This window comes from Rhipicephalus microplus, chromosome 10 (genome assembly GCF_043290135.1).
Source record: "Rhipicephalus microplus isolate Deutch F79 chromosome 10, USDA_Rmic, whole genome shotgun sequence".
NCBI lineage: Eukaryota > Metazoa > Arthropoda > Arachnida > Ixodida > Ixodidae > Rhipicephalus > Rhipicephalus microplus.
This window is the reverse complement of record NC_134709.1, coordinates 20,351,478-20,830,673: the sequence shown is the minus strand read 5'-3', so window position 1 is coordinate 20,830,673 and position 479,196 is coordinate 20,351,478. Positions and strand designations below refer to the sequence as shown.

The 479,196-nt window shown below is 47.0% G+C and overlaps 3 protein-coding genes across 4 annotated transcripts; all 3 read right to left on the bottom strand.

The window, feature by feature from the left end:
• Nucleotides 1-67,013: 67,013 nt before the first annotated feature.
• LOC119180929 (uncharacterized) lies at nt 67,014-328,745 on the bottom strand. 2 transcript variants are annotated; one of them, XM_037432070.2, is made up of 14 exons: nt 327,910-328,745; nt 291,584-291,641; nt 218,130-218,179; nt 140,731-140,811; nt 134,299-134,814; nt 130,430-130,714; nt 126,237-126,524; nt 113,480-113,658; nt 112,392-112,531; nt 96,696-96,841; nt 93,464-93,545; nt 88,599-88,749; nt 87,720-87,969; nt 67,014-74,718 (listed from the first exon to the last, which is right to left on the bottom strand). In XM_037432070.2, the coding sequence occupies exons 4-14, from the start codon at nt 140,807-140,809 to the stop codon at nt 74,489-74,491; spliced, it is 2,346 nt and encodes a 781-aa protein (XP_037287967.2). In that variant the 5' UTR covers nt 140,810-140,811; nt 218,130-218,179; nt 291,584-291,641; nt 327,910-328,745; the 3' UTR covers nt 67,014-74,488. The 2 variants fall into 2 exon arrangements, with proteins under 2 accessions (XP_037287967.2, XP_075731310.1); XM_075875195.1 differs by lacking the exons at nt 218,130-218,179; nt 291,584-291,641; nt 327,910-328,745 and adding an exon at nt 180,997-181,093.
• A 24,877-nt stretch (nt 328,746-353,622) lies between these two features.
• On the bottom strand, nt 353,623-429,555 carry LOC119181820 (uncharacterized). Its single transcript, XM_075876033.1, has 23 exons — nt 429,151-429,555; nt 418,153-418,215; nt 411,138-411,413; nt 410,102-410,395; nt 405,454-405,699; nt 404,193-404,468; nt 402,666-402,950; nt 400,320-400,517; nt 398,043-398,237; nt 394,633-394,905; nt 392,832-393,098; nt 390,580-390,934; nt 388,711-388,914; nt 386,511-386,728; nt 381,098-381,364; nt 378,186-378,446; nt 375,551-375,723; nt 369,620-369,789; nt 367,675-367,829; nt 365,968-366,046; nt 364,786-364,939; nt 361,190-362,975; nt 353,623-357,639 (listed from the first exon to the last, which is right to left on the bottom strand). The coding sequence occupies exons 1-23, from the start codon at nt 429,173-429,175 to the stop codon at nt 357,263-357,265; spliced, it is 6,597 nt and encodes a 2,198-aa protein (XP_075732148.1). The 5' UTR covers nt 429,176-429,555; the 3' UTR covers nt 353,623-357,262.
• A 27,361-nt stretch (nt 429,556-456,916) lies between these two features.
• LOC142774881 (uncharacterized) lies at nt 456,917-457,963 on the bottom strand. Its single transcript, XM_075876032.1, has one exon. The coding sequence runs from the start codon at nt 457,961-457,963 to the stop codon at nt 456,917-456,919; it is 1,047 nt and encodes a 348-aa protein (XP_075732147.1).
• Nucleotides 457,964-479,196: the final 21,233 nt, after the last annotated feature.

Sequence of the window (479,196 nt, the reverse complement as noted above, 5' to 3'; positions counted from 1 at the left end):
AGAAAAGCTAGGTGTGGTATACCACGATTAATCTTGGGAAGTGGAGGGGGGGGATACGCTTGAGAACGTGCGAACACAAAATGAGCCGTCCAATGGTGAAGACGAGATCTCCAAGGGAGGCATATGACTTTGCGCGGCCGATATATTATCTGACCAATGTCTGGGCAGGGGCTTAGCGGTGTGTGCTTGAGGTGGCTTGGATATTTAGGTGCTACAGAGTAGAGCACGACAATGCAAGTCGGGTAGGCGGCCGCAGCGACAATATATCGTAGTATTCGAAATGCAAGGACACCGAGGCCTCATAAATTTGAGTTAACGATAAATAATTATGGGAAGGCACAATTACCTCGAAGCGTCTCATAGCCATGCCAGTTTCGTCACTTAGAACGCCAGAATTGAATAATTACGATAGCCGAAGTTTAATTTCGCTTCAAGGGTCGTAACAAGATTTCGCTTTTTCATTACCGTTCATTGGACAGGACTTCAAATAAATTAAAATCTAAAAAAAAAGATATATAAAATAGTGAGAGGGTAGCGAGTTTGGTGAGTTGGAAATGGTCATCACGGCCAGCGCAAAAGAAACATGGACGAGAAAAGAAAATGACGGCGCAAGCGCTGTCTATCAACTGAGTGTTTAACGGGAAAAAAAGAATAAGTTATGTATGGCAGGTAAAAAAAAAAACTTAACACAACACAGGCCCCAGAGATGACCAACACAGGAAAAAACCCGTGCGGACACTAAAGCAACTGGGCACCTTCCAGGAAAGTCACTTGTTCATCAAATAAAGTGATACGAGGGAAGCTTATGCATATTTCTTCCATTTTTGACATTTTGAATACCTGCGCGTTTTCCCGAGTACTCTAGTGCGTCAAGTAAGGCGGAAATGTTGTAGGCCCGTGTGCTCAGATTTGGGTCACGTTAAAGAACCCCAGGTGGTCGAAATTTCCGGAGCCCTCCACTACGGCGTCTCTCATAATCATATGGTGGTTTTGGGACGTTAAACCCCACATATCAATCAATCAATTAGTGCGTCAAGTATTCTAGTGCACTAGAATATTCTAGTGCGCGTTTCCCGAGTATTCTAGTGCGACATGTGGCGTCAAGAAGTTGTCGCGCCCTAAAATGTAGAATTAAACCTACCGGGACTTACTATTTCGATAGCCAACGCCATACGCACCTGGACTGCCATTCCGGCTAATGTCAGCTGCTTGAAGGAACACAGCTGACAACAAGATCGCGCCATCTTTTAGTAAAGATCGTTAATGAGCGTAATTCCTCTAAAGAGGTAGTTGTCTTTCAACTTTCAGCGCGGTGCAAAAGTGCCGCCTCTAATGCGTCATGTGCTGTTCTGCGCGTATGTATTGCATTGCATGTGTGTTCCATTTCTTGTTATGTATAACTTTGAGTTGCTGCTCACAATAATACCGAGAAATTATTACGAGACCTGTACGGTACTTCTTTTTCGCAAATAATTGTCTGTACCTCCACCCTGTAACGGCCCACTTCTGGGCTAACAGTATAAATAAATGAATGAATGAAATGAAGTATTCTTGGCACAACTCACTTTTGAACTCTGCTATGAAACTAAGAACAGGTGTTGCACCTCGAAGACGAGTAGGCGTTGATAATTACTAATCTAATAAGAGGACAGCCATCGCGACTCTCACACTCGTTTCAACGCACAGCGAACGTGGCGGACGTACGAAATACGTCGCAGAGGTGCTTATTCTATCGATAGGTTCGTTATCTTTGAATGTAAATATGCTCAAGCCAACTAAAGTTGCACCGTCTGTTCCTTTACGCTGGTGTACGAGTCACCCCTGATGGGCGACAGAATTCATTTAAGCGCATCATTTAGGGACATTTACGGAGCGAATGCATTATTATCGGTTTCCGTAATCGCGTCGAGCGGGCTGATGGCAGGTCATGACAGGGCCCGCACGAGCTGTATTGGCTGAAATGCGAAGCTAAATGTTGAAATATAGCTCTTCACGCTACGCATTGCGAGTTTTCAATGTGGTACGTGAGCTCAAGTTTAAATGACGCTTTCTATCAGCGAAACAAAATAAATCTGGATAGGGTATATAGCACCGTCGTTTCAGGAAGTTTGTGCGGCAGATAGCGAGTTACTAAGCGCAGAAGGAGCCGACAACGGAGGAAGAACATCAGCACTCAGGAAAAGTGTGACGTTTACTTTGGCACTTTCGACACTTACTTTGACACTTACTTTGATGCTTGGTGTAACACTTCGTTTGACACTTCGTGTGACACCCAGTTTTATAGCTGGTTGTTTTCATACGTGTTTGTTTTTCTTCTTCGTCGTCTATTGAACCAGTTATTCAGCACTAAGAAATAATCTTTTTTTTACTGCTCATACTTTTTCTTATTTACCGTACAGTATTTCGTTGTAAGTTGTTAGAATGTAGTTAACACAGACAGAAGTAGCTATTATTCAACGCACAATTTCAACTTCAACGAACCTATAGAACAGGTTACTCGCCAAAAACAGAGCGCTAAATTTCGTTCAAGTCACCTGCTCTAAACGTCAGCGACAGCTTCCACACTAGGATATTTCGTCGACCATAATTGGCACCGGCAATCAATATCCGTAAACGTGTACTGATGATATTACGATAATACGCTTATAGAACAGAGATGATGCGCCGACCTCTCATGCGTGTTAGCAGGGCCGACGGACGCATAGACATGCAGCATAAGCAGATTCTTTTAGTTCAGTACCACTAACTTCTTATTGATAAAGCCATATGGTCATCAAGCCCTGCTAACTTCCTTAAGGAAACAGACTTGACCTCGGGTTTATAGACATTGTTTCATGTTACTATTTATTTGTGTTTAAGTATGCTTTTTTGTTTGTTGGTTAGTTTGTTTGTATTTCTTTTCTCTTACCTCCTAATTTCCTTCCCTCCTTCCTTTCTTCTATGTCTCCCCTTCTCGAAGGAGCCGACAGGCGTTGTTCCCCTGCAGGTGGCAGTCGTCGGCCTGTTCTCTCCCTATTTCCTCTGTGCCTTGGTGTTTTGCATGTATACAAACAGAATATTCTTAAAAGTAGTGGCGAGTTATCGGTTAACTGAACTGCGCTCTACTTACGTACTAAGTTCTGTATTGGAATCGCTGCGCTATGCAGGCATCAAAGAGGCTATTGACATAAACTGCTTGTTGGTAGCATTTATCGCCAGTCGAAATGTGAAGAGTGTTCTATTTATTTATTTATTTATTTATTTATTTAATACCCACAGCGCCCATACAGGCATTACAGTGGGGGGAGGTACAAGGAAAGAACATGAAAATTTGCAGGTTTACATAAGTTCAGATAAGTTCAGGTCTCACTGCCCCTTCTTTAACCCTCCACATATTTGATGGAAGAGTCTACCGGGCTTGCCCATAGGCCTTTCCCAAGTAGATGCCAGATCCCTTCTCCCTCCCGTCTTCTCTTTCTGTCTTGCCCTCTTGAAATTGTGTTCCTCTTAAAAAATATTTTTGAAAGGCGGTTAGCGTGATCGTTTTACTGTACTAGAGTGGCTTATATTGATGTCACTTTCTTCTAGACGTACTTGCGAAAGTATATCTTTCCGTTCATTTCGTTTACCCTATTTTTTAATGTTTCAAATCCCGTTTTGTGATACCCTAGCTTTAAACTTTAGTTTTGTTATCATAGGCATGCAACCACTGAAATAACTCTGCTACACTAGATGAAAAACAGAGCTTCTTGAAATCTAAAGTCTCTGTACATATTTCAGTCACCAGTTTTCTCGACTTTCCCTCGAATTTTTGAGCGCCACGCCCCCTCCTCTTTCTTGTTGTTTTTCTCGTGCAAATGAAAAGACTGTAGACACATTTAGTATATTCTTTTAACCATTATAAGAACAAAAGCTATAAATACAGGCGTTATCATAGTCAGGTACAGTCTGTCATGTGATCAACTCATAAAGGCTTCTAAAGTAACGCCTGCCCCGTCGCGGTGGTCTAGTGGCTAAGGTACTCGGCTGCTGACCCGCAGGTCGAGGGATCGTATCCCGGCTGCGGCGGCTGCATTTCCGATTGAGGCGGAAATGTTGTAGGCCCGTGTGCTCAGATTTGGGTGCACGTTAAAGAACCCCAGGTGGTCGAAAGTTTGGGGCAAATTGACTGTCTTCAAAACAAGGTAAGCTTTTAACGTACTCGTGATCACGCCGAAGGAACGGGAATTTTTCGAAGTTACTCGTTAGTTACCTAATTGTGCACACAATTAATTTAGCAGACAAATAGGTCAGTATATCATGAGAAGGTGGGGTATTAACCGTTGCGTTTAACTTCGGTGTAGTGATTCGGACGTAATTGAAATGAATTGAAGCGGCGGAAAATTTGAAGGTTGTGGGTTCGAATTCCCCCGGCGGATAGAATACTTTCTATTCTCTTTTTCATTTTAGTTTACGTCATAATCCCGCCTGGCTCATTTCCCGCCTGGCTCAGTCTCGCCATCAGGCTCGCATCATTACTGAAGCGAGACAGCACGAGCGGAAGATCACCTATGACGAATCCCACCGCGTTGTGTCTTTCCAACCTGGTGACGAGGTGCTGCTTTTGACACCTATTCGCACTCCTGGTCTCTGTGACAAATTCCAACCACGCTTCATCGGGCCATACATTGTTTTAGAACAGACTTCGCCGGTTAATTATCGTGTGACACCACTCGTCGCCCCAACAGACCGCCGCTACCGCAGCACAAAGATTGTCCACGTTTGTCGCATGACACCTTTCACGCGACGTTCCCCGTCACTTTGACTTACGGCGGCCAGGGTGTCCGCTTCCAAGTGGGGGGAATTAGTGCGGGCATTTGTTACTTGCATCGTCCTCATCCCTGCATGATCACAATCACCATCATCCACTTGTCTCTTTGTCCTCATTGCCACTCTGGTTCATCATCATCGTCATCGTCTGTGTACTGGCTCTGCCCGTTCGTTTTGCGAGGTCTTCCCTCAATTAAACGCTGTCGCAACCCAGACTACCAAGACTTCATAATATATATAATTACAATACGGTTGTATACAAATAATATAGCCTATGCTCTCGTTGGCCTAATTATTTGTTACATTCAATTGTTTGATTATGGTGCAAGCGTTCTTTGAAGCCCAGAAGTTGAGTGGGCTCAGCTTTTATTGAGATCCTGAATCAATGCAGCGTCTTTTTTAAAAGAAAATACCGTTTCAAAGATATTCATATCCGAAAACCAAAAGGACGATGCGAATATGCTTTTGCGCTTAGGTGACATTATATCCCTGCATTTATCAAAATCAGCATATGTGCACCGAACATAATTTAGTTGCAGCTTACATAACCATGCCGTGGGGATGACTGCGCTATAAACATAGAATATTGAACAGATGTTTATACTAGCTATGATTGTGCTTACGAGTATCCTTGACAATCTTTATTCGCTTGCCGAAAATTTGTTGGGTGTTTTAGAAGGGCTATTTCCTATGTTTAGGGAAAAGTGATAAACACGCACGCTCAAGAGAGGAGGTCGGGTCGGTGAGCCGTGGTCCGAAGCAGAGGTCACGAGATTCGGAACGCGCACATTTCTTGCACGAAATCAGCGCAAAAAGGATGGAGCACGAGAATAGGAAGACACAGTATACTGTACACAATACGAGACACACTGCTCGTACTGTGTTTGTTGTTTTTTTCCCGTACTTCGTTTTTTTTTTGCGCTGATTTTGTACAAGGTGCATCAAATCTAACACGCCCGCCTCTCTACTTTGCGCACATTTCGCTCACTCACCGCGAGGCACGACTGACCAGTCGACCACGACTCCTGTGCCGCCTGGTCCCCCTCGTATATTATGGGATACGTGGAATGAGAAATGTTGCGGCATAAACGAAATACAGTGACCTCGCTCGCTCGGTGTTGGCCTTCCCTCATGTTCACGACACGTTCCCTACAAGTGATTTATTCTTCTTTTTTTTCCTATGCATCCACGGAGCTGTATAGTGACTACTTTCGTCACGCCGGATAGTGCTCGAGTCAACGTGCCTCCGACACCTATTGAGCACGCTGCTTCTGTTTTTATACCTAGGACTCTCGTAACAGAGCACTCTACTTGCTATACGCAGTTTGCTCTAATACACGTTGTTTCTTGTGAGAGGAACGGCCCTCTCCACGCTGTTCATTCTCTGGAAAGAGGGTGGAAGGTAGTTAGCCTCGGCGTGAGAAATAAGTTAACGTTCGGTACAAAAGTTACCTTGGATTTGCGTATAAAAAAAAATGATGCGCGTGACAATGTTGATGCACGTGACTGCATTCGCGATCAGAAAGAAAGCTATAGCGCAGAGCCGCGCGCTTTGAAACAGCGATATCGGACCATTCTGAAGATTAATCTGGATTATTCTATGCAGCGTACCTATAGGCATTAGTCGGGTGATGCAGGTTGTTCATATTTTGCTTTTAGGTCGTATCTAGTCTTTAGTTGGATGGTGCTTGGTTATTTCTACGATGACACTCAGCGAAGAGTCGAACCGCAAACATTCACGTGCACCACACAGGCACGACGGCGTCGGCCTTCCATAGCTTCGGATTCTTCTGGCTGCCGCCTCTGCCTTTCGGGTTCCCTGTTGTTTTTGCATTGTACGTATTTAGCGTCCTCGGCTCGCCACCGTCGCATCACAGCCATTTGTTGGGATAACGGGTACTTCCCAATTTCTAGTGCAACTGTAGGGAGTAGTGGGATTCGACCGATTTTTATGACACCTGCCTGTTCATGGTGATGATAGTTTCTTTTTTTTTCAGAGGGATGAGCAATGAACTATTTGCCAACTGCTTCGCAGTTAAGTGTCATGATAACGACTACCTCGTGCGCAAGAAGCGTCCGATACGACTACCTGGTAGGAGCGAATACTAATACTTATTCGTTGCATCTGTGCAGCCCGCTGCAAAAGCGATAGTCATTTCTAATAGCACAGCTGTTTTAAGACTGAGCTTGACGACAGACCTGTATCCACAATGGTCTGGGTATACTTTGCAAATACACCTATAGATGGCGTAAGTGTATCGCTGGAGGTCGCCGTATGGCTGCGGTGATGCCCTTCCATTTTCGGAAAGTGTAAAGAGTGAAACAGTGAGGCGCTGCTCGAGCATGTATAGGATCGAAAGTGATCCTGCCATGGCCTCTGAGATTGCGCCCTGTCGCCGGAATGCAGTCTCGGAGGCCGTGGCCCCGCTAACGCAGTTCCCAGGCATATTCATAGATGGCGCAGCTGGAGTGAGTGGTCTTGGACGAAGTGTTAAATGTAACTTAACGAGAGAAACACAGATGTGCTGCAGCTGAGGCGTTTCTGCCAATTCAATGCTTGGTGAAACAGGGTAAGGTTGTTGTTTTTTTCTCATCGCATCGAAAATTTGGCACAAAACTTCAAATTGCGCTTATTGCATCGCTCGATTGTACCTCACTTCTCTGCCGTGAAGCTGTTTGTCATGAGTCTACCCAACACTTTTTATACTGCCATATAGGTGTTCAAGTTTTAACTGTAATCACAAGACATACCGTTACCTGACTCTCATCGTAGCCTTTAGACACCGTATTTCAATCCAGCAGCCGGTAGCGACACGCTTACGGTCTTTTTTTCCCTCTTGTCTCACACTAATATACTTGCCTTGGCGTTTTCTTTTACTCTCCCTGGCACAGTTCATTCAACCAGTTACCCTTATCTAGATAAATATATACCTAATGCGTTTTAACGTCAACCCGGACGTTCTGCTTACGGAGTAGAAACATACGGCACGTTACTGATTACCACGTTCTCCGAAGCTCGGGAGAACACTACAAACAGATCATTTATTCACATTAGGCTCAATTACCTGGCGTATTTCGCAAATGCGCACCGTGACATTGTTCCGCTTTTTCTTTTATTATCCACAATTTCTAGTCATTCGGCTATTTTCGTGTTCCCTAACCATGCGTGCTGAGGCTGGAAAGCGATAACCATCTTGCTATGTCAGTTAGCATAAGATTTCACCTCAGTGTTGTTGTTTCTTCGCTACATCTTTTCTTTGTTTCTATGAAAGATTCGGCTAGTCCTTGGCTGTGCTCGGTTCCCGTACTTTATTTTTTAGCAAATCGCATTGTTTGGTATATTCACATCATTTGACCGTGGGTCTTGATATCTTCTGTGTGACTTCACAGAGGGGCATATACCTCCAGGTACAAAGGTATTTCGCTCGGTGGCGCAGTAGAGCTTTTACTACACATTTCCGGTTCATAGGATACCAGCTTATAACTCAGTCAGTCGAGCTAAACGATGAGAGGTTGTCTCTATAGACGATAGCTAGGTGATGTTTGGCTGTTGTTGCGTTGATTCTCAGCGCAGGAGAGGCTCGTACTGAACAACAAACATTGAAAGCCTCTACACGGGCACAATGTTGTTGGCATAGTCCTTCCACCGAACAAGCCAAGTATAACATCTGAGGTATACGAGCTCCCAGCGCACGTTTAATATTAACGACAAGCGTTGGCAGTAGCGACGCGACGTTAATTAGGGGGCTTTCGGATGTACATGTAGTCTCGCTGAAATTCGCCTGCACGCCCACGGTGGCATAACTACGCACGTTTACCCCCGTAATGAGCTCTGCTTAACGTCCTGCCGTCACACTTCTGACTGATTGCTCTTATAAGTCTGCCGCAAGTTAGCACGTACAGTTACTTCTAACGGATAAAACAAAACAAAGACAAGCAAAGCACTTGAAAGCTTACTGTGAGACTCCAGCAGCTGCGTTTGCATAAATTCGATTTGTGACAGTGTGAATTCCTGCAAGTGAACTGTGCATCGACATGTTATTTCCGCTAGTCTCAGTGTGCTATTATGCAATTTTTTCGCTGATTGGTAATTTCGAATAAAACTCATCATTCTTTTTCGCTGCAGAACGTATTGATATGGAGCAGCTGAGGTAATATGGGCATCAACCTCTCCACAGCAAAACAGATCGAACAAAACAGAACTACTGCGATGAGGGACTCTTTCTGTCCCTTTATCCATCCTACTGTTTTGTCATTAGTGCAATTAACTAAGCAGAAAAAATTACATCGCTTTCCCCTTGAAGTAGCCCTAGGTAGATGCATAAAATACAGTGTGACTTTAATTTTTCTGGATTGTCGAGTGTCTTCACTCGGTAGGAGTGGTGCTTATTTTGTATTGCGAAAGGGCAACTCCTTAATGCGAGTGAAATAGTTTTGCTGCTTTATATGTCGCTAACTCTACATACAGCAATGTAGTACCAAGTGTTCAACGTTTAAAGAATGTGGTATTCGAATTTCTCTACTGCAATGACTGTCCAAATATTAGGAACTTTCCAATTACGAAACCAAAAGCCTTCTATTCGACTCGGTACACGCATCAAATAGTGTATATTTGAAGTACAAATATATATATATATATATATATATATATATATATATATATATATATATATATATATATATATATATATATATATATATATATATATTTAAATAATTAGCTATCACTAATTATGGTCTAAAAAGTGAAACGTTCGAAGAACGAGGGGTATCTTTTTTGCGCTCATAATTGAATTACATATGCATGCAGATTATGTACTTAGCAGACACTCAAATCACAGAACCATGATGTTTTTGTATGAAATTGCAGTGGCGCCGAAAAGGCTGTTATAAATTCGTTTTTTTTTTCCACCATGACATAACGATGTTGTTGAGTCATGAACTGCTCAAGATTTGTCAGTTTCATTTAAAGCGCTTTATACAGTACCATTTGTAACATTGTATAGCAATCGCTACCTTTGAGCCCGCAATTAGAAAATATTTCGAGTGTACTGTGCAGTGTCAGCGTGCGTTAAACTACATTTGGTGGTCTCAATTTCCCGAGCCCTCCACTACGGCGTTCCTCATTATGACATCGTCGACTTGGGATGCCATACCCCTCATAAAATATTGCTACGAAATATTTGAAAGGCCTTAGCTGCGGCATACTACGAAATCGCCTCAGTTTAAATGATTGCCGTATGTTTTTGTCGCTTGCAAGTAATCGTAACATTGGTTTGTTTTAAATATTTGTTTGAAATAAAGTATTCTTGGATTGTTGTTAAAACTGTTGCCTTAGCAATCTGGGGCTAGTTTGGATATGGCAGCCTTACTATTCGCGAACTACTCGAACACCAATCGATTCGTTTATAAAATTCTTTATTCCCGCACTCCTATCCATTACGAAACTTCGCGAAGGTCACCAGGTTTGTGGTGGGAGATTTGAACTGGCCGCCCTCTGGCTGCTGATGGAGAGAGGCTCCATCGATCGTGTATTTTCTCTGTTGGCCGAGAGATGGCGAAGCAGTCTCCGTGATGTAGAAAAGCGGAGCGTTAAGTGCTGGTGCGTCAGATGCCTGTAGATTCGGGCGTGCAACGGCGCGCTGTGTCTATCGTCTGCATCATAATCGTAATACATATATTATTCATGGTTATTGTTCATTATGTGCTTATATTATGCGCATTGGATATTCCTTCACTGACTCTCTCATGTTCTCGGCCACGCTTCCCATCTAGGGTTGTTTGTCGTTGATCTAATCGACTATCCATCATCTGTCCCCATTATGCGACCTCCCGAGCCCATTTTGCTGTCTTCTGTCAGTGTCAACTACGATATCGGCTACTCTTGGTTGCACGATTTCTTCTACTCTCTTTCTGCCTATAAATTCTACGCCTTTCACTTTTTGTTCGGTCGAACGCTTCGCGATTCTCAAGTTCTACGTTGTGCTGTTTATTGATCAACATATTGTTTACGCGCGCACTTGAAGCGTGCTGTTTGCCCAGACTTTCCCCACCAAGTGCTGTGTAATGAATTGACGAGCTCAGTTGGGTGTCGTGACACGGCGGCCTATAGCTGCGGGATCGGTCGACGCATGCACAGCAGACATTCAGTCATTAAATCAGTTGATCATACTATTCTTAACCTCAACATGAACACTGCATGTGTTCTGCATGTGTTGCGTTCTGCATTTTTTGTATGTCTTTTTGAGCAGTGGCGATCTTTCCCTAATGTCTGAGAAAGGTCTCTCATGTCTAAATCTTACCTGTTTCAGGAGTCTACATCAGGCGAGCTCTTGGTGTTCTTTATTTGTTTTATATAGTACCAATTCAAGAAATACCTCCCATAATATTGCACGAACAATCGCTGGAACGCGGGGAGTCGATGGACCCAAGGTTTCTTCAAGCAGTCGTGGCTTCTTTAATGCAACAAGTGCACACTTTAGTTAGTGTGCATTGGTGTAGGCACAAATGTTTGTTGGATGGAGGGGGGGGGGTCGCCAAAGTGATCTGAAGTAGGCGCAAGGTAGGCAGATCTAGTCGAGTGTCATTTAGTGTCCTGTATGGAGGGGGAGACGGGGGCACGTGCTCAATGTACCACCACCTGGCTACGCCACTGCGAATGCAGGTGTATGATTTTCATCGCCATACACGCCTCGAGGTACGCAGTTACAGCTTTGAAAAGGGCAAGACCGCTTATCTAAAGATTGGTTTTAACCGTGCTCAAGGCTTCTTCAGCGCTTCAAACTGCCATCTTCCCTTGAACGTTTACCTTACTTCGACTCGCCATAAACCGTTATCTTGAACGTACTTTCGCAGGCGCAGGGCTTTTCGGGATGACATTGCAAACGTTTATTGTGTGGAGTGCGTTTAATTTCCCCTCCCCCCTTGTATGCTCACTAAACCATGATCATGCATGCGCGTGGAGCTGTTTGCAGATGCCCGGCTCCAATGAGACCCTGGAAGCATCGTTTACATAGCGTGCTCGTATAGTGTGCGTTCAACTTTCTCGTGTACCGAGATCATTCGTTACCCTTGCCTTCATGTGCCCGCATGGGCCGAGACACTAGCGTTGAATATATATATGGCCCGACTTTCCCTTTTGATCTATGAACAAAGCGTTTACCAGGCTGCGATGATATACGGTTGTATTTGAGCGCCGCTTGTATACAGTGAGTTTCCTTGCACTATTAGCGTGATTTATTAGGGATGCAGACTGTGTTTAGTAAGTTTGGGCGACCGGTGCTACCCTGTTTGGTTAGGTCGAGTACTTCGAATCATAAGCCTTACTAAACGAAATGCTTTAGACTGTCTTAGGCGAGCTTTCGTTAAGATGTGCTGACAAGTTGAGAGGACAAAAACTATGCAAGTTGGATGAATGAAAACATGCAGCCGGCATAGGTCATCTCACAGCTGGCATATGTCATTTCTCGTTGTTGTGAAGCGAACTACACGTGAAGCGAAGAAGACGCCGTCTTGTGTCCTGGGGTGTTATGCAGGACGGCCCTAGTTTGAGATAACTCATAGTATTTTCGAGCTCTGCATGGTGACACCTTCTTTTTAACGAGCTAACCATTCGAAAAGGTCGCATCGAGACCGCATCGCGCGCTGCATTTCATTACGGTTTTGATGGAATAGGGTGCCACGTCAAGCGCGGTCTACAAAGTTGCGTGGTGTCCGCTGCCTATACTTCCCTCCCCTCCCACCGATCCTTCGGTCCACTCGTACTACAAAGCAATCGGAAGGCACCCTTCTCTATGGTGCCCTGAGGTCTGGCGGGAAATTGTTCGACGAACCCGAACTATCGCATAGTTGCCATAGGAGTCCGGAATTGCAATCCTTGCCGTTTTATTGGCGTTTCAATGAGGAAATGTTTTCATCATCATCATAGTCAAACAGGAGGCATCTTACATTTGTTTGTCGTTGCACTGAGTGCAGAAATGCACCCATGCAAGACAGGTGACAGATTTTTTTGTAACTAACGTTGTGTTTTCGACGTATGAGTTATTTCAATTCATTTTCAGACGTTTGAAGTTGGCACTGAGTATACTTTAGAATAATTAGCGCCGTTGCCTGACGGAAAATTAGCGCGAGAAAGCGTGGAACGAGACGGAGAAAGCTACTGGACAAGCGTAGTTTTTTTCTTGTCACACTTTTTCTCGCGCTATTTTTCCATCGGGATTTGCCAACTCGCACAAAAGTCTACCGTGGCCGGCGCGATTAGCTCCGACGGAGCGCGTCACAACAGCGTGCTGACAGAGCCAATCACCGAAGCCACGGGTGTAACCGTCATGGTTGGCCTATACATTCTAACACATTGCTTAGCCGGCGTGGTCCCTATTTCTTCATCATCACTCCCCGAGCTGGTGTATCCAGCTTATCTGCTAAATTATAGCAGGATATGGTATGAAAAAGCTGATTAAGCTAGCTCATGCTAATATTTAGCTAATTAAACCATCTGTTATTAAGACTAAGCTATAGAAGTCGCGTGAGTCTTACACCAAACTAGTTCGAGCTATAATGTTTGACAGTGGCAATTAGAAATGAGCTCATTATTAACAAGCTAGTTAGTATGTTTGTTTTAATAACATAATATCAATTAGAATCGAACGAATTAGAATTCTGCTAAACATTTTCACACTTATTAGGGTGTGGCCAAATATGCCAGTGTTATTATTGCTCCTACGTTTGCTACATAGCAAACTATACAAAACTGTGAAACGGTATTACTGCGCGCTCTTCGCAATAACCAACACAAGAAAAATCGCTATTGTTCAGCAATTCGGTGTGGTTCTACATCCTGCGCTAAGTGAAGCTCGAACATTGTGCACTCCGGGGAAGTGCGTAGCATGGGCACCCAGCGATTTCTGTTCGTAGAGTTTTCACTGCTCGATCCATTTGCCAAACTGTCTAAAACGCGTTCTTGGGCTAGTTTGTGCATCGTCTAGTGTAACACAGGACGCGCGCAGGAACGAGGACAAGAAACGGTTCTTAGTTATTGGCACCAGTTCTGTCATTTCTTGTTCTCGTTCCTTCGTTCCTTTTGTATTATGTCAGGCCAAACTATCGATGACGTGAATATTTCAGCAAGCATGCAGAGTTTTCGCTGCACTACTACAATATTGTTGGGGAAATTCGCAAACTCTACGGGTGACATGCGCGCTACTTTTTGGTGCACTTTATCGACTTCCCGTTTCCTGTTTGTTACAGCAGTAGACGCACGTGTCGTCTGCACCTAGTTCCGTCAAGTTGTGTCGATCTTCAGATGGGTGGATGAAAACATTGCGCACTTGGCGAGCTGGTGGCGCCCTCTCTTGCGCAGCTTTGGTATCAGGCGCATGTTTTCTGAGCGTTTTTTAACGATGTCAAGTTCGTTATTGCTGTTACTTCTTACTTTTTCTCGTTAAATAAAATATTTAGACCTTGTTCGCTTACGTTAAACGAGTTTTGAGCATCGCTATTTTTGTTTTAGACATCTATTCACTGTATCGATCTCCACTGTAGCAAGGTCGACAGCTGGGCTCTAGTTGGTATGGTTTCAAATTATTTAAAAGCGCAATAGACATGACTAGAAGTACACACTACGAACGCTTCTTTTAATAGACTTGTCAGTAGCCAGTAAGCGATAGTAGTGTGCCTACTTTTATTCCTGTCTTTCTCTCTTCTTTAAATCATATTGATCACCATGTGACGTAAGACAGCGGGTGGCAAGTTGGGTCCCACGAACTGCTCCGCCCTTGAAACGAGGCTAGACACTCGTGAAGCGTTTTTTCCGGCAGTTTATTGCGATTGATTCACACCAAACAGCCCAGCTAACTACGCTTTTTCAATGGCGAGTTCCTCTGGATTTCCGATTGACTTAAAACCCGCGGTGGTAATACCAGTACTTGTAAGGGACTTATTACCTCTCTACCAAAGCTTTTTACATAATCAATCCAGGCATGTGTCATGCAAGTATTCGCCATCATTGGGGTCTATAAAATACGTTCAATATGCGATGTACGCAATTTACATATACGTCGCATGAATGTAACTCATACAGGTGCCCATATATACGTCTACGTCCCGCTGCATGAAAACTGCATCACCGAGACGCTGCACGAAGCTGGTTGCCTGCCTGACGGCTCACCTTGAAGTGAAAGCTTTTCCAGGGGGTAAAGCTCGAATAGAAGTTCACAAAACGCAGCCACTCGACGGCTACCGACTTAAACGTCGAATACGGTGTACCAAGCGGGAATGCTAAGCGCAGAGTAGTACACACAGCACGGATTGCAAACACCCATACTGTTTGACAAGGTATAAAGAAGCGGTATATATGGAAGGACGTCGCACGCAGGTAACCCATACAAAGCGGGAAAAAAGGGGGTATCTTTAGTGCAGCCTTTGAAGTCTCGCGCGAGCACTCGGCAGCACAGATGACCAGAGGGCTTGAACACGTGTAAAGAAAGGCGAAGTGGGACTTAGGAGGGCGTTCAGACCAGATTGAAGAAACCGCGAGGAGAGCCAGGAAAATGGCGAAGTTAACCTGTTTACCTTCCGAGGCGTCTTCAGAGCCCTCCGGGCGTGCTCACTCCTTTGGTGTCCGGGGTTCTCGTTGGATTTCGATTTTCGAGGCTGTTTCGCTGCGTTCTCTTATCTTTAAGTTTAGCGCCTGCTCCTGATAGCCTACGTCTTTGTGTTACAGTTACTCTGCTCTCTCTCTCTCTTTCACTCTCTCTCACTTTATATATATATATATATATATATATATATATATATATATATATATGTGTGTGTGTGTGTGTGTGTGTGTGTGTGTGTGTGTGTGTGTGTGTGTGTGTGTGTGTGTGTGTGTGTTGATTTGATTGATTGATATGTGGGGTTTAACGTCCCAAAACCACTATATGATTATGAGAGACGCCGTAGTGGAGGGCTCCGGAAATTTAGACCACCTGGGGTTCTTTAACGTGCACCCAAATCTGAGCACACGGGCCTACAACATTTCCGCCTCCATCGAAAATGCAGCCGTCGCAGCCGGGATTCGAACCCGCGCCCTGCGGGTCAGCAGCCGAGTACCTTAGCCACTAGACCACCGCGGCGGGGCGTGTGTGTGTGTGTGTGTCTCATGTCTCGTGTTGGCGTCGTGGAGTCCACACATTTGATACACGTAAGTCTGCTTGGCTTGTGCGCATGCGCGCTCGCCGGTCGCATGTGTTCGGGGAGCGAATCAGATCAAAAAGAGGGCGAGGAGAAAGCGTGCCGTTCATGAAGATGACTTTTTTTTTTTTTTTGCCGCGCTTCAACGGAGCTCTGTCAACTTTTGTCGGGTCGGTTATTAAAAGACCATTAGATTTAAATCTTGAGGGGGGAACATGGAGCTAAGTGCAAGGCAGTACTTAGTCATGTGTATAGTGCAAACGCAATAGCGAAAGCTCTTCCGCTGTAAGGAAAGAGACACGATAGATCTAATATGATTAGGGAAGGTGACATCTTTTCGCTGTACTGTATATATATATATATATATATATATATATATATATATATATATATATATATATATATATATATATATATATATATATATATATATATATATATATATATATATATACTGCAGCAAATCACCGATGAAATTTTGCTTGAAACGCCGTCCAGCTTGACGTTTCGATCCTTTATTGCACATGTATAGACTGCATCAGGTCAGAGTAGCCTAACAACTCGTCCTGAAATCATTTGCATTAAGACAGGGCAGCAGCTGTCCGCTCGCTGGGTTACGAGGTTCGTCCAAACCCGATTTAGGCACGGCCGAAGGGCGACCCCGGCGCCGAATCGAGACAGGAAGTCGTCTGCGGTCGGCTTGTTATGCAATCAAGCCGATGGCTTTGAGGAGGCCAGCCGACGATCCAATCGGTCGTGCAAAACAAGTAGGAGCCTCTTTTGAAGCGCGCCGAACGCGTCTAGACTGGGATCACCTGGCATCAGAAAGACGTTAAGCGGGGCATCGGCATGTGAACTCGAGAGTAATCAAGCGTAGCCTCAAGCGGGCGTAGCCTAGGGCAGAGGCTTGACCCCTCGTCGGCGGAAAGGGTTACGACTATAGTGGCCGGCGTTGCGCGAACAAACAGCCGCTAGCCACGCCTGCGGTGTTCGTTCAGCGCAAGCATGCGAGGGACGGCGGGGTCGAGGCCAGTCGAAGAGCACAAGCACGACCTTGCAGGGGCAGGAAAAAACCAGTTTCTGTGTAGCCCTTTGGTATACCCTTAGGTTACACGCATTTCGCTGATGGCTCTGACTGTATACGGCGTGCGGTTGATAAGCCCGGTGAACTAGCGCCCTGATGCCCGAAATACGGAATGGCATGCTTCAAGCTCTTCTTGACTAAATGAGTGTTCTTGAGAAGGGTATTTTTTATTCGAGGCTTGTTTTTGTTTGTGACGCACGGTCTGATTGAAAACCAACTGACAACGAAGCCAAGAAGCGTGTTGTGTACACTATTTGTAGTCTTTCAGCTGTATTATAATTATGATACGAATGAGAAGAAATTGAAGTGCACTTGCCGGCGCAAGGACGTTGTAATGTTTCCCAACTCAATCCACCGTGGTGCTTTTAATGTATCTGTTCGAGCGATGCTGTTGGAATGACAAGTGCGACGTCGTTCAGAGCAGAGCTTCGCAGGAACACTCGAATGCTCATATTCTGGCCGTTGTTTATATGGCCTGAAAATAGAGGAACCTGAAAACGCCAGTAACGTCATACGAAAAAGAGGTATTAATTCTCGGTTGTTTCACTCATTATCTGTAGCTTGCCACCAGGGGCAACCGGACACGTTGTTACAGCTGTGCATGCGTAGTTCAGTAAATGACAGGTACGTTAATGTTCTGGTCAACATCAAGTACATGATACACTATAAGACTAAAGCCTCCCACGCGAAATATTGCCGCCAGTGGCAACACGAGTGATGCGAACATTCATGCGATGACGTCAGAGCTTCACGGGCGTTAGCTCCCGCAGGAGGGGCGTAATCACGTAGGATGCTGAAAGCTTCCCCTTTCCGTTAAACGTGTTTCACTCCCTCTCGCTTTCGGGAGGAAGGGAAGCGGGGGTGTTACGGCCACCTACTCGGAAGGAAAAGATGCATTCCACCTTTAAGTCGTTGTGGCAAATGTATGAGGTTCCGTGTGAATCTTCTGTTGCATATCTCTGCTGATAGGACTAAAGGCATTGAAGTCTTACCCAGTGCCACTCGTGGGAGTCGATGTGGAGCGTTTTTTTTTTATATAGCTTTCTGTGTGTGCACTAGAGGAATCTTTGTCGCAAGTGTCTATGAGAGCGGCGACGCACAGCGCTTCAGCGAGCATGGGAATGATGTGTAATACAGATTTTCGTAATCTTTGTACTTTCGGCTTCATTTGGCTTCGCATGGATTGGAACTGCTTTGTCACGAGATGACATTCGGCAAATGTTCGTAATTTACGCTTCGCCACCTCAACTTTTTAGGCTCACCAATTCAAATCAGGCCACTAGTTCGCAACGGCTCGTGTTTCGGTGACCACGAGTGACCACGAGTGGTCACTCGTGGTCACTCCCTGCAATAAACAAAGCCACGAGTGCGTTCCAAGTCCGCAAGCATGAAGACTAGGCAAATTCGTGTGGTACCCATCATTCCTATGGTCGCTGAACCTTCGCAGCACCAGAGTCCTCTCTAGTTATTTTTAGAAATACTCTACGGTCGTTTCAGCTGAAGGCAATGGCAAGAATCACCAACAGAGAGTCTGTTTTCGAGGTTCGTTTATGAGTGCACGGACAAAAGCCAGTGACTTTTGTAGCGAAGCTGATGATGCACTTTCGGAAACACGCGCTGCACATGGCATACAAATATATATGCGCCTGAACTGAATGCAGACAAACGAACCAAGCTGAGTGAATAACGAAGCGGAAAGCAGCAGGGTGTGAGAATCTCGTGAATGATCGAGTCGCGGTTCACAAAAGATGTCGGTATAGGGACTTCGAAGGATCCAATGAAGCTTGACACCAGGCCAAAAAAAAAAAAAACGAAACAAAGAGAGAGAGGGAAAGAGGAGCTTCACGGTAAAGGGTGTGTTACAATACGTTCGGGGTGATGAATATCCGGAGAAGGCGAGAGAAAAGAAATGTTGGAATAGAGGAAAACCCCACAAGCTGAGAGAGAAATAAAAAGAAGTGCTGTAGCCTAGCCGCGATAGGCGTGTTATTTTAGGTAACCTCTTCACAGCTGCGCCCTCTGTTGAAGGGCATAGGGCAGATGGGAAATTATGGTCTCAAATGAAAGAAATCTATCCCTAGTGTGACAAGGCAGGCGGACACTACCCTTACTTCGTTCGCCACCCACGATGTTCTTGAATTTACCGTACACACACACACACACACACACACACACACACACACACACACACACACACACACACACACACACACACGCGCGCGCGCGCGCGCGCGCGCGCGTGGAACACTCTGTTGGGAGCTCCTTCCCACCTTTACTCCGGGAACCAAAAACATGCTGTTGTGAGACACACGTCATCCCTTTATTTCATCAATTTTGAAACATCTTTTAATTTGCACTTGACCAACGTGGGGGGGGGGGGGGGGAGCTGCGGTAAAAGCAGGTGGAACACTATGTTCGGAGCTCTCCTTCCCACCTTTACTTTGGGAACCAAAGGCAGGCTTTTGTGAGACGAACGTCATCACTTTATTTCATCCGTTGCAAAAAGCTCATTTTTATTTGCCCTTGGCCAACGGGAAGTTAGGCTGCTATAAAAGCAGGTGGAACACTCTGTTGGGAGCTCCTTCTCAACCTGTATTCAGAGAACCAAGAGCAGGCTCTTTATGGGCCAAACGTACTCGGGAAAAAAAGAGACACAACTTAGTGGTTGCCTTAATTTTATTTCCAATGGTTTCTACTGGTGGACCGGTCTTTGTCAGGGTTTGCGAACAAGTGCGACGTTATGCGAACATGCCGCATCGACATGGTGGTGCAGGAGGGAAACGGAGAGCCCGCTTCCTTCGTGTAGTCAGCAGCGTAAAGTAAACATGTGAACAGCGCTAGAATCGTGGACGGGCGAAGAGGAACACGCAGCGCTGTGCGTGTGATTTGTTCATCGCCTCTCGTCGCTGTTTCATATACGCCGCTGATGCATTATGAATAACTGTTGGGTGGCTAGTTTTAGTTTCAATGCAACGTCTGGAAACTCCGCGAACGTCGGCGACGCTGTTGGAATACCATGCACATATTTGGACGCCGTCGAATGAAGCATCGTTCTCTTTCGTTGGTATAGGGCCTCGCATAGCTCTTTTTTTTTTTCGCGGCTTCGGGGCGTAACACCACAACAACCTACACCACCAACATGCCCAAGTTTCCACCCTTCACGTCTATGTAAACAGACGAGAACGAACGCGGGTGAACTGGGTCTGTCGGTTTTGTAAGAAGCGCTCTGGAAAGAACATCGTATATACTTGTGGTCGTCACAGATGGTTGCTGGCCGACCTGCATAACAAAGAGAGTAAAGTAAGCTGCGCGGTGCCTTTTCAATACACATCAGACACTGGTCCTACGGGCTGAAAAGAACGCTGGTTCGTTACACCGCCTGAATAATCTGGGGTACCCGCATCTGCGGCGTTCGAGTATCGCTCTTTGAGCTACAAGTGCACTTGGGGTGAACGTTTTCATTTCCTTCCTTCTTTCTTTCCTACTTACTGTATTTCTTTTTTACTTTATTTCTTTCTATCTTTCTTTCTTTCTTTCTTTACTCCATTCCTCCTTTCTTTCATTATTTGAATGTGTGTGTGTGTGTGTGTGTGTGTGTGTGTGTGTGTGTGTGTGTGTGTGTGTGTGTGTGTGTGTGTGTGTGTGCGTGTGTGTGTGTGTGTGTGTGTGTGTGTGTGCGTGTGTTTACTGTTCTTCACATGACTCCTATTAACTCTGAATATTCACGGCTTCTTTTAGCATTGTTATTTAAAACGTTACCTTCGAATACAAGGTGTGGTAGGTGAAGCATCGAATGCTCTGATCGATGTCGATTCGTTCACAGTTGTAATTGAAACTTGAGTTTCTGCTATTCGTTATGCATTCTTCCTCACCTGTGCATTGCCATAATCATCATCATCCATTTGTCTCTCTTTCCTCGTCGTCACCGTGTGTCTTTATCATCGTCATCGTGGTCGTGCGTGCGCTGTCGGTTCGATTCTGAGGCCTTGCGTCAAATAAAGGCTCTCTAAACCAAGACGTCACAATACACCTAAGTATTCCCTTGTTGGGCGAGAGTTGCTCCCTCGGTTCAGTGCCGCTCTCGCTGTCAGGCGTCAACGTGGCCTCCGATTCTGCAATAACAATAATGGTCACCAAGGATGTGGCGTTAATGACCCGTATCTGTAAAGGGACACTTCAGTCGAACAACAAGGTCAAACAACTGATGTGTAAAGTACAACTGATGTACAACTGGTGTATATTATTTTCCTAGTCAGGGTGACTGCTGACTCCGTGTTCGTTGTGGTTCGTACGACTAACGGGTGCTTAACAACAACTGAACGTACCTCTACGGGAGCAAGCCAATGCTTCTGAAGCGTTTAATTGTGCAGGTTCGATATACGAGATTTGGAGCATACGATATGAGTGAAACTTGACCAGAGTACTATGCAAGCAGCATCAAGAAGCACGCAGATACTTCTTGGCTTTCAGTGCAAGCAGCAGTTGCATGCGGGAAGAAAGAGAACGTTACACTTCGCACTGCGTAATCATTGGCTACCTTACTGTCTTGTCACTTAAGGCAAAAAAAAAATAATTTTTATTGAAACGATTGTACATTTTTATAGCTACGTATTTTAAGGGCGAAGCTCCTTAAGGTGTGAGTCGGTCCATCTTCTGTCGTTGTCATAGGTAGCCACTGGGATGCGAGATGGAAGATGGCGGTACTTAGAGTGTTCACTAGATTGACGCACGGACGGACGCACGGACGAACGTACAGAAAGACTACCAGACGGACGGACGGATGGATGGACGAGCGGAGCGGGTATGTGCCATAGTGGATGCGAAATGGCGGTACATGGAGTGTTCACTAGATGGACGCACGTATGGACGGACAGATGGACGGGCGCGCGAATGTATAGGCGGATGGACTCACGGAGGGCCGCATGGATGGACGCACGGGTGGTCGCGCGTTCGGACGGAAGCAAGAACGGACACATAGACGGAAGCACGGACGGAGTGATGGACGCTTCGCCCCACTCATCATCATTCACTCCGCGGATATGCGGTAATTTTTTTCAAGTTATTGACACTCACCTCAGTTGAACGCCAGAAACCCCTAAAATAGCAGGAAATACGCCCACTCACTGCCACACGATCTCGAGGTGAACCGCTTTCGTTCTGTGATTTTCGAGATCGTCGTCACAAAGGAGAAAGGAATAAAAAAAAGGCATATTGTGCTACCACTTGTGCTTCAGAGAACATCACGCAACGCATGCATTCATGTGCGCAATGTCGCTTTGCATTGACGCCCTCACAAAGCTCGAAATAGCGTTAAACGCTCTCCGTCCGGAAATGTTTTCTAAAGCACTGTTCAATGCGATGCTCCCAGTGAGTGAGCGGGGACGGTTTATGACGGTACGCATACGTTGTTCCCACGCAGGGAAGACCATAACATAGTGCGTCGAACGTACAGGAGTAAAATAAAAACAGCGAGATCAGTCACACGCGGAGAGATCCCGAGTCTGCAAGAGTCATCTCTCGATACGGCCGTTAAGACGATGGGCGGGAGTGTTCGAAAAGATGTTCGGCAGGCGTTACCCGCAGCCACGGCCGAGAGAAAGCGTCCTGTCGAAATGTTCAGGTCATCGACAGCACTTCCTTTCACCATCCGGGTCTTTCTTTATTGTGATATTTTTAGTTCATCATTAACATTCCGCTTTGTGGCGTAGACGTGGCAACAGGGGTCGACTAGGCGTCGAAGCATTGTTTGAAGATGGCTTTAGGGGCCCGATGGTGACTGTATTGATATGTGGGGTTTAACGTCCCAAAACCACCATATGATTATGAGAGGCGCCGTATAGTGGAGGGCTCCAGAAATTTCGACCACCTGGGGTTCTTTAACGTGCACCTAAATCTGAGCACACGGGCCTACAACATTTCCTCCTCCATCGGAAATGCAGCCGCCGCAGCCGGGATTCGATCCCGCGACCTGCGGGTCAGCAGCCGAGTACCTTAGCCGCTAGACCACCGCGGCGGGGCCCGATGGGGACTGTAGAAAACGACGTTCCGTAGTTTCTCAGGAGACCGTGTCTGAGATTGAATTTCGGTCGAAATGTCATTGTTGGTACGACTGAAGATTCGGTTCGTCATACACCGCTTCTATTTCTTTGAATAGAACAATGCGTGAATGAATGGACGGACGCAAAGATTGGTTGAATTTATCTCATTAAAGGTTTTCTATGTTGACGGCTCTTGCATGCAGAGAGCATAGGCAGCTCTGTGGCATACATAGCCCAATACTATATACACTCGGTCCGTGGATTTGATCACTCCTTCATGTGTTCGTCGCACATGCTGTATCATAAGGCGTAACAATATTTTGCATTCACCCAGTTCGGGCATGGGGAAAGTGTTCTTCTCATATATGAATAACTTGCAATGTCGTACTTCGCAATATTTTTTCATCAGTACACTAGTTTAGTACTTTGTGCTTGTTAATGTAAAATGTCATTGTTAATGTGTTAAGCACAGGAATTGGTTGATTGGAGGAACACGAGAAAGGCATTTGCCCTGCAGTGAGCGTAGTTAAGATGATGGTGATTAATATATTTTGTTTATGTGACGCCTGTGCAGCCATGTCTGATTGTGCCTGTCAAAACCATTCGGCAAGACTTGTTCGGTATAAAAAAAGGAAAGTTTTCATTGAGGACATACAGCTTTATTTTTCAGGTCATCTTTTTCTAACTTTTCTGTAACTCGCTGTTTTTGTATCTCACTTATGACGTAATTGCGGAACAACATCACAGATAACCCGTGATACGCAGTTAAGACAGTTTGGTCTTCGGGGAAGAGTGAGCCAATGCGCTATTGCGATAACATCGTGCTCTGATGCTTGTGCCTCGTTTCGCTCAGCGCGTGAAAATTTGCATATTCAGTGGGTGCCGTAGGTGCCTGAATTGCTCGAGCCTCTGCGGGTCTTTGGGAGGTCTGTAGCTGGTCATGTTTTTCGACGATGGCGTGAAACGTGCTACTCGGGTTTTGAAGCAATTAAGAACTGACAACTTTTGATTGCACCCAATCTGTGAGTACTTGAGGTAGTAGCGGAAGGTGGCACTTTCGACGCATCACAAGGGAGTCCTTTGAGACGATTGCCGGTTGTGGACTGTGCACTTTTTCGCAAGGCAGAGTACGTACACGCATTAGCCCCAGCGTATACCTTATCATTTTTGGAAACTTCGGCGTATTGGTGGACGGACGTCACATTATATTAGTATGCATAAGCCAAAAACAGCACATGTAGCACATTTCGATGAACGACATACCTGAAGCATTGATATTTGCAATCACTGAACTGCTTACTAGCATTTTTTAATACTGCTGTCTATTCATTACTGCTGCTGTACGCTGCGCTTTACTGATTACAGCTCTTTACCATTACTTACCAGACCTTGTGATACTCACCTCGTCATTCTGAACTCTTTTTAGTGTCTGTCGTTAACCCTTTACTGAGTAGGGATGCAGCAGGCTAGGGACAAGCTGCTCATGTGAACCTCCACAGCTTTCTCATCAATAGACGTTTCTTTCACTCACTCACTCACTCACTCACTCTCTCACTCATTTCCCGTTCAGTTTGCAGCAGCCTGCAACTTTAGCAAAAAAAAAAGGGGGGGGGGGATTCAAGGTCGACATATCCAGACGTCATCTGACCTTTTTAATGACAGCAGCGCCATTCTTCTTACCCTAACAACCTCTTATCTTTCTTGTGGTAAGGGTTACGAATGGCTGAAATAATAGCAATATTCTACTCAAGGGAGCCCTTTTGCAGCGAAGTAGATTTGTGCCATCATCGTCGTGTAGCAGTAGCAGTAGTAGTAGTAGCAGTCGGTGTAGCAGTAGACAGGCAGGTCATGTAACCAGAGAAGGTAGGTCAATAAAGAAATAAACGAAATTTTCATGATTATGACGATGATGATGATCAAATATGATTTACTTCGGATTCACTACACCGTGTCACCTGACTAGCCAATCATATGCGTTCGTGTGCTTACACCTCCGCTTTTCGGTGGTTTTCCGAATGCGTAACGGTCTAAATTTGTTATTTATCTTTGCAAGACTAAAACATAAATAAGAATACTTGATGGGGAGGTGGTGCAACCGTCTTTGCGACAGCGAGCTCTTTCTTTTTCTTCCCATACGAGATGGAATCGTTTGTCGGGAAAACAATGTCTCATTCGCTTGTCGGCATCCGGGCACAAATTTCACCCGAGGGCTTGAAAGATGAAAAAAAAAAAAAGAAAACAGCTCTCGAGAGTAAATTACCCAGCCGCGGCTCTCCACGCGAGGCGAACCGCGCGGAATCAAGCTGTAGAGAGCGCGGGAGTCGCAACGAAGCAACAATCGATGTCTCCAGTTTGCGATGCTAAGATTGCGAAATACACAACTGGAAGTATAAGGAAAACGAAACGCGACGAAAGGCAACCGCTGGGTGCCTTCTTGCGACCGAAATCTAGAAAAACGAATGGAATGCCCAAATGCTTAATGCGACACTCGGGTGTAAAAGAACGTATATATAATCGACAAAACCGGGTTCCTTTGTAAAGCGTGACAGGGCCCTGAAGAAACTTCAGCTCCGCGAGTGAAAAAAGGGCGATTGAAAGATATTCTCTCCGACAACTTTCGAAGATGTTTGGGTGAACGTTTGACAGAAGGGATGGCCAGAGAGTTTTGAAGCCCGCAAACAGAGGGAGGAGTCGGGGGACGGGGACTGAAAGGCAGAAAGGCTTGCTGGAAAGTCTTTCTGCATTTAACTCTTTCTGCCTTTCGCCGGAGCAGGGAGAAACGGGTGCGACAGGAAGCCCAAAGTGGCGGTATTACGTGTTTATTTTTTCGAGGACTTGTTCGGTAGTCCTGCGGGTGGGTCCTCTCTTCTTCACAACTTCACTCTTCAGAGATGATTTTTTAAAAACATTTGCTGTTTACTTTCTCGCCGATCCCCATGAAAGGGACCTTTTTATTTGCATTAACTCTTCGTGAAACTTGTCTCTCTCTCTTCTTTCTATCTATCTATCTATCTATCTATCTATCTATCTATCTATCTATCTATCTATCTATCTATCTATCTATCTATCTATCTATCTATCTATCTATCTATCTATCTATCTATCTATCTACCTATCTATCTATCTATCTATCTATCTATCTATCTATCTATCTATCTATCTATCTATCTATCTATCTATCTATCTATCTATCTATCTATCTATCTATCTATCTATCTATCTATATATCTATCTATCTATTTATCTATATATCTATCTATCTATCTATCTATCTATCTATCTATCTATCTATCTATCTATCTATCTATCTATTTATCTATTTCTTCCTCTCTCTTTTGTTTTGTATACTTTCAAGTTTTAGTTTTTACTTGTCCCTTGCGCTGCCGATGGTTAACGTGCCAGTGCTGAGCCCTTTTTGATGACCTTGGTTTCGATGATGCATAGTTACACAAGCAGAACCAAAGTTTCTTCGAAAGATTTATGTGTCCTTGTTTGCTTTTTCGTTCTTGGTACAGCGCTGCCAGAAGCCCAGTTTTCCTGCACAAAATGTGGAAGTAATAGAAGTGGTGCGGTGTCTTATCCATTTGCCTGACTGCACGGCCATCTTCTTTTTCTTATCAGTCGATTGCATCGTTACGCAACTGTAACAAAACTCGTTATATAAAACATAAGCGACTGTTCAACATACGTCTTTTCGTACAACGGTTTTACATCTGTAGCGTCATTTCGTGACGTTTTTCCCAATAAAGAGACTTCCAAGGTACATGGGATCAGCATTTTTTTTCCCAATATTTATATCTGGCATATAAGTGAAGGAGCAAGGCTGACCTTGCTCCTGTGGCAACTTCTGTTTACGACCGTGGATGCAGAGGCGTCAACTCATCCAGGAAGTAGTTCGTTGCCGAGCGCTTTTGCTCACGTGGGGGTGATGCTCCGCTTCATTAGTGGAACTGCGAAGAGAGATTGCCTGCTCATGGGGCGTCCATTATTCATGTCACCTCGCGATGCGCATTCGTGGAAGGGCGCGAACGGAAAAGGGGTGAACGGCGTATAGCCACATGCCTCAACAGGGCAAGCCCATCGTCTTAAGGTCATGGTACAGTTCGCAACTATAAATAGCCGCCACTATTTATCTGCTAGGTGTTGCTGCCCCATGCAGAGTGACATTGCCAGTTTCGGCTAAAGGCCGGCACGTTTGCAGTGATGTATTACGTACATTGTCCGGGAAGAGGGTCTGTTCGTTTTTGTATGGGCACTTTACGAGAGTGAGTGCGAAAAAAATTACCGGTTTTTGTATTTACTTTCTAATGTGATGGTAACTGAAATCTTGGAACCCGGCTCTACAAAGGCAGATGCATGCATGCGTGTTTGCCAGCCACACAAGTTCTAAAGTTCACATTAGTCATTTAGCAAGTTTGGGAGTTACGGTACGCAAATACGGAAAGACCGTGTTCATGGTAGTACTCCTCTTTTCGTACTGTTGCTTTTCCTACCGAAGGCATACCAACGCCACGAAAGCTTTCTTTTTCTAAAATTACTGAGGGGGGGGGGGGGGGAGTAGACTCGCCTCAATGTTGCCTCTCAGTTGACTGATTTCTAAAAAAAGAATCCGTCGTTCAAGGTACGCACTGTTAGTGGAAAAGGGAACGGCTTAAACAAAACGCGGGGTAAAGGAGGAGCGCTATACCGCACTGCTGTACTGTGTGTACTGTATTCGCGTATCATATTTCTATAACTTGCTAAAAAAACTTAATCTGTCCACGTGCCGCAGAGAAACGAAATTTGATCTTACTTGTAGAAGTACCACTGGTACCCGTAGCGATGATCAAGTGATAACTGTGCTTGATTGCTGTCACAAAGGTCGCGAGATGGAATTCCAAATGCGGCCGGCGGCCGTGTTTCGGTGAAATTGAAATTCTAGAGACCCGTGTGCCGTACATGTAAGTTCACGTTGAAAAATCTCAGGTTGTCGAATTTTCCTCAGCCTTCCCCTATGTTTCGTAACCATGCCGTTTTTCTGGCGCGTAAAACCACGAGAATTACAATTGTTAATAGTCGCTGTTGCAGCTGCATTCGTGCGGCTGGCGTGATGAGAATGCTTTCAAAAAAGAGAAAAAAAGAAAACCAGGAATAATTGTTCTTGCGGTAGTATTTTTGTGGTGGTTCGAGACTTAATAGCAGTATTAACTTTCATGAGCGCTAGTTAACACTGTTATGACCTAGTGAGCGTGCGCCCCGAATCTGCTAAATGGAACGTCACCTTTCTTTCCATAACGAGTTATATTACTCGGTAAGTTTCTCGTACTTAACACAGATAATAAATACGCATTATCTGGTTCCGTCATAACAGGGTTTGCCACGAAAAATGACTCTTAAGGTAATTAAAACAATGTGCAATATAAATTACAAGGAGACTACGAAATCGACGAAACTATAAAATCTTGGACAAATTTTCGGCAGCTGACATGTGCCAGATTCTTTAAGGCTCAAACAAACAAACAGACGAACAAACTAAATAGCACTGGATAGAGAGGGACAAAGACAAAGGCAAAGGTAAAGCAGTGGGGTAGTCCAGCTTTCACGCGATTTCAAACTGTGCACGGCGGAAGGGAAAGTGACTGAAAAGAACAGAAAAAGAAAAGAAGCAGGGAGGAGAGAACGTATTGAAACGCGCGCGCACGCAGACCAGCCGTGTTCAGCGCGCATACCCTGAAGGCTTTCAGCGGCGAACCGCCAAGGTTCGACTATGACAGCGTTAGGTGAAGTACACTCTCATTACGATTTTCTCGCAAAATCTTCAGGCTCACCGTAGGCAGAGATTCCAAGATACTGTGTAAGCATAATCACGAGGCAAGAAAGTATACCGGCAGGTAGAGGCGTAGCCAGAAGGTAGCACAGCAGCCCCCCCCCCCCCTCCCCGAAATAATTTTATTTTATTTTGGACATGACATAAAAAAGACTAACGAATAACAATTGACCACTTCTGCCTACCTGCAGCCCCGACCTTAGCCAGATCAAAAAGTCAATATAAACTCCTTTTTCGTGGTGCCCTTTTCTATTTTAGCGCAATTTTTCACGCATAGCATGAGCCAACTAGTCCCTGAAGACGTCCTGATTCCACTTCAGATCATGGTGCCCCGTCCCCTCCTCTCTCAAAAAGAAAAAGGAAAACACTTCTGCCTACGCTGTTGCCGACAGGGTCCACTTGCTCATTGGAGGGGCTATAAGAACTTCAGAAGGGTCGCCGTCTGATTTAAGACGAGGGTTATACCACGTAGTTCATGAGAGGTCGTGAAGCAAGAGGATGACCATCGCTCCTTTAGACGTCATTTCGTTTCGATTCAGCGGCGATCTATCACGCCTCCTGCCACGACGTGCGAATGCCTCCGATAACTTCGTCGTGGCCTATACCAGAAGACGTCTCCTCTCGAGGTTCGTGCGGAGATTGATCGGGAACGGCCGGCGCAGCTCCCACGGACTGGCCGGAACGAGTTCGTTATGCACACGTGTGCACGACACTGAAACGAGCAGGCGAAGCTTCTAGAACATTTGGTTCGCTATGGATACTGTGTCGCTGTTGCCGAGGAGGCGGCTTTGTGTTTTGTGCCTGCTGCCGCTCCGGGTCATTTAATTATTTTAGTAAGGAAGAGTAGCAAGACTGGTTGCTATGTTGGCCGGGTCTTCTGGACCAGCTGGCTATCCACTATATGCAGGGTAGGTAAATGGAAACACTTGAACGGTTCCTCGCGCATTTTCCTAAGATGATTTGAAAATTGATTTCTGTCATTAATCGATTTTAAATTTGCGACAGGTTGGAAATACAAATTCAAGGCTGCATTTCTAAACAGCGAGATTACAGTATTTTGTTGTTGTTTTTTTCACGTCTCGCGGTTCCTAGATAAGCAGCGAGATTACACAGTTTTTTTGTTGTTGTCGTTGTTTTTTTTACGTCTCGCGGTTCCTAAATTTATGACGATGATGGTGCTTATGTTAGCGTTACGTTACATAGTGATTCGTCTGCTTGTGCCGAGAAACATTACCTTTGGTGAGCCGTTCAAATCCACAGTTTAAGCCTGCACAAAAACAACAAAAACAACAACAACAAACAACAACAACAACAACAAGTGTATGTGTTGTAGCAGCGTCACACGGTGCGCTGCTGGTTGCGATGAAGTCAAGTAACAATCAAATTTCGCAATAGTGATATGCTTTCTTCCGCACCTTGTGCCAGTGTCGATGGAAAAACTTCATCCGTACAATGTCCGGTCACGACCCTGCGTGACCATGTGACAGCAGTATTACTTCCACCTATGAGTCCCGACTCGCCACGTCTAGCTATGACTCTCTTCAAAGAGACACGTTAACTCTCTTTCGTGTGCCACGACTCTCTTGCGAGCGCAAGACCTGTCGGCCTTCTTGGTGAAAAACGCGGCACACGCCCATTCACTCAACTATCCAGTCTTGTACCAAACAGGATATTAGTGAATGACAAAGGCGCATTGGTGAGCGTGATGGCCACGAAAATATTTATGGGTGTGTTCCAATCCTTACACAGCACGTAGACAGTCTACGCAGACTGCTTAGAAGAGAGCACCGAGCCCATGTTGTCCGAAATTCGGAACACGTCTGGACGGCTTTCACGCGACGAGGCGCCACTTCGCGTCGAGAAAAAGAATCTAAATTAAACAAACGTGACACTTGTATTTTCTGACTTATTTCGTATTGAAATCTAAAAAGAAAATTAAACGTTACTCACATTGAGCGTCCGCAGAAGCTTCTGCTTGTGTGCAGACGACCGTTCCGGCGAGATTCGATCTATCTGAGTGATTCGCTGAGCCGCCATCTTGTTTAGATAGAAAAGTAGCTTGCATCGTATTTGTGTATACGATGCGGTCTTCTCGGAGCAGTCTATTTAGCCGGCTACGTGAGAATTGGAATGGGAATTAAGATGGCCACTGTCCATTTAGCTGTCTATTTAGCCGTATACGGCGAGTATTAGAACACGCTCTATATTATGCTTAGAAAATGCAAATAAGCCCTTCACCCCGCCCATCCGTTCTCTGCCCCCCCCCCCCCCCAAAAAAAAAAAACGTGCCAAATGACTGCAAAATTCTACAAGTGGTTCAGCGCAAGAAGTCTAAATCCGCATATTACGATAGCGGAATTGGAAACTGGTGTGTGGAAGGGGTGACCACGAGTCAATGAGCACAGCAACCATCGAACCGGAGCAGCGACGTGAAGGATGACCCTTTCCCTGCCATCGAGTGGGCAAACAAAGGACGGTTTCTGTTACCGACTATGACAGGGATGACCATTAAGGCGAATTGATTCCAGGGCCGAAGGGGTAACGGCTGCGTCTCACGACCCCGGAAGGCTTTCAGGGATTGAAACAAAGCGCATTAATCCGATCCTTTCACTGAGCGAAAAGAGTTAGGTCTGATTCCACTGCTATTTCTTACTCATGGGATATTTGTTCTTTGATCTGTTTGCATAGTGCCTTACGACGGTGCGAAACGACCACCCTTTCGTATGACTAATCGACCGGGAACAAAAAGCGTGCGCTTCGTTTCTTATGTGATTTCAGAGAATCCTCATCTAATCCGTCTCGGATTACGCCGAACGAACGGAAGATCCATTGCGATAGCGGAAACGTGACCTGCGATGGTCGTTTGTTTCCCGAAGTCAGATCTGCCGTCTTCGTCTCTCTTACTGATTACGAATCTCGCGCAAAAAACCTGGCATCGCTGAAAACCAACTTGTTTTCAGTTGGAAAAAAAATTTATTCAAATCGAAGCAAATGATACTGATGCTATCAATGTACAGCTCCGCGTATACTGCTGTAACCTACAAAATACGTCACGTGGTTCTGAAGAAAGCAATGCGACGCAGATAAAGAGAAAAAACTTGATTGCGAATACTTTTGCTTTGTAAAAGAAGCAACACTGAAAGGGGTTCCCAAAGCATCGACCTATGTACGTCGAGCGTCGATAATCTGATACTAACCCCCGTATTCACAAACACCCCTCGATCCGAATTTCACTCTTCACTTCATGAAATTGCGCACTGCGCCGCTGCTCGGTTGAAAATGACGCTGCGCTACTCAACAATAGCAACAAATTATCACTGTTATGCAGTGACTTTTGCTGCCTAGAGATGGCGCCACCATCGGCTTTCTCAAGTGACGGTGGAGCAGAATACGGGGGTAAGGCTCCAGAAAAAAAAAAAAAAAAAACACGTCGTATTTTATACAAGAGCGATCGAAAAATCCACCATTATCAATGGTGCTCGAGTTAGCTCTAAAATTATCTCGAATACTCGTGCCATGTGCGCAATCTAATTGAAGCAGTCTGACACTGTAAAGAAGTTTCCCCAAACATTATAGCACGGCCGCCATGAAGAGGTGTTTTTTTTTTTTCACGTGAAGTACGATCTCATGAAAATAAAAAAGGGAAATGAGTGCTCCTGTAAACATTGAAGAAATTTTACTACGTGAGTTGGTTAATGATTTTAGACAAGTAATTCCGGAAATCAGAAGGAAAAAAAAAGAGAGGGAATCGTTATTGGAGAGCAAGCAGATCAAGGTGTACAAATTCTAAGACTTATTGTTCCGTGCTGTTAATGAGGTCCAAGTTGACAAAGTATTACCTTGATTGCGCGAAAGTAGGTTATTCTACTGACGCTATCTGATATTTGTTTTACGGTTTTGTTGAGGAAGTGGGCCGGAAGACGACCTGAGTTATAACTTCTTTCATCCACATGAACCGTTAAACTTTGTTGCACACGTGTTGCTGCGGGTAGCTTGGGGTAAACGACGACTCGGCAAGTACACTTCTCTTATTGTCCAGCACACCTAATGTAAAGAAACAAAGAAATGATGACACCTTTAAGACACACCCTGTCCGTGTACGCAGTTGCTGGTACCAGGGCGAAAACTCACGGCCGTGACGTGCTATACTCTGCTGGCATTTGTACTTTCAAGCCATATTAACGCGGGTAATCGCGCAGACTGAAAAAAAAAGCAGTTGGGCCTTTATTACTGGAAGCTACCTAATATAAAATCACATATGAAATCCTAACGCGACGAAAGCATGACATGATTATTCGGCACGCCGTGGGGGAGGGCTCCGGAGATTCCGTTGACCTAATGTGCCTGTATATACGTTGCACGTAAATCTAAGTAGACGGGGCTCTAGCATTTCGCCTCCATCAAATGATGTGAGCGCTACAGGGCCGTGATCGAACCTGCAATTTCCGAGTTGGCTACTGATCACCGTTACTGCACCCAACAAACGTGACAGCTAACCACTGAAATATCAGCCGCGCCTAAAAGCACTTTAACCTTCAGTGTTTTGTGTCCGATAGCACACTTCTGCTTTGTTTGCGCAGGCGACTCCCTATAACTATAGCCCACGCTTTTAGAAGATTCGAATGAATTTAAATTTTATTTAGATGGTCATTTTCTGGGATGAAGAAGCTAAAGGCAGATGCAACTGCCTGACAAAGGCCCCTCTACTCTCACATCGTTCGAGGGTGGAAAAATCACGTAGACGTTCTGGACACAAGGCAGAAACAACGGGATGCTCTAGAATGCATGCAACAGGTAGGTAAGTTTACAAAAAAAAAAATAAGGTAGTTTTCAGTTTATAAATACGCAAGAAAAAAATATTTATACAAGCAATGATGCTATTTACGCGTTGCACACAGTATACATTTAGGGGGAAAATGAAAACGAATTTTAGACGATATCAAGACCGTGAGAAAAGCAGAATATTGCATAGAGGGGGGGGGGGGGGGGTTCAGGGGTGAACAAAAGACAATATTTAACCTTTTAGGGGCGAAGCTCCTTAAGGCGCGGGCTGTGCGTCCCCTGTATATGTAGCTACTTCTCGTTTAGTTCTTGCAGTGTTCACTAGATAGCGGTACTTGTTGCTGATGATGACGAAAAGATGCAAGACGTTATAAACTAGACGGCGGTAATATAGTAGTTGATGATGAAAGATGCGAGATGTTATAAAATAGGAATGATGTCACATATGGCACGTGTCATTGGTGGAAGGCAATGGTTTGATCTAGTGCGGCGACGTACGCTAGGGGGAGCGTTGTAAGTAAAATCGAGTGGGCAAAATGTACGGAAGATTCATGGTATACCAGGTTTACCTCCGGAGCTTCGCCCCCTCATCATCATTCACTTCGTGGATATGGCGGCACTTTTTCGTGAGGCTGTATGTATACCCAAGTGCATTCATGAATGATATTGTCACGTAAGAGTGAGGGTAGCCTGAAGACAGGAGACCGGAAGGTTAGTAGAAATAGAAGGAGATCCGTTTATTTGGCGGACTTGCGCCCACTAAAGGAAAACAGACGCGCCGGCTTAGGGGGTGGCGAACAGCGCGTTCAACGGCCGTCGGGGAACAGAATGTCCCACTGGAACGCAAGGCGCGTTCACCATCTGAGATACAGTCGCCGTAGCGTCTGGCGCTACGGCGACTCCTCGCGGCAATATCAGTGGTTTCTCGATAATTTGAAAATGAGATATTTGAAGTACGGGTAGTGTTTGTGTACCGTGCAGCTTTTCAGTGACGCCTGCCTGCCTTTCGTAATGGTCTGTAACGAATGTATAGACAGCATATATTCCCTGCTGTTACAACTATAGTACGTGCGGGCGCGTACGAAGCATTGTACATACCACGTCGCTCTGTCCGCGGCCAGCCGCCTCTTGGCCCTGGTCCCGGAAGACGCCATGGGCGCCACTGCACAGTACCCTATGATTACGGACGAAAGGTATGAGTCGCCGCGAGGCGCAGCGAAACGGGCTGCGATTTCGTTTTCCGCCCATGGCAAGCTGCATCTGCGACGCGCGATCCGCGTGATATATGGACGGTATACACGCTACAAGAAGAGCCTTGTGTTCGCCAATCGCGTGATCCGTGAAGCGAGTGGTTCGTTTTTCCTGTCGACGGTGTTCGAGTCGTTTGTCGCGACTCGCTGTAAAACCACATATTATTTGCTAAACGCGTTGATGCCGAAATGCGTCCTACACCTATGTATGAGAAAAGTAGCAAAATACCGTCGACTTCGAGCTTCGCATTGAAATAGTAATGGTTGCAGCAAGATCACAAGTTGGGCCAGTTGGATTACGTTCATAATCGAAAGTTTTGTTGCCCCGCCGCAATGGTCTAGTGGCTAAGGTACTGGGCTGCTGACCCGCAGGTCGCGGGTTCAAATCCCAGCTTCGGCGGCTGCATTTCCGATGGAGGCGGAAATGTTGTAGGCCCGTGTGCTCAGATTTTGGTGCACGTTAAAGAACCCCAAGTGGTCGAAATTCGCGGAGCCCTCCACTAAGGCGTCTCTTATAATCATACATGGTGGTTTTGGGACTTTAAACTCCACATATCAATCAAATCAAACTTTTGTTGAAAAAACTAAAAAACGGATGGACCGAAGAGGCTGACAAGGACAGCGCTTGCTCTCAAATGGCCCAGTCAGGAAGATGCGTGAACGACCGCCTTAGAGAACATCACGCATCTGTTAAGGCATCAGGCGACTGTCATGTTGCAGATCACTGTAAAAACTGCGGATGTTATCTTGCGTTTAAATAGACAGAGACATTATTTCGACACAAGGATCGGCTAACACGTGCGATAGTGGAATCTTACCACACCCGAAAGAGGGGACACGACTGTGTTAGCCAAGCTACGATTGCGCTGCATGACAAAGAAAGAGTACGCGTATCTCCACGCCTAGTACTTGTTAAATATAACGAATAATACATAATATGTACAATTTTCGTAATGCTGACAAGAGTTGTTTTGTGTTACACCCATGTGCTGATGCACATGCGCGAAATACAATGTTTCCGCTTTAAATACCTTTTCTGAATAATAAACCTTCAGTTGTGAGAGCAAGCGCTGTCCTTGTAAGCCTCTTCTGTCCGTCTGTTTTTTAGTTCGCTTCAACAAAATTCAACACAAACAACAAATTCAACAACAAACAAGTATGAATAGTAATGGTTGTTTTGGTGAATGTCCCAAAACTACGACGTGATTATCCGTAAATTTCTGCTACGTGCGGCCTTTTCAACGTGATCTAAGCCTTAGGCACAGAAGCCTCTAGAGGGAGGGGGGGGGGGGGGTTGCCTCCATCAAAAAGCAATGGCCGGAATGCGATCCCGCGACCTTCATGTCGACAGTAAAGCGTCATAACCACACAACAAATATACGGAGAATTTCGTGCATTAAGATAGTGGAAAGCTAGGGTATTCGCCGCGCGGGCTTGCCAGATTTGTGAAGTATTTGATACAGCGATTTCCTGTTTTGTTTATTGTTCCGGTTTCACATGCCGAAGGCAAAGTTTGATCGCGAAGCACGCCGCTGTGCTCACCCAATGCGGACTTCTTAATTGAATCAAAGCTATAGGCAGCATCCGCTGCGAATCTGTGGCGCTTAGCCGCTAGTATCGGGTCGGAAGTTCTAGTAGCTATAAAGTTAGTAAGCAGTAACCCATACATTGGGGGACCTTGGACATTTACAAACAGCTCCTAGGTACGTATAGTCCTCTAAACATCTTTCCTCTAAAGCTGGAGAGGATACACTTTTTGGCGTCCTCATGTGGCACGGAATGAACTGGTCATGTACCTATTTCTTTGTCGAACGAGTGTTTGCAATGCCCGTTCCTTTTATCTTCCAAACTAAGCTTTTTTTTTGAAATAAAGGAAAGGTTCATAAATAAACGTTCTACATGAATCGAAGGAGCAGAGGTAGTCCCTTTTTCTGTCAACTTCAGAGGTCACGAGAAGGGTCGAGAACGACTCGGATTTCATTTTCGGTCAGTTCGGTGACTCGGTTTTAAGACGGTGAATGGGTCGGAGAAACTTTTTGCGAGAGGAAGTCCGCTGAAGCGAAGATAGTGCAAGGAACTCCGGTGAGTGCAAAGCCAAAGAGTCGTGGACAGTGATATGTAAACAGAAGATAGGAAAACAACAAAAATACAACAAGCAATCGGTGGCGCTTGCCTTTTGGTGTTTGGAAGCGAAATGTGGAGACGAGAATGAATGGAGTGGAGATACGTTTTTTTTTTTCTTTGTCGAGAAGTAAACGCCGTCGTTGCAGCTGAGCTGACGTGGACAACACGTTGCGAATCACCGCGATGACCAGCCAAGCCTGTAATAGAATTTCTGCGCCGCCGATGGGCGAGCTGCTGCAGCGTGCCGCAAGCTGTAGATTTCAGAGTATTGTCCTGCAATTTCTCCATTGTGTTCTCCGTGTTCTGTTTTATCCTGTGCGCGCATGTTTGGGGAGTAGAAAAAAGGGGGGTTGAGATCTGATTACAAATGCTTTATTGCAATCTGCATTACACTACTGTTTTAATCAAGTTTAATCGCCACATTTCGTTTTCGCTCAAAAACTACCCGGGACGCTTCCCGAGTAAGCTTTCCTAGCCCTAATGCTGAGACGTACGTTGACAAAAAAAAATACTTAGACATGCTTCTCCTTCTCAGCAATGTCAAATTTTAAAATCTCTGTTGAGATTTCTAGGGAGAAGATTACCTTAATAGATAAATATTAACTAACTTACACACGGAGAACATTACCTTGATAGATAAACTGTAACTAACTTACATCATCACTAGCGTGCAGAGACAAGCAGATATCTCGATCATAATATTTTCTCTTTTTCCCCTTCTCTTTTTCTGCACTGTTCATCATCCTGAGGCATTTTTATCCGCTTCCCTATACTGAGTAGCATGTAGGCGCCTTACATACGCTGGCATAATACTCTATGTTTCATTAAAAAGCTTTCTCCCTCGTCTCAACTCTCGTAGACAAGAGTAAAGGCTATCCGAAGATCTCAACGTAACTAGGAGAAGTTATGGCTTTGTTCACGGAAACAGCGTAAGCCATTGCTTGACTGCGGACCTATAGTTCAGCAAAGTGACTCTCTTGAAACTGTGGACGACGTCAGCTTCGTCATCACAGTCATGCTGCTTGGGAAGTGAGTATACACGTTAACTGAAATCAAGTTTATCGCAGTTTTAGGCAGTGCTTTTCATCTAATTTGTGAGTGTTGGGCTAAACGGTAGAGCATTACATTCTTTATCTCGTGGTAGTGAGTTAGCGCCCCACTTTGGGCACCATCTGTTGGTATTGGGCTTCGATATGACAACAGATGGCACGCATCAAGCCCAACTTCCCATGAGTGCATAGCCTAGTTTATTCAGGAGCACTATTGAAACACCTTCGTAAATCTGAGGGCTCGTAAAAGGCGTTTTGTTGCGCTTTCTGAAATGCCCGGAGCATTTAGTGTGCGATGTTTACTTGTTCTAGAAACAGCGAGACCAAGAGCGATGCCTATTTCTAGATGCACCAGTGAGCGGCCAGGTATGGTAACTCCAGGGGAAACTAATATATGATCTCTGGCCCGCTATTGCATGGTCTGACTTCTTGAAAGAAACGTAGGTCGCGGGATTGTGTAACCGCGTGTAAAGTTATGAACTCCCCTGCAATGGAAGCGATGTGCCGTGCGATAAAGCGATCGCGTGCGGAGGAAGCTGCCTTCTCTTCAGTGTGACTTCTTCAGCCACTTCTTCCTCTGTGTCGATGTGCAATTACGCTGTAAGGATGTGTTTTGTCAACAACCCTTCAATTGAGCGCTGTGTCAGCGAAAGGTGTCGGACTGCGTTGAGCATCTGGGAAAAGGATGAGCTACTTTGCGTGTCTCTGATCGGCTTTTCGTTTGAGCTGCTTGTGCGTTTTCGTGAATGGAGATTGTACCGCGACGGTAGATAGAAAAAACACAACTAGAAAATGCTTCCCCAGAGTGCCATATATAGGCGTATTTAAGACGTTCACGTATAAGGGCTTCTAACATGGGAGATAAATATAATAATTGAAGCAGCAAGAACGATTTTGATAGTGTAAGGGAGGTCATACCTGAATGTACGGATGAGTTACCATAGGCAATCTGAATATTAGACCTGATTCAATTCTGCTAAGTCCTTTGAGGCAAACACTCTCGACCATCGTTTTAATCAATATCACCCTATTCCTATCTATCTCTCCTTCTCTCTCTTTTAGACACCTCCGCTTCCGTTAAGGTACTTGAAATCTTAAGATAGTTTCCTTACAGGTTCTCATGTAGACGACTCCCTAGTCATATGGGTGGCGTCTGTTAAGACAGCGTGGCCTTAACCAAGAGTACATACGGTACCAACATCGTTTATTATGTCGTGCATGAATATACAAATCTTACGAAAGTAGGAAGAAGTCATCTGGAAAAGCGGGGACCCATTCGAGCATACCTTACCTAACAACGTATTTATTTTTTTTTCTTGCGCGCGCGCGTGTCTGTGTCCTGGTGTCACTGCAGCTTCGCGTGTCACTCGCTTTCGTAATATCTCCCTGCGGCACCGAGGTTGCTTTCCTTGTGGTCGTTTGAGCATAGGAGCCACGTTTCTGGTTCGCCCTCCTGATTGGTCGCACTCACGCGATTAACACCTCCCATACCCCCTTTCTGCGCAGATGGTCGTCGTGGGACCGCCGTGTCCCTTCTCGCCCTTGAGATCCCGCAGGTACCTTGCCTTCTTCCGTAATGGAACCATTCTACGCTCGTTTCGTATTAGCCGGGGCCCAAACGACTGCACTGCTCTCTCCCCCCCTCTCTCTCTCCTCTCTCTTTCTCTCTCTCTCTCTCTATCTCTCTTTCTCTCCGATATGTGCACGCCGTGTCACGAAGAGCACTCGAGCAAAGCCAGCGGCTCGAACCAGGGGAGTGTGTGAGCCCACGCTATCTCGTATAACGTCCCCCCCCCCTCATTTTTTTTTCCCTGCGAGGCTACAGAGATGCATCGGCAGGCATTTCTGCGGCTCGCGTGACCACTGGCCCAAAGACCTCTCTAGTCCAATCCAGCGTATACTCTACACACGCTCAGTATCCCACGTGCATGTGCGTGTGAGAACGTCTCGTTTCCGCGCGGATTCGTCTTGCACTTTTGTTGCTCCTGGTACCCCGGGGTTAGTCATACGTTCGAACTAATGGGAGTCAATCACGCCATCTATGGTCAGTCAAAACCTCAGAATAAATACAAGCGCAGCCCACACCCCCTACCCCCAACAGCGGCGCGCATGCCATTGATGTGTGTAAGAAAGTTGGGCTGAGGTGCTTTCCGTTCTAGGTGTAGGAAGCAGTGTCCTCGAGAGAACTATCCCCAGGAAGTGTTCACCTGTTGTATACGTCCCCTTCCGAATCACTCTCTTGGACGGGATGATAATATTAACTCAATTAAGACACGTTCACGTTACTGGTACGAAGCCTGAAGAAAATACGGCGTCGGCATAAAAACACTTAACAACACAAACACGCGTAAGGCGAAAAGATAAGATTGGCCGCCATCTCGCCCTGCTAACGTAAATATCAATCGAAGCTCTAACATCATAGTTCACATCCCCCGCACACGACCGTAAATTATGGCGCATTGTAACTCTCATCACTTTCAGTGGCGCTCCTTCTCCAAGCATGGCCCCTACGGCGCCATAAAAAAAAAACCGCATGTCATCATCAAGGTGTACCATATGACACACATACGGGGGCTGGTTGGGGAGATGTCTTATTATTAATTCAGAGTAATGGTAATAGGAATAGCTTGTGGTCGCTGTGGTAGACATTGATTGGTTCAACTAACTTTTTCACCTATACGAATTCGTTTCTTTTGTCACGCCGCTGCGGTGGTCTAGTGGTTAAGGTACTCGTCTGCTGACCCGCAGGTCGCGGGGTAGAATCCCGGCTGCGGCAGCTACATTTCCGATGAAGGGAGAAATGTGGTAGGCCCGTGGGCTCAGATTTGGGTGCACGTTAATGAACCCCATGTGGTTGAAATCTCCGGAGCCCTCCACTACGGCGCCTTTCATAATCATATGGTGGTTTTGGGACGTTAAATCACTCATATCAATCAATCAATTGTTTTATTTGTCGAGCATTTCTTTCACGCTGTTGTTCTAGTGTTTTTAACTTCCGTAGTGTACCCGCGGTAGTCTCGGAATGAAATGCTAGATGGGTCTCTCTTCTATATATGAAATTGAAAAGCAGGGGCGGAGAGGGAAGGGCCGTTTGACGTCATTCGAATCATTCGTGGTAAACTTCATTTTCAATGGAGAATGCGTCGAAGGGCGTTTTGATTGTTCAAAGGTGCCTTATCCACCATCATGCGCCTTCTATCGGGCAGTTCTTACTTTCTTTTACTGGCGTGAATACTGACCTGTGTGCTGTTTGTCTGGTTGTAAGGAAAAGATATGACGTTTGCCCTTAATAGATCTATCTGGGCTGTGAACGTTTGGTTTCAGCGCGTGGTTCAGTTTGGAAATCTGTGCCGTGGTGGTGGCTGTCTGTGGCCCAACTCCAGCCTCCCTGCTCTTAAAACCAAAACACAAAAAATTTACTATCACCAAGCCTAGCGACGGCCTCGAAGCAAACTATAATGAACTTGTATCACTTATAGCTAAGGTTTAGAAAATACCTGAAAGAACCATGTTAGTCTAGTTTTCAAAAGCGTCTAGTCTTGTTGTTTTAAGGCTTACATGATCAGTGCAAGCTTAACCAACATTTCTTTTTGCTGTTCTCTTCATTGGCGTCTCGCTCGCAAACGAGCACTCGTGTTTCCTGTATCGCTGCGTAAAAGAAACGCGGCTTCGTCAGTGCTCGCCTCACTGACAAAACGGAATGAGTCTGAGGATGAGAGGTTCATTGTTTTCTGAAACGTGCTTCCGGCAATGTAAACAGAGCGCCGGCAGAGCAGCGATTCTGTTGCTTTCAATTCCTGCCGAGCTCAAAGAGACCTGAGCTGTTTCCCAGCAGTGCATACTTTTTACGCATTCATTTCTTTTCTTTTCCAGCCCCCCTTTCCTTTAGTTCTGCCTTGTACTTTGTGCTGCATGCGATGAGCGCACGTTAGGCACTAGTTAACGTAATCAAACAAATCGCAGGAAAGAGCGAATCTAGACGGAACCTCATTTAGGATGCCTACGAAGAGCAGAAAACCTCGAACAGCAGCCCTCATTTGGTTAGGCACGAGCGAACAAAATTAGCGCTGCTTTCAATAACAATGTGCTTGCGCATCACACACCAGGATCCTTCGCGATGGATGAAGCGGTCGCTGGTCTTGAATACATTTGATATCCTTTCTCTGCAAAGCGCTACTCTTGATCTAACTACACATTTAGAAGATGTTCTCATGGTTTGAAATAGGCTGCCTTACTGTTAACGTTAACTAGTACTGAAAGGCGACCTACAGAATGATGGAAGTTTGTGCAATATCGCACCGGTCGCTGAAAAACCTGTTTCTCTAGTTTTCGATACTTCTCTATAAAGCTGGGCGGGCTTTTCTGTTTCTCTGTAATTTTCTTTTCTTTTGCTCTCTTCTCCCACTCTTCTCCTTCTCTATTCTCTCTGTTTCCTTTTCTGTTTATTCTGCCTATGTTTATTTCTATTCCTTTCTCTATCTTTCCATTCTATTTCATCCTTTTTATTATCTGTCTTTGTCTAATTCTCACTCTATTACTCGCTTGCCTCCTGTGCCTTCGATATCTATCTTTATTTTTTTCTATTTTCTTTTTTCTCAATTTTATGTGCTATATTTTACCTCGTTACCATTCTCCTCTCGCTCGCTTCACACTTCTACCCGCTCTACACTTCTACCCACTCGCTTCACACTTATCTCACTCGCTTCACACTCTACAAGGGTTTGCTATGCCCAGTGAGCGTGCATGGATCGCTGAGTGGTTTAGACGAATGGTTTAGACGTAGGTAGGCGGGTTCGAATCCCACTTTCTCGCAATGAATATTTTTAGCGCAGACTTTCTCTCTATATGTTTCTGTATTCACTTTGCACTCACTTTGCAAATTGCCGCACGTGCTTTGAGTGAAGTAGAAGAAGAGGTTGAAGAGAGTGCATGCCAGATTGCGTTTGATTACATACCTGAAGCAAAAAGATCGTTCCCAGGAAGTGGGCACATGTGAACGAGGCGTCATCCCTCGGCAGCAGGAATGCCAGCTCGCCATAACTGAACGGGAAGTAGGCGAGAAAAATCATATATATTATAAAACGCTCGTAATCTAAAATGACTTTGGGTTATGTCTAGCGGAACCCCACTGATACATTTCGGTAATATTGCAGTATCACACTACAAAGCGTGTGACCTACCGGCACAATTGAACACCACCCGTAGAAACGCATGGGATCCCATTGTTAAACATTAAACACCCTGGGATTCTACGCAGTTTGTTATGCGACACTGTAACTTTGCCAGACTGTTGAAATGAGTCTCTGCTTATATAACCGGGACTTGTTTTTGTTGACTAGCTTATTTTGTCATATATGATTTTTATCGAACACTTTTTCCTTCGGTTACGGCAGGCTGCCTCTTTGGCCGATGAGATGTCCCCAAATCCTGGTCATGTACCATACAATTGTACATTTGCTTATTTACACCAATAATTACAACCCAATAATGAATCCGTGAAACATCCCATGTGATAATCTGACTGTTTGCTGGATAAATTTTTAATTTATTAGATAAAATTTTTAGACCAAAGTTACAGTGTTCGGTTTTTAGCTTCATAGGTGTCTAACTCAATTGTCCTTCTGCCTGGTTCTTAGACCGTTTCTCTCCGTGGGTGAGTGCCATCAGCAATAGTATATCATCATCCTCATCATTCATCATCATCAGCGTCATCATCATCATCACCACCAGCAGCAACAGTAACGGCGGCGGTGGTGGCAGCGGTGGCAGCAGTGTAACGACAATAATAATTTTGGGTCACAACACACAACGCTTAGCTATAAAATATTCTCAGTTAAAATGACTGGACTGCAGTTTCACCACCTATTTTTACTGTGAGCCCCGCGTGAGGAGGTTTGTTCGGTGTAAGACACTCTGGTGGGCTGTGTGTGCAGCAGCAGCCCGCTTTCCGCGCCTGCACGAGTTTCTGTGTATTCGAGTTCTCTATTAAACAGTTCCTTACATTACATTGTCTATAGCGTGCGTGCGCGAGCTCCCGCCTGTCAACGCCAGATGACTCTTCTTTCCTCGATAAGCATGCACGATACAGGGCTCCCTTCATCCGAGGCCCTTGTATTCCGAAGCTTCCCTAAATAAGCCCATAACTCCTCCCACGCGCTTCCAGCTGTGTCAAACCGAGATGATTAATAAGGCCTGCCCGTATCGATCCTTACTCCTGCCTCCTCTTCACATACCGGTGGCGTCGCGGTCTTCGAGTCCCGTCGCCTGCTCCTGACATCCATTGAGGCGCGAAAGAACAAGCAGATACTCCACGCGGCTTCTTTTACTTCGTTTCGGGTATCCTCGGCTCGGACAAGGTTGACAAGCTTGTAAGGCGTCCATGTCCGACAAGAAACTCCTACTTTCTCTTATCGGCAAAACAAGAAGGCTGCAGCGCAGTGGACACCGTCCCCGACGTCTTTTATACGTCGTCAGAGGCTTGCTTCGTTCTCGAACACTTCGCCGAAAATCGAGCTTTGCGTTGCGAGAGACGTGAGCCACGGTGCCACTCGACGATTTAGACACATTGACAAGGTTCGTAATGAGTCGAAGTCTGATGGAGGAGATGCGTCGGGTTCTAAATGTGTTGATCGCATCGCCACGTGGCTTGCGCAAAACTGAACGGTTCTATCAAGACCTCGTATGTGGAGAACTTGTGCGTTTTCTCGTGTCTATCATTTCGTTGCCATCACCCCATTCGTCTTCGTTACTGAAACACGTACGTCGCCTTCTCGTTGTGTGCTATCGTCCTGTGTTCTCTAACATCGACGCAGAAAAGGGTGTTCGTGGTTGCTGTGCGATACATGCCCCTGTTCTGCGAACTTATGTCTTAGCGTAAGTGTTGTTCAGGGATGATCACTTGCGTGAGTGTCTGCGCCAGCTTCTGCATATTCAGCGTGGAGCTTCCTTATCCTGTGTATTTTTATTCTCAACTCTTGCTACGGTCTCCTTCGCTTCCCATTCGGTCCTTCCTCACGCAAGATGCAAGCCAGATGATTTACTTAGACCCTGTTTAGAAATATTTATTGTCACATATGTCAATAACATTGCAACAGAACATTTTCTTCTATACATACATCAACGATGATGACATAACAGACTTCATTTACACGAATATGAATATGAGATGACGTCGAAAGCACATGTACTTTTGATGGTTCACACAAACACAACCACACAAAAAGGTGTCTCAAAAGAACAAATACACATTTTCATATTTCAAGGCAAACACGAGGCACATATAAAAGATCCTCCCGAGTTGTCCACGCAGATGTGGCATTGTCAGATGGACTATACATATATTTCTTGATAGCCGTGTTCTTTCGTGGAACCCGCAAGATGGCACTTGCTCAACGTTTGTTTGTAGGCGAAGAAAAATTTTCGTCGATGCTTAATTGTAGGCGAGATGAGAACGCGCCGTCGAAGAATACGCGCAACATGGGCCCGCACTGATTTTGCACAAGACATTACGTGAGAGACTCCTTGATTGAATAATAGAATGGGCAGGTGGCTTGCTTGGGTGCTCATCTGTAGCTTGGTACTTGAGTTAGCTAAGATGAGAGTAGGAATTAAATCTTTAGCACACGTAACGCACAGATAACCGACCTACAATACGCAATAACATTCGAATTACAGAGTTAACTAGAAAATAAAGAAATTTTGACATTCCCTAAAACTTTGTGTTTAGCAAGTACCGGCATGCTTGTCGATCGTGTAAATTTTTTGTCCGCGATTATTGCAGCTGGAGCTTGACATTAAGCGAGAGAAGCTTGTATTTTTCCCCCAGCGCGAGCTCGCCCAAAGGGCGGGCGTCAAACGTACGTCAAATAGAAATATGTGTTCCGTTCCTCTCTCTCTCTCTTTCTCATTCAATAATAGTATAGCCTATGTCCTTTAACTCCCTAAAACTGTTGCGCGAGTACTAAGAAACGCCAGAATCTAGGTACATCCGGTGAAGCAGAATCTTATAGTTACGGCAGGGCGATAGCGACATGCGAGGGATATTGTCTTCTTTATAAGGTGTTAAGTAACTTAGTTGTACACAAAAAAAATTAGCGTTTTGTCGGAAGTGGAAGCCGCATTTGTCTGACTTCAGCCCTTCTCTGTCCTTGCTGGTATCTGTGCTGTGCCCTTCACTACAGCTTCCCTTAGCAGTCACTCATACCGGACGCGAACAAATGAAATGGGTAGAATATTCTCTGGTTCCGTTCGTGGACTGAGCGCCGGAACAACGAAATGGCGCTGCGACAGCTTTGAGGAGGACGAGTTCGTTTGCTGAAGGGTTGGACGCCTCCCTTCGCTCGGCGGTGGTGGTGCTTGAATAATTGAGCAGCGAAAACTTTTCCTCGGCTCTTTGCTTGGGGATCTGCACGGAACCGCTGTGCAGTCCTGCGTGCATAAATCACGATATTTGCATACGCGCGCGAGAAGATAAAGTGGGAGAACAAAAGGAAACCGCGCAGTGCATCAGGCTACTCAGTGAAGCCTAGGCTGATGTGTATAAGAAATGCACGTTGATGTTTTTTGCATGGCAGAGGAGCTCGGAGTTATCAAGCTTTCGTACACTCTCTCGGAGCCAGAGCTGAAGCGCATATGGATAACTACGTACACTATTTTTCCATTGTCTACGTGTGACAGCACCGAAAAAACTAGAACGATTACGGAGTTAAAGGAATTTACGTCAGAGTGAAAGCTCAATGTATGACAGCATCTAAAACGACAATTTTGTCAACAACAGTGCCCTACATACCGAGAAATTAAGGTAAATGCACAAAAACACAAGCGCCCCAGGAGTACATTTTAAAATGATCTCGATGACATCAGAAGGACCGGCTACAATTAATAACTAGTAATCAATCTAACTACACTAAATAAGGAACCTTCCGTGCATCAAGAGACGCAATAAAATGCCGCTTGTTCGTTTCTGTTTGATTCATGGAAAAAAGGACCGCCGGGCGCTTCTATGAGGAATGGCGTGAGTGGTTCAAAAAATTAATTTTTGCGTGGTTCCACGAGACAGGTGGTGCTATCTAGCGGGGTGCAGTTGAATCGAAGAACGTCTGCAATTTCGAAGCCAATGGTGGGAAATTTATCAATGGCCGTTGTTGCTGCTGTGGCTCTTGCTGCTATCGGTTTCCTGGAACTAGCGCAGTGAAGCCGGACAACGTTCTGCACGGCAACAGTGACGTGAGACGGTCCGGTCGGTCCACTTCTTGAGGAGGGTAATTTGAAGTGCGCCAACCCTATGCGGAGCACTGCAACGTGACTTTATTTCAAAATAGGCTCTTCCTTGGCACAAAAGTAGCACTACGAGGTTTCTGGACCACAATTTCGACAACCAACATCCACTTAATAGTTGACTTTAGTGTCCCTTCAAGTAGAAGTGAGAGCGACTGGCAAATATAGGGATTAGGGAAAAGTTGGAAGAAAGTACCGCTTTTAACTGTCGTGTGCACACTTGCACACGTTTCGTATTTTCGTTTGTTTCTGCAGTTACTCCTGCAGTTACTCCAGACAAGGTTGAGAGTGTGGGCTTGTCAGCGATCAGGCGAGTCTGAAATGGAACTGTGGTTTTCTTGCGGAAGTGACTTGTCGTTTCGCGTTGACATTCTTCGTTTACACTCTGTGTTGCAACGTTTTTAAACATGGCGGCTGGACATGACAAGGCATCTCGGGAAAAGACGAGATTGCCGAATAGGAAAAGGCTGATCGCCTGCAAGATCAAGTTGGAGAGAAGATTTATTATACGAAAATGGTGCGCACAACTGCGCATGTGACCGGCACTCCTCATAGAAGTCCGCAATTTCGCACGCTCGCCTGAGACGGGTTTCTCGTGTGTTATGAGAGTTGTAAAAAGAAGATGATATGAAAAAAGAAAGTGCCTGCAGCGCTCGACGTCCCTTAGTGCGCGAAAACCGCTTACGTATTCGTTACGGTTCCAATTAGAAGTAAGCGCTTCTTCACCTTGGCATGCAGTGAACTTAAGGAATCAAGCAAACGAATAGAAACATAAGAAAGAAGCTCTAGTCGGACATGAATTTCTCACTTCCGGCAGGCGTGGCTGTAGAGGCGGTGGCTTCTGCGAACAGCGCGCCGTATTGCTTCCACGCGCCGGTAAGCAGCAGCAGCAGCAGTTACAAGACTCTGCTATTACGACAGCGGCGACTCGACGGCTATTGGAGTAATTGGGTAGCGACCATAAATCAAGAATGAGCCACAGCGGGCAGCTGGGTCCGACGCTCACGAGTGCCCCTTCGAGATACCGGACCCCCGACGCCGTCGTTTTTCTGTAATGGCTTCAGGACAGCAAAAGTATTTGCCGTGTTATTGTTGTTGCTGTTGTTGTTGTTGATAATGATTATGATGATAATGATAATGTTTCCAACATATTGCTTTCCTGCTAGCAGAATACCATCTTTCCTCCGCCAGTCAATTCTGTAGATTGTTGATCAGTTGCTGTGTTTGCGCTTCCAAAATCAACAAGAAAAAGAAACCAATAGATGGTGTTGTAAAAAAGTATGTTAAAGGGACACCAAAGTCAAATAACAATTTATGTCATAATGAAAGTTCAATGTATGACAACATTTAAAACGACAATATTATCATGAACAGTGCCCTACGTACTGAGAAATTAAGGTAAATGCACAAGAAACAAGCGCCCCAGTAGGACATTTTCAAAATGATCCCGATGACATCAGACGGACCACTTACAATTATTCACTAGTAACCGCTCTAACTGCACTAAATAAAGGACCTTCCGTGCATCAAGAGATGCAATAATATGCCGCTTGTTCGTTTCTGTTTGATTCATGGAAAATAGGACCGCCGGACGTTACTATGGGGAATGGCACAAGTGGTTCAAAAAAAAAAAATAAAATTTTGCGTGGTTACACGAGACAGGCGGTGCCATCTAGTGGGGCGCAGTTGAACGAAAAATACGTCTGCAATCTCGAAGTCAGTGGCGGAAAATTGATCGATGGCCGTTGTTGCTGCTGTGGCTCCCGCTGCTTTCGGTCTGCTGCTACTAGCGCAGTAAAGTCGGGCAACATTGTGCACGGCAACAGTGACGTGAGTCGGTTCGGTCGGTCTGCTTCTTGAGGCTGGTAGTTTGAAGTGCGCTAACCCGATGCGGACCACTAAAACGTGATTTTATTTCAAAATAGGCTCTTCCTTGGCACAAAAGTAACACTGCGAGGTTTCTGGACCGCCATTTCAACAATCAACGTCGACCTAATAGTTGCATTTAGGGTCCACTTAAGAAATAAAATTTGGGGGCAAGTGTATGCGCACATACCACACACAAAAAGGAACAAGTATACACGGGTCTCTGTTACCTAAGAAGGTGTGACAAGGTTTGAAAGTCTCGGCTGCTGACCCGGAGGTCACGGGTTTGATTCCGAACGCGCTGGTCTTATTTCCAAGCAGACCGCTGGAGGTCCGCGTTGTGTGCTGTGGGAGTAGACGCAAAATAATCCGAGGTGGTCGAAATTTCCCGAGGCTTCGACAAAGGCATGCACTCTTTAAAAAAAAAAGTTGGTAATAAGCTACTAACCACGAGCAAAATGTTAGTGACAGCAGCTGTTACTGGCCTTCTTGGACCATTACTAACATGTTACGACCGACGTTAGCAAACGCTTCAAAGTTGCACCGGTTATACGTTTTGCGCACTCTTAGTAACTTTTTGTCACGCACGTATTTAATGAACTTGTTAAACAATACTTTGAGGTTATGACTAGGGACGGCTCAGTGCTCTTCCACAGTTGAGTAAGAAGTATTCGAAATCGTTCAACATTTTTTCCAAACAGTTCATCGTAGAACGGGATGGCTTTAAGCTCTCCCATAGTAGAGTACCCTTAGTACTCTCAATCGTTACCCACATTTTCTAAACACACAGTTGAAAGTGCAACGACGGCTTTCAGCTCTCTCATAGTAGCGTACCGAGTACTCTAAATCGCTAACCCCTAAACACACGGGCGTCTAACAACCCATTGAGGCAATATAAGTAAACTTTTCTACCCAATCCTATGTCTCTTATATTAGGCTGTGTTGAGGTGGTATTATGCAAAATAGACAACTTATTATTTTCTTAATAAGCTTAATTATAGCCCTGTGCTACATTACCTCGTTCATCTAAAAAACTGTATGATTTACAAATAAAGGCGCCTAACTTAAAATATACATTCTACAGCATAGCCGCCCACTAGCAGCAGCTGCTTTCTTAAAGTTAGGGCTATAAATACTCCTGGAACCACTTAGCAACTGTGCTTCACGCACGCACTTGTGTAGGTGTGCTGTTCTCCTTTATGAGAATATGTGCGTAATTATTCAGTGATACACAAAAGTGTTGATGCTCGCGAATACGACCGTCATAAAACAAGTGATTCGTGAGGGAGAATGATCGCGTCTAGTACATTTTTTTTTCTTTGCTTTCTAACGTAGGTAGCAATCGTTACTACCTACGTTAGTAAGCAGTACTAACTGCGTTAGTAACGGTGGAGGTAGAACGGTGGCTAGCCCCTCCGTTACTAACTTCACTTACTAACCGGTTAGTAACTAATGTGACAAGTACTTAGTCAACTGAGCTTAGTAAGTACTACAACCCCCTCTTTTTTTAAGAGTGTGCGTCATAGTCGTCGTGCATGGCCTTGCTATAAAGACGCCCAGATGGCTTTATTTCCGCCTTCGAGCTCGTTTTTTTTTTTTTTAGGAACTGTCAGCATTTCGCATTTACTCTCCTTTCCTTGAAATACCAGTTGCGAATGCACTTTTCCTTATTTTCAAAGGCATTCGCTTAAAGAACCTCTGATTTAACAACTTTCAATAACAATCTCTGCAGTAGCGTTATGTTTAGTTCTTCTTATCATAACCAGGCGTGCTCATGGAAGGGAGGGGGGTGTCATGGAAGGCGGTCGCCCCCCTCTAATGGGCTAAATGGGGGGGGGGGGGGAGGTCGGACTGGAAAACTCGACTGTACAGTGCCTATTACCTGAGAGACACCGTGCAGTCGACTTTTCCCGTCTGACTGCAGCGCCAGAATACATAGCCTAGCGGATAATAAGAGCAACCTTGAGACGGCCTCAACGAAAATGGAACTCAACGCGCGCGTTTCGCGCCCTGCATCTGTCGGCGGATCGTGGCCGCGATTCAAGGGGGACGCGAGCACGCGTCTATTTTCTGGGCGCCCCTAACGATGAATGTCAAAGACTTTGAGACGGGCCAGTGTGAGCAACGCAGCTCCATCCGGTCAGTGTGCGGTGCCTATAGTGAAACGTTGCGAGTGCCGCCAAAATCTGTAGCTCGCGACAAACTTCGCTTCAAAACTACTGTTGAGCACTATGTGCATACTATCGATTCTCCACAAGAGAACGTCAAGCAAACGGGGGGCAGCCAGCGGAACCGCGATTGACGATTGACTATTGACCATTTATGCGCATGCGCTAACGCTTAACGCTTCTCGCCTCCAGCTTGACACGATGTGACGCATCCTCTTTATGCGTCTCTCCCTGCGTCTCCCCCTCCCCACTACGGCGGGTAGACTCCGCTGCGAACGCGCTCATTCCTCAGCGCGCCGCGCCGTTGTTGCGTAAACACACCCCATAAAAAAGCTCCCGTGCATCGCTCGCAAACGCTGCCGCGGCGACTCTATAGCGCTTGTCTCCGAAATCGTACAACGGCTAGGAACGGTATAACTCCTCTCGGTTACACAAACACACACACGCGTACCCTATCATCGGTGCTCCCGGAACACTACCGGTTTCCCGCGCTAAAGCGCGGAGGCCAGTTACGGAAGTCGACGGGAAAGCGTAGAAAGGGAGGAGATGGGGCGGAGAGAGCTATTACGGGCTCTTATACATATTTGATGCGAGCTTTACGGGCAATGCGCGGTGCAAGAAGCGCCGCCCGTGTGGCCTTGTGTTCGATGATCCCACACGGCTCTCCTCCCGTGGGCGACCTGCTGTATAGGCTATAAGCGTATACTATATATCCGAGCTCGTCTATCGTGTTACGCTCGTCGCTGTCCCAGGTGGCTCTCCCCTGCTGCCTCGCTAAGCGTGTTTGTTCGATACCATTTTCTTTCTCGCTTTCTTTCGATCCAGAAGGCCTGCGTGGGGGCCCGGTGTATACGGGATATAAACGATGCTGGATAAATGAAGAGTCACTGCTGTATCGCTTATCCGGAGGTACTATACGTACGGCGGCCCGCTTGCTTTTCATCGAACCGCCCTGTTGCATACACTGTGTGCTGCGAGAAGAGCTTGAATCCACCGTGCGTCTTCTCTTGGCTCCGTTTATTTTACGGTAGCCACTTATGAAGCGGTCGTTGTTTGCGCGGCAAGTGAAACCGTTCGCCGATGGTAGTAAACGTCCCGTATATAGCGATGAATAAACGGGTACACAACGTACATGGGGACGGGATAAATACTTCTGCGTGTATATTTACGATACTATGGGATCCTTTTAGCATAATGAACTTCCTATCACTTGTCTAAATACGCCTAGTGGTGCTCAGTAGTGGTCCCTAAACTAATTTCTGACCCCAAGAACTTTTCAGCGTTTTATTGGATAATGCATCGCACGATTGATTGTATATCATACGATATGTGCCGTGCGCGAGGACACGGTACATTTGAAATGGGCAGTATGGCTAAGTAGCTGCTGCTACTGTTGCAGCAGTTTACTGACTCAATAAAAATATGTCTTCATTGAAAGTTAACAATAATCAACAGCCATCTTATTGCCGTGCAGAATGTTCAGAAGAAAAATGAAAGGTTAAAAGTAAATATTCCAGCAACGGGCTGAAGCCGCTGAACGACTAGCGGATTATGAAAAGAAAAGCTGGAGAAACAATCGACTACTTTCGGGGGTTCCCGAGTCCAGAAACGAGGATGAGGTATATTTGCGAGATAACGTTGTGGATCAGATTGGCAGAAGCAGGTTATTGTTAGAAATTCAATGGTTATAAGGGATTCATCGAGTCGGTAAACAGAGGCAAGGCAAAGTAAGACCAGTAACAATGGCATTTGTGGATTACCTTTAAAAAAAAACACGTAATACGTAATTGCAAGAAGAGAAAAAGGTACTTTTTTCAGTGTCAGTGACGGCTACTCCGAAGACACAGCCTAACTATGGAATAAAAATCACGGCATATCCAAGGAGTGAATGATGATGAGTGGGGCGAAGCGCTGGAGGGTTTCATCACTAAACCGTGAGCTTCCGTTCCCCCTTCATTATAACGGCTTTATGGTCGGTGAAGTGGTAAATCGGTGATGGGGCGTAGTGGAATGTTTGGAAGGATGAAGTAGTGGGCTGTTTGCAAAGGCGGAACTATATAGGTGGTTACATACAAACAAGGGATTGACACAGTGGGAAAATCTATAGTTCTTTAACGCGCACCTGAATACAAGTACGCAACCACTTTGCATTTCATATTGGCTATTTCTCAACAGTATTTGATTTATGGTCGGTGAAGTAGTGGATCGGCGATGGGGCGTAGTGGCATGTTTGAAAGGACGAAGTAGTGGGCAGTATGCAAAGGCGGAAGTATAGGCGGTAACATACAAAGAAGGGATTCACACAGGGGGACAATCTATAGTTCTTTAACGCGCACCTGGATAAAAGTACACGACCACTTTGCATTTCATAATGGCTACTTCTCAACAGTATTTAATTTATGATCGGTGAAGTAGTGGACCGGTGATGGGGCGTAGTGGGATGTTTGAAAGGACGAAGTAGTGGTCAGTTTGCAATGGAGGCAGTCACGTACATACATACAAGGGATAGACAGACGCATGGACAACATTGAGATTTGCTCACTCTGCATCGTGGCATTGTTTTCCCGGCTACATAAAACAAACATCTTTAGAACCTTGAGTGCGTTGACAGGAGAAGGTAATATAAGTTCTAAAAAAAGAAGCCCTTATTGATTAAAGCTTCCGCACTTTCAGGTGTGCTGTCAGCTCAACTTGAATTAGCCAGGTGTGCCACGTCCTAGCTACGCCACTTGACCGTGATGTAGCTGTTAGTGACATATTTGCTGCAACCTGTAGAAGTTCGGTGGAAACAGAATGAAAGGCTGCAACCAATTACAGCAGAGAATAACGTCTCAATATCCTCAGTTATTTTGCTGGTTTTGCCGATTAATGCATGAATATTCAATTCTCTTGTCTCCTATCAAAGCCGTTATGCTGAGAAGATACGTTGAAAAGAGGGAGAGAGGGAGAGGGCAAAACGCTCGCTTTTTTCTTCGAAAAAAAAAAGTGTATTTCGAAACTGCTTTAATAGAATCGGATGCACCACGACAGTGCCTGATTTCGTCAACCATGACGAACGAAGTCGGAGTCTCCAGCTTAATTCTGTTCTCGCTAAAATTGCTTTCAAAGCCGTATAAACGCTTGAAAGGTCTTGAATTTATATGGTGCAGAGCGTCTGCAGATGTCGCAATGCACTGCTCCGGCAGATTTGAGCTATTGCAGCGCCACGAAACGGGCGGCCCAATTCTCGCAGCATGTTTTCCAGGTGCTCGAAGCTGCGGGAACTGAAAATTGCGCAACTGCCCGTTTGATTGGTAGTCTTGCAACGTATACTTAGATTAGTTTGCGAGAACTTAAGCAACGCGACTGACGTTGTTCGCTAAGTCGAACGAACTTTGGCAGTCCGAAACGGATGGTGTCTCGAGTATTGGACGTACATTATGCACTTTAGGTTTAAAGGTTTAAAGGAAACAAATGTCGTTGTGCAGCCGTTGAACAATCGTTTTGCTTGACCATACATGTAGAATTGAATTTGATCAGTGCGTTTTTTGTTGCTGGTGGTGCCGTTCTGTAAAACCTGTGTATGTCCAAAAGTGTATCGTGTTCGATGTGTCATTTCACTTATATTGTTCGTGTTTTTCAAAATAGTCCAGGATTGCTTAAATATTTAATGGACTATTTGCTGTGAACCTACAGCCCTGATTGGACGAGAGAGTTCTAACTTTGGCACTGCTGCCAAGGGCTTGTGAAACGCGATATACATGCATTGCACCATGGCAAAACAGTTAGCTCTCTCGCATGGTATGACACCTATACTAGCAATGCTGCCTACAAATACACAGTGCAACAATGGGGAGCAGTGTATTTAGAAAAAAATATTTTACAAGACATCATTAACATTTCAACAGAACGTTTTTGGTTGATTTATTGATCGATATGTGGGGTTTAACGTCCCAAAACCACCATATGATCATGAGAGACGCCGTAGCGGAGGGCTCCGTAAATTTAGATCACCTGGGTTTTTCCAACGTGAAACCCAAATCTGAGCACATGGGCCTACAGCATTTTCGCCTCCATTGGGAAGAAGGCTGCCGCAGCCGGGATTTGATCCAGTGGCCAGAACATTTTGAACGTGATAGTGTTAGAAAGCTTGCGTCGCAGAAATTTCGCCGTCGGCGTTGGCCTCGTTGGTTGTGTGCGAAAAATTGTCTGTGCGTCTGTGAACGAAAAAACAGAGATCAACGCGGTAAGCCGCTACTTGTTCACGCGTGCTCACGTGATCACACTGAGAAAGCCGCGCAAGAAAAGTTCTCAAGGTCATGTGGCGCGGTAGTTTTTTTGCCCCTGCCATCCCTCCCTGCTCAGCTTTGAGCGCTTTCGTCGGGACTCCACTCGCACTGGACGGATTCTTAAAATTTTTGCAGCGTTGAATTGGCGAGGCAATAAGCTCTTCTAGTGAATTCACTCCATGGTTACTTGAAGAATTGCTTCAGGGCCCCATTAACGCGTTTTGTTCGACAGGTGTTGCGACGAAAACGAGCCCATTTGGAGATTTGTAGGCGCATTTGGAAAGCCTCGAACGTCGAAAAAGGCCGGGATAGTGCAGCTAAAAACACACAGGAACTTTTAAACAGCTCTAAAAATGGACAACTATGTCCATCTAGCGGAAAACATATAATCACTTTCCAGAGTCCTTGATCAAGCAAATAGCTAGATAATGTGCTGCTATTTATTAGGCAATGTGAGACTCTTTATGGCCTCCGAGATGGCGAGCGCGCGGCGTGTATCTTAGAGGCCATGTGACTCTTGCTTTAGATAAAAACCTGTGTGTATCACTCGCGCGCGCGCTGGCACGATCTACTGTGCGTGTTTGTGTATGCGTGCTTGTGTGTGTGTGTAACAAAGCATATTAATAAGTATGCACTTAGCGATTGAAGGGCGCACTGGGGGCCGGATTTCGCTATAGCGTTCAGCTCTCAAAGGCGAAGCTTATGGGTCCCCAATTTTTGTTTTTTTTTTTGTTAGACGTACGTCAACGGTGATGTAAAAACAGACTTCATTTACATGGACATGAATATGAAATGACGCGAAAGGAAGACGTACAAATGATGTTTCACAAAAATACAAACACACAAAGATGTGTCACAAGAAGGCTATTTCCTCATTACCCACATCGTTAGCAGTTCCAGATGGCAACAATGACGCGCATCCGAAAGGCGGTCTTGCGTGACACAAATATATGACGACCCAGTGAACTCAGCACTTCTGGTACGTGCAAACGACTGACAAATGCGAACACGCGCCTTCACGATGTTGCCCCAGGGTAAGCCGTTATATTAATACATCCGGCATGACAGCGCAACGATACTCACGCGGAGACCGTTCGCGCCTTCTGAGCTTGGCCACCGCAGCACGTCCTGCGTGTCTCCATGCTCCCAACCTACATCCAGGAAGACGTCAGCTACGTCCGCCTACCTACGAAGGACTGGCCTCAGGGATAGTTCTACACTGTCATCCCGTCATCCGGGACTTGCACGACACGTGGCAAGTGCGTGGAGAGTACACCTTGCGTTAGTTGGCCTTAGAGTTGAACGTCGTGACAGTGGCGTCAAGGGGGATAGAGTTGCGACGAGAACGGGGCTTGAATTAAGAATGGGCGCTGTGCCCGAACGGCCCGAAGAGGTTACGGGCCTTACCTTTTGTGAATGAATCTTCGTGGTGAAACGTTTCTCGAATCTACGATGCACTTTATTGCCTTGTGGCATCGGACCATTCGTTTATTACATTATCGCAAGCGCATGGCATCTTTTTCAGCGTCGAACCGGTTTTCAACACCTGCGGGAGCACGTTTTGTTTATAAAACTTTGAGTTTCCGACGTAAGCTCGCGTTGCCTAAACGCAATTGAAATTGTTAAAAATGCCCCTAGCGCCAAATTAGAACTCTCGACCTCCAGTAGCAAAGCCTGCAGCAACAGGCGCATGTCACGTCAGGTGCAGTATAACAGCCGTGTGCATGCAGGCGAACACGCTCAGACGCGTGCAGCTTTCCTCACGTCGCTGAAACGTGCAGCCATGTTGCTTATGACTCATTTAATCCCGATGTTTTATACAGCTTTTCACAGTTACTGGTTACGTCTACCTAAAACTTAGTCTTAATTGGTGTTTGCCAACCGACTGTTACGTTCTGCATTGTTTTCGGACCAGTGTTGAGCTGTGGGAATTGCCCAGTGTATGTGGCACTTATCCTGTTCTGTCATGTTATGTTCTGTTTTGCTGTGGGGAGGCTGAGGTCCATACTACTTCGGTTACTCCATACCATTAAGTTCTGCAGCAAAAAAAAAAATATATAACGAATGGTGCATACCCGTTCATGCTGACGATAAATCTTAGGTCATGACAAACACTTCACGCTGATCTAGGACAGATCAATAGCTGTCGAAAAAGAATAAGATGGGACATTTCATTTAATAGCCGCCTCGACTGTAGACGTATAACAGAGCAAGTCAACGTAAGCACCGGAATTTTTTTCCCTCGATGACGCACTTCACTGTGCCGTGGTCAAAATATATAAGAAACGCAACGTGACCACCAGAGAGATCGGAAGAGGAAGCGAATAGCGCACCTCTGTGAAGCGACACTGTTTCCGCGTCTTCCTATTGACGCCCGTCAACGCTGGCACGTCGGATGAGCGAAAAACGTGAATCACTCCGTTGCACGTTTCGCTGGCCTCGTTACGTTACGCCGGCCAAAGTTGTTCCTCTTCGTCCAGCGTTCGTACCATGACAGCAGACGAAGAATCGTGCGTTGCTCTTCGGCTGCTGACAAGTCGATGTGAGTCACGAAGTCGAGTTCAGAGTGTCAGTCTATACGACCTACCGGCTTACTTGAACGACGTCGGCATCGTGCACACCACGACCTTTCAATGCACGCCGAGAATTTTTTCGCTCAGGGCCACCGACGACAGTGCTGACCCAGACTATCGATGCCCGAGGACTGTCCTGACTTGCGGTCCGGTCGGTATTGCGCTCTCGCTTTGTTTTATTCATGGCGTCGCTTTCAGCTCGGTCACTTTACTGGCCGAGGAATATGGATGTGGCGCGCTGCGTCTTCCGACATCGTAAGGCTCAAGGTCAGGAGAGGCGTCGTGTGTGCCGCAGGACTCGACGCGAAACAAGAAGAGCAGAAACGCTTGGTCTCGATTGCGGCCCCAACGGGTGAAGCTCGGATGTCCGGTGCATGGCCGTTTTACGTGAGTACGCCGTCGTGACTTCCTGGTAGGAAGTTGTCTGTATAGCGAGAGATGCGCGCGTGGCAATAAGGGACAGCCACTCCGTCACTCTGCGTACCTCTTTTACTGACTCGTTTTCCGTGCAGCGATGTACACTGTATTTCTCTTGATGCTTTTAATAATTAATGCACTTAACAGAGTAACCAGTATATCTTCTACAATCTTTCGTTTCAACGTTCATTTATCGCGATGTTGAATTGAAATGGACTTCTCCACTGATCGGTAGGTCAGTATGAACTTCTAAGTTATTATGGTGTGTTTTCTGTTATCCTTCCCACGTGCGAGGATCAATCTTCACGAAGACTACGCACGTTGTTATAGACAATGTTAAATGCCTTTTGTAGTCTTACATTATCATGGTGTTATTTAAATAGTATATTGCACGTGCAACGCATCATTCTCGATTGAGCGTTATTGTGAGCCTGCTGTGCGAGTGTGTGTGGGGCGTGGGGGGGGGGGGGAGGACAAAGCTTACCTGAATGTCTTATCTTTAGATTTTTTTCGCGTACGTACACATGCGCACATACTAACTCATGCACGATCATACATAAAATATGGTAGATGCCCCCACCCCACTACCGAAATTTCTTACTATACCCCCTTTCCACTATATGTCGGGTTGAAAACGATTAGGAAGACATTCCTTATTGCAAAAAACTTGAGGAAATTTGTTCCAAGTCGTTTACTCGTATGAAGTGTTCATGCTGCATGCAGAATTCCACTATATGCGATATAGGAGGCAATTATACATCCTGAAATCACCGATGGATTGTTTAGACTAATATAATCCTGCCAGCCGAAGAAAAACAGGGCCGTTAAAGCACCCTATAGCCTTCAAAAGTTAATGATTGATAAGTGGAGTTTAACGTCCCGAAACGACCTTATGATTATGAGAGACGCCGTTTCGACCACCTGGGGTTTTTTACCGTGCTCCCAAATGTGGGCAAACGGGGGGCCTACAGCATTTTCGCCTCCATCGAAAATACAGCTGCCGCAGCCGGGATTAGATCCCGCGACCTGCGGGTTAGCAGCCGAGTACCTTAGCCACTAGACCACCGCGGCGGGGCAGCCTTCAAAGGTTAGCAGCTTGGCACATTTTATAAGTTCGCTCATTTGAACAGTCAATTTCAATCACTGTGTTGATTGAGAGGCGTTCTGGCATCGTTCATGTCAAACCAGTGTTGCGATAATGCAACCAATTAGAGCATTGCGATTTCTTTCCGAATACCAGGATGTACATTGCAAATTCATCGCTTGTCATTGCGCATTCGTGTATTTCGAAGATAACTCACACTCCGCAGAAAGGACTTCTCATATCAAAAAATAATGTTTTGTTCAAGCACTCTGGAAGTCATAAGAAGCTGATGAAGTGTCATGGTGTGCTATGCACAGCTCTACGAATGGCGGCTCATGAACGAGGCGTAAATATTCGTCTGTCGTGCGCCATCTCACATTCCGCAATCGTTATAAGAATGGCTCGGCGTTTGCACTAACGAGGTGTCTGCAGAGAACCCACAATACCCAAGAGAACTAAAATTGGTCAAAAATTTCATTTATAGGCAAAGATAAAAGTTAAGGAAGTGTCATGTCAGCAAAAAAAAAAAAAAAGCCTGCCACTTTTTGCTTTCGCCTCCTTTCTCACATTCTTTCTGTTCTTGTGAAGCCAAAATCACATCTTCTATTTCTTCAAGGTTTTCGGGAACGTGAATGACTGTACTACGTCCTATAGGAAGCTAGAAAGAAAGCGCAAGTGGTGTAGGAGGGTTTACGAAAAAAAAAAACGGAAGAAATGGGCTTGAAGGATTCCCGTGGAAGTACTCAGTTGGACATGAGCCCGAAAAAAAAAAAGAAAAAAAAAGAAGACGTGCCATTTGGGGGGACGAAAATTATGACGTGAAAAGCTGGAATTACAGCTCGTTCAGTCTGTTTAATGGTTTGTAAAGAACGTACGTTCAATGAGGGTCCCAAGCATAACGGTACCAGCTTTGCCAGGGTTTACTTTGGCTGCCGTTTCCTGGGACCAAGTTTTATACTTAAGCTCAATGAAATGAAGTCTGTTCACATACTTTGATACTTACAAAACATCATGTATAAGGAACATTAATGATGACATCATTGCTTAAAATATTTCTTTTAATTTTGTTCTTTTTTGTCGGCTGAGACAATTGATCGCGTGCTGTCAACTTTATTTACACAGTACGATTTATAGTGGAGCCACAAATCGTATATTCACATAGTAGCTATGGAGGCGAAAACATTGTAGGCCCGTGTGTTCAGATTAGGTGCACGTTGAAGAACCCCAGGTGGTCGAAATTTCCGAAGCCCTCCACTACGGCGTCTCTCACAATCATATGGTGGTTTGGGGACGTTAAACCCCACATGTAAATCAGTCATATAGTAGCATCCTTGTTCATGTCAACTGTCACCTTTCCGTGCTTTTTTTGAATTGGACGTTAATTGCTGCTATGCAGAAAGTGGCCGATAAATTGGGGTTGAAAAAGATAACAATGGTATTGCGTCGTGCTTCCTTTGTTGTTTTTCACCTGCATGCTTTCATACCACTTTGCTTTAACAGATATTTTAGACGTCGTGGATTGCGCGTTGCTACGCATATGTCATATAGTGCTGCACCTTGCCAGCGCCGCTGTTGTGTGCGTGCGTGCGTGTGTCTTGCCGCTACCTTCCTTTGAATTTTACCATGCAGTTTCTTTAGTATATGCGCGTACTATACGTACCAGTCGTCCATTGCTTCGCAATAAGTCACCGTCTGGCTACTCTATATGCATTCGCGTTTCGCAAGTACCTTCCGCCTTACGCGCTTGGCCATATTGCGATACGGTTCCACCGGAGACGTTTGAGTACGTCGCTGTTTGCAGACTCGTACAGCAACAAATTTATCTGCTCACTGCTCTTGTTTAACCCAATTCACTGAGAGATATTGCACCGCGACTGTCTTGAAGCGACTTATGAGCTACGCACTGAGCCTTCGGGTTCCATAACGGCGCGGATCTTGGCAAAGAACGCGTAAAATTTAATCGTACGCATCTAAGCAGCATGTTTAAGGGGAGAAGTCGAGTGAAGCCAATACTGTATATTTAAGGTGGATCTTGTGTAACTGCTATACCGTGTCGCTTTATTAGAATATTCAAAATCTAGCAGGTTTTATGTTGGTGGTGTTTCCATTTAGTGCAGAGGGGCTGCAATACTGTCGATCCGTGATTCTCTTTTTCGCTTGGAATGCCAACCTGAAGCGACTCCGCGGTGTACTCGCTTAGCTTTCTTTGCGTATTCGATGACTTCTTGTGTTCTAGGGCCGTTGGGACCCTATCATTGTATTTGTGGATTTTTAATAAGGTAGTTTTATTGTGGGACAATATTATTTGAAAGTATTGTTTGCACAGCTGTACTTGGCTACACTAGATGTACACTCGGGGTTGCCTGTATTTGTAGTTGACGACCTATAGTTTACTACTTGCGGCTGACTTGTCGTTGGCTGCTCGCGTTTGTCTTTTCTTGGATGAATAATAAGGGTAGCATACTTGTTCTTCGGTAGTAAGGCTTAGTTACTCGTGATTACCGGCTCATGATTGTTCGACAGAAGGGGAATTTTAAAGGCTGGTTTTTCTTGGTTAGACACAGCATTAATTAGAAATAGCAGACAAGGAAACCAAGGAAACTGTATCGGATAATATTGTAGTAAATGTAACGTAAACGCTGAGCACGTAAAGTGTACTATATATTACTGGCCACTAGCAGGTACCGAACCCGTGACCTGCGAATAACGTTTCCGATGCTCAACCAACTGATCCACAGCCGCGGTTGTCTCCCCGTCTGCTCTTGTTACGGTATATGCGTGCATTTAAACCTGGGATGGTTAGTGAGCGCAGCTAGTAGCCATTACAGCATGAGTGGAACGCGCTTTTTTTGCGTGCTGGCGTCACGAGTCGCGTGATCATTCTGCGAACAGGCAGCAGACCAGCACTCCCCCTTACTCTACTATAAGGTATCCAGTATGCCATGATTAAGACCCTCGCTATGAATGAACGATAAGAGGGTAACTTTAAGGCTTGTTTTTGTTTTTTAGACATGACAATAATTGGAACTGATATATAGGAAAAGCATAGGTAAGTATAGGGGATGTTATCGGAAGTGTATGTATTTATTATTTTTTTGGTTTGAGTACATAGAAAACACGAAGACAGAGAAAATAGGAAGGGAACAGGCCGACAACTGCCGCCTATAGGGGCACAAAGCTTGCCTGCTCCTTCGGGAAGGGGAGGCGTAGAGGAAATAAGGGAAAAAAGAAGGAGAGAGAGAAGGAAAGGTTAAAAAATGGGGGGGGGGGGAAACACGCACACGCAAAAAAAAATTAAATAGTCACATGAAAAACGTCTACAAAGGTAATGATCGGACATTCCACTGCAGCACGAAGGGGCGGGGCTTTCGACTGTTTTTTCTGTTTTTAGTTAAGCTCGTCGAGAACTGAGACGAGTGCCTCCAAAAGAAGTGAATATAAAGGAAATGCAAAGAAAGCAACGTGGTAGAGCCCGTTATTCGGAGGTCGCTGGTTCGGTCCATGCTAGCGGCAAGTCGTGTCTCTTCCTACTTAGTTTCATTTCATTTGCGTTATATTTACTACTAACAAGATCCCGTATGCCTTCCTTGGCTTCTTTGTTTATTGCTCTAATTAACGGCGTTCCTTTTCACGGTTGCCTACTTTAGTGGCAAACTGCTCGTGGTTGCCTACTTGTGTATAGCTGGCCGTCCGTGGTTGCACACTCGTGGTTGACTAGTTTGGCCTTACTTGTGTTTGCCTGATCGTAGCTCACTACTCGTGGTTGCCTGTACACATGGTTAGCTGCTCGTAGTTGGCTGCTTGTGGTCGACTACTTGATAATAGTTGAGTAGCTCGGCTTGGGGTTCGCGTGGTTGCCTACGAGTGGTGTCCTGTTCAACTTTGAAAAGTCTGGTCTAGCTAGTCGTGGTTGTCGACTCGTAAATTGCCAAGTTGTTGACAAACCACGGTTCGAAAGTTGTCACTGCCACCTATAATGTGGTGATAAGTAATTCTTTAAGGAGACTTCACGTCAGGTGTCGAGAAACGTGTTGATGCTAATCTAAAAAATAACTGAAATCTGCCAGCGGATTCTGAAGCATGCAATTTTTTCTTCTATTGTTAGGTTTTAACACTTGGCAGCGTGGAGTGCCTCACGAAAAAAAAAAGAAAAGGCTTATTACCAGTGACGTCTGAGTAGCTCAGAAATATACTTATTATGATAATGGAAAACAACTTATAGAACGATGACAGGTATGCGTGGTAGGAGCTTGTGTTTAAAGGGGCCCTCTAACGCTTGAAAACATCGGTGCCGACTGCATGACTCGTAGTGGCGCTTGCCAGAACTACTGCGAGCGGAAATGACGCGGGAAGGTTGCCGCCATATGATTGGATAAATGTAACGTTAAATGTGATCGCGGCATTGAATCAAAATAGGGATTGCTATTGGATTTATTTTTTCATTGGCATGATCGTTCACTCAAAGCGACAAAGAATAAATCTCTCCGACTTTTCTAGCTTGAGAACTGCAAAGCCGATCGAAGAATGCGCCGAACGCAATGTGCTTAAATTAAAAAAAAATGTAAGAACGTTGATATATATATACCTCATTGCAAAAAGAAAAAAATCAGTAAAGCTACAAAACATTATAGAATCGTTCGCGAGCTGACTCGTTTCACACGTGTCGTTTCCTCTTCAAGTACCAGATTGTTTGTTACCATCGCAACGGCGTCCTTAATACGCTGGACATGACAGGCAATATGCCATGCGAGCTTCCTGTACGGTAGCGCTTTCAGTTCATCTCACTGGGCAGCCTTCCGACGTCAGAGGGCGAGGGAAACACGGTAGGGTGAGCCCGCGAAAATCGAGTTGAGGTTGAGCATATATTTCATTTTATTTTGATATTTCGACGCTGAATAACTTTGCACTGCGTGGCCCTATTGCTGCCACCCTTGCGGCACTTATCTATCAAGCCGTCAGAATACGCAACCAGCTAGAAAAACGTGTGAAACTATGAAGCCGTGAAAAGTGTTAGAGTGCCCCTTTAAGAGCTCTGCTCAGCAAAGTTTCTGAGCGAACCGACTCGCACCTTTCCTTCACCTTACCTCTTGCACCGAATTCATCCCTCCTGTTACCCTTCTCGCTCTGTCAATTCTGCACCTCTTCCACAGCGAACTTAAACCGCATCATGTGGCGTTGCCCTAAGTACCCTTTCCTTCCTTTTCTGAAACGCCTAATTTCTAGTGAGGAGCAGTGGGAGATGGCCTCGCGCAGCTCGAGACCCGACATTTAGAAGACCATTTGGGAGTGTGCTGAGAAGGTAGACGAGGAATACTTAGAGTAGTTTCTTTCCACTATCATCTGCCTTATCCGCCGCTTCTCTTTAACAAGGGCCAATTGAAATTGCTCATCTATTCATTCAGTGACTCATTCTGAGCGAAGTTACGGATCAGGGAAGTTTCTGACGCCAAATCAAACAGTGTTTATGCACTGAGAATAGTGGTCTCCACCCGCAAGGCTCTGCTCACGACGCTGCTTTTCGCACGTGAAGTAGCAGATTTAGTTACCTACAGTCAAGTAGCTTCGCAAAGCCGCTTTGTATGGCGCTGTGAACGGCGCTAAGCTGGCGATAACGAGTCCGAATGTGAGCGAGTAAAAGCGATCCTGCTGCAGGATTCGTCTGGTGATGGCTACTTTCTGGTCAAGGCTGTGATGGAAAACATGAAAGCTTAAGAGCGGCTGGTCATAATGCCTAACGTTATATCCCTCCCCCTACATCTCTCTCTCTCCCTCTCTCTCTCCGCCTTACTAGCTACCTTCTCCACGTGTCTGACCAGTGCAGCATCCGGCAGCCCCTCATCTTGCGTTTCGCCAATTAAGTCTGCGTACGAAGCAGCTCGTGCAACTTTGTCATTAGCACGACTGTTGGCCGCGCAGGAAAGGGTTTTGACCATCAGGCTTAATCTACAGAGCAAACTTCCCAATTAGAGAGGGGACGATGGCTAATAGGTCGAGGGGCCGGACAGAGACACCGATAGATTAGCCGTGATCGCTGTGGACATCCAACGTATAGTGTACATGCGAGTATTCCGGCTGCATTTTCTAAGGCTGAAATCAGGCGAACACAGCATTTGCATGCAGGAGCGCGTACTTCAAGTGAATCCACTACGTCGTCCCTTAGTAGTGGGAATGAAAGCCGCATCCGGCTGTTCGGGACAAGACGCCTTACTTAGGTAGCGTGCGCTAATTAGCTGTCACCTAATTGCAGCCTGTACTGCATTGAACCTGCTTGTATGTGTGGTAGCAGTCATTGCGTGTGGTTTGTGTGACCCCGGAAGACTTCCGGTCGTCTTGACTTCCTTTAACTTTAAAAGCGTGATGAATAATCAGGCACTAGACAGATTTAGTGTATACAGTGGGTGTACCGTAGAACGTCATACATTAGACGAGCTTGCTGAACCGAGAATCAACGTGGGCAACAACGCTGGGTTATCGGCCCTGGTCTACTGTCGAATCAAGACGTACCACGAATGAAGATGACCTGAAGCGCGAACCAGCAATATCGTTTATCCCGTTGGAGGAAGAAAAAGAAAAGGAAGGGGCGTGACGTCACGCATCCGGCCGTCGCAAGCCATTCCGTGTTGAAGCCAGCAGTGTCTGCCGTTTTGATCACGTGTTGCGCCGACAAGGGGGGTTTCGCCGTGTGTGGCGTAGTGCTCCAACAAAACGAGACGATACATGCGAAGTGAATGTTAATGACTTTGAGCGTGCCACTATAGTTTTGGCCTTTGCGTGTATTACAGTCCAGCGCGGAACTGAGGTAGTGGAGTCACGCTAGGCGTTAAGCAGAATTGTCTCGAGTCTTGGCATGCCGAGTGTGGCCCTGCTGTATGTTACCGTGTAGAGCGTTTCCTATTACACCGCACGAAACCTCTCTCTCAGGTTAGATCCATATATCGGCTGAGAAGAAGAAAAAAAAAAAGATGACTCACCGGGGATCACAAGTTTACAAACACGGACAGCGTAAGTGCCACTCTAAGACCCCTAGGGGTCAGAGTGGCACTCTGACCTGTGATTGCAGGAACTTTCCGTTTTATTGCTAGTGGAACGCTGGCCTATCACTTGCCAACATTTACGACGACGCCATCTCACCTTTTTTTTTCGAGTGGTACCATGAAAACTCGCAACAGTTTCGTCAGCTTGGGCACCTGGGGTGAACTTTGGCATCACTGACCACCTTGGTGACCACAAGTTTTTACGTGGAATTCCTGGGAAAAAGCGACACGTAATCGAAGACGGTATGGGTCGTTTTATTGCACTCTTTATTCTTTTCGCTTACAAAAAGAGCACGCAAAGAACAACTTAAAAATAATACAAATAAAAACACACCAGCGACACCAGAAGCACACAAAAAATATGGCTTCCGAGATAACACATAGGGCCAGACAAAATACCCTCATTCTCTAAATGTGAAGTCTGAGTATGAAATCAGTCGAAAAAAAAATACTTGTTGTCCTCTAGTGATACACTGACATATAGGCTTGCCCTCGCAAATGGATGTGTATCGAACAGTTCTACGGAACACCATACGACAAATAAAGATACAACGTCGTAAAGACAAACACGCACACACAAAATACACACGCAAACGGGAACAAAAAAAAAGATGATACCAAACAAACATTGAAGTTGATAGCTGCCTGTTACAGTAACTTGCTTTCTAGAGAAGTTCTCGAGCATCGCAAATTACTTTCATAATGAAGCGAAAAAAAAAGTTTTTTTTTTTGCCATAGCAGTACTTAGCGATGCTGACAGTTCAAACATCACAACAAGGCCCTATACAGCCATTGAATAAGTGGCCGTGGAAACTGGCACGATGAAATGGTTATCCTTACACTCTTTGTAGAGGCCCACACGAACACGGAAGACTTCGAAGAGCTTCGTGAGCATAGAACCCCCATTTCGTTTACAAGCAAGCAATCTTTAAATACACGCTTTGTAAATACTCTCATTCCCAAAGTAGAGATCGGCATCTTGCTTCGAGTAGTGATGAACTTCACAGCATCATGGACACAGCGAGCTCAGAGAGGGAAAAAAGGAAACGAAAAAATGAATCAGCTCCTATACATCCATCTATCTGTGATCAGGGATCCCATTCGACTACACACATCTATTCGTCTTAGTAGCTGCTCTTCGTTACACGTAATAGAGAGGTTTAGCATGTCCACCATTTGGAATACGCTATCACTTTTGCGTAATACCACTTTACGGGAGACTGTAGCAACATCGGGAGAAGCTTTCTCGTTAGGCACGTTTTCCTAGGCCATGCATGTTTTGAATAAAAAAAAACTAAAAGAATTTAGGAAGCCATTTTGGTAGAAACTACGATGCTGCCTTTCATTTACATTTCATTTCATTTCATTTACACCAGCACCAGCAGTACACTAGCAGTACACCAGCAGTACACCAGCAGCACATCAGCAGTACACCAGCAGTACACTACCCGTACATCAGCAGTACACCAGGAGTTCATCAGCAGTACAACAGCTGTACAGTGCACCTAGTCACTGCAATACCAGTTAAGTGTTTGTCTGGTTAATCTTTTCACCGCCACGAGGCGCCACCTACGCAGGCGCTGTCGGTCACGCCTTTGATAATTGACACACGCGCTTAGATGTTTGTGGACAAGCTAGAGCGCTCTATTTATTCGGGCAGTGTACTACACAGAGCAGAAATTACATTATACCACATGCGCACCATCTGAATAGGTAAGTGCACCTTCATCAGCGAAGTTCGTAAAGAATGCAGGAGCCGAAGTGAAGCACCGAGAATGAAACCACACCTTTACGGACGCAACACCGGTTAAAGAAATCCGCGCCGAAACCGAGTGGGAAGGATATTGGCTCCGGCGATTTGTCAAACCAATGCTGTGTCCGCGCAACCAGAAAAGTACATAAAATATATGACACACGAGAGAGAAGCGATGCCCGCGCACTACTACCATGCCAACCATCCTGAAGCTCCTCTTCAGTGTGAGGTAATGGGGGAAGTCTCGTGTAATCAACTATATCCGGCGAGATGTTACGCTGCGATGATAACGAATCTCCGAACCACGTGACACAGAAAGGATAATGAGATAACTGGATTACGCGTATCGGTGGAGAAAAAAACCCGCCGTTCCTAGAACCCGCGATGATACCCGGTCGAAGCATAAACGCCGAAGCTTGTTTGGCACGAAGACCGCGTCAGAGATAAACCTTCCGTTCTCATTCGCCTTTGCCGCCGCCACTTGAACCGGGAAACACTTGCAGCCATAATGCGCATGCGTAATTTATGTGTAATTCATTACACGATTAAGACAGTTCTGCTCGCGTTTCATCATGACTTGCAATCATGGCAGGGGAGTAGTAATTTTCAGATTTTGTTCTGGTGAGGTATATACTGTTGCCTCCCCAAACGTTGCCCTATATTCGCGCTGCCATAACTGTCATCACACAATGGGGCGATGTTGTAAGGAAGCCGATAAACTTTCGCGAAAAGTCTCGACTCGTCAATTATCTAAACGCGACATTTACAGTGTCGGCTCGGACTGTCGTCTTCGCACATTCCAACCTAGCGTGTCGAGCGAAGGTCTGTGCATAGTAAACAGTTTTGACCGCTGTGTCTGTGGCATTGTGTAACTGCCCGAAGAGAGAGTTTACGGAAGAGATAATGCAGTGGTGTCATCAGCTGCTTTTACAAATATCTAAACGTTGCGTTGCCGCCTGTACTTGACATCTTGAGCGAGACTTTACGTGAGCATGGTGTGAAAGATACGTTATTCCCCAATCTGCTTCGTTTCTTTTTTCATGTTCGCCCTTGTGAAGCTGGAAAAAAAGTGCTGAAAAGGACGAGAGCCCTGCACACGGTAAGTAATCTATACGGAATGAAAAGAAGACACACGCACGCACTCTCAAAGCCTTTCATTCCGAAAAATAAACTAGAAGCCTCCTTGTCACAGAGGAGAGGCAGGCAGACGCCTTCCCGCGTTCGACTCGAGTCCGACGAACACTTTAATAGGAAAGAGCGTTCTACACCGCTGTGAGCCTTTGTTCAAGTTGTGTGTTCGGCGTTTTTTTTTTTTTAATTCTCAGCCGCACTCTTAGACATCTACGGAGTCCTAGCTTATAGGAACTATTCTCCAGCCGGAAGAAGTCCACCACTGGACGAGGAGAGATGATAACTATAGTTCAACGAATCATTTTGCTGCCACTTCATCAGCAAAAAAAAAAAAAAAAGCTTACCCTAGTCTCACCCAGTGCGGAATCTGGAGATACAGAGGGGTGGTGGTCCTCCCGTTTGCTCTTTCAATAGCAATTTTCTATGATCTCATGCTGGTGGTGGCAATTACGTCATTCGAAGAGTAAATATGCACCGGAAATGACGCGTGGCCAGGAAGACCCCGCCGCACCACTTCCAGTCGCGGTGATTTGAATCCCCATTCACCGAGGAGTCGCACTTCCCAGTTTCGCAGTGCGCGGCTACCCGGCTTCGTCCGCGACCGAGGCAGTTGCGCCATCTGTGGCGACGCCGACGCACATTTGGGTCAAGCCCAGCACTAAAAGAGCTCCACTGTTGAAATATAAAGCCCTGCTGTGGCGCACCACCTGTTTATTTAGGCGTTATACAGATAAGAAGGTGCAATGAAACAAATAAAAAAATAATCGAACGAGATGTAGGCGCAATCGACGAAGCCTCGCTTTGCGTATAAAATTTCACTGTTTATGTCTACTTGTCTTAGACGTTACAATGCCTTTGGATAACGTTATCATGCAATCGTACATTGATTAGTAAATGGAATGTTTAAAGAGTGAAGACGTTCCTAAATATGGACTTCTTGCGCGCTTTTCCGCTGCGAGGAGTTTCTCAGATTACCGCTGATATTCATGCAAGTATCCATTGTGTTATAACTCAAGTGCGATTATATACAACTGAGAAATGATGGAAAAGAGGTCAAGGCGTGCGGTGCCGAAGGTAAGCAGAAGCAAAGAACAACATGACAGACAATAGCACCGCCTTGACAACTGCACCCGATCAGCCCAACATAGCGTACATTTTTGCTGGGTGAGGAAATAAAAAATTCTCGCCAGTTTAGGTCCCACAAAATAGCACCAAAATCAAAACTAAATACTGCTCGTACACATGAAACGAAATACACAGAAGACAAGGGTACAAAACTATGGCAATAATAATGCGTCCATGTCACAATAAATGTGGACGCGGGTCAAAGCGTGTGTTTGCGAACGAAGTGCAAACCGAACGTCATCTCTTTTTCGCTTAGGTTGTAATAATACCAAGCCTTCTAAGCAAAATGTCACCGCAAGTTATACAATAGCTTCACTTTTTTTAATGCTTCGTTCGAAATTTTTACAGTGTCGCTATTGCAAAAAAAAAAAGTACACATGAGAATGCGAAAGACATTTGACACGGTGAGATTACATGTTCAACGCTTCAGCATCGAAGAAAAAAAAGGAACAACTTCGATTCTCGTAACTCCTAGCCTAGATTCAAGAACAAGACTTGTAGTTTCCAGCACGGAATGGCCATGCGGATGACGCAGTAGAAGACCAACTGGCATAGTTCAGCATCAATGACCTCTTTGCGCCGGGATGTCAGTAGCTACAACTTCGCGGCAGGCATTAAAACAATGATGTCGGCGAAAGCCCAGCAAGGCCATGTTACTTGATCGAAAAACACATTGAGAAGTATTGTATATCACGTTCCTATAGTGTGAACGGCAACTTTATGGAGGGGTGGGCTCTTTCCAACGTAGGTCAAGTTTAGAACAAGACAACTTGTATTTCTGAGCTTTTAAAGTCCTCTACAAGAGAATCAACCTCTCATAATTAATCATTTTATTAAAAAGAAGCACACACGTAGGAGTCGGTTTTCTAGCGGCTGTGGGTCACGAATATAGGTCATATAAACATGAGAGTTCACGCCGTACAACGAACGAGGCCTCCTAGCCTAACAGAATTTGCGGCACCAAAATCCACGCACTCGCAATCTCACGCAGCGCGAGCCACGCAGGGGCACAGAAAAAAAAAAAAAAACATCCGGCGTAACCTTATTCTACGTTAAACGCTGTTGTTTGTCCGTATAGCTGTTTTCACGGGGCCCGTGTGAACTCTACGAAGTGAATACACCGAGGAATAATCGCAACGTTGCTGTGCCCGGCGAAACACCCATTGGCGAAATTGGCTTCGGGTCCGGAGGAACACGACGGCACGCAAACCATCTCTCGCCGTTTGAACCTCGGAGTTCATTACTCTAATGGCTTCGCGGAACCTTTCGGAAGCGCGGGCGTGTTTTATTAGGGGGCTATATTCAGCGGAGAGACGAATAGGGGTCTCGGCAAAATAATCGGGAAGTTTCGCTATTGAAGCACGTTTGTGATTGTTTTTTTTTTTCGATCCTCGTAAGAAACTGGAGATGAAACGGTGCGGTTTGTCAAGGTCGTTTTTTTTTTTCGCGGATCACTGATGATTCGGTTAGGCTGCTGCGACCCACATAATCTACACAGCAACGAGGGGCTTCTATAGCGGGAAATCGCGCCATTTTGTACAATAAATACGAGTATTCCAAATAACGGTTCATTAATACCCTACAATGTACAACTGCATCGTGCCGACGGTGCCTCTTTCCCCGATTCCAAGCTAAATCTTCTGTAATTTTGATTACCAGTGCCTTGAATCGTGTCTTGTTGTGTGCGAACGCAAGAGAAAAAAAAATAATGGTGTGATGCGGTAAATGACCTCGTACAAAACGCACCGGGAGGGTGACTGCACGCCCGAGCCCACAAGATAGCTGTGCGCTATTCGAATACGCAGATGATGTTAGGACGCCCGACGCGCTATATAGTCGGAAGGCTATCTCACGGTTGACGTCAAGGGTTCTAGAAAAGACCGTGATTCGCTGAGCAAGCGTCAAGTCTTTACCGCGAGATTAACTCTTGCTTATTCGCCACGATCCTTTCACGAGTCCTCCGACAAGTTTAGATTTCGCTAATACTAATCGGTGCTGCGAGTTTTCGCACTGGCTGTATGGACGGCTCAAGAACTACACTGACTGCGGGAATATTTCTTGTACACGCTTACGCCTTTGTTCGTGGCTGTCAACGCGAACACAACAGTTCGCACGTGTTGGCGGAGTGTCGCCGCGACTGTTACGCGACGACTAAAATTTAGAGGTTCAGAAACACCTTCGAACGAGAGGCTATCTTTGTGGTCTAATTTGCTCTCGATTGCGCGAGCACTTCGACTATTGAGGCAGCTGGGAGAAATCACTGCGAGGCTTGAAGAACGAGAGGTGCTGCTTATTCATGGGTAAAAACTTTCTGTGCGGTTATGAAAAAATTACGACACTGTAATTACGGCATTGTGACAACAATAGTCTGCTTATAACGAAACAATGATCACATAATGATGTGAAAGGGAAAAGAAGGTATATCGGAAATCCCTAGGTAGCATTACACAGCGCGTCAAGGGGCGTGTGCGAGCCCGTTAAATCTTCCAGAGACCACCGCCGCCGTGGACGTGAGACTGTTCACGTCGACCAACTGTTAAAGACGCACTATGACCCACCAGTCGTATACCTGGGTTTTAGGTCGCCAGGACGGCTTTGTTTTTCGCGGGGTTACCTGCCCGCCGTCACGCTCATTCCTTCAAAGCCCTACTAGAAAAATCCCTCAATGTCACTCAGCTACATCTGACATGGCCTACGCGATTTCGGATTTCATTTGGAACTTCGGTAAACGTTTCTCTTGATGCAGTTGTAACTCGAAATTGTTCGAACACAGTTACAAATCGATGACGGCGTCTCGCGACAACTGCAAGATGGTCACTCTCGGAGTGTTCCTAACATCGCAGAGGTCGTTCGACGCAAGTTTGCGGAAACAGCACGTGCTGAAAGAAAAGTTACCGAAAAGATCCCACCGCAAAAATTAGGCACATCGTGGGCACCGGGACCCATTGTGGGTTAAAACAACGCAGTTTCGCGAAGTCCTAATTGGAACATTTGCCTCTCGTCAAGACTGACCCAGTCACCGAGGGGAGGCGATACGGTAAGTGTATCCATGCACCTGACGATAGCATGTGGAAAAAAAAAATAAAATAGTGGCACGACAGTACAACCCTACAGCTAACTAAGCTACATTATTGGCGTTATCGATCATGCTGTGCACGTTCCAACAAGGCCTGTGCAGAGTTGAAGCCGCTTTTGTGTGCGAAATATGCCTCTGGGCACACTTCTGTCTACCATCTAAACGTGGCGCTGTGATAGCGTTTCCCAGGTGCGCTTCCTAAAGACCGTAGGCGGAAGGTCTTTTTAGGTATTACTAGTAAGTTAATGAATAAAACTGATGCCGTGTTTCCGGCATCGAGCGCGTAATATCTGAACGCCAAAAACAGAACTAACACTGTTTTGTGCGACACATGCCTCTCGTCGAGCTTTTCTTGACTGCCTAAAGGCGGCGCCACCGTCCTGTTCCAGGGACACGCAACATGTACACAGCTGTTCAGACAAGGACAGCCGTGTCCTTTTCTGATTACCCTTCCCCATAAAATGGCAGGATTTCTCCCTCCTCCCCTCTGGGCGACCGAACGTATCGCCACGCTTTGTGACATTGGTCGCAAAAAAAAAAAAAAAAAAACAGGAGCCCGTAGTGAGGGGACGGAAGGGGTGGGGGACCGGATGAGAGGTTTGGAGCGTAGAAGGGCGGCCGCTACTACGTCCTGAGGAAGAGTTCCGACTTGCTGGAGACGGAAGCGCGGCTGCCCGACGCGTGCATGGCGGCCAGGCGCTTCCGCGTAAGTCGCCACTTCCGGTTGACGAACAGCAGCATGCAGCAGGAGCCGAGGATGAGCGCCTGCACGACGCCGATGAGGCTCGCCAGCGTGTACACCACGGGTCGAGTCAGGCACACGGCGTCGCGGGGCATCCTGTTCTGGGAGACTCCTGCCGAAGAAGAAGAAGAAGCAGAGGAGGGACACGTGAGTATGCAGCGGGCAAATAATGCCACAGTGGCGAAGCAATCAATGCGAGAGCAACAGATTCGCATGATACACACAGTAAGAGTAACAGCAAAGTTCTTTTTTTTTTTTTTTTTTTTTTTTTTGGAGGATCCGGTCTGTCGCATTTCCACGAAACGCGGGCGCTACAGAACGACGCCCCTCAAGTCAGCAAAGTGATTCTCCTGCTGTCTCTTTGCGCGCTTCAAAGTGAAAAAAAAATGGCGACATCATTGATTGATTGATATGTGGGGTTTAACGTCCCAAAACCACCATATGATTATGAGAGACGCCGTAGTGGAGGGCTCCGGAAATTTCGACCACCTCGGGTACTTAAACGTGCACCCAAATCTGAGCACACGAGCCTACAACACATCCGCCTCCATCGGAAATGCCGCCGCCCCAGCCGTGATTCGATCCCGTGACCCGTGGGTCAGCAGCCAAGTACCTTAGCCACTAGACCACCACGGCGGGGAGCCGAGTACCTTAGGGGGACAGCGTTGAGTAATAAGCCGTATACTAATCGCCGTTGACAATGCGCGCGCGACCGTGATCTTTTTCATCATAGTTCGCATTTCCTACCCGAGTAACACAGCATCCTCATTGCTACAGTTTCATGTTGATTTATTTTTTTGAGCTGGCCGATGCGTTTAACCTCAGCTTGAAGCGGGCCCATCTGCATCCTTCGCGAGCACACAAAACATGCGACGCGCGGGGTGATGATGTAACTCTGAACTTAATACGGAACATGACGGCGACGGCAGAAGTGTGCTTCGTGTGTTTCATACTTTCCATTGCAATAAATATGTTCCTTATTATAATGAAAGCAACTGGCGTGGCTGCAAGTAGACTAACTAAATAGGTAGTGTTTTAGGGCACTCCATACCGGCAGTAGTAGATAAACCAGAAGATATTATTATATTATTTAAGCTTTCGGTCAATCGACGTTTGCTTTAACGAAGTCGCAACCTGCGCGAAACCCCATCCACATGTCAACTGCCTGTGCGTGTGTTCCAAACAGCAAAAGAGCAAAAACTCTGAATTTATGTTTCCTTCTGTGCTGTCAGAATCCAATTATTGTGCGTTTATACTCGTACTAAACTGTGTTGCGAAACTTCACGCGACCTACGCAGGAAGCCAACGTTGAGTACCGCTTTCAACAACGCTTGCTAAGCACAGATAGTTTCGCTACTTAGCTGGCGTCCCACGTCGGGCGCCAAATATGGGAGCAGGGTCGGTGGTCGGCTGAAGACCTTATATCACAGGAAGCAGGGTTGCATGCAGAAACCTTTTTTAAGGGGTGGGGTGGGGGGGGGGGGGGCAGTCAAACGGTCATATTGCGTTATGTATGCATGGCGAAAAAAAAATTTGGAGGGGTGTGGGGGTGCACGGACTTGGAACTGCTACTCCTCGACTACGCCACTCACAAAGAGGCAGGAACGAGAAAAGACACCTTTACGTAGTTCTAGTCCGGACTCCGCTGACTGCTGTCCGCCGTGAGTGCGTGTCTCCGTACGCGACGCGCTCCAAGGTGCTAATCTTCTATGGCGCCTAGCGCCCCCGCAGATTAGTTGCCGTTTCATTTCGTATCCGATTTACGCGGCTTTCTATGCTGCAAAAAAAGCTTTGAATTCGTCTTTTTGCCTTGGTTTCACGCATTGTTCGCATCGCATTTTCGAAGTTTCTCTGTTCCACCCATGGTAGGTACCTTTTTTACGGAATGTCCACTAGCAATCGGGATTTAAAAAAAAAAAATCTAAGATGTAGCGGCAGCTGACGGACGATCACCCTTTTAAAAGCTTACTTATAAATCGTGATTTCATCGAAGGTGAGCAATGAATTTGAGTAGGTTGCGGAACACCGGCCGGGTTATCTTAGTACGCAGGGTGTTGGGTCGCTAAGCTGGAGGGTGAGGGTTCGGTTCCCAGCCAAACAGCGTTCGCATTTCAATGGGGGTGAAACGCAAAGCAACATAGGCGTGTGTAGGGATTCGGGGGCGCGCCCGGACCTTCTGTGTCCGCCATGCTGCTGCCTAATAATCGTATTGGAGCATTCACTGGTAAAACCGAAGCAATTATAAACTAGATTGCACAGTCTATCGTGTAAAATCCTATGTCGATATAGCTTGTTAAGTACGATAGTCTTTCTTAGAATACTTCAACCCAGAAGTTTTGGTCTGTCTGTCTGTCTGTCTGTCTGTCTGTCTGTCTGTCTGTCTGTCTGTCTGTCTGTCTGTCTGTCTGTCTGTCTGTCTGTCTGTCTGTCTGTCTGTCATAGAATTCAGCCACCCGGACAAAGTTTAAGCACTTGCTGAACGCCCAGCAATCTTGAACTGTTAGGCGCGTTCATATTGGAGAACATTGTCGATCAAGTGGCAAATATTACGCACATCTGAGGCGCAACATCATTACGTAAGTATTGGGCAGTGCGTGCGTTCCTTCGCTATAGAAAACACGTAGATACGTAATTTTAAAGACCATATATTGCTCTTTAAACTGCGCTGAAAATGCGATGCTGTGCCCGAACAAGCGCTCGGGCGGCCATATAGTGCTGCCACCTGGCAGTGGCCATGGGCTCTACACAAGCTCATGTTTCCCGATGACATTGCCAGATGGCGACCATGTTCCACGCAGCGCCTGCTCTGTTTTATGAATGTCAGCCAGATGCGGTCGATTCAACATAGAGTACGCACCGTCTGAGGCAAGGCATAACATTAATGGCCTCTCGGCTAGCAGAAGAGACACTTGCAGCGACGTAAGCAGATACGCGACCAATTTTTTTCTGCGATTTTCTCTTTAACTGTTCCTCTCTTTTTGTTGCCATTTCAGAGAGCCCTGCACAGCGCAGCACTGAAAGACTGCGTCCGTGCTGCTGCAGCAGAGTGATGGTGGCGTCCGATTCGGTTGCGCCGAGGGTCATGCGTTCTCAACTCACACGGCCGTCTAAATCTTCGGAGTCCGCTTTTCTCACCATTGTTCTTTCATATTCGTACCCCCTCCTCCTCCACTTATCTTTTCTAGACGGGACAAACCAATATAGATGAGGTGACCGCACGAGCTAGGCTCGCCCACGCGGATGCGTTTTTGCTGTTGTTGTTTACGCTTATGTGTTTTCGCCTAGAGGAAAGATAAAGGTAGGGAGGGTGAGGAGAGAGAAGGAAAGAGAGAAAGCGACGACGCCTAGGGTGCTCCGCGCTCGATGCCATATAGCGAACCACGCTGCCGAAGTGAATAATGCATGACCGTCGGTCGTGACGGAATAGGGAGACTGGTCGTTACCCATTCGTTTTCTGCAACGCCGATACTTTCTCGCTTAGTAGGTCTTGTAACTAACCGCCCGGCTGTAGTTATCGCTGGTGGTGTTTGCGGAATATGATTTAACGGCGTCCGAATATACGGGAACTCGAATTTGAATCGAGTGGTGCTTCTCGATCGAGAACATGCGGATGTCCCCATTATTTTTTTTATTAACAGTGTTCCTTTCTCCTTAGCGTCCGCCTCGATGAAACAGTGGCTACGGCGCTCGGTGCTGATTCGAAGGTCGTTGGTTCGATACCGGCTGCGGAAAACGAATTTCGGTGGAGGTGAAACGGTAGAGGCTCCTCGCCGCGGTGGTCTAGTGGCTAAGGTACTCGGCTGCTGACCCGCAAGTCGCGGGTTCGAATCCCGGCTGCGGCGGCTGCGTTTCTGATGGAGGCGCAAATGTTGTAGGCCCGCGTGCTCAGATTTGGTTGCACGTTTAAAGAACCCCAGGTGGGTCGAAATTTCTGGAGTCCTCAAATACGGCGTCTCTTTTAATCATATCATGGTTTTGGGACGTTAAAGCCCACATATCATCAATCAATCATCAATCGTGCGTCCACCGGTGCCATTCTATGTTGCATATACTTCATGGCGAGGACCCGACTTGCCGAATGAGTGCATCTTGCCGGCAAAAGACGCACCAATAAATGGACTTTCGGTAGCGTTTCCTTGTTCCCGGCTTCAATATCCTTCATTAGAAGGCTTCAAAAATCCTTTAGGTCTCCTTCTACGGTCTGTTTACGCTGCGCCGTTCGGGCCACTTCGCAATAGATTGATGACCGGTATCCTCATCTCATGTCTTTTACTTAAGATATCTCGTTTTGGAGAAAAAGAAGAGCATAATACTGTAGAGCAAAACTAAAAAGAAAAACACGAATAGACAGAAAAAGTCAGCCTCATACTAAAATTTTTTGTTTTGCCTTAGTGCATCATGCCGTTCAGTAAGTACCAACTCGCCCATGAAAACAAAAATACCGGAACGAAAGCATGCCAGCAGAGCGACTAGGACACAAATGAGACAAAATGAATGCCGCCTGGGTTTGGTCGCGATTATTGACGCAGCACTGGTTTAACAAATCTGGCTCAGTTTGATTCGAGCAGGCACAGGACATGACTCATATTCGATTCAAAACTGCCTTTTAAGAAATCACACTACAATCGTAAACGGCCCTATCTTGATTACAGTTATTCTAAGAATGAAAAATACTGATACTCTGTTTCACCACTTCGGTTCAGCACTGCCAAAGCTACGGGGTGTAAGAAAGCCACACACACTTGCATTAAAATATTACGTAAAGTACATCAATGCGAATTAAATCTGGCAGATGTTGTGTACTCTCTTCCTTCCACAGACAGACAGACAGACACAGACAGACAGACACAGACAGACAGACAGACACAGACAGACAGACAGACAGACAGACAGACAGACAGACAGACAGACAGACAGACAGACAGACAGACAGACAGACAGATAGATAGATAGATAGATAGATAGATAGATAGATAGATAGATAGATAGATAGATAGATAGATAGATAGATAGAAGGAAGGAAGGAAGGAAGGAAGGAAGGAAGGAAGGAAGGAAGGAAGGAAGGAAGGAAGGAAGGAAGGAAGGAAGGAAGGAAGGAAGGAAGGAAGGAAGGAAGGAAGGAAGGAAGGAAGGAAGGAAGGAAGGAAGGAAGGAAGGAAAAAAAGAGAGAAGGCAGGGAAGTTAACCAGGCACATGCCCGGTTTGCTACCCTGCGCTAGAGTAATGGAAAAGGAGAGTACAATGACGAGAGAAGCAGGGAAGAGAAGTATTTTGAACGTACTTCAATAAAAATATATGGGGTTCACGTGTCTCAAGACTAAGCTACGATTATGAGACCCAATGTAGTGCAAAGCTCCGTAAATTTCGACCATATGGTGTTCACAAAGGGGGGGGGGGGGCGGCGAATTGCGACCGCCGTTGCCAGGATCGAGCCTTCGAACTTCGGGTTGGCTAGCGAGCACTATAAACACTGCCTCACCGCGGCGGTCGATGAACGTACCGAAGAAAGATGACGGGGCACGCTTAGAACTTCGTCAAAATGTGAAGGCGAAAGCATGACTGGACCCGCGACAAGGCAGTGAGGATCAGCCAACGAGGTGACGCACCAGGCAATGGATTTTTTTTTTTTTTTGAATACGTGACAGGTGCACAGAACCAACAGCGTAGCCAGCATAATGAGACAAATTTAGCCCATCCTCGATTCGATATCAAAGCGACTTACGCATCCCCTCCCTCCCTTTCTTTATTACAGACGCCTGGGATTCTTTGAAACGCGCGCTCAAGTCTTACAAGCAACAGTCAGCTTGGTAGTTTCTTTTCACTTTTTAAATTCTTTCCGCGGAACTTCCAAATGCGGATAATTCGATACGGTGGTCTAGTGTCTGAGGCAGTCGGCTGCTGTCCCACAGGTCGCGGGATCGAACACTAACCGTGGTGGCCACATTTTCGATGAAAGCCAAAACGCTGTAGGCCCGGGCGCTTAGATTTAGGTGCACGTTATAGAACTCTAGGTGATCGAAATTTCTCGAGCCCTCTGCTACGGCTTCTCTCATAAAACCCCCAAAATTATTATTGTTATACGAATGCGGATATAGATTCTTTTGGGAACCTAAAACGCGCAGCAGCCTGATCTAAACGGTTATTTTACTATCGATATCTTGCGATTAGCTTACCAACAGAAATTTAGATCGTCTGTCTTGTCTACAGATTTATGATTAAGATATTAGTGGCATTCGATTCATATGCGCTCTGAAATGGTATGCACCGTATCAGCACGTTTCTATATGCAACACGGACTCTCAGATGGACTTTTATATTCGCTATCGAGTGGACACTCGAAAAATTTCCTTAACATATGAGTTCCATTGGAAAACTTTACAAATTGAGACTTTTTTTATTTGGTCGTTTTCGGTTGCTTTCCAGCGCGCGCAACAAACAGCTTATTCCAAGGCAAAAAAAAAAGAAAAAAAAAGAGAGAGAGAGAGAGAGAGAGAGAGAGGAGAGGGAGAGGGGGGGTCGGGTGGCAGAAATTGTACGGGTAATTCGTAACTTATATTGTTGCTTGATTTAGTTTGTAGCATTAATGACGCGGTTCTTGCGATGCCTTGCAGCGAAACAATTATACAGACTGTACGCTAGTGAAATTATTTCAGAAGCTCCGATTTGCAGAATGTAGAGAAAAAAACGCGCACTGCAAAAAGATAGAAATCCGTGGCGTGTTCATTAATTCTTCTGAACCTGCGTGTACGTTGCACGAATGTTGATTACGAACTGGTTCGGAGGAAAGGGAACGCGAGTTGTAAAAAAAAAAATTATCCATCATTTCGTGAGGAAAACTGAGCGCGTATCTAGGACGGATGACATTTAGTACCAGACCACAACTACGTGACAGGAATGCAATTGCCTGCACATGTTGAATGCCCATTATGATGCGGACACTGTAACGAAATCGAATGGTAAATTCATGTTCAAATTGTAAAGATCGGTACCCAGTGGCCTTGTATAAGATAAACATGTCTGGATTACCAATAAGATGAATCGGAATAATGGTTTTGTTATTTCAGCATCGCCACGAGAGAGAAGAAGATACAGATCCTAAAATTTCGGCCCACAACCACATTGGGGATCGGCCAATAATCGGGCAATTAAAATAAAATGTGTAAATATAGAAAAAAGAACGTTTTTTTTGAATTAGTGTTTGAAAATATCAAAAACAGAAGTGCGGTTCAGTCTTTTCGAATCAGTATTAATTTAAGATGAAACAGATTATGATACACTCTGCTTAGGTTCAATACGATGTTTTAGACATGAGTTATGTTGCTATCAGCAAGTTTTACTTTTATTACTGCGTAATTAACACTGACTGTAATTAAACGAACACCATCGGCTGCGTAGCGAGACACGACAAATTTACATTTTTTTCCAGTTTAGTCTGCCCCCAGTCACAGTGGACTAGTGATTATGGCACTCCACTGCTCACCCAAAGGTCGTGAGGTCGAATCCTGGCGGTCGTGGTGGCTGCGTTTAGAAGTGAGGGAAAATGCTGCAGCCCCGTGTACATATTTAATTTAGGTGCATGTCCAAGAACTCCACGTGGTTGAAATTTCCGAAGCCCTCCTCTTCGAGACTTCCCTCATTAACTAACCATACCGTGGTTTTAGGTAGTTTACTGTAACAATTATGATTAGGCTGGTATTTTTCACTACTTAGCCGATGGAAGGTGCTCAAGTGCGTCAACAAGATCGGAATGATGTTACTGTTTATTTATCTGTGTCACATCCAATTAGCTAAACTAGTGCAACACGTTGTGATTGAAGCGATTAATATGTTCCGGTGCTATAAGGCGCTATACTTTAGGAAGTCAGCGCGTACTATACAATTAACTTACAACGAATTGTGTGATTTCTGTATATTCGCAAAGAAACGTTTGTGTTAGGTGTGGAACGGTGCGTGTATTCGTGTGTTTATTTACGGTTGTTTTTTACCGTTTTAAAAGCCTGGCTCTCGCGTTAGCTCTTAGTGCTGACAATAGAGTTTGCTAAACCGACAGGTGGTTCCGCTTTGTCGCAAACACTGTTAACACCCACCGTGAGTGGCAACCGATAATACCGCCTCCGCTTCCACCGTCCTTAATTACGGGGCGCTTAACTTCGTCTGTTTCATACGTGCTAATTAAACAAACACGCATGTACCACATTTTCGTTCTGCTATTTGTTCCCTCGCGTGTGCTTCCGAGCTTCGTTAAACATAGTTCATACATGTAAGAGAAAAGAAGAAAAAAATAAATCCCGGATTTGTCGCTCATCATACGAGCACGGTCGACGATAGATTGTCCGATTATTAAAAATGCATTGCGAAACTTGCGTATTAGTGCGTAGCAAACTTGTAGTGAGTGCAGATGACGAACGAGTAAATTGGCGCGTGTTGCTCTTATTAGCTGTGTTCGTAAAAATATGAAGAACTAAACTGAACGCGGTAGCGCATCAGACAATTGAGCACGGTCGTAGCGTGGTATAAAGCAAACAGTTGTGCTGTATTTTTTTTTTTAGCGCTCAGCAGCGCTTAACACGGTCGACCGCTTATGCTTATCTGTCAATCAAGCAGCGACAATCGACAACACATAGTCGGTGGCCTGTGTTCGTAATCGGTGAAGATCTTTGCCTGTTAGTACCAACTGCTGGAATTAAACGTTCATTGCATAGGTGAAGAATGTTGGTTAACGAATTGATAAAAGAAAGTGAAAATGAGCGCCTTATAATTTTTTACTTTCTGCATGCGCGCGCGCGCGTGGGAGGGTCATACGGTGACTACACACATTTTCACTGCTGTTGGCTCACCCATCACAACGACCTCACCGTCACGCATCCACACACACACACACACACACACACACACACACACACACACACACACACACACACACACACACACACACACACACACACACACGTATATATATATATATATATATATATATATATATATATATATATATATATATATATATATATATATATATATATATATATATATATATATATATATATATATATATATATATAGCCGATTCCGAACCTGTGTCATCTGAGTTTACAGCGAAAACGGCAAGTGAGCGCCACCGCCTGGCGAACGCAAATCTCTTATTATTATTGTCTCTTTCGTCCTTCTACATCTTCTTCATTTTTTTCTGTTTTTCCTTATGCCCTTCTACGTTGCCCTCTTTTTACGTTAGCCTCACATCTTTCCTCCTCACCCACACTTCCCTTTCTCACCTCATGCTATGCTGTACATGATCATGCTACTGTTTCCCTTCTCACCCCATCCTTTCCCTCTTCTATCTCCTCATCACCCTTACTCTCTCCGCTCTTTCTCTTGAAAAATTATACGATGTAAGGTTCTACCTTCTCCGTTCCTCTTTTCCTTTCACCTTGTCTTTACACCACTCCTCCTCAACCGCACTACTTTTCCCACCCCCTTTGCCGCCATACTACGCATGACTATGCTGTGCGAGGAGCTGCTAGGCAGATTCCCGCTTTGTGGGGCTCACGACTGTCGAGTCTTCTGCCTACGATATTGGCTTTACTCGGAACTAAAACGAATGCGCTGCTTTGAAAAAAAAAAAAAATCTCACACATATCCTCGTAAAGGGAACCCTTAATATATAGTATACGAAGCAACCAAGGGTCGACCTAAACGTCTTGCAAGGAGGTGCTCTTTACACATCACCGTAAACGTTCATGGTTGCGCGCACAACCTTTTTTGCAAACCTTCGCCCCCTCCGCACTCATACTCATGTCTTCCTTTTTACGACTAAACTGTGCTTGTGTGTGAGAGAGAGAGAGAGAGAGAGAGAGAAAGAGAGAGAGGGGGAGTAAGCATTTTTAATATACAGACAACCGCATGCAGCGGCGCTAGCGGTCTTCACTCGATCATATTAGACGCTCTATCGCAGCGCCATCTACGAGCAGAACGCGCGCACAAAATAAGCGTACAGAGAACGAGCGCGGACTAACAACTGTCACAGCTGGACACTCATAGTTCGCCGTTCAAACAGAAAGACGCACGACACGAGCGCACAAGTACATACAGGACAAGCGCGAAAGACTGTCACGATTCTTCCTGCGTCGTGTGTGTGTCGGCAGCTCGCTCTTTTCGTAAATACGGCCACGGCAGTGTGAAAAAACAAAACGGACCTTCGTCCTCTCCCGAATTGCGAGTCTGATAAGCGCGCGCACGCACACACGCGAGAACACGCTCCTTGGAGGCGAGGACTTTTTAGAGCGCGCCCTACGTGGGACCCGCAGGCCGCAGGATCGAATCCCGGCTGCGGCGGCTGCATTTCCGATGGAGGCGGAAATGCTGTAGACCCGTGTGCTCAGATTTGGGTGCACGTTAAAGAACCCCAGGTGGTCGAAATTTCTGGAACCCTCCACTACGGCATCTCTCGTAATCATATCGTGGTTTTGGGATGTTAAACCCCACGTATGAATCAATCAATTACTAAACGCGAGCACGTCGTGCGATCTCGCCACTGATAACAAGAACGCGCGGAAAGTTTCGAAGCTCTCAGGACGGCCAAACTGTGTATGGTATGTATACATGACCTGCCGTTAGCATTCCCCAAAACTCACGCTCCGTGGCGTAGTGATTAGCGCCGCACGCTCATGGTTCGATTGCGCGTGGCAAATGCTTACAATGTTTACAATGTTTACAATGTTACAATGTTTACAATGTTAAAATGCTTACAATGTTTTTTTTGTGCCATTTCTTAGTATATATTTCCGTCACTTCCGTGACGTTCCGTCACGGAAGTGACGTTCACGATTTCTTAGTATATATTTCCTAGTATTTTTTAGTATATATTTCCGTCACGGAAGTGACGTTCACGTTTCACGTTTTCAACGTCACTTCCGTGACGGAGCCGTAGATGACCCCGGCATGAAACACTCTCGTGTTAAAATTACGGATTATGTAAAAACGTGATGGTCGCGACAATGCCGACTCAGCTTTAGCAGCACCACTACTGGGAGAGAGGCGAAAATCTTTTACTGAAGAGCTAGAAACGTTTGTCTGGCTTTTCGCCTGACATGCTACTGCAAGGGCTGAGTGATGATCATGATGTCACACTTAGAGTGATCAGCGTTCTAGCCGAGAGGCTTTCTTTCAGTCAAAGTGGCGATATTCCGACGCTTGCATCTTTGCCTGCGTACAATGTGCACATCATCGCACCGCTGTGTGCACTTGGTTGCGATAAAACTTTCGTCACTGTCCCAACGTGAGTACTTGGTAACGTTGGCCCACGAGCTACACCTTTGCAAGCCAGTGTGGCCGTCGTGTCCGGCAAAACCAACGATCAGCGTACAGCTACTCAATTTACAAAGATACGTCTATACACCTGGTAACGCTCGAGTCAAAGCGAGAAATACAGCATGTGCTGCAGCTCGTATACACTGCTTCACAGGAAAGTGGTTTCCACAATGCGTGGGATGTGCCAGCTTTCTCGTCTCGTGGGTGTGTGAAAACCGGTTGTTAGAGGAAATGTTCACTGATGCTCGTCCACGCGTATGAACATGGATGTGTGATGATGATCCGAGCCCCCTACCTGTACCGGGTTCCGTTTTAATTTTGGCCTTCTCTTCATCGCTTGCTCTAGTTCCGTCTATACCACGTCGCCGCGCATTACAACGATCCTACAGAATACTTACGAGAATATAAAGAAAGGTCGCTTTTTAAGCCGAAAAAATCAAACAAAGGAAAAACAAGTACAAAAAGTTCATTAGGCATTGAATTTATTAGAAAGAAAAAATGGGTGTGTTTTCCCGCTTGTGCCTTGAACTGGTTCACGTAGTCAGTCTGAAATATGTGAGGCTTCTTGAGAAAAGGCTCGAGCGGAATTTAAAGCGCCAATGTATTTCTTCGGGCAACTTTCTGTGCTAAAGAACTGGTTGTCGTAAGACACTGTTGACTTATTCATGGTGAGCGGCAGGGCCGCACTCGAACATTCGCAAGTAGAAACGCTTTTTTTTTTTTTTGCTATATTGCACCCTGTCTGCTCCATGGGAACGACGCAGTAACAGAACTTTATGTAAATTTTATATCAAAACCAGCTTACTGCGATCTTGAATAGCACACGTATGTATAGTACCACTTGCCGAGTCATGAAATACTTCAGACATGTTTATTGTTTCTCAAATTGCCACTAGCGTATTCCTAGCTCTCTCCTGTGAGATCTTAAGAGCTTTTCACTCCTAAAAAGCAAGTTTACTTTGCGGTGTGGATGGCAGTCATTGTACGCATGTGTTTAAAAGCGCTGTTGGTGTTCACAGGCACACGCGTTGACGAAACTTTATAAAGGACTGCTCAATGCGAAGCATATCTTAGCAAACTAAACGCACTTTCAGATTATCTTTCTTTCCTATTTTTTTCTTTGCTTTTTTATATATCTATCTATCTATCTATCTATCTATCTATCTATCTATCTATCTATCTATCTATCTATCTATCTATCTATCTATCTATCTATCTATCTCGTTTCCATTATCTTTTTAGTCTCCTCCACCACACCCCCATGCAGGGTCGTAAACCGTATAATCACTCTGGTGAATCTTCTTGTCTTTCCTTGAACGCTCTTTCACTTTTAAAATTCTTGGAATATGGGATGTCGCTAGATCAGGCGCTTCGACATGTAGTTTTGTTATGGTCCCTAGAATACTGGCTATTCTAGGGGCCATAGTTTTGTCTTCATTGAAAAAGACGACATAGCTATGGTTGATTCTCTACAATGACTCCCTATGCTCCAAGTATTTTCCATCGCTTCAAACTTAGCGTCTTGCCCTAAACGTTTGCATTGTTTAGATTACTTGCGCGAAATATATAGGTGCACCGAAATCAGCGGTACCAGTGAAATGGACCATTGTTTTGTGGCATCCACATTTATTCAACACAAACGCAATCGCCTGCACTCTACCGCGCAACACTGGCAGTTAGCCCTTGGGCCACGTGATCATCGCCGCGCCGCGGCGAAGATCCGCCGCCAGAAGGGTTCTGCGGCGCTGCGATCGCGGCGCGCTAAACGCTCGCGGCTTGCGGCCGCAGACCTCGGGCGACGCTCACCTCTGGCGTCCCTCCCGGCGTGCCTCGCGTCCGAGGAGGCCTGCGGCGACGGCGTCAGGTTGTGCACGACGAACAGCGCAGTCTCCATGGTGACGTCAGTGACGACGTCACCCGTCTGGAGGTCGAGCGCGTGCGTGTCGGCGGCGCTGGCCGAGCGTCGCCGGCGGCCGGCGCGGCTCTCGGTGGACAGGTGCTGCGGGTGCTGCATCTGCTGCTGGTCGTCCGTGCCGCCTCCACCTGGACATTTGGGCTGCAAAAGACGACAACAAAGAGAGAGACAAAGTACGCTGCCATTAGTTCATAAATGAAAGACCTGTCGACTGCCGTGGTTTTCCGGTGAAAGAGGCGTCCGATAGTCAGGTTATCGCCGTCCCAACCATCAAAGTTCAAGTGCACTAGCTAGAATGTGTACCCAAGTGAAATAGAGTAACAGAGAAAGAAAAAAAAAAACAACCAACAGAGAAAAAGTTGCAAAGGGCAAACGTAGCCGCGTGCTGTATTGTACGCAAAATCAGACTGCGATGTATCGCTAACAATCAAAAATATAATCGCAACGAGCGTATTTCGATAACAGTGCACCATTCGCAGCAAAAAAAAAAAAAGCGCTCTTGCTGGTGTTTGTGACTGATAGTTTACGTATATTCAGAGCAGATAAGCGTCTCTCGGTTAAGAACTACCTGTCCGACTCAGTTGACGATGAATGAGTGAATGAATGAATGAATGAATGAACGAACGAACGAACGAACGGGTGCCAGGGCGACTGACTTGATGATTTACCGATTGATCGCCTGAACAAAAACATTGACGAAAGAACATGAGAATGAGACGAGCAACTTCAGTTTGCACAATCATGATCAGATTTGCATAACCATGACTCACCATTGGGCAGACGTCCAGGCAGAAGGACACGGTCATCTGGAACTTGACCGTGCTGTCTGATGCAAAGCGGAACGCTTGGAACGGCGCCATGAGTGACTTGGAGCCCGGAGCCCGCTCGAAGCCTTGGAACACCGCGGGCTCTACAGGGCAACTGCGGACACAAACAAGGAGAACGCCTGACCGGTTGCTTAAACGTACCCCACTGAAGGAGTGCGCTGCAGAGGAGCACAATGCTTAGCGGCACGTGCAGAGTAAAGAAGCGTGGAAAAGCTTTAAAAAATACGTGTACAGAAACTCGCTACCGCGGCATTGTCAGATAGCTCGCAGTCTGCATTTGTAATTGCGTAACTTAACCAATACATCGCAACATTGGTCGATTTTAAGCATCATCATCGTAAGTACGCAATTTTGCCCATACATCGCAGCATTGGCCAACTTTTAGCATCACCAGTGCAATTGCGTAATTTGGCCCACACTTCGCAACATTCGTTAAGGCATCATCAGACTAAGGTAGTCTTTTACTAACCTATATTAACCATAATTTAGCAGACATTATCAATAACTTCATCAACAATGGTAGACACAAATACGCTAAGCTAGGTCTCTTTCTTGTGGGAACGGTAGCGATCTACGCACTGTTTTGCTCAGAATGTTATACTTTTTATTTGTTCTTGTAGTTGCGTGCTCACGCTACTTCGCACACGTATGCTTTGCGCAGGAAAGTGATCCAGCGAATAGAAAATAGCAGCTCTGCAAGAGTTCACACAAATGTGGAATACGAAGCTTCGTCTGCGCGAACTTTGTAGCGCCACCTTTTTCATCCACCATGTTCAAACTTGCCCCAACCCAGTGTCTTTTGAGTATAGTGGAACGCTTATCAGCTATTTATTATCAATAACGTCCACTTACACAAGTAAACGTGCGCGCAGGGGACACATTTACCCGTGTGGCACTTTCGCAACCGAGGTGCGGAGTTATCGTCCTCTGAGCACGAAGTGCGCTTCGAGAGAGCGCAGCGTCACCAGGTGTCGCCTGCATTAAGTACACTCGGGAGAATCATCATCCATGCATAGCTATGAACAGAAACATGACGCCCTATTTGAGTGCTACGGAGAGCTGCGCGACAGAACGGCAAGTTTACAAAACCCCAAGGGTCTCGCATTCGCTACACCTGACGCGAGAGACGCGTCAGGCACCAATCAGTCCACAAGGCACCAGAAGGCTTCCCCTATTAAAGCTTGGTTCTTTTCCCAAGGCACGCGTCTTCAAGAGCTTTTTAAACCTAAAAATCACCAGATTTTCAAACGAGCGCAGCAAAGAGGGTTTGTCTACTTTGCTTCCCGTCAACAGCTGTGAAGAGGGGGGGGGGGGGTGGAGAGAAGAATCCTTGCTTCCCGTCACCAACACCGCGCCGGCCTTCACTCGCGCCGGCCAAAGTTGGGCCTGTCACGTTGTCGCGCCGCACAATAGTCGTCAACGTCAACCCCAACGCAGGAACGTGTCAAAGGTGGGATGTGAGAGTGCGTGCCTCCCTCTCATCAGCGTAGAAGTGCCGCCATTCGAGCGCCTGAACACCGACGGAAAACAAAGAGCTCGTCTTCAATCTCAGCTAAAGTGTGCACGCCGATGTGCAGTCGCGTACACCGCGCAAATAAGCGCCCCGAAAGGCTCGTGAAATTTCTATGGACGCGAAACTTGGCCGACAGCAGCTCCCGACATGCTGCGGGTATTACGCAAGCGGCGGGTTTTCGTCGCCGCTGTAGTTCTGTGCAGCCTAAGCGTCACTACTGCTAAGACGAGTGCCACCATTAAGCCTACGGCTGATATGAGATACACGGCGAAGGGAAGACTCGCGTCGTAACCCTCAGTCGTGGTGGTCCTCGGCTCGCTCCCGCGAGGAGTGACAAAGAAACCGAGACGTTAGAGCGACGCGTAAGCCCAGTCGTTCCGACTAGCCCGCAGAGACCACCACGCTGTAATGTCGTAAATTTCGTTGCGTAAAGTTGTTCTGTACACGTTCGTACAAGCTCCTTTACGGCGTCTGTATACTTGTGTGGCATAAATTTCTAACAGCTCGACTACATTCGAAATGGCTGGCGTTGTGAGTGAGCCGCCAACGTTATTGCGCCAATGTTGCGAAGTCTACACTTTTCTTCGTCATTATTCAACCGTGAGCAGATTACTTATGCATGTTCATTTGCGATACGAAAGGCTGTCCCTGTGGTACCAACTTACAGTCGACTTGCAAGTTGAATTTGAAAACACCACCCGATATACACACCATCGGCCGCCCTTGGTGTTCGCTACCTAACTGCAGAAGGCAAAAAGTTATCTACTACCTTAGTCATTACAATACTTGGACAACTCGGTGGGTTCCCCACTTTTCAAGAAGTCGATGAGACTGGCAATGTGAGATTGTTGGTATTTTGTATTCTACTTGGTGGTGTAATGCCGGATTAAACAGAGATAACGAAAGATACACATCGGACACAGCGTCGCGACACAACATATGACGTGTTTTGTCTTGTTTGTTGTTTCTTCTCGACACGAAACACTGGCCCCTCCCCCTTTTCTTCCGACAACGCGGCCACACACTAACTCACTGAGCTAAACGTCTTCTACACGAGAGACGTTTACTGACCTTCACCCAAGGCTGCGAGCGCCCCCAGTCGGGCTATGGGCTAGAAGTCGTGTACACAGAGATACATCGGCGCACGATCAGCTTGCACGACGCGTCGTTCTTGACCCACGTTGGCCATCTACCGCGCTCTCAAGCGACACGATGAACGCGAAACACCAGACAGGATTCCCGGCAAATAAGAAAAGAACGCCCCCATCGCCTGTGAGGGTGCTCGCTCTAAGACAGGAACGGGTGAAGTGGGGCACGTTTTGCATGCGTGGAGGAGCTTTACAACGCCTGACGGAAGAAAAAACAAAAAGGTGGTTCAACCCGTTGACGGATGCCTGACAAGCGCGCCGTCATCACGTGACAGCGACGACGATAAGAAGAACGCGCACGAAGAGCACGGAACGAGCGCGTTATTAATACCGGCGGGGGTGAGTGATATAACGTAAGAGGGCTGCATAAGGGGGACGCTCTTCGAGAGAGAGAACGGGTAATGCTAGGTAGCCTCCGGCTGTGCGCCGCTCCGTGACAGGATCGCAACCTCCTCCCTTCCTCTTCTACCCATAAGGATCCCGACAGCGAAGAAAACATGTTACAAGCGCGCGCAACGGTTCCGCACGTCGTCTTCCTCTCGGAGGGAATTGCGCACGAACTGCGCACACACGCTGTCAGCGACGAGCTGGAGAGGATGAGGGCAAATCTAGGAAAAGGAGGCGGAGGAGGAGGGTCCCCACACGGAACGACGTGAAGTCGAAGGCGATGCTCGGCCCTGCCCCGAATTCCGAGCATTCCCGCAAGGCATCGGCGCTACGCACGCCAAGACGGGCCTGAGTCAGGCCCCTCGCGTCGATTGTAACGTTCGCTCTAGCCGTATTTTGAGGGTGTTACTTTTTACCGCGTCTTTTTCGCCAAATTGCTCGGGTAGCACACTGATGTGCTTTTCATCGCTTCTCTGAAGCACCGGCGTGGCTGCTTGCCTTTTAATTTGCGCGGCTGGATTCTTTCGCTGTTTTTGTCTCTCGTTGGAGTGGTATACGCCCGCACATTCTTGTACCGCCGCTGTGAGGCACTTTCTAGGCCTTACTTTCGGACCCGTTTCGTGCCCTACGTGGTAAGCCTGTGGCACGCGGTCTAGTCTGCCGATATTACCAAGTTCTAATGCCGGTGTTTTTTTTTTTTGGTTTTTTTTTTGAAGAACTTTACGCATCGTACATGTGGACCCGCATTAGCGTGACGTCGCTAGGGTAACTGCTGGCGGCGCGAGCTCCACCCTTGTGTTCTATCGCTATGTTTCGCTCTTATCGCTCCACGAGCTTATCGAGATTCCAAGTAGAGTGGCGCAGCTCGAAAGCGTCGGTGGCATGTATGTGGAGGCATGGATGACATGTATGTGGAGCTGAAGGTAGCGTTAATGCCGCCGATTTATGTGGAAAACGCCCAAAAGGCGAAAAATGTATAAGTACAAAAAACTAGCCTACTACGCTTTCTTCCTCTCTCTCTCTCACACACACACACACACTCTTTCTTTCTTTCTTTCTTTCTTTCTTTCTTTCTTTCTTTCTTTCTTTCTTTCTTTCTTTCTTTCTTTCTTTCTTTCTCCACGATTAGACAGTCTGCGACACCTTGTATGCTATGCTAAGAGCGCTTGTTTCATGGCAGTTCCCTCGACGCCTCTCTTATTAACACCCTGTTCAGCGAGATTAACGGCACAATGCTCAAGGGCATTAGTTATTTTAAGTAATGCCCATGAGCATTCAGCTTTTCCATACGGAGGCGTGCGTTGCGCTGAGCCACCTCCCACATTGATTGGCCCGGGAGACTTTCGCCATACTCCGCTGCTGACCCGCAGGTCGCTCGATCGAATCCCGGCTGCGGCGGCTGCATTTCCGATGGAGGTGGATATGTTGTAGACCCGTGTGCTCAGATTTGGGTGCACGTTAAAGAACCCCAGGTGGTCTAAATTTCCGGAGCCCTCCACCGGGGCGTCTCTCATATTCATATAGTGGTTTTGGAACGTTAAACCCAACATATCAATCATCAATCAGACTTCCGTCATATTCCACCAAATCAACAGTCGCAGATGCCTTTTGAAACACGAAAACTTGTCAGCGGTGATGGTACGGCATCACAACGCGATAAAAAAAGATCAACGTAACGTTATGGCATTCTGGCGTGGCGCCTGAACGGCACAACCAATGTCGAAACGGAGCTAAGGTGACGTCACAGTGATCATGCTTACCCTTTGTCGTCCAGGAGCAGTATGGTTTCCGAGCCTTCGCCACTGCGGGCTGTCAGAGAGCTGCCGAAGATTCCAAACACGGCTACGAGAGACAATTAAAAAAAAAGGCAAAACAACCGCTTAATGTGATTCTTTCTGACCAATGCTTCGTGGTTAATGTGATTATTGCCAGTGGTTAATGTGCATTAGATTGTGAACAAGGCTTCCGTGTAAAAGCCGAAACGTCGTCTTTTCTTAGCCTTCCATTTGGCCGGTGTACTTGGTTTTCTTGGTCGTGATTCATCCCGGCCAGACGGGTCTCCGTCGAACTCGAGAGTTTTTAATATGCGACGCATTGGACCGTTTGTGTTATTCCACCTGCGGTGTAATTTTCGCCACATCATCATCATCATCATTTATTTTTCCCTTAAAGGCCCCTCTCGGGGTATTACATAAGGGGGGGGGGGAGGTTACATGAAGAGTTACAAAACATATCGGATCACAATACTGAAACATAACACATAGAAATGCAGACTTATTTAAAAGCACAAAAAAAATGTTACAATTTGAATCAGGTGTATAAAGGCGAAAAGAAAGAACAGTGTAAAAGAATTTTACAGCGTAAGATGATCAGTGAGCAACTGCTTAAACGCAATAGGGTTTCGCTCAACGACAACACAGTCTGGCAAAGTGTTCCATTCTGCAATGGCTGTTGGCAAAAAAGATTGATTAAAAGAAGACGTAGAACAGTGCAAACGCTAACGCTGCACGAGTTAAAAAGGCGACGAGATGTACGGCTTGGCGGGATAAAGAGTTTACCGTGAAGACGTGAGAAGTTATAGTAAAGCCTATGGAACAAGCACAGCCTTGCTATCTTCCGACGGAACGACAATGACTCAAGTCCCAATGATGACTTTATGGCACTGATGCTTTCATCACGGCCGTACCTAGAAGAGATGAATCTGGCCGCACGGTGGTTCATTAACGTTCAAATCAGCGTAAACCTGCTGGGGCCTTCTTGCATTTTTCGCGCCCGCAAAATATAACGACAGCACACCGTGGATCGCGCGATCCACTGAACTGAGAACCGACTCTCTCGAAATCTCGCGGTACAGGCGAAATAAGTTTAAAAGCCCCACAGCGCTGCACTCAAGCAAGTGGAAATTCGGTCTGTCCAAACTTTCCGGAATATTGCAGGGATGTTGTGAAGCGCGCACACGAGTACGACAAGGCAAACAAAAGCACGCAAAAAAGGATCGCGCAACGTCTAGGGATTTTCCTACAGCATATTTTCATGCGCGCACCAGTGAACTGGGATCCTCCAGGGATGAAAGACTGCCAGCCATTTACGCCAAGAAAATCTTTCTTTCTTTCTTTCTTTCTTTCTTTCTTTCTTTCTTTCTTTCTTTCTTTCTTTCTTTCTTTCTTTCTTTTTTTCTCTCTTTCTTTCTTTCTTTCTTTCTTTCCTTCTTTCTTTCTTTCTTTTCCACGCTATTTTCATTCATCGGCTCTTCCCGGTGGAAGCGCACGTGAGAACGACTCCCGTGAAACGGATTTATCGTTCCTGCCTCGTCTGCGCGCGAATGTTTTGCATATCGCGGTTTTTCCACGTGGTTTGGCCTCGCGAAATTCGATTTCACGACGTGGGTGAGAATGTGCGGCACTGTTGTGGCAGTGGCCCGCTTTTTTCCCTACCTTCTGGCATCCGCTTGCTTTTTCAATTATTGAAAACGCGAAGAAATCTGCGGGCATGTTTATTTAAGATGGGCTATACTCCTTCTTGCTCATAGTATTATAGATAAACAAAGAAGTGTTTGCTTTGTTCTTTGTTGTTTTAGTCTCCGTGTTTTCGAAATAATAGCAAGCAGCCGCTCCTTGTTGAATTCGTGAAGTTATTCTGCAAACATTAAAATGCAAGAAAGGACGATGGCTTATCTTTATTTCCGACGTTTGGGCGTAAGCAAAGAGTAGAATTGACCCTTGTCGCTATTTATCTTTTTTTTAAAGAACAGGAAGCACACTCTCCTTTCAGTCATTATACCTATCAGTGAGATTAAATAACAATGAGGCACATGAGGGAAACTAGCACAAGTTCGAAAACTTTCCCTTCGAATAAAAGTGATTTTAAACTGATCTTTATCATTCAAGTCGTCATATTGCCCCCAAAATGAGTGCTGTCTGGTTTAGTACAATTTATTGATTTTGCAAATGCGTGCGCTTGTTCAGTCAATATAGTTTTTTTGTTGTTGTTGTTTTCCCGCCCACTTCTTCGCATTAGGGTTAACCAGATACCGCAGCCGTTAAAGTGATAGGCCTCCGTGATGCCGTCTGGTGTGACCGACATGAACCGGGCAAGTGTGGTAGTGTTACCGCAGGAAGTTATAGTGCAGCTGATGCAAATTCTCTTCAGCGGCCTAATACCGAATAAGTAGCCTTTTTTTTACCTTTTTTTTTTCTAGAGTTCACCAGGTGAAAACAAACAAGCCTGTCAGTGATGGTGGTGACCCGAAGCAGGACAATATGTCAATACCATGGTCCGGCAAACCGGCATTTCCTAAATCCCAGAGCGTATACCGGAATAATGTAACCGAAGAACTCTGCTGGCTCATACTCGTATGCTTTTTCACTCTTTTCAAACCTTATTCCCCAACAACCCCAGTGCAGGGCATTATACCAGATACTACTTTCCATAGTTAACCTCCCTGATTTTCTCTTCTATTTATTGTCTTACCCCGAAACATCTCGCTAAACGAGCGCGTGTGAAAAAAAAAAACTCCCAAGCGTTTTCCCGAGGGTGAACATGGTTAAGTGCGAATACACGGGGTGATGCTATGAGGGGTATTTATAATTTCGCACTATTATATTTATTAATCCCACTATGGTGCCTTTATGGTGTAATGGTTCCTGGGAATCGCAATTTGATCACACGGGGGAGTTTACGTTAACTCACTGGCGAATGCCAATGGATTTTAACTTTACTCCCCCTCACGACCCGCTCTCGACGGGAGACTGAGAGAGAAGGCGGGCGCGCGAGAGAGAGGGGTGCGCGCGCAGCTGCAGCGAGCGAGGAGAGCGGACGAGCGACACCGATATCAGCGTCGCGTCCGTGGCTTATTCGGTAGAGCGTCGCGCTGCGGCCCGCCAAGTCCTCTTTCCTATAAAGATAGAGAGAAGACTGCGGACGCCGCCGACGGCGGTGGATGGTTTGGGGTCGCTTATAAAGTGTATTCACACTTAAAAAAACTTCACTCACATTCGTCCTCCATGTCGACCTTGAGGTAGAGCGGGTCTCCGAGGTCGACGCCAGCGACCTCATCTCCGGAAGCGTTGACGACTCTCAGTCGAACGGGGGGAGTGGGAGCCAGTCCCGTGATGACTTGCGTGAGGCTTTGCAGGTCCCTGCACGACACGAAACGAAAGAAGAGGCCTCGTCATTCAGGACGGCAGCAGCCAGCAACAGGACGGCAACAAACTTCAACGCGCTTGGTCGCTAAAATCATGTGCACCCTCCCGACTCGGGACAACGGCACTTTTTTTGCGATCGCAGCTTTGCGTGGCTTTTAAGAAGTCTTCCGCCTATCACGCAGCGTTGCCAACCGTAGGGTAACTACCGTACTTGTGGAGCATATTTGAAAACTTTAGGGGCAATGGTGGGGGGGTGGGGGCAATGTGCCGTAATGCAGTTTTATTATTAGGCGTATACGGTAATTTCCACTTTTCGCTCGTCATCGATCAGCAAAACAAAAAAAAAAAGAATGTAGACGATCGATGTGAGATCTCTACGGTGATAATCCTAAAAGATCCGGAAGCTAACTCCTTCCTTGAACAAAATGGAAACTGTTTTGATTCGCATGTCACTAGCGTACGCCACAGATGAAAGATAACACGTCACACATCCGTGTGCTATCATTCTTGTTGCTTTTTTTTCACCAATGGTGTTTTTTTTTTCTCCCGCCTTTTCGCATTCGCTCGTTGTATAGAGGAACTTTAAAACATTGCGACGGTGGTCGGTTATAGATTTATTTGTGCGATAGCTTTGCATGCATCATCGATTACCAAAAACGAACGTGGGAATCAACGCGAATAATAAAAAAGTAAGAATAGTCGCATAACAACGTCACCTCACGACATCGCCATGACGGAATCAGTGACTTGTCATGACGTCACAGTGACGTGACATCAAAGGATGACGTCGTATAGGCACCGTTGTTTTATCATAGGTGGGCCAACAAGTAGGCGCGGAAAATCAAGAAAGCTTGCAATGCCTTTGATCCCGTAGGCAGTGCTAAACCATGCTAGGTTGGGGGCATACTGAACTGCTGACCCGCAGGTCGCGGGATCGAATCCCTGCCTCAACGATTGCGCTTTCCGTGGCTGTGACAATGTTCGAGGCTCGTTGATTGATTTGATTGCTATGTGGGATTTCACGTCCTAAAACCACCACATGATTATGAGAGACGCCGCAGTGGAGGGCTCCGGAAATTTCGACCCCCTGGGGTTCTTTAACGTGCACTTAAATCCGAGCACACGGGCCTACAACATTTTCGCCTCCATCGGAAATGCAGCCACCGCAGTTCGAGGCTCGTGTATTTACATTTAAGTTGCACGTCAAATAACGCCAGATCATCAAAATGTCAGCACCCCTGCACACAGCAACGTCTCTCATAATCATACCGTAGTTTTATCGTGGTCCACAAATTGTGGTTATTATCCACCGTTGAGGTGACGCGGAAACTATTCAGCGAGTTCTTTGCCACTGCAGCGCGCACAGGCCATCACTTGGGACCGCGTTGACCCGCCTTGACGACAGGCCGCGTTCCCAGAGGGCCATCTCACACTAAAACTCTACACAGTCGTCACACCATAAGTATCCAACAGAATTATTCCAAGTTTCTACGTTGCATGACCTACTATAGAGGCACTCACTCTCTAGGTCCTCAAATCCTCCATGTTTTTGCATGTCCTCCTCTTCTGTGCGAACTACGGCAGTCCCTCTTTAGTTGTTTTCCTGCCTCGCCGAAAGGCATTGCACAGAACTATAGGCGAATGCGTTGAGGGACCAGTGACAAAGTGATACAGCATAAATTGCACGTATACCCGCATCGCGAGGTCCATTTTCGTCAGCGCCATCTTGGACCGCGACGCAAGGCGCATGATTTCCGGGGAAACGCGTTATTGAAGCTTTGACCAACCGTACAACGAGCACCCAGCTCTCTATTTTTGGTATCTCCTTCCTTCTACTCACGACGCGGCACAGCGGCCCATAAAGTTGCTCTTCCGCCTTTTTGGTTTAGTTTCTCTGGTCGACAACATAAGGGCCTCGTATATGTGACAGCTGACGCCGCCCGCTTGCACCGAATCGCAGGTGCCCGCAGGGTACGCGTACACCCCTCCCGGCGATCCCAGCTTCCCCCCACTGTTCACTCCGACACGGTTGAATGAGTCTCCCTACGCGCCAAAAAAACAGGCTCGACGCGCGAAATAGGCGCGCAATAAGACTCTGGGAAGGAGGGAAATGCACGCAGCATACATATATTTTCTCGAAGCGAAAGCGCAGAGAATTTCGTACACGGTCTGCCACCAGGCGGCGGCACACGCGGGTCTCTGACAAGCTGCCGAAACGAAAACACTAAAGAAGGTAGCTAACGTGGTTGCTTGGGCGAGTTGGTACGACATGATTCACATAAAAAACCGCGCCAAAAACGAGAGACTAGAAAAAGAAGGAGACAGACAGCGGCAATGATCTGTCTCCTTCTTTTTCTAGTCTCTCGTTTTTGGCGCTGTTTTTTATGTGAACTAAAGAAGGGAAACGGAACGGCCGAAACTGCATCAAGGACGACATATGGGAGCCAACGTAGCGAAAGCAGCGCCCGCAGCGATGGAGGCAACCGGGAGGTTATATAAGCGTCGCCATCCAGCGTTGCAACGTTGGCTTTTTTTGCCGTCGTTAGACCGGAGGCATCCGGTATACGCCCGCAGCTCCTGGCATCCCTCCCTCTTCTCTCTTTTTTCTTCATCTCACTCGCTGCACTCTTCCCTCTTGCACTTCGTCCCGGGCTGGCAACGTTGAAGCCGCCGTAATAATCGCTTCTATAGCGCGCCCACCATGCCCGCAGGGCCCGAGCAATGCTGAGGGGGAGGGGGAGGGGGGGTAGACCTCCATGGGCGAAAACGCGAAGAGCTAGCAGCCTGCAGTATGTATGTGTACGGAGGCGCGCCCGGATTGGGCGACGGCTCGGATCCGGGGCCGACACTGTCATTAGCCACGTCCATCACGCGGTCCCCGTTTGCTTCGCTGTTGCTGTCTTTGTATTAGTTTGTTTCTTTGTCTCAGTGGTTGTATGCGAAAGTGTTGCTGCTCTCTTATACGAACCGCGGGGCTCCTGCCTTTCGATTCGACGCGGTGAATGCCGGCTGCGCTTCGTCCTGAATGCGTGTGCGCCGCCACGGGGTGCAGTCCCTGTATAAACTTGAGCATTTATTCGAAGCACCGCCGTTTACTAATGCACGTACGTCTAGGCTACTTCTACGCTATGGGAATTACTATACGCGTGCGAGTTGTACAGGTAACTAAACAACAATGCAGAAATACACTCCGCGTCTCATATACTAGTTTTCCTGACGAGTTCCGCGGGTGATTCCAATAATTTCATAAGGTTCTTTGCCGAATCAGTATGTTTTCAATATATATGCTGGATGCGTTCGGTAGGATTTTACGGAAACACGCTGAAGTTTTGGAATAGTGTATACACTGCTAAAATATATACACCCTTAAGGGTGTACCTTTGTCCTTTGGGCAACACCTTTTAAAGTGTTTAGAAACACCCTGTAAACGTAGGGTGTAAGGAGACGTTACGCCCTACTTTCATAGGTGTTTATGAACACCCCTCAACTGTTATATAGGACCAGTTGTTGATGCATTTTTGATGAAATGGAGTGCCATAAAAGGGTCCACAAAAGAGACACACTGGACTAATCGTTTCCTGCTGTGCGTCCCTCCATTTGTTTTCCCTTTGATTGCGCTTCATTTGATCAAATATGCTCATATATTTCACTGCCATCGTTTCAAGGGTGTTTTTACGTGTTACACCCACTCGTAGGGTGTAGCTTGATATAACACTCATAGTTTAAAGGTGATCATAAACACCGCTGAATGTTTAGTTTAACACATCTTTACACCCTATGTAATGATTGATTGATATGTGGGGTTTAACGTCCCAAAACCACCATATGATTATGAGAGACGCCGTAGTGCAGGGCTCCGGAAATTTCGACCACCTGGGGTTCTTTAACGTGCGCCCTAATACACCCTATGTATTAGGGCATTTTTAAACAGACTAAAATGGTGTTGCCCATGGTAGAAAAATACTCCCTTAAGGGTATAAAAATTTTGCAGTGTGCGTAACAATAAAGTAGTTTCATATATACATTAAATTGAAAAGTTTGGCGAATGGTTCCATAGCTCTACACGTTACATATCTGTTTAGGACAGTGAAAAGCGTGGCTTCGTATTTATACTGGCACAATGATGCGAAAAAGTATTACTGGTTACAGTCGCTTGCACGGCGTTAAAACACATGTTTGAACTGCTGTTCTGCTCGAGTCAATTATTACTGCATACAAGTGTTAGTTTGTTGTATATCAAAGCATCATTTCTTATGCTTTATACATTTTTCGAAGGACTACTAGAGAGAAAAAAACGAAGAGCTATACCTTTTAAGGAACATTCGCAAGAAACAGAAAAAAAGGTTTTGCGATATTGCTCTTTTCATCGACGTAATTGACAACGCAATTACGACAGGAACCACCAATTGCTCGCCTACGCAGCATGCTATTCATCACACTTCGGCGTGTCTGTGTGTACACGCACGTGCATTGCTGATATGCAATGCGTTAGACGGAGTCACTCCCACTGCACGTGACTTACAATGCTGCAATGCACACGCACATGGTTAAAGACTGCCATTATGCAAGTAGGAACATAACCCCTCATGCCTCTAGTAAAAAAATATTTGGTTTATCCGAGGCTTAACATAACTGATGTCGGCGGATGTACTATAATAAGCGGCTTATATACTTAGTCAACTAAAAAAAATATATCATTAGCAAAAAATACGGAGCTTACGGGTTACCGCACGATAACGAAAAGGCTCTCGCCGAACGCCGGAAGTGCATCCGGCTGCCAACCACTGACATGTGCACATCTTGTCAACTTTGCGTCCTTTTTTAATTCAAAGCTGCGCCGCGGACGCTTGCCAAAGGATTAGACGCAAAGAAATAACGACGTGGGCGCCGACGATCGCGACCTGTGAATATCCACAATCACGTGGCAAATGTCCTTGTCACTCATTTCACGTGCCGTCACTTCCGTGATCGAAGTGAAGCTCCCAAAACCCGTCACCTCCTTCGCATGGTCAATCTCGCATCCGGGAGATACGACTGATCTGACACCGCACGACGTCAGTTCATCCCTTCAAACGTACAGTGCTCAACGGAGCGTCGCGCGCGGAACAGCACGAGCGACATCTGTAGTCGCAAACACGCCGCATCTGAGCATGCGCGGCGCCAATGATGTGCCTGCCCTGCAGTTTCCAACCTTCGTTATCTCCGCGGCCCCGATGGTTGCTTTGGCCGTCGAAGCGCTGTCAACATTACATTATCGAAAAAAATCAACAGCAAAAAGAAATAATCTCGCTTCGTGATACCATATCACAGTGGGAACGGTTTTACTTCGTCTTTCTTTTTTTTTTTTCGCGAAATTGCCCAGAGCGCTTTCGACGGCCAAAGCGGTTGTTGCATCCCGCGGCGATAAACAGCGATTAGTATTGTGCGAGGCAGGCACATCACCGGCGCCGCGCATGCTCAGATGTGGCGCATTTGCGACTGCAGATGTCGCCCGTGCTGTGTTTCGCGCACGACGTTCCGTCGTTATAGACAGCCGGATTGAGCACCGTACAGTTGGGACTGCGAGCTCTCGTTCTTCCCGCCGTTTCCCTTTTTCTTTCCAGGTTATTGGGTGCACACTGAGCGCGCACCTCCCGAACGGAGATACAAGCCCCAACGCGTTTATGCTCCCCCCCCCCCCCCCACGTCCTCTGCTGCTATTGATGCTCCTGCCTCTCTCTTTTCACCGTTTCCTGCTAATGCCACTCTCGGAGCGGCCGAGAAAAGAAAAACCTTACCGCATCTCATTAGTCGACGCTGCTTGCTTCGCCGCTCTACCACCTTCTATTATAATCTTTGTCGCACTCGAGGGTGCTTCAGTATGGTAATTAGCTGGCCGGCTGCAGGTTATTCCGACGTCCGCTTAATGTACGCTGTAGCTTCGGTACTATTTGTGTTACTTTATATTTGGTAAGTGTGTGTGTGTGTGTGTGTGTGTGTGTGTGTGTGTGTGTGTGTGTGTGTGTGTGTGTGTGTGTGTGTGTGTGTGTGTGTGTTGGGGAGGATTATGCTAACACTCTCACATGCTTCTCTGAGATTCCTTGGTACTGTTCTTTTTGTTTCGAAAGCAGAAAGATATTGTGAACAGTAGAATAAACTTGGTTTTTCCGTACAGCCTAAGCCAATGAACCTTGAGTAAATGCTCCAGCATACGCTGAACACCAGTGGTGCACATTTATCTGATTTAACCCAGAATTTTCTCTCTCTCTCTCTCTCATTCTTCACTGCCACTTTCGTTGCAACAAACCATTTATTAACGGCCGTTTGTCGGCAACACAATGACATAACTTATCTAACGCGATTTTATATATTATCTTCATTTTCCATTGTCTATATTTTCAATATTGTATGTCCACTTTTTTAGTTTTATTGTTTATTGTATAATTGTATTTCGCTTCAATATGCTTATGTCTTTATGTCTTTTTATCTTGCAATGTTCTTCATTGCAATTTTCACCCTGTCATGATTCCCTGCGTGGATTGGACATAAATAAATAAATATATGTATAAATAAAAAATAAATATATATAAATAAACAGGTTGCGATGTAAATTAGTGCGACGCAAAATTTGATGAAAAAGAGCAAGCACAGCGGCATCATTTCCAACAGTCGCTCGCGCGAAAGTTAAGCATTATCGGCTGCGTGCAAGTAAGGTTCCTCCCGAGTGCCGAATTCCACCGATCCTTTAAGTTTTTTGAACATCGCATGCATATCTCATTTGGGCGCAATCACAAAGGGCGCAGCCGCGCATATTCCGAGCGTCGCTCTAATCCCTTATTCAACACACTCCACGATGGCAAACGTGCTTTCTATATACTTCAGTCCCGTTGCTTTTCATCCTTGTGTCTTTCTTATCCAATTCAGCGCGCTTTGATGTTCAACTTCACGAGAGAAGCCGGCCTAGATGGAAAAAGTAAAGAGGAGCTTGTTACGACTCGTCGAGATTGGAACAGAAAAAAAAAAAGCGAACCCGTGAAGAGCCTTCTGGACGTTACAACTTACAGGAAACTAGATACAGAAAAGGAAGACCAGGCGTTACGGCAAATAAGAAGCTATATATAGTAACAGAAAAGGAAGAACGCGATGATAAGTCTCTAAACTATTAGTGTCTGATCAGTGTGTATCCTGGTGAAGAGAACAGATTAACGAAAGGCATTGCGCAGAAAACGAAACCAAGCAAGATAAAAAAAAAAAGAAACGTATCGACGTGCACGCTACCCGATATGCGGAATGCAACAACGGAGCCTGCACAAACGCTCGATTAGCGTCCCCTCGCAAAGCATCGAAGAGGTACTGCGAGGTAAGTGAGTGAGAGGAAAAGGGAAGAAAATGATGATGAAACACGGACAGATGACGATGAGGCACAGCGGAAGCTGCGGAGAGAACAAAGGATGATATGCGAGAGCACTGTCTCGACATTATTTTTTTTTTTTTACTCATAACGACTGTCATAACGACTGTTGCGTGCGAGGGAGTGTGAAAACGAGGCTATACAGCTATGCGAGGAAACGAAAGCTGAATAAAGCGAGCTTGGAAACGCAACGGAGTCTTGAGCTCATAGGAGGCGTTCTTATTGGAACGAATCGGCGCACTTCCACTCCCGCGATCGTGTATATGTGTGTATGTATTTTTTCTCCGAGCTCGACGAGAGAATGTGAATCCCTCTTTCGGGGCTCGCTCAGAGGAGCTGGGGTATTACATCCAAGCTTTGTTCGCGCGCATTTGGTTCAATCATCGCGTCGTTCTCGGTTCGTCGGAGGCGCGTGCGCTTAATATGATTCCTAATGAGAAGTTGTTGTTCGTTGTGTTGGTGATTACATAACATGGTTGATTTCAGCGCTGCGAAAGACTTACACGTGTTAGAGACAGAGGACCGACTTGTCCTCTGTCTCACACGTGTACGTCTTCTGTAGCGCTATGATCACCGTGTTATTCGAATTCGCTGCGTTCCTGTTTGCGAGCTCTAGCTATTAAGCCTTCAAGAGGGCGGTTCCTTCGTTATCACAGGTTGGGCTGGGATTTTTTAACGGCACGTTGTTAGCAACACAACGTAGCTGCCGTGCATTCGCATCGATCGAAACGGCGCAAAACGCGGTCTTGCGTGTATGGCCGTGTCGAAGAATTTGACGGAACGCAGATTTACGCTTGGTGTGACGCCACTGGGTGATTGGGGGCGGTGAGTGGCCGACGTCATTGCCGTTTTTTTTTTTTTTTTGGGGGGGGGGGTTGACATTGCGTGCGATGTCTGTGCTGCGTCCTTGCGCATTAACGCACGACTGTTTTAACCAATTGATAGCAGGGGTAAATAACGTTAGAGTTTCTGGAGCCAGGGATAGCGCCATTTTTTTTTAAGACTTAGTTTGCCGAGGACAAGGAGGTGGGAAAGGACAACTTATACACTGTGTTCTCACTGTGCTTGCAGGGGGCGGGCCGCGGATAAAGCCTTTCTGATGAGGGCGGGGGGAGGGTATTTAGTGGGTGGGAGCCGGGCGGGAGGCATTCTTCGTTTTGAAGCTCAATTCGCCACAAGAACAAGCGTGCGCCTTACGTTCTCATTTTCCTACAGTTGAAGATTGGTTTAGGACTGCTAGAACCGTGAGGTCTATAAGATGGTTACACGAGTCACTGTTGGGCGTTAGTAGGAAAAGAAAGAAGCGCTGGCTGTTACGTGAAGACTTTAAATACTTATTTTCTTTTTTTTTTCAGTTGCCGTCGCCGCTAAGTTTAGACAATCTTTACTTCTTCCCCTGGGACACGAAGTTCTCAATGTGAGTCTCCACCGAATGTAAATCAATTCGACGGTCAGCGAAACAGCCACGGAAGCACTATTCACGTTGCATCATTAATGCCATATCAATGCATAACACGAAACTGTATCAACTGATGGTCGATTGTGAAATGACGAAATGATTGATTCCTTGGAAACCCTGCGATTGATCCGAATATTACGCGCGTGATATGTCAGGGTTGTCTCAGACGTCTAACGATGACCGAAATCACTCGATTGAGAAATCGGTTTCTAGTCAAGTGTATTATTAAAGTTAGAGCCTGAAACGTACTTCGGTGTTAGTTCGTAAGTCGTTGCGGCATATGGCAGCGTACGTACACCCGGTGCTTGCACAATGGACACGCACACAAATCATCAGAGAGGAAGGCAGGATGCATTGGTTGAGTATAAGTTTATCTAGCTTATATATGAACAAAACGGACATGGCCACCCTTTTATAGACGGTGTTTTTTAAATATTATTTCTTATTTATGTGTTTTCCACTCATACTCGCCGAAGTCTTCGTCATTTTTTTTTCTTCCTCATCTTCTTTCCTCTTTCTTCCCTCTAATCTTTGTTTCCTCTGTTTTCTTCCCTCCTCCCGAAAGAGTTAGCAGGCGTCGTGCCCTTCCAGGTGGCAGTTGCCAGCTTGCTCTCTCCCTCTTTCCCCTGCGTTCTTGTGTATCTGTGTATGCAAATCAAATAAATAAATAATAAAACAGCTCCGAAAGAAAGAAAGCTTTCGGGTATTAACACGTGGCACTGGTACATACTGCCGTCTATCTTTTGCTGTGTGATGCTTTTCTGCAAGGCAATCGATTGCTGCTGCGTGACGAGCCGCCGTTCGTTTTTGATTGTTCCACTATAGGCACACGTCATGCGTTGAACAGTGCATGCGTAGCCAACTTGAGCGATTCTGTAATAAAAAATCGGTTGTAATTCGGCGCCCGTGTCCTCCCTTCGTGTGCGTGTCCGGGAGTGTAACGCTGGTGCTCGTTGCCATATGCGGTGAAGCACCACTACCGCAAATATTGTCAAAATCAAACGTGCCCTGATGTTAGTTAATGGCATGCTTTCTTTGCCGCAAAGGGAAGTTTTAAAAATGAGTTATAGCGATTAAAAGAAAACCATTGAACCACGTCTCGTACATCTTTTATTTATTTATTTATTCATTTATTTATTTATTTATTTATTTATTTTCATTCTTTCTTGACCACCTAAAAGAGAGCTTCAGGGTAGGCCGCGTGCATAACATTTCATTATGAGTCCAAGCGAAAAAATAAGCATGCACAGACGAAAAATCTCGTTAAAACTTTTTTCGTAATACTAAACCTCGCAGAGGAATGCGTCTCCGCAGGTCATTAAGCAGCGCGAGCCCGCTGGCATAATGCTTAATGCAGTGTCAAGTTCTTCATCAAAAAGAAAATATTTATAGCCTACTCCCGCTGCTTCAGTGCGCAAACATAATCACCGTGCGGAGTTCACGCGAGATTCTTACGGTGCCGCTCAACAGTCAGCGCATAATTTATCAGGAAGTTCCGAGATTCACCCAAACACACTGCAGCTCTGAGCTCTGTGTAGTGAAAATTAAAGCGTCAATTTATTTCGCTCTACGCTCGGACGTCGGCTGTAGTGAGTTTTTGTGCATACACTTATAAAATTCAGTTTTATTCAGAATTCCCAGAATTCTTGCTCAGTGAATTGAACTTGCAGCCGCGTTAGTCTCATCTATATTTCGTCTTGTGTTTAAAAAAAAATGCTGTTCTATATTTTTTTGTAGCCTAACCAATTCGCCCTATTTGCATGTCTTCTGCCGTCCGTCCTCCCTTCCTTCTTTTGTCAATGCATGGGGCTGAATCTGCGCTTTCCCCCCTGTCCTCCCCCTTCTCCTACGCACACCTATGCTCTTAAAGGCCATTCCGCCATTCGCATTACACAGCACCCTGAAATCGATGTCGTTGTGACGTATAATGCCCGCTTTCGTTCGAAAATCCGATATTTGTACTCTGACAACTTACAATATCTGGGGCTTTACGTACCAATAAAACCACAATATGATTAGAAGGTGCACTGAAGTGGAGGAGAGCTCAGGACATATCGCGCATCTGGCGTCCTTTAACCCACGTGCACTAACATAGCATTTCGCCTGAATCGATATGAGTTCGCCTAGGCCGGCATCAAACCCACGAAGCCGGGCCAGCAGCCGTGCACCGCAACCACTTTACCCCGTAGGTGGACAATTAATAAACAAAAGACAGCAAGACGCAAGATATATACAGTAATATAAAAGACCTAACAGTGGCACCAGGGTGACACGGAAACTTACGACATTTCGAAAGGTTTTTTGTTTCCCGCCCATATATCGGACACAGTGAACGTGGGACTTGCGAGGTTGGCGGTATGCGTTTCAATCAAATCATCGTTGTTTCAAGGGTGCGAGCCCACAACTATAGTTGCTCTGGATCAATTTACAGGCGCGCCTATGAAGAGGCCTGGCGGCCTGCGATTACGCAAGGCGCATTGAGAAAGGATGAAACGTGCTCGGGTCATAGCCGGCAGCCGCTCTTATGTAGCAGCTCCTGTTCTAGCGCAATATCGTCGTCGCCATCTTTCGGACCTCGAGAATGGCGTAACCGTTCTCGAGGTCCGAAAGATGGCGACGACGACGAGGTCCATTATGCGAATTTTCTCTCTGCAAGAGCGTGTTAATTAACACTGGCATAGCAAGCATGGTGATTTTCCACACACACACACACACACACACACACACACACACACACACACACACACACACACACACATATATATATATATATATATATATATATATATATATATATATATATATATATATATATATATATATATATATATATATATATATATATATATATATATATATATGCTCACATACAAATTCACGCACGTACATAATACCCCCCCCCCCCCCCGCCTGCCAAAATCAAATGCAAATTGCCCGATATGCCCCTATACATGTAAAGGTCTCAAAATTACAGTGAGGAAGTTCCGATTATACATAGAATAACCACAGTATTCCATTTCACACAACTTACCAAAACCAGTTTGATGTTTTGGGTCCCGGGAGAGTTACACATCATCGTACGTTAAATGTCAAAATGTGTAGGCTTCCGTAAACGTGGACGTTTTTTGTATGTGCAATATCTGTCCACAATTTGTAATGTAAGGCAAGAAAGAACGGAGCAACATTAGACTGCCGTTCATTTTATCCAGGTCCAAAGACGACAGTTGTGAAACAACTGTGCCTGTATACTTCGTGTTGCAGTCATTCAGGGCTGCGATTTACCCTCGTTATTACGAACACTGACATGGCGTATTATCGGTTATAATGAAATAAACAATAACTTTGATTGGTCATACTTCATTTTAATGGCGTTTATTCATGTTACGTGTGCTATTGGAACAGAATACAAGAGAGGCGCCGTGACATCATCTGTAACATTGAAACACTTAATTCGAGCGAACGTAAGAACTGGAAAGGAATAGAGCATAAAGTAAAATAAATCGTAAAAAGGCCCTGTCATATTCTTTCTTCATTAGAAATAGTTCCACGAAACTCGGTGTTCCATCGGACAAACACGCACTTCACTGGTTGCGCCACCGCCCGAACATCGTGAGTAGCAATTTTTTACCAACTGCGTATATGGTGGGTTTAGTGCCTTTTTGTATCTAGGATTTATGGGCAAGGCGGATTTCCAATTTTTCGCAGCCGACTTTTGCGGATATAACTAACAACGTATGCCGGATATAACTAATTTAAGGTCTCGCATCTACTTTGTTATAGCGGCGTTCGGGTGTATAAGCGTTTTGAAGCCCAGACTCCAGGGAAGAGGGCACCTCTTATATCTAAACGCGGGCGGCCATGCGCTGTTATTCTCTTCGCCGTTTTATTTCAAACGTTCTACTATAGGACACCTAAGCGAAATTTGAGTGTTACGTTCCGGACAGGTAAAGTCGCGTAAGTTGACCAGATGGCGGAGCCGTTTTGCTACCCTGATTTGGGATGGGGAAAATTGGTGTTGGAAATAAACCATTCCGATTGGGTCTGTATTGTGGTCACTTTTCTCCGTCGCGTTCCGTTTCGTTGATTTTGTTCGTAGTGGAGTTTACACAGGCCGGGGGACTGCAAGTAAGGCCCTTGCAGCTCTTTGAAAAACGCGCATGCTATTCAGTTGGAATGCCACCAAAAAGAATTCTATTAAAAAAATAATAAATGGTGAAAGTCAAAAAGAAACATCAGAATAACTATGAAGACTTTTATAAGGGGCATTTCGTGTAAAAGTGACTATACGATTAAGAGGCATGCACGCCGTGTTGCGCAGAGCTGTTAGTTGCGGGAAATCCCATACGAACGTCGCAAAGCGCGAACACACTATCGTGAAGCAACACTAAGTTGTACCTCGCACACGTCAGTGCACCTTCGTAACGCTGAACTTAGTCATTTACAAGCCACACACCCCGCTTCGCAAACAAGCCTGCAGAAAATGATCTCAACACATGGCAACGCCATCCGCAAATATCGATGGATCTCGGTAACCGGAGTATTTTGACCTCTTCTTTCAGCTTGGCCTAGGCGAGAAATTGAGAAATGGCTTGGTGCACAGTGGCGCGAGGGTATTCGGATCAGAGGATTTGATAAAACTTGCGCCGTCCACCCAGAGAAAAACAAATAAAAAACAGACACGCACGCACAGACTAAATAAATGTACCGGCACTCTTCTGCCATCCGGTGCAGCGAAATGAAGATTGTGATCGAAATATCTATCCATTCCGATGAGAACCAACCTGAAAACAGAAAACGCAATCGTCGAAATGGTTCATCTATTATTGCTTTATTGACAAGGAAGCGATACTTCTGCGCTGCGCCGACGTCCGACGAGAGATAACGACCAATCCAAAGTAATGAAGGCCGTCTCGAATAACACGTCGATACCATCTTAACTACGCAGCGTACCTCAGTGTAATATAAAGCCTATTCTTTTGCCGCTTTCTTTTTTCCGCTTGGTGTTCGCGTTAACTTACTGCATGTTGAGCGCGGCTTCATTTTATTGTTACTCACTGCTTTCAAATGGGGTCGATGGATTTCCGATCGTTCTAATCATTCATATCGTCTGCAAACTTGCATGTTTCAAACAAGTTTTATCCAGTCAGGCGTTGAAGTTTAGCACCTACTCGCTCGAGGCAACGCATCTCCTAACCACAAGTTTCGACGTCGGGTTGTTCACATAAATCAAGGGTTATATCGCAGTCAATCACGAGTCAAACAAGCACTAACTGCGTATGAAATGGACGTTTTATTTTTTTTATCTGCCGTTGCGCGAAGCTACTCATCAAGTTGTTAGTTCTTCCGGTGAATCAGCTTGTATCACTTTCAACGATGATACTTTCGGAACCGGTTGGCGTTCTGCTAGCACCTCTACTGGTGGGCGTCTCTCATAATGATACGGTGGTTTTGAGACATAACGCTCCGCATATATATATATATATATATATATATATATATATATATATATATATATATATATATATATATATATATATATATATATATATATATAAGAAAAGATGCAGAGTTATACAAAAAATGATGAGGTTTTACAGCGGCGTGCGTTGATTAGGATGAAGTTGTGATTACCCTACACGAGGAAATATAGATGAACGATACAAAGTTGATACATTATAATTGAACGGTGGTCAGAAAATCAAGCTCGGTAAAAAATAAGGTGAACCACAAAAGTTGCTTTGGAAATCGCAAGCGACACGTCCGTTCACTGTTTCATACCATCGATGTTACAGCCGCATGAATGCGCCAGTGTTGTCCTGTTTCTTTAGTTATTAGTGTTATGTACTCTTTTACAGTCATCCCAAAAAAAATGCCGCCATATCCACGAAGTGAATGATGATGAGTGGGCGAAGCTCCGGAGGTAAACCTGGTAAACCATGAATCCTCCGTACATTTTGCCCACTCGATTTTATTGCAACGCTCCCCCTAGCGTACGTCGCCGCACTATATCGAACGATGACACGCGCCATATGTGGCATCATTCCTATTTTATAACACCTCGCATCTTTCATAATCAACTACACGTACCGCCGTCTAGTTTATAACATCTTGCATCTTTTGGACGGACGGACGGACGGACGGACGGACGGACGGACGGACGGACTGACTGATGGATGGATGGATGGATGGATGGATGGATGGATGGATGGATGGATGGATGGATGGATGGATGGATGGATGGACGGACGGATGGACGGATGGATATGGCTGTACCTTTTAGATCGGGCGGTGGCTAGCGTAATACTTAGAACTGAACGAGAGGTGGCTACATACAGGGGACGCACAGCCCACGCCTTAAGGAGCTTCGCTCCTAAAATGGCCAGTCTGGAACTGTTGTGATATTTCATCTAAGAACCAGCGCTTTTTTCTATTCCCTTCGTTGATGCTAGTCTATTCAGCGAGGTCTCGTCTTGGTAGTAGTAGGATCCTTCAGTACTTTGTGTCCCTCTCTGCTCTCTATCTTTCATCTCCCCCATCCCCTTCCCATGCGCAGGATAGCAAACCAGCTGCCTATAGGCTGGTTAACCTCCCTGCCGTTCTTCTCCTCCTATTGTCCTTCCTTTCTTGTGACAGAGCCCCCTGGCACATTTCGCACTAGTGCTAAGGACGAGAGAGTTGAAAGAGGCAACGCTTACCCTTCGAGGACCTGCTTGCCGCCTCTTAGCTTGCGCTCCACCTCCTCGTAGTCGCAGGAGATGTCGATCCGCCTGTCGGAGCTCTGCAGCACGTACGGATGATGCTGCACGACGATGCTGTTCAGGAATGTCCCGTTGCCCTGTGCGGATGCAGGCAAGACGGCGTGTAAGGGAAATATTGTGGTCATAGCAGGTAATGGCGTACTATAAGATCCCCTTGCAGATTATGGTACTTGCATACTCCTGAAAGCCATGATTTAAACGCTGACGCATATCCGCAAATGAATTATATTAGTAATATTAGAGACGTTTTCAAAGCGGCTCCCTGGGCACCACCCATAGTCATTTCTGGGCTACGCAAATTGGCGTGACCCCCCAAAAGTGCACATGCGAAGCTGTGACGGCCGCCTTTGTACTCCCGCGCGCAGCCAAACAAGGCGGCGTTTCTTTTTTTTTTTTTCTCCCTTCCCTGGAAAGGTGTATAAGCGCCCAACGCGCGAGCCCTTGTTTCGCTGCAGAACGTTGCAGAATTGTGTCCTAATGTATGTGGCAGGTTGGCAATCAACGACACCTATACCACCCTCTAGTTAGTCGCTCTGTCAGACTGTTCGACTTTAATCGTATTTTTCGTGCTTTTTGTGTGTGTGCGGTCGTTATGTATTGGTCAACAAGTCGTTTCGCAAGTTTTCACTGTGAATGTTAAAAAGATTTATTGCAGAAATTATCGCCGTGGCTGCGACTTCCGCGCTGTGATTTTAGATATTGTCACTTATAACCTATATGCATGGTTATGGAACCGGGTGAACGAAACAGGGGCACGTCGTACGTCGTACAAGAAGACAAGGTTGTCTTTTTTTTTTGCAATAACAATATGGACACGTCAGATTAGATAGCCGTCGGCGTCTGAGTGGTGATTTGTATGAATTTTTCGTTAATAGCATCTGTTCGTGTGTGACGTCTAACACGACGATGTAGCCTCTCAGAGTGCGCGCATAATCGAGATCACAGTAAGTGAGAAGCACCGCTTGCGTCTCCTACATAGCGAACGAAGATAGAGAAAAACGAGAAACAGCAGCCGAGGTGCGTACCAGGTTCTTGGTGCCGCACTGCCGTCCGTGCAGAGGAACCGTCAGCGCCACGTGACCCGTGTCGGTGACGGAAGACGAGAAACACTGGTGCGGGTGGCCCACGGCGTAGACTCGGCCGCGGAACGATGACGTCACCTGGATGATGGCCGTCATGGCGGTCGCCTCGCAGCGCATTTCCACTGTGAACGAGAAAAAGCGAGGACTGTAAGGACCCTGCTTTCACGGTCTGAAACAGATCGCTGTAATTAGAGTTAGTCATTTGGTTTCGTTCGCACTTGTGTCTAACTTCCTTCATCGATCAAAGGTTGGTTTTGCTTATTGTTTATTGCAGGTATTGTTATCTCTTATTTAGCGACCGCTGTGTCACTGTGCCTGCTTCTGCCCGCAGGTTTTTTTTCGCTCTCTCTCTTTCGATGTTTTAGTGGTTTGCTTCGAGTTCATGGGTAACTGTTGGACGTGCACCTTAGTGAGCTGTATTGCGAATTCAGCTAGAAGTGATGTTTTCCGATTATGGGAAGACTTTTAATGAAGAAATAGGACGCGTGGCGGCCCTCTGCAACCCACGTCATTATTGATCTGCTGACCCAAACGTGTCACCCTCTAGCATTTAAACCTGGAATGCTTTAGGCTGCTGGTGCCGGCCGCCTTCGTGCGACCTTGACCCGAAAGCAGTTATCTGGGCACTCCAACCGGAAACATCGTTGAATTCTGCCGAAAGCCCTCCAGATTATTCTAACGAGAACCCACGGGCAACCAGTAAGTAGTTAAGAAAAAATTGGGGACCTTTAAGCTTCTCTTCTAAGAGTTAAACGCGATAGCGATATTTCGTTCCTAGTGCGTGCTTCAAACTTCTAAAGAGATCAAAACTTCAAAAGGGAAACTTCAAAAAGGACCATCCCTTCAAGTCATCCTAAAGTGCGACTTTGAAGCCGCAAGTATCCTCTGGACACCGGGGCACGAATCCCTAGCGGGGAACGGAGCGGCGCCTGCCGCTGCCCGAGAGCCTATACAGCTGGCTTCTCCGCAGCGATACTCGGACTCCGGAAACGCAGAGGAGCCAATATCGAGAAAATACTCCGACGTACTTGCGCACTACCGGAAGCAACGCCGCCGCTATGCACCTGCTAACAAAATGTTGAGTAGAGAGCAAACCGTGATCTGGAGACAGCTACAGACAGGCACCTATATCTGCACGGTATACTATACACGCAATGTACCCCAGCAACTACAGCAGTAACTGTCAATATTGTCCGGACTCTGCAAGCACCCTGTACCACATGGTGTGGGGCTGTCGAAACAACTCGAGTCTCCCGCTCATGGATGACCGCAGCGTACGAAAAAATCCAGAAGACCAGTGGGAGGCGTTGCTGACGCCGGTAAAACCTGAAGACCAGCTCGCTCCGGCTGGTGAGTGCTCTTTGCGTCGGCGGCTATCCGTGGCTACCTGGAATGAGGAAGTGTCACAGAACGAGCGCTAAAAATGGGCGTGCCGCCAAATTCTTGCGATAACGCGCGAAAGAGACGCCGCGAGGTCAAAAGAAAAAAAGAAAACAAACATCCAAGGCTCCCCGGGGCGCGCGCTCTCCTCTCGGAAGCGTGGCTTCGCCGACGAACCTCCTCACCCCACAACGGCGGCCGAGCAAGCGCTGGAAAGTTCCAGAAGGAAATAGGCGTGGTCATACCGAGCTGAGTCATCTGCCGCGGAGGGCATTCCAACCGTCTCGCCCTCTTCTCAGCCTTCGCTGCGTATCGCGCCGACGAAATGATGAGAACCTTCTGGAATGTCGCGCGGAAGGTATTTAACCGAGCAGCGGAGATGAGAGATCAGGAGAAGACGGAAGTTAACGCCAGAGCGCGTAGGGATTCCGCCGTGTAGTCGGCGAAGGTTTTGTCCGTAGCGACAAAGCAGGAGATGAAGAGGATTTCCACCTGAGGGGTGAAGGCTCGAGCTACAGGCAAGAGCGTGTGTCTATCGAGCGAAGACGCGTGGCAACAGCTGCGTGTGTGAAGTCGACGTGTTTCCGGCGAAGAAGTTTGAAGCTTGGAGAGTGGCCAAGTGAAGACGTGAGGTTTCCTGGAAGAGAAACTTCGGCGAGGTTTCCTGGAAGAGAAACTTCGAGGGCTGCGGAACGACAACAACGCTGGACTTTGAGTGAGTGATTCTCGGACGAGTATCATCTAGACTTTCGTTCCAAGAACTTTGGACTGAATAGGTTTTCTATCTCTTTAGTCTTTAAGTGTCTTGGTTGTTCAATGCATGCGACTGCATTGTAGTGCGTATTGTTGTCTGTGTCCGTTGTTTCGAGTGTGGCTGATTGTACTGTGTAGTACGTTGTTTGATTGGTTTGATTGGTGACATATTGTATGCAACTATTGTGTAGTGTACATTTTTGTGTATTGTTTTCGATCTGCCTTTATTGAGAATATAATTTTGTTTGTTTATGAACTCTCGGCTCTGACTTGTTCTTTGGGCCACAGCCGGCGTCCGCTGGCGCGCCAAAAAGGACCACTTCTAAATTGTCCACGCTTTCGTGGTGCGGTTCGGGGGGGCCGATACTTCGGCCCTTGGAATTAGCCCGGCGATCGCCTCCCTTATTAACGGGACCTGTGTGTGACAGGAAGTCACCCACCTCTGGGCGAAGATAACACGCGCCTGGTCGCGAATAAAGTTTACTTCTCTCTCTATCGTACTTGAAACGCTTGCTTCCTGATTCCGGAATTGAGGAGATTAATTGAGGAGATTGGTTAAGGCACAGTCATTGAGGACGTTAGAAATTTCAACAGCAACTTCTTGTTGCCCGAAAATTGTTGTACTATGCTTTGTATTTACAATACTATTTCTGGAAGTATAGCCTGGCTTTTTCACACTGTATTTACTCTGGAAGGAATGTTTGTCAGATTGAAATTGCCGCATAATGTATGGAAGTTTGGACATCTTTAATATTTTACTCTTGGAATAGTACGTTTTGGTGCTTACCACACGTCCCAAGTTTTCTATTGCCCGAGGTGCACGGTTTTGAAGTATTTGAAGCGATTCTAAATTATACTGCGTCTACCAAACTGCAAGACAGTATGCTAAACGGGACTGTATTAGCGCGTCATAAATATGGTGCTTCACGCTTATTGGTAGCCAATACCGCGGCCTGTCTAACGCACCTATAGCGCGGGCAATACTTATTTTGAGAGAGTCCATATGTGGTGACCAGGAGGTATTCTTGAGGAACTCCCAGGAGTTTCACTGTGCTTCACTGCTGAATATTTACTTTTTTGAAATTGCAGGGACGATTATTCCTTTCCCTTCCATTTGATCATCTATTTCTCACTTTCTTTGCCTTTCTGCTTATCTTTGCCCCGCCACGGTGGTCTAGTGGCTAAGGTACTCGGCTGCTGACCCGCAGGTTGTGGGATCAAATCCCGGCTGTGGCGGCTGCATTTCCGATGGAGGCGGAAATGTTGTAGGTCCGTGTACTCAGATTTGGGTGCACGTTAAAGAACCCCAGGTGGTCGAAATTTCCGGAGCCCTCCACTATGGCGTCTCTCATAATCATATGGTGGTTTTGGGACGTCAAACCCCACATATCAAAATCATCTGCTTATCTTTCTCATTCTTTATACGCCATGATATACTCTATCACCTCCGTCTTACTCTCCTCCCTCTGCGCCTCGCTCTCACACTACTTCTCTATCTTTTTGCTATTCGATACTATACAAGGCTATCCTATTATCTTTCAGCGGGTCTGGACAGCCGAGTGATTAAAACGCTTGCTATCAGATCGTGGGTAATGCGGGCTTGAATCACATCGCCCCACGAAGAATTCTTTTCGCCACGTTTTTCTCTCTTCCTTTCCACTCCTTTTTTTCTCGTGGCCAGAAAGCGAGTACATTGACCTAGCTGTGGAAGCTGTCAATAGACGCCTCCACAGAAGCTAAAGTTGCGTGCGCACACAGCCCTTACCAGTGGCAACGCGGACTCAATGAGGCATTGAGGACCCGGATACCCTCTTTTGTTTCGCTCTCACGCACAAGCTTCTGAGTTCCAAGCACTGCATTCAAAGACTTTCTCAGCACTGCGAGCTGCTTCATCGATAGAATAAAGGGACAGATGTGCACTTTTGAAACAGCAACACTAAGGCTGACAAAAGCGGTCAAGGAACTTGCATGACTACTAGAAAGACGTGGTGCGAGCCTGAAATCTAGAAGAGCGAAGAAGAGACAAAGTTTTTCTTGCTTTTTTAAAGCTTGCGCCACGTCTTTCGAATAACCGCGATGCACCAGCTGACCCAACATAGTGTATTGTTGAACTTGCGTGGCTTTAGCTATCAAATAATGTAGCATATCATTTGAAAGACTGTTTCTCAGCTATCTAAAACCGAGAATCGTATTTTCTATATGTCTGAAGTTTGCAATCGAAGTTCACAGAGGTCAGAATGAGTCTAAACGGACTGCGTCATAGGCTGCGCCGTAAAATCTTCAAATGAGCTGGCAAGCTAGCAGGGCTTTGCGGCACGTTAACAGAATTACGACTGCAGTGTTCTATAGCTGCTCTTTACTACCTGAAAATGAATGTTGTTTTCCATATGACATTTGTCCGATGGCATTTGACCGGTAGAAAAGTCGCAACGAGGTTCCGTTCAGAACATGTTCACTCCGGCTCAGTGAGCATTCAGACCTGCGTCGCGTTGTGGCCACATGTTAAGATTGCGACTTAGTATCAACCGAACTTCAAGCGAACATCGACTTTCGGTTACGGGAGTGCCAGCCAAATCAGTGGCCTGAGAAGGAAAAAAAAAAAAACGAAAGAACATTTGCATGTAGTAGAGCTCTATCTTTTGAAAATTTTTGCGAGGTCCACGATGACAATGAATGCATTTGTCATCTTGAGATGCGTTTGTCTAAAAGTTTTGAAGCAACCTTAGATAGCTTTAGTTTCGTAACATTATTGCATGTTTTATACACATGACGAAGAAAAGTTCTGAAAATGCCTGTCATCTAACCGGAACAAACACGAAGTGTTTTTTTGGGATGAGATATGCTCGCAGTGAAATTCCCTGATGGCGTCGTTGGCGGTGCGATTTCGGTTGCCGTAAGATATATCCGGAAATAAAATTCTCTTAAACCAGTCTGTACTGCCATCATTGTTATTGTGTGTTTAAAAAGAAAATGTTCTGTTGAATGTTGTTGACGTTTGTGACAATAAAGTTTTCTAAACAAGATGGTTCATCAGTGCTTCGTATTAAGGGATGGATATCTGCTCTCCCACAGTTGAGTACGAAGTGCTCAAAATCGTTACACTTTTTCGAAACACACATAGCTCCAATGACAGCCTTCCAAAGCTGTTTATTTAGCACGGCCGCATCAAGTGTGAGACCCATTGGACGGATTTATGCTGTCCAATAATAGAGTACCAAGTACACTAAATCTTTAAGCACATTTTCTGAGCACACATTGCTTATGCCCAATTGAATGTGACGCAATATACTTTCCCTTGATTACTTCTAAACCATCCTGAGTTGCAAGACGAGACAGTATATCTTCTCTCTCGCCTACACAATCCTTCCTTCAATCAGTGTCTCCTCCTCGTGACTTATTTTTCGTCACATAACGCCTTTTTTTACTACACGCTGGTATCTCTGCTTGCGCAGTCCCAAACACAGAAAACGAAGTGAAATCAGTTTATAGCGCACGATAGTCATGCAGTATAAGGCAGAACTTGCATGCGGCTGCGTAGTAAAGCAGACTGCGTAACGATTCACAACAGATATTTTTCGTCAATGAGGGCTTATTTCGTCGTGACGACACAGTAACAAACCGCTGACGTCGCTAATTGTGCCTCGAGAACGGGAAACGTCGAGAGAGAGAGAACAAAACTCTCTTTAGACCGGGAAACGCCGGGAGAGAACAAAACTCTCCTTAGAACGGGAAACGCCGGGAGAGAACAAAACTCGGTGCCCTTGCGCTTTACGCAGTCTCTGTGTCCATTGCGCTCGAATGACACATTTCGCTGCCGCAGTAGCGTCGAACCGTGGCGCGCAACGCAATCGCACGTCCAGCGAAGCGGCTCGCGAAATCGGTGCGAATTTTCTTGCCGAGCAGTCAGTGTCAACGGTCGAGCGCCAGCAACGGGAACTCCATTAGGCGGGGCTCTCCCAATAGCGTTTGTGGACCGCCTCCCCCCCCCCCTCCTACAAACACGAAATCCTGCCGACACCTATGAGTGACGTCATCAAGTGACGATGATTTTTGGCACCACTCGTATTAAAATAGAACTTTTTGTTGGACTAGTCGGTACATGTTTAACGGAAGGAATAAGTAAGGTACAAAAGACACGAGCGCAAGAAGTGATATGGACGAACGCGTTCGTTCATGTCGCTTCTTGTGTTCATCTTACTCGCGCCTCATTGATTCTGTTAAACATTTACCACTCGTGTGGACGCCAATGACCACTTTTCACGTTTGATTAAGCATATAAGGCGTTAGCCTTAATAATTCCATACGCTCGGTTTTCTGCCTTAAAGCTATATTCCTTATACACCCTGCAAAATTGCGGAATGACTGATCCTTTAGCCCTGTTGAGACGTTCAAATACTTTCCACGCATTCCCAGTCCTTTGTGGCGCTGAACGCAACTGTCTGCGACAATAGAAAGCATCATAGCTGAGCCTGCGCACTAAATCTTCCACGACGGTTTTATGTCTTTTGTCCGCGCACGCGAGCACGCGCACACAAAATGGGAGTTGGACCCGGTCGTCCCGTTTACAATGAAGCCCACCAGACGGCTGCCACGGACGTATCATTCTTTTTCGAGAGGGAAAGAGCCACGCCAGCGAGCACAGACAAAATCCGGGCTGCTCGAGAAAGAAGAGGAGGCAGAAGAAGATGGAGGCGAGTGGAGACGACGGGCTCCTCCCTTCCAAGAGCAGCGACCACTATGCAAACAACGTGAATGCAATAATAAAGAGAGAAAGAGACAGACATAGGCGTCGCGAGACTGGGCAGGGCGCCCGATGCGGTGATGGAAAGCGAAAGTGCAAAGTACGACGACCTTGCGCGTGTCTCGTCCATCCAACCCGGTCGCGTTCAGAGAAGTGCGCAGGTTATGGTGGCTCCGCTGGGTGGTGGTCGTGTGGAAAGGGTGCGGCGGTCGATCGACAGGTTTCCTGCGGGCGTCCTTGAAGCGGCACGAGCCTGGGGTAACCAGTCGCGCGTGGCTCGATTAACGAGTGTTTGCATCGCCCCTGGCCGTCGTTGCTTCGACTGCAGTTGAAGTGCCTGCACAACGGCGTGGCTTGCGCATTCCTCACTCTGTACCGCACCCAGCCATTGCGTAACCGGCATGTTACTTGTTTGCGGAAAGTATTTTGGTGGCCGGAGAGGGCGGAATGCGTTAGAGCGTGCCAGAAATCACTACAGCCTGCAACGGGTGCTTCTGAACCAACTGGACTTCATGAAGGCTATGTTGTACAGCGAAAATTCCGCAACCACGTCCATGCGTCTCGAACACGGAGGAGGCAAGGGAAGCCTTACTGAAGTCGCTAAAGTCAACAGGTCCGCCTGTCGACTTCACGGGCTTTCCAAAGCGTGCGCTCCATGTCTGACTCCTGTCCCTGTTTTGACCACCAATCCCCCCCTTTAATGCCTGTTCTCAAGGGCAGTGTAGCTAGCCAGAAGTGCGTTTCGTTAACCTCCTTGCGTTCTTTCGCTTTTTCTCTCTGTGTCTTCCTCTGAAGCGAGACAATAACATATAGTCAACCAGCCTGCTTGATCTCGTCACTTTAACTACGTATATCGCTGTCTAGGATGCTGCCTTTTTCTCCTTTACTTTTTCTTGTAATTAAAGCCTTAATTTTGATGTTTTGCGGTTAAATTTACGTCTCTACTGACCTGGGTTCTTTAGATATCGTCCCCACATTATTCCCGCACAAATATGTCAAATATATTGATACAAAGCGCTCTAGGAAAATTCCTGTCTGGACGAATGCATCTTTTTCGTCTCCGTGGACGCAGTCGTTCGTGCATTTTCTGTTGTGTGTGTTACCGTGACATGTTCCAGTAACAACTGTCACGCCTGACGCCACGCTCGAACCGATTTCCTTGGCGTGCCTGAAAAAGAACATCCTCATTCCCCATTGTATAGTGTCAGTCGTTGATGGACGGGCAAGTGTGTGGACAATGAACAGTTCCATGGAGCCTGCAGTTTTGCCAGGCGGCATGAAACTTGCAGTATTTAGACCCGAATCATCTACGATGCTGGTTGCGCTTGTTGATCCTATACAAGCCAAAATGAACTTCTAGGCGTAGAAGGTTCAGAGGCTGCCCAATTGCTACAAATGGTCAGCAAATCACTTGACCAAAGCGAACGTCATACACTGCTCGACGTTCTATCTAAGCACTCGAAAGTGTTCGTTTTTTCTAAAAAGAGCCAAAGGCCCTTAATTCCAGTGTCCCGGATACGTCATCAGATCCACACTGAGTCGGCGCATCCCATTAAGCAGAAGGCTTACCGAGTGGCACCATCGGAGCGCAAGATCATCGACGAACAAGTCCAATAAATGCTGTAAAAGGGAATAATACAAGAATCGGCAAGTACGTGGGCTGCTCCCGTCATTCTAGTAAGGATGGTACGTGGAGATTTCACGTTGACTACCGCCGACTGAATTCTGTTACCAAAAAAAGACGTCTATCCACTGCCGCGCATCGATGATGCTCTAGACTGCCTGCATTCCGCGTCCTACTTTTCATCTGTTGACCTGAGATCAGGTTACTGGCGAATTCCGATGCACGCAGCTGACAAAGAAAAGACGACATTCGTTACGACCGACGGACCTTAGGAGTTCAACGTTTACGCCATTCGGATGATGTAATGCTCCGACGACATTCGAAAGATTTATGGACTCTATATTGCGTGGTTTAAAACGACATACATGAATGTGTTACCTTGACGGTGTCGTAATTTTTGGACGTACATTTGAGGAGCACAACAGTCGCCTGGACCTCGTGCTCAACTACATTGAAAAAGCTGGCCTTGTATTGAATTCAAAAAAGTGCCACTTTGTCGAGCGACAGTCATTGGTGTTGGGACATCTCGTCGACAAAGCTGGCATTAGATCTGACCACAAAAGACAGCAGCCGTTGAATCGTTCGAGCGTCCTAAATCTGTGAAACAACTGCCTAGCTTTATCGGGCTCTGCTCGTGTTTCCGTCAATTCGTACCCAGGCTTGCGGATTACGCACACCCCCTGACGAGCCTTTAACGCAAGAACAGCCCGTTTCAGTGGATCTCCGAGTGTGATGCCGCTTTTCACAAGCTGAAGTGTTTGTTAACTTCGCAGCCAATACTTCGATACTTCAATCCTTCGTCGCCCACGGAAATTCACACAGACGCAAGTGGCATCGGTATCGGCGCCATTCTCGTTCAGCGTTCTGGTAAGAAGGAACATGTCGTGGCGTAGGCAAGTCGTTATTTAAGCAAGCCTGAACGCAATTACACAGTGACTGAACAGGGATGCCTAGCGGTCTTTGCCGTGCAACGGTTTCGCTCATACATCTATATGGTCGCCCGTTCACTATCGTCACAGATCGCCATTTCCTGTGTTGGCTGGTCAACCTTCGTGATCCATCCGGCCGCCTCGCACGATGGGCCATTCGTTTGCAATATGTCTTCACCATTTCATACAAGACTGGCCGTCTACACGCTGATGCGGATTGCCTCTCCAGGATGCCGCTACCGACGACAGATTGTGAAGCCGATAACTTTGACCACCTTATCGCTTCTCTGTCGTCTGGCTTTCCCTATGCCGTGACTTTCGCCGCAGAGCAGCGTAATGACCCAAGCTTGAGAGCTCCCTTCCCTAGAGGAAGAAAGTCAATAAGCGAAGGCCTATTCTGCGTCCAAAATGGTCTTCCTTACCAGATAAGCTTGTCCACGACGGGCGCCCGCTTTCTGCTGGTTAATCCTGCGTCCCTCCAAACGTCTGCTCTGCGTCTCACGCATGATGGCCCCACCTCTGGCCTTCTAGGAATCGCACGAACACTTAGTCGCACGAAAGAGAGGTTCTATTGGCCAAAATGAGCAAGACAGTTTAAAACTACGTGGCCAGCTGTATGCAGTGCCAGAGCCACGTGTAAGCGGCCCACCTCAAGTTCAGTCGGTCTCCGGCAGCCCGTAAAGCCTCCCTGTTCCCATTTTGAAAAGGTCGGCATTGATCTGATGGGACCATTTCTACGCTGCTCAAAAGGTAATCGGTGGATAATTGTATGCACCGACTTCTTGACGCGGTACTGCGAGACGGCTGCCTTATCCTCCGCCACGGCAGTCCACGTTTCGGACTTTCTGTTGCATTCAATCATCCTCTGACACGGACCTCCTCGCGTGAAAATAAGCGACCGTGGACGACAATTTACCGCTGATATTGTGGAATCATTACTTCGTTTGTGTGCCTCCAAGTTCCGACACTCAACAGCGTATCATCCACAAACTAACGGCCTGACCGAGCGCACAAACCGAACCTTCATCAACATGTTGTCAATGCACGTCGCCTCCGACCGCAAAAAGTGGGATGGAGTATTACCATTCGTCACGTACGCCTTCAACACGGAAAACACGAAACGACAGGCTACATCCCTTTCAATCTGCTCTACACTCGCTCACCTTGACATACGCTGGGCACTATCTTTCCTTCTGTCGTCCATGACGATTTCACAATTGCGGAAACTTTGTGTCGTGCGGAAGAGACACGTCGACTTGCCTGCTTACGTACACTGGCAGCGCAAGAGTCCTCCAAAACTCGCTACGAAAGTCAACACAGGCATGTAACCTATGCCCCTGGTGATCTAGTGTGGGTGTGGACCCCGATACGCAGACGTGGCTTGAGCCAAGAGCTACTGACACACTACGCCGAACCGTTCGTGATACTCCATGGTCTCAACGAGGTCATGACTATGAAATTGCACGTGTCACCACTAGTGGTCGACGTTCATGCAAGACAGATGTGACGCATGGTGCCCGCCTGAAGCCGCTTACACGAAGGATACAAGAATGACTCGCGCAATAGGGCTTCGTTTGAGAAAGGAGGAATGATACGAAGTGTCACTACCAGGAAAAACAAGGGAAGCGCGGGTAAAGAAGGAAGACGACGTTGCTTCTACTGTGATCGCGGTCTCAGTGCCCATTAAAGACCCCCTTCAGTTACCTCAGCTTACGTAACAATATGTTGCTTGTATTGCCCTAGTAGTTAGTGCGTCCGTGAGATTTTGGATACGAGCGCTTCTATGCGTTTTGCGCGGATCATCGTGCAAGAAACAACCATGCGCGCGCTTTGTTACGCACAGTAATTAGCGGCTGCCTACCCTTAATAATTATAGGCGAAGATTCTCACATCCTTCTACAATGCGCCAAGTGTTCTCTGGACTTTTGTAGCGCAGCCTCTGTCTTAGGCAGCCAGTGTGGTCCGAAAATTGCGTTGCCCTCCAAGGCGCCACTGCATTTCATCACCGCAAGGTTTGTTCCAGCGGCATGCCACATGCCGACACCCGGATGCCGCTTTAGAAGACAACGGCATTTACGCTTCAAAAGCCAATGAGCGCGAACCTGCACCAATGGGCGCACGCTCTAGACTGACATCATGAGTCCGGTGACTCCGCCGTTAGGTACATGATCATATATTACTTTATTGTTTAGTCGCGGAGGGATTCGGCCGTCGCGTTTCTGTCGTCTGGTCCGTGCCTCTCCTGCCTTCTTAAATTGTATCGTATGAAACAAAATTCAATCGATGGTATGCTGCCTGAGTGATGGGTGGTGAGGGGTTGAGCGCGCTGCTGCCCTCTACCGTAAGCTACGCCTCCGGTAAGCATCCCGTCTTTTCCTGTCTTTGTTTCTTTAGGTCTCGTTGATTCACGCTCTTGCATTGACGAACCTGTGGAGTCTCTCAATATTCGCGCTCGTCACAAAAGGGCGTTGTGCAGGTCGTCATGCAACGATTACACGGGGTATCTATTAAGAGCTTTCGCAATATGGTGAACCAGGCTGCCGAATCTCTCAAATAACTGCAACAAGACAACTGACCCAGCAGAATATCAATATAAGTCACACAACACACACACACGCACGTACCACACACACACACACACACACACACGCACACACACACACACACACACACACACACACACACACACACACACACACACACACACACACACACACAATGCATTGTGATTGCCGCGTCACCGACCTTCGGCTAACCGTGGGAGTCCACGGGACTAAACCGCGGAATCCCGCCCGCGGACTTCCCGCGAGAAAGAACCGCCAACAAGCGCGCCAAACCCCGAAAGAGACTTCAAAGCTCGTCCTGATGCGCTCGTGTAACCTCTCGCAACCAGGGCGGCGCTACAGCCGGAACGGCCCCATACCTTGTACGGTGACGAGTACGCTAACTACGCCGAAGGTGTTTCATCTTTCCTATCTCTCTTATGTCGTCGCTCGCTGTCCTTGCACATCTATCTCTCTCTTTCTACCTTTAATACTATCCTTTTAGTCCCTGCTTACCCCCATCCCTTGTGAGCTACTGTTGGGGTGTCGCACGCTGATGCAGACAGTTACGGGGCTCACTTTTCTCTTCTTTCCCCTCTTATAACCACAATCAATCAAGGACCCGCGAGTGCCATGGAGCGAGAGCGACATTACAGCAAGTGTAACCCCCAATGCAGTGTCCACAGCATACACCACTTTTGACCCTACTGGGCATGCTGCTGCGACATACCGTCAATGCAAGATCCTTTCTCGAAGAGCAGCGTGGTGTCCTCTTCGCCGTCGGACGCTGCCCTGTCTTCGGGCTGAGGGCCCGTGGCGCCGCCGCTGTAGCTGTCGTCGGGGCTGAGCAGGCAGAGGCGGCGCGACTGGTCGTACACGAAGCTGCGGCACACGAAGTCCGTGTGGTTGACGCACGCCTCCTGGCACAGCGAGTGCGACGTCGCCTCTTCGTCGACGAACACGTGACCCCGGCTCAGGGAGCGACCGCGTAGGGGACGGAAGTTACACCGCGGTGGCTCTGCGAAAAGGTACAGGAGATTACATCGTGAAAAGCGCCGTAAAGTAAAGCTATATAAAGATCGTGATGGCTTTCGGCACGGTACAAAAAGGTTTCCCGTCATCAATATAATTTGAAATATATATTTAATAATTCCCATTTAGAACCTACGCACACCTTTTATTGCGTGACTACGGCAAGAAGAAACAAGGAAGGTTGCCCCCAGACTGCTTTTTTTTTTGTTATTGCCACTCTCTCCGTTTTAAGGTCAATTTCTTATTGCACGAGGAAAGCGGACATGGTACACTTTATCCAAAAGCAGTTGACAAAGTAATGAGCAATTTCCTTGAAATCACCGACATGACGTAATTCTTTACATTACTAAACAGCATAAAAAGTAATTGATTGCACTAATCGAAACTATATATATATATATATATATATATATATATATATATATATATATATATATATATATATATATATATATATATATATATATATATATATATATATATATATATATATATATATATATATATGATTTTAATACTGTGAATTTCGCTCTAAGACTATAAGAACTATGGTGGCCAGTGGTTAAGGTGCTGGATTGCTGGCTCAAAAGCCGCAGGATCAAATCTTTGTCGTGATGGCAGCACTTAGGCAACATTCTAGATGCCCGTGTACTTTGGGTAAGTCACTTCAAAAAACCCCAGAGAGAGATATATAGAGAGATATAAAGATGCAAGGAAAGGCAGGGAGGTTAACCAGGTTTGCTACCCTGCACTGGGGAAGGGCTAAAGGGGAGAAAAGAGGTTGCAGAAAAATGAGAAGGTACACACAATCACGAGCACACTCGGGGAGCACACACAGTCTACAGGCGGTCGCTCAGGTTTGTTGACTTTAGGTAAAGTAGCAGTACTTTAGTTGCTTTCTGCGCAACTGAGGCAGATGCCCGAGGTCCTAGTATCTTCTGCACACAAAATGGTCCGGGGTCAAGTTGATTCAAAACCATCCGGAGCTGGCATCGCTGTGTGTCGTAGCAAGCGCAGCTGCACAGGACGTGTTCGATGGTCTCTTCAGCTCCGCAGAAGTCGCATGTAGACGTATCTGCCATACCAATGCGAAAGGAGTACACCTTTGCAAATGCAACACCCAACCAAAGGCGGCATAACAGTGTCGCATCGGAGCGGGAAAGTTGCGATGGTAGCTTTAGCTTGAGCGAAGGATCCAGTTCATAAAATTGACACCTTTGGAAGCTGGTAGACGACCAGAACGTGCGTGTGAGATCTCGAGCCAGCAGGTAAAGTTGTCTTGCTGCATCATTCTTTGATAGAGGAATCGGGACTACACGGGTTTCTTCATGGGCTGAGCGGGGTTGCATCATCGGCTAATTGATTACCGGTAATACCGATATGTCCAGGCAGCCATTGATATATAATATCATGCCCTCGTGCTAGAGCTTCATGATGGCAATGTCTTATTTCTTGTACCAATTGGTCATGACTCTTTCTACGCATGGCAGACTGCAAACTCTGAAGCGCTGCCTTCGAATCACAGAATATGACCCATTTTTTCGGACGTTCTTGAACGAGATATTGTAAAGCAGCCCTTATAGCAGCAAGCTCTGATGCTGTAGATGTAGTCATATGCGACAACTTAAACTTGATTGTCGTTGCTGCAGCCGGAATTACAGCGGCACCTGATGAGCTGCTGGATGAGACGGACCCATCAGTGTATATCTGCGTTCGGTCTAAGTACAACTCATGTAATAATAGCAGTGTTGATTGCTTCAATGCTACTCTGGAGTGATTGCTTTTCTTTTTGATTCCCGGAATTTCTAGACGTACTTGCGGCTGGTCGAGGCACCACAAAGGACATTCCATTCTCGCAGCTGGCGTATATCCTGATGGAATGCTGTTTACGTGCTTGGCTATAACGTCTGAAAACGTAGCACGTGGTCTTCCGGAAGGTAGAAGGGCCAAGTGGTGGTCGGGGACACGGCTAGCATGTCGAATGTGCGCTCTGAGGCAATCCACAACTCTATATGTTCTGACCGGATAAACCCCAGGTGGTCCAAACTTCCTAAGCCCCCCCCCCCTTTTTTTTTACTACCCTCTAAGCCGAAAAAGACTAAAGTGGGGTATGCCATTGGTTCTTTAGGGGTCTAAATGCGCTGCCACAGATTTTGAGCCAATTTTGGACTAACTGCGGGAGTAACTGCAAGGGCTGAACTGTTACCCCAAGCACTTACTCCACTTGGTTTAAATGTTGGCCCCAGTAGAATGCTCCAGCGGGACTAACAGTTGAACCGTCTGGACCAATGGCAAAAAAAAAATGGCGACACTGCGTTTGTGCAGTACATTTTATGTTTATTCCAATTTAATCAGCACTGAAGATCATAGTATGTTATTCATGCAACACACACACACACACATACATACGCACTATTATTTCAAAGTAAAACACCGCAAACACTGACTGCCCGCGCTGTACTACAGAGAACAGACTCTCGGGTATATATAGCACAGTATTTTGACCTCCCATCTAGTGCCAGTGGGCGACTTTTACTCGGCTTAAGAAAACAATAAATATTGACACCGTAACGCGAAAATTTACATGGGCTTTATCGTAGCACCGATGCGCATCGATATTTTATTATGGATCCATCTAATTTTCAACATTCCTCCAGCCCGAGAATACGAATTATCAGCAGGTGTTCGATCATGTCGGCCGAACCAGCGTTCGCAGTGCTGGCGCACGAGTCCGCAAACACAAACATAGCAGCGGCGCTTGTGCGGGAAAGCCGGCGAAGCAGCCGCAGGCGCCCCGCCGATGCCATACCGTGTCGGCTTGCCGACGGCGTCGCTAGGCTTACGACGAGTACGGCTAAACGACCGCCGGCGATCGCAACATGCGGCTCGCGTGAAATTTTCGTCGTCGTTATTTTATAGTCACAAATGAACAATAGGGTAAGTGCCCCATGTTCGCTGTGTCTTACGGAGTGATGTAGATATCTGTATACTTACAGCGACGAGACCGTTCGCAGGCACGGTTCTTTCATCGTGCTGGTAAGGCACAACCTGTGTACCGCTGGCCCCACGATTAGTCGTATCCGCGATTGCCTACACGTTGAATTTTTGATAACGATTGTCGCATAGATAAAAAGACATAAGTTTGCTTGAGCTACTATTTTTGTGAACTTGTACGCGACGTTTCCTTCGCTTGTGCCGGCAATACACTGACACCGGCAGCCCGCTTGATACCGATGACGTACGAAGCCTACTTTTCCTATATATCGCTTTGAACTTGTCGCTGTGTGGGTACACGACCGCTGTTGAACAGCTTACCTTTATTAGCATTGTCAGTGTTCACCGTAGTTCGAACTTATTCAGCACATTAAAGCGAGTGCTCGGCACAACCCGTGTTTGCGGAGACTTTCACTTGGCTTCGGCTCGCCCGTGCCGGCATGGTGGAAACGCGAGGGCACTTGCTGTGTGCACTGACAGCGTGTTGTACTACTTTCCTCTAATAACATCTTCTATTCGTTTCATAGTTCTTCGCTTTAACAGTGGCGTATAGCCTATTTAACTTGTTTTGATGATCACCGACCACGCCGAGCATTGCAGTGCAGCATCGACAGGAGGCGATCGCGGCGCAGTTGCCCTCCCCGTTGGTCCCTTCATTGCCGGGCGTTTGCGCAAGACACGCATTGTCACATATTTAGTCCCTGTTGGACGAACCGTTCGTCCATTGGTTTAACAACTGCAGTTACTCCAACTTTGCCGAATTTCGGCTTAGAGTGTACGGTGACCCTCATAATCACATCGTGCTTATGCGACGCAAAATTCATGCAGTTACCATTATGACTTAACACCAGTTCGGAATAGGCGTCAAAAGAAGAGTTAGAAGCCTGCAAGACTCACCAGAGACGCACTGGTTCTCGCTGTATAGCACGTCCGCTGCGCTGCCGTCTTCGGGCGCCGACTTGCGGAAGGATTCTGCCGCAGTGCGGCGGTCGTGCCTGCTGAGCACGCAGCGCTGCCTGGCGGGTTCGTAGCGGGTCGAGCGGCACACGAAGCCCGTCTCCGAGGCGCACCTCTGCAGGCAGCCGTCCTGGTCAGCCACCGCGGACACCACCTTGTCCTCGAAACCGACCAGGTGGAACTGCGGCACCCGCTCGAAGGACCAGTGCCTCAGGCAGGGCCGTTCTGCGGTGCGCGTAATCAGAACGGCGCGCGGTTCTCGGAGTGTTCTCAGAGTGTTCTCAGAGTGTTCTCGGAGTGTTCTCAGAGTGTTCTCAGAGCGACGCTCCAAAGCACTGGGTACAATGCAGATCTTCTGGCTCGTCGGCTTATTTGGTGAGGCGCAACTTTACGCCGTTAGCCTACAACGTATAATTTCAACGTGCATGGCGTGTCTCTGTCCCAATCGCGACGTTCACATTGAAATTTGGCCCTGTTCATCTAAGCTGAACTCAATCAGTCTTCTACGTAGTCAAGTGCACGCGTGCCTTGAATACATCTCATAAATAAATAAGTAAAAAAATAAATAAATGAAGCCTCTCTACTTTATAAATGAAAACACCGCAGAAGAGGGCGTAGGTGCTGAACACCTCGTGTAACCACCACCACCACAACAACAACAACAACAACAATAATAATAATAATAATAATAATAATAATACATTAAACAATAATAATGCCATAAGGCTTGGCGGGACGGGGAACCTGACTTCCTTCACGATTGATATAGCACTTCATACAAGATTACCATCTTTCGTGTCACGTGAAACATGCAAAATAAGAAAGTTCAAGATAGATATTGCTTGTTGTCATGAGATTTGAGCATTGCAAGCGTTTCTCCATGTAGTGCGTGAAGCATTACGTGCATAGAGAAGTAGGCCACGGTTGCTTTACTGAGAAGCTGTTGCGACATTTTGACTGCATCGCGTATACGACGTGCGGAGGCTGTAGCGAGGGGAGCGCCGATCCTCCGAACGCTCCGGCGCTTCTGCTGGGACTATAGGGAAGGAAAATTGGAACAGAATTCGTAAGGATGTAAGAAAGCCTCTACGGAGCCAGGAAGCAACAAAAGACGAAAGATACGTGTCACGAAAAGTGCCGCTCTACGCAATACGAAGCACGAAAGAAAAGAAATAAAAGTGTGCGGACGCCGAGATGATCCCACGATGCCAATTCTCTATCGACACCGTAACGCTCGTCCGGAGCTGTCGCAATTGCGACATATACAGTGGGATATGACACCGCGTCCCCGCCGCCTGGTTCAGCAGAACGTGAGAGAAGCATAAAAGAGCAAATGAAAGAAAGACGCGGCAGTGGAGTGACGTAACGCCTTTCCCCCCAAAACGAGCAATACCCGAACGTTCGGCAACTATATATACCACCGCGACGCGGACGGGCATAAGAGAACCGCGAGGAATTGAGCAATGTTAACGGGCGTCGAGTGGGTGGGATAAAGGAGGAGTGTGCAGCACTTACTACAGATGCGAAACGTTAGCCGAGCACTTTTAACGCGATAGCGTTAAAAAATCTCGTCTCGCATAAATTCTGGCGTCGGCGTCGTTGGTTGTGAGCGAAAAATTATCGTCTTATGCGTGACCGAAAAAATAAAAAAATGATGCAAATGAGTAACGAAAATTTCGGGTCTGAGTGCGTATCGAACGCGAGTATAGAAGCCGGAAAACCAACACGCCCACATTTTCTCATTTCTATGGACCCCTTCCATTACATTCCCTTTCTCAAAAGTCAGTTTAGACTAAATGCGTTGCCAGTTAGAGCAAGTCCATCGCTTAAACAACTGCCTGCTATGTGCTTACCACATTTCTTTCTTCGTAATTAAACATGCGCGTAATTGAGCTTTGGTAGAAGAAGATGGCACGCATGTATCGCTCTTAGAGAAAATAAAAGAAAAGAAAGAAAGAAGGAAACAAAGAAATGAAACGGCTGCCTAATATTCACTGCCCGGTAGCTTTAGCACGAGAAGTGAAGAGCCCAAACAGCTGTAGTAACACTTTATAATCCTCCTAGGGGGATAGAAAAATGACTTGAACGCAGAAAAAAAAAAGCAAAAGTCCATTAGCGAAACTTCGCCAGCACCACCAGCTCGGATTTTACGCGTGCGTGACGGCCAAGCATCACATTAGCTCACGGGTGAGTGCGAGTGTGAATAAATTAAAGAAAGGACCCACGTGACGCTGAGGGGGAAACTGGAAGCGCGAAAGTGTAAAAGAGCTCGGCGCGTCTTCCGGTTGCCTTATTTATTTTCTTTCTGTCATTTTTTTTTAAAAAGCCATTCCCTCCAGGGCGTATCCTTCATCTTCACTCAGGCGCCACTGTTGCCGAGGCGAGACGGAGAGGACCACACAAGAAGCGTATTCCGAACGAGACGCAAACCGGCGGTCTACGAGGGGCTTAGCAAACGAAGGTGGGAAGAAGGGGGCATCTATAATTACCTCGAATGTTTGCTCGCGCCTCCGGCCAACTAGTTCGTTTTCGTTCTCTCCAATAAAAGAGAGACGAAGCGAAATGGAGCAAAAGAAGGAGCGAAAACGAAGGCTTTTCACGCTCCGAGTTCGAAACGCGTCTTTGCAAAGTGCTAATGAGTTCCTTTCGCTCGCGTATCAAACCGGCTATTAGCCGCGGTGACTCGCTTCGTCTCTTCTCGTCGGGCTCGCTTCTTTGCCGGAACCATCTTCTCTCTTGTTTAAGAAACAAATTTTAACTCGCCAAGTCGGAAGTGTAGGGTCCGTCCTCGCGAGTCGTTGAACGCTGCTCGTGCTCGATTTTTTTATTTACCGTGATTTTTTTTTTGCTCCGTCATTTTTTCGCGCCTTGCCTGCTGGACCCTTGAACTTCATGCCCTGTGATTTGCCGAAGTCTGCACTCTCAGGGCACAGCCTGACGTAGACGGGAGGAATACGCTAAGCGGGACTTTGCTTCCGCTATCCGCGTCGTGGGAAGTGCCAGAGCTCTGTCGGACACTAGGCAGGTTTATAAAAGGGCACGCAGATGTAGCGTTCGTTGAGTACGATACGCTATTTTCGTGGCTCAACGTGAGTACACAAGAGGTTAGCGTATGACGCATGCACACTGGCAACAAACACAAATGATTTTTTTTCTCGCAGTTACAACCACGTGACAATATACAATATATACGGTACATGCAGCATACATTCTGCTCGGTTGGAGGCATGTGTCGCCAAAACCTCTGGAGCTCACTTAGACTCGCTCATGAAATACATTTTGCACGGTGGGCACATTGCGTAACGCGTAACGAGTGGGTTGTCTAATTCCCCAACCCATTACTAGAGCTTGTTCTTGGTCCCTCATTAGCTCTGACGCATACCCGCTTCAGGCATAATAAGCGTTTAGCGGATGCCAAAGTTCTCTGAAGAACGACCAAGAATAGTATAGTGAATGCCACCCGATCCCCCAAAGTGGGTACGTGCCATATATTGAAGGAAAACAGACGAATCCCGAACAACTACACAAGAATTGCGATTATATATATGGCGTAGTGGGTACCCAGAAAGTGTACTTGTAGCAGTTACCCAATGAGCGAATAGAAAAGGCTCTGAAAGGCTTCCAGACTCTGAAAGGCTTCCAGCTTTCGTCATGACTGTGCTGCGCGTTCCGCGCAGGTCTAGAGCTTTTTTTTTTGGCTGCGTGATAAGATATACTGAGATAGTTATGGCAGGACATGATATGACTAAGCTAATTAAGCCTTGCCGTGATGAGACGGGTAATAAGCCACATCTTAGTCGCGTACTCACCAGGCAGGCAGATCTTCCGGTGGAAGCTCCAGTTCGGATCAGCCAGGAGGTAGTCGGACTTGTTGGCCACGTCAAACCACGTGAGGGCGCACACCTGGCGCACGTGGTTGACGCTGTAGCCGCGACAGCGGTCGTCGTCCAGGCAACGCAGGTAGCATTCCTCGGCCGTCGAAGGAGGCGCCGGCTGCGTGGGTTCCGGCAGTGTCCGCTGTCCGGCCAGCATGTCGGCCACCTTGTAGCCGGACAGGCGCTCGTAAGACACGTGCTCCCTTAGGCACCACGGCACCGCCGACTCGGAAGTGATCGCTCTCGGCGATGCTTCCGCTGTCGTGAACTCGGGCGCGAAAGGCGACGAGGACGACTGGTACGTCGTCGGCGTCGTTGTCGACGTGGTCAACGTTACTGCTGTCTGCGACGCTAGCGTTCTCGTTGTCGTCGGTACATCTGTGCTGGAAGCAGCCGTGGTGAGGGTGGTTGTGGGAGTTGGTGTGGCGGTGGTGAATGGCACGTCTTGACCTGCAGGAAGGGTCGTTACGTGTGTGGCGTACTGGCATAATTATTGCATGTGTAGTTACAACCGTAGAAGCAAACACAGAATCCACTCCAATGGAAATGGGTATAAGATAGATTGGGAGGGGGGGGGCATTCTTTTTTTAGTGAGGGTGAAGAGTGCGTTTCTGCTGTTGCAGTGCCAGTTAGAGCCCCAGTAGCGCACACCCGAATGTGCCATTGATAATGTTTAAGAGACCTAATGCTCACTTTCTGGAGGCAGACGTTTCAAGCTCTCTACACACAAATAAAAAGATGCAGCAGTTCGGGCGTATATCATCATTATCATCATCAGCCTGGCTACGTCCACTGCAGGAAAAAGGCTTCTCCCATGTTCCGCCAGTTAACCCGGTGTGATGCGGGTTCTTTTTGCTGATTTGTTTTTCTCCCGGGCTGAGCCTCAGAGAGTTTTTCTAATAAGGACAAAGCCGTTCGGTTTCCAAGAAACACACAAAAAGTTTAAATGAAAAGAAAAAAAGGCAAAGATTCCTCACAAAACAAAACACTTAATAAACAGTTGACTGGACATGACGAAACACATCTGTAAACACCCAACAAAAACGTTCAAAGTCAGTAACTAAACCTAACGTTCGAAAGGGGCTGAGTGATGGGAGTAGCGCAAGAGTATCGGTGCAGTCTCACCCACAAGTTGGTTTTCGGCGGTGATGAGAAACCGGAACGCCGTGACTCCTGCGTCACTGCGTGGGCTGGACGAGGACGAGGGAACGCTGGCTGCTGGCGACACGTCGAAAAGCCCTACCAAATCGTGATGGTTTCGGCTTGAGGAGCGTGGACACGTCGGAGACGGGAGAACGCAGGCTGGTGGCGACGCGTCCGGGAACTAGGGTCGACCTAGTCAAGCAGCTGGGCGCACAGCTCGGGCCCGGAGCCCGACGGCTGTAGCTCGCCTGCCGGAACCAAAGTCCGCAGGCCCTGGAAAGGAGTTCAGGACCGGATGGCCACGGTCCTTTGGAGCGGGAACCCGACAGCAGGAGGCCCCGGCCGGCGGAAGTCCTGTAGGCTCGGGTCCGGAACCCAACGGCCCATCTTCAGCGCCCGGTCCGGTGACGACCTTCCGCTTGCACTGCCTGCCTCGAATTCCCGTTGCTCTGGTCTCCCCAGGCTCCTGCTTCAGCTCTGGCCCACTTGTCTCGTTCTCATTGGAGATACTACTGTTTCGTGGTGTCAAGCCATTGGGCCTTGAAATCTCCGTGTTCGCTGCCCATTGGATGTTTTACCTTTTGTTTACTTCACGTCCTGCCACGCATCCTCGTGCTTGACGCTCTTTAACGTCGTCATTCTTGTTTAAGCAGCACCGCACGTGCACTCTGGTATTTCTCCTTTTGTTTTTTTTTTTTCGTGACGCGCACTTTTCGAAGGCGCGCACTTTGAACGCGCACCACACATCACATACGCCCCCCTTTTATTCAAGTTTTTTTTTTAGAAAAAAAAAACTGCCGATGAGTGCGCGTTCTGCACTACGTCACAATTAAACCACATATTTGCACCACGCAGTTCAACACATCACCGGGCTACAGTTCGCTACATCGTCCAAATGTCCACACTTAAACTTTAGATTCACCCAATTGCATTTAAAAGTTCTGAAACCCGGAATAAACCTTTTTACTACAAAAATCGACTATGGACAAAGCTACTTGTGTCCGCATCTAAAAGTCGAAGTCCAGAAAGAGCTACCGGTTTTCTAACCCTACACTCAGGTTATCGCGTCCCAAACCAGACGCACTGCCCTTCTCGCACGTTTCGAAAGTAACTGTGGCAAACATGCTTTTATGCACTTTCGCTGAAACGCGTGTCTGCGCCCCCGCCGGCCACATGAACGCTTACCGGTCACAGAGGAACAGGGCGCGGTCTCGAGCCGTCGGCGTCGACACGAAACGCACTGAGACACGAATGTCCAAATGCCACAATCTCTCACACAAATGCTTTCTTTTAGTTCACCATCTAATGAACACAAGCTCGGGGTGCCCTCAGCAAGCCCAAACGCTCCGACAAGCGTGTGAGGTTCCTGGATTCTTGAGAAGGGATGCCGTTGTGCTCGGTCATTATACAGCTCATCTTGAGTGGACTTAATTATAGGTTCAAAACCAATCACGTTCTCAGGTTCAAGACCCTGTCTGGCATTCTCCATACCTACCATCGAGCCCACCTCCGATTCGATACTGTTTATTTTGAAGAGTGCTTCAGCACTCCCATCGTGTTTTCTCGGACAAATAGCAGTTACGCTATCCTGTGAACTAGAATCCCCTCTCTCTCTGAGTGAGATATACGTATGGTCTAGGACCATTGACGTGGTGCCTGCTGCTACCTCTGTCGGTACAAAACAATCAGTGGCCACTATATCAGAGCCTTCATGGCATTCGCTGCCATCTTCCCAATGACGTTCTAGCGCTCCTTCCATGGAGCTATTGAGAGGTAGCCCTACCCCTTCCCGAAATGTGCTCGGCCTTTGAGACGTTCTGATACACACCTCATTCTGAATGGAACTTCTTTGTTCCCTGCTATCGAAGCTTTGCTCCACAACATTTTCCACAGCTTCTAGGTCGCCCATATCCAGGCGCTCTTCTTCATAGGTGCTTGGCCTCTCAGAGGTCCCCAAGCAGCTAACGGAAGTAATATGTTCCCAGCCAGAGGAGCTTTCCGTCGCTTCAACAAACTCCTCATGACTCCTGCCTTCTTGGCTGTCCACCTCTCTGCCTTCCTCTATCTGAGCTTCTCGCTCCGAAGTAAGGCTGTCGCGAGGCTCGAGGCCAACCTTGCAGGAATCGACTTCCCTCCAGCAAACGCTGCTATCGGAGCAAACATTCACCGCTTGCTCGACCTTCTGCATCGCCAGCTGCCCCCTTTTCGCCATCGCAAGCTCGAGTCGCCGCTCGAAGTCCACCCTCTCTAATTGGAGCTGCTGCTTCAGTATGCGTGTCTGACGCTCTAGCAACACTTTATTTTCACGCGTTACGCGCTCTAGCTCCTCCTTCTTAGCTCTAAGCACCAATTCAAGCTTTTCCTTCGCCGCCTTTCGTTCTGCAGCCCGTTGCTCACGCTCCCTCTCCATCCGCTCCTCGTACCATACTCTAAACTCCGCTCCCGTCAGTCCCATTTTATCCGCCAACTCAATTAACTCCCACGTGTTCGTCATCGTGTTAACCGCGTCAAAAAATCTACTGGAAAAACAAACGACTTTGTCCTGTCGCGGACGCCAATTTGTGATGCAGGGTTCTTTTTGCTGATTTGTTTTTCTCCCGGGCTGAGCCTCAGAGAGTTTTTCTAATAAGGACAAAGCCGTTCGGTTTCCAAGAAACACACAAAAAGTTTAAATGAAAAGAAAAAAAGGCAAAGATTCCTCACAAAACAAAACACTTAATAAACAGTTGACTGGACATGACGAAACACATCTGTAAACACCCAACAAAAACGTTCAAAGTCAGTAACTAAACCTAACGTTCGAAAGGGGCTGAGTGATGGGAGTAGCGCAAGAGTATCGGTGCAGTCTCACCCACAAGTTGGTTTTCGGCGGTGATGAGAAACCGGAACGCCGTGACTCCTGCGTCACTGCGTGGGCTGGACGAGGACGAGGGAACGCTGGCTGCTGGCGACACGTCGAAAAGCCCTACCAAATCGTGATGGTTTCGGCTTGAGGAGCGTGGACACGTCGGAGACGGGAGAACGCAGGCTGGTGGCGACGCGTCCGGGAACTAGGGTCGACCTAGTCAAGCAGCTGGGCGCACAGCTCGGGCCCGGAGCCCGACGGCTGTAGCTCGCCTGCCGGAACCAAAGTCCGCAGGCCCTGGAAAGGAGTTCAGGACCGGATGGCCACGGTCCTTTGGAGCGGGAACCCGACAGCAGGAGGCCCCGGCCGGTGGAAGTCCTGTAGGCTCGGGTCCGGAACCCAACGGCCCATCTTCAGCGCCCGGTCCGGTGACGACCTTCCGCTTGCACTGCCTGCCTCGAATTCCCGTTGCTCTGGTCTCCCCAGGCTCCTGCTTCAGCTCTGGCCCACTTGTCTCGTTCTCATTGGAGATACTACTGTTTCGTGGTGTCAAGCCATTGGGCCTTGAAATCTCCGTGTTCGCTGCCCATTGGATGTTTTACCTTTTGTTTACTTCACGTCCTGCCACGCATCCTCGTGCTTGACGCTCTTTAACGTCGTCATTCTTGTTTAAGCAGCACCGCACGTGCACTCTGGTATTTCTCCTTTTGTTTTTTTTTTTTTCGTGACGCGCACTTTTCGAAGGCGCGCACTTTGAACGCGCACCACACATCACACCCGGTCCTGTGCTTGCTGCTGCCAATTTATACCCGCAAACTTCTTAATCTCATCTGCCCACCTAACCTTCTGTCTCCCCCTAACCCGCTTTCCTTCTCTGGGAATCCAGTTAATTACTCTTAATGACCAGCGGTTATCCTGTCTACGCGCTACATGCCCGGCCCATGTCCATTTCCTCTTCTTTATTTCAACTATGATATCCTTAACCCCCGTTTGTCCCCTAATCCACTCCGCTCTCTTCTTGTCTCTCAAGGTTACACCTACCATTTTTCTTTCAATTGCTCGCTGCGTCGTCCTCAATTTAAGCTGAACCCTCTTTGTGAGTCTCCAGGTTTCTGCTCCGTAGCTAAGTACCAGCAAGATACAGCTGTTATATACCTTCCTCTTAAGGGATAATGGCAATCTACCCGTCATAATTTGAGAGTGCTTGCCGAATGTGCTCCACCCCATTCTTATTCTTCTAGTTACTTCAATCTCGTGGTTAGGCTCTGCGGTTATTACCTGCCCTAAGTAGATATAGTCTTTCACAACTTCAAGTGCACTATTACCTATCTCGAAGCGCTGTTCCTTTCCGAGGTTGTTGTACATTACTTTCGTTTTCTGCAGATTAATTTTAAGACCCACCTTTCTGCTCTCCCTGTGTAACTCCGTAATCATGAGTTGCAATTCGTCCCCTGAGTTACTCAGCAATGCAATGTCATCGGCGAAGCGCAGGTTACTAAGGTATTCTCCATTAACTCTTATCCCTAACTGTTCCCATTCTAGGCTTCTGAAAACCTCCTGTAAGCACGCGGTAAATAGAATTGGGGAGATTGTGGGCGTATATACATATACTTTTTCATTCCTATAGAGTTCAATTCCAACGGCGTAAACTTTCCGAATACCTCAGTGGATAATCTCGGTTAAACATAATCATCAACTATTAACTACTGAACTCGGAACTCTTCGAATTCTTGAAGCAACGTGGAGTTCAGTTTATTCATCGTGGAAACTCTTCGCGCCTTGCATCTGCCTCATTATTCCTAATCTGGCATGAAAGAAAGGGACGGACACCGCCAAAGGTAGAGATTAGGTCTATTTTGAGTTTGTATACTTTGTACTGCAATAGATCGCGTTGCAAGGTTTATTTAGCAGACACGCCATCAAGAAGTTGGCTTTATCAACGCCGTTATTAGGCTGAAATAAATGCAACAAGGAAGTCATAGTACAAGTAAGTGTGCCCGTGATTTAACATCGAAGTTAATGCGACTCAGCGTAAACGTGGAGAGTGTCCAGTTGAGGGAAACAGCTTCCAGTCAGGCCGCACACCAATTCGACACGACAGATGCGACTGGAATGGATTCCAGTCGCGTCTGTCGTTTCTGCCTGTTTCGTCTGTCGTGTCTAATGTTCGTGCAAACACAGACACCCTGCAGAAAAAAGTAAAGACACCACTAACGTGTTTGTGGTGCTCTGACTTATCTTGTCGTCCGTGTGTGCATGCCCCGTTTTTTAGAGTGAATATTTGCCAGCTGCAGATCCGCGCTCTGTTATACTAAGCGACGAGAATCTACGCGTCGCGTTCATATAAGCGGAATTAGTGCAGTTCACTTTTAACTCACCCGTGGTCGCTGTCGTCAAGACATCGAGCAGCAGGAACATCAGGACGGGTAATCGCGACATCTCTAACCTTGTCATCATTCCTGCAAAGATAAGAAATGGACGGAATATGTATAAGATCGTTTCGCCAATGATAAACATTTGCACATATATTAGAAAATCGACCACATTGTAGCTAGCTATGCAAATGCTTTGCCCATATTAGAACTCATACTTTCCCCATCAATATATATATATGCACCTTGTACGTGCAAACTGAAAGTATTATAACGTACTCCTTCAAAGGGATACTGAAAAGTTCATACGCTGAAATTTTCCATGGGATACATTTGCACTACTCAAATGAAGGGTTGTAGCTGTATTTTCAGTTCTGTTTCTTTCTGAATTATGGTTGTCATAAGTAGCTTCGCAAGTGGTTACTTGAAAAAAAAAATCAATGACTGAATTTCATATCTGTCCTTGATTCACAGCACAAGATAGCCGAGAAAGTTTCGATTAGGCACCCATAAGCTTACCTATTATCGTTTTTTCATGTTGTTATGCGTTTTCTCTCTCACTGAACGGAATCCATCTCAACGTTGCGATAAGCAAACCGCCCAGGGAGTGGCTTGATAACTGAATTACACGGAAACGCGGAAGTCAAAGTTCAAAAGTTCGAGAGAAAAACAACGTCAGCTCGAGTGAATCGTCGATGGCTGAGTGAACTCGACATATCGCACTCGTTCGCCATCGAATACAAGCAGCGAGCAAAAGTGAAAGCGGGTGTTTGCTCCACAATTCAACTCCCATGTGGCTTGCGAGCTTGCGAGCACAAAAGTGCGAATGCGCAAGCGAAGCGTTTCCCGACCAGCAACCGCTTCCTAGCACCGCACTAAAAGCGTGCGGAAAAGCGTCACCGCATGGCAGTTGCGTGCAAGGCGGCGAAGTACTAAAGCCACGCGCATTTGAGTAGTGTAAATGTATCGCAAGTAAGATTTCAATGCGCACGTTAGTTCCAGTGCCAAGTGAGAGCTTATGGAACGATAAAATGAAGTGCAGCATTTCACCGCATTGCGTTCGAATGTACGTGGAGTGACGTTGAAATAAAACTAAACCAAAAATTAGGTATTTTGCACAGTACGATTGCAACGTGAAGAACATGTCGTACTAGGACCCTCTCTACGTTATAATGGACAAAAGTGACAAATTGAGGTCAAAAATCTAAAAAAAGTACAAGCTAACAACAACAACAACAACTGAAACAGTGCAACATACAACTTCGCATCTTTTTTTTTTCTTTTTTCAAGCAATGCTCCCACACTCGAGACGTAACGTTTCTTCCGGTGTGTCTACCAACCACTTCCGGTAAAAGTGAGCGATGTCCAGAACGTCGACGATCGTTTCGGAATTTGCCTCGGAGAACTTCCTAAGCTAGATTGCAACCGGAAGTGATGTAAAAGAGCGGAAGCGAATGCATGACCGGACATTCAGACCGCGAAGTCAATCGCATTCTACAGCAGCATCACGGAGACGAATATCCTGAGAAATTCGTAATAAAAATATGAACTTAACTTTAAATATGCCAAGTACATGGTATTGCACTATTGCCCCGGTTTATTCGTTTGAATCGATCACTTGGTGACGCACAACCCGAACAAAGTCTTATGATAGTACACAAATTGTTTTCAGTTGATTCGAGCGGCAGCTACCTATTGCCGTTGGGGAGGGGGGGTTATTGAGGGGGGCATAATTGGAAATGGAGAAACAAGGAGCGATTATGTAGGCAGTGAGGTTAACAGGATGGTGGTATCATCTATGCTACCCTGCACTGTAGTCGAGAAATGGAAGATAAGAAAAAAATGAGATATAGACAGCGATAAAAGCCAATTAAGAAAAAAAATGGCCGAAGACAATGTGATGCTGCAAAATATTGTTGCTTAATGTTGCCACAGGCTGATCCCTCCTGGCCGTACGGGAATTTTCGGAGGCAGTAAGTGCTAATTACAAAACGAATCTCAATTGTGCAGTCTTTCATAATTATCTTTCATGTAATAAAGGGGGGAGAACAGAAATGAGGTGAAAGAATCGATGCTTTCATGACCTTTATCTCTCTCGCTCTAACTTTATGTTTTAAGTTTAGTCCTTTCGCAATAGAAAACATACAACATTCATTTATCAATGAGGTGGTTGAATTTATCAAGTGGTATCAAGTTAATGTCACACCTCTGACTAGTCGTCTTCAACGCATTCTAGAAAACAAATGCGCTCCTGCAACGACCGTTGCAACCTAGTAAATGCCAACGTCACTAAATGGAAGACCGCCGTAGTGCTGAACCCAATCACTTTGAAGAACAACGACTATACATTTTCTTCATTCACGCTTTAGCAACAGCGCGAACTTTTTAGACTTCCCGCCGGCAAATACGACGCCTCGGCAGTGCACAGCTGATGTGTTCTACCATTGCACGAAACTGCGTCTCGTTTTCAAAGAAACCGTTTCGCAGCCAACTGGGACTTGGTCCTGCTCGGTCTTGTTCGTGCTTCGCAGCGTCCTAAGGGGGAAAAGAAAGCCGTACACCTCGTACGTTGCATGGAGTGCAGAGCTCTCGGGTAATGAAGAGGCGCGAGGATTCACGCCGTTCTGTTGCCGACGTTTCAAGTGTACAAGAATATGCAAATGAGGGCTGGCACTGTAAACGAAGAGCGCTTTACTCCGAAAACGATCGTATTACAAGAACTGCTTCACGCTGGATTTGTTTCTTAGAAACACTGAAAAGGAAGCGAGTTGGTTTGGATCCGTGGTGTACATAAAACACAGACATCAGGGCAGCTATGTATAAGTGCACAAGGAGGGCGTCACAACTATAAAACAAAAATAACGCAAAAAACGGTTTAGTGTATTGCTGCTCGTTCTGCTGCTCTATGTGTTTATAACGCCCGTCATTCCCAAAATCGAATCTGATACTTTTTGTTTGGGAAGGAATAACATTTCTTCAACCAGTAAACACGGTAAACAACTTTCCAAACGGTCTAAACCGTTTACAAAGTCGGTGTAGCAAACGGTGCTAAGTCGGGAAACGACTTTGTGCATACGTTTGACTATAGTTTGACCTTGAAGCTCAGCCAACTTCAAATTCTTCCTCTTTCTCCTTGCACGCACGTCGTCAACGGACATGGTCAGTGACTGTTGGTTCTCCTCTCCCGTGCACCCCTCTTCATCGATCATGAGCGAAACTAGAATCGGCTTTTGTCTCAACAATTTAAACTACAATATGCCCAAGGCCTCGATTAATCGAATACGATGCAAAAGAACATTCACCCGGAAGTGAAGCTTTTGGGAATTAAAGCTCCCTCAAACATATTCCGAGTCGTATGGCTCGTTCAGCTGCTGCTGCGGGGACGTCCCCGAGGCAAGTTCTTGCTCGAGAACCAATCGTCTGATGAATTGTTGCTGAGCGAGCACTTCCTCCCTCTTTCCCCACCACACTCGATACCACCTCGATTGCTCGACTGTTACTAACGCCAGAGTTTCGCGCGAGGCTCTGGTGAGGTTGTTTGCCAAATAAAGTGACGGTGCCCCGGTAAACATTCCTCGGAGATCCCTCGACTCGGTTTCCTGTAGGAAGACCTGGTAAACCAACAATGTTGAAAGCGTTCTGCTCAGGGTACACAAAGGTGCGCTTCCTCCGACGGAATACCTGCGCGCAGGCATTCAATCCACGAAAGTACGAGCAGGATCCAAGCCAGCGCGAATCAGGAAGCTCAATCTCCGGCCATGTCAGTGGTATATACTCTGTACGAAAGCCGGGAGCGAGACAGAGAACGAGGAAGAATATAAATACTGAGCCCAAACCGCGGAAAGGAGCTTGCTTGAGCTAGAGTAGACGCAGCGACAGGGCGGGGTTAATCCGGCGGTGTCCGTCACACCCCTGTTTGCATTTCCAGTCGTCGATCTGCAGCGAGTCAAGTCAACACGGCAACGGCAGGCGAAGAGACTTCCTCGACTTCATCAGGCGCTCCTGTGGCGCGCTTGCAATGGCGAGGCTGTGCACACACGCACGCAGACATGCACGAACGCGAGCACACACACAGGCACGCATAAACACACACGCGCGCCCACATGCGAGATCGTATATATGCATCGTCGAAATCAGCTACATATATGCTCACCCTAGTCGATGCAGGGATGCCCATACGATGCACGAACACACAAACTGAGAAAAGCACTAACGCACGCACAGGAAAAGCACGTACACATATTTGCCAAAGCATAGGCATAGAAACGGGTGCAGATGCACGCCTGCACGGACAGGTGAGAAAGCAAACGCACATATCGCTCACACAAACGAACTTCTTCGACAGACATGAAATGAAGTACGCAAGCATGCGCAAAAGCGCAACCCGCGGACAGGCGAGAATTCGGGCGTAACAAACGTACACACAAGCATGTGCAGTACGAAACACGCACAGAAAACACACTATCTCTCGCGCGGGTGCGCACACACATCGATCTGTGTGCGGAGTGATCCCATTGCAGCTTACGCTCAGCCATCTCCTGTGTGCGGCGACAGACATCGAGAGCGAGCGTCCACTTTGACTTTTCGGCCGTTCATTGCACTCCGGAGGGTGCGGCTTGCCGACCACTCCAAGGAGAGGCCCACGCCCCGCCGGCAGAGACAAAACTAGTTTGATCCGCACACGCGAACCACACCTTGCCTTCGGGAAGTACTGAGCATGACTTTTGTGTATCTTCTCATTCGACTCGAGGCCTCAGATACCCTTTGACTTCGGACTCTTCTATCTTCGGGAGCATTGAGAGGAACAACCTTCTCGGAGGCGTTTCAAATGGCCTCGCGAAACGTGGCCTTTTACAAACGTGGTCTGTGCTGTCGGATGGGATTACTCGGCTATTGGACTTCACAGTCGCGCTTTGAGCAGCGAGACCTGGCGAAAGCCTGCCGACAGATTCGTTGTGGGTGCTCATGTTGCACGTAAGCAAGAAGCTTCCGACGTTGCTTTCACTTCATTCAGATAATAAACGTCTTTATCGGAGATTAGAGTAAAACAAGGGCCACAATCTTATTTCTTCTTCAAATCCTCATCTGTCTTTTTCTACTTATTACTCATAATACTCATTGAAACGATTAAATGCAACTGTAAGCATGCGTACGTGCATTCTTGCACATCTCGCGAACTTCACGTGAGGCAGCATGATCAAGTTACCCTTCAACTGTCTACCACAATTGACATGTCAAGTGAGTGAGTCGGTATTTCACTTCTTCAGCATCATTTAGACCACTGATGTCTGATTACCGCGCACCGTAGAAATCCAGCAACTATAGTACAATATCTCCGACTGCGGCCTTGTGTACATATACATAACCATGGAGGGGCAAATGGCACCATGTTTGTGGTTCGCAAGCGGGACTGATTCACCCTGCATGGAGAGACTTGCGCTAGGTTGTGAATCTAAAACGCCGACGGCTGAACAGAAAGCGCACAAACCAGGAAATTCATTAAGTCTGGACATCTGCACCAGGAATAGTCACGATGACGAACGAATCCCGTATTCATGAATTTTCTGGGTTGGCACTGACACACTAGACAGTGGCACGAGTTGAACATCTACTGCGTGAGAGTCCCGAAATGAACCGGAGGAACTAGTTTGAGCAGTAGAGCAAGTAAATAACAAAAAAGTTCGCATACTTTTCTACGAATTTCCCTAAAGTGACTCGATTGAGAAGCCATGTTCTTCCTTTTGTTTTTAATCTCAACTTATTTTAGTGATTCCCAAAGCTCAGCCTGAACGCTCACTGCACCCGATGTCGTTTTAGGGGCGAAGCGCCCTAGAGTGTAGGCTTGTCCGTTGTACGTACTCACGGAGACGATGACGCTTATGGCGATTAAAAATAAGTGCGCTCCTGATCACACATTCTGGTTATGCCATGTATAAACACATTCACGGAGTGACTGATGATGAGTGAGGCGAAGCGTCCGTCAGCCCGTCCGTGCTTCCGTCCTTCCGTTCGTTCTTGCGACCATCCGTGTGTCCGTCTGTCTGTCCGTGCGTCCGTCCGTCCGTGAGTCCATCCATCCATCTGTCTGTATGTTTGTGCGTCCATCCGTCCATCCGTCTGCTAGTATGTCTATCCGTCCGTCCGTGCGTCCATCTAGTGAACACTTCAAGTACAGCCATCTCCCATCTCGCATCCTCTGTGGCACATGCCCGCTATAGAGCGGGTATGTGCCACCGGTGGCTACGTACCACTACATACATACATAGAAGGGATGGACAGACCCACGCCTTAAGCAGCTTTGCCCCTAAAACGATTGTGAAAGCGCCATCCCCTGCGAAAGCGAAGCAGCAACGCGTACAAACAGTTGCTACTCCGGACGCGGGAGCGCGGCAGGCGGTAGGTTTTGCCGCTGCTCGGGAAGCAGTGGCTCATTCTTCATGTTTCACTTTGCAGAGATGCGTGGATTTGTTGACCGTCTCTGCATTCTGATGCATTGGATGCTTTCTGCACCTCACATAGTTTCGCTGTGCTTACGGAACAACTTTGACTCATAGCGATGATGTTGCGTGATGAGGTCGCCTTGTGTCGTTACGTTATAGGACGTTATGATGGACGACATGAGGACGTCACCAATTTTCGGCGCGTGCGAGGACGTCATCTGGACATGATGATTTTTAAAATCACTCGTGTTGGCGCCGACGATCAATTTTGGCGTTTTGGTGAGGCGTCTAAGTACTTCGACTAAACAGACGCCGCGTAGGTGAACAACAAGTCGGCCGGTCTTGCTTTCCCGTAAGATCATGTTCTTTGCAGAGAAGCAATCTTTACAAGCACATAGTAGCGAGGGTTCAAACGGGAAACGGAGGATAGCCGATATTACTTTTGATGCTAGCACGGTGAGAAACTGATCTCCGCTACCTGCGCAGTGGCATTGTTAGGATGGCAGAAGTTTGAACAAGTTGGTAATCATTCATCACTACACAGGCACAGTTATGCACAATTGATGGGTTTTGCTCCATAACAAAGCATGCACAGATGTGCCCTTTCGGTTCGTAGTCGACGTTTTCGCAGTCTCGTTCATCTCCGTGTCCTTGCTTGCATGCCCACCCTTCTTAACGGCGAATGGGAGCTGACCGGTAGTCTGTTAGAGTGATAAAATGTCTACTAAGGGATTGAAATTGTAGTAAAGGAGGGTGCAGTTAAGATGGATTGTTCAATCGGGAGAAAGAACGACGAAAGAAACGAAAGAGATGAAAGCAAAGGAAAGGCATAGAGTTTCACAAGGTCACACAATGTGTGCTACTTTTCACGGATGGAGGAGAAGGGTACGAAAGTAGGGGGGAATAACCAACAAGAGGGAAGGCAGGGAGGTTAACCAGGCACATGACCGGTTTGCTACCCTACGCTGGGGGAATAGGAAGTGGGCATAAAGATGAGAGACAGAGAGAGGAAAGAGAAGAGAGAGAGAGAGAGAGAGAGAGAGAGAGAGAGAGAGAGAGAGAGAGAGAGAGAGAGAGAGAGAGAGAGAGAGAGGGGGATTGTCGGTCAATCGGCTGGCGCGTATGCAGCGGTGGCACTACACAAAAGTTAAAGGTGGTCACATAGGCCTGCAGTCCTCAAAAAGCACAAAACAGCTTTGACTGCTTTTTGAGCCGACGAAAGGCGATGACGGTGTTCCAGTAGCATCTGCACAGAGAGTGGCCGATCGTACAATTGTCGTAATGCGTCAGAAAGCTTCTGTCTTTCAGAGGCAAATCGAGGGCAATGGCATATCAGATGGTCGATGTCTTCTTTGGTGCAGCAGACGTCGCATTCCGCACTGTCGGTAAATCCGATGAGGGCTCTATATGCTTTTGTGAAGGCAACCCCCAACCAAAGGCGACAAAGAAGTGAAGCTTCACGTCGACGAAGTCCGGATGGTACGAAAGTAACATAGAAAGAAGCAAAGGAAGAGGGTACAAAGTATGCTCGCCCAGATAGCAGCGTTCACCGCGCTTTCTCAGAGGTTCTCAGTCGGGGAACCGTTACAGAGCACTGTCAGACTACCTTAAATGAAGTGCATGGTGTTAAATATTCCTCCCTCAACACCACCTGCGATGCGGGGCGCCATCTCATGCAGCAGCCGTGGTTTGTCAAGCATGATGCAATAATGCGGAACGACCTGAAACATGTAAAAGAAGCAACATAAGCAAGTTTTAAATGTAGATTAATTCATAAACCAAACTTCTGATAGGAACACTTCCGCCTCGCCTCTTCATTATAAACTTTTTTTTTCTTCGCTGAAATCCTCCGCTTTATCCCACCCTAATTCGGGCAAGACCTTTTCCGCGTCATTAAGAGTGATTAGCCCCGTGAGCTTTCGGGCGTGGCGGGGAAGCTTCTCGAACGGCGCGCGAGAGTTGCGCCAGGCGTACGAAGCTTATGCGAGCGCACATTCTCGGAGAATTTTTCTCAACAATAATGAGATTGAAGACAGATCAAAGGAACTTCGTATCGTATATCTAAAGAAACTATCGCTCAAAAAAAAAAAAAAAAGCCGCCCTCCCTGAAATGAGACAACTCTTCAAAAAAAAAACAATTGATCTAATAAAAAGAAGGCGGGCATAATAGAGCACAATGCAGTTTGATAAGTGCGAAAGTGGGGGCATCTCTTTCGCGCTTGCGCACGAAGCAAATTACAGGACAGTATGGGGCCCGCCGTGCAAGGGCGGACGGGATGTCTTATCTTTTTCTCTTCTTTTCTCTCTGACATACCTTTTTTTTTCTCGGCGCATAATTAGCGCCTGAACGCCGGCGCCTCGGTTACATCACCACGCCCACCGTCTGACACCGGCTGCGATATGGCAGCTTCGTTTCCTTGTTCTCTCTCCTCTGCAGGAGCGTAGTTCTCACACTCCGCGGTGTTGGGCTATACTTGTTTGTACTTGCTTCGACGTCACCTTCGCTCTTCGCTGAGACCGGCTTGAGAGCGAGAAACAATGGTGTGGCGCCATAAGTCTCCGGGTGCACGCACGCCAGCCCAAGAGATAACAAAATTAGAAAGGCATCCCGCGGGCGAGAGAAGGTGCAAATCTTAGCGAAAAAAAAAAAAAAAAACGGCGGCTGCGCGTTGCTGCGTTATAAACGTACATCGCTGGAAAGGGTGTGCTGTTTTAGGATATTGCAAGGTGTCAAAGAGCGCACGGAGACAGGACACGCAAGGAAGAAATGGTTTCACAGCAACTACCACATTTCTTCCTTGTCTGTCTTAGCTCCGTCAGCGGGTTCACACGTTAAGACGAACTGTCACAACCCACTCAACTTTCAAATTTATGGTTCTAGCAACAACGCAGGAAAGAGCGCAAGAAAAATGCGTACGGAAGAGGTGTATGAAGAACGTATGGGGCATAATGTGTACGGAAACATGTACGAATAACTGTACGGAATAAGTGTACGGGACACTTTCAGGAATATGTTTACGAAGAGACGTGTACGGCGTACATTGTTTTCCTGTCTCAGTGGCACGCTTTGACGAGAGAGGAATGTAGTGTAGAAATCTTATTCACAGGGAAGGCGTATAAGCCGATATAAACGCAGCCAACCTTTACACTGCAGGTGGACGTATTCTTCGTCAAAAGCTGCTCGTCGTCATTCGACGGTGGCCCTTTGGCACTAACAAACCGAGGAGGACAAAACGCGTTTTGCGAAGACAGGCTCACCTATGGAAACGTACAGGCTAGCTTGTCTGAGACATCTTAGCCCTGTCAATAGGTAGAATAACCATTCTATATTGTGTTTCCGTCTGATACTTTGTGTATCACTACATTGAAAGCAGGTTTTTTTCACACATTGGGCATTTTTAATGAGCAACATTATTTGCCAAGCCGTCCAACAATTTTGTTGGCAAAGCCGTGTCGATAACGCAAAATGCATGCTACTGTTTCAAGAATATATATATATATATATATATCAGGGCGGTGCACCACCGGCTGAGCTGGCCACACGGTTTCCTGCTCACTCCGTCAGGGGCCACTTCCTCCGCCCACCAAACGTGACGTCATTCATAACCGCGGCGGTAGACGTCGCGCGCATCGTTGATACCGTAAGCGCAGCGAGACAGCTGGTTTCCGCGCGCTACACTCCGGTAAATTCGTGCAGTACTGCCCGAAGCGTCCGCGGAGAGACAATGGTGAAACCCGCTCTTTCACATTCGGTTTCACACTTCGTCCAACGCGTTCTCGGTTGTACGGGACTCGTGAGTGCGCCTAGGAACGACGCCGCTCTGAACATCCCTTCGCAGCCGTCCTGAAAGCTGACGGCAACTTGTCCACAGAGGATGTGGCTGTCGCATATAATTGTCTACCCATGAAGATTGCGGCTGTAATCAAGTTTCATGCATAACGCTGCGCTGGGCCAAGTCAACTGGCGATGCGCTGAACGTTCTTTCGGGCTCTAGCTGCATGACGCTCCGATACAATATGTTTGGATCTAGCACTTAAATTTACATTTCATAGTTTCACAACAAACTAGATTTTTAATGAGTAATAACGTACGACGCAGGACTGCCTTAGCTTCCTCTCTACTTTGCGTGCATTGCACCGTATACCTTAAATTTTCACTAGCATGTAATCAGCCCGCAACACACTATTCTTGACTGCAGTGGCACGATTGGGATACGCGCCGCCGCATGGTGTCAATTTATTGCGCTAATTAATCACAATTGCAATAACCATACTTTTTTGTGGCGGGTCGTGCACTGAAGAAAAAAAAACAACGTATACAGCGTTGAGTTGTAGAAGTATCTATCCACTTGCATAGCCAGTGTGACAAAAAAGAGATAAGCTAACCTGATAATGACTGGTCCAGACAATATCCACGGTACGCGATAGTGAGTGTCATTATTTGATACTTGTTCTATTGGTGTCAGGAATTTTAATATTGAATTTCTTGAGGGAAAAAATAAACTTACGCGGTTCCTTATCTACTTCCCCACGACGACTGGAAAGTCAAAGCCACCTTCTTTTTTTTTTTTGAGTCGGTGTATTTATTATTCTTCGACACCCTCCGAAATCTTTCTGCACCTAACCTATTTTCGCACTTCACGTTCGGATGGCCCTGGTTCTGAACTTCCTCCATGATTGGCACACCAAGCTATGACGTCGTGTGATTAGTTACTATGAACTTACGTCATAAGAACGACACTCGTTAGGACGATCTGTGTCGTCATAATTACATCGTATTGGGCGTCATCACCTGATTATCATTTATTGCATCAGTCATGTTGACGCTGCACGCGAGACGCCGTTCATTTTCCGCGTTTCTTGCGGAATCTGAGGCATTCGTCTTAAAATGAAAAATTGCTGAATATGTCCGTGGTGTGGAGCTGTACCGATACTTTTTTTCTTCCTATCACGTGGGAGCGTGCCGAGCATCGAGAAGAGCTCGACACAGATGGCGCGCGAGTCGAATGGGAGGCGCTGATGTCTAGCTCAGCCCTAGAAGATCAGCGACGGCTGATTTGAGGAGCTTAAGGAATGTCTGGTGCCAGTGGAGCCTTGGAATAGGGGCACCACCCAGCCGGACACACTATGATTTTCTTATGTGGTCCCTTGAAGGGAAAAGGAGAGAAAAGTGAGCCCCGTAACCGCGTGCATCAGGTACGACACCTCAACAGTAGCTCACGAGGGATGGAGGTAAGGAGGGATTAAGGGCATGGCATTAAAAGGTAAAGAGATAGAGGGAGGATGGAGAGAGCGAGGCTCAGGGACAGCGAACGACGGAAGTAAAGAGAACCCTTACGTTATCTATGGGGCACTGAGGTTCTAGGCTGTCTGGTCTCTGTACATAATAAACTACTACTACTACTACTACTACTACTACTACTACTACTACAACTACTATGATACCTAAAGCCCAGCTCAACGCGTGTCACTGTAGCTTGTGTAGGACTCTCGTCTGGATGGCCCCTCTACACTGTATTTTACTCATCTCGCCAATTCAACGAACGAACTTCTCTGCAAGTTAGTATGTTAATATGCGTGTCCTTTCGTATGACAATAAGAAATGCGCGAAAAAGCTTTCGCATTAATAAAGGCTGTTATTCGAGTTAAACGCGTGTACCACTATTTCAATGAAGGCTAATTTTCGCGACCTAACCTCGCATATTCTATAGGAGCAAAATTATACGTGCACGCATGACGGTAGTCTGCAACGAACCCTGGCCCGAATTCACAAAAACTTCTCTTTTCGCCAATGCGTTTACCCTTTGACTAACCGGCTTCGCTAGTTATACGTCCGGCATCGCCATTGAAATATAATCTTGCTAATTTTTTATTGAAAAGTGTCTTAGTGGTTACGGGTCCCAGTTATCCTTCCAGCCCATGAACGTAACGTCACTTGCAGGACTTCCAGCCAAAACATTGCGGCGCGAACTTCATGGTGTACTAGTCAAATGAAAACTTAAAACAGAATTTCCCGTTTTTTTTTTTTGTAAGCAACGTCTATTTTTTTTTTTTCACGCTGTCACCAAGAACGAGCAGCCGTATAATAAACGCAGCTTCACAAGCACAACTAATCGTTGTTTTCCTTCTAAATAATAAAAAGTAATCAAGTAGTTTAAATATTTTTGAGCCATGAGCTGGGCTATATATATATATATATATATATATATATATATATATATATATATATATATATATATATATATATATGTATAATCAATTATGTATATATGTATAATCAATCTACGTTTCGGCCGTGACACGGCCGAAACGTAGAGTAAACGATTATCAAATTTTCGTAAGTGTGCTCCTTCATATATATATATATATATATATATATATATATATATATATATATATATATATATATATATATATATATATATATATATATATATATATATATATATGCTGCTCGCCTCCAAAGATGTAAGCCCAGTGTACGTAGTATAACAAACTCAGCCGAGTCCTATGCATATGGCGGTCACGGGACACCACCTATAGCACCCGCTGCTCCCAAGAAGAGCCGCAAAAACCCCGGTCAGTGCAGCCGGTACCAGGAAGCAAACGAAAAAAAATAATAATAATAACGCTGTCGTCTCGCAAGGGTGAACGAGTTAGATGGATGGCGCGCGTGGCTCTGGAGATACGCGGCAAGCGCGACTTGATATGCGGCCAGATGCCTCGTTTCGGTGTCTCTATATTCTGGGCGTGTGTATACGACGAGAGCACTGCGCGGGTTTCGCGGTCTTGGTTTCCTTGGTGGGTTGCGCCTTTCTTTCCTGCCTTGTGGATATGTATTTTCATTCGTCGGTCACGCACGCATCTTGATAAGCAGCGCCACCTTGGCGAGAAGATGGCTGCCCTGCCGTGGTGATCTAGATCGAACAACGATAAAAAAAAAACAAGGAATACGAAGGGCCCGAAACGGCTTCATTCCTCGTTCGTGGAAGAGTCCGGCTTTTGAGCGTTCATCCCGTTCGTGGGGCCCGTGAGGCGTTCAGCATGGAGAGATGAATAATGCAGCACGTCGCGGGGCGAAGAGGGAGATGACTTTTTTAATGCTCGACGGGACACTGTTTAGGAGGAGGATTGAAGGAGGAAGGACAGGGGGGGTTAGCCAGTGAACGCCGTTTAAGTTTTGCATTTATCAAGGGAGAAGTGCATTTCGGACCTCGTTTACGAGGCGCTATGCGTTACGCCTTGTTGGACGGCAGTAATGCTGAAGGATGAAGACGTCAGCGCTTGGACAGGTCTATACGGGCGTACGCACGGACACACGCGCGCCTATACACACACAAAATGCGTATGCAGTCGCGAGCAGATACACAAGTGCGCACCCAAGCAAACAATTACGCACAAACACACTTACGCAGGCGCGCTCGCGCCTGTGAACCACGAGATGAAAGCCCGGAAGTGCCGCGTGGTTCCTCAACAGACCGCCGCTACTTTGCAAGCCGGTTACTCCATCACAAGCTAGATACACTTTGACTATGGATTAGCTTCACAGACAGCCCACTGAATTCTTAATTAGCATGACTAGCGCGTAGCTTGCAGTAATCCTATAACATTACTGCAAACCGCACGAGAAAAAGTGAGCAGTTATAGGCTGCTCGCCTTTACAACTAGTCGATAGGCGGAACGATATACCTCTGATGAGCACGGCAGAGTTTTCATTTGAGAATATTCTAAAAATGTAAGTGGGCGTAGACAGAGATGAGAATGTACCGAAGCTAGATTATGGGTCGATATGCTCACCATTCCCGTGTCCGCTCCCGAAAACTTTGCGCACCTATGGCAGTTTCCGCACTGCCTTTAGAATATGGGAGGCGTAGCGCTCTTTCTGCCCGACCAACTCCGTGCCTCAGTGACCGATTGTATTCCTAAGTACGTGCAGTATGGTCCAGTTGTCTTTTGACTCTCTGGTTATCCTACCTGCATTTCCTCTTCCTGATTTCTGTTTCACCTTATATTGCACTGCCACGGCGATCGGTATATACTGTGCCCGGAAGCACTGAAGTATTTCAATTCGGCGTAATGAAGTGACTCAATACGACCAGTTGAGTAGGTAGGTGGTCATTTCCTCCTCCGCACAGCACGCTGTCTAGACCTCGGGACACCACGTTTAGATTGGTATAGAGTAGGCCCTATACAAGTATATCTTCTCAGCATTATCTCGTCAGAGGCGTTTGAGACTACTTTTTCCTGATTGCGGTGAAGTTACTAACATTTAAAATATATGCTTTGGCGACGCCCCTCCTTACGGGGCCTAAATGGACTCACAGAACAGGATTACGAAGTTAAGAGTTACTACCACAACTACGGGCTGTCCAGAAAGATGCGGCGGCGACGATATCCTTCCACGCGTTCCAACGTGGGAGCGGCGCGTGGCGTTGCACTAAATGAGTAGCGTTTCTCAAGAACCAATGAAGTTGTCTTTCTGTATGTTTTGGACGCGTGCTGCCACTGTGCAGAGGAGTCTCTGACACACATCACATGGTGTTGGCATGCCCCTCCAATCGCACCTCCCACCCCACCCTGGAGGACTAGGAAGCTGTCATGCTCGCCTGCTGCGACCTCGAAGCTCAAAACGCATTGGTGGCTAGAACCGTCGCAGCTACAGGGATCCTGGACAAGAAATACCGCCTATAGTGTTTGTGATGGGCGGGCCCTTCCTACTATAGCCCCATCTACATCTATCACTGTAAATATAATAATATATTTATTACCTTCTTACCGAAAACAGCCGCCGATTGGAACCACCTTCCCTCTTCCGTTGTATCAATAACAGACCCTTTGTTATTCAAGACTGCAATTTCTCAGCAATGCTTGTAACTATACGCAGTTTCCATTATCTATCTTTGTCTTGTATGTGCTTGAATTCTTATACATTTTTAGTTGACTTATGTTGCCTTCCTGATTTGCGCATCTGATACTTGTTTCTTTATTTTGTCTTTTTTCTTGTGTGTTATATATGCTGTACCCACCCCCTCTGTAATGCCCTACGGGCCCTGAGGGTATTCTAATAAATAAATAAATAAATAAATAAATAAATAAATAAATAAATAAATAAATAAATAAATATTTTCCACCACCACCAGCACCAAGTGACGATGCCTTCAAATTAGGTGATCGTGTGAGGCCGAAGTGACGTCGTGAAGACTGCACAAATTTTTAACAATCAGCGACCATACGGCGTCACACTATACGACGTACAGGTGACGTCATATGGTAGCATCGTCAAGTGACGATTTTTTGCATCACTCGTGTTGACGCCGCCTACGGTGAAGTTTCGCGTTTGATGATGCATCTGAAGCTTTAGAAAAACCCGAACCTGGTCTTAGCGCTGACGGGTTCCTGGAACGCAGAGCAAAGCCACGTTTATTTTTAATATGGCTGTATACCTGGCTGACGACATTGCGATCGCTATGTTTGCTCGTTGCTGCACAAGACAAACTGACCTTATAAGTGCGTATCGCATAGCGTATAAAAACGCTCGAATACATTGCCCGCAGTGTGTGTCCAGCTACGGGCCTTCAGTGCTACGCTTCTAATCTTGCCTTCCCGATTCTTGCCGCTCGAGCGGTTGCCTATAAGTGCACTGCGCGCGGCGTGCAAGGCGTTCCAGTTCGATCAGTATCCTGGCCACGTCCATGCCCTCTCCGAAGACCTAAGCAACTCGTCACAACATCGTGATCATCCAGGCCCGGACCGTGTGATCCGTACCGGACCGAACGCGTGTACGGACCGGCGGAATACGATGTCTGCGGCCAACGGAAGCGCCCGATGTTTCCTCGGCCACTCGCCACGTGCTTGTACATACATATCCGTACGCTGGAAAAGTAGCGTGCATCCCCTGTGTACCGTGTTTTTCGATGAATAGGATACTACTGAGTTGGACCACTTTGTATAAGTGCTGTTGGTTGTCGAGTGGTACGACAGGGTGCTTGCGACACGGGGACGACGTGACGAGTTCATGTGTTAATAATAAAACAATAACTAAGGTTTTATCTGCCACGACCGCGATAAGGTTATGTAGACACATAAAAGTCCAAGCACACATCAATTTTACCCCCCCCCCCCAGTAAACATCAAGGAAACAAAGATTTAAGTGTACTTTAAGGAACTCATCTGAATCACTCCCCTACGACTTCGCTAGTGACTCATTCTGGCACTTAAAAGCCCAGGTTACTTTTTTGTGCGATAACTCTACGAGCTTCAACTCTCACTATCAATCCGATGTCCTCAAGAATAAGGCGTATTTTATAGCTTGCGTCTGCAGATTGTGTATTATGGTGTAGATTAAGGTGTGATTTGGGTTGGCTTTTAGGAATCGAAAACGTGGAACTGAGTCAGGCACTATAGCATGTCCAGGCACACAACTTTGGCCCAAACTTCGCACGAGCGCAAGCACATTCACTCACTCCACACACTCAGCGCGCATGATTTATATAAAATTCGCCATGATCCGCACTACATCGTTTGTATACACTGCGAACGCGTGCTATAGGGCGCAAAATCGCGGTACTCTCGAAGCACAGCTTTAGCGAGCGTGACGGTGTCGACGTGCATTACAACACGGCTGTCCCGCCCCTCCAGCCCCACTTTGCCGCCTTTGCCATCTATCTGAGTGTATCATCTATGCGCGGACTTGGCTCGCCGCCACCGCTGGTTCGGTGATGAGTTCACCGATGATCGGACCATTCGAAGACCACGATTATTAAGCGTCGGCACGCAGGAAGAAGGCTTCGTGATCGCTCCCGCGCACGCACGATGCGTTGCAGCCAATGCAAAGGCGGGGAGGGGGGTAATGCGTTACCGTGAGACTAGCATGCCCGCAACGATCGCTCGTGTCTCGGACGGGACACCTTAGACGACCGCGGCGTAAATTGAAAGCACGTCTGCGGTTCGTGCCGTCGGCGTCCAAGGGTGAGCGCGTGATTGTGACCATTGGGTGAACCGGAATGGAGGATGGATTCGTGGAAGCAGCGAAGGAAGCGCTGTCTGTGGTGGAGCCGTATAGCGAAAGCGCGGATTGCTTCACAGGCATTCGTTTAAAACGCGAAACTACATATTTATCATTATATGAAAAACACGGGAAAATGAGCCACATCATAGCCGGCTATCTCTTTATTACGATATCAACGTAAACACACATGTAAGATACTAGAAATAAAGAAAAACAATAAGTAAAAAGTCGGAAGTGCTGTGTTATAACGCGCGATCTCTGGCGTGTTAACAATACTTTTAAGGCCTTAGTAGTATACATACAGGGTGGTCGTGCATATTACCGCAAATGGAGTATCTACCTTAATAAAGTGAAGCTTTGGGCTAGTTGGTTTTGCAGTATTTTTATTTATTTATTTAAAATATAGTGCGGTCGAAATACCAAGCAGGGGGCATATTAAAAAGCAATTCACAGTTTAACCCTAATACAAGAAAATTTCAAGCAATAAAAACACGGTAAAACAGTTGAACACACAAGGAAAAAATGAATGAATCAAGATGACAGCAAGGTAATCTCAATCGCAACTAGAGAATGTAAATCAAGTACAATGTGAGACAGTCAAGCGCTCGTGTTGTATTGTTAAGAAAAGAAAGATAGAAACATTCAGATAATTGTTATCACAAAACGCTTCAAAAGGTAACTCGTTCCCCTCATTGATAGTCGGAGGAAAGAAAGAATTCGGGAAAATATTTGAACGTGCGAAATAAGGCTCAAGAGTGCAAACATGTGTATGCTTAGTTTGTCTTGGAATTCGATTTCTTATACAAGCTTCTGGACAAATGTTAAATTGTTAAATTGTTAAAAGACGAAAAGGAGAAAGAAGACATCGAAGAGCGCGCGAGCCCGTTCATCATAATTTTTATTCGCTAATAATGAAGTTTCCCTGAGCTTGAGCACCTTTATTATGAAAAAGGGATATCACTTACACTTATAACTGAGAAAAGTACATTTCACAACGCTCCTGCACCATATAAAACTTTGTCTCTTCTCTCTCTCTCTTCTCTCTCTGTGTGTGCGCGCGCGCGTTATTGAATCATAAAGCCCATGAGGTTACACGAAAAACGCAATTCATCGTGTCTCGCTATACGAACCACAACGCGTCCCGATACGTAAAAACAACGAAAAGAAGAAAACAAAAACTTCGAACGTGTTCCTATTAGTTAAATTCTATGAGTCACGAGAGCTTATCGGAACGGTGCGGCAAAACACAAAGCTTTTGCCTCAATCCCGCTTACAAACAAAACTACTTGCAAGCAGTCTAGCAGCTAACTCATTAGCCTCAAAGGAATCACAAAGCCTAAACCTTATTCTCACTCGGTCTTACTCCACTCGTCTCGCAAACCTAGGGCTTCCCAATAAAGTCGAGGCTCATTTGCCGCTTCCATAACACACGGGTCAGAGAACGCATCTCTCGCGCCCTCCTCCCTAACCCCGCCTTTTCACCCTAACAACCATAATCAAGACCTGCGCAAGTAACACAAATACGTAGATCGTGGAACTCTAACGAGGATTCCCACTGCCTTTTTTTTCCTTTTTTCCCTTTCTTCGTGTTCTCCGCCGAAAAGGACGGCGTTCGTCGACGATAGCTTGCCGGCCGGGCTCGGGTCAAACCCATTTACGTCATCGATCACATAGGCCCCAGAGTATCGAGCCGTCTTGCTTTTAGTACGGAGAAGCGCGCATGCCTTGTGTGAGATGACTGTGTCTGACTCGCTTGAGGTTGTTGCGAAGCGCACCTCCGACGACGTTACGAAGGGCGCTACGAATCTCACCGCTTTAACCACTGTTTCGAAAGACGGCGACGCCAACACGGTCCCGAAGGCGCCACTGCTTCGAACTCCGCCGGAAAGGTCACCAGCCGTTTGGTAGCGTAGGTTTTTCAGCTCGCGACTGCTTCTGCGCAGAGCTGATGGACGAGCGGACGAGACGACGGTGAGTTAAACAAGGTTTATGTACAGCATATATACAGAGGCGTTACAAATTCGGCACTGGGGCCGACAGAGACTCGAAGAGCCGAGCTCTCCTCTCTAACACATAGGTCTGCTCTAAAATGGGTCCGCTGTCAAAGGGGGGGGTCTCTCTCGGCGCGCCGCAGGGCTTCTTTTATATGCCCCGGGTCCAACCCAAATGTCCAACCAGAAGCGCCGCTGGTCGTGAGGCCAGACTCCTCCAATGGGTGTCGCCGCTGGGCCGCGTCGTTCTTTCTCATCGAATCTGGAGAGGCTGCGCTGCAGGTGGCTGCACCCAAGGACGAGTGACGTCGACGCGCATTGCGTCAGCCGCCAGACAGGAAGACGCTGGTTGTTTACTCGACGGGCTCGCTTGACGAGGTGACTCACTGCACGTGCACGCCAGAAAGGCGCCTTGCGTGTTTACGCCGTTGAGTTGTTCGCGTCAGGCGGGCTGGCCTTGACACAGATTGCCTTTTTCAGAGGCACGGACGTTCGCTGTCGACTCGCAGGCGTAACAAGGTATAAGGCAACAGCGCACAGAAAGACAATAGTTCGCCCTGTTTTGTTTTTTTGTTTTATCTTATCTCTCTATTTATTTTGTTTTTCATCTTTCCCGTCGTCTATTCTTGCGATATTTCGTCGTGTCTTGAGTCAGCCAGTACGAACTGGTCCACGCAACTCTCTGTCATTATAGGGGCTGGGTGCTCTGCGGTCCCTACGAAGAGCTCGCGCATGCTCAGAGCAAATGTTTTCCGGCTTCGTTCGCGATCCGGGTATGCTGCGTCACGCTTAAAAGAAGCGTAAGTTGGATAAATGCTGACCGTTGAACCACGCGGTTCCACCTCGAGCCATGACCATCACAATTTCGACCATCACAATGTCCTTTGTCAGAGTATCTCGGGTAAAGGAAACATTTTCAGAATCTTCCTGACTGTCGTCCCGCTTAATCAGAGTTTCAATTTATTTCTGCAGTATAGATGTTTCTCTTTCGAGTGACACGTCTACTACGTTATGCATCCTAAGGTCCTTCATCGCGTCGTTATGACCTTCGCCGGCCGGAGCGCAAGTGTGACAAGTGCGACATCACGCAACGCCATCCACTGCCGACAGCTACGCTAGTTCGAAGCTTATATGGTCGCCTGAATGTATATACGTGAGATTTTCTACCCATAATCACTGCTAGGCCCTCTTGGACCTGAGGGTGAATGAATGAGTGAATGAATGAATGAATGAATGAATGAATGAATGAATGAATGAATGAATGAACTACTCGCTGCTTTATTATTAGGGTGTACGCTTCAAATGTCTCATCAAATCGAAAAGTGTTCTCGGCTCAGGAGTCAACACGAGTGAGGCAAAAAATCATCACGTCATAAGGCTACTAAATGACGTGATTGTGGCATCACAAATGGCAAAAATTTAGAGATTTCGTATAACGTGACATCACATGACATCACCACGTGACATCAGTTCCAGGTCATGGACCGATCCCGGAGGCTCCTCGTGTGGCGCAGAAAGCTTGCGATGCCACCGATCGAGGAGGCAGTCCGAAACCACGCTAGGCTCTAAATGATTTCGGGGACCGTGGGAGCAATACAATTGAGTGAGGAGAAAAAAAAAACGGGGTTGATCCCTTTGTCATTCCGACTTCCGTTGCCGAAACTTCTTTTTCTTTGCCTTTTGATCGTGCGCATTTTTTGACGTCACTTCCGTGACGGAATTACGTTACTGAAGTCTTCGCGGACCCCGGCATGAAACGTATTCGCGTTAAAAAAAATATCGTTTCACCTTCGATTCATCTTAGGCTAATGCATAAGCAACCCAGTTTCCTTTTTGTAACATCTATGTTTATTATATTCTTTATTAGAAAGAAAGCAGCGTCCACTTAAAATTCCCGATATCACTGTCAAGGTCCTCCGCGCACATAAAGCCCAGGCGCGCTTTTTTGTCGGACACAAATGACAGTACCATTACAACAGGGCCGCATTTCCCAGACTCGCTCGCTATACCTGCTGTGATCCCCGAAAATAAAAGAGCGAACGAAGTAAACTCCGACTCGACTCCCTCCGCCCTACCAGCATAACGCGATTTCTTTTTCCTGTGTTACGTTCTCGCCTTCCCCATTGCATTCTCGGTGCACAGGGACTCTATATCCTGACGAATGAGCTCGAATATCAACTCTCGGCCAGACTCACGGGCGATTTCGGCGCTCACTGCGGCGCTGAATGCCTCGCCAGGCTTGATTTCGCTTTGTTTTTCTTCGCGTTTTGCACGACACGATGCAAGCTCCAGGCAGAAAAAAAAAGAAATCTGCAAGGAGGGAGAGACTGTAATCGGGCCAGCAGGAGGCGGGGTTAAGAGAGAGGTGGGAGGGATAGCATTGAGGGTTGGGGTGAGGGGCGTAATCCTGAACGCGCTCAGATAACGCTGACAAATCGCTGGCAGAAAAACTCCCAGCGCAGGCGTAAAGACAACTACGGGACGAAAAAAAAAAAAGAGGGAGATAAAGAGAGGGAGGGGGTGAAACAAAAAGGGAGACAACAGATAAAACAAAGCGAGGCACGGCCTATACCGAGAAGGGGAGCGTGTTTCTGCGAAAATCCGGGCACAACACAAATCCTAACCTTCACCCTCCGACTCTCTGTCTCTCCCATCGCATCATTTCTTTTTTTTTTTTTTCGATAGTTTGCGGGCTCCGAGTCTGATGACGATTTCGTGTTTGCAGTGTAGTTCATACGAAGAACTTGGCTGAGGTGTCCATGTTTGTGTGTTTCTCTCTCTCTCTCTCTCTCTGTGTGTGTGTGCGTGCGTGCGAGCGTGTGTGTTTCCTCCTTTTAATTTCGATGACGTAACAACTGTAACTGGATGCAGCACTCACTCCGGTACACCGAAGCGCTCAGCCAACTATGAAGAGGCTAACGAACCTCGTTACAAGCCTACCGGTGCAACGCGAGCGAAAATATATAATTACGGGGCGCGGAAAAACTGGGCGAAGAGGCGCCTATATGCTTCCGTTCCGTGCTATGTACGGAACACTAGCACTATAAGCTCCAGCAGTGCAGCCATGCCGTGACTTAGCAAAATACATTGTTTGTTCGCCGCCTGTTAGCTGGTCCGTTACTTAACACGCTTTGTTGTGGGAGTCGGTTTTTGTTGTATTGCTAAATATTTGTCCTCTGTAACATCACCGCAGATGAATCGGTGTTTTTTTCTTGATTTCCGTTTTTCTTTCTTTTTCATATTTCTGCAATACCTACTTGCATGCTATAACGATAACAATGATACAGTCTGATGCAATCTACGAATACGAAGTCCGCGGCAATTCCTTCTCGCAGGTGGACGCATACAAGCCTGCCCTAATGGACGCACACTCCAAACTGACGTCATTAGCCGGGTGACCTGCACCTTCGGAGACCATGTGCATCAACAGAACTATTTCGTAAGTTCTGGTGTTGATCGGCTGCTGCGCTTAGGCCGTATGGGCAGAACCCTCCAGATTTTTTAGTTGTATCTGTATAAAGCGGAAAGCTTTTTACTCCGATCGACTTATTTCATGCTTCTGTGCGAAGGGTAGTTGAGGGGGGGGGGGGTCTTCGGAGTGTGATCCGAGACTACCAGACTCGCCAGAACAAAAGCCTCCGAGACCAAAAGGCGTGCGGGGACCCCGCTACAGCGTTTCAAGAGTTTATCATCGAGAGCGAAGGGCGCATATCAGCCAAGCCACTGCGGTAAACGGAAATTGTTCAACTGCCCAGTGACTCTAATCACGTGTTTTTTATCTGGACCTTTCATCACTGACCCACGCCGCAGCCTTTTTTCTATTTGCTTAACAAAATTTCAATCTGTGTTGTGCCCAAGTTAATAGTCAGGTTTTAGCACTATGGCAATCTTACGAAGATTTTAGGTTCATACTTGCCGTCGCCGTTGGCGCCGCCGTGACGTTCCGTTAATGTTCAAATCCAGAGTGAAAATAACGTTTCGTGGAACGGCAGACAGTTGTAGGCAACCAGCCAGTCAATAGCCAGTTGGGGTTCCCGTCAATAAAACAATTGCGGTTTTCGCTGGCAAACATCATCGAAAGAAAATGTTCTTCTGTTTTGAGAGAGAGAATAAAACGTTTATTTGGAATTCTGCGCCAGAAAAATGGCGAATAGGCGCTGCGTATGATGCGGACGCCATCTAGCAGTAGGTTGAAGAAACGAAATTTTTTTCAGAGCGCAAAGTCACTGGTAGGTAGCAGCACCATGTAGATTTTGTGAAACGTAGGAAACACCCGTTTATGCAGTCATAGCATCACATTGCCAGCGCCGCGTAATAAGCAATGCGGGCTTTATAGTTACGTTTCAATGTATCTTAATTAAAAATAAAGCAACACATTACCTAATTACCCCGCACAGACAGCTCCATTAAGCTGCGCATCGCAAGATTCGTCACTGAAGATTAACTCGGTCAAAAGTTGTTAAGAGCAAGGTCAACAATGTACACCAAACTTTTTTGTCCGGTTCGACGGGGGGTGTAGTCTACTTCTCTTGCACCATCCTTCCCCCTCAGAATATCACTTGGCTCTGCCCAGTTCATTTATCTCTTCTATTTGGCATTGCTTGCTGCATGCTTGTGGTGCGGGCCGAGGGTTTGTTTTTCTTTACCTCACAATAAAGAATGATGTTGCGCCAACATATGTGTAATATTTGGTTTTCGATTGAGTATGCCAACACGTATGAACGCGAAAACCAGATCAAGATGGTTGGTTGCGTAGGAAGGGGTTCAACTTTCGCCTTTTTACTGATTCGCGCGCCACAACAAAAACAGAAACCAAAATGTGTACGTTGGAGTATCCAAAGAAAGGCTATCGTCTTTAAAACCAGTTGACATCTATAGCGTTGTGTTCCATGTTGAATGTCTCGTTATTCGCGCTACTCTGCCGCAATGTTCCAGAACCAACTATTCACCCTAAAGACCCTTGCACTACACGGACATTTTTATGGCTCTATAGGACTCAAAGTTAAAGAACAAAACCATTCTGTGAGTGGTTCTCAATCATTCACAATAGTTTGCATCCCTAATTGTCGTAGTCACACAGTGCGTAGACACAACAGTGGCGCCCTTTATCTGGTGAAATGCGGGCAGATGCGAGAGTTCCCACTGCGTATGGGAAAGAGTGCAAGCCAACGACCCGTCGCCAAGGAAGGGCTGTGGGTGAAAGGGAGATCAGAGCCGCTATAATCACTACGGCGTGCGACTATCGAACCCAAAGGCTCAGTCGGCTCGAGCCGGCTGCTTCGGGCTCCCCGAGACCACCGGCGCCTAATCCTCTGTTAATCCCTGGACACAGGTCGAACCTGTCGGAGCCGCCGTACGTCCTAATCCCTCGGCGCAAGGTTTCTCTCCCCCTTCTCTTACGACGAGAGCCATCCGTGGCACGACACTGTTTGCTTTGCCCTCCGGATTAGCCTGATGCGATGGCTTCGTGCTGTTGCTGCCAAGAAGCCAGCCTCTTTCTCTCTGTTTGGCGGGAAGACATTTGCCGATCGAAAGTGACGAGCCACCGAAAGTAGGTGGACGTGACAGCTGGAGTCCACGCGTAATATTTCCTGCTCCGTTGACTTGATTTTGTTAAAAAATAATTGAGGGTCGGCCTAATTGGTATTATGCCATTAGAGCTGATTGACAGTAACTTTCGTTGTTCTTGCGAATGGCGAAGCCACCTTTAAGAATCTGTGCTCCGAAATATGGCTGCGGCTCGTCTCATGATTTTCCTTAATGTAGAATAATATTTCTGAGATCATGCAGTAAATCGCAATTGATGAAGCACAACTCAATTCTGAATAACATCGTAGTTGGGGAATTAGGATTGACCTTGCCAATTCTCGGAGCTCTCTAACCTGCGGCAAAATCTATGTCAATGGACATTTCCAGCGAAGCTGTTTTTATCTGCCTCGTGACGTCGCATTAGCTCTTCTTGTAGTAGTAGTTGTAGTAGTAGTAGTAAGCAGCAGTAGTAGTATGTAGCAGTAGTAGAAGTATGTAATAACAGAGATGTCGCAGGTCACGTGACCAGAGAGAGAGAGAAGTGAATAAATAAATAAAAATGATTTCGTCATGGTGATAATGATGATGTTCTAAATTATGAGGATGACCTTTTAAATGCGAAGCGTTTCTTTAGCCGCTTACTTCTGGGTGCTCTCCTAATCACCCTCTCAATTTGACGTGAACCGAATTTGGTATAGTAGGGTAAGATGGTTTGACGATAATGACGTGCTGGTCAAGGCATTAATAATGGCACAATTCTTTCGCGTACGTCGTCAAACACTTCTCGTCAGACAGTGGCACATACCCACGGGCGGGTATGTGCCATAGGTGCCACAGGTACGCCCCAGGAACGGCGAGAACACACATGGGCAATATTAACGCGTGAGTGTTAAAAAAAACAACAACCCAACATCGGCTGCGTTGACCGGGAAAATGCAAGGAATAAATGTCAGGGTCCCAGCAGGAATCGAACGTAAGCATTTTGCGGGTCAACCAAGCATTCTACCGCAGAGCCACGCCAGGTCTCGGAATTGCTTTTCAAATAGGCCCTGATGTTCATAAAACGCCAATGGTGGTTGCAGCGCAGGATAACCAATTTTCCAAACGTTACATATGTACTCCTATGATTCAGCCATCACGTCAGGTTAACGTCAATTGTTGTTAGATGCTATGCGCTGTAGCTGATATATATATAAGTGTCCAGGGCTACCATCCTCGCGAGCACCAACGCTTCATACCAGCTTATCGCTTCTGGTGTTTCTAACACTCATGTTCCTGTTGGCAGCATAGAAGAAGTGAAAAAAAAACGTGTTATATAAACATATGCAACTCTTCAACATATGTCTGTGAATGCAACATCTGTTGAGCGTGATTTCATAACGTGTCGCACAGTAAAAATATTACAACACGGTCACTTTCCTTCTGTATGCTTCGCGTAACGTCGATTCCTGAGGTACGTGGGATCTGCCGAATTGTTGTTCGAAAAGTGAGCATCATTATTGTGTTAGAATCACTCTCCAATGCTATTCCGACGTGAAAGAGTCTTTCCTGTTTTTTTGTTCTTGTTTTCTCTTGTTTTTTTTATTTCAGATTTATTTGTTCGTGTTTCTTTTCGACTCCCCTCTTCACATAAACATGCACAGAAAGGAAGCTGTATTGCTGATCCCGAAATAAATTAGCCTCCCCCATCGTAGCTTCTCGCGTTTCTGGCCTAAATATGCTGCGCCCGTTATCAACAAACAGTGGACGTATTTTCATGAAGATTGTGCCGACTTATTCTCTGCGTGTGATAACTCAGTCGACGGCTGAGTCCTTCCAAATGTAACTGGCATGACACAACTGCACAAGAACATCTAACATGGCGAAGGCTCCTTTTACGATTCCCACTGCAGAGGGACGCCACACCCCGACGCACAATTGATGGACGCGGGAAGCACCGCCAGCGGGGATAAAGATCAACCAGCCCTTTCATCCCAACCTCGTTCACACGTTGCGATACAAGGCGGAAACTACTCGTACAGCAAAAGCCGAACAACGTTTTCAGCAAGAAGAGCCTTTCGTGCGCACCGAATTCACCGGCACGGACGAAGTAAAATGTCTTCGAGTTCCAAAGAACACTCGCATACATGCTACAAGACTCGCTGTTTGAGATAAGAATCGACGAACCCGGCGGGTGGCGCCCTCTCTCATATACAGATACGGGAGACGCAAGCCGGCTCGAAAAAGCAATGGCTTGTTCCAGCCGAGTATGAAGACGAAAAAACCATTCTCGCAAATGGACTCGCGCCAACCGCCGTGCGCCCATTTGCGCCCGCATTTTCCGCCACTTCTCTCGCCCGCGGTTCTTCCTTTAGCTTGATATTCTTGTTTGTCTCTCGGGTGGAGATGTCGTCTGACCTGTCGATAAGTGGGTAGCGGATTGTGGCGCGGACGATTTTTGTTATCGCTTTCTTTTTTGTTTCTCTCGTTTTCGGAGCACGGAGGACGTAAAAATGACTCGGAGCAGCCCAGCAAAGCAAAGGACAGTCCAATGGTGGCTGCTCGCGGCCGCGTCTGGGCTTTCAGGTGCGATTACAAGGTGCGCGCGTCGGCCGAACGTTTTTCTTCATGGCTTCACACGTACGAAAAAAAAGTAATGGGGGGAGCAAAACACCGACGAACGGTCATCCAGAGAGTGGCTGGTCCAGAAGAAACAAGAACACAGAGACAAGGGTAAAATACCTTAAACAAAAGAAATCCTCCAGACCCCACATCGGAGGGGAACTGAAAACTCCGCCTTCCCTTCGCCGTACATACACCCTTTGTATATAGCAGGAAACCACTCTCGGAACGAGCACACGCACAGTTCTTTTCCTGATCAGGATGTGTGCTTGGCGTGTCCGTTGGTCATCGCAGTTCGTCCACGCCGCCAGGGCGAGTTAGCGCACGCGCGCCACCACATCAACGACCACTCTCGCGAAAAAGGGGGGGGCCTGCGTACGATTCAAAATTGACGCTTTCGCGACGCCGCGAGCGTTTTTTTTTTCCTTCTTTTTTGGTTGTCCCTCACTACGCGATGAACGGGACGGAAATCGTTGCTCTGGGCGCAGTTGCTTTCTCGAAGTCGACGCCTCATTCGCGCACTTCGCCAAAAGAGAGGCACTTTTTTTTTTTTTTTTGTCGCCTCATCTGCTTCCATCGGATTTCGGTGGAAGCAAATGGCCGGCAGGGCCGACAAATTGAAGGACGCAAGGCGCGTCCCAGGAGCAGTGTTTTCATTTTTTTTTTTCGAGCTAGCGTAGTAATTTTCAACGCGGCGCTCTAATTCACGGCTAACGAGGAAGCAGCGTGCCGCTCGCTAGACCAACGAGCGCGCGGAAACGTTCTAACTCGGCACTATTACGTGTCTATCGTCGCTTCGTCACACTTACGTTCATGTCTCTCGCGGACGGTGCTCGAGATTTCTTCTTCGCGTGATGAAAGCAAAAAGAAGTCCACCTTGCAAAGCATTTCGACGGAGTTAACTACGTGACTGCGCCGCGTCGTGCACGTGTACTCTCTATTGTCTGCAGTCATGCTTTGTCTTCTAACTATACAAGTCTCTCCTTTAATGCCGTAAGCGCGGGCATTCGCAAAAGGTGGGAATGGGCTGTAGGGGGAGGGACGGCAGCCGCCCGTCCCTCGAGTTGCTCGTCTGCGAACTGCGTTCTCATCTCAAGGGTATCAGTTGGAGGAAACGAAAGAAAGAACAGGAAAGAAAGGAAAAGTAGGGGTGTTAAAAGCCAGTCTAGAAGGACTAGTATGTTATTCTAAACTGGAGAAAGGAAGGAGAGAGCTTGAAAGATGGAGAGAGCTAGAGAGGACCGAGAGCACGCACGGACAAAGTCACACTCTCTGCAGTCATTGTAACACCAAAGTCTATGATCGCCTGTGCAAATCTGTTGCCTTCAACAAGTTGACCACTGTCTTCAGAAATAGAGCTTCAGGGATAGGTAGTGGGTGCTGCGGTGACACTTCCGTCCTACCATCCTATAGTCATTAAAATCCATGAATATACTGGATGAGCTAAATGTACTGCTGGGTCTCGTTACGGATGCCCATCTTTTATACATTCACCTTTATTGCATCTACACCTGTCCTTTATCGGGGCACAAGGCGGGGGTCTTCGATGCGAAGATAAAAAGAGAAACTAGCCGCACGGAACTCACGACGTGACCGGGCTGGCCGTCGGTCAGTTCCAACCTGTTCGGCGACGCGACCGAGCAAGAGTCGCGGCGGGAAATCGAGTCAGGAAGTCGTCGGTGGGCGCCTCTTTATGCAATCAAGCGCCTATCGCTTCGGGGTCACCCGATCAAATCAGGCCGGCGCATAAATAAAAAGAAAAATCGCGGCGCGCGCGACGAAAGCCGTGGCGGGTTGACCGCCGAACGGAGTTGTGGGGTACCCTGAGGCCAGGCGCGAGGACGATGATGAGCAAAGAAAACAGCAGCTGCTCTTCGAGTTACCAGACAATAAAGGACGAGACGTGTGAGGAAGGCGGCTGGGAGGAGGGGCGGTTACATCGCCCCACAGAAAGCATGTGACCTTAAAAACGTTGGTGACCCCTTCACGGGAGCGAGAGGTTACGCTCGGGGTAGGTTGACTGTTCTACGCAGTTTTGTCTGCATGCGTAAATGGGTGCAGTGTCTCCAAAGCTGTTGCAGATTATCGCTTGCTACAGATAGATGCTTTTTCTACTGATTATTCCGAAGATCTTAGTCTCGTTCCTCGCCTAGCTTTCGGATATTGAGTGTTCACGGTGGCGCATACAATGACCCTTTATTCACACAAACAATACCCACTGCCTTCAGGGCCGTACACAGAAATGTGTTTCAGTGGGTGTTTTTGTGTAGAAATAAAACTTGGCCAATAGTGGTCGATGTGAAGGCGTGGAAACACTTTAATACCAACGAAAAAGTTAAAAAGCATTAAGAACTTTTGGGGGGTGCCAGAACCCCTTCAACTCCTCTCTAGTTACGGCCCTGACTGCCCTCCCCCCCCCCCCCCCAAACCCTGACATATAAATGTTCGTCGAAAAACTCCACGTGACGAAACTCAAACCAGATATCCACAAAACGCAACCTCGTTAGGATGAGTTTTCTGCGGCATGCGAAACCTCGGGAATCAGTCATTCATCAATCAGTGTCTTCAAGAAATCAGTTAAGCGAAAAGCCACAAGGCAGCGTTAAGTTCATGAAAAGGAAAGGGGGCACAAATTGTCATCGGCTCATTTCTAGCACAAAGCAGATGAGGAAAATCTTTAACAGAGAAATAAATATTTCTTCAGGTTCGGAACTCGAATTCGAGACCAACGCCTTTTCGTAGCTAACTCTCAGTTAGCAGATTGCAAGCACGAAGACAAATTAATCGAGAAATCAAATACATGAGATTTAACGTGCTGTGCAGTCAGATTGCAATATTCAGTTTATATTTCATCTTAGTGCCCAAGAAGTCATCACGAAACGGTGATATTTCCTAGCGCCAGAGAAATACCAAAAAATGGTTTTCGCTTTTTACCACATCAGTTTACGACTTTTCAGACTTGCAACTTCAAAGTTGCATGTCACTTTATTCAACACGCCACTTGGTAACTTCGGTTTGTTTCGTGTGTTTAGATGAGCCGATATACGTACTGTTGTAGACCTGTATTTTTTTCATCTCTACAGAAGACACGCTTCTTAAATGCTCCTTAATCATTTCCACGCTTCTTAATCATTGCCATAATTTTATCTGCTATAACTATGTTACGCACTAATCAGCAATTGTTTTTAGGCCGCTATGTTATGTTTCATCTGCCACGAATATTTTACTGACTCATTGAAGTGAAAAAAGTAGTTTAGTCGTACTTCGGGCAAACATGGTCCATACGCCAATAAAAGCCGTTCATCACAATTCCATCATTATCACCATCATTTCTCTAGAAGTCGGCAATTTACGTGAAAACGCGCTGCGCCACGCCATCTATGAGTGCGCCTTTTTGGCACTGAACCATTTTAAGCGGGGAAACGCGCGGCGCAAACAAACGCGTCGTGGACGAGACATCTCCGAAGGTCTATGCCACGCGGCGAACATAGTTTCCCAAAAATTAACTATAGGGCACTCTGGCGCTGCGATCGTTCAGCGACCATGGGAATGATGGGTAGTACACACATTTGCCTAGTCTTCGTACTTGCGGGCGGCGAATCGTACTTGCGGCTTCGTTTATTGCTTGTTACGGTTTTGTTTTGAAAGAAAGAACGAACCCTTTTGAACTTAGCGACTTGGTTTCGAAATGGTAAGCCTAAAAGAATAAAGTGGTGAAGCCGGTGAACATTTGCTAATTTATGTTTTCGTGAAAAAACAGCTCCAAGCCACGCGAACACACACGGAGCCAGAAGCAGGCCAGAAGTACGAAAATCAGACAAATGTGTGTACTACCCATCATTCCCATGCTCGCTGAAGCGCCGTGTGTTGCAGCTCCCATAGACACTAGCGCCAGAGTTCCCTCTAGTGTATACATTAAGAAACTCTATGGCGGCGAACGCGGGAAGCGCGTGCGCACACACGACCTCGGTTAGGCGGAAAACCAGTTTCGGCACGCTTTCGAATCTCGCGGTCATGCTTGCCGAAGGCGGGCACGCAAGTGCGTACACGACATATGTGCTCGGTGGAGATAGCTCAGGCCTTTGCCCCCTGGAATACCGCAGCCGTCAGCGTGTATGTACTCTGCATCTGCTTGGATTCGCCCTCTTCTTCTTTGAACGCGAAAACGTCCGCCTCAGCTGTTTCGATGCTCCGCGGCTCGATCCCGGGATTTCGATGGAGCCCGAATGGTTAAGGCCTGTGCGACATCAGTGCATGTTTAAAAACACTAGATGGTCAAACTTTGCAGAGCCGGCCTTTACGACGTGCTTCATGATCACATCCTGATTTGGGACGTTTAAGTTTATTATTACAAAATAATAATACATTAAACCCCAAAGTGTGCTATGTAAGAATGCAACAAAGATTTGACGTCAATAAAAGAGTGTGCTACCTTTCTTGTTTTTTTCAGTGACACTCTTCTTGTTACTCCAAGTACCTCCGGTAGAGCACTTCCGGTTTACCGAATATCCAAAAAATGCTTTAAATCAAAGTTGGCACGAAGTTATGGTTATGATTGAATTTAAGAGTTGTAATAATACATATGATCCAGGAACATGTTTTATTTAGTAGAACGGCGAATGAACTGCCAGGATGATCAACGAAAACAAAATGAGTGAGTCATTTGAAACAGCAGGCGAATCGTATTATGGGCAGCTGGGATCGTAGCGCCACCTGGCGGAACAGACCTCAACGACGCGCTCATTTTTGTGTGGCCTCTGAGATTCGCTGCGGTAGTGTGACGAAACACGAAGTTAAGCCATCAGAGCTCACGATTCCAAATGTGACTGCCACTCACTGCCTCCTAATTCTTGCACTAGTATCGCTTTTTTTTTAGCGTCCTAGCTAGACGTTTAAATTTTCGCTTCCGGTTCATCATTGCAGCATCTTGCTTCACTTTCGGAGCTTTGATTCACTTCCTTTTTTTTTTTCAACAATATGTTATAGCGTAAATAACGAACGGCTCTTAAACGACCAAGGGGACTCATTTTCGTCGACATCGGGAACGATATTCGGCTGCCATCTTGTGCGATAAACTCTTGCAGACTTATGCAGTCATAATTTATACTAATCATGTGAGAGTGAACAACTGGACATGTTGGTGTATTGCATGATCCAAAATAAAAGGCGCCAATAAGACCACGGACGAAAAGATGAGTGTGTGTGCGTCTTTTTTTTTTTTTCGTCCGCCGTCTTCTCTGTGTCTTTTACTTGGAATTATATTCATCACGCAAGCATACACGACCCACATGTACTCACTCGCTGATTCACTCGTATACATGCACGCTAACTCAATCCCTCGCTCGCTCACTGACTCGATCTCTCTTCTTCACCACACTCGATTACACAAGCGAACGCATTCACTGGCTTACTCACTTTTCCACTCACTCTCTCTCTCTCTCTCTCACACACACACACACACACACACACACACACACACACACACACACACACACACACACACACACACACGCACGCACGCACGCACGCACGCGCAAAATATAGTTCCGGGGAGCTCGTAGCATCGCTCATTTTGCAGATTCCGCCATCCTTTCCGATGCTATACTTTCTTTGCCGCCAAACGCAGGCAAGAACACCAGATTGCGGGGCATGTAGCCGGGGCTCCTCCCCGACTGGTGGGCGCCCCGTTTCGAAGGCCCCGGTGAGCGTACGGGGCGATACGTCACGTCACTTTCTCGGTGCCTTTACCGCGAACACCGTTGGCGGAAAGGCACTGGCGAAAGGATGTCATAAATCGCCGCCTTCCCCTGTCATCCGCGCAACCTTCTTGTTCTGCGTATGCCCGTAGCATTATATCGACGCCTTCCAGTCGTTTTCTGTTGTTGTTTTACTTCCTCGCGTTCTTTCTCGCCGTTCTTTCGTTCCTGTCGTTCATTTTCTTGCCGATAACGTCCGCTGCATGTACCGTCGCTGTATGCTCGACCCCAGAAAGCTATGTTTTATATTCTCCTTTCTGGCTACTCCCTGCCGAACCCCGCGTCGTTTCCGTTACAGCCGTAAATCATCTCTTCGAGGCTGAAAACGAAGAAATTTTTTTTTTGAAGTTCAGCGTAAGGCCAAGGTATAATGGATGGTTTTTCGGAGTCGGCCTTTGTCTCTCCGTTCTCTACCTGTGATATTTAACGTAAGAACTCTATATTAATGTTTTCATTTTTATTAGGTTAGCATATGGCGCAATATGTTCTGTTACTGTTAATTTTGTTTCTGGCACGTGTCGTTGGGAACGTCTTTGATCTCACGAATACGATCTTGTGCGGAGCCTTTGTGATCTATATTGCGTAACCCGCTACCTCCGGCAATTTCTAATAAATGTTTAACTGCCGTACGAACTCGCCTAATACGGGTACTAGCGAATTTCCATTAACGGTGTGTGTACTGGCTAGTATGCTCTGTTATACCACGAGGACAATGTCTTCCTTTAAAATTAGCCTCACGAACGAGTTACTCAACTACCAATTTTTATGAAAGGGAACACGCGAGCGCGTGGACTGCGCGCTCCGGCGACTGCTTGAGGCGCCTTCTAGCGGGAGCGAGAGCAACCATAGCCACTTTTCGCGTCACCTAGTGGCCAGCAAAAGAACCAGCTATTGGTGATGTAGAACTGTCGGCAAGATTGCAACCCCTCCCCTTTTCCCCTTTCAAGGTGATTGCGCAAGGGACCGAACTCTTGTGAAATTACATTGAAAGGGCGGCGGGGGTGTTGCCGATGGTTCTACATCACCAACAGGGCACAATGCTCTTCAATCATCAAGCCACAATGCCCTTACGATTGGGCATCTTCCAACGTGGAAATTGTGTTCCACTTCAGCGTACAGTTAATGTGTCCCTAAACACACTCTGCGCGATGTTTATATCATGAACGTATAAGCACATGGTATGAGCAACGAGCTGACAACCAGGAACAGAAAGGTCATTTAGCCATGACTTAACTGCAGCTCCCTCTGCGCAGCGTTGACCTGTTTTTTTACCGTTAAACCACTCCCGCAGTAAGCTAAAACACCTCTCACATTAAATCTGTGAAAGATATCTTCGGGTATACTTTGATATTTCGAGTGACCGATTATCAGACATCTTATAGGAAGGTATTGCCCGACCACCTTCTGTTTCAAATAAGATGGGCACACTGACAACGGCGTCTAAACGCCTAAATAAGGAGGGCTCTGGAACAAAACTGCAAGAAAATTGAACGCGTTAGAATTTCTCTGTCCTTTTTTTTTTCTGATAAACATATAAAGCTTTTCTTAAAAGAGAAAGATAGAGAGAGGAGGGGGGAGCGATCGTGTACCAGCTTAGACTGGTTTGATCTTTTTTTTTTACCTCATAACGCAGAACCACGGCAGTGGTATAACAAGGGGTACGTCTCCGCATAATGCATGAAAGCAGCGTTCTTCGCCGTAGTGTTTAGTGACCGCTGTGTGGCTCCGTTGATCTCGAGGAGATCAGTTCGATTGCCCGCTGAGGTGAGTCGCATTTCATCGGGAATGAAATGCGAAAGCGGCCCGTACTAAGATATTGTTTAGACGCACACGATTGCACATAATATGGTCGTACAAACTGATTCGGTGTCCCCCAAAATGCGGTGTGTCTACACCGTGGTTCGCGCGCGTATGAAGAAGATGACAAATGTTTCAGTGCTGGGGCCCCCAAACCATCGTGGCCCCAAGCTGCTGTGTTCTCTATCTACTCCAACTGCCGAATTAGAGAAAGCGGAGAGCGTACAAAATAATGCGAGATCTTGGGGTCCCCATAACTAAAGCTCAGTTAACAGCTAGATGATGCGGATTGGGCGTGACGACGGCGAAAGCGCACCTGCAAATATTCACTGCGTGGTTACCGTTCGTCGTGATTCGATACTCGCCTGGGCATTCGTCGTGGCGCTGCACTCATTTATCGTGGCCGTGCAAAGTCTCCTGCGTAGCGAGACAAATGTTTTGGGGTGGCGTTGTCAACAGCAGCCGTCTCCCGATTGGCGCCGACTGGGCGGAGTCGTATGCGGTTAGAGGTTGCCGTTTGTCTTCTTGTCATCGCCGGCGCGGAAGCCAATTACACTTTCCCCTCGCCACTCTTTTATATCTTCTCCTCTGTGCCACCCCTATCTCTCTCTCTCTCATTCCTCTTCCTTTTCCTCCGTAGAAGTATCCAGCAATGTGCGAGACAGTTACGGCGGGCGTTCTTAATATCTGTACGAAATCACTACTTCCTCATTCTCCTCCTTGCTCCGCAACGCACCGCTGCTTAATATTCCTCCTCTCCACTTTTTACCCATTTTCCCTCAACTGCCCCCTGTCTCACTACCCTTTCCCTGAGCCTGGGCTCTCGTATCCACCCAGCAATGTGTGAGAGAGTTACGGCGCGGTCCCTTTCCTCCTCTTTCCCCTCTTCCTTTTCCCCCTTCTCTTCCTTTCAAGAAGAAACCGCTACTTTGCACTCCCACCCTTTTTTCCACGCCGCCTGTTTCGTTCCGTCTTTTCCCGTAAAACAATGGGACGCCGCGTCCCTCGCTGCAACCCGACGTGTCCCGAAGTGACGACAACAGTATAGGCCAATGTAGAAGCCTCTCCCCTTTTCTCGTTTCCGCGTGTCCGAGCGGCACCGTTATACGAGCGACGACGGAAAGCACTTAGTTATCCTCTATCCCTCCTTCGACGAACCCCCCCCCCCCTTTTCTCCCCGCTCTCTGACACTCTTCCCCGCGCACTCGCTACACCCACGCCACCCTTTATCCCGTCGAGTGTCGTCCTCAACAAAGAAGGCAAACAGCGGGAAGAGGAGATATATAGAGGGATCGAAAACATCTCGAGGACTGTAAACAGGCGCGCCCCAGCGGCGATATTTATTGCTTCTTCAGAGTGCGCCGAAGTGTATAGCAAGCACATAGCGGCGACAGAGAAGGGGAAGCGTTTTATTTCTGTTTGAATTGTGTTATCATGGTCATCGTTTTGGGATGACTGGCATGCAACTTCGTATATGGTGCGTATAGTCTTTTTTTTTTCATAGCTTAAAGGACTGCCAGCGTGGGCATTTATGGTGTTTCATTACAACCTTCGAATGAGGGTTACCAAGACTAAACAATGCTAAAAAAATTGAACATTAACTCAGCCATTCGATGGACACTGATCCCAACAATAATACATGGTCTAGTATACTTATTGTATTTAATCAGGGTCGCTCGGAGAGACCGGTCCAACGTGTGTGTGCATGCGTGCATCCTTTTTTATTTATTTTATTTCTCTTTGCTTCGCTATCCTCTTTCTGATCCCTATTTCCTGATCCTTTTGCGCACTAGAAAACCGCTGGGTTCTACGCAGTTAAGCTCCCTGCCCTCTCTTTTAATCAATCTCTCTCTCTCTCCCCTATTCGATTCTGGTTCGTATCTCTTTCCTTTTATTGAAATATTTGTTTTCACTTTAATTTTCGTAGTTTGCCTTCCTCTGTTTGCATATAACCTGCTTTCTAATTACTTTGGTCTTCTTCGAGATTCTTCATGTCAATATTCACGTCGTAATCATCGTCTAGTGTTAAAATGTTAAATGTGCAAAAGACTGTTGTTACAAGCTCTATTGGGATTCGCACAATATTTCTCCTAATGTTAATGTTTCAAGTTTGTTTATTTATTTTCATAGACAATCAAAGTGTCTGGGTCCAACTCCGGTTTGATGCCTGGTATCTATCTTATCTTATCTATCCTCCCCCTCCCCCCTGCCTGCGTGTAACCGAGCCAAAACGTGGTTAAAACCTCCCCTTCTTTCACCTTCGTCTTTTTTTACTATCTCTCTGACAGTACGCGAGCTCTCTTGTACCACACGCCACGTTTTTCTAGACGGTGTCTCATCGGTCGTTTTAGGCTTTCCACTTAATAATCTTCTCAGCTTTACAATTGGTTCATCCTTTTTTCCTGCGAAGAATATGCATGTAAACCGCACATACACAACGCGCCACAATGGTTTCACAATAGGTGCCCCAAAGGCTTACGGGAACCGCGTTTCATGCGGCGGTAAAGTATGAAATAAGTTGAGCCCCTCGGCTGCGACTGCCGGCTGTCTTGAGGCCACATATATTTTTTTTTCAACGAACAGGAAAATGAAAGAATAAAATAAAGGAACCCGCGTCACGTCGCACAAGCCGCTTCACATTTATGCATAGTAAACATCTCAAGTGTCGTCAAAGAGAGAGAGAAAAAAAAGAGTTCCGTCAATACTTTTCTTACTCGGCCACCGTTTTTGAAGAGAAACGAAAAGCGTAAACGAAAGATCAAATGCAAATGATCGATTCAAGAAAAAAAAAACTGCATTGCGTTTGAACGTACATTGAAGGGAAAGGAATTGGTGGGGGGAAGGGGGGAGTAAGCCCTAGGGATAGGATGGCGTTAAATAAGATACCAGAAAAATGGAAGGACTTTGCCCACAAAACAAACGGAAAAATGAAAGCGAGTACGGGTGGATGGCAAACTGAACGCATAAACGAGAATTGCAAACCAACGGGAAGCAAGAAGCGGGATCAAAGTTAGGATTCTATGGGCGGAAAACGCTTTCTTCGATGTCTATTTCAGAGTGCGTACTTACTTTATATAAGGAAAGATAAAAAAAAAAGAACCCGCGAACAGATCTGCCTTTCGGCGTTCCTTCAAAAGGCCCCGTTCATTCTTTTTCGGTCGTAAACACCGTGTTTACCGGCGCCGAGCCAGAAAACGGCACGGGAATAAAAAAAAAAACTATGAAAAGTCGCGTTCTTCCGATTTTCTTTTTTTTGACCGGCCTTCGTCTTGTTTTTAGCCGATCGACAACGCGCGCCCAATTCGTATAGAGACGTGGACTTATACGGCTCGGAAGTTTCAAATAAATCAACACGTGTGCTAAAGAAATACCAACCACCTTATACGCCCCCGAACGGGTCTCTCTCCAACTCACCCTTCGTTCTATACGTCGGTAATGCGTTCGCTACGAAAGTGGGTGATACAGAAGAAAAAAAGAAACGTCATGCCTTTGATCCGTTCGTACGTTTTGTTGTTTGTTTCTTCGGGAAATATATAGAGTACACGGAGTCGAATAGGGAGTTTATCCTCGTCAGCGATATTTGATCGCCGTTCCCATAACATGTTCGTTTCCAACTCTTTGTTGGTCTCTGACGTGCGATTACGAAACCGACGCTAGCGTGAACCCCGCTACAAAAAAGCCTCTATTATTCCTTCTCAAAACAAATAGGAAACTCTTATCTTCTCCGTCGTAATTCTGTACTCGTAAGAAGTTTTTCGCTTTTTCAGACACACCTCGCTCATTATATATATTTACACCTTAATCCAATCATCTTGTTCCTCTCTCTCTCTCTCTCTCTCTCTCTGTGCGCGAGCGCGCTGCTTGGCAAAACGACGAAGCGGATCGAGCCGTACATAATCCGCTTCCAAATTGAACTTTCTCACAAATCCCGCCACGCCGAGTCGAGCCGCTTGCCGGCGGCGCACGCCGCAGTATATACGAACCGTGAACTCTATCGCCGTGCCTATATTGCTTTTTACCACTATATAGCTGCCGCCAGCACGCGGCTATGGTTTCGAAGCATTTGTGGAGCTGTGCACAGAGGTGGCACTACTACATTCTATTGCCGAACAGCAGAAAAATAACAAGACAAAGACAACAGCATAATGAGAAGCGTGTGCCGTTTGCGCGTAACATCGATTGCTATAACCCCGTTTTGACGGAACTGGATCTCTTAATTCTGACTCGTTTTCATCACAGTCGCGTCCGCGTGAAGGTCATTCTTGGAGGCTTTCGAGGCAGTGCACGTCTCGAACGCCGTATAATACACACCGGGATTCAGACACAGACGCAGTGAAATGGTCGCAACGGTTTGCGACGTTTCACTTTTACAAAAGTTGCGAGGGATCTGTTGAGAAACGTCGCAAATTTGTGTCGTTTATATCCCATCCCCGTAGTATACACCGTGTGAAGCAATCCAGAACGCGTGATATCAGCTTTGCGCGCTGCACGTATTCTATAACATACAAAAAGGCGAGTCCTGCACTCTTCGTTGATTGATTTGTGGGGTTTAGCGTCCCAAAACCACGATGTGATTATGAGAGAAGCCGTCGGGGAGGGCTCCGGAAATTTCGACCACCTGGGGTTTCTTTAACGTGCACCCAAATCTGAGCACACGGGCCTACGACATTTCCGCCTCCGTCGGAAATGCAGCCGCCACAGCCAGGATTCGATCCGGCGACCTGCGGGTCAGCAGCCGAGTACCTTAGCCACTAGGCCACTGCGGCGGGGCAGTCCTGCACTCTTCATCAGGTCCTGGTTAAATGCTTCCTTATATCCAAAAAAACTCGACGAAGAATGACCGGTTTCCTGGCTATATCAAGCATTTAAGCAGGACTTACTCGGTGTATGTTCGTGTCTCCCATTGGTGTCCACCCAGTTGACTATACACCCACTGATGAAAATACGGTGCACGCGAGTATTGCCTTCATTCATTCGCTATTATTACGTACGTAACCTTGGGTCCTTTATAGTGTGCACAATAATTGAACACACGTGAACATTCCTGTAGAACAAGACATGGCCAGTGTTGGCGTCATGGTGGCGTGAGAATTGGGTGCAGGCGCGTGCCTGCCAACGTACGTTGTGCTAGGGCTTGCGTGTTTACGTACGTGCATGATGTCCTCAGCAGACAAGTCCATATCCAGTGTCATGCACAGCATATTTTCTTCGCAGCAGCAAGCAGCCTGTAGCCTCACTTATGCCCACTGTACGCAAACAGCACTGCCCCCGATGTCCTTAAGTCTACCACTATATATACGTCCCTTATCTGTCCCTTATCTTTCCACTCCTTTGGCAAGGTCCAGAGCAATCTATTCCGCAATTACGAGCGGTGGGGAGCAATGGCACTGAAAAAAAAAAAAAAACGCCGACACAGATCTCTCGATCTTTGTCGTCGGTTCCATCCACACTGCTTCAACGCTATGGGGGGGGGGGGGGGGTAAAAGAGAAATACCGGCTCAATTGGCCGAGCACCCACTGCGAAACCGGTGATTATAACACCTTGAGAAACGGCCGGCTCGCGATGGGCACTTGCGTAACCCTATACACAGGAGTCGCGCGTGCCATAGGCAACGTTTATACGTAAGTTCGCCTGGCGCAAACGACGGCGGGGAAGCTTCCCAAGCTTCTTCCGTAGCTGCGAAACGATCGGAGCTGCCTGAGCTGGCTTGGATGGCCAGTCGGCGGGCAATCAGTCCAACGCTGTTCTGCTGCTTATCGTGGCGAGTATCTTCGCGAACAGCGCGCGCCAGCGCTCCTAGCGATAAATGAGATAGGTACCAGCAGCGAGGCAGCGGTGAAAACGCGATACGTTCAGTCTCTCTCACCTGTGTCCATAGCTTGGATCAGCTCTCGAAGTACGCAAAAAGAGAAGTGGGGGGGGGGGGGGGGTCGCCTCGGTTACGAAAGATGTATGCGCCCATTTAACGGGCGTAACACGGGAAGATTGGGAATCACGTCGCCCGCTTCTCGATCGAAAGGTTGCTCGCACGTTACCCGAAATTGCGTGCAGCGCACTGAACGTTACGAGAAAGTCATTGGGCAAGCTCGGCGGGCATTCCCTTCCCCAAGCCTATTATAAGACTCTGCAGGCAGGGAGGGGTTGTCGCAGCTATGAGCCTCGTTGTGTCGATGAACGTTTGCCCGTTATTTACAATGCGTCGAGTTCCATTACGCGGGTCGAGATTGCTTTGGGCAGCGGGACAAAAGGTCAGCAACGTCTCCTCCTCTAAAAAAGCATCGACTGCCTCTGAGCAAGTCTCGGTTATTGAGGGAAGTACGCAGCAGGCCGTAAAAGGAATTTATAGAAGCTGTTTACATTTAAGAACGAAGCGTCTGCATGTGTCAGCAACGTAGCCAATGCGTTATACTCAATACTTGACCCGTTTTCTTGAACCCGCAGGTCGCGGGATCGAATCCCGGCTGCGGCGGCTGCATTTCCGATGGAGGTGGAAATGTTGTAGGCCCGTGTGCTCAGATTTGGGTGCACGTTAAAGAACCCCAGGTGCTCAAAATTTCCGGAGCTCTCCACTACGGCGTTTCTCATAATCATAGAGTGGTTTTGGGACGTTAAACCCCACATATCAATCAATCAATCGTTTTCTTGAAGAACTGCAGCCATGACCTGGCATGCCCTTCTGAGCCGCCACGTGTGCGAGAAATGAAGCCATTTTTTTTTCAATTATCTGGTACTATCTTTAATTAAAATATTAAATAAACAGCGTGTAGTTCAGAGCTTCAGATTGTTTTTCTCCTCGATCCGTATATTTATTAAGGTCATTTAATGGTCGTATTTAAACAACCTTAATTCCGAACCAGAAACAATGAGATAAATAGCACAATGTACGTATATGTAGGCCTAGTACTGCACTTATCTTCTCCAACACAGCGCGACGGTACTGTAGAACGAAGCATGGGTACCACAGATCACGGCGCTAGTTGCCCGTAACAAAAGAGTTTAACGTCCGTACAAGGGGAGGAGGGGGGGGGGTGATTTACTACTCTTCTAACACATAGTCAGCTCGTGGCTGAGTAGGAGTTGGCGCAGCGCGCCGCAGTCGCGACAGAATGGGCGGGGCCCGAGATGCGCGGGTGTGAACGGCCTATCGTGGCCTTCCGCCATGACCTCACGTGCTAGGGCACGCGCCAGACCTCGCCCCGTTCAAGAAACGACGGAGCTTCGGGGTTCCTTCTTCTTTCCTGTATGCACGCCGTTTTCGGTTTAGATATCTCCGTCGGAGAACGGGGAAGGGGAGTTCGTTTATATCGTTATATAGGCTGCGGATCTCAGCAACCATGCATGCCACGGCTCACCATTAACACTCCTGTACCTTATCGCGAGTACACTTGTGTGTCTGAAAGAAAAAAAAAAGCGGAACTACAACTTTAAACGCGGTTTTATACCCCGTCACGATCGAAATAAATGAGAGAATGCGTAATGCATCACTGAGCTGTGGCGACGGCTTAATCACGTGCAAAAAAATTTAGAGCATGCGTTATAATTATTAGAGCTCGTTCTATACCATGAAACGGCGTCGTAAAAGTGGCGCGTTATAAACAAGGTATTTTATGATCGTCTCGTACCTCAGTGTTGATGAGAAAATAATGTTCATTCACGGTCGCCCGTTTCATCTATGATAATTTTACGTTTAAAGGGGTTGTCTGTTTCATAAAGTTAGCGGGTGGCCTTTTTTTGTTTGCTTTTTTGGAGTTGGGCGAGGAGCGGGGGTGCTTCGCAGAAATTAGTTATGCTATGTTGGCGCCATCTAATTTCTGCTTTGCGTTCATTATGAGTATACCTTTCTATTTACTTACTGACAAAGATAATTGCTAACTGCATTTATTAGCCCAGTGAAACTTGTTCTGTGAGTAGAAGCACCTGGCACCTGCTGTATAGTGTACGTTAATATGTGCTTGCGCCATGAAAAGAGCTTTCTCTAGAGAATACTAGGACGTGTTTAAGTTGGAAGAGCTTTTATCGCGAGAAAAATATTCAGGAAAACAGCCTAGTCGCAAGAACGGTACTAAATGTATAGCTGTATGTTTCCTTCAAGCACTGGAGCTGCACTGAATTTAGAAATATGACATGCATCTGCCACACGCGATTCAGAATTAATTCTTCTCTGCTAAACGCTTATTGTGCACTGTTATGTAATGAAAACAACTCTGAATTTGTTTGGAGCAACTGGTGTCTCTGAAATACTTTAGTTTTCAGTGCTGTGGTGTCTTCTGTATATGTTTCCCATGTGTCGCGCACTTTGAATATCATTTTTTTTATTCACCATACAGCAATCTAGGCTCGTAATTTGGGCCCGTATTCCGCCTCGTAGACTTCTCCGGTGCTCATTAAAAAGTTATTTAGGTTATTCCCTAGAACCACCAAGTCTTGGGTGATGCCGTGAATACGACTCCAAGTGACAAAGGTACGATGCTGAGTCACTTGCAAAAATTTAATCACCAAAATCATGGCCCTCCAGCAAGCTAACTACCTCCCAGCCTTCCCCTTCCCCTACCCGTTATTTGCTGTCGAATGGCAGAAAATGAAACTCGACCAGGCACTTCTCCTGCGTTATGCACACCTACTCTCGGTAAGCCATCGCACATTTTGGGCTAGCTTGTACCGCATGCAGGCTCAAACCGCAGCCACAGCTTCGGAGCCCAACGCGCGCTACAGGACTGCCATAGTAGATGAGTGGGTCAATGTCATTTTACGTAACTCAGCTTTCCGGCACACCAAGGTGGCGGTGACAATTGGCCGAACACCGGGAAACGCGTTGCAGGCATCGCTGGAAGCGTCGCGTAATTGGCTGTACGCCGGGTTGCTGCAGTCAGCTCGACGGAGCCGCTGTATGCGCAGCGTCAGGGAAACGAGGTTTGCCCAAATCCTAATGACCGTACGAGCCTCGTAAGCGTGGACGCCGTTCGCGTGATAGTTTGCAGTTGCGGCCGATCGCGCTCGCCTCTACGGAGATTGCGCACTAATTAGTGGCAGTTTCAATGCGAACGCTTTGCGTGTGCTAGCAGAAAAAATTTGGCTGTCGGAAGCGTCTTCGAGATTCGGCAAGACCCCACGAAACATCGAAAAATACCATTCACCGATTTTCTTGCGCAGAACATCAAATTAATTGTTCACTCGCTCCATACGCAAAGACTATCGTCTTTCGACGACATTTGCAGATTACATGCAGATACGGGGCTATTTTTTTTTGTTCTTTACGCTCTCTCAGCTATGACGTAATTGATGCGAGAGCGTGAGGGGGAGAGGCTGTGGCTTCGCAACTGTTGCTGTGTTTCGCTGTGCCATCACGTGATTGATAAGAGAGTGTGAGGGGGGAGAGGCCACAGCTCGCACCGTCGCAGGGCACGGACGGACGGACACCGCTATTATGAGACATTGAAGGCTTTTTTTGCCTTAAAGGAGATACTTTGCTTTCGACTCGTCTTAGGCAATTGTATAAATGACCTTGTGAGTTTTGACACAGCAACATGCAACGAGCAGGCTTTACAAATAGACTTAATGCGACGACCTCAGAGAAGTTTTTTTTTTTTAATTCTAGTCATATAAAAATACCTGATTGTATTGCTAAGAGGCCAGAGAAGCATGCATAAAACAGCGTAGTGGGACTTCTTCACATATACATCTTCGCACAAAAACACTAAATTAATGGGGCCGGTAATAATCTGCAGCAAAACGAAAATAACTGGCGATCAATGAGTGTCCGATGGTTAGCTGTTACAGCAGTTCAAACACGGGCATAAATTAAAGGCGCGTCTAACTAAGAATACATACGACACTTCTACCAAAAGCAAAACTACAACAAAAAAACAAAACATTTAAACATCACAGTGAGAATGACGTATTACAATTGATCTGCAATGCATCAAGCTGAAAGAAGAAAAAAAAACACCAGGCATGCACGGAACGCGCAGCAAAGTCACAGCGAGAGCTGGAAGAGCGGCCGCTTCAAGATCTGCTTTTTAAACGCACTTTGGGTAACTTCTACAACCACACTTCAAGGGTACCCACTACGCCATAAATAATCACAATTTCTGTGTGATACCCGCTACAACCTTGTAAGGGCTTTTGTGCGATTTTTCGATGCTATGTGGATGTCGACGATGAAGGATTATGCCTGAAGCTTTAGTATTGTGCTGGCGCATTCGATGGTTCTGCGCCCCGCCACGGTGGTCTAGTGGCTGAGGTACTCGGCTGCTGACCCGCAGGTCGCGGGATCGAATCCCGGCTGTGGCGGCTGCATTTCCGATGGAGGCGGAAATGTTGTAGGCCCGTGTACTCAGATTTGGGTGCACGTTAAAGAACCCGAAGTGGTCTAAATTTCCGGAGCCCTCCACTACGGCGTCTCTGGTAATCATATAGTGGTTTTGGGACGTTAAAACCCAGAAATCAATCATGGCGCATACGATGACCCACTCGCTACGCAATTCGCACCGTCCGACGCCTGCTTATTTCTTGGTTGTTCTTAAACGCTTCATTACTTATAATTATGCGATTCACTTGCTGACGTCGAGCCTGCCTATTGAAAGTTTGGACTGGTGTTTCAACCACAAGCTTGGCTCAGTTGTAGAACACTGGGCTGGTTCGAAGGATCGCGGGGTTCGAATCCTATCGTGTTCTTGGTGTTTTTATACCGCGATTTTTTCTTCTTATGAGTTCGCGCGATAGTGGTTACAGACACCGGCGGCGGCGGGCAATAACGGCTCAAGCGACCCTTGCTGTGATGTCATAACAGCTTTCGCTGTACAGCTGTCTCAAGTAATACTGGTGGACATCAGTTAAACAAAAAAAAAAGAGAAACCGCTTCAAAGCATCCGCAAAGGCGCTGTGATCACATGCTGGCTCATCACATGCTGGTTCTTCCGTTATTCATGCACTGTGGTCCAATAACGTTTTAGCGACGTAGCTATCACACTGAACATGGGTTTGTCGCCGCGTGATTATACTGCTGACGTCATGTAAGCCGCCGTGTTGGAGCCATGTTGTTGGCATATGACACCAGAGCTAGTAATAATATTATCCGGCGTTAAACGTGCCAAAACCAGGATATGATCTCAGTACATGGGTGTCAAGCATTTCCGCCTTCATCGAAAAGGCAGCAGCCACGGCACTCGACTGCGGGACAGCAGTCGAGTGCCGTAAACACTATAATACATTGGCGATAGTAATGATAGCTTGGCTAATGATATCATTAGCCAAGCTATCATTAATGCCCGCATTATGAGGTCATCCAACTAACTATATTGTTAGGGCGAAGAATCACGTCCGAATCACCTGCGCTCTGGCAGAAATTGCACGCAAAGCGAGTTCTGATGTACATGAAATTGCGGTTTCATGGAATTTTAGCGCGTACCACGAGCGCTTGAATGGTTCGCTTGCCAGGGAACTCCAAGAACAGTGTCCGCTCAGTGATTACTCTATACATCAAAGCAAGCCCACTTTGGGTCGCGCTAGTCCGTGCTTTACGAGTGCAGTTCAGTTAACAACAACAACAACAACAAAAAGCGTTCCTACTGTCACTCCGCGACCAGCACGCGTACAAAGCGCAAACGTGCGTTACTGTCGGGACCCAGAAGACCGTGTCCGCAACAATGTTCCGGGCAATGCCCAGTTACGCAGCGCCACGCAGCGGAGAAGCACGACGACTGCCATCTGCATAATATACGTCACACAGGGAAAGGAAGCGGTGCTCCAGACGGGATCAACCGTGCGTTCTGTTGCGCAACTCGGCGACGAGCTTTGATGTTCTTCTCCGGGTTATTTTTTTGTATCATTATTTTTGCTTTTCGTAAGGCACAACGAACGTTCCCCTCGTGAAAGAGCAGCGCGCGCTGTTCGTCAAGCGTGGCCGAGGCACGTTTCTTCACGGGCTGTAAACTACGCGACGAGAAAAAAAGAGCTTCCGTTTCTGCAACACGGTCCTCCGCAAAAGAAAGCGGGGTGGAGAGTGAAACCGCGTTGCAAGAGTGGACGACGTGTAGATGCACCCAACGTACGGTCTATAAAGAGAGAGGCTAGTCGCTCAGAGGCCAGGGTGGGCAAGCAAGAGGGAGGCCTATAAGCACCGCATGTACATGAGTTCATTAGAACTGTGCAGAACGGATGAACTTGCTCGCAGAACGACACATCTCCGCAGCTGGCTCGTATACTCTAAGAGAGAGTAAAGAGAGTAAATTTTACTCTCTTTTTTTGGGACTCCCGACTTGCCACCACGGGCGTATTCAGAGGGAAGAAAGCTTTTGAATTCAGGGGGTGGTTAAGTGTACACTCAAACACACGAACACGCATAAGGCATTGCTGAAGCCCCCCATTCACTTCCTCGCAAGAAAAAGTATCCGGTTATGCCCCTGCTTGTCTTGTGCCCGATTTAGTTGTACTCTCGCAGTACAGTGTTGCCCAGATGACGGTTAACGTGCTACAGTCGTATCCGTAGTCAGTCAGGATTGAACGAAAATAGACACATACAACTATGCTACTCTCTCTGTCTCTCTTTCTTGGAATGTAAAGACGGTCTACTCAACTGTGAATAGAGTTCAAGCAGTTTACTCTGAAAAACTACCAGAATCATGTTCATTCAAGATCGAGGTTTCTTCGCGAAAAAATACTTTCCTAACTTTCCTTCTTCCCGCAGGTCGCGGGATCGAATCTCGGCTGCAATTCCATTGGAGGCGGAAATGCTGTAGGCCCGTGTGCTCAGATTTCGGTGCACGTTAAAGAACCCCAGGTGGTCGAAATTTCCGGTGCCCTCCACTAGCTCTCATAATGATATGGTGGTTTTGGGACGTTAAATTTAACATATCATTCAAATCAATCAGCTTTCCTTCTTCCGAGCTTTCCTTGCCAAAGTGTCACCACAGAAAGGCCACGCCTGCTAGTTGATGTCGCCGTTCACATATATACTGTAGGCTTCGAAACAAGTCCCTTCGAACCTTCTGCAGACGCATATTTCTTCAGCATAACTTCGTGCATAGGCTGTCCTATTGCTGTGTGGCAGGGTGGACGTGAAAAAAAAACAATAAAAAAAACAATGTTGAGTGGTGCTGGTGTACATCAATATCAGCAACGTAGCCTGCCGAATCTCAGTAGCGGCACATGCGATACTGTATCTCGTGTAGAAAAGGAAAAGAAAAAAAAACCAAATGTCAAAATGCGCCTTAAAGACGAGAAAAATTAATACTCTTCGCTCTCCTTCGAGACAGCGGTCATATAAAGCAACGAAGGTTCACTGAGTCAACCCTCAATCAAATGCGGCTTAGTTCCTTTGGGGGTCATAGTTTCTTCTTCTTTTCCGATCTTCCACCGAACTGCCTTTTTAGCGGCGCCCTGTACATTCACCCCATTCCGTGGGGCGATCGACATTGTCTGGATTTGTGCGCCTAATTAGCTGCGCTGGCCTTCTTACCTTCAGTAAGACTGCCCACTCCTATTACAGAGATGAGCGCAGACCTGCACAGAGCGAGAGACATTGAACGAGAGTGAGAGAGAGAGATAAAGAGAGCCAGGTGCACTGTGCCGTTATGAGCGAGGCGGCCGCGCAGCAGACCATGACTTAGTCCGTGCCTCTCAGGGTCCGGCGTGTAATGGCAGATGACCAGGGAGACGGGGGTCCGCGCGTGTACGCACGCACCATATAAAGGAAATTGGGGACTGACCTCGACTCCGTACGGCTTCCTCCGCACGAAACCAACCCTCCTTCCGTTTTCGTTCTTTCGTTTTCTCTCTAAGCGGCGCATTAACGTCGTTCATTACTCCGGATTGGTTCGCAACATCAACCCCCCCTTTCACACTTCTTTTTTTGGTTGGCGGCGCAGGTTTCAAACGACCCCCCCCCCCCCCCCCCCACTTTCTTATCGTACAGCTCGGCTTCTTTTTACGAATTTTCGCCGCTTTCCGCCGCCCCAATTCGTTTTTCTCTCGCTCCGTTTGCGCTGTCGTATATAGGCTCGCATCTCCCCCTCAGACTCGGTGCGTTTTAATTATCTCGATGGGGCGGGCTTCCCTGCGCAACCGCGCTTCGATCTACCGTTCATATATACCTGTCTCCCACTTTCGTCTCTGGTGTTTTCTTTCGCAATTCCTCTCTTTTTCCACGAGTAGGCGAACGGAATCTGTATAGAGGAATGTGCGGCTGGCAAGGGTGTACAAGCCGGCGGCGGGATTGCCCAGAAGCGCGCGCGTTTAGTGCGCGGAAGCCCAGGGCAAAAGCCGCAATTATCGAGAGCCCTCCCATCCCGGTCGGTCGGTCGGTCGTGTATGTGTAAGACGCGAGATGATCGGGGCCCACGTGCGCCGCTTCCCCTGCGCCCTCGGGCGTTCGTGCCGATGGCATGCGCGCGGACTGACCCGTCCCGGAGGGTCTCCCCGAACTCGATATTGACGCGTCGGTCGCGGCGGCGTTCCGAAGGCGTCCAAATCGACTCCGCCCCGATATGCGAAGCGATCGGCTGGTCGGCCTTCGCTTCGCGCTTGGTTCTTCTCTTGGCGGCGCCCTTTTCGTTCAGTGTGCGTAAGTGTGGTGGTCTTCCTGTTTAACGGGACGTGTTATTGTGGAATGTCCCGTTAGTGCCGTCAGTGTATAGGCGCTACTCTATAGGCGCGTTTGCCTGGGATGACTTGTTGGAAGAGGTAGTTGCGAACGTTGATTGATCGTTTGATATGTGGGGTTTAACGCCCCAAAACCACCATATGATTGTGAGAGACATCGTAGTAGAGGGCTTCGGAAATTTCGATCGCCTGGGGTTCTTTAACGTGTATCCTAATCAGAGCACACGGGCCTACAGCATTTTCGCCCCAATCGAAACTGCAGCCGCCGCAGCCGGGATTCGATACCGTGACCTGCGGAGTCAGCTACCTTAGCCACTAAAGCACCGCTGCGGGGCAAATTGCAAATGTTGCATTTACCACCACACACTTGTGTGTGTAGTAGTGTACACACACACACACACACACGCACACACACACGCCCACACACACACACACGCACACACACACGCACACACACACACACGCACACACACGCGCGCACACAAGCACACACACGCACACACACACGCACACACGCACACACACGCGCGCGCACACACACACACACGCACACACACACGCACACACACGCACACACACACACACGCACACACACACGCCCACACACACACACACGCACACACACACGCACACACACACACACGCACACACACGCCCGCACACAAGCACACACACGCACACACACACGCACACACACACGCACACACGCACACACACGCGCGCGCACACACACACACGCGCACACACACACACGCGCGCGCGCGCACACACACACACACACACACACACACACACACACACACACACACACACACACACACACTTCTTTCTCCCTGGAAGTAAAGAAGTGTTGCTTTCGGTGTTCGGACATTTCAAGTGTACGCGTTCGTATATAAGAACGTGCGCTGTTCAGAACTTTGTTCACGCTAGACTAAACTTTAATACTCCAGAATACAACAGTCATAACAGCGACCAGCGTATGCCGCATACAATGGAAAGAAACGGCTTGACGTTACCGAAAGGAGGTATTAAAAAAAAAAAATACCCAATAAATGGAGACGGATAAGTGCCTGTAAATCACAAACACGAGAGAATGCCTACTTGGTGTGCAAGACAGAGCGAGGCAGACGCGGAAACGGACAGCGAAAAAAAATAAGCTCCGAGAAAAGAAGAAAAAAAAAAGACTAGAAAAACAGCGAAGAAGGCTTACAGAAAAGGAGGACGCCGGCCTGCGCCGTGCTCCAATATAACCGCGCGGTGTTTGCCCCGGGTCGAGATTAATGTTATGACGCGCGAGGATTACCACCATCGCCTCGGTGTCGGGGGGCCCGTCAAAGTGGCGGGTGGACACGCGACGTGGCTGTAATAGCCGCGACCCAGCGGGGGTTTAGGACGACACACTCGAGTGTCGCCCGGCTTGTCGGGAAAAAGCTCGAGGGGATTAGCAACCGGACCCGCGCCAGCCAGATAACCCCCGGCTCGCTTTCGCCGGCGTCTCGCTGACCAGACGCCCTCATCTTTCGGGGCGTGACGTGACGCTATATGTGGTTCAGCAAACTGGGAGCGCGGGGGTAAACACAGACACAAAGCAAAGAGGAGGCACACAGCACGAGCGCTCATGAGACAGCTATCCATGGTGCCAAAATAGCGGGGTCTTGAAGAGAGGAATTAAAACGGTTAATGTGCCTCCTCTTTGCTTTGTGTCTGTGTTTACCACCGCGCTCCCAGTTCGCTGAACCATCATGGATTACCAGCTAGCCCAACTTTGCGTCCTATTGTGACGCTATATGTATACATGGGGTGTAGCGCAGGGGGCTCGGATGCACTGTGCTGAGGCTGGAATCGTGCAGCTCAACGGCGCGCTCCTTTGTGGTCAAGAGTTGAGCGATCTTTTCCTTCTTTTCTTAATAGAAGCTCGCGTGCTAGAGCTGAGGTCAGATGATGAGGGAGAGGTCGAAACAAGCCGCAAACTGGGCGAGATGGTGTAGGGTGACGTCTCGACGCAGGCTATAAAAGTGGTGGACGCTGTTATCTCGAAGAGACAACAAAGGTATAGGGAGCCTGACCAATAGGGCTTTGAATCAGGACTTGGTTAATTTTCAATGAAATGGAGCGCGACTTAGACGGAGATAGGAGACACCGAGACAGACACAGACGAACTCGGACGATCGCTCGTCTGTGTCTGTGTCTCTTGTGTTCTTGGAAGTCGCGCTGCATTTCAGCGAGCTTTATTAAACTTGACTTAACAACGAGGACAGGCGCTAACTTCGAACTGAAATTTTAATGCAAAAGCGCCAAGAGTATATACCTGTCACATGACATCACAATCAAATCAATCAATGACAAAGAAAAATAAGAAAAGAAAAAAACTGAGAAGCGGTTTTTTTTTCTTTTTTATTCACCTTTGTGCACTGACCAACGAGGACTTGTCCTCTGGCCGCAATCACCGCCCGGGCCCTGGCGACAAGACGATCAACGAGTACTTGTCGCAAGGCCCCGGGAGGCCATTGCGGCCAGCGGATACCTGGAATAAGGGACCCACCCCTAGGGTCACCCCGAGCTCACAAATTCGGGAACACTGTTTCGAAAAATAAATGTTTATTTCATCATTATTGTGCATTAATTGATTTGATTGTGATGTCATGTGACAGGTATATACTCTTGGCGCTTTGCCTTGAAATTTTAGTTAGAAGTTAGCGCTTGTCCTCATTCTTTTCTTATTCCGTTGTTTCCTTTGCCCTTCAGCTGTTTATGTCATGGAATACCAACTAGCCCACTCCCGCACCTTGCTTCAATAAACTGCCCATGCGGCTAACCCGATTTCGGGAAATGACACATAGAACACGTAGTAAGAAGAAAGGATTGAATTTCTCCATTTACGACAGTGGTATGATGCATCCTAGGGATAAAGTTTGCCTTTACCGCCTTGTGTTTCTTAACACTGCATTAAAAGCCCTTTAGGTGAGAAGTTTGAGGTGTGGAGGGTCCTGTGCTTCTGTTCATTCATATTCGTATGTGTGTGTGCGTGTTCCAGCCGTTTGTTAATCATTATGCTAATCGAACGCGTGTCCTCAGAGTCGCCAGTAGAAACACCATTTCGCCTGAACCACCATGGTGGAGGATTGGTCAGCGGTCAAAAACTGAAATTTGTGCTCGTTTGTCCATTTCCTTTCTTCGTCCTCGTTTCGTCTCCCGCAAAGTGGCTAAAAGGTGATTTCATTCCAACCTAAGCGCGCTAGCAGTTTAAAATTCCGAGTTGTCGAGGTCTCTTTTGGCGAGAAAGAACGCAAAGAGGTCCTATAGACTTTTCTTCAAGCACGGTATTACGGTATTATTGACTCTAATCAGCGCTGACATCAATCGTTTATAGGAAAAAAGTAACCACCTGTGACTTCCAAGCGCCTATCGTTGTACTCCCTCGTCTGAGCGTGAACAGAGTACAGAGGTATGTAAAGTTAGCGATGACCTGTGGATGTGATAGCACACAGTTAGTACATGATTTCCTCAGTCGGTGTAACCGTATGTGACTCTTCTTCGTAAGTACTCGACACAACTTCATGAAATGTGAGGCCAGCGGGACGGCTGTTCACTCTCTTATAGTAGAGTACCAAGTACTCCAAATCATTAACAACTTTTTTTAACATCGACAAACAGACAAGTCACAAGTACTCGACACGGCCTCATGAAATGTAAGGCCCATGGGACGACTTTTTCCTCTCTCATCGTGGATTACCAAGTACTTCAAATCATTAACAACTTTTTTCTAAACACCGACAAACAGACACAAGTCGACAGACAGACAGACAGACAGACAGACAGACAGACAGACAGACAGACAGACAGACAGACAGACAGATAGACAGATAGATAGATAGATAGATAGATAGATAGATAGATAGATAGATAGATAGATAGATAGATGGATAGATAGATAGATAGATAGATAGATAGATAGATAGATAGATAGATAGATAGATAGATAGATAGATAGATAGATAGATAGATAGATAGATAGATAGATAGATAGATAGATAGATAGATAGATAGATAGATAGATAGATAGACAGACAGACAGACAGACCAATATTTTTGCGTCAAAGTATCCTAAGAAATACGATCGTATTTATTAGTAGTCCTAAAAAAGGACCACAATTTATATGTTTCTCTTTCTTTCTTTCTTTCTTTCTTTCTTTCTTTCTTTCTTTCTTTCTTTCTTTCTTTCTTTCTTTTTTTCTTTCTTTCTTCCTTTCTTTTTTATTTCTCTCTTTCTCTCTTTCTCTCTTCTTTTCTTTCTTTCTTTTCTTCTTTCTTTCTTTCTCTCTTTCTTTTGCTTGCTTGCTTGCTTGCTTGCTTCCTTTCTTGCTTGCTTACTGAGGTCCGGCACATACCGGTGACCAGAAAGGAAAACCAATAAAAAAAAAAATTGGGTGAGTCAGGTTCGACGTCCACGCAACGAAGAACATAGGTCGAGCCTTCTATGTTAGAAACATTACACGAGAGAGGGCCTTAGGTGCACGGTAAAGAACGGGGCACTGATCTTTGCCTGCGCCGGTGTTTTGGGGGAGGGTTTCGTAGCACTCGAAGAGATGAACCAACCGATTCACCGACGGGATAAGCTCACGGCCGCTTAGTGCATACCAATGCTGGGGCGCGGCCGGTCCCGCATTTATCTTACTTTCCTCGCTCTCTATACGAGCCGGCACCCCGTGAAGATAATGCTTTCCCGATCGGAATCGACGCTTTCTCCTCCCCGTATAGGTTGCTGCACCGCGGAGAAACATCAGCTCGATTTCAGGAATCGGGAGCTATATATATACCGCGCTCGCCCCCAAAGAAACCCCGAACGACCCGGCAACTTGGCCAGTCGCGTCACGTATCTCACGCGAGGCAGGAAAGACAAAGGAGATTCCCGGTGCACACGAGACAACCCACCCTGCTGCCTACCGGCCGGCTTAGCTCCATACGTGACGCCCCCCCCCCCCCCCCCTTGCCCGAATGAAGTGTCATTTATAAGGATGCCAGCCGGCGGCGTTCGTTTGTTTCAAACCCACGTTTTGTGGCATCTCGCGATAAAGAGTTTCCAGGTGCGTTGACACCGCCGTATCGGTTGACGACGGTATCTGGTCGATTCAACATTAAGATAGCCAAGCGTTAGAAAGAAGTGAATGATAGGTAAGGTGATGGACTGCTTTCCGTGGGCAGTGTTTACAAAGTTCGTTTGGGAGTTCCTGTGGTGAGCACGTCTTAATGAAACCAACAGACAACGAAGCCAAAGAAAGTATAGGGGCAATATTTTTAGACTCTAACATTAACTTTAGTAACTGAGTAGACCCTGACGCTGCGTTCGTTCAGCGACCGTGGGAATGCTGGGTAGTACTTGGCTTTGCCCTGTCTTCGTGCTTGCGGGTTTCAAACGAACTTGTGGCTTTATTTATCGCAGTGTTCTGGTGTACTTGCTTTTCGAATAAAATAACAAACCGTTTTGAACTTCGTGACCCGATTTGAATTTGTGAGCCCAAAAGATTAAGGTGGAAAAGGGCAACTGCTAAACCTCTTCTGATTGCCGTCTCGTAACAAAAGCAGATCCAATCCACGCGAGGCCAAGCGGAGCCATAAGTACGAAGATTAGACAACTACGTGTACTACTCATTATTTCCATGCTCGCTAAAGCGTCTTGCGTTGCAGCTCCCACATACACTAGCGCCAGAGTTCTCTCTAATGTATCCGTACGAAACTCTATGGTGATGGCTGAAGCTTCCATGTTTACATGCAGATAAATACCCATTACAGCACTCAGAGAGAAAGAGGGGTTGAAGACCAACACGGTGGCTCAATTGGTAGAGCACCGTTAGGCGTTATCCAACAGTTGTACAGCCCTATACCAACGGCTAGTTGTGTTTTGAACAACTTTAGTTTTGTCGTATGTATACGTTACTACAGCATTATAGTTAATGTCTACACATAATACCCCTGTACATTTCTTAACATTGATGTCATTTGGTTCCTTCAGGTTGTACATAACGAAGAAGACCTGCTCTTGATCAATTCGCCGTCCTTCGATTGGTTGCGTGGTAGTTGGAAGAGCAGGAAAGAGCCACATATTTGTAAGTTTTTACCTTCACGTCGCTCTCGACTACAGGCTTTTTCACTGATGGCTCCCTGGGCACCGCCATAGTCTTCTCCGGGCTATTAACATGCGCACCCCCCCCCCCCCCAAGGAAGTGCATTGCCGAGGCTGTAACATCGGCTTTTGTGCTCCCGTGCAACAGCGCAGAAAATAGCTGATCCTCCCCAGTGTTTATAAAAGGTCTATACTGGTTAATGAATACTTGAATAGCGAAATTCACACATGCTTTGGCCGTGCTGGCGTGAGTTGTACGGCATTTTTTATGGCCGAATAAATATGTACCTATGGCAACGATACAAAGACACGTCCTCTGTGAATGTTCCCGTTATGACGCAGAACGACAGATTCTAAAGGCAGCGGTCCATTAGCAACGCGGCTTGAGCTTGAGCTGCAGCGCTTGCCCGGTCCATGAGAATACAGCGGTTGTGCGATGCTTAACACAAAAGCGCTGATGATGTTTTGAGAAACACTCGACCTAATGAAAGTTTGTGAGTGACTTTTTTGTCTGTGTATGTGTGTTTTGACGTGTGTACCAAGTGTGTATATTATATGTGATCATTGTATACTATAATATAGATCACGCACGAACTATGGTGACCAACAATTAGCGTCACAAATTACAAACATTCTAAACAAACACCCAACTATATTACATTTACTGGAAGGCCGAATTTCAGCTAGATCATCTAAAAAAATAACGAAAGAGTTTCTAGTGGATGAAAGCGATGCTTTTCTTGATTTTTGAAAATTGTAGTTAACGATGTTTTTGTATTCGTTGCACGTTGTTCATTATTGTCCCGTTGCCTGTTGTTATACTCTAATTTGTCTTGTAGAGCAACTCGATTTCCTGGTCAAGATGTCTCTTGTTAATTTATTTGATAGAAAACATGCAATTGTTTGTATTTGCCACCTCTCGAATAAGGACTGTTTATATTTCTATTCTTTTATTAACACTTCTGGCAGTTCCTGTTCGACTATGGTACCTGCGTAAGATAACACGTGATGTAATTTTCTGCGTACTGTACTTGCATTATGTTTCTGCTTTGCTGCCAGGGTGGCACGACCAAATCAGGCATTTACTTAGCCTCTAGTCGTGTCCCCCAAAGCAATCTTGTTCAATTTTGCCTTGAATAAAGCAAACCAGACCAAAGCAAACCAAACCATTATAGTCATCACCCGACACCAGTATGTTTAGAAAGCCAGCTCACAGACCAGGCTAACACATCCAGGAGTCACCTTAAAGAGTATTATCTCTATCTCCCTCAAGTGCAAAATATCGATTTCTCTCTATGCTGCGCTGAAGCTGAAATGCACAAGAACTTCAAATTTTACTAGCCTAGTGAAAAGTTGTGGTTCTTTTACATGTAGTGTAATCACTAAGTACATGCTTATTAATATGTTTTGTTACACACTACACACACACACACACACACACACACACACAAAGTTCGTACATACTTCGATGGAAGGATGCTCGTATAACCACCCACGCAGCTGAAGAAAAATGACCGTCTTGTGCGGAGTGCGGTTTATTCGCAGTGTGTCCTGTAGTACACTCCTATTCAAAGCACCAAACCATAGCTCACGCTCGTCGAATAAATGCTTTTATCTGTACCTCCATCGCACGGCCCTTGTCTACTGGGCGCGAGAAACGCTGGGCCGCCCCGTTATTGCAGCGCGATCACGAACCTATACCGTCGCGTGGCTTCTCCATTCAGAGACGTATAGACAACTTCCAACTCGGCAGCAAGTTGGCTTATCGCTTGCGAATCTAGACAACAGCGTGACACGGTAGACCACCGCAGAGCGCGCACTCCGAATGATTTCATACAAGGAAGTCCGTTGTGGGAGCCAAGAGGCTTTATATGCGCCTGTGCGTATACGCAAACTTCGTGGGAGGAGGACCGGCGTGAGCAAATCGTTCTCCCTACAGATACACCGTTTGTAAAGCAACATTGGGCGAAGTGCAGCTATACATAATGTGTAGCTGCATGTTCTCGCACATTACCTGCGTGTTCGCCCGTGCAGTTTTTGTTGGTCAGGTTCGCTGTTGTTGTTGCTCTCGCCGCAGTCCCAAATGAAGCATCAGCTGTGAGTTTATGACAGTGTCACAACCAACACCACAGGCGCGCGCAGGCTTCGTCGTAAAACGGGGAGAGGTAGGGGGCCCTTCAACACAATGCCTTCCTTTTTCTCACCCTTTGGTCTATTCCAAACGAACACGACAGCCACAACGGATCCTAAAATGAAAATGAAGCCGTTATGCGGTCCTCAGAACAGCCTGAATTGGGTCCCCAGCTTTCCTAAACAAAAAGTGGAAAAAACACAGTACTTGAAATGCAAGATTAGAGGTGCTCAACTACCACTATCATGAAAAAAAAAATTCGACATGTCCTACCCGTTCAGAAGGGACGGAGCATCTCCGACTGGAGCAGACTTGGCGCCTCGCTCAGAAAATCAAGCGGACGGGGAAGGGGGGGAGGGCAACCACCATTGGGCATACGTATATGACCAACACCGTATTAAATTTTAGCGCAAATAAATAACGCAGGACAAAGCAGGGCAACCGTTTTCCTTCCTGCAACCCGCCGATACGTGCTGTGGTCACGCGCGATGAACTATCAGCTCATAGTCCTGCAGCATCCTCACGTTTTCGGTCGTCCTCACTCATTTCACTGTCCAGTCTGGCGCTGAGTGTATACGTAGCAGATAAAGCTAGTCGTATACATAGAAACACTGCCGTGGAAAGAAGTTACTGCTAGGCGAGGACGAGAGTACCCCTTGTTGATGCATGGGCTCCGAAAACGTTGATCGACCAACAACTTATGATCACTACACGCGCCTTGCTGCTTTTTTTCGGAGAGGTGTGCCCCCCGATTCGGCATGCATTCTGCACGATACACGACGAGGGCCAAGCCCAGGACATCCACGGCTGATCGCGCCTTCTAATACACCAGCGCGGAGCGGCGGCAGGCGTTGAAACACACGGGTGGTGGACTCTTCGTGAGCTTCAAGAAGGCGGACCCACGCTTGTCCATCAAAGCGAGCCCGCGGTACGCGTGTGTGGCCAACCGCGTGCAGCGTCAAACGAACGCTGCGCCTCCTGGCGATCTCGCACACCGAGCACGCAGCTCCGCGCCATCTTGACCTTAACGCCCCCTCCCGGATTTCCTGTTGGCCGCCAGCGTCTGAACGTTCGCCACGGTACTGCGCTACTCAGTATTCTAAAAGCCGAGGGCTTTTAATCCTTCGAGCCTTACGAGCACATCACTTCATAGATAAATACATGGCGGGGATCTTACTTTGTTAATGTTGAGAACGCGATACCCACGTGGACGTGTCTGTAGTTTCGACGCGCGATGTTGGGCCGCACTTGGATCAGGATTAAGCACTTTCGACAGCAGCAACAAATCCTGTAGGATCTCGCTACAACTTTCGAAGAATTCATGATCTTGAAGTGCACGAGAGAGGCCAAGATGCGCATATTTGGCGCATATTAGTCGATTTCGAAACAACGGTTCTGTTCTGGGTAGTTACACTCGCCGTAGCAGCACTGTGAGCCATTCAGAGTTTGTGCGGTGGCGAGTCGGACGATATGACGGCATGTCATGTTGGCGTCAGCAAGTACTCGGCGATAATTCAGCAATTCATCAGACACTTACACACACACACACACACACACACACACACACACACACACACACACACACACACACACACACACACACACACACACTCACTCACTCACGCACATATACATACATACATACATACATACATACATACATACATACATACATACATACATACATACATACATACATACATACATACATACATACATACATACACACATACATACATACATACATACATACATACATACATACATACATAGCGATGTCTGGTCGTAACTGCGCTTTTATAAAACTCACTGAAATAACTTTCGATTGTTCAACACTTTCGATTGTTCGATTGTTCAACACTTTCGAGTCACATGCCTCCATGCGTGTTTCTGTCGACGTACACAGTCACGGCAATGTTCCTCGCAAGTGGCTTGCTTCTGAGGTCTACGATTGCCGATTTCGTCACATTCATCTTACACGTTACTTTTACTTTTTTTTTTATTTCGTGAGACGTGTAGTTGCTGAGTATATAAGCTATGTCAATAAAGAGGGGATAACTTATATAGAGTAACGCAATACACTGCAACATACACCGAGAACAATAAAGAAAACACCACGTGCGCACGTCGGCACCGCGTCTGCTGAAGACACCCAGTCCCGCCGGCCACCGATGCTTTTCAGCCTGTCTCCTCCACGCACCGTAAACAAGAGCAGTTACTAAATACGAGCGCCAAGCCAGCTGAGACAGGCGCCGCAACAAAAGGAGCGGTGGGTGTGGCAAGGGATAGGTGAAGTAATATACAAAGACGGGGCGAGTGCATGGGAGCAAGGCCCCGTTCTCCTCGGGGAAAAAAAACAAAAAAAAAACGGCATCGGATATACGCGTTGCTTGCTGCTCACCGTCTTTCGCCATCTGTATGCTGCAAACACAAAACCCAGCCCACCAAGCGCCCTCTGTCACCAACGGTTATTCCTATAGAATACCAGCATCCCCGGAGATCTTCGGCAACTCCCTTCTTCTTCCATCACGGTCGTATTACCGCGTTCACTCGAATATAAGCTGTGCATCTCAAATGGTGCGCGTTGCGCGGGCCTCCCACGGCGCCATCCGAGCTGCTTGAAGCGATCTTATTTATTTGATTGTTTACCTGCTTGCGATGAGTACTGAATGACGTTCAACTACACGCTCGAATTCATCCACATGGCTCTTTGCGTTACACATTATTGAAGTGATGTTCACCCTTTAGGCGGTTCTAATTGGACATGAAAAAATGCCGCAATGTCAAATTTCACCATCGGCCTCCTTTAATTGACCGAGAAGGCTGCAGTGTCTTCTGCGATTGGTTTAAAATGCCGCCATTGTGAAAAAAAATTATGGCGGAATTATACAGTGTCCAGAATAGCAGCCCGCTTGGCGCTTTCATCTTTACGTTATCAGGGAGGACGGCACACACGTTACATAGGTTTCGCTGTATTTAAGGTCACCATTGTCATCAGTTCACCAAATCAATAACGATTAAGCCTTCATACTAACTAAGGGTATATTTTCAAGCAACTTCACACTGCAAATATCCTGCATTAATGAAATTTTTTACAAGAGTCAAGATTTTTTCATTCGTTCAAAAAATTTTACATAGCAACATAATATACACAGGGCGGTCTCAAAGCACTGGGCTTCAAGGAGACCACCGCCTGTACTAATTAGACAAGAAAACATCAATTATTAACAACTTGCTAACAGGAAGGAAGTTCACCTCTTAGTGTACCGCGTTCCCCGTTCGTACCTACAGATGGCGCTTCACCGAAACAACTCGACGTGCGTGAGGAGGCACTCTAGTGCTTCTTAATCATGTTTTTTTTTCTTCGTTCTTGTCGTTTTTTTTCCCTCTGTCTATTCCTTTTTTTTTCTCTTCCACTATCCTTGGCCTGGAGTAAGTTTACACCAGCCCGTTACAAAGGATATGTCCACATCATCATCATCATCATAATCATCATCATCATCATCATATTCAGATTCGTTACTAACAGTGTGCTGCTTGTGCGCGCGCCTGTACGACAGTCGCTCTGAAAGGCAGCCGCCACGACGGCCGACACCCAGCGGGAAGAACGGATGCAGGAGACTAGCTCTTCCGTCCTCTCATCCATCCGTGTGGCGGGCGGGAAAGACGAGCTCTGGTTTTTATGATGCACTACCGCACCTCCTCCGCGGCGGCGGCGGCTGCGCAGTTTCTATAAAGGCCCGGAGGATTTCATTGTTGCCCACCGCTCGGGTCATGCGAGCTTGCCGCGCTGCGCGGCTCCTTTGCACACGCAATCCTTTCGGTCCTCTTAAACTTGAAGCCGTGAACGTTTTTTTTGTTTTTTTTCTTCATTTTCTTTACGTTTTTGTGTTCGTTTCAATTGTCTTCTCTCTCCGAGTACGCTTTGTGGCTTTTATTACCAGCGCAAAAGAGGGGCCTTAGCCTATTCCTTTGTCGGTGTTCGCTAAGACAGCCTCAAGAAGTGAAGAGTGCTCTGTGAGGTATAGAGCGAGCGGGAACGTCTAGAGGACGTCTTTTTGAATACAGCTTAGCACGGCAGCCGTTTTCTTTCTTTTCATCCTTCATTCATTTCATTCAAAGGAGGCTTTTGCATAATAAAAGCGTAAGCGTCGAGCTTATACAGCTGTGCAGCCACACCGCATTATAATGAGGTACACCGCGCAAAGTTTCGCCTTTGAGACGGTGTAGCTATTGTAGACTGTTCGAACAGGTTCGTGTGCAGCGTTCGAAGCGAGGCGCCCTTCTATCTGTCTTCATTCCTTCTCTGACTTTTGCGCAGTTCAAACAGCTATATCCTCTGTGAAGGAGTAATGATGCAAGCTGTAACATGATTGCATCCATGCGAATTGTTAACGGTGTTGTTGTTGTTGTCGGTAGCAGTAGTAGTATTAGTATTAGTAGTAGTAGTAGTAGTAGTAGTAGTAGTAGTAGTAGTAGTAGTAGTAGTAGTAGTAGTAGTAGTAGTAGTGATATGTGGGGTTTAACGTCCCAAAACCACCATATGATTATGAGAGACGCCGTAGTGGAAGGCTCCGGAAATTTGAAGCTCGTGGGGTTCTTTAACGTGCAGCCAAATCTGAGTACACGGGCCTACAACATTTCCGCCTCCATCGGAAATGCAGCCGCTGCAGTCGGGATTTTATCCCGCGACCTGCGTGTCAGCAGCCGAGCAATAGTAATAGGACGAGGGGTAGTACTAATAGGAGTAATAGGAGCAGTGGCAGTAGTAGTATAGCTGTAGCAATATTACAAGTGATATTCGAAGTACTCGTGATAGTACTACTCCTTGTTGTGGCGGCTCTTGTTCATGACGATGATAATCGTGGTCTCGAATTAGGGTCACTGTCATCAGCCTGCTGAACTATGACACGAACATGCAAAATAAATATGGGAGCCGACAGGAGAAAACCCAGTGTTGGGATAAGTTCCCGTTCATTGCTGTTTCTGTTCACTCATCCTGTTTGAACTATGAGACTCGACCATTCGGCATCACGCTTAAAGTACAAGACGCGAAGCGAATCACCAAAACACAATAATGCGCAAGATGGCGAATTCGAAACGGCTGACAAAAAGGTCCCGTGACTTTTGCACCCACCTGCATCTCTCTCTATGTAGATGCTACTGGAACACCGTCCTCGCCTTTCGTCGGCTCAAAAAGCAGTCAAAGCCGTCTTGTGCTTTTTGAGGACTACAGGCCTATGTAACTTTAACTTTTGTGTAGTGCCACCGCTGCATACGCGTCAGCCCATTGACTGACAATCTTTTTTTTCATCCCTTTCGCTTCTATTTCCTCTCTCTCTATCACCTTTATGCCCCCCTTCCCATTCCCCCAGCGTAGGGTAGAAAACCGGGCATGTACCTGGTTAAGCTCCCTGCCTTCTCTCTTGTTGTTCTTGTCCTCCTCCCTGCATCTCCGCGAACTCATGTTTCCGCGAGTGCCGAGACGCGAACGCGGCCAAGCTATATTTTGAACGACCAATTGTCAGAAATGCCTCATACGTCACTGTTTACCACCAAGTGCTTATCTTCGTTCTTCCGAGAGATTCAGTTCCCAAATACCGCGTGCAAATGTTGTAACGCCAGAAAGACGATAACAGATTGGATATGGACTAGAGAGGTTGCATAGTATACACGAGGAGATTGAAAACGTTTGCGCAACATCAGGCCTCACGAAAGGGCCGTGTTTACACTCGTCTCGTGCTTGAAAAATAAAAAAAACATGTCACAGTGTTCGGGCTTGAAGTTTCCTGACTCAATTCTGGAAGGACGACGTTTGGGTGTGCTCGAAACTCAAATGTTTTTCCGGGGGGCGTTTATTGACAGTCCTGACGCTCACGACAGCGTATTCCTGTTGTATGCACGACGCTCAAAGATAACAAACGAAAATGCGCATTGAAAGATGGACCCCATAGAATTTGGTCTGGAGAGGCGCGATTCGAAATAGGCACCGCGCAAGGTGTACGATTGGTTGTTGCCTATCTCTGTAAACAGTGCCGCGTTTCGACAAACAAGTATACACGGCAGTGTGAACAATCGCTTCGGTCCCAGCGTTTGCAGAGAGAGAAATAAGTGTATACGTAAAAAGACCGTTATACAGCATCGGATCACCTCGCCTTTGGTTTTGAGTTCTTCGATAGAGATATTTGCTACATCTTCTAGTGCAACCAGTGGTACGAACGCGGCAGATATTTGCTTTACGCGTTTTGGGAGAAGAGCCACTTTACGTGCCTGCGGAATTCATTTAAATATTTCCAATAACTTTGTGACACGATAGCGGGTGTACGATATAAGACAGAGAGCGGTCACTGCTTTATAAAAGTGACATATAATTGATATATGGGGTCTTATTTGCCAGTACCGCGATATTTCCCTATACGAGGCCGACCATAATGGAGGTCTCAGGAGGCTCCAACCACCTTCTCTAGTGTGCGAGTCAATCTAAATACACTGGCGTTTAGCATGTTACATGTATCGGAAATACGGTCTTCGCAGGTTGGATTCGATCCCATAACCTTCACGTCATCAGTCAAGCACATTGGCCACTAAATAAGCAAGCCACCTCTAGAGGCGATATGCCAAAGGCCCGTGTTAGTTGCGATGTCACTGTATACGTAAAAAAAACAAAAAAAAAACACTGGGTGGTAGAAATTTCCGGAACCCTCCACTATATACGCATTGGTTACTCTTCAGATTGTTGACATCGCCGCTTGTGAACATATATGAAATTGTGGAATATGTTTCGAAATCTCATGCCGTGTTATATATTGTATAGTGTGTTGTTATAATGGTATATTGTATATAGTATGTGCAGTGGACTTTTTACACTTAGACTTGAACTGTGCGTGTTCTACGTTAGATAGCTCCAATGGATAAGAAGTAGCCGCCGCCTAATTTGAGCGCCAATCATCACGTCTATATTACATCACGTCTATATTAATGAAAAAGAATCGGTGCGCTTCATAATCATACTGGATTAGCGACGTAAAACCTTATATTGGTTGTTTTTTTTTTTTTTTTGCTTTTTCGCGCTTCGTCTCCCTCATTGGCCAGCCAGCCCGGCCAATCGCAGATTGACTTCTCTCTGCATTAAGATCGACCGATGCCAGGGACATAGGCAGAAATGTTTTTAAGGGGGAAAGGGAGACTCGCTCTCTGGATTTCGTGCCGACCGGTTGTGCCCCAGCGATCTCCGACGACAGCACAGCTCTGGCCGACTAGCTCGCCCTACGCCTTCTCCTGCCGCCTACAAGAGCTCTCACTGAGTGGTGCCCCGTCCTCGGACTCCTGCGACCGTGTCCATCTTTCCTATCTCCTCCTTACTTCCGTCGTTTTCTGCCTTCCTCTGTCGCAATTTTTTTTTGTAATTTCTCTCTGTCTTTGCAACATTTCTTTTTAACATTTTTCATTCCCCTCACCCCTTTCCCCAGCACAGGGTAGCCAGCCGGTCTAAGAACTGGCTAACCTCCCTGTCTTTCTGCTTAAACTTTCTTCCTCTACCTGTCATTCGCTGTTTCTGCGCCTCGCTCTTTCCTTCCTCCTGCGACTGTGTCCATCTTTCCTATCTCCTCCTTACTTCCGTTGTTTTCTGTCGTTCGCTGTCCTTGCGCCTCGCTCTCTCCTTCCTCTCTCTATCTATGTACATTTTAATCCTATCCTTTTAATCCCTCCTTACCCCCATCCCTCGTGAGCTACTGTTGAGGTGTCGCACTCTGATGCACACAGTTACGGGGGTCACTTTTCTCTTCATTTCTCTTTAAGAACAACACAAGGAAGGGAGGGAGAAATGGAGGGAGGGAGGCAGGTAGGTACACCTTAGGAATGTTCATTCTTCGCTCTGTATGCCTAGGCGAAAAAAAAAAATTTTTAGGGGGGGGGGGGGGGGGGGACGTGGCCGTTGTGCCGCACTCTGGCACTGTCTGAAGCTCTTTTTGACAAACAACTGAAGCGCAATGCGCCGTCACCAGATTCCATCTCCCTGATTTCACTACCGCACTCCCTGGTTGGTACCGATGCCTCTGCAACACGCACAATGTCACTGTCATTTTTACAATATACGGCGCACTGCACAAACACAGCCAAGACGAATACAAGGTACGCGCTTATGTCGCTGTCATATCGGTGGTTCTAGCCATACGCCGACGTCGTTTCTCGTTATAGCCCTCAATCACGCGGCGTGCATTAGCTGTAAAGGCCGACAGATATACATCATCTCACCGAGACGCCCGCCGTGTATATGCGCCGTCCTCAATAACCTCAATAGCGGACGCTTTGATTGTGGGCGGAAGCCGTCGTGTCTGGTTTAACGGAAGACCGCAGGCGTTGCCCGAAGCTTCCGGTGCGAGTCCAGAGAGCGTGTGCCCGAGACAAAGAGAGAGGGTGGGGGGACCGTTTAACGTCGGTCGCAATTTACTCGGCCGGCGACGTTTTATACGGAGCCGAGCTCTCGGGTGGGGGACCTCGTGTTTCGTACGGTGGCAGTGATTCCATTCAGCAGCACGAGGCGCCAGAACCATTTTCTCGTCCCATATACGCCACGCCCGACCATTTTTTCTGATTCCGGACCCAGTTGCACTTTTTCTTTTCGCGTATACGTGCCAAAGCCACGTTATGCTTCATTAAAACCGTGCAGTGTCACGGATAGTGTTCGCTCTCTTTCAGAAGCCAAAACTTATAGTCGCAAGCATCTCTTGCGCGGTATTTTTTTTTCTTTTAAACAGTAAAGTTATCTATTTTTTGCTTTACTGTCTTTTTTTTAGGAACACCACATGAATGAAACTAATATTTATCGGACATATATCATTATGTAGAAATGTCGACCAGAGCGGAAGGGCATTTAAAAACTACAAGCTCCGCGTTCAATGACCCAGTTGTGCTCCGCAAGCCACGTCTTTCCGGCACGTAATGTTTCTCTGCTATTCGTGCCAGTACGCACACACACACACACACACACACACACACACACACACACACACACGCGCGCGCGCGCGCGCGCGCGCGCACAACAGAGAGAGAGAGGGAGAGAGAAATGAACATATTGAGAAACAATATCTTTCAACGCCAGAAATTCAACAGCGGAAATCCACATCAACTTGGCTTAATTGAGTAGCTGCAATGTCACCATGTGCCAGTTTTCCGTAAGAGGGTATTAGAACAATTCAATTATTTCTGTGAATCCTTTGCTAACGGTTTGAAAGGAGGAAATTCCTGCATAATCAGTAGAACCTCCTTTGAAGTCGTTAGCTTACATCGTGTAAGCCTGGAAGTTTTCTTTTATTAACGAATAGTTGTACTTCATTTTTTTTATTGCCGTGACACCTTCATAATGTAATCAAATGCAATGAAGGGTAATCAATTAATTTAGAGGAACGCAACTGTGCGTATTCACGATTTTCTTTATACTTTGGCAATAACTAGGTCGATCACGCGAGGCAGTTTGGGAACCGAGAAACTCCTGCTCCGCAGTGGATTGATGACCCCTAATGACGAACATCGACAACACTGGCGCAGCTAATGACGCAAGTATCGTCTGCTTGATAGATGGTTAGCGTGATGGTATACATGGCTTACAGGGACTTCAAAAGTTGTCAGACCACCCTCCCATGTAATTTCTGTGGAAGTGTCGCGTGGGAAATTTCGACCAGGACTGTACTATGAAGCGAGACCAAAGAGCAAAACGATTGTTAGCCTAATATCAAAGTACAACTTCATAATCCCGAGAACACCCCTGGCTCTCGCCGCAACGCGGCGCTCGGGTGAAGACGCCACCGGCAGATTCCCGCACCAAATACCCGTGACGTCATAGATTTTGAAGGCGTCTATTGGCTCCTACGTACCTTGTAATCGATAAAAATCAAGTACATCGTCCCCTATGGGCGCCGCACACCGAGGTACGAAGTTACACAGAAAATTTCCCGGTGTCGCGCGTGCAGATTTCGGCGCGATATTCAACGATGAAACTTCAACCTTGATTTTCTCCGCTGATAATTAACTCATGACGAAGACTGATATGTGGCGTTTAACGTCCCGAAACGAGCATATGATTATGAGAGACGCCGTAGTGGAGGGCTCCGGAAATTTCTACAACCTGGGGCTTCTCAACGTGCACCGAAATTTGAGCACATGTGGGCATTTCCGCCTCTATCGGAAATGCAGCCGCCGCAGCCGGCATTCGATCCCGCGACCTGGAGGTCAGCAGCCGAGTACCTTAGCCACTAGACCACCGCGGCGGGGCGACTTATATGATGATGGAACACGAGCCTTTAAAGTTGTCGGAGTGCAGTTGATCAATATAAACCAAGTCATTGTTTTTCTTTAGTGTCATTTTAAGCATACGTACAAGATGTACGACATGCTTCGCAAGTGCCCCAAATCGGTACAAGTAATACCGGCCTGCTTATAGGTTTCTCAGTGCTGCACGCGTAAAGTGAGACTACTGGATCGTTTACGCATCAGCTAGTTTTTTTTTTTTTGTCGATTTATGTGTTTGCTTCGCTCAATTTGGGGGGGGGGGGGGGGGGGGCTTCGTTATAGCTCTGTCCGAAACATGATGTGCGATTCGGCTTGCTCCTCTCCCTTTCTCTCTTTCACTCACACACAATCTCCCGCTCCCCTCACCACGTTATTGATCACACACGCGCGATGCACCGCGGCTAAAGCGGCCACGTCTCGCACAGTCGTTTATTCGCATTAGCCCGATTAATGACCGTCGCTCGAAATTCCGTCTCGCGACACGGTCCGGCAACGTCCCCGACTTTGCTTCTCGGCTGTGTCTTCTTCGTATTGTCGCAGCGGTGTTTTGTTTTTCTTTCTTTTTTTTCTTTTTACTTGCGAGTGTTTAAGTGTCCCTATACTTGTTTGTGCTCTAGCGTAAGTTCGCGCTCTAGCTCATCCCTAGATTCGTTCCGTTTTGCGACATTCTCGCCTGCACGCGTGCTACAATATTCGATACGCTCGAAAAGGCCCGCTTGCGCGTTTTCGGAGCTCCTATTTTTTTTGCTTTTTTTTCTCGCTTTAACGCTATCGCGTTCTAATGAATCAAAGGAGATGTCACGGAACGCCTAGGTGGGCATAAACTTGAAGCGAGTCAAAATACGCGGAGCGAAAACCTGTTTCTAAGAGCTAAGTGAAACAAAGTATGAATCCGAAAGCGCGGAGGGCTTAAAAAAAAGGGAAGTATAAATCCTGATTAGTGTCACGTACATGCTCCTCGCTTTCTTCTTTTAAGAAAGGAGATAATTTTTTTATATATTTTTTCGAGAAAAAACAGAGAAGGCTTGTAGTGCGAGGCTAGAAACTTCACCCTCATAGCAAGAATTTATGCAAATTACTAGTTGTCATGTCTGGACGAAAAAAAAATCGCCGAATCGTAAATGTAGATAGTCCAGCATTTTTATCACTTCAAGCCCGTACTTGCACAGAAACTTTGTCTTGTTTCGACATTACAGTAAAAACTTTCGTAGCAATATTTATTACTTTAGTAAGTGTTAAGAATACTGGTACGACATTTATGAGAACTCACAGACACTGATGCCAAAGGAAGTATAGTGTATGCAGTGATGGAAGTGCTGCTCCAATTGCTCCAAACTGCTCCAAGACAATATTGCTGCTACATGCTGCTCTAAACAGTTATTTTCGTTAGTTATTGCTCCAAACCTGCTCCGAAATGACACTGAGAGAATCAGGATGACGAACATTTACAGTGTGACTGACCTATAGGTCCTAAATAAACTGAAAATAACATATGTACTACCATCTCAGTGTCCTGCTAATGTGTAGCATTATTGGCTGGTATCTCATTTCTGCAACCAAAACTGGCATATATTGATCATATAACTTGTTTGGCTGTTTTTTTTTTCCTCAGCCAGACGTGCCTGCTAGTGTGGTGAAATCTTACAATGAGCAGGACTGCTTGTATCTCATACCGATGATTTACTGCTTAATGGGCAACAGTTCAACGGGGCAGTGGTTACCTCCAGATTGTGTCACTCAGCTTTTCCAGTTTGTTGTGTTTTCTGCCATATTTGCTAGTATATATTTTAAAATATAGCTCATTTCACAGTACATTTTATCAACCTGCCATTGTTTGCTACATGAAATTTACATTGATTGTTGTCTGTTAATTATATTGAAATAAAAGTATTAATATTTCCTTGATGCTCTGGCAATGCTCTGAACTTCAATTACTAATGTATCTGAGATTTATTATCTGCTCCCAAAACACCAATACGTGCTCTAAACTAGTTTTCTTTTCTGCTACTAAAACACTTGTGGCCGCTCCAAAGCAGCGCTTTTTCTGCTCCAAAGTGTGCTCCAAAGTGTGCTCCAAAGTGTGCTCCAAAACGTAAAAAAAGCACTTGCATCACTGTGTATGTTATTACCCTATAAAGATTGCTTGCCACCTGCAAGATTTTGCCGATGGAAAGTAATATTCGTCCACTTCTCTTCCTTTAAAATTTTATTTACAATTAATATACTCGGCGACAACTTTTTCTGGCACTGAAGGGAAAGCTACGGAGGCGGAGCTTCTGCACATGTAGCACTACGCAAAGCAGTTTGTTATCGCGAGCGTCTCGTAACGCTGTGAAAAGGGACGAGGGCGCCGCTCGGCGTTTGAGGTGCACCTAAAAAGGCGGGACTTTCTCGCACGTTCAAAAACACGAAGTCACAACGAGTAATTTAAAAGTAAATACGACTATCTTAATGGCGGGGGCTGCTTCCTGTCTCGAATAGCTCCACGTAGAAAATAAAGGATGAACTGCTATATTTCACGGTGAAAATAGGGGCGCTGTTGTGGAACTACATTCCCTGGCGGTAGAATGGCGGCCATTTGGCTCTGTAGCCTTCGCTCCAATGGCAAGAAAAGTTGTCGCCAAGTGTACTAATAACATCCCCTATACTTCTCCTGACATCATTCTCTGTTATTTTTTATAATACTGGGTCTAACAAAGACAACGAGCTTTTAAACTTACGATTCTTTGTTTGAAGAATACTGGTAGTATCAGAAGCTATACTAGGTTAGTAAAAGAACCCAACGAAACTTATGAAATGTAGCAGTGCTTGGTATTTTTCTCACAAACAAGAAGCATAATAATCACCGTTACAAAGCACTGCATAACAGTCAGTACAAGCAGTGTATAGAGGAAGTCACTCGGTTTGCGAGCACCCTTCTCGCTTTCATAGTGGAGTTGATGCTGTTCTGAAAGGACGCGAAAGGACGCGAAAAAAAAAAAAGCGCCTTCGCATTTCCACACTCATTCGCCCCCGTATACAACGTTCGTATTTCCCAGCAGACAAGTTTATGATCGAGTTGATCCAGCAGGAACTCAGCGGCACATTGGAAGTAATCAAATCTATGGACCTATACCCCATAATATACATAGATGTGCCAACAACAAAATAGCGCATATAACTCCTGGGAAAGTCAGCAATATGGGATGCCTATTCTGGCACAATAAAAAGCCACGATATGCAACGGCCCATGGGAGGTAGCAAATTTTACTAACTTATTCTCCGTGCACTTTAACGGTAAGATGCTACTGAATGATATTGTAATAATACCTCGGATCACGGTGTTTCTATTCTAACACCGTGCCTCGGATTTAGTAATGGCTGGTGTTGCAAACAACTTCAAGAACTTTTGAAGCAAAGTATTCCTTTGCGTACTGCAAGCACTTTTGGCGTCTCCAGCTCTTTCTGTCTTTCTTCTGTCTGTCTGTCTGTCTGTCTGTCTGTCTGTCTGTCTCTCTCTGTGTGTGTGTGTGTGTGTGTGTGTGTGTGTGTGTGTGTGTGCGTGTGCGTGCGTGCGTGCGTGTGTGTGTGTGTGTGTGTGTGTGTGTGTGTGTGTGTGTGTGTGTGTGTGTGTGTGTGTGTGTGTGTGTGTGTGTGTGTGTGTGTGTGTGTGTGTGTGTGTGTGTGTAGCCGCTTACGTCCGGGCCCTCTGGTGATCACTCCCTTGACTTGGCGATCAAAATTAGTGTGGGAAGATAAGATGATTTCATGAATATGATGCGCTGGTCAAGACATTAATAATGTCACAGTCGCGTCGCGTACGTCGTCAAGCACTTTCTGCCAGACAGTGACACATACCTGTCGGCGGGTATGCCACAGGTCATTCACCCTCAATGTCTACAGACTCATGAACGACTAGAACACACAAGGGTAATTTTATCGCGTGCGCGTTAAGAAACAGCGAACATCGGCTGCGTTGACCCGACCAATGCAAAGGATAAATGTCAAGTCCCAGCAGGAATTGATTGACAGTGATTGATATGTGGGGTTTAACGTCCTAAAACCCCTATATGATTATGAGAGACGCCGTAGTGAAGGGCTTCAGAAATTTCAGCCACCTGGGGTTCTTTAATGGGCACACAAATATGTGCACATGGGCCTACAGCATTCTCGCCTCCATCGAAAATGCAGCCGCCACAGACGATATTTGATCCCGCGACCTGCGGGTCAGCAGCCGAGTACCTTAGCCAGTAGGCCATCGTGGCGGGGCGTCCCATCAGGAATCAAGCACTGGAATTCTGCGTGGCTATTAAATATTCTGCCGCAGAGCCACGCCAGGCCTGGGAACTATACTTCTCAAATAGACCCTGATGTTCTTGAAACGGCACTTGTGGTTGCAGTGCTAGCTATCTTGTTTCATAAACATTACGTATGTACTCCTATGATACAACCGTCGCGTCGGGCTTACGTTTATATGTAGTTAGGTGCCATCCACTGAAGCTGATTCATGTAGCAGAGTATTCTGGCTTAATTCAAGGAGCTATCCTCGCGAGCCGCACCGCTTCATATCAGCTTATCGCTTCTGGTGCAGCCGCCACTGATGTTCCTGCTCATATCGTTGCGCAAGTGCAAACAACTGGTGATATAAACATCTGCAACTGTTCAACATGTGTCTGTGCGTGCAACACTTGTAAATATATTTAGCATTATTTCATAACGTGTTGCTCAATGAAAATATTATTACACGGTCGCCTTCCTTTCGCATGCTTCGCGTAACGTCGCTTCCCAAGGTACGCAGGATCGGCCGAATTTTTCTCTTCTACAATATGCTGCGTGGTGTTGGTGCTATAGGACAAACACACATTCTGTACTTTTTAAACTCTTTTCCAGAACGTTGATGTGGCGGCTATACTGCTGGAAATTTGCGCGCATACATTGTAACGCTTTTTACAATCACTACCAAGCGATAAAGCTGTACTACGAAGCTTGTTACAAAGCACATCCGTTCTATAACTTCACGTTATGTAGATTACGCAAAAACACCGTATCGAATACAGTATTAAATAAAGATAGATAATTATACTAACTATGCAATCGCCTAAGAGTGCCAAATTAATTGAAAAAGTGTCTCACAAAACGAAAGGCTTTCGCCTGTGCTCTCCTCGGCGCCGCCCGAAAGGGTTTATCATTTTTAACGTCACTTCCGGGACGGAAATGACGCACGTGGACGCACCGTGGACTTCAATAAAACCAACTTATGGGTTATAACTGGAACAACATATCATGTTTCATCGCAAAGATGCTCGCGTTTAAGTCCCTGCGCTAAAACAGAAGCTATATATGATGGATCCCGACATAAACAACTTCCACTTCAAACAATTAAGCGTGACATTGAGGATGCTAAAATGCACAGAAACGCACCGCTGTTGTGGACGTTAAACAGGGAGCACACGTTTCTTGCAGTCAGCGCGGGCATCGGTCACAACCATCATCCGTGGTTGCCCTTCTGCGTTCTCATCGGTATATAGCAGTCTTTTTGTCTCCCTTCTCTACTTTGTCACCGTCGCTCTCTCAATCCATTCTGCGAGTAAAACCTCGGTGTCGCGGAGAACCGCACGAACAAAATTGAGCACGACAGGAGAGCAAGCTTGCAGCCATCATGCAGCGCTAATGGCCATATGAGACATATAGCTGTGCTCTTCTAAAGCTAAAATCGATTCCAGCAAAGCTCGCCGCTACGAATGATGATGAATTCGCGCGTACAACGCGCACCGCACATTGATCGGTTGCTTTGCGTTCACACGTCGACAAGTTATAACACGCATGTAATTGCGATCGCCTGCCGAGTGCCCGCACTTGCTAACGCGATAGAAGTCTGCTGCTTCCACTAATGATTGGTGAATGGGCTGTGGTTCATTGGTTACCGACATGAATGTTTCGATTGGCCAAGGAACGCAATGTTCGTATTTTTCGGCAGTTTAGCTTTATGGTTAAGTGCACCAGCAATAACATGGCAGCAAAGCCCAAGTAATCAAAAGAATGGACCAAAACATTTCTACAGCTTGCACTATACACCAATGCACACACGGTGAAGTAGCCCATAACTCCTAATCTAACGTATATACGCGAAGAGACAGTAAATAACGTCAGGGAGGTCAACCAAATTTGCAGCCTTCGGTATGCTACCCTACACTGAGAGGAGGGAAAGGGAAATGAACATGTGAAGAAAAGTGGAGAGGAAAGTAAACGCACGAAAAAAAAAGAACTAAGTATAATAACAAAAAGAAATCGTGGCTGGAGGCAATACGTTATGCCTATTTGGCACAAGATACAACAAAAAGGCGGCCCCCTATTTTTCCAAGTATTGTAGGCATACAAATGTAAGTTTGGGTTTCGCTTCCACGAGCTCAGTTGCACTCCGGCTCTCTATTTTGCAGTGGAGCACTTACCTCCGGTTTTCCAGACATTCATGAAAAGCTTAGTTAAAATAGAAATCCATGCTTCTGGCTCAAGTTAAAGAGCTACAAGGATACATGTAATGTCGCAGCACAACCTTGCTTATTATAATGACCAGTTAACTCAAAGAACAGTTAATGATATATATTTGGTTGAATCAATTGACAGACTGCGAGCAGGTGGGAAAGTTGCGGCACCTGGCGGAGCGAATCTTAACCTAGTGCTTCTTTCTACGTGGCGCCTGAGATCCGCTTTTGATCTCTGAGGCCGCGTGCTGGCAGAGAACTGTGCTGGCACGGTACACCGACCCATGGCAAGCGAACGCCGAAGCATAACGGCCACTGCCACACACCTAAGCATAGGCGGAAAACAAAAAGAGAAATGAAGCAAATTCAGACGTACTCAAAAAACATATTTCGCTCTGTTGGCTCACTGGGACTCAGACTCGCCAACATATTAAAAAGCCACACTGGCTCAGATCGAAGCTCACGCCTTGAAATGCTCGAGGACCGTTTACTTTGCGACGTCACTACACGTTAGTTGTTCGCCAGTCGATCGAAATTTCTTGAACCTGCGACTGCGGCGTGCCCAGAGTATCATGACCTGGTTTTTATCAGTCGTCTTCGAACATCTGTCGTACACAGGGGGCCGAAATCGCAAACATTTTATTTCAAAAGGGCGTTCTCCCATTGGTCAGCCGGCTTCATTAATATATTTATTTGATAAATGATACGATCTACACAATGAATGGCTAAATATTCTTTTAAGAATAATATTGCCGTCTTACGTTTTTGATAATAAAGACCCAGAGCATTGGACTAGTTGGTTCTGTGGTATAAGTGACGTCATAGCTACGGAAAGACGGCAAGTTAACGACAACTGGACGTGCGCTAAGTCTTGTCTTTCCGGCGCCACGACGTCATTTGTAGAAACAGCTGGCTTCTACGACCAATCGCGCAAGCAGCAAGATTGAAAAAAGTTAGTGAAGAATATATACCGAACACGAACGATATTCCGCGCTGGACTCGAGCGCAGGAATGTTCCGCCTTCCAAATAACGTTCGACCGCACCACCGCAGCTGCAGCGGTCGTCATCTCTGGTATAACGCCCGGGCTAGAACGAAAGCGAAAGAGGTTGCCGTAGGTCAAACGCCTGTGTCCCAAGGCAGCAGCCGGCGGCTGTAAATAATCCGCCCGGCAAACAAGCCGCTGTGTTTCATTGCTCCCGTCCTAGACCAAGGGCAACGCACTTGCGCTGCAGTGTGCTTGATCGAGAACCTCGCTGGGCCAGTTCTAGACAGGCGCCGCTTAAAGCAGCAATAGAAGGGAAGTAAAAAAAAAGAAAATGGGAACGTTTAAGCGTTTACCTTTCACTTTCACTGCACACAATTTCGGCGCTTCTGGTGGACCAGCCCCGAGACGACGACCGCTCTCTCGGGAGCTATGCTCTCTCCGAGAAAGAAGTTGCGCGTGCGCGCTTGCGCCGGGTGAAAAAAAAACGAACAGAAACAAGATCGTCGCGTGGCTTCGCAACTGTTGCATCTCTGTCAACCGGCAAGCACGCGAGGGTAGGCAGACATCAGTTGCGAGCGTATACGTGCGCGGCGACCCCACTGTAGAAGTGTTGCGTTCAAGCGCAAATAAAACCCGTTCCACCACTGAAACTACAGAACTTGCACACGTCACAACAAAGCTGGCGCAGCAACGATGTAGATTCCTATATGAGGGCGCGCCGGGTATGCCGCAATGTTTGTGTTCGTGCGCGTTCAGTACTTCAGATGTAGTCCAACAAACTGTATTCGGTGCGTTTGCTAAACACCCCGAACACAAACAGATCGAAGCGTTCGAGCATCGATATTCGCCCCGCCGTGGTGGTCTGTGGCTAAGGTACTCGGCTGCTGACCCGCAGGACGCGGGTTCGAATCCCGGCTGCGGCGGCTGCATTTCCGATGGAGGCGGAAATGTTGTAGGCCCGTGTGCTCAGATTTGGGTGCACGTTAAAGAACTCCAGGTGGTCTAAATTTCCGGAGCCCTCCACTACGGCGTCTCTCATAATCATATAGTGGTTTTGGGACGTTAAACCCCACAAATCAATCAATCAAATCAATCAATCGAGCATCGATATTCGATTCACTTAATGATGCGGAGGCCTTGGGTGCCTCATCGAACCCGAAAATTGACCGCCGACGTCGGCTTCGTCGAGTGAACACGAATGATCGAAAAAAAAAGTCATCATCATGTGATGAAGTGAATTGGCTCGTGAATAATCAACGCCACTCTATGACGAGATCGAGAATTCACAGGTCGCCACGATTTTTGCCGGTTTGTGACGTCACTATGAAGTCTTCACATAATATTTTCGCTATGTGTTGGGCTGATCGTGGAGGCATTACAAAATCCGGTGGGATGCTGAAAGCTCATAACACCTCCGATCTTCGGAGGTGTGGCAGGATGAATGCATTTACTAAGGGTAAAAAGAAGGACAAGATGTCTTTCGCCTTGGACTCGTCTTAGGCAAATGCACAACAAATCACTTACATTTTTTCCCTTCTTCTTTGTTTTTTCTCACGCAGATAGTATTATAACGGCGAACGGTTATTTTTTTTTTTTCGAAATAACAAGATTACCGGCCGCGTTCCCTCGATGCATGGGCGTTCATGATATCACCGTGTGACATTGCTGCTAGTGTGGATGCTAAGTTAACTTACCTGGACGTGTGTGGGTCGATAGACTTTGGCGGCCGAGGTGTCGGCAGCACCTGCAATGATTAAGAAAAGAAGGATCAGCGACAGCCATGAACCGCTTAGAGCGACGCCGCAGTCTTAGAGATCATTTAAAGCATGATAAAATGGTCTTATTTTTTACAGCCTCCGCGCCTCCCTTGACCCGAACGATCAGTATACATATACCTGCCGCTGTCACCAAAACTCAAGCTGTCCAAGGAGAAAAGGTGCACAGGTTTGTTCCAAAGGCAAGAACACAGCGACGAAAATAAACGTCATTGGCATTACCAATGAAGCCTAGTTTGTTATTTTCGCCTTAATCATAACGAGGCAGTATTTTTTTTTTATCGTAGCAAAGCTTGATATGACCAGACGAAAAAAAAACAGTATCCGGTGGCACTCTGTACGCAAACGAGTATCATCATCATAAAGAGGTGTGTGTCACAGTTATTGGGCCAATCGCATTGCTCACCACTGAATACCTATGATTAATTGATTAATGGAGCACAGAGGCGGCTAGCACCACTTGAGACGACGTAACCAACGTCTCAGCAAGGCTTTAATGAACCGTCGTTATTAGCCAGGCCGGAAGTAAGTCCGGGCCGCACGTCAACGACCTGTATGGAGGCCTTGCTTGTGCGTTTTTTTTTTTTTTTGTCGGTCTAAAAATGTGTCGCAACCGACATTTAGAGGTAATATCAATTTATCGTTCCTGCGATAACACACAACGACCATCGAGTCATTGGGGTGCACGTTAAAGAACCCCAGGTGGTCGAAATTTCCGGAGCCCTCCGCTGTCGGCGTCTCTCCTAATCATATGGTGGTTTTGGGACGTTGAACCTCACGTATCAACCAATATCAATGGCCATCGGGTGTCTTTCCTGCTTTTCGCCTCGTACGGGCGAACGCACTGCCTTCCGGTGATTGTTATCTTAGCTGAAATAGCTTACTAATATAAGGGATTCAAACACTCGGAGAAAAATAACTGATGTGGACTATACCTTACGCTTTCGGTGTTATTAGGCTCGCGCTAACGAAGCACTCAAGTATAATGCATTCCAGCCTGGTGGCACACATGTGAAGCCGACGTATAGAATGCAAAGTTTATGCGGCCCGATTACAGAGTGATAAAAAAAATCAGCGAGGGCAATGCCTGCCTTCATGCTTTTGCTTTTGACGTCACAAATTCCCTAATGCGAAGTCTATAAATATACCAAAAAGAAAGAGCCCTTTTCAGATTAAACTTGCGGCAGTATATAAACGGAGGTTTCGAACTTGTAAATTGTATTTTTTCCTATCCTATTTAGTCTGTCTGGTAACACTATGCGTATGCGGGCGTTAATTAAACGCAGTGAGGAAGTTGTAAACGCGCGCTCATTAAGCACAGTTTGGGCGGCCGTTACGAGCGATGCAGCAGGGCGATCCCAAACCGTTGCGTTATTATTCGAGTAGCATATAACTGTAGCAGTATAAAACCCGGCTTTCAACTAACAAGCTTGCAGTAACTACAGCTCTCGTCACAACTCAAGATCGTTCATCCATTATTTGTTTTTTCCAAATAAAAAAAAACGACTCTTGGCAAGAGCAACGTCTGCTTGTCGCTGATATTACGGCGAGCTTTTTTGCTGCGAAGTCTGTATGCTTTTTGTCTCGTTTCGCTTGTAAAGATGTTCATTCATTCGCGATGAACAGAGCCTGCGCCACGCGAGGATGATGTAAACGTTCTTTTTTTTTAATTTACGAGCCCCTAAATGCTATACGTGGGAATTGAACGCTCCGGCGTGCTTGCGCGCGCGCACCAACTCGAAAGCACGATCGTTTCAATTAGCGGGCGATAGTGTCTATAGGCCTCTCCAACCCCTGCATCAACAGCCGGTTTTATACGAGAATAAGAACGAAAAAAAATGATAATAAAAGATAGCAAAGAACGAGGATGGTTAGAAGTATGTACAAAATACGAAGCAGCCTGCACGACTGAGTCGCGTGTATCGGCGGAGCTGCCGCCGCCTTTCATATCGCTACGTAATAACTTCCTGACTGCGCCGCCACAAAGTAGGGAGGAGGGCTTTTGTACATGTGTATAGGGTGTTCTCGGGGAGGGCAACACTCGTCACTGCCGCCTCCCACAAAGTGTGCGAGTCCTGTAATCTTCCCCCACAAAGATGGCCGGTGCACAAAGTGGCAGGGCGAATGTGTAATTTGAAACTCGACAAAAAGACGTGAGCTTACGGGCAGTTCCCGTTGTGCTTTTGTTTTGTTTTCGAGGCCAAGCTGCCAATCGCCTCTTGAGATTACACGGCGCGTTCATACTTCAAGCACGCGCGCCAGCGACTGAGAAGCGGAAGACCCGGGAAGTTTAGGGACGGTGCAGTTGGAGTTTAGCGCGTGGTTTGTATGCTCGCGTGCGTTGCGCTGTCGGGAAATGTTTCAGCGGGATGCACTGACGCGTCATTAATTCCGTGGCAATAGGGAGCTATAGCATGTTTTAATTGTCGCCTCTTTAGTGAGGCTTGCCAACCTACAGCATCAGAACGTGTATGCCGAAATTGACACGATTTATCAGGCTCGATAACTGGCGATGAAGTTGTATACCTTCTATGATGATTTTAAGCTCAATAGTAGTAGCACTATCCGGGGTTTTACTTGTGTAAATGAGCAGATCAGAGCGAAATGTAGTTCAGGGCGACCTCTTTGGCTTTCTGTAAATAACTATCTATCTATCTTTCTGTATTTTCAGAGGCTGCTTAGATGTCCATTAAATGTCCTCAAGTCCCTCGTATATATTTTTTTTTCTGGCCTCACTACACAGCATACTCAGTCCTTAGATGAATGACTAAATAATAACAGCTCCTAAACGGTGGTGAAACCAATTCCTTCGCCCCAAGCACAGATTATACTTCATAGCAGAAATTTTCACATCACTTCGTTGAGAGATTCAGCTTGCATACACACTGCAAACGCGGCCACGTAGCGAGCACAAGAAACCATCGAACGAAGTTTGAGCGATGGACCACCGAAAGGTCGTTCACCCCGTCGATGCCACGGGGCGGTGTAGCGGGCAAGTCACGCTGTTACTCCTCAGCGCAGTGATCGAGTGGACAGGGGCGCCGCAGGTCATCTTCTGAACCGAAATCGTTCTTCGTACCCGTTTCTCAAGCTATATCTCTATACCTCGTAGATGGCTACGTGCTGGGTTTGAGCGACGGAAGCTTCGTAGCTTGTAGCGACGAGTTGAACTTATAGAGTGAACGGCTGAGCATAGGCGCCAGATGATTAGGAGGGTGGGCTGGCAACCCCTCGTGGCGGCAGGCCTACGCAGCTGTGCAATGACGCGCGGGAAGTCTCCGTGGTGTAGTGCCTACGACGATAGAATGTCCTATAGAAAGAGAGAGATAAAGATACAAGGAAAGGCAGGGAGGTTAACCAGACGCACATCCGGTTTGCTACCCTGCACTGGGGAAGGGATAAAGGGGAGAAAAGGGGTTGCAGAAAGATGAGAAGGTACACACAATCACGAGCACACTCGGGGAGCACACACAGTCCACAGGCGGTCACTCAGGTTTGTTGACTTAAGGTAAAGTAGCAGTGCTTTAGTTGCTTTCTGCGCAACTGAGGCAGATGCCCAAGGTCCTAGTATCTTCTGCACACAAAATGGTCCGGGGTCAAGTCGATTCAAAACCATCCGCAGCTGGCATCGCTGTGTGTCGTAGCAAGCGCAGCTGCACAGGACAGGCATAGAATGTCCTATAAATACACTAGAAGGAACTCTGGTGCTAGTGATTATGTAAGCATCCACGCACGGTACTCGATAAGCGAGCAGGGGAATGATGATGAGTTCAAAAATTTGTCTAATCTTCTTTCTTTTAACCCCGCTTGGCTTCACGTCCATGGCTTGGGGCCGCTTTGTCACGAGACCGCAAACGACAAATGTTCAACAGTAGCATTTCACCACCTCACGAATTCAAATCGGCTCACGAAGCTCCCGGACCGTTCTGGTATTGGAAACAAAACTAACAGGCAACGATCAACAAAGCCTCAAGTGCGTTTGAAGCCGCAAGCACAAAGACTTGGCCAACTTGCGTAGTACCCATCTGGTCATGGAGGCTGAACGATCGCAGCAGCGCCAGGGTCCCCGCTAGTTGTCTTATAAGATACGCCATACCTACGACAAGGACCAGTCGAAGTGCGCACACTTCCGAAATAACGCGTGCTTCATACAAACACACTGCTACATCCTACGTTAAACCCCACATATCTATCTATCTATCTATCTATCTATCTATCTATCTATCTATCTATCTATCTATCTATCTATCTATCTATCTATCTATCTATCTATCTGTCTGTCTGTCTGTCTGTCTGTCTGTCTGTCTGTCTGTCTGTCTGTCTGTCTATCTATCTATCTATCTATCTATCTATCTATCTATCTATCTATCTATCTATCTATCTATCTATCTATCTATCTATCTATCTATTTATGTATCTATCTGTCTATCTATCTATGTATCTATCTGTCTATCTATCTATCTATCTATCTATCTATCTATCTATCTATCTATCTATCTATCTATCTATCTATCTATCTATCTATCTATCTATCTATCTATCTATCTGTCTGTCTGTCTGTCTGTCTGCCTATCTATCTATCTATCTATCTATCTATCTATCTATCTATCTATCTATCTATCTATCTATCTGTCTATCTATGTATCTATCTGTCTATCTATCTATGTATCTATCTGTCTGTCTGTCTGCCTATCTATCTATCTATCTATCTATCTATCTATCTATCTATCTATCTATCTATCTATCTATCTATCTATCTATCTATCTATCTATCTATCTATCTATCTATCTATCTATCTGATCTACATCCTCTTTGTCCTTTGAGCACCGACGAGCGTAAGTCTACTGCAGCAGTGTACTGCTTTTGCCGCGGCTTCGGCTGGCAAGAAGAATACTATCGCAGAGTTGCTCGAAACGCGCGTGGCGGAATCCCTGCTGGGAGAATAATGTCTGCTCCAGACTTACCCAGTCGCATTTAGCAGACGACTTCGTTCAGAATCTGCAGTGCAACGACCATCAAAACAGTCGCCTACTTTTTGAAGGACGAGACGGATTAAAGTGCAGTGCGGCCCGAAAATGCAGTGCGGCCCGGAAAATTCTACAACAACAAAAACAACGTAATTGTGCTCCCCTACTTCGATGCACAGAGCGAAGCAACCGTAGAGTTAACGTCGAGCATTCGCGAGCTTCTAGTCCTGCAAACCTAGCGAGCTCTCTACGGCTGCCCGAAAGCGTGCAATCTAAGAAGATCTTGCTCAAAAAAAAAAAAAGTAACGCTGATGAAAAATGGTGAGCCAGCGCTTGGAGAGGCGCAGTGATGCAGCAAAGATTGCGGTGACAAATCGAGCGTGTCCATACTTTCATGGAGTGAGCGGGATCGTTCACGGAAGCATGGGCAGTCGCGGGAGGCTCACTCACGTTGGCTCACGAGGGTAATTAGTACTGCAGCCACACCTTTACCTTCGCTTTTTGTCTGCGGTATACGTGGCTTCGCACACTCCACTACGTGTATCCACAAAAACCTGTCAAGTGTAGGGAACCGTGCTTCTATACGGTTTGTATTGCACGACTCGTTATTGTGGGAAAAACAAAATCTTAGTTTTAATATTCGTACGCGGGATGATAACGCTGTGACTGAGAACCTTTTGTCGACATGTGGCGTACAGCTCTTTTTCTCAGCCCTCGCATGCAGATGCTCAAGCAGATTCGCTGAGGCAACCGAATGAGCGACCGGCTATTGAACAGCTTGGCCGACGCTTCCGTTTTGACTAGAAGGGCATAGAACATCAGTTAATGATGTCAACACCGCCGACATCCTTCTTCCGAAAATGATTCTTTCTTTCTTTCTTTCTTTCTTTCTTTCTTTCTTTCTTTCTTTCTTTCTTTCTTTCTTTCTCTCTTTCTTTCTTTCTTTCTTTCTTTCTTTCTTTCTTTATGATGTGGCCGTACAGCCACCCTTCTCTTGCATTGTGCAGGGTAGCCTGTAAGCAACAGTATAAATGCTACCACAGCTAAAACTTTGGCGTTTCTTCTTTCCCGCTCTTCATATTTAAGTTCTATCTCTCCTTCTCTGGAGCGCTCACGGCTTTACTGCGGTTTAGGATGTATTTATTTTCAATGATGTGAGCGCTTTGGGGCTGTTACAGGGCGGGAAAGTGTGCAGCACTAAAAGCAAATGTACGAACTCCACTAGTACAAACATCAAAATGAAAGCTCAAGGGAAATATATATAGAACATACAAGCAAATTTAAATCAGCAGCATAGAAACGCTGTAAGAATGTCGACAATAGGTACCGTGCGACTGTATAGCTTTCCTTCGAAACTTGGTTTAATAAAGTTCTGTTTTTCCTTCCGCGCTGAATGAGAACAACTAAACAGAAAGAAAGAAAGAAAGAAAGAAAGAAAGGAAGAAAGAAAGAAAGAAAGAAAGAAAGAAAGAAAGAAAGAAAGAAAGAAAGAAAGAAAGAAAGAAAGAAAGAAAGAAAGAAAGAAAGAAAGAAAGAAGTGCACCCACGTGCTCACGGCTTTTTGCCCGCGGCAAAGTGGTCGTTCCAAAAGCTGCCTAATTATCGCTGCTCCTGTCTCAAAGGAGCGGTGTAGTGGCTTTGCATGCAAGCCGCAATGGGCAGATAAGGAGGCGCGAACCTCTGTGGCATAAAAGGGACGCACGTTGCGTCTTCCGCTGCGAGCTGTTCCTATGCGAGCCGTACTTCCACGCGATGTCAAAGAGGCTTTGCTGCTCGAAGGTTCCCCGCAAGGGCCGTTTTTTTTTTCTTTTTTTTTTCCCTGCTTCATTATTACTCGAAGAAGAGCAGGAGTTGGAGATGAGAGAAGCGCGCCGGAGTAACGAACCGCTAGACCGGTTCTTCGAATAGTCGGAGAGTGTCGCAAAAGCGACTCTTTGACACACTAGCGTGCAAGTACCGTGCACTGGGCGTAAGCCGTAGCGTGATGCTTGTGGTTCGGGGATCAGCGTAGCGTCGCGGTGATTAGTTTACCGTTCGGACGTCAGTATGCTATTTAGTTTCGAAGGAAGCTGCGGTACTGACAGTAAAAAGGCTAAGCAAGTAAAATGCAATGTTGACAGCTAGAGTGTTATGCGACTTGACCATATATTGATTGATTGATATGTAGGGTTTAACGTCCCAAAACCACTATATGTTTATGAGAGACGCCGTAGTGGAGGGCTTCGGAAATTTAGACCACCTGGGGTTCTTTAACGTGCACCCAAATCTGAGCACACGGGCCTACAACATTTCCGCCTCCATCGACTTGACCATGTATTGTGCCGTCTCTTTTTTGTTTGTTTTTTCATGAATACATGAAAACCTTTTATGGCTCGACTGATTTAGGTGAACTCTGACCCTGGTGCTTTTTTATCTATTTTTATTGCTGCGATATACTGTAATTGTATCGTCTGGGAGATAGAGCAGCCGGCGCTATATAGGAGCGCTGACATTTGCTAAATAACTTGTGACGTAGGCAAAAAAAGAAAATGATGACATAACGTGGCAGGATTGATGTCGCCTCCTGTCATGAGAATCTAAAGTTCGGCAGACAATAATGTGACCAGCCTTTGCAAAGTAAAGCCCGGCAAAATTCTGCATACTGAGAATCAACCTGAGTTCTCGTCAGAAGAAACCGTGTATCACAGGTGATGTCTCTTTCTGTGACTGCTTCAGTGCGCCTTTGTGTGCAACAGACATAGATAGCATAGGGGACTTCGAAGCTCGCGTTTGTCAGTATACGTACGTAGATTTTGTTCGTGTGACACGAAACGGGGAAAAAATGTTCTTGGTGGATAAATACATCTATAGTACAATTCACGTTGGCGGAACAGCGTCGCCAGCGGTTCACCAGAAATGATCAGCGAAAAGAAATGAAAGAAAAGGCGACTGACGGGTTTTCGCTGGTCGGTTAACAACTAAGATATCCATGGTACAACCTAAAAAAATTTATCATGGAGCAGAGCGTATGCGCGTGACAGACGTATCACGAGACCTCTTGTACGCGTGCTACCTTTATTGGTGACGCTGCTCCATTTGAAGAGTGCTCACGCGAAGCTTGAAAAGTAATTACGAAGTTCGCAGACTCTGTTGACATGCTGCAAAGTATAGACCTATAAACTCGCCGAGGCAAACTGTATCGCTATCGCCGGCAGAGTGATCTTGAAGTGGATTACGTGATCCCTAGGATTCGGTATACATAAGTGAGAATATTGTGCGCACCTGGATGTCGCGGGGTTTATTTAAGCGTTCATTCTAAAGTCCAGTTGTATACATGCTACATCGTCACACTTCGTTGTCCACAAGATATAAACATATGTTACATAATTAGCATGACTATTTAGATTCTCTTTTGTAGCATTTATCTAAGCCATCATGAATAGACGGAATCACAATTGGTTTTATGAAGTCACGAGATATTTTCGATGGAGGCGTAACTGCTGTAGGCCTGTGTGGTCAGATTTGGGTGCACGTTAAAGAACCCCAGGTGGTCGAAATTTCCGGAGCCCTGCGCTACAGCGTCTCTCAAAATCATACGGGGGTTTTGGGACGTTAAACCCCACATATCAATCAAATCAGTCAATCAGGTCGTGAGATACGAAGGTTATGGCGCTCTGTTTACTCGATTAGACACTACGCGCACAAATAACAAAATAACGCATGTCAAGTAGCCTGTCGCGTCTTCCGTGCACAAGAGTGCTTAGCTATCCGGACTTTCAGCGACCGTACGAACATACAATGTAGCGTCGCCATTGACCATCGAGAGGCGCGTCGCATACACACTTGACCAGTGCTCAGTAGCCTTCCACACCACTGCACAGTTTTACCGACACGAGGCACAGCGAGCGGGGCACGTTCGGACTATGGAAACGCCTAAGGACGGCTGTATATAATGGATGGCCCGTCCGTCGCAAGCGCTGCAGTGGCGGCGAGGCGTATACACGCACACGTGAACTTCGGAAGCGAGAGCCATTTAACTCGCTCTCGTTTGCGGGTGTCGCTGAACGCGTGGAGGCGATGTTCAGTTTTTGGCGAACTGGACAGTGACGCAGCGGGCGCCCGGGGATGCCGATATAGGAAGTGTCGTTATCCTGTGACGGAGCACGACGCGCCTTCGCGTGACTTGCGCCTTGATGAAACCCGACAGGGCCCCGCCGCGGTGGTCTAGTGGCTAATGCACTCGGCTGCTTACCCGCAGGTCGCGGGTTCGAATCCCGGCTGCGGCGACTGCATTTCCGATGGAGGCGGAAATGTTGTAGGCCCGTGTGCTCAGATTTGGGTGCACGTTAAAGAACACCAGGTGGTCTAAATTTCCGGAGCCCTCCACTACGGCGTCTCTCATAATCATATGGTGGTTTTGGGACGTTAAACCCCACATATCAATCAAGCCCGACAGGCCCGCGCGAGTGCGCAGTTCGTCGTGTAACTCAGATGCACCTTACACACCGTGCAGGTGTGTGACGTACAGGGCAGGGACAGTTCCGTATAGTGCACGGAAACTATAGCGTGCTCGTCGGATTCGGGAAGTAAGAACAGCGCAAATATACAGACAAGGACAGAGGAAGAGACGACACCGTGCTGAAATCGCTACTAAACTTTATTGAAAGATACACGCATATATATCAAATATTTGACCCGGTCACGTCCGGGACAACCAAAGGCATCTGCGCATCAAAGCAAACAAGGTATGAGACAAGCCTATTCATATACCTCATTCATATTCGTAAGTCTCATACCTTGTTTGCTTTGATGCGCAGATGCCTTTGGTTGTCCACGTGAACGGGTCAAATACTTTATATATGTGCGCGTATCTTTCGATAAAGTTTAGTTGCGATTTCAGCGCGGTGTCGTCTCTTCCTCTGTCCTTGTCTGTAATTTTGCGCTGTTTTTACTTCCCAAGTATGAATCAGCAACTAGCCCAACTTTCGCTATTATTGCGATTAGTGCTCGTCGAAGATATCATACCTTCCCGGACACGGGGGAGTGATTGTTGTTAGTTGTCACGTGAGTATATAGAGAGTTTTCGAATAGGGGCCCCAATAGGTTTTGGGGCACGAAAGGAATAGCGTCGATGTCACTGCACATGCGCTAAACGCAAGCCGCGTGTCGGTTTGGCGTTGGGGAAGATGATTTCTCAAAATAAGCAGGAGCCCTCGAACCTGCCTGCCCCAAAAAGCTTTGCGTCAGACAAGAGTGACGGCACCCACTGAAGTGACAACTCTCTACCAAGGCTATATAGTAACCGAGGATAGGGTGAGTATTCTTAGCACCGCAGACCCTAATCGGCAACTCTTCGCAAAGAACTTTGGGGACCCAAGCTTTTGGAGCCCCTAATCAAAAACTTCCTATTGTGTGAAGTGTTCTGTGTGTGTATCACACTCAGCCGCGATACAGGAAAGGCACGAAACCATAGTACACAACTGAAATATATAACCACAACTGTTAAGGGCAAAATGTAAGGACGGAATGTTGCGAATTCAAGTCACGAACACGCCGCCGTCTTCGACGCATGCACGGCGCAGCCATTGGCTTATCTCTAAACCTACGTCATCGGAACGAGTGGTCCCGACACGTATGCCTGTAGTACCGCAGCGTAGACAATCTCGAACGCAATGCGAGTACAAATGCATTACACACTCTGAGAATCGCTGAAACGCGTCGTTCTTCGATTGGGAACCGTGATCATGATCGTGCGTTCGGTAACACGGCGACTCTAATGGGACTATACGTGCGACGGCTACTGCGTGAGGCGTCACCCACACGGAAGAACACCTCCACCGGCACCTATAGGTAGAGATCCTGCACCGGAAGATAACCAGGCTGTTCTAAACAAACAAGATCGTTCTAGACGAGTCTCACCTCTCGTACTCCATTTTCAGTGCACGCAGTGGACCCGAACAAACTCCAAAATCGTGAAACAGATACTTTTTTCTGAAGTTCCTATACCTCAACCTTCGCGACACGGCGAGTCGTAATCAGGCGTATCGTGACCTTCGCGTGGTGAGAGGGAAGGCTCGGATTTGTACCGGGTGGGGGGACACATGTCAGTGAGCTAAAACAGGCCACTGCGGTTTGACCACAACAACGAGAGCACCGATTCGCAAACAAGCGCGTCGACGTGTACCTGGCTCTACACATAAGCAACGGACGACGCCGACACGAACCAGTTCTTGACTGCGACGACCCCGGTCGCATCGTTTCGACTCGGAAGACACAGGTAGGGCCTGGTACACGCAGAAGCCATCGCTGGCTGTGTCAAATCGAAGATTATCCGTGGAACGCGACACTCCTTTGCATCCAAGACAAGGCAAGCATCTCTGCATGCCGAACCCTGTGATCATTTCCTCCTCCTTCTCTTCGATTATTTCCTCTCTCTCTTCCTTTGTCTTCCGTGTAAGACGAGGAGGAAGCTTGAAAGAATGATACGCCGTACGTGGCGAGGGTTAAAATAAGGTCGAGTACGGAATCAATGCCTTCCATGCACTCCGCATCAGCCGCGTAGCGTACGCTTGTTTCGCCAATGCGTAGACACGTGTTTTGAAGATACTATAAAGGAAAAGCTGGCCCGATGCCACGGCGAACGCGGAAGGACCGCGTTCTTTTAACGGCGCTCTTTCGTTCCTGGCGTCGTCGGCGACCCGTGATAACCCCATCGCCGTCGCATACATAAACCTGCTCTGCATCTCTCCGAGGTTTCGACTTGCGGAGCGACGAGCGCACTGCTCCGCTCATTGGGCGCGCGTTGTTTCGCGCGGGAAAAGATGCACTTTTTTTTTCTCTCTCGAAAGACCTGCCCTTGTGTGTACGGAGGAAATGCGTGCCAGGAAAGCCACTGGTACCGCCACGGCGATAACACTGCTGACGCGCGACGGTCACCGGGACACTCACGCTATATAAAAAGGAGAGCGCCCAGAGGCAAGGTTTTGGCCTACAGCTATGGTACGGTGTAAAGCTGCTGTTCAGTATCGCGGAGAACCTGTATTTCGTACATATATTGAGCAAAAAGGTCGGGCGAAGCTATGCTGTTTATTCTATTTCATTTTATTACTTTGAGAGTCTCCAGCCGGGGCAATATATATGAGGGTAAGGTATACATGAGAAACGTGATGCAGGAAGTTGCCCCTGACATCATCTTACAGATATGGTGTCAGTTTTTTCCCCGAAGGCAAGTGACGCAGCGATGGCAGGGGGAGCGGTGGGGAAGGTTTCTGAACTGTCTGGTCGATGGCGTACCATGGGTGTAGACTCAATTTTTGTTTTTTTCGAGGCAAGACAGGCAGCCAATTCAACAGCCCATTGTGCACGTTAGCATGCGTTTCTGTGTTTGGGTGTACAACCTCAAAAATACGGGGGAAAATGGGGGGGGGGGGGGGGGGGGGTACTATTCCAATGGTAGTGCCCATTTCAGTAACGCTGGAAAATAAATGCCAGGGAAGTGTTTTACAACTTCCTGCGTTCCAAGGTCCAATAAAGCTTCGCTTTGGGTATTTACAGATGTGCCCGAAGTTTCAAAAAGGGTCGTTTATTCTTATTCAGAAATTTATTCCTGTGTTCTCTCTTTTGTTCTACAGCCCTGGTGTATCGTACGCAGCGCAGTTTAACTTATCTCAAAATAATAGTCACCAGCTATAGGCCCGCCCCAAAACGCGCTCATTGACGGTATTCACCCGTTGGCGAAATCATTGAAATTCCGAACCATTTTCCAATGCGTTACCCTCATTTCTCATCACGTTTTTTTTTTTTTTCATTCCGGTGTCTCCGAATATAAATTTCATTGCTGGCTTATCGATTGTTGCACTCGACAAAACCATCTGGACACACGCGCATAAACTTAGGTTGCGGGTTTCGTCGCAATGGCCGTTCCTCGGAATGCGTTCGTTGAGAACTGCGTATATCTTACCGATGACGCAGTAACAAAACAAAGATGTAAGGCAATAGGCATGAATTCCGATTCCTTATTTTAGGTTGATCGCGCATCCTAGCTTGACGTCCCTCCGTGATGCTGATGAGATCGTGTGTTCGGCCAACTGACCCCGGCCGCCGATTTGGGACGTAATCAAAAAGCTGAAAAGGTATATTGATTTTAATTGATGATTGGTATGTGCTGTTTAACGTCCCAAAAACCACCATATGATTATGAGAGACACAGTAGTGGAGGGCTCCGGAAATTTTGACCATGGGGTACGTGCACCCAAATCTGAGCACACGGGCCTACATCATTTGCGCCTCCATCAGAAATTCAGCCGCCGCAGCCGAGATTTGATCCCGCGACATCCAGGTCATCAGCCGAGCACAGCAATCAGTGGAACACTGCGGCGAGCAGCCAATCAATCAAACTAATAATGAATGAATGAATGAATGAATGAATGAATGAATTGACCTGCATTACATCGATGCTACTATAGGCCAACTCTTCACATATCTTCTGCAATATATATAGAGAAAGGACGAACGTCAAGTTTAGTCATTCAGCTGATTTTGCGCTTCGCGAATCACGAGAAAGCAACCGCGCAGGTCAACTGTTTGGTGGTCATTGTGGAATTCCCTCTGATTCTTCATTTTCTACTTCCCTTACTTAAGTACTCGGCTGCTGACCAATCCCGGCTGCGGCGGCTGCATTTTCGATGGAGGCGGAAATGTTGTAGGCCCGTGTGCTCAGATTTGGGCGCACGTTAAAGAACCCCAGGTGGTCGAAATTTCCGGAGCCCTCCACTATACGGCGTCTCTCATAATCATATGGTGGTTTTGGGACGTTAAACCCCACAAATCGAATCCCTTACTTAATCATATTTTTGAGGTGTATGCTTATTCGTAATGTAACTCGATCTGGAGTTAACTCATGCGTGCACACACGCTCTCGTTCATTGATGGTGATCTGTGTTTATTGTGATCTAGCTCCTACGTAGTAGATATGAGGTGTACCCCTTACGGTGGCATTTGCCGGTCTCCATCTTGCTTCTTTTTTCTATTTACATACACGCTTCCAAACCAGAAAAATATATACGTCACAAATCTTACGCTCAGTTCACAGCCGCACTCGCTCTATATGGGCTGGTAACGTAACGCAGGACATGTCTACGAGCCCAGCTCTATCGTAGCGTTCCCACCCTCGAGAAAGAAGCTCAGCCGGAACCACCACGCATCATTCAAAGCGGTTCAAAAAAAAAAAAAACACAAACGGCGGCCTATTCGAAGCTGTAACACCGCGTGACCGCGCATATGGCGTTCTCACGAGGAAGGGATCGTGTATAGGCGGTCATAAAACGAAGGAGCCACGGACTGACCACAAGCGGGAAAAAAAAAAAAGGCTACGCGTACAAGTGAACTACAAACGAGACGGAAAGAAGAAGAGTGTGATGATGATTCGAAAGTCCGAGAGCGGAAAAACCAACGCCCACCAGAGTCATCTCTCGGACACGATCGACATGTGCGGGGATAGAAATGTTCCGCCTCCGGGGCGACGATGCTGCGCCAATCGCCTCGGATATGACAAAGCGCAGAACTCCGACGCACACACGCACACGTACGCAAATAGATAGTGAAAAAAAAATAGTCGAAGGAAAGTACCGAGGCGCTATTTCCTCGGATCGTGCGACGAAACGTTTCTTGAACGCTTTCTTTTCACTCTGTCTTGAGAGAGAGCTACCGTTTCGAAGCGTAAAAAACGTCAGCCGTGATGGCGATATCGAAGAACCATTTAAAGACGATTTCAGGCTTGCCATGATCACGCTGAGAAATAAAAAGAAAAATTGATCAGAAAGCGAGAACAGCGTCACCGGAAGAGCGCTGCCTCTGATGACCTGGCGAGACCGACGATGTTCGGAGATCAAATGGCCGTATGGCTTTCCGCAGAGTCGTTCTTGCGTTTTTTCGTCCTTACGTTGATTCACTCTTACCCTCTTTTCATTTTCGTTGAGAAATAGTTTGATATTCGCGTGTTCTGCGTCGGTTGGTTATACTGTTGCTGCTTGAGGAATTGTGTAGTTTTTACCGTGTGCGCGGCTGAACGAGTAATTAGGGGGCGTTAAACTACAAGGCATATTTGTTTGACGAGCTTATGACATTCTGTTCTAGTCTGTGCTCTTCAATATGTGAAAGGAACGATTGGCGCCTCGTAGAGGCATCTATCTATCTATCTATCTATCTATCTATCTATCTATCTATCTATCTATCTATCTATCTATCTATCTATCTATCTATCTATCTATCTACACATATTATTATTATTATTATTATTATTATTATTATTATTATTATTATTATTATTATTATTATTATTATTATTATTATTATTATTATTATTATTGTTATTATTATTATTATTATTATTATTATTATTATTATTACTATTCAATACTTAACAAGAACGAACTATTCACCTATGAATTTTAGCGATAAATTTTCCAGTGATCGCCACACAAGTCATTGATGAAATGCGGTTATACCACCCTTCCGGATGAGGCAAACTTGTTTCACTTGAGCCTCTACGGTAAAACTCATCCACTTGTGGAGGCGAATGGTAGATTAATTCCACACTCCTTTCGCGGCCGTGGTATACGATGGTGGTACGAGCTTAGAAAAGACTTATTTCTGGAAACCCTAAGAGAACGCGGCGTACGCCGTGGTTTTAAGTCGAAAGCCATGTACCGTACTATATGGGCGCGGTAGCCTCAATTACGACAAAAACTAAGTTCACCTTCGAACTTAGTTACATCTGGTTAGACGAAAAGCAAAAGTTGCAACTATCCCATTATTCGCGGTTGATCGAAACTGAGCCTGAGTACCTCAGTTAAGGAAGCTAACTATAAAATGACGGAAGCTTTGTCGGACATCGAATGCAGCGAGGCTCCAACGGAGGCCGAGATGTCTTCCGAAAATCGAGTCAACTAGCCTTTCTCATCAACAGAGACACTGGGACGCTAAACAGTCCGTCAAGACAAGCCACACACAGGCCACGATGATACCAAGCGTATCAAGCAACAGATCGGCTGGGCTTTCGCACTGACCGCAAGATGAATTCACCCGTAGTTGCGACACCAGCCAAGAGAGAGAGAGAGAGAGAAATAAATAAAACGAAGAGACAAGGAGGTTAACCTAGAAGAACTGGTTTGCTACCCTGTAAAGGGGTGGGAAAAAGGGTCGGAAAGGGGATAGAGATATATAGATATAAAATAAATTTGTATGTGCCAGATATTGCCGTTACCCTTGATGGAATACGCTGGGTGGATTAAGTGTGCAAATAGAAAGATTGTATTTGCCAGTATACTATCGAAAACCAGCTAAGCGTCTTTTTTTATTATTGGCGAAGCTGAGCATCGCGCAACCTGCTTCGCAGCCTCTAACTTTCTCTCTTGTAACGTGTGCCAACTGCAGTGGGCGCTAACTGTAGTTTACTCCAGTTAACTGAAGTTAGTCGTAGGATCAGCTTTGCGTACCCGTGTAAGTGGGTATCGTCCCCATAGGTGAAAAATGAGCGTCGGTGGCGTTGGTGTCATTGCAATGGCGTCATCAGGGCGATACAGGTCGGCGAAATTCTTGACGTCACAATGACGTCATATGACGTCCCTACGGTGTCACGTAAACGTGACGTCACGTTACGTCATTGCTTGATGAGACGTGGCACGATCCCGGAGGATCGCAATGGCTCCGATCTGGGAGGCAATGTGCGAACGTTTTCGGAGAAAAGGGTGATCTATACAGTTGACTGGAAAGAAAAGAAGAAGGTTGCTTTTGTTGTTCGAGTCGCGTTTGGCAAATGCAAGAATTTAGACAAGAGAGTTGATAGGAAACGTCACGTTCTGGAGATGTCTACCCACACCATGGATCTACCACTCAGTCGCGGTTCCTTTCTCTCCACATTATAAACAAAACCATCTGGCACCCTACGGCACATGGTATCGCATCGAGTGCCTTCCGCATTTGCCACAGTCGCTCAAACAGTTTTATTTTATTTTATTCAGTTACCCTCAAGGCCCGAGGGCATTACAGAGGGGAGTGGGTACATACATACATGTACAGCATACAAAGCAAAATGCAACAACAGAAAAATTGCAATCGTCGCTTGCTACAGGGTTGAACTGAGGCTACGTACAAATAAAATTAGTGACGGCAATTTTAAATAAAGCAGCATCTTTTATACCAACAATATCACAAGGAAGATGATTCCAGCATACAGATTTTTTTGGCACAAATGAATTATGAAAACACTTGGTGTGCGCTAAAGGAAGTCCTACTTTATGGCGATGATCAATGCGAGTGGAAACGTAAGTTGGTTGGGCCAATAATCTGCTTCTGAGTAACGGATTGGTGAAGTAAATTTTATGGAATATACACAGCCGAGACACTTTCCTGCGAAGAGACAGTAGGGGTAATTCTAGTGTAGTTTTCATTGATGTGACGCTCGAGGTGCGAACGCTGCAATAGAGGTGCTCGAAGTTAGCAAACGCTGCAATAGAGCACACCAAGCGTGCAATAATATAACGTAACAATATAACACTCCCATCGTATGGTGGTTTCTCCCTCTGAACAGAAACCTCCGACTAAAGACTGTATAATACGGAGGTGCAAATTGCTTCGGCGTCGTGTATTCTGCGGAGGCAAAACACAACTTTATCCAGCACGGGAGCACGTTTCAGCCGCCGCCAACCGCGGGGCTTCTTTTAATCGATTCTCGTCGTGCGGCCTGGATGCCTTCTTCCCGGCGTCTTCTGCCTTCCTTCTGCATCTTCAACGAGTAGGCTGCGGTAACGTCCAGTGAAAGCCAGACGAGGACCCCTTTTGTATGCCGCCACCTTCGACCGTCCGCCCTGTTTGCGGGCGCGAAGCTCCAGCGATTGCGGCTGGCGTGTGCCGCTGGGTTAATTAATTCTGCTCCCACAGCCGTCCGTTCTTTCGTTGGTGCCCGGTAAATTCTGTCTGCCTTAGCGAGAATATATCGCCTTGCCGCGCCACCTCGCTCACCCCCCTCACACCCTATTCCGAAGGCACACCATAAAGCCCTGAGCATCGTCTTTTCTCCTGACTTTTCCTATACCAAAGTCATTCGTTCCTGTCGTAAAGCAGCCGCAAAATCGGAAAGCCGCACGATGGCACCACTTTCTCTTTTCAGGGTAGAATGGCGTGGAATAGTTTAAGAAAAGGCGAGGGGATGGGGTGCAGCGAAATAGCGTGCTGTGTAGAAAAAATAAGGAGGGGGGGGTGCAGCGAAATAAGGTGCCCAGTCTAGAAAACGAGAGGGGGGTGCCACGAAATAGCGTGCCCAACGGCAATATATATAGATATATACACCTGCTCGTACGTGTTTCCCTGACCAGAGCCCCCACTTTCTTCCCTACTACTGCGTACTACTACTGCGCTAAGAAAAATACAGACTAACACATAAATCTGCACACTCTTCACCTGATCTACCCCACGGCGTACAGAAATATGTGCCCGTGGTGTGGAGCCACCCCAACACTCTTTCACATCACGTGGGAGTGTGCAGAGCATGACGAAGAGCACGACACCACTGGCACGTGGGATATGAATGGGAGGCGCAGCTGTCTAGCCCAGCCTTAGTGGATCAGCTGCGACTGATCCAAAGAACTGAACGGATGGCTCGCGCCAGTGGGGCCCTGGAATAGGGGCACCACCCTGCCGGACAGACTTCGCTCTCCACCCCGTATATTCTTCGGGGCACTGGAGTTCAAGCCTGTCTGGGTTATCTATATAATAAAGTTTTGTACTACTACTACTACTACTGCGTCAGTTTGTTTATCTGTGTCTGGATATCTTTATAACTTCCCTTAACGTTTCGTTGCACCTTACCCCGATTCAGCCATTTCGCGTTACTCGCCTAGTACCGGGAGCAAGATAGCGAACGCCTTTTTCGGCCATAGACCACCAGAATGCTTGCACGTCTCTGTTTTTCTTGATCTCTTTCTTTATTTAAAGAACCTCTAGTATATTTGCTGCATTTTCCGTTGTTGAGTGCGCACTCGGACAGCCGCGGGAGTATTACGCGAGGAAAGTGAATAGAAAATTAAGAATACATCGCGACGGGACAGTCAATGTCAGGTTTTACGTGAACACCTAAAGTAGCAACGACACTCTAAGGTAACAACGACGGTGACAGTATGTGAACGTCCGCTGTGATGACAGCAACGTCGAATCAAGCGACGCAACCACAGTTCGCATGTCACGCAAGTGGATATGTTCCCTCTCTTTCTCCAGTGGCTACTCTCTTTAAGGTTCGAAATCATGACGCTAAAAGTAGTATACGAAAGCAGCGATGCGAGCTACCCAGATCACGATGATGAACAAACTTTATTTAATTAGCAGAAAGGTCCTCCTCCCCTTTCAGGTGCGAGAGGAGAGAAGGGAGGACCAAACCTAGACGACGGCCATGATCCCATGGGCCCTGGCGGCGTCTTCGGCCTGCCGTATTAAGCGGGCTTGTATTTGAGAGTCAGGGCTGAGGAGCGCGGTATCCCATCCACTCCCGTCTGGAAATTCGCCTCTCTCTCCCGATTCTATAAGCAGCACGTGCACTGTCTCAGCAATAATGTTTCATTACCATGACAGCTATATGCTAAATGTAAATACATTTTTCTGGGTAACTCTATATGCTAAATGTAAATACATTTTTCTGGGTAGCTCTAACATTAAAGTCTTTGTTGGAGCTACCCAGAAAATGTAATTACATTTAGCATATACCTGTCATGGTAATGAAACTTTATTGCTGAGATAGCGCACGTGCTACTCATAGAATAGGGAGAGACATGGCGCGGTGCGTGCGTTTCAACTTGACAACACAACTGAAAGACAAAGTCACGGTGCAGATCCTGCCGCACTATAAGGTATCGTGTGCGTGCTCCAGCCCTGCTCTTTAGAGACGAGAACGGAGTAGGGATTAGTTTTACGAAGGTGTTTTGTTTGAGTCATTCGGCGGTGAGAAAATATTTTAGAGCAGAGAAACGTGAAAGGTTTTTTCGTTATGCAACAGTTGCCGTCATTGCTGTAGAGGCGTTTGCCAATCTTTAATATATGCAGAAATTTTTTCTGTGTGCCTACAGGTATTGGGAACAACCAATTATTATGTGGTCATTGCACCTAATGCGCTGCAAATGTGCACATTTTGAGGGTGGCATGAGTAATTATGTCGCGAAGATTGCGCTGACCCGCCGGGGTCGTTTAGTGGTTTTAGGGCCGGACCGCTGATCTGGACGTCATAGGATTGAATCCCGGCTGCGGCTGCCGCAATTCAATGGCATTGAAATGTTATAGACACCTGTTTTTGAATTTTTCACTGCACGTAAAGTACCCCAGGTGGTCGAAATTTCTGGAGCACTCCGGTACGGCGCCTCTCAACACTATACCGTGATTTTGGGACACAAAAAAAATGTATTTTTGTTATCGCCTGATGCGCCAAAGTGTGTTATCGCTACGAGTTGTTAGAAACTCAAAGGTTGCTGAGTTAGGGCACTTCATTGTGTTGTTAATGCGCTGAAATAACTGAATGAATTAAAGGAATAGAAATGTTAGACAATAACATGAAGCAGAGACCCGTCCAGTTCGGTACCCTAAGCATAAGAATTTGAAATATGTAATTGAATAAAATATGAAGATAACGAAAACTTCCCATGCGTTCATCAACAGGCACCACATTCAGGCTCAATCTCTCCAAGAGAACTTTTCATTGCTGTCAAACTGAAATAACGTGTAGCTTGTTCAGCGCGGTCTGCAGCCCGTGATATCGAAGCCATCAGACGAATTACATTTTTTATGGTATTGTATACCTTTATTACATTCACTATTTCTCTTGTTGATTCTGTTATTTCTATTTCTTTTTTTTACGTTTCACTTTTGTTACGTTTCACTGAATGAATATGTTATTTTGCTTTAGTCTTGTTCATATCTAGAACGTTTTGTTGGTTGTTTTGTATTCTTCATTTTGCAACCCGCTCTCCTCTGTAATGCTTCGGTGATTGAGGGTAACAAAAATACATAAGTAAATAAATAAATGGCAAGTCCGTGGACTGTAAGCCGACAGATACGCTGTTTTAGTCCGCCTGTTTGTTCGTGAATATCTGAGCGCGTGTGGCTTTTGCAAAGCATTCCTTTGAGCATTCATCTACTTATTGCTTTTTTTTTACTGACTCGCCATCGCTGCTTGAATTTGCTCCTACGAGTTAGGTGAACTTTACCTAAACAAACTGCCCGATCAACGATGTTATTCGTTTTCACTTTCCCGAGTAAGACTTTTCCTTTTCTCCTAACGATGCTTTCCAGTTTGCTTATCAGTTTGCTTATCAGATTAAAAAAAAAGACCGCGAGGTCCGACCACGTTTCTGCAGCTATGCCAACAGAATACACTTCCTTGAATCGCTCTAATGGAACGTTGCTTTATGGCTGACAGCCAGTTTTGGAGAATGTGTACTAGCTTACCAGTTAAAACGAACGGTTTGAGGTTGTGTTGGAGGTAAAACGACGAGCAAGTCAAGTACAATTGGTTATTCTGTTTGGTCGCCATTTCGTATTTAGCAATGTTTTTTTTTTTTAAAGGCGAGGGGAGTTCACACTAGCCAGGTAAGCTTAAGAAACAAAGCTGGTTGGTCTCTTAACGTGGCCTTTTGGCTGATGCCAACTCTTTCCTCAGCATAGACAAAGTAGAGTCGAACCCAGCCTGTCAAAGATCAATGCAAGAATGTACAAACTATAACGCCAGAATTGGCGTGCAAAGCTGGCACCCGCGGTAGAAGTGCTGACTGTTTGACGGTCGTACTCGGCCCGCGCCATGCCGGAAACTCGGCGCGGTGGCTCTCCGGGCTGTTTACGACGGTGGGCCCCGGCTGCTAAGCAACGGTACGTGATACGCAAGGCGCAAAGGGTGTTTTGCGGGCAGCTGACGCTTTACTTCGAGCTTTAGGAGCTTCACTCTTGAAACTGATTTTTTTTTTTATTGAGACGATGCAAAAGGGATATTTGCGAAAAACTTACAAATGAGGGACGGGAAGACTTCAATCTCTAAATGGGCCCGCTGTCGAAGTAAAAAAAAAAAATGTCCGTATGTTGATGCGATAACTGTTTGGGACGGCGTTGATAAGATCGCCCTGACGAAAGCGGTCTGTCTTCAAGGCGGGCCAACACAGCCTGATACGACAGACGCTGTTGCGACGACAAACCAAAACTTTCGTCATCGCGCAGGCCGAACGAAGCCTGGCCGAAACTCAAACAACGCAGCGATAGAATCTGGTAAATCAAGAACGTTGAAGGGGCAAAAAAGGAACGACTGAAAGGGTTAAACGCCAAGCTAAACGAGATTCGGCAAAAAAAAAAGAGAAATACCAACACACAATGCCGACCGCCCTCTGACACAGCTTATGAAGAAGGCGGATAGTGACGAGAGCTGGCGAGAAAGTAGAAGGGGATAGTAAAAAATAGATATATAATAAAATGGCATGGACCACCACGAAAGACCAACATCCGATCTGAAAGGAAACTTTGGAAGAAACTTTCTGATGCGGGGCTGACGCGTATACGTTTGACAGAATCGATAACTACAGAGAGATTCGCCGAGTGCGCAAACAAGAACAGAGAGAGGAAGGTGAGAAGCGTGATCGGGGAGTCTCGAGAAAACGAGAGAGGGAAAAAATATTCGGGAGAGAGCATGAAGGCGTGTGAGCACACTGCCGCTGGACGCGTTTACACATTGAAGCCTTCTTCAACGCCGCCTGCGGCTTCGCCCAGTACTTCGCTTCACTTCGCTTCGTTGTTTACCAAGACCGGCGTTTTCTCTCTATTTTCTTTCTCACGTTTTTTTTTTGTTTTGTTTTACGTCCTCACACCTTTTGTTCGACTATAAGAAAGCAACTTCCGACTTTATCGTCCTTCATCTTTTCAGACGACTTCGAGCGGTGGTGGCTGGTCGCTGCATGAACTTTATATATATACCTGCGAAACAAGCCGTATATACCTGCGAAACAAGCCGTATATACCTGCGAAACAAGCCGGAGAGCTTCGTAAACGCAAGAAGCCATGGATGACGTCCGGTATTTTGAGATTAATCCGGAAAAGGCGACGGGTTTTTGGTAAATTAAAGAAATCTGGAAGCAGTGACCACGTGAAAGAATTACAAGCATTAACGGAGCAGTATAAATCATGTGTGGAAAGCGCAAAAACGAAATATTTCGAAGGGCTCAGCAATAAAATGAAAACTAATTCAAAGTGTTTCTGGCATTATATCAAAAAGTGTGGGTCTGATCATGTTGGAGTGGCTGAACTAAGCTTTAATAATATGGTTGTAGTTGATGAGGAAGCAAAAGCTACCTGTTTAAACAAATATTTGCAGTCTGTGTTCTTGCCCAAGCTTGACGTTCCTTCAAAACCACACCCAACCACGATTCCGCTGATGCCACCGGTAGAACTGAGTGTCCGTGGCATATGTTCTCTTCTAGAAAACCAAGATGAATCCAAAGCAGTTGGTCCTGATGGCATCTCTCCTCGTATTCTAAAGCGATGTGCACTGCTAATTTCCCTTTACCTTTGTATAATTTATTCAAAATCCCTTTCAACGGGAACTCTACCCGAAGATTGGAAAATTTCTCATGTTGTTCCGGTTCATAAGGGTGGCTCAAAAAAAGATGTAACAAATTACCGACCCATTTCATTGACGTCAGTGGCATGCAAAATTTTCGAGCACATTTTATCCAAGCACATATTGACCCATCTTACTGCTAATAATGTATTAATAAATGAGCAGCACGGTTTTCGTAAAGGTTTTTCTTGTACGACGCAACTTGTAGAGTTCTTTCACGAGCTGGCTTCCAACGTTGATGAAGGTGGACAAACAGATTGCGTGTTTTTAGATTTTCGAAAGGCCTTTGACACCGTGTCACACTCCCTTCTCCTGGCTAAATTACAGACTCTAAATTTCGACCCAAATGTGTTCATCTGGATAACCAATTACTTGCTGAACAGGCGCCAATGCGTTCTTTTAAATGGGAAGTGCTCATCCTATGTTAACGTTACATCAGGCGTGCCCCAAGGCTCTGTCCTTGGGCCTCTCTTATTTCTTATTTTTGTAAATGATATTTCTGTGGGTATTTCGTCGCGCATGCGTTTATTTGCCGACGATTCTGTGTTATATCGACAGGTTCAGAACGAAGGTGACTGTGCTTATTTGCAGAACGATTTGGATTGTATTGTACAGTGGTGCCAGAAGTGGCAAATGACGCTAAACCCCAAAAAGTGCGTTCATATGCGTGTTTCCAAAAAAAAGAAACCAATAGTAACGGCGTACACCATAGATACGCATACTGTTATTACCGAACCAACATGCAAATATCTTGGCGTTGTTTTGTCGCATGATTGCTCATGGAATGCCAATGTTGATCACGTTGTTAGCAAAGCGGCAAGGGCTCTAAATTTCATTCAGAGGAACCTAAGATTGGCACCCCGAACATTAAAAAATACGGCCTATCTCACATGTATTAGACCGGTTTTGGAATACGCATGTCCTGTGTGGGACCCGATGCAGGCGAACTTGATTGATAAGCTTGAAAAAATACAAAACAGAGCTGCGCGGTTTGTTTTAGGGCGGTACGAGCGGAGAGACAGCTGCAGTGCTATGAAAGCTGAATTGGGTTGGGAATTGCTTTCTTTACGCAGGAAAAAACTGCGTTTGAAGTTTTTCTTTTCTGTTTTTCATGGGCGGACTGGGATTGACCGTCATAACTATTTCAGTGAACCCAGCTACATATCTAGTCGACATGACCACCGACGCAAAGTGAAAGAGTATCGAGCAAGAACGACCATGTTTTATAATTCCTTTTTTGTGATGACCATTAGAGAATGGAACCAGCTGCAAGACGAGCAAGTGTGCTGTATAAACGAAGAATTGTTTTATTCCAGTCTGTAACCCCCCTGCTGTAACGCCTTTTTGAGCAAAGCGGGGCACTCACTGAATAAAGAATAAAAATAAAGAATAAGAAACCGCGGCCAATGGAAGCCCATAACTTTTGGCGCTTCTTATACAGAGTCGCTGGCGTGCAATGCAGAGCTCGGGATATGCCCTGCAAGCTGGGCCTTCCCAACCGAAAACACTTTGTAAACACGCCGAGGCGTGTTGCGTACCTCTCGCTCGTGTGTTTCGGACGCTTAACTCTCGCCTGGCTCTTTGTTTGTACTCTTTGGAAGAACCGTTTGAAAGATGCGTTCAGGGACGCTTGAATAGTTTCGTTCAAGCCTCCAAATGTTTGCGGACGTTTGAACAAAAATGTAGGACGCTTGGAAGGTTTCGAGCGTCGAAGGATCCTTTTTTGCTTCGGTATATTTGTAACGCTTAAGGGTTTTCCTACAGTTTCCAACATCTGTGCACACTTTACAGTCCGAACGTTTAAGCATCCGTTCTCACATAATATCCGTTCTCACAAATTTTGATCAAAAGAGAAATAACTTATCATCACTAATCTATATTGTGTAAAAAGAGTAGGTAGAATGTTAATGTTAAGAAAGTAAGTAGTTCATTATGGTATGCGATGCATCCATTTTATGTTCCTGCATCTGTATTATGCTAAGTGTATTATATGTTGCTTGTTTTTTTTTTTTTTTTTTTAATTCCTGTATTTCTTTTGTTAACGCTCATGTGGTACATGACATGTTAGTTTTTGTTGCTTGTTTGTATCTGCAAAAAAAAAAAAGGAGGGAAAAAAAAAGGGAAAAAAAAAAAAGTGCATCTGTGACGAACTACAGGTGCAGAGGCCTTTGTCAGGCGTATGAAACGCCTTTTGCTTCTGTATCCTTTTTCTTGCCTTTCAAGAAATAAAATAAATTACTACTACTACTATAATATGCATGTGCATTTGGAACGTTTAGGAATGCCTCAAAGGTTCTGAGCATTGGAGGAAGCTTGAAACGCTCCCAACATTAAGGCGTCTTTTCTGGCCTCGGCCCATTTTCCAGTGCCAAGGAACATCTTCATATACACCAGAATTGGCGCCTCCCTGGCCTGCTTCGTGAGAATTTTGAGCCACAGAGCTTCCTAAAATTAACTAGAGGGGACTGCAGCGCTGCGATCATTTAGCGACTAGAGTGCCTCGATGTTCGCTCCTCCGCTCAGAGTGAATACACCTGCGTCGTCTGCTACGGCGGCCGCCATTATGGCTCCCGCTGTATACCGGTTTCGCTGTGGCGGGAAGTGGCTTACTAGCTTAACACGAATGGTTGTTGCACTTATGAGCGCGACATCCAGGCATAGCTGCGGCCAAAGAAAATGGCACGTGAGCCCTACAGTTTGGCGAAGACGCTGCGGGCACTACAATGGCGGAGAAAAGAGTACAAAAGGTGGCAGCACCTTGAGTGGGCGCACGCGCATAGAGGCACCCTATAGGCGACCATGGGAACGATAGGTAGACACGTATTTGCCTAGTCTTCGTACTTGCTTGTAGCTTCGTTTATCTGTGTTTCGTTTTTGTTTCGAAAGCAAGAACGAACCTTTTTAAACTTCGTAACTTTATTTGAAACGATTAGCCTAAAAGATTCACGTGGTGAAGCGCAACTGTCTAACATTTGCTGATTTTTTTGCTTCGTGACGAAACAGCTCCAAGCCACGCGAACCCAGACGGAGCCATAAGTACGAAGATCAGACAAATCCATGTACTATACCACCATTTCCTTGCTCGCTGAGGCGCCGGGCGTTGGAACTCCCGTATACAACAGCGCCACATTTCCCTCGATAGAGTATTTATAGGAAACTCTTTGATTGGAGCTTTATATGAAAAGACACTCGGTCGTTCGGTCATAAAAAGAAAAGGATTTGGTCGCAGATGTGGAAAACCAACTAACGCAAGGAAACATCACTGTCGCTGTATTCCTTGATGTCCACCGAGCATACGACACAGTGAGTCACGTTCACGTTCTGGAAGGCCTGCGTTACAGGGATTCAAGGGCAAGATACTGCGTTGGATCGCTGACTTCCTGAAGTACCGGAAAATTTTTGTAGTTACGCAGGAGGGCCCAACGTCAGAACATGTCGTCAACCAAGGAGTGCCACAGGGCAGCGTGCTAAGCCCTATCTCTCTTTAATGCAGTCTTGGCGCAGCTCCCGTATAATCTTCCACCTAACATCAGATGTTCAGTATAAGCTGATGATATAAGTATATGGACGTCTGGTCCATCGTTTTTGGATATACAACAAACGCTACAAGAAGGATCGGATTATGTAGACCGTTTTCTAAAAAAAAAAAGCATGGCACTGAGTCTGGCTAAAACAGCCATACTTCCGTTTACATTAAAAAGACCTGGAAATTTCCACATTATTCTGCAAAATCAGCCTATTCAAATGGTTAAAACTCATAAATTCTTAGGAGTAATTTTAAACCGGAGGCTAAAATGGTCGCCTCATGTCCAGTCCCTTGAACAAAAAGTGAATCAGGCCATTCGAATCCTCCGGCATCTCTGCGGGGCCAAATGGGGTGGTACTACAGAGTCGTTATTAGCCCTACATGCTGCCTGGATACGCCCCATCGTAACTTACTCACTGCCTCTGCTGCACGGACTTCCAGCCTCCACCGAAAGGAGACTTCACTTGTTATTGGCAAGGAGCTTGAGGGTATGTCTGGGTTTACCACGGTCAACTTCCAGTGCTTTAGTGTATGCGGAGGCTCGAGAACCACCTTTCGCAGTACTCCGAACTAAAGAAACATCTCGAAATTTATTTAGAATTTTCACGCAACATGAAAGTCATTTTTTATCTGGTGCACTAAACACAAAGGACGGCAACGATACTACAGGATACTATATCATCATTTCAAGCAGCAGTACCAGAGTTTAAACAATGGAAACCTTCAAAACCACTTTGGACGTTGCCACTTCTCAAGGTTATCCGTGAAATAGACGGCGTAGAAAAGAAAGCAGACATGGCACCTCTAGTAGCGGCACAGTTGGTACTTCATCAGCTTCATGTAATGCATAATGAAAAAACGAAGATATATACAGACGGATCATGCACTGAAGAAGCGTCAGCGTGTGCGGTCTTTATACCCGAAATTCAGAAAAAGAAGATGTGCAAATTATCGCACAAATCTTCATCGACGACAGCAGAATCGGTGGCTATCTTTGAAGCAGTTAAGCTTATCTGCGAGAATCCTGAGCCACGAAAGTGGGTGATATGCACTGATAGCAAACCTGCTCTTCAGCTAATCAGAAATGTGAGATCACCTTACAAAAATGGTGAAATAGCACAATGTATTGCAGAAACTGTGGAATATGCCTCATCGCAGGGTCACAACATCGTATTCCAATGGATACCAAACCACACTGGAATAAAGGGAAATGAAGAGGCTGATAGCCTCGCGAAGAAAACATTGAAGGAAGGACGGGATTGCGCAATCCCTATGTCTGGGGCGGATATTCGACATTTTATATCGCAAGGAGCTAACCATTGTTCGATGGAGAAGTGGTTTGAGAGCCCTAAATCAAAGGAAACGGTACTTTATGAAGTTGATCCACACAGAAAATTTTCCATAGCTACAGACCTCCCACGACACCTACAGACATTAATCCACCGTCTTCGATTGGAAGTAGCATACACAAACAGCTTCCTGCACAAGATACATCGATCCAACTCACCGGAATGCCATTGTGGTCATGCAGAAGAAAATGTTCGCCATATTCTTTTAGAGTGCGTTAAATACGCGAATGAAAGAGAAAAAATTAAAGAACAAATTAGCAAGTTTCGACAGACGGCCCCTCACAATAAAGAAACTACTTGGACCATGGCCTGAGATGCATCTTCAGAAGGCAATAATCTTCCTCACAGACTTTTTAGCGGAGACTGGACTAGACAAGCGCCTATGACAGACAGCCAGAGATGGGTATATATAAAATGTGGTCATGTATATACTGACAGTAGAATAGTAAGGTGTGCGTGTAAATAGTTTATGACTGTGTGAACTGCGCGAAGAAAACTGTGTATTGGCATGATATTTTGAACTGGTTTCAATGTGCTATTATGTTTTTTTTTCTTTTCCGTATTGTTAAATTTTGGGTACCATTCTGTATTATTTTATTTTTCGCTGCAGAACTTTGTGATATGGAGTAGCCGAGGCAATAGGCACCTCAACCTCTCCACAGCAAAACAGTTAAAACAGAACAGAACAGAAAAAGAAAGAAATTATGGCGGAGGCAATTGTTTCATTCGAGGGACAAGCCGCAGGACCTACGCGTACATCGGTGGCAGTGCTTGTTGTGGCGAGCGGTCCTCGTTGTGGCCATCAGTGTTGGGGGTCTCTTCCCTGCTTTAAATGTCGAGGTTTAGCGGATGTTATTCCGACTATCGCCACCACTGTAAGTGATATGTTCTCGCACTGCATAGTCCTGAGGAGGTGAAAAAAAAAAAGCTTAAGCAGGGGGTGACGCAAACATGTATTGCCTTCTGCAATGTAGAAGACGAGGCTTATTGTCAAGAAGACAAGACCACTTATCCAAACGTTGGTTCCAGCGACAACCCGCATTCAAAAATTTTTCGTCTCCTCAAATATGCATATCCCCCCGAACTTTGTCCCATTTGGATTTCCGCGTAGTTCGGGGAAAGGCTGGCCTTTATGAAAGTGAGACAATAAACGTTAACAAATGCCGGGAAACTATAGAAAGGACTAGTCCGAGCTTGTAATTCAGTGAAATGAGTGTTCATAAATGACCCGTTTTATCTCTTCTATAAGTAGGCGTCTCACCGTATCTACGCTTTAATACATGCGTGTTCTCAACGTGTCACATGATGAGCGAAAACTGCGAGACTCCCGCTCCATAAAAACGTTGATCCTTCGATGATCTTCAAACGATCCCCCAAAGGTTGCCGCAGCGTTGCTTTTACTCCTACGGAAGCTTTCCGCAAAGGATGCTACATGCGTTACAGGATTCTAAACCCATGGCGACTAGAGCGACCGTGCCCTGTGCGTTCTTTCCACCAGGCGGAAACACTATCATGACGATAAAAAAAAAGTGAGGGGATGCAGAACTGAGCGATAAAGCCGCGCTACAAGAAGATTACTATCCTATCCATAGGGCGAGCCCGTCTATGGATACATACCCAGAGCCATCTATTTCCTGCATACAATAGCAGCAACAAAACGCGCCCGGTTATGGACGCGACCATAGTTGCCGCACCACGCGGAGTGTATAAAGTCCGCCCCCGCGTCATTCCATACTTCCTTCCGGAGAAAAAAACGCCGCCGCAGCCAACTACCGGGCAGTAAAAAGAACCGGGTGCCTGTCCGAGCTGGCTCGCACTGTTCATGGGACGTGCGTGTAGGACTGGCTTCGCAAAACAACGCAGCGAGACGGGGTGGCCTCCGTCAAGCCGGGCTCCATAAAGCTTCTTTACAACCTCGAGCTTGGCTCTCGCCGATAAACCGCGGCCAAGCGTAACGCCGACATCGTAAGCAGCCGGGCCGAGTTATATAGTGTGGTACAACGGGTGTACAACCCAGAGAACGAAAAAAACACAAGCTGCGAAGACGCGTGCTCGTGTGGGAAGCGTTCGGGAAGCGGGGAGGCGTTTGACGAGTAAACGAAAGAAACGGCATGCGAACGCGCGATGAATGACGGGAAGCATAGAGGAAGTTGGATAATAACAGAGTCCTGCCGGCATGTCTGTTTTGGTGTACATGTACGTATACGGTATACGCGTGTTTCGTCTCGGCTCGACGAGGATTGTCAGACGGGGTAGCGCAAAACGAAACGGATGGACTGCAACGAATCGACATGTACGAATATGAAGGCATGGTTTATGCCTGTAATCGCTCGATATGTCGGCCACGTCGATCACCGATTTGCTCCAAAACACATTCCGTCAAGCCGTCTATGAGCGGCAGGAAAGTGCAGCCTGAAGCTGGGTGTGAGTCCTGACGCCGATCTCGGGGGCGTGCGTCTACCTCTGGCTGCTTAGCGGCTTTTAGAGGCCGTAAAACGCGTGGTCTATAGCTGCGGTCGTCATTCTCCCATATAACCGGACGATAACCGAGCACAGAGTGGCTCACGCTTGTTACGAAAACGTTTGATTAGATTTACCGAGATCCCAGTTAGATCACCGATGTATGTACACGGCCTCTGTGACTCCCAACGCGTAAAGCCGGTTTCCAAATAGCGTGGACCGTATCCGCCGTTACCGTAAAAAACATTGGCTTAACGGTTGGTTGGTTGGTTCCTCAACACCTTGGCGCAACCCACCTAGGGGGATAGGCCATGAATGGAACGGTGCCTTGTTTTTTAAATTAATTCACTTCTTGAAAGAGAGCGTTGGATTAATTAGGTAATATAGGTAATAATTAAAAGGTGTTAAATTTTTAAACAAAAAACCTTGAAAGGAAAACATAATAAACATACAAAAAAGAAAAAAATTATACATAAAACAACTGAAGTTACTTATTTTTAGCATTCCATTCTTTTAGATTCTCGTAAGAAATTTGTAACAGCGGTAAAAACGCTCCTGTGGCTGAACCGTAAAGTGATGGGATTGTATTTGTGGTTGTTCTTTTCTTCTTCCCTTTGACAATGAGTGCGTAGCCTGAACGACAACACATGCACCCTGTCAAAGCGATAATCCATCCTACACGTGTAGCGAGTAGCTTCGACGAACACGTTGTTTACGTACATACACCGGTGTTACGCAAAGCTGACCCCATATCCTCGAAAAATATCGCAGAACGATCCTTCGGTTAGCAGGCGTATATTCCACTCACGAGGCAGGTCGAACGAAAGAAACAGCAAGTGTTGGCGGCATATGCGAATTCCCATACCCGTTACCCCTTAATTCTTATAAAGGAGTTATCTCTAAATACACTGACCGCTATGCAAAAAAAAAAATGGTTCAGATAGCTAGGATTTCACTCCAGTTCATTGAATTGAGTGAGCCGACTCAAACGATTTCTCGTTTGAGTCGGCTCACAGTAAGTATAGGTGAGCCGACTCAAACGAGAAATCGTAGCCGGAAGCGTGCTTCGCTGCCCTCTTCATGGCTCGATTACTTCCGCATTAAAATCGACAGAGAATTCCTTTCAAGAGCTGTTATCGCACCGTTCGGGTTAGGTGAAGCGTTGGGAAAAAAAAAATTAAGGGAGGAAGAATACTCTAGTGGCCGTTCGCTTCTTCAACGTTTCAATTCTCATCAAGAAGAGCGTGCAGTGAGTTTTCCAAGTTAGAGCTCTCTCCGCCGTTCGACCGTTATCGCACCGAGCTTACCGGCTTCCAAATGTTTCAATCAGAATCATCCTCGCAAGCCCGCGGGCGAAAGTTAACCAGGAATTCAGCGGATAAAATGGACTGAGGCATATTACTCGTACGCGAAACTGACGCCAAAGTCAAACGGTAAATCTGTAGTATTAATAAGTTAACCTTTAACAACACTAAAAAGGAGCATTATCGTCGAAATAAGTCCTTGGCAAGCGAGAAAACGTCGAAGAAAATGCAGGCGATGACTCCACCATTGAGAGATAATGAGGGGGGGGAAGCAAAGGGAAAGCAGGGAGGTTAACCAGGTTGAATTCGGTTTGCTACCCTACACGGGTGAAGGAGGAAAGTAGAAAAAATCGTGAAGAATAAAGAGGTGAAGTAACACGCTATAGCACGCATAGCGGCGTGTACCAAGCATGCCCAGAAGGCCATGGAACTGAGGACTGTCACTGAGCACGGGTCCCATTGAACTTACCATCACTGAGGTTCCTGCACTAACTCTGCGCGCGCCAAAGGTTTTGTAGGTGTCTTCCTAGGGTCTACGAAGTTGTCTACCGTTAAACATGCATGACATTGCGTTTTAAGAGAACCAGAGACCCGGGGTTCTCGCTCCTGGTCCTCTAAGAAGAGCGCGAACACGCAGTAAGTTTACTCGATTGTGGCTGTCTCGCCATTGTTGAAAGTGCGATGCCGTGGCCTTTCAAGTTTTGGGCGGCCGTTTTTATTACAGCCACCTTAAACTCAAGCAGGTCGGGGACCGAATGCAGGCCTTTGTGAACAACACTTCATTGCTTCATCGTAATTTTTGCATCAATTACGAAGCTTCGGTTATCTTTCGAACTCGATCAATGCAATATGAAGGTGGGATTGGGTGCAGAAGGGGAGGAGGAGGTGGTGCGGTGAAACCAGCCCTTGTTCCTTCCCCCCCCCCCCCCCCCGCCCCAACCCGAGAGAAACTCTGCGCAAGCGTATATCCACGTAGATGTGCCACGCATGCTATACAGAACTTATTATGGAGGCTCTCGTAAACTTGTACGATCGGAGAACTCTGGCAAAAGATGCAGCCGTCTTTATAGAAAAGCAATGAATGAAAGAAACCGATCTTTTTTTTCCTATCCAACTCGGCTCGTTACGTCGGTCTTGATAGTCTATACATAAAAGCCGCCACCTCCTGCACGCGGTGTCTTCGATTCCGCGTGTTGTAGTGAGAGTTTCGATGGCAGCGTTGCGGCCGCCATAGCGCAGTACACGAAAACGAGCCGTAAAATAATACATTTACGAGCACTTATTCGGCGGGTCTTCCCTCGCAGAGGTCGTTAGAGGGGGTCCTTTGAGTGGGCAGGATAAACGAAAACGAAAGTGCCTCGGGACGTTTTTATAGACCCGAGTCTGGCTATAGCCTATTGCTATAGCGTGTCGATCTGATGCAATGAGGGCCGCGCAATGAGAGAGTACCGGCACTAATTGGATTCGTAATCATTATCATGATTCGCGGCATGGTATTTCGAAGCGATCGCGGCGATAAATGCCAAAAAAAGTTGGAGAACTTCTTTTTTTTTTATTTGATAACGCAAATTAGACACGTCAAGTAAAAGATACCGTAAGAATTGGGCTTCCCTACTTCAGGAGCGCTCATTCATAGTTTAGCGCTGCCTTCAACGAAAGCGAAACGTTGTAACGTTATGCGTACGCAGGAGGTAAGGTACAAAACGTGTGTGCTCTAACCTAATTAAGTCGGTCAAGTAGGCGAACGATACGAGCATACCATGCGCACGCATACCGCATTGAATGTGAAAATAGTGAAGAACTATATATATATATATATATATATATATATATATATATATATATATATATATATATATATATATATATATATATATATATATATATATATATATATATATATATATATATATATATATGCGTAGGATACGAGAACAAAACTTTTTCGTCTATATGTAGCATGAGAAGTGACTGATCACGTTTTTTTTTTGCACGAAGCAAGATTTTAATGATAAAAATAAACAACTACCGCTGCTTGAATCCTAACTATCCTTTATATATAGAATTTTTTGCTCATCTTTTTCTTTAGACTCATATTTAATAATGCGACTGACAAGCGTTATCAATGTCTCACAAGACACTGGCGACAGTGGGAAGACTGTCGATCGAGCGTTGATGTTGCGATTTGAATATGATTTGTATGTCTGAAATTGCGTTTGCAACTTGGGAAAAAAGAAAAAAACTGGCATATTGCCTGACCTGACGAATTTGCTACCAACTGTTGCTACAGCTCCTGGATGTCGCTTAAATTTGGCACATGCCCCGCCGTGGTGGTCTAGGGGCTAAGGTACTCGGCTGCTGACCCGCAGGTCGCGGGTTCGAATCCCGGCTGCGGCGGCTGCATTTCCGATGGAGGCGGAAATGTTGTAGGCCCGTGTGCTCAGATTTGGGTGCACGTTAAAGAACCCCAGGTGGTCGAAATTTCCGGAGCCCTCCACTACGGCGTCTCTCATAATCATATGGTGGTTTTGGGACGTTAAAACCCACATATCAATCAATCAATCAATCAATCAAATTTGGAACTATTGGTGCTTAACAGCGCGGATCCACCTTAGCTTTTTTTTTAGTTATGAGACCACATCTGCAGGTAAGCGTGGAACGGCATTCAAACTCCGCACATTAGTCTCACTTCAGCAGTAAGCTTTCCCGGCTTTCTGTTCGCATCTTAAGATGCGCGCAGTTACCAGCTGTGGCATCGAGCTTTCGCTATCTACCGCGCGCCTTGCGTCTTTTGACTGCAAGCGGCGCGCGACGAACCGTAACCGACGGCTGCGACCAGAAAACGGGGATGGGTAGGAGAGACCATCTCCCGCTGGACTTCCTTTCATAGTCCGCAACGGGGCGACGAAATGTACCGCGCGGCGCGCGCCGCGCAGTGTCCAGCAACAACAACGCACACGCGCACTAGAAGAGGTGTGTGACCCGCGGCCATCCTTGCTCATCAACGGCCGGAAGCGAGCACGCGTTTGCATCTCTCGACTGTGACGCGACGCCTTGTGTTTCGAAAGGAAGGTGGCGCTGATTAACACACCTCTTCCTCACTCCTTCGCTCTGCCTCGCTCGCTATTTTATTTCTCTCTGTCTCTCTCTCTCTTTCACTCTCCGCACTTTCACCCATTTCACTGCAGGCGTCGCCTTCGGCGATAACCTCCCCACACCGAGCACGCTCAACCTTTTGTTGCGAGTCGTTGCTATGAAAAGTTGGCCGCTCTTCCGGTTTCTTAATCACTTCGCTTGTGAGGTCGGCTGGGCTGGGCGTCCTCGCTTCACGTTGCTATGCGAATTACGCGCGCGGAGTCCATAAGATGAGATAATAAAAGAAAGTTAAACAAAAAGGGTGTCTTCATCGTGTTGTACGATCAAGAAGCGCATATAGGCACGGAACAGTGAAAGGTGCGGCGGCAAGCATTTATTCGCTGCTTATTGCGTAAATTATTTGTTTTCGGCCCCTAGTTAGAACAGCTATCGTGCCACTGCCTGAACCACTTAAAGGTCGATAGGCCGTACCGAATTTTCAGAATAGCATGCAATCTAAGCTTGTTATTATGATGTCGAGAGAAATACTAGGTTGGGAGAAGATCACATGCCAAACACAAAGTGTCAGCAACGTTGCTGTTTGAATGGAGGGCTTTGATATCTCGTATGCGCGTCATTTCTGAAGGTGACTTGACATCAGTTCACGAAAAACACATCGATACCGATATGCAGATCGACTGAAATCTGCGTGCCCATTTCGAAATATGAAGTGTTTGTTCTAGGGTATGTTTTAACACGAGGCAGTGACGTAGGCAGGGAGTCGAATAGCGGGCTGATGACCCCCCCCCCATCCCCCCGATGACATTTTTTTTTTCGCCATCGCATATGCAGCTATAAATGACCATTTCAAGAAGTTAAAATTTGGGTGCCCTAATTGGTGCATATTGACGAGAATTCCTTAGCGCAAGAAAAAAACGCAGCACACAGGAAAGACTTACGAGGAATAGGTGCTTGTCTCTTGCGTGTTGCGTTTTTTTTCTTGAGCTAAATAATTCTCGTTATGTCAAGGAGGTACCCCCCCAACCCTGGAAAAAAAAAAAGGTGCACCACTCCATCCCCTCCTTCCCCCCCCCCCCCCAAATTCTCCCTCTGACCCTGGCACAAGGAGACCACACTGGGTGCCTCACGGAAAAAATGGTTTTGTAGCCCAGAAACGTATTTATAAAGAAACTGAAAAAATGCACGAAGACAGGGAAGTTCGGGCGGGGCTAGTTGCTAGCGAGAAGTCGGTGAGTCACCTGTTTGAGACATTCTGGGTGTAGAGGATAAAAAAAAAGGAGCAGGTGAGAGAACACAGTGGATGTCAACTCATTAGTAACGGCACACTGACACCGCTGCTTTTCACTGAGGTCACGATTGCCGAGCTTGGGGCGTTCAACGCTCGAGGATTTTCAAAAATTCCAAACCCGCATTCGAACCGGACAGTTTGGGGCTCGCAGCTGTCGCGGTAAATGAGTGCACAGCCGCATTAACCCATGCTTTTTTTTTTTTTGCAAAACAACAAAGTAGGGGTGGTGGTGGGGGGTGGAATGCGAAACAAACATGAAACTTGAAGTCCATCGTCTTTCTTCTTTGTATACCCGCAAACGGAGGGAAAGCCAAGTGGTATCGGAGCGGAGTCGTTGTCATGCATAGAGTACTGGTCCGTACAAGCCGGTGGTGAACGTCACGCCATTTGCCGGGACTCACTTTCGCCCACACGTATACGAGTTAATGGCTCGGAAAGAGAAGGCTCCGCTTCGAAGGTGGCGGAAGGGGTGCCCCGTTCCGGCACGACGAGCCGTAAGTGAGAAGAAGACGGCAAGGGCCATAATGCGCGAGCACTTCGCACGTCCAGCGTAGGAGCTGTATGTATACATTACGCCAAGGACTGCTGGCTGCAATGGAGAAAGCGCGGGGCCGTTGACCCGCGCCCTCCCGTGCGTGCTCGCATACACGCTTTCGATTGCTACTCGATCGGGGCGTGTAATTAACCAGCCTCACTTCTGGTGATGAAAGCGAGAGCGATAAAAAGGAGATAAGGTTTTGTGCGTTTGCCGCGTCACGCAGCCCCTTTCAAAACTAGATACTGAGAGTGCCTGACGCCCCGCCACGGTGGTCTACTGGCTAAGGTACTCGGCTGCTGACCCGCAGGTCCCGGGTTCGAATCCAGGCTGTGGCGGCTGCATTTCCGATGGAGGCGGAAATGTTGTATGCCCGTGTGCTCAGATTTGGGTGCACGTTAAAGAACCCCAAGTGGTCGAAATTTCCGGAGCCCTCCACTACGGCGTCTCTCATAATCATTTGGTGGTTTTGGGACGTTAAACCCCACATATAATAATAATAATAATAAATAATAAGACAGTGCCTAACAACTTTAGATTTGACGTTCCTTTAGCGCCTATTGAAAGTTGTAACGGAAAGTTCTATTGCTTATCGCTGGCCAGTGGTGGACAGATTGTTGGTAGCTGCCATACAGGACGCTGTGTAACAACTTTCGATTGAGCGTTGGTAGGCTTGGTCGACTCCCCCCCCCCCTCCCCCTCTCACAGACGAATGTTTATTGACGGTCGGTGCAGATTTTTGTCAGGGGTAGTAACTGTTTAATACCATGATTGATATGTGGGGTAAACGTCCAAAAACCACCTTATGATTATGAGAGAAGCCGTAGTAGAGGGCTCCGGAAATTTCGACCACCTGGGGTTCTTTAACGTGCACCCAAATCTGAGCACACGGGCCTACAACATTTCCGCCCCCATCGGAAATGCAGCTGCCGCAGCCGGAATTAGATCCCGCGAGCTGCGGGTCAGCAGCCGAGTACCTTAGCCACTAGACCACCACGGCGGGGCAACTGTTTAATACCAAGTGGGGACGAAAAAGTCATCTCCAGGGCTCGTGTCTCGTTTCTTTGAGATTACCTTTCTCAGGAGCTCGTTGCGGTTCCTTAGATTTTAAGAAAAAAAAACTGTCATGCGCGTGCACTCATCATGTGTATTGTTTGTGCTATCAGTCTAGAATAAAATTAGAACTTCTATGCCCGTCCTTTTCTTTTGGGTTGTGTGTCCTTTGTGTGTCCTTTATGTGTCCTTATGTGTCCAGTTTGCGTCGAAACTGTCCTCAGTCATGTAACGCTACCTACCAGCTCTAAATTACTGAGTTATATCAGTAAGAGCATGCAATAACACTAATAAGCAAGCAAGCAACAAAGAAAGAAAGAAAGAGAGAGAGAAAGAAAGACTTTTGTCCAGTGTTGCGCATGCTTTGGTCCACACCGTAAAGCTATTGTAGCACAGAAACAAACACACACACACACACACACACACACACACAAAAAAAATCTAGGTGCACTCTACAGGAGTGAGACCACGGACGCTGCCCCAGGATGGGGTACGTAGCGATTCGTGTCGAAAATTGGCCGCGCCAGATAGCGCACGTCCTGCTAACGGCGTCACGTTTCCCCTCGATGCCTCTTCGATCGGCTTGCGCCTCCGTAGCGAGTCAGGCGTAGTTGGAGTGGTTGTGACGGCAGGTCGCAAGCGAGGGTGTGAAGGAAACATAAATGCGGGAGAAACAACGTCAGAAAGGCCATTTTCTCGTGGATTTATCTTACGTTTTTGTTTGGATGTCTGAGTTCCTGTAGGTAGTGTGTGATGCATTGACGTGATCTACTCAAGTAGTTTAGAGGGTCCGCCTTGGTTCAACAGTATATAGCTATGGCGCCCCGACGCGGCGGTCTAGTGGCTAAGGTGCTCGGCTCCAGACCCGCAGGTCGCGGGATCGAATTCTGCGGCTGCGGCGGCTGCGTTTTCGATGGAAGCGAAAATGCCGTAGGCCCGTGAGCTCAGATTTGGATGCACGTTAAAGATTCACAGGTGGTCGAAATTTCCGGAGCCCTCCACTACGGCGTCTCTCATATGGTGGTTTTAGGACGTTAAACTCCTCATATCAATCAATCAATCAGTCAATCAATCAATCAGTCATCAATCAATCAATCAGCAGTTTCTATAGCGCTCAGCTCTTACCCAAGAGGGCAGGTTGGATCCTGGCTATGGCGGTCGCATTTCGATGGAGCCGAAACGAGGCCCGTGTACACTGCGCTGCCAGAGCGCGGTAAAGAACACCGCGAGGTTAAAATTTCCGGAGTCTTTCATACAGCGTCTCTCGTAATCGTATCGTGAATTTCAGGCGTGAAACCCCACATATTATTATCAAGCAGTTCAGAGGAGTGTTGAACGTTCGTTCAAGAAAATCTTGGGCGGTTTCCAGTAAACAGATGAGTCCGAATCTAGAGAGACGTACTGCTACTTTTGTTTGTGCAGTGCGGATGAGTGGTACAATTCTTGCATCAATAGAACTAGTCACTAAGCGACTAAGAACAACCGTGGTTGCCAGAAACACGGGGGGGGGGGGGGGGGGTCATTTCAACCTTCCCCAATATTCAATATTTTCAATATTGCATTTTTATGCGTGCCCGATAGAAACACGCGCACGAACATACATAATATGACCGTCCTGTCTCCCTCACCCGCCTCTATATCTTTTACCAGGAGTAAATTTTCTGGATACGCCACTGCTAAGCACACACCCGGGGCGTGATTTCCAGAACGTAGCTTTCAGTGCACGTCGATTTGCAAGAGGCTGCCACGGTCGCCGAACGTTCGCAGCTCTTGTAAAGCGTCGGGAAATGGTGATGTTATCTGGGTTTTCACGGAACAAAGCCACGATACAACCATGGGGCAGGCCGTAGTTGAGTTCCCCGGTAACTTTGATCATAGAGTGTTGGTTAACAGTCTCTGACATCACACAGTTCGCGGGAGCACGTCGCCCCCTTCGAAACGCGACCTCCGTGGCCAGGACGGACACCCGTGACCTTTGAGTCAGAAGTCTGGCACTGTACCGCCGAGGCGGATAGAAGCGCCAAGAAAGACTTGATGCGTCCTCCAACGGCACGAAGATGGGAATTCGAGCTCAGCCTCGCATGCCGCATGACATTAGTCGCAGCACTAATCACTTTCTTTGTTTCTTTTTTTCTCGCCCTTGAGGTGTAGCACGCGCCACTTTCAACGGCACACGAAACGATTCCGTTAGCACATACCGCGAAGTCTCTCCGATTCTTCGTGGTGTTGCCATGGCTCTAATATTTCGCACCGCCACTGTTGCTTTCTCTCTCTCTACTCCTCCTCCTTGTCTCCCTCGTTCTCCATGAAAGTGGGGTCGCATTCTTCACCTGCCTGCCATTGTTCGCGACCTGGCTACTGAAAGCAGCTCGCTTGGCACGCCACCGAACGTCCAGGCCACTTTGGCAAAGGAAGAGCCTTCATTTGTATCGCGGCCTAATGCTCAGCGCTCGTCGTTGCGTGAAGCGTCCATATACGAGAAGACGGCGAGTCATCGCCGACGCCGAAGATATAAAAGAAGAAAAACGCCGAAAGATCAGCTGCTTCAGCAGAGAACAGGGCAGTGGCCGTCGCGACAGCACCTGCTGCCGTTGCCGAAAAAAAAAACGAAAGAAAGAAAAACAAGACAGCCCGTAAAAGATAGCGCGAGAACAACGAGCGAGAAGGGAGGTAGAAACGATGGATAGATGCGCAAAGCGAGGAAGACATGAAAAATCAAATGAGTCATAATGAAAGAACCACAGCAAAGAAGGATAGTCCGCCTCTCTCATTTGGGCAGCCACCGAAGCACCAGGAACGGGCAAGGACATTAGAAAGAACGGGAGCAATGGTAGGTTTGGCGACTGCTCCCGTGAACAACGCTGGAACGACTTACGTGGAGAAGCTAAAGGACAAAGCCATACTTATATAAGCGAGAGAGAATAAAAACGTTACTCGGTCGCATCGCTCTCATTTGTGCAGCGACGTCCGGGAGAGGCTCTTGTCCCTGAGGAAAGACCAGGAGGTGAACGGCAGGTGAATCTCGGCAAGAGCAAAGAACAAAATAATGTCGTAAAAAGAACAGCTGCAGAGGAAACAAACGTTTCAGCTGTATAGGAAGGCGACGAGAGACTCTGTCCACACGCCCCGTGTACAACAGTAGCATACGCTTCGGCGCGCCTGGAGGGCATACGTCATCAGAGGACGTTCCCGCGGGAAGTGGTCGCCCTCCGTCATACTTAGCGGGCGTAGCAAAGAAAAAAAAATGGAGTGCTGACGAAAGACCGTTAGCGCACAGAACGACGAACCGACGACGCAGGTATACGATGACGACCTATGTGCGTTGACTTCTCCGGGCGTAATAAGCACAAGACCATCCCCGAAGAAAGGAAACTCGTGAAGACGTGGAGTATAGCGGGTGGCTTGGAATTGCTGGATGGATGCTCGTGGCATAACTGTTGTTCTATGGGAGCACGGTGATGTCCTTACGCTTCTTCCTGAAGACCGAAAGAGCTCCGTCATCGTCGTCGTCGAACTCAGGTCTATCTCTCTTTCCCTCACTGGTCCACTCGCTTTCTTTGTGTTCTTAGCGCTGTAGTTCACCAAAGGTTGAGAAACAGTGCTCGTAGACTGGGGCCTTAAGTCTACTTCTCGCACTTGTTTGAGGGCAGTGCCCGCACAACCGTTGGATCAGTGTAATGGTCAAAAGTTTCGCACTGCGCGGTGATCACAATGCGCCTGGAGCTATAGAGAGCGCGGGAAGACGTGGACAGTGGTCTGTGATGAACAAAGGTGCCAAAAAAAAAGATGCCAAAATGACCCACGGTGGCATTGCGTGCGGACAAACAAAAGAACTCCTCAGGGAGCTGTAATAGTATGATCCTGGCATCGCGTGCGGGCAAAAAAAAAAAAAAAACTCCTCAAGAAATTGTAATGGTATGATCCTTTTTTGTTTGCGAATATAACACTAGTACATCTGGCTGAATTAACAATAGTCACATGCGAAGAAGCATTGTTTGAAGCGGCGAACAATCTCGAAGGAGAACAGAAATGCCAATGTTTAGCTGACATGACCAAATTAACTCATGGGAGGATTCAGAAGTTCCGTAATTCCCAATTTGTGGGTTCGAATCCAATTGATGCAAAGAATCACTTTTTCTCCACTTTCATTCATTTATATTTCCGTAATAATTACCACCACTACAGCCAACAAATACTCCGTGTAATGCCCCCACCCCCATGTTTTTGTTTGTTTAAGTCAGTTGCATTCATTTAGTTGCGTCTTAGAAAGAAACGAGCCCCTTAGAAAACAAAAATAACGAATGAGTCCTCGGTTATTTATGTCACCGTTCGCTTTTGGATGACACTTTCTGAGTAACAGGCTTCTCGTTTTTCGTGGTCTCCTTTTTCAACGTACACCCAACAGGCAGCACTCCCACAGTGTTGCCTGCTCTCGACTTTACAGCAATGAGTTTGAACCTTCAAACCGTCTTGCTTTTCAGGTCACTATGCTGTAAAGCTTGCGCAGAGCAACACTCTGGTTGTAGCCTGGTAGCGGAAAACCTCAAATGCGATGCAGGTCATTTCTTCCCGTGTAAGCATTAGCCGTCCACGTTAAACAACACCCGAAGGTCAACATTTTTGGGGCAGTCCACTACGACGTCCCCTGTAATCATATCATGGTTCTGGCTCGTAAACACCCCCGGTATTGCTATCATAACCATAAGCGTTGCCGCCGAGTACCGGTATATCCGAGTGAATCCACCTTTGCGCAGCAATAGCCAAGACGATGGCAATAGTGCAAAAGGAAGAAAACCTCGCGGCTGTGTGCATTACACAAACAAAAACAAGCACCAGAAACGTGAAAAAAAGACAAAAGGAAAGACTCGATGGCTGACTTCTTTTTGGGGACGTGCTCGTGAGTGTCGACGTGATGACTCCAAGGTCGGCGACGCAACACAGTTGAAAGCTCAATGTTATTCCCGAGCGGTGCACCGATAACGGCCTCGCACCGTTCGGCGTACGCGACGTGTCCGTCGACGTTCCAGTAACGGAGCCCCGGGCATCGGCAGTGGGAGATATCAGGTAACGATCGGTGTTAGAAAGAGAGAGACAGAGAGTTCGGTTCGGTGCAGTCTCAAATGGCTTCCGGTAATATCCCGTTCGCACCGCGCGCTCGGGACGGAGTTGGACGTGCGAAAGGATCTGGGTTGCCCGCTCTTGATAGAAGGAGAGAAAGAAAGAAGGAAAGAAAGGAAGTATTGAAAGAAAAAGAAAGAAATGAAGACACAAAGGAAAAGCAAGAAAGAAATAACTGGGAAAGAAACACGTTGAAGTCACGACGTCACCCCTTCGCATTTGCTATATACACTGTCCCGGTGAGTATCGATGAATCCTTCGGTTCCCCTTCCCTGAGGTCGCGCTGGGAACGGTGTCAGCGGCGTGGCAGCTAAGCTGTCTCGCGCTCGAGAAAGACGACAAAAAGAAATGTACGAACACTCTTCCGTTGCGCGGAAGAAGGAGATGGAAATAGCAATGCGAAAAAAAAAATTACTCGCTGGTGTGGCTGAGTATAGATCGAAGAACGGGTCTTGTGTTCCACCGGGACTGTTCTCGCGCACGTTCCTGGTGCCGGAGCTGGCAAACCTCTCCGATAGGTAAAAAAAGAAAAGAAAGCGTTAATAAAAAGCGAAGGAAGGTAGAAAGAAAGTATGGCTCGAGTCGAGATAAAGGAGAACGAAAAGCACGAGACCCATTTTTTTTACACGTCTTCCTTTTCTGAAGGCACCCGCCGCAACATACACGGTGCGATAACAATCGGAAGGAATTTGCGAAGCGCGTACTGTTATTTGTTCTTTCTTTCCTTCTTTCTCTCTTTCCTTCTTGCCTTCTTTCTCTATGTCTTTCTTTCCTTCCAATCCTGTCAGCCTCATCGCTCCCGGGCGCAGCTTTTTGACGCGGGCTTTCTCGATTCTGTTTGCATTCGCAAGCAGTGACCGGACGCCTGAAGCGTCCGCACTATCTCTTAGCGTCGGCGACTGCCACTCCTCTACATACGACGCCCGCGAGGCAGCACGCTCACACGCGCATAGGCATTCGATCTCGAACGAACGTACGTACATACATACGCGAGAACGCATCCAACAAAACGCGAACGTCGTGCACGCGTCGCTCCGCGTTCTTCTTGGAGCGGTGTTTCTTTCTTCGTTATACGTTTACGCACGTGCCCTATGACGGAAAAAAGACTAGCACAAAGGAAAAAAAAAAAGAAAGAGCGCGAACGTGGCAACATTGAGCGCAGGGGAACCAGTGGAGACGGCTTTTATATTTTTGTTTTATGCGATGCTCTTTCTGCGGAAGCATCAAGCTGTCAAGGAAGAACGCATCCGTGAGCGGCTTTATCTCTGGCGCGCCCGGCAGACGCTGCTGAGACGCCGACGCCGCTCGATCTCGAAAGCGATTACCTTTCTGCCAGCATCCATTATTCATGTCACCTTTCAATGCGTTCGTTATAGTTCGATGCGTGTTTTCGTTGCTCGTTTCTATTTCTCTTGTGACTGCTCCTGTAGTTTCTTTGAACTCCGTGAGGAAACAGAGAAATAGATGAAGAAACGCCGGCCCAGGCGCGGGCGCCTGCGTCTTCCGATCCGCAACGACAATCCTTTTCCTCCCTTCCAAGTTTCCCCCGTCATACTCCCCGATATCCGTTGAGCGATTTGACCCGTTCTGCCTGCGAGGCAAGTCACTTCGGAAGATGGCTTCGTGGCCTCTGCTGATGTTCGTGTGGTTGCTGTTCGTTATTGTTTTGGGACATGCTTCTCTCTTTAAAACGGTATTGAACGTCCTAATGCGAATCGTTGCCGTTCATCGCGAAGTGGGGAATCGGTGTTATTAGCCTCGGGGACTGCTTTTATTTGTGAAGAGAGTAGGTGAGCTAGATAAATTCGCGAGACTGCCATTGGACATCCGCAGGGAAGACTTAGAACACAGAGAATTATCGTCTGCGCGCGTGTGTGTGCGTGTTCATGTGTTGTATGCATCGGGTGTATGTATGTATGTATGTATGTATGTATGTATGTATGTATGTATGTATGTATGTATGTATGTATGTATGTATGTATGTATGTATGTATGTATGTATGTATGTATGTATGTATGTATGTTTATTTGCTTAAACGTACGTTTTACGTAAGCACTTGTGGCAGCGTTAGCGCGGTGGTTCACTACTAAAGAAGGAAAATTAACATCACCATGCTTCCTCTGTCATGTTGCATAAGTGCGTCGTACCCTACGCTGTTGGGCAACGAGGACCCAGGCTGAACTCCCTGCTACCGCGGCATGTGTACTACGATAGGTTTCCCGTGTTTGCCTGTTTGCACAGCGCACGACAATCAGGCTCTTCTTGAAACCATAAGCTGCGTATTTCAATTTTAACATTCAACGTTCTCGCACAATTTCTTATAGTGTCACTTTGTAGTCAACTGCGTCCCGCTACATTTAGACCGCAGCGTTCTCTGCACAAACCGAGAGAACCGTCTGTCGTCCGAAGCATTGCCTCCGAGATCAAATGAGGCGCTCGTTAACCGCCCGCAATCTCCAAGCCCTTGCTGAAGTGTCATCCCTCTTGCCTTCAGCTTGCGCAGGTAGATTCGTGGTGAGACGAAACAACGCCACACGAAGGTGCGACCTGCAAAAGGTCGTTCACGCACGGCATCTTCGAACGAGAGCGGGCACCCTCCTTCTCTCCTTCTCTCTCTCTCTCTCTCTCTCTCTCTCTCTCTCTCTCTCTCTCTCTCTATATCATTTAATACAATCCATCGATCATAGCGAGCCCGCCGCCAGTGCCAGCGGGGTGATGCCTTTGCGCAAACGCCGTTCGAACCTGAGTGGGCGCCAACGCATGGGAGAAGAGAACGCGGCCGGCTCCCCTGCCTCACCTGTCAGGTGATTGATTAAGAAACACCCGCGCTCGAAGAGCCGCGCCGCGCGCAGCGAAATTCCCACGGCTTTCAGATTGCTCGCGTGTAATCATACTCGCAGATTGTGTGTGCACGTTCGCGCCGAGTTTCGAAACGCGGAGTATAGCTCGTCGGCTCTCGTCAAGAGTTGTTTATAAACGTATACGCCATATATACGCAGCATGGCGCTCGGTTCGCTGTCACTATCAGACTCTCGAACGTTGACATTGTACAAACAATCGCGGATGGAATGTAGACACTGTCAGCGCGTGTGTTTGCTTTTAGTCTCGACACCTCTCGGGGAAACGTTCGCACGCTTGTCTGCGATGAAGCGTTCGAGTGTAACCTCTTCCATAACTATGGCTTGTAAAGCGTGATCGTCAGAATGGCAGCCGATCGATGTACTAGCGCGCCGCTTACTGTGCATTTTAATCAGTCGAAGAATGCTGCGCTGCGTTTTGAACAAAGTGCCGTCTATGACACACGGGATGGTGTTCTCTTACTCAAGCTGATTGAAGAGTAGCTGTAACACATTGTTTTTAGTCTTTGTGTTATAAATATCAATAAATTTGTAATGGTCTTCCTAAGGTCTTGTTAAGGAAGGAAAATAGGAAGAAAAGAACGGCAGGGAGGTTAACCACCCTATAGGCAGCCGGTTTGCTACCCTGCGCATGGGAGGGGGGTGGGGAGATGAAAGATGGAGAGCAGAGAATGAAGGTCTTGTTAAGGTGTCTGTGTAACTTGTGTAGCAGACAGCGATAACTAATTTTGTCCAGGTAAGATTTGCATAATGTGGCATTACGTTTAGGTATGGCATTTGTTGGTTGCTTATAGATCATGTAAAAGTAGATCGTAAGCTGCATAAGTTCGACCCATCCGCCCTTACGCAGAGTTAATGGGCCCCCAAAATAACCTCTGAATATACAGAAAACGAGTGCGTTATTTTCTCTCGACATGTCTCGCATTTCCGGCACACTTCGTGACGTAAGAACGGTGATCCACGTGACGTCATCATGAAACATACCCTCGATTGGTTCATATACGCGAAATACCAGTTGTGAATTTCCTCCTGCGCTGCTTTGCCGTGGAACCGCCGAGACGATTTTCATTGTTTCTTTCATTGTATCATATGACTATCCTGCGCGATAAACCGATTTTACTCCACTTTTTGTGTTTCTGACTAGTAGGCAGAGATAACAGCGCGTGGCAGAAAAGCACGATACCCTGATATACTCTACGCTTACTGTACGCGTTCTGTTAAGCAATAGGTGGCGAGGAGAATATATCGTGTTTAGAAAGGGTAGCGACGGTGACAAAAAAGGAACCCTTCGTCTTTGAACGCAAGGCTGGTTCCGGGAGCCCTTTAAGAAGTCAGTTGTTCTTCCCAACATAATACGCACACATGTACTGCTGGCTCGAAAAACGTTCTGCACTTGCCATTCATCAATACATACATAAAACGCATAAGTCCACAATAACCACTGAAGGTATTGCAGAGAGAAAGAGAGACTATTATTAGGGAAAACAGATTTTTTTTTTTTTGTCGGCGTCTATATATATCACTGGCGTGCTGCTCTGTTTAGGAATGGGAAAGGGGACTGAACAATTTCATTAGAGAGAAAAGAAGAAAAAAAAGCGCTGTTTCCAAGTAAACATGATGAAAGTATTTACAAATAAGGTATCAGTAAATCAGAGCTTTCCCATGTGAGATATTGTATCATTGAAGGTATTGTAAAGGTCTACAAGCTCCATTTCCTACCGTGTATACGCCAAACAAATACCGTTAAGGAGACGCAACACCGTAACCTTTCATCGTTATCTTAGCGCGCTCGACAACAGTCGTCTAAAATACAATGGTACAGATGAAAAAATCAATACATGAGGGGTGTTGCTGGATTGAACTTTTCGGTAAGAGGTATTGTCGTCTTCGTGGCAGCTAACGTTCTGTCTAGAAGTGACAATTTTCAGGAAGATTTAAGCAATCGGAAAAACACGGTTGTTTTCCCATTTTTTTCCGGAAAGTTTGAAAAAAAATGTGAAAAAGAAAAACTTTTTAGCATGTGGCAATAGTTTATTGCCAAGCGTCAAAAGCAATAGCTCATACTATGCAAATTACGGAAATTAAAATTTATTCTTTTTTCACAAACGAATAGAGCATTGAACAGATCGAAGGCAGGCCAGAAGCACCACCACGAACCACGAGCTCTTTGCAAATGGGTGCGGCTTCGTAGAATTGTTACGGCAGTTAGAATGAAAAACCTAAAAATGTCTACTTTGCATGTAGTGGCTATGAAAACATTCATCGAGATGATAAAAAAAAAACGTTCAAACTCTTTATTCAGAGTCGGTATCACTGGCTTCACCCGTAGCTTTCTTCATCAAGCTAAGATGTTGCATTGAGAAAAGCTCAGCTGCTGTTGAAGTTTGCACAGGCAACGAGTCTCCGTTTATCGCTAATGGTCTCCCTGACGAAGAAATGTATCCACACGTCGATAATTGGCCCAACCATTGATGAATCTGCTTGCACACGGCTTTATTAGCGGACTTTCGTCACAGGTTGCAGAACTGTATGAGGGAACGTAGAAAAGAGTATAACGGGTACGAAAACATCCGAAACCGCCCCCAACACGGCCACACCCAAACGACGAAGCTGGCAGAGCTAACTTTATGTGATGTCGATGACGAGTGGCTAGCCGTACTTTGGTGTCTCGGTATGATGTGCGACGTTTTGTTTGTACGTTCAACGCTGGTTGTTGTCTAAGCTTTATTTTTGTACGTTTTACACCACGGAATATTTTGACCAATTTTCGCAATGACGCCAAAAAAATATTTCCGTTTTTTTGTTCCACACTTCGCATCTCTAGTTCTGTCTCGTGTTCCCCGCTTTGAGGAAGACAATTAAGACATGCTTGCCAAACGTCGACAACGACTACACCCATTCGTACAAGGTTTTTTCGTCTCGTTGAAGTCCCATGGTCTCCTCAATATGTGCCATAAAATTTTACAGAACGTAAGCCAACGCTAATACTTCAAGGTTTCGCAAAAGCGCACATCCCTTCTTTTTCAGCGGAGTGCGTTATTTCAGTTTATAACGAGCACCGAAACACATCTCGGAAAAGCCTATCTATTCAAGGGCTCGGAATGAACGCGTCGGGGCATGGCAAAGATGAGTCCTTCCCGAAAAAAAGGATGAGTATTTCGATAATGATCGGAATGCATCTGTCCAGCGAACCGGGAATGAGTAATGCGAGAGTTATGCCGCGCCGCAAGACCAACACCCTAAAACAGTGCACGAGCTTTGTCGGCTCTGTACAAAGTTAGCTTTAAATAAAACAAGGAAATGCTCAGGAAGACGATTTATGACTGCGAGTCGCGGCCTTGGAAGGGCCCCCCTATGAGCGCCATCGACGCTGCCTTAGCCGGTGCGTGCATCAACGGGGTGTCCCATCGTTCAAGCTGATAAATCGGCCGAGTACGGTGTCGCGCTATGTGTAGTTACTGCTGGCGCGTTAGCTGCGGATGACCGAAGCTTTCTTATGTGTGTTGCAACGCACAGCGGGAAGTCACGATCAACCACGCATATAGGAAAATGCGAACGCAACGAGTCTGTGTGTTTTGTCAGCTGTGAAACGAAAACACGTTTCACAAAAGTTCACAAAGAAAAAAAAACCGGGGCTCGTGGCGTCTTTCTTGAACAATCGGCGTAGGTTTCATATAACCAACGCTGTGCCTAACCGGTGCTTGTTCATACTGATTCCCGATAAGACTTCCACGCGCTCAATCACACCGTAAAACCTGTGGTGCGCCGGTTTGTCCGAGAGGGCAGGTCTAAACTGAGGTCCTATACCAGCCTGCGAAAAAAAAAAGAGCAGTGCAAACCAAGTGTCGTGTCACCAGCTATGTATACGCAGACATGGTGCCCCCACGCGACAGGTTTTCATATTCTCATCGTATGCTTACTCGCTTACAGGGCGCTGATTTAGGCGTAGCTCTTTAGATTTCTACATATATGAAACAGCGCCACGTTGGGGCGGCCATCTGCCTCCGTCGATACTGCGGCTAAACTCACTTCACGTCTTCGGAGGTTTCCTCTGTAGTATCGGAGTATAGTCAAAAATGTATTTTCTTTCTCCCCCCCCCCCCCTATTACATCGAAGCTGTTGGATATTTTGTTAAGCTGTGCGGTGTTCGATATTTTGTTAAGCTGTGCGGAATCACCACACAACTATACTCATAATGAGCAAGCTCTATTCATAGGTGTGCGCAAGGGGAGGGGGGGGGGGTGGCGGTCGCCCCCTCTGGTAACCTTAGAGGGGCAGGCGCAAGGTCAGCTTCACGTTAGCATAGTAAGGAGGGGGGGGGGCGCTTCGAGGTTCCTTCACTCACCCCCGCCGCCTAAAAAGGAGCCCTGCCCACGCCTATGCTACTGTTACTTACGCAATATTATTGACAAATAACAGACAGTGATGCCATAGAAAGCACACGGGACGTTATTAGAAGAAATCGTAATGTAAATGTGAAGAAAGGAAAGTGGACGGGAAGATGACTTGCAACCGGCAGGATGCCGTAAGACTGCTATCACGCTCATCATAGCGCGTACCAATTATCACGGGATGACTTGGGCTGTATGTAGCCCGCGCAGTGTGCATCAGCGGCTGATGCACACTGCACGTGCTATATACAACGACGGGATCCCCTGAGCTCCGAGAACTGTAGCCGATCGCGTCGAAGTCAAGAAACCCCCAGTCAGCGAATTGTAGGCGGGAGCGACGTTCTCGCATCGAATATCAGTACGAGAGTCGTTGCTCTGGCAAAAGCGACCCCTTTTTCACGTATTAGCGTCGTCTCTGCGCACACATCGCGACCTCTACGAGGTCACGTAACGGTCGGAAAGAAATAAACCCATTACGCACCTATACTCGAAGTCGGGCGTATCTATTCAATCTTCCTAGCTCGCGGTCACGGACACGCTCGCAAAAGCGGTTGACATTTCGGCGGTACACCTGACCCCTGGTGCTATGCACAGAGGCTGCCGCTCTTCACAAAGGGATGCCGAACGGCGGCCGATTGACTGCTTTCGATCGTTCGAGGAGCAGACAGGCAACGGAGCTGCAGGGCGCGACTTCCGCGAATCCCAGTGCATGAACAGCGCTGCGAAAACGACATTCTTCTACGTTGGAAGCCCCGCCGGCCTTTCGTTCTGCGCCTCGCGTAGCGCGCGATTCTGTTTCGTTGCTGTCTTCTTTCCGGTCGCGAACAGGACTCGCTCACGGTTGCCGCTCTATTATTCGCCCTTGCTCCGCGCCCGCTGCTGCCCCCGTAAAACGACTCTTGCGCCTCTCTTCGTCTGCAACCTTAAAAGAGTCGAACCGGAACGGGCACTGCGGACTCGGCGATGAACAGACCCCCAGAACTCCTGCGGACGAACGACGCGCATGCGTACAAGCACTGAGTGCACACACATACAAGCAGTAAGATGGGGGGGGGGGGGGGGTACAATGTCTCGCGCCAGCGCTGACTTCCAAGATTTTTCGTCGTCCCTTAATGGCTTCTTTCCGGGTGCAGTCAGTCGGGAGCAGCTCGGAGAGCGCGGGTTTTTCTAATGATCCCGAAAGCAAAGGGCCGGCCTGTAGTAGAGCGATTTACAGTGCGGGGGGCGTGCCACCCCCAAAAAATAAACAACAAAAAACAACGAAGAAAAGATAAAACACCGGACACTTCGAATCACGCATTCAAAACACCGGATGTTTGTGACGCGCAATTCGCCGTTATACAATCGGGCGGGGAGTGTATAGAGCGACGAGAGGGAAAGAAACGGTTGCGAGCGGCAGCGTGACGTCATCTCCTGTAGAAGAGATCGACCACCGCGAGACTTCTGTCTAGACGTCGATGAAGAAGAGCTGGTGAGACGCAGGCACGACGTACGATCATGAAACACACACTCACGCAACTCGATCATAAAGCGATCCGCGATGAAACGAGACGAAGATTCGTCGCTTGCTTTCATATTAAGGCGGAAAGTTGAGATGCCTCATAATACGTGAAAAGTGTCTGTCGACGCTGCCGAGCCGGAGCGCTCCTTTGACTTAAGCCACAACCGAATCCAGGAGAGAAGCTAGTTGGTTTGTTCAGACGCAGAGAAGTGCGAAAACGAAGCCGTTCTCTTCTCCTTTTAGCCGTTTGTCTTCCTGTCTGTCTGAAGAGCCTGCCTGAAAAAGAATGAGCGTTGATACTTTACGAAAACGAACTTGACTGGTCTGCGATCTCATTAAAACTACGTTGCATAGCGGTAGCGATGTATGAATGACGCCGAGCCATCTAACCGTCAGTAGAGTATACACTGCACCAGACACACATAACCGTACTTTGTGATTGGCCGGCGTTGGCCATCAATGTGGACCTGCTAGTGGAACCGCTGATAAGCTGACGTTTGTGAGCCTCTCTAGAAGCTTGCGATGTCAAAGCTGATCTATAAATTCTGGCTATTGAAATTTACAGCACCGGTACTATACTTATCATTATTTTTTTATGTCACACCGCGCGCATGCGTGTGATGGTTGATTGATTGATATGTAGGGTTTAATGTCCCAAAACTACCATATGATTATGAGAGACGCCGTAGTGGAGGGCTCCGAAAATTTCGCCCACCTGGGGTTCATTAACGTGAAACCAAATCTGAGCAAACGGGCCTACAACATTTCCGCCTTCATCGGAAATTCAGCCGCCGCAGCCGGGATTCGATCCCACGACCTGCGGGTCAGCATCCGAGTACCTTAGCCAGTAGACCACCGCGGCGGGGTACGTGTGATGGTGGTGTCAACATCGGCAAACAGCAGTTATTGCCACCATGAGTGCCGTTGATACCGTTTGGTGTGCACGGCCAATGTTATCACTACTGGCTTGTCTGTAAATGTAAGTGGATTCGAGCGGAACCCTTTCGTTGTCGCGAATAAGCATACTTCAGCATAGAAGAAAAATATGTATATATGGGCGTGGCGTCCTGGACATCCTTGTCGTGCACGTAACGACAAAGGAGCTCAGAAAACAACTTTTAAATATTGTTATTTATTTGTCGCACGGACAACGAGCCACGCTCTTTCTTCTCTTCCAAGCACTTCCGGTCGCGCACTTACTTCGAGTTTCAGGAATATTCATGAAATGAGTTCTAAAAAATACAAAACTTCTATAGAATCAATATTTCTGGCTCAAGTTAAGGTTAATATTGTATACTTATCATACAGGAGCATATATAGGTCTACATAAGATAACGACCAAATAACTGCAGTATATTGAATGAAAACTGATTGAATGAGTACACTGAAAGAGTAGACTATTGTAAAAAACTGAAATCCTCGTGGCACCTGGCGCAGCAAACCTGAATCACGGGCTTACTTACTTGTAGGCTCTGCGATCCTTCTCGGTATGGCGCGAAACACAAAGGTAATATAAATGATGCGTGAGGATGTACGCACGTCATAGTGCTCTACCAGACACCAATCATGATTAGGGTTGCCTCCAGGTTTTTATTACTACGATGCTCTGACTTTTGAAGTGCTGTTCCTAAGGGCTAAATGAGAAGAGCGTGGTCACGTCGCACTATTTGCGAAAGCCCTGCGACTCAAGGAACCCACGTGACGCCGTTTCGTGGCTCATGCCTTCGGTTTTTGTGGTTGTCACCTATATATATTTTTTTTCTAAACGGTGCACCCTGTCGGCACGTGAAACACGTAGAAGCTCGTGTTCACGAGCTTCTACGCGCCGCTAACGCCCCGGTCATTTCTTTGCAAAGGGCCATAATTGCCTGCAATAGAACTTCTAAAGAAGCCATTTGACAACTCTAGAAAACCGGCCACCGGTGCAGCCGGAGTGTTCGGAACCACCTTACTCCTTCAGTTCACCGCTGTACACTGCACAGCACTATTAGACCGCATGCAGTCTCGCTCAATGGAGAATGAGAAAGGAAAACACACCGAGGAAAGCGTGTCCCGTAATTTCAAAGTGCGAAGAAGAGAAATATGGGAACAGGCGCTATAGGCTTCGCAGGCGTGCGTGAAATCCAGAATGGGGCACAGTTAAAGGGAGTAGTCGGCGTTCGCTTATACCGCGCGGAGCTCAAATTACGGGCGCCCACAAAGGAAAACAAGCGGATAGAGAAAGAATGCACGTGTGAACTACAGCGCTCAGCTCTTAGCGCCGGCGCTGTTTCCTTGACGCAGAGAGCAGCATTAGCTTTCGTCCCCCCCCCCTCCCACCGCGTCTGCGTGACTGTTGCGTGCAGCCGGTTGTCTTCTGCGCTGTCTTTGTACTGTCATGTGTAATCCATGCTTCGACATTCGCTATTTCCATTTATTTGCAGGTAAATACATCGCAATAGCACGATAACGTTTAAGGGAGTGCGCTCTGGCGAGTTTTGCTAGAATAATAGACGCCCCAACAGTGACCCGTTGAAAACATTCGTTTCTCAGAGGTTAATTCCAGCATTCAAATCGAATGGTTGTATTAACTGCTTAGTGGCTGAAGTTAATAAGCTATGTTAAGGGTGTTGCTTTTAAAATGTAGGGAAGGGATTGATATAATTCGGTGTTTACAAGTGTAGACGGCACCACAACGTAAATATGGGGGTTTCCATAAATACGAAAGAGATAAACAAATCGGGGGAAATGCTATGTACGTTTGAGTGCAATCGATGAATTTACACCTGATAATAGATAACAAAAAAGAAAAAAAAACATGACAGGTAACTGTAGTCGTTTTCAACCTAAATATGAATGTAAGCTCCACCTAAACCGTAACTCTCCCACCCCGAAAAAGTTTGCATAGCTAGCTCATCAAAGCGCAGTTCTTTATTTCTGTGACATATAACTACGCTGCGATTCTGAAAAGCTGATATTAACAACGCGAAATTTTATGCAGTAGCCTACAACATGGCTGAAAGGTAAAAATCATCTTTTCTCTCTCTCTTCTCAGCCGATTCTATTGGTTCACCTTGCGAGGTTCTGGCACTGCCTTCGCTATCCCAGGCCCTGGAACTTTTCTGCAGCTTACGAGGTTTAGCAGTGGCTCCGGGATTGGCGCACCAGCTTAGGCAAAACATGATGTCATGTGGTAACTTCTTCACATAATGACACGTTGTACGAAGCGATGGTTACGCCACGACGATTTCGTAAAGGCGTCAGAAATCACGTCGATCTGTGGTGTCATGAACGTCATACGGTGACGTCATGGCAGGGAATTATTATTTTTTTTTCTTGATATGTGGGGTTTAACTTCCCAAAACCACTATATGCTTATTATTTCTTCGTGCATCACTCGTGTCGACGCCTCCGACGCCAGCAGACTATTTCCGCGTTTGATGAAGGGATACCGACAGAGGTATTGATCCGCAAGACCCACTGATGTGCCTGTCGTCCCCCGCTCCTTTGATCAAAGCGTGCAGGCCATGTTTTACGCCTTAGATCTTATGTTGTATGCGCGTGGGAGTGTTGCACTCTAAGCCCGTTCTCCTTTGACTACTCATAGGATGATGAACTACAATGTCTTCGGTTTTCCAGAGCACGTTGGATGGTTCTCGGTTGAGTGTAAGCAGCTCCTCAGATCTAGTGGAGGCTTGAGTCATGTTCTCGCGCGAATAACTACTTTGGAGTTGACGAGCCTACAGCTGTTGGAAGATCAAATTCAAGATCTTTGGATTAGCGCCTCTTGAAATGGGAGTGTTAGTTGAATGTAAACCCTTGCACAGAACTCGCAAGGGCCTAAGCGTATAGAAAGCGCTGCCGTGGCTGGATTCGGATGAGACCTATGCGAGCCAACAAACGTGCCTTTTGTTTTGCCCCGGCTATACCATCATTTATAATTCAGCAGGCTCCACGTGCGCACGTGGCAGGTCAGAACGTCACGCTGGCTCAAACACGTGGCAACCGTACTTGACTTCTCGCTTCATAAAGAGAGACATAAACTGCATATATACTCTATTCTCATCACTGCTTCTTTATACGTAAGAGAGTGTTTAAGTACATCACTTGTATACTAAGCATTTACCATGGGACGTCGCTGAGACAAGTATACATGTTAAGGATATTTGGCGCATCTTGGGATGCCTACAGTCAATATACACTGTTGTTTGGAATGGTGACTGTAAGAATAAAAAAATGACCTCTATTCTTCAAACACCATTCTCTCTCAACTCACTGAAGATGTTTTACGAAGCGTTCGCGAAACAGTCCGAGAATCGCACTTAATCGCAGCCGAAATGGCATCATCGTGAACGGACTCGTACGCGCCCATTTAGATTAGTACAATTTGTACGGCAGCCGGCATCAACTTTAGGAGTCCACGTCGTTTCCTCCTCAAGGGCGGGTGTTCACAAACTTGCGAGCCAATGGGCGCGCTTTTCAAAATGACGTTTTGAGTCGGGCGGGTGGTGACCCCGCCTTCGGAGAGCATTGCAGAGTGCAGGAGCTGGGCTATACTTATTTGGTGGCGGAGGCGATAAACTGCCGCGCCTCGGTCGTATGGGCGGGGGCCTCTAGTAAGAATCAGTAGAATAAAAAGGTTGAGAGAGTTCGTGTTGGTTCATGACATCACCCCTTCCCTCCCCCTTTCAGTTATCATGAGTTTTGGTCGGAGGACAACACGGTATGACGCTACAGCCTGCTATACCATGCGAGAAGACTGGAAAGTGAAAAAAACTCCAGGGTAATTCGCATCCGTATCGTTTGCATACAGCTCAATCGATGATCACTAGACGCCTCTTCGAGCGGCAACGTTGTCTGTACACGCTGGTAAAAATCGGTGAAGCTCCTGACTCGGCTCGGGGTATATAAAGCTGTTCGCGATAAAGAATGTGCACTGTATAAACCTTGAGCATGATAAACTACCACATTTGCTCCGGTAAGACAGGCATGCTCTGCTGTTTTTGCAACAATCGGCAATCTGCAGGCGTCCTACTAGTGATAGAGTTGCAGGCATATTGGCCCTCTAGGCTACATGTAGTCAGAAAGGTCACAGCATAGCGTGCACGCTATATGCTGTGACCTTTCTGACTTCATGCAAGATTTCTTTTTCAAGTTCGTTAGTTACAAAAAGCAGCAGTTGTGGGGCTTGAGCGGATGCAGTGCAGTCAAGTATAATAGGAATCCCCCGCTTTCCCCTAAAAAGTTCTATGTATAGGTAATTCGATATATGAAATATTTTCTATATCGGAAGCACGTTCAGAATGTTTTTGCTCGTGTTCGATAAACACAATAATCTGCCTTATGCGGGTCAGTGTGTAGTGCGAAAGTACGGTAAATACGGTCAGTGTGTAAATACGGAGTTCCCACAGCGCAGTCAGCTCGCAACGAAAGAGAAAGCTACGAGGTTAGGGAAAACGTGCGCGCGTGTGTGCGTGTTCGCATGGTGGTGCGGTTGAGGTGATGGGGGAGGTGGCAGGAAGGAACGCATCACCGCTGCGAAAGCGAGCACTGGATCCCAATCCCGGATTTACGCAAGTGATCGCCGCGTAATCCCGCGGTCGGACTAGGAAACCCGAATTTGCATGTTAAGCAGATATTCGTCACCGAACCCGGTCCGCACGTTAGCCCCTTCTTTCCACACAGTTCTCACGTTCCGCAAGGTCTTCGTACGGGCAGAGACGGGAGTGCGTTCGACAGCGAAACCTCGTTGGCTGAGTGTTTGCTCGTTCGAGCTTCCGTTTACTCATTTTTTTTTTCTAAGCATTAAACTGAATTCGTGTAGAGGCATGCGGGATCCCGATTTAAACGGGAAGCTTTCCCAATCCGCGTTTCGCCGCAGCAGCAGCCGGTGTACCTCAGCCGCAAAGCCGCAGTGCTCCACTGCACGTGCGGCGCGCGGCCGAGCTTTCGTATGCATAATGGATGAGCTGCCTCTCAAGAACGCTGTGCCGAACACCTTGCGTATACGGCGAGCGCTCGGAGAGGAAGACCGACGAGACAGGAGGCGATGGTCCTGACGCGACACCGCCTTGTATACTCGTCGTCAAGGTTGGTTTTCTCGCCATCACCGCGTAGACAGCCGCGTCGTACACTTAAGCTTATTGCACGATGTATGCAGCAATGAAAGTGGGTCCGAGCGCTTTGTTTATCGTCGTTATTATACGATCTGCATGACTGTACAAAAAGAGGACGTTCAACACCTTCGTCCACATTGTAACAAACGTTAATCCTTTGCCGCAGAAGGCTTTCAACGTAACAGGAGATTCTGAGGTCGCTGCGCTGTCGTCATTAAAAAGAACCTTTTGGGGTATGCCTGGGCAAACAAAGCCAGCGCGTTGGCTGGATCTAATTTTTGAAGGAAACTGGAATCCCAGAAAGTTAGTGCATAGTGTTAAATATTTTTTTTCTATTTTATGTAGACGCATGCAAGTGCCAGTTTCTTTCACACATGTAGCAGATACTCACGGATCGAAATGCAAAAATTTATGGCAACGAAATGCGCTCACTTTCTGTTCTACCTTCTATAATTCGCCTCATATCATCGTTAATTCTGACATGCTTACGTCGGATCTACCATTACTTCTTGCGGCCACATTTACAGTGGCCTGATCCGCGGTTATTATGAGCTATATGGCTCACAGCTGTCCGTTCGAAGAAAAAAACAAAAACATTTTAATCCGTGCTTGTACATCTATGTCATCGGTGAGAATCAAAATGTATCACTGCACATGCATCGTTTACAGCGTGGCCTGATATATTGTTGTGGCTTACGGTGTATTGCAATGATAGGCATCTTTTTGTGTTTTTTTTTTCTCGTTCTTGGCATAAACTGCACAAGGCGTGCTGCGCTCTCCGGCCGTGTGTTTTTGTGGGTGTTTCTTGTGTATGTTCTGTATGTGCGTGCATGCGTGTCCGTGGCATGCATGTGCGTATGTTTATGTGCTTGTTGTGTGTCCGAGCGTGTGTTTCTCGCGCAACTTTCGCCACTATTACCTAATTACCCGCAAGCCGAAGAGCATCAACCGTGAATGTGTCGCGCGGAACCCATTCATCATGCGCGTTATTCATCTTCTTGCGCCAGCGACAGCACTTCATAACTTGTCCCCCCCCCCCCCCCCCCAAAAAAAAAAGATATCGTAGAATGACAGAAAACAAAGCGAAAAAGCTGTCCTCAAGAAACAGAAAAACTGGCATATTGTTTCAGATAATCTCAAACTCAATACCACGCTATATATATATATATATATATATATATATATATATATATATATATATATATATATATATATATATATATATATATTCCGATGGAGCCAAAAGTGTTGTAGCCCCGTGTGCTCAGATTTGGGTGCACGTTAAAGAACCCCAGGTGGTCGAAATTTCCGGAGCCCTCCACTACGGCGTCTCTCATACTCATATGGCGGTTTCGGGACGTCAAACCCCACTAATCAATCAAGCAATCAATCAACGCGATATATAAAGCCTGGCACGCACACGCATCATGGACACTGATGATGACGTATTCACTCGGAGAGCTATGATGCTTAGTTGAAAGGCGAGCGGAAGTTTAACGTTGCCAAACTGAAAATAACTGATACATTCATCCACAGAATGGTTTTCGCCGCCGTCCCTGTACCCATATGTTTGGCTGCGGTTGCTATCTCTATACATATAGTGAAAGAGAGACTGTACATGCAACAAAAAGAACGTGATATCGTAGCGATGTTATCTACCGAAACATCACTGCAACCACAGTGACGTAAAGACATACATCCTGCAGCCTAATAATTACAGGAGCTGTGGTAACCAAACGACGTACTAGCAAGAAAGACGCACCTTCCCAATCGCACTTTGATACGCTTTTGAATTCCCCGAAACCACTCGTGATTTCTTATCCAGCGTTCTCTCTTCTTGCAAGCAAAAACAGTGATAAAATTTTGAACGAAAACGATGAATGAAACGTCAGAGCAAAAAATGAAAAAAGACCGAGGTATAAGTCTGAGTTGAGTAACTGTTCAAGAAACTGTCCCCCGCACTGCGGTGATTACTCGCGCGTGCACGGAGACTGAAGAAAGACAGAAAGAAAAAAAAGATCCGAACGTCAAAGAATGGATGAAAGGGAGCTCATGAAGAATGTCATACAAGTGCCATTACGGTGCGCGGGCTGCGCTTTCTCCTCTCATTCCAAAGACGTCTCGAGAAAATCGCGGAAAGTTAGAGAGAGAGCGAGGCGGATGAGAAAAAGTAATAGCAAAAAGAAAGGGACACCAGTGACAACGGACGAGGCACACTGCATTTACCGTCGACCCCCGTGCAAACGGTATACGCCTTGACATCCGCTCCGTACGGACCCACGGACTTCGCTAGCAACAGCTACACACGGTCAGCGAAGCCAGGTGGTATGGTGTACCGGTTTTTTTTTTTCCTTTGTGTCCGCTGCCGTCATCGTGATCGGATCCTCGGAGTCTCGGGGCGTCGCAGGAAAAGTTAACGAGTCGGCGGGCACTATGCGGAGAGCCGGCTCCCAGCTCAGTGCTATGCGATGATGACCTCGTATCCCCGGAGATCTCGGAAAGCTTCGCCAGGTCGGGCGAGACTGTAATTTTCCGTTACGCCCGAGCTCCCTGCGGCTGTCATAACTGTACAGTAACACGAGAATATGTGGAGTTTTACGAGCCAAAAGTCAGTGTATGAACGTGAGACACGCGTATTGGAAGGGCTGCAGAAATGTCCACCATCCGGTGTTATTTAACGCCAACCAACCTCACACAATACACCGGCCTATATAGCCTATATCGCCTCCGTCGAAATTCGGCAACCGCGGCCGCAATCGTAGCCGTGACTTTCGGGTCAACAGCCTAGCACCGTACCCTCCGCGCCACAGAGCCGAACTTCGATACTGCGCAGAAATTTGGGAGCCAAAGTTTTTTTTTCTTTTTTTTTACAAAGCCACTACACCGGACGGTAACCATACCAGCCAACGTCGGTTGACACCTAGGTCTTTGAATAGTATTGGTGATTATCGACTATCGAGGGTGACTATACAATGCCTCTTTTCAATAAGCTCCCTCGTACTTAAGACTGCACAGCGCTTGAAGAGCCATGTCCCTTTAGGAAATTTATATCAAGGAGCGACACGTCAGCCGCACTGCTAAGCGCGTAACCAGTGACATCTACAGTCGATGCATTACACAGAGGCAGCAGTCAGTATGAATCAGAATTGAGTTTCTCAAATGGCTGTAACGATCGTCCGTTTGTTAAGGCTGTCGACATTGTCGAATTCGGCCATGATGGCGTTTCATACCTTTCATAGATGACGTGACGGCAGTTGAACAACACAAGTTTTATACCAACAGAATTAATCTTGTTGTGAATTAGCAGTGTATCAGCCACATTCAAACTTTCAACATCAGTGGTAGTTCTGCAACAGAGCTTCTGTTTCGCTGTGTATAGCCAACGCTGGCGCGACAATTTAGATGTACAACGGCCCCAGCCTGTTCATGGGCTTTTCAGGAAAGGCCATTTCATCCCCGTGCTTATACAAGACAAAAAGATATTACCGCGCCCGTCGTTTGTCACACTTGATTCTGTCCGTTTCGTGTCGCCTTGCAAGTGTCCCAAGCCGTGCTGCCACGAAAATAGTGTCCATATGAAAACTTCTACAACCAAAAGTGCCGGACCTAAATGGCAGCCATTACAACGTCCTCCTGAAGGATCATTGCTTTTACCCCTCGAAGCGCCTATACAGCAAAATTCGGTGTAAGCGCTCGGTAGACTCATTGAAATTCGCTGCAACACAACCAAAATTCACCTCCATAGGCGTTATATTTTCCTCTTTCGTTTCCGCTGTAATGCGAACGTGCAGCCTAAGGGATAGTAATGCTATTTTCTCCATTTTCTTGTATCTACGGTTTGCGTAAACTTCAACAGCGCTGCACGGATTTAGAAGACGAGAACGGCTGCAGGGGTCCGAGATGACCGTAAGGAAGAAACAGAAAGAAAAAAAAAAAGACGGAAGGCCATTTCATTGTCCGAACCGTTGTTGACTTTCATTTCGTTTTAGGGCTCTGTAACGGCTTCTGCCGCCGGGTTCTCAAGAGCACTGCAATCAGCCTGTGTACACAAGTGCACAGCGCAACGGCTCGCGGGAAAAATGGCCGTGCGTTTTACCCACGGTCTTGCCGCTGCGAGTGCCGTCTCACTTCTGTAGCGGCAATCGAGAGCGGCGCTCTCTTAACAGCGGAGGAGGCAAACAATGGAACGCGACTGAACGCGAGGGATGGTGTTTGTGTATGTGTACGCACGTATTTGCACTGAGAGTGGCGATGGTTCGCACTGCGATAGTGAGAGTCTCTTTAAACTTATCAGTGAGACCGATCGTAGACATGTTGGTGCTCGTGAACTGTCACGAGAGGCGGAGAACGAACGGTGTGGGTTTATGAACTGTTTGTTTTGTAGACAAGTGCACATGGCGGGCAACCCGTTTGGCCCGGCAAATCTTCTCACGGGAAATCGAATTGTTTTTGAGACGCTCATCGATGGAGCGTCGATATACGCGTGGACGCCCCTTTTGAGGGCCGTGAACTTTCTCTCGATGTTGAAGCGTAGAATCACCAATTAATACGGCAGTATTATACCGTGTAGAGGCCGAGTCGCGTCTTCACAAAAACGTCTTACGATTGAGTTTTTTTTTTTTTTTTGTAAGGGAAACTTGCAAGCCACTGCTGATGCTTCATGGTCCGCCTCAGTGCAACGTTGCTTGGGTCTGTGGCCCCAATGTTCTCGGCCGTGGTAGTCACATTTCTAAAAAGATGAAATGCTACAGGTCCGTGTGTACCTAGCAGAGTACGGTACATGATTCCCGTTCCACGGCCGTCGGGCATGGTGCGGAAAAGACATCACATGAATAGCAAGAGCTGTTATGAACAACACATTCGTGAGCGGTAGGAGAGTTTGGGCAATTCGGCATTCATGAATGGGAATATATAACCTCATAAAGGCTTTTTTGTATGCACATAAGTACCCTCGTGTATGGCTGTATATGGTGTTATAAGTGCCCGTACATGCATAGTAGTGCGGTGATATATGGCAGTATGTAGGCTTATATGGACCCTTTCACCACATTACATAAATCGATAAATGTACGTATATGACTTCACGCGCACCCTATTCTTCTTCTTCTTCTTCTTCTTCTTCTTCTTCTTCTTCTTCTTCTTCTTCTTCTTCTTCTTCTTCTTCTTCTTCTTCTTCTTCTTCTTCTTCTAATTATTATTATTATTATTATTATTATTATTATTATTATTATTATTATTATTATTATTATTATTTGCATGCACAGATACACAAGGACACAGAGGAAAGAGGGAGAGAGCAAGCTGGCAACTGCCACCTGGAGGGGCACAACGCCTGCTCACTCTTTCGGGAGGGGGGAAGAAACAGAGGAAACGAACTTAAGAGGGGAGTGAGAGGAAAGAAGAGAGGGATATGCAGCTGCATATAAAACAAGTATGGGCCATATAGTCAAGAGTCCGACGGAATCCAGTCTGGTCGGGGACGGGATTCCGAGTTTTGTGTATTTCACCTTGGTCGGCGTTTTTGTTATTTTGCACGAAGTATGGGCCATATATAGCATTTTCCTAAGCGCTGAAGCGAAGCGCAACGTTTCCATTTCCTGGGCCCCCCTCGTATACAGAGGCATGATGTGCTCACCAGTGGTGCCAATTTAGCGGATTTCCCGCTAAATCTGGCGGATTTTATTTTATTTCGACGGGAAAAAAATCAGTCTAGCGGCTAGCGGATTTTCTGACGGGCCATTTTTGTACATAGCGGATTTCTGTCGGATACCTCACGCAGTGGACCAATTCAAAATCGCCCTGCAAGAAACCATTCCCGTGTTCTCTAAAAATGCGGAAATTGTTTAACTTCAGAGGCTCCTGTTCACTTGCTCCGGAGGACATTTAGTCAGCTCAACATAGTAAAATCCAAGCTGAGGAACAAGCTGAAGCCTGAAACAACAAATGCCATCCTCGTCGTAAGAGGGGGGCTGAAGCGACACCAGAAAAGTTGTTTTGATTACGAACTTCCCGCGCCAGTTGTTGGTGCAAATCGGGACATCTGCAACGTATGTGCAACCAAGTCACCTGTCTGGTCCCTCAACAAGTACCAGCGGTCCTGTGGAGATGGTGTCAGACGACAACAGTGGCGACGAAGACCTCGATGTGTTTTTCGTTGACCTGTGAGTTTTTTTTATCAGTGTGAACATTTATAACTTTTAGCCTCATCTGTGATGAGGTTCACCAATGACGACGACCGCAGCACTCAAGCCTCAAGTGTTCTAGTTAGACTCCTTGAACGACTATTCGCGGGAATATGTTATTTCAGCTCTCGAAGTTTTGTGGAGCTTTTGAGAATGATAAAGGTATTTATGATACGAAATTGCAGTGTTTTTTTGAATAAAATAGGCCCTAGCGGGAAATTTAGCGGAGATGTTTTAGAATCTAGCGGAATCTGGCGGATTTCTCATTTCTTTTTAGCGGATGTCTGACGTTCAGCGATGGCAACACTGGTGCTCACCCTCTTCAGAGCATTCGGCGTCGGTTCTTCTATGTGGAACAATACATGGCATGGCACGCTATTATTGCCCAACTGGCGATATAAATCGGTAACTACATTTGTATAGGACGCGATTATTTCCACAGAGTGCCATCAGGTACCGTCCAGGGTGCTCCATAGTCTGATAACATTACAAGGTTAACTGCCCCACACTGCGTAACTTCTTGAAGGATGTGAGAAGTTCTTGCGGCAACCCATTCGTGAGGCAATCAAGTCCTTCACGGAGGTCCTTCGATTAGAATTTGGAAACGTTGTTCAGGACGTCCGTTGGTCATAAACAGATTGACGAAATTTCCTGAGCCCTCCACGACGGCGTGCTGGATAACCACATCGTCGTTGTGGCGCTCATAACCCCAGATATCGTTAATGCTTACGCTCGACAATTGTTCCCCATGACCGGCCAGCCGATTCCTGAGTACACTTACGAGGAAATGTCTTGCGGATAAGGCTTCTGAAATAGGTTGGTAGCTGGCGAAGACCGCCTTTATTGTTAACTTTTTGTTACTTCCTTTTCAAGTTGTTCTGCTTCTGCGTTGCCGCAAATGCCTAGTCGTGATTTTTTACCCATGTATCCTGTTACCGTTGATGCCGTTGGAGTGCAAAATTTAATTCACAAGCTTAAGTTATCCTCTTCTTGTGGCGTAGATGAAATCAACTCAAAGTTTCTAAAAAACACTGCATTGTATTCATCAATTTACTTGTCCTTAATCTTTTCGCAATCTATTCAGACCTCCACTTTGCCGCTTGACTGGAAGGTGGGGAAGGTGGTCCCTCTGCACAAATCTGGTAACACACAGTCTCCTCTCAATTACAGACCAATTTCCCTAACCAGTGTTCCTTGTAAAATGTTAGAACATATAATTTACTCCAACCTTGTCTCATTCTTAGAATCAAATTCTTTTTTTACTCCCTACCAGCACGGATTCCGAAAAAGTTACTCATGTGAAACCCAACTTCTTTATTTTACTAATGACATAGCATCGGCTTTAGATCGCGGCTCACTTGTGCATTGCATTTTTCTTGACTTTCAAAAAGCTTTCGATAAAGTACCTCACCAATTACTCCTCCTGAAAATTAGTACCTTAAACATTGACCCGAACATTCTTAAATGGATTGAATGCTTTCTGACTAATCGCACTCAGTTTGTAACAACTAATGGCTATAACTCACCTCTTTCTAAAGTAACATCCGGCGTACCCCAAGGTTCCGTATTAGGCCCTTTACTCTTTCTTATATATATTAATGATCTCCCAGACAGCATTAACTCCGCTATAAGGTTATTTGCAGATGATTGTGTAATTTACCGCGAAATAAACAATGAATATGATAACCAATTTCTACAGTCAGACCTTGACACTGTCTCAACCTGGTGCAATAAATGGCTTATGACTCTCAACTCTAACAAATCTAAATGCATGTCAATAACCCGGCGATCTATTTCTCCCCCCTGTACCTACAGAATTAACGCCGTTCCCCTCCAGCATGTCTCTTCATATAAGTACCTCGGCGTTTACATTACCAACAATCTATTTTGGCACACGCATGTTACCTACATCTGTAATAACGCTAACCGAACGCTAGGATACTTACGCCGCAACTTTTCTCGCGCTCCGCTGTCCCTCAAAATTCTATTATACCGATCACTAATTCGCCCAAAGCTTGAGTACGCGTCCGCTATATGGGATCCCGTGCAGCAAAATTTAATTAACGCGTTAGAATCTGTTCAGAACCGCTCAGTTCGGTTCATTTGTTCTAATTATTCCCGTACTGCTAGCATATCAGAAATGAAATCTATCCTTGACCTACCCAATTTAACTGTCCGGAGGAAACTGGCGCGACTGCATTTTTTTCATAAGATATTTTTTCACAATCCATCAATTAAGCGAGACCTCATTTCACAACCGTCATACCACTCATCGCGCATTGATCATCAGCATAAGGTTGCCATTCCGTTTTGCCGCACCAAATTATTTTCAGCAGCCTTCTTACCGAAAACAGCCGCCGATTGGAACCACCTTCCCTCTTCCGTTGTATCAATAACAGACCCTTTGTTATTCAAGACTGCAATTTCTCAGCAATGCTTGTAACTATACGCAGTTTTCATTATCTATCTTTGTCTTGTATGTGCTTGAATTCTTATACATTTTTAGTTGACTTATGTTGCCTTCCTGATTTGCGCATCTGATACTTGTTTCTTTATTTTGTTTTTTTTTCTTGTGTGTTATATATGTTGTACCCACCCCCTCTGTAATGCCCTACGGGCCCTGAGGGTATTCTAATAAATAAATAAATAAACTCCGTACAAGTAGCTCGTCGCCTCAGAAATCGTTTAGTATACTTTGGCCAGATGTACTTAGTATAGAGCCTTGCTAATACAATATATATTGTGCTCTTTAGTGCTTATAAGTTGGAAAGATTTCAGCACCGTTCATGCATAGTTGAGGAAGCAGACTGTTAAAGCTGCCATTACTTGTAGACATATGATGGAAATGATATGTGGGTTTTAACGTCCCAAAACCACCATATGATTATCAGAGACGCCGTAGTGGAGGAGTCCGGAAATTTCGACAACCTGGGGTTCTTTAACGTGCACCCAAATCTGAGCACACGGGCCTAAAACATTTCCGCTTCCATCGTAAATGCAGCCGCCGCAGCCGGGATTCGATCCAGCGACCTGCGAGTCAGCAGCCGAGTACCTTAGCCACTAGACCACCACGGCGAGGCACTTGTAGACTTATCAAACACGCAATGATCTCATATGTAATTATGTGTAAATTGCAGTGTTACACGATTCGCAACCGCAAGATTATTATGAACTACAATGGGAGTAATGTAATGGGACATGAAAATTAGTATTGTTTTTATATTCTTTTCCTCTCAAAAAGTCGCTATCAGACGCACGAAGATATTTTATATATAACATAGAGAATAATAAAACAATAAATAAATAGCGCTTCCCCGTAGAACAACACACTGATTGCGTCACGCCGAGCTCACGTGCCGGCAGTTCGCGACGGGGACGCCTCATGTATAGCTCGCCGGAATCTTTCAGTTCACGGCGGACCACCTAGAAAGCTGTGCCCATCACGTGCAAAGACAACGCCGTTCAGAAGCATTTCATGTGCCAACACAGCCTCTGCCTTTATTTTTATTCCTGCTCTCATCACCACGGGGATGCGCTCACTTGCCGTCTAGCCAGGCCGTTCTGTTTGTTCTATGCCGGGCTTTTTCTCTTTTTTTTTATTCTCGCACTTCAAACACTTCGCCGCCTCACGCCCGCCTACCTCCCGGTGAGCCAGTTCGTGACTGGGGTTGAAAGTGCTTGTACATGTCGTGACACCAGACGGCGCTACCTGGGTGTCATCAAGAAAGGTACTGCGCAGCATGACAGCATTTCGTTTGTGGTCGTCCGATATGCCGCGGCTATATAGTCCGCGCCTCACTCGCACCAACTGGAAGCGCGGGAAGGACGTCATCGGCATGACAACGCCGACACCACCACCATCAGGATGGCATATCGCGGAAGCTATGTAGGATGTCAAACAAACGAGCAAAGAAAGAAATTTTTTGCCTTGGCCCGGGGATTGAGCCCCGGAACTAATCCTTTCTGGGGCAGTCACTCTGGCTATCGAACTACACCAGGAGCCTGTAGCAACTGGCGGCGCGAGGGTGAATAAGTAAACAACTCGAAGCACAAGGACACATTTTGGACATTTCTGAGAAATCCGAACTGACTTTTTTTTTTCTGGCTTCGTGCTAATAAAAAAAAAGCCCGGTTGTCAAATATGTGCCTTTTATAAGTTTTCCGCCCCCACCCACCCCCACCCCTGCAAGATTTCCAAAACTCAGCAAACCAAAACCCGGGCGAAGGTCCGCGTTGCGAGACGCTCAACCTTGTAAATCTTGCAGATCCTCTATGAGCTCGTTGATTTTTTTATTTTGTTTTCAGTATCGTGTAAGAGTTACCTGAGCAAACTTTGGCTCTGTAGTACCTATACCGGAGCTGCCGCCGTGATGGTTAGGCTAGCTTGACAAATGTCAGGCAGTGGGAAGATTAATGATCATGCATCAACAATTGCATAAAGTACCGTCTATGGAAGTCGAAACAGAAGCAAGAGATCGAAACTGCATGAAATCGAGTCTGTTTCGAAATCGGTAGCGATGTAACTGCGAAATCTCGCAGTCATCGTATATTGTGAGGAGCAGCTCCATCTGTGAGTACGTGGTTTAAGATAATGAGATTTCTGGGAAGTCAAGGAACTCAGCAAATTAGATAATCAACCTTGTTCGGAGGAAAGAATTTTACAATATCGACAAGATGCAACCTCACAGAAGAAGGCCCTGAAAGCGCTACTGCACTTTTTTGCGATCAACCGACCTTTCTGAACGGTTGTAGCCAGAACACCCTCCCTGTGTGTTTTTTTCGTTTTCTCATGAGTGCACGTGCATTTTTTTTCTTTCTCCGTCTACCCCCTCTTTCTTGCCCCTATTTACCCACACCCAGTGCTGGGTAGCAAACCGAATGCCAATATCTGGTTAACCTCCCGGCCTTCCTTTTTTTTTCTCTCTATCTCTCTCTCTTAGACGGTTGAGACACAGAACTGACGCCACGTCATCGTCAGCAGCAACATGGATGAAGAACAGACAAATTAATGCGCTATACCAATCATTCCCCCGTGGTGGCCTAACAATATACCAACGCTGGACTTCCGTCTACTTATCGTTCTTTAAGGGAAGCTCTACAAATGCAGCAGCGGCTGGCATTTGAGGCCGAGAATTTCTCAGGCGAGCTATAAAACCGAGAGGGTGACCCGGGAAAGGCTTGACTTTGGAGGACTGCGCGGTGAAAGTCCCGGTCACGCTTCGGACAGCGAGGGCTGCCGTGCTCCCACGGGCTTTATTACTATTTTTTTTTGGCACGCACGCAGGAAGATAACAGGTGGATAGCGAAAATGGGTGTATAAGAAGGAGAACTTTTGAAAGAAATATTCACCGCTGAACTTCACCTGTGTGAGTGGCGCGCAAAGAAGCCGACTACGAATGCACCTGGCTGCGAAACCAGGAGGTCACGGTTGGCGGGACTTCTGTCCCATAGCGTGACGTGGCGGTTGCGTGAAACGATTCGCTCGCCTATATAGTGCTAGAGCCACACACGGCAACCCGTGAGGGATTTTCGGGCTTCGAGAGCAGAGCTTACCCCATACCTTTGGCGTGTGTGGTGCTGCGGTGTACGTATTGACTTACAGGTAGTCCGTGCCTACAAGGGGATATGGTAGCGACAGCTTGTAAAAGCTTTTCTAACTGCAGTTATCCGTACATGTTAGTTAGACGAGTGCTGTTAAAGCAAAAAAAAAAAAACGCCAGGCCTGCACGGAAGAAGCAGCACAGTAACAGCGAACGCTACAAGAGTGGCCTTTTAGAACCTTTTTCAATAAACACTCATTGATATTGATTGATTGATTGATTGATTGATTGATTGATTGATATGTGAGCTTTAACGTGCCGAAACCACGATATGATTATGAAAGACGCCGTAGTGCGAGGGCTCCGGAAATTTCGACCACCTGGGGCTGTTTAACGTGCACCCAAATCTGAGCGCACGGGCCTGCAAGATTTCCGCCTCCCTCGAAAATGCAGCCGCCGCAGCCGGGATTCCATCCCGCGACCTGCGGGTCAGCAGCCGAGTACCTTAACCACCAGACCACCACGGCGGGGCTGCAAACACTTGAATGGGCTACAAACTTGTAATTGCAGCGTTGTTGAAACTTATGCGCCAGCATTTTTGTGGAAACACTCGGTCACTGAAACAACATAGTTCTCCGTATAAAATATCACCATGAGGGCACATGTGCACCTGTTCATTGCACGTTTACAAGTGGTCACTTAGTCTGGTCGACATTAAAAAAAAAAAACTATAGCAATGCTCGCGCCGCTTTGAAATGGAGTATGAGTAGGCGGCTGGCGGTCTCCAGTGCCACAATAATGTGGCGCGGAGGACGAATGCGGCTACTGCGGTTCCGTTATTCCGCTCGAAGAACTACCGCCACCGAAATATAGGAAATTACAGAGACAGCTCTTCACGCCATTGCTTGCAGGCTGCGTGCGGACTTCTGGTGTACCGCCATGTTGCTGCACTTCGGGTAACAGTACACATTGCTTTCTAGCTCACAGAACGTCTCGTGCCAATCTCAGTTGCGTACGCTTAAAGACTGTGGGAGAACTGCCGGAGTTCCGTGCATTGTTTTGTGTGTGTGTGTGTGTGTGTGTGTGTGTGTGTGTGTGTGTGTGTGTGTGTGTGTGTGTGTGTGTGTGTGTGTGTGTGTGTGTGTGTGTGTGTGTGTGTGTGTGTGTGTTTGTTTGTGTGTGTGTGAGAGAGAGAGAGAAAAAAGAGATAGATAGATAGATAGATAGAGAGAGAGAGAGAGAGAGAGAGAGAGAGAGAGAGAGAGAGAGAGAGAGAGAGAGAGAGAGAGAGAGAGAGAGAGAGAGAGAGAGAGAGAGAGAGAGAGAGAGAGAGAGCACTCAGCCCTATGAACTGTTGACGAAACTGGAGCTGATAGCCGAATGCCCGTTCGGGAGCCGACAAAGGGTGATAAAAACCAGACCACCACGCACCGGTTACTTTGCTGTCCTTTACAGGATCACAGACGTAATGAGAAGCGAATAAACTTGGTTTTACAACTGTACGCAGATGGTCTTGCTATTGTGTTACCAACAATACCATTGTACATGGTGGGAACCATCAGTGATCAAGGGCAGCGTTTGCTCCGACAAGACATTTAGACATGGCAATACCTCAGTCCAGCTTCATTCCTCTTAAACAATGACAATATTGTTTAGGACGTCCTGAACGGAAGCAGTCACTACCCGGTATCTAAGAGATAATGAGATGTAAGTGTCGCTGACATGATCTTCGTAAGAACGATGATCCTTGCATGGTGTGCATAATCTGAACCCTCGACTTTTCTCACGGTCTCCCCGAATGGAGCGGTGAACGCTCGCGCCGGCCTTATTGTTGTTGAATTCAACTCGCTCGAATTCGCAAGACCCACTTCCGAAAGTCGCCGAAAAGATAACAAAACGAAAGGATGTGATTCTGTGAGATGCCATGCACTCAAAAGTATAATCGCAAGACCTCTTCCTATAGTGCCGGCTCAGCCGACTGGACCGTGAAGCGGACACAAAAACGCGACTTTGCTCATCGAGGTGAAACAAAAAAGAAAGAAAAAAACGCGAATCGGTTCAGTAAGCACGGGCAACCTCCATTTCTCCTTTCTAAGTCTCTAAGTTATGCACAACCACAGATTGGAATAATTTAATGCGCCTTCCCCTGAATTCATGCTAGGTTGGTCCCACATAAAAGCCCTCTCCCCGCTTCCTTAGAATCGGCTTCCATTTCGTGTTCCAGGTTAATATGTTCAGCGAAGATTGGGCGCGCGTGTGTATGTATACAGGTGGTATTTTTCCCTCCCGAAAGGCGGTAGTAGGTATATACTGCCGCGGCTTTCGGTCAGTCGAGCAACGCCGACGCTGCACGGAATTAGCGATACACCCCGCGTTGCTTCATCGGGTCTACTATACGGCCGGAGGTATATATTGCGCTGCTGAACAAGCGGCTTCGGCGGTAACACACCACTGCGCCAGTCACCGAGTGACAGACGATCGCAGCGCCGCGCGTGGGTGCCTATAGTTCCAGTGAGAGTGGCTGGACTGCACGCTTCACCGACTCCTCCTCGGATCCCTGGCGATCTGTTTGCGTGCTGCGATAGATATAGGTGGCGATACGTCAGCGGATTGCCGAGCGCTTTTCTTCGATTGTGTTTGTCTTTCTGTGGAATGCTTGCTTTCAAGGCCGTCACGGTTGAGCAATGAAATTGAGAACAGACTAAATTTGTTTGCGAAACGCGAAGCACGAGGAGGCACGGGGTTTTCTTAACGTGCACCTGAACCTAAGTACAGTGTTCTTGCATTCCGCCGGCGGATATTCAAAGCTGTGGCCTTAGGTTCACCAGTACGACACTTAATTTACTAAGCCACAACGGTGGGTGAGCTATATATGCGATACTTCGTGGCGAAGTGCCCTTGTGGGTTGAAGCTGCGAACGCGCGAGACCAGCTAGCAATAACGCAGCGTCGATGCAGTACGCGTAGGCATGGGGACGAAGAGCGAGTAGCCGTTTTATGAATAATGAAAAAAAAGTTTAACCGATAATAGGTCTGAATTGTTTATCAAGGCTTTCATTAGCAACATTTAGTTGTTCGATATTGACAGATTGACTCAATCAATCAATCAATCAATTTAGTTTTCATGAATCGGGGTTTTCTTAACGTGCACCTGAACCTAAGTACAGTGTTCTTGCATTCCGCCGGCGGATATTCAAAGCTGTGGCCTTAGGTTCACCAGTACGACACTTAATTTACTAAGCCACAACGGTGGGTGAGCTATATATGCGATACTTCGTTCAAGTAAGCTCTCAATGACGTTCCGCGCTTTCGTGTATCCATTATTATCCGCGAAGCGGTTAGAGAAACTTCAAACGAAGTCTTGCGAAGGCACCTTGCACAAAGTTGCTACCGAAGGATGATGTGGTGTGATAAGTATATCTTTAAAAAGTGTGTCTTAGTAAAACAGGGCGTCTACTTCGAGTGTTCGCAAAAATTTAAGCCGGAACTACTTACCCAATCTATGCTTGGCACTGTAATGGAAGTTTATGTCCAGGCCAAAGCCTTGAGTATCCTGCACGGAAGAAAAAAAAATAGAAACAAGAGTTACAGATCCTTCTCTGTGACACGCACGCAGATTTCATATAAATACACAGAGCTCGAAAAAGAAAAAAAATGAAGCGTTTTGCGACAGCAGTTTGTAGAACGCTTATACGTCAGTAACACCGCCGCCGAGGAAGGTGTACATTGCAATGAGCATTTTCGTTCAGTATCTACCGACTGCCCCTATATAATGCCTCTGTAGGGTGCACATACGTATGTACTGACATACTAGTAGTAGTAATCCTAGTAGTAATTGTAGTTGGGGCTGCTGTAGCAGCAACTCTTATAAACGTCCCCTCATTCTTACCTCTGTGAAAGGTAACCGATTAAATTATGCTGCCTGGCATCCCTGCCTATACCACATTATCTGGGCTGTCCCACAGTGACACACACCATTAAAAACAGCGCCAACCGTATACATTTCAGACAGCGGCGCCGGAGCAGTGGGAGAGTGTGCTGTCCAGCGCGTAGCCGGAGGTCCAACTGCGGGCAGTGACCAGGACACAAGATGTGGCCGCCGCCTATAAGGTAGGGCTAATCACGCACTTTGACCTTCTCGCTTTCGAGCTATGCCAGTACTGTGAGAAGGTAGCGGACACCCATAGAACATGCTACGAGTCTTTCAGCTCAACCCTTCTAAAGCTCCCAAACCCAACCGAAGCTGAAAGGACTGGGAGGCGGTCCTGCTCTTTCCCGCCCAACAAGCCATGATCTGGCGTGTCAGGACAGCGGCCACGACCTATGTTGTCTCTGACTATATATGGCCTTCGCCAAGTATACATTGTGACGGATCTGACGCACTATAGGCTGATTCACCGAGCGATCACTGCATAAATAATAGTCTAATAAATGTGTACTGCCACCGCTGTATGATATATAGCACCGACGCCAATTCAAAACAGTCCACACCATCAGATCTCTCACAATCACGTGGCTGACAAAGAAGTCCACTGGAGTGCTTTCTAGTATCTATATAAATGTTAATGTATTTAACCTGAAAACCAAACGGCAGCGCTGGGCTATGGACAATGAAAGAAGCCAGTGAAAGGAATCACTGGTACGTTACAAGGGAAAGTAAACCACAATAAATGTACAACAGAGAAAGGGAAAAAATAACTTAAACGCCTACAACAACAGAAAAAAAGGGGGGAGACTCGTGAAGTAGATGGGAAGTTTTGAAGAAGCGTACACAGCCAGCGGATATGGCACGTCCGAACTGGCTGACCCCATGTTTTTTTCAACGGCCGAAATGACCAGCCAACCCCGAAATTGAATTGCTGTGTCATGGCAAAAAGAGATCCGTTCGCCCAGTGTGCCGTTGGCTTTCATGTTTCGAATTTACTTCTTTTTTATCCTATTTTGCCCTTATACAGCGGAAATGTTTTCAATACGCCCACGAAGCTTCAGTACCTCTTCAATAGTATCCGCACGAATATAACATTTCCAGGACGGCTCCAAAAAGAAGTCTCGACAAACTATTTAAAGCCGCTGAGACTCGCGAAACCATTCTCATAGAGCACACGTTAGGTTAGGTTTCGTCAAAGGAAATCAACACTCCGAAAAGTTTCTCGTATGAATGGGATTTCAATGTCGGAGACCATTCCTCTGCGAATACTGTTATCTTGCCGTATCCGTTTTGTGATTTTTTGTTCTTTGTGTTTGTTTGTTTTGAAAGGCAGTTATTTTTAGCTTCCCGAGATCTACATTCCTTTAGTACCTCGCTTTAGCTGAGTCAACGTGGGCAAGCTGCCTTGGACAGCCTGATCCATACTTGTACGCGCCTTCGCCTGAGACGCTGCTGTCATCCTAGGTGTGTTAGTTTAATAGGGTGAGCACGCGATGTCGTGTTTAACAGACAACAATAGCACGTGACGTAGTATCACTAGAGGTTTAGAACCATGCCAAGGATGGTGGGGGGGGGGGTCGAAATAAATGGTTAACGGTTCAATAGAACGCCATTGTATACAATACATTGCTTCACGAAATACGCAAGGATGACAGGGCCATCTCCCTGAACGATAGTTCAGTTCACAAAGATATATGTCGACCATCTGAAACACCTTACCTACGTCTATTCAGACATTCTTGTGCACCGTGTGGAATACATTTGTCGGCTTCGTTGTCTATTTTGGTGACAAGTATGTTAAAAATAGTCACTAAAAAGAAAAATGGAGAGTAGGGCTCGATATCTTTTATTGAAGGTGCTTTTTATTAAACAAGCTTAACATTATTATACTTATTCTTATCTCAATTAAGTTACCGCCTTCGATTATTATGTGCGACAACGAGTCATAAGCACACGTATCACTCAGACCCAGTGGGCTCTTTAAAAAGCTGTCGCGACAAACAAGGTGCTGCGTTCGCAACCCGCTCGTTTCATGACACCCCTCTTATCTCTCTTCATCTCCGGAATCATGAACTATGCGCGTGGCCTTTGCGTAGGCCCTAACGAACGCCCACATTAAAAAAAGAAAAAAGAAGAAGAAAAGTATGAGGCACTCTTTTTTGGTAAGTTCTGACTCTACACGTGTGTAAGTATTTTTAAGAAGACACATTAAGGGGGTACTGACACCATTTTTCGAAATCCTCTTTACTCTGCCGTACAAGTCTCTACAGAGACACGGCTTTGAGCAAGTGCGAAGATCGGCAAATGCTGTTAAGTTATTTTCATTTCATACTGAAGCCATCCCGTGGCGCACCTACCGACATCGGTACTAGCTTGACGTCAGGCTGCAACACTAATTCTGATGACGTCACGTGGCGGTCCGGACAATTGTGATGACGTCAGGCACGAAAACTTCTGAAATACCCAATTGTGCGTCACCAAGTGATCGAGCCACGTTGTGGAGCGGCGGTAATAATGTCACGATGTCTTGCGCAAGCACGTGACAACAAGACCATACTGTGTTGTGACCTAACGGTACAATAGGAACCTCAACTAGTATTTAGAAACGAACTATTTACTTTCTTTAGGGTGATCTCAAGCTTAGCAGTGCATCTTATAGGCTCTTCAAGACTTGGCCTTCATTTCTCGAAAAAAAAAATGGAGAATTTTTGTGTCGGTGCCCATAGGAGTGCGCAAAGTCGCCCTTCAGTGAGGAGGGGGGGGGGGGGGTCATGCACCCTTGCTCCCTATTAAGTCAATGTATCGGGCTCAACTTGCGCCCCCCTTCCGAATCACAGCAACTCCCCACCCCTTCCTTATTAAGTCAAAGTATAGGGCTGACGTTGCGTCCTCCTCTCAGGTGACAAAAATACCCCAACCCCCGGACCCCTCGTGCTGATGCCGAAGTCAGTACCCTGTTAACTTTCTTTTTCGGTTCAACTACTCATCAACAAAAGTATGCTCATTTCTCAAGGTAGTTCATCCGTCATAGGTAGTTAACCCGTCAAGGTAGTTCGCTTGTCAAGGGGGTCGTATAGGGTTAAGTCAGGGCCCACCAACAAGTGTCAAAGAACTGCATTTCTTTCTTTCTTTCTCTTTTAAGAGTGTAGTGGAAGAGACACTAAACTGGACGACAACACCAATCAAAGATGCGTGCCATCTTCGCAGGACGCATCACGAGATCGCGTTTCGCTCTCGTCGACTCCTAGCACGCCACAACGCCGCTTCCGCCCCCCCCTCCCCCTCCCCCAAGAAATTCCCCTAACGACGTCCCCATACCGTGAGCAGTTACGTTCCCCGCAATGACGAGGCGAACCACGACTCCTTGGGGTATACCCTTGGAAACACACATCCATCTTCCACCTTACCCCGCTGTAATCAAGTAATTTCGCGATCCGTCACACCGATTCACATGCCGTCCTCTCGTGTAACCAAGCTGGGCTCGAATTCGAAACTCGGGCGAAAAAAAAAATGGCTGCCGAAGAATGAAACTTCGCCTCCTTACTCTTGTTACACACAGTGTCACTGTCCCACGATCCGTAACAGTGCCGTGCCTACGGGTGTCGCTGTGGCGGAAACAGGTAGAGATCCTTTCTATGGTCCTGGCACTTCGGGGGCCAGATGCATCATGTGCCGCCTTCCCCTGTAGCGGCGCCGCTAGGGCTCGGGGAAGGCACAGCGGTGAAGACGAAGCGGCAGGTCTGATGATTGGCCGTACTCACGCGATTAACGCGTTTTTCCTTCCGCTGTCGCCGCCAGAGGGCGAGCACGAACGTCGTGAGATCCTTCCCACAGCAGGTTCGCTCGAGTGAACGGAAGACTCCTTTTTTGCAGGGCGTCCGTTATGACGTGGGTACTTCGACTCGGCGAGTCTTAAACGGGGTGGTCGTTGGCAAGTGTAACTCGCTTGTACTATGTGCCTCCGCCCCTGCAGTATGTAACCACGTGACCGCCACGCACCAGTGAACGGCGGCGGTTGTAAAGAACAGTAAATGAAATTACCGAGAGGGCGCGCGGCGCGGTCTCCAATTACCTCATTTCATTAGGGGACACGAGGATGGCACAGGCAGCGTGCGTGAGTGACCATTGGCCTAAAGACCTCGAGTTGCGCGGTAATGGACGGCGCATTGTTTTTTCCAGAGTACGGAGGAGGAGACGGGGGGGGGGGGGGAGGTCACCTTATGGGCCATGTGTCTTTATGTTCGCGACGTTCGGTTTTTGTCCGGGACACTGCGTTTCCTGCATAACCTGACGGGCGTACCTCTGCTGGCACCATAGATTTTTTATCGAAGCTGCTGGCAGATTGGCCCGACCAGTTGTGGAAGTCATGGCCGGTACCTTCATGCTTCCGGGCTTCAAACTGCCTTGAAGGCCTCGCAAAACAGCATTCAAAGGAAAGAGTGCCTTACAAGTTATAAGTGCAGTCATGTGCAATAATGTGCAGTAATCTTGTGCCTACGCAGGGGTAATTTCTTTGATTTGTTCCAAACAACGGAATTGCTTCTGCAGAAGACGCTTCCGTAAAAAGAGAAAGAAAGAAAGAGGGAGAGAGGAATGAAGAGGGGAAAGCATGAGGGTTATCCAGCATAGCGGAGCGCGGAAGTTTTCACTTTGCATATAGGTGCACGAAGGCGAAGTTTCCATCGTGTTTCGGGAAAACTAAAACAACATGTAATGGCGTATATGTTGTGGGTACTTTTATAGGAGAAATAACTTCAACAATTCAGCTGAAGTGAGCCTGTTCTCAAAGTTCTGCCAGAATTGTAAGACACTTATGTCCCTCACAATGGCGGCTTCAAGCAAACCGTGTACGTTATGTGCAAACTGACGTCTGTACACAAAATCTGCAGGATACGAAACGAAAAAAAAAACGCGCGCTGTCGGCCTTACACTTTCTCTGAGGATGCATATATACATCCCGTGTACCATCTATTAGCAGTCAAGGCAGGGCGATTGGAACGATTTTTTCTTTCTCTATCTCTTTGTCTCTGACTGTTTATTTTCACGCAGTGAGCCATCGCCAGGATACGCGAAGGCGGGAACGTTAAATCTGCAGCAGCGTTTACTTTTCTTCAAATCACACCCATTTTCTCTTCATCGCCACGGATCTCTCTATCTCGGAAACCGCGGCCGAATAGCCAACACTTTCACCGCATGGATAGCATCTGTAAACTGCACCTTCGGTGATGCGTCGCCTCACCGATTCCCGTAGCCGACGCGGTTACGTATACGCGCCCAACAAGCAAGAGTTAAAAAAAAAAACTCGCGGGACCGAGACGAAGCGCCGTACCGTATACACAGCCGACGACGACCGTGAAGACAAGCGCCTACCACGACGCCTCAAAGACCGGCGAAGCGTTAACGCTGACGCCGAGAGTGACAACAATGGGGATTCATTACGCCGTCCGACGAAGCACGCAGCGCTATATCGCTACGGGAGTGTGTGTGTATATAAGACTCCTGCGAAGCGAACTCCAATGACGCATTGTCCCCTTGTGCGTGTGTGTATAATGCTGTGCGACCAGTATACGCACCTATACCAACCTCCGCATCTTTCTCTCCCCCACTGTCTATGGTTCTTTTCTCGATTTCACTCTCTCTCTGTTTTATACGGAAGGACGAATTTCGTGGCGCACGCTGGGCGAGTTCATCAGCGCACGGAAAAGAAGCCGAACTTCTTGTGCCGCAAGTGCGCGCACCAGAACAAAACAGAGCCTTTTCCCTCCGCGGCTCGCTTTGCAGTATAGGCCTGAAAGAAAACGAGTGACGCTGCCCGCGAGCGATTGTGGGATTGTTCCGGCCGAGCGCCTTAACGCTACGAGAAGGGGGGGGGGACTCTGTTTTGGGCGTCAGCGTCATTGCGAGACTCACTCCGTTCCCAGTGCAGATCTGCAAGCGCGAGTGCATCCGTGCAGTGAGTCCGGGCGCACTTGGATGTGCGCGTGCCTTTGTAACTATTACGCATCCATATAGGATCCAACTCACCGGAATGCCATTGTGGTCATGCAGAAGAAAATGTTCGCCATATTCTTTTGGAGTGCGTTAAATACGCGAATGAAAGAGAAAAATTAAAGAACAAATTAGCAAGTTTGGACGGACGGCCCCTCACAATAAAGAAACTACTTGGACCATGGCCTGAGATGCATATCCAGAGGAAGGCAATAATCTTCCTGAGAGACTTTTTGGTGGAGACCGGACTGGATAAGCGCCTATGACTGACAGCCAGAGATGGGTATTATGTAAAATATGGTCATGTATATGCTCACATTGGATTAGTAGGGTGTGCGTGTAAGTGGTTTATGACTGTGTGAACTTCGTGAAGAAAACTGTGTGTTGGCATGGTATTTGAACTGGTTTCAGTGTCCTATTATGTGTTTTTTTTCGTACTGTTAATTTTTGGGTACCGTTCTGTATTATTATTTCATTTTTCGCTGCAGAACTTTGTGATATGGAGTAGCCGATGCAATAGGCACCTCAACCTCTCCACAGCAAAACAGTTAAAACAGAACAGAAAACAGAAACACTGCGCAAGAAGAAACGGGGACAAGTAGACACGGGGCTGCTGTCTGCCATCTTCGTTGGTTTATTGCGAAAACCAGCTAACGTGTAAGGGCGGGGGCGGGGGGGGGGGGGGAGAAACGCTATTGGCGTGGCGCGCTGTTTGCATCATGCACGCTCTGACTTTGGTGGCAACAAAAAAATTCGCGAAGTTTGCCCTTAATCGGCCCCTAATTGTCCGATGCTAAACACAGCAAATCACGTGACATTCACTGTTAGCTGGGCATATCTGTAGTTTTCTGGATTTCTGAATAGAGCTGGGCGGCTTTTCTTCTCTCATTGGCTTTCTCTTTCAATGTTCTGTCTTTCTTTTCTGTTATCTCTGTCTATTTCTGTTTAATTCTCTCTCTACTTTTTATCCTTCTTTTTTTTCTTTCGTTTCTGTCCCTATATTTTATTTCTTTCTCTTTTTTTATTCTTTATCTCTTTCTCCCCTTCTTCTTCTAGTGGTGGTGGTGGTGGTTAGAAGATGACAAAAGGCACCTAATTTCTGCAACCCGGTCGGGAGCACGGCGCAGTGCCTTTCTTCTAGGTCCCTCCGCCTCCTTCTTCTTCACATGCTACGATTTACTTTCCCCTCACCCCTCACTTCTCTCTTCTACCACCAGGTCAGCAGCCGAGTACCTTAGCCACTAGACCACCGCGGCGGGGCTTGCAAAAGGATGGACAGGTGGGATGTATATATAGTTTGTGATCCGTATTAGTTCACGTATTTACTCACGATCTCGTTCGTATTGCGAAGTTCTTCAGTGACAGAATCAATGCAATCGACTGGAAATGAGATTTACCTTTCGCCTTTGGGTCGTGCTAGTCAAATTCAGTTTCTGTTAAGCAATGTGCGTGGTCTTTTTACGCTCTCCTTAGACAACGCTCTGTTGGGGCCTGTAAGGTACTTTGAAAAAATAAACAAATAAATGAGTAAGTAAATAAATAAATATATAGATAGATAAATAAATAATTGACCGTTGACATTGAAAGACTGATGTAGCTGGTGCAGTGCAACGTTGGCACAGTCCGACGCGGTGGAGCAGTGATCATGGTGCCTGGCTGCTCCCGAAGGTCACGTGTTTTAGTCTGGCCGCGGCGGTCACAGTATGATGGAGGAGAAGTGCAAGGAAGGCCCGTGTACTATGCTTTGCCAGCGCACGGTCAAAAACACAAGATGGTTGAAATATCCGGAGCCCTCCACTACAGCATCCTTCATAATCATGGTATTATTATTATTATTATTATTATTATTATTATTATTATTATTATTATTATTATTATTATTATTATTATTATTATTATTATTACGTTGTTGTTGCTGTTGTTATTGTTCGCACTTCATTCCAATAACGTGGATGGGCGAACACTAATTGCTCGTGTAGTAGTGCTTGAATTGTCTGCTAATTAACAAGGGTGAGCAATGCAACTAATTCATGCTCCGTATTAGATCTCATTGTCCGCATTACAACATCAACGCCGCTGAAAGAATGAGAATCGCGTCCCTAAACCGGAAATTCTGCGCGTGGGACCGAAAACTACGAGGTATCTGTACTCGCTATATATACTCTCGGTAGTTGATCACATCATTTACGCGCGCACGCACCCCACCCTCGCGCTCACGCAGGTGGCGCTCTCCGCGCTGCTCAAGCCTTGATTTATGCCATCTTATCACGGAGAGGAAACGGCTCACCTCCGCATCGTGTAGGAGCGCTCGAACGCGCGACGTCTGGCGGCGATTGGCGGAAGAGGTAGGGGAACGTAGCGCTGCACGCACGCGCGTAATTGATCAACTTCCAGCATCTTAACGTACACCTCTCCCCTCCCCTTATCACCTTCCCGCGCCGTCTGCAGCATCATCGGCGCCACGCGTGCTGGACTGCATGCCCGCGTGCGTGATGTGCGCGCGTATGCGTCGTCAGCACGTCAGCGCCGAGCGAAATATGCGGATATCAGTGAAGGCGGAGCAGCGCTACGATGTTTTTCACATTTGAGCCTTTGACTTGAACTAACGCAGACTGGAAGAAAAAAAAAAGAAAACGTCTTCAAGGATAAAAGGTAAAAAACAGCGCCAACTATAAGCGACGAAGACATAACAGACAAGGCGAGCACTGACTAATAAGTGACTGTTTCATTGCTTCAATGCAATATAAAGGGAAAAGGTGTGGGGTAACAAATCGCGCGAACTTTTAGTTAGCGCTCGTCCTTTCTGTTACTTCTTCGTTCGTCTCTTGTAGTTTGTGCCGTTTTTATCGTTTACCACGTTTGACCAACTAGCTTATTGAAACACACTCCTGGTCTTGAACAGTGGGATTGGGGGGGGGGGGGGGATTTTCTCTAAGAACCTTCAAACCCCACAGGCCACGGAACGATTTCTGCATCTCTCTTGCTTTCGATTTGATAGCGCTTAAGAGCTCGTTTAGCGTAAATTTACAGCGTTTGCCGTAAGGGAAAGTTATCAGTAAATACAAATAAATATAGAAGCCACAGGGCGTTTGCACTCTGCAGCGGTTGCACTACACCGAGGAGCGAAAGGAGGCTAGCGATTGGGAAGCTGATAGTGTGCGCTCGTGTGTGTGTGGGCGCGTATACCGCATCGCGTCAGGATTCCCCAAGTTTTCGCACAGCTTTCCTCGATCGGCCCACATTTGGCTACGCGACAATGTCATGTCATGTTACGTAACGACGTCACGTTATGGTACGTGATGATGACGTCACAAAACTTGGGGAACTTATGACGTTAGATGTCGTAAAATAGCGACGCCATCGCTCGATCGTGAACGGTTTGTTTGTTTCTTTGCATCACTCCACGTTTGTTGACCGACGCGAAATTGGTCAATTTCGAAGGTCGACGCGAATGGTGGTTAATTCTCCCGCTTGATGAGGCATCGAAGTTTATCGCCTCAAAGGTGCATATCTCCGGCGCACCTCTCCACGCATAGTCCGAGGGGCACTTCCTCGCCGTGCCAGCCGGCGGGAGCGCTGATCTGAGAAGCGCAGCTGGAAAGAAAGCGTCCAGCGAGACACGCATCTCGCACGCATGACACTTGTAAAAAAACGCCGACAGGTCGGCCGTCCGCGAGAAATGTAAGGGCGTGTGTGTGGAAGGGGAGGGGGGGGGGATCTATCTAGCCACGCTGCCAACCATACGAAGTGCACGACGAAGCACTGCATAGCTAGCTAGCTGTGCAGTGCCTTACGCGCCCTGCCTGAGCGGCTTTCTTTTCTGTTTCTCTTTAATGCCCGCTGCGCCCTGCCATACATTACGGCCGTATCGCGCGGGCGGTGCGGCGGTCCACCGCACTCCACAGACTTTTTAACGGGTTGCACCCCCGCCCCGCCGAGTGTTGTGGGTCGCTGAGCGTCCCGTACATGCTTTGATGCTTTCACGATTTGCTGCTGCTGCTGCTGCTGCTGTGCACATGAAGGCGGTGCCTACGCGCAGTGGCGTAGCCCCGGTCATTATCAGAAAAAAAAAAAAAACAGTGACCGCAGAGTGATGTTGCTCCGTGCCTGTGGTTTGGCGCGGCAGTGCTTGATTCTCGCTTATCTCTCGCCTGCGTTTTTGCATTACCCTTTTTCCTACCTAACCTGGTGATTAACACTACCCCTTTGGTTCTTCGCAGTCCTTCCCTGGTGTGAGATAACGAGGTTCACGGCTCTGAACAAAAAGGAAAGCACAAATCGGGGCACCTCATCATAACGAATGGCACGGACGCGCTGGGTATACACCACGTCTAGCGAGAAACAGGCATGTTAACCGACGTTTTGGACGGACGAGCGACACTGGAGGAATTCAGAGCAGTTTTTAAGTGATTTCGTGCGTCCAGTGACCTCTAAAAGCCGAGTGAATTATATCTGGTCACTGGCTAGATAATACATTCCGGCTTGGTCGAGCCGAGCCACTCGATTCATCAGGGCCATATGCGATGTCATCTCCCTCTGTGACCTCGACGGACGCGATTCCTACTTGGGAAACTTACCGTGAGTATATGCACCAAGGCAGACTGACCATATTAGTTGTTCCTGTTTTTATGTATATTTGCGCATCACTTTATTTAACTCCAGTTACAGTCCACAGTAGGGAACGATAAGCTGGTCAGGTATAATTTATTTTATCGTTTATCTTCCTACCTACTAGTCTAGCAATGAGCTCAGAGTGCTGTGTCTTGAATGGCCGAAGGTGCCATTACAGCTCGGCCATCTTAGAATGGGTACTGACCCGAAACTTTTCAGTTGTGGTTTCCTTGTTTTGCTGCGCCGCATTAAAAACGAATCCTTCAATAGCCTAGATATCGTAATAGTAAACGCGACATGACCCTTGAACAGTATCATCAGATTATGCTTTTAAATGTGGTTTCGGTTCCTGCTGTACCTTAACGTGTCGCCGTGGTGCGAGCTTCTTGTCACGTGCTTAGCGCTGTTCGAACTTGCACTTCGTTTTTGTTAAGTTGGCTTCCGCTGCTGCAGCTCCAGCTGCGTTATATCGGAAATAACCGCGGAGGCCAAAATACAATAACAAAATCATTGATTGATTGATTTGTGGGGTTTAACGTCCCAAAAACACTATATGATTATGAGAGACGCCGTAGTGGAGGGCTCCGGAAATTTTGACCACCTGGGGTTCTTTAACGTGCGCCCAAATCTGAGCACACGGGCCTACAACATTTCCGCCTCCATCGGAAATGCAGCCGCCGCAGCCGGGAATCGAACCCGCGACCTGCGGGTCAGCAGCCGAGTACCTTAGCCACTAGACCACCGCGGCGGGGCAATAACAAAATCAATAAAGAAAACTACAAGATAAGCGACCGAGAGCAGCTTATTTATATTACATATAAATAACTCCATTCGTTTAGTTCTAATGCAGAAAGCATCTTTATTTATTCATCAGCCAAAAAACGAGAGAGAAAAAAAGCATCACATTACGGGTGAAAAAGGTATTGAACTATTTCTTGCTGCGAACGCATGCACTGCAAGAAGTCTCACTAGCTTTAATGCACAGAGTTTCTTAAAATGAACCATAGAAGGTACACTGGCGCTGCAATCGCTCAGCGACCATGGTAATGATAGGTAGTCCACGGATTCGCCTAGTCTTCATACTCGCGGGCCTTGAATCGCACTTGTGGCTTCGTGTACTGCGGTGTTTCGATTTTGTTTCCAAGGAAAGAACGAACCGTTTTGAACTTCGTGATCCAAATTGAATTAGTGAGCCCAAAAGGCTCAGGTTGTGAAGTGCAACTTCTGAACACTTGCTGATTTTTCTTCCGTGACAAAGCAGCTTCAAGCAACGCGATGCCTAACAGAGCCAGAAGTATGAAGATCAGACAAATACGTGTGCTATTCGTCATTGAAATGCTTGTTGAAGTGCCGTTTGTTGTACCTCCTGTATAGACACTAGCGCCAGAGTTCCCCCTGTTGTATGTATAGGGAACTATTTGCTTTAATGTGCCCCTAAACCGCACAGAGTTCAAAGGCGATAGAAGAGTTTCCGCCCTCACCATCTAACACTACCCTTCCCACAAGCCCTATACCCTCCTTGCCACAATTTTTTTTTGATCAGACAACACGCGGAATGACAAAACTACACATTGAGCCAGTCAGGATTTCGCGATTTTCGACCACACGCCGCTATCTCTACTTGCGCAGAAAACGAAGCGCAATCAGTTTATCTCGTGCGATAGTCGTGCGGGACAAAGTGGACCGGACATGTGACTGCACTGTAAAGGAGGGTAGGTGACTTTCGTACATCGACCAATCGAGAGATTATTTCATGCTGACGTCACGTGGACGAACGGCTGGCCCGACGAATTGTGCCGCAAAGACTGGAAACGTTAGTAAAGAATAACACGCTCGTTCTCAGTGTTTTCGGGGGTGGTTCAGGCGTCCTGTATCAGCGCCGCCGCTTATGTACGAAACGGAGCACAGGCACCGTGCACCCGTTAGGAGCCGCCACAGTCGCGCGCTGCCTTGAGCGCTAAAGCGGCGCACAGCAGCAGACGTGACAGGATACGGGAGCAGACGACGCAAGCGGCGGCATTCCACTGCGCCGTACTTAGGTGCCTCGCTTGAGGCGTTTTCGTGTGCGTCTCGTTTCAAAAGACGATAAATCGTTAGTTGACGTGAGAGAACGCTCTAAATATTTGGAGAGTAATTCCGTCACGCAACAATAATCGTCATCTGACTCGCTCGTGTTGCCTTTCTTGAAAACCCGGCTCTCGCCACTTTCCGATCAAGAACGCTTAGCCGCACTGATAAAGCGCGCGCCATTCGTGACCGCGAACTACCGGTACCACGGTGATAACGCGAGGAAGGTACGCGAAGAAAATGACGAATATTGTTGCGTAGCAGAAATACTCTCCAAATACACGTTTTTTTTTTTCTTAAAGCTTTTTTTTCCTTCTTATTAGCGCGTGTACATTTTTTTTTTTTTTACAAGGCTTCATGCAATCTCCGGCTAGCATGGCCACATTGAGTTCTTGGTGAAGACGACAACGAAGGCAACAAGCCCGTTTAGCCAAACTGCGCGCACGTATAGCGACGGCTGGTTCGCTCATCTAAACGATCACAGCTTATCACCCTCGGGCTACCGCGGCAGCTAACTAGGTGGCAGCGTGAAACGGGCAACGGCAGCGATAGCAGTCACGGCCGCTGCAAAGGTGCTATCGCGGAGCGATGCCTTATGCAATACTATTTTTATCTTCCCACACTCGCAGGTGGCTGATTGCGTTGATAAGGCAGATAGATCGTCACTCTCTCCACTGTGCCACGCGCGAAAAGTACGAAAAGCATTGGCATCGGGAAAAAACGTCGTTCCGCGATTGCTCTGTGCGAGCGGGCTGAGATCATACTTCCGAATCTTCGATTTTCGCGCTAGAGGTGCCTTCATAGGTTCCAGGCCTTCATAGCCTCCAGGCCTTCATAGGCCTGGAGGCTATAGGTGGGTGAACACGATTACATCGTGATGAAGTTTGGGTGTCTGAAAGTGAGAGTTGTAACGTAAGTGTGGTGAACTTTTTAAAGTGTCCTGGCCCTTCGAGGTTCCTGAGATACGTCCGACTACGGAGCCGACTACGAGACAACTTCGCGACGGTAACATGCAAGTACACTTTCTTGCCTACCGCACAGTGATATTACATTCAACAGATAAAGAAAACTTTGTCTGATATGAATTGAGCGTACCTGCTAGACACTCCCGCATTGATGCTAGTGGTGAGGTGCAATTCATGAGCTGTACGCGTTGGCCTCTGCACTAATCATTCACGCTGACGTGTTGCGTGGCAAGATTTATGAATATAGACTTCCGAGTGGCTAGAACACTCGAAACCTAGGAGTCTTCTGCGTAATAACAACCCGCCGCGGTGGTCTAGTGGCTAAGGTACTCGGCTGCTGACCCGCAGGGCGCGGGTTCGAATCCCGGCTGCGGCGCCGCATATCCGGTGGAGGCGGAAATGTTGTAGGCTCGTGTGCTCAGATTTGGGTGCACGTTAAAGAACCCCAGGTGGTCGAAACTTCCGGAGCCCTCCACTACGGCGTCTCTCATAATCATATGGTGGTTTTGGGACGTTGAACCCCACATATCAATCAATTCTGCGTAATAACATTTGCATTCCAAAGTAATGAAAACTGGGCGTCTTTATCGGCAGATCAGTCCTCAGGGTGCACACAACAAAGATGAAAAGAAAGAAAGCCGTCAGGAAGCTTGACACAAATGCACCACAGCACGTCCTGAAACAGTTTGATTGACGCCATCGCCGCGTAGTTTAGGGTTATGCGGCCGAGATGTTAACCGTGCATGCTGACGTACTATCTAAAAAAAAAAAGATACCAATGTTTAGAAAATAGCTCCCTGCGCATCGTGGCTGACATCAATCAAGGCAGTCCAGGTCACGCTGCGGAACGTTGGAGTTGAGGTAATAAGGGCTGCAGCGCGAGCACGAAGGTGCTAGAAGAAACAGACGAAAGGCGAGGCACGGAAGGCAAAGAGGACAACACGAGAGAGTTAAGCTTGGTGACGACTGTGCACGCGACATGTAAGTTCTTAGGCGCGCATGTCTCATGCCAACCGCGTGCAACTGGGGGCGTTATCGATCGCATTGTTTGTTTAAATGTAAATAAGAAGTGCGAGGCTTCGTGCCTCACGCACGCTGTAAGTGATCACGTTTGTACGTGTACTGCGTAGGCCGCAGCTGACAACACCGTATACGGCGGACAAGTACGTTATGGGAGTGTATATAGTGAATAAGTGTGTACAGGTTCACATTAAGAGAATAGTGTTCACTTTGAGTTCACTGCACGAAGCATCAATGGGTCGCCTTCCATAGCCTAGATATTGTTCTTTTCGCGCAGCACTATATCTTAAGGACAACTTTATCGCTTTCTAGGAGATATAAAAACAATATTTTCTTCATCGTTCGCTGTTGTAAAACGCGTTATAAGTGATATTAACGTGATTGCTTCCCGATATCAAGCCGGCCTAAGGAAGTTTGTGGTCGAGGCACAAGAACCAGTGTAGCTCACTTCGACGCTGCCAGTGAAAACGTGGCTGAATGAAAAATCAACGTACGTACCCTGGACAGTGAATTGTAGACTCTGCAACCAGCCTGAGACTATAGAGCATTGTTTTATTCACTGTCGTGATGTTTTTTATTTTTGGGACATTCTAAAAAGAACGTTAAGAAAAGAACTTCCAATCACAGCTCATGGTATTCGGTTCCTTCCGTTCAAAAATAGTCTGACTGATAGTACTCCTTACGACTTGTTTATGTTGTTGGGACTTTATTCATTACGGAAAAGTCGCATGAACGATAGTCACGCGGAGCCACCACGGTCGACGAGATCTGTCTTCCGAGAAGCAGCTGCTCAAGTGCGCAGTGTTGTCGAGACTTTTGACCCCGTCCCGGAGTGGCTTCCCGTTCACGACGCTTGTGTGTGTTTGCCTGACTTCTGATGAAGTATGTTCCTATGTACTTTACTGGTGATAATCTCATTCATTAAAGAAAAAAAAACTGGTGTAGCTCAGTGGTAGAATACTGGGCTGGCACCGACCGTACCCGGGTTCAAGCCCCGCTGTGGCATTGATGCTAGCTTTTTTTTTTTTTTCTGTGCGTGACCCTCATCTTTTATTCTAAATATTTTTAAATCCCGCTCTGAAAGTTTATAGCACAATTTTTCTTGAGTCCTACAGTCTTCGCGCTGTTTTTTCAGCAAGTTTGCGTTGTCACCCCAGTGATAAACAGAAGTCGAATCCCTTCACCGTTCCCCACCCGTCTCGTCGCTCGCTGGCTCCGTTCGCAGTGTCATCAAACGTTCAACGGAAGCCGACGGGTTGGTCAGGGCCGCATGTCGATCGGAAGGGGCGGTGAAAACGCGGCGCGAAAGCTCGCGCGGCGCCATGCATGGTAGCGTGGTTTCCAGCCGTGTCATCAGCCGGCGAGAACATCGTGCGGAATTGAGAAGGACCGTTCGATAAAGGGGAAAAAAAGGGGGTCCCGTATAGGGAACAACGCAATTACTACCGTCGACTGCGGACCCCGGAACGACGACGACTACCGAATTTCCCCAACGCCCGGCTGTCCATGTCGTCCTCGGCGGTTCGCGCGCATTGAGCGATTCGTCCTCACCCTCTATCTCTACTCTCTCTCTCTCTCAACTTCTTCAACCTCCTCCCTGCATTCCCTGCGGAATGCCATCATTCGCATTTCCTTCCGCCAAATTCTTCGACGCGCCCATCGACCTGGCCCGGCCCGCCCGCCTGCCCGCTGATGCTGCAAACCTCTTTCGTTCGTATCTACACTCATTTTGTTTCTTTATTGCGCCGTTTTTTACGTGTTTTTTATACGCGCGCACGCTTTCCAAAACACGAGCGCTCGGGGCGAAGACTCGAGCAGCCGCGACATTGACCCCTCTCCTCCGTGATTCCATTGGTTCCGAAAATTACGTCAGCGCCGGAGAGCAAGGCCGTGGTGGCACTCGCCGAAAGGCGGCAACCCGGGCGTCTTCGCGTGAGGGCCCTTTTCCTCCCTGCCTGCCTGGCCCCCTAAACGCGTGTCCTCGAACGACTACGTACTATTGACCCGCTAAATGGCATCGCGGTCCGACGTGGACGTAGTAATCTGGCCCTCTTCTCTCCCAAGATGTGCAGACGCGGTGGTTGGACTTGTGCTCCGAACCTCCGTGAGCATGAGCGGAAACTCTCTTGCTGCTCATTCGTATGAAACAATAAAAAGGCGTACGCACACACATACACGAAGTTGTTGCAGTGAGGGGAGCCGAGGCCTGCCGAACATGCGCTTGCCGAATCATTTTCTCCTGCCCGCTTATATACCCTATACTTCACTTGGTGCACTCCTACCTCCCCCCCACCCAACCCGTTTCCATTATTTCCCAACGTATCTTGAGAGACTGTTGAGCGCAGATAGAATGACTCTTCGCGGCAACGAAACGTCGCTAAGCTGGCCGTTGGCGAAGAACAAAAGCGAATAAAAAAAACGTGGAACGGGAAGAAACGATAGTTGGCCGAGAACGAGCAATGCCTAATGTTTGCCTGTTCGTCCATGTTCGTTTTTTTTTTCTGTCTGTGTTTTAACGTTATCTACGAACAGCGAAGGGCTCTTACTTTTCCCTTTCCTCCCCAAAATGGCGATTTTTGGGGGGGTCTTCCAAATGCCGGAAGCACCTAAAACACGAGCGCGAAGCCAGGTCTTAATGGTCTTCGATTCTGCGGTACCTCTGTACCTAGAAAAAAACCTTCTTTTCAGCCTGCTCTTTTTCTATGGCTCTTTATACTAGTAACCTTGAATGGGGCCTCTCGCTTCCGTTTGATCAAGAACGTACAAGCCTGTACTCTCGGAGCTTGTTTCTCTTGCCAAATCCGCATTGTTTCAATCTTTTCGCCGTTTCCGTGTGGCTGCTACCGCGAATGACGACTCGTATTTCTTTACGAAGGGACTCCTCTATTAACTATGACTGAAAGCAGTGCTTAATGTTTCAACTTCTCCGAGTGTGGGCCCAAGTTAGCTTCAGAGGGTGTCCCTCAGTGAGCCCGACCTTCTGGTCTCTATGAGCGTGTGCTAGAAAGGAATGAGATTATCTTTGTTTGAGCATATGTAGCACTCCCCCCCCCCCCTCATCCTACCACATACACACTTGATTATTCTTAATTTTAACTCCTGACAAAATGTCAAGTTCGCTACCAATTTTCAAAATGTGACCCATGCAATTATGGGCGTAGGTAGATTTTTTTTTTTTTTGGGGGAGAAGGGCACCTCCGTCGTGACTTCGGGGGGGGGGGGGGGGAAGGGGGAGCCTCATTGAACGGCCATTTGTCGCTCTATATGTCATGTCGAAAAGAAAAGAGCCCGCTCTATATGCCATGGCGAAAAAAAAAAGGGGGGGGGGGGGGACACCCGGAGCTGGTGTGCCACCCTTTGGCTGCGCCACTGCATGCAATGCATTAGTCGACTGAGCTGTCGATGAAACGAAAACCTCTAATGCAAACCAACTGAGCCCTTTTACGAAACCTTTAGGAAAGCTGTTTGTCGTGAGTATGTGCAATGCATGCTTCTATGATCGCTTTGGCGATTTGTCTTCGTTGTCGACTTTGTGTTTCTATATCCGCAATTGCCACTTCTTCGACACTTTCTTGAAGTTCTACAGCGAAACCTGTTAACAGTTCACTACTCGGGTCTCGCACAGCACCGTAGTAGTCCGCCGCCGCCCGAACCACATCGCGCGAAATTCGAAAAGAAGAGAGGTAGTACCACAGACACAGTGGGGCTCGAACCCAGGACCGCTGGGTGCCAGCCCAGTATTCTACCACTGAGCTACGCAAGGTTTTTTTCTTCTTTATTGACTGAGCTACGGCAGTGTTTGGGACTTGTTGGAAAACTTGCGCTAGACAGACTTGGTGTCAGAAAATGAATCGCACTATTATGAGTAACAAAGCGTTTTATAACATCAAACAAACAACTAGGCGTCATACAGTGCGAACAGTGTAACAAGTGGGTCGTCCAATGCTCTATACCCGCCCCGCCGCGGTGGTCTAGTGGCTAAGGCACTCGGCTACTGATCCGCAGGTCGCGGGTTCGAATCCCGGCTGCGGCGGCTGCATTTCCGATGGAGGCGGAAATGTTGTAGGCCCGTGTGCTCAGATATGGGTGCACGTTAAAGAACCCCAGGTGGTCGAAATTTCCGGAGGCCTCCACTACGGCGTCTTTCATAACCATATGGTGGTTTTGGGACGTTAAACCCGACATATCAATCAATCAATGAATGCTCTATACCCCTACAAAAGCTCGTTCTCGATCAGTTATTGACTGTGGCGCATACCCACTTTAGGCGTAATGCCTCAATTGTTGTTAGCCACAGCATCGACGATTGGCACAAAATTCCTCGCAATAGTTTATCGGATACCACGCTATTCAGAAGGATGGCGAAGGGTAGCATAGCGAATGACTGCCCACTAGCCTAAAATTTTTTTTGAAATTCCGTAGTGGGTAACCAGCAAGTGTGCTTGCAGCAGTTACCCAATAAGTGTTTAAAAAAAAAAAAAAGCTCTGAAAGGCTGCTCTTCTAGCTTGCGCTGCGACTGTGCTGCGCCTTCCACGCAGGCCTGGCGTTTTTTTTTTTTATTACGTTCGCGTAATTGTAATTCGAGAGGAATGTTTCGGAGCAGCAAAAAGCATGCACTGTAGCTCATTAATTCGTCCTTAGCACGACGGCCGATAATAATTTATAGTAAATAGTTCTTTATACCAATGTATCCACGCGCTGAATTCGTAAACTTTATGAAAAGTCATCAAACCGTTCAAGCACTATAGTGGGTGCTCAGATCAAGCAAGGATCACACACAAGCAGGACATGCGCACAATTTCAGCTGATGGCTTTTGGCATGACTAACCAATGTGTCCATAATTATTTCTTCACCTTCATCTACTGAGCCGCGCACCGCAGAATAAAAATAAAGTTATTTTTCTTCCTTCTTTCATTCGCTTTCATTGAGGCATTCTATCATAATGGAAACGCTGACGTACTCTTGAATCGGTGGATGGCGTCAGAATACCTTTTCTTTCGCAAACAAAGTTCGCACAAGATTGTCGAGTGATAAGCATGCTCTGAGCCAACGTACTCCCCAAGATAATATTTTTAAAAAATGATAGCGCTGCGCGCTTTTTTACCGCATGGCTGTCCAAAAGTTCCGCGAAACCCCAAAACAAAAGGGCGTCCGCAAACTTTGAAATCAATAGGATTACAGAATAAGGAATGGCAAAGAAAAATTGCAACAACGAAAGGCTCGGTTAAAACATGACTTCGCCGACGGCTGCAGGAAAACTGAAGCGGTGACGGCCACAGCAGACATAAAAAAAGAAAAAAAAGGCTAAATTAGAAAAGAATCGAAGACACCAGCAAAGCAGAACGCAATGCAGCGCACTTCACTCGAGTCGGAGCTTTAGACCAGTTGGTCTCCTCGCCACGCTCTTGATGTGAAAACGCTTACTCTGTGGAAATGGCCAAGGAGGCTGCTCAATAGCGCGTCCTTTCGAGCGGAAGGAAAGCTCCATGGCGCAACCACGCGCGCGCCAGAAAACCTCCTCTCTCAGCAGAGAGACGAACTCTTCATCTGATCGCCGGATGCCACTCTACCCCCCCCCCCCCCCACTGCGAAACCCCCTCTAGGCGAAGAAGACAATACACAGCGAGCAAGCCAGCCCCAGTCCAGTCCATCCGTGCCTGAGCATCCACTCTGACGCCTACCCTTCCCCCCCCCCCCCGCCCACCCCTTTCGCCTTCCTCGCCTCCCTCTCTGAAAAACGCTCGCTTCGGCCGCCTGCCACTCTTCTTCGCCGGCCGGCTGGCCCAACGTTACTAGTTGGGCTGGCCAGGGTCTCCGAAAGAAACAGAAGCATCAACTGGTCGGCGCCGCTGTGCTGGAGACAAAAGGAACAGCCTGAGAAGCATCCTCGTGGAACTAATGACCCTAACTGCTGCCGTCCCGAGAGAGGAGGAGGATGGGAGAGGGGGAAGGAAGCCGTGTTCGGAGAAGGCAGGGTACCAGTGCGTCTCGAAGCAACGCTGCCAAGCTGGAAGAAGAACAAGTAGGTGGAGATGGCTAGAGACGCCCGCGGGAGACGCCGTCGACGTGACCCGGGATGCCAGTAATAAAATTACTTCCCCTTCCACCCGCTTCACCAGCCTTCGTCGAACCGCTTGAAGAGTCGAGCGGCGCGCCAACGCGGTTTCGTCGCTTCTCAAGGGTTTCGTGTGTTTCTTTTGAGCGCTTTGTTTTCTTGTAGCTGTTCGGGTGGCTCCAGCGCAAATGGGCAAACAAACACGGGCTAGTAAACTGGCTGTGAGTGAGTGAGTTACTGCCGCTGAGCACGGCAAACTCTCATACTCTAATCATTTGATAAACTATGTTTATTCTTCCTAAATAGAAGCTCATATAATTGATTTCACCCGTTGCATCGCTGATATGCGCATTCATCTTGCCGTCGATCAGATAGGCATACAGATACTCTACGTCTGTCATAATATGTAGATATCCACTACAAACGTGATTACGCTGATCAGAAGCGTAAAGCCACATTTTTTTTTTTTTGTGGTAGGGAGAGGGGGATCCACCCACTCCTCAAGATTGCTCGTGCGTGTGTTTGTACGTGTGCGTGTATATATATACAAGTAATCAAAACTGAAAGATTTCCAGGGAATAAGCGGGCGAGCATGTGTGGCTGAACCCCCTCGTTATGCCTGTCACGCTGTTTATGAAGTGACGAGCAGATGCTAATAAATTCGAACTATAACATCAATAAAAAATTATCATTCATTTTTCGAAGAATTTCCAAGATTGGGCGTATCTAGCTCCATCTGACGTCTTTTACAACGCAAGTAAACAGAAACAAAAATCGCCAGGCCTGCGTGGAAGGCGCAGCACAGTCACAGCGAAAGCTAGAAGAGCGGCCTTTTCAAAACACTCATTGGGTAACTATACTGCAAGCACACTTGCTTGATGTCCACTATGGCATTAATAATATTTGGGGGGGGGGGGGGGTAGTAGGCCGGCATTCGCTATGCTATATCATTCGTCATTCTTCTGAGAAGCGTGGTATCTATTTAACACTTGCGAGGAATTTTGTCCCAACATTTTATGCAGTAGCTACCGACGATGAAGAATTATGGTTGTAGTGGGTATGTGTCACAGTTTATAGGGAAACAAGCTTTTGTAATGGGTTGGAGCATTGGACGGCCCACTCGTTACGCCATTCGCATTGTGCGACGACTGGTTGTTATATCGCTGTTGTAAAACGCGTTATAAGTCGTATTAACGCGATTGCTTGCCCGACATCAAGCCAGCCTAAGGCAAGTTTGCCAACGAGGTACAAGGACCGGTGTAGCTCAGTGTATTACAATGCACAACGAACAATACAAAAAACTTAAAAATAACTAAGCCCGTTCAGCGTAACTATAACACATCACGTCCTAGAATTCCTTCATGGTCAGTAGGGCTTCTACCCTTTCTACCCATAAAGGTACACATTCGTCTGTTCTTACTACCTCAAGTAATCTTGAGATGCTTCTTTTAAAATACTCTCATGCTGGTCTTCTGTCTGGGTCACAATGAAATCCAGCCATTCTAGAGCGCCATATACTGTGCAAGGCAGTCATCATGATAAAATCGAAAGGTAATCCATCCTCATTCTCTATTGCCAAATACCTGATCCCATGAGGGTCTAACGGGAACTCTTTTTTGATTGTCCTTTGTAATACGTCCCAAAAATAAACTCCTTCCCAACAGTGCAGGAAAACGTGGGCGATAGTTTCCGGTTTCTTACATATTAGACAGTGAGATCCCCAAGGCATATAAAACCCACGCTCCTCTAGGAAGGTTCTTACAGGAAGTGTTCCAGTATGTAATTTGAAAAAGAACGTTTTCGCACTTGGAGCTGCTGTCATCTTAGCAGCCCGTTTGTGAAAAGTTCACCGGAAATAAAGAAAAAAAAACCGGTGTAGCTCAGTGGTGGAATACTGGGCTGGCACGCACCGAACCCGGGTTCAAGCCTCGCTGTAGCATTGGTGCAAGCTTTTTTTTTTCTTTCAATTTCGCGCGATGTGGTGCACGCGGACAACTGCGCGTGACCCGAGTTGTGATCTCATAACAGCTTTCGATGTAAAAAAAAAAACTTCAAATAATAAGCACAATTACGCTTTATCAGTCGCCTGGCGAAGGCGCAAATGCGAGCCGACTGCGAAATAAAAAAAAAATTTAATGCCGAGAAAAGGAGAGCTGGCTTGTCGGAACAGCCGCGTTTGGAGCAACAAGAGGACAAACAACCGTCAACGTCGGTTCACCCGCGATATCGATTCCGCGCGAAGCGCGGATGGGAGCGACGGAGCACGAGATCTCCTTCTGAAAGCGACTTTCGCTATAGACTGAACGCCATTATTTCGCCGTACGGAGCGCTTGCTCGAACTTTGAAGTTTTTTTTTTTTTCGCGCAGCACTATATTTAAATGACAGCTTCATCGCTTTGTAGGAGGCATAAAAAAAGCAATCTTTCCGTTATCGTGAAAAGACTGTGCCGAAATTTCACCCTGAATTCACCGTCTTCATTTGCGTGACGTGAATGACGTGACTAAGGATGCGCGTGAACAAAGCACAAACTTGGAGGGGAAAAAAAAAGAAGCTAAGAGTGACCCTCATGTGACTGCCTTCGCTACCATATTCATTAAAATAGGCCCTGGTCGGTTGACAGCCAAGTGCTATAATCGGTCGGCTCGCATTGGTTGCGTCTACTGTGGGTGCTGTGGGAGCCTCTTCTGGGTCCATCGCGCGCTGCTTGGAAAGAGTGTCGTCAGAGGCGGTCGGCTTGCCGAGGCTAGTGGAATCACATGACGCCCCCTCTGTCATTTTTCCTCTCACCATGGTCGCAAATGAAGAATTTTGTTGTTTTCATGACACTCGATCGCGCGTCTTTGGAGTGGTTAAATAGTTGCCTGGCGCCGCTATAGATGAAAAAGAAAGAAGCACACTTATATAGTTTTTAAACTGATCAGGCTGTTCATAAGCTAGTTTTAGGCGATACGGATGCCATTCCTGACGCCTGAGCCAATCCAGTGGCAAGTATCACGCAAGAACAGAAAGATTTGTGAGTATGACAGCGGCATCCGTGCATGTAATTACCTACATGTAGGTAATTACATGGATACACTTATATATTTTTTTATAATGCCGTCAGTTACCGAGAACTTGTGTTTTATACTTGGCATATGTCAGTAATTGTAGTCCTCTTTGTCACCAATGAGTCACATGCTGTCTGAGGTATTGCGATACCTGCAGTGGCTGATGCTGATTATTGAGCAAGAATTGGAACAATGCTGAATCTTTGAAAACGTATCTAATGACCAAACGAATCGCCTCTCAGAAGGATATTGCCCGCTGTGGGGGAACAGTGCTTGTCAGAATCGGCTGCTGGCCGAAAGGTTACGGGTTCGATTCTGGGCAGGGCGATCGCATTTGTTGTTTCATTAGTTTTTGTTGTCATTCTTGACCAAACTACCGTATGCGTATTTAGACCTGTATTGTTTACAATAACTTGTTCACATTGAACTGTACACCCTTACAGCGTATTTGTTGCCCCCCCCCTTATGTAATGCTCTCGGGCTTTTAAGGATGAAATAAACGAAATGAAATGAAAAATATATGACGCAGAAATGCTAAAGGCAAGCATACTGTGCTACGTTAGTGCACGTTAAAGAACACCAGATAGTCGAGATTACCGGAGCCCACCCAATACGACGTTTCTCATAATATTGTCATGATTTTAGAATTGAAAACCTCAGATACTGCTATTAACTCAAAGTGATCATTAAAATTTCAGCTCTCACAGGACCAGCGTGACGGGCCACATTTATTGCTTGTGTTGATCACTTGTGTCTTATTGCTTGTGTGCTTGTGCTTATCACTTGTGTTGATGCCGGCCGTGACCTGTCGTGCCTGATGGGGCATATAATGTTTTGACCCTAATAACGGTAGTTATGCGGCTAGCGTAATAAGGTAGCGCATATAGACACCAGTTTTTTACGTAGCAGACAAAGCAAGCTAACCCGCTGAGCGAGTTTTTTTCCCCCTGAATGATTACGGCGCTAAATGCGCCGCATCTCACGGTGCACGGCTGTCTTTTTCGCTGCTTCTCGCAGATAAGATGCGTTTCCGTGCGATAAGCTTTTGCCGGTATAAGCTATTGTTACCATTTCTTCCGCCAATGTCCGTCGCCTTAACCAAACTTACCCAATTACAGCAATCTTATACGTCTCTATATATTCTACTATTTATAATTCCCGCTCGTTCAAAAAAAAAAGAATAAGAAAAAAGAAAGAAAGCGCGTCTGTAAAAATAACCGCGCGCTGTTCGCACGGCGTTCAAGGGCTTTCTCATAACTCTTCAAATTCCCTCCTCCTCGTCCTTGAAGCGAGATTTCCACGCGCTGTTTCATTCCGGGGAGAGGTTATTAAGCCTTACTGAGAAAGGGATTTCAGTTACGTGACAGAACTACGAATACGGAGGGCCCTCTGAAGGAAACTGAGAGAAGAAACTGTTTAACAGAGGTACTCGTTGGAGCCACTTAAGGCCGTCAGACGTGGGAACTGACTAATTTGATGCGCAGCGGTCGCAAGAAATAAAAGTAGTGATATCAAAGGAATGATACCAAGCTCTAGAAATGCGCGCGCCTCTCAGAGCAGCCGTCACACGCCATCTCTGACTCGCAATTGGGCTCGAAACGTTAAAATAATCTGGAAGCGTCGTGCGTATGAAGGCGGCCTTCTTAAACTCCTCAGGACACGCCATTATATGGACGGCAGGAAAGAGCTTGTCTTTCAGTCCCATCACGCCAGGTATCGTGTCACTCTCACGATTTCACTGATTACGTTGCGTGGGCGCTCCCCGAGTTTCGAACCTACCTCTACGGTCGCCCATTCAGGGTAGTCACGGATCATTACTCGTTGTGCTGGCTGGCGAATTCAAGGAACCGTCCAGAATGACCAGCGCGATGGGGCCAACGTTTGTCGGAGTATAGGACGTCGCCAGAACCTTTGTAGAACGCTTAATGAACGTTTGCAGGAGTATAGAACGCCATCAGGACGTTTGTAGGACGTTCAATAGACGTTTGTACGAGTGTAGGACGTACAAGTCGGGTCGCACGCACAAAGATGAGGACATGTTGTCGCGCATGCCTGTTGAATCTGCTGATCAAACCCTCGAACGCGAATGCGCTATGTTCGGGAATGTAAGCGTATCAGACTTGGCTATAGCTTGGCAGAGAGTAGATGCAGGATTGCAACCTCTAATGCAGCGTCGAGAAGGTCGCAACATATCCCTGCCCACGCAATCTTTTATGACTCTTCATTGAACAAAACTTTAGGTCCTAATATAGGCAGTAAACGCTATGACGGATCAAAACTGACCACATCCTATACCATGACCTTGACACTTTTTGGCCGACACTCGTTTTAAGCCACAAAGCTCCGTGCATCATCATCAAGAAAGAGCAGGCCAATGCCTTGATTTTAGCAATCCTTTCTCACGGATCGAGCCTAGCTGTGGCGATAGTATAGCAGATACTAAGATGTGCCACTGATAAGAGATGGGACGTGTGTTCGACTTGAGGCCGCGACGGTCCCGTTCCTATGAGGGATAGGCATGGGAGGGGGGGGGGGGGGGGGGCGTGTGCAAAGCACACCTGAGGTGTCTATATAAGACTCCCGGATGCTCATAATTGATCGAGAGTGCTCCGTTGGACCGCGTGTTTCTACACGCGAAACCCTCCAATCAATTGCCCCCCCCCCCCTTCCCAATTCTCACCACTCATGGATGACGGTGCCTCTTGCAAGCTTCAGAAAGACGAACCAGGGTGACGGCGACCCATGTGTCTTGAGGGTGTCATTAACTTGATTGATCACAGTGACCCTACAGACGGCACGGCATAATGTTACTTAAAAAGCGTGAAATTGCGCTATATATCAAAGGGGAAGACGCTCAGGGTGGTCGGGGTTCTCCGGGGGTCGCGGTGTCTCTGCCCTGGCTTATTCTTCGTCACAGTCATTATTCTTATTCATCACATAATTAACATAATTTTTTTCCTTAAAAGGCCCCTGTCTGCAAAAGCGTTGCGTAACAGGCATTTTTATCATTTCTTTGCTTTACAGGCCTGCAGGAGACTTGAATGAAGAGCTTGCCCGCGTGATACGGCACACATTGCGTATGTCTGGATTTTACGTGCCAAAACTACGGCGTGATTGGATTGACGGAGTAGGGGTAAGGGGGGGGGGGGGGGGGCTCTCGATTAATTTCAACGATCTCAGGTCCTTTACCGTCCCACAGTGTGTGCGTGGAATGGATGGACTGGAGCTTTGATTAGAAAAAAAAATACCTGAGGTTATTGAGCGTAACTGCTGCTGCTGCTGCTGCTGTTGGCGGCTGCTTCCCCACTAAGTCACACACAGGAAGCGTACGAGCTATCGAGCTAGGTAACCGCAGCATTCATTCATTCATTCATTCATTCATTCATTCATTCATTCATTCATTCATTCATTCATTCAGTAAATTCTCCATAATGCAGTGTTTACAGCAGTAAAGATCATGAACATAAACACGTAAAAACTTACACCAACAACGGATGACAAAAAATACACAACTTTAACAAATATAGGCAAGCAAGAAAGTTTTCATCCGAAAGGGTACTGTAAACGTTTACGTGGAGTAACGTGAACCTTAATTTATATTTACCTTCAAAATGTTATTTTATCTTTCTGTAAGTATTCGGTTATGCGTGAATTTTTACTTTCTTTTATGCAAGATTTCAGTGACTTCCGTTTTTGTTGCCAATTCTTGTGCCCAAACTGTAGTTGCTTCAGATGGGAGGGGCTCATCATGCGCCGAGGATCTTCTCTATCCTAAGAGTAGCTTTGCGCAGTTGAATAAAAGCAATTCAGTTTAATGCTCATTCATGCTTTCCCTTTACCCACCTCCCCCCTTTACAGGGAAAGGCGGTTCCAGCTGACGCCCAAGAGCCAATGCCGCGATTCTCTTTCCGGTTAAATTGAGATCCGATCCCTCTCGTTACCAAACGAAGCCGTGCGGATTCCGAAATCAAGTTCATCCTTTCTGTCCTTCCGCACAGGCTATAAAGCCACAGTAGAAAGAAAATTGAAAAAAAAAAAAACACGTAAGACAGTCTAAGACAGCTTGCCTTTCATTCCTTTTGCGAAAAAAAAAAAAACCTACGAGCTCGCCTATAATATACACCGACGGGATATTGAGAAAAATATGCCGAGAAATCTGGCGCGTCGGACTAATTACAAATGTTAAATCACTGCGAGGAAGTCTTTCTGCTGTCGGTGGTGTGGTTTTCTGAGTGCAATACCGGCTGCTTGACACACGCAATATATATATATATATATATATATATATATATATATATATATATATATATATATATATATAATGTGTGTGTCTTGTGTATAACACAAGACATCTTCCGCGCGTACTTTCTCGATACGGCTGTCTGATGGAACAACCGCAATTTTAAACTGTTGAGGGCAGTTTCATTTTTTGCGGCAGATATCCCCGAGGGGCGCGCCAAGAGAATTCGTCGACGCAAGACAAAAAAAGAGAATGAACAAAAAACAAAATCGCTCGGCCTTGTTCCTTTGTTTAATGATATTGCTACCCTTAACAAACGAATCGCAGCCGCGCTGTTCTTTTTATACGAAAACTGTAAGGACAGCAGAGAGCGTATTTTATAAAGACACGCTTGTATACAAAGAAAGGCAAATTTGAGTTCCCGTTCAAGAAATGAGCAAGGAGTGTTTGCAACAGGCGATGTCTTAAGATACGGCCATGAAAACGAAAGATAAAAATGAAATAAGCAAATAATCAGCAAACGACGGGCGCGTCCGCAGTTAAAGGAAAAAATAAAATTAAAATAATGAAAGTTAACACGGCTCGCGCTTCCACCGGATGTCGTCGAGTTAAGGCTTAATTGCTCTGCCAGGAAAAGATATGATGTGGTACAAAGAGAAAAGGGAGGGAATGACTATACAGCTGACGAGGACAACGCTACGTAGAGGAAGCCGTTCGGAAATACGATAAGATAGAAATGTTCTTCGGTCGTGAGTGTTTCTCCTGAAGAGGAAGACAGCTCCCTAATTAGCGATCAGGAAGTAGGCTAGGAACCATACGCCGGGCATTCGCGAAAACAAGAAAATGTTTCAAATAGGACGACAAGACTTAAAGCACCATAGCGCGCGCTTACTGGCTTCTTCCGGCTGCAAAAAAAGTTAAATTTCTCGAAAATACTCGCAGAAATAATCAGCTAAAAATTACAACGACAAAAATGTATTTAAAAAACTCGTATTGTTCTGATAACCGCCGTATATCACACGCCACTATACGCTGCATGCGTCAGCCTATCACGAAGTCGGTAAGAGCTGCACGTAAGCGTGTGACAGACAATATGTTACGCATGCAATATGCCTCACGCGCATGCAGATTTCTTTCAGTCTTCGACAATTGAGCCGTTCTGTAGGCTACGAGGTTGCAGGTTCGATATCCAGCCGCGGCAGCCATTTCACCTCTACCGGAACAACCACAGGCGTGTGCAGGGCTCTCCATTAGGGGGCGTGGGAGGCTACAAAGAGAGAGAAATAGTGAGAAAGGCAGGGAACCAAGCTTGCTTCGGTCGGCAGCCTTACATTTGGCCGGTGGAAGAAGAGGGAATATTACAAGGAGCTAGAGAAAGAAAGAAAATGAAATTAACAATTAGAACACACGACACAAACTCGCGCTGGTATTTCGTGAAGCCCTGTCGCCTTCAGATGTATCACGGAGTACAAAGCGTCGGTGAAGTAGGTTGAAAACCTGGGACGATTCTTTTTTTTCAAATCTGCAGTATTTTCGCGCGAGTCTGATCGCAGACTTGTTGGTGCCCATATGTACAGTTTATAACGAATACCGGACGCAAGTACCTAATTTATCCTTCCTGAGGCACCGCCATCATAATCGACGGAGAGCGGAAAGGGACAGGGGTCAATGCCCTCTTCCGCCACCTCGCCCGGTGAAAACTGCCGGATTTCAAATAAAGTTTATTCATTCATTCATTCATGCTGCTTCGTTATAACGAGCTCGGACTGTTATTCTTATGTTGAATTTTAACGACAAATTGCAAGCGCTCGGCCGAATCGCGTAGATTCAATCGGGGTTGCTGTCGCCATATCTAATAATAAAATCTGGGGTTTTACATCCCGAAGCCACGATACGATTACGAGAGACGCCATAGGAGAGGACTGCAGAAATTTCGAACAACTGGTGTTATTTAACGTGCGGTGACTTCGCACAGTATACACGGGCCTTTAACATTTCGCCTCCATTGAAATGCGACCACCGCATCCGGAATCGAGCCCGCGACCTTCTCGCCAAGTAGGCGATTGAAACGTGTGCGCCTCGACAGGTGCAGGGGTACACGGAAACCCAGCGAGGGGACGGCCCGACTGGATGAAAGGCGGCCCGCACGGAATACGTCACGCGAACTTCCGTTCAAGTCCCGCTCATTTCGGCGTTCCGAGAATTGTCGCTCCACCGAATTCTTGCATTCCGTAATCGGCGGTTGCTCTGTATCTGACTTTGGAACGTACAATTCACGCTCCATATCTGCCACAGCAATTCGACTGCTGCACTCCAAGCAGGACACACGAACCGTGGCTGTGCGCACGAACCGCGGCTGTGTTCACGTGGTTGCACAAGAACCATGGCTGTGTTCCAACTCTTAGACAGCACGTAGACAGTCTACGTAGACTGCCTAGAAGACAGCACCGAGCCCAAGCTGTCCGAGAATCGGAACACGTCTGGACGGCTTTTACCCGACGAGGCGCCACCTCGCATCGAAAAGAAAACGCCAAGCGTAACAGTTGTATTTTCTGGCTTATTTCGTACTGAAATCAAGAAAATGTTAAACGGCTACTCACATTGAGATATACTGCACAAGCGTCTGCTTGTGTGCAGACGACCATTCCCGCAAGACACGATATATCTGAGAGATTCGTTGAGCCGCCATCTTGTTTAGACAGCAAAGTAGCTGCATGCATAGTATTTGTCTACGATGCGGTTTTCTCGGAGCTGTCTATTTTGCCGGCTACGCGAGAATAGGAATGGGACTTGAGATGGCCGCCGTCCATTTAGCTGTCTATTTAGCCGTCTACGGTGAGTATTGGAACACACCACGTGTCGCTAGTGCTTTTGTAAACAGTGTGCGTCACTGCATTTTTTGAACAGAGTGACTGCCCTTTGATATGCGGAGGAAAATCCTTGAAAGTCTGGGTATTAAATCGCGATGTTAGGGTGCATCGCTGCAATATTTAAAGAGCCCTTAAGCAGCCTCCGAAAATAGAAAAAAAAGGCCTGTTGCTTTTTACTTTTTTGGCGTTTGTCATCTCTTTAGGGCACTTCGTGGCGTCATAACGGTGATTGACGTGATGTCATTAGAGTACTTACTCTCCAGTGCTTTGTAGGCGAGAAATGTCAAGCTTGAATTGTCTTCTAGCCTGCTTCGTTATGCAGTTGCCCAAGCGTTCTTCCTTGCCTTATGTCTATCGTACGCGGTCGATTGATTTCACTTCGCTTTGTATTAATCGAACTGCGAGAGCGCCAATAACGACGTGTAGCCGACAACCACGAAATAAGTGACGAAGAAGCCTTTTTGGAAGGATAGAGAAGGCTAGAAAGATACCAACCTCCCCTCCCTGAACTCGGAGTGGTTTAGTGGCCCTTTTTTCAGAGGGGTTCAGCATCCCCCCTCCCCGCCTACGTGCATGGCCTCCGAGATGGCGGCGTGCCCCTCCCCTCCTGCGCGCATGGCCTCTGAGATGGCGCGCGCGCGCTCTCGCCATCTCGGACGCCATATTAGGTGACTAAGGGGGGCGCCCTCTCTCCATTTCTCCTCTCCTCGTGCGCACGCCTATGACGCCCACGGGGGTTCCTTTCCTTCCGGCATGGTTCAGGCATCCAGCGAGGTGCGAAGCCTGGCTTGAGAAGGCGATGCGAACGGTGCCCCTTGACGCTGTCACGTTTTATTCTCAAGCCCAAAGTATCGTCTAAGTTTTTCTGTATTGGTTTTGTGTTTAGAACGGTGATGTAGTAACGCACACCAATTCATTCTTCTGTTTTATTTCTGTTTATTGTCTACTTAGCGTTTCGAGTGCAAACTTTGCTAAGGCAGGACTGTCGGAAACGTTGACGACACAACACTCCACTCTTTTCTGCCACGTGGCTATACCTCTTAATTCCCTGAACGTCGACAAAAGAGTCGAGACATTACCATCCCGCACGGTGGACCGAGACGCTGCAACCGACGCACTTAAGTCCATCCGCCTCAACGTTGGACATAACGTCGTGCGGCATAATCCACGAGTCTAGGCGGCAAATCACGTCCAAAGAGCTTCTCGCCGCGTAAGTGCTCGAAAGCTATGTGTACTCGTATACCGTTGCGCGCGGTACATGCAGGCTCTTATGGGGGTGGGGGGGGGGCGCTTTGCGTAATTCGCGAGGCCGCCCTTTCGCGGGATTAGCGTAGGCGAAAAGTGCAAGCCGGCTTAATCCCCTTAGCCACGCTTGACAGATTGTGTTCCTTTTTTGGATGGCCGACGCAGTGTGCGATAATTTGCGTCGCGGGATTTCGCTCACTGATGAAATTCCGGCTTTGTCGTCTGTTGTTACGTAATAAACACGCCGCAGTGTTAGGAAACTTGCGTGTTGTGGCGGCAGCGTCGGCTTGTCTCCGCGTGTCTGCGTGCATCTACTTAGCTCGTCTTTGCTATAAGTGTGAGATCAGAGTAGTACGTAACAAGTAGTATGTAACATACAGTATGTAACAGTATAACATTTTGACCTCCAACATTTTAGTATGTAACATTTTAGTATGTAACAAGTATAACATTTTGACCTCCAAGGTGATGCCGGTGAGAGACTTCTTCTGTGCGTTGTTGAACAATAAAAAATAGTGCTCAATGTACATGTCAATGGCTGCTAATGGGGAATGAGAGACAGGAGCATTCAGCTTTTAATTAACGCGCAGGCTGCGATCACCATTAGCAGCCATTGGCATGTACATTGAGCACTATCTGACAAGAAAGGGTTGCTACGTTATACTCGCTGGGTGTAACCTCCTTAGCTTTAGAAAGGTTTAGCGAGCGTTGAGCCGCAGTGCCATGAATACAATGAACTTGTATATACCATGAATGAACTCGAGGTGGTTAAAAATGGGAAGTAGATACGAAGCGCAAGCCGTAAGAAAGTAAAAGCCGAATTCTCCGCCTCTCATTTCCCATTAGCAGCCATTGGCATGTACATTGAGCACTATCTGACTGAAAAAGTTTGCTACGTCATACTCGCTGGGCGTAACCTCCTTGGTTTTCGAAAGGTTTAGCGAGCGTTCGGCCGCAGTGCCATGAATACAGTGAACTAGTATATACCATGAACTCGAGGTGGTTAAAGGTGGGAAGTGGACCCGAAGCGCAAGCCGTAAGAAAGTGTGCGTGTGCCACCTCTCGTTTAGTCCTTGGAATGTCCGCTGGATGGCGGTGCTTCTATATGGGGAATATATGATGAAAAGATGCGAGATGGTGGTACTTGGAGTGTTGAATAGATGGACGAACGGACACATAGACAGATGCATGGATGGACGCATGAACGGACGCAGGGGCGGCTGCATGGACGAACGCAGGGACGGACGCACGAACAGACGCACGCACGGACGGGCTGATGGACGCATGGACGGTCACACTGACGGACGCATGGGCGGACGGAAGCAAGAACGAATGGACGGACGAATTCTTCGCCCCACTCTCCATCATTCACTCCGTGGATATGCTGCAATTTTTTTACAGAGTGATTTAGATGTAATGAACACGTGGCGTTCAGACTGGTTAATGTCATTGAACATTCCGAAAACTAAGCTCATGTCTTTTACTAATAAGGAACGCACACCAATCACCTACTCCCTCGATAACAGTGCCGTTGAACTCGCCACCACATACAAATATCTTGGCATCAATCACCAATCAAACTTATCATGAATAACCACATAATATTACCCACGCCTGTGCTAACTACACCATTGGGCTCCTCGAGCATATCTTAAAAGAAGCACCGCTGCATGTTAAAAAAAAAAAAAAACTAGCGTACACAACGTTGCTCCGTCCGAAATTAGAATACGCATCTGCCATCTGGGACCCACAACAAATATATAACATCAATAACATAGAATCCCTGCAGAACCGCGCTGTGCGATTCATTTTTTTTTTTTGTTTTCTGATTATTCGCATTGCAGTAGCATGACCTCGTTAAAGAAGAGAGCAGACTTGGTGAACTTAGCACTTCGCCGAAAAATTTCCCGGTTAATACTTTTTCATAAGCTCAATCGTCATCAATTTATCTACGGTGAATTCTTTCAGTCACGGCTAGCAACTGTCCCCGTCGTGATCGTACATATAAAGTCAAACGTATGAACTGCCAGTCTTCAGACTATGCGCATTCATTTTTACCTCGCACAATAACCGAGTGGGACACATTGCCACGGAACACAATCATGCACATCTGACCACCTTCCTGCTCATCTGACCACCTAATCATAGTATGTTAATTTTCCTTTTTCATGCCATTTGAAGTGACTTTCTGGTGAATCCGGTTGATATGTCATGATGTTTGCGTTTGAACATGATTTTTGTACATTGCTCCTCTCCATTTTATTTGGCAAAAATTTTTTACCGAATTTCGAAATGCTTAACAAAACGATGTCTCTCCCATCCATGTAGTACCCTCGTAATGAACGCCTCTGGTTTTTTTTTTTTTTTTTGAAATAAATAAATGTCAAGGCCGCGAGAAGGGTGACAGCGCGCGCGCTGAGCATTGTAATGTCACCATTGCGGCAACTAAGACTACCGCATACCAGTGAATGCGAAGGACTAAATATTCAGCGTAGCTGGTTTACTCTTATCCTGCATTCGTATTGTCCGTTCAAACAGATCACCAATTTCCGTGTAAATGAACAAGCTCTCGAGATGTACCTGTGAATTTGCATCACAGGTGTCTAGGAAAATTATAGCTCTCTTTAGTGGTCGCTTGCCTAGCAGACCGACCCAGAAGGATAATGGTCGCCTCCGTGTTGCGTCTTCGCGATTTGCATCCAGATGGAATTTTCGACACCATGTTTTCCTTTGAGACAACCAGTATGCGTTTAGGAGACATGTAATTGATTGAATGATTCATTGATTTATTGATATGTGGGGTTTGACGTCCGAAAACCACCATATGATTATGAGAGGCGCCGTGGTAGAGAGCTCCGGTGCTTTTGACCACCTGCGGGTCAGTAGCCGAGTACCTTAGCCACTATACCAGGAGACATCTATGAAATATCTGAAACATGGCGTAGGAGACATCTATCAAATATCTGAAATTGGCTCAAATGTTGGGCGACTGTTAGTGACGTGGCACGAAACAAGCGTTCATTGTGTGTTCAGTCGCTTTAAATTGCGCCTACAAAGCATGGTGTGGCCTGAGCTAATTTCCGCTAGCAGCATTTATTTCATCACGCGAGCCACTTTGAATTCAGTGTTGATGTGGGAAAAAAGTGGCTGTACATTCGGTGTTATGGTTGACTGCCGAGTGACACAACTCATCATGCGGTGTTAATAATCGCTGATTGATTCTTAAATTTGGCGAGCCATAATGCGGTGCTCCACAATCAGCAACCGCATTCTTTCTCATACGCCAATCAGCAAGTGCGGTTAAGGCGATGACCTAACAGAATGCAGCTTACTGATCGCTCTAACGCGCATTTGACTAGAAAGTTCGCTTGATGCATTTTTTTTAAAACGTCATATTTTCAGAGGGGAATGATGTTTGTTCAGGTTTAACATCTCATAACTACGGTATGATTATGAGTAAAGCTGTTCTTGAAAGCGCATTTGAATCTACGTAGGCAGGCTTCACGGATTTTCGCCTAGACCGAAAATGTAGCCGCCGCGGACGGGATTTGAACCCACGATCTTCAAGTGAGCCGTTAAGCACCATCATCATTGCACCACTGTGGCTTGCTTTTTGCAGAGGTTGTCTAGCGGCCCTTTTTAAAACCGAGTCTGAGTTCAGCGAATCAGGCTACCCTCAGAAAGGCTAACGTCGATGGCACCGTGATCAGATTTGAACACTGCCAATAAATGGTATTGCGAAGAATCCACGCTGTAAGCACGCAGCACAGGACGACACTCACCTGCGCGTCGTTCACTGCGACAGCATCCTCGCGTCGCAGCAGTGTCCCGCGCCTCCCGGGAGAGAAGCCCTCGGCGTCCTTGACAGCTGAGACGCCGGAGCGCGCGCCAACGCGCGCGAGTCAACTTGAATACGACGCCCGCGGCACACGTGCGATTCGACACGCTACGCACGTAGGGAACAACACGATCCGATGGTCGAGAAGTGCTCCCCCTTTTCGAAACGCGCGCACAAACAACACTGATCACGCACACTTGTCTTTGCTTCCCCACGAACAGCGTCGATTCTCCCGAAGTAGGCGCGATCAGACAAGTACGGCTTGCACGCGTTGTGTTGGAGAGCTTTTCTTCTTACACTCTCACGCACGCACGCAAGCGTCGCGCCAATATCGGGAGCAGGCACCTCACAGACGGCCGACTACGGTTCAGTGTGGCGACGCCTGTTATCCGCACAGACGCAGGTGACTAGGGTAGGACCACGCCGAGATATCGGTGGCGAGCGGCGACGGCTATCCGCACCCGGCGGCGACGTGATGCACTTCGGCCGGTCTCTCGTCGTCGCGTCGGAAGGGCTTGCCTACCTCGGCCGGTGTCGTCGTTTTTTTCCTGCGAGTCTGTAGTGAGGCCCTCGTGGGGCTTTCTGTTTTTTCTTTGCGATGCCTTCTTTTCGGCTGTTACGCCGGTGGATCGCTCGGTGAAACCGGCTGCGCTGCAGGAGAGGAGGACTGAACGTCGGCGCGTGCTCACGTTGTTCGGAGAGGAGAAGCCGTGAAAGAAGGTGAGAGAGAAGATGGAAGCGGGAGGAGAGAAATCCGTTTCACTTCCTTCGAGGGGATGCGACGCCTCGTGCCAGTACGCGCGCAGCTTCTGAACCTCGGCGCGCCGGTGGAGAACTGCTTTCGCACTGGAGACCCGCCGAGCCGCGGGAGCAGTGTGACTGGTTCTACCGATGACCGAGAGGCGGAGCCACGTCCTGGGGACACTGGAAGAGGAAAGCCTCGGGGCTCTTCAGTTGTGAGATTCGAGGGAGCGCCGCTCCGTCTGTCCTCTTTAAGCAGAGCTGGCGAAATTATTCCGAAAAAAGTAACTAAAAAATTACACTACTAATGTCACTTCCAAAATGTTCTCATGCAGTGGAATTGAGCTAAAATTAGCATTTGGTAGGAAGTAACGACATTATATTGATGACTGTCGAGAGGGGTTGACATTACTTTGAAATTACTTCAACGCAAATTCAGTATTTGGACACCACTCATGCGCTTTTTAACTTGCAGCACATATATACATTGAAACCTTGCAGACCTCTCAGCTTCCCATGTTCGAGCTTCGGCACTCACATAAACTTTAATTTATATTTTTTTGTACCCTTCTGTTCAATATCTTGTGCCAAAAGGCACGCAAATGCGCTACATATTAGTCAAAAGCCACTCGGAAAATCATAAATAATTTTCGTCAAATAACTTTCTTGGGGATGTCCACTGTACTACTCCATTTCTATGACTTCTGCAGCGCAAGAAATAAGTAAGTAAATAAACTAGTAAATAGTCAGAAATTAAGTAAATAAATAACTAAATAGTCCTTTTCACCAAGATCATCACATGTGGTATCTCGGTGAAATTTTTCCAAGTAGAAAATCATGCCATGTGTTGTATATGACGTCAAATTTTTCATGCAAAATACTGAATATAGGTGACTTGCCCCCCTCCCCCCCAAAAAAGAGAGAGGGGGGCGCAGTATATTTGCTACGGTAGCTTCGTTGCAGTATTTCGTGTTGGCGGACGAAAAGTCATCTGCTGAACAACGCTTAAAGTCGATGTCGGGAATGGCTCATTCAAGGAAAATTCCGACGTGGAGGGAATTGAATTCCTAACACGCGTATCCATCATGGCGTGATGGTCTTTAGTAACGCCGTGACGTATGCTACAGGTCACATGAAGGATGCCCACAGCGTTTCGGGGACTCCTGTTACCTATACAGTCAAACCCACAACATTAAAGTGTGACAGAAATGCCATTGTTATAACCGATGATTGATATAAGCAGGTTCTACGCAGAAGAAAAAATAGCTAAATAGGGGCACTGTGGGCTACTGTGTGAAAACTATGATATCGGATCGGATATACCAACGGATATCAGTGGTAAGGATGAAAGAGCTGCCAATTTTTCGGACATGCCTAAATATTCGGGCGTTTTCACGAGACCACTACTAACACCAAAGACCAAACGTTTGACAGAGTCTAAAGTTTTAGACGCTACAACTTCGAAAATTCAACTTTTTGCTTAAATTCCATTTCCGAAAGGGCATTAGCAAAAATCTCCGCCGTAGGGGAATTTAAAGTTAGCTTTGCCGCATTGCGACTGCGCTATGGGGTGAAGCATAATTTGAACCCGAAGGGGTGCTGGGGGACATCCGGTATGTGCGTGGGAGTGAGGCACGTTGAGTTTCTGACTTTCTTTTCTTTAATAATTTACGTTCATTTACGGACACTCATCAACCAGAATTCATGCTACAAACAAACAAAAAGTCACATCTTTGCCGCAAAGGCGAAGCAATGAGCAAGATAGCAACAAATTAGAAGGTCACACGCAGAATGGAGAGCAGATCAAAACGTGCCCTGTGTTTCTCATGTGCCCATGACCGCGAAACGTACTCACAGGTACATTGCGCGCGAACAAGCGTCTCAGTTGTTACTTCGCAGGTCTGAAAAGCGCGCGCTTTTCGCAAACGAAGACTTCTAAGATTGTAGTGATCTTTGCTCTCCCGGTAACTACAACAGAATCGTTCCAGGTAAATCTCGAGGCCAGCCATGGCGTACGATTCTCCTCACGAGATAAGGGTGCACGAGGGAGCCTCACCTCCCTGCTCTAAGCGGGCCAAAGTACGCACGCGTGGAAGATTAGAGCACGCGCCGTCGTCCGATGTGGCGCCGCGCGCTCATTGCGCCATCTTGCTGGTAATGCTGAAAACACGAACCCCCCTCCCCACCCTGAGCTCCGTCAGCAGAGGTGAATGGTAGATATAAATAGCTTGGCATTGGAACGTTTAAGGACGTGCTCCTCGGTGGCTCGGTGGTAATCGCTTCGCATTCACGACGCAGAGGTCCCCCACGTTCGAGTCCGCGCCCCGGAGTCTTTTCAGGATTTTTTTTTCTTTCTTGCAATTTCATATATATATATATATATATAAATATATATATATATATATATATATATATATATATATATATATATATATATATATATATATATATATATATATATATATATATATATATATATATATATATATACGTACACATATACGGCGAGTAACGGCGACGCCGATGTCAATGCCGGTGGTGAAATTTAGCCCAGAGTTTATATAATTGCTATCGCAATAAAATGCGGCATGGGGCATTGCATGAGCAGATTATTTCACCGTATAAAACATCTAAGCCACTTCTTATTTTTATATTGGATATACATTGTTAAAACCGGCATCGTTATAAGTAGGTTCAACTGTATATGCAATAAACCTGAACGCTCACGTCAGGTGGGAACATTGCGCAATGCGAAATAGATAGATAGATAGATAGATAGATAGATAGATAGATAGATAGATAGATAGATAGATAGATAGATAGATAGATAGATAGATAGATAGATAGAGACACATGGGCATTATATTGTGAACAATGACTGCAAGCTTCGCTTGCGCACGTTTTCCCAATCATCAAAAGGCTCTGTTTTTTTTCTTTTTATAAAGCCTCGTTATCTAAAGACCACTTTTGGTCCTCCAACAAAAATCTGAAAACTTTAGTAAAGGATTTAAGTGAGAGCTTTCAAGTACGGATTGGCCAAAAAGTCCGGTGATGTCACCCGCGGCTTCTACCGGCGGTGGTATGAAGAGAAATGGCACTAAACTTCTCGCAAGGGTAAATACAAACATAATGTTGTCACATGGCTATGTGAGCTCAATTTAAATTAATATAAACGCGACTAAAAGAAGAATCAATGAAGATTCTTAAGCGGGGAAGAACGACAAATGAAGTGACATCAAGTGGCAAATGAAGTCCATCATTGACGGATCATGCTAATGAAAGGTTAATGAGGAGTGAAACCTCAATGGAAGTCTCAATGGAAGTCTGAGTCAACGTACATTGACACATTAGAGCGAATGAAGAGGTGTTGAAATGAATATTTTTTCCAGTGTTCAAATTTTACCTATGAAATTCTTTCTACCTTTCTGTAATCAAACACAACTTTCTCTTCGTCACTTGTGAAACCACTCACTTACGATTTTGCATAATCATACAACAGCTGCTTGTTTTCAGACTTAACTTGCAGTTACCTCGTCGTTTCCCGTTATCGCAGCACTACTTTTCTTCTTAAGACAGAAGTTGAGGTGACGATGCAAGATGGAAGAGAGTAAAAATTCTTGCACTCAGGGTGTCGCTGGAGCCGACTTTTCGACTAGTGGTCTTGTCTTCCTGGATGCTGCAACTTCCAGTTTTAGTTTTGAAGTTGCAGTGGCAGTTGCTTAACAGTTGCAGCCTCCAAAAAAAAGTCACAGAATACCCACGGAGTGACTGATGATGGGTGGGGCTTAGCTTCGGATGGTTCTGTCTGTCTGTCTGTCTGTCTGTCTGTCTGTCTGTCTGTCTGTCTGTCTGTCTGTCTGTCTGTCTGTCTGTCTGTCTGTCTGTCTGTCTGTCTGTCTGTCCGTCCGTCCGTCCGCCCGCCCGCCCGCCCGCCCGCTCGTCCGCACCTACTGAGTGAGTCATAGAACTAGGTGGTTACGTACCAAAAACGTACGAAAACTAGATACGAGGGATTGACCGAAACACGGCTTTAGGAGCTTCGCCCCTTAAAACATGACCGATTGCTGAAACTTCGGCTCCAGCACCACCCTATGTTCCAGAATTTTTCATTACTTCTGTTCAAAGCCTCGCTGGCTTGTGAATAAACCAGCAAGACAATAGTCTAGTCATAGATCCCTTTGAAGCCCCGTTTTAGGCCTTCCATGCCCTTGGCAGATATCGGGAACGTAATTGGAGAGCTGGGCTCGAATTGGCGAGCTTTACTGGGGAAGACGCGCCACTGAGATTTGTTATCGCGCGTGGACTCGCGAGAAGTATGCCGCCTCATCGAGTGCTATATCTGCTGCGCCCTTCGGCGATGACATTCGAGCGAGGCGAATTGCGCCGCCTTCACCTTGTCAGCGACGCCAAATGGAGAGAGATGTACCCTCCAATATCGACCACGGAGATCTGCATCGTTCCGGCGGTGCATTCGGCGAGCGCCGCATCTTCCACGCTCATTCTAGCGAGGTCGCTAGCGACATCTATCGCTCGGCTGAGCATACCCACGCATGCAGTCCAACAGTAATCACGCACACTCACGCCAGCAAAGTTCTGTTTTTCCGTAGTGTCTCTCTCTATTAACTCGAGACATTATACAGGGTGACCTACTGAATTCCAAGAAAAGGCAAACGCGTCAGAGGGAGACAGAAAATTAGGTGGGTATATGAAAATGACAGGCTTGCAGGTATAGCATGGCAGCAGAAAGTGAAGACCGGGTTGATAAACAGAACATGGGAGATGGTTTTGCATTGCAGTAGGCGTAGTTAGAATGGTGATGACGACGACAACGATGATGTTAAGGAAGATGATGATTGTACAGGTGAACGTTGGAGTGCCTCGATGCGCGCCTCCCTCTCGTGGTGCGGCCACATCAGGGTGCTGCCACTCTATAGTGAACGTATGTGTCGAACCCACGTATATCATTTTATTCTCTACATCGAATAATTCTTAAATTATCTTGGTAGATCTTCGACATACGTAGATCTTCGTCAAATTCTGTATGTCCGGCCTCGACTTCGCGGTAAGTGAAGAACATTAAATATATATTTTTTTTAACTTGCCCGCCAAGCTCACGGCTGTGATGTGTCACTACTTTGCGAGATGGCATGGGTTTGATTCCTCAGCGAGAATTCGGAGACGAGCGATACGTAGAAATGCCGAATACTTACTTATTCGTACATAAATTAATACCATACCAACTGCTTACATACTCGATAACGTACACGAGGAGTCGAAATTGATTCGAATCCCACCACTGCACGGCGTGCATCATAAACATATCCCATTATTTTGGCGCGTATCACACTAAACAAAGAATTTAAAAAGTCTTTCTTTCTTTTCGGTATAATGGCAGATTGCTGGGGAATTTCTGATCGATCGAGTCATCCGCCTAGGCTGATAGCTGGGAAATTTGTCATCGATCGAGTCATCCGCTTTGACTGAGGCACCTTTTGTGAACAAACGCCACGGCAACCAGCCTCTTGCTTCCTCCCCTTCGTTAAATAAGTATATGAGCACGGATGTATTGGCGCTTGACATGTAGACGCCGTCTACTACTGGTTATATACAAATCGACACTGTCTTGTCAGTCGCATTTCTTGCAGAGTTGTTTGCAAGTTCCGATGTTGTTCTGCATTTGAGCATGTCTTCTTATTCATTTCGCAGGGAGGGAACATCCCCACTCTTTCATTCCAGCTCCTCTTGTGTCCAGAATGATCTGCGTCGAATGAGTCTTCTGCAGACCGCACCATATTTGTTTGACGTGTACGCTTTTACAGAGAACTATTACGGCAATAATTCCAAGGAAAGTAAGGAAATGTTACCAAAAGTAACTGTAATGTAAATGTGAAGAAAAGCGGACAAAAGTCTGACTTGCCGCCGCCAGCATCATTGTGTGTTAGTTCTCATCAATATTGTAAATGACAATGACAATGAGCCTATAAATTAAATATTTGCTTCATGTGCGCTATTTATACAATATCCCCGTACATATTGAATAATGCCCGTATTAAGCAAACACGCTCTCTCTCTATCACCGATCTCCTTGCTGTTTTAATTTCTCCTGGTAGGTACTGTGGCCTTAAAATTTTATCTTGCAGCGCACTCACTGGAGCTTCCGCGATGGTCGCTGTGTTATGTAACTCTAAACCGGCTTCAAGAGAGACTGTTACGCCGCAATAACTTTCTCAAGCAGGCTGGCTCTTTACACGGGACGGCTTTCAGCTCTCCCATAGTTTAGTACCTGGTATTCTAAATCGTTACCCACTTTTTCTAAACACTATATCAGAACTGTGTGTTCGAGGTGTGGCTGGTGATATATGAAGTTTTTTGCACCTCCGCGTCTCAGTAAAGCCCACCAAACCTTCTCTTCCTGCTAGCCTAGGGGCTGTGCCGCACCTCAAAGGCAGCGTGCTGTGCGGCGAAGCACATCTACGTAAGAGCCGCTCACGCGTCGTTGGAAGTAGGTCGCGTTGTCTAGGCAGACGGTATTCTGGTCTGAATAGTTGAAGTAATACAAAGGTGCAACCACTGGGAAAGACACAGGGAACGGAAGCATATCAACCATAAACCAATGAAACGAACTCGGAGCACAAAGCAACACCGAATCCTTAGCAAAGCAGCGTATGCGCGATGCGTTATGCGAAAGCGATGCTCATGTTTTTGAGGACTATACACCTTAACATAATTTATGAATAATTTTTTTGTGTATATGTGTGTGCGTGTGTGTCGTGTTAATTGTAGATGTGATTACTGCGCACTAGTCAACTCTCGACACGCGAAGCGGTAAGTCAGAGGATGGGCCAGTCTAATTCGGGGCTATCATGAAGAACTTATCATTCTGAACCTGATTGAATAGAAGCTACAAATATAGATGTGTCCACCTGTGTTCATTTTAGATTACACGCACAAAGAGCTTACGTTACCTCGTTTAACCTATTGAATGGACAAGGCGTAGCAGTGCTCCTCCGAGATTACCTCATTTGCTAGAATAATAATAGCCCTTTGCCTTAATGAAGCCTACCCTTAACGAGCATTGTATAGTGTTCGATGTCGAGGTGACTAGGTAACTTGAGACAATCTATTTGATGCTGTGGAGTCTTTCTGCTCGCATATACCGCTAAACACTCGCCGATGTTATCTACCCTGCCTGAAATACTGTGATTAGTTTTTGCAGATGGCCGTCTAGTACAGGTCCTTTTGACCTTCAGGTTTTCTACTCACCGATAAATCCAGTATTTGTAGTTATCACCAACCCAAAAACTCGGGACACCGTAATTTTTTTTGATGCTTCACATCACAGTTTCAAAACACTACAGGGAAATTCGGTGCTGCTGTCGAGGGGAGCTGCGACGCATGGTGCCTCGATCGAATTGCATGAAAATACAATGTAGAACATAGATTTTCCTAAGTATCGTTCTTTCGGCTTTGGGTGGCTTCGGGTGACTTCGGGTGGCTCCGTGTGGTCTCCAGCTGCTTTGTCTCTTAAACAGAAATAGAGCGATGCTGATTTACTACTATAACCCTCTTAGGCTGACCAATTCGAATCAGCTTCTGAGGTTCACAACGTGGCACTTTTTTTTTTTTATCTTCGACCAAAGCCGCAACCGCGTTCGAAACCGCAAGCTGGAAAGTTAGGAAGAATCTATGAACTACCTATCGTTCCCGTGACGGGTGAACGATCGCATCATCACCGTTCACTCGAATAGGTGTTATAAGGAACACTATGGTTTGCATTCATTAGGCTCTTTGGAGCGGTACTTTCCCGCAACGGTCAGTGACGTAAGGTGGGCAGGCTCCCTCTGAAATCAATGAACTTGCTTTCAGTACGCGCACTGGCTGATAGCCTTCGCAATGTTGCATGGAATTACCGAGATTCTACTGTAGAGGTCGGGGTGGACGGCACTTTCTTAACCCAGACACGTTTGCGGTGGCGGAAGCTTCCGCGAGTTGGCTGGCCGGCAAAATCCGGGGCAACCACGGCAAGCTCTCCGCCATCGTCGCGCATAGCAATGCGCATTCTCGGCAGTGAACCGCCATAGCAAGAACTTGCGCTTCTTTTTTCTGCCTCGTTCCACCCACCTTCCCCACTTCACCTCTCGCATCGCCCTTCAGAGATTCCGAGCCGGTCTGCACACAGCCGGACTTCCTAACGGTGCCTCGTTCACGCTCCGTTGAACACCACTCGAGAAGCGCGCCACAAATGTACTCACGTTGTCTTGTTCAAAAACAACGCATAGTGCGCGAGTCGGCGCAGGATTTATAAGATGGATGAAGTTGGCTCAGCCGCCGCTGCTCGCTGACAGCGTTACTTGAAAGAGGTAGCTTGTCTCTGATGTGCTACGTGACGTTGAGTCTTTTCTCTCCTCGGGGTGACTGACCAAATTCCAAAAGAATGGAAACGCGTGAGAGGGAAACAGAAGGCTAGGTGGACAATAGTTGTAGCGCGAGAACAAAACGACGACACAGAGACAAGAAGGACACGAAAGACACGAGCGCTCGTGTCTTTCGTGTCCTTCTTGTCTCTGTGTCGTCATATTGTTTTCGCGCTATGACTATCATCATGCCATACCAACTAGCCCAAGCTGCCACACTGCTAGGAGGACTCTGCAGATGAAATTAAGAAGTTTACAGGTGGCACCAGAAGACCACAAAACCGCATTGATCGGCAGGACATGGAAGAGGCCTTTGCCCTTCAGTGGGTGTAGTCATCCCGATGATGATGATGATGATGATGATGATGATGATGATGATGATGATGATGAAGACGATGGCGACGACGACCATGATGTGTTTGATCCAGAACAATAAAAAGACAACTTGCAACATGTCAACTTGCGCATCCAAGCAGAATGCAATCTTTTTCTTCCCAGCCGATCTTATTCTGCGTCCGTAAGAAAACACGTATGTAACGCAACAAATATGTAATACCCACCCGTATAAGGCAACATGCGCAATTACTCAGCTGTGCACTTCGTTCAGGTTGTTGATGAGTAGCGATTAATAAGGTCTGTTCGTTTTGGTACTATGGGCCTTTATAGCAACCATTCGCTGCGCGATTCACAAGTTCTGACCCCGGGTGTGATTCCCCGTTTCTGCCACGCAATATATATATATATACAGGTTGTCCAATTACTATACATGCCATTTGGAAAGGACAATCACGCGAATGGGGTGGAGTATAGCATCGCTGAGTGCGATGACTGAGTGCACTTACTAATGATGAATGATTGATTGGTAACACTGTACACAGTTGGCTGCCACTTGCAGATATCGGTTAGTACTAACTATCTTGGGTTAAAACTGAAAGATTGTCTTCAATCAATGGGAGTCCAGAGATTGCTCTGTCTTACAACTTTTCGGAAGCGCTGCACACTCAGACTGATGAACTAAGTTTTAAGAGATAATAACGCACATCAAAAATACTACACATTCTGGCAATAGGCGATGGGCAAATCATCGAGTGGTTTGGTGGTGAAGAAGCCGTATAACAATAGCTACCAACATCAGCTACTGTACGTTAGGTCCATGGCGAAAAGGGTGACGTAATATATTGGAAAGCAGCCTTGGAGTCCGAGAAACGCATTCATGTTCAACCTACGCTGTTGTGTTGTACGAGTTGCAACTTGCACTGCGAATCTGAAGATTAACAGATCGAGATAAATCGCAGATACACAAAAATTTAACTGCCTCGGTGAAGTAAATACATACGTTAATTTTAGAAGGAGCGCTGATCATTTCGTACAGAACGCATTCATAGAGCACAACAGAAAGGAATGTATAAACAGGTAAAAAAGAAAAAAATATGTTCTTGAATGCCAGGCGACGCATTTTTGCTAAAACGCAGCTTATGAAAGAAATCAAGTGGGTTTTACCCAAATTGAAAGACATCTCACATAAATGCAAAAGAAGAAGTACTGCAGAGATCACTTGTCTTACCCGCCGTACTCGTTTTACCAAAAGCCGCTGGCTTCGAGTGATCTCCAGAACTGGGCAGATGGTAAGGATTAAAAAAAAAGAAAAAAAATGATTCGAAGCCATGGGGGGGGGGGGGGGGGCATACCTTAGTGGGAAACGCTGGTTTGCGGGAGTCATGTAGTTGACAGGCACAGGGCATGAGGCCACGACGTCGTATACTCTTTTCGTATGCCGCGCGTAGCTCATAACCATGTCATACAGGAGCGCCAACTTTGCTTGCATGCAGCCAGAGCGGGAGAGACGTTCTACGCGGGGGAACCACTGCTCTGCCCGGCGATGCGTTTGCGCATCTTGTTGTTCGGGTGCTCGATCTTGAACAGCCTGCCCCAGCGCCCCGTGGCCGTGGCCTGGCCCTGGCTTGGATCACGCTGACTTTTTTTCTGACTGGCAGCTCGGGGATCAACAAAAACTGTTGGAGGGGTAAAAAGGAAAGTTTAGCCAACTGTCATGCGTCTGCATATATAAAAGGCGCTGCCGGTTCGCGGCTTCTCACGGCTGTCTGCGTTGGTGGGATAGGCAGCCACTCCGGTAAGCAAGCGCTGGGTCGATCAAAAAAAAGAAAGCAAATTGCGAAAAAGGTGGAATAAAAAGGAGCAGCCACTGGTGAAGCGAGATTTACTTTACGATTGAAATTGGTTCCATGCAGTGAGGAGTCTTGAACGTTGTTGTTGCTTCTGCATCACTTTTTCTCTGTACGTTGGCTTCACTGCCAGCCTACCAGCGAAGAATGGAAAACAAAACAAACAAAAAACACGAATTTTCGCCCCCGAAAATAAACGGAAAGGCGAGACAGGTAGATCACTTCTCAGAACACCAGGGAACACGCCGGAGGTCGAGAGGTGGGGGGGAAGGGGGGGGGGAGGCGTATGGAGTGGATGTGTGTGTATAAAACAAAATCTGTTCATGCTCCGCAACCTGCCGCTAAGTGTGCTCCCAGAATCTGGCTCACATCTTCTCCCTCACTTCTGTTTTTCCTGTTTTTTCGAAGCTGTTTACGGTCGAGCAGGAGCAGTTCGCCTAGGCTTGCAGCTAACGGTAAAAAAAAAGTGCAAAAAAAAAGTGTGGAGTTGGAACGAGCGCGTTCGAACGAGTGCATCGTTCTGGCCTTACGTGGATCTTGTGGAAAACGCGTCGCAGCAGGAGGCACGAAACTTTCTTCCAGCCAGATAATTTTCTTTATCTTTTTATCTTCATCTCGGCCTACCGGCCAATCCTATCTTTACGTCACGGACTCTATTCTCGTTGTATTTCATGTGAGCCTGCGCCTTGAGTCGACTGCTGTTAAACTTTTGATGCTGCCACCGTTCATAATTGCATCGTTCTGGCGTCTTGTGAACGACGTGGGCTGAGACGCATCAAGGAGAAGGCGTTGGTCATTGGGCCCTTCCTGAAGACCACAGTAACCATTGTGGATTCGATAACCATGAAAGACGTACACGTTGATGAAAAACTGTCTGCGAGATCAATTACTGTGAATGTCAGTTAGGGTGGAGCGCCTGGGCAAGGGACAAACGCAGGTCGGTGCGAATGAGCAATCAATAACCTAAGCCAGTTTCACCACTAGTGAAATCTGTATACGAAGTGGTGAGCAGGAATTTACCTGTGTTTCTTTTCTGTTAATAGGCTCTTCTCTATTGTTTTTGTGTGAATATGCCACATTTTTCATTCCTTTCTGTTCTTCCCTTGTGATACACTTCAGTTGTTTTTCGATTCGGATTGTATATTATCTGTTCTTTAGTATCCTTCCTATATATACAATTTTATATAGTTTCGAAGCAACCTATTTGTTTGGGGTTTCGGCGTTTCCTGTTGACGTAGACCGCCACTGTGTCTCCTGTCGTAACCCGTCGAGGTAAAACAAGTGGAAAATAAGACGGCTCGCTGGCTCAGGATGAACTCGCTAAAACGCGTGCCAGCCCGCGAGAGCCAATGCCGCTTGCATTTCTCCGAGTGCCAAATAAGACGGCATATTGGCCAAAAAGGCGTGACGCTTCGAAATGAACGCCGGCAAGCACGCGCACCACGTCACATCGAAGTGTATTGGCGCCTTGTCTGTGGCATGCAGTCATGTTCTCACATGACACGCATCTCCTGATTATCATGTTTGCACCAGTCACGCATACCTTCGTCATCCATTGGCCTCACGTAATACCAAACTTGGCATATATTCAGCTCGCGAAACGGCCGCGAGCGCATCATCAGTGTGGCATGTAGTCATGTTGTTACACGCATGTCATGATTATCATGTTTGGATGTGTCATTTACCTAAGTAGTCCGTTCGAGTCGCGTAATACCGAGTTTGGTACATGGGAAGCTAGCAAAACGGCCGCGAGCACATCATGAGCGTATCATGTAGTCATGTTGTTACATGACATGCATCTCATGATTATCATGTTTGCACCAGGCACATACCTTCGTAATCCATTCACGTACCGTAATACCAAATTTGGTATATGTGACGCTAGCGAAACGGCCGCTTTTCATGTTACGGTCTATCGGTTGTGTTTGCCGTGCAATCATACAATACCATACCAGTTTCGCAACATGTCATGTGAACAAAACCAGCGCAAGAGCTGCAGGACCATGAAATGTAAATCATGACATTCATGACATACATATCATGATTTTCATGTTAGGACTTATCAAATATATTGTTACGTGAAGGAGACTGACTCAGAGGGGTAGTCACCGATGTATTTACAGACGGTTAGGCGAGCAGCGCCAGCCACACAGATTAGCTCGTGCCAGTCTATCTGCTTCGTCTTCTTCAGCTCCATGCACTGGCACGTAGCATGACCCCCGGCGGCGGAGGCACCGTCCCGGTGCTTTAAAGGTCGTTATCTGACGCATTATTGTAGGGCTTGATCCGCGAGACGTGTACGATATCACTGGGCCGCATAGTAGATGATGATGGGCAGATGGGGCTGATCTCGTAGGTGACAGGTGTTACTTGACGCAATATACGATAGGGTCCCGTGTAATGAGACAGAAGTTTTTCGGATAGGCCCAGCCGACGATGAGGGGACCAGAGTAAAACGAGGGTACCGGGAGCGAAATGTACGTCTCTATGTTCCGCATCGTACCGACGGCATTGGTTGGTTTGCGACGCCATCAGCCGAGCGCGAGCGAGCTGACGGGCATGATCGGCCCGCGCAATCGCGTCGCGGGCATACTCGCTGGTGGACGAGGTGTGAGCTGAGATGACTGTGTCCAGTGGTAAAGTCGGCTCTCTTCCGTACAATAAGTAGAACGGCGAAAAGCCCGCTGTGTCGTGACGGGATGAATTATACGCGAAAGTTGCGTAGGGTAAGGCAAGGTCCCAGTCTCGGTGGTCGGGCGACACGTACATAGCGAGCATATTTGTTAAAGTGCGGTTAAATCGTTCCGTAAGGCCGTTTGTTTGAGGGTGGTAAGCGGTTGTCAGTGTGTGTTGCGTCGAACAAGAACGCAGAATGTCGGCGATGACTTGGGATAAAAATGTACGGCCACGGTCTGTGAGAAGCTGTCTCGGCGCACCGTGAATCAATATAACGTCCCGTAACAAGAAGTCAGCGACGTCGGTTGCACAGCTGGTCGGTAGAGCTCGCGTAATAGCGTAGCGTGTAGCGTAGTCTGTGATAACGGCTATCCATTTGTTTCCCAATGTTGATGTGGGAAAAGGACCAAGCAGGTCTAACCCAACACGGTAAAATGGTTCCGCGGGTATGTCAATTGGTTGAAGATGGCCAGCGGGTAGCAGCGATGGTGTCTTACGACGTTGGCATAGGTCACATGTGGCGACGTATCGGCGTACCGAACGAGCAAGGCCTGGCCAGAAAAAACGGCGCCGGACGCGCTCGTACGTGCGGGATACGCCAAGGTGTCCAGCCGTGGGAGCGTCGTGAAGTTCGGTGAGAACACAGCGGCGCAAATGCTTAGGCACAACAATGAGAAGGTCGGGCCCGTCTAGTCGGAAATTGCGACGGTATAGCACACCCTTTTGAATGACAAAGTAGCGGACGGAAGCATCATTTGTGGAGGATTCCATACGGCTGATGATGTCAAGCAGCTCTGGATCACGCTTCTGTTCTTCCCCAATATTAAGGAAGTCGGACACTGACAAGATAGAGTTCTCCGTGGGCTCGTCAGTGTCCTCAGGATCGTCGACAGGGTACCGGGAGAGGCAATCGGCATCACGGTGTAGGTGGCCAGATTTGTAGACCACCGAATAGGAAAACTCTTGCAGGCGCAAAGCCCAGCGACCAAGGCGGCCTGATGGATCTTTCAGAGAGTTCAGCCAGCACAGTGCGTGGTGGTCGGTAACTACCGAAAATGGGCGTCCGTATAGATAAGGTCGAAATTTCGCTACCGCCCATACAAGAGCCAAGCACTCACGCTCTGTTATCGAATAGTTACGTTCAGGGGCGGATAGGAGGCGGCTGGCATATGCAATAACGCAATCATGGCCATGTTGTTTCTGAGCCAGCACTGCACCAATGCCATGCCCACTTGCATCTGTACGGATTTCCGTAGGGGCAGCAGGGTTGAAGTGTGCCAGAATCGGAGGGGTAGTGAGAAGAGCGACGAGAGTCGAGAACGCAGAAGCCTCTTCGGAGCCCCATGAAAACGGGACTTCTTTCTTGAGGAGCTGCGTAAGCGGCCTCGCTATGTGCGCAAAATTTTTCACGAAGCGTCGGAAGTAGGAGCATAGTCCGATGAAGCTGCGTACATCCTTCGCAGATCGTGGTACAGGAAATTTTTTGACGGCGCTGATTTTTGCCGGGTCTGGTTGTACACCGTTGGCGTCTACTAAATGGCCAAGCACTGTGATTTGATGGCGTCCAAAGTGACATTTGGACGAGTTGAGCTGCAGGCCAGCGCGACGGAAGATTCCCAGGATGGCTGAGAGGCGCTCTATGTGAGTTTCAAACGTTGGTGAAAAGACGATGACGTCGTCCAAGTAGCACAAACATGTGGACCATTTGAATCCTCTGAGCAGGGAGTCCATCATTCGTTCGAAGGTGGCTGGAGCGTTACAAAGGCCGAAGGGCATGACCTTGAACTGATATAGGCCATCGGGGGTGATGAATGCCGTCTTTTCACGGTCCATTTCATCTACCTCTATCTGCCAGTAGCCGGAACGAAGGTCTATGGAGGAAAAATAGTGGGACCCATAGAGGCAATCAAGCGCATCATCTATTCGTGGCAGAGGGTAGACGTCTTTTTTGGTAATTTTGTTTAGGTGTCGATAATCCACACAGAAACGCCATGCACCGTCTTTCTTGCGGACTAGCACTACAGGAGAAGCCCAAGGACTGCAAGATGGCTCAATGATGTCCTTGGCGAGCATTTTGTCGACCTCACTTTGGATGATGTGACGCTCGGCCGCCGACACCCGATATGGGCGCCTATGAATAGGATGCTCCTTACCGGTGTTTATGCGGTGGCTCATACCGGTAGCTTTCCCCAACGGACGGCCGCTGATGTCAAATACGTCGATGTAGGACAGCAGAACCCGGTGGAGCTCATCAGTCTGCTGCGGTGTTAAGTTGGAAGCGATCATCGAAGTAATAGCGCTGTCGGAGCAAGTGGCAGACTGATGTTGAGCGTGGGGTTCAGAAGGGGCGGCCATCGCGAAAACATCTACCGCATTGTCTTCTAAGGTGCAGAGCAACGCTAAAGACATCCCTTGCGGCAAAACTTGAGGTGTCAAGCTAAAGTTGACAACTGGGAGGCACGTAGAATTTCCTGCGACGGACAGAATGGTGTGCGGTAATGTAATGCCACGGCTTATGAGAACATCGGTGATAGGGGTCAGAACATAGTCACCGTCGGGAACTGGTGGTATTGAGACGAGCTCTATGTAGGTCAGTGTCTGTGGAGGGAGGCGCGCGTGTCCCGTTGTGCAGAGGCGACTCGGCCGTTGTGTAAGAGGTTCTGTTGCGGGCAAGTGTAGACGGAGCGTACTGGTCGAACAGTCTATGAGGGCAGAATGCGCGGATAGGAAGTCGAGGCCTAAGATTACGTCGTGGGGGCATTTATCAAGGACGGTGAAGAGAACAACTGTGTGTCGATCCGCAATGCTCACACGAGCGGAGCACATTCCAACGATCGATGCTATGCCACCATCCGCAACACGGACGAACTGGGTGGTCGCAGGTGTGAGAACCTTCTTGAGCTTGCGGCGAAAATCACTCGTCATCACGGAAAGTTGGGCGCCGGTGTCGACAAGAGCAGTGACATGTAGGCCGTCTACTTGTACGTCTATGAGGTTCCGTTTTGTCGGTATCGTCAAAAGAGGATTTTCGGTCAGTCCGAGCGATGCAGCGCCACCTCCGGGGGCTGCAACGCTTAGTTTTCCGTCGGAGAACCTCGTGGGAAGGCGGGGGAAGATGGTCGGCGGGGCTGTGGAGAACGAGACTGGCGACGTTGGGGGGATGGAGAGCGGGAGTAGCGGCGTTCAGAAGCAGGTTCCTGGGCAAAATGGTCGCGGTTGGTCTCATGGCGATAGGCAGGACGTGCATATAAGGGACGAGAGGACGGTTGTGCAGGAGGACCCCAGCGACTTCTGCAATGGCGAGAAATGTGCCCGATTCTGTGACACGAGAAGCATATCGGCTTGTCATCGTGTGTTCGCCATGCGGACGGATTACGGAACGTTGAGGGAGAGCCGGTCGGGAAGGGACGTGCAGGCGTGTATCGGGGCTGGTAGTCGGTGCGGGGAGGCGGTGAGATAGAGTGAATTCCCAAGCTGGCGATTTCCTGCCGGACGACTGCTTGAATGAGAGGCAACGTAATTGGCGGAGAGGGGTCAGGGGACGTTGTTCCCACCTTAGCTGGAGCAGCCGCTTCAAGCTCCCGCCTGACGATTCGCGTCAAGTTGTCACAGTTGTCTGGTGGATGATATGTGTCGAGACATGAGGACGTCGCAGTGGTGTTCGGGAGGCGCTGGAACTGATGGGAGATGCGTCTGCTTTTAGCTTGTTGGAACCGGCGGCATTCTTGAATGATGGCATCAACAGACGACACATTGTTGAATACCAACAAGTTGAACGCATCGTCGGCGATACCCTTTAGGATATGGGCAACTTTTTCAGGTTCAGACATATTTTCGTCAGCTTGGCGGCATAGTGAAAGGACAGCCTGAATATAACCGATGTAGGGCTCCGTGGAAGATTGTGCGCGAGTCGACAACTCATTTTTCGCAGCTTCACGACGACCAGAGATGTTGCCAAAAAGCTCACGGATCTTTGCCTTGAAGCTGTCCCAGCTTGTTATGTCATGCTCGTGGTTATCAAACCAAACACGAGGTGTTCCGTCGAGATAAAAGATGACGTTTGCCAGCATAAGAGTGGGATCCCACCTGTAAGTGGCGCTGACGCGTTCGTAGAGGCGTAGCCACTGGTCGACGTCGGAACCCTCGCTGCCCGAGAACACGCCGGGGTCTTTGAGCGCGGGAAGCGTCACGAATGTTGTTGCGGGCGCTGGGTTGACAGGTCGGGCAGAAGGGGGAGCGACCGGAGAGGATGTAGCCGAGTCTTGGGTGGTCATGTTGTAAGCCACGAGTGAGCGTCCGCTTCGGAGTTCCGTGGCGAGGACGGGGATCGCACAACTCCACCAAATATGTTACGTGAAGGAGACTGACTCAGAGGGGTAGTCACCGATGTATTTACAGACGGTTAGGCGAGCAGCGCCAGCCACACAGATTAGCTCGTGCCAGTCTATCTGCTTCGTCTTCTTCAGCTCCATGCACTGGCACGTAGCAATATTCTTCATACAGCCATGTTATACCATACCGAATTTGGTATTGGTACCACTATCGAAATGGCGATGGGAGAGCTAAAAGTCATAGATAGATAGATAGATAGATAGATAGATAGATAGATAGATAGATAGATAGATAGATAGATAGATAGATAGATAGATAGATAGATAGATAGATAGATAGATAGATAGATAGATAGATGGAAAGATAGTTAGATGGAAAGATAGTTAGATGGAAAGATAGTTAGATGGAAAGATAGTTAGATGGAAAGATAGATAGATATATAGATAGATAGATAGATAGATAGATAGATAGATAGATAGATAGATAGATAGATAGATAGATAGATAGATAGATAGATAGATAGATAGATAGATAGATAGATAGATACGCTCAAAGTCACCGAAGTTCACTAAAAAATGCTTCGCATTTAAAAGAACTAGTAACAGAAGGGTGCTCTTTGAGCACTATCTGACCGAAACAGGTTGCCACGTTAAACTCGCTGGGCGTAACGTCCTTGGTTTTAGCAAGATTTAGCGATGGTTGGGCCGCATTGCCATGAACTAACGGCGGTAAAAGGTGGGAACTAGACACGAAACGCAGGCCGTAAGAGAGTGCGCGTATCGCTCCTCTATTCCGGCCATGCCTTCTCTTGTTTTATATCTTAGAATATCCGCTGTATGGCGCTACTTCTATATGATGAATATATGACGAAAATATCCGAGATGGCGGTACTCGGTGTGCATGCTAGACGGAGGGACGGATGGACAGACGCAGGCATGGACAGACAGACAGAAAGGCAGGTGCACTGATGGAAGGACGCAGAAAAGGACGCACGGATGGACACACGAACGGACGTATAGACTGACGCACAGATGGACGGACGCACGGAAGGACGGATGGACTCGCAGAAGGACGGATGAACGCATGAATGGACGCATGGATGAACGGACCCACGGACGGTCACACAGACAGACAGACGGATGGACGGACGCAAGAACGAACGGAGGGACGGAAGTGTGGGCGGACTGATGGACGGTTCGCCCCACTATTAACCTGTACTCCGTGGATATGCTGTGATATTTTTGTTTTTTTCCATCGTTTGTAACTCTGAACCGAGCGTGGTGCGTTTGGCTCACATTATTCGCCTTCGCTTGTCTATTCCGTAAATATGCGTCTAATGCCTGTCGCTTGCATCTTGGTGTCGCTTCGCTGGGTCGCACGGACGAATCACTCTTTCAGCGGCGCTCTAGTTAGCGGACAAGCACGCGCTGGCGTTGCAAACGGGCAGCCTGCTCGGCTTAAGCTGTATGCACACGACGGACGTGATCGCGGATGGACCACGACGAGAACCGGCGCGTTCGCCAATGGCATCGCGGATGGGCCAGTCACGTGGCATGTGACCTAATATGGTTCCCTTCAAAGCCAGCATTCGAAAGACAGGGGAGAATTCACGCTATACGAGCGAAGATTTCGGCATTGCTCCCCGAGGATCGCAACACTGATTTCAGCTTCTGTCATTTCACAAATTGGTCCGCGTGACCCGAAGCGGTAACTGCTGATGTATGGTGACGTAGAACGTAATCCGCAGGCTCAAGTACCGAATTCGTCCCTCGTGCGAGAACAGCTTTATTCGTATCGAATGCGGGACCTGCGGGACGCCAGTATGAGACATGTGACGGCGACAGGGCGGTCTCTGAAACTGCTGCGCGGCTGAAACGGCTAATCGGTATCATTTACAGAGACCAGTCTACAAGTCAGCGCGAAATTCGTGGTATGAGATTGACAAGTATTGAACAATACAAGACAAAGGGAGTTTGGCAAGTATTTAACAATAGAGGATAAGGCTAGATTGTAGCGGGGGAACAATCCTGAGGTATGCTACACTGCCGCTAAGACAAATCGAAGGCGATGTCGTTGCATTAAAGACAAACATGGTGTCCGAATCGTGTCTTGCTTGTCAGCCTCCCCTGCCATTACATACCTTTCTGGACTGCCATACAAACCAGAAGCCCTTCTTTCACTTGTCCTTTCACCTAACTTCATAGCTCTTTGTGGACCCGAACAGAGATTTTTTTTTCTTTTTGTTCGCCTAAACGGCGTAAACATGGAATAAACAAGCAGGTTTTGCTTGAGAAGTGATCGACTGCATATATTTTAGCGCAACAGCGTGAAATAGCTCGTTTCGCAGTAATCCCGGAGTCGGCGTCGTTGGTTACGAGCGAAAAATCACGATATTTGCGTAGAAAGATTTAATAATGATAAAGATTCTGGGCCTCAGTGGGGATCGAACCAGGGTTGTTTGCGTGGTAAGCGGGTGTTCTATACCACAAACATACGCATCTGATTGTGAATACAGTGAAAATATTTTTCCTTTGCCCGGAAACGCAGTAAAAGAAACTTGCAAGCTTTACAAACGCGCGCGTCCTGTACACACGCTTCACTATTTAACACGAAATATTGCGTAATAATACTTGGTACACGCGTACATTGCCATCGGCTGTCAGAACGTGGAATTATCATAATGACTTCATAGTTTAAAGCTAGCCACCACCTACAAAAGGTACACACGGTACTGCACCCTTAGGGTCACATAGTATAGGTGCATAGCAAGATCAATGAAAAATTTCATACATGAAGCGTTTGAAGTACGCACTAGGAACAGCGCATCGCTATGCGTTCAACTCTTAAAGAGGAAGCTTAAAGGGACCCTGCAACAGTTTTTAGATGCGGAGCATCTTATACTCGCGCCTTGTAGTGCGCCGTCCGCGCCGTCCGCACCGCTTCTCGAACATTCGACAGCTGACGCGCGCGCATGCGCCGTCGCGCCGTCGCCCACTCTTCCACCATCTGTGCATCCCTTCCTCCTGTACACACCGCGCGCGCTTCACTCCTCCACCATCTGTGCACCCTTCCTCCTCTACACACCGCGTTCGACATCTACAATTCTCCTGATTCTCCAGTGGACGCGCATGTGGCGTCGCGCTTCGAGAACATTCAACAGCTGACAGTGCATGCGCCGTCGTGCTGTATATATACTCAAGGTCGGCGCTCGCTCGCTCAGTTGCCGCTCGTCGGTTGGTTTGTACGGCGCGTCGACGTCCAAGGTCGCGGTGAAATGAATTCCAACGAATCCACAAACACAATGATCGACGTCCCTTCGACCAGCGCCGCCCTTTCGCATACGTGTGTACGTGTTCACTCATTTAACACCCCCTCCTACAACCACGTTAACCAATTTAGCCATCGACCCAAGTAAGTCGCAATTTAACACCCCATTTCACAACCACGTTAACCAATTTAGCCATCGACCCAAGTAAGTCGCACTTTAACACCCCGTTAACCAATTATATGGTCCGCATCCTCCTCAGTGTTCCCCCGAGGGAAGCTGCGGGCAATTTTTTGAGCATGGTCAGAAAACGCTGCCGATCGGTAGTAGAGGCTCCCGAGAACACGCGGGCGTATACTGTTATAGCGCAGCACGCGGGCTGGAATTCACAATAAATTATCAAAGTAAGCTAAATATAGTTTTCTCTTCTGTCCACAAATCATGGAAAATAAGCCCAAGAAGCCCATCTAGCAGCCATTGGCTGATTTGAACATGGCGCGCTCGGTTGTTACAGAAGTCACCATGAAGGACTGTCACTTGTCCACGCGCGTGCGCGCGATCGCACTGAAAAATCCGCGTATTAAAAAAAAAACACACACACACACGCTAAAATGTGCTCAAGGTCACGAAGCGCGACTGACGTTTTTTGTTTGCGCCTTCCATCCCTCCCTGTTCAGCGGGACGAGAGAAGAGAGAAGGCCATTGCAGCGTGTGACAAATCTTTGTAATTCAGCTCGTACTGGATGGATTCTTAAAATTTTTGCGGCGTTCAAGTTCCGAGGTATTACGCTTTTCCAGTGAATTATTACCATATTTACTGACAAAAGTGTGTCAAGGCTTCTTTAGGGGTCACGGATTTTCATATTTTTTCTATCATTTGGTGATGCCACCGCGTTTTTCCTATGGCGACGCGGGTAAGGCTTTAAACTTTAAAAATATTTCTGTTGAACGTGCTTCGAGCAATAAAGGCAGCCGAAGAAGGAGACGTTATGTGTGTAAAATATTATTGCAGCAAAGTCAGTTTAACGGTGTTTGAAGATGTACGCACGCTGCGAAGGCGCTCGCTCTTTTTTGAACGCGTGGTACTTAGCTGCGCGTTATACCTATAGGTGACTTCCGACGCCGCCTGATTGAAAGCGGACAGCCCTATGTGTGGACCGTGTTTAGTTGTAAAGGTTAACGACTCGAAGTACATGTACTCTAGTACGGGAGAGTGGTATGCTTAAAAGAAGTTGGAAGCGAATTAGAGTACCAGGTACTCTACTATGGGAGAGAATGAAGACACCCCGGAGGCCTCACACTTGATGGGGCCCTAATTACGAAACTTCCAAACTACAGAAGCACTTGAGCCTCTGTTCGTATTGGTAACATAGTGGTGGGTTTAGAAAAAGTAAGTAACGACTTAGAGTACCGGGTTCTCTACTATGGGAGAGCTAAGAGCCGTCCCTTGGGACTCGTACTTCATGAGGACGCTGTGGTGCCAGCGCCCATGCCCTGTGTTTGTTTAGAAAAAGGGGTTTACGATTTAGAGTACTTCGTACTCTACTATGGGAGAGTTGAAAGCCGTCCCGGCTACACCACACCAAATGATGCCTGTAAAAATATAAGAGGCCACTAGAAGGTGCGTGACAGTTAGGAGACAATTCTGCCAGATATAAGGTTCCGAATCTTACTTGATTAGCTTTCAGCGTGATTGTTGCGCTAGTGGCAACGGAAAACTCATGCCGGGTATCTCTGAGCCTTTTCGCACACGCCCGACAATCTCGCGCAAATATCGCGCACAAGTTCACGACGTTTTGAAGTGTTTATCTACTTACGAAGTTTATCCAAGAGCAACGCTTTTGCCAAAGAAAAGAAACGTTGACAGCCAAGCAAGAATCGACGCTTTTGCCGCCCTCGTGTTTGGGCGAGACCTGTTCTGTTTACAGAACCGGCGCCTCCAGAACGAGCGGTAACATTGGAAGCTGCGTTTATTGAAGTTTTTTTCGCAGATAATGGTCTACCTCGGATGTACAATTTGTTGACGCGTCGCTGAAGGGCTTCTAGTGTACGTCTTTTTTGAATAATCGGCGAGACGCGCCTATGGCATCGTGTGCGCATAGCGCAAAAGCGTGACCTTTTCAATCCTCTCCAGCAGCTTTCAATCACGTGAGCACCATTCGATGTCGAATCTTTCTTGAAACTGTTTGCGCACGTTATACAACGATGACCCCGGCCGGCCTTGCAAACTTGTCTCTCTTCTCTTGAGGGCCTATTTCATGTCAATTCGTATCTGACAGTAATGGAGGAGCAGACGAAAGAGTATAGTTTGTTCGTCTCCAGCCCGCGATGACGTCTCAATGCTTTCGCATTCGGGGTGAACCGGCGTGGCCTTCCTTAGGTAGCGAAATGCAAATGTCGACTAAAGGTCACGGAATGTGTTCGGCGAAGCTTATGCACTATAGGTTAAGTAAACGATTGATTGGCGAAACTCAGTGTCCAAAGTAAACATTAAGGAATTTAAGCCGGACTACATAAGATGTATGAGTGAAAGCTCTAAAACATCGCACACTTGCGTTCGTGATGGTCTGTCACAATTTCCTTCCTGGTACACTTTTTGATCCTTTGGTAGAGTAAGATCCTATACCATCTGGGCAGCTTTCTGTTCCCCCAGAGTAGAGTATTTGGTATTCTGAATCATTACACTCTTTTAAATCACCTTTATAGAATATTATAACTGTTTTTTTTTGTACATAGTGTAAATAAACTTTTTCTGGGCGGGGAATGACGCATATCATCAAGATCGGGGTGGCTCACTGCTCTCCCATAGTTGATTACGAAGTACTAGAAATCGTTTAACACTTTTTCTAAACACTTCGCGTGTTTCTCGGCTCTTTTACTGCTACTACTTCTTCATTTGAATTTACCGGGACAACTTAAGGCCCCTCCCCCATAGTAGAGTACATCGTACTCTGAATCGTCGAACATTTTTGCTGAACACATGTGGGTGTTCCTTTGCGAGGATGTGATTCTATGGCAGAACTTCCCCCTTCGATTATATGAGCCCACACTCGTAAAGTACTCCCCGTTCAAACAGGTTGAGTTGTACATGGCGTAAGCATACGCCGGTGCCCGCTTCAGTGAGACGCGCGTAGATCGTGCGTCCCCGATGTATATAGTACCAGTAGTAGTAATAGGTATATAGCCACCTCTTGTTTAGTTCCTGGAATATCGGCTGGATGGCGGTACTTGTATATGATGAATATGGTGAAAAGATGAGAGATGGTGGTACTTGAAGTGTTCGCTAGATGGATGGATGGACGGGCGCTTCGCGCCGCTCATCATCATTCACTCAGTGGATATGCTGTTATTTTTGTTTATCCTGCGAACGGGCAGATCTGTGTGCGATGTTCCTTAATGCCCTTCAGGCCGGGCTGGGCAAAGGTACTTTGAAATTGTATTGCGATAGAATACAAGATACACAGACAAAATGTATTGGAGATACAGATTCAATATACTACCGCAAAAATTCTATCCGGTATGGTACTTGCCAATTGTATTTTAATATACTCCGATACCTTCGAATATGTGTTGTTATTGAACCCCAATAATGTAGTAGCGGATGCTTATGAAATATAAAATCAGCTTGGAAACTTCCTAAATCTGCAGGGCTGATTTCAACTCAATGAAATCTTGATATCACTTGGAATCGTGTCACCATAGTAATTGGTCTGCTGCGTCAGTAGGTTGTACATACCTCGCTGTGCTTGATGAGCATAATAGACATTCATGTTGGCATGTGCCCGCGTAAGGGTATAGAAACGTTGTTGAAGGAGGGAACATAAGAGAAAGGCAAGGTAGATATGTTAACCAGTCTAGAATGGCTACTATGCTGTCCTACACTGAGGAAAGATATGGACCAGTTTCGAAGATCGAGAGAAAGAGAGAGCGCGGGGGGGGCAACTCTTTTTATGCATTTAGGGTGGATTGACATTTATTGGTGCAGTATACGTTTGCATGTTTTCAGTCGTAACACTTGGCCTAAACGGGTAAATAAAGCGCAGAGCTTTCTTGGTAAATCAGTCTTTATTGAACTAAATAGAGATGCCATCTTTCGGGCTTTATATCCAGAAACGAGAACAAGTTCTATATGGATGGCGAGACGTCACGTCCATTCACGCTAGAAGTATTAACAATATACATACAAAAACAATGCCGGAACTATCTATACAAGCAGCGGACACGTATAACGACTACAATAATATCTTATCCCACCGAGTTTCTCGCGATGGCTCATGCCAAAGTCTCAAACCTTACTGCCATAATTTTTGTCATTTTTGCGTGCATTGTATCGGTTAGCAAATAAAACAAAAATTGTGGCTGATGCAGTCCTTTTAATTGAAAGCTAATATTGAAAATATGCACACGGTTTGCACTAACGATGATGCCAAAGGAAATTTTTCAACTATATTTAAGGGATCAGTGATAGAGCTATGACGAACTTGATGCACCTGGTGGCTGCACATGATGCACTTCAGAAGATCTGGCAACGTACTATCAAATTCATTTTGCGCTAGCATATATGACATGATTGATTCAACAAACAAGGCAAATAGAGAAAACATTAGAACGCTTACACAGTGCTTTGATGAGTAATCTTGATATAGTTCGTTGCAGTTATTTTTGTACAGTGCGTGACTCAAATATTCTTTTTTATAAGAAGAAAAAAAATGGTTAAGGAAGCCTCAATGAGCAAGTCAGCGATTCTGATTATGATATATAGGGTTTAACGTCCCGAAACCATCATACGGTTATGAGAGACGCCGTAGCGGAGGGCTCCGGAGATTTCGACTACCTGGCGTTCTTTAAGGTGCACACAAATTTAAACACACAGGCCTACAACATTTTTGCCTCCATCGAAAATGCAAGTCAGTGTTTCTTGACCCACGCTTTCCTCTCTTGGCGCTGTATGCTATTTAATATATTTAGTGTGATCAAGCACTCGTGATTTAATATGCACAGTTTTATGTGAAAAAGAAGCAGAAAATTCGCGTCGCTTTCGTCTCGAAGCACTCACTCTCTCTCAGCCCGGCAAGGCTTCTTCCTATTCTCACAACGGCACGGGCAATCAACCGATAGCCCTTCTGGTTAAGCACCCTGCCTCCCGTGTTTAGTTGCTGCTTTCGTTTTTCTCTTCGTATTCTCGGCACCAGCTTAACATGGCGTGGACACGCAACCACCATGCTAGTGAACAGCACATTTGCTTACACAGGGTCACTCCTTTAAAACTGGCCTATTGGTGTGGCAGCTTGGGCTAGTTGGTATGGCATGACGATAGTTATAGCGCGAGAACAAAACGACGTTACAGTTGTATTATTTCAATACGGCTTGCTTGAAAAGATTTAGGAAAGATGAAAATTTAGTGTCCCGTCCTGTTTTGTAATTACAACGCTGGAAGAAAGAATAAATAAAATAACAAGAATCGCGACGTTCCTCAGTATTCTCTACTAGAGGGACCGCATGCTGAAGAACAGTTTGACGCTTTGGGTTGTCAGTTCAACACCGTCTGTAGCATTAAGTGAATATAAACGTTTAGAAACTTTACAGACCTGTTACTATATAGTCATTATTCGTAAGCCGCATAGCAATCGATGGTTTTAACAACGTTTTGTAGGCGTAAGCCATCTATCGAAGTATTGGCTTTCGTGGTTTAAGTTATTTCTTGTCAATTATTTTATTTCATTACTGCACATCAAAAACGGATGGTCCAATAAGAAATTTTCGTCTTTCATAAATGTTTTCATTCCTGAAACCACATTAAAATTGTATACTTGGTAAAACTGCAGCCCAACGAAATAGGTCAGTTCTAAAAGAGTCATCCTACGCAAGTGAAATCACTAACTTAGCATTGCATGATTTCACTTTGCAAGCAGTGAACTTAGGATGTCTTCAATGAATGAATAATCTACCTTTTTTTTTTTCATTTACCTGCGCTCTGTGGTTCTGATAGGGGCGTGGACAACCGGTATTCCCAGAGAAGCCTCCGAGATTAAGGGGCTTTTAAAAATGACTTTTGCCGCTAGTACAAGAGTGTATGCTTCGGGGAGTCCTGAGAGACGCAGATTTTTGTTCGGCGCTTATCATGCATTGTTTTCTGTTAATTATTCCGCAGTTGTTTGTCAATTAAGACTTTGTGTCGTAAAACCTTCTAGGCTTATTGACTTGAACGCGACTCGATACGAGGGCGTTCCTGCGGTTCCGTGGAGAAACTGGACCGCACGAGGCATTGTGACAGTTCACTGCAAAGGTTGGTGTCTGGCTTGTTTCTTGGACAGTGCTATTGCCATGGCATTTTAGTGTCATCATGGACACTTCTACACTATCACCCTTTCACACTACTCTTTCCCTTCCCAAGTTGAGCGTAGCCAACCGGAAGGTTTCTCGGTTATACCCTGTCGTCTTTGCTTTATTCGTTTATCTCTTTCTCGCTGGTCGTGTTAACTTTTCGTCATATTCCGATTCCTTTCACCCTTCTCTTTACTCTGGAACACGACAGAGTGGCTTTCCCACAACTCCGCGCTTCTAAACATCCCCACTGGTACAGTGATTCAATAATGCGTTTACCTTTTATCCGCGCAATGCGTTGATTGTGCGGGATCGAATAACGGGCCTCGAAATACCTCAGTCAAGACGTCGCCAGTGCTTTTTCAACGCTCCCTTCTTGCGGCTTGATATCACGATTCATGACCTAATTCGACGAAACAAGCGCTGCGATCACTGCACGTGTTACGAAATGTGCGTCGACTTTACGCACACCACTGGCACACCAGGCAAGTTAGAAAAGTGAACTTACTGAGTAACATTATAAAAAACCGCTCTTATCCTAAACAAAGCATGATTTTATGGGTGTAATAGCTATTATCGAACGTTTATAATGTGTTAAGCAAGTACTTCGTTTATATTCGACACGATATCGTCCTCTGCTTGCAGATAACTAGAACCCTGCTTCGTTACATGATCGATTTCACCTATGGTAAATTTTATTGTCTTTTACTTTGTGAAAATGACCACCAACTGACCCAACGAATCATTCTTTCCAATTTATGCAGAGACATTGCTGTTTAATGTTATAGAGTTGCAGTCATTTCTCCTCTGTCCAATATAGAGCATAACTTCATTACGATTAGGGCAACCTCCAAAACTATAATTTAACAATGATTTTGCACCTTAGTGTGTGGATATTGTTTTCATTCTTCTAATATTGCTTCGTCCCACGACCATAGGCGTGTGGCAGTGGACGCCAGGTCATCTCAGCCCGTCATTTGAGGGTAGCGCCAAGTCAACCTAATATATCTACTCAGTAGGACCTGTCTCATCATTGCTTTTAACGTGTGGGTTTACGTCAACTCAGGTTCTCGAAGATAGCGGCGGCCGAGGGCTTCTGCTCTTGAACTTCATGAATAATCAACTTCCCACATTTATCACCAGAAGGACGGGGACCAAAGGCAGGCCGCTGTGAGCACAGCGTGGCTACTTCGTTTTCCTTTCTGCATCAATTGCAACACTTTTTTTCCCCCTTTCGGACATCGTCAAGGGGGAAGGAGGAAGACGCTGCGTTGTAAATGAGCACCTCCCCCAATCGAAACCCTGCACACGCCTAAGCCCCCGACGGTTCACAATCCGGAGTTGACACTACGTCGGCGTCCTTCACGGCGGAGTCTCGAAGTCACTGTACATCTGGCGAAAGGACGTGTCCGCCTTGCCGTACACCATGGGTCCACCGGGCACCCGCGAGGGGGTCGCGGGGCTGTAGTGGCTGCGACCCGGGGCCGCCGCCGATGTCGTCGCATGCACGACGGGCATTGCGGCGGAAGTGACGCCGGCGCCCGAGGGCATCCGGAAGTCTCCCATGACGGAGGCGATGAGCTGCTTGCGCTTCATGGAGCGCCGCTGCCACCGGAAGCAGAAGAAGCCGCCCAGCATGAGGCCCACGTGGATGGCCGACACGACCAGTGCGGTGATGATGATGGTGTTCTGCGGATCGCAGGCGGGCTCTTCCTCGACCGGCCTGGGAGGCGGTGGCTCTGCGCGAAAGGGCGATTGCGACGGAATTCAGAGAAGTGTATCGGCAAAGTGGGGGAGTATACTTGACAGGCACTGGAAATAATTGCAGTCTTGCATAACATGGGATAGGGGCCTTATAAGTATATCAGTAAAACTTTTGCACACCTCTACAAGAACGAAGTTGATGAATTTTCGTCAAGTTCTAATTTACGATCTACGGTTGTTTGATTGTGCGCATACTTTTAGCTGTTGTGGGAAAAAGAGGCGTCATGCAAATATATCAGTTGTTAGTCGGCGCTAGTACCGTTCACTTCTTTCTTTTTGTTTTCTGTATCTAGGCGTAGCTTTATCTTTTCTACTTGACAGAGCGAAGTACCTCGAGAGAGAGAGAGAGAGAGAGAGAGAGAGAATGGAAGTTAGTGGGAACATTAGAAAGGCAGTACATTTAGCAGGTTGGTCAAAATGTATCGTAGGGTGTGTTCGGTTAGTCACCGTAGACGGATGAATGAAAGGTAAGTGGACAGCGGCCATAATAAGTCCCATTACAATTCTTACTGAGTCGGAAGAACCGACAGCTTCACTGAGACTGCATTGACCTGACAGAAATACGATGCTGGTTACTTGGCTGTTCGAACAAGATGGCAGCTGGGCGCAGTGCTTGCTTAGCTCTGATTTCGCCGTTATGGGCGTGCACACACAAGTATACGTGTTTTTTGCGTGCTTAGTGTACGCCACGATCAGTTTTTTTATATAGACTCTAACACTAAATAGGTCAAAGAAATATGAATTCCGCTTGTTTTACTTACCCCCGTATTCTAGAACGTCCCTTCACTCAACGCTCCACCTTCACTTGAGAAAGCTGATGGGAGCGCCGTCTCTAGTCACGACAAGTCACTGCATATCAGCGATAGTCTGCTGCGATTCTTGAGCAGCGCAGCGTCATTTTCAGCCGAGCGGTGGCGCAGTGCTCAACTCTGTCAAGTGAAGGGTAAAAGTCGAGTCGAGGAGCGATTGTGAATACGGGGGTTAGCCTTCTCTTGACGCGAGGCAGCGCCCGTCATGTCACTGAGACATCATCGGGACGCGTTTCACAACTCGGACGGCTCGGGCTTCGATGCTGTCCTTTGCACTGTCAGCGTGGAATATCTACGACAGTGATCGCACTCGGAACATAGATAACACAGGAAGTAAGGCGCACAAACACGAACGTAAGTGAAGGGATTCAGAAAGAACCAACGTGGCGCTGTGTCCTGTATTCCTCTTATTGCTTTGCGCTTGAATCTGCGTTTGCGAGGCTTCATTTGCACTAAGATAAAGCACAGGGAAGAGACGAGGTGAAACCTGGTTGGACTTCCTACACTGAGAAAAAGAGGAAGATGAACAAGGAATGGAGAAACTGAAAGTAAGGAGAAGTTGAAAGTACATGCATGCACGAGGAAGCATTCAAGCATTCCTCTTCCAATTATTCACAATATCTTGCATATGCTGTTAAAAAGACGATGATCCCCAACAGCAGCACCAGCACATCCAGGAGGCGCCAACGACAGGTGCCGATGTTGGGGCGCATCCACGTTAAAACATTTTTTTTTCTCGTGCAGTCAGCCATTACAGCGGTTCCGGACGCTGCAGTTAATGCCCGCATGTTGAGCCACGGTGAATGATTGTTTTCTCATCGCAATATTGGTTTGAAAATGAACGATTAGAAATGCCGCAAAGCCGATTGAAAGAAAATGAAACAAATATCGGTGCTACTAATCAATTCGTTTATCCTTAATCGGTCACGCCTGCGGTTACAGAAGACAGCATATAGTCTCTCAATTAATCTTTGTAATTGTTGCTCGGAAAATCTACGAGCTTGTTTTGAAGTGTGCCGAAGTGAGGTAGACTAAAGTGAGGTACGAAACGCAGTAATAACTAACCACGACTAGTTGTAGCGTATCAGTAATTAGTGCAAAGGCATTGAGAAAAGGCGTCCGTACACTCGTTTTTCTATTGACATCCTTAATTTGCTAGGGAGTTGCTACTCTCTTCATATTGTGTTTCCGTTAATTGAGTTTAGACGCACTGTATTTAGTAAAGAGCACGTCTGATAGCATGACGGAAGACACTTTTGTCGACGGGATCACCGGATGAAGAAATTGTCGTTACACGTAGCTACGCAAAATGAACATTATTCCATTCGAACACTTTGGAAATTCGGCAAATCCTAGGTCCTTCACTACGTTCACTTACGTCCTAGAGCGAGTACGATACCTAGGCAAAGAGAGTTTGGGAATTATCCTGTTCGTAGTAGCCACACGTGAACAGCTTATTCACTACGTCCTAGATCCAGTACGATATACCTAGGCAGGAGGAGTTTGAGAATTATTCTCTTCGTAGTATCCACACGTTAGCAGCTTATTCCGAAACTCCGCTGTACATAGTTGCGTGAAATGCCCGTTTTGTCCTGGCGAGTGTGACTGCTTTCCCCGTGGCCCGGGGTAATATATTGAGAATGTGATGCACATTTGATCTAGTTTGCCTCGCGGAGCTCTCTTTTGCTCAAGAGCTGACAAAAGAGGGCTCCCCAACCGTCGCCGTCACGACAAAAGAGGGCGCATAACAGACGCGTACGCAATACCGCTTCAGAGTAAGAAGTATATCGCAGTTACCTCGCCGACAGCGCTTTTGTCCGCGAGACGACTGTGGCGAAACTCGCCGGGGACACTTTTTATGGCGCGTAGTTCCTTTTCGTTTTGTGTTCGCCGCGTTATGTGACTCGTATACGCCGTAAGCCCGGCTCCATAATACCGCGCACTACAGCGAGAGCCTCCTCGAGATGCCGGCCAATCAGAATGCTGAGCGTCGGTGCACAGGCTGTATACAACGCAGCTATTTTCGTCTCCTGCTTACAACTGCTCAGTAAGTGAAGATGGCTGCTTATAGACTACTCAGGAATGGAGGCGCACAATAGCACGTATAACGCCTGTGTAGAAATAAAGCATATAATTGGGGTTTTTCATTGGTAATAGAAGCGCACGGTACTACGCTGAACATTTGCGTTAAAGAAAGAGTATCGAATCGATTTTCCCCGCTTGTCCCTAATGATATCTATTACGGCAAACTGCTGATCCAGACGCCAAGATAGTCTCAGCAGAATACAAAAGACGATTGGAGAAATCGACATATCAAGATGTCAGCCGCTTGGTCTAGACATTTTCGCACAGCGCTGCTGCTGCCGCTGGTGTGCGTGAATAGACCAAACATCTGTAATCGTAAATGTTCCCCATGATCTGAACATAACAAATTCGTGACACTAGACGCCTCGAGAAAGTGGACGTACATTTAGTGGCGGACGAAGCACCAACACTCCCCACACGCTTCCACCACGCTGCACTTATTTAGCGAGAGAGTGAGTACTGTGTGATACACACACACGCACACCACATAGAGATTGGTGGCACTTGCGGAATTCGTCTTCATTACCGTCGTATGACACCGAGCAGTGGCCGGCATCGTATAACGCCAGCTAGCTATAGCTGCCTTCCCTCCCCTCCCAACCTCCCACAGAGGCGCTGACGACTTCCTCACCTCGTTTTCGGCTACGTGGAGGCTGGTAGACGCCACCGTCGGAGTTAGTGGCGGCGTTCCTGGCCCAGCTGTTGTGGGGCTTCCCGCCGCCTCCGCCGCTGTCTTCGCCCACCATAATGGCTAGCGAGAGCGGAACTTCCTCTGGATACGGCTTCTCGGTCGTGGCGACGATCTCGCGCAACGCCGAAGAAGGCCCGCCGTACCCTCCCTCCATCTCTCGCACGACGAACTGGCCGCTGGAATTCGTCGTCATCTGCTGCTGCTGCTGCTGCTGCTGCTGCTGCTGCTGCTGCTGCTGCTGGTGATGTTGGAACAGCGCGTTGTCTTCACTGTCTGCGAGGCCTAACGTCGCTTTCGTTTCGTTGTTTCCGGGAGAGAAATTCAAGGCGTCGCTCTTCCTTTCCGCAGTAGGTGAACGTAGAGCTCCGTGCCAGGAGTTGTCACGGGGACGAGTTCCTTTGTTGTACTGGTCGGCCGTTCTTTCGCGTTGTTCCCCGCGAAACGAGCCGTCATCACCGTTAACGCTTTCCCGAATGCGGCCGGTGGAGTCCGCTTCTAGTGCTGGCTTTTGGGAGTCCCTACCGGAAGCTAGATCCGATCTCGTTTGCCATAACGACGCGTTTACGCGGTCCGTGGTTCGGTTGAACTCGCGATGCTGTCCCGCCGCACCATAGTAATGGAGTCCACGGTTTCCGGAAAGTTCCTTCTTCTGCTCGTTTCCGGCCGAGCCGCGGTGATCAGGCCGTTCTAATCGGCGATTTTCGTAACGATGCCGCTCGGCTCCAGGCTCGATGGCCGCCGGTCTCGGCGGTGGGCCGTACGGAGTCTCTCTCCAGTAGTGCGAAAAGGATTGCGTCGCATGTGGCGGCGTTCCGTGGCGAGTATCCGCATATGTTTGACTAACGCGATCCTCGTAATAGCCACCGTGCCCGTAGGGGCTCCGACCGCCGTACGGTGGTGGTGGTGGCGGCGAGTCGTAGTGGCGGCCGTAGCCCAAACCGTAGCCGCCGTAAGGTTGAGAAGTCAAGTCGAAAGGAACGGCCGTTGCCTGTTGCGATGGGCCCCGTTGTACTTGTGGGCCAGAGGAATCGGGGTTGCGGAACACAACCGCCGAGGACACTTGCTCGATCTTGTCACCTTCCTTCCGAGGTTCCTGCACTTCCGGGCTGCTCGCGTTTCCATCCTCGGGCAGGTACATTTCCTGCTTCCGGAACATCAAGTGCGGTTCGCTTTCTTCGGCGTCATCGTATGCGTCCCCGTCCACTTCTTCCGAATCAAAGCGAAGGGTTTCGTTTGTATCGGGAAAGGAGGTCAAGGTTGTAGCCACCGTTTCCTCGGCTGCTTCCTCGGCGAACGTTACGTTCTGAGGGGGTTCTTCCGTGACGGCATCGGTAGTGTTTTCGACTGGAGCCCCTGTAGTCGTCGACGCATCATCTGTTGTGGACTCTGGGCTCGCGGTGGTGGTCTCCGCAAGGCTCTCTGTTTGGGTCGTTAACGTGTCTTCCGCGAACGTTGTCGTCGTGGTTGTCGTCGTGGTTGTCGTCGTGGTTGTCGTCGTGGTCTCGGGAGCTTGAGTGGCCGTAGTCGTCGCGGCCGGCTCGGTCGTACTGGTGGTGGTGGGCGACGTCGTGGTTCGCACTGCATATGGTCTTATGACGATCGTCGGTTTGTGCGCTTTCAGGAAGATCGGCCTCGTCCTGTTCCCGAAGGCGTACCTCGCGAGGGGAGGGAAGGACACGTCCCTCCTTCTGCGGCCGAACGACTCTCCGCCTCCTTGGCAGCGAACCTGGAAAAATGTTTAACAATCTTCACCGTGGCTCGTGACAGTTTTCACTGGCATTCAAATTAAAAGGACACAAAGGTTCCACAGTAAATCAGCACTGAATGATGTATTCTACCACGAAAACACTATTGCCATTAGTTTTATCGTCATAAGTGTATTAATAGAGAAGAAAATCCAGCTGAAAGCTTTATTTCAAAATTTCGAGGCGATATCTTCGCGCGTAAAATCTCGAATTTCGAGAGACACAAACGAGAAAAAAGGAAGGAAGGAAGGAAGGAAGGGAGGTTAACTAGTTCCTAGTATCCGGTTAACCCCCCTGCCTTTCTTTTCGAAATTTGCTTGTACTTTGGTGACATTGGCTCAGCAAAAACTTCTAAAACTTACTGCTTTAAGTATATGGCACCCTCAAGGAGCAAAGCACTTCATTTGTGCCCACTGAAAACTTTGTAGGAACTAGTATACTGACACAATCTATGACGTCACGGCGCTTATTGGTGCGGGCATTTCAATATAACCATGCCACCGACATTTCTTTCTTTTTTTATGCGCACTTGTTCCCTTATCAAGCATCTTCTCGCGACGGTCGTGGTGGCTTAGAGTTGCGGAAGAGTAGATTTCTAATAATAGAAAAAACATTCAAATCTTCATTGTTCATACAACGTGCGCTAACCTCAAACGAATGCTCTGCCATTTTCGTTGCCGTTGTTTCACTTAGCGATGAATCGTTTGGCGGCTTACAATGAACGATAAACGAGAAATGAAACCAGCGCTTGTCCTCTCTCCTTCCTCATATATTGACTGTTGCGCCGGGCTCTCCGAGGTGAGCTGTCGGCGCACTGGTGCGCGCCGCTGGCTTGGAGACCATCGTTACACGCTGCTCGAAATTGGACACGTCCCAACTCACTCGTTTTTTTTTTTTTCGTTCTAGTGCAACACTTGGAGTTATTAGGCACAGCAGCAGGGGTTCATGAATGTTGCTAGGATTTTACGCGCTATAACTACGATACGGTAATAAGGCAGCACGTCGTACACTCTTCACCAGGTGCTGGTTAAACGCTAGCTATATCCAGGAAACTCATTGAGGAATGTCCAGTTTTATGACTATATCTAGCCCTTTAAGCGGGACCTGATTACGAGTCTACTGGAGGGCTTCCGAAGTGTCGACCACGTGGGTTCTTTAACGTGCGCCCAAATCTAAATACACGGGCCAATTAACGTTTTTCGTTCCATCGAATATTCGAGTGCCGCGGCTGGTATGGAACCCGTGACCTGAAACCGGAATTCGGTCCAGGCTTACTTGTATCCAATAAAACGACTATGCCATCTCTGACAACACCATAAAACCATATGCACAGTGAGAATCTATTCTTGCCATGCTGTGATTACAGAGAAAAATGAATTTTTCGACACGTCGCATCCCCCTTGAAATGACTTAACAGCCGAAAGTGATTCCAAACGATACAAATTGCCGCAGGATAAGCTATAAAATAAACCTAGTGAAGTGCCCGTGAAAGTGATGGGACACGCTGTATTACTTATACCCGAAATCATCCGCGTTTATTCCTAGCTCGAGCCGTCAACAACTCTCTTGCAGCACTACAGCCACTGATGGCTGTAATGCTTCAAGATGCTGTAAGGCTGTAATGCTGGCTGTAATGCTGTATTGTCCAAACATGCTACGCACAATTGTACGTGTCATGTTTGGACTGAGCACTATGCGCAGTCTTTGCTAGGGATTGTTATCTCTTTTTCTTCGCAAGGGTATGGAAATAATTTTTTCGAGTAGAAAGCGAAGAATGAGGCTTGCACTTACGGGATCACACCTGTCTTGGCAGAACCTGATTTGCACCTCGAAGTTGACCAGTCCGGATGAGGGAAACCGAAACGCCTTGAAGTTGGCGAATAGTGCGCCCGGTTGCCGGTAGTCCGGCCGAAGAGGCGGGAATATGGTCGGGTCCACGGGACACCTGCGGAGGACATTTGGAAACAATGCAAGAGACGACGTGTTGCTCATAGAAATCACACGCGAGTCACTCTGATAAAGATAGCTTACTCTCACAGAAAATGTCTAATCTTATCCCCCCCCCTCTTTTTTTTTCTTTTGTCTCCTTGATCACCATTCCGAAAGCCAACAACCGCTCTTTTCTTTTCTTTCTTTTTGCTACTGTTGGAACTCACGCAAAATTCAGGTAAGAGTAAACGAGAAGTCAACATTCTTTTTAGAAAGGCTGCTGTTTCTAACTTTGAGTCAGCACGCAGGTTTTCATCACGCGCATGACCACAGTTGTCACTTTTCTAGTAAGATAATATCACTCATATAGTGTCGACTTTTTTTTTTATTAAGCTAGATAAAGAAAACTATGAGCGTTGAGTGTAATGCATATGGAGCCAGGCTTTCGTGAACGTGGAAACTCCCATATTTTCAAATTCATTCATTCGTTCGTTCATTAATTCATCTATTCATTCATTAACACGTTGCTGTGGACACACCTCTTTTCATGAGTTGCAAGCTACACGTCATTCAGATCTCCGTATCTAGGGCCGTTGTCGCTGCCAAAGTTTATCGGTGCCGGTTAAGTGACCCTAACACTTCTGCATCTTCCTCAGTGGCGGAATTTACACCTTAGTTTCCAAAAAAAGCATGTGCTGCGTAAAAATTCTGCGAGGATAACATAAGCGTAACAAATAGCATTCCGCGGTGGCTGATCTGTTGTTCGTTCATGATAATATGCGTTCGTTATGCTGCGTGCCAGAAAAATAGTGCAGTGACGTTTAGGAACGCATAGGTAAACCCTTAACACTGAATTCACCTTGCGGTTTCTTCAGAAGTAATGTACTTGTACGATATATGCTCATAACGCCATTACAAACTGAACGACATTGAAGCTACAGCGAAGATACATATTCTTAAAGCTACAGTGATCATGCACAGCGTCAACAGCCTCATATGTAATGCATTCTTTGTAATGATAGACAAGGCTTTTTTTTTACTTACCCCAGGCTGTCAATGAGGAAAAGTGATTCGCCATTGGAACTCCTGGCGTAAAGGTTCCTTGCGAAAATTGCGAATGCACCTGGAACGTGAATCAATTGCGTAAATTAATAATTAGTATTGCCTTCATTACTTTGAAATGTTTTACGTGAAGATGAACTTCGGTGCATTTAAATACAACGCTGTTTTAGCGAACGACTATAGTCGATGCTTTATATTGACTCTTGAAGAGATTCCTTCATGCAGACCCACTTTTCAGTGTTTCTGATATTGACTAATTGCTTGATTGATTGATCGACCCGTCACTTGTGATGGGAGGCGAATGGCAAAGTCATACACGGATGACTTGAAGGAGTCATTCGCCACCGTGTTGGCAAGTACACCCGCAAATACACATGAATTTTGTTAGTATTATCGTGCATTTTGAAAAAAAAAAGAACCAGTGGGAATACAACGGTATCCCATACTTTGACTAAACCACCACATTAATTAAAGAAACACTTCATTATTTGTTGCCCACACAGAACATCACGTTAGCTTACACAGAACTTGACATACATGACGCCTGCATCATACACCAGAACATCAGCAATTCATTTCAAGTATGAGATTGTAAAAGAAGCCTTTTTGATAAATAAATGCAGATCAGAAGCACCTCTAGAAGTCAATTTCAGACTAAGAAGGACTCATACAGGTCAGACAAATCTAGTTGGCTAATATCAATTTGCTGTGAGGCATATCCCGATAATAACTAATGTGAAAATACGGAACATTCCGTGTTTTTTGTGCTCTTTGCATTACACGACGATTCTATCGAATGTTTTCTGCGGTGGTGTAATGGTTGCGGTGCTGACCACAAGGTCGCGGGTTCGGTAACGGTAGCATTTTGATGGAGGCCAAGTGGTACAGAGCCCCGCGTACTGAGCAATGTCGGGGCATGTTAAGAAATGCCAGACGGTCAGACTTTTAGGAGCCACGACGTCTCTCGTAATCATTCCGTGGTTTTGGGACGTTAGAAACCCGATATTGTTATCATGATTCTATCGTATGCAGATCTTGGGAGTCTTCAGGAGAGATGTGTGGCGTTCATAAATTAGACAACACCTACGCAGCAATCTGTGTTCATATATGTCTTGTGCTCTAATTATTTAATTTTTTTTGAATCGCAAAACTTTATTGTTTATGTTTTCTGATCCATGAGCTGGATGTTTCAATATGCACGGAGGAGATGAAATCTAGCACTTGAGAAATTCATTTTTTTATGAAATATTTTTTTTCGTTCTCTAGGCTGTAGCTCTATTGGTCATGTGACTTATGCGGAAAATGTATGGTCTCGCCTTTACCGTTACGATAACACTCACTTTGTAGAACGTAAGTGCGTGTGCCACTGTTAGTTGCACTCGATTATCCATTAAAGGGTAACGGCTGGTGTGAATACATTTTTACAGTCGCGTAACGTGTCGCTTTGTCGTGGGGAACTATGTATTACTGTACCCCCTTTGTTACTGACACCGTTTAGGCCTTCTGGATGCTCATTATCACTGACAGCAATCGGTAGCGGTTTCTGCTCTATCGGATCTCAGATGGCTTGACAGAGAAGTCGTGGAAGCACCATCGAATACAAAATAACAGCCCGAAGCACGACATCAGAGAGGGTTGACATGCGCTTTGGAGCGAGAACGAGTTCAAGAAACGGGGGCGAGCTCTTACTGCCGGGTTCTTGTATTTCGATCCTGAGCGTGAGCTCGTCCCCGAGGCCGACCACTCCTGCGTCACGCCCGCTGGGGTCCAGGATTCGCATGACCACGTTGGGCGGCGGGGCGGTGTTGGTCACGACGGACGTTATGGTCGGCTGGTGGCGAGTTCTGCGGGCAATCACGAATTCGAGCTGGTTTCACGGCGTTCAACTGTACAGCAGCAGTTGTGAAAGAGCCGGCATATTGAACCCGCATCATCACCCCTTTGAGTCTATTGTACGAAAGCATCAGGCGCTCTGCTCTGCGTCGAAGTACAACGCAGTGGTACCTCTTGTGTATCGGTAGCTTCATTTCCTCCTTTCCCCCCCTTCCATAGTGTGGGTTGGCCTACCGGTCTCAGCTATGATTAATCACCCTACCTCTGTTTTGTCTTTGTTCTCCTCCTTCTTCGGTAACGATAATGAGCAGTACTTACCGATCTGATTAAGGGACGCTTACGGGTTACACGGTTGAATAAACTGCAATCTCTGGGCTATCATCTTCCCCATACTTTGAAATGATTATTTCTGTGGTTACAAAAGTCACAATATACACTAAAATGAAAGCATCTGTGGCAGCATGCGCAGAAAGAAAACCATGATCACAAAGGAGTAACACCTCTGAGTGTCAGTAGCGAAAAGAGGATAACGCATTCATGACAGAAGGTAGGACAAGCTCAAACTAATACATGTATGACATATGATACTTATCATATGTATGTTCTGATGCATATGGCGAGTCGAATCTTATGTTCCCGGTATGTACGGATTCCCGTGATAACCAGATATATAGAGACATTGTTGATTGTCTTTAGGACATTTTCTTTTACATTATTATAACGTTGTTTCATGTGTGTTTTTTTTACACATGTATTTCTGTGTGTCTATTTTCTACATGTTGTGCTGTTAATGTGTTTATTTTTTATTTGTATGCTCGATTCACTCAGGAGTCAAGAAATAGCCGGCGCGTAATTTGTGTGCCAAAATCTCGTTTTACATGATATTGATAAAAAAATAGTAATATTCACCGGCAAGAGCTGCTATAGCGACGAACAATATGGAAGAAAGAGCGCACATGTGATAAGGGAACAATAAAGTAATATCTATACACGTGCGCAAATAAAATATTGGGAAAAAGAAAACATTCATGATTTTAAACAGGACTGTATACCAATCGCTAATGCATTCACTCGATTATACGGATATATATGAAAAAGAAGCTTCTCGTATCAGTAGTGCAAGGCATTGACGTGGGCAGGGTACGCCATCACGGGAGGGAGCAAGGATAGTCGCAGGGCCCCTTCCCACTGTTATATGAATTTGTGGGGATGACGTGCCCCCCCCCCCCCTTTTAGGTTACTTGGGGGGTGGCTGCCCCTTACACCCGTCCTGTCCTTCTCGTGCACAAGCCTATGGTGCTAGGGAAGCTTATCGAAAAAACTTTATCTATATTCGAACCTACTAAGCTGTTGTGGTTGCTTATCACGTACGGTGTTGCGCTGCTAAGCTGGAGGGAAAAAACGAGTGATGAGGGATAGAACAAAATGCTATGCGTATATACGGGAACCACTTAACAAAGTGGTTTCGCTACAGTTTCATGTCAAGTCATTTTTTTTTTCTCTTCTCCCATGTGCCGAGTAGCGGTGAACAGAGCGTCGGCCATCGACCAACTGAAGATAGGTGAAACGTGGCGGAATTTATCCATGCGCCCTCAACTGTTCCAGAGTTATCGCTGGCGGGCACGTATGTTCTGAATAAACTGTGATGTTTGCGTTGCGTGCGCAATCGCATCGTAAAGTTCCGAAATGTTCTCCATTGTTTTTTAGTCATTCCACGCGTTTTGCGCTACTCAGCACTTACACGTGTAATGGGTCGATAACAAAACTTGGACAAAGGAGTGTGACAATACGTATAACTCACGTGACGTCCAGGCCACCGCTGTAGGCGCCGTTCCGCGCGAAACTGGAGCCCAGCGTGACCGTCCTGTCGCCGGCTTCGAAGGAGCACACGACGCGAATGTTGCGGTCGGTGTCGGTCATTATGATCGGGTGTTGCTGGACGACCACTTCGTTGGCGTAGCGACCATCACCCTGCGTTAAAAAAAAACAAAAAAAACTCGAAACCAGAACCAGTATAGACTATTGTGCGTGAGAAGCCATATATTCTGCAACACATAACACGGTACACACATTGAGGTGCCTCGTCAAAACACGAAAAGTGACCATGGACGTCGGCATAGGTGGCGTCAACACGAAAGGTGTGAGAAATCGTCATTATGTGAAGAAGCCACGTCGCATGACGTCACATCATGACACAACTACGTGACATCGTCGTTTCTTCAAACGTGGCCCAATTATAATGGAGTGTACAAAGCTCTCGATTCCTCCAATCCCAGAGGCTGTGTAAGACCACGCTTAGAGCGGAGAGTTGTCAGGAAGGTTCAGTAACATTGACTGAGGAGAGAATGAAAATTCTTGTCACCTTTTAGTTGTCTTATGAAAATATAGATAGAATCGTGTGACATATTTGTTTTCATATTAGGCTCCCCATTTTCCATCACGTGAACAAACGGGTGATGAATACTGAAATAACACGTATATTTGAAAGATTGCAACACTGTATGAAATTGGCGTGCAGCACAATCATTTGATTAAAATCGAATGATGAAAACGTTGCTGTTAAGACATCGGATATAGCTAGCATGCCAATGTTTGCACACGCTCGTAATAATTTAGCCGTATTAAGCCAAGGTTAGTTGTCGTTTAGCTCACGGTAGCCGACGTATGTTGTCATTTAGCGAAAAGTAGCCAAGCTTAGACAGTTCTAGCCAGTTCTTGCAGTCTGAGAATGACTACGACGGGTCAGGTTACTGCCGTTCAGCCTTCTTTGTTGACCGGCCAATCACAAATCGTCATGGAAGAAGGGAAGGAGTGCGCTTAGATATTGTCACATATAGAATGTAATGAGAGATATAAACGTATAATGGCAGCACATCAGTAATCATCATTCTTCTCAAAAGGTCAGTCACAACTCGTTGTCAGACCAGGCGGTCAAAAATTACGGAGCCCTTCACTACGGCGTCTCTCATAATCGTATGGTGGTTTTGGGACGTTAAACCCCACATACCATCATCACCACAACTCGCAGTCCTCTTTTGCCACGCATACGATTAATCCATGACTGTCAGGGGCATCAGGAAGAGCCAATAGCGTGGTAAAGAGGACTTCGAACTTGAGAAAATGACCTGCGTTTCGTCCACACGACATGTAAAAAATAGTGAACGCTTGCATACTTATGCAACCATTCGAGCGTGAAGTTTCCGCCAGCGTCATGAGAAACCGAAAGCATTTCCCGTTGACTTTCACCCGCGTAGTCCCTGTCGACATTCCAGGACTTCGTGCGTGGTTTATGACGCCCCGTAACTGCTTTATGTAGAAATATTCGCTTTTTTTGTAGTTTATGTGTGTGACTGGCTGCCTTGAACGTGAACTCCACCCTATTACGCATAGAAGGAGCATCCGGCTTCCCATTCGCGCGCGGTTTTCTATAAAGTATTCTCACATGCACAGATTTTGCTGTCAAATCTCGTGGGCTGAGAACGTGTTTATGATATCGTTAATATGTCGTTTTTAGTCAAGAATGAAAGCGTGCTTGCTAGTCAGCCATTTAACACAGCTTGTTTAACATATAAAACAGCACAAGTTCCAAAAATTTTTATGGTCCTATATGCGTTTACAGACGACTCGAACGTGAAAGCCATTCTTCTTGTTTTTATCCAATTGTATTATAACGATATCTGGGGTTTCACATCCCAAAACCACGATGTAATATTGAAGTACTTGGTCTTTAACGTACACTTACATCGTATGGTACATAGACCGCTACCATTTCGCGTCCACCAAAATGCAACCGCCGTGGCTGAGATCGAATCCACGACCTTCGAGTCAGCAGTGAAGCACCGTAGCCACTGATCTACCGTGGCGGACTTGATTGTGTTGAGCCCACGCCCATCAAAAGCTTTGCGAATGCTACATGGTTTGGCACTGCCCTTCTCTCACCTCGCGTCGTTTTAAGATGCATCCGCGATTGGTCTGTCTTTGACCGGCCGGCGATGCCAGGTGGCGACATCCTCATGTGACGCCACTTTACGTGACATATTAGTGACGTCATGATGAAGTTGAATTGTGGCGTCTAGTGGCGTCATGATGTTGAAGCGTGAAGCCATCACGTGACGACAGTTTTCGGCTGATTAGTGTTAACGCTTCTGTTTCCGACGGTCAATTTTCGCGATAGATGAGCAATGTAAGGCTTTCGTCTTAAAAATTGAGCATAGATCACTCTTAAAGTTCCAACGCGGCAGTAGGCAAACTAGGCTTAATAAATGTGGTGTTTGTACTTTACCCAGGGTTAATACTATTGTGTATTGCTTTCTATACTTTCAAACAGGCTTGGAAGGTTCGTGGTCGAGCTCCCGCGGGCTTCCAAAGCATTGGTGTGGTATCGCGCCTGCTAAGTCGGTTGACAGTTTGAGCCCCGACACATTTGGTAAGCCATCTCCTCGGCTCTTCATTCTCTTTATACCAATACATATGTTTCATATATCTTCAATGAAATCAGTGGTCCGTACAGAAAAGGCGTCAGGTCACAGGTGAGTCTGGTGGAAAAATATGACTGACGAACACTTGTCTTTGAATTACTACCACCGATACCCGAACGACGTTTCGCAGAAGCCTTTTCCTACAACTACAGTAGCTCGAGTACAGGCACTAGTTTCCTGGCCCGCCGAAAGAGCACTAAGCAAATTAGGCACTCAGTCTGAGGTATTTGTGGGTAAACTATTACGCTTCTATAGTATGATTATTGGACAGCGTGTATCCTTCGAGTGAACATATAGAGCCAATGAAAAAAAAAGTTACAATTGATGCTGTCCGTAATGGCATGCAAGCTTGCCTCAGGGAAACTTGAAACGGCAATGATCTGGGTGATATCTTTTTTCCCGATAGTTGGTTCAAGGATTCGGCTTAATCGAGAAGGATCAGATCCGATGCATATATTTTAGCACTTCATAGTGGATTAAGCAGTAATCAGTTAAGCAGTAAAGCAGGCTTTCCTCCACATAAAACGTAACAGTGGTGAAACCAGCTTTAACAGGCGCTTTCGAGCAACTTGCGATAGTGCGCAAGATCAGTCAACGTTTTAACAGCGAAGCGGTTTTAGCTACCCTTAATTTCAACCCTGTGAGAATAAACGCTCTTCACAATGGTCTTAGAGAACCCCGATGCCACAGCCGCAAGAACACCGGGCAGAATCTGGTGACCGCTGCAGTGACGTCACGCCACACATGCGCAGTAGCAACAACCGTGCATGTGGTGCATGCGCGGTAAACACAATTGAGGGAGCACGGCGGCGCACTCACTCAGTAGTTACTATAGCCTGACCCACGATAGTTCGCACTGCCGTAGAAAAGACAGCACTTCGCGAAGCAAGACTAGCTGCTAAGATGGCACAGGTAGCGCCAAGCTGACCCTGCATACACAGCCAGTATGGTCGAGAACAAGCGTTCGTATTCATGAACAGGTGTCCATTATCTTCGCTGTATCTTTAGCATCGCACGTGCAGTGCAACTTACGCTATTTTTTTTCGCCGCAAGACTAAGGTTTAACGGACACACATCAGCTTCTAAACAGCGCTGATGATTTCTAACTGCTACGTCCGATCAGAAAAAAGTCATTCAAGATATTCTATGCATGCACCCTATGTTTGTTTTCTTTACCCGCGGGGGAATTATTGTATTAAACTGGCGCGACTCCTACAATCTGTGCCAAATTTTATGACGAGTTTTTCGGTGCAAAGAACTGGTAAGTGCTGCTATATATATATATATATATATATATATATATATATATATATATATATATATATATATATACAGCATATCCGCGCCACGGAGTGAATTATAATGAGTGGGGCGAAGCGTGTGTCTGTCTGTGACGGACGGGCGGATGGACGCTTCGTCCCACTCACCATCGTTCACTCCGTGGATATGCTGTGAATCGATATACGAAAAATACTAACGCCATCTAGTGATATTATTTCCAAGGACGTATACACACAGCGCCATCCAGTGAGCAATTCGTAAAGCTAAAGAGATGGCCAAAACTACAACATACCGCTACTCGAGAGAACGACCCCCCCCCCCCCCCCCAAAAAAAAAAAAATCGCCCCTAAAACAAACACAATGAACATACAGAGCACTTGTGTTCGTTTTTCTTGTTTTGGGACGCTTACCGGTATCAATATGTACAAGGGCGACTCTAAATCCTCACCGAACTACAAAATAACGTGACGTTGGCTTTGCCACACGAGGCATCTTATTGCAGTGAAGCATAATTTAAAAATAAACACTGTTCTTCAAGCGTTCAATAAGAAAACTCGAAAGCGAAAGCCACATTTTTGCTTCTCCTCGATTGTACTTGATATTACCCTCTGCCCCCTCCTCTCTTTCACAATCTTTCTGTTCCTTTTGTTGAACGACCACCTGAAAGAGCATCTGAACAATTTTACGACTACAACAAAAAACGCCTTAGCAGCCCATTTTTTCTCGTCCGGTTGCGGTCCGATATTTCATCATTGCAAGATAATCTCAACATATGAAATCAGTACATTATGCGAAATAAATGAGGTTTTCTTTATGAGGAAGAAAGGGAACATGTGCGTCAGTGATCCTTCACTTACCCTCATGGATAAAAAGATTACGTCTTTGAGCGGTTAACTTGAGACATTTCGACTAGTGGAAAATTCCTTTTGCACTTCATCTTTATGTCAATATGTGCACGTGATGGTTTCTTTTTGTTTCCGTTTTCTGCTATATATTTGCCGGTGTAATACACACAGTTGTCTGTCGGCGCTTGCGTTGTGTGATCTGATCATTCTTTCTCCGTCCCGTTTGTTCGGCTGTTTCCCTCGGTACCTTTCGTTGTTTTCCACCGCAAACAGCATCGCAGGCACTGCAAGCTTTCCACACCTCACTCTGTTCTGTGGTGCCACCTTTCACTGGAAGACGACGTCACGCTATGACTTCACAAATTTTTGCTACCTTAACGTCATGATCACGCCACACGGTGACCTTAACGCGGGATGATTTTTAGCATCGCTCGTGTCGACACCAGCAGTCATGTTTTTTTTTTTTGCTTTCTATTCAACACAGTGGTCTAGCGCTTGAGGTGCTCTAATTCTCACGTGAAGGTCGTGAGATACAATCCCGGTCGTGGAGGCTGCATTTAGATGTAGCTGCAACGCTGCAGAGCCGTGTAGTATTTAGATTTAGATACTTTAAAATGGTCAGCTATTGGCCGAGTTTGCTCGATTGATGATTGATATGTGGAGTTTAACGTCCCAAAACCACCATATGATTACAATAGACGCCGTAGTGGAGGGCTCCGGAAATTGCGACCACCTGGGGTTCTTTAACTGGCACCCGAATCTAAGAACACGGGCCTACAGCATTTTCACTTCCTTCGAAAATGCAGCCGCCACAGCCGAGATTCGATCCCGCGACCTGCGGGTCAGCAGATGAGTACTTTAGCCACTGGACCACCGCAGCGGGGCAAGCTAGTTGGTTCGACATCTTGCGTAGGGGGAGCGCGAATTTGGCTTGGAAAAAAAAGAACGCTTGATGGCAAACACGACAGAGCTCGTTAAAAAGACATCAGATGATCAAAACTATCATATCGTCGTTTTGGGTCTTAAAACTTCAACAATTATTGTTATACGGTCACCTTCAACTTTTCATGGTGCCGCTAAAGCGTTCGCACTAAATGTTACCAGATATCGATGCGAAGAAGAGCGAACCTCGGTCAGCGTGCCGCAGCGAGTGCCGAGGGAGACGGCGAACTGGAGCGTGTTCTGGCCGTTGCCGACCACGAAGCACTGGGACGGGTTGCCCTTGGCGTAGACGCGGCCGTGGAATGGTGTGTCGAAGTTCATCGCCAGCAGCATGTCCTGCTGGTTGCACTGCACGCTCACTGCACACGCAGACGCACAAAAAAAAACTTGGAACAAATGGGGATATACCTGAGATAGCTTGAGGAAGACTCTCATAGAGAGAGAGAGAGGTAAAGATGCAAGGAAAGGCAGGGAGGTTAACCAGACGCACATCCGGTTTGCTACCCTGCACTGGGGAAGGAATAAAGTGGAGAAAAGAGGTTGCAGAGAGATGAGAAGGTACACACAATCACGAGCACACTCGGGGAGCACACACAGTCTACAGGCGGTCGCTCAAGTTTGTTGACTTAAGGTAAAGTAGCAGTGCTTTAGTTGCTTTCTGCGCAACTGAGGCAGATGCCCAAGGTCCTAGTATCTTCTGCACACAAAATGGTCCGGGGTCAAGGCGATTCAAAACCATCTGGAGCTGGCATCGCTGTGTGTCGTAGCAAGCGCAGCTGCACAGGACGTGCTCGATGGTCTCTTCAGCTCCGCAGTAGTCGCATGTAGGAGTGTCTGCCATACCAGTGCGAAAGGAGTACACCTTTGTAAATGCAACACCCAACCAAAAGCGGCATAACAGTGTCGCATAGCACTCGCACTAATTATTACTAGATCTAAGGACGTGCATTTCTCGCGATCAACGTTTTATTTAGGCAATAACACTAGACAGCAAATATAATAGAAGAACAAATAGCATTACTAGAATAGCTTAAGGGAGACTCTCATAGCACTTGCACTAATTATTATAAGATCTAAAGACATGCATTGCTTGTGATCAATGTTTTCTTTAGGCAATTATAACAGACAATAAATATAATACAAGAGCAAAGAGCATTTACTAAATATATGCAAGTAATACATTCATCACGCTATTAGGACTAGACTTGGTAATGTTGAACAGCAATGGCAGATCCCTTGAAAAATATTCAAATGTAAATAAAAATAAAAAATAAACAAGGAATCAGCCGGTAGTTATGCCCTTCCTGTGTCTAGGATTCGTTGTTTGTGCCTGCTATTTTATTAGCGAATTTCGAGAATGATTTGATGTTTGTGATAGATGGGTGTAGTTGATCCCATTCCTTAATGGCAAGTGGAACAAAAATATGTTTCAAAGTTTCATTGCTATATGAATATTCTATTAGTGTATTGGCATGTGTGTGGTGTGTAGGTCGGGATTCGGAAAAAGGAAATGTACTTCGACACGTTTATCTTGAAACTGTTGTTTATGATTTGAAACAAGAATTTTAAGCGGGCTTCTTTTGCTATTTCTAGCAGCATTTTTAGATTGGATGTGTTTAAAAGGTTATCATGGCGAAAGGATTGACGACTATTTCTTTTTTTTTTTTCGTGAACAGGGGATCGGCCAGGCATCTCCAGTGTCAACCAAGAAAATACTCACTCATAAAACTAATAACGATAACCGTGTTTAAAAATTCGTATTTGTTACTGGCCTCTGATGAAACGTCACCTTAAGGTTCGCAGACTATATGCGTTGAACTAGCGGCTACATTTGGCTGATGTGCGGATCAGACAGCACATGTTTGGTACGCCATTGCTGGGTGCGAATCATTTCTTGCTTTTTTAAGTTACGGAATTCGCTCTTCGGCCGGACGTTTATTTTTGAGTGTGTTAGCGCGCGTGCGAGCGTGCAGGTGTGTTGTGACAACATAAGCATACACTGCTGTTTGTGTTTTCCTCGAGGGTGTTTACGGTAATAAAATACACGTCACAAGCGAAGCGGAATACACTTAAACGCTCAAAACTAGCTTGCAGTTCTTCCCTGGTCGAGTTTTCCGCCACTACATCAGCTGACGACTTTCGCCGGTAATACGATGAACCGCAAACACTGAAAAAAAAAATTGCGTACTCACTAAATGTCCGTACTGATTTATCGGTAATCGGACCGATGGGTCAGATTCAAGATCCAATGTTTTATTTTTCCAAATTTCATTTCATTTCACTTTATTTCCTTAAAGACCCGCGACGGGGTATTACATAATTAGTGGGTAATTATAAACACAAAACATAGAAGCCAAACATTTAACATAAAAAGTGATTATTGATATTTTCTATGAACGATGATGGGCAGAGAATGGTTGCAATTTCAGAACGGTTGCAATTTCATGCATGTGAAATTGCATGCGAAATTCTTTTGGGGGTCACAAACGACAGTGTGCAGCTTGACAGAGGCTCAGAAACTGACAACACAATGTAGGGACTTGACTTCACGGCACTCGTGACGCTCGACCTTGGTGTACGTGCTAAACGTTGAACAGAAAACGTGTCATTAGCCATTTAAGCAATGGGGGGAGAGATATAAAGACACAAGGAAAGGCAGGGAGGTTAACCAGACGCACATCCGGTTTGCTACCCTGCACTGGGGAAAGGATAAAGGGGAGAAAAGAGGTTGCAGAAAGATGAGAAGGTACACACAATCACGAGCACAATGGGGTTATCGAAATAGTTGCCAGGTGATCAGAACATGATTGTTGAAACAAACCCTGTTCGCACGTCCCTTTCTCGCTGTAGACCGAGTATCGGCGGTAGGCGAGCGCGGCCGTTCCCAGCGGCGTGCTGTGGGCGTCCTCGCTGCTCAGCGCGCAGTCGCGGTGCACCGTCTCGAAGTTGACGGCGCGGCAGCTGAACAGGCGCTCCAGGTCGCACTGGCGCTGGCACTCGGCCAGGCTGAACGCGTGGCCAAGCCGGTCGATGATGGGCAGGAACCGATCCACGTGCTCGCGGTACTGGCACGTCGACGGCTCTGCGAGAACGAGGCGCGTAAGGGAGGGCGGAAATCTGGCGATTCGCCACTGGTGATTATACGTGCTGATGCCTGATTTTCGATTTGATTGATCGATTTCCATTTACACACACGTATACTATACGGGCGTCAAGTGAGAAACCTGAACAGTGGCAATTGCCTTCGGGACGGCATAGTGCGGGCCGTCCCGTTGTCGCGATTGACAGGGGCGCGCCTCTTAGTCGGCAGCTCTTCGGCTGCTGACCCGTAGGTCGCGGGATAAATCCCGCCTGTGGTGGCTGCATTTCCGATGGAGGCGGAGATGTTGTAGGCCCGTGTACTCAGATTTGGGTGCACGTTAAAGAACCCCAGGTGGTCGAAATTTCCGGAGCCCTCCACTACGGCGTCTCTCATAATCAAATGGTGGTTTTGGGACGTTAAACCCCACAAATCAATCAATCAATAGTCGTCAGCTCTGCGAATATAAACGTGTCTGTGAATGGTGATGAGTATATAGACGCATTACTGCAGAATATGCAATAATAAATGAAAAACAAAACATAACGCACTATAACTTTTATATCAGATTTTAGAAAAGGGAACGCATGGACTTTTGAAATTCTGGCAATGTTAAATACTGTAAACTATATAGCTTGCTCTACTGTATGAATTCAGAAGTACTTCTGGCCTCCTTCTGGCTCCGTTGTGTGTTCGTGTTGCTTGGAGCTGTTTTCTTACCAAACAAAAATCAGCTAAAGTTGCGCTTCACCCTCTTATTTTTTTTTTTTAGGCTTACTATTTCGAATCGGGTCACAAAGTTCGAAAGGGTTCGTTCTTTTCCTTCAAAACGAAACCGTAACCAGCAATAAATGAAGCCGAGAGTACGATTCGCCGCCCGCAAGTACGAAGACTAGGCAAATCCGTGTACTACCCATAATTCTCGTGGTCGCTGAACGATCGCAATGCCAGAGTCCCCTTTAGTTACTTTTAGGAAACTCCATGACTTGGGTGACTTGGAATCCCCGGGGTACGATGGCGACGCGCTCTCTTTGGATGAAGAGGTGCGACGCATCCACTATTTGGACCAGCGTGCATCACTGTTGACCGGTAACTTGGTAGTTCCGGCCATAGAGTTTCCTAATATACTCTAGAGGGAACTCTGGCGCCAGTGTCTATGGGAGCTGCAACGTACGGCGCTTCAGCGAGCGTGGGAATGATGGGTAGTGCACACATTTGTCTAATCTTCGTATTTTTGGCCCGCTTTTGGCTCCGTGTGTGTTCGTATGGCTTGGAGCTGTTTTCTCACGAAGCAAAAATCTGCGAATGTTCAGCGGTTGCGCTTCACCACCTTATTGCTTTAGACTTACCTTTCCAAATCGGGTCACGAATTTCAAAAGGGTTGAATCTTTCTTTCAAAGCGAAACAAAAACACAGCAAGAAACGAAGCCGGAAGTACGATTAGCCGCTCGCAAGCACGATGACTATGCAAATGTGTCTTCTACCTATCATTCCCATGGTCGCTGAACGATCGCAGCGACAGAGTTCCCTCTAGTTAATTCTAGGAAACTCTATAGTTCCGGCCTCCATAGTGCTGAACGTAGTATATTTCTTCGATTCCTACTACTGAAGACGTTGCGTCAATAACGTCTTCAGGACTTGCCCCCCTCAGGGACGACGACACCGAAGGCTAACGCCTTCTTCGGTGGCTGACTTGACATGAAGGGTGCGCACCGGCCCAAGGACGGCTTGAAGCATGCTGCTTAGCTCGTCACCAACACATGAATTCTGGTCAGCGCGACAATTGCGGCGTCGTACGTATACAAATTGCGGTGCCGCTGAGCGTATACTTGAACGTGGGCCCCTGAGGGCAACTGGTCGCATGGTTGGTGATCAAGCGTTTCTGATATCACAATCTGATATTTTATCGCAGTAGCTTCTCATTTCAGGTTGCCACTTTTTTTTTTTTTTTTTGCTGCCTAGCTTCGTATGAGCGCCAGATTTTTTTTTTCTCAGTTTTTCGCTGTTGCCTGCATCGGCTCAAGTGTTACACCGCTAAGCACGCGAACGATGGTTCCTAGCATGTAGTAGGAAAACAGTTATGAAGTCGCGTTGCGCTAGAAAGAAAGAAAGAAAGAAAGAAAGAAAGAAAGAAAGAAAGAAAGAAAGAAAGAAAGAAAGAAAGAAAGAAAGAAAGAAAGAAAGAAAGAAAGAAAGAAAAGAAATAAGATAGATAGGTCTAAGATAGATAGGTCTAAGATAGATAGATAGGTCTAAGATAGATAGATAGGTCCAAGATAGATAGATAGGTCTAAGATAGATAGATAGGTCTAAGATAGATAGACAGGTCTAAGATAGATAGATAGATAGATAGATAGATAGATAGATAGATAGATAGATAGATAGATAGATAGATAGATAGATAGATAGATAGATAGATAGAAAAAAGAAGAAAGAAAGAAAGAAAGAAAGAAAGAAAGAAAGAAAGAAAGGAAGGAAGAGGCAGTAAATCACACACGCACACGCCCATTTCCTCGATACGGCAATGGCTCAAGGTTTCTTCCGTCATTTACGCAAATGAGGTTTGAACTACAGCAGGTACACTTAAAATTCTCTTATCCGATTGGGCATAAAAGCGCCATATGCGTTGGCCAGTCTAGCAACTGCATACTCACCCGGGGCACACATGTTCTCCAGGTAGTCGATGTCCTCGGCGGTGCGCGCGTACAGCGCCGGCCGAGTGCGCCGGTTCTCGGCGTGCAGCCGGCACAGGAGCCGCGACTGCTGGTAGCTGGCCGAGCGGCACACGAACGTCCGTTCGCGCAGGCACAGGTCTTCGCACTGGGCGCGCCGCAGGACGCCCGGCACTTCGCGGTCCGCGTCGCCGCCCAACGTGTGGCCCACGGTCCGCTCGAAGGACCACATCTTGCCGCACGTGGGCTCTGCATTGCGCGATGCCGTGTTAATGGGAGAGGAGGAACGGGAGAGTGAGCGGTAGGTTGTCTCAGATGTATGATTGGCGCAGTACGTGACATGATCAGTAGCACAGCCAGTGTGTGTGTGTGTGTGTGTGTGTGTGTGTGTGTGTGTGTGTGTGTGTGTGTGTGTGTGTGTGGGAGAGAGATGGTGGGTGGTGGAGGTAGCCGATTTGTAAGCGTGTTAGTGCGTGCATTTGCATGTGTGCGACTGCGTGTTGTATACACGCAGTCGCACACAAATATACACATGCAAAATTGAGTATTTTCGCAAAGGTCGAGTTTCAATCCTCCCCCCCTCCCCTGCCCGCCACCCTGGCGGCGCCAGTGGATATCATTAGGAATAGCAAGGGCTCCCTAACATACATACATACATACATACATACATACATACATACATACATACATACATACATACATACATACATACATACATACATACATACATACATACATACATACATACATACATACATACATAGTCAGAATCATTGTTAAAGTCATAGATAACGCAAAACGCCTACACGTGGGATTGGGTTTTCTCGTGCATGTTTATGCGCACGACGTGGCATCTTTCCGATACTGTCGAAAGGCATGAGTGTGTCATTAACTACAGTGTTTTCATACCACTGAAGCTGTCCTGTATTGCCATATAAAACAACATTGCTCTTTTCAAAAAGTACTACCTATGTCAAACATACAACACCCGCTGGATTCCAAGAACAGCAAGTTCAGAAAGTGTGCTCAAAGTCTGAAACTCCTCGAAGTCAGACTACGTAGTTGTCCTCAGCTTCAGCTTTTCAGAAAGGTAGACCTCTATGGCTATTGACAGGACTTCTGCAACTGCAGTGCTCCCCCTCTCTCCTCTATCCCTATTTTACTATTTCTATTCGCAATTTAGTTACGATGTAGGGTAGATAGCTTGTCGCTTTTAGGGTTGACCTCCCTTTTATGTTCCGCTTGCCTCTGTTTTGAGGGACCCTTTTAGCACAAAAACACAACGCAACAGATGCGTTTCTTTAAGCAAAGCCCACACAGTTAATAGCGTCCACCCGTGGATTACATTGTTTGTTTTCCTGGTGTCCCAAAAAGGGTTTTTCGAAGTGGGTTTCAGCCAAGTGGTGTCTTGGCTTTGGTGTCATTGGTTCATGGTGAATAAGACATTCGGGCAACCTTGTAAAACATTTTTTTTCGAACACTCACGCCATATTCTCATTATCACAAAGACAGCTGTCACCTGTTATGTCCTCACACTACAGAAGCGAACGGAAATCATAATTAATCCCCTATTTCACGTGATAAGGAGCGGTCAAAAGTTCCCACGCTGCGTTACCATGAGATGACCTTGAATGTCAGTCTAGGATATATTTAGCGCCACTCTAGAGTACGGTCCTTGGTTGAAAGGAACACTTGCGTGCAGTGCCTATCCAGATTTTGTTTTCTTGGAAAGGCATGGCAGCTTGAAGGCTGAAAGTAGGCTCCTTTCGACAATATACAACCGTGCTCTAACCGTGTTTCCCCGACCGCCTTTTGTTAGGGGTCCAGCAATGTGAGAAGTGCTCATTCGAGTGTTCTATTTAACAGTGGACCGTACTGTACATTCCCCATCGGCTATGATTTCCAGCTTGTCCGGTGCCTTAGAGGCCTTAGTCCGCTATGTATTTATTGCGAGCTTTTCTTACCCGCACTAAAACACTGGCCCCCGACTGACCCCCGTATTCAGAAACGCTGCTTGACTTGAAACTTGACTTGCCACTGACTTCAATGCAGCCCAAACGCGTTTCGTACGCACTGTCTTTAGGCGGTTCCAAGTCAGCACAAACGCACAGACGCGTTTCAAACGGGCTGCATTGAAAGCGGTTCAAAGTTAAGTTCAAGTCAAGGAGCGTTTATGAATACGGGCTTTAGTCTCTCTCTCTCTCTCTCTCTCTCTCTCTCTCTCTCTCTCTCTCTCTCTCTCTCGTATGTTCGAATGTTATTAGTGTTTTCTTTTAATCTTCTAGCTTTCTTCTTTTGACCATGGCACGCAAACAAGCAAGCGCATATAGTAAAATACGACGAATCCCGGGAAAATTGTGCCCGAAAGGGCTGACGTCGAGAATTAGAGTAGCAACCACCCTATCCAACATCCAGGGACCGCATTTCCCCTCACACACGCAAGCACGCAGCCACGCACAATCGCGAACGAATGAACACACCGACGCACTTATTTTCGGCATCCACGCCGTGACGCAGCGTCAGCTTTATACACCCAGAGAACCCCGAATTGCTCGTTCCACTGCCTACACTGCGTCCCAAGCGGATCACCCTCTATTTTTTCCATGTCATTTTCTAAATCCTTCCTTTCTGTTTTTGCACTCCTCTTCCTGTTTCCAAAACTCGACATCCGCAACCATGGACTGCGTCGTACGCGCCAACCAACTCGCTTGTTTGCAATTCCGCCCGCTTGCCAGCCATCCGCGGCTCCAATGTTCAAATGCGCGTTCAATTTTCTTTGTTCGAGCGTTTTTTTACGTCTCCCTCTCTTTCTCTTACTCGCTCCTCGCCGTTTTTTTATTTGCCATTAGTTACTATTTTTCCCCTCGACTGCGCGAAGCTGGCTTTTCCTGCACGCATCCGCGCCGCCTCCGGCCGTGTGTATAAACGCGCCAGTCGTCGCGTGGGTCATTATGCGCGTGGCGGTTAATGAACTTACCGGCCCAACACACACACACTCCGCAACACTCTCGCTATCTGACGTGCTGCCTTGCTCGCTTCGAGAGCTCTCGCTTCGCTTTTGTGTAGCACATCGGACGCCGGACAACATCGGTGACGCAAAGCTGCAGTCCGGTCTTCTCGCGCGAAAGGCCACGCCAGAGTTTGCCTCGGCCCTCGTTCATTACCGCGTCCGTTTCCTCGTTCTTCATTCATCCTTTTTGTCTTCGTATTTTTTTTTCGTTATCCGCTTTCGTCCCCCCGGGCGTCACAGCCTGCCAAACAAAGCAGATTGAATGGTGTTTCGTAGGCGCCTATAACTTGATGCCTCTTTCTTTCGGGTACGACAGCGGATATTGAACGCCTAATAACTTCACCTCTTTTTATTCTTTAGTTGTTGTTGAAACGTGACAAAATGTCCGTGTCTCTCGCATCTCTTGCACTCTCGGTCGCAGAGAGGAATTTGCAACCTCGACCGAACTTTCCCTGCAGGCTTCCTTCCGATTCAAAGTCATGTGGCGGTTTCAGCGAGGTGCCTCAAAATGTGCATATATATTGCTCCTACGCGACTAGACGCACGTGTCGAGTGTGTGAAAGATCGGGATTGACTAGCCGGTGCTGAACAAGCGCGTCGTGGGTACTTCCTTTTTGCCATCAAGGGATAACAAAATGTACCACTACGTCCTTTTAGCCTACCTGTACGCGCGCCCGTCTACTCTTTTAATTAAGTGGGCGATAACGGCGAAATCTTGTCGGCAAGCGTAAGCTTAATGTATAAGGAGTGTCACGGCCGGTTTTTATCATCAGGTAATGAGTCATGCGCGCGTAGAAACTGTTTTCAAACGTGTATTCTTCTGCCAGAAGGATCGCACGTCTCGTGAAATTAGGTAGCGTTTCGTTATCTTATCGTATATTCATTGGCGAGTTTGATGTAATAGACGAGTTTCATCGTGTAATCCACGGATATTACTCATGTTTAAGAAATACCATCCCTGAAAATCTACCGTTGCCATATTTGCGACATTTTATTCTCTTACGTAAATTTCAGCACGAGTCTAATCATGCAGTTGCGGTAACAAGCGCTTATATCGCCGACAGGGACGATTTTGCATAGTGAATTTATTAAACACTTTTATTACTACATGACATACGACTGACGCTAAACGTCGTCTTGACGTTATCTTGGCATCTATAGGCTGCCGAAGTAAAATGCAGGGACAGCTAGAGAACAGCTACCAGTTTCGTGAAAGCGGTTACTGCTAGATAAAGGCAGAGATAAATTGTGATTTGGTAAAGACCGGTACGTTGTCGCGGCTTTTGTAGTTGATTATTGCTATAGACTATAATTCATGTGCGCATAAGGCAACACACATGACTACACATTAGGGTACTGCAGTGCCTCACGCAACCAACAATGCCGTCGAGAACGCAGCTGCTGCCGTAGCACAACTGGTACAGTCACCATACAAGCAGTGTGGAGGTTGGGGGCTCGGATACGACTGGCGACGATTTTTTTTTTCGTCCACTTCCGTTTCTCTTAAATGTGTATATGTCCTTCACCTTCACTTAAAATCTGCGTCGTGTGATTTCCCCAGAACTTCTAATTAATCATCATTCTCTGAGATGTTGAGGTTAAGGATGTTGTAGGTAGCCGGCGGATCTAGCCTTGCATAATTTTGCAGGCAATTGCCCCGCCCGGTTTTCTCTTTACTAATTGTAGCTAATGTCCTTTGTTTTTTTTAACTAAGCACGAACAGGCTTTTAAAACAAAAATCGTGCATGGCCTGTTGTAAAGTTACTGACGTAGGTGGAACCGTACCACAAGTGAGAAATGTTCTCACGAGCATCCAGCAAGCCCAAGAATGTCTTCACTGCCTCATGGGACGACGAGAGATGGGGACTGTGTTCTATGAGCACCTATTCTTATTCCTCCCTCCCCCCTCTCTATTTCTCTTTCTCTCTCTCTCTCTCTCTCTCTCTCTCATCTTTCTGTCTCTCTTCTTGAATCGTCATCAAAAGATAGCCAACCTGAATTTTTTTTTCGTTAACCTCCCTGCCGGTCTTCAACTTCCTTCACTATCTGTTGTGTTCATGCAACGTACGCCGCGGTAGAGCAGTGGTTGTGCAGCTCGGCTGCTCACTGGAAGGTCTCGGGTTCGAACCCCAGCAGCGGTGGTCGCATTTCAACGAAGGCGAAATGTTAGAGGCGTGTCTACTGTGCGATGTGAGCGTACGTTAAAAGAACTCCAGATGGTCTACTTCAGGAACCTTTCACTGTGGTGTCTCTCGTAACGACATCGTGGTTTTGGGACTCCAGATATTGCTATAGTGTTCGCGAACCTCGGGCCTCCCGATGTAATTCTCGCAGACAGTTAAGGGATCGTTACATGGAATGAAAGTTTCTTTGCCGGACCGTTACCCTGGAGGCATATCTTCTCGAAGTAGGCCATGACCGGGTTCGCGGACAGCAGCTGCCGGTTGTCCTCGGCGGCGGTGGAGAGCCACGATGCCGACTGGAAGTTTCCGTACTCGATGATGAAGGCACGGCACCGGTCTCCCAGCCGCTGGCACTCGGTGTACGCGTCACGCACCACGCCCACTGCCGAGCGCGTTGGTATACGCTCCCTTGGCGCGTACCTGTGGTGTATCACAAAATAATAGGTGTCATGAGAGAAAAACCTAAGGAGAGCTGAATATGTTATCAATTTTGTTGTTATTATTACTTACAATAATGAATAAAAGTATACGAATAATTACCCAACACTATATATGCCAATTTTCTTGATTAGTAGTTGTACTAATTATTAATCGTCGTTAGATAAATAGCCAATGAACGTTAGACAGCTAGTGTACCCATATGGTAAATAGTTGTTGTTATTTAGTTAATTAGTCGGCTGCTGACCCGCAGGTCGCGGGATCGAATCCCGGCTGCGACGGCTGCATTTCCGATGGAAGCGGAAATACTGTAGGCACGTGTGCTCAGATTTTTGTGCACGTTAACCCTGTAATGCCCACCAACAGTTTGGTCATCATAAAAAATTGCAAGATAACGCTGACAGTTTTCACTCTTCTTGTACATTTCCTTTCAAGAAAAATATAATTGAAAGTTTATTTGGGGCATAACTTAATTAGTACTAATTGGAAATAATTACTGTAGCATAATGTGTAAATCACTGTGCCTTCTTCTTAACAGGTCAAATGTGCGATAGCTGCTTATCGTGGCACCTATAGTGGCTTTTAGTAGCGTTTTTGAGGTATCATATTCAATGTATGAAATATGTTACAGTGGGCATTAGAGGGTTATTAAAGAACACAAGGCGGTCGAAATTTCTAGAGCCCTCCCCTACGGCGTCTCTCATAATCATATAGTTGTTTTGGGACGTTAAACCCCACATATCAATCAATAGTTAATTAATTAGTGCATTGGTCGTTGAACGCTACTGTTTTAACATCACATGTTTTTCTCGGCTTCTTTGTCTGCTAGTTTCGTGTGGTTGCAACCTTTTGCACTCGTACATGGCACGTGCGATTTTTTCGAGAGCTAATCTGAAAGCGAAAACATTTGAATCACTGCAGCTTGCCCGTAGTTAAAGTCAAACATCAATCAAGCCAATTGGCCCCAAATCTATCGCTATATAAAACAAGAATGGGATGTGTTAAGCATGCAGAGACTACCAGTTAAAAATGATTTTCTGTAGTTGCAGCAGAATCCTTATTCCACGCAGACATCTCTGTTGTGAAACATGAAACTTTTTATTCATGCCAACTGAAGTGAAGTTTTTCGCGTGTATGTTGCTAGAAGAGATTAATTACAACAAATGTTTGCAGTATCACATCAAAATGTGTTGTCGCACCAGGCGACGAGGAGTCCCAACAAAAAATGTCACAGCAGATTGCCGCACCATATTTGTTGTAGCTCTACAGTAGCCCGCTGACGCAACAGTACCAACACAGCCTCGCGATAGATAGCAAGGCAACCATACCATACTATACTATGCGATGTCCCAAAATACATCGGAATTTTCTGTTTTCTCGTTCTGTTTTAGTCATAATTTTGGTAGAGCTATGTTGTCATTGTGACATTGAATGTTGTAACTTGGCTTAGCTACGGCATGCTATCTAGTTAGTAGTAAGTAGTAATTTTATAAATCAGTAATGCAGTCATTGAATATGATTTGGAACGTTTCACCATAGGCAGTGACACTGCTGCTCACATATTGAAAACAGCCTGTAGGGTTGTGATGTCGCCGAAAGCACACGCATTATACCACATTGCTTTCGGCTCCAGATAACGGTCGCAATGTATATATTCACACCTCGTTAGTCCACTGTGACGTTCGCGTCATTCACATGCGCATGCACTTATACTCATATCCTTCCCTCTCTCATTCCTCTTCCTGATTGTACCCTTACCCCTTACTGGTCAGCAGTGTGCAGGGTAGCAAAGCGGATATTTATCTTCTGGCTAACGTACCTGCCTTTCTTCATTACAATCTATACATCTCTGTTCCTGTCGCTCGCTCTCTTTCTCTCTCTCTCAACGCTAGTCTTCTTTAATAAGTGCACAAGGATAAAGTGCCTATGTTCGACACTCTAGGTGAAGACAGTCCCTCTCGCACCTCATGTCATGGCCGATGGTCTTCTCGTACGTGTACTGCTCGTACGTGCAGAACCGAGGAGGCGGGTACGGGCTGTAGTCCCCGGGAGGAGGCCTCGGCGGATACGGTGTCGGTGCCGAGCCAACCGGCGGAGGATGCTGCGAGGGTGGCGAAGACCCCGGATGTGGTGGGGGCGGAGGAGGAGGAGGAGGGGCCTGGTATGGCCTGTGCGACGAGGGGAATAATATAAAAAGCGTAAACATTGGATTTCTTGTCCCTCGGGACGTTGACTGACCTGCAAAGCACAATATCGATAAAGTTTAGCAAACTGTCCCATGAGCAAATGGCCAATATTTGGTGTGAGATGTACGAAGCCAGCGCAACGTATAAAGATAGGAGCGAATGCGGCGAAGGCGTTGACTCTAAACGAGCAGTGGCGCAACAAATCACTGAGTACTCGATACCACCGAATGCTCCTGTCCACCAGAAAAGCGCACAAGAGAGGCGTCCCGAGGCTATACTTCTGAAGTACTTCTATCACGGAACGCTATCTACCCAACACAGTGACGTACCGCACAAACGAATAAAACCGTGAAATTCATGATATTATTCGTGCAAGAGTGCGACATCCTACTTCTGATTGATATAAAGGCACCAGTCCTCAAGACAGTACCTTCTACCAGAACGTCTCAATAGTTTACATGAACTGTCATATCAATATTCTTTGCCACGCATCCTCCTCGGGGCTAGGTAGTGTTCGCTAAATTATAGTCTTAAGACTGTCCGCGCTGCCAAATACTGACTTGAAGACAAGAGGGAAAGAAAACACAAACAGGATGAAGCACGTACTGAAACTGATATATTTCCGCGCCAGACAGATGAATTTATACCAACTAGCACACCACACCTACTTCACTACATTCTGGTTTACGTCGGACACTATTCTTTATTTAGTGCTAATATTGCCTGAAGAAAGCTCAATTGTTGCTATGGGCCACCCAGACCTTAGTTCAATTCGATGACACAGTATTCCAGTTTTGTCTAAGGACAGTTTGATTGTTGCCATTGACCACCAGGACCTACTATCAATCCGATGACTTTGTTTCCGGGCTTTTTGTCCCTATAGTTCTTGCTGGTAATCATAATCTTGGATACCAGGCCACTGCAGCATTGATGGAAACGACCGTGCAGATGAAGCAGCCCTAACTGCTCATGATGATGCCCCTTGCGTAGCTATACAATTATCAAGAGCGGACGCCGCTGCAAGGCTTCTATCACTTGCACGAGAACTGACACTCGCTCAGTGGAATTCACCGGCATTCACCAACGGCCGCCTTCATAATTTGGACCCACACCTACAGCTCCGTCTTCCATCAGGAATAACCTGAGCAGAGGAGACAATTTTGTGCCGTCTGTGGATTGGGGTGGCCTTTACGAATGCTTATTCGTTTCGAATCGGAATGGCCAGAAGCCCGACATGTGACAACTGTGGCTGCGCAGAGACTTTCTCCCATCTTCTCTGCGAGTGTCCCCGCTTCAGCGTGCCAAAAAAAGAACTGTCAAAAGCTTTAGATAGAATAGACAATCGCCAATTGTTGGAAGAAAGGGTATTGGGACACTGGCTGAGACCGTCCTCTGCACGCAAGGCATTGAGAGCATTGTTGCGCTTTCTGCGGGCAAGTGGTCTTAGAGACAGACTGTAAACAGCGTCGTGGATCGTCTCATGACCTTCTCTCTCTCTTTTTTGCAACGTCTCTTTTCTCTCATCCTTTATCCTCCTTACCCCCTTCCCCAGTACAAGGTAGCCAGCTGGTCTGAGAACTGGCTAACCTCCCTGTTTTTCCTCATTTATTCCTCCTCCATAATCTTTGGTCACAATGAAAAACATGCCTGTGCGGCGGGCTCGGTGGTGTGTGCGGGTACGGGGGCGGGTGCGACGTGCCGCCGACGACTCCGTTGTTCCGGCTCTCGTCGTCCATGTGGCAGTCCTTCTCGGCGTACAGGGCCCGGCTGCGGTACTCGAGCACAATGGGCGACACTCCGGGCCGGCTGTCGGCCGACAGCAGGCACTGCGGAGGACCCAGCGTGCCGTGCTCCACGTACGTGTACGAGCGGCAGTTGAAGTCCGGCTCGCGGTTGCACTCCATCTCGCAGTGGAAGGTCGAGCTGACGCCGTGCACCACGCGCGTTATGTGCGTCATGTACACGTCGCGCTGGATCGGAGCGTATGGACAGGGACTCGTGTCTGTGAGGGAAAAAGGCCGCAGTGAAGGTTTTATTTCCGTGAAAGCTGAACGTTCTACTGAAAAACGTTTAAAAAAGAACAGTACAAAAAGGAACAGTTCGAAATATGGAAATGCACTGATGCATACAGCCTTCCGCCAGTTTTAGGCATCTGAGTATAACAATGCGTCCGCTCCGTCGGGCTCCAATTTTAACAGTACTGATCACCCTCCCTCCGTCATCTCCGGTTATATGTGTATTTCTGTTTATTATTTGACGCTGGTGCATCGAAGTACGAAATTACTATCTACTTCGCGTGAAAGAATCACAGGCAACAAAGCAAATAGGTCTATAACCAAGCAGGCTATTTACCAACAAGATGGCACTTTTTTATTACGTCACTTGCACGTGATAAAAAATTTGTGATCACGGGGTGTCTCTAAACCGAACATTTCGCCCAACCGACCTGCCTTCTTCAAGGCTGCAGTTAGCCTTAAAGACTGTTGCAGCCTTCCAGTTGTAGCGTTGAAGATGACGAGCCCTCTTTTAAAAACGTTGACTCCAGGGACACCTTGTGTTCAGAAATTTCTCGCCAATTGAAGACTCTAAAGTCAACGTTTCGACAAACCGACCTGCCTTGTTCAAAGCTGCAGTTCGCCTTAAAGACTGTTGCAGCCTTTCAGTTGCAGCATTGAAGATGACAGGTCCTCCTTTAAAAACGTCAACTCCTGGGACGCCCTAGGTTCAGAAATGTTTCACCAATTGAAGATTCCATTTTCTCCTTAACGTCTGCTTTTTATGGTTTCCACGCGTGGCATGCGAAGATGTGGCTGTATCATTGGTAACGAACCTAAGTGAATGACCATTCTATTGGCCTCCATTACCGTTCCTTTCAGTCTAATGATTATAATAGGGAGTTTTCCTATAGCATTCGCAAAGCTTCGCTCTAGCGTTTCGCACCACTGCGCATGCGTCGTACGCTAACCGCTTGCGGGTTCCCGCTAAGTGACGGAAGTAGAGGGTGACCGCGACGAACGCTAACTTAGCGTACGCTATTATTTAAAAACTCTCTTACATCTAGCGTTTCACGCCCCACAACCACGATATGATTACTAGAGACGCAGTAGTGAAGAGTTCCGAAAATTTCGACCATCTTGTGTTCTTTAACGAGCACTGACATAGCCCAGCCCATGACCCTCTACTATTTCGCTTTCGTGGAAATGCGAACGTCAAATCCGGGATCCAGCCCACGACCTCGGGTCAGCAGCCGAACACCGTAGTGACTGTTCCACAGAAGCGGACTTCCTTTGAGTCTCTTTCTCTATTTTGGGCCTGGGAACATTTAGTTCTGAAAACTTAAAGCACCCAGTAACGAGCTTAAGAACGGCAAGGTTTATTTGAGGAACTGCAACAGTTAGGCTCGCCATGTGACAGCGTGTCTGATATTGTGTTTCCGCGTGGTTCCTCAATCTTCAGGAAAGAGGGGTCACGACTTCTCTTGAAATTTTCGATTGCTACAGACCTCGCATGTGACTGGTGATAAGTGACAATTATGTTTGGGGTATAGTGCAGCGAGATAAAGTACCGGAACAATACTGCAAGTGGAATAGCACAAAGGCCGCCATCTTATGCAGGATTACGTCACGTTATGCACGATTTTTTATTTTAAAATCTTGTTCGTGCTTAGTTAAAAAACAAAGGACATTAGCTACAACTAGCAAAGAGAAAACCGGGCGGGGCAATTGCCTGCAACATATGCAAGGCTAGATCCACCGGCTACCTACAACATCCTCAACCTCAACCTCTTCAAGCACGTCGCTCTTTTTGTCCTGGCCTTTTGCAGTGACTGTTTAACCTGTCGCGATCTCTGTGGATGGTGCCCGGCCAGCTTCTGCAAACTGGGTTGGCGGTATACTCACTGACGGTGCACTGGTTCTCGAGGTAGTAGACGCCGCGGCCGTAGATGAGACGGGCGAATCGCGAGTTTCGGTCGTCGGCGTACAGGCGGCACTCCTGCAGGTTGACGTCGTAACTGGCCGACTTGCACGGGAAGCGACGCTCCTCGAAGCAGCGCCGCTCGCAGTCGTGCAGCGTGATGAACCGCGTCGCCTCGCGAGGACTCACGCCTCGGAGTTCTTGGTCCACCATGCGCTCGAACGCCCACAGCCGCTGGCAGGCGACCGAAGCTGCATAGTCGTGCGGCGCGTCGTGAGCCCTCGTGGTGTATCACGTCGTCCCGCGAGATCCATGCATACAATTTCAGTGTCCATGCGCGTTTCGTTCATATCGAACATTAAATATAGCAATCTTCTAGAGAGAAGAGAGGAGAGTAGAACTATATTCACAAGACAAGGGGGTCATGAGCTCAATGGGCGGTGGCCCAATTCTAGGCCTTGACTGGCTCCTTCCACGTGGCTGACGTGATTCAGGAGCGCAAGTTGTACGTATGGGTCAGATAGTTGATTTGAGTTGTCACAAAAAGAGCCAATGAAGCTAACCATAATTATGGCCTCATTGCTTACACTGTTCTGCTGAAGGAGAAAAGAGATTGCGGAAAGATGAGCAGGAAGTAAAGAGAGAGAGAGGGGGGCGTAGGAAGGGTTGTATCCTGTTTACTACCCCAAGCAGGAAGAGGGGAAAGGGGAGCAACACAATAGAGAAAGCAAGGAGGAAAGAGAGAACGCGTGATGCGCCCACATATAAATCAGTGTTCACCGTAATGCAGAGACAGTCACAATCGAGAAACATTGAAGTCATGTTCCTCTGCGGTTATTTTGAAGTAAACTATAGAATTAACATGTTAAAATGGTTGTTTGGACTGGCTGTCCCGAAATGGGAGTTTGCCGCATTGGTCTGATCTTTCAGATTGACCCCTTCGGACTCGGCCAAGTTTATTGTAACATAACATACAACATGTAGTGTATGCAAGACTCAATGAGGTTTAAACCTGGTTAAGAAGCGGAGACCTTGAGTTGGTCTTCTTGTACATGGGAAGGAGAAGGCTAGTGTTAAAGACTGAAAGAGGAGAGGAGTCTACGGAGGTACCACAATTGTAATATGACAATGGAAGTTGTCAACTAGTACACGATAGAGCAATAACTGCAAGAACGTTTACCTACACAGATACTCGATCAATTGGCCATCAACTGGTTAATCTTAGGAAGAGTGGGAACCCGCTTCCGGCTGTCTGCAGATGCAAAACATGATGCGCCATTATATTTTTTTATCCCTGCAAGAGGTGCCGTCAGAGTATCTCCGTATTCAGAAAGAGACATTCCTGTATGCACCGTGGTATGATTGCCTTCACAGTTTAAGACATACACCTTTCTCGAGGTTTCACTATAGCCTCCAGGCTCGGATTAACGCTCCCTTACTTTGGTTGAGTGCTCTTTTGTATTTGGGACTGTGCTCTGAATTTATTCACTTTGGAGTTGCGAGAACTTTACTCGCTCTTGTGGCAGTACTTTATCTTGATGCGTTTATGGGAAAAAAGACGTTTATGCGAGCACTACTACCGCTTGTAGGGCAGGAAAAGGAACGATTCGGTGTCTCTCGCTGTTTGTATATAGCGCACTGGAACACCAAGCTTTCCATACTCGTTGGGGCGCGCGTTTCCTTTTTGTGTATACACCGTTTACCACTAGCTTACTGTCAATGAACTTGAAAGGAACACTCCCGAACAAAGCGCGTACTTTGTTTTGACAATTCATACAAGCTTACCGGGTACGCAGATTCCCTCGAAGTACGTCTTTCCGGGACTGGGCCTGAGGTGAGCGGGCAGCGAGCCAGAGTAGTAGCCGGCGATGTAGCACTCGTGGCGTCGGTAGTCGATGCTGAACGAGTGGCAGTCGTCCCGCTGCTCGCAGCGCAGTATGCACTCCTTGGTCATTCCGTCAGCCGGGGCCGTCAGCAGTATGGGACCGGGCCGCGAGGCCGACTCGTGGCCCGACACCCGGGCGAACGACAGTTTCTCGCCGGCGCTGCAGTGCCGGACTGGGTAGATAGCGAGGTAAGATTAGACAAGGGTAGCGTGTAGTATGATTTTAGTGGAAGTATTATTTTTAGTGGAGCTGAAGAATCAGGTACAGCCACCCATTTTTTTTTAACCTGAACGCGCGAGCATTGACCACAGATTTTGTAAGCGTCTGTTCCGGCCGGCCTGGTGTCTGGTTCCCGGAACAGCCTAGCAGAAGACAGCTGCACAGGACTCTTCGTTGCCGGCATGCACATATTATCGTTCATTTTGTCGCTCTACTCCGTTAAACGCCACTTATCGAATGGGCGGTCGACGCTCGCGCGTTCAGGTTTAAAAAATGGGTGGCTGTACAAGCGTGCGCTACGAACAACTTCACAGGATAGACCCGTCGCACAAGTTGTACAAGCCTCAAGGACCAACCTGGCAAAAAGAAACATGTATTCACCGGCTGAGATACTACGTTGGCTATGTCAACTACTTTAAGCGCAAAATTAAGCAAATGGACTCTCCTATGTGCAACACTGTTATATTCGGTAAAGTTCAAAACACGTTCGTTGTTACCGTTCCCATTACGATGCAAAACGATGAAATCTTAAGGCAGCACTTGCAACGTGACTTAAGCTTGGAGATGTGGCACTTCAGCGTTTGAGGGATACGCAGCATAACAGCGCTGTGGCTGTTTTTCAGGACTACGCGACATAACAAAACTTTATGAATCACTCTTTTTTTTATCTAGGCGTGTTTGTGACTGTATGTAGTAATTGCTTGTAGGTGATCATATTATTGTCATCACCCTACCACTGGAGTAGGAAGCCAGGTGATAAACCAATCTGAATTCAACGGCTTTATCATTAAAATTGCTAGCTATGTCAGCCCGCACATGTATTCGTTGCTGTCCATAGGCTCACATTTTTATGAGGCAATCAGCACTGTGTTGAATGGCGACAACATATACAAAGTTATGATGATCATATGATTTTGCCATCGAATGTCCACATTATGACGAATGTGTGTCATACTAGTTGAAGTACTGAAATTTGTCTTTCCACCTCGGATGATCATCGACCTAAAAATGTGAAATTTCTATTTAAAGACGGACTACCGTTAGTGGACTTTATATCCACTACTACTGGAAAACATTTTTGATAATGCGCGTTTGGGTAACTACAGCAATTCATCATTATACCTAAATACTTAGCAAAAAAGAAAAGTTTATTCATGCTTTGTGTCGCACTAGAATGTGAATGATATCGTACAGTTCATTACATACGCCTGGGCACTGACGGGGATTACATGACGACTCGACCATACCTTCACGAACGTGCAATAACAATAGCATCAATGCGCCAACATGCTCGACCTCGTGACAGGCATATTCGATGTCGTAATTTGCAGCAGACGAAGCACATTCAGTAGATCCAGAAGCCAACTACTCCCAACTTTGAATATTACATCCCTCGTGGCTTTAATGGCACGTGCTTTAGGCATAATCTTTACCTTCGACGATAAGTGCAGAAGTGGTTAACTGGGACGAAACGGTATAGTGGCAAGCTTTTGGCCACCACCCTTCGAACCACCGGCAAATTAAATTTACCGACCTTGCTATGCTGTAAAGAAAGTTGTTTCTCTCTCGCTACCTTTGACGACTTGCAAATATCGAGAACCGGCTATTTGTTTGGCCGAACAAAGCAACCTAACTTAACGTGTTGCCGATGTTGACACTTCAGTTTCTTCATTTTAACAGCTGAACCATTGCGTGACTTTTTTTTTTAAATGCAAACGTCAGTTTCTGAGAAAGGCTTACATGATGAAGTGTGAATTTATCACTTATTAATATTTGCACCATTACAACGTACACTATTATCAAACATGTTCAACCAGCTCCCACACTTGCGCTTGTGAAATATCCAAGGCTCGCTCATAGGGCACTCGTGATGTTTTCAAGAGGCTTGACTGAGTTCTCACGTTTGGCAGGCACCGTATGACTCTCGTCGATTTCCACACTTGCTTGCGAATGCATGAGAGGCTCGTTCTCTGTTATAGTAGAGCGCATGCTGCTTTAAATCGTCAGCCAATTTTTTTTCTATTCGTAGATCTGTACAAGTATCAAAGCAGTGCACAAACATAGCAATTATATATAATACAAGACAAGAGCGTTTTCTTTTATTTTTTAATTGTCGTAGTGCGTATAAATGTACCTTTCTTCCATAAGACCTTTCGTATCATCACTCTTCAGTAATATGTGAGTGTGCTAACCATAGGGTAATTGTTTCACGGCCGTAATAAACTACACGATGCAACAAGATGCACCCACCCACCACGTCGCAAGGCACCCTTCATGCAATCCGTGAATCGGCACGACTTGCACCCTATGCATTTCGAGTGCCGTATCGCTCCACACAAAGCAAGCAATACACACTTCACGGTGCATCATGACAAGCCAATTCGCACCCGTCCCGCCAGAGGAGCCAGATGTGCGCTAGAAAGAGCGTTGTCGCAACTGCAATACACTACAGTGCACTAAGGCTAGTGCAATTCTGCTACTCTCCTTTCACATTGGGAAGAATCAATGGTCCATGCAAAAAAAAAATATAATCATCTAGACAATACCCCGGACGTGGGGGAAGAGTCCAATGGCCCTTTTTGTGATTTTGTGGGGCACTTGTGTTTAGAAAAAACGTGAATAACAATTTAGAGTACCAGGTACTCTACTGTGGGAGAGCTGAAAGCCGTCCCGTGGCTTGTACGTGTTTGCGTAATATAAACCTAACGTAAAATTACGGAGGGGAGAAAGATGATGAGGGTTCGAACTTCTATGTCGCCCCTGTGGCTCCGCCACAGTGTACGAATAACCTCAAGCAGTACCGTTTGTGGGGCCAAATAAATTGAACAGTCTCAATGCAATAATTGCATCCACGTCCGCTGTGTTGTACTCTTTCTTTTGCGCACACCTTACTTCCACAATATGCCCTCGCTACCAACATTCTGGCAGCTCGAAAAGCCGAGCCACCACACCAACCAGTTCACCCAGTCCAGGCAGTCCAGCACCGCAGCGCCATGCCACTCGCAGGCTTTGGCGAAGTTTCGTAAATCAGAGGCTTACACTGGTTCCCTTGGAGCTGTAACGAGGTTCGCGGCACGCTCTCGGCGTTACCTGTGGGCGGAAACAGCGTCGGCGTGTGCGGCGGCTGCGCCGTCGGAAAAGTGGGCGACGAACTGGTGGCACCCGTGGACGAGGTGCCTCCACCGGCAGCCGTGGTGCCCGAACCACCGTCGGTCACACCGACGCCGTCCTTGCATGAGCGCTCGTAGAACAGGATGCCGGGCCGGGAATTAGTGCTGGCCGGACCTGCGAGTCGGACGTTGAGCCACAGATTGAGCGATGTGACACGCGAGACTGTCGCTCGTGTATTATCAATTAGGCTAAGTGTCTTAAGGGTAGAGCTCAGAACTGCTTAACAATGAGCCATAAAAGTCTTCAATACTGAATGAACGTTTATACAATATTTATGAAAGTACTCTACGACCCTCATTAGTTTCCTAATGGCTTTTTGTCGAGACAATGGCGTGCCGTTTAGGCTTGTTAAGGTAAACCACCTATTGTCGGCAGACAGTTGAATGGTGATCGCGATGATTCCACAGAGCAAAATGACAAAAATGAAGGTGTGTTTGTCGGGAACTTAGAATATTAAAATGCCCCTAAAGCACCCAGCGGTCGAAACTTCTTTGTGGCATTGTATTTATGCACTCGTTTTCAACAAACGCGTAGCCGCGACAGTATTTTTGAAGTGGTGTCGCAATAGCGCAGTTACACGCGTTTGATGATCCAAAGGAGGTCATCACTAGTTTCGCTCTTGCCTCCGCTACTCCCCTTGCGTCGGGTTTTCTGTCATTTTGGCCGAGTGCTCCTCCTCAGCATGCGAAGAGGAAGAGAGGCCAGGGTGCGTACTGCTGCGTTGACGATCAGGTTCTTTTTACGCGATAGCGTCAAAGAGCTTGTGTCGCAGAAATTTCGCCGTTGGCGTCGGTACCGTTGGTTGTGAGCGAAAAATCGACCGTGAGCGAGAAATAGAGAAAGAAACAAATGAAATAAAGAATAAAATTTTTGGTTCAATTGAAGATCGAACCCGAGCTGTTCGCGTGGTAAGCAGGTGTTCTACCACAAAGCTACGGTGTTATTTTTTTTTTTTGCTGCAGCATACGATGTTACTTGCAGCTGCTTCGGGAAAAAACACGATATAAATGCCATGTAGTGGAAGGAGTCTCCTTGACCCATTTTGTTTGACTGGCGTCACGACAAAAACGAGGCCGTACGGCGATTTGTAGGCGCCTTTGGGAGGCCATCAAACTACGTCAAAAAAGGTCGGGATAGTGCAATAATCGACGCTAAAAAACACAGAGAAACTTTCAAACAGCCCTAAAAATGGGCAACTTTGTCCATCTAGCGGAAAACATACCGGGCCTTCCCAGAGGCGTTGATCAAGCATACAGCAAACGTTAAATAATGTGCTGTCATCTGGGAGACATTGTGAGACTCTATGGCCTCCGAAATGGCAAGCGCGTGGCGTGTATCTTGGAGGCCACGCGACTATTTGCTCAAGATCAAAACCTGTATGTACCATGCGCGCGCGCGTGCGTGCGTGCGTGCGTGCGTGCGTGTGTGTGTGTGTGTGTGTGTGTGTGTGTGTGTGTGTGTAACAAAATATATTGATAAGGATGCACTTAGCGGTTAAAGGGTGTACAAGGGACCGGATTTCGCGATGACTTTCAACTCTTAAAGGCGAACCTTAAAGGCGAACCTTAAAGGCCCCCCAATTTTCGCGGGTGACCTGAGCATGTGCGAATGTTCACGTCACGGCCGACGTAGGGGTTACTTAAAGGTCCGGAGAGAGTAGGGAATGTTCTTTGGAACTTGTGGCGCGCCCGCGACTTGTAGTGTTTCCCCGTTTGGCATTGCTGATAGTCACGGCATTGTCAACTCGAAGCTATCATTTAAATTAAATGTCTAAAAAATGATCGGTGGTGGCTTAGTGGTCCTTTACCGCGCTCTTTTTTTTTTTCGAAAATTCCTCATCTCGTGAAGGTTTCGAACCGCATTAAATAAAATCAACAACAATGATAAGGGGGATGGCTGATGGATCGGTTTGAATAGTGCGCTCTTTCTTTGATGGTAATGTTTTCAGGAACACTATGAAATTCAGCTCATTCATTCAATTTCGTTATGGCAACATTTCAAGCCAATCAGAAGTGACAAGCTAGATAATTCGACGTGGTGGATTTCAACAGTGTTTTGAATAGCTTCTCTGTACAGAGTATGTAAGCAAGGAGAAGCCTAGGGACCACCGGTGTTACAGATAATCTCATCCATAGTTACGATTTCCAATAAGTAATCGATCTCTCTCCTTATACTCAGGCACTCGAACACACTTACCGGCGCTTATGCGATCATCGCCGCTTATGAAGCACTGTCCGTTGCTCGGGTAGTAGGCGAACGAACGGCAGTTGAAGTTCGGGTAGGTTGTGCAAAACGATTCGCACGACTGCTCGGATATGATGCCGGTCATTTGCACCACGTCGGTGTACACCGGGTAGGCGTCGGCGGTCTTCTCGTACGGGCACGTTGGTGAGACTGAAGAGAACAGAAAATGACGTGCTTATGAGATGAAGCGATGTGGCAAAAAGAATGGGAGTCAATTTCCTCTGGTATGTCTTTAGAAACTATACTGTCACGCTAAGACAAGTCAACTGTTTGCTTAACTCCAGCTTTTCTTTTGACCTTTCAATGAGTGACAGTTACGACGATTAGCTGTACTTGTCTAATACAGAATACATAAATGAAATATGCGAAATATTGAATAGGAAGGCGTCTTCTTCAGTACGTTATAATACTAACCCATTGGCTATATAGAAAACTTTACTTTACAAAGGCAAAAAAGAAAGAAACACATTTTCATGGCTTGAAGTTTGCGGCTTCATGGAAGCGTGCTGGTTACAAGTAAGACGATGGACATAGCAGCCGCCAGACAGATATAGATATGCAGGATAAATGACTATAAATACATAATTTGTATTGAGGATGAACTTTCAAAAAAAAAAACGAATTTTTTCTTTGTCAGCAATACAGCAACAGCTTCGCACCCAGGAAAATAACGTTTATTTCTTTCTTTTCTAGGTCAGTGTCCTAGAGCCACAACCAGCCTAGGTAACTTCGACAGTGCAAGCCTGTGTGCGTTTTGCGGGAGTTCATTACATGATCAACTGCAACTTTGTGCATCATCCGCGGCTTACAAGGCAGAACCCTAGACGGACAGCCACAAAAACTAATTAATTAGCACATCAATATAAATATTTTGTATCATACTCTAAAGCCTAGTTCAAGGCGCTTATAGAGTATAAACCTGCAAATAGTGAAGCTATTGTTTTTTTGCTAGATACGAGGGATTAACGTCACAGAATTTTTTGTTCAAATTAGGCAACCACTGCTACTGACCAGCGGCCGTAAGGAATGTCATGTTTCAAGGGCCCCTAAAGAACTTCTGAACATACAAATGTCAAAAAAAAATAATAGCATCATAAGAGCTCCGCAGTCACATCGTCAGCGCCAAGCATGTATGAGAAGCTCGGGCAGTACCTTGTTGCTGTTCGCGTCGTCTCGGCCTACGCTATTGTTGTGTCTGATTTGACAGCTGCTCTTAAAGCTTCGTCTTGCTTCTTCATTATACAAACAACAAGCGATTTCGTCTTTGCTGGCATTTCCTGCAATTTCGGCACAATTCGAGACGCCAGGTGTCTCATAATGGGACGTAATGAGGAAATAAGGTCCCGATTGGTCCATACAGTCGCACGCTCGTTTCGCCCTGTATTGCTTGGCTACCGTGCGCGCTCAACTTATTTCGCTTTATCTTATGTTTTTTTTCCACTGCGCAAGCGGGAATAAAAGCGTACAACGAAAAATTCCGAATGCCGGTCAGTGGTTTCAACGCTCCGCGAACACGTCAGCCGGGCTGCCCTGGGACCAAAGGATAACCGATCCATGGCTGAAGAGCTGGAGGTAGTAGAATACACGTACTCGTCGCTATACGTGAACACTACAAACTGGAGCGACGGGTGTACCCTCCACCCCATCCAAAACTAACCAAACAAGAGAGCGTGACCTTCAGACGCCTACCAAAGCAACACTTACGTACATGGCATATTAATGCACCACCTCGACCCAACGACACAAGGCTACATGTGCCCGCTCTGCAGCGTACCGGACACCCTGGCACACTTGCTCCGGGAGTGCCAGTGCCATGCAAACCACGACGTGCAACAGGAGCGGGACCAAGCCCCAAGATTAAACGACGACCACCTAATGGAAACGTGGGAGGCCACGCCAGTCCTAGAGGAACTGGAAAACCGGTGACAACTCGTCGCCAGGGCTAAGAGGGCAGTCGAAGCCTGGACTAGGGAACCCTTTCACCTTAGGGTGATTCCGGGCCTCGCTCGGAACACTGTTTCTAAAAAAACGTTTATTTCGCCTTCTCTCTCAATGTTCCACGCTGACATCGGCCACCTGTTTTAGGAGTATATAAATGGTGGAGTGCACACATCGTCTGTAGGAACGGCAGTAAAGGCGAGAAAGAAGCTCCTCTTTCTTTGTTAACTCCGAGTTGTTTAGGGGGCGCTTTGTGGTCATCGATTCGCTGCTCTTCTTATCAACTGTTCTTTTTTTCGTACGAACTGTTTCGTAAATGCGAGCGCAGATGTACCATAGTCGTCTGAAAGGGCTAATCACCTTCGAGGCACTGGTTCTCCAGATAGTTAATCCTGGGGCTCGAGCTCTTGATCACTCCGTCGGGCTGCGTTCTTCGGTCGTGGCGGCTCAGGCGGCACTCGGCCGTGTCGTCAAAGTACACCGCCGATCGGCAGTCGAAGGTCTGCTCGTTGAGGCAGTACTCCTCGCAGTCGCGCCGGCTCTGGACGTGCGCGAATGACTTGTCGTACAGCGTGGGCACCAGCTCCAAGCCCAGCACCCGCTCGAAGGCCCACGCTTTGCCCTGACAGGCCGTGGCGAAGTTGCCTGTAGACATGTTGAAAAGTTAGGGATTCACAGCAGAAAACATGCATATACACGCAATGAACCTATACGAGAGCAGCGAGCATGTGGGGACATCCAATCACGTGTCGGTGCTTCACCGTGAAGTGTGTATTTCACCCAGAAAGAGCTAATTCAGTATTGTCGAAATTATACGTCCCGAAACCACGACGAGCCTTATGAGGGACGCCAGGGTGGAGGACTCCAGAAACTTCGAGCACCTTGGAGGCTTTGACGTGCACCTAAATTGAAGATTACGGGCCTGTGGCATAATTCACTGAGATATCGCTCGTCTAGCTTGTCATTTTTGTGTAGCGCGTTGGGCCTGAAGTATATGGTACAAAGGGATATTACTGAAGATGTGACCTGTACTGTATGAAAGAACCGTGTGACATGTTAAGCACCACTTATGTGAAATAGCACTTTATGATTTATTTGTACAGCTCAGGTCGGTAGTCGACCAATTATTAGTATATAATACAGATTACGTTATTACTGCTCAACAGCTAGCACTCTAGGGTGAGAGAGACACGAGTAATTATATGGTTATTTTGGCAGCCTAAGTGCTGGCGTTTGTTCTTTTAAAACCTGTGCCCTCTAATTCGAGAGCATTTATGCAAACACCGATTTCAGCATTGATGGGGTAAACATCAGTTCGCTCATTCAGCTCAGGCATCTATGTCACGGGATAATTGGCACAGCGCGCAGGACAATACCTGCCTAGGAAATGAGTCCTGTTGAGCACATTTGTTGATTTTTTTGTATTTTGTCTACTTCGCGTCAAACAAAACCAACAATTTTTTGATCATATGATCAAACTCGATCGTTTCTACCATGACGTAATAGGAAGAACTTTAACGTTCCTAGTGCGGAAATAGCACTAGCATGCTTCATGCATTCCGCGGACTTCACCTACGATGTCCATGGACCTACCACGGTGGTCGAGAGGCTATGGTATTCGACTGCCGACCCGCAGGTCGCGGGATGAAATCTCGGCCGTTGTGGCCACATATAAAATGGAGGTGAAAATACTTGAGACCCATGTACTTAGGTGCATGTTGAAGAAGCCCTGGTGGTCAAAATATTTGCGGAGCCCTCCACTACGGCGTCTATCACAATAACATCGTGGCTTTGGGTCATTACACCCTTTCAAGTCGCCTTTGATGCCCCAATCTATACATTACTTCTGTCAAAATGTCCTGCAGATGAATGATGGAATGCGTATACCTCTCAGACAGATCTTCTCGAAGTAGTTCTCTCCCGCCCTTGGGCTGAGTTCCTGCGTCCTCCCCTGTGAGTTCCGGTCCAGTTTGTCGCAGCGCATGTTCTGGTAGTTGACGCTGAAGGCCGGGCAGTCAAGGCCGGCCATCTGGCAGAACTGCCGGCACTCCAGCGTGTTTCCGAGGGCGCCGGGACTCGAGAGCGGTATGGCGGTGCGCGCTGCCGACCGCATTACGAAGCCTGTCATCTTTTCGTACGTGAACACGCCAAGCGTGCACTGCTCTGTAAACAGACAATAGACGCCAGAATTAGTGCACGTTACAAACATCAAACGCTCTCAGGCATATCACGCATCTCTTGGCATTAGGATTCACTCCGCTGAAACCCGTGTAAACAGCGAGGCCCTAACGACGAACAGAAATGAGGCTTTCATTTAAGTACGAAGCATTTTCTTGCGCACCAAGGGCACTTTGACCACTTCTATCTTTCTATCAGCCTATATAGTCGCCCACGTATTCGTGCTTCCGTGGGCGGCTTTTCTCCGTTCTTAAATAAAGTTGGAATGGGACGTCATGTATGTCACGTATCTCTTCAGACGCTTTTCATTGGTTTTGTGTGACACATACCAGTGCACCGCGGCTTATGGAATGCGGTTATGCTCTACACGTTATCCAGAAACTATAGTGAACCACGATCTGCGAGAACTGGCTTTGAAAATGTCAACGTTTATCACCTCAAAAAAGCAGTGTCGGCGGAAATCACGTGCGGGTGTTGATGCCTTGGTCGGTGGGCCTAAAAATTGGGGGACCCTTAAGCTTTGCCTTTAAGATTCGAAGGCGATAGCGATATTCTTTTCCTAGTGCGTACTTCAAATACTTAGTGTATGAAACCTTTTCCAGCTTGCTATGCACCCATTACGTGGCATTAAGGGTGCAGTAACATGTGTGCCTTTTGTGGTAGGTGATCGGCTTAAAACTATGAAGTCTTTATGATAATTCTAAAACTTAAGCCGTTATGAGAATTTCGGCATGCGGTTGCATTCTCGTCTTTGTAAAGCAAAGCTAGGTTAGGAGCTGAACCTCTGGTTAGCGATCTTTTCTGTTTCAATATTATCTGGTATTTTATAATGAAAATAAGTCAAGGGTTAGGGCCACCTCCCGAATTTCTTCCAAGCTCCGTAACGCCACTCCGAGGGAAACGCTCACCAAAACAGATGAAATGGATAACTATCTCTATGGAGCGAACAGGAACGTCATTGTAAACGCACCAGTGATGCACTTCTTTTCACCGTAAGCTGCGTTGGTCATGGGCGGTAGCCCGCTGGGACCCAGGCTGATGGTGTCGTCGCCGCTCAGATAGCACCGGTTCTCCATATATGAGTAGGCGCGACAGTTAAAAGTGGTCTCGCGGTCGCACTGCGTTTGGCAGTCGTCCACTGCCGTGGCGAACTGTAGAAGGTCCATGGACACCACGCCCACGCCGACCCGGGTCTCGTAGCGGCACGACGTCGGAGCTGCACGTGACAGCGAAGAAAAAAGGCAGTCACGGATATGTAGTCACGGCACAGTGGAAAGCAGTCACGGATATGTAGTCAAAGCTTTCACTTTGGTTCCGCGAGTACGACAGAAATTCGCCTAGGCATTTCAGAGGAAGAACTTCCGAGGTGCATTATGCATTCGCCTAAGGCGACTAGTAGACGACGGTCATCTTTGTGTTCTCAGTTGATGTGCTGTCACCCCTTTTCCTCCTTCGAAAACTTTCTGCACCTAACGTGATTTGGCAACTTTCACCAAGCAATGATGGCATGTGATGAGATCATGATGTGATGGGACGTTGTGTAACGTAATGATGACGTCATAAATTGTGCTACCTGTGATGTTGCGAGGACGTCATGCCGTAGTGTCATTATGTGGTTATGATTTTTATCATGATACGCATTGACACTCTTGGTGCTGATAACCGATGGTCAACATTTGCGTTTGTTGAGTCATCTAAAGCTTTCACCTTAAAAAATAAAACGTAACGTCTCCAAGTTTTTAAGGTCTTATTGTAAATGACCAAAGAGATGCGGCTGTTTCATCTGTCTCAGATAATATCTGTTTCACTTCAATTCGATGCCAAGTGTATATACATGCGCCACGTTATCATGCTGCACTTGCACGCAACTCACTATTGACGAGTGCATGGTATTCGGTGCTTCCAAACTAGTGCCTTTTTTTCTTGAATTCATATCTAAAGCTCTAATCTTTTCAACGCCCCTCACCATGACGGGAGGTAGTGTCTTAGCCAGGTGTAACCCACCAAGCCCAAGCAGCCCACCCCGACGTGTTGTCGCCATACTATCAGAGCGCATAATGACCATTTACCTGGCCTGCCCTCACTACAGATCAAATGGGTGCCCCCCACCCCCGAAAAGAAATTTCTGCATACATCTCTGACGGCAGGCAGGTTTCATTTATTGTCTATGGCTTGAAGTGGCAGTGCCTTTTTTAAGTCATTATAACAGGCGTGTTACAGATTCAAGTGCCGCGCTCAGACGAGATTAAAAACTCGTCGTAGACAGAACCTTGAAGCTCCGACTGTTCTAAAAAATGGGCACTTCTTCCGCATGCATGTGCCACGAAAAAGAAAAAAAAAATCGTGGCGTAGTGCGCTCTGGTACCACAAGCTACTGCTGAAGACGTATCATTGTTACAGGCTTGGAAGTCATAAAGTCGGTGCTGCGATCATTATTATCTGTTAAACGCACTTTTTTCATGACAGGCTCTGAAGGAATTGTTTCCACTGGAGGACAGCAATGCAGCACTCCAATGCAATGTGAGTTGGATACAATGAGAGCATGACTGCGGCAAGTTCTTGGGTATTCAGTTTCTGTTGAAACATATAAATACTAGGACAAGGACTATACTAGGCTTCAGGGTAGTGAATGAGAAACGTCAAGGACTGATGAACAATACTTGGAGTCCGTGCCGTGCCGATGGTCACGTGACTGTATGAATGTAAGACGTGGCGGTGCATAATGAACTAGCACACGCACGTGCTTATGAGTAGGTGAACTTCCTTGTTTTGCACTAGTTTTGTCCTCGTTTTCTCTACGAAGGACTCGGCAGTGGTCAGAAGCGTTTCGAAGTCGAGTCTCTTCCGCTGAGAAGCGGACATTAAACGCGCCATCCTACGTGTTCCATACTGGACGCAATGGGCACAGCTTCATATAACAACGGAGGGTGAAAGGAGACTGTCTTCATTGCCGCTGAGAACTGCTATTGGTGGGTTTTTTTCTTTGCGGAAAAGAGAACTGAAAGGACAGCTTTCTACCGATAAGGTTGCTTTGTAATACCGCAAAGGTTACCTGGCCGCTGGCCGTGAGGAAAGGTTGGAGATCGTCATTGCTAGCGCAAGAACACACAGTCGGTCGTTAGGTAAAACATCCGTGCACTCCTCCCTGCCCGGGCAAGCAGAGCGAAGGCACTCCCATTTCCCACAGATTTATAACGTACGGCATAACGCTCGTGGCCAGAGGCAAAGGCCTTCGCATATCAGTCCGCCAGTGTGACTCCGTATCACACATAACCTTCCGCGAGAATTGTCCCTACCTGTGGAACTCTGGAGGTCTGGCCTTATCCAACTGTTCTCAAAAGGAAGCCGGAAGTGAAAAGAAGAGGGAATGGAAGGGGGAAAGCAACCGGATGCCCGCGTGACACCGCCCTACTCTATAGCTTTGCCCTATTCAAAGTCCGCTGGTCTCATTTACGTGCTTTCGTGTGGCACAGTTACCCCGTTTTTTGTTTCTATACAGCATGAATGGCCGGTGAAAATCCTTGAGCTCGTAGTGAGCGGTGCCTGCTGCGGTATTGCCCGAGACCTGGCGATGCATGCTCTCAGCGCGGTTCTAGTGATGGCAGCACTGTTCCAAACGCTATGTTGTCGTTTAGATTGACCCTCGTGCTTTAAGTACTGGGCCATTTGCGGTTAGTGTGTTTAGAAAAAGTGGTCAACGATTTTGAGTACCGGGTACTCTACTATGGGAGAGCATAAAGCCGTCCCGGGAGCCTTCTGTAGATCATGGACGCCTCACCTGCGCATTGCGCTTGTCAGCGCGTGTGTGTGTAAAGAGAAAGTGGTTAACAATTTAGAGTACTCGGTACTCTACTATGGGAGAGCTGACAGCCGTCCCTTGGTTCACTCTAAGGTAGGCGAAGATTTTGAGCCCTTAACTACTTCGCTACTCAAATGATGATGATATGTGGGGTTTAACGTCCCCAAGCCACCATATGATTATGAGGGATGCCGTAGTGGAGGGCTCCGAAAATTCTTCGCTACTCAAAGAAACCAACACGTGGCACATGCATGCATTGTTCACATTTCTAGAGACATAGTAATACTTTAGCCAACGAACTTGACTTACATACGTAGTGCTCGCAAGGTGCTGCCTATACGCATGAGAACTTCTCTTTCGCTAGATGATCAGGAGCCCTTAACACATGTACAGCCCGGTACACTTCTGTGTGGAACGCAAGAGCAGGCAGCCCTGATCTGGGTGGCGACACCTTGCGGTAGTTGCCGGGTCTGACGTGGTTTATCCAAGAGCATGCATACGTGGTACGATAGATGTGCCAGCCTGTTATGCTCGAGTCAAATTGTCGGAGAGGGCCCTCGTTCAACCAAATTTGCATTCAGCGACTGAGGCATCGCGGTGCTAGAGAATAAAGCATTGGGGTGTGCAGCAACCACTTTGCTCTTTCAGAACGACTGATGCGCGTTTTGTGGCTGCTCTGAGATACACGGTCGCATAAAATAGTGGTGGCCTCGGGTAATGCCCACGGCCGGCAAAGCAAAGGTGCTTACCAACATCATTTTTGGTTTATATAGAACGTGCACAAATATTTTTTGTCTATTAGACCGTGCATGCTCATGAGTACGTCGCTATGAACCCCTCTGGCTGTCTCTCAGCAGAGCTGGCTCCTGCAGTACTGGATATGCTACCAAGGTAGCACATACGGTAACTCTACTGGACTGCCGCTAGCTGCTGCGTTAGACTGCCTTGACGACAGACCCTTATCAGAACAGTCAGTACTCGAATGCCGACACGATCTGTCTTTGCACAGAAAATCAGTCACTGGCTTATTGAACTTTTTGCGTAGTGGTGGCCTATTGAATGGGTTATAGCACCCCCGTTCTTTTTTTTTCTCGCGTCTACTTTTCTCTTTGCTTTTCTTCCCATATTTTTTCTATTCCCTCTTCCCTTAGTGCAGGGTAGCAAACCGGGTGCCACAATTATGGTTGACCTCCCTGCCTTTCTCTGAATTCATCCTCTTTCTCTCTACTGGCTGCTTGCTGTTCGCGAGCTCTCCACAGACGTATACGGGGTTATACATTTACCTTCACAGATCTCAAGCTATGAAAACATGGCTTGAATCTTTTAAGGAAGCCGTCAAATCAAGGTCTAAAGAACTCATGTCGATGTGTCTAGTCCGAAGACATGTTACAGGAGCCCTGTTCGTCACGGTGAAACAGTTTCGCCATATGAGACTCATGCACTACAGCTTTACAATCTGATAATTATAGTACAGCACTAGAAGAAGCAGTTGGTCAATTTGTTGGTTCATGGTTGATATGTAAAAACAGTGCAAAAAAAAGGGCAAGGACTAAGAAAGACACGCCCGTGTCGTGTCTCCCTTAGGCCCTGTTTCTCTTTTGAGCACAGACAGGTTTGCGGCGGATATGGTATTTTCTCTTCTGAACAAGAATCACCAAGAGGTCTCACGAAAAGCCCAAAATGCCTGAACAAAGAATAGAATGTGCGAAGTGCCCTTTCACACAAGTGCGGCCCATATCACATGAAGTTGGGGGTGTGAGCTCTTGTTGTTGTGCTTAACATGTGTACGGTGCATCGACATGGCCGCATGTGTACCTACCGGTCGCGGAGCACTGGTTCTCGAGGTAGTCCCTGGTGCTGCCGGGCACCTGTCGGAAGGCCTGCGGCTGCGAGCGCCGGTCCTCGCGGCTCATGCGGCACGTCTTGGCCACCTCGTCGTAGTCGGCCGAGCGGCAAGGGAAGGCCTCCTCGAGCAGGCACATCTTCTCGCACTCCTCCTTGTCCTTGACGTTGTGCTCTTCGCGATCAACGAAGCCCTCCAGGTGACCCTCCTTGACGCGCTCGAAGGCCCACAGCCGGTCGCCGCACAGCGCGTCGAAGGAACTCTTCTGCACTGCGCTCAGGGAGCAAGCGAGACGATCAGTATTGTAGTTGAAACGTTTCGTATGCATTTTAAAAGAGTTGACTGTTTGGCGTGTTGGTTTTTGGACATAGAATTCATCGTGAGTAGTGAAACTAAACAGGACGCACAGGAAGGAGCAGAAGAGCACAACAGGTTGTGTAGTGCGTGTTGTATACTAAGGTTGGGGCGTAGAATTGAGCAGCTCTAGTAGTGATTATAGCACGTCAAAGTAGTCGGTGGTTCATTAGGACTACAGAAATGGCTTGGCTGGCACGAAAGAACAGCTCAGTACGAAGTAGAAGATGACGATAGAATGACTAAGTGAAAGCCAAAATAACAGTGATAGTAGTGCCGTGTCATCAGTCAGTACCAAAAATTTAGCCAGCCCGTTTTTCCGATCTCTCCTGTTAGTTAAATATGTAGTCAGATACGCATTAGCTAATTTGCTTGTTTCGATGTTAGCATGGTTGTCTACTTATAAAACGGGCCAGTTATAGCCATTTTGTCAGTCCAGGTAGCCATCCAGTCAGCTATTCATGCTATCCTGTGAGTGACTTCCTCAGTAAGGAAAATTTGAAGCGGACTTCTTGTCATTTCCTTTTTATAAGATACAAGCGCTAAAAGGACGTTTGATAGAGCTTAGTTTTTTTGTTGTTATTTGATGGTGGTAGAGGGGCGATGTTAAGGCAACCAAGTTCGGCAATACAGCTATCGTAACGCGCATGATGCGTACCTCCTCTGAAGCAGATCTTCTCGAAGTAGTTTGTGCTTGGCGTGGACACGAGCAGGTCTCGGCGGCCGATCGAGTTGAGGTTGAACGAGGCGCATCGGAAGCCGACGTAGTTGAGCGAGAAGGCGAGACACTGCGCCTGCTGCTTGCACAGGTTGATGCAGTCTCTGGTGAGCGCCTGGTCCGGCTGCTGCAGCAGCGTCTGTCCGCTCACCGAGCCGGAAAAGGCGAGGCCCGTCGTCTTTTCGAAGCTCTCGATGCCGCCGAAGCAGTTCTGCCCTGTGAAAAATAAAAGCATAGAAAGAAAAGAAAGAACGTTGAGCCATTTTCACGGTATGAAAATCTTCGGACAACGAAGCTGTAAGAGCGCGAGCGTGTGTGATTCACTAGCGACACCAGTTGGTTTTGTAAGTCCACCGCCAGATAGAAAATACGCACGCAGGCCGCGCTTACATGCTTCGAAATATTATCATCAGCTTATCGAGAATTATCTTATCGTGTATCATCATCATTTAGCGCAATCATAGTTATTTTGTTTTAAGATATCTTTCTTCATTCCCGTCGCTCATCACGTGATCGGCGTGACTACTATACTGGAACTACCACAGCGGTGACGACACAGGGGTAGAGTTAGACAACTTCACTGCAATAAACCCCCGTGCATATCGCCTTCAATCATGCCGCAAGGAAATGAACAGGTGTGCAGCTAACATTCCGGAAATATGCTATACTCGTAATTCTTTCTTTTCGATATTGCAAAGTACTCACTAAGGGTCTGTAAGTTCCTTCGTACGGTGTCCTTCGTATTGGATGGACCCCTTTAAACCACCCACTTGTTGCTCTGTTCCATGTTTTGAGCCTCGTACGATTGCACGATTCTGCCACGCATACCATGCTTTAAGGAGACTCCTCTCACACAACGAAATTCTTATGCCATTTTTTTATGTGGTTTCAAGCTTAGGCGTTCTACGTAGCAAGCAGGCGTTCCACCACATAGCCACGCCAATTACAGTGACCGTGTACAACTAATTATGCATTTCAATAGTTCTTTATTCGCACCTTTATCGTCGTAATGACGGGGAGCAAGGTTTGGCAACCTGTGGCCCCCGACCCGCCGTCAGAACTGATCCCCTCCCCTTGTCACTTCCAATCTGAAGACCGACTCTACATTTTCGACTTCAAACGGGGCTTTCACTTGTAGCCTATGTTTGTAAATCACAACCTTGTCACAAGAGTGCCACCGTATTCTCAGTGTCCAACCTATTTTTCTTTGGTTAACCTGCCTGTGTGAAACCTCTCGTTTCTTTCGCTGACTCTCTCAATTACGCTGACATATTAATGACTTCCGACGAGGACTAAACAGACGGTAGTCATGCTCATTATCATGAACTTAATTGCCACCACGGCAATTCCTTAATTTTACATGCAGCTCACTCACTCACTCACTCACTGTAACATTGAATTACACTACCTAGGAGTTCGCGTCGTGACGTTGTATCAAGATGGTGCTACTTCGAGAAGATGGTGCTACTTCGAGCTAAAGAAGCACAATGCTTCCAAAGCAAGGCGCTTCTTAAAATTGAGAAGCTTCCCAAGTTCTTCCTCGACCACAGGCACACCCGCTAAGCACCAAACAAATGTCAGAAAGCCGCGCATTCGTTGTTAGGCCAAGGCTTGTGTTTGGCACTACGGCGGTTGCATCGACCCGATAGAGTCAAGTGTCACGTAATTGCGCAAGTATTGAGGTTATTTTGGTGGGGTGGAGGCAAGGGGTCTTAACGAATGCCCCTCCAGCAATAAGGTTCAATTGCTGAAGCTGCTTGGCGCACGATCTTTCACAGATTGACTTGCTGAACCCCTACTTCTGATAGGAACGCGTGCAAGGCCCCGCAGCTGTTGCTGGATCTTCTTCGCCGTGTCTTCCGCTGATATATAAGAAAGGCTTCCAACTCTCCAGTTCGCCAAACACCCTTTTCGGCAGGTCCACCACTGGCACTATAGGAACACCCTTCTTCACTTTCTGTGCGACAGCACGTATAGACTTGATGTGGCCCCCTAAGTGTGCGCGTCCATCTCTCTTTTCGCCCCTTTGTCCCTTCCGCTCGGTGCAGAGTAGCAAAACGTGAGGGAATTTGGTCAACCTGCTTGACTTTTCTTGATTCTCTCTTTTCACTTGCACGTTGCCAAAAGCGCGCGCTTGATAGTGTGTGTGTGTGTGTGTGTGTGTGTGTGTGTGTGTGTGTGTGTGTGTGTGTGTGTGTGTGTGTGAGTGAGTGAGTGAGTTGAATGATTTCTTCATAAAACTGACAACTCGGTAAACAATGAACTCCGAACGCCAAAAAAAAAATCAGTGTGATAAATTTCAAGTGATGACTGCACCTTTCAGTGCGTGGAAAACCGGGAAAAGTGGTAATTTGAGGCATCTGCGAAGCCCCTCCTGTCGATATATTCGTGCGAGACAGCAGCTGCCGAACACTTCTTCCTGAAGAATTCTAGCTGGAGCACATGCACTTCTTGTGAAGCCACACAACCTTCTGCTCTGATTATGAAAGCCTTCGAAGGCACCAAGCAGCAGCTGGAAGCTTTACTGTACCGACAATATGCTGGCGTTGTAGCATTGCAGAGGTGCTGTAAGCGTTCGCTGGATTTCGCGAAAGACGCGCAGGGAGATAAGGCCAATCAGCAGATTGCGCATGTGCGTGCATTTCATAGCATTTTTTTTTCCTCTGTAGAAGAAAAATATAAACATGATCGGCAACATTCACACCCAAACATATCAGGCATGTCACGGATCCAATTGAGTTTGCCCACCCCATACCAAGTTACTCTTTCTACATCCGACTGGTTAAAGTGTGACAAGAGAACACTCCGAAGTCCAGATGCGTATATCATCATCATCATCATCATCATCATCATCATCATCATCATCATCATCATCATCATCCTGACTACGTCCACTGCAGGACAAAGGCCTCTCCCATGTTTCACTAGGCAACTTGGTCCTGTGCTTGGTGCTGCCATTTTACACCCTCGTATACACTTAACCTTAACTAACCTATTTAACTTGCCTAACTGCAGCCTGTAACCAGTGTCACTCAACCGCTGCGTATGTGCTACTGACGTCTATACGACATACGGAAGTAGCATCCAAGCACGTACAGACGTCCCTTCCCGCATTTTGGGTCGCCATGGCCTGTTCCCCCATCTTCTTTGCTCCAATTCCGACATAAACATTTAAAACATCTTCACCTTGTTTTATTTGGATACCGCTAACAAAAACGATAATACCACGTTTACAATTTTATAGTATAGGGCTCGAAAAAGAAGAAAAAAAAAACGCGGCCCAACGACGCATTGCAGACGTGAGCCGTAAAATTTTGACGTCGACGCTGCCGCAGAGCACAGGCATGCTCGCGAATAAAGGTTCGTACTTATTAAGTATTTACTTTTTTTCTTTACCCATTCATTAGTTTTCTTTCCCTTATGTCGCAAAACGGGCTGTAACCGGGTCGCCAACGAATTCCGCGGCGTCTCTCTTAAATTTAATTACGGCGCTGCGGCAGAGGGGGACCGTACGTCGTGCAGTCGCGGACGGCGCAGGACATTTCATTGTGCCTATTATTTTTAGCCCCGCAAAATAGAAAGAGAGATAGGGGGAGAGAGATGGAGAGAGAGAGGGAGAGAGGGAAGCAAGGCAGCGCGCGCTTTGCCGTCGGGCAATCTAAATGTCAGCGGCGTCGACGCTGGCTTTACTGATGCGCGCCGGAATCCTTGCGCTCCGCGCGGCTCTCGCATACGAAACGACTCGGCGATGCGAGCTGCGTAAATGGCGAATAAATTAAAGACACACGCACGACCGTCACGCGTACAGGACTCGGAAATGGCGGGAGACTTTGTAGTGCGTGGAAGGGCATGCCGGGGGGAACGAGTCGTAAGCTAAGCGAAGAAACGTGAGTCGAGCGACATTAATTACTCAACCATCGCGCGGAAAACAGAGATGAATTAGAAGTCGCGGAAGCGTCACGTTGTTGAAGCGCGCGCATTTAATTACACGCGTGTAAGTGGTGGTGAGTGTAGTGATTACACACGCAAACGACGGAGGCAGTAATATCAGTTTCCATGCTTATGCTTCATGCTGTGAAGAAAATGCGTACACACACAACATACGGTGACGCGTGGGCGCTTCTTCTTTTACATACATACATACATACATACATACATACATACATACATACATACATACATACATACATACATACATACATACATACATGCATGTCCACCACGGTAGATCTATGGTTATGGTATACTCCTCTGCTAACCCGAAAAAATCATTTATTTCCCAGAAAGAAACAGGTTCTGGGGAAGTTCACTGACTAAAAGCTGTTTTTGGACAGCTTGAGGTCGCGCCATTGAAGCCCTGCTAGCCACCCCAGCCTTGCCGTGGAGGCTTGCTTTCTACATAGAGGCGAAAATGCTTCAGGCCCGCCTGCTTAGATTTAAGTTCACGGTGCACGAAGAACCCCATGATGTCAAAGTTTTCGACACCCTCCTCTGCGGCGTCCCACATAATCATATACTGGTTTTGGGATGTCTGTAACTCCAACACTTGGTAATATTACTGTATTGGGAACTTCTGACTCCAACAATATTATCATTACATTCGTGCGTTCCATTTCTGTGTCCCGGCACTTTACGTGAGCTCTCTAATTCGTAAAGAGTGCACAAGTTTATTCCCCTAGGGCCTACATGATGCGAGAGCCGAATGAATGTTTGCGAAAACGTACCAAGCGGCCGCACACGCCTGCTTCATTAAGCCGAGGTAAAGTTCGATCTCCCCACGCAGCAGCTCCTCTCCGCTAGTCTTTTGCGTCCAAAGGCGGCATGAGTCTCATTCAGAAGAACACAATGAGCCCAAAAGTGTTTCAATTCCCTCTCTTAGGCTGTCAATAAGGAAAAGGGATAAGCGGCGCCCTCTTCCTGCAAACACTATAGGGTACCACGCTCAAAAGTGCAAAGCGCGAGCTCTCGCTTAATGTATGCATGCATCTCGCGTTGCCCGCGTGCTTGTAGCTTCCTCGTAGCTCGAGCGATACGCTGCCTTCGAGCAGCTGGCCTTATACACGGCAAACGCCATTCTTCACCGGTGATAAGTTATGCAAATTGGCGGCGACGTGCGAGCTGCCATTTCCATATATCAGTATAACGCGCCTGCGCATTAGCGCGCTTATATATATACGGACGGACCCACGGCCACCCACGTAAGGTCAAAACTGAACAAGGAAAAAAAAAAAAAAGCTTGAAGAGACGCCTTGAGCTCTCTAAAGCTGCTTCGGTCGATGCTTGCACGGGGCTGCTAAACGCGGGTGGAATTCCTTTTCAGCTAATCTCTCGCGTTCAACGAATTAAGCTCCCCATTTTTTTTTTCTTCCTTTCGTTTATTTCCCGCATTTGTATACGTAGTCGTGCGCCTGATCGGGGCTAAAGACGCGTCGCTGCTTTTAACGCTCGAAAGCATCCGTGGGACTCCTCAGACACTCGGTAGGGTCACGGTTGCTTCGCCCTCGAAAAAAAAAACAGTAATTGTGGGAAGCACCATTACTAAACTATATGCGGTTACTAAACTATACGCCCCCCCCCCCCCCTCCCCGATTTCTCATCACCACGCACGAAAATATCGCAGCCACGTTCTCGAACCCAATCCACAAGCTGGTTTTAAGCAATAAAGCCACCGGTGCTGGTCTGAAAAGAAAAAAAAATACAAATCACACGGCTATTATTCATTTTCCAAAGACGCCTGGAAGGCGGAGTCCGTGTTTTTCTTTTCAGTCAGATGTATGGATTTTGGTTCGCATAACTACCTTGAGGGGCCCGTTGCAGTCTTGTACTTTGGGACCCTCGTCTATATATTTTACTCCCTGTAACATTCTTTTATGACATGATAATAAACTGATTGATTGATTGATTGATTGATTGATTGATTGATTGATTGATTGATTGATTGATTATGTGGCACAGGGTCCCACGCTCGACGCTCTCTCTCTCATATTGGGGTTTGCACATGCGCTGTTCACGTGTGACAAGTGTACATCCATTTTCATTATAATGTGCTGCGCAGTGATGACGACAACGACCTACACGGTTTTTATTTTGCTCTTTTTTGTGTGAGTTTCCTCTAACCGTGGCATCTCCACCGACAACGAACAAAATAACTACGCCCACTGTTCATACTTTCATTTGCGCGAGAATACGTTTGAATTCTCGCCCTGAATAAATAAGCGCTCCCTTAAGCATATAAAATGCCCACAAGGCGAAAGCCGTGTCATTTTTCTTCACAGTTAGTTGTTTTGATGCTACTCCACCCCCTCCCCTTTCTCGGAAATTTTCCTCCCGCAACGTGAACTTGCGTAGCCTCCGGGATCAGACCACTGTTCAACCACGAGATCACGTCGTCTGATGACGTCACGAAATCTGGTGACTTTCTCGTCACGAAGACGTCATGTGGTGATGCAATTACGTTATGATTTTTCGCACAATCGTGTTGACGGCGCAGACCTTCACATTTCGAGTTTAATTGGCCATATTAGGCTTTCGCCTTAATAAACGAGAAAACTTATATTTATTGCTGAACCAAGATACAGTTAACGGGTCTTGGAGCCAGCGGTCTAGGCAGGATGGTTTAGTTGGCTTGTATGTTGTGTATTTGGTGTATGAGATTGTAACGTTGTAATTCTCATTATTTTAGTTTGAAACAACACGCGAGATGTGCTGCGAGTATACTCCTTTCCTCGTTTCCCAATGTACATTTACCTCTTTCTCACTCTCGGACTGAGCATTGGACACAATCGGCTGCCGCTGCTCTCTAAAGGGGCTCCAGTGTATGCAACAATGATATTCATTTGACATGGCAAGGGTTCATCCATCACATTTTACTTGGCTGCGTCGGATGGAAGCCCAGACAGAGATGTGTAACACAGTGTTTGCCAGACACGCTACAAGGCTGGACACGTCAACTCACCGCAGGCAGGCGAGGCCAGAAGCACTGTTGAAAGGACCAATAACCATACCCGGGCCGCCACAACTGCAAAGAAAAAAAGCGAAATAAGAAATAATGAAGGTTTTGTTTGAACGATTCGCTATGGAAACTGAATTCAATAAATTCGCAGTCCCAGCATCTTAAATGTTCAATAACTATGTATTACATAATATCCAGTCATCCCTTTCTTCTGACCACCTTTGTCTGCATTTTTCGTTTCATCTAAGCACAACTGAAGTTATCGCTTCACGTAACAGTGTTGGCTATTCTATTAATGTTTAATGAAGCAAGATTCACTGCAGGCGCGGAATGATGTCTAATTTTCAACTCTACTTTCAATAGTTTTATTTTTTTACTAACCTAAACATTCCATGATCGAACAGCATCGTTTAACGATGCCGAATCAACAAACCGAAGAAGGTGTGCAAGGAGTACTTGTGACATTGAACTGCATTCAATTACGGCAGATAATATACGGCTAAAAACTGTTACAATCTTCGATTACAATATATGGTTAAAATATCTGGGTTAGCTTAACTAACAATAAGAGGACTTCACGCGAAAGCTATTAAGCATCCGTAAAAGTTTTTTTTAGTTGGCATCGCTTTCAGTATCCTTTACTAATATAAACACTTGTTTCAGGCCCCGCCGTGGTGGTCTATTGGCTGAGGTACTCGGCTGCTGACCCGCAGGTCGCGGGATCAAATCCCGGCTGCGGCATTTCTGATGGAGGCGGAAATGTTGTATGCCCGTGTGCTCAGATTTGGGTGCACGTTAAAGAGCCCCGAGTGGTCGAAATTTCCGGAGCCCTCCACTACGGCGTCTCTCATAATCATATGGTAGTTTCGGGACGTTAAACCCAGCATATCATCATCATCATCATCATAATTTATTCTGCAGGCTATGTTGGCACGTTAGGGTACGAATGTCGCATGGCTTGAGACCGATCAAGAGACAAAAGGGTGCAGCAAACATCGATTTCCTGGTCACCTTCACCAAGCAAGCACCTTAAGCACTTATTCATACAACCGCATATACATTGGTTCAAATGGGTGAAAAAAAAAAAAAAGGGCACGTGAACTTCTAAGAATGCGCACTCCTTTTGCTCTAAGTTCGAAGCATTTCGAAGGAAAATCAACCGTGAGTAACGGGTGCTCTAGCTATCAGGAAGCAGGGTCGACGAGGTGCCAGAAACTTTCAGTCGGTCACATATACTATACGTCGTTGCCCGCCGCGGTTGTCTGGTGATTACACCGCTCGACTGCTGACCTAAAGGTTGCGGTATCAAATCGCGACAGTGATGGTTGCACTTCGATGAAGGCAAAATCGTAGAGACACGTGCGCTTAACATAGACACACGTTAAAGAACTCAGGCAGCTTAAATTTACGGAACATTTCCGATGGAGGCGGAAATGTTGTAGGCCCGTGTGCTCAGATTTGGGTGCACGTTAAAGAACCCCAGGTGGTCTAAATTTCCGGAGCCCTCCACTACGGCGTCTCTCATAATCATATAGTGGTTTTGGGACGTTAAACCCCACATATCAATCAATCAAATTTACGGAACCCTCTCCCACGGCGTCTCTGGTGATCACGTTGTAGTTTCGAGGCGTAAAAACAAATAATTTATTGCGTACTATGCGGTTTCTGTTCGTTCTGGGCAGCCATGACTTGTTACGTCACGTCGGCTTGCGACGTCACTAGTCAGAGCCGTGAGCACGCTTTCGAAATGACGCGTTCATTCTCTCGTGCGGAATCGAGCGCGCGTCACTGATAAGGAGACGGGGGAAAGCGAGTGTCGTTGTGACAAACGGGACGTGTCCGCGCCCGCACAACGTGTCCGGAGAATAGAGAGTTTTAGTACTGCGTACGCTGCGCACGTGGCGGCGTTGCGTACGTAAGGACGCCACGTTCTGCGTAGTGCGCATGCGCAGACCGCAACGCGCACGTATCGCGTTACGTACGCAGTCGCTACGTACGCGCGCATGAGATGCACACGTGCGTACGTATGAGGTGATCGCGCCGCTCTCGAACAAATTCGCGACAGCGCGAGACTTCGTTTTGCAAAATGGCGGCATCGAATGCAAGCACCGACACTGTACCGACCGGCTCTGTGGCTTAAAATATGGCCACAATCTGGCTATAACACTTGGACTGGCTCACATTGGCTGTCAACAACACGTGCTTCGATTTTGATCAACCAGATGGCGCAACACGCTTCACGCTCGTTACGTACGCGGGTACCACGGCGTACTAAAAACCGATTAGTGGCAAACGACGCCACGTAACGCAAGGTGCTTGCGTGATGCGTACGTAGCACCATTCCGCAGTACTAAAACTCTCTATTAATAAGGAGACGGGGAAAGCGAGTGTCGTTGTGACAAACGGGACGTGTCCGCGCCCGCACAACGTGTCCGGAGAATGACGTCGCGGGAACGGCCCCACCCGGAATTCGTCGCCCAGCGGCGCTCGTGCATTGGTCGACCCGTCGAACTTGGCATGGAAGGAGGAAGCGACGGCGCACTCAATAACGGGAAAACCGTACGGGGCTAACAGGCCGCCTATAACAACCGTGTCACCCTCCGTGCTCCACAGGCGTTTCCGATGGCTGTACACCCACACTCCGGCCATCTCTCTCTCTCGCTGTGTGTCCGTGCGACCGGTGAACATACACGCATACTTCGCAACGGATCAGCGAGTCCAGTCGCGATTTCTGTCAACTCGCTCGGTTCGCTAAATACCGGCCCCCCTTCACAGCTCCTGCTTCCTTTATTTGTGCGTTGCTTTACATTCTTCTTTATTGGTCATTCTTTTTTTATCTGCACTTATTTCCGGCGAAACCTGTCACATTAAACAGTTGGTCACTGTTTTTTTTTTCGATTTTTTTTCACCACATTGTTTTCTTTTTTTTTTTTCGAGGCTTTCCAGACGAGGTCCCACTGGTTCCAGCGTCGGAACTGCGACTGACTGGCTGTGGCGGTCATGTTCGCGCGCGCAGAAAGAGAGAAAAAAAGAGGGTGGGTTGCGGCAAACGTTGCGCCGGCCGGAAGTAGTGCCTTCGCTTCCGGATGTTTCGCGGTGCACCGTGCCGATACAGTTTTATTATTTCGAGGCGCGCTCCGGCGAGTGCCCCGGGCCATGCCTCCCGCTGACTGCGCTCGCCGCGGCGGCCGCCACCGGAGGCGCAAAACGAGCCCGTAGCCGAAGCTGCTGCCGGAAGTGATTCCACGGCAACGCAACGTTAACGCGCGCGCGCCCCTGGCGTCTATAGCGTCTTGTCAGACGCAGACTGACGCCGCTTCTTTCTTGAAGCGCGCCTGGCGAGCGCGCTTCTCTTTATACAAGGGCACGGCCGCCCGCGCTCCCTGCAAGGCTTGGGGGTGCGCCGAGTACGACGGGCCTGAATAATCCGCCCCAATCTACGCCGCTCCCTGAAAGAGCGGGGCGGAGTACGTGAAAGGAGGAGAAGGCTTCGAAGCCTAAAAATCCCCGCGCTTCAAAAGATCTCCAAAAAACTCGGCTCGTACGCAGTTACGTTCAGCAGTGTCTGCAAGCTCCGATACCCGTGTCGCGCGCGCGCTTCCAAGGAGCTCTCAAACTGGGGACATTTCAAACTTGAGAGCAAGAACGTACCCAGCAATGTTTTGCACCTCAGGTTTGGATATGTCCGAGTGTTCGTGTGTGCGTTTGTATGTGTGCGTGCGATGCATACGCTTGCAAAATCGAACGAATTGAGCAAGTCGGAATGCACTCGTACGGCAAGCGCAAACAACAAAAAAAGACAGTGTCATGCACTTTCTTCTGCCTCTGGCTTTGTATGACGGCCAACCACGAGGATCGCCCGTCATATGCAAAATCGAAAGTTTTCGAGGGGCTGCGAAATACTTGATTTCTTTCCCCCCGTCCCACCTGGCCACGCCAGCGTCCAATGAGAGCTGAGAGAACAGGGTAACGAAGCAAGGATGGGACAAACTCATCGACGCCGCACTTCGTTTATGTCAGTATAAAAGCTACATCCTTACGCTGTTACCCAATCCTTCTAGTATGCATCAAGCAGCCTAAGATAACAAATCGAAGAGATTCATTGACTCGCTACAGTGATGTAGCGCAAGAAACCCAATCGAGATCAGTCAACTTGATCCCGATCGGGACCGCTAAGCGAGCCTCCTGGTTTCGTTCCTCGTGAAGCGTGGGCAGTGCGGAGGTCATGTGCTGAACCCGTGAAATCGTTTCCGTCACCTGAACGCAATGAAAATCTCTTTTGGTCAGCTGCAGTTCAGTAACAGGGAATACTGTATGCACCAGGATGCCTGGACTGGCTCGCTTATCCCGCTCCTAGTTTATTGAACAGTGGCACCGTACGCGCATCACATTACGATGCACACGTCCATAGAGAAAGTGTCATGAAGAAAAAGAAAACGACTACACAGTATGATTAACCTAACGTGAATTCACGCTTCTGTGGACGTGCAATGTTCTAGTTTCGTCCTCAAAACATCAATTTTACGCCCTGCACATGAGGTCGCTCAGCGAATACACATGCAAACTTTCAAGTGGCCTCTTTATTAGCGACTAAAGTTGAACGGCTCTGTCTAGGTACAGCTTAGCTGCACACCGAATAGTGCCTATATATATAAACTTCGAGTACAATGCAACCGTATATGGCTCGAGGAGAGCTGCAACACATAGCTCAGAAGCGAAAACTAGTGATGGCGATGTTGATGAGCGAATGCGTAGTTTCGCTATCGTAAACCATGCTGGAAAGCAGTAGTGAAAGGATGGCCAGAAAAGCGCAGATCACGGCGCCCCCCCCTTCCCCCCCCTTTTTTTATGGGCCTACCGAAGAATTTGGGCAGCGGCATCGAGTTCGCAGGCGACTTCAGAATTAACCATGCTTGTCATAAGTGGTCCGTGATAACACGACACGTAGCACTCCGATTTCGTGGTTCCATCATGAAAGGATTACTAATGAGTTGATTTACCGGGCGAACGAGCGAATGCAACTGACGATTCTCCACCGGAACAACCATATCCCGAAGTAGCCATAGTTCGGCAATTCAATGGTGACGAGTCTTCCTCCGAGATAGATTACAGCAGATACTGAATAAACACATTACTAATGAGTTGATTTACCGGGTGAGCGAGCGAATTCCACTGACGACTCTCTACCGCAACAGCCTTATTCCGAAGTAGCTATAATGCAGCCAGGCCGAGTGAGCCAGACGGCGTGCGACGTGCTGCACGCAACAGCTCTTGACAAGGCCCGTCTTGCTCGGAGCAGAGGCCTGCCCCGGCAAGCACCTTTGGCTTATGCTGATCTTGCGGAGACGCGTGATGGAGGGTTCGACCTGGCATCGTGCAGCAGCGTGAGGTCTGGGTTGCGTCTATTCACTACTCCCCCCCCCCTCCCTTTTCAGGGCCGTATATAAACGTTGCCTCCCATCTCGGAAGAGGCCCCACCGAAAAGCCCCGCAAAGTGAATCGGGTCACGTTTTAAGGATGACGAGCTGCCAGTCTTCATCTTGGCCGACGCGTGCGCGGCCCCGCTCGTGCATGGGACGGGTGGGGTTCGTTAGGTGTAGGTTCGGCTCTTGGTAACCTGAACGTAGCACAGCGAGAAACGCCGGCTGTAAAGGGTTCCGCTATTGAAAGCATGGCCTGTTGTAATGGCGATGAAGATGGAATAAAAAAAAAGGGGGGGGGGGGGGTGAAGCTCAGGCGGAAGAATGCATCGAGCTCCTCGAAGGGCGCTTAAACTCATGCATCGAGAAGCTCCTCAGAAACCGGCGAAGCGCAAGAGGGGACAGGGCGGGAGCAGGATGGGTTAAAACTCTCCCGGTACTCAAAAAAAAAAAAAAGATCGGCCCCGTTTCTTCCAGTTTTAAACAGTCTTCTTTACGCTATCAATGAGTGCTCGGACAAGGGTAGGAGAGAGACGGGTGGGCCTAGAACCCTCCTGGTGCTCAAGAACGGAAAGAACGGCCTCCTATGTTTCAACTTTTTTGGTGGTCATCTTTACGTCATCTATCTAAGGTCATTCTTAGTTAGGATGACATTAATCAAATGTCATTCTTACAATATTGAATCTCCGCACCGACTGTATGGAACGAACGCTATCAGTTTAAACGCAAGCGTGATAATCGGTGACCGACGTCCATTGCAACTCCTCCTTATTTGCGGCTGCTGTGACGTGTCGGCCGTATCTACTCCTTATGGTTATTTATTCTGCAATCCTAAACATTGTGTTACTGGAATGACACTGTTTATGAGTGGTGGTTCCTCTAATGTTTTCCCCCTAAAGCCAACTCGATAATGATATAGCGTATTCTGCTAAACCATTGCTTAAACTTTATCGCTATTTTTCACTACTGCTTTTTATTTTCATGTCTAGCGCGCTGTGTTATTACACGATTTATGACATTTGAATCGGTATTATGGCAAAGGAAAGCAAGCGAAAACCCATGCCTACGTAAAAATATTCACGATTCGTCCGGATTTTGGACAGTAACCGGCTTTTTATCGATTAGAGGAAACTTTCTTAGACATTTTTATCGGTTGTCTTCTAAATCGGTGCTGCGGACGACTGTGTGGAACTTTTTTTCTGTGCGTCGAATAATTGTTTCCTGCTCCATATACAAGTTATTTCTAGTTTGGGAATGAAGGGGGGGGGGGCTGTCATTTTTGACCAGGAGTTGTCAGTATAGAGGCGCAAACGCGTCGCGTGATCGATCAACAGTCGACGTTAGACATACCGTCACGCCAGTTTCCACAAAAGGCGAAAGATCAGAGAGTGAAAAATGGCTTCCATCCAAAGATCGATGAACAGCGCGCGTTCACGATCGGCTGATTCCTTTCACCAGAGAGCGAATGCAGTTTCTGCTTCGCTAAGAACCGCACACGCACAAATAAAGCAAAGTATACTGCAAAATAACGCGGACCATTCTAGGCTAACGGATTTTCATTCATGCCTGCGGGAAGCGTACGATGTCAGTTTGACGGTGCGCAAATCTTGCTGCGAGTACCGCGAGACACTCTTGCCTGCGTTTCGAACGCAGCTTCGGTTGTGTTTATTTTCTTGTCGCGCTGAAAAAAGTCCCACAATCCCATTTATTTGCCTAAGACGACTTGAAGGCTTAGAGCCTTTCTGCAACTAACGTGGCTTAGCAGCGCCTCCGAGATCGGCTCACCACTGACCAATCGAGTGTGTCGTGCATTCACCTCATAACCCGTCGTCATGTTGTGTGACCTCGTGATGACGTAATGGCGTCTGACGACCTCTGACGTTGTGTTGACGTCATACAATGACGTCATCAACCCACGATTTCATTCACTGCATGTGTTGACGTCAGCTCCAATGGTTCCATTGTGTGTTTGATGAGGCATCTAAGGCCTTAATGAAGTTATCTGCCATGGAGGATGAGTAGTTATGGTGCTCGGCTGTGGACCCAAAGGTCGCGGGTGCGATCGCCGCTGCGGCGGTCGCATTTCGGTGGAGGCGAAATGTTAGAGGACCGTGTACCATGCGATGTGAGTATACGTTAAAGAACACCAGGTGGTCGAAATTTTCGGAGCACTTCACTACGTCATCCCCTATTATGATAACGTGGTTTAGGAATGTTAAGCCTCCGTTGTTTTTGTTGTTGTTGTCGTTGTTGTTGTTGTTGTTTTTGTTGTTGTTGTTGTTGTTGTTGTTGTTGTTGTTGTTGTTGTTGTTGTTGTTGTTGTTGTTGTTGTTGTTGTTGTTGTTGTTGTTGTTGTTGTGAAAATTAGAAGCTAATTCATCGGAGCTAGGCTTCTAATCTAGTGGAAGTTCTTCATCTGCACACGTCCTCGGTTAATTTAGACTTTCTGGTTCTTCGGAAATGCGTTGGGAAGCAGATTGAGATGCCTGAGCTTGAATCGGTGTAGTGTTTCAGGGTATTACAAAACTGCGAATGAACTATGCCTGAGTTGGGTATACATATACAGGTCATGTATTGGCAGCGCTTTTAAAGCTGATTAAGTTAATCTTTCGATATATGCTGGAGTATGGGTGCTTCACAACCGAGGTACACTAATGGGGCGCCGACATTCTCCCTACGTACATCCTGCGTTTCTTTCCGCGACTCTAACGTGAAACCACTACTTTTATCTTAAGTCGTACAATCGTCAAATCTATCCAAGCGGACGTGAACTCACTTACACAGTGAAAGGAAAATGAGAAAAGGAGTGACTGCATATATTCCAAGTCTTTTTTTCGTCGAACATTATCAGGTCTACAAAATTTTCGCCTTATAGCTTGAACAAGAAGCGCAATGAACATGGTTCAAAGCGGCTCTTTTCCAGGTATGTCATTTCGGCCACATTCATTACACCAGCGTTTAAATTGACATACGTGGAAACCTGTACATTGTGCTTTTGCACCATTAACTTACTACGTAAAAGTAGTCATCGCGACTCGTTTTCGTGTGAGTCAAGTTTCGTTTATGCATCTACAGAACCACGGGCGTAGATGGTGATAGAGGATGCCATTGCATGAGGACGGCTGTGACTTCGTTCCATAAATCATCGTAGATGGCTAAATAAACAGCACAGTGGTCGGCTTTAGTATCGTGTCAATACCGATGAATCTGGTAAAATTCACACCTTCCCGAAAGTATCGAACTCTATAAACTAACGGCGACCCGATTACTTTGCAACCAAGATGGTGGCTGAGCATAATTCTTTGGGAACTCGGCGGAAAGGTTACAGAAAGGAGTATACAGACATTCTTTCTTGTCCTATTATTGTAAGCCTGATTTGGTTTTACATGCGTTCGTGCAGAAAATAACTATTACTTTTTCTCTTAACACGTGGAGCCGTTATTATTCATTTGCGCTATACTTTATGCCGCTTACGAGATAAACGGTGTCGACGATGAGAGGCGGTGCTCCAGTCGTGGTGACTCTATAGTGGACCATGTCAACCCACCACACCAGCTTTTGATTTGTCAACACAGTTCGAAGCTGTTGACATAGACTGTCTACAATGCTTGCCAAAAACGGAATACATCCTATACAGACGAATACGTTTGCACACGGAAAACCGTGCCATGTGATGTATCCATTATGAAATACACCTACAGTACAAGTCCAGTGCCGCGAACGCTCTACCATGAAATTACGTGGACGAAAACTCACCCTCATAAAATCACAACGGGGTCGACAGTGACTTGATGAATACAAGATACTGAAAATGGCGCAAAAGTGTTTTCGGTGTGTCCTCGTTGTAATTCAGGACCACCATTGGCGTGTGCAGGGTTTTCCTTTATAATGGGTGAATGTTCGTCTTGGTCACATCACCTTGCTTCCTATTAAGTCAACGTGTGGCGATAAATTGCTGCCCTCCCCCCTCCCCCTATTACCTGGATGTCTAGGGGTGACTTTGCGCTCCCCGCATAATCGCAGTGAACCAGTCCGCGCGCAGGTCTATGAGGACTAATCGTCAACAAAAAAACAAACAAGACAAATGAGAGAGCACCAGAAAAACAATGCTCAGCACATAAGCCACAATAGCTGCATCTGAAGTCGGTATGTCGATTACCACAGCAAAGCGCATGGTGATGCATTACTGCAGTGCCTTGAGCTGACGTGCGGGCCGCACGCGCCATCCAATGTATGAGATATCAAATAGGTTTTTGATACTGCTCAGGTATATGTCATGAAAGGCATAAGCCTCCGTAAATGATTTCCAACGTTGTACAATCACACATTGGTATTACATGACATGATTACCGACCCGCACGCACGCTGATTCGACTGCAAGATATCAGTGAAGTTCGCACGCTGACTTCCCCACAGTGCCAGTATCTCCCGTTGCAGGAACCGAGAACTGGCCAGAACGTGTGATTAAATCACGCGGCAAATTGAATGACCGCTCGGCACACTTACAGGTTAGGGCATCCTTATGTGATCGGAGTACGATTTCTTCTTTTACATTGCGTTTGAAATTCACAACTGGTATGTCATGTAGCCTATAGCGGAAAAGCCTGAACTGTGCATCAGTTCGCTTCGCTGCATGTGGTCTGATAATCATGCGCTTCAAAATAAGGGTTCAAAAAATTAGTGTATGTATGTTATTATCCATTTGCGCTATACTTTATGCCGCTTACGAGATAAACGGTGTCGACGCCGAGAGGTGGTGCTCCAGTCGGGGCTACTCTATAGCGGAACATGTCAACCCACCGCGCATGCGCGCGTTGTGCACGCATGCGCACAAACAGGAACCTCTGTGCTCACCGCCCACTGTTTGAAGCGTGCGTCATGTGTACGACTTCGCCACTTCGCATCCGCAGCAGACTAAAAAGGTCTGATAATAAATGTTCGATGGCGTTCTCTGCGTTATCATTCCGTGCATAGGCACTCTGAGCGTCAAGCTTTTCGTAGCACTAAAACAAAGAGGTACCATCGAAATTGGTCGTCGGGCCCTTTAACCACTTCATGACCAGTAATTCCCTTTGCAGTCGTTAGTTTTGCTGGAAAGCATGTGTTTTTCGTCCGATGAAATTCACATTCAGAATCCTCGCTACATACGAGGCCAACATTCTGGACTCTAGAAGGTGAGGTAACGTGTGAACGAACGAAGAAACTACGGAAAGGGTCGCGCTGTTCTCGCGCTTCTCTGAGGCAGCTTGTCTCACCACGAAAGTATTTTACATCAGCTTCCAGAAGCTGAATTTAGGCCATTAGGCATCATGTTTTGTTTTCCTGTTGAAGTAACATGTATTCGTCAAAATGTTCTAAACGATAATTGAATGAATAAATCAAGTCACTAGTTACTCATCATTAAAAAAATGTCAGCGCAGATTTTTCCCCTAATTTGGACACCCGCGGCCATGCCTATCCCAAATTGTAAGAATCGATTCCTTACCTTGAACAGTAATAATTTAGACTTTAAATGCTTCAACCAGCATACCATCACCATGCAACAACGCGCGACACTTTTATCGAGGTTCACGTCACTTACGGCGGCTCTGTGGTGATGCCCTCATTTTCGCTTCTTGCTTCTCATCCAGCTCTGCAACAGTGTACGCATGGATGCCGACGCAATCCAGCTTCCGGAGACCACAGTATCGTACGAGGTGCACTACGCACTACGCCAGTCTCCCTGCAAGACACGGTTGGACAGTGCCTCCTACTCCAGGTCCGGCACAACGGCCACGCACTCCAGGAGAGACTCTCTTCTTCAGCACGAACCCGCCATTTCCTTCTTCGTCCAGATCCGGTAACGAAGCCGTAGTCCGAAGTACCGAGGGTGTTCTTCACCGTTGCGGAGTTCGGAGTTAGGCTTGGCGCGGTTGACGAAAAACGGCGTGACGTCCAACTACCCGCGAACCTCCGTCCCAGAGCGTACGCAGGCCGCTCCGCAGGCTCGACGGCAACGCCACCGCGGTCCGCGCGGGTCAGCGTTCGCGATAACGGAAACGCCGACGTCACGCCAATGCGGTGCCCAATGGCTGGGCGACCGGACGAAGATCCATTGTGTACCCTGCTACACAGTGTCCCCAAGCCCTCTCCCACACATTCCTCTTTATTTATTTACTCTTTTGGTCAATGTCCGGACTCTCCACAAATGCCATCCCCTCGTCGGATCCAAATCGAAACACCCCATCGTGTCCGTGCTTTTGAAATGCTCGTGGCGTTACCGATATGATGCAGCGATATGGTGTGTGGACGTTGTTACTGCGACTGACATTGCGTGTTCAACCGGTAATGGGTTCTGGATGTCAAGGGTGGCATCGTGCCGCCCATCCGCTCTTTGGCGTTAGGTCGTGGTTAGGTTGATGATAGAGTCGCTGTTTCGATTATGCTTTATAAGCAGCAGGTGGGACTCGGAACTTATGATTAACTATTCACTGACCCGGTCAACGCGATGAACAGAAAGGGGCAGGAAAGATGCGCGACCACCGAGGAACTGCATTTTTTTTTTGTTATCTATGCAAGCTTGTTGGCTTTCTATACAAGAAGGATCAACAAAAAACGACGCAAAAAAATAAAAATTTTCCTTTTGTGTGGTAATGCTCTGCCCGAAGTGGTCTGTTATTGGATGCCGATCTGACGAAGGGAAGTAAGAAACCATTGGATACCTTGTCTAAATTTTCTTTTTTCACTTCTTGTGCAAGTCTCTTTTTTTTATTAAAAAATTAGGTTTACTTCATTTCTTCTTATTGTCAAACAAAAAAAAACTAGGTCCATCTCTGGAGTAAGCCTCGATGAAGCAGGCTTTAAAGCAAAGCGCGAAGTTAAATATCATAACCCCACACATCTGGGGTTATATACAATAATGTATAAAATAATTCAAATAAAAAACTGTCCATTGTTACATATGCTATGACGTGTTCTTATCAATTAGCGATGCTATGCAATATGCGTGGTAGTCCAAGATTTTTGTTTTGCAGATAAAACTGGCAATGATTATACAAAGCAAGGACTTATAATTTGTCATTTGGCAAGTCCATGTTGGAGGTAACTTGGGATTTTTACGCCAAAGCAAAGCTGCACTGGTGACTATTTATCCCTAAAAACGGTAAGAAAATATGATCCCTAGGGGGCCCATATAGTGCATACATCCCTAACGACCAGCCACGATGGTGTAGTGCCTAAGGCACTCGGCTGCTGACCCGCAGGTCGCAGGATGGAACCCCGGCCGCGGCGGCGGCATTTTCGATGGGGGCGAAAATGCTTGAAGCTTTAGGTGCACTTAGAAGTGAGCCAGTTTGGGCTAGTTGGTATGACATGACGATAGCTATAGCGCGAGAACAGCACGACGACAAAGAAAGCTCGTGCCCTTCTTGTCTCTTTGTCGTCGTTCTGCTCTCGCGCTAAAACTGTCGTTAGGTGCACGTTTCAAAAACCCTAGGTGGTCGAAATTTCCGGACATTCCGCTACGGCGTCTTTCATAATCATATGGTAATTTTGTACGTTAAACCTCAACAACTATTATTCCTATTATGCGTATGTCCCTAAAGTGTCCCTGGTGTGGTGCAGCGCTACACCACACGCACTATGGTGTGGTGTGGCGAGTCCACACAACCCTGTGTAGTGGAGGATGTTGTTACTTTTTCTACAGGTGGAAAGTGGCTATTTACATTTTTTCCACTTCAACTTTTACTTTAATTTACTTCGGCAATTTTTTTTAATCCAGCTTCTATTCCTTCTGCGTGATAGCCGGGGGTATGCGAAAAAAATTCCGCCATATCCACGAAGTGAATGATGATGAGTGGGCGAAGCTCCGGAGGTAAACCTGGTAAACCATAAACCTGGTAAACCAAGAACTAAACTAGAGGTGGCTACATACAGGGGATGGTACCGCCATCTAGTGAACACTGCAAGAACTAAACTAGAGGTGGCTACATACAGGCTACAGGGGACGCACAGCCCACGCCCTAAGGAGCTTCGCCCCTAAAAAAAGGCAAAGGGTGCACTAAGCAGCGCAAGGCCTGATACAGCGAAACTGGGTGATTCTGAAGACTAATTTAGATGCTTTTAGGTTTTTTCTATGTCTTCGCTAGGCTATAGTTATAGGTGATTACGCGTTGTTTCCACGTTGATGTTCAGTGCAGAGAGTTTTGAGTTGAACAGTCACAAACACGACACGGTTGTGAGACAGACACTCGCGTTCTATTTCAAGAGTCCAAAGCTAAGCGTTCGCAACTCTCTTAGATTTTCAGACACGTCGTGGTTGGTGGAGGCCTTCCATCGCATCGAGATCTTCTTGCAGCCGTCGTTGCTGTTTCTGTCCCTATATAGTTATCTCTCGTAGTACGTAATCTGGGTCGTTTTAGCTCACCGCCAGCCAGCGCTTCGTCGCTGTTTGCGGGTATATGACTGCCGCCTTCTTCACATTTATTGGACCAGTATAGTACGTAGTGGGCCTTACTCATTTCTTGTGGCCTACGTCCGTTTATAATGGCGGTAGCTTTCTCAACTGACCCAAAAAGAAGTAATTTGCTAAACAACGTCACCCTTAAAAGATCATTTGCAAAATTCTCTTTTTGGTAGAATTTAGGAAAGCGTTCTGCACCATTTGAAACAAGCCTAATGGTTATTTTGTTGCGGGAAAAACTTATTTGCTGTGAACGTGGTCTAACGTGATGCTCTTAAGTCTTCTGAAGTCTGTCTTCTCGTCCCATTCACCCCACCCCCATTTTTTTAGGCAATTTATTGTGCACAAAAGTAAAACATAGGCGGCTTCAGATTTTATATATATATATATATATATATATATATATATATATATATATATATGAGTGTGTAGATATATATAGGCAGGCATGGTGGTTGAGTGGCCGTAGCGTTGCATATAGTCCAGTAGATCCTCCGTGAGCGGTCACAACGTGGTTTATTTCGACGTTTCGGCCTAGAGTCTGGCCTTCATCAGGATGCTGATGAAGGCCAGACTCTAGGCCGAAACGTCGAAATAAACCACGTTGTGACCGCTCACGGAAGATATATATATATATATATATATATATATATATATATATATATATATATATATATATATATATATATATATATATATATATATATATATATATATATATATATATTAGCCAATGCAGAGTTAGTACTTTCGCCCATTCTTCCCCGGTGGTTTGCGTCGTCTAACTTTCTTTTTTCTCAAGCTCCTTAAGGTTATCTTGGACATCACTGAAAACACTGTTTCGACAATAAACAATTATTCCTTTCTATCTCAATGTAGAGTATATATTGTGCGGTTTCTCTCGTTACCATTGTGCCTTTCACGTCTTACTTCCTGACGTGAACGAATAATGGATACATCCTTTATTTTTTCGCATTATCGTGGCAGAGCGCATTCGCCGACGCAGGGTTTTTCATGTCCAATATAACACTTCAACAACTGTTGCATCCCTTCACATGCCTTTTTTTTTTTACCATAACGAAAATATTCGTTTTTGTATGTGTTTCTTTCCTTAACGTTAACGCCGCATGCTCGCCATATATACTTCCAGGTCACAAACGGTGCAACGCTGTAAGCTGAACACATCACCATCATCATCATTATCATCATCAGCCTGACCTCTCCCACTGCAGGTCAAAAGCCTCGGCCATGATCCGCTGATGAGCCCGTGCGTGTGCTTTTCTGCTGCCACGATATACCTGCGAACTTTTCAAACTGATCGGCTCATCTAACTTTCTGTCTCGCTTTCGTGCGTTCGCCTTGCCCCGCCGCGGTGGCTAAGGTACTCGGCTGCTGACCCGCAGGTCGCGTGCTCGAATCCCGGCTGCGGCGGCTGCATTTCCGATGGAGGCGGAAATGTTGTAGGCCCTTGTGCTCATATTTGGGTTCACGTTAAAGAACCCCAGGTGGTCGAAATTTCTGGAGCCCTCCACTACGGCGTCTCTCATAATCATATGGTGGTTTTGGGACGTTAAACCCCACATATCATCATCATCATCATCATCATCATTCGTGCGTTTGCCTTCTCTGGGATTGAACCGGTCAGTTAACCCTAATAACCAGTGGTTATCCTGCCTACGTGCTATGTGCCCGGCTCATGTCCATTTTCATTTGAAGACGACGCAGCGAGCGATGGAAAGGAAATTGCAGCTGTAACCTTCAGAGACAAGAAGATAACATAGTGGGTTAGGCAACGACCCGGGGTTGAGTATATCATAGTTGAAAACTAGTTTAACACAGCCCTACCATTTTTTTTGTAGTTTTACACACCGGAACTATGATGTGGTAATTAGGTACACCTATGTGAAATGTTCCGGTAGTTGTGACCATCTGGTGTTCTGTAGGGGGCACTGAAATAGTACAGTACATGGGCCGTTTGCGCTTTTCCTCAATCGAAATGTGACAGCCGCGGTTGGGATCGAAAGACGGCCGCCGTATCAGCAGCCCCATTACCGTAACTGCTACTCCGCTGCAGCCGCTAAGCGCTTCATAGTCTTTCCCGACGGAAAGGTTACGGGCACCGACGTTTCAAGAAAATGATCACAAATAAGCAGCAGATGCCAGTTATTGCAGTGGGACGAAACAAAAATGGTTCTCAAAGTGTGGAAACTGTTTTTTGGGGTGAAAGGTAAAAACATCGCTGGCTTTGCACAGCCTCGCTCTCTTTTGACATTCCATCGCTGTTTAGCAGCTGACGAAAACTTTCCGAATTTTCAATCAAGTGAAATTCGGAAAGTGAAAGGTGACGACCCAGTCGCATCCGGACGAACTCCACTAATGCATTGCTTCGCCGTCGGCATTCTGAATGGAAAATTCATGTCAGAACGCGTACGCCATTAACTAGGTTCGGCGTCGACGTGGAGGTAGCGTTCAATGGAAACGATGCGAACTAACGAGACCCGTATTATACGTAGTTCATCACTAGCGACGCAGAATTTTGAGTTTTCATGGTGTCACATAGCTCCGTCCTTCAACGGCGTCCCGAAATTACTTGTCACCATTGCCAGCACACTGGACAAACGGACGCTGCATTTTAATTGTTTCGCGCTCGGCGCGCTGCTACGGTGGTAGAATAGGGTGAGAGTGCGAGGCCGAAATAAATAGAAGGATGGACACAGAAAGCGGAGTTGGGTGGATTCGACCGCGTGAAAAAAAAAACTCCATCGTCCGGCAGACCGGAAGTCCCAGACCCCCCCGCAACGCCTCCAAGCTCGAGCTATGCACAAACACACAAACACGCAGAGAACACAAGCTTGCATTGTGAACCATATCAGAGGGGTGAGTGCAGGGAGGGGAAGGGGGGGGGGGTCGCTATGGCTGCGTAATGACACGTATACACTGGGCTCCGCGCATGCTAACAGAGAACGGGCAAGGAAACAGAGGAGGAGAGTGGTGGCGCGGAGTCAATCTCCAAAACTCATTTGCATGCTCTCGCACTTGCAATGCAGCGGGCGCGTTGACGCTACAGTGAGAGTCCTTCAACCATCGGAAGCGTTTTATGCGAGGGTCCGCGACGAGGGAATATCCGCGCGCGATTCCGGACGCTATAGCGCGCTGCCGGCTTATCCCCGTCATCCTCTTTTCACCGCCATCTGCATCTCTTTCACGGCTTTATTCACGGCGTCGGCGACTCCTTTCTTTCCTCCTTTTTTTTTTCGCGGCGTTTCACAAAAAGAATACTGTTTTGCATGAGGGGGCACGTTTTCGATTCAGTCCGTCAATGTATGTGTACCCACTCGACCCTCCCGCGTTTCTTTCTCGACCGCTTTTTGGATGGAATTCACTTCTGACCTTTTCACCGCTTCTTGCACGCTGAAAAAAAAAGAAAGAAAGATGGCTTCTCTGTACATCCATCTCTTCAACATTTTCTTGAAGAAACTGCCGCCATGGATCGCAGAAGAATGGTACGAATGCTATACTCCACAAATCTTCGAAGGAATTTGTAAAGACGCCAGGGTAAATGATCTCGTGAAAAGCATTACTGCGACGCAGAACCTTGCGGACTGGAACAAGGGGTAATTCACTCATTGGACTTGACAAATACATGAAGCCCATGTGCAACATAAAAAATTCCGCCATCCCCAAAAAGGTAAATCATGACCAGTGAGCGAAGTTCTGGGTATCGTATGGCTGACTAAATGTACGTGACCCGAGCGATTCCTTAAATAATGTTTGTTGAGTGACGTAAATAACATGAGTCGACGACAGAGCTAGGTTTTACAATCCACAAGGTGCTCTTTGCGCCGTCGCCTACTTAAAGGGTTTGTGCTTGTAGGTGTTTTATACTGTTCTGTAAAATTTTTTATTGATATTAGTCTATTGTTGAAACATTTTTGGCGTCTCACATGTTTCGAATATACCATACGCCACCACAGCATTACCTCGTAAAATATAGCCTGCACCACCGTGGATGACCAACCCTCGCCCTTAAAGTGCTGGAACAATGAATCTCTAATTAAGTATCACTACAAGTGCGCATGAAATGGCCGTTTCGAAGACTGCGTCTATGAATGAAATAACCTTCACAAAGATCTTGCATGTCGCGTGAATGTGACCGTGGTTCTCAGTCGGGAGTCCGAATATGAATTTTTCGCCGTACCACCGCACTTTAATACTTGCAGTGGTCGTGAATTGATCGTGAAATGGTCGTGAAACGGCATTGCGAAACCACCGGCAGCCACACGCACTAACTAGGTGACGCTTTAGGTGACGTCAGCGTAAGAAGAGTAGAGGTGCATGCACGATTATCGGGGCACATAACGCGATAAATAGCGCGATAAGCTTTTCGCAGCTTCACCTCGGTGAGCCCCCCATGCACGTGTAATCTTCGTAGGCTGACGTCGTTTAGTTAGTGTGTGTGGCAGCCGGTGGTTCGGAATTGTCGTTTTAAGAGTGACCTTTTCACGGCTCCTTGAAGGGACGAGTTCACGACAGAAAGACAGCGTGGTGGTCAGCCACGGCATTTCGCTTGTACGCAAGAGATAGTGTGTTTCGTTGCCGGCCTCGGAAGCTGCATTTCGATGGCGGAAAAATGCAAAAGAATCTTGTTGATCGAGCTTTGATAATATACGGGGTTTAACGTCCCAAAAGCACCATATGATTATGAGAGACGCCGTAGAGGAGGGCTCTGGAAATTTCGACCACCTGAGGTTTTTTAACGTGCACCCGAATCTGAGCACACGGGCCTACAACATTTTCGCCTCCATCAGAAATGCAGCCGCCGCAGGCGGAATTCGATCCCGCGACCTGCGGGCCAGCAGCCGAGTGCCTTATAGCCACTGGACCACCGCGGCGGGGCTGTTGATCGGGCTTTACCTGCGTGTGAAGGCTACCCAGACGGTCAAAATTTGCACGAAGAGCACCACAAAAGCTAGTACCGCATTGCTGCTTGTATGACTAAAGAAAAAAATATCCACGTTTTAGTACGCAGTATCTACGGTTTGAAATGAAATAAATAACAAACGAACAAAAAGTTCAAGTGGCCTTGGAAATATTTTGATTGCTGGGACTTAACGTGTCGAGACTGTAATACGGTTATGAGGCGCCATATAGTGGAGAGCTCCGGAGATTGTTACCGCCTTGCACATTTCTTTAACGCGCACACGAATCTAAATTTATGCACCTCCAGCATTTCAACTCTATCGATATGCTACCGTCGCGGCCGGCGTCCAACCCGCGACTTTCAAATCTATAGCCGAACACCGTAAGTAACAAGTCTGCCACCAGGCGGCTTAGAATTGCGGTGTCTGTACGGTCTATCACATACTAACCACTGAGCGCCTCCGTTATAGTTGTTCTGTCTCTCTTTTCACAAAATATACACATTCCACATTCATAAAATGCAACGCACCATCCTCGTTTGGAGATGCGACTTAATTTCGCCAATCCTGTGCACTATTGGCAGGGAAGACATCGCAAACACTGAGCGTTTGGTAAATTAAGCATTATTTTTGCCTCAAGCTAGCTTGGTATCACTTCGATCTAAAATATTTCGATATCTGGGGTTCAAAATCACCATATGATCATGAAAGATGCCGTAGTGGAGGGCTCCAGAAATTTTGACCACATGGGGGTTCTTTAACGTGCACCCATATCTGAGCACACAAGCCTACAGAATTTTCGCCTCAATCGAAAATAGAGCCGCCGCAGCTGGGATTCGATCCCGCGACCAGCGAGTCAGCAACCGAGTACCTTAGTCACTAGACCTCCGTGGCAGGGCTATCTAAAATATTTTGCCTCAGATGATCGCGTTGGTAAAGGCAGTACTGTGTTTAACAAGACATTCGGACGTGGGGTACTTGAGCAGGAATTTCAGACTATCCTTTTTTTTTTCTGTTTTGAAGCATGCATTCTGCCAGCAGATAATCTATGGCATGTAACTTAATTTGGTCATATAGTAAGGTTTATGAAGAAATACATTATGACTGACATTACAATATCAGATAATTGTCTACGTATTAAATGCATATGATTGCTGTAAAATACATCGTATTTATATTAACCCTTCCACTTTCAATTTCGCCCTCCGAGATGGTCTAGTGGCTATGGCTCGCGACTGCTGTCCCCAAAGTTGCCGGGATCGAATCCTGGCCGCGGCTACCGCGTTTCGATGGAGTCAAAAGGCTGGCCGGAGGTCCATGTACTCCCATTTAAGTGCGTGTTAAGGGACACCAGATGATCAGAGTTCCCAGAGCCCTCCAGTACGGCGTCCCTCGTAGTCGTATCATCACTTCGGGACGTAAGACTTCAGAAATTCTTTTCATACTGTTTTGTGTTTGGTCTCCAAAGCCTTGTAACCAAATCGTGTACATTTCACACATTTATAGACATACAATTTGAATGCGTGTCTTAAAAGGTTAAGCTAGGCCGTCATTCTGCGGGCAAGTCCATGAACAAAAATAAAAACTGTAAAGCAATCCAGCGAAATAACACGAAAAAAAATGAGCACTTCGAATTGAAAACTAAGCAGGTGAATATGGAGCAACTTGCGGCGGGCCGCAAAAGCGCAGAAAGGTAAGGGCGACCGACACACATTCCAACGTACTTCGCTCGAGTCCCGTCGAAACCGCCGCCGCCGCCTCGTCGTCCATCCACGAGCTGCGACAGGATGTAAGCTTGGCCAGCTATCCAGGTTTGCAGGCGCTATCAAAAGGATCATCGCATCCCGGCGACGGCTTTGGCGTGTGCGTCCCCCACCCCCTCCTCTACGTCCATTGTCCAGCCGCGCCGAAATCTAGGTCGTCCGTCGACTGGACCGCGCGTTTGCCTTTCCACCAGGTGCGCGTCAGGCACACGTACGCGCACGAGATGGCGTCGTCGAGGCTTAACCGCCCCCGCACGCTATGGTCAACAAGAAGAGAGGTTCAACTCTTTTTCAACGCGTCACTGAATAGTGAAGGGTCTGTGAAGCTTCAGACCCTGTTCTGCTCTGCTTCTACTCCTTCCACATCTACAAAAACAACATAACAGCATCAACATCAATATAATAATAATAATAATAATAATAATAATAATAATAATTAAAGAACCCCAGGTGGTCTAAATTTCCGGAGCCCTCCACTACGGTGTCTCTCATAATCATAGAGTGGTTTTGGGACGTTAAACCCCACATATCAGAATAATAATAATAATAATAATAATAATAATTCGTAGTAGTAGTAGTATCATACTCGTACAGCGATGACAAATGCGTACAGTTTAAATGCTCTTGAGCTAAAGTTTCCACAGGGACAAGAAAGCAATAGGTTTCATCTGTATTGCTTCAGTTAATGTGGATTGGGAAGGGGATGCAAGAAGGGGGGGGGGGGGGTTAGGGGAAGTGCCCACCCCCTAGAATTTTCGATGGCGTTTTTCTATGTAGTATCAATAGACTACACAGCTTGATTGGGTCATTGAGGTTCTGACATCCGTGTGATTCAGCTTTCGGGATAGTCAGCCAGCTCTGCACGCTACGTATACACACTGTTGACTAATCTTGCCGCTTATGTCACAGCAGTGAAAGAAAGATTGCCTGTTCTTTTTCATTCTTTCCCCGTCGTTGGATGAATTCCCCTTAAATAAGTTGTGCGCACTTCCTTGGTTCAGTTTCACTCTTTTAAAGAGTGCGCTTATTACATTCCGGAGTCGTTGAAGAAAGGAAAAGAAAAGGTGCGCAAGATGGAAAATAATCAATATTCGGAAAGGAGATGTACGCCCTAATACAGTAAGCTTTACGTGGAATACATAGACTTCTTGAAATCGAGAATCATACCTAACTTGGAGGATTCATTAGGAATCGGCTTAATATGATAAAACGTGGAACGTACTGGCTCATCATACTTATACTCTGTCTTTATTTACTATTAAAAGGCTCCTTTCCTACAACTTGTTCTACTACTACTACTACTACTACTACTACTACTACTACTACTACTACTACTACTACTACTACTACTACTACTACTACTACTACTACTACTACTACTACTACTACTACTACGACGACGACGACGACGACGACGACGACGACGACTACTACTACTTCGATCTTCAGAGCACTATTAATTGTAGTATACTTCCTTCTGTCTTTGTTTACTGCTGCTACGTCCATTTTCATTTACAACTGCCACTCCTACAACCTATGACAATCCGTGAACGACTGGAAGGTTGAGTAAAAAGCACGGAGGTTAAGCAGATGAACATTCTCCGGTTTGCTACGCCGTACTGGGAAAGGGTGAAGGGGAATATAGTTACCACCAGCGTAAGTCCTCTTTTTCGTCCACTTGTGTTTCTCCACATTTACATTGCAATTACTTCTACTAACATCCCCTTGTATTTTCCTTGGCATTATTGTCCGTTACTTATAGTTACTATTGCAGATCACTGATACTTGCCACATTTGCTTTTGTCGCACTGAACAATTTAAACGTGGCGCTCAATCTGCAGGATCTGCCATCTGTTGGTACATGAGTAAAGGTTACACACTTACCATCCAAAGTTCTTCGCTATACTTCCGCCATCTACTTATATAAGAAAAAAACGTGTTATTGGCCTGCCAGATGCACCATCTCATGTGCACAAAGCGAACTTTAATGCGTAAGCGGTACGAATCGGCACCGTCTTTGCTGAGAAAATTCATGAAAAAAAAATCATCCACATTCATAAGACGCATTTTCCAGGCAACCTTATGTCGCAATTACAGCGTAACAACTGAAACACTGTCAGTTCCCTGAAGTACATATAAAACCCTATTCATAAGCAGCTCCAATCGACGGGGGTTGTGGCGTGCCCCTGTAATCCAGCTGATTGAAAGCTAGTGCTAAAGGACGGGTTGATACTGGGAGTCCTGTCCCATGTTGACTCATGTTGATCGGGTGTCCGCGCTCAGCTGGGCGTCGATATGGTGACCCCGGGGGAACCCGGCGGTGACCAGGTCGCCTAAGGAGGAGTGAACCGGCCCAGGGTGGAAACGCATCAGGCGAAAGTTCCCGGACCTATAGTACTATTATTTTTCTTTTCTTCTGCAGTGGGTTTCTTACATCACTAGCTTCGCATCAATTGTTGTATATGGTATCGAATCCCGTGCGTTGGCAACTCTTTTTTTTTTTTCGTAACGTCCTTTTTCTTTTTTTTTACGCGCGCCTCCACGTGCTTCATCTACGTGGTCAACAACGATTCACTAAAGCACGTAATCTGAAAGACATAGACTCAATTGTAGCGTCGACCAATCATCAATAGAAGCAGTCACAATCAACGCTGGCTTTTGATATCCTAGAACTGTGGCAGCTTGGGCTAGTTGGTATGGCATGACGATAGTTGTAGCGCGAAAACAAAACGACGACACAGAGACAAGGACACGTGCCCTTCTTGTCTCTTTGTCATCGTTTTGTGCTCGCGCTATAACTATCGTCATTTTGATGTCCGTTCAAGTCGCCATACTGTGTACGATGAAATCCAACAGCGCTACCAAGATCATTCCGCATTACTTAATTGCGTTGTGGCTACCAATTAGAATATCGTGCACAAAAATATCACACAGGCACCACATTTTCGGTAACTCGTGCATTGCACTGCCGCAGCCTCACAGGACGACGTTGTTGTTCTCGTATTATAAGCTGTGATGTGTGCCTTTTTTTTTTATTTTCGATAGACTACGCCACAGGCTACAGGTTACTATTTTCAACAACTAAACAGGTGCACGTGCGCTTGCTGCTATGTTTCTTGAATATATTATGCAGTTCCCACACAATGAAAACACCTGTCGGTCGAGAAGTTTGAGAGTTACAGACCAGTTCATGTGAGACAAACAGGCAGAGTGCGGTTTACTTCAACTTGATTGAATTCGTGGCATTCAAGCTTTCATGAAGCTCATGATACTGGAAGTGGTGTTGAGGAAGCTGACATGACACGTCCAATCTGCCACGCCATCCTCCCTGTAACACGTAATTTCATGCGTTTTCAATAGGAATCTGCATTGAGAGAGAAGAGAGAGAAAAACGTTTGTTTAATTTTCTGCGCGGGAAGATCGGTGAGTGGGATCCATAGTCGGGGATGCCATTGGCGCGGGCCGCTGCCCTCGCCCCATTCATGAAGGCCTCTTGGGTCTTCGGATCCCAGCTGGACAGAGTTGCCACCCACCCTTAAATTTGTGTTATGTCCTGGGTTATCTCATGGAGATTCTCATTCAATGTGGCCAAGGGTGGCTGCCTTAACGGTGGCTGTCTATTAATAATATTTTCGGAGAACCTGCACTGTGGTACATGTGTGTGTCCGGATCTTTTTTAGATAGTATGTAGGGATTGCGGTAGGACACGGTCTGCAAACGATGCCAATCTACCTTACTACTTTTTTGAGATTTGGCTTCGGGGGTGAAAGTTTCGTTTTTGGAGTCTTATGTGTTGCAGAATTTCTGTATGCGTGACAAGCGGGTCCATACGCAGAGCCGAGGGTGGGTACGACACGCCGGTGTCAGAGGTCCGGAACAGTTAATTCTCGGGCCGAGGCATATGGACGAGCTCATTGCCTCTAACAGTGGCCGGATATCGACTACAGCTGTTTTCGTTCTCCCTCTGAACGTGAGGCTGATAGCTGTGTAAGAATTCGGTGCGCAGTGGGGCCAATGTAACCTGTGCAGAAACTTCGATGCGCTGCTTGTGGGCTTGTTAGAATGAAGGTGGACCCGGGGTGCCGTAGGGCGAGATCCATTCCAGGTTCTTCCATGCTAGTTGTGTCTCTGTCCTGGGCTGATATACAATCGATCTCTTTTCCTTAATGAATGGCGCTTGACATGTATTTGCCGTTCACTGGTCCAGCTGCATCAACAAAGAAGCCACCCTCAGTGTCTGAGTACGCGTATGAGCTTTGGCCCATGCCCGACGTCAATGTTTGTGAAACTGTGGATGGATGTTGCGTGATTTTATAAATGAAGTCTTGCCTCCATTCATTTGGGATACGTTGTTTCCCCCTTCTGTCAGTGGGGACTTCGATGATGAGTTCAGATAATGTTTTACGCCTTGTTTTAGGGATGCCCTGGCACATGACCCGATTCGTGTGGCGTTCTTCGAATAGTTGAGATGCCGTATTGTGGAGCCCTATTTCAAGCAGACGTTCCGTGAGTGTCCAAGGGGGACGTGTCAGAGCTTTCTTAAGAGGCATACGTATGACTCTGTTTTGTGCTCATCTGCTTTGAAAATCCTCAGGTAAGGAAGTCATAGGTTATGCGACGAGTAACAAAAACCTGAATGAGTCGAATTATGTCGTGTTCTGTCATCTCTCGTGGTCGATTAGCCGCACGACTAATCATACGAAAAATATGGAGACAGGATGTTCTTAGTTTGTGTATTGCAAATAAGTTGTTGCCCCGAATATTGAAGGGAACAGAAATACGTCGTGGTTCGGGTGCCATCCATTCATTCTAATGCACGCGCAACCTCTCTTCGTCGGCTTCTCCTACCATCGATCGCCTTGTCCATAATATATATATATATATATATATATATATATATATATATATATATATATATATATATATATATATATATATATATATATATATATATATATATATATATATATATATATATATATATATATATATATATATATATATATATATATGTGTGTGTGTGTGTGACGCTACGATGGATGGGCGACGTGGCCTGGCTCATACGCCATGTTTATTCCATTCTCACTTCTTCCTTCTCTACTTCCCCTAACCATCCCTGCCTTCTTACGTCACAGGATTCCCCCTCCCCCCGAAAGATGGCACCGGTTACAAGCTACAACAAATTGCAGAGAATAAACAAAATAATGGCCAAATTCACAGTTTGACGTCCCGACAGAGTTTCACAATCTCACTAAATCTTCAAGGCCGAGGGAGCAGTCCAGTGATTTTTATGACGACTCTGGTGGACGAGCTTGACTGTTGCGTTCCGGACAGAGCGGGCTACACATGGATACTGACAATACTGCTTGAACTGTTCTGGGGACTGAGCAAGGTTGGAACGCATTGTTGCATCGGCGGCTCGTACGTCGTCGGGGTTGTATTTTTCGTCGTGAATGGTGCAATTCCGGTGCTTCTTGCTTTCGTGCTTTTTGACCGACTGTGACGAAGTGCCTAAGTGCTTGCGGTGTGCAAGAAGTGCTTTTGCGTCTTTCTCGGCGTTTTTTGTGGTGGTGCAGTCGGTGTAATAGCAGGTGCAGGGAGTGTTTCTGGTGACTTTTCTTTGTGCGAAATGGTCTGACGTCTTGAATCGGTCTTTGGTTTAGAGATCTTATTTTCCGATGTTCTTTTATTGGTGAGTGCGCTTCCGTTGAATTTCGCGTTCGTCGATGCCCTCGTTGCAGTTTCTCTCGTTGTAGCATGGGTTTATGAACTTGGCTTTGCTTGCTTTGCTGAGGCTGCTCAAGAGATGGCTGTAGTGGCACCCGTTTAGGAATGGGGCATTCATTTCGTTCGGTGTTTGACGCGTCCTGTAGACAGCTGATGTTTGGTGAATTGGTGTCTTCCTTGTCGGGCATAGTTGGTAATGCATCATCATTGCTAGCAGGCTCTTCAGAGGCTTCGGTGACGTGGTTCATCACGCACGCTTCCGAAAGACAACTGTGTACGAGGTTTGATGTATCATGTACTTCTGAATTTGTTCGATTCATGAATTGGTGAGCTCTGCATGTGGGCACCACAGGTGACATGGCATTACTAGGTTTGAACTGCAGATTTTGGCAAGTCTGCGGTGCCGTAGAAATGACACGAAGCTCTTCAGGGGCTTCTTTTTCGCTGTTCACTGCGAGTGGCCCTTGCGCCTGGTAGCGTGTGACGTTCGATGCGTCTGAGCGTTCTGTTTTGTTTGGACTGTCGAGGGTGTGTGCACCGGACGGTGATGCATGAAACCGTGCGAAAGGAGCATGGCTCGACTGGGTATTTTCTCGGTGTGTGAACTCGTCTATCGTGAACATGGTTTCCTTATGAGGCAAACGGTGAGCGTCAGGAGCGCTTGAAGAGCCGCGTGATAGAAAACCGCGTGGTGGACCGCGTATGCGAGACGAAGAATTACGAGCATCAGGTTGGTGGGCAATGTCTCGCGTCATAGGCTGGAGTGAGGACTTTCGATATGCCGGCTTTCGTGCAGAAGGGAGGCGTGCTTGATGGTTAGGTTTTTCCCAAAACACGCATGGTCTTCTGAAAGTAAACTCATGTGCCACTTCGTCTTGAGGCACTTGTCGATTCGCGCTGGACTTTCGAATGCTTGAGGACTGCTTAGGAAATTGACGATAGTGTGCAGTTGTCTCTAGATGGTTGGCAATGAGTAAGTCTTGGTCATAGTCATTAAAACGGGTAATCATCTCCTCTTTGATTTTTTGCCATGACTCGTCGTTCTCGAATATGTGAATAAGGTAAAATTTAAATGCCTCACCGGTGACGTAGTCGCTGAAGTTCGTAACCATCTCCCGTTCCGACCAAGATGCAGCGGTAGCGTGGAGTTCAAACAGGCTGAACCAGTCCTGTACGGGTCCGTCGTCCGCTGATCCGGTGTACTTGGGGATATCGAGGTCAGCCGATGGTTCTGTCATGGTGCTGGTCGTTGTCCTCCTAGGCGATGATTCGGTAGTCAATGTACGATCAGGGCGTCTTCTGGGGAGCTGCGTCGATGATGAGTGACTGATGAAGGGGCAGGCAGGTCTCCATCCCGCCGACTTGTGTGACGCTACGATGGATGGGCGACGTGGCCTGGCTCATACGCCATGTTTATTCCATTCTCACTTCTTCTTCTCTACTTCCCCTAACCATCCCTGCCTTCTTACGTCACATATATATATATATATCTGTGCGAATGCACACCTCGGTGTTTTAAGAAAGTGATATTACAAGCATATCTAATGCATTCCGAAACACCAAGACCCCCTTTTAAGAGTTCTAGGACACGTGTTTTTTACAAGGGCGGCCACCCGATAAATATTTGGAAACCGTGGCAGTACTCCCTTTAACAGATTTCTCACAGATAGTACTAACTGAGTGGACGTCACAGTCGCTCCAGAAATATTAAGTCTAGGAAAGTGTGAAATGTCTGCGAAAGAACTTGTGTACACTGCGGTACTTCACACTGATATGTAGAATATTTGTGGCGTTGCGCTCGGCACTATTTGAACATCGCTGCCTCATCTAAATGCTTTGCCATCTGTCGGGACGTGAGTAAAAATGGTACAGTAGCGCCATCTGTTGTACCACCGAAAAGTGGTATTGCTCCGCTAGCCACGCCATCTGCGGTACAAAGACCTAACTTTAATGTGCAAGCGGGGACGGTCTTGCTTCTTGCAACGTTATACTCTGAGCAAATTAATTGAGAGAAAAAAAATTGCCTGCATTCTTAGGACGCCTTTTCGAAGCAAACTTTTTTGGCGATTACAACGTAAAAACAACCAAAACACTCGTAGTTGGCTGTAGTACATATAAGAGTCATTTTATAAACTACTGCTAACGCCGGGGGTTGTGGCGTGCCTCTGTAATCCTGCTACTTGGAGGCTTGTGCTAGCGGACGGGTTGAGACTGGGAGTCCTGTCTCATGTAGACTCATGTTGATCGGGTGTCCGCGCTAAGCTGGGCGTCGATATGGTGACCCCGGGGGAACCCGGCGGTGACCAGGTCGCCTAAGGAGGAGTGAACCGGCCCAGGGCGGAAACGCAGCAGGCAAAAGCTCCCGCGCTATGCAGTAGTGGGATAGCACCCGTGACTGGGCGGCATGGGGTAGCCCAGTCGATACATTCGGACCTAGCACTTTTTGTTTTCTTGCTAGAAAGCATCAGGTTTCCTATAACACAAACTTCGAGTCACCGGCGGGGCATGGTATCGCATAGCGTGCAGTGTTTTTTTTTTTTTTTTTAAGACGATAGTCTTTCTTAAGGACCTTCGACGAAAAAATTTCGGTCTGTGTGTCTGTACATTTGTCTCTTTGTCCGCCATAAGATATCTCAAATGACATCGAACGGCCAGCCCCATTCGCAGCGCCCACAAATATTGCTCAAGGTTTAGCGTTCTTAGTTGTGCGATTGTCAATTAAAAAGCAATTATTGCGCATATCTGAGGCACCACAACAACACTTCGAAGTTTTGCATGTCTTCATTTATACTAGAAAAGGCACACACAAGTAACTCTAAGGAATGTAGCGTTTTAGCGCGCTGCGCTGACAGTGCAACGCGATGCTCAAAAAGTTGTTTCAACGCTTTGCTACGACGTCACGGTGGTGGCACCTGCCCGTCGCTTTGCGTTCTACACCTTATCACCCCCGAGACTGGCGCGCACCTTTCTCCGCGGGCTGCACGCCTTCGTTTTCGAAGATAACTGCCAGATGGCGCTTGTGTCTAACGTACCTTGATGCGCTCGTTCCTCCGCTACACGCTCGAGGCACTCTAACGCTGTGCCTCCAGAATACCCTTCACCGAATTTCATGCACAGAACATCAATTAAACGCTTTGTTCACTCTCTCTAGACGCAAGACCATCGTCTTTCGACTACATTTGCGGTGTAACATGCAGATTTGGAACCAATTTTTTTTCTCGTTGCATCCTCTTCCTGTGTGTTTATTTTGTTTCAGCTCCATACGTTGTTTGCTACGACGGACAACGTTTAACTTGACGAATGTCACGCAACCTGGAGGACATCCGTTTCATCGCAGCGTAGGCCAATCACCAATAGAAGCAATCACACTGAACGCTGATATAGGGCATCCGTGAAGTCACCTCACCGCGTATTCAATGGCATCCAACAAGGCGACCGTGAGCATTTTACATTACTCAAATCACGCTGTGGCTACGAACCAACATATCATGCATGACAATACCACACTAAGTTCTCGGCAATCATCATGTGCATTGCGTTACCGTATGCGTTACCATAACATAATAGGACTACGCAGTGTAGCGAGATATGAGCGATTAGAATTTTCTGAGACTCTGAGTTTCGATGTATGTGCTTACGTAGCATGCGCGTGCATGTGCGATTTTTGTTTCTGATAAACTACTCACCTAACTCCACACTGTTGTCTGCATCAACAGAGGCACGCGTGCTTGCTGCGAATTTTCTTGAATATATTTTGTGTCAAGACGAAGAAAGACGCTGGGGCTCGGGCGCGTGGGCAGCTAAGAGAAGGTAGAGGAAGAAGAAGTAGTCAGAATAAGAACAGCTGGCCCAATGTGGGTATGAGCCAAGATCTCCTAGGAGACAAGACAAGACAAGCTGGCCCAGGATCGCGTGTCTCTTGTACTCTGTCTCGCTCATTACAATGGCGCAGCCGACGAAGAAGAAGTCTTACGTCCCTGTTTCGTCATCAAGGACAAATCAAAATTAAGTTACAAAAAAAATTGTAGGAATGACGCAATACTGAAAGTTTAGGGCAAATTCACCCTATAATCGGCCAATCCCCTTCTTTGGGTACGAGCCATTTGCACAGGGAAACAACAACAACAACAACAAGGACAGCCGTGATAAGCTCCGCTTGAGGACGTCGTCAAGGCCTCCTCGGTAGCTGTTCACCAGCCGCCACTGCCACCACCGTTCGGGGAAGCTGACAAGGGAACCCTCTGCGGGAAGCCACCGGTACGTGTCTTCGTGGTTCATCGGCAGTGCGGGCTTCTCCATCCAGGAACGCCGTTCTAGCTTCTTTGGCGATGGAGTCAACAACCCCGCCGCCGCTTCAGCTGCCCATCGGACCATCAGTGGACGGTGCCCATGCTTCCTCTGTATTACCAGGGCATCACCCAATGGACACTATGCTACCACTTCGCGGCCGTAATACGCACGGTATGCTGTCCTTTGGGAATGCTGTTCAAGCTTTTCACGGCCTGCATTCCCTGTCCGGTACTCTTCCAACATACGAGCCGCCAAGAAACGCTGTTCATGCTTCAATGGGCGTGCGTGCCACCACCGGGAGTACTACTAGAACCACGTACTTCACGGACGCGAACCAAAGCGGTTCAGAAGGCTCGTGCGACAGTGCCGTGGAGCTGCGGCGTACCATCGCACTGCTCCGCGCCGAGACTAACGAACTGACAGCGTTGATCGCCGAACGAGCTCCTACAATGTTGCCAGCATTGCGTGACATTAGCTGTATGTAGCTGCCTCATACGACCTTCAGGCAAGCACACCGGAGCAACACAGGGAGCTTCGGTCTTCTCTGATCGAGCTCTCACACCAGCTCGACAGCTTCGCGTCGGTGATCTCTGCGTTGCCACCTGCCACCTCACAATCACCAGCCATCTGCGAACTACCGGAATTCCACGGAATTGATTGATGATTGATATGTGGGGTTTAACGTCCCAAAACCACTATATGATTATGAGAGACGCCGTAGTGGAGGGCTCCGGAAATTTAGACCACCTGGGGTTCTTTAACGTGCACCCAAATCTGAGCACACGAGCCTACAACATTTCCGCCTCCATCGGAAATGCAGCCGCCGCAGCCGGGATTCGAACCCGCGCGCTTTTTTTTCCACGGAATCAGGAACGACGCCGACAGCTGGGTGACAACCGTCAACGCGATAGCAATGCGCGAGGCCTGGACAGAAAATCAAAAATGGTGTGTGGCTATAGACTGTCTTCGGGAAGGTGCAGCGTCGTGGCACCAGTATGAAGGTTGGAAGCAGCAGTCATGGGCGGAATGGAGCTTCAAGATCATAGCTGCTTTCGGTCCGATTCCCTGTGCCACCTGTCCATGCAACTCGACCTTCTCTCAAGACGGAACTCGGGAAAAGCCCGACCTAGAGGATGCGGTTCGAGCCCCTACCATCCTGTAATCTCTCGGTGACCAAGATGTAGGGAACAATCGCGAACGTGTAGCTCTGCCTTGCACAGGCATTTCTGCTGTCATGGAGCAGTGGCCCGATGGTGCGCCTGTGTCCGGTAGGTCTTTCACGGCAAGTTTTGCAAAACGCCCTGCGACAGGCCCCAACGAACGCCATCCGGAGTCGTCAGACCATTCAGTAGACGCTGAGGCGCAGGCCTCCATCTCACTGGACATCCTACCGCGTCATCAAACGCACGTGCCTGTGGATTTCACCATGCTCAACCTTGACCAGACGGAAGCGGGTCTGCACGCTTTAAATGATTCAGTAACTGAACATGAGAGCATTTCCGCCTGGCAAAAAGACGCCTCTCGAGAAATGAAGTATATCGAGGAGTTTCCTGCTGCTGACCCTGACCAAAGTGACCAGAGTCCTCCTTCGCAGTTCGTGAACTCTGCATCGGTATTAGACACGGGAATACCACCACCAGACCTTCCTCGGTAGATACTGTCCTCGCGCTCGTTGTCATTTGAGGACATGGAGGCGCTCACATCTATCGTACCAGACACAACTGAACCCCACCAGACCATGATCGTCGGAAACAAAATGCACTCCTTACCGCTTCACAAAGCAGGCCTTTCCGAGGATGCGAACAAGATCCGCCGTAACCTGACACAGCCATGTTTGCAGACGACTCATACATTCATTTTCGAAGACGCACATTCGCTCAGCCGTGCTGACCCTTGGTTCCCAAGGGATGTTTCTTTTGAGAAAAGCCAGACACCTCGCCAGGCTGAGGCCACTGCCATTGAGAACTTGTCGAGGACCAGCCCTCGTGCTGTTCCCTCCCAGGATACCAAGTCTGCACGCGACAGTTCGCCAGAAGCCACCAGCTGGACAACTTCAGAGAGTTCTGCTGTGGTATTGATGCCCAACCATGAGCTGCGTCGCAACTCATTTCGAGAAATGGCACAAACGTCCACACGGCTGCCTCACAGAGCGTCCCACTGCAGTTCAGTCCACCAAGGGCGGTGGGACAAACACCAGCATTTCCAGGTTACTGTGCGACCTTGCTGGAACAGTCAGGGCCGTCCGCCTGAGCGGTATTCTACGAGTTGTCAGGAAACATTGTACCATGGACGAGTTCAACCGCAGCGACAAAGCCATTTCCGCCCACCTGAGTACACACTGAGAGATCTCCAAGCAGAGGCGCAAGGTGGCGTTGACCGACCGGCTCGAGGCAGCCAGTGTCATCCACCAGAGACGCTTCCCCCGGACCGTCACTCGATGTTGCATTGTGGTTCGGGACGACCACCACGATGCAGCCAAGCCCACCCAGCAGAAACTTTGCCGCCAGCTCCGCGCGCGCGTAGTCATGGCCGAGTGTCAAGACGAAGAAAGACGCTGGGGCTCGGGCACGTGGGCAGCTAAGAGAAGGTAGAGGAAGAAGAAGTAGTCAGAATAAGAACAGCTGGCCCAGGATCGGGTGTTGTCTCTTTTTCTCTGTCTCGCTCATTACATTAGATAGTTTATAAAAACTATCACTGGAGTCACTGGAGCTTGAGATAGAGGTGTTCGAAACTCATTAACATTTGTTTCCAGTTCATGAGAGTCTCATAGGCAGCGTGGGTCTATACGTAGAGCCCAGATTGGGTGTGATATGCCGAGTTCGGAGGTCCGGAAGAGTAACTCTCAGGCCACGGCATGGGCGGGCTCAGCGCCTCTTATCACCTCAAAAGTGTGGCAGTTTGGGCCAGTTGGTATGACATGACGATAGTCATAGCGCGAGAACAGAACGACGACCTTCTTGTCCCTTTGTCGTCGTTCTGTTCTCGCACTATCGTCCTCTTATCACCGTAGTGGTCGGTCATCAGTATCAGCTGTTTCCATGTTCTCCCTCTCAACGTGGAGACGACAACTGTGAAAAAATTTGGTGCGCGATGAGAGCGCTTTGTTGCGTAGAGTCGCTGTACGAAGCCTGTACAATCATGAAAGGAAGACGCGCCCATCGCTTTCCATTCTGGCTGACCCCGTCTCAATGAGCACAGATGTTCGCCGAACACCCTTTGAAATAGAGAGAGAATAAAACGTTGATTTTGATGGCACAGCTTGATCCGCAGACTGTGCCATCAGACGGGAGGAGGAATAAACTTTATTATTCAGAAAGGGGAGGGCAAATGGGGGGAAACCAGACGGGACACCAGTAAAAGCGGCAAAGTGCTGCCATCTGCATGAATCAGCAAAAAGTGCCACAAGTTCGCTAGACGCGCCATCTGCAGTTCAAAAACCAAACTGTAGAGCGCATGCAAGGCGAGCTTTGCCCTTCGCAACGTCTTTGGCGACCAAATTCATGGTGAAAGATTATTCGCATTATTAGGACGTTTTTTTCAGTAAACCTAAGTGACGATTATAGCGTAACAATAACCGAAATATTGTTTGTTGGCTATGGTACATATAAAAATTCTTTTAGAAATTGTCGCCAACGCCGGGGGTTGTGGCGTGCCTCTGTAATCCAGCTACTTGGAGGCTTGTGCTAGCGGACGGGTTGAGACTGGGAGTCCTGTCTCATGTTGACTCATGTTGATCGGGTGTCCGCGCTAAGCTGGGCGTCGATATGGTGACCCCGGGGGAACCCGGCGGTGACCGGCGGTGACCAGGTCGCCTAAGGAGGAGCGAACCGGCCCAGGGCGGAAACGCAGCAGGCAAAAGATCCCGCGCTTTGCAGTAGTGGGATAGCACCCGTGAATGAGTGGCATGGGGTAGCCCAGCCGATACATTCGGACCTAGTACTTTTTGCTTTTTTGCCTTTAATAATTATTTTTTTTTTCTTTCTGTATATCTCGTTGTAACATAGTCAAAAGTAATGACGGCTAATGAGAGCCTGGAAACCGACTTCGCGTCACTGGTGAGATGTGGTATCGAATCCTCTGAGGCGGCTTGTTTTTTTTTTCTTTCTTGGTGCCTTTTTTTTATTCGTGGCTTTATTTCTTAACAGCATCACCGTGTATTTCAAAGTTTAGCTTCACAAATGATGCGTAACCTCGTGAACTCGAACTCATTGCAGCGACGACCAAGCAGTATTAGACGATTGACGTGATCACTCGCAGCAGATTGACGGTCACACTTACGCCTCGACTACGAAGATTTTACATAACCTAATTGCGTTGTGGACTGTCATGAACGTATCGCCATCACGCACGACAATGTCGCACTGTCACTGTTTCGAATGAAAAAAAAAAAAACAGAATGCATTGCAGCACTGTAACATTCTGGGACTAAGAACCGTGGTATTTCGATAACCATTAGCTTATTCGTTTTTTCTCGTTCTCGGGGTTCCGAGATATCAATGGTTATGAAGTAATCGTATTAACGCACGTTAACCGCACTTGCATATGTGCATTCCATTTCAGATAAACTACACAACAGACCAAAAGACCGCTCGTGCTGGGCTCCGACCATAGGAGCATGCGTGCTTGGTGCGAAGTTTCCTGAATATATTTAGACAGATATTATAGTATCACGACAGTTCTCGATGTTCCAGACTTGCAAACCTTGATTTTCAACTCACGAGAGGCTCACAGGCAGCGTACAGTCTCCGTTTTTTTTATCCAGAGGCCGTGGTACAGTTGACGTCCATTACAGCAAATTCGTGGCTTTCGAGCTTTTATGATACCATAGGTAGTCTTCAGAAAGCTTGCATTACGAGTATGATTGGCTTTACAATTCGCTAAGAACACAAGAACTCGCAATTTGCCGTATTTTCGATTAAACTAGTCAGCAAGCGAATGCACGCATCGCTCTTTATTGAATTTGGTGGCGCCATCGTGTGGATACATCACTATCGACTCGGCGCCTGATGTCAACAAATTTTGTAAGGTGGCGCCACCGAACTGTGCTTGAACTCTTGCGCTTTTTTAGACCTGGAAGGAGGGTGAATATTTGAAAAGTTGTAATAACAGAGCGCATAAAGTTCGAACAACACCTTCATTCTCAAGGATATGAAATGACAATCGAAATATTCTTTTGGGAATTCAAGTGCCGGTGTAGGCATAAGTGTTTTGTTATGTCAGACTCAGTGTTGAAACATGTGAATTTTCTTATATTCTTATGCCGCGCATAATGGCGTGGTATAAGAAAACAAACGTTGTACTAGAATGAAAGTTGGGTAATTTTGACCCGTGCGGCACAGCAAACATAACACAGAAGATGTTACCTTTTCCGAGCAGCAACTCTTTGACTGAAACAGTCAATTTGTCGCACTTGTCGAATTCACTTGCTCCCATGGCTCCATCGTGATGTACTAGAACAAAGCAGTGTGCCGTCTGGCGCCGAAAACGTGGCTCTTTTCACGACGACGGCTTCCGGGGCCAGGGCGAATCGAACTACTATGTTGCCATTCGTTGCTGCACCGTGCAGTGCTTTTCTGTAAACAAAGATACGAAGATTTTAATGGTGATTTCAGGTCAGTGTTGGTCGAGCATGCTGGTGGTAAATTCTCCTATTGCTCCGTGCTGTGCGTGCGTAGTGATTCCTAACAGAGAAGAGGAAATAAAAGTGAGCCCTGTAACTGTCTGCCTCACAATACGACACATCAACATTGGCTCACGAGGTAAGGTGATAAGAAGGGATTAAAATGTATACGGATAGCAAAGGGATAGGGATAGAGATATGAGGACACCCACATAACGAAGTAAAGAGAAGACAGATAAAGATGAGGACACGGTTGAAGGCGTCCGAGGACGGGGCACCACTCAGGGGGAGCTTCATGGCGTCAGGAGATGGCGGAGGGCGAGCTGGTCGCCAGAGCTGCGCTGTCGTCGGATATCGCGGGGGCACAACCGGTCGGCATGGAATCCAGTGAGCGAGTCCCATACTGTGCATTGCAGCAATTCTGTATAAGGGCGGGGGGGGGGGGGAGGGGAAGAGTGTTTTGTTAACGTCTTATGGATAATACGCTACGTGGCCTCAAGTGGAATATGCGCCTCTGTTACCTCGACGATGTCGTGGTTTTCTCCCATAATTTTCCTACGCACCTCCTTCGCCTCAGGCACGTTTTGTCTTGCCTGACCAACGCTGGCCTGCAGCTTAACCTGAAAAAATGCCGCTTCGCTGCACGCGAGCTTGTCATACTTGGCCACATCATGTCCAAACACGGCGCATTACCTGACCCGGCAAAACTTCGAGCAGTCGCAGAGTTTCGCAAGCCGACGACCACGAAAGAACTTCGCAGTTTTTTAGGCCTATGCTTGTATTTCCGGCGCTTTGTTCGCAATTTTGCATCTATCATGTCACCATTAACCCAGCTTCTTCGCGGTGACGTGAACCTCTTTTCCTGGTCCCCTGCATGTGACGTTGCCTTCACTACTCTACGCCATCTGCTCACCTCACCACCTATTCTTAGCCACTTCGACCCGACGGCTCCTACCGAAGTGCACACCGACGCCAGTGGCGTCGGGCTACGCGCTGTCCTCGCTCAACGCAACCCCGGCTATTCAGAATACGTTGTAGCCTACGCTAGCCGCACTCTGACGAAAGCCGAAACAAATTACAGCGTGACCAGAAAAAGAGTTTTTGGCTCTGGTGTGGGCGCTTGGAAAATTCCGGCCATACTTATACGGCCGCCCGTTCGATCTAGACTTTGAAAGTTTCCAGACTTTGAAATCCAGACTTTGAAAGTTTCAAGCTGCGAGACGTGGACCAAGGGATAATTTTTCCAAGATACTTCCAGCCGGCGGACCCTCTATCTTCGGGCGGGTTTGATCGGCTACACCCCCGGTGATAACAAGGCGATCGGCATCGTCCGCTTGGTGGCGGTGGACACTACGGCTGGCTTCAAAAAGCGCCCCCGGACCTACCGGCGTTTGCAGTTCGGCAGCGGTGCACATTGCACACGTAACTAAAAGATATCTGTCTTTCCAGACTTTGAAAGTTTCAAGCTGCGAGACGTGGACCAAGGGATAATTTTTCCAAGATACTTCCAGCCGGCGGACCCTCTATCTTCGGGCGGGTTTGATCGGCTACACCCCCGGTGATAACAAGGCGATCGGCATCGTCCGCTTGGTGGCGGTGGACACTACGGCTGGCTTCAAAAAGCGCCCCCGGACCTACCGGCGTTTGCAGTTCGGCAGCGGTGCACATTGCACACGTAACTAAAAGATATCTGTCTTTCCAGGTGAGGCTTGCTGTTTTTCTGTTTGTGTTGCCAAACGTGAAACGTGTGCACTGCTGCCGAGCGAAAACTGCCCTGCCCAGACTTTGGATCTGTTTGTTTATTGTGAATAGTGTACGTTTTTAGATATTATGACTAAAAAGCAGGTTGACGATCTGCGGAGTGAATTAGCCGCTGAGTTACATGAAATTAAGGATACATTGAATGAACTTAAAGGACTGAGGCCTGATATTCAGGAACTCAAGCTTATAAGAGAGGATTTGCAAAAAATTCTGCTTGAAAACAAGGAACTGAAGTCACAAAATGCAAAGCTGACGCGCAGGCTGGAGGAGCTAGAGCAATACCAGCGATCAAACAATCTAGAAATCAAGGGCATACCTCTTGACAGTGAACCAATATCAGTGGTAACAAAAATTGGCGAACTGATAAAAGAGGACATTGAAAAGCATGACATAGACGTCTTCGGGGAACCGAGGAAATCAGAGTTATAGGTCTGGTATTCATGATGGCTGCGACTAATGCTAGGAAGGTGGCGAGAATGTCGTGAGTAAGCCGTTGATGGCGTCATTGCATAAGCATTGAATCAAGAATACGGCGTGCTATACCGATCATCCTCTCCCATGCACCGCCCATGTGGGACGTGTGCGGTGGATTGAACCACTTACAGCTGGTGTTCGCTAGGAACCTGCCAAATTGTGAGCTATTGAAGCTCTTAGCGCCAATTCCAAGTTCTCTGCATGCACCGACAAAATTCGTCCCGCAGTCGGAGCGTACAAGCTTCACAGGTCCTCTTGCGGACATGAACCTTCGAAAAGCATTTATGAAGCTCGACGTGTCCATTGAGTTCAATGTGCACTGCCCGAATGCTTAAGCATGTGAACATTACTGCCTAGCGCTTACTGTTGGCAATACCACCTCTCGTTCGGTGGGAGGTAATCAACCAGGGGCCATAAGCATCGATTACCACGTTTGTAAAAGGGGGCTCCGTGCTGATTTGGTCGGCCGGAAGGTCAGCCATCTTCTGATTGTCAAGGCGTCTTGGTAGCTTCTTGTACGAAATACAGGCCTCCAACTCAGAGGAGATGCACCTTTTGCCTCCAACAATCGAATATACAGCAGCTCTCACAGCTCCCTCCGTGATGTGTCCACCTTGATGTTGCACACAGCCATGGTGGTGGCGCACTAGGCGTTTCGCGACATGGTGTCGGCCAGGTATTATTGAAGGGTTTTTCTCTTCATCTGGAAGGTCACCTTTGTTCAAGCGGTCACCGACACGGATTAGCCCCTGGGCATCGAAAATTGGATCAAGCTTTCGAAGCGAGCTTGTCTTATGAACTTGCTCTCCTCTCTGTATACAACGCAGCTCTTCTGAGAATACGTCCTGCAGCACAGAGTGAATAATGATGGCCTTGGCTCGATAGAGTAGCTCCACGAGATCCATTTCTTTTGGTGGCGAACTCTTCGCACGACGGGCAACCCGGATTATGCAAGCCACAGCTCGTGTGAGTGAGCTCCAGCTCGAAAACTTGTTGAATCGTTCAGCTCCTAGTTGCAGTCGCTGGTTGGTTTTCGTTACGAAGGTGCGGACCTCAGGGCGTACCTCTTCGTCGTCATTAGGGTCTATAAGCTTGAAACATGATGATGATGCTTCCCCTTGAGGTTGAGAGAGAAAGTCGGGTCCTGAAAACCAGTTCGTCTTCTCGAGCTGCGCTGCTGGAATTGGTCTGTTGGCGTGGTCTGCTGGAATTTCTTCCGTACACACGTACTTCCCCTGACCCGGTCGTGTGCTGGCACGTATGCGCTGAACTCTGTTAGCTACGTACACATAGAATCTTCGCGTTTCATCGTGTATGTATCCCAGAACTACCTTGCTGTCTGTGTAAAATGTGACAGAACTCGGCCGGAAGTCTAACTCCCGTAGTATGGCATCGGCCATTTCTGCAGCAAAAACCGCTGCACACAACTCCAGCCTTGGGATTGTGTGGTCTGGTTTCGGCGCGAGCTTCGCCTTTTTCATGACAAATCCGACATGTTTGTTTCCCTGCTTGTCGATTACCCGTAGGTACGCTACCGTGGCGATGGCACTCGTGGACGCATCTGAGAACACGTGAATTTCTCTAGTGGCGGCTTCAGAAGTTGAGTGCGGTACATAAGTTTTCCGCACACGTAGGCAATGTGAAGTGCTTGTAGAGAATTCTTCCATTCATCCCAACTTTGTTTCTTTGCATCCGAAAGTGCCGTGTCCCAGTCACAACCTTCCGTCACGAGGTCACGGAGCAGGTGCTTCCCCTGAACCGTTACAGGTGCCACGAACCCCAGCGGGTCAAACAGACTGTTGACGGTCGACAGCACCCCTCGCCGTGTATAGGGCTGGTCTTGAAGAGGAGCTCTGAAGACGAAGGTGTCGTTGTCTACATCCCAAAGTAGACCGAGGCTTCTCTGCATATTTGATGCGTCTTCGTTCAAGTCAAGACTTTTCAGTCCCTGCGCACGGTCTTCTGGAGAAAATGCATTCAGCACATTCTGCCTATTTGAGGCAATCTTGTGCAGCCTTATGTTAGCTGTAGAAAGCATTTTTTGCGTTCTCTGCAACAGACTGATGGCGTCTTCCTCACACGAAAGAGACTTGAGTGCATCATCGACGTAGAAGTCTCGCTCGATGAACCTCCTTGCATCTTCACCGAATTGTTGAGCAGCCTCTTGAGCAGTTCGCCGAAGCCCGTATGTTGCGACCGCGGGTGAGGAACTGTTGCCGAAAACGTGCACCTTCATTCGGCGCTCCATGATTTCTCGGGAGATGTCATTGTCTTTAAACCAGAGAAACCTTAGGTAGTTCTGATGATCTTCACGAACGACAAAATTGTAAAACATCTGCTCAATGTCGGCAGTTATCGCCACTGAATCCTGCCGGAAGCGTATCGGTATTCCCACAAGATTGTTTGTCAGGTCGGGTACGGTGAGAAGGACACCATTCAGAGACATTCCTTCGTGCTGAGCGCTGGAGTCAAACACCACGCGGATTTGATCGGGTTTTTGAGGATGGTGAACGCCGAATATGGGTAGGTACCAGCCCTCTTCGACGATGTTAAGTGGTGGAGCTTCCTCTGCGTGACCTCTGACGAACAGTTCTTTCATGAAGTGCATGAACCGCTCTTTTGTCTCAGGGTTTTTTCACAACGTGCGTCGCAGCGAGTACAGGCGAGAGAGAGCCTGTTCTCGGTTATTCGGAAGCCGTCTTCTTGGTGAGCGGAAAGGTAGAGGGGCAACCCAGCTGTTTGACCTGTCTTTGTATAATTCCCTATCCATAATATTGAGGAAGGCTCTATCTTCTATAGACAGGGAACGCTCGTTGTCTTCTCGCGTTGCCTCGAACAGGTTAGGTGCCAAGGTGTCATCTGATGCTCTTATTGATGAGAAATCATTCTTGACCTGATGCATATCCGCAGTGTAGAGAACCGGCGCTTCCATCACCATGAAATGTGTTGTACATAAGGTGAAAAGGGATGGTCTTCCGTTGCCCAGAATGTGTGTTTTTAACACATTTATGGTGGCTGTTCTTCGCGTACGACCCAGGCAGACGTTTCCGACAATGACACATCCGAGATCGAGCTTCTGTGCATAAGGAGCGTCAAGCGGCACATTAATGGTCTTGCGAACTTTGTGGACTCTGAGAACGTCTCGGCCGAGGAGGAGCAGTATTCTTGCCTCTTCGAGAGGTGGAATGTGAGTGGCAATGGCCTTCAAGTGCGGGTAGTTCCGTGCTGCGTCTGGCGTTGTAATTTCTTTCCTGTTATCCAGGATCTCATCGCACTCAACAAGAGGTGGAAGGGAGAGCTTGTTATTGCCCGATACACTCCGCACAAGGAAGCCGTTTGCGATCCTACCAACAACCTCAGTACTGCCGGAACAAGTGCGTAATGTGAACTGGGTAGGTGTGCCCTCCACACTGAACTTGTCGAGAATTTCTGGCCGAACCAACGAACGATTACTCTGTTCATCGAGTATCGCGTATGCTCTTAATATCTTGTCAGGCTGTGATTGATGAATCACATCCACAAGGCACATTTTAGCGCACGATTTGTCGTCGTTCACGTTTGCCACCTCGGTACGCGTAGATGTGACTCTTTCATCCAAATTCTGAGCAGAGCTGTTATCGCGTTCCATAGGCTTCGGTGACTCTGAGCACGTAGTTAATGGGTGAAGCGCTGTCGCATGATTACCGCTGCTGCATATGTAGCATTTTACGACCGCCTTGCATTGCCACTGCGTGTGGTTTGAGGATAAACAACATCGTAGACATATTCCGTGCGCTTTAAGAAAGGTCATCTGCTCTTCCAGTGTTCTTTCACGGAAAACGCGACACCTTGCAAGAGGATGAGGCTTCTTGTGATGCGGGCACCATTTTTCGAAGCTCTTCGATTCAAGTAGCTGCTTTGGAGTGGTTTCTTGAACCTGCTCGAAGGCGTGATCTACGTTTGTTTTCCTTGCCGACACAGATTACTTGTGCAGTGGGGTCTTGGTGGTCGTTCTTTCTTTTCGCTGTGTGATCGAAGGCGAGACATATTGTGGTTGCAGGATGAAACTGGGATCGTTTTTCATGCTTGCCTGGTCTTGAACGAACTTTGAAAAAACCGCAAAAGCTGGGAACACAGTGTTGTTCTGTTTTTTTTGTATTTAGTCCCCACTGACATCCAATTTTCTTGAAGTCCAGATGGTAACTTGGAAACTATTTTGTTTATTCCTCTTGCACTATCCAAATAGTTAAGACCGGCGAGGTAGGGATCATATTTGGGAGCTTCGAGTTCCAGCAGGAGGTCTCCGAGCTCTTGCAATTTGGCATTATCCCGGTACGATACTCTTGGGAATTCCTCCAACCTCTTCAGCAGCGCATCCTCAATTGCCTCAGGACGTCCGAAGGTGTCGTCGAGCCGTTTCCACACGATGTTTAAGCCCTTCGATAAGTCATTCACGTCAACAGATTTCAACCTTCGAACTTGATGCGATGACTCTGGACCAAGCCATTTGATTAGAAGGTCGAGCTCTTCCTGCACAGAAAAGTCTACATCTCTGATGACGCCTTTGAAAGATGACTTCCAAGCTCGAAAGTTCTCAGGTCGATCATCAAACTTCGTAAATCCTGTAGAGACAAGGTCCTTGCGGCACAGGAATTTAAGGACGCCGGCAAGCTCTGAGCTGGAACTGTTAGGTGCTGGCTTGTACGCAGGCGGCTGATGATAGTCACGCAAGTCCGTGAGGTGGTTGGTTACTTCGGCATGCTGGCTTCTCGGATGAACAACAGGCGCCCGAAGAGACGCAAGCTCGGCATCACGTATGTTGGCTTGCTCAGTGATGTAGCTCGAAACCCGTAGTGTCCGGTCTAAATGTGGGTGTGGGCGCACACACTCCCCGTCATCCTGTTCCACAGCTGCCTCGAGTGCACTTGCCTGCGCGTCTGCAGCAGCTGCCTCTTTTTCATGTTGTAATACCTCAAGCTCGGCCTCAATTCTTGCCTTCTCTAAGCGCATTGCGGCCTCTTTACGACCAAACTGCATGAGCTCTCGCTTTGACGGCCTCTGCTTGCGCGCGGGCCTGCACAGCAGCCAGGTTAATCGTGGAGGAGCCCGATCGTCGTGATCGCGAGGAAGCTCTTGAGTGATCCGATAGAGAGAACTGCGATGCTGTTTCATGTGCCTTGTCGCGTTCTTGTGGCGTGGCTTCTCGTAACTTTTCGCTCACGATCGCCTCACGGTCTTCATCGATTGCTTGTCGGAGCCCTAATTCGTGCCTGGCTTCAGACGTCTTCGCCTTCTCGAGAAAGGCTGAGTATCTTGCGGTATCATGCTCGTAGCACTCGTAACTTGCAGGAAGCTGCGTTTTGGCGCCGGTAAACTGATCTCCCCTGGCGCGTGACAGTGCCTGAAGAGCGCTGTCCACGTTTTTCCAAACAGAATGGTTTACCGCAGTGCTCTTCGCGGCTCGTTTGATACGTTTCTTTAGCCCTCGTCGACAGGTTTGTTTTTCTTTGTGGCCGAATGTTTGATGCGGAAGCTTCATCTTGTGGTGTGACATTTGGACACTCATGCGTCAGCTCGTCCTGGTCCATTCTTGCTTGCATGTTTTGTCTCGGAGCGAACTTATGTGAAACAAATGGGGCTAAGCTGCGCGTTGAGCGTTGAGAGATGAAATGAGCCCACCTTGTTGCTGCCCTTCTGCTGTCAGCTGCTCAACTCCTCCGCGATGAAAGCCTTGCAATGGGCGTGTGTCTGGGTTCAACTGGGGGTCTTGCCGTGGTGACGTATCCCATTGCCGGCGGACGTTGAGTTGGTGGTCGATGGCAGTTGAAGCGCTTTTTTACTATGCTGGTAGGGTGAGTCTGTTGTTAGTGGTTCATGAGGAAATGGAAGAAGGCACCTAATTTCTGTCTGCCTACAGGCGACACGGCTGCCCGCCGCCTGGCATTTCTTCCTCCGTCGACGACCAGTGCTTTCACTCTCTCCGTGAGCCGACAGAGAAGATGACCAATGACACTCTGAAGTTCGTTTGCGGCGCCCGTTTAAAGTGGCCATAACAAAAGAAAAAGGGGTTTCAAGACGTGGAAGTGGCCCCTATTAGGGGATTAAGCGTCCCCCCCCACTTCCGTTGGCGGCACTTGAAAGGCAAACACGGCTCCTGGCTGCTCTCCTCGAGAGGGGATTGCACAGTTAGGACATCTGTACTATGCGGGACAGCATACATAGCACAGAAGACAAGTGTTTGTGTTTGTGTGTGTGTGTGTGTGTGTGTGTGTGTGTGTGTGTGTGTGTGTGTGTGTGTGTGTGTGTGTGTGTGCGCGCACGCAGCAACTCCTCGAACGGAAGGCAGTACACTTGTCGTGCTTGTGGAATCCACTTGGTGCATTGACGAATACAAGTCGGTTTGTTGGAACGCTGGCTTCACTGCCGTACTACGTAGGACAATTCATCTGTCCTATTTTTTTAGAAGACAATGTGGTACACCGGTAATTAAATATTTTACTGCATGCCTGGGATAAGTTGCAACACCTATCGTAAAGCGTTTCAAATTTAGAGAATTGTAATCTTTCGTGCTACTTCAATAGGCTTCTCTTTTTTTAGTCTTATTTCAATCTCCCCCGCGTCTTGCCTCTTTGGAGGGTAGCATATATCGTTTCTGCTAAGCTGGTTAGCATCCCTGCCTTTTCTCTCCCATTTTTATTCCTTCCTTGATCTAATATACAATTTACGACAAGGCCTCAGTGCACGGGGCAAAATACATTGGCAATTTCGAGTCCGAGGAAGACACGCTCACTCCAAGTTCAGCCAGTGTGAGTCTGAGTTAGCAGCGTCGAGTACAGCTTTCGTTAGGAAGTTGAACAGATCGTAAGCAAAGCAATGCAAATTGCGAATCATGAGCGAGTTCAACTAACGTTGCCGACGTAGATGGTGTCCGTGCATTTTCGGTTGGTGCGTTGGCAGCTCTAAGATTAAAGGCTGAGCTATAGAGAGGACGCTCGAACTCATGAAAAAAGTGGCAGCATATCCACGGAGTGAAAGATGGGGAGTGGGGCGAAGCATCCGTCCGTTGATTCGTTCGTGCTTCCGTCCGTTCCTACGTGCGTCTGTGTGGCCGCCCGTGCGTCGATCCACCCGTCCGTGCGTGCGTATGTTCGTGCGTCCGCACGTTTATCTGTCAATCCGTCCCTGCATTCATCTATGCATCCGCCCCTGCGTCCGTCCATGCGTCCATCCGACCGTGTAGCCATCCGTGCGTTCGTACATGCATCTATCTGTGTGTCCGTTCGTCCACCTATTCAACACTCCAAGTTCTACCATCTCGCCATTTTCCATCATATATTCCTCATGTAGAAGCACCGCCATCCAGCGGACATTCGAAGGACTGAACGAGAGGAGGCACACGCACAGTTTCTTACGCCTTGCGCTTCGTGTCTACTTCCCACCTTTAACCACCTCGAATTCATGGTATATACTAGTTTCCTGTATTCATGTCACTGCGATCCAATGCTCGCTAAACCTTTCTAAAACCAAGGAGGTTACGCCCAGCGAGTATAACCTAGCAACACTTTCTTGTCAGATATTGCTCAATGTGCATGCCAATGGCTGCTAAGGGGGAATGAGAGACAGGAGAATTCGGCTTTTAGTTAATGCGCACACTGCGAATTTTTCATTGTTGAACAACGCACAGAAGAAATCTCCTACCGGCACCACCCTGGAGGTCAAAATGTAAGACTGGTTACACACTACTACTACGACTACGAGGGAGGAACGGGTGCCGCTATAAGGAGCTTCGCCCCTAATAAAGAACAGGCTAATTTATTTACGGGTGCACGCTGTGACTCACTAGCACCATCCAATGAAACCCCAGCCTTCCCCTTGACGTATTATGCGCGGAGGCATTCTATCATCCCTTATTTTTTTGTAAAAGATATTCACAATAGGCCAGCTTTGACTTGCAAAATAAGTGATATATGCTCTTTTTCAATACACCGCACGGCAAAATGCTTGCATAAACATTTCCAATATTTTTTCGGAACGCTGTTTAAGTAATAAAATCTAATATCTATCTTTGCTTTAGTTTGCGTCCGTAAAATAGCAATTGTTTTACTTCTTTTGCGCACTTAATTGGTGCAGGTGCTATACCTTATACCCGTAATAACTGATAAACGTCACGAAATGTTCAGTGTATGGCACATTCCAAAGCCTCTTGAGCCAAGCCTGAAAATATGCAACGAAACAAAACACAATAAATGGGAACATCCAAAGTATGTAAAAAACGTTATTGTGATTTCAAGAGAAAACACTCAATCCCCAAAGTGTACGAAAGGCATAGAATTAAGATATTCAACCTCAAACTCTCAATATAGGCGAAAAACTTTATTACGGCGAAAACCTTGTATGTCCCATGCTCACGTCCGTCCATGCATCCGTCCGTCCGTGCCCTCACACGATGCCAGGTGGCCACCGTGGCGCGCCTCAAGTCAGACTCTACATCACTCAAGCGTTCTAGCTTAGTGTGGTTGTGCTCAGCGTGTCCAGTTATGCAAGAAAGGAGATGTACGCGTCGCGTTGCATTTCGACCATTCAAACCTACCCCGTCTCAGTGGGCACAGGCGTTCCCCGACCACACTTTTGGAATTCATAAAGTGTCCTTCAACTTTTGCTGAATTTGCAGTGCGTAGGAAAAATATTCACAAGGCATCGAGTTCTGCCTTGAAATATCAATGGACATTTGGGTTGTGAGCGTCAAGCATGGCTTGCAGACAGACGCGGTGCGATAGCGCCAGCCAGAGCTAGCGAGCCTCCCCAGCCAGAGCAAGATTCTAGCGCCAAGGGGACGATGACTGACAGAACCGATTTAGGGTGTGTTGTAGACGGCTAAATAGACGGCATGCGTAGACAGCGGCCATCTTAAATAGCATTCCAATTTCCACGTAGCCGGCAAAAAACATCTTAGAAAAGACTGCATTGCAGATAAAAACTTTGCTTACCACTCGCTGTCCAAACCACATAGCAGCTCGTGCAAATGCTCGTAAAGATCGGATCTCGCCAGTGTGGTCGTCTGCACACAAGCACAGGCTTTTTTGACGGTCAATGTGACCTTTTCTCATATATCTGAGCACGAAATATAGAGAAATGACAGTTGCATTGGTCTTTCTTAACATTTTCTTCTCGAATCGAGGTGGTATGACGTTACGCAGACGTTCTTACGACGCGTTCCATTTTTTGAACAATATTGCCTTGATGCTGTCGTTCAAGCAGTCAGCGTAGTGTGTCAAGGCATTTTGGGGTTATAACTGGTCGAAAGACGTGCTTCCCGCTGATTACGCGCTTTTCAATCACCGTAATACTCGTTCACAATATATTTTTTAAACTTGAATCTGAACAGGGCCCTTGTAGTGCTTGGTACTTCCAATCGTGTGAAATTTTCCCACAGAGGCGGAAATAGAATTCACACGTACTACAAGACGAGGACGTGAAAGAAGTGTCGCGAGAACTTCAATATCTAGATAACGAGAATTATCAGTGAAGGGGAACTTGTATTTCAGCACGAATTACTGTCCCAGTTCACTCTCATATGTGCAACAGTTTTTTTTTGTTATTTTACAATAGGCGCTATTTAAACATAGAGAGAGAATAGAACGTATATTCGGTGTCCTGCGCAAGGAGATCGGTGAGTGCGATCCTTAGTCCGGGATTCCATCAGCGTGGGCTGCTGTCTTTGACCGTTTCACGAGGGCCTCTTTGGTCTGGGTAGAGCTGCCTCCGACCCTTTAATGTTGTTGTGTCCTGGTTTGCAAAGGTAAGTTACGTGGACATTCGCATACCATGTGGGACGGGGTGGCTGTTTTATTGGTGCAGAACCTGCCCTAGCTGTGGTGCTTTTGTATCGGTATATATCCTATATAGTATGTGTGGATAGGGAACAAGGGTCTGCTGGCGATGCCGCGGTACCAGCGATTCCTTACTGAGGTTTGGCCCTGGAGGCGGAAATTTCCATATTCGGGTTTTTGGTGTTGCTGAATTTCTGTACACGTGAGAAGTGGGTCTATACGTAGAGCCCAGAATGGGTGCGATATGCCGAGTTCGGAGGTCCGGAAGAGTAATTCTCAGGCCACGGCATGGGCGGGCTCAGCGCCTCTTATCACCTTAGAAGTGTGACAGTTTGGGCCAGTTGGTATGACATGACGATTGTCATAGCGCGAGAACAGAACGACGACCTTCTTGTCCCTTTGTCGTCGTTCTGTTCTCGCACTATCGTCCTCTTATCACCGTAGTGGTCGGTCATCAGTATCAGCTGTTTCCATGTTCTCCCTCTCAACGTTGTTATGCCAGCGAGTCCTCGTCAAACGACCGTGCCTCTGAAAAAGGCAATCTGGGTCAAGGCCAGCCCGCAGTCTGCCTGGCGCGATCACCTCGACGGCGTGAACACGCGCGGCGCTCCTCTGGCCCACGTGCAGTGAGTCAGTTGCGCACGTGACAGCGAGCCGGCGTCCTCGTGTCGGGTGGTCTGACGCATGGCGCGGCGGCCCCATTGGCGGAATCTGCCCGGACGACCAGCGGCGCTTCTGATTGGACATTTTGGTTGGACCCGGTGTAAATAAAAGAAGCCCTGCGGCGCGTCGCGATCGGCGGTCCTATGTGAGAGGCGTCCCCGTGTCGGAGTGCCGACATGTGTGTGAGTCAGCGGTCTTAGGCGAAAGGCTGAACTATGTGTTAGAGAGAAGAGCTCGGCTCTTCGAGTCTCTGTCGGCCCCAGTGCCGAAATTGTAACGCCTCTGTATATATGCTGTACATAAACCTTGTTTGACTCACCGTCGTCTCGTCCGCTCGTCTGATCAGCTCTGCGCAGAAGCAGTCGCGAGCTGAGAAACATACGCTACCAAACGGCTGGTGACCTTCCCGGCGGAGTCGGAAGCAGTGGCGCCTTCGGCACCGTGTTGGCGTCGCCGTCTTTCGCAACAGTGGTGGCTTCGGCGGGATCGGTCCGTCTTTCGCAACAGTGGTGGCAGCGGTGGGGTAGGTCCGTCGTTCGCAACAGTGGTTGGCAGCTGCGGGATCGGCCGGCGTCAGCGACATCGATGCGGTGAGTGCCTGATGTTTTCCCCTCAGTTCACCAGACTACTCTAGCTCAGGTTGTAGTAGTTTAGAGAAAGGGCTGTGTGAAGCATTGAAGTGAGCTTTGATCGTTTCAAGCCAAGTTGAAGTGCTTTGAAACCAAAGTTAATGCGGAGGTGGTAAACACGGGAGGGTGAAAAATTGCTTGCGCGTCTTGCTAGTAGGCTTATAGTGGGTACGGCAAGTAGATTCTTAACAGGGGCAAACAGCAAGAGGCTAGTGTGAACGATGGAGAACCTTAAAGTGAAGGAACTCATCGAAATTTGTGAGGAACTCGGCATTACTTTGGGCCGTGCGAAACGAAAGCAAGCGATCCTTGATATCATGAAGGATGAGGGAGTGTCGGCTGAGGAAGTCGATGAGGCCTGGGTGGATATTAAAGCACGCCGTGAGGAGGCTGAAAGGCGAGAAGTAGAAGCTCGCGAACGTGAAGAAGCTGAAAGGCGCGAAGCTCGCGAACGTGAAGAAGCTGAAAGGCGCGAAGCTCGCGAACGTGAAGAAGCTGAAAGGCGCGAACGACGCGAGGAGGCCGAGAGACAGGAGCGTCTCGAGTTGAAACGACTAGAATTGGCAATCCTACAGTGTTCGCAGGCGCCTAGCGTAGCTTCTCCGACGATTCAGGTCAGCGGTTTTAGAATTCGGGACCAACTGCCACCGTTCGTAGTAGGCGAGGACATGGCGAAGTATCTCGTCAAGTTTGAACACGTCTGTGAGCGAAACGCTTTGGAGCGGTGTCTTTGGGCGCGGAACCTGTTAGCTCTTCTGCCCGGCGAAGTGTCCGACTTTGGGCGCGGAACCTGTTAGCTCTTCTTCCCGGCGAAGTGTCCGACGCGATAACTTGCTTGTCGAGGGAAGCGTTTGAGAGCTATGACGAGGTTAAGGAAGTGCTCTTAAGACGTTATAAATTGTCACCCGAGGCTTTCAGGCAAAGGTTCCGGTATGCTAAAAAGGGGAATGAGTCACACGTTGACTTCGCGTTTCGTCTTAAAGCCGATTTGATTGAATGGCTCAAGGGCGAAGGTGTTTATGACGACCGCGATAAAGTGGTGGAATGCGTTGCATTGGAGCAATTCTACCGCTGCATCGAGGAGGATGTCAAACTTTGGCTGCAGGACAGACTTGGGGACGTACAGTTAAACAAGGCAGCTGAGTTAGCTGAGGAGTATTATACTCGCCGAAAGTTGCATAGCAGGGCAGCGCGCGTTGAAAAGGATGAAAGGAAAGAGGGCTTTTCAAGGAAACCTGATCAACGGATACCCGCTCCGCACCGTAATTTCAAGAAGGACCCGTCTCTTACGAAGGACAGTGTAGGGGAAGGGCAAACAGAAGCGGAGAAATCGAGTGAGGTTTCTACCACACAGGCATTAGAACCGGAAAACAAACGGAAGCCGCTAATCTGCTACAACTGTAAAAAGGAAGGGCACATCGCGAGAAACTGTCAGGAAAAGTTTGCCTTCGCAACGATCCGAGAATCAGAAAAAAACATGCGGTTGTTGGAGCCGTATCTCCAAGAAATTAGGGTCAATGAGAAAACGTGCCGAGCACTTAGAGACTCAGCGGCAACCATGGACGTTGTCCATCCTTCATTGGTGTCTCCGGATGACTTCACAGGAGAATGCGCGTGGATCAGGCAAGTCGCCGAGGAGCAGAGTGTTCGCTTACCAATCGCCACCGTTGTCATTGAAGGCCCGTTCGGTAAGCTTTGCACCGAAGCGGCTGTGTCTGCCGCGCTGAATGGTCGTTTTTCTTATCTTTTCTCCAACAACTCGGAGCAGCTTCTCAAAGAGCAGGGCAAATCGTTCTTCCCCAACTTAGCGTGCATGGCTCCCACGCGATCGCAAGCGCGAAAGCTTTCGCGGAAGCTTGACTTGGTTCCATGCGGTGAACTCTCAAGTGACCTTGTCGGCGGGTCGACGGAACCCCAGAAAGGAAATTTTCCGCATGAGTCATGTGAGCAGTCACGCGAGCGGCCCGTCGCGGGAGCGGCCGGCGCGGTATGCGCTGGGGGAGACGACGTGGCGCCATTGAGTCAGAGCGAGAGGGTTGCAACGCTCTCGCCTGTAGCGGAAAGTTGGAGCGAGCTGCCGAGAGTTGATCGAGAGACGCTCATTCGAGGGCAGAGTGAGGATCTCTCGATTGAAGCGCTAGTGGAAAGCCAAATTGAAGCGCTCGTGGAAAGCCAGAAAAACGCGGCAAAAGTGCTGTCGAAGGAGCACTACGAGAAATCGGGGAAGAAGCGCGCTTTTGAAGTTGATAATCAGGTAATGCGGCTGCAGCCACCCAAAAGGAACAAGCTTGAGGTTGATTGGGAAGGGCCCGCCACAGTATTATCGAAGCCTTGCGATACAACTTATGAGGTGCAAGTAGGAAGGCGGCAGAACAAATTTTACAACTTGATGAAACCCAATGTTCAACATCAAGCGGTCGTAAATCAGCTGTTGAAGGCTTCAGAGGAAGAGGGAGCAGAAAATTTGAGTTCTAGTGAGGTGATCGAAGGGGGATCGAAAGTAATTTGGGAGCAGATAAACCTAGAGCCTAGCTTAAGTGAAGGAGGACCTGAGAAAGAGGACCTGAGAAAGATTGGTTCCGAGTTTGAAGACGTGTTTTCGGACCGCCCCGGAAACATGAGGGTGATCGAACACGATATCGAGCTAAGCGGTGAGGAGTCAATCAGTAGCAAGCCGTATCGTTGTTCCCCTGTGCAACGTCGCAAGTGTGAGCCGCTCTTGGTGCCGCATAGGTATCGTCGCCTAAAAGTGGCCGGTTACTGAGGTGGAGCATGTTGCTCCACAGCGCAACTTTGACGTTCGCTAAAGAAAAAAAAAAGGGAAAGGTAAACGCTAATGCAGGTGCATTGAGCAGTGCGTTCCAGCTAGTAACTTCTCAACCTTTCGGTTTCTCGCTGGCGATTCGGGGCAAAATTTTGACCTCATCACGACCTGGGCTGAGCGCTCTCGTTCAGAGTGATCTAAAGGGGCCAAATTTGTGGTATTCTAATCCGTTACGTTGTTGTACGTGGGAAAAAAAATTGAGTTGTCATTTTAAGGGTCTTTTGTCCCACATGTGCCTCTTGATGTAGAGGGAACAAAATTCCGATAGACACGTAGATAGGTATATGTTGTACTATACTTTGTCTGGTGTTCTGTCGGGTGACCGAAGGCACTTGCGTGTGTCGTGTGTTGTCTGTTGTCGATCCGTTCTTGGCAAGTTGCAGAACCATCGACAAGTGCTGAAACCGAAGATGGTCAGAAGAGACGAGTGAAGCTGGTCAACAAGTTGTGGCGACGAGCCAGTGGAGCTGGGATCCGTCGTCAAAATGGGATGTGTTCCCGGAACAGTCTGGAGCTGTAGTCTCCCCATGGCCCTGGAGGCGAACCTGGAGGGACCTGGCGAACGAGCGCACCTGACATCCGAGCCCCGTGGAAGCAGCTCGTCTTTCCGGTGCATTGTCTGGCGGCGGGGGTGCTGTTATGCCAGCGAGTCCTCGTCAAACGACCGTGCCTCTGAAAAAGGCAATCTGGGTCAAGGCCAGCCCGCAATCTGCCTGGCGCGATCACCTCGACGGCGTGAACACGCGCGGCGCTCCTCTGGCCCACGTGCAGTGAGTCAGTTGCGCACGTGACAGCGAGCCGGCGTCCTCGTGTCGGGTGGTCTGACGCATGGCGCGGCGGCCCCATTGGCGGAATCTGCCCGGACGACCAGCGGCGCTTCTGATTGGACATTTTGGTTGGACCCGGTGTAAATAAAAGAAGCCCTGCGGCGCGTCGCGATCGGCGGTCCTATGTGAGAGGCGTCCCCGTGGCGGAGTGCCGACATGTGTGTGAGTCAGCGGTCTTAGGCGAAAGGCTGAACTATGTGTTAGAGAGAAGAGCTCGGCTCTTCGAGTCTCTGTCGGCCCCAATGCCGAAATTGTAACGCCTCTGTATATATGCTGTACATAAACCTTGTTTGACTCACCGTCGTCTCGTCCGCTCGTCTGATCAGCTCTGCGCAGAAGCAGTCGCGAGCTGAGAAACATACGCTACCAAACGGCTGGTGACCTTCCCGGCGGAGTCGGAAGCAGTGGCGCCTTCGGCACCGTGTTGGCGTCGCCGTCTTTCGCAACAGTGGTGGCTTCGGCGGGATCGGTCCGTCTTTCGCAACAACGTGGAGACGACAACTGTGAAAAAATTTGGGGCGCGATGAGAGCGCTTTGCTTGCGTAGTGTCGCCGTACCCGGCCAGTCTCATGAAAGGAAGACGCGCTAATAGCGTTACATTCTGGCTGACCTCGTCTCAATGAGCACAGATGTTTGCCGAACACCCTTTGGAATACAGAGAGAATAAAACGTTCATTTCGATGGCACAGCTTGATCCGCAGGCTGTGCCATAAGACGGGAGGAGGAATAAACTTTATTGTTCAGAAAGGGGAGGGGAAATGGGGGGAGACCAGACGGTACACCACTAAAAGCGGCAGAGTGCTGCCATCTGCATGTTCCAGCAAGAAGTGCTGCAAGTCCGCTAGACGCGCCATCTGCAGTTCACAAACCAAACTGTAGAGCGCATGCAAAGCGAGCTTTGCCTTTCGCAACGTCTTTGGCGACCAAATTTATGGTGAAAGATTATTCGCATTAATAAGACGCTTTTTTCAGTAAACCTAAGTGGCCATTACAACGTAACAATAACCAAAACATTGTTGGTTGGCTATAATACATATGAAATTTCCTTTATAAACAATCGCCGGCGCCGGGGGTTGTGGCGTGCCTCTGTAATCCAGCTACTTGGAGGCTTGTACTAGCGGACGGGTTGAGACTGGGAGTCCTGTCTCATGTTGACTCATGTTGATCGGGTGTCCACGCTAAGCTGGGCGTCGATATGGTGACCCCGGGGGAACCCGGCGGTGACCAGGTCGCCTAAGGAGGAGCGAACCGGCCCAGGGCGGAGACGCAGCAGGCAAAAGCTCCCGCGCTTTGCAGTAGTGGGATAGCACCCGTGAATGAGTGGCATGGGGTAGCCCAGTCGATACATTCGGACCTAGTACTTTTTGCTTTTGCCTTTAATAATTTTTTTTCTGTATCCCTCGTTGTAACATAGCCGTAAGTAATGACGGCTAATGAGAGCCTGCATAACCGACTTCGCGTCACTGTTGAGATGTGGTATCGACTCCTATGTGGCGGCGTCTTTTTTTTTTTTTCTTTCATGGTGCCTTTTTTTTATTCTTAGCTTTATTTCTCAACAGCATCACCGTGTATTTCAAAGTTTAGCTTAACAAATGATGCATAACCTCGTGACATCGAACTCATTGCAGCGACGACCAAGCAATATTAGACGATTGACGTGATCACTCGCAGCAGATTGACGATCACACTTACGCCTCGACTACGAAGATTTTACATAACCTAATTGCGTTGTGGACTGTCATGAACGTATCGCCATCACGCACGACAATGTCGCACTGTCACTGTTTCGAATAAAAAAAAAACAGAATGCGTTGCACCACTGTAACATTTTGGGACTAAGAACCGTGGTACTTCAATAACCATTAGCTTATTCGTTTTTTCGCGTTCTCGGGGTTCCGAGATACCAATGGTTATGCAGTAATCGTATTAACGCACGTTAACAGCACTTGCATATGTGCATTCCATTTCAGATAAACTACACAACACACCAAATGACCGCTCGTGCTGGGCTCCGACCATAGGAGCATGCGTGCTTGGTGCGAAGTTTCCTGAATATATTTAGACAGTTATTACAGTATCACGATAGTTCTCGGTGTTCTAGACTTGCAAACCTTGATTTCCAACTCACGAGAGGCTCACAGGCAGCGTACAGTCTCCGTTTTTTTTTTTATCCAGTGGCCGTGGTACAGTTGACGTCAATTAGAGCGAATTCGTGGCTTTCGAGCTTTTATGATACCATAGGTAGTCTTCAGAAAGCTTGCATTACGAGTATGATTGGCTTTACAATTCGCTAAGAACACAAGAACTCGCAGTTTGCCGTATTTTCGATTGAACTAGTCAGCAAACAAATGCACGCATCGCTCTTTATTGAGTTTGGTGGCGCCATCGTGTGGATACATCACTAGCGACTCGGCGCCTGATGTTAACAGACTTCGTAAGGTGGCGCTACCAAACTGTGATTGAACTCTCCTAAGGTGCAGGTAGTGATATGTACAATACCGGAGGTACCGGTGCGTGATAGCAACCTGCAAAGAGCGGTGGTCAACGCAAACCAAGAGATATGGCGGGTGAGTCGAGAGAAAGGCTTTGAGGTGGTGGAAATAAACAGAGAGGTGCATAGGTGGGGGGGTTTTCAACGAGACAGAATTCACTTCGATGGGCGGCTAGGTCATGAGGTGGGTTGGCGACTTGCAGGACGCGCAGTAGCTTTTTTGGGGGACAAGCGAGCCCTTCGGGGTGCAGGATAGCTAGTAACGAGGAAAACAACCAGGGAGACTCTTCGACAGGTGGTATGGACAGATACGATTCCAAAGTGGCACCAATATCTAAGATACGTAGAGTCCGGGGCATAAATAGACGTAGCCACGAGCGCCGAGCCAATTCAGACATAGGGTATATTAACATGCAGGGTGGCAGGAACAGGCTGAAGTGGGAAGAGATAGAAGAACAGCTAAGGGAAGAGAGGCCGATGGTATACGGTTTTGTAGAAACACATCTCAGGGACATGGAACAACCTCCGAACAATCCGGACTACGCGTGGGAGTATTGTAATAGAACAGAAGGCAGCAGAAAGGGGGGTGGTATTGGGGCATTCATTCATAAAAGTACAGATTGGCAAAGGGTCAAGCAGGAGTGCAAGGAACATTTATGGCTAAAAGGGAAAGTGGCAGGTCAAATGACACTCCTTGGTTTCGTGTACTTGTGGATGGGAGCAAAGGCCAGAGAGGAAAACCAGGCAATGGTAGAGTGTATATCAAAGGACATTAAGGAATTAGGAAGAGAGTGCGAGATAATTATACTAGGAGACATGAATGCGCACATAGAAGATATAGATGGTTATACTGACCCGACAGGCAAAATGATCATGGCTATGTGTGAAAGGCTTGATTTGATCATTTGCAACAGTACCGAGAAGTGTGAAGGGCAAATAACATGGGAGGTAGGAAGGCTTCAGTCGACGATAGATTATGCACTGATGTCACATAGGATGTATGATAAGCTCAGGGAAATGCACATAGATGAAGGTGGCTCCAGAAGTCTGGGTAGCGATCACAAACGTATCAAGCTAAGTTTTGGAAGAGCAGTGAAAGTGGGAAGGAGACAAGATGAGCAACTACAGGAAAATTTTTATCCAGAAAGGCAAATTGAAATAGCCACTAAACAAATTGAGAAAGTAATCACGGAGGATAATAAGACAGTGTGGACATACACGAATCTAATTAGACTCTTTGAGATAGAGCTTGCTAAGACGCGTGACAAGTCACCCCGGAAAAGAAGACACAAACCCAAAAGTTGGTGGGATGAGGAAGTTAAGAGAGCCGTAGCAAAACGTCAGGAAGCTTCTAGGGAACACAGACATGCTAAGCAGCGGGGTGAACCGACAGATGATGTGGAAAGAAAATGGGCAACCTTTCTAAGCTGTAGAAGGGATGCATCCCTTCTGATCAATGAAAAGATTAGAAGGAAGGGAGCTCAGTGGCTGGCAGAAGTACATAAAAAAGATAGAAAGGCAGCTGCGAAATTTTGGAACCATCTAAACTCCCTAAGAAATGAGACGAGCCTAGAGCAGAACTTTATAACTACAGCCCAAGGTGCTAGGCTAGAAGGGGACGAAGCTATTGAATATATAAGAACAAGGGTGACAGAAAAATTTCAACAAAGAAGTACTTTATGCACCACAATAGACAAAGACGAATCAAGTGGTGCAATAGCTCCATTTTCACAACAAGAGTGGGAAAGGGCTGAGAAAAGGGTTCCTAGTAGTACATCAACAGGCCCAGATGGCATTCCAATTAGGCTGATAAAAACATTAGGTCCGAAGTCTAAGCAGGCTTTGAGAGAGGCAGTGAGTACAATAATAATCGATGGCGAAGTTCCCGATGGATGGAAACTTAGCAGGATGAGCATGATCTATAAAGGAAAGGGGGACAAAGCTGACATAAACAACTACCGTCCTATAACAGTGACATCAGTGGTCTACAGGCTGGCGATGCAGATTATAAAGGAAAGACTGCAGGCGTGGATAGAGGATGAGGGGGTGCTGGGGGAACTGCAGAATGGGTTTCGGAAACACAGGAGATTGGAAGACAATCTGTTCTCACTGACGCAGTGCATCGAAATAGCAGAAAAAGAACACAGGCCCCTGTGGCTAGCATTTTTGGATATCAAGGGAGCGTACGATAGCGTGGTTCAAGAGGAATTGTGGGGAATACCGGACACACTAGGCGTGGAACATGTATTCACTAATCTTTTAAAGGGTGTCTATAAAGGTAACAAGGTAGCTATAAAGTGGGAAAAACAGGTATCCAAGCCTGCAGAGGTAAAACGGGGGCTTAGGCAGGGGTGCCCCCTGTCACCTTTATTATTCATGATGTACCTACAAGGATTAGAGGCAAAATTAGAGGGAAGTGGACTGGGCTTCAACCTCTCTTTAGTCAAACAAGGAAAACTTATTGATCAGGCACTACCAGCATTAATGTACGCAGATGATATAGTGCTAATGGCCAACAACAAGGAAGATTTGCAGAGATTGATGGACATCTGCGGTAATGAGGGAGATAGGTTAAATTTTAGATTCAGTAGGGAAAAATCAGCAGTCATGATTTTCAATGACAACGAAGGTAGTGAGCTTAGAATACAGGAGGTCACGCTAGAGATAACAGATAAATACAAATATCTGGGCGTATGGATAAGCAATGGGACCGAGTATCTGAGGGAACACGAAATATACGTGATGACTAAAGGTAACAGGAATGCAGCAGTCATGAAAAATAGGGCACTGTGGAATTACAATAGGTATGATGTTGTGAGAGGAATATGGAAAGGGGTCATGGTTCCTGGGCTGACGTTCAGCAATGCGGTCTTGTGCATGAGATCAGAAGTTCAAGCAAGATTAGAAATTAAGCAACGTGGAATAGGTAGGCTTGCTTTAGGAGCTCACGGGAATACACCAAATCAGGGAGTACAAGGTGATATGGGATGGACATCATTTGAGGGCAGAGAAGCTAGCAGCAAGATAAAATTTGAGAAGCGATTGAGAGAAATGGGGGAAGAGCGTTGGGCTAGGAAGGTTTTCAGCTACTTGTACATGAAGAATGTCGATACAAAATGGAGGAAGCGAACCAGGAAGTTGACTGGTAAATACTTAGAAAACAGCAGGTGGCCAAACCAAAAAGAACTATCGGTTAAGAAAAAAGTGAAGGAAACGGAGACTGACATGTGGAGAATGGGCATGATTAAGAAGTCCGCACTAGAGATCTATCGAACTTTTAAGCAGGAAATTGCCAAGGAAAGGATCTATGATAATACTCGGGGTAGTTCTCTACTGTTTGAGGCCAGGACGGGAGTACTGCGAACCAAGACATATCGGGCCAAATACGAAGGGGTCGACACAGTTTGCAGTGCGTGTGGAGAGGAAGAAGAAACTGCCGAACACTTGATAATGTTCTGTAAAGGGCTTCACCCTATAGTTCAGGATGATGGCGCAGAGTTTTTCAAAGCACTGGGATTTAGGGACAGCGAGGGCAAAATAGACTTTAAACGGGTAGACTTAACTAGAAGGAGGTTATCTGATTGGTGGCTAAAGTCAAGGCACGAGTGAAAATTAAACACTTCACTGCGAAGTACGAATCCTGAACTTCATTATTTAAAGGAAAAAAAAGATAAATGTGATGGTTAGTTCACTAAGTATTACGGCTAGGTGGCGTTAGCCGCCGCCCGATCTAAAGGGTACAGCCACATCCATCCATCCATCCGAACTATTGCGCTTTTTTAGACCTGGAAGGAGGGCGAATATTTGAAAAGTTGTAATAACAGAGCGCATAAAGTTCGAACAACACCTTCATTCTAAAAGACATGAAATGAGAATCGAAATATTCTTTTGGAAATTCAAGTGTCGGTGTTTGTAGGCATAAATGTTTTGTTGTCAGACTCAGCGTTGAAACATGTGAATATTCTTATATTCTTATGCCGCGCATAATGGCGTGGTATAAGAAAACAAACATTGTACTAGAATGAAAGTTGGATAATTTTGACCCGTGCGGCACAGCAAACATAACACGGAAGATGTTACCTTTTCCGAGCAGCAACTCTTTGACTAAAACAGTCAATTTGTCGCACCTGTCGAATTCACTTGCTCCCATGGCTCCACCGTGGTGTACTAGAACAAAGCAGTGTGCCGTCTGGCGCCGAAAACGCGGCTCTTTTCACGACGATGGCTTCCGGGGCCAGAGAGAATTGAACTACTATGTTGCCATTTGTTGCTGCACCGTGCAGTGCTTTTCTGTAAACAAAGATACAAAGATTTTAATGGTGATTTCAGTTGCAGTGTTGGTCGAGCATGCTGGTGGTAAATTCTCCCATTGCTCCGTGCTGTGCGTGTTTAAGTGATTCCTAAAAGAGAAGAGGAGATAAATGTGAGCCCTGGAACTGTCTGCCTCACAATACGACACATCAACATTGGCTCACGAGGTATGGTGATAAGAAGGGATTAAAATGTATAGGGATAGCAAAGGGATAGGGATAGAGATATGAGGACACCCACATAACGAAGTAAAGAGAAGACAGATAAAGATGATGACACGGTTGAAGGCGTCCGAGGACGGGGCACCACTCAGCGGAAGCTTCACGGCGTGAGGAGATGGCGGAGGGTGAGCTGGTCGCCAGAGCTGCGCTGTCGTCGGAGATCGCGGGGGCACAACCGGTTCGCATGGAATCCAGCGAGCGAGTTCCATACTGTGCATTGCAGCAATTCTGTATAAGGGCGGGGGATGAGTGTTTTGTTAACTTGTTCGCGAGTGGATGGGCGTTCGTCGGCCGTATTAATACATCTGAAACTGATGATCAATGTGCGCACTAACCGCGACCGTACTACTGCATCGGACCGCGACTTCCCGTCACATCGGAGTCACAAAACTTGAAGGACGGTGCGCCGCGTGGCCTGTTGTTTTCGTGAAAAGCTGCAAGTCACCTGACTTGTGCCGGCACATCGGCTTACTTTTGCACTTAGTATTTTATTCTCATCGCTTTCTGTCGAACTGTGCACAGGAAAGCTGCAACAGCATCCGTTGTCTCTGCCTGTGAAGCATAAAACACTGGGGAGTCATCTGCGGTGCTTCATCTACAGGATCACAGCGAGTTCAGTGAGGCTCTGGTTCAGTGGGTGCCGCCATATTTTAGAACGTGCGTCGGGCCATCTGTTGCAAGCGGCGTGAATCTACACTGTGAGTCAGCTCCGCAAGTCAAACGGGAAACTTCCCAACCCGAGTGCGACTGTAACCATATTTGTTCGATTTACATTTCGTGGATATTTGCGCTGTTTTCGTGTGAAACGTCTATAAGACCTCCCTCGGCAGTCCGGAATATCTACAACACGTTAACTGC

Excerpts from the sequence above, each read along its gene's own strand:
- LOC119181820 (XM_075876033.1), bottom strand. The coding sequence starts at position 429,175 with ATGAGGGCATCACCACAGAGCCGCC. Across the intron at positions 410,396-411,137 it reads GAAGATCTGCTTCAGAGGAG|TGCAGAAGAGTTCCTTCGAC; the intron begins GTACGCATCATG and ends CCCTGAGCGCAG. Across the intron at positions 362,976-364,785 it reads GCCAAGACAGGTGTGATCCC|GTTCGCTGCCAAGGAGGCGG; the intron begins GTAAGTGCAAGC and ends ACATTTTTCCAG.
- LOC119180929 (XM_037432070.2), bottom strand. The coding sequence starts at position 140,809 with ATGATGACAAGGTTAGAGATGTCGCGATTACCCGTCCTGATGTTCCTG. Across the intron at positions 126,525-130,429 it reads CGAGAACCAGTGCGTCTCTG|AGCCACCGCGGTGTAACTTC; the intron begins GTGAGTCTTGCA and ends ACCTTTTCGCAG. Across the intron at positions 113,659-126,236 it reads GAAAGGATCTTGCATTGACG|TGGAAATGCGCTGCGAGGCG; the intron begins GTATGTCGCAGC and ends TCTCGTTCACAG.
- LOC142774881 (XM_075876032.1), bottom strand. The coding sequence starts at position 457,963 with ATGGCCGATGCCATACTACGGGAGTTAGACTTCCGGCCGAGTTCTGTC.